This window comes from Hemiscyllium ocellatum, chromosome 3 (genome assembly GCF_020745735.1).
Source record: "Hemiscyllium ocellatum isolate sHemOce1 chromosome 3, sHemOce1.pat.X.cur, whole genome shotgun sequence".
In the NCBI taxonomy this organism is placed as follows: domain Eukaryota; kingdom Metazoa; phylum Chordata; class Chondrichthyes; order Orectolobiformes; family Hemiscylliidae; genus Hemiscyllium; species Hemiscyllium ocellatum.
In genome coordinates, this window is record NC_083403.1 from 58,054,605 (window position 1) to 58,631,320 (window position 576,716).

Here is a 576,716-nt window from a genome sequence, read left to right on the forward strand (position 1 = left end):
CCCCAGTCCAACACCGGCATCTCCACATCTTAATTTTTATGCGATTAGTTTATTCCAATCATCCATTTGGGGACCGATGTGGAATCTCCCAGTTTGCAACTCATAAATGCATCAAGGATGTTACAAATGCAATTCTTCATCATACTTCATTGTGATGAGGTCAGTGCTAAAGCTCAGGCAGCAGGACTGTCAAACATTGCTGGTATCTCCCGGTAAAAGGGTAGTAAAGACTATACACAGTGAAAAGCTTTGTCTTGTGAGCAATATAGGCAGGTCACATAGTTAAGTAGCATAGATAGCAAATAATAAGTAAACAGCAGCAAAAACAAAAACATAAGTACAGACGAATGTTAAGAGTTTATGGGAGACCCATATTATATTGTGCCTGAACTTATTAACAGGAAAGGACGCCATTTGATCAATGTATGATCATCACTACCACATCCTAGAGGAGTGGTCGAAAACCCTGAAAGCTGCCAAAATCTCTGCATTATTCCAAGGGTCAAACATGATACGTGAATGGCTGCTGCAGGTCAGGGCTAACCTCGCCCACCATAGTTAATGACCCCTTTAGTGAACGTACTGACTGAGATGGAACACAGACAGTGTGCAACCTACTCTTCCAACAGAAGCAGCATGGAACAGGGGTCTTCAAGATAAGATTCTCATAATGTATCATTTTGGACAGGCCTTGCAGCACACTCTCAACAGGGTATAACACTAAATTGTGGCTTGCTATGCCCTGCATAACCAGATAAGTTAAATAAACATGGATGTTGAGGAGCTGGGAGAGTAAGGAGGAAAATGGGGATATTGACAGGGAGAAACATCACTTTGACCATGACAGAATGATACAGCGTTGGGTGCAACCATCCACACAGAACTTAATTGACACCTGCTTCATAGAGATATATGAACTGACTGAAGATATCATTCAGTGACTTTAAATATTTTTGTCACAAACGTGAGCAGCCCCGGTTTGTTCACAGAAACAAATATAGCTTTTTAAAATATCGTTCATTCACCTTTCATATTGTACAATAAAAGTTACCATTAATAACTGCATGAATGCTTCACAACATCTGCTGCTTGTACTTTCAAGAATGGGAACATTGTATGTTCTGATGAGCGATTGGGAAAGACTAGCACATTCAGACAGGATTATAACATTGAATGGCGCAAAGGAAAATTAACTTTTTGGGCTTAATTCAAGATTAGATATCCGTACTGAGTTCTCTGTGTCCATTATCAATTTGTCCTGATGAAATCCTTCTCATCACCCATTATTCTATCTTCAGCATCTGCAAAGTCACATATACTACGAAATGAGCATGTGATGCTCAAGTACTTTTCACTCCTACACCTAAAGGGACAGAGGCTCTTTGAAGGGAGAACAAGGTAAATTTACAAGAACGATAGCTGGATTTCAAAGCAAGTTGATACAAATTAGCCTATTTTCTCTGGAAGGTGCTCCAGGCAGAGTTTCTGATGGGAAAAGATGTTTGAGTTTGAATATTAATGGAGTATAGGAAGTCATTTATCCTAAAGTCAGTATGCATTTCTTTATAAAGGATGCAGGTCAAATGAACCTTTAGTCACAGAGAAGTGTGCACTCATGAATAATCATGGACACACTCACGATGTGGCTGTAAGTGTTGAACACGAGTGGAGTCAAGGACCTAAAACAAGGTTTTCACGTTACTTTTGGATAATTGATCTCTCTTGACTGCACTCATGAACTTAAGCGTTGAAGAATGTCTAAAATCTGTTGCTATCCAGGATACCTCCCAGAGATGAGCAATGCTTTGCCACTATAACTTCTATCCTCCATGAGATGTATGAAGAGTTTGCTTAAATCTGACATGACAGTCACGTAATCTGGTCCTACAATAAAATGACAGTTGATCAGGCATGTGACGATTTAAAATGAATATACACTTACAAATTGGTAATATATTTGCAATGAAGTGCACTTGTTCCACCTCTGTGCCCTCACAGCTATATTTTCCCTTCTTCTTCTGCTGTACATAGGTGCAACCCCAAGAACCTGCTCTATAATGGACCCTGTTGGCCTTGAAGATTTCGGTGGATGAACCCAGTGGTGTTTATGGCTTGAAGGCCAAGACATGCTGAAAGTGCCCTCATGCTCTATATCTTACCTCTTTGATTTATATTTAGGCTTTCAAACATTTTACATAAAACAAAAAAAGCTATTGTAGATGTTTCCAGATAAACTGCTTGAAGCAATGAATTTATTACAATGGAAGACCTTGTAGACTAAGAGCACAGTCTAGGATCAGAGATCATTATCTCAGAATAAGGGGTCGCACATTTAAGATACAGATAAGGAGGAATGTCTTCTCTTAGAAGGTTGTGAATCTGTGAAATTCTTTACTGCATAGGACAGTTGAGGTTGTTTTATTAAATATGTTCAAGGCTGAGATTGACAGATTTTTAATCAGTGAAGGAATCAAAGGTTTTGGGAAAAAGGCAGGTCTTATGAAGTTGAAGGAATGTACTATACCTTTAAGAGAGAATGAATGCTGTTTTGCACTGAACTCACAAGCAGCTTTGTGATATGATTAGATGGCAGTCCCAGACTGTACTGGAAAATTGAAAATATGTAACATTTGGCTGTGAAATAGGTACCTGAGTTGGTTGCTGTTTTGACAACAGTTCGAATTTAACCCGTTTAATTTATGCCCCAGGATGATAAAACCCAATCGAGTCTGAATTTATTGTTTTGCCAACATTGAACCAATGAGATGATCCGACGTTGGGGGTTTAAAAAGGTAGGCAGTTTGAAAGTCAGTGTAATTGCCATCGAGAGCACTTGCCATTGAAACACACTCTATTGAAGATACCTTTTCCTATGAAACATATTCGCAGAAAGAAGATGACCCAGGGAGATTTCCAGCTGAAGGAAGAAAGATACCAAAGATGAAAGCCACTGCATGGTTTTGAAATTATGTTGATGTAATTTTAATAAGTGTTTTATTGAAACAGTGTATTGTCATAGAGCTGGAGTCAGATAATAAACAGTAAAGACAAAGGGGGGCTTAGATTGTGAATAGTTGGTGCTTAATGTTCACTTTTAGAGTTAAAGTATATATTGATATTATTTTCTTTAAATAGTGGAACTCAGGAGTTCTCTATCACTCATATTTTTACAAATTATGAGGTGAGGTGAGCTTTTCTGAGTGTTTGGTTTAATTAACAGAAGGGTTCACTGCCGTGTTGTAACAGTTGGGAGGCTGAGATCTGTGATTTAGACAGTCTGAGATTTGGACAGATTTAAACAGATTTGGGGTAAGAAAGGTCTCAGCAGATTTAAACACTTGCCAATTAGTGTCCTAGATCTTTAAATAAAATGTTGTGAGACAATTAGTTTAATCTTGGTTACTTGTGGTTGGTTAAGTTAGAGTGAGAGAAATGGGTCTTAATATTGCTAAAGAGGTTTGAAGATGATTCCCAAATTTGCCAGGAAAGTTAAAAAGACAGAGAAAGGCCTTACTTTTAGAATTAGCAAACAGATTAGAATTGGTTTTTAACCAGGGACAAAAGGAAAGCTGAATTTGTAATTGAGTTAGTCAAGCACTAAGGTGTGTCAGAGAAGCAGACAAGTGCAGTAGAGTTTAAAAAAAACTTAAATTACAATTGAAGCAAATGGAGTTAGAAGATAAAGAAAGGGAAAGAATAGCCATGGGAGAAGAATGAGAGAGAGAAAGACAGAGACAGGAGAGAGAAAGGGACAGAGAATTTGAACTTCAGATATTGCGAATTATTCAGGAAAGTCAAGTTAACAGAATGGAAAAGAAGAGAGGAGATAGTGATGTACAAAAAATATGTTAAAACATTGCCACATTTCGATGAGCACAATGTCTTTATTTCATTTGAAAAATTAGCTAGGCAGATGGAGTGGTCAGAAAACTTCTCTGCTAATTCAGACAAAGCTGGTAGACAGAGCTCGTGAGGTATTTGCAGAGCTGTCAGGTAAGGGATCAAGAGATTATGCAAATGTCAAACAAGCTATTTTGAGTACTAATGAAATGGCACCAGAAGTGTATAGACAGTGGTTTAGAAACATAAAGGAACCAGGTCAGACTTATATTGAGTTTGAATGAATTAAACATTGTCATTTGATAGATGGGTGCAGGCCTTGAAAATAGATAAGGCCGATGATTCTCTAAAAGAGATCATTTTGCAGGAGGAGTTTAAAAACTCACTTCCAGAGATGATAAGAATTAACGTGGATGAACAGAAAGTTCAGGTGGTGAGAAGAGTGGCAGAGATGGCAGATGAATATGGGGTGGACAAAGTTAAAAATTACACAACACCAGGTTATAGTGCAGCAGGTTTATTTGGAAACACTAGCTTTCGGAGCGCTGCTCCTTCATCAGGTAACTAGTGGGGAGGATCATAAGGCACAGAGTTTACAGCAAAAGATCAAAGTGCCATGCAATTAAAATGATATATTGAACTAACTTAGATTGCTGTTAAGGCAAAGTTTAGCTTCTGGCAAGAATTCATCCTTTGCTGGATAGAAATTGGGAGAAGAGGAGGTCCTACACTACAAAACAAAGATTACAGCTCACTGGTGATATTTCACCACAGGTTAAAAAAACGTAGCCTAAGAAAGTGGAAAGGAGGTGGGAGGCCAGGTGTTTTCACTGTAATGGAGTGGGACACAAAGTTACAATGCCGATGGTTTAAGAAGGGCATTGAGAAAAGGTGTTCTTACTGCCAGAAGGTAGGACTTGTAAGATCACAGTGCTAGTCACTGAAGAAAGGCATTGTGGGATAAGATGTGGTAAAAGATGTGAAAACAGTGTGTTTAGTGAAAGTAGTAAAGGAAACCCCAAGAAAATTCAAGGAGCTGCAGGAGAATGTACAGCCTAGGCAAGGACTGGATATTGAGTTAGTGCCGGATCTCGACAAGGACTTCGCCTCTGTGGGTAACGTTTACTCAGAAAGAACAGGGGAAGAAGGGAAAGAAGTTATCATTTTTGAGAGATACGGAATCTAATCAATCTCTCATAGTAGGTGATGAATGTATTGGCACGCTTTCTGACCTATTACCTGAGAGAGACCGGTAATTTGTGGGATAGATGGACAGAAATTTAGCATTCCCATATGGAAGATCAGATTGGAGTGCCAACTCCAAATATATAGATGCATAATCAAAAAAGTAGTCAGAATGTATTCCTGACAGTTATTATCTGAAAGATAGAAGCCTAAGACTAAAATGGAGACCACGGCACATTAGTGCAGAGGAGAAATGGGCAGAAATGAACCAGGTTGTGTTGCTGGTAGCAGACAAACAGGAAGTCTTACGGGTAGCACACAAATTACAAGTAGGAGGTCACCTAGGTTTGAGGAAGACTCAGGCTAAGGTTAAAAAGCATTTCTGGACATGTCATACATGCCAAATGGTAGGTAGGCCACAGGCAGGAATAAAACCAGCAGCTTTGTTGCCAATTCCCACATTTAAAGAATCTTGCATGCAGGTTATGATTGACTGTGTAGGTCCCCTCCCTAAAACTAGAAATGGGAAGCAGTACTTGCTAACAATAATGGATGTGTCTACCAGATTTCCAGAGGCAATTCCATTACGAAGTATTAAGACAAAAAGAGTGGTCGAGGAGTTTGTAGCTTTCTTCACACAGTATGGGCTACCAAGAGAGATTCAGTCAAACCAAGGGTATAATCTTACTACTAGGCTGTTTAAGGAAGTCATGGATAGCGTAGGATTACAGCACTTTAAATCAAGTCGAGGGTGTGGTGCTAGAAAAGCACAGCAGGTCAGGCAGCATCCGAGAAGCAGGAGAGTCAATGTTTCAGGCAAAAGATCTCCTGCTCCTCGGATGCTGCCTGACTTGCTGTGCTTTTCCAGCACTACACTCTCAACTCTAATCTCCAGCATCTGCAGTCCTCAATCTCTCCCACTTTAAATCAAGTGCATACTATCCTGAATCTCAGGAAACTTTGGAAAGATGGCATCAGACCCTGAAGATCATGTTAAGAGCATACTGTCAGGATTACCCAAATGATTGAGATAAAGGTATCCCTTTACTCCTCAACCTATCCTTGAGGCATGGGATAGGTTAGTGAAATATCTGTCTCAGCAGCAAAGAACCCAGCTGAAGGGTTTGTTGCAATGGCATGAGGACATATGCAGCAATAAGATGGGGAGGATGAATACTATTGTGCATGAGGTGAAATTAAGGAATGTTGTTCCAATAAAAATCTCGATTTGTTTGCCATTAGAGATGCCCCAAATGATTCTACTCAGTTCACTCCCTTTGAGTTAATATTCATGCATGAAGTGAAAAGGCCTTTGAAATTATTTCAAGAGAAATTGACAGGACTGAAGTCAGAGATCTCACACTTGGACTATGTATCTGAGGTGAGGGAGGGAATAAATCGGATAGGTGTGTAAACCGGGTCAGTGAGTTAGCTAAATAGCACCCGAAGAGGGCACAGTATAAAGTGAAGCAGGGGGGCAGATAAAAATGCTGAAATATGGGATGACATATTAGAATTGTTACCAGTGGTAGGAGATCCCTTCAAAGCCAGGTTTAGGGTCCCAGGTTTCGGGCAGCACGGTGGCACAGTGGTTAACATTGCCGCCTCACAGCGCCAGAGACCCGGGTTCAATTCCCGCCTCAGGCGACTCTCTGGGTGGAGTTTGCACATTCTCCCCGTATCTGCGTGGGTTTCCTCCAGGTGCTCCGGTTTCCTTCCACAATCCAAAAATGTGCAGGTTAGGTGAATTGGCCATGCTAAATTGCCCATAATGTTAGGTGAAGGGGTAAATGTAGGGTATGGGTCTGGGTGGACTTGTTGGGCCGAAGGGCCTGTTTCTATACTGTAAGTAATCTAATCTATCAAATTGAGTCAGGTAAGCTATCTGGTAAAGATGCTGGATAGAAAAAAAACTGTATCAGGTATGTCATGTGACCATGTTGAAACCTTCTTATAATAGAGGGAACTGGATAAAAAGGTGTTAGTTACTGCCCCACAGAGTGAGGAATCAAATCCAGACGTCATGGAGTTTGATGTCCTTCAAAATACTTTAACCAATGAGTAAGTCCTTGAGGAGTGGGATAGGTTAGTGAAATATCTGTCTCAGCAGCAAAGAACCCAGCTGAAAGGTTTGTTGCAACGGCATGAGGACATATGCAGCAATAAGATGGGGAGGATGAATACTATTGTGCATGTGGTGGAATTAAGGAATGTTGTTCCAATAAAATAGCACCCCTACAAACTTAATACTTTCAAAGCCACACAGGTTTGGAAATAAGTGGATGTGATGCTCAACGAAGATATCATCGAACCGAGTCAGAGTAAATGGAGTTTGCTGATTGTGTTAGTTCCCAAACCTGACGGGATTCAATGATTTTGTGTGGACTATTGGAAGGTCAACACCATAACAAATTTGGACTCATACCCAATAGCAAAATTGGAGGACTGTATAGAGGAAGCTGGACAAGCTAGTTACATCACAAAGTTGGACTTATTGTGTGGTTATTTATCAGGGAAAGCAGAAGAAGTTTCTGTGTTTGTAATCCTAAATGGGCTATATCAATTCAAAGTGATGCTGTTTGGAATGAAGGATGCACCAGGCACATTCCAAAGATTCAAGAACAGAGTTGTGGCTGGGTTAACAAACTATGTTGTCTATTTGGACGATGTAGTGATCTTTAGTGAGTCATGGAAAGGTCATATTGTATAGTTAGCAGAGCTCTTTGAATGATTACAAGAGAAAAAAAACTGGTAATAAGCTGGTAATAACTGGTAAAACAGAATTTATGAAGGCAGAGGTGACATTCTTGGGACATAACATCAGTCATGAAAGTTAAGAATGTGTTGCTAGAAAAGCACAGCAGGTCAGGCAGCATCCAAGGAGGAGGAAAATCGATGTTTTGGGCCGAAGCCCTTCATCAGGAAGGTTGACTCCAAGGAACACCAAGACGAAGGCCATCGAGGAATTTTCATGACCAACCTCAAAGAAAGATGCGTTTCAATTTTTGTTGCAAATTTCAGCAGCATGGTGACACCACTAATAGATTTACTGAAAAGAACAAAACATTTTGGTGGACAGAACAATGCCTAAAGGCATTTGTGAACTTAAAAACAGTATTAACCAACACATCAGTTTTAGTTAACCAAATGTTTTGAAACCTTTCAAAGTTGCAATCGATGCTCACGACATAGGAGTTAGAGCTGTACTGCTACAGGAAGATGATATTGGAATTAACGGCCAGTTGGCTACTTTTCAATGAAACTGAACACCCACTAGAGAAAATCCTTACCACTGAAAAGGAATTTAGTACTGGCAGTTTAGTACTGGCTTTACAACATTTTAATGTTTACATCATGAACAATATGTCAGAGACAGTTGTGAACGTGGACCACAATCCTCTTACATTCTTCGAATGGTTTAAAGACAAGAATGTGAGACTATTTTGCTGGAGTCTTATGTTACAGACTTTTAATTTACATTTTGAACATGTTGCAGGTGGTAAAAATGTGATAGCAGATCTGTCATCGTGGATTAAAGATAAAGTATAGATGAGATTGAACAGATACCAATGTTTTATATATATATGTGCAAAAATTAATATGAACTTAGATTAATGTCCGATGTATTTTATTGTAATGGGATTAACAATTAGTAAAGAAATGAATCCATTTTCTTATTATGATGGGTTTTTTTCTTAAAGGGAAGGTTATATGAAGCTGAAGGTATGTACCTTTTAAAAGAGAGAGTGAATGCTGTTTTGCACTGAAAACTCACAAGCACTTTTGTGATATGACTAGATGGCAATCTCAAACTGTACTGGAAAATTGACAATATGTAACATTTTGGCTGAGAAATAGATATCTGCGTTGGTTGCTGTTTTGACAACAATTCAAATTTAACCAGTTTAAATTATGCCCCAGGATGATAAAACCCAATTGAGTTTGAATTTATTGTTTTGCCAACATCAAACCAATGAGACAATTCAACGTTGGGGATTAAAAGAAGGCAGGCAGTTTGAAAGTCAGACAGAGTAACTGCCATCGAGAGCACTTGTCATTGAAACACTCTCTATCGAAGGCACCTTTTCATATGAAACATATTGGCAGTAAAAGAAAGAAGGTGACCCAGGGAGATCGTCAGCTGAAGGAAGAAAGACACCAAAGATGACAGCCGCTGTATGGTTTTGAAATTAACTTGATGTAATTGTTTAATAAATGTTTTATTGGAACAGTATATTGCTATAGAGTTGGAGGCAGATAATAAGCAATTGAGAGAAAGGGGGGCTTAGAGTTGTGAATTGTTGCTGTTTAATGTTCACTTTTAGAGTTAAAGACTAAATTGATAGTATTTTCTTTAAATAGTGGAACTTGGGAGTTCTCCGTCACTCATATTTCAACAGATTACGAGGCGAGTTGAGCTTTTCTGGTTATTTGGTTTATGTAACTGAAGGGGTCATCGTCATGAGGATTATCAGATGAACTGTGGTCTGACTGAATCGGCTGAATGGCCTACTTCTGTGGGCACGTTTCACAAAATCTCAGCACAATATTAATGACGGTTTTAGGAGCCGAGCTGGCTGGCCAATTTTCCAAGTAATGTGAAGTTCCTGAAACTGTCACAAAGGTTCTGCTGTGACTAAGTTGCAAGCTCAAATTCAAATCTGCTAGTATAGCATATCATTAAATTAGGAAGTAAACCTAATGGAACACATTATTCATTTAATTTTGTTTCACACCTTTCATTGATGGGCCAGGCAGCTAACTCGTCCTTCCGAGAGTCATAGAGATGTACAGCACGGAAACAGACCCTTCGGTCCAACTTGTCCGTGCTGACCAGATATCCCAACCTAATGCCATTTGCCAGCACCTGGCCCTCTAAACCCTTCCTATTCATATACCCATCCTGATGCCTTTTAAATGCTATAATTGTACCAGTCTCCACCACTTACTCTGGCAACACATTCCATACACGGACTATCCTCTGCTTGAAAAAGTTGCCCCTTAGGTCCCTTTTACATCTTTACCCTCTCGCCCTAAATCAATGCCGTCTAGTTTTGGATTCCCCTACCCCCGGGAAAAGACCTTGTCTATTTATCCTATCCATGTCCCTCATGATTTTATAAACCACTATAAGGTCACCCCTCAGCCTCCGACACTCGAGGGAAAAACAGACCCAGCCTGTTCAGTCTCGCCCTGTAGCTCAAATCCTCCAACCCTGGCAATATCCTTTTAGTCATCTGATTTGTGGACATGATGTACATGTTATAATGATACCAGTGTTCAGGGAGTTTTCTGGCAAGCTGGATTCATGGAGCCAGCAGGAATATCTTGCTTTAGCATGGGCTCAAAATCTTCCTGGCTGTTCACTGTGATAAATACTAAAGAATTGCAAAGTTTTGGTCTGCATTTTTTTTTGAGTTATGAAAAACATTGAAATAAAAAGAACCCTGGGCTTACATTGTATTTGATTGAGCTCACTGGCTGTTCCAATAATTATTTTCAGAAATGTAGCTATTACTGTGATTAGACAGGGTGCCAGCAATTTGTACACAGCAGGTTCCCACAAGCAACAAATTAAACAAGCGATTAGTAAAACCTTTGTAAGCAGTTATTGTCAGAATATCAAAGAATGCCACATTTTCTCTCCTAGCTCATCAAGGATCAATTTTGACTGTATAGCAGTATAAAACAGGTAATAGTATTAAAGCAATAGGAACCTAGGAATAGGATTAATCAATTCAGCCGCTCAAACTAGTTTCATCATCCATGGCTGACCTATGGCCTAATGCCTTTGACTCAAATTCTTTTGCTTAACAAATATTTATCTATCTCAGATTTAAAATCAGCAGGTGATCCAGCATTCCCTACTATTTGTGGAACAGTTCCAAACATCTCTCACACTTTCCAAGTAGAAGTGCTTCCTAACATCTCTCCTCAATGGTCTAGCCCTAATTCTCAGATTATTGTCCCTACTTCTAGAATCCCCAATCAGTGGAAATTGTTCATTTTACACTATCCTGTCTTTTCCTGTTAATATCTAGAAAACTTCATTCAGATCACCTGTTAACCTTCTAAATTCTTGGACAAACAGGCCTAATTTGTATAATCTTGCCCTTGAAATCCAATTGTCATTCTTGGAAACTTACATTATTTTTCTTCTAAGTCTAATACATCCTTCCAAAGACAGGATGCCAAGATCTACTCAAGGTGCTCCAAGTGAGGTCTATCCAGGATTTTGTAAAACTGCAGTTTAATTTCTGCGTCCTTACACTCCAGTCCTCTAGATATAACATGAGTATTCCATTAGCTTTCCTCACTATTTTCTGGGAGATAGTGAGGACTACAGTTGCTGGTGAGTCAGAGTCAATAAAGTGTGGCACTGGAAAAAAGCACAGCGGGTCAGGCAACATCAAAGAGCAGCAGAATCGATGTTTTGGGCAGGGTTTTACATCAGGAATGGAGAGGGAGAAAGGAGCTGAGAAATAAATCGGCAGAGGGGAGGGAACTGGGGGAAAGGTGGGTGGGATTGCAATAGTGGATGCAGGTAGGAGGTGTACCTGTTTGTGACATGTTAAAGATCTATACACCTGAACCCCAGATCTCTTTCGACATCCACTGAATTTAACTTCATACAAAGCACACTGATCAATCTTATTTGGTATAAACTGGCTAACTTCACAGTCCTTACATAAAACTCCATCTGTCCCAGTTTTCTCAATTCACTTAATCTAGCAATATCCTTTGTATTGAAATGCTGTCATCTACATTGTCTACAAAACCATTTAACTTTGTGTCTTCAGCAAATCTAGTCATCTTACATTTCTCTCACCTACTTTATACTTTGAGAAATGTCAAATTTCCATCACTCATTCCTTTCTATTTACCGAGGTACAGCTTTATTTATCATCTCATGCAACATTTCGCTAACAGTGGCCTGACATATCAACCTGGAATACATGCCCATTGGATGCTTTTTATAAATATTTTTATTGTAAACCTTTTTAAATCTTTTACAAAACATATACAAAAAAAGAATAACACTATCAAAACAGAAAAAAGGCAGTACAAAAAAGCCATAACACAGTTCCATTGTTAATAAATGGCCTATATTCTACTAGAAAAAAGTGCGCACTGCAGATGCTGGAGATCAGAGCTGAAAATATGTTGCTGGAAAAACGCAGCAGGTCAGGCAGCATCCAAGGAGCAGGAGAATCGACGTTTCGGGCATGAGCCCTTCTTCAGGAAGGGCTCCTGAAGAAGGGCTCATGCCCGAAACATCAATTCTCCTGCTCCTTGGATGCTGCCTGACCTGCTGCGCTTTTCCAGCAACACATTTTCAGCTATATTCTACCAGAACAAACATATCTACTTAACTTAAACTAAGCCACAAACATATTAAATAAATACTAACTTTAACTAAATTCAAATAACTTAAATTAAGTAATATCTCACTACTTTATTCTCTCTCAATTGTCACACCTCCACTGAGGCTTCCATCCCTGGGAGCACCATCTACAGTACCCATATTCTTTTTCCCCCGTCTCCTCCTCCCAGGGCCCCATGGGCATCCATACTGATTCCCACGGCCCTAATTAATATTACTGATAAGTCAGTGTCAATATAATTTAAAAAGGGCTGCTACATCTTGTAAAACTGTTCCGTTTTGTGATGCACCACATTTGTGAGGTAGTCTTGGGGCATCTCTACCTACCTCAACACTGCCCTATCCCCCCTAGTCCAGGAACTCCCCACATATGTTCAAGACATCATCCAGGCCCTCCACCTCCTCCAAGACTTCCGTTTCCCCGGCCCCCAATGCCTCATCTTCACCATAGATATCCAGTCCCTCTACACCTCCATCTGCCATGACCAGGGTCTCCAAGCCCTCTGTTTCTTCCTCTCCCGACATCCCCAACAGTACCCTTCCACCAACACTCTCATTCTGAACTGGTCCTCACCGTTAAGAATTTCTCCTTCGAATCCTTCCACTTCCTCCAGGCCAAAGGGGTAGCCATGGGCACCCGTATGGGACCCAGCTATGCCTGTCTCTTTGTTGGCTATGTAGAACAGTCCATCTTCCGTAATTACACTGGCACCACTCCCCACCTCTTCCTCCGCTACATTGATGACTGCATTGGCGCCACCTCGTGCTCCCGCGAAGAGGTTGAGCAATTCATCAACTTCACCAACACATTCCATCCTGACCTTAAATTTATCTGAACCATCTCTGACACCTCCCTCCCCTTCCTGGACCTCTCCATCTCCATTAACGACCGACTTGACACCGACAATTTTTACAAACCCACCGACTCCCCACAGCTACCTGGATTACACGTCTTCCCACCCTACCTCCTGCAAAAATGCCATCCTGTATTCCTAATTCCACCGCCTCCGCCGAATCTGCTCCCAGGAGGACAAGTTCCACCACAGAATACACCAGATGGCCTCCTTCTTTCGAGACAGCAATTTCCCTTCCCACGTGGTTGAAGATGCCCTCCAATGCATCTCATCAACATCCCGCACCTCCGCCCTCAGACCCCATCCCTCCAACCATAACAAGGACAGAACCCCCCTGGTGCTCATATTCCACCCTACCAACCTTCGCATAAACTAAATCATCCACTGACATTTCCACCATCTCCAAACGGATCCCACCACAAGGGATATATTTCCCTACACACCCCTTTCCGCCTTCCGCAAAGACCGTTCCCTCCGTGACTCCCTGGTCAGGTCCACGGTCCCCAACAACCCACCCTTCCATCCTGGCACTTTCCCCTGCCACCACAGGAATTGCAAAACCTGCGCCCACACCTCCTCCCTCACCTCCATCCAAGGCCCTAAAGGAGCCTTCCACATCCATCAAAGTTTTACCTGCACATCCACCAATATAATTTATTGTATCCATTGCTCCCGATGCGGTCTTCTCTACATTGGGGAGACTGGACGCCTTATAGCAGAACACTTTCGGGAACATCTCTGGGACACCCGCACCAATCAACCACACTGCCCTGTGGCCAACATTTCAACTCCCCTTCCCACTCTGCCGAGGACATGGAGGTTCTGGGCCTCCTTCACTCTGCTCCCTCACCACCCAACACCTGGAGGAAGAATGCCTCATCTTCCGCGTCGGAACACTTCAATCCCAGGGCATCAATGTGGACTTCACCAGTTTCCTGATTTTCCCTTCCCCCACCTTACCCTAGTTCCAAACTTCCAGCTCAGCACTGTCCCCATGACTTGTACTACCTGCCTATCTTCTTTTCCACCCTCCTCTCTGACCTATCACCTTCATCCCACCCCCATCCACCCATTTTACTGTTTGCTACCTTCCCCCACCCTCCTCCCACACCTATCACCTTCATCCCCTCCCCCACTCCCTATTGTACTCTATGCTACTTTCTCCCCACCCCCACCCTCCTCTCATTTATCTCTCCACTCTTCAGGCACTCTGCCTGTATTCCTGATGAAGGGCTTTTGCTCAAAACCTCGATTTTCCTGCTCCTCGGGTGCTGCCTGAACTGTTGTACTCTTCCAGCACCACTAATCCAGAATCTGGTTTCCAGCATCTGCAGTCATTGTTTTTGTGGAGATGTTCCATCACCAGCCTACTCCACCCCATAAGACCTGGTGGCTTTTCTGACGACCAATTCACTAGAATTTTCTTCCTTGCACAGTGGGTAAGAATGTTACACAATTTCTTTCTGTGTTCCCCCAGAGAGGGCAAATTTCGCAACTCCAAAAGAAGAAATACCAGATCCACGTTAATTTCAATCCCCAGGATGTCCTTTAGCTCCCTTTCTACGGCACTCCAGCATCTCTGGATCTGACAACAGAACCATAGCAGTGTGTGATAGGGCCTATCCTAATGTTACATATGGGACACCTTGATGATCCCCTGCTCTTGAAGTTAGCTAGCCTCTCTGGTGCCATATGAGCCGCAGGTAAGATCTTCAATTGCATGGCCTGCGTTCTGTTACATACTGAGATTTTCCTTAAATTCCCCCAGATGTCTTCCAATGAAATATCCTCTCCTAACTCTTGATTTCACATCCTACAGAGTCATTCCATGTCCCCCAGGGCACGTCCTTTCTGTAAATGATATAAAGTACTGAGTGACAGAACACAAGTACACTGGAGTATTCTTTTCTCCACGTCTGATTTATAACACTGGACCAGGAGCATGATCTTCCTCTGTCTATAGTCCCTTATCTGAAAGCATCGGAAAAGGTCCCTATTATACAATCCATATTTCTGACATAACTGACTAAATGACATTAGGACATCCCCCTCGAATAAGTCTCCCAGACAGAAGATTCCCTTATTCTCCCATGCCTTAAAGCTGGAATCCATTGCTCCAGGTTTAAATCCTTGGGCTCCCACCAACGGGATAAATGGCGATGTCTTAGACCAATTGCCCTCGTCTTGCCTCATTATCCTCCATTCGTTCACCGTATTCAAAATAATTGGACTTCTACACTGCTGGGTCACAGATTTCATCTTGTCCATGAATAATAAATTAATTAAAGGACATCTTGACTGCGAAGCTTCAATGCTGAAAATGTGTTGCTGGAAAAGCGCAGCAGGTCAGGCAGCATCCAAGGAGCAGGAGAGTTGACATTTCGGGCATGAGCCCTTCATCAGGACCTTCAATATCAAGCCAAATCGATGCTGAATTCCCCCATACCCAGTCACCAATATATGTTAACAGAGCACTTATTTGGTATTTCTTCAAATCTGGAAGATCCACTCCTCCCTCAGCCTGCAAAAGCTGCAATTTAGTGAATTTAATTAGAGGGCGCCTGTGGCACCAAATAAAGGACCGTAACCAACCACTGAGCCTCCGTAACACTTGTCTAGGTAACAACAATGAGAGGATTCTCATGGGGCACAGCAGTCGAGGAAGAACATTCATCTTAATCAGGGCTATTTAGCCCAACCATGTTAATGGTAATCCCTCCCCATTGCTGCAAATCCTACTTTATCCTCTCTAGTATTTGTGCATAGTTAACTTTATACAGCTGGTGGAAGGAAGGGGTAATAAAAAAATTCCCAAATACAACCAAACCTTTTGACAACCATCTAAATGAGAATTGCATTCCATCCTTCAGATTAGGCACGTCCACTAATCCCCCTACCAACATGGCTTCTGATTTCATAAATTGATCCTGTAACCCAAGAAACCATCATATGAATTAAATGTTTGGATCAGTCGAGGAAAAGGCTTCTCTGGATTTGCCAAAACTAAAAGGACATTGTCAGCATATATGATGATCTTATGCTCCCCCATTCCCACCTCTGGCCCTCCAATTTCAGGATCCCTCCTGATAGCTTTGGCTAATGGTTCAATCACCAAGATAGATAACAGCGGTGATAAAGGACATCCCTCTCGACTAATTCTTCCAATATTAAAGTTATTTGACTTAATACCATTTGTAATGACTACCACCTTGGGATCATTGTACAGTACTGCTACCCATCTGGGAAACAATCCCCCCAAACCAAAGCGCTCTAGGACCTCAAATAGATACAGCCATTCTATGCAATCAACACCTTTTCTGCGTCTAGGGAGACCATCAAACCTGGAATCAATGTGTGCTGGCATATCTGTACTGTGTTCAGTACTCTCCTGATATTGTTGGAGGAGCTACGGCCCTTAACAAAATCTGTCTAGTCTTCCTTTATAACATGGGGCAGGACCTTCTCCAACTTCAGACCCAGCAGCCCATTGGATGTTTAAACACATGCTTTTCTAACTCATAAATGAGACTTCTGCTAACAACACCAACCTGATATGATTCTTCATGGTATCACCTAATTGATTATGAAAACACAACATCCTTATTTGTACATTCAAGATAATTTACCAGCTTTAAATTATTATTATCTTCTCTGTGAGTTTGTACACACACAAATTGTGGAAATTTGACAGATGTGTTTATTCTAATGTGATTCTAATAATTTCAAACAACATAGCAACTAACGTAGGCAAAAACAAAGGGCCACCTTCATGTCAGATTCCCAAGAGAGGTCTCTTGTTCTTTCTAAGACGAACCTTAGATTCCCATCGCTGTCTGCCTTCTTCCATCGCAGTCAACTTAGTAAATATAAATACATCGAATCAGAAGCACACACTCAATTCATTTGCACAATTTCTTTTGCCATTTTCTCAGTATTTATTTTAGCATTGCTGATGACATCAGTTCTTACTGTTCAGAATCAGTGTACCTTGGTGCAAATGTACTGTTTGAATAAATTGAGCGTGCATTTCCATCGGATGCTAATTTGCAAGTAACCTATTCGGTTCTTGCCCTTCTTTGCAGATCTAGCTACACATATAAGGAATACCATACTTTGAAATAATTCAGTCCATGTGAAGCTTGTTGAGACGTTCCTGGGGTAAGTCTTTTTAGTTCTGATTCTCCGTTTTCAAAAGCTTCTGCTCCCACGATTGAGTTGTTATTAACTGTAATTTAGCACTAAGACATGAAAAAAAATCAACTGAGAAATTTGTCAAGGTTCCTTAGTTAGTAACTTCCAAACCTACAACTATTACTGCCTGGAAGGAAACATGGGAACAGCATCACTGGCAAGTGCTACTCACCAACCTGACTTGGAAATACATTGCTGTTCCTTGGGTGTCATTGGGTTGATATCCTGGTATTCTCTCCCTAACAGTATTGTGGGTTCACTAATGCAAATAGGACTCCAAGAAGGAAGCTCAGTATCACTTTCTCAAGGAAAATTAGGGATGGACACGAGAAGCTCACATTCCCTGAATAAATAACAAAAATAGCATACACATTGGTTTTAATTAACAACTTTAGCAGTATCTTTTCATCACAAATGTAATTACCTAGATGGTTATCCTTCATGAAACCTAACAGCTACTGAAAACATTAATATAATGATCCAAATTATAGCATGATTAGAATTCTGTTGTACAGTTGCTATAAACAGTGTATTGTTTCAACACATTATCAAATTCATCAGAAACATTTAACAAAATTGTTAATTGCTGCATATAATGTAAAAATTGTACAAATTACAATGTGAAGCAAATTGCTCCATGCATAGAAATTAGTTGCTCCACACACAATTATAAAATTTAACTTAAACAATATCAACTTGCCTTTATGTAGCACTTTAAACAAATGATATCATCCCTACGCACTTCATAGGATTATCATCAGGGAGAAATTGAAAACAAGCCAAAGAACAGATACTTGGGAAAGTGATGAAAAGCTTGATCAAAGTGATAAACTTTGAGCAGTGTCATGAAAGTGTTAAAAGAATTGAGGTGAACCATAATGTTAGCTTTTATGAAACAATAGTTCGAATGTAGGCCAAGCTCACAAGATGCAGTTCTCTAGATACATGTTGCTGGCTGTATTGGTCTTGTATGAGTTAAAAAGTGAGGTCTGCAGATGCTGGAGATCAGAGCTGAGAATGTGTTGCTGGTTAAAGCACAGCAGGTCAGGCAGCATCCAAGGAACAGGAAATTCGACGCTTCGGGCCAGAGCCCTTCATCAGGAATGAGGAGAGGGTGCCAGGCAGGCTAAGATAAAAGGTCGGGAGGAGGGACTTGGGGGAGGGGCGATGGAGATGTGATAGGTGGAAGGAGGTCAAGGTGAGGGTGATAGGTCGGAGTGGGGTGGGGGCGGAGCGGTCAGGAAGAAGATTGCAGGTTAGGAGGGCGGTGCTGAGTTCAAGGGAATCGACTGAGACAAGGTGGGGGGAGGGGAAATGAGGAAACTGGAGAAATCTGAGTTCATCCCTTGTGGTTGGAGGGTTCCCAGGCGGAAGATGAGGCGCCCTTCCTCCAACCGTTGTGTTGTTATGTTCTGGCGATGGAGGAGTCCAAGGACCTGCATGTCTTCGGTGGAGTGGGAGGGAGAGTTAAAGTGTTGAGCCACGGGGTGGTTGGGTTGGTTGGTCCGGGCGTCCTAGAGGTGTTCCGTGAAGCGTTCCGCAAGTAGGCGGCTCGTCTCTCCAATATAGAGGAGGCCACATCGGGTGCAGCGGATGCAATAGATGATGTGTGTGGAGGTGCAGGTGAATTTGTGGCGGATATGGAAGGATCCCTTGGGGCCTTGGAGAGAAGTAAGGGAGGAGGTGTGGGCGCAAGTTTTGCATTTCCTGCGGTTGCAGGGGAAGGTGCCGGGAGTGGAGGTTGGGTTGGTGGGGGGTGTGGACCTGACGAGGGAGTCACGAAGGGAGTGGTCTTTGCGGAACGCTGATAGGGGAGGGGAGGGAAATATATCCCTGGTGGTGGGGTCCGTTTGGAGTTGGCGGAAATGACGGCGGATGATACGCTGTGTACGGAGGTTGGTGGGGTGGTAGGTGAGAACCAGTGGGGTTCTGTCTTGGTGGTGGTTGGAGGGGCGGGGCTCAAGGGCGGAGTAGTGGGAAGTGGAGGAGATGCGGTGGAGGGCATCGTCGATCACGTCTGGGGGGAATCTGCGGTCCTTGAAGAAGGAGGCCATCTGGGCTGTACAGTATTGGAACTGGTCCTCCTGGGAGCAGATGCGGCGGAGACGAAGGAATTGGGAATATGGGATGGAGTTTTTACAGGGGGCAGGGCCCCAAGGGATCCTTCCATATCCGCCGCAAATTCACCTGCACCTCCACACACATCATCTATTGCATCCGCTGCACCCGATGTGGCCTCCTCTATGTTGGAGAGACGGGCCGCCTACTTGCGGAACGCTTCAGGGAACACCTCTGGGACGCCCGGACCAACCAACCCAACCACCCCGTGGCTCAACACTTTAACTCTCCCTCCCACTCCACCGAAGACATGCAGGTCCTTGGACTCCTCCATCGCCAGAACATAACAACACGACGGTTGGAGGAAGAGCGCCTCATCTTCCGCCTGGGAACCCTCCAATCACAAGGGAATAACTCAGATTTCTCCAGTTTCCTCATTTCCCCTCCCCCCACCTTGTCTCAGTCGATTCCCTTGAACTCAGCACCGCCCTCCTAACCTGCAATCTTCTTCCTGACCTCTCCGCCCCCACCCCACTCCGGCCTATCACCCTCACCTTGACCTCCTTCCACCTATCACATCTCCATCGCCCCTCCCCCAAGTCCCTCCTCCCTACCTTTTATCTTAGCCTGCCTGGCACCCTCTCCTCATTCCTGATGAAGGGCTCTGGCCCGAAGCGTCGAATTTCCTGTTCCTTGGATGCTGCCTGACCTGCTGTGCTTTAACCAGCAACACATTTTCAGCTCTTGCATGAGTTAGTTTAGATCACGTCACAGATTTTAAAGACCTTGCATAAGACACCCCATCCACTTGTGCTGTTTCCAATGTGGAAAATTGAAAGTTTCACACTGAAGCGACAGTCACCTCCTCAGAGCTCATTACTGAAATGTAGTAGGAGGAGCTAAACTACATTATACTTTGAAGTTTTGAACTAAATAAATAGATTTTACAAACTGACTCTCCACAAACTCAATTTCAAGCGATGTGAGTACATGACAGGGATTCAGATGTAAAAGTCAACAGTTTGTGCAGCTTTTCATCCCTTAGCTTTAGGGGATGAAAACTGGGTCTCCACACCAAAGGTTCCAAAAAGCACTCCCCATTAGACATGTGATAGGAAGGCAAACTTCTGAAACAACCTAAAGGAAAAAGCTAAAAGAACATCGCTTTCATGGTAGCAGCTGAAACAAAATAATTTGCATTTATGTAAAGATCTATTAAAATGGAAAATTAATCTTTAAAGTTTCCAATCTCCTGGCGCTAACCATCTACTCTTTAACACGGATGATCAATTCCTTTATACTTCCATCGTCTCAAGAATGATCTGAGAACTCTCTGCTTCTTCCTTAAACAGAGACTCAATCAATTTCCACAAACCACCCTCTTCTTGCACCTAGCCAAACTTGTTTTTCTGTTGAGTCATTTCTTATTTTACTCATCTCACCTTTTATATGCAAAAGGTGCATATAAAATGGATGCCTGCATGTCTCCCAGATAAGCCTACTTTTTTGTAGGATATGAATGAACATTTCTCCTTTCCTGAGGTTCATTTTCCAATACATTGCTGACTGTATCTCTCGTTGTGAATTAGAAAACTTCAACTATGCTTTCAATTCACGCTGTTCTTTCATTTTCACACGGCCCATTTCCAACACCTTCTTCCATTCTTTGAATTCTCCGTACCTATTTCTGGTCATAGACTGTCAACTAATATTCATGATAAACCTACTAACTGCTATAGATTCCATGCCTACACTTCCTCACATCCTACACCCTGGAAGGACTCCAAGCCATTCTATCACTTCCTTTACAACAATGTCCACATCCACAGAAAGATTAACAAAAAAATAAATTTTGGTTTACATGGCCCTCATTATGTATGCTACATTTGTCACATTTCTGTTCTTATCTGTTTCCTTCTCTCCCAATGGTGTTCCCCTTTTCCTCACCTTCCACCACACAATCCTCAGGGTTCCATGTATACTGTTCCACGATTCCTATCACCTCTAGCATGATGCTACCAGCAAACACATTTTCCTCTGTCAGTATTCTGAATGGACTGGTCTTTCTTTGATGCTCTGGCTCAGTCCTCTGCTACCCAAACAGCACTTCCTTTTTCCTGGCATCTTTCCCTGGAAATGCAGGAGATAAAACAACTGCCTTTTTTTTCTCCCCTGTCCTCACTGTCCTGGGGCTCAAACATTCCTTCTATGTAAACCAGCAATATCTGTGCACTTCTTCTAAAGTAGTATGCCATGCTTGCTCCTCAACAATAGGGAGGCCTATCAAAGATTGGGTGGCCACTTTACAAAACAACTTTGTTAAGTCTGTAAGCATGACCTTGAGCTTCTGGTGGCCTGTCATTTAATTTCAACACTGCTGTCATGCTGACATCTCTGTCCTAGACTTGCTGTAGTATTTCAACTAAGCTCAACGTAAGCTTGGAGGACAGCACCTGATATTTCAATTTGACACCCTACACTTTGGGATTCAGCATGTTGCATGATGAGAACACTGCCTGATCCCTTTTGGTTGTTTTGCTCTCGCTCTTCTTTTTTTCAGACAGCAGCATCAATGGTCAGGCATGTCTTTTGCTTCTTTGCTTCTTTTCTTTCCCCATCACCATTCATTTTGAACCTATACAGTCATAGAGTCATAGAGATATACAGCATGGAAACATACCCTTTGGTCCAACTCATCCATGCCAATCAGATATTCTAAGTTAATCTAGTCCCATTTGCCAGTATTTGGCCCATATCCCTCTAAACCCTTTCTATTCACATACCCATACCAGCCTGCAACACTTCCTCTGGCAGCTCATTCCATATATGCACCACCTAGGACTAACTCTTCTACCAGCCAATCTCTCCGCTATTTCATCCCAATGACAGACCACCTTCTTGTATTTTCACAACCCATCCCTTACGCAAAATCTCTAACTGTTCGCATGTTTGATCAAAGTTCAAATACATTAACTCTTACATTAATACATGTTTCTCTCTCCACTAATACTTCCTTACCTGGTAATTATTTCCAGCATTCTCTGTTTTTTATTTTGAATTATCAGTAACCACAGTATTCTGCTTTTTAACTTCCTGCTTTGATCCCCACCCCTCTCTTCTGGAGGTGCACATTTACGTGTAGATAAAGTTTTAACTCAATTGTACCTTACATAAAGTTAAACTGGGTCACTTTCATATTTGTATGCATTTTTTGTTCATGTTTCTATCAGTAATACACAACAATATATAACATGGAATTACAGGTTTCTAAAGCCTTGTCATCTATATCAGTGGAAAAGCTATAATCAATTCAGATCACAATGAAGTCCTTTTTAAAACAAGCTGTATTACATATTATTGGAACAACTGATACTTATTTATTGCCTCTACCATGTTTCACAGATATACAACAACAAGTAAAAGTTGGGAATCATAATAACCTTTTTAAAGTACTCATCCAGCTCCAGCTGGGGTATTGGATCCATTGCTGGGATTCTGGTATGGCAGAAAGTTCTGATTAAAGGTGAGACCTGAAATGTTAATCCTGTTTTTCTCTCCATAGGTGCTGCTTGACCAGCTAAGTATTTCCACCTTTCATTTTTTTTTTAAATTTAAGATTTGTCATACTTACAGATTTTGCTTCTGTTGAAAAAAAACTGTATTTTGTCAGAAGAAAGTTGAACTTGATTAATCTTCAACTTCAGGTGATTCCAGAACAATGCTAGCAGGTTGGGAAGCCTACCTGCGTCACAAGTGACAGCAGTATCTACCACCTAAAAGATGCAATGGAGCAACTCATCAAGGCTCCTTTAACAATACTTTCCAAACCTTCAATCTCTACTGCCAAGGAAAGGACAGTGGAAGTTTGGGAATACCTTTGCCTATATGTTGCCCTCAAAGGACATCCCGAAGAGCTATTCCACTGTTCCAGCATTGTTGCTCAGTCAGAATCATAAAACTCTCTCGCTAACAGCAATGTGGGTGTACTACAGTTTATTTTATGATAGCAAAGAGAGAGGAAAAGAGGAATGGGGGCCTGTAAGGCTGGTTCACTCTCCTTTCTATATTTCCCACAGATTTCACAGTGGTCCAGGAGGTCCTGCATTTGAAATTTGATTACCCCTCTGCTTATCTCCATTAATATACTGTACAAAACCATGTTGAGGTGTAAAGAGAAAACATGGGCCTTCGGTCCTGCATCCAACTCTCTCAGATTATCAATTTGAAACAATTGAGGGGACCAGGAAAACAATAAGCAGGAGCCAGAAAGAAGTGCCTTTTTTTTACAGATACCAGATACTATTTTCAGCTCTTAAGGCATTCTGCTCTTCTACTTAAACATTAGATAGAAGACTATCAACCAACACCATCCCTGTTTCTGGGTGGTGTGAGATGATCTATGGCAGGAGACTACTTGATGTAGGTTAATTAAAGTCATTAGTTTCCAGGTTTATTCTGGGGCAAGGGTGACGAAGAAAAAAAATTATTTAATTTTCTTTATTTCTGACATTTTTATATCCTAAGGATTTTCAAAAATGAGAACAGAATTTCACTAGTGAAATAGTGAACACCATATTAGATTGTGTTTCACAAATTGATAATATTCCAGAGAATGATTTTTGACATTTTACCTGCTGATCTTGTTTTTTTAAATTTAGGAACAACCATATATTTAGGGAAAAGGCTTCACAGCCGTGTGTCTAATTCCATCACATTTTGGTGTGCAGATGCAGTTTTGACTTATGTGCATGACTCCGAGCAATGGCCCAGCGGTACTATCGCCAGACTATTAATCCAGAAATGAAAAGTTCTGGGGATCTGAGTTGGAATCCCACCACGGCAGACAATGGAATTTGAACTCAATAAAAATCTGGAATTAAAAGTCTCATGATGATCATGACACCATTGTCAATTGTCAGGGGAAAACCCATTTGGTTCACTACGTCTCTTAGGGAAGGAAACTGCTATCCTACTTGGTCTGACCTACATGGACTCCAGACCCACAGCAATTTGGTTGATTCTCAACTGCCCTCTGGGTCATTAGGAAAAGGCAATGAATACTGGCCTTAAAATAACTCACAGAGGCTGGTATCCAGTCACCAAGTCTCCCTCAGAGCCAGCTCTCAGGGTGAACAGAACCTCTGACACTTCTGTTTGTATCTGTTCAGCCAGGGCTCCCTGATTGGGACTGTTAATCTGGTCCAATTAGGAAACTCATATTCTATGAGATCCAGCTAGCACCACATCTGTCTTTCTTTGAGTCTGAGAATGTAGACTGTTTTTTTTTGGAGCTCCTCCTGGAGTGTTTTTGTACCGAGTCAAGGTTCTCCAACTCTGACTCAGATAAGGTGGTGTATAATACACAGTAGTTTGCCTTTTGTACCTGGAGTGTCTCGGAAAAAAATCATTCTCTTCTTTGGGTGGCAAAGGTGTTGAGGTGACAACATCAGCTGTGTCCATCTCAGATTCTGGAGGTTTCTTCAATACCCATGTGCTCTGATCGCCTTTCTGACTGTGCTGAGGAGCTGGGCACATTTTGGTCCTGACCGGTTTGTGAGTTTGCAGCTTTCATATGGTCCACCTGATTGTTCAGGACTGTCACATCCACCCAAACCTTATACATCACTGTACCTGACCTCGCTGTGACCATGCCTTTTAACCATACAGGGCTATTCTTGTGGCTGGTACAACAAACTGCCTCTCCACAGTAAACTGTCTCTTTTGCTTACCAGAGTCTGGCAGTGGTATTCCTGATGATGTTTCACCCACACTCAGGTCAGTGAAGATCAGCTTTAACCTGGTGCACAGTCTTCTCCCCATTACAACTCTGCTGGTACTATTGCTATAATTGCATGAGGGGTGGTCTTATAATCAACCAGAAGCAGGGACAATTTGATATCAAGTGATGCTGTAGGCTGTTTCTTTAAGCCTGCCTTCAAAGTTTGGACTGCTCTTTCTGCCAGACTATTGGATGATGGATGCTGTGGAGCTGTCCTGATATGTTGAATGCCACCCAACTTTAGAAAATATTCAAATTTGTTGCTGTAAACAATAGCCCATTAGTTGTGACCGACACTTTTGGAAGTCCACGTATTGCAAAGGATGCTAGCAGTTTTTCTATTGTCATACCTGTGTTTGACAAATGGACTCTATGCAAGTCTAGACACTTTTAGTGGACTTCCACAATGACTAAGAACATTGAGCCTACATTGTCAACGTGTAACCGAGTCCGACCAGTACTACAAATCTGGGGGAGCTGCTCACGGTAATTTTTGTCCTTGTTGGCACTGAGGGCACTGCCTCACCAGCACAGCTATATCTGCATCCAATCCTGGCCACCAGACATAACTCCTTGCCAGCATCTTCATTTTGGAAACCTTTGGATGGTCCTGGTGGTGTTCTGCCAGTATCTGGCGGCAACTTTTGCTCGGGTCAATCATTCTTGCTCCCATAATGATATGCCATCCTACACTGTGATCTGGTCTCTTCGAGTCCAAAAACATTTTAATTCTGGTTCTGATGGCCCTTTAAATGCTCCTATCCCCACCGTTTGTTTCAGTTTTGCCAGGACTAGATATTTCTGTGTCCAAACTCTGATATCGTCAGCTGTGACTGAAAGTGTGTCCAGAAAATTTAAAACTATTATAGAATCTGTGAGTATCACTGCAGGCGTATCTGCCAGCAGGAGACAACTCAATGCTTTGGTCTCTTGGACAATGTTCCAACTTGTAACTATACACAGTTAATATTAGAACCCAGTGCTGAATTCAGCCTGAAGCTAAGGCCGGTGCTGCCTTGTTCTCTTTAAGTAGACCTAGCAGAGGTTTGTGCTCCATTGTTATTACACCTTCAAGTTCATAAAGGTATTGGTGGAACTTCCTGACTTCAAATATGATCACCAAACCATCCTTCTCTATCTAGACTTATTTGCACTCTGCATTAGACAAAGTCCTGGATGCATATGTTATTGGGTTGCATTGGGCCACCTCTGAGCTAATACCACCCCATTGCTGTAAGGGGAGGCATCATATGTCAATACTACATCTCACTTGAGGTCATAGCTTGTCAACACCTTATAGGGTGATAGCTGTTTCTTCACTTCCCTGAAAGCTAAAGGTTGACAACGTGACCATTTCCAAACCTGACCCTTTTGTTTAGAGTTGATGCAAATGCACAAGGATGGAGGCCAGGTTATGCATGAACTCTCTGTAATAATTCACCAGCCCAAGGAAAAACCTTAGCTCCAGTACAGATGTGGGAGTTAGGGCATCTTTGATCATCCTCATTTCATCTTCCAATGGGTGTAATCCAGTCTTGTCCACTCTGTAGCCCAAGTAGGTCACACTTTTCCATTGTAAGGTGTATACAAGCCTGGGAGAAATGTCTAAGGACCATGTCCAAGTTCTCTAAATGCTCTTTACTGGTCTTCTCTGTTATTAACATTCCATCTAGATAAATGGCAACCTGAGGTAGACCTTTAAAATATTCTCCATTGTGCACTGAATAATTGTGTGGCTGACAATACCCCAAATAGCAGTGTTATATTACAATTGCTATAATCACTGGTAATTGAACCAGCTGCCTCTCATAAAAGACTGGAACCAAAGATGAACGCTTAGCCTGTGAAAGTTCCTGGGATAGATTCTCAGTCTAGCTAGGTCTTACGCAAACTTAAGATTTGGAGTCTGGAGTGAAAGACTGGTTCTGCAATCACTGAAATGGCCACACCGGTATAGATCTCCATTAGAACTGGATCACCATTTAACCAGATGTTTATTTTGATTGGTTCTGATTAGGATGTTGCTAAGCAATTTAACTGTTCCAAAACAGATGTAGTTGGATATTCCAGGGTGTGCACTTTCATGGATACTAGACTATGGGTTTTTTTACTCAATTTAAGTCTAGTGGGACTCTTTTGCTGTCTCGCATAGCGGCAGCAACTACAACGGCTTGCCAGTCCAAATCCTGAAGAAAATTTTAACTGTTTGGCCAAAGCTTGGCTTTGTTTTGGGGTTTTGCTGTGGGTTGACCTAGTGTCCCTCTTTTTGGATATACTGAGTCAGACTATACAATTGCCTTCACTCAAGTGGTGTTTCCCAAGCTCAGTTGGCCTGAGGAGGGTGTCGACTTCTAGCAGCATACTCTGTACCTCATTTGCTCCATTTTTCACATTTTCCAGTGACAAAGACAGTTGTAGCATCTGTTTGAAGTCCAGTTGAGCTTCAGCAAGTAGGCCCTTTTGCATGGTTACATCATTAATCTCACTTACCAAATGGTCTCTCAGCATCTCATTAAGTAACATGCCTTTGCCAGTCATCTTCACCTAGTCAAATATCCCGATATGGATTCCCCAATTCTTAGATTGTCAAGTAAAACTGATAGCGTCTCAGAATTAGATGCAGCTTGGGGTCATAATATTCCTCAACTAAATCCATCAACTCTTGAAAGGTTTTAGTATCTGGTGCCTCACGGAAAGTTAGACTCGTAATAACTGAAAAAGCTATGGGTCCACAAGCTGTTAGGAGAATTACCCATTACTTTTCATCTGCCCCAGAGTCATTTGCCTCGAAAAAATAAAACATATTTTCCACATACAGTCCCAGTCTACAATGGCAGGATCAAATCAGTGAAGTTTTTCAGATAATGGCATGATGCTAGAAATGCGTACCCCACCTCAAAGACGACTGTCGCGCATGGATTTCTTCAAAAGTGTGGTTTACTCTCATCATCACTGAAATAACTGCACAGAGGCCAGTATCCTGCCATCAAGTCACCCTTTATTTACAGGTGGAAAGACCTTGACTTTGATTCAGCTCCCTCAAAGCCAGCTCTCAGAGTGAACAGAACCTTTGATACGCCTGTTTATATCGTCAGCGAGGGCTTCCTGTTTGAACCAGGTTAACAGCCTCAATCAGGTAACTCATATTCTATGAAGTCGACTTGGCTGACTTTGTCACAATTGCTACAGACCTAGCCAGCGATGCCCACATCCTGTGAATGAATTAATAAAAGTGCAAAACTTGGAACCATTGTAAACTGTCAATTACAAATTAAGAAAATGACAAAGCGGAAATATTCAGCTGGTCAGCAGCAACTTATGGACAGAAAATCAGGGTTAACATTTCAGCTCTTGACTATTAATCAGAGCCTTTTGCCATATCAGAAATCCAGCAATGGATACAATACTTCAGCTGGAGCTAAACAAGTGCTTTAAAAAGGTTATTATGATTCCCAATTTCTCCTATTGTATACTGTCAGGAGGACAGTTAAAACTACAAAAGGACAGGCTTGTGGAGTGGGTAGATAGTTGGCAGATGAATTTGAATGTGCTGAAGTGGCACATTTTAGCAGAAAAAGCATGAAGTGATATTGTAAACTAAAAGGTGCTACCCTATGTAGGAGCAGACAGACCTAAGTGTATACACATGTAAGTTAGTCAATGTGGCAGGACAAACAGTTAATAAAGAATACAGGTATCCTTGGCTTTATTAAGAAAGTTATAGAATACAGGAACAAGGAGGTTATGCTGAACGTGTATAAGACACTAGTTAGAACTTGACTGGAGTATTATGTACAGTTCTGGACATCACACTACAGGAAAGCTGTAAACACATGGGATCAGAAAATCAAGGAGGTTTAAAAGAATGGTTCTAGGGACAAGCAACTTCATTTATGAAGATAGATGACTGACATTCAGACTAACTTCCTTGAAGTGGGAAGGCTTACAGGAGATTTGATAGCAGTTTTCACAATCATATGGATGCTGGACAGAATACATAGGGAGGAACTGTTCTCATTCAATAAAGGATTGACAGGGCATAGATATAAAGTAATTTGCAAAAGATGCAAATGTAGTATGGGAATAAAATAATTTTTCACACAGTGAGTACTTTGGGTCTGGAATGCATTGCCTGAAAGTGTGGTGGAGGAAGGTTCATTTGAGGCATTTAAGAGGACATTAACTTATTTATTAAATATAAAAAATATTCAGGGTTATAGGGAAAATGCTGGAGAATAGCACTAAGCCAAGATGCTACTTCAGACAGCAAATGCAAGCACAATGGTTTTAACAGCCTCCTTCTATACTGTAACCGTTCTATGATTCTGAATTGTTTTCTAGCTTACTGCTAATGGATAATGATATAATAAAATTTTCTATGTTACAAAACTTATCTTGACGACATTAACACGGTCGCATTATTTAAGAAACAGTATGTTAAGTATGTTATTTTTGTCCAATCGATCTTGAGTTTGTATAGTTCTGAATTTGGTGTTCTCTGAATCTCAGATTCCTGATGAAGGGCTTTGGCCCGAAACGTCGAATTTCCTGTTCCTTGGATGCTGCCTGACCTGCTGTGCTTTAACCAGCAACACATTTTCAGCTCTGAATCTCACACTTGACAACAATTGAAATTGTTACCTGTTACTTTGTTTTCTGGATTCACACCCCTAAGCAGATAAATGCATTTGGCCACCTCAAATGAATCCTGTTTACTGGGTTAAGTAATTTTGAGGAAAAGTTTCAGCAGTCAACCAAATTGAAGAGTACAATGAATACTGAGTAGATATGGAAAACTTAAATCTGCTTGGCAATTTTGTTTGAGTACTGTACTCTGCCTTGAGTAGTTTTTATTTGGTGCAACATTAAGGTATTAAAATTATGATGTTAAAAATTTGGTGTTCCTTTCTCAAATGTTTTTACAGCCAATTGTAAGGCAAATGTTTGTATTTTTGTACTCCCTTTCATCTCCTTTCATAAGTTTGATTAAAAGTAATGAAAGACCTACAAGAATGTGAAAAAAATGACCAATTCAAATGCATTGAAAATAGCTTTTTAGCTTTGGAGTGAGTAAATTTCTAAGCAAACTTGTTGACATCACAGAAGCTAGATCAAATTTTGCTGAAATTTACTTAACCATGCCATGTGATCTAGCAAATGTCTATGACTATTATTATATGAATAAGATTATGGGTCAGTGGAAAACAAGCATTCACCCTATTTTGTTCATTTTACCTTGCCTGAATCAGCAACTAAAAACAAGCTTTAAGGTAAAGCAGACATCTACGAGTTGGTCAGATTTAAGTCCTGGGAACACAGAACTCTTAAAAAGAAAAAGAAGTACTTCCAAGCACACCATGTAATGCAGTTGTTGTCATGCTGTTGATTAAATTTTGTAAGATGATATTCCTTCATTTACAGGAAGGGTAAATAACAAGTCTGATTTTCTTGCCATGCAAAATTGATTAAGAACAGCAGGAGAACAAATTTACTTGGAATCACATTAACTGTGGACAATCTAGTTGGAACCTTAGGACGATGCATATTCACAAGATACATATAATTTATTTAGTAAAGCAGCATTAAATTGCATAGTGAGATACCCAAAGTCCCTGTGATTTTAGTTGAAATAACCACAGGCCGATAATGCTTTTTGATAAAGCACAAGCTGGCTGAAAGTCTCAGTGGACTATCCAGGAAGATGCAATTTCATTAGTTACACCATATACCGTGTTTGAAATATGTGTTCCAGCAGTTTAGCATCCAAGTACTGCCTTATGGAAAACTAATTACTGAATCACTAAGAGCTCCATAATGTCCTGCATTAAGTATCACACATCATACATAATGCATGTAAGGCAGCCTCTGCACTCTGATTACAGAACACTGTCATTAAGTGAGCAAATTAAAGATGTGAATAATTCACCGAGTGAGCTTACTTGTCAGTGCTGTGTTGTAAAATTAGAAATTCTAATGGGTGCTGCAATTTTTCTTTCTCAGTTGATACAAAGAGCAATGTTGGGATGCATTGAAAAATTAAAGATAATTGTCTTATTTCTTTGCATGTCCACTCAGTTTCTATATTTTCTTTGTGGGTATCATTTTTATTTTAACATACTTACCTATAATTTTAGAATAATTTTTACTTTTGTCAGTAATGATTATCAAAATAATTTGCTTTGCGTGCTAAAATGAATCAGTTAATGATAATAATATAAATTATACTGCAAAGTAAAGAAACAGAGATTATCTCATATAATGTATAAATAGAACCACTCAATGACAATAAATGAAATGCTATTATGCCCAGTAATATTTTCCTTTAAACAATACAAACATTTGGTTAGTCATGAAGAAATTACACGTTTGTTTTCTTTGAGGTAGTTGTGAGCAAAAGCCATCACCTAACGACCCTCTCCCAAGGCATTTCATAAATATACTGCAAAAAAAAATCAGTCATTGCAAATCTAAATAAGGCCTTAAAATATATTTGGTCATACAGTACCTCTTACCTCAGTCCCACATAATATTGAGATTTATTTCTGCGGATCTTCTCTAAAGCCCAGAGACAGGGACAGAGTCCACTTGACCGCACATAACAGCATATCCACCAAATGCTCCCAGCTGTCAGATGAAATATTACCAATACAAACAAAAATATATTCCCCCTCTGGAGAACTCTCTTTCCCTCTCTCATTCCCTCAGTTTCAAATATTTGTGCCATTTCCTTCGGCGACAAGAACGAAGAAAACACGGAATGTTGTTGCCTATTGCGAATCTGAAAAAGTCCCGGCTGATTTCCTCAAATTACTGGTTGACAGGACATCTTGAGAGAGAGAGAGAGACAAAAATGTAGATATTTGAGAGAAGGGTTCCTTTTCTGCAGAATGAGGGAAGCTGCATCAGATTTCTCTCTCTGTTTCAGTCTTTTTTTAATAAGGAGGGGAATGCAGACAATAAGAGAGAGGGAGAGAGGGCTGTCAGTGCCGATAAATCTGCATATGGAAATATGGGTTATCCTGGGTGCAATTTTATTTAACTGTGATGTACTGTTTTTTTAATTAGACAAGAACACACACAGAAAGAACCCCAGCGAGGAGCAGTGACGGGCAGCTTCTCACGCGTAGTTACACAAACTGAAGACACTTTATTTAAATGAAATATATTCATTTTGTTCTCCAGTTTAAAGAGATTAAAAAATAAATTATGGAAATTATTCAGTTAACACCGTCTTCATATTCAGCACGACTGCACTGCATTATTCAGCATCATCGTCACAGTGAACAGAAGTGATTGAATTGTGCACAGTTAAAGTTTAGCAGCCTGGTTTCACAAATTGACAGAAATATTGAATTAAAGTAATCAATGATAACCTTAACTGTATATAAAATATTTTGAAGCCAAACACGTTTTAGTCTTTATTTTAAACATGATAATTCGATTAGAAAGTGTGCATATCATTGAATCAATAGCTTAAAGTTATAAAGGGAACAAGGTCTGGACTTTTGTTTATATGCGTTGATCAGGTACAGATCCAGCAAGATTGCTGGTTATATTTCAGCTGATTGATGCTGAACAATTTGTTTTGCAAATTGATGCACACATTATTTGAGATTTTCGTATGCATGCTTTCTTACAGTATTTGTAACAAATACATGTTACATAGTTATTCAAAAATGTTAATTAGATCGCACTTCATGCACCAAAAGCGACTGAAGTGAGTTTGATACTCTTGATCCTTCTCCGTTTAGAGATCGTGTCACAAAAGGACACGAGTAAATGTTGGAAGATCTCAATGAATAACTTCCCTTCCCCGTGCACGGACATGAAACAATTTAAACACAAACTTTCACACGATTCATATCTGAAACCCCAGGACCCTTCCTGGTCCTAGGGAAGGCAGACACTGGTTTTTTTTTCCTCTGGACACTGACTGGGTCATTCCAGACGCTCCCTGAGCGGCGGAGGCGCCTCTGACGATTCATAAAAAAACTCGACCAATCACAATGGCGCTGACCAAAGGTCCTAACCAATCACCAGCGGCGATGGTGTGCACGCGCGCAGCGAACGTAACGCTAAACGCGGGAAGCCGGAAAAGAAACAAGCGGAAAAAAGAATCCAGAGACAGAGGTACAAGTCATACAGACTGGGACTGAGACTTGTAGGTAGGAGCAGATCATATAGACTGGGGCTGAGACTTGTAGGTAGGAGCAGATCATATAGACTGGAGCTGAGACTTGTAGGTAGGAGCAGATCATATAGACTGGAGCTGAGACTTGTAGGTAGGAACAGATCATATAGACTGGAGCTGAGACTTGTAGGTAGGAGCAGATCATATAGACTGGGGCTGAGACTTGTAAGTAGGTGGGGATCATATAGACTGGGGCTGAGACTTGTAGGTAGGCAGACATCATATAGACTGGTGCTGAGACTTGTAGGTAGGAGCAGATCATATAGACTGGGGCTGAGACTTTTAGGTAGGAGTAGATCATATAGACTGGGGCTGAGACTTGTAAGTAGAGCAGATCATATAGACTGGGGCTGAGACTTGTAGGTAGGCGGGCATCATATAGACTGGGGCTGAGACTTGTAAGTAGGCAGACATCATATAGACTGGGGCTAAGACTTGTATGTAGGAGCAGATCATATAGACTGCGCTGAGACTTGTAGGTAGGCGGGCATCATATAGACTGGGGCAGAAACTTGTAGGTAGGCGGGCATCATATAGACTGGGGCTAAGACTTGTAACTAGGTGGGCATCATATAGACTGGGGCTGAGACTTGTAAGTAGGCGGGCACCATATAGACTGGGGCTGAGACTTCTAAGTAGTTGCACAACATATAGACTGGGGCTAAGAATTGTAGGTAGGAGCAGATCATATAGACTGGGGCTGAGACCTGTAGGTAGAGCAGATCCTATAGACTGGGGCTGAGACTTGTAGATAGGTGGGCATCATAGACCGGGGCTGAGACTTGTAAGTAGGTGGGGATCATATAGACTGGGGCTGAGACTTGTAGGTAGACAGACATCATATAGACTGGTGCTGAGACTTGTAGGTAGGCAGACATCATATAGACTGGGGCTGAGACTTGTACGTAGGAGCAGATCATATAGACTGGGGCTGAGACTTGTAGGTAGGCGGGCATCATATAGACTGGGGCAGAGACTTGTAGGTAGGTGGGCACCATATAGACTGGGGCTAAGACTTGTAACTAGGTGGGCATCATATAGACTGGGGCTGAGACTTGTAGATAGGCGGGCATCATATAGACTGGGGCTGAAACTTGTAGATTGGTGGGCATCATATACACTGGGGCTGAGACTTTTAGGTAGGCGCACATCATATAACTGGGGCTAAGAATTGTAGATAGGAGCAGATTATATAGACTGGGGCTGAGACCTGTAGGTAGAGCAGATCATATACAATAGGGCTGAGACCTAGGCGGGCATCATATAGACTGGGGCTGAGACTTGTAAATAGGCGGGCATCACATAGACTGGGGCTAAGAATTGTAGGTAGGCAGACATCATATAGACTGGGGCTAAGACTTGAAGGTAGGCGCACATCATATAGACTGGGGCTGAGACTTGTAGGTAGGAGCAGATCATACAGACTGGGGCTGAGACGTGTAGGTAGGAGCAGATCATATAGACTGGTGCTGAGACTTGTAGGCAGGGGCGGGTCAGAAATGGTAACTATGGACAGAGGCTGGTTGTCATTGACTGATACTGAGACTTGTTGGTAGGGCAAAGTCATATGGACTGGGGCTGGTTTTTACAAGCTAATGGTGAGACTTAGCAGGCATAAGTCCTACTTAGCCTGCAGCTGGATATTATAGACTAATGTTATAAGGCAGGTACAGGTCATACAGACTGGGGATGGTTATTATAGATTGTGCCATTCATCAAATATCCATCTTTTCTAATCCAATTTCCCAGCACGTGGTCTGTCGCCTTGTTTGTTACGGCATTTCAAATGCTCATTTAAATAGTGCTTAAATGTTTTGCAGGTTTCTGCCTCAACCACTCTTTCCATTACTGACACCTCCCTTCCCTTTCTTGACCTCTCCATTTCCATCTCTGGTGACAGTCTCCGGATGGATGATTACTATAAACCCACAGACTTACATAACTACCTGGACTATACCTCCTCCCACCCAGTATTCTGCAAGAACTCCATCCCGTCCTGCCAATTCCTCTGCCTGTGCTGCATGTGTTTGGACAAGGAGACATTCCACTCCCAGGCATCCCAGATGTTCACCTATTGTGAACAACATGCTTTTCTCCCCTCTCATCCATACAGCCCTCCTCTGCACCACCTCCATTCCCCACTCCACTGCTCTAGACCCGTCCCCCTTAAAGATAGGGTTCCCCTTGTCCTTATCCACAACTCCACCAGTCTCCACGTCCAATGTATCATTCTCAAATACTTCTGCCATCTCGAACTAGACCCCACCACCAAGAACATCTTCCCCTCTCCATCTCTCTCTGCCTTCTGCAAGGACCATTCCCTTCGCCAGATCTTGGTTACCACCACTCTCCCCACTACCCCCCATGAACCCCGTTCCATTCCCGTAACCATAAATGATGCAAAATCTGCCGGCACACCATCTCGTCCATCCAGGACCGCAAATAGTCCTTCCAGCTGAGACAGAAGTTCACCTGCCTCTGCTCCAACGTAGTTTACTGCATCAGGTGCTCCCAATGGGGTCTTCTCTATGTTGGGGAGACCAAATGCAAACTCAGGGCATGTTTTGCTGAGCATCTCAGTCAGGCCCGCAGAGGCCGATCTGACGTCTCTGACACTGTCATTTTCATTCCCCTTCCCACTCCCTTTCCAACATGACCATCCTTGGTTTCCTCCATTGCCACAATGAATCAGACCACAAATTGGAGGAACAACAGCAAACAGCCCTGAAGACTCAATATTGAGTTCTCAAATTTCAAATAACTTCCCAGCCCCTCCCCCTCTCTTCTATTCCTCTGATCAATCCTTCCATCTAGCTACCAACTGGATTCATTCCTCCCATTGACCAACCAGGTCGTACCCTCTACTTGTGTTCACCTATCCCTACCTCCACCCCCCCCGCCCCCCCCCCCCCCATCTGAAACCCCATCCCCACCCCCTTACCAGCAGCCTGCAGTCCTGAAGAAGGGTTACTCTGGAAACATTGACTTTTCCGCCTCCTGATGCTGCGTAGCTTGCTGTGTTCCTACAGCAAGTCTACCTTGCATTGTAGCAGCTGCAGTTTTTTTTTGTCTCTACCACACTTTCAGGCAGCAAGCTCTGTATACCTACAACCCTCTGGGTGCAAACTATTGTTCTCAAATCTGCTCTAAACCTTCAGCCTCTTTACTTAAAACTATGCTGCCTCGTTACTAATGTCTCTGCTGATGGGGAAAAGTTTGTTTTCATCTACCCTGTCTATGCCACTTAGAACTTTGTGTATGTCAAACAGATTCCCCCTAAGCCTTCTCTGCTCCCAGAAAAACAGCACCAGCCTATCTAGTATCTCTTCATAGTAGTTGATTCTGAGTCCAGGGTCCTAAATCTGAGGAAGGAAAACTACGGCAGTATGGGGCATGAGCTCGCTATAATAAATTTGGGGAATGTATTTAGAGGGCTGATGGTGGCTAGGCAATGGCAATCATTTAAAGAACATGTGGAGGAACTGCAAACACTCATTCCTGTTTGGCGCAAAACTAAAATGGGAAAGGTGACATTATTAAGGAAAGTTAGGGATAATATTAGATCCAAGGAAGAGGTGTAAAATTGGCGAATAAAAAAGGTAGTGGACCTGAGCATTGGGAGCAATTTAGATTTCAGCAAAGGAAGACAGTGAGTTTGATTAAGAGGGATACAATAGAGAGTGATGGTATACTAGCAGGAAATGTACAAACTGGTTGTACATAAGCTTCTACAGGTATGTGAGGGAAAAAAAGAGATTATTGGAGACAAATGTTGATCCCTTACTATCAGAAACAGGAAATTACAATAGCAAACAGAGATGGCAGACCAATTAACTATACATTGATTCTGACTTCATAATGGAGAATACAAATACTGTCCCAGAAATGTTGAGAAGACAGGGTCCAGTGAGAGGGAGGAGCTGAAGGAATTCAGTGTTAGTAGGGAAATAGAGTTTGGAAAATCTTGGAATTTAAGGCAAGTAAATTTCCAAGGACAGATAATTTGCATCCTAAAGTACTTAAGGAAGTGGCACTAGAAATAGTCGATCCATTGGTGGCCATCTTTGAGATTTTATAGACTCTGAAACAGTTTTTACAATTTGAACTGGTTAGCCTAACATCAGTGGTTGGGAAAATATTAGAGTTTATTGAATAGCAGAGCACTTGGAAAACAGTCAGCATGGATTCATGAAGGGGAAATTATGCTTGATAAATCTATTGGAATTTACTTGGTCTTTCTGAAGGCTTTTGATAAGATCTGTCATAAGAGATTAGCACATAAAATTAGAGTACTTGGGATTTGGAACAGTGAACTGATTTGAATACAGAACTATTTGGCAGACAGGAAACAAAGAATAGAAATAAATAGGTCTTTTTTCTGAGTTGTAGACAGTGACTGGTGGAGTGGTACTGGGACCAGTGCTTGGGATATAGATGTCAGCACTAAATATAAGTTTACAACTGACGTAATTGTGGGTGGCAGGATGAGCTGTGAGGAAGTTGCATGAGTTCTTCAGTGTGATTTAGACAAGTTGAGTGAATGGCTGAATATATGGCAGATGAAGTATAAAGTGGATGAATTTGAGGCTATCCGTTTTGGTTGTGAAAACAGGAAGACAGATAATCTAAAAGGTGATAAATTTGTAAAGGACAAAATACAATGAGATGTGGGTGCCATTGTACGCCAGTCTCTGAAGTAAGTATGCAGGTTCAGCAGATAATGAAGAATGCAAATGGTATGTTGGCCTTCATAGTGAGAGAATTTGAGGAGAGAGGGAGGGATGTCTTGCTACAATTATACAGGTCTTTTTCTGATTTGCAGGCAGTGATTAGTGGAATGCCTAATCCTGATTCTATTTTCTATTTTCAATGTATCTGTGTGACACTCTTATAAATCCATGTTGACTTTGCGTCATCCTATTGATAGTTTCTGTGTACTGTTGTTACATTCTTTGTAATAGAATGCAACATTTTTCCTTTAATGAATATTACACAAACTGGTCTGCAATTATGTTTTCTCTCTTTTTTTTTTAACTATAAAGTATGTCATGAGTACATTCTCTCAACTGGAGAATTAGATGTTGTTTATAGGTGCCCTTTGTATTATTCCCTCCCTATACAGTTAATGAACTGGGACTATTATGTTTTGTGACATTATTGACCATTCCATGGCTTTCCAGCAAAAAGCTGATAGTGTGTTAATTAGAAGGGGAAGCAGTTCATAATGGTTATTTGTTTTCTAGGAAAATGGATGATAACTTTGGGGGATCTCTTACTCCCCCTGTGTCTCCGTATGTGATAGAAAGGATGGAGATGGAGATAGAATGCTGCAGACCACCTTTTTTCTCCTGCACCTTGGCTCAACGAGATGGAGGAAAGTCCTTTTCTGCTGATGGCTATCTGATCAGTGGATCGCTTAACCGGTATGTAATGCTGAAACTAGTATCGCAGCTGTTACTTTCTGTTGGGTAAAGGCTCAAAGACAACGTGGGTAAACTAACTTTCTGTTGTGACAGCTGACTTATTCCATAGGAGTTTGCCCACATGATCTCATACTTGCCTCTTTACAGTGTTCATGAAAAACCAGTGCACTGATGCAAATAGTAATGAAAAATCTAATGAACTGTTGACATTTATCTCAAAAAGGCTTAATGTACAAGTAAGGAAGTGATGCTTAATTTGCAGAAATAATGTAGACCTTATCTGGGGTATAGTGTTAGGCATACATTTCAGCCAAGATCATCAAGCATATGCACTATAAATTCTTTGAAATTACCTGACATCAAAGATTCAATTATGAAGACTGTTTACAAAACCGAGCTAGTATTCTGATGGTATGAAACCTGTATTCTAATTTAGAAGGTTAACTGGTAATCTAATTGAAGGGCTTAAAATCATGAAACAATTTGATTGGCTAGGTACTACGAAACCATTTGTTTGATGGAGAACGATACATAAATTATTGAGAAGTATAAAATCATGAGGTACATAGATGAATGCATATTTTTTTTTCCCCAGGGTTGGGGCATTGAAAACTAGAGGGCATAGGTTTAAAATGAGAGGGGAATGATTTAAGAACGGCCTGAGGGGCAACGTCTTCATGCAGAAAGTGGTGCATATACGGAATAGCCTGCCAGAGAAAGTAGTTGAGGCAGATACAATAGCAGCATTTAAAAAAACAGTTGGATAGGTATATGGATGGGAAGACTTTAGGGAAATATGGACCTGATGTGGGCAATTGAAGCTAGCTGAGCGGGCACCATGGTCAGCATGGACCAGTTAAGTCCGAAGGGCCTGTTTCCATGCTGGTTGCTCTATGACTCTATAACCTTAACTTTAGAAGAAAACTAGTGATGAGTGAAATTACTGAGTTTTTTTCACAATACCGGTCAAATCTGAAGTCTAGCATTACGAGAAAGATTTATGAAATGCCTGAACAGAATTTGATAAATAATTTGTTTTGCTCTTAAATTAACGATTAATTCATTTTGTCAGTACACTTAGAATTTAGCATTGACATTTGCAAAAAGAGTTCCAGTGTTTAACTTTCTGCTGCAGTAATCTATTTGAATTATAGACGAGATTAATTTCATCGAAGCACACAGCACAAAGACAGACCCTTCAGTCCATCTCATCCATGCCGATCAAGTTTCCCAAACTAAACTAATCCCATTTGCCTGCAGTTGGTCCATATCCTTCTAAACCTTTCCTGTTTGTGGATGTGTCCAAATGTCTTTTAAAAGTTATAACTGTACCTGCATCTACCATTTCCTCTGGCAGTTTATTCCACATGCAAACCATTCGCTGTGTGAAAAAGTTGTCCCTTAGGTCCCTTTTAAATCTTTTTACTCTCATCTTAAAAATATGGCCTTAGTTTTGAACTTTCCCATCCTAGGGAAAAAACTTTTGCTGTTTACTTATCTATGCCCCTCAGTATTTTATTAACCTTTCTAAGATCACTCCATAAACACCTATGTTCCAGCGAAAAAAGCCCCAGCCTATCCAGCCTTTCCTTATAACTCTAAATCCTGTAGTCCTAGTAACATCCTAGTAAACATTTTCTTAATACTCTCCAATTTAATAATGTCCTTCCTAAAGCAGGACGACCAGAACTGTACACAGTATTCCAAAAGTGACTTCACCAACATCCTGTATAACCTCAACATAACATTCCAACTCCTATACTCAATGCTCTGGGCAATGAAGGCAAGTATGCTAAATGCCTCCTTAATTACCATGCCTACCTGTGACTCAACATTCAAGGAAGTATGCACCTGAACCACTAGATCTCTCTCTGTTCAACATCTCGACCCAGGGCCCTACCATTAACTATATAAGTTCTGCCTTTGTTCACTTTACCAAAGTACAATACCTAGCATTTATCCAAGTTAAACTTCACCCGCATCTCCTCAGCTCGTTGGCCTAATTGATCAAGATCTCTTTGTAATCTTAGTTAATTTCCTTCACTGTTGACTACACCAGTTTTGGTCTCATCTGCAAACTTATTAACCATTACTCCTAAATTCTCATCCAAATTATTTGTATAAATGACAAGCAACAGTGGACTCAGCACAAATCCTTGAGGAACACCACTGGTCATTGGCCTCCAGTCTGAAAGACAACCCTCCACCACAGCACTCTATCTCCTACTATCAAGCCAATTTGGTATTCCTGAATTCCATGCGATGTAAGTTTACTAATTAGTTTACCACGCTGAAATTTGTCATAGGCTTTATTAAAGTCCATTTAAACAATGTCTATTGCTCTGCCCTCATCAATCTTTTTGATTATGTCCTCAAAAGACTCAATCATGTTTGTGAGACACGATTCCCCACGCACAAACCATGCTGAGTATCCCTAATCAGTCCTTGCCTGTCCGAATACATGTAAATCCTAACTCTCAGAATCCCTTCCAACAAATTACCTTCCACTGGTGTCAGATTCACCGGTCTGTAGTGCCCAGGCTGCTCCTTTCTTAAATAAGGGCACTATATCAGCCACCTTCCAGTCCTCCAGCACCTTGCCTGTGGCTATAGATGATACAGATATCTCAGCTCGGGGCCCCACAATTTCTTTCCTAAATTTCTACAACCTGCTGGGATATACTTGATCGGGTCATGGAGATTTATCCACCTTTATGTTTTTTTTTAACACCTCTAGCACTTCCTTTTCCCTAATGTTGACTGTTTTCAAGAGATCAGTTTCCCTGAGTTTCCTAGCTTTCGTGTTTTTCTCCACAGTAAAAGCTGAAACAAAATATTCATTTAGTATCCCTTCCATCTCATATGGTTCTGCACATAGATGTCCTTGTTGACCTTTAAGGGGCCCTATTCTCTCCCTGGTTGCTGTTTTGCTCTTAATGTACTTGTAGAATCTCTTTGGATCAAGGTTATTTCATATCTCCTTTTAGCTCTCCTGATTTCCTTCTTAAGAATACCCCTACACCTCTGATTCTTGTATTCACTTGATCCCAGTTGTCTATGCCTAACATATGCCTTCTTATTTTCGACCAGAGTCTCGATTAGAAAATAAAATACTAGACAGTTCAGTTAGAGTTTGTCATGATAAATCTTTTTCATCCCCTGGGTGGTAATCTGGTGGGGTCTGATGTAAAACCCAATCAATGTTGAAATCTATCTAGTGATCCTGATGCAGAGGTTAATGATCCAGGGACATGAATTCAAATCCCGTCATGCTAGTTTGTGGAATTTAAATTAATAAGTCTAGAAAGTAGCTCGGGTGCTCATTGTTGTGGTTCTGTTCGCCGAGCTGGGAGTTTTTGTTGCAAATGTTTCGTCCCCTTTCTAGGTGACATCCTCAGTGCTTGGGAGCCTCCTGTGAAGCGCTTCTGTCATGTTTCCTTCGGCATTTATTGTGGCTTGTCTCTGCCGCTTCCGGTTGTCAGTTCCAGCTGTCTGCTGCAGTGGCCGGTATATTGTGTCCAGGTCGATGTGTTTTTTGTTAGAATCTCTAGGAATTCCCTGGCTGTTCTCTGTTTGGCTTGCGCTATAATAGTAGTATTGTCCCAGTCGAATTCATGTTGCTTGTTATCTGTGTGTGTGTGGTTACTGAGGATAACTGGTTGTGTCGTTTCGTGGCTAGTTGGTGTTCATGCATGTGGGTTGTTAGCTGTCTTCCTGTTTGTCCTATGTAGTGTTTTGTGCAGTCCTTGCATGGGATTTTGTACACTACATTGGTTTTGCTTGTGCTGGGTCCTTTGTCCTGGTGAGTTGTTGTCTGAGAGTGGCTGTTTGTTTGTGTGCTGTTATGAGTCCTAGTGGTCGCAGCAGTCTGGCTGTCAGTTCGGAAATGCTCCTAATGTATGGTAGTGTGGCTAGTTCTTTGGGTTGCGGCATGTCCTCATTCTGTTGTCTTTCCCTTAGGCATCTGTTGATGAAATTGCGTGGGTATCACCAAAAACGGATACCCACGCAATTTCATCAACAGATGCCTAAGGGAAAGACAACGGAACGAGGACATGCCGCAACCCAAAGGACTAGCCACATTACCATACATCAGGAGCATTTCCGAACTGACAGCCAGACTGCTGCGACCACTAGGACTCATAACAGCAAACAAACCAAAGGCTACGCTCAGACAACAACTCACCAGGACAAAGGACCCGATACCCAGCATGAGCAAAACCAACGTAGTGTACAAAATCCCATGCAAGGTCTGCACAAAACACTACATAGGACAAACAGGAAGACAGCTAACAACCCGCATCCACGAACACCAACTAGCCACGAAACGACACGACTAGCTATCCTTAGTAGCCACACACAGACGACAAACATCATGAATTCGATTGGGACATCAGTACTATTATAGCACAAGCCAAACGGAGAACAGCCAGGGAATTCCGAGAGGCATTGCACTCATCCACTGATTCTATCAACAAACACATTGACCTGGACCCAATATACCGGCCACTGCAGCAGACAGCTAGAACTGACAACCGGAAGCGGCAGAGACAAGCCACTATAAATGCCGAAGGAATCATGACAGAAGCGCTTCACAGGAGACTCCCAAACACTGAGGATGTCACCTAGAAAGGGGATGAAATGTTTGCAACAAAAACTCCCAGCTTGGCGAAACAGAACCACAACAATAATAAGTCTAGAGTTTAATGTTGGTCTCAGTAATGGTAACAATAAACTATCATCAGTTGTCAGAAAAATCCATTTATTTAATTAATTTTCTTGAAGGAAGGAAATCTGCCATTCCTTACCTAGACGAATTTATGTCTGACTCCAGACTCTCAGCAATGTGGTTAAATGCTCTCAGAAATCGTCCTCACAAGCCATTCAGTTCAAAGGTGATTAGGAATTGGTAACAAATGTTGGTCTAGCCGGTGATGTGCAAATTTCATGCATGAGAAATTAACAATAACTGGCAAGTTCTGCAATGGGTAAGTGATCCATTCTGATAGGTTACTGCCCAGTGGTTCAAGCTGATGTTTGTCTTCATAGGCTTATTTGACTTTCTCAAAGATTGGTCATACTGGGCAAAAATATGAACTTATATCATCAGATTTTTGCTGAATTTTGATACAGATCACTGCCATGACCTAACCATCTGCTTGCTAGTTACAAACTGCAATTCCTGAACATTAGGAATGAGGTTTTGATGTGTCAATGCGATCTAACACCCAACTTCTTTTCTATTTTCAAGACTGCTGTTAAAATTGGATCCTTTTCCCACTGGCTATGAAGCTGACACAGTGGATATTTTTGGTTTTCAGTGGGTGACTGAAATGGCACTAGTTGAATCTCCGAAACTTCTCTTTGGATTACTGAGGTATAAGTGCTTGTTGTCTTTAAATCTTCTTGTGAACTCAGTTCTGTACGTCTGTTGTCCTAATCTAAAATAGAAATAAAAATAGAACACCTTGACTTGGAACCTAGTTACCACCCGCTGAGAGAAAGAACAGAAAATAACATCACCATAGGAAATGATGTCACCACAGGAAATGACATCATCAATCTTAGGAAACTCAAACATATAAATAGAAAGCGGGTTACACCACCAGTGCTTCATTTGGATGCTCACTGAAGATGTTATCTAGTATGGTGACGAAACATCTGAAAACAAACGTTCCAGCTCAGTGAGCAAACCTACATATAGAAACACAAAAAACTGCAGATGGTGGAAATCAGAAACAAAAATAGAAATCACTGGGAAAACTCAGCAGATCTTTGAGTTCTGAAGAAGGGTCATTGGACCCAAAACGCTAACTTTGCTTTGTCTCCACAGATACTGCCAAACCTGCTAAGTTTTCCCAGCGATATTTGTTTGCATTATCCTAAAATGTTATTTCGGAATAATCTTGAATGCAGTGTTGTGACATAAGAAATGTTGTGCACTCCGTGGATTCATGCCCATAAATTGAAGACACTGGCAAAATGTTCCCATTTAGAGCCATAGTGAATTGGGGAGCCTCAACCAGGGTCTACTTGTAATAATATACCCAGTTATCTTGAATGGCAGGTAGAATATATTCTTTCTTCTCTTTCAAATTCTCTTCTCTTGGGCAAACTGACCAGCCATTTCATAACTTAAAGCCCATATCAGCCTTTTTAAGCTTCGGCTGGCTTTACTGATTCTTAAAATCTTTCATTTTGTTAAAGTTAAACTCAGGGAGTGGAATCTCACTAGACAACTGTGGAAACAAACTTCCACTGAGCTCAGATGAACCAACTCACCTTGATCAGAATCGGTGTGATCACTCAATGTCACGCCAAAGTAATTTTAATTTTCTGAAGCATGTGAGATCAAATATGCTTTTCAGTTTCTAATCCCCATCATGTAGCCCAGTTGTGTTCTGAAGTTAAGTTTTTTGCAGAACTCAAAAGATACATTTTGAGCCTTGTTTTCTTGTGTTCACATAACGGTATATTTTGAAATATGACAATACTAAAGGATGCTATGTTAAGAAATTAACCCAAATTCGGAGTTGAATTGAATTAAGCACACATTATAAACCCTTTGTTTTGCCTTGAGAATATCTTAATTCCTGAGAATACTATGCAATCTTGGTCCTTGGTTAAGCAACACCTTGATTTTAAAATTCTTGATTTTTCTAATACCTCTATGGTTTATTCCATCCCATCTCTAGTTTCTTCCGGTTCTACAATCCCATAGCATCCTCCTGCATTTATTTCATGTGTTGTGTTTTGCTCTTATTTCTTGATTCTCTGGCCTTTGATGGAATGTAAGGCACTGTGGAATGAGTGCAGCATCGATTCGCTCAAAAGAATGAGAATTATGGTCACAAAGGAAGGTTTGAAAATGTAATGCTATTTTACTGGAACAGTGGAAGTCATGGAAATCGTGAAAGGTTTTAAGAGGATTAAAGTTGAAAGATTGTTCTAGCTGATTGATGAATAAACAAAGGGCATGTCAAGGTTACTATTCAAAGAACAGACTGGGAAAGCTAAAAGAACCTTCATAATATAGCAGGATATTAACTCAATGAAGACTTGTCACAAGTGGCGATTTTAAAAGTGAATTTGCTACATTTTTCAAAGAGAAGAATGTCAAAAAAAAATCATGGCAACAGTTCGTGAAATTTGATTCAAAAAATAAGTAGCTCCAGTGCAATATTCAGACTGACTTCTGATTATACCCTTCTACATGTTGTTCATTGAACGCCATATCCAAACAGGAGTATCAAGTGTCAGCATGCACTTTAAATGTTAAAATATAGATAATTTTTTGGATCCTTGTATTTCTCTTTAAAGAAAACATTTTAGTTTGATGGCTGGGAGTAGGATGACAACAACATTGGCAGTTTGTGTTTCCTTCCCAGAATGGGATTGGCCCCAAATCGGAGTCTTTCATAAAAGAACAGGCATGAGCACAGAGAATAGTATATCTGTGAGGTCTGAACAGTGTCATTTCTTTGTGTTAAGTGGAGTGCATGGAGATGGTTATATAATGCTGTGCTATATATTCGATTTATGTTCCATGCCTGAAAATTCATGCATAAAACTAATTAATCAAACCAATATTTTTGTAATCCTAATTGTGCCTGTTAATTTCTTTGTACCTGGCCCGATGGATAATGATCAGAAATTATTTATTGAATGTGTAAATGAAGGTGCCTTAATTTAAAATAATTTAAATTTGTTCTTTTTCAGACAAAAGATCAGCTGTTTGGAAGGCTTAGCACAGGCTAGTTCACGTGATTTTGGCAAGTATACTACTGAATGCATGGAGTTCCTTTCTGTTTGTGACTGCTGGAACATGCTGGTTAAAATAATACTTTCCACAGTGCCCAGTTAAATGATCTCTTCTTTGTGTTTAGTAACCAATCTCACGAGTTTGAGTCAATTATTGAAACAACAAAGCTTGTATTAACGTGTATTATAAGCATAACATTAATTTATTACAAACAAATCCCAGTGGAAAGAATGAGCCAGATTTCTAACAGATTAATATTAGTTTACCTCTGGAATGTTAACATTGCCTCTTTTATTATTAATCATTGATTTACTCATTGCATAACACCCTGTCTCTGACATGCAGCTTGATTTTTGTTTAATAGTTGCCACATATCTGAATTTTCCTGGTGTGATAGAAATTAAGTCTAATTTATCTGAGGGGATATGTTGTGCCTGGTTGTTTTGTCTTGACAAATCTGTAGAGCCACAGTTGCTAATCTTTCATTTGCGATGTCACCCTGAATCTTAATCACTTACTGCATTAGGGAAGGAAAAAAAGTGGCAAGGACTAGTTCAGCACTGTAGGCACTATCTCTTTGGGTTCCAACTCAGTTCAAATTACCTTGCAGCACTTGGAGGAAAGTATAATTTTTCTGCTGGCCAAAAGTGTGCAAAGTGAAACAAATTTGTCTTAACAGCTTCAAATGGGAAGCAGTAGCAGAAATAAATGGGGGAAACAGTTTGCTTTAAGGGTATTTCTCCCAATACTACTATTTTCCTTTAAGTTTCTGACTGTACATCTGGAAGTGTAGAGCTATTCTCTTTTGAAGCCAGATGCTGTATTGGTCTGTAGTTGCTGTTTTACCCGAAGGAACAGTATAGTTTTGTTAGCCTTGTTAGATTATAGAACTGCAAACAGCAGAACACAACCCACAAAGTTAAATGAAAATGATTAGATAGATGGTTGATTGTCAAGTGAAGCTGACCAGTTATTCTCCCTGTAGTTATTCTCAAACTCCAAGGGAGACCTCGTTGTGTCAGGAAATTAAGGCTGAGAAACTGGAGGTGGACAGAACACAGTGCAACATGAACTTTTTTAAAGTAATGCCTGCCCTCTTATGTTGGGATGAAGCCTGTGGGAAACTGTCCCTGGGGCCCCACCTGCATAGAACTGATCAGCTGCAGATGTCTTTGGGTAGCTCAGATGTAGCTCAGGGCTTCAGGAAGGTTTTTTTGATTCAGATACTAAGTCAGCCTGCAGGTCCTCTCAAAAGCAAGTGATTAAAAAAGTTTTATGTTCAGTTTGGAGCAAAGCTTCAAAAGAAATGATTGCAGGACCCTGACAAGCATAATTGAGAGGCCCAGTGTCTGATTCAAGTGGATACCTTGAAAATGTGGAAGTCACTTGTTTCCATATTGGCAATGGGTATATTTCCTAGTAAGTCAGATGGGCAAGGTGAGGTCTGGTTACCCCCCCACACTCATTTATTTTGTTCCAAATTATAAATGAGGATAAGTTTCTCCTCTTCCTAACTTCTAATTATAATTTGTATAAAATTATTGGGCTGTAGTCCTTTGCAGCAAGCCAGCCAAAATCATTTAACCATTAGTTAGATTGCATGTTTTGGTTTCTGTGTTCTTTTGCTTGGAAATTTGCTATAAGTGCAAAGTTATAACACTGCATTGAGAGACACTAGGGGTTGGTTTATTATCTGGTGTTCGGATCATTTCTGAGTCCCAACACCATGCCTGTGCCCCATCACTAATGGATAGAGGCAGTTCTGCGCACAATTAGTGGTGCTAGAGCTGCCAAGAGATAGAAACTGGTATTGAAGTATGAACCACAAAGACAGATGGCATCGAGGGCCAAGTCTCCAATTGTTTTGCCCAATGGAGCAAGTAGGAGAGCAGAGGGCCAGCAGCCTCACGGCATGGGCAAGTGTTCAAGTGGTTAGTCATATTCTTGATCGGCTGTGCTCAAGAATTTTCCATTCTTTTCAAGGCATTTAACCAACAGCAACATTATGTATTGGCTGACTCCCGCCAGGTGTCCACAGATAGTAGCAAGCTTGCCAAGAAAATTTACCAGGCAGTTCATTGGGGATAAATGCATTGTCATCTCCTGAACCCACCTGCCCCCTGTTGTTGTTTTGAAAATTGCTGCATGTTCTAGCGAAGCCAGAGGACTGATCACTCATCCAGCAGTACAACTTTAATAGCGAGCCAGCACACTAACAATTAGAAATTCAGCCCCACACTCCTGGCATCTCTGTGAAAGGACAAACAAGTGTGTCTTTCCTTTAGAAGGAATTAAACGCTTGTGAATTTACGGTGAGAAAGCATTCCATTTGGAGTGAGTGAGTTCAGTACCAAATCAAGAGAAATGAGAAATAAACAGTGGGAAGAAAAATAGACTAAGGAACAGTAACCACAAATGTTTTTGTTTTAACTTTGAAAATTTAAAGTTTGCAACAATTAAAACCTGATGAAGCAAGATGCCACATCTTTGTTTGAGAAGTGGATTGGCAGTAATTTACACCGGTTACACCATTTAAAAACTTTCCTAAATTGGCATTGGCAGCATTTAATTTTCATTTATTTCATACCTACATTGCTTATGCCACAATTGAATGCTGTTCAATACATTTTAGCGGTGAGCCAGGCGCCTGAAATTGGTGTATCATTTACTCATAATAACGGTGTGTACTGTGATTCTCACTGGTGTTTTGCTAAGAGAGTCTGGGCCAATATATCAATCAAGTCACTTATCGCAGGAATGTTTGAAATTGTGTGCAGTTTGATGAAATGCTTGTTCACTTTGATGTTTTATGTTTAAATACTATGCAGGATATGCCAATAGCTTGTATGTTGAAGCAGATGAAATCAGACAGCAGTGTGTTAACTTCCTCCAGTACATCAAAGTATTTATTTTCAGGTAATCTTATCAATCTCCATTCACCATTACTTGAGAATATTTCAGAGGTTTTACTGAAGAGTCACCAAACTGCATTGAAAACCATGTATTGCTTGTGAAAGGATTGCAGCTTAAATGATTCAGCTGGTCAATTTGAAAATTTTTTTTGTAGTTCTTTCATGGAATGTTAACATCACTGGCGAGGCCAGCACTTATTGCCTGTCCTTCATTCCTTTCTAATGAGGAATAAAATGGTTTAAAAATCTCAGTAGTACTTGGGTATTGCGTGTGCTGAAGCTTCCACTTTGAAAGAACTAAGTCAGACAAGTGTGTGCTATTTGCAGGGCTTACCGTTACTTTCCTTCAGGAACTAAGTGTCTTCTTGGCCACTTCAATGGGCAGTTAAGAGTCAAACATGTTACTGTGGGTCTGGAGGCGCATGTAGGCCAGACCAGGTTGGAATAGCAGATTTCCTTCCCTGAAGGACATGAGTGAACCAGATGACTCTTCATTACAAGAGACTAGCTTGATATTCCAATTTAATGAATTGATTTTAAATTGTACTAGTGTCGTGATGAAATTTGAACCTATGTTCCTAGAGCTTTAACTGTGGGAGATGCAGGGAAGGGTAGGGTGGTGGGTCTGGGTGGGATGCTCTTTGGTGGGTCAAGTGTGTACTGGATGGGCTGAATGGCCTGCTTCCATACTGTCGAGTCTCTTATGATTGACCTGTCTCTTGCGAATCTGAGTGTAATTCCCATTTTGCCATCATGTCTCTCGGAATCTTAGGAATTGGCAACAGCAGCAGGTCTTTTAGTTTATCCAAGGTCTCTGACTCCCCCTCTGAAACTAATTACACTTCCCTGTACCTTTAATATCTTTGCACTTATTTAATACTTTCCTCATTATCAAGTTGAGTCGGTCACGATAACGCAATCCATATGCTAAAAAGCCTTTCCAGTATCCCATTCAGGGCTTCTAATGCTGCTCTATAATTAAGTCTTCTTGTTACGATTCGTAACCGAATGGAAATATTATTTCACTATTTACCCTCTCAAAATTTTCATAATTCAAATTAAAACTCTGCTTGTTCTTACTGTTCAATGCAGTAATATTTGTACAGTTATTGTTCTGCATCCTCTGTACCTTGGTCTAATATTACTTCTACAATACACTTTCCATGGTTGCAGTATTTCTGATGTGGGGGTTGGTGGTAATGCAAGAAAGGATATCTTACATTTGTATCACATCTTTCCTGACCACTGAAATTCCTTTTGGAATGCAGGTAACATGATAGCCAGTTGCCACATAGCAAGGTTTGCTTGGGCAGCCAAGATATCTGCCCTGCTCTTCTACAATAGAATCACATGGAATCTTTTGCATTTTTTTGAAGAGGGCAGATAGAGTCAGTTTGACTCTGAGAGGTAATATAATTATTAGATTCCCTACAGTGTGGAAACAGGTCCTTCGGCCCAATAAGTCCATACAGACCCTCTGAAGAGTAAATCCCCCCCCCCCCCCCAACAGACCATTCCCCATATTCACCCCTGACTACGGGCAATTCAGCATGACCAATTCACCTAACCTGTACCTGCACATCTCTGGATTGTGGGAGGAAACCGGAGCACGTGGAGGAAGCCCACGCAAACACGGGGAGAATGTGCAAAGTCCACACAGACAGTTACCCAGGGCAGGGACAAAACCTGGGTCTCTGGAGCTGTGAGGCAGCAGTGCTAATCACTGAGCCACCGTCCCACCCCCTGAGCCACCGGGCTGCCCATTTCAGAAAGGGAAGATGGCTGTAGTAGAAGTGTTGATGCAGCTGACGTATTTTGTAATAACTGCACTGCAGCTGCAGAGAGATATTTTGATGTTAGAAGCAGGAAATAGAAAGCATTGAAGATTTAAAAATCTATCACTGCATTTAAGTGATACTGAAAAACTAAACTTAGGCCAAGTAATTTCTAAAAAAAAACATATTTTCTTTCTTGTGTAGATATCTCGAATCTTCCAGAGGATTAAATGATGAACAAGTTCATCCATACGATGAGCTAGAAGCCCAGCTGCCCTCGTTATTAGTGGAAGAATTATATGCACTTACTCTGTTTATTGGCCACCTCCGTGATCTTTCCAGCAATACCCTGGCTAACTTCTCGATACAGAACCAGGGCAAGGTTTGTTCTAATTCTGTAGATGGTGGACAGGATTTGGGGGGTTGGGAGGTGAGTTACTTCTGCAATATTCCACCTCTGACAAGCTTTGATTTGATTTATTGTTGTCACGTGTACTTAAGTATAGTGAAAAGCTTTGTTTAGTGTGCAGTACAGGCAGATTATAGCAAACAAGGACATACAGATCAGCTGGTGCTTAGACAGATCAAGGCATACAAGGCTATGGCTGAATAGGAGGTGCACAAAGCAAAATCAACATTAACAAGAATGACATTATTTAGAGAGTTCCATGCCACAGTCTAATAACAACAAGGGAGAAGCTGTTTTTGAACTTGTTGGTGCATATTTTCAAGCTTCTGTATCTTCTACCTGATGGAAGAGGTTGGAAGAGAACATTACTGGGGTGGGAGGAGTCTTTGGCAATGTTGGCAGCATTTCCGTGGCTACAAGAAGTGTCAATGGAGTCCAAGGGTGGGAGGTTGGCGTCTGAAATGGTATGGGCTGTGCACACAACCTTCTGTAGTTTCTCATAGTCCTGGGTAGAGCATTCATCGCACCAGGCTATCATGCACGTGGGTAGCATGCTTTCGTTGGCCCATCAGTCAAAGTTGGTGAGGGTCCTTGTGCACATGAGGGTCCTTCCTAAGCTGCCTGAGGAAGGAGAGACATTCTGCCTTCTTGACCGTCTCATCTACATGGGATGTCCAGGACAGATTGTTGATTTTCATCACTCCGATGAGCTTAATGCTCCGAACCTACTCCACCTCAGCTCCATTGGTGTAGATGGGGCAGGTCCTCCTCCTTTCTTCGTGAAACCAATGATGTGTACTTTTGTTTTGCCGACATTGAGAGAGAGATTGTTATCCTTGCACCATGATAGCAAGCACTTTCTGTCCTGTATTTGAACTCATTGTTGTTTGATATCTGCCCTACCACAGTAATGGTCATCAGCAAACCTGAAGATGGTGTTCATATAGAATTTAGCTAAACAGTCATAGGTGTACTGGGAGCTGAGAACACATCCTTGCTAGGCTGCAGTGTTGAGGATGGTTGTGGAGGAGGTGCAGTTGTCTATCTTCACTGATTGCTTTTGTAGCTACTGCATTTAAATGGCTAGTCCAGTTGAGTTTCTGTTCAGTGGTGACCCAAAGAATGTTGATAGTTGGGGATTTAATGCTGGTATGTCAAGGAGTGTGGTTAGATTGTTTCTTATTGGTGATGGTCATTGTCTGGCTTTTGTGTGCTGTGAATGTTACTTGCCGCTTTTCAGCTGAAGCCTGGATATTGTCCAGATCTTGTTGCATTCGGACATGGCCTGCTTTGGACATGGCCTGCTTCACTATCAGAGGAGTTGCAAATGGTGCTGAACATTGTGCCATCAGTGCCGAACATCCCGACTTCTAGCCTTGTGTTGGAGGGAAAATCATTGAAGCAGCTGAAGATGGTTGGACCTCGGTTGCTACCTTGAGAAACTCCTACAGAGATATACTGGATCTCTTTAGAAATCAAGAACATTTAGAAAGGTATTTGTTTTCTAGTGCCTCACTGGGGAGAAGGTCAAGTTATAAGATTTGTCATCATAGAGTCACACAGCATGGAAACAGAAGGATTGGTCCAACTCATCCATGCTGACCAGACATCCCAATCTGATCTAGTCCCATTTACCAGCATTTTGCCCATTTCCCTCTAAACCCTTCTTATTCATCTACCCACCCAGGTGCCTTTTAAATGTTGTAGTTGTACCAGCCTCCACCACTTCCTCTGGTGGCTTGTTTCATCCACGCAGTGTTCTCTGCATGAAAACGTTTATCCTTAGTTCCCTTTTTAATCTTTCCCCTCTCACCTTAATCTTATTCCCTCTCATTTTGGACTCCTCTACTCTGGGCAAAAGACCTTGGCTAGTCACCCTATCCATGCCCCTCATTACCTTATAAACTTCTATAAGTTTGCCCATCAGCACCGATGCTCCAGGCAAAACAAGCCCAAGCCTATTCAACCTCTCCCGGTAGCTCAAACCCTCCAGTTCTGTTAGCATCCTTGTAAATCTTTTCTTCACCATCTTAAGTTTAACAACATCTTTCCTATGGAAGGGCAACCAGAATTGAATGCATTATTTGAAATGTGGCCTCATCAATGTCCTGCACAGCCACAGCATAATACCCTATATTCAGTCCATGACCAGTGAAGGGAAGTGTGCCAAATGCCTTCACTATCTTGTCTACTTGGGACTCCACTTTCAAGGAGCTGTGTACTTGCATGCCTAGCTTTCTTTTTTGGATAACACATTCTAGGGCCCTCCCATTAACTGTGTAAGTCCTGCACGATTTGCCTTCTCCAGTTTTCTTTCATTTAACCACATGTCCGTGTCTTATTGAGTTCTCTCTAAGCAATGTGGACACTTTCTCGCTTTTACGCCTTTATTAATAACCTTTTGACATTTCAATTGTCCTTCACCACTGTTAGCAACCTCTCTCTTTGACTTTGGGCTTCCTCACCGTCTGTTTCCCTATTCTTACTCCCCCTTTCCCCCCACCAAATCTGTAAGAGTTAGATCAGACCCTAGGTATTAACTGTTTATCTTTCCACACAAGGTAGCTGATTTGTACATTAATAAAAACTAAACTAAACACAATACTGATTAAACACTAGTCAGTCGACTTTTATGACCTAAACTGCAGCCTATTTAACTACTAAAGCATCAGAAAGTCCCCTTCCTCAGTTACACTTGACTCTGTCCCTTAAATGTACATTTTGTACTGCAGGAACCCATCCAAAGCTGATCCCAGCTCCTGATGGCTTCCTTTATTTTTGTTTTTTAGCCACAGAATATGTAATCCCAAAACTGACTTTAGCAATGAGGGCAGCATGGTGGCACAGTGTTTAGCTGCCTCATGGTGCCAGCGACTCATATTCAATTTCAGCCTTGATTAACTGTCTGAGAAGTTTGCACATTCTCCCTATATCTATGTGAATTTCCTCCCGGTGCTCTGGTTTCCTCCCATGGTTCAAAAATGTGGAGTTTAGTGGTTTGACCGTACTAAAACAAATTGCCCCGTAGTGTCCAGGGATGTGAAAACTAGATGCATTAGCCAGAACCCATGTGTCCTTATAGTCAATCAAGGCAAATTTTCTAATCTCAATAATTACTCTCTAACTTGGTATCATTACTCTGAGCGTGAACTCTCACCCATGTTTCTCGTGTTGACAGATATTTACCCTGCTTAAGGCACAGGGCTAACCGCCTCTACTTTGCAGCTCTGTCTTTTTTTCACTTTTTTAGAGACTAGCCTGTCTGTAAGGTTCCAGAATATTTTAAGAAAATCTCTGAAACTTGCAATAGGGTCTACAATTTCTTGCTTTGGACGGTTTGCCATGCAGGTGGACATTGACAGGCAGTGTGAGTTACATGAGCATTGTATCCAGATGGAACTGCTAGTTAGCCATCCTCTGGAAGCCATTCTGTTTTCAAATTTAACAGGCAAAATCAGGCATAACCATTTGCAAAGCCTGATGTTCCTAACAACCTCTCATGAGTTGGAGACCAGGCCTGAATCTTTGCTTCTGGATCAGGAACGCAGAGTTGACAGGTTCTAGCTCTGCAAATCCGACCCTATTTGCAGGGTCAGACTTTCAAAGCCATTGTGGCGATAATGGAGCAGTTCATCATCTGCACATGTATTCAGGGCTACTGTGTCAAGTCTATGGGCCAAGTGATGGAAAAAGGGATTCAAACTGTTTGGACTGTTGCAGATTCAGTGGGTCAAAGGGCTTTTTTTTGTATGCTGTTGACCTCTATGACTGTTAACAGTCTATCCGCCATCAGCACAGCTGACCTGATTGATGTTTATGGTTGCGAATATCTCGCATCTTCTTCCCTGCAAGGCAACTTAAGTCTCCTTTTACCCTCCATTTAAGGGAGAGTTGCAGAATATTGCAACCCTACAAGCATTATATGTATAACATTTTGGATGCAGTCAGCTTCAGAAGTTACCACCTAGTTTGATATATTACTTTGTTCTTTTTGGGGATCTTTGCATGTGTAAATGTTTATTTTTCATAGTAAGCCGCCGAATTTCGAAGTAATGATTTCACTTGCAGATATTTGTCAGTGATGTGTCGCTTTATAATGTACGTGCTGATGATCTGCTTGTCTGTTCTGTTAGGTTTTTCCACCATCCTGGCATTTGCTGCATTTGCATCTGGATATTCACTGGTCAGTGCTGGAAATCCTGCATATGCTTGGAGAGAAAATGATGGGTAAGCATGCTTGTCTGTAAAAATTACAGGTTATGATCCTGTAACCAATTTGCTTAAAAAATCAGACTCAGAAATGAGGATTGTCATAAATTTGAGTGGACATTTGCTTTCACTGGTTAGCTGCTCCAGATGTTCCTCTCTGTGTTATGTTATTTGAACGTGTGTTTAACTATGGAATTGACCACAGTTTTGAATGGATCCAAATATTTACCCACATGTTTGCAACATCCAAGTGAGCCAGAAGACATCTCCCACTGCCCCACACCCCACACCCCACAGCCCACCTTTTTGATCTGTGGGAAACCTAGTCCCTCTGTAGGACAGATAACAGCAGAAATATATTGTTTCGTTTAACTAAGAATCTGCCCAAGCCTGGCTGAGTGTTAACTTGTTGCATCTGTGGAGATATTCAAAGATCGCAAGATACAAAGATCTGAGTGAGAGAGCAAAGGTCTTTTAGTGTAAGCAAACCATACTAAACAAAGCAGGGCAGTATGTAAGATAAAAAGAAGCAACTGCATCTACAGACTGAAATTTCTATTAACATCAATAAAAGTATGTTCAAGTGCCTTTAATTTAATAAAATATTGCAAAGTACTTCATCAAATAGAATAAAATTATTAAATAGAATATGCTAAGCCCCACAATATTGTAAGAAAGAAACCGATTTCTAGACAGTAAAGACACCAAGAGGTACGGGGAGAGAGTGGAGTGATAGAATTGAGATAGAGGATTAGCTATAACGATATTGAATGGTGGAACAGGCTCAATGGGTGTGAATGGCCTACCGTTACTCCTTGTTTTCCTGTTTCATTGAGATTTTTATGTGCTTGCATGTGTCTGTGGCATCTGTAATGAGAAGAACATGACTTGGGATCACCGAGACACTGTAATTGTGACCAAATTCAAGAAAGCAGATAAGACTGGTTTCACTAACTACAGAGGAGTCTTCCTGCTGTCCTCCACAGTGAAGGTGATTGAGGAGAATATTTGTAATCATCTCCCAGTGACTGAAGAGTTCTAACCAGGATCACAATATGGATGTCATTGGACATGACCTTCAAAGCAAGAAAAGTGCAGAGAGCACTAGCAACATTTTATGTATTGTCTTAGAATCTTAAAATCCCTAGAGTGCAAATATTCGATCAGGTCTGCACTGCTCCTTCAAAGAACATCCCACCTATACTCACTCCCTAGTACTATCCCTGTAACCTTGTATTTCCCAGGGCTAATCCACCTAGCCTGCACATCCCACGGATACTTAGGGGTCAATTTAACATTGCCAGTTCACCGAACCTGCACTTCATTCGAGTATGAGGGGAAACTGGAGCACCAGGCAGAAACACAGAGCATTCGAATTCCAAACAGGTGGTTGCCCAAGGTGGGAATTGAACCCAGGACTGAAAATATATTGCTGGAAAAGCGCAGCAGGTCAGACAGCATCCAAGGAGCAGGAAAATCGACGTTTCGGGCATGAGCCCTTCTTCAGGAGCCCTTCTTCAGGCTCATGCCCAAAACATCAATTCTCCTGCTCCTTTTATGCTGCCTGAGCTGCTGCGCTTTTTCAGCAACACATTTTCAGCTCTGATCTCCAGCATCTGCAGTCCTCACTTTCTCCTTAATTGAACCCAGGACCCTGGCACTGTGAGGCATTCATGCTAACCACTGTGCCACCATGCGCCTTCTTCGAGCTCACAAAGGCCTTCATCTCTGATAACCAGAAGAAATTAAGGAACGTGTTCCTCCAATTTGGCCAGGTACAAATATTTATTACCATTCTCCACCTGCAGTATGCAACATGCAAGCTGGGATCCTCAGCAATGACTCCACCACAGATACAACATGTATGTAAACTGGGATCGAGGAAAGCAGTGCTATTGCACCAATGCTGCTCTCTCGCTTCCTCTCCATAAAACTCCATCTTGTTTCCATGAAGTTTCCCAAGGGAGTGGAGCTTCTCTATAGGATGAGTGAGGAACTGTTCAAACTGTGTCCATTCTATTCCAGAACCAAGGCCACCTCAACCCGTGTCATTGAGTTACAGATCACAGGTGATGTTTGCAAAGCAAAGTTCCTGTTTCAGCTTGCTCATGCTGTATCACTCTCTCCCTAACCCTTAAGATATGCAGTGAGCCATTCTATACCATGGATCAATTCTCATATCTTGGGATCCTCCTTTCAGCAAGGGAAGACAGTGTTATGAAGATGTGGGTGTACTTTACCTTCAGGAGAATTAAAAGCTAGCAGAACCACTGATACAGCATCAAGTGTCCTGACCAAGATATAATGTAACATTTGGTCGAACAACTCGATTAGCTGGTTGCCTGGACATGACAAAACACATTAGAATTGGGCCAGTCAGTTTAAATCATACCCTGAAAAATACCAAACTCCAATCAAGTTTGAATTTTGCATATTGAAAATATTAAAAGCCAAAGACATAATCCGATGCTTTGGGGGTACAAGACAGTTGGGAGGAGAACTGCCAAGCCCCCAGCATCTGCAGACTGCCCGCAGAATAGCTCTTTTGAAGGTACCTTTATCGATCGGTAACCTATGAAGCAGAAATCCCTAAGAAGAAGAAAAGAAAACAGAGGAAGACATAATAAGTTTCAGTAGCTGCTGGTTTGTTTTGAAAAGTTGAATTTTGATAAATCTTAATTGGGGGTTTTATCAGATTAGTATTATAGAAGGGAAAATAAAAGATACGTTAGAGGAAGGAGCTGTAAGCTGTTTATTTCTTAAAGTATATAGCAGAGATTAATTAAGTTGTTACTTTTACTTTAACTAGCTCATGGCCTCTTGAATTTTCACATATTACTGCATAGGATAAATCTTTTCCATGTTGCTGGTTTAAATTAAGCAGGAGGGTTGTCATTACAAGAGATAATGAAATGTGCCATCGCATCCAGTGTGCCAGCACATTCATTGGCTGTTTGAAGAACATAGTATTTGATGTCGAAGATTTCAAACCTGATGCTAAGTTTAATGTTAGTGGTCCTTCTACGTGCATCAGGGACTTGGACAATGTGCAGCAAGCATCTCAAACCATGAGAGAAATATCACCAATGATGCTTTCACAAAGCCCTGAGAATCTGAAGGCAGAATAGAGGCTCCATTATCAGTGTCCTTTCGCTATTCATCATTGAGGCACGGGTTAGAATCAGCTGTGTTGAGTGGGCGACTTTAACTGCACATCTGACACAAGACTCCATCACGCTAAGCAGTTATTAGGAGGGTAGAAAAAATGCTTCAAGGACGTTCTGAAAGCCTCCTTAGAAGTTGCAATATTCCCATCATTTCATGGGAATCTTTTGCCTTAGACTACTGAAACTGGGGAAGGTGCATCTTAGTTATGACACGGAGATGAACTCCTCTGTTAATTAAACCAAATACCCAGAAAAGCTTATCTTACCTTGTAATCTGTTAAAATATGAGTGACAGAGAACTCCTAAATTTCTTTATTTAAGAAAATAACATTTTTTTAACTTTAAAAATGAACATTAAACAACTGTTCATGACTCTAAGCCCACCTTTCTCTGAACTGCTTATTATCTGCCTCCAACTCAATAACCATATGCTGTTCCAATAAGACACTTATTAAAATTGCATCAACTTAATTTCAAAATCACTGTCACTGTCATCTTCTGTGTCTTCTTCTGGCTGAGGATCTCCCTGTGTCATTGTCTTTCTTTTTACTGCGAGTACATTTCATATGAAACATGGCATGGTGGCTCAGTGGCTAGCACTGCTGTCTTATAGTGCCAGGGACCTGGGTTCAATTCCTGCCTGTTTTCATACTGTGGGGAATCTACAGTAGGTACTTTTGATAGAGAGTGTTTCCTAATTTCTTGGAGACCATGATGTTAGCTCTTCATGCAACATCGGATCATCATTGGTTCGATGTTGGCAAAACAATAAATTCAAACTCGATTGGGTTTTAGTATCCTGGAGTATTATTTAAACCAGTTAAATTCAAATTGTTGTCAAAACAGCAACCAGAATTCAGCCAAATGTTATCCATTTTCATTTTCCGGTACACTCTGGGACTGCCATCTAGTCATATACATAGTTGCTTGTAAGCTGTCAGTTAAGAACAACATTCACTCTTTCTTAAAGGTACAGTATACGCCTTCAACGTTATACAATCTGCAGATGTCTGACTGCCTTGAGCATCTTCAACAGGCTCTCATGGCATTGACTAACAAGATTAACAGATGCACCAAGTATAGGAGTGAGAAGGTTATATTTAACAGCATCTGTTTTTGGGCAGTGCACCTTTGAACAGTGTGACGGCATTGCAGAGAATGTACAAAAGAGTGGTTCCAGAAATGAAGATCGATGCTCAGACTATTTTTCTTAGAGAAAAAGAGGCTGAAGTGATATTAGGTAGAGGTATTCAAAATTGAGTAGTCTAGACGGAATAATTAGGAAGAAACTGTTGCTGCTTTTGAAAGGATGAAGGTGAAAAAGGCACAAATGTAAAGAAACTGGCCAAAGAAGCAAAAGGACCATGAGGAATGCACTGTCTGAGAGTGAGCTAAACGCTGGTTCAACTGAGACATTCAAGAAGGAATGAGACTGTGTTTAATGAAAGCGACCAATTTGTCAGGTAGTGGAGAGAATGGCACTAAGTGAAATGCTTATTTGGAGAGCTGGTGCAACCTAGATGGACAGAGAGGGCTCCTTCTGTGCTGTGTCAATTCTGAGTTCATTGTTCAAATGGTATCTAACAAGTGCCTTGGGAGTCTTCAATGAGTAGTTATAAGTCAGATGATTAGTAAGGTATCCCATAGGTGCACTATTCGAATGAATACTTTGTGGCTTTGGTTTTTATAATGAAAACTCAGCTATTAACAGCTTCACACACTGTTTACCTGGTAAATGTTGATGAAGGAAGTGCATAAAAAGATGACAAATCTGATACTTACAAGAAGAGGTTGAAGAGTCTTGAGATTATTAACTCTGGGGAATTGAAAGATCAGGGGAGATGCTACTGAAACATTCAAGATTTTTAAATAATTAGGTGAATGGGGCGCAATAATGTGTTCATGGTTACTGTAAATTCTTTAGTGAGTTGATACAGACTGAAGCTTAGAAAACATACTAAATTAAAAGGAAGGCACATGGTGTTGAAAACATCAGGTAGGAGTTAGAGAAATATTCAAGAGAATTGTTGATTTGAGGTTTCTATTTTGCAGACTATTTCTACATTATAAGACCAGAAGATACAAGAGAAGAAATTAGGTCATTTAGTCCATCGAGTCTGCTCCGCCATTCAATCATGGCTAATAAGTTTCTCAACCTCATTCTCCTGCTTTCTCCCCATTACCCTTGATCCCCTTGATACTCAAGAACCTAAATATCTTCAATGACCTGGCCTCCATAGCCTTCTGTGGCAGTGAATTCCATAGATTCATCACTGTCTGCCTTGAAGAGGTTTCTCCTTATCTCCATTCTAAAAGGTCTTCCCTCTACTCTAAGGCTGTGCCCTCAGGTCCTAGTCTTTCCGGCCAGTAGAAACATCTTCCCAATATCCACTCTGTTCAGGCCATATTGTCTGTTAAATTGTTACAGTTAGCAATTCCTAGTTGTTTGGAGGTAGGTCAAGGAGCTGCAACAAGGGAAGAAAAGTAAATTGTTAATAGTGCCACTCATCACTTTTTAAACACTAGTTGATGTAAAATTAGCTTTGTTTGACATATTTTTACAGCCTCTTAAATTTTCTCAATGCATATTTAATTAATGTTCCCTCATGACTCTGTGACGATGTGTAAATGTATATGATATCTGCATATGGCAAATAGTAAACTTTACTGCTGTTGATGTTATTGCCTTCTATGTTCTGCTGAACCTTTTGTCTCCTATTGTTTTAGGTCAGGTGATTTATGCACATCAGTTTATGAATTTAACTGGAAAAAACTTGACAAATGTCAGCCTGTTTGAAGACCATTGTAACAACCTTCTACATGATCTGATTGTTTTAGCAATTAACATGTATACTAAGGTAGAGAATGGATTTTCTCAGCTTTAAATATATAATATACCCTGTTTTATCATGTTTTTAAAGGAATGTAATCAGATAAAATGATATCAGTACTAAACAACAAGTAAGCAAAGTAAAAATTGAACTGCCATGAATGAATGACTTTTGGACTTGCAATACTGACAGAAAAATAATAAATGTGCGTAAAGATTTGCAACTCGGATGCCAGTTTTTGAAGATTAGTTTAGATTCCCTGCAGTGTGGAAACAGGCCCGTCAGCGCAACAAGTCCACACCGACCCTCCGAAGAGTAACCCACCCAGACCCATTCCCTGTATTTACTCCTGACTAACGCACCTAACCTATGCAACCCCGAACACTATGGGCAATTTAGCATGGCCACTTTACCTAACCTGTACATTTTTGGATTATGGGAGGTAACTGGAGCACCCAGAGGAAACACATGCAGACACTGGGAGAATGTGCAAACTCCACACAGACAGTCGCCCAGTGTTGGAATTAGACCCGGGTCCCTGGTCTGTGAGGCAGCAGTGCTAGTGGTTGTGGGTATGTTCATCAAGTAAGGAAGTTGGTTTGCAGACATTTTGTCCCCTGTCTAGGTGACTTCTTCAAGTGCCTTAGAGCCTCCTGTGAAATGCTGCTGTACTGTATCCTCTGGAAACAGTACTTCACAGGAGGTTCCAAAGCACTGAAGATGTCACAGGGATAGGAGATGAAATGTCTGCAAATCAACTTCCCAACTTGGCGAACATATTCACAATCATAGACAAATAAAACTGGGAATTTATATAGCAAATGTCATGTTGCTTTAAACTCAGCTGATGTAAACCCAGCTGAAAACTAGAAATTTATGTCCTTGCTTGTCGGTAAAGGTGGAGGAGATTGTCTTGCACACACATCCTGACTCAAATTTCCAGATTAATGGTTTATCTTGTTATAAAGTAATTATATTGCTGGTCTTAGGCCCATTATTAATTTCTGCCTTCTGTGTTCTTATAGTTGTTACTACATTGTGCTCGGTTCTACTGCTATGGTGCTGTATTAGTGAGGTGCCTCTGTGGCTAGAGCATATGACTCAAGGAACTGCAATATGCTGGTACAAGGAAAGATTTTAAGTTCACAGTGGAATCTATGATGAAAGTCAAAAAAATTTACATTGTACATCACATCTTGTGCCTAAGTGGAGCAACAATAGCTCAAAATAAATGAGTTTAAATGACACCCATCCTCTATGCACAAAAAGAAATGTGTTTGTAGTCGGGACTGGGTTCTGGTGTTGAGGAACTCTAGTGTTGATCACGGTTTTATGTAACTGTTTTTGAGGGATCAAATATCAGAGAGAGCATCGGTTGTCCTGGGAAAAATACAATTAAGCAGAAAATCTACAATCTGGAAATGGCAGGAATTTGGCATTGGGTAAAACCCACATCCATTGGGTAGATGCTATTTGATATTTGTCTGGAAAATTCTCTACTTGGTGTTCCCTTCTTTTTGAGGCCACCACTGTTAAGTTGCAGAATATTTTTGGACCATAGCTTGAGTTTCAAAATTCTGCTAAGTTTGCCCTGATTAGCTTCACTTGCCCTGCAAATGCCAAGAGTTGTGTGGAACCCTTTTTAGCTCCTAATAGCACTTGATTTTATCCTAATTTGGACTTCAGATAAGCAAAGTGTTCTGTCTGCTGAATGGGAGCAAGTGCCTCCATTGTATCACTAGGAGAACTGATGTCTATCGCAAATATTTAATCAGTCACCACATTGGTAATTGAATGAACAGTGGAGCAAAGTGATGATTAAAAGAGTATCACTGCTACACTTAAGTCCCTCCAAATTTTCTACAGAAATTTGAGGTTAAATTTCTTAGCTCTGACAAAGATCTTAATTAGTATTCATTATTGATATGACAGTAAATTCACCTTATGTGAGTTAAGTAGAAAAGGTTTCTTAAAAGTAATTTGACAATTGTTAATTTTAGCATGAATTCATTACTTTTGGACTTGGCATACAGAGAGAAAAATGAAGCTGGGAATTTGTATAACAATGAATACACAACTGTTGATGCTTGTGGCTTCTTTGCACTGAATGTTATAATGAAGGAAATCACCACACCTCCTCTGCCCCATGACATGTAAAGGCGATTTCCATTACATAAATTATAAAACATAATGTAGAAATGAAGGTCTTCCCTTGGAGGGCATTGAAGTAGGGAGGCAATGTTACACTGCTGGAGAATTACTGCATGTTGGAAAGCCCTTCAGTGTCAAGAGCAAACCTGCTGTCCTAAATTGGATATGAAATCTGTCTTCTTACCAATTAGGAGGGACACCACTCCCAAAGCAAAGGTTCAGCCCAATTTCTTTGTGTATTTTTAATTATAATATATTCAAATGTACATTAAATATGTGTAAAAGGGGACTCTATTAACAGCATAATCTTTTATTCCACTTAATTTTGTTTTGTTTGTGTTGTTGTGTGAAAGTTGTGTGAAAAGTAACAGCTTCTCATTCCTGCCATACTTTTTAGGTTAGACCATCTGAAGTACTCACTATGTACCATTACCAGTGCAACTGTATCAAAGAACTATGGGTACTGCTTATTCATCTACTAGATCACAGAAATAAAGTTTCTCAAACTGAGGTAATATCCACTGGAAATTTTCTTTTAGCCAGAATGATTTCTGTATGTATGAAAGTTAAAATTGAACTCTGTTGATTTTGTTTAATGTCTTGTGTATATTTTTTTGCAGGCCAGAACTTTAACTTTATTTATCACTTTTCAGAATTGATATAGGTAGAATTAGGAACTAAAAGCTCTCCTGACTCCAGTATATTTTTTGTTGGAGACTTCTTTTGTGTAGTCTAAATGACTATGCTTTTGCAATGATTTATTTAAAACGACAAACATGCAATGGAGATTTGAAATCTGACGGGGTGGAATTCAAAAGGATGACAGACACTCTACTGCACACTCTACTGTTTTTAAAATAGTTACATCAACTAATATCTTTGTACAGCAAACACTCTTCTGATTGCATTTATTAATGTGCTGTTGTTATTGTAAAGCAGTGTGTTATTCAACTCCCTGTGAGCAATGCTATGTCTAATCTAATATAAGTGCAAAGTTTAATTGCCACATGAATGAACTTGAATTTTTTTTAAGCAAAGGTGGGTTTAGAATGGCGATTGAAGAGAAAGAGAGAAATGCACAGACCTTGAATGAAAGGAGCGAATAAGGAGTCAAGCATGTTACAATATTGGCACTTTGAATGCAGAATTTCATTTATTGGTCATTTTGAAAGTGTTTAGTCAGATGGCTTAATGAGGAAACAAAGTATTGAACGTGGAATTGCTTGGGGATACCCATTCCATTCACCTCAATTTAAATTAGGTTGAGGTATCATTCCAGTTCACATCATAGTTTGACACATGGCTTTGCAGAACACCATGACACCTGCCACAGACACACAAAAGTATGTTAGACAGATTAATCCCATTCTCTGTAAGGAGTTTAACCCTTATACATGATATCACAAGGTAATTATCAAGGAGGCAGTCATTCAGCATTTGTGAGCTTCTTCATCTTGAAAAGCCTTATTATTCCCATTGCAGTATCAAATAGTTTCTTTAATTATTGCAAGGCTTTTTTCCCACTACTTTATCTGGAAGTTCATTTCACAAGTTGATCACTCTGTTATGTAGAAGAACTTCTTAATATCAGTCTTAAATTTATCTTCTTGCTCGGTTGAATTAGTGCCTCCCCCACCCCAGCCCGCTAATCCAACATAAAGCAATATTATAAAGAAACCTATCACTAGCTTTGTCTACCTTGTGTACATATGTAAGATTTTCTCCGTAGCTGACTTTTTTTTCAAACTGAAAATTTCAAATGGCTCCGCTTTTCAATTTGTTGCACAAGCGATCAGCCTTTTAATTCTTCCCCGCACTCTCTCTAAAACATGAATTATGTTTTAGCAACCAAACTCGTAAACCATGTTTGAGGTTTCCTGACTAGAGTAGCAATCTGTTGTAGTTATGCAGTTGATTTGCTGTTCATTTCTGCTTTGCATGGGTTAAACATAATGAGCATTGTGTCCACCAGGTCTCCAAGATCTCTCTCAACTTCATTGTTGACTATTTTAGTAGAGTTCCTGAAATATGTTACCTTTCTTTATTTGCGTTGTGTTATTCTTGATGCTGATCGCCATCAATATTGATTTGCCAATGTAGGGAGTTTGGAAAATTAAACGGACTGCTTCTAAACCAATTCTTTCAAGGACTCAGGGTGAAATCCATCATGTGTACTTGGACCCCACGGTTCCAGGAACATATTGTCAGTCATTTGGTAGTACACAATGCTGAAGGAAAAAAAGCCCAAATCTTCTCAGTTTTTTGGGTTGCACTCAATAGAATTATTAAAAAGAAATGCTGATGTAATAGGAAAGTAACAGTTATAGTGCATAAGAGGAGAGTGCTGATCATTTGGCATGTAAACTCTGGTGGAATTGTTGCCATGCCAAATGCCTCAGGGTCAGGTAATGATGACTCACCATTAACTGCCAAGATTTATTTAAAATTTAACCAGCTCACTTTGGGTTTGATTGTTCAACACATTGTCTTGAGAAATGAACCAGGAAATGGTTGTATCGCTATTCATAGTCTGTTCAGTCTCAACTTGCATGAACTTGTATAACCCATGGAACTGTTTCAGTTTAGCATTATCAGTCTGTTTAGAAATGAAAATTGACACAACCTTGTGTTCAATATACTCTTCAAGAAAAGCAATTGATAAGTTCTGTTCTCATCTTCCCCGTAAGTTGAACAAGTTGTTAGTATCCCACATTTGCTCAATAAATAGTTAAGTCTTTTGTATAAGATTTTGGATACTGAATCTCTATCCGTTGTTGCCATGGTCTATCCTTCAATTCCCATATTAATAAATTTCTCTTTTGTACTATCTCTTCTCTTTGATTTGTCACATTTCCAAATTTGCTCCCATGCCCTCACTGTTTAGTTTAAAATTCTGTCAATTCTCTCATTACTCAGCTCGTAAGGACACTGGCCTAGCATGGTGCAGGTGAAACCAAAACTTCCGGTACAGATCCCACTTTTCCCAGTTCTAATGCCTGTGCCCCACAACTATGAACCCAATAGTCTTTGAACCACACATTTCCCTGTCTAATCTGTTAGTTATGCCATTTGCATGTGGCTTAGGGAAGAGTCCAGATATGGTGACCTTTGTTAATTTGCTGTCTAACTCTTCAGTCTGATTGTGTAGAACCTCCTTCATTACCCTGCCTACATTGTTGGTACCTACATGGACCATGGGAACTGGTTTCTCCCCTTCCATTGCACGTTCCTCTCTAAGCCTGATCATGTGTCCTTAGCCATCTGCAGAGAATGGTGTCAGTTCCCCTGGCTACATTACCACTGCATTCCTTAAAAATCACAAAACACCAGGTTATAGTCCAACAGGTTAATTGGAAGCACACTAGCTTTCGGAGTGTCACTCCTTCATCAGGTGATAGTGGAGGATTATCAGTTGATGAAGGAGCGACGGTCTGAAAGCTAGCGTGCTTCCAATTAAACCTGTTGGACTATAACCTGGTGTTGTGTGATTTTTAACTTGGTACACCCCAGTCCAACACCGGCATCTCCAAATCATGACTGCATTCCTTGTTAGTCCATTCTCCTGAATGGCTTCTTCTAGCATGGTATCATGGTCAGTTAGTTCATCTACTCTCCTTCACCCTCTCTGATCCAGACAGCTAAATGAAGCTTGAATGGGTTGGACGATTGCAAAGGCTGAGCCTCTTGCACTCATGCCCTCTGAGTCCCCTTAGCTGCCTCATTCACAATTACAGTCTTCTGTCTCGGTACTTTGATTAAATCAGAAGCCCCAATCCTAGTAGATGTGACAACGTCCTGGTGTAAAGAGTCAAGGTAATTTGCCCCCCCTTATGTGTCACTGTGTATACAGCCTCCATCTCATTAACATACGTAGCTTTCAGTAGGCAACGTACTACGACTTGAACTGATGATCCTAAATTGGATGTTAGTGTAATTCTTTGAATGAAATTGCAGGTGCATTTGTAATGTTGGACACTTGGTTGTGATTTTTGCAAAGTGGGCTGATTTGGTATGGTCAGTACCTTATTGTTGCAAGCAATCAATGGGATAGGCTGATTGACACTATTCCTCAATGTTTGGGATTTTTTAAAACTCATTTTTTTGGGATGTGGGCCTCGGAGACTGGCTGGCATTTATTGCCCATCCCTAATTGCCCTTGAGAAAGTGGTGGTGATCTGCCTTCTTGAACTGCTGCAGTCCACCAATCATTGCAGTGCCACAAGGGAGGGACCCACAATGCCATTAGGGAGGGAATTCTAGGATTTTGACCCAGTGACAATGAAGGAATGGTGATATATTTCCAAGTTAGGATGGTGAATGGCTTGAAGGAGAATTTGAAGATGGTGGTGTTCCCATATATCTGCTGCCCTTGTCCTTCTAGATGGAAGTTATCATGGGTTTGGAAGGTGCTGCCTGAGGATCTTTGGTGAATATCTGCAGTTTTGCATATTCCAAATCGTACACACTGCTGCTAATGAGCATCAGTGGTGGAGGGAGTAGATGCTTTTAGATGTAGTGCCAGTCAAGCAGGCTATATTGTCCTGGATGGTGTCAAGTTTCTTGAATATTGTTGGGGCTGTACTTAGACTCATAGAGATGTACAGCACGGAAACAAACCCTTCGGTCCAACTCGTCCATGCCGACAAGATATCACAACGCAATCTAGACCCACCTGCCAGCAACTGGCCCTCATCCCTCCAAACCCTTCCTATTCATCTACCAACCAGATGACTTTTAAATGTTGTAATTGTACCAGCCTCCACCACTTTCCCTGGCAGCCCATTCCACACATGCACCACCCTCTGCGTAAAAGATTTGTCCCTTAGGTCTCTTTTATCTCTTTCCCCTCTCACCCTAAACCTACACCCTCTAGTTCTGGACTCCCCTGACCCAAGGAAAAGACCTTGTCTATTTACCCTATCCATTCTCCTAATGATTTTATAAACTTCTCAAAGTCACTCCTCAGCATCTGACTTATCCAGGCAAGTTGGGAATATTTCATCATACCCCTGACTTGCGCTTTTGAGATGATGAACAGGCTTTGAGGAGTCAGGAGCTGTGCTGCGTGCCACAGTATCCCTAGCCTCTGATCTGCTCTTGCAGCCACTGTGTATTTACGTGATATGTCCAGTTGAATTTCTGGTCAATGATAACCCCCAGGATGTTGATAATGGAGGATTCAATGATGGTAAACTATTGAGTGTCAAGGAGTGGGGATTATATTGTCTTTTATTGGTGATAGTCATAGCCTGGCATTTTTGTGGTGCCAATGTTACTTGCTATTTGTCAGCCCAAACCTAGATATTGTCCAGATCTTGTTGCATTTGGACATGGACTGCTTCAGTATCTGTGGAGTTGTGAATGGTGTTGAACATTGTGCAATCATCAATGAGCATCCCCACTTCTGACCTTCTGATGGGGGGAAGGTCATTGATGAAGCAGGTGAAGATATTTGTTCCTAGGACATTACCCTGAAGAGCTTCTGCAGGAATGTCCTCGAGCTGAAATGACAGACGTCCAACAATCACAACCATCTTTCTATGTGTCAGGTATGATTCTAACCACTGGTGAGTTTCCCCCCCCCCAGATTCCTATTGATTCCAGTTTCGCTAGGGCTCCTTGATGCCACATTCGGTTGAATACGGCCTTGATGTCAAGGGCTGTCACACTCACCTCACCTCTAGAATCTAGCTGTTTTGTCTATATTTGCTATATTTGAACTAAGCTGAAAATGTGTTGCTGGAAAAGCGCAGCAGGTCAGGCAGCATCCAAGGAACAGGAGATTCGACGTTTCGGGTATAAGCCCTTGTTCAGGAATTTGACGATGACCCCACCTCCCACCACCAAACCAAAAAAAAATGACCATGACCCCACCTCCCACCACCAAACCAAAAAAAAAGACCATGACCCCACCTCCCACCACCAAACCAAAAAAAAACTTTCATATATTTGAACTAAGGCTGTAACAAGGTCAAGAGCTGAGTAGTCCTGGCAGAACCCAAGCTGGGTGTCACTGAGCAGGTTATTGCTGAGGAGGTGCTGCTTGATAACACTGTTGATCACACATTACATCACTTTACCGATGATTGAAAGACGACAGATTGGGCGGTAATTGGCTAGGATGGATTTGTCTTGCTTTTACTGTACAAAACATACTTGGGCAATTTTCCACATTGTCAGGTAGATGCCAGTATTGTAACTGCACTGGAATACATTGGCTAAGGGAGTGCCAAGTTCTGGAGCACAGGTCTTCCGTACTATTGCTGGAATGTTGTCAGGCCTATAGCCTTCGCACTATCTAGTATCTCCAACCATTTCTTGACATCACATGGTGTGAATTGAATTAGCTGAAGACTGGCACCTGTGTTGCTGGGACCACTGAGGAAACCAAGATGGATCATCCACTCGGCACTTTTTGCTGAAGATTGCTCCGAAAGCTTCTGCTTTTCTTTTGCACTGATGTGCTGGGCTCTTCCATCATTGAGGATGGGGATACTTGTGGACCCTCCTCTTCCAGTGAATCGTCCACCATGATTCACGACTGGATATGGAAGAAATGCAGAGCTTAAATCTGATCTGTTGGGTGTGGGATCCCTTAGCTCTGTCTACCACTTGTTGCTTATATTGTTTGGCATGCCAGTAGTCCTGTTTGGTTGCTTCACCAGGTTGATGCCTCATCTTCAAGTATGCCAGATGCTGTTCTTGGCATGGCCTCCAGCTTTCTCTGTTAAACCGGGGTTGATCACCTGGCTCGAGAGTATGGTGCTAGAAAAGCACAGCAGGTCAGGCAACATCCAAGAAGCAGGAGAATCAATGTTTTGGGCATGAGCCCTTCATCAGGAATGTCACCTGGCTTGATGGTAATGGTTGAATGCGAGACATGCTGGGTCATGGGGCTACAGATTGTGCTGGAGTATAGTTCTGCTACTGTTGATGGCCCATAGCACCTCATGATGCCCATCTTGAGTTGCTAGATTGTTCAAACTCTGTCCCATTTCTCAATGTGATAGTGCCGCACAGCACAGAGGTTATTCTCAATGTGAAGGTGGGACTTAATCTCCAGAAGGACTGTGAGGTGGTCACTCTTATCAATACTGTGATGGACAGATGTATCTGCAGCTGGCAGATTGGGAAGGGTGAGGTCAAGTATGTTTTTTCCTCTTGTTGGTTCCCTCACCACCTGCCGCAGACCCAGTCTAGCAGCTATGTCCTTTAGGATCCGACCAGCTCGATCAGTAATAATGTTATCGAACCACATTTGGTGTTAGATACTGAAATTCCCTCTCCCAGAGTACATTTTGTGTCCTTGCTATCATCAGTGCTTCCTCCAAGTGTTGTTTAACATTGAGGAGTACCGGTTTATGAGCTCATGGAGGACAAGACATGGTAATAAGCAGATTTCCTTGCCCATATTTAACCTGAAGCCATGAGACTTCATGCGGTGCGGAGTCAATATTGAGGACTCCCAGGGCAACTCCTTCCCGATTCTATACCTCTGTGCTGCCAGCTCTGCTGGATTTGTCTGCTGGTTGGGCAGACATATCCATGGGTGGTTATTGTGGTGTCTGGGCATTGTCTGTAAAGTATGATTCCATGAGTATAATTACGTCAGGCTGTTGCTTGACTACTCTGTGAGCTAGCTCTCACAATTTTGGCAGGAGCTTCCAGACTTCGCGGGGTTGACAGGGCTGTTTTTGTTGTTGTCTTTTCTGGTGCCTAGGTTGATGTCAGGTGCTCTGTCCAGTTTCATTTCTTTGAGACTTTGCAGCAATTGTACAACTGAATGGCTTGCTTGGCTGTTTCAGTGGGCAATTGAGAGTTAACCACATTGCTGTTGGGCTGGAGTCACATGTAAGTCAGACCAGGTGAGGATGGCAGATTTCCTGAGGGACATTAGTGAACCAAATGAGTTATCATATGGCTGAGAAAATGAGCATGATGTTGCATTGAATTTTTTTATACAACTTTACTCATTTGTGTGATAGCCAAACTATCTTTTTGACTTGATGGCAACATTCTATCAATGGCAAGCATCACTGGTGTCAGTACTACATGATAGTAGTGTATTACCAATAGATATCATCAACTGTTGCTCAAATGTTTGAGATACCTTCCCCTTCCAGGGGATTCTAAGATTGACTGAGTACTCTTCAGGAGCAAAACTGACAGCTGTATATAACATATATTAAACACAGGGCCCTGCTGTAGATTCAAAGTGTTTGCACACTCGATGTCCATTTCAGTGCAACAAAATGGGTGACAGCCATTGTCTGACTCATTTCTTCGGGTGAAAATGTGTTGCTGGTTAAAGCACAGCAGGTTAGGCAGCATCCAAGGAACAGGAAATTCGACGTTTCGGGCATAAGCCCTTCGGGTAGTGCCTTGACTGTTCAGGCAACCAGCCTCATTTAAAATATAAATAAAATTTGACGGTTAACTGTCAGTGATTATTAATTGGCAACCTTAAATTGACACTGCCACTACCAATTTGCGTCTATTTGCCAATCAAATAGCATTTCCCTCTCACGTTGTATGAACATCGTTATCCCTTTGTATGGGCATTGGTTGTGAATTGTCCTTATAAAAGCAAGATAGGAAGCTTTCACAATGTGTCTTTTTCAGCAATACTCAAGCTCTTTCCACGAAATAAGGCAAATTTCATTATTTTTGTTAAAATTAATGTGTTGTCAAGTTTCACTTTTTGCAGCCACTGTGTTGGAAGCCAGTAAAATTGAATATTTCTCTTTGTTATGATAGAATTTCTGGAGCTGCTGTAGCAATCACCTCAGAAATCTGCTGCAAGTGGCTTCTGGTGTGGAAGGAGCTTGCCTATCTGATGCCACTCGTTGTAAGGATCCTCAGGGTTTCAGTTGGTGGCTGGTTACCCACCTTACAATGCTCTACATGTTTGATAGAAATGGAGCTCCACGTGAAAAGGTACAGTCTGAAGATTTTGAATTCAGGAGTTTTGCTTTTTGACTTCAGATTTAAAATAACTTTTTTTCTTGAACTGCTCTTCTTTAGCACAAACCATAGAATATCCTTATTCTGGCTTCTTTGGATACAGTATGCTGTTGGTGTGTGTTGGATACAGTATGGTTTGGATACAGTATGCTGTTGGTGTGTGTTGGATACAGTATGGTTTGGATACAGTATGCTGTTGGTGTGTGTTGGATACAGTATGGTTTGGATACAGTATGCTGTTGGTGTGTGTTGGATGGGAGCTGCCATGGTTCTCATCAGTGGCATTCTGCAAGACAATCCTTAGTTGCTGCATACGACAAATTGTAGAGAGTAGACTTGTGGAAGTGGAGTTTTGACAGGAGGATCCCGATTATTTCTCCAGTAGGGATGGGAAGGGGGAGGCATGAGAGCAGAAATGCTGGAAATAGCAGTGTTCAAGAACCAACTAACTGACTGGTCCTCTTGCTTTTCTTGAACCATAACCCCATCATCGAATTTCCCAAACTGTCAGTGATCTCTGAGGAGCCATCTCCCATGGCTTCTAACCTTTTGATCGTTTAATCCCACACAACTTGATTCTGCTACCTTTCCGAAATCAACAAACAGGAAAGTCCTGTTGGATCCATTGTTTCAGCCTATCCTTGCCACATTCATTTCCTGCTGATTTTCTTCTTTCCCTGTCCAATTATCTTCTCACTTATAGATGATTATTACACAATTGTCCACTTTAATCCTTTCCAGCCTCTGCTCACATTGTCTTCAGCAGCTTTGCTTCCCATTTCCAACCCTCACTCACCTTTTATAGCTTATCTCTGATTTCCCTGATTCCAGTGTCCATATATATATTTACCATAATATTCAATATTGACTATATGCTTCCTAACTCCCACGGATAATTTGACTACACTCCTCCCCAGTTCCACCATGCTTCCTTTAAGGAGTGTATTATATTTATGTATGCTCTCATTCTTCATCACATCTGATGTGCAGTCCAAAGGTGTGTAGGTCAGGTGAATTGGCCATGCTAAATTGGCCCTAGTGTTAGGTGCATTAGTCAGAGGGAATGGGACTGGGTGGGTTACTCTTCAGAGGGTTGGTGTGGACTTGTTGGGCCAAAGGGCCTGTTTCCACACTGTAGGTAATCTAATCTAATCTAATCTCATCTGCAAATGCAACACTTCTTGATGTGTCTCTTTGCTCAGTTAAGTATTCCCCTCTGCAGTGCTCATTGACCTGTCACCATAGTTATGCCTTGTCAATCGCTTCAACACTCACCTCTTATCCTTTTTTCCAGGCCCATGATAGAGTTTCCTTTGTCCTTACCTCCGTCACCAGCAACTTCCACATTGAGCAGAACATCTGTCATTATTCCCTCCATGACCAAGCAGCATTTTCTTGCACCTTTCATCATTCAAAGGAAATTATTCTGTCTGCAGCACCCTGTCCATTACTCTTTCACTGTCTGTTCTCACGCCATCTTCTCATTGCAAGCACCGAGATATAACAGCTGTCCTTTCACCACCTTCATAGAACATAGAACAATACAGCACAGTACAGGCCCGAACATTTATCCTAGATTAAGTACCTATCCAATTTCCGCTTAAAGGTCACCAATGATTCTGACTCTGCCACTCCCACAGGCAGCGCATTCCATGCCCCCGCCACTCTCTGGGTAAAGAACCTACCCCTGACATCCCCCCCATACTCTCCACCCTTCACCTTAAATTTATGTCCCCTTGTAACACTCTGTTGTACCCAGGGAAAAAGTCTCTGACTGTCTACTCTATCTATTCCCCTAATCATCTTATAAACCTCTATCAAGTCACCCCTCATTCTTTGCCGTTCCAATGAGAAAAGGCCTAGCACTCTCAACCTATCCTCATACGACCTATTCTCCAATCCAGGCAACATCCTGGTAAATCTCCTCTGCAACCTCTCCAAAGCTTCCACATCTTTCCTAAAGTGAGGCGACCAGAACTGCACACAGTACTCCAAATGTGGCCTTACCAAGGTCCTGTACAGCTGCAACATCACTTCACGACTCTTGAATTCAGTCCCTCTGCTAATGAACGCTAATACACCATAGGCCTTCTTACAAGCTCTATCCACCTGAGTGGCAACTTTCAAAGATCTATGTACATACACCCCAAGATCCCTCTGCTTCTCCACCTAACTAAGAACCCTACCCTTCCTTCACATTCTTTAAGGTCCAAATTATTCCCTTGAGGTGAAGCAGGAATTTACGTATGCATCTGTCAATACAGTATTATGCATTTGTGTTCAAGATAAGTTCCCCTCTACATTGGGTGATAAATGGTAACTTGTGTTGTTTTGTGGAACATTGCCACCCAGGTTAAAAGCAGGAATCTAAGTTTCAGGCTATTATAATTTACTGGCCCATTCCCACTCTGATTTTGTTGGCCTTGGTCTCCTACCTGTTCTAATAAAACTGAGTGGAAGTTCAAGGGTCAGCACCTTGTCTTTTGATTAATAGCTTTCTGGAGACAACACCATATTCAACATTTTTGGGCTATAACTACTGCTCAATTTTGTCTTTGGCACTGCTGATGCTTCTGCTGTTGTCATAGAAACATGAAAACAGGAACAGGAGTAGGCCATTCAGCCCTTTGAATCTGTTTACTGTTTGATGTGATCATGGCTACTCATCCAACTCTGTATTCTGTTCCCGCATCCTTTTATCCCTTTAACTCTAAGAACTATATCCATCTATTTCTTCAAAATATTCAATGTTTTGGCCTCAAACACAATGATTACAGCCTATACTATTATTGCAATCCACCTCTTTTATTTTTCACTCAGTTTAACTCAACATGATAAAATCATATCATGTTGAGAACAGAGCTGCCTCAGGCTCATTAATGAGACTTGAGTGTAACATGCACTGTTGAGGGGTAGCCAGCCCAGCTTCAGTCAGACAACTGGATGTGGTCTTCTCTGAACTCTGACCTCAGGGTCCTGCTTCTACGATAGTTGTTTTTAGGTTATGCTGCTGATGTCTTCAAAGCACTTATTTTTACATGTTTTCTCTTAAAAGTTGCAGAAATTCTCCTGCCATTGTGACAGTAAGATTATCCAAGGGTTGTATTGATTAGGCTGTATCATTGCTCTCCCTTTTGTCTTTAATTCACTAGCTTTGATAACCACGAAGATCAAGCAATTATTTTGGGGGCCCATATCACCAGATTCCTCATAACGAATAACACCTGGTTCTGCCTTGCACTGTTGGTTTTCCCACCATCCTTGTAGAAACTCAGCTGTTAACCATTCTAGTACAGTGTATGAATTAAGATGCAGCCAAACAGCTACACCTATATGCTTACTGTCAGTAACTGGTGTACATGGACACATTGGTCTTACTGCATCACCCCTTTTTCCAATGTATCGCCATTCCCATAATAACCTTCCTGCTACCAAAGTGGATGACCTCACATTTTTCCATATTTTCATCAACAATTTCATTTGCTCACATTCTCAACTTGTCCAAATCCTTCTGATCATCTCTGCATCTCTTTTAACAATTCACCCTCTCACCTAGAATTGTGTCGTTTGAAAATTACATTTTGTGTCCCCATCTAAATTCTTCATATATATTGTGAATAGCTGGGATCTATTCACAGATCCCCACTAGTGGTTCCCCACTAGTCATGGTCTACCTCTCAGAAAAAGACCAGTTTATTCCTACTTTTTGTTTCCTGTCTGCCAGTCAGTTCTCTATCCATCTCAGTACACTATACCTAGTTCCATGTGTTTTAATTTGACATGCTAATCTCTTAAATGAGACTTTATCGAGCACTTTATAACAGTTCAAGTCAACTGCATTCGTTGGCTTTCCTTTATAACTATTAGTTACACCCTTGCAAAGTTCCAGTAAATTTGTCAAGCATGGTTTCCTTTGATAAATTCATGGTGGCTTTGTCCAATCCTATCACTGTTTTCCAATTGCTCTTTTTTAATGGATTTTAGTATTTGGCTCCTACTGATGTGAGGTCAACCTGTCTATAATTCTCTGTTTTCTCTCTACCACCTTTTCTAAATATGGAGTTACATTTGCTGCCAAGGGAACTGATCCAGAATCTGTACAATCTTGAAAGATGATCACCAATGCATTCGCTATTTCGAGGACCACTTCCTTAAGTACTTTGGGCCCTGAGGATTTGTTGGCCTTTAATAACGTCAATTTCCCCAATATTGTTTGTCTACCAGAGTCATTGAGATGTACAGCATGGAACCAGACCCTTCGGTTCAACTCGTCCATGCCAACTAGATATCCCAACCCAATCTAGTCCCACCTGCCAGCACCCAGCCCATATCCCTCCAATGCCTTCCTGTTCATATACCCATCCTCATGCCTTTTAAATGTTGCATTGTACTAACCTCCATCACTTCCTCTGGCAGCTCATTCCATACATGTACCACCCTCTGCATGAAAAAGTTGCCCCTCGGGTCTCTTTTATATATCTTTTTTATATGTTTCCCCTCTCATCCGAAACCTATGTCCTATAGTTCTGGATTCCCCCACCCAAGGGAAGAGACTTTGTCGATTTATCCTATCTATGCCCCTCATAATTTTATAAACCTCCGTAAGGTCACCCTTCAGCTTCGGACGCTCCAGGGAAAACAGCCCCAGCCTATTCAACCTCCCCTCAAGCTCAAATTCTCCAACAGGAGCAACATCCTTGTAAAACGTTTTTGAACCCTTTCAAGTTTCACAACATCTTTCCGATAGGAAGGAAACCAAAACTGCACATAATATTGCAAAAGTGGCCTAACCAATGTCCTGTACAGTCTCAACATGACTTCCCAACTCCTGTACTCAATACTCTGATCAATAAAGGAAGGCATACCAAACACCTTCTTCACTATCCTATCTACCTGCGACTTCACTTTCAAGGAGATATGAACCTGCACTCCATGGTTTTGTTGTCCAGCTACACTCCCTAGGACCTTACCATTAAGTGTATAAGTCCTGCTAAGGTTTGCTTCCCAAAACGCAACACCTCGCATTTATCTGAATTAAACTCCACCTGTCACTTCTCAGCCCATTGGTCCATCTGATCAAGATCCTGTTGTAATCTGAGGTAACCTTCTTCGCTGTCCACTACAACTCCAATATTGGTGTCATCTGTAAAACTTACTAACTATACCTCTTATGCTCACATCCAAATCATTTGTATAAATGACAAAAAGTAGTGGACCCAGTACTGTTCCTTGTGGCACTCCACTGGTCACAGGCCTCCAGTCTGAAAAACAACCCCCCACCACCGCCCTGTCTTCTACCTTTGAGCCAGTTCTGTATCCAAATGGCTAGTTCTACTTGTATTCCATGAAATGTAACCTTGCTAACCAGTCTCCCATGGGGAATCTTGTCGAACGCCTTACTAAAGTCTATATAGATCACACCCAACACTCTGCCCTCATCAATCCCCTTTGTTACTTCTTCAAAAAACTCAATCAAGTTTGTGAGACATGATTTCCCATGCACAAAACCATGTTGACTATCCCGAATCAGGCCTTGCCTTTCCAAATCATTGTACATCCTATACCTCAGGATTCTCTCCAATAACTTATCCACCACTGATATCAGGCTCACTGGCCCTTAGTTCCCTGGCTTGTCCTTACTACCCTTCTTAAACAGTGGCACCACGTTAACCAATCTCCAATCTTCCAGCATCTCACCTGTGACTATCGATGATATAAATATCTCAGCGAGGGGCCCAGCAATCACTTCCTTAACTTCCCACAGAGTCCTGGGGATTTATCCACTTTCATGCGTTTCAAGACATCCAGCACTTCTTCCTCTGTAATATGGACATTTTTCAAGATGTCACCATCTATTTTCCTACATTCCAAATCTTCCATGTCCCTTTCCACAGTAAACACTGTTGCAAAATACTTGTTTATTATCTCCCCCATCTCCTGTGGCTCCACACAAACGCTGCCTTGTTGATGTTTGAGGGGTTATGTTCTCTCCCTCGTTACTCTTTTGTCCTTAATGTGTTTGTAAAAACCCTTTGGATTCTCCTTAACTCTTTTTGCCAAAGCTATCTCATGGTCCATTTTTTCCCTCCTGATTTCCCTCTTAAGTATACTCCTACTGCCTTTATACTTTTCTAAGGATTCATTTGATCTATCTTTTCTACACCTGACATATGCCTCCTTCTTTTTCTTAACCAAACCTTCAATTTCTTTAGTCATCCAGCATTCCCTACACCTACCCGTCTTTTCTTTCACCCTGACAGGAATATACTTTCTCTGGATGCTTATTATCTCATTTCTGAAGGCTTCCCATTTTCCAGCCGTCCCTTTAACTACGAGCATCTGCCTCCAATCAGCTTTTGAAAGTTCTTGCCTAATACCATCAAAATTGGCCTTTCTCCAATTTAGAACTCCAACTTTTAGATCTGGTCTATCCTTTTCCATCACTATTTGAAAACAAATAGAATTATGGTCACTGGCCCTAAAGTGCTCCCCCACTGACCCCTCAATCACCTGCCCTGCCTTATTTCCCAAGAGTAGGTCAGGTTTTGCACCTTCTCTAGTAGGTACATATTGAATCATAAAATGTTCTTGTACACACTTAACAAAATCCTCTCCATCTAAACCCTTACCACTATGGCAGTCCCAGTCTAGTTTGGAACGTAAAAATCCCCTACCATAACCATCCTATTATTCTTACAGATTGCTGAGATCTCCTGATAAATGTGTTTCTCAATTTCCCTCTGACTACTGGGGGGTCTATAATACAATCCCAACAAGGTGATCATCCCTTTCTTATTTCTCAGTTCAACCCAAATAACTCCCCTGGATGTATTTTTGGGAAATTCCTCCCTCAGTATAGCTGTAATGCTATCCCTTATCAAAAATGCCACTCTCCCTCCTGTCTTGCCTCCCTTTCTGTCCTTCCTATAGCTTTGTATCCTGGAACAATAATCAATAATCTGCCAGTCCTGTCCAACCCTGAGCCAGTTTCATCTTCCTACCCATACCCTAAGTTCATCTGCCTTCCCTGTTAGGCCTCTTGCATTGAAATAAATGCAGTTTAATTTATCAGTCCTACCTTGTTTTCTGCTTTGTCCCTGCCTGTCCTGACTGTTAGACTTGCTTCTACTCTCAACCCCTCAGATTGATCTCTTTCCTCACTATCTCCCTGGGTCCTACTACCCCCCCCCCCACCTTCCCAGTTTAAATCCTCCTGAGCAGCTCTAGCAAATCTCCCTGCTAGTATATTAGTCCCCTTTCAATTCAGGTGCACTTTGTCCTTCTTGAACAGGTCACTTCTACCCCATAAGAGATTCCAATGATCCAAAAATGTGAATCCTTCTCCCATACATCAGCTCTTCAGCCACACATTCATCTGCTCTATCCTCCTATTCCTATCCTCACTAGCTCACAGAACTGGGAGTAATCCAGATATTATTAATCTCGAAGACTTCCTTTTTAAATTCCGGCTTAACTCTCTATATTCTCCCTTCAGAATCCCTTCCTTTTCCCATCCTATGTCATTGGTTCCAATATGGACAATGACCTCCTGCTGGTCCCTCTTCCCCTTGAGAACATTCTACACCCTCTCTGAGGTATCCTTGATCCTGGCACCAGGGAGACATCATACCATTCTGATCTTTCGCTGTTGGCCACAGAAACATCTGTCTGTACCTCGGTCTAGAGAATCTCCTAACACTATTGATCTCTTGGAACTAGACGTAGCCCTCATTGCATTCAAGCCAGTCTTGATACCAGAAACTTGGCTGTTCATGCTACATTCCCCTGAGAATCCATCACCCCCTACATTTTCCAAAGCAGCATACTTGTTTGAAACTGAGATAGCCACAGAAGTCTCCTGTACTACCTGCCTACCTCTCTTACCTTTCCTGGAGTTAGCCTGTCAATGTGACTGTATCTGCAACCTTTTTCCCTTCCTATAACTGCCACCCATCACATTCCCTTGCTCTTGTAAATTCCTCATTGCCTCTAACTGTCTCTTCAACAGATCCATTTGATTTGATAGGATTCTCAATCCTATCATTTATTGCAGATATAATCCTCAGTAACCCGTAAGCTCTCCCTAAACTCCCACATCTGACAAAAAGAGCATATCACTCTACTGAAGGCCATTTTTGCTACTTTCAATCTACAAAGAAAATAGCACTGTCTTATTCCTCTACGAAACACTGCTCCAGGCTAACTTAATACTTATGGCTTATATTTTTTAAGTTTAACCAAGAGACATATCTCAGTATAACATATAATCAAGATAGACCACACTCTACTTACTACTGCAGACTTACTGTAAAGCCATACTTAAATATTCACATATCTGTTTCTGTGCTGTGACCTCTCCCACACAGGTTCCTCCAAGATTAGTTGTGAATTTCACTGTTTGTTCTTTTTCCCAGATGCACTCTGATGTCCAGCGATACATGAATTAAAACAGCAAAGGCAGTACCTGTACAGGCTCACTACTGTTTCATTTAGCAGTGTGGGTTTCTTTCTTTGTCATTCTCTTTCTCTCTCTCTTTCTCTCTCTCGCTCTCTCTCTCTCTCACACACCTGCACTGACGTCACCATGTGCTTCCTTTGTCTGTTTCTCTCCTTTTTAAAAACTGCTGTTGTTTTGACTTTTTTTAACCTCCGAAGTTCCAAAACAATGCAACAGCATACAAAGCAGTAATTGCTGCTCCTGGAACTTGAGGAAATCACCTCCAACACCTAAATACTCAAAGGAGCGGCCTGTTATTCCCAGTATTTTTTCCTGTCCTCTCTCTTGGATTACCCAGCATCCAATAATACGGATTTCCTTTCTTTTCTCCCTTGCGCTAGACCATTTGCTCCTCATTATCTTTGAGATATTATTTGTGATCCTTTATGAAGATAAAACTTAATTCATCCTCCATCTCTTTGTTTGCCATTATAATTTCTCTTGTTTCTGACAGCAAGAGGCCTACATTTGTCTTCCTTAATCTTTTGTTCTTCACGTATGCTTCAAAGCTTTTACAATCAGTTTGTATGTTCATATATTGCTCTTCTGGACCCATTCTGGTTCATGTATGTGTTGCATTTTCATCTGCTTTTGCATTTACATCTCCTTCAGCATTTAATCATGAGTGCCACCATTTGTTCTGTCTCAAAGCTTTGCTTTCTTGGTCTCCCATCTACTATCTCTGCCTCTTTACTTAAGTCCTGTTACAACTCCAACTTGTCCCAGTTCTACTGAAGGGTCAAAAATCTGAAGCATTAACTCTGTTTCTCTCTCAATGATATTTTTCTTGACCTGCTGAGTATTTCCAGTTTGCATTTTAACTTTTCTTAAAAAAAAAGTCAGGTTATGCTATTGTGATAAATGTATTATTACTGTAACAGTGTTCATGCCTATTATTGAAGCTGCCAGAAGAAATGATAACTTTGCATGGCTGAAAGAGGAAATGTTAACTTGCTTTTTCTTCCATCCTTCCATGTCATCATTATTGGAAAGGCCAGCATTTTTTGCTAATTCTGTATTGTAATTCTGTATTCTGGTGGGAATACTGTATCCCATACAGTTAATCCATATGAATGCCATTGTGGTCATTTTCAGTTCACCTACAGTCCATTTGTAAAGCAAATGAGTTTTGTTAAATAATTATTTACTAAGTAAGATATTTTCCATTTATTTATCAGTCTAATGTCACTGTATTTTATTTTTTCAGTAGCATTCAATCGCATACTACAAATGCAAATGAACTTTTGCCTGGTCGGTCATACAATTACGTGCAGTATTCATGCCAGATTTATTCATTTTATGTTTTGATTGAAACCTGTGTGTAATGGCACATGTTACTATGAGATTTGTCATAATATTGAAATCTCAAGGAGCATCACATTTCTGTATACACGGGATTCAGTTCCAAATTTGCTGATGTGCAAATGCCTTTTGGTGCATTAAGACTTTTGTTCATTAGTTACCGTCAACAAAACATAAAAAAGGAAACATATTATTCACCTGGGAATAGAATACTATTTCATGGTTGAAAGCAGATTTATTTAAATGAATTTCCAACTTTGGGTGTGGCACCAGATTTAAAGGCAAGTTTTCTTTTCCCCAGTAGAGAAGTCTGAATTCCCTCAACTTGTATCCTTGCGGTTAGCAATAGTGCAGTGGTTTAGTGCGAATGTGTTGCTGCTGAAATGGCAGCGGTCTCACCTCATAGCATCAGGAACTGAAGTTGTCTAAAAGACATCTAGAGAACTAATGCAGTCCCATAATTTTTTTAAAAAGTTGCCCATCTTTATAAGAATACTTTTAGTATGCGTACGTAAATTTGTCCATTTCCCACACCGGTCCTTATGAACTTGCATATTGCCATATTGGGGACTAGGCTGACATTCACCAAGAAGAGTTTGATTCACACAGTGTAATGAGGAGAGAGAATATACTTGTTAAGACTTAAATTGAATTCACAACCACGATTTAGATTTGTTAAGACAGTTTCCTTTACACACTGCTCTGTCATGTTAATATTCTAAAAAGGTCCTTGATTTTAAAATCCTGCTAATACATTTTAAATGCGTTTGTACAATATAGAAACAAATTGAAAACAATTGGAGTTTTACAGAGGAGCTTTTGAAACTATCCTCAAATAACCAGGTATGTAAAATTGCTTATATCGAATATTTATTTTATAAAGTCTAAGTATCATTGTTAGAAATTTTCTTGTGCATTTGATTTGTTGCTTCAGGAAAATTGGTTTAAATTCCAACTATTCGTGTGTCTGTTTATTTTTCCCCAATGAAATTGAGAAGGGCACTCAGGAGAACCCTGAAGGAAGTTCTGGCTATGACTGCCTTGTTTACCATGTATGTATTTGGAAGTGTGCAGAGTCATGCAAGTATTTTCCATATCATGATTGCTTGTACATGTCACACTTGGTACAAACAAAATAGCTTTCATTAATAATTGTATATTATTGTTTCTTTCACATGGTCAAAAATCACTTCTCAAATGACATTACTTTAAAAGTGCTTGTAAGCATACCCAGAAGCTAATATGTAAGCAAGATTCCCTGAACTGCCAGCAGATTACGCTAATAAAACTGTCATTAGTGATGTTGGTTTGCACTTTGGCTTCATTTAGCTTTTTCCTCTCAATACTTAAACTTTGTTTTAGGTGATTCTCATATGTGAGCCTTTGCTATCTGTGTCTGTGCAGATTTCAGCATTATCCAATATCCTGGGGAAATCATTACTCTAGTCCCATATTCCATTTGGTCTTTCTTATCTTTGGTAAGCTGCTTGTTTACAAACTGACATTGTTTTGAGTAACAAACATATTAAAAACACATATGAATGAAGGAATAGTATTATAAACAGAACATAGATTTTTAGCATGTTAAATGCCTCCTTAATCATCATAACTAGTTGAATCTATTACAAAGTATGCACTCAGCACAGAAGCTTTATTACCTGATTGTTGGGAGTTCCAGCATATTAGTTATCTTATGCTAGACTGATATTTGCTGTGGAAGTTAAGTGCTTAAATAACACAAAAATACCCTTTAGACACTGATGTTTGAAGTTACTATGTATATAAGCTAAAATTTACATCAGAACATTGTAGAAGTCCTGCTAACTGTAGTTCTTTGTTATTTAGTGCAGACTTTCTCAATTAACTTGTTGACTTCTCACCTGGAATTAGATTTAGCTTTTAACAATCAGTGACTAATTGACAGATGATTAAACAGCTTTTGAGCAGAGTACAGATTGGTTGGAACTGGTAACAGTGAAATGTTCAGGGATTCTGTGTTTAAGTTGGCCCTTTTAGCACTGATTTGCTTTAATACTGCTAAGTCATTAGAACCAGAAGTCTTGTTGAACGGTACAAGGTTTGTGATAAGATTGTTTATTCCAGTATTTTATCTAATGCAAATGGTGCCATTTGGTGCAACCTGTCCCGCTGGCAGATTTGAACCTGTCATCACCTTTTGAATTCGAGTGCAGCTCCGGTGTGTGGAAGCTGCAGCAAGGAAACCCCAAGCACCAGTCCCCAGATCGCCCGCTGGAGTCACCTCCCACCTCTGGCCACACTGCAGCTACTTAGTGAGAGACAAAAAAAACCTGCAGATGCTGGAATCTTAGACAGGCAGGAGGCTGGAAAACACAGCAAGCCACGCAGCACCGGCAGATGGAGAAGTCAACGTTTCGGGTATAATCCTTCTTCAGGAGTGGGAGTGGGGATAAGGGGAGCTGTAGATAAAGTGGGAGTAGGCGAGGATTTTGGGTGGGGTAAAGGGCGGAGTGCTGAGGTGAACACAGGTAGAGGGTACAACCTGGTTGACCAATGGGAGGGATCATCTGGTCAGGAGCTGGAAAGAAGGGTCGATCAGAGGAATGGAAGGGAGGGGGAGGGGCTGGAAAGGGTGTCAGGGGATGAGAAAGGAGATTATTTGAAATTGGAGAGCTCAATGTTGAGTCCTCCGGGCCGTAGGCTACCCAGGTGGGAGATAAGGTGCTGTTCTTCCAATTTGTGCTGATTCAATATGGCAATGGAGGAGGCTGTGGATGGGCATGTAGGAGAGGAATGGATGCTGTCTGGCTTCCTGTATTCTTCCAGCCTCCTAATAGTCTACACTGCAGCTACTGTCTAACAGCATTCACCCCTCCCCATCCCTCAAAAGAACACAGGCCATTACAGCCTTTACACCTACTGGACCATGCTGGAACAGATCCAGTTGAGCTCAGCTGCTCCATTGATTTCCTTGATTCTTTTTGTCAAAAGGGCATGGCCAGGATTCATCTTGGCTCTCCAGTCCTCTCCCCCTCCAAAGCGGCCATTACAACTATGGGGCTGCCATGGTAGATGCTAGCCCACAACAATGCCAAGGTTACCTCACCAGGTGCGAGCCTCTATGAGAACTCCGGCAGCATTGGCTGCCCTCGCAGGGCGAGGGGAGGGAATACCAAGAAGCTCAGGTGTGACCAACACCACACAGGCCTGGCCTGGCCTGACCACTGCTACAACCCTGCAGCCAGCCAATAGGTACCAGGCTGTCGTCTGGCTTGACCCTGGAGGTGGTAGCATTCAATGAGCAGGATGCTGCAGATCCTCAGAAATAGTGTCTCCAGGCACCGACCTGAAACAAGTGATGGCCGCAGCAACCAACGCAGAGCTCGATGAGCAAAGGCCTCCCAGTGCAAACCTCTGGCGTGGTCCCCTCATCTACTGAGAGTTCGCTACTGGAAATATCGTGGGTGTAATATTACATTTTTCTTTCATATCTTAAAGTTTATTTTAATTAAACTCAGGCGACTGACTGTGTGGAGTTTGCACGTTCTCCCCGTGTCTGCGTGGGTTTCCTCCGGGTGCTCCGGTTTCCTCCCACAGTCCAAAGATGTGCGGGTCAGGTGAATTGGCCATGCTAAATTGCCCGTAGTGTTAGGTAAGGGGTATGGGTGGGTGGTGGGTCGGTGTGGACTTGTTGGGCCGAAGGGCCTGTTTCCACACTGTAAGTCTAATCTAATAGGTTTTTCACTTACCAATGTAGGAATTTAGACAATTGAAGTAGACATAATCTGTTACTTTGATTTGAAGGGTACAGGTATAGTGTTTTAAGTCCGGTGCGCAATGGTGGCAGAGTAACAGAGCTGTGTGTGGATTCTTGCCCATTCGTTCCCAGCTGCTTTCCTTTGTTTTGCTTTTGCTTGGGCTCTTTCCTTTTGCTTTATTTTCTTCTCTTCTGATTTTGTTTGCTTCTTCTCTGTGGCGGGCTGTTTCAGCAGCACCTGCCTGGCAGTGAGAGGGCCCACATGGAGGAGAGGACGTGTCTTGTTCACAGCAGCAGCAGCAGCAAGGACGATTTCCTGACAATAGGAGGCCAGCCAGTGGTGAGGCATATGCCAGAGACAGCAAGGTCATTCTGCAGGTGTTCTAGGGCTGCCATTGGCAGCAGCACAGCTCCTTCAGTGATCAGGGATGGCAGCGTCAACAGAAGTGGACTCTTCCAATATGGACAGCACCGGCAAGGCGACATTTGCAGCCGAAGTGGGATCCATGGCACGGTGTTGGCCTGGCCTGGCAGCAGAGCCAGGGACTCTTGGTTTCAAGGCAAGTGTGGGTTTAGCAGCATCAGTAAAGTGGGTCCATTGGTTAAGAGCTGATGCCTAAAATGGGGCGACCTCTACGTTGGTAGGTCTGGTGCAGGCAGCAATGAGGAAGAAGAGATCTCCCTTGAGCCCAGGTATTGCGTTGTTCTGTGTCAGAAAGACTGATATACTGTACTTTTATTACTTTATTTTTCCAATTTACTTCTGTAATATTTGCTTCTTTACTTTTCTCTGTTTTTCTTATTTCCTAAGAATTTGATCTTAAGTATCTATACCTAGGTGCCTTTGTACCTAAGATGGTGCTATAATGTGGTGACTGTAAACCTTTCACTGTACTCATTTGAATACATGTGACAATAAAACTATTCACATTCACATTCATTAATTTTTTTCTGCTAATGTAGACTGTATGGAAGATAACTTCATGTATTGATTCCAGTGTCTTTTCACTTACATTCCTGAAAATCATGACTTTAATCCTGATGTGGGCTAGGTTTTTCTTGCAAATTCGTGGTCAGTTGTTCCATTTTGTATTTTGAGCACTTCCCTACTTTGGTTTAGATTTTCAGTGTTTGCGATTTTCCTGTCTGTTTGGTAGTCATACTGGGTTTGCAGCTTCAAAATGTTCTGAAGCTGAGCCAGTCACTCTCAGTGTGTTCAGTTCAGCTGCTTAATTATGTGTGGTTTTCCTATTAAATGTTTAATGTAATTTTAATATGTTGGACATGGGTGGCTGCTTACCACCATCTTCTCCTGGGCAAGTTGGGATGAGCAGTAAATGCTGGTGGAACAAGTGACATCCATATTCTTGGAGTGAATTTGAAATAAGCTGTGGTGGGTATGCAATTATTCTGTTTATTGAGCATGTTCATTGAGTGATACGCATTTAAACATTATTTTGAAGGCTTTGGATGCTGATGTGAGGGTGAGAACAAGTCTAATTAATTAACACCACTTTTATGCGTTGCAAGTATGTATAACAAGTGTCTATTAACACTGCACCAAATATTGACATCACAGCGGCTTTTGATAGAAGCATTATGAAAGAAATTATGGCACTGAGCCATCTAAAGTGATGTCAATTTAAGTGACCGAAGCATTAGACAAAAATGTCGGCTTTAAGGAGTATCATAAAGGACGAAAGTGAGGTAGAGAAATGGAGAGGTATAGGGAGAATATTCCAGAGTTAGAAAGCTCTCACAATAGGGTGGCCAGCAGTAGATTGGTTAGAATCAGGGATAAGAAGTCAGAGCGAGAGGATTCCTGAAGTCTTTGAGGGTTGAAGGGCCAGGGGAGATTACAGAGGTAGGGAAGAGCAAGCTTGTGAAGGAATTTGAAAACAAGGATAAAAATGATCAATTCGAAATCAGACTTAACTGAAAGTGAGTGCCGGGCAAGAATGCCATGGCTAAGAACTAAATGGGATGATGCGAGTAATGACACAGAGCAGATTTTGGGTGACCTCAGGTTTGCAGAGCGTATCATGTGGGAGATGAGTTGGAGTGCATTGGAACAGCCAAGTACAAAAGTAAAATAGAGGTGACTGAGGGTTTCAGTTTGCAAATGAACTGAGACCAGGTCAAAATTAGATAATGTTATACAAGTTGAATTAGTGATAGACTGCATATGAGACCAGGAGCTTATCTTGGGGCTAAACACGTGAGCAGAAGGGTTGTGACCCAGACAATTTCCTGGGAGCGTGGATGTGTTGGTAGCTGGGAAACAGAGGTTGTAATAAAGTCTGAAAACAATGGCTTCTGTTTTCTGGCATTAACCTTGTTTATATTGTTTCAGATCTTGAATATGTTTATGCATTTACCTTCAGCCTTCTGTTCTCCTGTGTAAACAATCCCAGTCACAGACTCTTGTCATAATTCAAGTAGCCAATCCCAGCAATCAATTCCCAGCTGTCAGCTGTGACTAGTTGGTTGCACACTCATCTCTGAGCCAAAAGATTGTGTTTCAAGTCCCATACTGTGACCTGAGCTTGGAAATTTATGTGGATATGCTATTGCAATACCAAAGCAGGTTCATGCTGGTGAAGATGCCATGTTATGGATGTAATATTTCATCAAAGCCTAGTCAGTTCTCTTCAGTGAATGTAAACATTGCATTACATTGTATCAAAGAAAAGCGTGGGATTTTATCCCTGGTGTACTGACCAATATTTATCCCACATTCAGCATTACAAAAACAGATTATCTGGTCACTATCAGTTTGTTCTTGATAATGACTTGCTGTTGGAAAATGGGTTGCATTCTTTCCAACATTACACCAGTGAATAAACTTCAAAACTACTTCATGGTCTGGAAAGTACTGTATAAGTGCAAGACTTTGCTTTTCCTTTTCAGTTTTGCCCCGATACGGGACGCAGTGATTCGAGGGAATGCTGAACCAGCAATCTGGTGCAATCAGGAATTAAGAAAGTTAATCAAATGCCATTCCTTTGTTACAAGACGAATCAAATATAAAACTAAAGATGTTACAGAACCTGGAACTCGAGTTGCTCCAGCTGGAGACATCTCCTGCACGTGTGGTCATTCACACCACATGGTGTATCTCGGCTTTCCCACATAGTGCAGATGTGCAAATCACGGAGCTGAGATCCCCAGGCATACGTCAAGTAAATAGAATTTATGATTGCGTTTTTTTTTAACTATTGCCTTCATTTAAGTATGGACTAGAATGCTCTCACTCTTGTTTATGTCCCAAGTCCCACTCAGGTCCACTGTTAGTCTTTCTACTTCATCTTACCTGCTGTTCAGTGGTGCTGACTATCCATCACAAGATTCCACACCTTTCCCACTCCTCTCATTTTAGTCTCCTGAATTAAAGAAGGATGGTAATGCATTGAAGGTGATTCAGGGATGCTCTAGCCTACAGGAGTTTTATGTTAGGTTGATTTATGAGGATAGTTTGCACTGGAGTTGAAAAAGATGGAGGTTGGCTTGATTGAAGGATATAACGTTCTGAATGATCATGATAAAATGTACGCCGAAAGGACTCTCTTGTGAGTGAGTCCATAACTGGAGCCACCATTTCAAAATTACTTTGTGCACTTCCAAGTCAGAGGTGAGATTGTGGAATTCAAAGATCGAACAGATTAGCTCTTATTCTGTTTAATGCTAAACAGGCAAAAGGGCCAAATGGCCTACTTCTGTTCCTAATTTGGATGTTCATATGTAACTCAAGATCACTTCCTGTATGTACTGCTTTTTGCGTCTGGCTTGATAGTCCTATTGCATTCTTCACTGCTGTTGCACACTTCTGATTGTTTCAGCCATCGATTCATCAGAACCCTTCAATCTCTCGCCTGAGTTGTGTCCTGCAGAATGTCATTTAACTTGTATCAACATATTGTTATTCTCCCTCAATATAATTTTTGTTGCATTTGTTTATATTAAATGACGTATGTCTTGCCAGCTCCTTCTGTGCTTTCCAGTTCCAGCACATATGTAAGAAAATACTTCCATGATTTAATCAATGCCAATTTTTCTGCATACCTTCCAAAGCATGCTCATTGATACGAAATGTATCATTGCCATCGGGGTCTATAATTTTGAAAACCTTGTAACATGAAAGAGACAGACCTCATTCTTTTCCATTTGTCAATGTTTTGAGCAGACTGACAATATATATAAAATGTCATTCAGGAAACCTAAATAGGAGTAAGCTCCTGAAAAAAGAAGCTACCGAGCTATCCTCAATCTCAAAATATTCTGAAGAGTACTGGTGAAATTTTGTTTGCTACCATTGAAATGATGCACAAAATCTAATATTTAATAAAATGCATTGTCTATGGTTATTATTTGATCGTAACTTTTGGTTTCAATATTTTAGGCTGGCATTTTGGAAGAAAATTTACGGATGCATGTTCAATGCTGCCTAACACTCTGTAATCTCTGGGATACTAACCTAAATGTTGTTTCTATACTCTGGGAATATTACAGTAAGCACCTGGTGAGTACAAAATTTGCACAACTGTTAATAGTCCTAAACTTTCATTAGTGGGAAAATAAGATAATTACAACTATTGAAAACTGTTGACATCGAAAAATTGTGATCTTTTGAATATTTAAAGCAAAGTTCCTGTGGAATTTCAACATCATAATTTCATAATTGAATTCAGTTGCCATGTTAAAGTTGTATGTTCTGTGTAGATTTAGACAATGTTTAATTGCATTACAGTAACAGATCCATACTGTTACTTAGGAGTTGAAATATATATTGCAAAAACTTTGTGTTGTTGGTATGAGCCTTGAAAAATGTTATTGAAAGTGAGTGTGTCTGCAGGGTAATCAAGCCAAATTGAGGTATTGTAAGTCCCTGCCACTTTACAAACTGTCCCATATTAGGATGTTCTTCTCTATCATCGCTTTCAGGGTTTACTGTCATTGGCTCACCAAGTCAGCGTCACTGCTTCATAACAATCAGGATGTAATGCTACATAATGCAGGATATATTAAGATGGCCTAATATAAATCAAATTCAAATTGCAGGACTTGGATTTGTGCAATTTTTGTCAATAATATAGTTAGATATTGAGAGACATGAATGGCGTAAAACAATATAAATCAGTATTTAGATTATGTCGGTCACAGACTAAGTGTGCTTGATGTTGACTTTGCATTATAATTTTGCTTGGCAGGAGAACACTGAGGTTCCAAAACAGACTCATAAACAAATGAATTGGGAGATATTTGCAGTTCCATTTTTGCGGCCTATACCTGATGTTTTTCAGCCTATATCTGATCATTTGTTGTTCTAAAAAGAGTCATCTAATTGATTCAAAAGTAGACCATATTGCAAAGCTAATAATTACAAAATTACTGTTTGTTTACTGTCCCAACAGTGCCATGTTTCATTGTGCATTTATATTTAGTGGAAAGTATGCTGTTGTATGTTATCTTTCCTTTGTAATATTAGCTGGTATTTTGTGGTCAGCTGCAAAGCAATGATAGTTGCTGATGTTCTGTAAAAATCCAGATCAGAAAATTTTAATGATCTCTTGCATGTGGATTTCATCTTTCCTTACAATAATTTGAAATGGCACCAATTCAAGGGGATTTACAAGTGGCTCACAATAATCACATCATCAATCAGGGTATATAGTCAGGAATTCTTAGTAACAGACAACAAACCAGGGTTATCCTTTACTCATTATAAATTTTATGGAGAGCATAATTATGAATGAAACTTTTATGACCAAATCCCAGGTGAAATGCTCCAGCTTTATTTTGGTTCCAATGGGAGTACCCCAATCTGTCAAGCGCCTGGGTGAAAAGGGATGGATTGATTCCTCTCCTTTATTCACCCAGCCCCTGGATTGGTTGCAACAAGGTTAATTTAGAAAGATGTCTAGTGGATATCTTTCTTCCAGAACCAATTGAAATTATGGTCTAAAACGAAGTAATTTAACCAATTTTTTGAACTAATAAAAAGAGTGAGGTTATTGTTCAAAAATGTGTGAAGAATTAATAACTCATCACAGATGCACTCAGATTAGAACTATTGGGGGTAGAGCAAAAGGTTAATGGCATTATTGCCAGAATATTAATCTAGAAACCCAGGTACTATTCTGGGGATCTGGGTTTGAATCCTGCTGGGGCAGTTGGAGGACCTTGAATTCAATAATAATCTGAAATCAAGAATCTAATGTTGACCATGAAACTGTTGCCAATTGTCAGAAAAGCCTGTCGAGTTCACTAATGTCCTTTCAAGAGGGTGACTAGCTTACATGTGATTCCAGAGCGACAGCAATGTGGTTGACCCTTAATGGCTGCCTGATCAATCAGGGATGGTTAGTAAGTGTTGGTCTAGCCAGTGATGTTCATGTCCCTTGAATGAATTTTAAAAATTCTGCATTGTTACTTAATGATATTGACATTTGTTTCTGCTTCCTTCCATTTTGTTACAAATCACACAACACCAGGTGATAGCCCAGCAGGTTTATTTGGAAGTACTGGCTTTTGAAGTGCTGTTGCTTCATAATGTAGATGTAGAACAGGATCTTAAGACAGAATTTATAGCAAAAGATCCGTGTCTTCTGATCATGCTCCACAGCTATCTGATGAAGGAGCAGCGCTCCAAAAGCTAATACATCCAGTTGAACCTGTTGGACTATAACCTGGTGCTGTGTCATTTCTAACTTTGTCCACCCCTGTCCAACATCGGCACCTTCATGTCATTTGATTTTGTTAACTGCTTTTCCGCTTTGCATTGCAAGTTTTGGATTTCTGTGAACATGAATTGCATTCATGAAGCAACTTGGGAATAGACCACTGTAGCTTTGTCAAGTATGGCTTTCAGGAACCACAATAGCTGCAGCAGGCACAAGGTTGTTGCTTTCAGTGATAGAGAAATGCTTTTCTTGTGATCTGGTATAATATGGTAACCAATTGAAATCAGAACATTGGTCTAGACAAAGCAAGATGAACTCCTCATGATTATATATTTATGTTCCTTCAAAAATACTTCGTGCCCTGACATGGGAATTTGGAGAAGGATGTTATCTAGTTGACTGACAATCTCATTCCCAACGCTGTGTTCTATTCAGACATCTAGAATGGTGATAGATAAGAGTAAAGAGAAATAGAAAGAGAAGCTATGGAGCTTAATCTGCATGAAATAAAGTCCACAGGAGGTGAGAGAATCTGTATGTAAAATGGAAAATATTTTTCAGCAATATATTTATTTGTATGCTCAAAATTATGATATTTTATTGAATTAACTTATGAATTTAACTTTCTTTTTCTGAGTCACTACATTACCACACTGTCAGGTTGACTTCTTTCAATTAACATTATCACAATTTTTCAGTCAAATTCAGGCACAAAAATGACCATCTACAAGCATAACCAATACAACTGATAAATGTTGTCCATTTTTCAATGATTTTCCCATTGACATACTTAACATAGGGAGCTTCACTCTATTTGTAGTGGGGAATAATGTAACTGCTATGACTGTGTGTATGACATATGTGAGTAATTGTAGGTTTCAGCTTTGAAAGGACCTGACTGAATATCGTGTAGAATTTAGAAGCTCATGTCATCAATATTAACCTGGGAGTCTCAGTTTTTCAAAATGGTGCGTCTGCTAAGTTGTTTTTTGTTTCCATTTTATGCATTTTAAAGATGCGGGATAAGTTTGAAAGAAAAGATGAAGATATTTTAAATTTGTCTGTTGTACATCATGAGGTGAAGTAATGAATTTGAGTTTTCTATTTGTTTGGATGGCCGAAATATTGCTGACTGCATTGCATTCTCTGTCCATTATCACAGAATAGTTCCTTCAACATTCCTTGGCTTGGCTTGAAAGGGCTGGCCAGTGTGAGCAGATCTCCTTTATCTATGCTTGAAATGACAAAGACTTGTTGCTGTGATGAACAAAGCTCCAACTTGTACCAATCTCAGAATAGTTTTCAGCTCTTCCTCAGAATTTTGGCTCTACAGATTTCAAAAGGAGTGGAAACAAGTGGGGTGCACCCATGGAAACAACTGAAAGGAAGGTAATAAACTATGCTGTAAATAAGATTTATTCCCCAACATGTGCTAACCTATAAGCTTGTTAACAAGACTGACCCACTTAATCTACACCAGTTTGGAAGAACAGTATTACAAGATGTGTTTATTAAAATTTTGTCTTTATCTGTTTATGGGACATCGGTGTTATGCCTTGGCCATTGATTTTTGTCCATCCCTGATTGCCCTGGGAAAGGTGGGGGTGAGCAGTCTTCTTGAACCCTTGCAGTCCTTTTGGGACACCTACACTGCTGTTTGGAAAGGACGTCTAGGTCTTGATCCCAAATATTGAAACAATGGCGATATTTTTGCAAAGTCAGGATGATGCGCGACTTGGTGAGGAACTTGCAGGTGGTAATGTTCCCATGCATCTGATGCTTTTGTTCTTCTAGGTGATAGAGGTCACTGGTGCTTCAAGAAGCCTTGATGATGTTGTCTGGTTTCCTCTTTAAACAAGACAATTCCAACCAGAATGTTATGAATGAATTTGCCCAGGTGTCCTACAATACCAAAGCGGTCAAATCAATACGAACACAAGGTCTTAACAATACAGAACGGTGCCAACTTTATTAGGAACAAAGTTACAATAGTCTTTAATACTAAACTAATCTCTAATACTAAGGCCCGTTAAGATTACACTACTTCCTGGGTCTCCGGAAGATTTACGCAGTCCCTTTCTCTGTGGCTTTGTCTCTGGGTCTGTGAAGCTGTTTTTTTCCTGTCTCTCTCTGGGTGGTCAGCTGGTCTCTGCCTCTGTCAGGCTGGTCTCCTCGGAGGACCTCAGACGATTCCAGAGATTTTAAGGGTGGTTCCAAGAGTGAAGTCTGCAGGTGAAGTATGTTGTTATACCTTTTAGACGGTCTTCTGGAACTTTCTGTAGCTCTGACCAATCAGGGAGATACACTTAATAGTTTGAAACAAGAGTCAATAATTTACATAGAGCCAAAAAAAGCTGCAGATGCTGGAATCCAAGGTAGACAGCAGGAAGCTTGAAAAACACAGCAAGCCAAGCAGCTGTGGAGAAGGTGGAGAAGTCAATGTTTCAGGTGTAACCCTTTTTTAGGACTGGGTGTGGGTGTAAGGGGAGCTGTAGATAAGCGAGGGGTCAGGGTGGTGAGATAGGGATGGGTGAAGGTAGAGGGTATGATCTAGTTGGTCGTGGGAGGAAAGAATTTGGTTGGTATCTGGAAGGAAGGATGGATCAGAGGAATTGAAGGGAGAGGGAGGGGTTGGGAATGGAGTCTGGGGATGGGAAGGGAGGTTATTTGAAATTGGAGAACTCAATGTTGAGTCCTCCAGGCTGTAGGCTGCCCAGGTGGAAGATAAGGTGTTGTTCCTCCAACTTGCGATCTAATTCGTTGTGGCAGTGGAGGAGACCAAGGATAGTCATGTTGGAAAGAGAGTGAGACGGGGAATTAAAATGAGCTGTGAGTGGGAGGTTAGGTCGGCCCCTGCGGGCTTGGCTGAGATGCTCAGTGAAACGTGCCCTTAGTTTTTGTTTGGTCTACCTGATGTAGAGAAAACCAAATCGGGAGCACCTGATGCAGGAAACTAGGTTGGAGGAGAGTGGTTTTGGACGGATTGGGGAGAGGGCAGGGGGTGGATAGGGGGCAGGGGGAAGTGTTGGATGTGGTTGGGGGTTAGGAGTGGGGTTGGGACGGACGGGCGGGAATTGGGGCGGTGTTGAATGGTGTTGAGGGTGGGGGGAAGGGGGAGGTGTTAGACAGGTTTGGGGGGCGGGTGTGCGGGAGGGGGAATGGTGTTGGACAGGGTTGGGGGGTTGGGTTGGGACAATGTTGGACGGGTTGGGGGGCAGTCAGGGGAGCGGGAATAGGCGTGGGCAAGGAGGTGGTGTTGGATGGGGTTGGGGGCGGGCTTGGGGGCAGACATGCTGGCAGTGTTTGATGGGGTTGGGAGACAGGCAGGGAGCGGGGAGGGGTCGGTGTTAGATGGGGTTGGTGGGTGGGCACGGGAACAGTGTTTGATGGGTTGGGGGGACAGGGCAGGGTTGCAGGGCGGTGGGGATGGGGGTGGTATTGGACTGGGTTGGGGTGCGGAGGGGGGCAGGGTTGGGTCTTGCGCGTAGTATGCTGCTGCCTAGTCTCCTGAGTGGGGAGCAGACTTAACAGAAAACTCTGAGCCCCAGGGGAAAGGTATTAAATCAATTAACCGAACAATCAATTATTCGAATGAAATAGTGCTTGCCCATCTTGTTCTGATAATCGAGGTTCCTCTGTATATTGCTACAATGGGTTACAGCAATGCATCCTGTAGATGGTGTATATATACTGTTACACTGTGTGTTGGTGCTCGAGGGAGTGAATGTTGAAGGTGGAATGGAAAACATCAATTTTCTCCATTATTCAATGAGATCAGGGCTGATCACCTCCAGATGGATGCCTTTTCCCCAAAACTCTTGATTCCCTTAATGATTTAATGTCTGTCTATCTCAGTCTGCAATATTCTTAATCACCCAGCCTCAACTCTAAACAGAATAAATAGAACATTACAGTGCAGTGCAGGCCCTTCAGCCCTTGATGTTGCACTGACCTGTGAGACTAATCTGAAGTCCATTTAACTTCGACTATTCCATTTTCATCCGTGTGTCTATTCAATGACCATTTAAATGCTCTCAAAGTTAGCGAATCTAATACTGCTGCAGGCAGGCAGTACTGTGCCCCTACCAATCTCTGAGTAAAAATCCTACCTCTGACATCTGTCCTATATCTATCACCCCTCAATTTAAAGCTATGTCCCCTCTAGCTAGCCATCACCATCCGAGGAAAAAGGCTCTCATACCACCCTATCTAACCCTCTGATTATGTTGTATGTCTCAATTAAGTCACCTCTCAACCTTCTATCTGTGATGAAGGACTCCACAGATTCACCACCCTCTGAGCGAAGAAAGCCCTCCTCTTTTCTGTCTTAAATGGGTGACTCGTTACTCTGAGATTCAGGTTCCAGAGTCTTCTCTCCGGGGAAGCAACCCTCTTGCCGTTGAAACAAAGGCCCCCATTCCGTTTGACGTCCCTATTATCTGGTGAATTTGGATGTTAGCTTTCTGTGATTCATGCACAAGGACACCCAAGTCCCTCTGTGCTGTGGCTTTCTACAGTCTTTCTCTGTTTAAATAACATTTAGTTCCTCTGTATCTCTCAAAGTCCATAACTTCAGATTTTCCAGATTATATTCAGTCTGCCAAGATTTTGTCTATCTGTATTCCTTTACACTTTCTTTGTGTTCCTCCCTACTTGTCTTCCCTCCTGTATTTGTGTCATCCGCAAACTTGGTGATAGTGCATTCACTTCTTTTTCCAGCCATTAAGTTATATTATAAATAATTGCGGTCCTAGCACTGATCCCTGTGGAACTCCTCTCGTTGCACATTGCCATCCTGCAAATACTCCCTTCATCCCACATTAAGTAGCCAATCCTCTAGCCATGCTAGTATGCTACTTCCAAACACTATTAGCTCTTATTTCAAGTAGACTTATCAAATATTACCTTATCAAACCTTCTGACAATCCAAATATATTGCATCCACTGTTTTGCCTGTATCTATCCTACATGTTGCCTCCTCAATAAATTCTATTAAATTTATCAGGCATTGTTTCCCCTTCATAAAGCCATGCTGAATCTCCTTGGTTATATTATGCATTTATAAATGATCTACTGTTGTATACTTTGGAATAGACGATAATATTTTCCCAATGACAGAAGTTAAGCTAACTGGCCCATAGTTACTTGTTTTTGCCTCCCTCCCTTTTGAATGGTAAATATGTGATGTTAGCTATGTGATGCAACCTGAAATTACATCAGCTTTTTCTGATAATCCCACCTCGTCAGCTGCATCGAAATCTCTCCAAATATTTTCCTTAGAATATTTTAACAGTTTCTGTTCCTACTGAATGACACTGAGCAACCTGTTAATTTTCTAGGATTTATTCCAAGTTTCATCAGCGGAAGATGCAAGAACTTACTGAGTTGGGACTACAGAACTTTTTCAGCCTTTTTCTAGTCCTTGCAGCTGTGGCTGGGATAGAGGATGTTGTCAGCCGGGTAGCAGATCTTCTGGACCTTTTAAAACCTAGCAAGCTCTCTATTGCCCAGCAAGCATTGATTTGGAAGGGATACTTTGCGTTTCTTCTGATGTATGAAGAGAAGAATGTTGACATCAGCTTTCTTGCTACAAAACTGTCAGCCAACTTTCAGATTGTAACGAAAGAATTCTATCTGAAAACCACTGACCATACGCGGAAAGTTACTCTCTGGCCCTTGCTTGCAGCATATATTGAAGCTGTGCAGGAGGTATTCGAGACCAGCTCCTACCTCCACCTTTCCGAAGAGAAGCTGTTGAATGAGGGGTTCAGCTTGCTGTACCGTGCCTGTAGGGAATCGGAACTGAATGCAGCACTCACATTTTTGCAGGTTATACTGGCTCGTTTGAGGTGAGTGAATATTCCCTCAGCAGTTCCCTTGAACGTTTACGGTATCATCTCTAAATATACAAATGAATTAAGTTATCACTGAAATATTGTTGCCCAGCATCCCAGTAAATACGGAGGTACTCTGATGTTAGTCAATGGATGTTTTGTCGTGTTGCTGATGTAGGGAGGATTCATGTGATACATCTCACCAGGATGTCACAAGCACAGATACCTTTCCAATAAGACTCGTTCATTAGCAGGTAAGTCTCAAAAACCAGATAAAATTTCCTGTCTGTATTTTGGATGATTCCATTGTTCCAGCTGTTGACAGAGTGAGCTCTGCACAGACCGTGGTTTGAATGTGAGAAGTTTGCATTGTATCAAGTTTAGCACCTCACCAGTTGGTGGATTGATTCATTGAACCCGTGAGTAAATCAAGAGACAGTTGTAACAAGTCAGGGTGGTTCAGTGTTGGGAATGCCGGAAAAACTGTTCTTGTGGCTGTTGCTGTGTTGTAATGGCATGCACCTAAAATATTAAATCACTTAAATCAATTCATCTTAGCTTCTGTCGAAGACAACATGTTGCAAAAATATTTTTAAAATTCATTCGCGGGATGAGGGCATCGCTGGCTAGACCAGCATTTATTATCTGTCCCTAATAGCCCGGAGGGCAGTTAAGAGTCAACCACATTACTGTGGGTCAGGAGTCACCGGACATGAGGGAACCAGATGGGTTTTGTGCCAATCGGCAATGGATTCATGGTCATCATTAGGCTCTGAATTCCAAATTTTTATTGAATTCAAATCCCACCATGTGCCATGGCAGGATTCAAATGTGGGTTCCCAGAACATGACCTGGATCTCTGGATTATCAGTTCAGTGACAATACCATTGGCCCCAGCCTCCCCTAAAGCAACAGCATAGTTAAAAAGGTGCTTCAAAGGCACATTATCAAACATAATTTTGCATTGAGCCACATGTGAGGATATTGGGGCTGGAGACCAAAAGCATGACCAAAGACAGTTTTTAAAGGAGGAAAGAGATGAGTCATTTAGGAGGGTAGTTCCAATTCTTGGGATGTAAACAATAAAAACATGGTGCCACTCTTGATGAACAAGAACTGGGAGAGTGCATGACGCTCATATTAGGGAAGGCAGCAATCTCAGAGGGTTGTAAGGCTGTTTGAGGTTATAGCAATAATGGAGAATTTGAAAATAAGGAGAGAAATTAAAAATTGAGGTTTTTGAGAGACAAGGTCCCAAAGTGAATCAGGGAACACATGAGTAATGGGAGATAGGGTGAAGGTAGCAGAGTTTTGGATTAGCTCAGATTTATGGTGGTTGGCAGATGGGAGGTTGGCCAAAAGAGTATTCAATCAGTCAAGCCTAGAAATAACTTCAGTGACTATCAAACTGAGATTTTCTGGGCAGGGATTTTCTGGTGTCTTCATGTATCTCTCTTGCTGAAAAGGTGGCGAGGCAGTCCACCTGACTGTTCACAGCAAGGTTGGCTGTATCTCCTACCACGAGGGCAATGAAACCACTCGCTGGAAGCAAAAGTCTCACCCAGCGAGAATTGCTGGCCAATCAGAGACCATCAGCACTCTAACACGCCAGTGCCACTGCGAAGGCTGTAGTTGTTAGAACAATCAACATTCCTAGGGTCGAGGGCTTTTTGTAAGGGACATTTTCTGGGATTAGGTATCATGGGGAAAGGGAGCCAGGAATAGAAGCAAAGACAGGAGGATGGTGTTTTTAGTAGCCCTTTGTCCAGTCTCTTGATTGTGCATGATTCTTTCATCATCTAACAATAACAGGTAGCTTATCATCATTAGTTGTGCCCAGGAATGAAGTGATGGCCTCATGGTCATGCCACTGGACTGGTAATACAGAGTCCTAGCTCAGTGTTTTGGACAGATGGATTTGATTCCAACCAGGACAGATGGTGAAATTTTAATTCAGTACAACCTATTGACAAACTAGCCTGATGGTGACCATGTAACCACAGTTGAATGTCAGGAAAAAAAAATCCCATCTGGTTCATAAGTACTCTTTAGGGAAAGAAATCTGCCATCTTTACCTGGTCTGGCCTATATGTGACTCTAACCCACGGCAATGTGGTTAACTCTTTAATTGCCCTCTGAGCAATTAGGAATGCGCTGTAAATGCTGGGCCAGCCAACAACACCCATGTCCCATGAATACATTTTGAAAAAGGTACTGCACTTGTCATAGTTGACCACCTTAGGGCCTCAATGAGAGGTAGGGCAGGAGGGTCAAGCTTGGGCATCCCACCAGAATGGAACTCAGGTGGAGAAGGAAAGGCAGGGGAGTTGTGTGATGAAACTGTTTCACCTAATTTGGTGATCTTCTCACCCCTCAGGACTGGGAGATTCCGCCCAAAGTGCAGACCCACAATGCTAGGGAGGTGAAAGTAGGTACTCTTACTGAGGGAGCAGCTAAATGGTGGGAAGCTTATCTCAGGGTCATATACAACTCCAAAGTTGTAGGTGGTCTAGATCAGCCACGTGCAGTTGCTCGGGAGGTGCATGGTGTAGAACGGCCAGCTTACTTTGTCCAACTCCAACCATCTCCTGAAACTTTTCTCCTCTTGCTGCCTTTCTTCAACTGCATTATTGGCTTTACTGTCATTATTGTCATGATTTCAGCTGATGTTATTACCGGGCAAGTCAGGTCCCAGACAAGAGCCTGTACAAGAGATCCTATTTTGATTTGTTTCGATTTTGACAACCAAATCGAAACCCACTGAAACATAATCACGCAATGCTGCAGATTTTGCTTTAATATTAAAGCAGATGCATATTTTGAAAGAAATGAAGACAAAATAAACAAGTCATTTACTTACAATGCAAATTCCAAGATAGTTCACCATACAGTAAAAATAAATTCCCATTAATCCTTAAACATTCCTTCATAAAATGAAAATAAAATATTTTTTTATAGTATGCAAAACACATCCCTGATACAGTGCCCAGGACCACCACTGGTGCAATACTCATACCAGGCTTCAGCTATTAGACTGGAATTGCAAATAGATTCTTCCTGGTCTGGGACTACACTAATTCTTCATTTAAGTGTAACCTGGTTCACTTTATTCTTCACTTCTCAGGAAATTGCTCTATACAGCAATCGTATTCCAAAGACTTCACAGGATTGCTGCAAACTCAAAAACTAAAATTAAAAATCTCTCCTGCTCTCTCTCTCAGCTATGAGGTTATTTTGAAAAAAAATCCTGACTTTCTAAACTGTAGATTGTTTATCTTATTTGGTGTAAAACTCTCCTACTACACACACAAATCCATTAATTCTAAAGCTAACCCTCAAACAATGTTTTAAAGAAATCACCAGGCTATAGCTTACAAGTTAATAATTAACTTCAGACCCAGAAGAAAAATCCATTTCTCTCTCAAACCCAGAATTTAAGATGCCAAACTTGCAATAAATAATGTTAAAATATATATACATAAATCCCATAGTTTACATCACAACATCAAAATGCACAAAATGCAATCAATATAACCATTCTATGATGTTCAGGTCAGGCCTTCTGTTAATAAGCTATCAATAATTTCTTCAAGGACCAAGACAAAATCCTGATTCTGCATTACAGGTAGTATTTCTATTGTATACATGGTAGGTATTGATTACCTTGAACAAGATAATCTCCATTGTCCTTAACCAGACTTTCAGTTCCACCATTGATCCTGAGTTCCTCCCCTCTACATCTTGGATGTCTGCTGGGGCTTGCCACAATGTGGCTTGATCAATCATAATAACAATGCTGGTGTAAGACCTGGAATGCCTTCCCGCTACAACAAGGCGTCAGTCAGAAGTTCTGACATGCAGTCGTTGTTATGTATGCATACACTGCAGCCAATTTGCGTATAGCAAGATCCCATAAATAACAGATAAATGACCAAATAATCACTTTTGGTGCTGTTAGCAGGGACTGAAATACTGACCACTACACTGGTAGATTTTTCTTGCTCTTTGAGAGGTGTCATGGATTTTATACTTTCACTTGAGCTGGCAGAGAAGGATTTCTCTGTAAATTCGTACTCAAAATGGCATCCTCTTTAAAGAGCTTCATGTTTTCCAGTTCTGTAGTGGTTCTTGAACCCATGACATTTTAATGCGGATTAAAGTACTACCTTTCTTACAAAAGTATAAAACCTCGGTTTAATTGCACCGTCTTATTATGTAATCATCTTTTCTTTAAGAATATATTTGTCAATGCTAGTACAAAGAGGTGTGACGTTGCAGTGAGATCATTAGCAAAGTATTTGTTATTTTTAAAAATCCTTATGATAATAGAACTAAATTGATGTATTCAGCCCAAACTCAAACAATTCACATAGTTTGAATGCCCATACAGTCATAATTGAGACTGATTTTTTTGGATATTATTGTGGAATGCATAATTTTAGTGAATGATAAAAGTAAACCCATAAAATTCAGGAGCTAATGTCAGTGCTTTTACTGAAGGGTGTGTTGTAACTAAGAGGTTTAGTTTCAAGCTCTTAAGCAACAGTCAACCATCTTATGGGGGGAAGCTACGCTAAAATGTGAGCCAGAAAGAGACAGAATGGTATGCTGAATAGATCAAACTATGGGCAAGTAAGCAGATTCTTTTTATGAATGAAAATGACATAATGAAGGAGATTCTTGTACTTTCAATGCTGTAAGATTCATCTTGTTGATTGCTGCGATATGTGTTGTCTATGACTGAAAATCGTTTGCAAGGTTAATAAGTACAGTTAAGATTGTTTGATCTCTCAAGTCATAGAATCAGCCAGAACTGCTGTAAAACTGAAACCTAATGACATTATTTGTCATTCTGGCTGCCTTAGCCAACAAACGTTGTTTGAAATGAGAAACAATATTAATGCTATAACAGTAAGCTCTTTGCTTCTGTTAACTTACGTTTTCTGGAATCAAAATCTCACACAATTGAGAATTTCCACGTCTTTTCAGTTGTGTTTTAATGTTTAATGACTGCTCAATCACTCACCAAATTAGAATGAAAAGGATGCAATTCCTGCCACCGTGATAACTAGACATGAGCTGTGAAAGGACCATTTTAAAGATGATACCTATTAAAATGTTTTTAAAAATATTTTGTTGTGCATGATGAGGAATTGAAATAATAAAACGTTTTACTCAATCGGTTAATGTCAATTTCTGGAAGAAATTCTTTTGCAAATTAAATTTCTGTTTTCTAATTATGACCACCTCCCAGTATTGAAAGGCATTTTGAGACTCCAGTTCTTTGTACAATTATCATTTTAATGTCTAAATCCATTCCTGTAGTGATTGTGATTGTTAATGTGTGAATATTTTAATTGTTAAATTCTCGTCCCATGCAATATCCAGGAGAGAGTATATGTTTATCGACCCTGGTCCAGTACATTTTAACTTAGACAAGCTTTGTTTACTTACTTATTATTGGTGAAAAATACGTGAAATCAGATTTAAGCTAGTGTTTAGATAATGTTGTCTTTTACCTTCCATACATTTTTTGTAGAAATAGGAATAAACAAACTTCCAAAAACTTCCTGAAGAGATTGACATTTTGCATTAAAATATGAAACTGAACGCTCATAATCTGGAGAAATCTTTGTTGAATTCCGTTTTTAATCTCCAGAGATTAATTACATGTGCTCCTATGTGTTAAGCAAGGCAAACATAAATAACAGTGTTGTGTATTTTTTTCTGGACAGCTTGAAATGCACACTATGCAGGCAAACAGTAAAGAGGGGTTGAATTGGCTTGTCTCTGAAAAAACTTACAAAATAACCTTACCTCTCAGCTACTGATGGAAACAGTTGTAATCCTTTGTTGCAAGTACATCTGTGGAGTTCAGGGATGGTCATAGGTGTGCATTACAGTCTAGGATATCTCACCGAAATGTTTGAGGGCTAAGATTGGAAGCAAAATAAGGTAAAGTTTACATTTCAGTTTGTTACCAGTATTACTGTTGGACGTTTTATTTTCTTCTTACGACTTTTTGGTAGTACAAAACACAAGTATTGCTGAAAAAGACACATTTTGTAAAAGCTTTTCACTTGCAAGCTTCACGTCAATTCACAGGGATGCAAATTCAAAAGGAACGAACTATGTTTATACTGTACAGGAGGAGACTGCTGATTGGTTGCTAAACTTTGATAAAATATGTCCTTTTTCACCAATTTCTTATACAGGCCATTCTGTTATAATGGGCATTTCATCAACGCAGATTCAGTGCCACGTGATTGACAAATTGGGGACGCTGTTTCTAAAGTGTGAACTTTTAAAATGTGTGTTGACTGTAATGTGCTTACAGCATCAACACTTTAAGTGCTGTTTCTAAAGCGGGATTTCTCTATAATGTGGGATTGCACAAGAACTGACTGTGGAGTCATAGAGTCATACAGCACGGAAATAGATCCTTCGGTCCAAACAGTTTATGTCGAGCATAATCCCAAACTAAATTTGTTCCATCTGCCTGCTCCTGGCCCATATCCCCCCAAATCATTCCTATTCGTGTACTTACCGAAGTTTTTTTTTAAATGTTGTAACTGTGCCCGCATCCACCACTCCCTTCAAAAGTTCATTCCACACGTAAACCATCGTCTGTGTAAAAAATGTACTCCTGTCCTCTTTAAATCTCTCTCCTCTCACCTTAAAAATATGACCCCCGTCTAGAAATTCCAAATCCTAGGGAAAAAAAACTACCATTGACCCTTTCTTTAACCTTTGCCAGTTTTTAAACCACTTATTAATTTTACATGCGTTTGTCTAATCTCTCCCTCTATATTGACATATAAAGTAAAAGGAAGTGCTTTTCTATGACAGATCACTGCCATAGACTCCCCTCTCTGCTCGGATGCACAGAGGGTCACAATGACATTTCCTTCTTAAGGAGGTGAACACTTCCTGTTTGAGGTCCTTGATCTTGATCAGCCTGCCAAGGTGTGTTATTGTGTGTTCTATTACTGTGTATTTGACTTACTGGTTTCCCAAGATCATACATGAAAGCTTTGTTGGGGTAGCTCTGAGTCATATGAACTAGAAGGTCCAGCAGTGGATTTTTGTTGTGTTCTAAGTTAAATGATCTGAGCTAGGGGCATTTGGCGAGTAACCGTGAACCTGTTTCATTTTGATAACTAACTAGTGCAGATGCCAGTGAAACTATGCAGGATTTGTTGCTTTTAGAAAATGGGAAGAAAAAAGTAGGAGGAAATGGGTTGTATGTAATCTTCTTTACAGCAGAGTTCACAGAGAATTTGTTCACATTCTTAATAGTCTCGCCTCCTTGTCTGTTATTTTCACTTGACTTGAAATTAAAAATCTTAGCAATATGTTCCAAGTTAACAGAAAATAAAATCAAATGTTTTTAGATTATATTAGATTAGATTCCCTCCAGTGTGGAAACAGGCCCTTCGGCCCAACCAGTCCACACCGACCATCCCAAGAGTAACCCACCCAGACCCAGTCCCCTACTGTATATTTACCCATGACTAATGCACCTAACACTGTGGGCAATTTAGCATGGCCAATTCACCTGGCTCATCATGAAACCATTCTGCATACTGAAAGACCAACTCCATCCCCAAAATGTGAAGATATGCTGGGTCATTAATTTTTGAGCTACAAACACATTTTCATTTGTTTGCATTCAAGGCATTTGTTTAGTTATGAGTCAAAGTGGATTGAACATTCTGCTTGAACCTTTAGTAAACAGTGATAATGTACCGCCAAATGATTATGCCATCAAATTTGCTGTACAGCCATCTAATGAGGATTCTATATGGTTCTGGGCCTCTATCTTCCTCAGCTGATCTTGTTGTATTTATGTGTCTGCTGTGGAAATTTGCTGTTGAATACTTCCATACATTGTCAAACTCAGTCTCTGACAAGTTGGACAGTCAACCTGCAGAGATACAGTGAAAGTCATGGTTACCTCACTTCATCTTGATTATCATTCAGTACTTTCGACTTGGTGCTTATGCTGGTAAAAGTGAGGAGGGGGCTGTTTTTATGACCGATGGAAGTGTGCCCTTGACATGTTCCTTCCGCCTCCCACAACTGCAGCCAGTTTTCCACCTCCCAACCTCCGCTGGGGAATTATATTAGTCTGGGAGCAGAAATGTACAGCTGCTGCAGTAAAATGAAAAGGAAATTGTGCTGTCTGAAAAAATTTGCCAAAAAGATTAAACAGAATTTTCTTCTTATCTGCCGAAATTTGTGCAGAACCATGTTCTTGCGATACATTTTGAAAAAAAAATTATTTCACTGGATGTAGGTATCGATATCTATGCCAGGATTTGTTGTCCACTCCTCATTGCCCTTGTGAAGATGGTGGTGAGCTGCCATCTTGAGCCTCTGCAGCCTGTCTATACTGCTGTGTCCCTAGCAACATTCCCTCTAATATATTCTTTTGATCTGCATGAATCTCTGAGACCTGTGCTCGGCAGCCATTTTCAGAATCAGAAGTAAATGCGCAAATATTGGAATGGCTGTACACATGCACAGCCACTCAGCTTAGAGGGAGCGTTGGTCCCCAGTGATGTTGAGAGAGTTCCAGGGTTTTGAGCCAGTAACGAAAGGAACAGTAATATAGTTCCAAGTCAGGATGATGTGTGGCTTGGTCGGGAACATGCAGCTGGTGGTGTTCAAATGTACCTGTTGTCCTTGTTGTTCCTAGATGGTTTTTCATTTGTAAGATACTGCTGAAGGAGGCTTGATGAGTTACTGCGGTACATTTGGTACATAGTACATATGATTGCCATTGTGCATCGGTGACAGAGATAGTAAATGTTGGAAGTGTGGAAAGGGTGTCAGTCAAGTAGGTTTCTTTGTCCTGATGTTGATCTTTTTCAATGTTTCTAGAGCAGCACTCCTGACTTGCGCCTTGTAGTTGCTGGGTAGAAGCAGGAAGTAAGTAACTCCCTGCAGGGGATGTCTGATTGGCTGTCGTAGCCACAATATTCATGTGAGTTTCTGATCAGTGGTAATCCCCAGGATGTTAGTGGGGTTTTACTGATAATAAAGCTGTTGAATTTCAAGGAGGGGTGGGGTGTGGTTGGTTAGTTGAATTTTCTCTTGGTGAGGATCATCATTGCCTGGCACTTATGTGGTCCATATGCTAATTGCCACTTGCTAACTCAAACGTGAGTGTCGACCCAGCCTTGCTAGATGTGAACACGAGCTGTTTCAGTATCTGAGGAGTCATGGATAGTGCTGAACATTGTGCAATCCTCAACAAACGTCCCTACTTCTGACTTTTTGATGGAGGGAAGGGCATTGATGAGGCAGCTGACGATGATTGGTCATAAGACTCAATGCCTGGAATTCTGTAGTAGACTCCTAGAGTTCGATGCATTGATCTCCAACAACCACCACCATTTTCTTACATACCTGGCCTGATTACAACCGGCAGAGATTTCCCCAGGTTCCTATTACCTTCAGCTCTGATGTGGCTTCTTGATGCTACTTTCAGTCAAATACTGTTTGGATGTCCAGGGCAGGCACTCACACCTCACCTCTGGAACTCAGAACTTTTTGGCCTTTTTTTAAACCAAGGCTGTAATGATGTCAGGAACTGAGTGAATCTGCTGAGACCTGAACCACTCAGCAATAACTTGTTATTACTGTGTAAGTGTCATGTGTTAACACTGTCAGTGACCTCCTTCATCACCCTGATGATACCGGCGAGTCGACTGTTCAGTGATATTTAGACTGCTTTTACTGGGCCAGACATACCTGGGCAACTTTCCACATTGTCAGGAAAATACCAGTGTTGTAACTGTAATGGAACAGCTTGGTTGGGGCACAAGTCTTCAGTACCGTTGCTGGAATATTATCATAATCCATAGCCTTTGCAGTATTTAATGTCTTCAGCTGTTTCCTGCTATATCATGTGGAGTGAATTGAATTGGTTGAAGTGATGCTGGGGACTCCTGGAGGAGTCTAAGATGCATTGGCCTGATCACATCAATCTACTGGTTGGTTACATAGCTTTGCCTGTCACAAACTGCTTCGACTGTTTGGTGTGCAAGTATCCCTGTGTTGTAGCTTCACCAGGTTAGAACCTTGTTTTTTTTGTATGCCTGGTGTTGTTGCTGACGTGTCTACCCTCACTCTGCATTGAACCAGCATTGATCAGCTGCTTAGTGGTACTGGTGCAGTGAGGAGTATGCCAGGACATGAGATTACAGATGGTGGTTGAATGCAGTTCTGCTGATAATACTGAGTTGCCAGATAGATTTGAAATTTAACCCATTCAGTATAGTTGTAGTGTCTCATACATTGCTGAAGGATATCATCAGTGTGGTGCTACTAAACTATTCTTGGCTTAGTGATAAACATTGAAATCAACCACTCAGATACAGTCTGTGCTGTTGTCATCTTCAGTGCTTCCTCCAATTGGTATCAAAAATGGATATGTACTGATTCATAAGCTGGGGGGTGGGGCGATGTAGGTGGGGTGGTTGTGGGGGTAGAGAAAACGTCATGCAATCTTGTAGGGTCCAGATCCAGTTTTGAGGATTCACAGTTAAATTCCCTTGCAACCGTATGCAAACTGTGCCATCATCGCTGGTGACTCTGTCTTGCTGATGAGCCAGGATATACCCAGATCTGTTGATGGTGGTGCCTGAGACATTATAGGTTATGATTTTGAATGTCAGGCTGATGCTTAATTTGTCTGTGGAGCAGCTCTTCTGATTCAGAACAAGACTTCAGTAAAGAGAATTTTATAAAGTGTTGTCAGTGTTATTTCCATTGTCTTGGTTGATGCTGGAGGGTCCATTTAGTTTCATTGATTTTTTTTTTCCCCACTTTTAGTGATTTTGATACAAAATGCACAGATTTTTTTTATCAGACCAGCCCACGTGGTCCCTCCCACTGCAACAAAAATTCTTCCAATAGGAATTGCAGAACACAGTGACGTTTATACCGTCTTAATTTGCATTTATTTAGCACTAGCCCATGTTGTGTTGGTGTAACCCCATATAGTGTGCAGAAAGCAGCAGGGAGATGAGGATCAGGCCAATTTGTTTTCCTCCTCCAGATGGCCCCAAAGTTGGGAACCATTATCTCTTCCCTCTTGTCCATTTCTACTGTGTTTCACTTTCTGCAGATAATGGGAAATTTGCTGAGTTTCTCCATCTCTTCTGTAATCTATTATCTTAGACTTTTCAACCTGTGTATGTCTAACACATTTTTTCCTCCTAGAGCTAAAGAACACCTTTGAATCAATGGTCTTGGCAAATAAAGGTTTCAACTCCTGTTGTTTTCATGCCTTGTCTTTGTGATTGTAAATGAATGTTAGAATATTATAAAGAACTGCTGTCTGTCACAACAGCATTATGGATGTGTTATTTTCAGATCAGAAACCAGTATAGAGTTCTTAAAGTCAATATGGTGAAAATCCCAGCGTTCTGGCTGAATTTATTTTTAAAAATGAGCCTAAACTTGCAAAAAAGGAGACAAATAAATGAGCAAGTAAAAAGTGTTAAAGAAACTGGACATTCAATGGTAAATGTGATGTGACTGAAGGAACATCATCCTCTCAGTCAATTTGAAAGTTACAGTTAAAAGCTCCTGTTAGTTTTTCATTTTCTCACACTGTAAAACAAACATGCTTTTGAGTTGCCAGCCATGGAGAATCCCCACGGAGTATGTTCAATGTTGTCACTTAGTTACTTAGTGTCTTAATACCAACACTATAGACTTTGCACATAGAGAAATAATCACACTTAAGCCAACACGTGATAATGTTGCATAATAACCTTAATTGACTATTTCTGCTGGATCTCAAATGACACATCTTTGAAATACTTGTACTCACCCAAGTATAAAATGAATCAAAATATGCAAACTGGACACAATCTAAATTTGGAATAGCAAATATACAATGATGTTGTGGTTTCTTTTAAAGACACAATGTGCAGCTAAATTATGTATTATGTGGTGTAAAGAGAGTGCTTTCTGGAAAGTTTGCGCCATTTAAAAAGAATTCTATAAATACAGTCTGTTGCGATTCATTTCAGTGTGTGGGTATTTCTGGTTGCACATGGGGAAATGTATTCAATTTATTCCTCATGTTATGCAGTTAAATCTATATTGTAGCATCATACAAACCTTAGTGTAATAACAGACTGCTCAGCCCTTCTCCAAATTTTTCAGTTAGCTCCAGATTTTTATTTCCTCGCATTAAGCCATTTTAATAATAAAGGAGGTTCGTGCCATGTTTAGGTGGACAAGCAGTATTATTTTCAGTGTTAGTTGCTACAAGTTGTGAAATTTCTATAAGAGTGTGCATTTCCAATAGCTATTTGTTATGATAAATGCATTTCATTAAGGGATTCACTTATAATGGTAATAGGCACTTGGTAATATTTCTTTCTGGTATGCTTCTTCCATTGTCTTTGCACATTTTTATAGCCAGGAATGGACAAGAAACTTTGAGACTTTTCAAAAGAATCCACCCATTGTTTTGTTCCCAAGAAATCAGTGGTAAATAAAGCCACTCACTCTGGTTTTGAATTTACAAGTAATCTTCACCTGAATTCAACCATTGCCCTGCCCAGGACCCAATTAATTTAGTAAACTTTCATCAGAGTGACACTGATCTGTGCAGTTCACAGAGTGAGTTCCGATTCCAGTAGTGTTACTGTAATTATCTTGACCTGTCAAAGCATCTCTGAAATATGCTAACGTTTGAGTTGAATTTATCTGAAATTATTAAGAAAATTAGGGCAATTTCATCCTTTGTGCCATTTACTCTCCAAGGACGTGACTTCCTCCTTGGAGCAGACTGTGATGGGAGTTTTGCATTCCTGCAAGTTAATGGTTTATATCATAAAAAATCAGGTTTTTGCTCTTTCTCCTCCCCCCTCCACCTCTGCTATGAAAAGTAATAAATTGTACGTATGATTTATTGCCAGTGGGTAGGAGGTAAGATGATTTAGATCACATTTTACTGCTTGATGAGCAATGTCCTCCTGGTCAGACTTAAGCCTGTGTCCCCACATTTCTCATTACTCTTGAGCTAAGTAGGCGCTGATTGTATCTAAATTGCTTCGCACAGGGGCGACAGATGAACGCAGCGGACGACCTGCTATTCAGTGTGGGAGTAACCCTAATGTGCAACAGCAGTATCAACGTACTTGAAGTTTAAAAAAAAGACTTAATGCTCTTGGCAAAAGTGTAAATGTGGGAAAAAAAATCTCTTGATGCTTTGATATAGAAATTGGAATGTGGGAACTAGTGGGATAATGACACTTATCAGCTTTGGTTGGATTAGAGTCCAATTGTCATCCTTACTCCATAGAATATATACAATTAAAATAGTGGTTCACCACTTTTGAAGTGTTAAGCCATGATGAGAAGACTGTGCTGCCTCCTACAGGCAAATTGCATTCCAGAATGGTCTTTCACACGGAGAAAGGAATTTACCAAGGTCTTCCTGTAGCTGAAAACAAGCTATCTGCAGTAATTTGCTCCTCTTTCTATGGCTTTCCACTTAAATAAACAAAAAGCATTCACAAATATAATACATGGTGTGTTTGCATTAAATTTCTGGGGTAGTAACGCAATTTAGTTATATAAAAACTTTTCCTAAGTTATTTAAGTGGAATGTTGTCGGTCACCTGACACACACAGACGTATAGTGAAGAGCTCTGAAATTTCAACTTTAATGGTATCACAAATTAAAAGCAATTGTTTAAAAATCTAACTTTGCAAACAAAAAGGTTACTGTCCCATTTAAATTGTAGCTGGTTAGATTTCTTAGCACAATGATGAAGTCATTTGTTGATATTTAAAGGATCACTGATAGTTTCAAGTGCATTTTAAATATCAGCTGATTTTTCATCCTGTTTCATTTATTCGTAATTTATTTTTAATAATTGCATTTGCATAGAGCCTTTCAACACCTGAGTTAGTTCTTAAAGTAGTTTGCAGCCACTGATGATGTATATTGTTAAAAATGTATTATTTCTAGTTGTAGTCATTGTTGTAGTAACTGGCAATGTTGTGGAGGTGCCAGTATTGGACTGGACTGAACAAAGTCAGAAGTCACGCAACACCAGGTTATAGTCCAGCAGGTTTATTTCCAATTGCAGATGTTCAAAGCACTGCTGCGTTGTCAGGTAAAGTTCATCTGACAAAGAAACAGCGTTCCAGAAGCTTGCGATTTCAAATAAACCTGTTGGATTATAACCTGGTGTGGTGTGACTTCTGAACTAGAAATGTGACAGATGACTCGATGATCTACTTTAGTGCTGCTCATTGAGAGATAAATATCAATCAGTGTATGGGCAAGGACTTCCCTTGTTCTTCAAGTAGTGCCATGAAAATGCAGTGTCAGTGCTTCAATTGTATTGTGAATTTGTGGAACTGATGTTATTGGTATGTCGAACTGTTTTGTAAAGTACTGTTATAGTAGTTATTCTTTTATTCACCTGTTTCTAGATCACAGTTTGCTTGCAATTTTTGACCACTGACATAAATTTCGGAACAATTACTTAACATAGTTTTAATTCAACAAACACGCTTTTGAATCTCTGTTCTGTGCAAGTTGCTATTTATTTTATTTTTCGTAGTGTGAGGTCCTAAGTCCTTAAGTAATCCTTGTTTACAAAGTTTTAGAATACAGCGGTTTGCATTTTATTGTTTTGGCCGAGGAAACATTAGTGTCGTACTACAGAATTTACAATTTGGCAACTTATGTAAGAGCAAATGGGTTTTAATTAATCACATTTTGGAAACAGTGTAAAACTGCAGACTTTGAATGCTCTGAAATGGCAGTACCAAGTTCAGCTCTTGCAGGTTCAAGAGGCAAAACCTCTTTGATATTAATTTACAGCAAAATATTAACATAACACCAAGCCAGAGAATGCCAGAAGGAAAAGTTGTGATTTTCTCCATTTTGTGATATTCTTTAAAATTAGCAATGCAACAGCTTTAAATGTACTTGCTGCTGAATAAACTGGCATAAATCTCAAAGAAATGTCTTGTTATGTGTCTCATGCTGGCTTTCCCTTCGTCAGTCTAAAACATTAACAGGTGGGAGCAGATAATCTGAAAATGAGGGTGTGCATTCATTTGTATTGCTGGGTAGTGGCAGGCCACAGTTATCCATTTTACACATTACCTATTTTCAATCCGGTGGTGAAAGTGAAAATATCCATTATTAAATCATCCCATTCATTTCTTTTGATTTAAATGCCATTCCCTTTTTGAATGGCTCATAAAATTGAGAATAGAGGGTTATGACTTCTAAGTTAACTTTAATAGAATATGAAATAGTAGTATGGTGTGCTAGATCTCCTTTTTTGAATGAAAGGGGTTTGAAAACCCTGTAGGATTGAAGTGAGGTCAGATTTCTAAACTTCCAAATACCAATTAGGAGTAAGGCTCCATCATTGATGATGTTTGATTAAAAGAAGGAGCCCTTCAGTGTTGTTAACATACCTATAGCTCATTGTGTGCTTTTTAAATCTACAGCAGCTCTTAACACTTTCAGAATTAAATTGTTCGCTCGTCTTTACAAATTTGGAATCTGAGAAATAGTTTTCAGCCTGTGAAACATGTGGAGTCTTTGTCCTCTGTGGGAGTCCTCTATTTGTAGTAACTAGATGGTTCTTAGGCCACTTGTGTTTCAACTGTTGCAACAACAGATTAACAGAGAACAGGGTATCGATTTAATTGACTATGCACAACAGCCTCTTATGTTATATCACTTTCTCAACCCTGCCTACAGCTTTACTTTCCAGCTTTGTGTTATCTGTAGCGTTCCAGTGAAAGAGCCCTCTGTTCTATTCTGTTTCTTTTTCTCTCTCCTCTACTCTTTCCTTCCCAATTATGAATCATTCTAGCTTATCTGTAGTTGGGGTTAATTAATACCGAGACCATCCAGGAGCCTAAATAAAGGCTCGAAGAGTGCAGTTGCAATTACTACTTAGGTTTCTTTGGAGATTGCAGTCTGTGATTGCTTTGAATTGGACAGATGCGGGACAATAGCCAAAGGTTGAATGCCATGTAAATGAAATATGGAGAGGATCGGCTGGAGAGAAAGACAGGTTCTCTGTAATATGAGGTAAAATGAACTGACCTTTTCGTAGACAGAACTTTGGCCTTTAGCTGTAACTCTAGGACAGAACTAACAATTTAATCAGCAGGAGTTTCTGGCATATTTCCAAAAACTTAGAGTATACGTAGCAGTAACATAATGCAAAGCTAAGGATAGTCTTGATAGCTGTGTGTTGTCAAACTCCTAAGAACAAGTGATTTAGTGGCGGTCCTGCCAGCTATGCTTTTTTTTTCTTTGTCCTATCGAGAAATAGCTAAAATATTTACTTGTCCTGGTATTTATAGCTTAAAATACTCACACATCCTGATTTTTCAAATAGTGTTCTATAAAAGGTGTTCAAGCTAAAAGCTGGGTATTGAAAGAAAATGCTTCTTTCCAAATTTCCAAATTACATCCACTTGAGATGATAGGGAATAAAATGCACTTGTGTTTGTGAAGTAATGGTGACCTGTTTAGGCAACTTGCCTTTCTCCTTCTCTCTGAATGAAGCCTGTTGTAACCTTCATGTGTAGGTGTTGCTAATTTTGCACCTTAGTCTGCTCTGCAGCTCTTTTTCTGCATCAAGTAATCTTGAATCTTTATGTGGAAGTTGAAAGGAATATGAAAAAGCATGCAAATTGGGTTGTGAAGCACAGAAGTGCCTACATATCAAAAGTACTTGATTGGTTTGCAGCACATTGGCACATCCTGAAGACAGGAGACATGCCATATGCATGCAAATTATTTCCTCACTTCTTAATAGGCTGTCCTTTGACGCAGGGGTAATAGCGTGCATGAATCCAAATCAGACCAATGATATGAAAGATTCCTGTCTATTTGTTCCATGGACTCTATATGAAATTAGTTCAGAAATTCTAAATTTTGTCAATGTGGCCTACAGTAAAAGGTGGTCGACAATTTAATAGGGAACAAAACTTATCTGGAAAAGCAAAGCAATGTCTGGTGTGAGGAAAGAACTTTTTAATGTGGATGCAATAGGTCACATTCCAGCCTATCTGCGGTTGGGGTTAATTAATACTGAGACCAGAGCTGAGAATGAGTTGCTGGAAAAGCGCAGCAGGTCAGGCAGCATCACTCCAGCATCTGCAGTCCTCGCTTTCTCTTAATACTGAGACCATCCTGGAGTCTATAATGAAGACTCGATTGGTAAAGTTGCAATTGCTGCTTGGGTTTCTTTGGAGATTGCAGTCTTCTAAAGTTGGTTTGAAGGCACATTGTCAGGGAAGAGGAGAGGATTTAATCTGAAAGGGTTAGATGCTGATGCTGGGTAACTGAATTGAAACTGCGGAACCAAGAAGCAATAAAGTTCTAATTTCTGCCAATAATGACCTTCCTGCCAATATTAATTATCACAGAAACGTAGTGGTGTGAATTCTGATTAAAAACAGCCTGACTTCATTCTACTGCTCTCACCATAACAGAGAAAATGCTAAAACCTTCAATACAGAAATTGCAATGGGGGAGCTTTTATTAACAAAATAATAAAATTGATATAAAAATATTGCTCGGACACAAGATTGTGTTTTCACATTTAAAATCAGTAAGTTTTTGAAGGTTAGGAATCTAAGCAAATAAAATTTGACAAGATCGTCAACAAGATGGTCAACACCAGGAACTGAATTTACTGTAGCAGATATGCGTCTTACCCACTGGTCAGAGAACCAGTGGATGTCTGTGTTACTTCAGTGGGAAAGGTCTGATTGAATTTTGTACCTTTTGGGCTCTAATGTGACCAATACCAGGTCAGATCTTGCCTTGGGTTTCAGAACTCAGCAGCAGAAATCTCGCTATTGGAGGAGCAGCTGGCCCATCAGAGGAACCAGTGCCCCCTCCAGTGCAAGCAGTGCTACTGGCAGCAGTGGCTACTGCTAACACTGCACAAGGTCTTCACGAGATATTATTGTGTCAGTTTAGGAGAATCAAAGAGGCACTACCAAATCTTGGTGGGCCCAGAAAATTCCCCTTTCTGTGTGTTGGTTGATGACCATTCCTGCTGGTGAATTAACAGGGAGGTACATTTTCCCGCCAATGGGAATGGGGTGCACAACACTTACACCATCTCATCCACTTCAGCAGGCTAGATTCCAAGTGGTGATGGGAAGATTTCAAATTGTCTCGAAAATCTGGAGTGCCGGCAGATTAAAAATGATGAATGTTGAAAACAAGGCTGGAAGGACACGCTAATTCCTTCAGAGTCTCACCCCTTCACTGGCCTAACAAAAGATAAATTTAACCAGATTGGTAAATAGGCCAAACATCTTAGACTGTACCTGGTTTATTACTATAAACAATTCAGCCAAGTATCTCTTGCTGACAAAGAGAAAAATTAGTCTATTACAAATAAAACTACCTCAAACAGGCAAAGATAATTAACGAAGATTTACTCTGTACAAAGATAACCAGGACTCGTAATCAAACATCTTGAACCTAACATGCTGCAGCTATTGCATATATGTACAGTATGTTATGTAGTGATAGCACTGTTATCCTTTGGGTATCTCACATTACATTTCAGAAATTGGAATACGATCCTGCTGCATTTATATAGGACCCCATCCAGAAATCAATTTATTTGACAATTTTAATATGGGGCTAATTGTATTTCTATTTAATTGCATTCAGCAGCCCAATTTTCATCTCTGATCTTAATTTCCATTGAATATATATTTTTTTAAAATGCAGTCAGTTCATTCTAACTCGTTTTACACTGAACAAAGTCAAAAGTTACTCCCTTTTTAACCAACCACTTCAATAAATTCCATCACTCGCTTATTCCAAAGTTACAGAGGTTGTTTGTCAGTAATTGTGTAAATATCAAAGAAAGCTCTAGTTGGTGAAAATATTAAATTAAATATCTCTAAGACATTGTATTTTCTAGCAATACCTCCTGTGATGCAGTGCAGCTAAATTTCTGTTTCACTTTGTCCTTCTAGTACTGCACAAAATAGTAAGTCGTAGCAAATTGACCTTCATTTGATCTGCTATCTCATCAGTGGTGCTGACAATCGTTCACATAATTGTTTCTTGGAAAATCATTTAATGAGGCAACATTGCTGTATTGGCATGAGTAATGAATGACTTACAAGTAGCAGAGATTTGCTTTGTACCCTTTTTATAATGAGTTCCTGTTTACCTGGAGGACTCAATTTTCAAATGCAATGTTTTGAAAACTACCTCTCTGTGGAATGTATTTGTCAACAATTCATATGGTAAAGGTTTCTGTAGAGTAACTATTACATTGTATTTATGTTTCCAGCTATCTCTCTCTTCCCCACCCCACCCAACGCACACACGCACACACACACACACACACAACAGTGAGGTACACCAAGAAATAGCAGGTAGGATATGACTTTGAGCTAGTTTAACACTCCTTGTAATTATTCTTCCTCCTCCTGAACATGTTTCTAGTGTTGGGGATTTCTGGACCTCCATATTTCTAACTTATCAAAAAGCTGGATAGCAGCCTCTGCCCTGAATATGGGAGCTAAGAGCAGAGGAGATATTTCAGATGGGTTACGAGAATTGCACTCTTCTTGCCCCATTGAAGTTTTACCATCAAAACTCATTTGTCTCATATCAGTCAGACGTAAAAGAACAATGCTGTTGTATGTTTATATAGCGCTTTTCAAAAGCAATGTGTGTCTGAAAGGGCTATAGAAGTGCTTTTTGAAGAGTAGCCTCCATTTGTACTTGTAAGATCCTGCCTTCTCAAAATTCCCTCCCTATCTTTTACCTTCCCATTAGCAAGTCTTGATCAGATGCCAGCTGGCTACCTCCTGCTGCCTGACCCACTAGTACCAAAGTGCCACATCCCTGCCAATTTCGAGCAAGCTATCCATAGTGAGAAGGACTGCTATCAGTGACCGATGAAAGTTTTAATCACAACACGATTTCTTGATCTTTCATTTCGGTGAACCGAGCTTTGCTTCTGTTGTATTTTATATGAATAAACATACAAAAACATGTCTTTTATGACCCTGGGTAATCCCAAATCACTTTACAGACGTCTAATTACTTTTCAAAAGGATTAATTTCTATTATTATGTAGGCAAATGTGGCAGGCAATTTGGGTACAAAAGGTCTGACAACAGCAAAGGTATGGATGAATATTGTTGTGGTGGTGTTCGTGCAGAGGTAAGTTGTGGTCAGCACCCAAAAGGGAATTTCTCTTTGCCTTCACAGATATGCACCATGAGATCTACCTGATGAGCAGGCAGACAAATCAACAAAATATGTTTAGAAAACAAAAAGTGCTGGAAATCACAGTGGGTCAGGCAGCATCTGTGGAGAGAGACATGAAGCCAGCTCTGATGAAGAAACATCTAAACTTGAAATGTTAGCTTGCTCTCTCCACAGATGCTGCCTGACCCACTGTGACTTACAGCATTTTTTGTTTTCAGTACAGATTCCAGCATCTGCAGTAATTTGCTCCTAAAATATGGTTTAGATTCCCAAGGCATTTCACTTTAGCATCAGCCTCTGCAGCATGTGTGTAGATCCTGACATGGAACTTGACCCCACAATTTTCTGAGTCAGGCGAGAAGGATGTCACAAAACCAAGCAGACACTTCGCACGGAAAGTGTTATTTTTGCAGCGTGCTTCTCAACACATCACAACTTTTGAGAAATAGCTAAATTATTTGTGCATGTTCATGTTTGCTTCCGTGTTGCAAAATAATGGATTTTCATTTCTGCATCTATTCCAGACTCTGCAGTTGCAAATGTTTGTTACCATTGTACCGTAAGCAGTTGTGACTTTGTCAATTAACACCACATTGAAGCAGATGTGCTGTAGCAGTATCTCTGTGTTGTTTTCAGTGCAAGAGAGATTTTATTTAGAATGCAGACAGCCTTGGGTCAGGTAGTGAACAAAATTCTCCTCAAATGTAAAAATCTGTTTAAAATTATTTGGAAAAATTAGTTTAATTTCTTTCTTAGGACTGTACTCTCAAGCAACTCATTACCTGTTCTTTGCAAATTTGTAGGGTTGGAGGGTACTCATTTGCACATAAATAGCCATTAACTTGATGTATTCCCAAAGCAGGCTTGTTCTTAGTGGCAATGGTGACCTAAATTACTGACTAATTTTTCCAAAGTTATTTCAAATCTTTCCTTCTAACTTGAATATTTTTGGTTAATGCATTTTTGCTTCATGATTAAAATATAATTTGAATGTGGAATATTTAAATATGGTAATATTATTGTCATTGAACCAGCTAATTTTTGAAAATATTAGAAGAATTAAGGTATTGAGATTCATCAGCTGCATTAAGTAATTAGAATAGAATAATGTCCCTGTATAACTGCTTTTCAATATAAAAGGACATATCACATAACCCTAAGGAAGCAGGAAACAATACAGTATTTTATGAACTTAATATCATCATGAGTGTGTGCCAGGTTCACGGACCTCATTTCATTATCCTGACCGACCCAAATGATCTTGCCGTTGAACCCTCATCCTCATTTATGTCTTTCCCAAGTATGAATTGCCCTGTTCAATTTTAATTCTGTCATATTCCTTTGACCTCCCCAAACCCCTTGTGATCCACTGTTACCACGACTTCACAACTGGATGGAGAGAATGCTATCCACTAAAGTCATTTTCTTTTTGACAATAGGATCTTTCCAATGAAATTCAAGATGGCTTTCAGTGTTTTAAGTATCAATTGAGACATGACTTTTTTTATAGACAGAGAAGTTTTGACTATGAAGTTTGTTATATGGATAAATCCCATTTTAAAATGTTATATTGTTTCAATTTTCAAATGGTATTTCAGCTAAGATGCTGGATTTTAAATGAAACGTATCATCTGCAATATATTCTTATTCAACATGTAAACGTGATGAAAGAATGGATTTTGTTTGAAGAATGTTTATCAAAGGTCTTTTGCTCTGTAGATTTTCAGTGTTAATGTGGCAAAGCAGTTTGGTGGACAGATGTTAAAGAATGAGAAACATAGAAACTTTGGTTACATGTCTGACAACTGGTCATTCACGTAAAACAATCAGTCCTTCATATAAAACAACGGACAAAGCACACTTACCTTCAATACTTTATCAGATTCTGATTATAGAGTATGCTATTTTCCATATTGCATAGAACAATGGCAGATTGCTGAAACTTTCTGGAAATTGTATTCTGTTCATTCATATATTGATTGGCTGAGTGTCTCCCATCTCTGCCATTATAATAACATAGATATATTAAAGCAAATTGATGGTTCAAATTCAGCTTTGTTTTACTGGCATGCTTTTCAGTCTACTTCAGGAAAGAGTAGAATATGCATCTGATGGCACATGTGAATTCACTATATCTCATGAGGCAATGTACTGTAACTCATGCTTGGTTTAACTGCATATATGACAATGAAGATGTTGCCATCTGAAAGGGGATTAAAAGTTGATTGGGCTCCCCCCTTACAAACCAAGGAAATATTCAATGCAGACCCAAAGTATGTTCCAAACCAGGAAGATTGAACATTCATTTAAAATTGAGATACAAAGGAATTTCTTCTCCCGGGGATAGGGAATATCTTTAATTCTCTACCCCAGAGAGTTGCGGAGCCTAAAGTCACTGATGGTATTTAAAGAGGAGTTTGATAGATTTTTGCAACATCGTGGAACAGAGGACGATGTGGAGCCGGCTCAAAGGAGGTGTTGAGGCATTGGGCATGATCTCTTTGAATGGTGGGGCAGACTTGAGGAGAAGTATGGCCACCTCCTGCCCCTATTTCTTATGGCCTTATCGATTGGTTTTGTTGGAAAAGAGTCACAGACTCTACCTGTAATATATGGAAGGATGTACTGGTATGTGTGAGTAATTCAGATTGTTCTCTGAAGTTTGGCAACATCGCTTTCTCAGGTTCATTGCATTTTCTCACTCTTGCTGGATCTCTTCATCTTTTACAGAAATTATATTAAAGATATATATGTAAGTAGCACTTTTATTGTTGGAAGCTGCAAAAGTCTGTTGCTTGTGCTTTAAGCAGGATCTACACTGGGTGTGAACTCACTTATTCATAAAGTGCTTTGAAAGGCTGCTGTGACTGATTACTAGTAGAAACGAATACTGTAGAGGTTGATGAGGGAGAATGCTATTTTCCTAAGGGGGAAGACTTAGATAGTTTTGCTGATTTTACCACTACGTACTGACACTTGTGTGGAAAAAGGTTTTATGTGCCTGGTTCCTCAGTGTCTCTGAGTTGTGCTTAATAAAAGTCTCATGCAACACGACCATAGCAACTGGATAAATGTGAAAGCTCTACTCTCCAGTAATACCTAGATTAATGAATTCAGGAATAATCAATAGTTCCAGCTCAATATAGATTATGTGCAACCTTGCTCAGAGGAGTCTAATGTTAGAAAATTACTGAAGTGTCCAACAGGCAGAAGTACTGTAAAACAGCAGCCCCCACAGTGGTTTCCTTTGATCCTTAGGAATGAAAGGACAGGAGATCAGCTCAGGCCTAAATGAGATTACGGATGGTTCAGGAGCTTATCTGGTCTAATGCTAACTAGTGTGGCTTTGCTCATCCGAGGGGCTTTGCAGCAGACACTCTTTATCATGTACCATCATTCTGCTTCACAGTGGCAGACATTAATCCCTCCTTCAGCCTCATCCAGTTAACAGCTTCTGGGCGAGCAGTACTGAGTGCAAACGGTGCTCTCCTCCTGGGTGTAGGATGTACCTGACACTGATTCATACCCAAGTATGTTTGATGTGGGAAGACAAGATAATTGGAAAATTTAACGCTTTCCTGTTCAAAGAGTGGTTTGGCACAGAGTAATGTGGCTTGAAATTTGTGCATTCCAGCCAACTTTAGTCACCCCAATATAGGCAATTTTAATTGCTTCACATATAGGCAACCTTAATTCTTTAAATATGGATAATCGTAACCATTAACGTCTCTGAATTCAGCTCAAAGTTAACCAGCATTTACTGATTACCAATGAGCTTACTTATTTGACATTGATATCCCTAGTTATGACTGAGGCAGGATTTCTGATTATATTTTGTTGATAAAATGGCAAAACTAGTCAAATAGAATCTGCATGAACTGCCCAGAATATGTAACAGTTTAATTGGATTTATTTATTGTGACGTGTACTGGAATAAGCCTGAATTGTGAACTAATGTTCTCTGCTGTTCCATGGCACTGAGCTAATGGGAAAAAAGAATGATAGAGTAATACTGTATTTTCCCATCTTTATAAACCTCAATGCAGTAAAGTAAAAATACTTTTGAAGTGCAGTCACTGCTGTCATGTGGGGAAACAGCAGTCACTGTATTTCAAAAGGAAATTTATCGATGTAATAAACTTCTCAGTTCTGAATGTTTCAGCAGTCATACTAATTGCATTAATTAAAATGCATGTCACATCATTTTTCTTTTTCAAAAATTGGCTTCTGAGTATCATTGGAGCCAGGATTGGATAGCATTTGAGTCTAATTGAGCATGTGTTGATCCATTGTTTTGAGAAGAATATAAGTCTTCTTATATTTATAAGAAATTAAGGAAAGGAGAAAAAAGAAGCTGCTTTGCCCATACAAGTACCTTTTACCCCCAACAGTACGATGGGGGCGGGGGGGGTGGGGGGTGTGGGTGATTGCTGAAGTTTTTTGTAAGATGTTATAAAGCAGTATTATGGTTTCAAGGTTGGCTTAGTGACAGGAAGCAAAGTGCAATAGGGGTTGGAAGTTTTTGAGACCATGACTAGAGTGCAACGGTATTACTGAAGTGTCAGGATTGGATCCATTACTTGTTTCAATTTTTACAAAGCAACCTTGACATGGAGTAGCATTATAAAATTTGCGGATTAAATCAAAGTGGACAAATTAATCGCTTTTGACAAGGACAGTTGTAGGATTTGATGTGATACAGAAGGGATGCTTGAATAGACACAGATAAGGCAGATGGAGTTCAATACAGAGGAGTATGAATTCATATATTTTGGAAACCTAATCTTGAAAGATGGTGCACGCTAAAGGACAGGATTCTGAAAAGTGCCAGTGACCAGAGAAACCTTGATGTCCATATGCACAATCCTTAAAATTGATGAGCTGTTTATAGAAGTATCGAGGTTACAAGAAACACAGTATAAAAGCAAAGGGAGAGAATTTGAACTTTATGTATCACTGGTTAGACCTCCGCTGGAATGCTCAGGACAGCTCTGAACCACTATTTCAGGACTGATGGAAAAGCCTTAGAAAGGAAATGGAAGAAATTCACTGGTATATTACCAAAGTTGAGGAGCTTCATTTATGAAGAGAGATTGGAAAGCTGTCCATGGAGGTGGTGGAACAGAGATTTTTAAAATACCCAGATTTTTGGATGTTTGTCCCTAAATTCAACCAGCATCTACATGACATAACTCAGGACTGTGATGGAATGCTCCCTACTTGCCCGAATGAGTGCAGCACCAACAACACACAAGAAGCTAGACACCATCCAAGACATAGCAGCCTTCTTGATTGGCACTCCATCTACCACTCTCAACAGTCACTCTCTTCACAACTGGTGCTACAACTGCAATAAGCATCATGAGTAAGATGCACCGCAGCAACTTGTTGAAGTTTCTTTGACAGCACCTCCCAAACCTGTGGGCTGTACTGCCTTTAAAGCAAAGTACTGCGCATACTGGAGATCTGAAATAAAATGTTTCAGAGAAAATTAGCAGGTTTAGCAACATCTGGGGAGAGAAGAACAACTTCTGAGTCCAGAGTGACTCTTCTTCCTAACTTCAGCCTGCGATTGTCAAAAGGAGGCCTGGTGACACAGACAGTCGCCCAAGGGTGGAATCGAATCCAGGTCCGTGGTGCTAAAAGGCAGCAATGCTAATCGCTGTGCCAGCATGTGGCTCCAGCTTCCAAATTCACCATCACCTCGTGGGAAAGTTCAGCCTTATAATCTAAATTAGGAACTGAGCTGAAAATAAGACATCTCAGAAAGGGGCGAGATGTATATTAAAGGGGTTTCATGCTTTTTAATCACTAGATTATTTTGAGCTTTTTGAATAACCATTTCAAAAATATTAGCCTTTTCACAATACTTGGCAAAGATGCAAGTTATCCCAGTGAGAAGAACTCCCAAGAGCAGAGTAATTGGTATTATTGTGCAATTCCTGACAGGCGTGGTTGAACAGTGAGTGGAACAAACTCAACTCTTTACATAAACCATGTTCCCAATGTGTCTATTGCATTGGCTCCAATGATTGCAACCAATGCCATTATGTAGAGCACCTTAATTGAACATGACCAGAAAAGAGTCTTGTTTGATGGTGTAGTAGGTAATATCCTCAATTAATCAGTGTTGGAAAGAGAGATTAGCCATCTAGGATTCCCTTTCTTGATTACAAACATATGACAGCATAAGAAGTGCATTACTTCGAATGGTTTTGAATTTGACTTCAGTGTTATTTTCCTGTAAATTATTTGGTCTGCAAACTTTAGTTATCTGGAATAACCTAGAGAAAAACTACTTTTAGGGAGAGTATCCAGTAGCACCAAATAGCCATACTTTTGTGCCCCAGCATTTATTATGAGAGGAAGACAAATGGAAACTAATTCTCAAAATGTGTTTAGGCAGTAAAGCTGAGTATACTTGATTTGTAATAGAAAAAAATGAAGAAAATAATATAAGGCAGTTAGCACAATACTTATAATACTCATGAGTCGAGATAAAGACAGTTGTTTCTCTTTCCGAAGGAATCATTCAACAAATAGCATCATGAATCTGAAGTGTAAGGTGTTATGTAAAATTGATCAGAAATGCACTGTTTGCAAAAAGAAGCCCACAAACAATCGATTTGTAATTATAAATGCTTGTTTGTCAATTTGTCTGTTTGTGTTGGGTGGCAGCTTTCTCTCTTTAACAACATTGGAAGCATAGCTGCCAAAATATACCCACTTAGGGGGCTCATACTGTGGAGCAGGCAGACTGCCCATAATTTCATTGTTGGGACTGATTTCAATCGAGTGATTTCAGTAATATGCAATGGCAGCCTGAAGTTTCTGAGCAGGGGAGCCACTCTTTCTAACTGTGTCTAGCTTCAGAGGTTCCCAGTAGTTTTGAAGGTTGCCCTGATGGGTAGCAAATCATATTATGCTTTATTCATATATTTCAGCTGCAGCTCTACAACATTGTTATGGAATTTAATAACTCAAATGCAATAATAATGTGTGAGCATTAATGTAGAATCCCAATTGAGTCAACCAGAAGATAACTGGAAGGGAAAATAGTGGCACATTTCTACAGGTTGTTTTTAATAAGCATGTTATTTAGTTTATCAGCCGGCTGATATAATATGTTCTAACCTACTCTTCCAAACAGGTTTGTTAATGTCTCCTTTTCTACAGAAGCATTGATTCCCTGCAGATATATCTGTATTAAACCTGTGGAAACTTGCACCTTCAAAATTAGATTAGGTAGCAGAAACACTACTTCTGAAATGGAAGAAAATTGAGTGTGTTATTGAATTCATGCCACATTGTCTCAAAATGAGATATAGTATCATATAGTGGCACTGTTTCCTTATAATAGGCAAAACCAGACGTAGCTCATGATTGTTGAATTTAATTGGTGAGTAGTCCCACGTGGTGGAACATTGGAATCGGTCTTATTTTAATCATAGAATGTTTTTCCAAAAAAATAAAAACTCTGAGGTTTTGTTTATTTTGCACATTTAGCTTTCAGCTTTAGTAAAAAAGAATATAAGTTTCATTAGTCTTCAGTGAAGTCCTGATAAATCAAATGTATTAGATTTATTTGAAAAGTTGAGCATCATGTTAAATTGTGATTCTTTTTAATATTTGAAGTAGAGCTGGAAAAAGCAAGTATTTTTTTCTCCCTGGCTTTTTTTTTCATATACACATTTGTATGAACACAGAAGATATTAGTTTTAATTATTGCTACACTGACATACACAAGTCACATGCATTGAGTAAATAAAGTTGTTAAATTGATATTGAAGTGCACCTTTGTTCATTTTAATTCTCTTTAGTATTACAATAGCATTTCTCTACTGAAATTGTAGACGTAATGATTCTAGATGTTCCTCATTATTGTTTTGGGGAAAATTATTTTAATCACAATGAGATGTAGTAATGTGTGATTGTAGTACTCTGTAACACAAGTAATGCCATTGTGTTTCAGGTGTGTGTAGACAGTCAATAATGGTTGCCCGCAATTTTGCCTCTTTCCAAACCTTATTTTATTTGATTAAAATAATGCAAGATGTTAGCTGTGTTGTGGGTCCGACAGTTCAAGAGGGATCAAAATTGATATGTATTTTGCCTCCAGGTCTCTGATGGTGTAATGTTTGTTATCTCCTGTAATTTAAGAACTAGACATGGGTATTGAACAAATTAGCTGCATGTTTATAAACAGATCACTGTAATTTTGATTCACAGGTACTTCAGCCTGTGGACTAACATTAAGCTATTTGATCACAAATAGTAGCATGCTTCCATCAGTGTGTCATGCTTCAAGTGGACTGAGTTAAGATGCATTCTGAGACCATTATGCTCTCAGTTCATATGCTATGTTCTAGTGATGATATTCTGAGCATGTCTCCTCAGGTATACTGACTTATTGCTGTGATTCATAACACAGCAAGAATTGTTAACACAGTAAGATTTTTGTTTGCCCAAGACTTCACTGGCATCCTAAAATTCATCCAGAAAAACTTCAGTTTGTCCGAATCTCTGCAACCTGCTGAAATGAAGTAACAGTTCTCAAAGAAACATGGAGCTGTCAATATCAGGTTCTCAACTGAATAAATGTCAAATCCAGCAATTCTTTCATGAGAGTACTACACTTTTACAGAAATATTTCCTGGATATTTCTCCGTAGGGTGGACCAGTATATAGCAAAGTTAAAGAATCACTAAACATCAGGTTATAGTCCAACAGGTTTAATTGGAAGCATTAGCTTTCTGAGTGACGCTCCTTCATCAGGTGGTTGTGGACACCAGCACCTGATGAAGGAGCGTCACTCCAAAAGCTAGTGTGCTTCCAATTAAAACTGTTGGATTATAACCTGGTATTGTGTTATTTTTAACTTTGTACACCCCAGTCCAACACCGGCATCTCCAAATCAGTATATTAGCAAGTTGCAATGGTGAAATTCCAATCACATGTCGTGCCTAATATATTGCTTATGATGAAGATATTGCCTCACTTTGCCATTTGGGATTCTTTTATTTTGAGTATTTCTATCTGGATGTTTTAACTGCAAACTGTGAAGTTTTTTTTGTGAAACGTGTTATATTCTGTTATCTTCTGGTACACCTTCCCCCTGCTATTCACAAGGCCTCACATCAGTGGGGCTAGTGGCAGCTGCTTGAAATTGCTGGTTTTCGGTTTTATGCAAGACAAGGATTGACCTGTTGCTTTCGTCCACTTGCTCGTAACACAGCCTTGCTGTATAACTGGGAGAGTTTTCTCTGAAATATATTTTTACAGTTAGTAGATCATGTACTGCTATATACCATAAGAGCACAATGCAATCAAAGAGTCATCTCAAAGAAAACAGCTTATCAGCAGGTGGGTGCAACAAATGTACGAGTGGTCTCAGAGTACAGATTAAGCATAAAATTGAGATGCAAGGTGCATAAAATAACATCTTAAAATTTGCAATTGGTATTGTCACGAGAATAGCGGGGTATATCCTCAGAGCGGTCTGTAAATTTTAAATTTGAATAAGCTCATTTTCATCTCCCTTTTTGGTTTTGAAGCATTTCAGTTTAGAGATAATTTGTAACGTAGCTTTATGCTTTAAACAGCATAATAGGTTAATGTATTGCACAAGTGTTGAAGTAAAAGTTCTATTGACTATCTGATGCACAGCTTTCAAATATGTGAGGGTAAAAGTTCTGGAAAAAAGTAGGTGAGATTACTGTCTGGTCCTGTTGTCCAGCTTGCTTGAAGGTTCTCCTTTTCACATGAAGGGGTTGAAAACTTGAAGTTAGATTTCAACTGCTGTGATGGCTTCTGTAGTTGAATAGTTAGAGCTGGCTCCCACAGCTGGTCTGAGGGAAAACAGGTCCTTGGGAATCCCCAATCTGATACACGGTGAGCAACAGCTGGGAGATTGGAGCGTGGTCACGTGCTAGTTTAGGACTTTGTTTGCAGGCAGCAATGGGATATTGAAATCAGCCCTTTTCAAAACTGACAAAAGCCCCATCGGTCAGGGCTCCCCAGTGAGTTCCTTCTTGGGCTGATTCAAGCAGCTTCTTCTGCTTCATGCTTCACCCTTTAGGAAAGACAGGAGCACAGCGGTAACCTGACTAGCAAAGCAGGAAATTCTGGAGAAATGGGTTTGAATTCAACCACAGCAGATGGTAAAATTTCAATTCAAATTGAAAACAAAAATCTGGAATTAGCAGAAGCTGGCCTTAGGGCAACTGTGTGACCATTGTAGAATGTATTGATGTCAACAACAGAAGGACGCAAGATCAGTTCATCAAGGGCTAGTTGCTGAAGGATCTGGTTGAGAACTGTGACCTTGATTATAGATGGTCTGCTCAGCTGGCTGTTGAAGTGTTCCACCCAGGTGTCTCTGATTTCTGCCTGATCTTTGCTAAAGGTTAGCTCATTGGCCAAGAGCGCTGGTATAGAGCCCGTCCTGAAGGGTGCATAAACAAACTTAGTAGAACTGAAGAGCCTTTTTAAATTGTGGGAATCTGCATTTTTTTTTACAAGGCAGTATTTAAATATATACTTGAATCAGTATGTTTCTAATCTGAGGATTTTGAAGACATGACCAAGTCTGCTATTGCGTGAATGTAATTTCGCACGAGAAAACCAAATTATCCAATAATCCATACACGCGAACTCCAAATAGACTGTACTCATGAGTGGCTGGTAAACTTAACCCCTTAATTACATTGCAGATTTGTTGTCACCCATTCTATAGTATGAAAATTCCAAAACTTTAAGATATAGGAGTTTTATAAATAATGAGTTACTTGTTGTTCCTCCATCAATATTAAAAATACGACCGTACTTGATGCATTAGATAAATTTGTTTTGTATTGTAGGTGCAAACCTACACAAGTCTACAATAAAAAATGAGTGATGGTGTATTTATCTACTGCCTGAACAAATTTATTTCAGTAGTTTATTTTATGATGTTTATTTTGAAGTAAGACAGCTGTGCCATGCATTCAAGAGCATCTGAATGATATGAGACAAAATCTGACTTGGTATTGCTTGTTTTGAGGACAGAGAGAAAACATGCATGCAAACATTTTAAAAAATCCACCCAGCAATAAGTGATTTTGATTTTGACTTGAATTTTTATGAGGAGATTAACAGTCATTTAAAAATAGTTCCCAAGAGGTTTAAAGATTTACTGTATGATACATGTTTGGTTTTGGTTACATTTTAGTAAATATTTTAATTAATTTGTTTTTTAGGAAAGCTTTACTTTTTTTTTAAATATGCTATCTATAGAAAAGCTCTATGGAATGTGCAGTCTGGTTTGGAAGCATTCAGTTAACTGAAATTTATTCAGCTGGTGCCGCTAGAAACTGTTTTATTTGAATTCGTATTCACTTAGAAGAATTGACTGTTTCAAACAGCATTCAAAATAACGTCATCACTTATTCCTTTGAGTTCAGTTTTACAATCTCTTCTATTCTCGATTCTCCACCCTTGTAAGTTTGACGATTACTTTCTGAGTGTCATCGTTAGACTCATCTCCACTGTCTATTGTTACTGCCTCTTGGCTTCACAGCATGAGGAGCTGCTTCTCTGTGGATCAGGTCTTGATTGCAGCTCATCTGTGATTTGAGGAGGGGAAAAAAGCACTAAGAGAATAATGGAACAATGAATGTTCAAGGGAACAGAAAAAATAGCCAGACAGCCAAACCAATGTATCGGGGAAAGCAGAAAAATAGAAATGAGCAAAATGGCAGAATGAATTATTCCTGAGGGGAAAATAAAGTATGCATTTTTTTTTATCCTGGGCAGCATCATTTTGTGAACATGAAATTAAATTTGTCCAGTAAAAGCATAACACTCTCTTTATAAGGTTCAAAATATTTCTTCAATTTCGTTCATCTCTTCTCCTTTAGGAGTATTCACAACCGCACAAGCCAGCTCCTTCTGCAGCCTCATGTGCCAACAAACAGCCTTCCTGCACCATTAGTTGCCAAAGAGCGCCACCTAGCTATCGCCAGTGTTCTCTGGAGGAATTTTTTCCCTTTCGTGAAGAGCCAGAGACTGTCACAGACTCCTTCTCCACAGATAGCTGACATCGCTGCAGGTCAGTTTGATTTTCATTGCAAATCTCTTTTTCAGTACTTGGCATTTGAAAAATGCCCACCCACCCCCCCCACCCCAAAAACAGTAAGAAAGATTGCTGGTCCTCCCCCGAAACCTGTAGGAGACAACACACCAAATGAGGTATCATGCTGATGTTCCTGGAGGATATCCTCCCAGTTTGGGACTTGGCCATGTTTCATGTGCATTCGTATTACACCTGGAGCTGCAACAGGGAAACAAAAACTTTGCTGTTGCTATGAATAACTGGTTAAATTGACTTGAAATAATGTCAGTTGTGAACTTTCTGCTGTGGAAGCACAAAAATATGCTTAAGTTATCATAAATACAAACATTTATTGTCTGCAGAAACAAATTAAATCTTCTTCCCATAAGATTCAAATATTTTATGATGTAGTTACTCATATTTGAGAATAGTTCTAAAATCAGTATGTTGCTAAATTCAATTGGCAATTATCACTGAAGGTTTAACTCAATCTGAAAGATTAATCAAATTTCTACCTAGTTATCACTCCCAGATATTGATTATTATTCCCTTTTGCATGGATGCTGTGAGAAAATATTGACATTATTAGTCAAGGAATGTGGTTGGCATTCAGTTTGGCCACTTGAGCACGTTCTCTTTCACAAATTTCGGAAGTTAACACACCCGTGGGATGGCTGTGATTCAGTGCAACATCGCTGTTCTGAAACTAGAATCAGTAGACTCATGGGACAATTTGAGAAGGGAATGAAACAAAAGTGCAGGATTGGCCTTAAAGAGTGAGAGAGGTGCTGGGATGCAGCATGGGTGACCAGAGCTCAGCTCAGTGTGAGCTGGGAGGTTGAAGCAGGCTGTTGCCTCCATATTTGCAACAGAGTTGTGTGGCTGTCACATGCCACCAAGGACCGTGATTGGAGGAGTAGTCGGAGCATATAAAGACTTAAATGATATGTCTTTCAGCAATATTTGTTTTCTTAAAAACATTATAAGAATGCTTTTTCCATTAAACATTCCCATATTATGATTTTTTGTCATGTTATAATTAAAACTGAGGGTCAGTCTGTGAATGCTGATTGATTGAAGGCTCCCATTCCAAATCAATGAAGGCCGTGTCTTCAGAATCCTTAAGGGGGAGGGTGTGCAGCCAGGAGTTGTGGTGCACATTGGCACCAACGACATAGGTAGGAAGAGGGGTGGGGAGGTCATTCAGGAGCTCAGGGAGTTAGGGTGGAAGCTAAAAGCTAGGACGGACAGAGTCGTCATCTCTGGGTTGTTACCGGTGCCACGTGACAGTGAGGCAAGGAATAGGGAGAGAGTGTAGTTGAACACGTGGCTGCAAGGGTGGTGTAGGAGGGAGGGCTTCAGGTATTTGCACAATTGGACTGCATTCTGGGGAAGGTGGGACCTGTACAAGCAGGATGGGTTGCACCTGAACCAGAAGGGTACCAATATCCTGGGGGGTAGATTTGCTTGCACTCTTCGGGGGCGGGGGGGGGGGTTAAACGAATTTGGCAGGGGGATGGGATCCGGACTTGTACTCCTGCAAGTAGGTTAACTGTTTTTCAGGATGTCCAAGAATGTAGGGAGGCAGTGGAGAAGGTAGCACTGACAGGGAATACTTGTGGACACAGAGATGGGTTCAAGTGTGTATACTTCAATGCAAGGAGTATCAGAAATAAGGTGGGTGAACTTAAGGGATGGATCGGTATTTGGGACCATGATGTTGTGGTCATCACAGAAAAGTGGATACAAGAGGGACAGGAATGGTTGTTGGAGGTTCCTGGTTACAGATGTTTCAGTAAGATTAGGGAGGGTGGTTAAAAAAAAGGAGGGGGGGTGTGGCGTTACTAATTAGAAATGGTATAACGGCTGCAGAAAGGCAGTTCGAGGAGGATCTGCCTTTGGAGGTAGTATGGGCTGAAGTCAGAAATAGGAAAGGAGCAGTCACCTTGTTGGGTGTTTACTATAGGCCCCCCAATAGCAGCAGAGATGTGGAGAAACAGATTGGGAAACAAATTTTGGAAAGGTGCAGAAGACACAGGGTGGTAGTCATGGCCGATTTCAGCTTCCCAAATACAGATCAAGTAGATTGGACGGGGCGGTGTTTGTGCAGTGTGTCCAGGAAGCTTTTCTAACTCAGTATGTAGATTGTCCGACCAGAGGGGAGGCCATATTGGATTTGGTACTTGGTAACGAACTGGGACAGGTGATGGGCTTGTTAGTGGGTGAACATTTTGGTGATGGTGACCACAATTCTTCGACTTTCACCTTGGTTATGGAGAGAGATAGGCTTGTGCACAGGGTAGGTTTTACAATTGTGGGAAGGGTAAATATGATGCTGCAAGACAGGATCTGAGGAGCATAAGTTGGGAGCATAGGTTGTCAGGGAAGGATGTCGTTGAAATCTGGAACTTTTTGAAGGAACAGATATGACATGTCCTTGATATGTATGTACCTGTCAGGCAGGAAGGAGATGGTCGTGTGAGGGAACCTTGGTTGATGAGGGAGGTTGAATGTCTAGTAAAGAGGTAGAATGAGGCTTACATAAGGTTGAGGAAACAAGGTTCAGACACAGCGTTGGAGGGATACAGGATAGCCAGGAGGGAGCTAAAGAAAGGGATTAGGAAAGCTATGAGAGGGCATGAAAAATCTTTGGCGGGTAGGATCAAGGATAACCCCAAGGCCTTTTATGCATATGTGAGAAACATGAGAATGACGAGAACGAGGGTAGGTCCAATCAAGGACAGTAGTGGGAGACTGTGTATTGAGTCGGAAGAGGTAGGAGAGGTCTTGAATGAGTACTTTTCTTCAGTATTTACAAATGAGAGGGACCATATTGTTGAAGTGGAGAGTATGAAACGGACTGGTAAGCTAGAGGAGATACTTGTTAGGAAGGAAGATGTGTTGGGCATTTTGAAAAACCTGAGGATAGACAAGTCCCCCGGGCCTGGCGGGATATATCCTAGGATTATGTGGGAAGCAAGAGAGGAAATTGCAGAGCCGTTGGCAATGATCTTTTCGTCTTCACTGTCAATGGGGGTGATACCAGGGGACTGGAGAGTGGCGAATGTTGTGCCACTGTTCAAAAAAGGGAATAGGGATAACTCCGGGAATTACAGGCCAGTTAGTATTACTTTGGTGATAGGCAAAGTAATGGAAAGGGTACTGAGGGATAGGATTTATGAGTATCTGGAAAGACACTGCTTGATTAGGGACAGCCAGCACGGATTTGTGAGGGGTAGGTCTTGCCTTACAAGTCTTATTGAATTCTTTGAGGAGGTGACCAATCATGTGGATGAGGGTAGAGCAGTGGATGTAGTGTACTTGGATTTTAATAAGGCATTTGATAAGGTTCCCCATGGTAGGCTTATGCGGAAAGTCAGGAGGCATGGGATAGTGGGAAATTTGGCCAGTTGGATAGAGAACTGGCTAATCGGTCAAAGTCAGAGAGTGGTGGTGGATGGTAAATATTTAGCTACAAGTGGAGTTCCGCAGGGATCAGTTCTGGGTCCTCTGCTGTTTGTAATTTTTATTAATGACTTGGATGAGGGAGTCGAAGGGTGAGTCAGTAAATTTGCAGACGATACGAAGATTGGTGGAGTTGTGGATAGTGAGGAGCGCTGTTGTCGGCTCAAAGGGACTTAGATATGATGCAGAACTGGGCTGAGGAGTGGCAGATGGAGTTCAACCCTGTCAAGTTCATTTTGGAAGAACAAATAAGAATGAGGAATACAGGGTGAATGGTAGGGTTCTTAGTAAGGTGGAGGAGCAGAGGGATCTTGTGGTCTATGTTCATAGCTCTTTGAAAGTTGCCACTCAGGTGGATAGAGCTTGTAAGAAGGCCTATGGTGTATTAGCAGAGGGACTGAATTCAAGAGTCATGAGGTGATGTTGCAGCTGTACAGGACCTTGGTAAGGCCACATTTGGAGTACTGTGTGCAGTTCTGGTCGCCTCACTTTAGGAAAGATGTGGAAGCTTTGGAGAGGGTGCAGAGGAGATTTACCAGGATGTTGCCTGGAATGGAGAATAGGTCGTATGAGATTAGGTTGAGGAGTGCTAGGCCTTTTCTCACTGGAACGGCGAAGGATGAGGGGAGACTTGATAGAGGTTTATAAGATGATCAGGGGAATAGATAGAGTAGACAGTCAGAGACTTTTTCCCCGGGTACAACAGAGTGTTACAAGGGGACATAAATTTAAGGTGAAGGGTGGAAGGTATAGGGGGGATATCAGGGGTAGGTTCTTTACCCAGAGAGTGGTGGGGGCATGGAATGCGCTGCCTGTGGGAGTGGCAGAGTCAGAATCATTGGTGACCTTTAAGCGGCAATTGGATAGGTACATGAATAGGTGCTTAAGCTAGGACAAATGTTGGGCACAACATCGTGGGCCGAAGGGCCTGTTCTATGCTGTATTGTTCTATGTTCTAACATTTGAGAATGACTGCTGTCTCTTGGTCAAATGATAAATGTATTACATGTTGAATTATACCTGCAAGGGATCTGAATCAATTTGGGCTTCATTGGTGTGAAACTGGAAAGCTGTGAATGCAAATGTAAGCTCGAAAGCAGTTGCAGACAGTGGGAGATTCACCTCTCTTTGTGCAGATGCATTCTCCATTGCAGTGTTGGGGTGGACTCATTGAAGAATGCTCAGGGGACAACATTGTTTTGCTTGTCTAGCCCTACACAAATGTTTCTTTAACAAAGATTAAATTGCTGCCTTTTTTTTGGAAAGTTGTACTTGCAACAGTCCTTTGAAGACGATTCCATGGCTTCTCCATGTCAAAGACCAATGGTGCTGTGGAGGTGGAGAGGAATGGAAGGTAGATTTGATACGATGTGCATCTGTTTCTCAGGAAGGTTATCTCAAACCACTCTCAGTCAATCCCACCATACAATATATTGCATTAACCTCAAAACTGGTTAGGCAGCCAATGAGCAGCAACAGTAATACAAATCAGATGCACTTGGCACCAGTTAACGGTATCTGTATATTGTTTCATCATTAAATTTAAAAATGCAAATGATTGTTTTGGTATATCTATATCCGAGAGGAGAACATAACATCACATCAAGAGGTGGTAGTTTGTGGTTTACGAAGATTTTCAATTTTTAACTATGCTGTCCATCACAGAGTGGCAACATGACCTGGAAGATCTGAGTAAGAAGCATATAAGACCTGACCCTTGCACATCAAACTGAAGAAAATAACAGTTGTGAAAGTAAAGCAACTATTAAGTCTCACCATGTGGAAGGATTCTGCACCTCTGTCAGGATTCTACACCTTGTAATTTTACTCCGGGATTACATCTCACTCCAGCCAGTAGGAATTGCATCTTGGTAATATTGTCCAAATCTTGGAGCACTTCAGTAAAGCTCCAGCTATGGCAATGTTTAAACAGAAACAGAGATAAAACAGCAATTTCTGGGTCTGGTCTCACTTTAAGTTTAAACTATTGCTTGCTGTCACATCAAGGGGTTGGGGGAAAGTTCAGATCCTGCCTGCTGGGCTAGGAAGGAGAATCTACCTTGCTGCAGCCAGATGAAGCCTGTTCACTTTAAATATCTGCACCCATTTTTCTTCACTGAAATAATTGGCTTGTGGTCAGAGCGTACAGCTCAACTAAGAAGTGATAAGTAGCATTTGTGCTGCACAAATTCCAGGCCATGATCATCTCGAAGAAGGCAGAATGTGAGGTCATGCATTTTGGCCAAAAGTAATGGGAAGGCACCCTATTATCTCAATGGGGAGAGACTGTGTGGTGCTCCAGTGCAGAAGGGTCTTGGTCTCTTCATTCATGAATCACAGAAAACAAGCATTCAGGTACAGCAGATAATAACGAAAGCAAATGGAATGTTGCCTTTTAAAGCTAAAGGAATAGAATATAAAGGAAAGGAAGTATTGTTGCAACTATGCAAGGTATTGGTGAGATCACACCTGGAGCATTGGGCAGAGTTTTTGGTTCTCTTATTTGAGGATAGATGTTGTGGCATTGGGGACAGTTCAGAGGAGGTTCACTAGATTAATCCCAGAGATGAGTGGTTTGTCGTATGAAGAGAGATTGAACAGTTGAGGCCTATAGTCTCTGGAATGTAGAAGAATGAGGGGAGATCAATTTGAGGTATTCAGGTAATTAAAGGTGGATAAAATAGACATGGAGCGGATGCTCCCTCTGGTGGGGCATTCTGGAACGAGAGGTCATAGTCTTTGGATAAGAGGGAACAAATTTAAAACAGAGCTGAGGAGAAACTACTTCTCCCAAAAGGTTGTGAATCTGTGGAATTTGCTACCCCAAAGTGTGATGGATGCTGGGACAGTGAGTAAATGTAAGGAGGAGTTAGATAGATTTTTAATTGGTAATGGGTTGAATGGTTATGGGGAGAAGGCAGGCAAATGGGTGGGAGGAGCATATCAATCATGATCGAATGGCAGAGCAGACTTGATGGGCTGAATGGACTTACACTGCTGCTATACCTTATGAAGTTATGAGAATGTAACCATCATCCCTTGGCATCCAATAGCATTGCCATCACTGACTCCTCCAATGTCAACATCCTGGGCACTTACAACTGACCAGAAACTGAACCAGACTAGCTACTTGGTTTAATTTGATTTGATTTGATTTATTGTAGTCATGTGTACCTATGTACAGTGGAAAGCTTTGTTTGTGAGCAGTACAGGCAGATCGTCATAAGCAAGGACGTGCAGATTATAGGGCGCTTAAACAGAGTGAGGCATATAGGTTACACTACACAGGGGGTGTGCAAAGCAACATTAACATGAACAAGATCAACATTATTTGAAGTTAGAGATTCATCATTTTTCGGGTTGTTATTATTGCACCACGACACAAGCCCTCTATCTCCTTCCTGTATTCAGACTCATCATTGTTTGATGTGGTCTATGAGTCAGGAAGCTGAGGATCCAGTTGTAGAGCGCAGATGTGGTCTTGGAGTTTGGAGATCGGTCTGGAAGGGATAATGTGTTGAAAGTGTTGCTACAGTCGATGAGCAGGGGTCTGATGTAGGTGTCCTTGTTGTCCAGATGTTCCAGAGATGAGTGAAGGGCTAGGGAAATGGCACCTGCTGCAGATCTGTTACATCTGTAGGCAAATTGCAGGGGATCAAGGCAGGCTGAGAGACCAGAGTTGAAGTGGGCCTTGGCCAGCCTCTCGAAGCACTTCATCATTATGGAGGTCAGGACCATTGGGCAGTTAGTCATGAAGGCACGTTGCATGTACTTTCTTTGGTACTGGGATAATGGTGTTAGACTTGATACAGGTGGGGACTTTGGCCTGTTGGAGGGAGAGGCTAAAATATTTCAGTGAATACCTCCACCAGCTGGTCTGCACAGTGTCTAAGTCCATGGTGAGTGACTCCGTCCAGGTCATTTGCTTTCCTTGGGTTGACTCCCAGGAAGACCGATCTGATGTCTGCAGCAGTGACCAAGGGAACAGGTGCGTCCGGGGCTGTCGTAGCAGGTGATACCGTGCTGCTGGGCATTCTGCCCAAACGGAGCAGAGATAGCATTGAGCGCATCAGGGAGGAATGTGTTTGTCTGCTATCTTGTTCTGCTTCATTTTGTACGCATTTTCAGCTTTTCCACAGGCTTCAGGTATCTGCATGATTGGTTTGGGTGTTTAACTTGGTCCAGTCCTATCTCTTGGTAACTCTGATGGCTCTGTGGAGATCGTATCTGGATTTTCTTTATAGGTCTGGATCGATTAACTTGAATGCTGCACACCTGGCCTTCATTGGCATTGGATTTTCCGGTTCATTCAAGGTTTCTGGCTGGGGAATACACAGATTGACTTCTTTGGCATTCAGTCCTCCACACACTTGCTAATCAACAGTGACGATCGTGGCATTTTTGCTGAGGTTTCCTGCTGAGTATGGTCTAGTCCACAAATACCAAGCAGTCTTGGAGAAGCTGTACCGCTGCCTCGGACCAGCATAGTATTATTTTCTGTGAAGGATCCTCCCGTTTCAGCTTCTGTTTGTAAGGAGGAACACAGTGCTGTGATCAGATTTTCCAAAGTGTGGGCAGGAGATGGAGTGGTAAGCATCTTTGGTTGTGTAGTGGTGGCCGAGGATGTTCGGCTCTCTTGAGGGGCAGGAGATGTGTTGCTGGTACTTTGCCAGCACCCTCTTGATGTTGGTCTGGTTGAGGTCGGTAGCCACGATGAATATGGCCTCAGGGCATTTCATCTCCAGAGTGTTTGTGGTGGTGTAAACTTCATCCAGGCATTCTTCACGTCTCCTGGGGTGGTATGTAGACTGCTGTCAGGATGGCGGAGATGAACTTGTTCGGAGGTAGTAGGGACAGCATTTCACTGTAAAATATTCGAGATGTGGGGAGTAGTGGCATGCCAGGGCTGTCACGTCTTAGCACCAGGAGGTGTCGATCAAGAAACAAACCCCTCAGCCCTTTGCCTTACCCAAAGATGCTGTGTGGTGCATGCAGTGTGTGGAGAATCCCTCAGCTGGTGAGGCACAGTCAGGTATGGCAGGAGTGAGCCATATTTCCATGAAACGGAGCACATAGCTATGAGACATGTTGGCGACGAGAGCAGGTCAGCGGTTTAGAGTCCTGTGGCAGATAACTCACTACCTGACTGCCAATGCATTTCCACCATCTGCAAAGCCCAAGTCAGGAGTGTGATGGAGTACTCCGCCATGCCTGGATGACTGCAGCTGTAATAGCACTCAAGAAATTTGGCACCATCCAGGATTTAGCACGCTTGACTGGCACCACATCTACAAACACTCATTCCTCCTCCCTCTGATACTCAGTAGCAGCCAGACTAGAAGGCACACTATAGAAATTCACTAAAGATCCTTAGACAGCACTTTCCAAATCCACCAACCACTTCTATCTAGAAGTTCAAGGGCAGGTGGTAAATGAGAAGGCCTCCAAGTCCCACTTGCAAGCCAGCTACCATTCTGTCTCGGAAATATATTGGTGTTCCTTCAGTGTCTGTCAGCCAAAATCATGGAATTCACCCCCCAATGGAATTGTGGGTCTCCCTACTGCACATAGAACATAGAACAGTACAGCACAGAACAGGCCCTTCAGCCCACGATGTTGTGCCGACCATTGATCCTCATGTATGCACCCTCAAATTTCTGTGACCATATGCATGTCCAGCAGTCTCTTAAATGTCCCCAGTGACCTTGCTTCCACAACTGCTGCTGGCAACGCATTCTATGCTCTCACAACTTGCTGTGCAAAGAACCCGCCTCTGACATCCCCTCTATACTTTCCTCTAACCAGCTTAAAACTATGACCCGTCGTGTTAGTCGTTTCTGCCCTGGGAAATAGTCTCTGGCTATCGACTCTATCTATGCCTCTCATTACCTTGTATACCTCAATTAGGTCCCCTCTCCTCCTCCTTTTCTCCAATGAAAAAAGTCCGAGCTCAGTCAACCTCTCTTCATAAGATAAGCCCTCCAGTCCAGGCAGCATCCTGGTAAACCTCCTCTGAACCCTCTCCAAAGCATCCACATCTTTCCTATAATAGGGCGACCAGAACTGGACGCAGTATTCCAAGTGCGGTCTAACCAAAGTTTTGTAGAGCTGCAACAAGATCTCGCGACTCTTAAACTCAATTCCCCTGTTAATGAAAGCCAAAACACCATATGCTTTCTTAACAACCCTGTCCACTTGGGTGGCCATTTTAAGGGATCTATGTACCTGCTCCCCAAGATCCCTCTGTTCCTCCACATGCCAAGAATTCTATCCTTAATCCTGTATTCAGCTTTCAAATTCGACCTTCCAAAATGCATCACCTCGCATTTATCCAGGTTGAACTCCATCTGCCACCTCTCAGCCCATCTCTGCATTCTGTCAATGTCCCGCGGCAACCTACAACAGCCCTCTATACCATCAACGACACCTCCAACCTTTGTGTCGTCTGCTGACCCATCCTTCAATCCCCTCATCCAAGTCATTAATAAAAATTACAGGCAGTAGAGGCCCAAAGACAGAGCCCTGTGGAACACCACTCACCACTGACTTCCAGGCAGAATATTTTCCTACTATTACCACTCGCTGTCTTCTGTTGGCCAGCCAATTCTGTATCTAGAGAACTAAGTTCCCCTGTATCCCATTCCTCCTGACCTTCTGAATGAGCCTACCATGGGGAACCTTATCAAATGCCTTACTGAAGTCCATATACACCAAATTCACAGCTCGACCCTCATCAACGTTTCTAGTCACATCCTCAAAGAACTCGATAAGATTTGTGAGGCATGACCTGCCCCTCACAAAGCCGTGTTGACTGTATTTAATCAAGCCATGCTCTTCCAGATGGTCATAAATCCTATCCCTCAGAATCCTTTCTAACACCTTGCAGACGACAGATGTGAGACTTACTGGTCTGTAATTGCTGGGGATTTCCCAATTTCCTTCCTTGAAGAGAGGAATTACTTTTGCCTGTCTCCAGTCCTCAGGTACGACTCCAGTGGAGAGTGAGGTTGCAAAGATCTTTGCAAGTAGCGAAGCAATTGCATTTCTCGTTTCCCAAAGCAGCCGAGGACAAATCTGGTCCGGGCCTGGTGACTGGTCAATGTTTGACAAAATTTTCAGCACATCAGCTTCCTCTATCTCTATCCATTCCAGCATGCACATCTGCTCTTCAAAGGTTTCATTCACTACAAAGTTCGTTTCTTTCGTAAAGACAGAAGCAAAAAACTCATTTAGGGCTTCCCCTACCTCCTCAGACTCCACACACAAGTTCCCTATGCTATCCCTGATCGGCCCTACTCTTTCTTTAACCATTCTCTTATTCCTCACAAAAATGTAAAATGCCTTTATGTTCTCCCTAATCCGTTCTGCCAAGCCTTTCTCATGCCCCCTCCTGGCTCTCCTCAGACCATTTTTGAGCTCCTTTCTCGCCTGCCTGTAATCCTCTAAAGCCGAGCTTGATCCTAACTTCCTCGACCTTATGTAAGCTACCTTCTTCCTTTTGACGAGAAGCTCCACCACTCTCGTCATCCAAGGTTCCTTTATCTTACCCCTTCTTGTCTGTCTCAGAACAATTACTCCCAGTCCATGCTCCCTAACTCATGTCTAATCGCATCATAGTTTCGCTCCCCAATTAAATATCCTCCCATTTTGCCTAATCCTCTCCTCCATAGCTATGTAGAATGTGAGGCAGTTGTGGTCACTATCACCAAAATGCTCTCCCACCACAAGATCTGATACCTGCCCTGGCTCGTTTCCGAGTACCAAGTCTAGAATGGCCTCTCCCCTCGTTGGCCTGTCAACGTACTGAGTTAGGAAACCCTCCTGAACACACCTTACAAAAACAGCTCCATTCAAATCTTCGGCACGAAGGAGGTTCCAATCAATATTGGGAAAGTTAAAGTCACCCATTACAACAACCCTACTACATCCACACTTTTCCAAAATCTGCCGACCTATGCTTTCTTCCATCTCCCTGCTGCTATTGGGGGGCCTGTAGTAAACCCCTAACGAGGTGACTGCTCCCTTGCTGTTCCTAATTTCCACTCATACTGACTCGGTAGGCAGATCTTCCTCGATGATGGAAGCTTCTGTAGCAGTGATACCCTCTCTGATTAGTAGTGCAATACCCCCTCCTCTTTTTCCCCCCTCCCTATTCTTTTTAAATGCTCTAAACCCTGGAACATCCAGCAACCATTCCTGCCCCTGAGAAACCCATGTCTCTGTTATGGCCTCAACATCATAACACCAGGTACTGATCCATGCTCTAAGTTCATCACTTTTATTTCTGATACTCCTTGTGTTAAAGCAAACACACTTTAACTGATCCCTTGGTTCCTTCCCAGGAAAATCGTTCCCACTAGCTGGCCTACCTCTTGCTATTGCCTCATCTGCATCAACTCTCACCTCCGGTATACAGTTCAGGTTCCCACCCCCCTGCCGTACTAGTTTAAACCCTCTTGAACTACTTGAAATCACTTTTTATATCTTCGATCCTTTTCCTGACTTTATCATTAGTGCCAATATGTAACACGATTTCTGGCTGTTTGCCCTCCCCTTTTAGAACTTTATACACTCGATCGGAGATGTCCCGGACCCTGGCACCAAGGAGGCAACATACCTTCCGGTAATCCCGATCCTGACCACAAAATCTCCTGTCGATTCCCCTAAATATCGAGTGCCCTACCATGAGTACTTTTCTATTCTACCCCCTTCTTTGCCACAGTGTCAGGCTCAGTGCCAGAGAACTGACTGCTATGGCTTTTCTCTGGTAGGTTATCCCTCTCCAGCAGTGTCCAAAACGGTATACTTATTGCTGAGGGGAATGTCCACAGGGAATCTCTGCACTGTCTGACTGTCCCCTTTCCTCCCCCCTAACTGTGACCCATCTATCCTTGTCCTGAGCCTTCAGAGTGACCAACTCCTGCTAACTCTTCTCAATTACTCCCTCAGCCTCCCGAATGATCCGTAGTTCATCCAGCTCCAGCTCCAATTCCCTAACACGGTTTTCAAGGACCTGGTGTTGGGTGCACTTCCCGCAGATGTAGCCAGTGGGACTGCAGCGGTTCAAGGAAGCAACTTGTCACCACCTTCTCAAGGGCAGCTACGGATGGCCAATAAGTGCTGACTCAGCCAGTGACATTCATATCCTATGAACAAATAAAGCAATGGTCAAAGCAATATTATGGGCTGTGAGTAATTTATCTGCCATTGAAGTAATAGCCAATACAGACAGCCTAGAAAGCATTGCAGTCAGAAATTGCCCAGGTTTCACTGTTGTGTGACAAAGGACACTGGATGCACCAGTGATCAAAGACCAGAATAAGTGTTTTGGCATCACAAGAAGCATTATCCAAAGGTGCAACATTCCAAGCAAACAAGAGCATGTACCAAACAGCACAAAGGCAAGATCCATGAAATATTCAGCCAAGCTATGGGGTCAGATGATCAGGATGCAAGAGCATTAACAGACAAAATCAGACAAAAGAGCATTAATAGACAAAATCACTACAGCCGAGAGAACATCAAGAATTGTATTGGCAAAGTGGTACCAACAGAAGCCTTTCCCCACATTCGGAATACATGTCACAGAGACAGGATCAACATCAGCTATATGCAAAACTGGTGCACTTAGAGCACTGAAGTATTTGTACTCACAGACGTGGCCGGTAATGATTGAACCAACCACTAACCTCACTGCATACTGCAGCAGTTTAAGAAGGCTTCTCATTACAGCCTTCCCCAGGGCAACTAGTTAACATGGTTTAGCCAGCAACACCCACACCTGTTAAATGAATCTTGAAAAATGACTCAGAGTCATCCCAAGAGGTACTGCACATATCTGCCTGCTGCAAAAATTCACTGTGGTCACCCCAAATGTTTTGTACTGTGGAGATGATGGTTCCAGAGATCACAGGCCTACTGATATGGAAGAACCTGTCCCTGGCCACTCTCCATGGTCTGTTTGTGACAGTGAAGATGAGAGACCACACTTTAGCCAAGGTCTACTCCCTGAAATCCTGTGCTAATATTAGAAGCTGTTCACTTAACTCTGCAACACAGATCATCAGCCAAAGGCTGATGTTTGAACTGACTGTATCTCGTTGTTTGGAACAAGCAAACTTCATGCTAATGAACAACCCAACCTGAACACTGGCAAGCAGTTTGAGTACAACACCCACTGATGCCATCTGGAAGCCAGCAGAAATTGTCAGCATGTTCAAAACCAAAACCATATCAAGTACAAATCCCAAGGTCCATTAAAGAATCTCTAGATAAAAACATCACTGCAATCAGAAATACCAAGCAACCCTATTGCCCACAGAATGTGCTCTAAGATGCAACACAAACTAAGCACTCTAACCAACACTCTGAAAATGTGCATTTGTCTGCTGCAAAGATCACCATGTCTGAGTGTGAATCAGCCAGCCCAGGAATTGAACCCATGCTGTTGGCACTATTCCACATTACAAACTAGCTCTCCAGCCAACTGAGTTAACCAACCCCATCAGCATTAAATTGTATGCTAGATATCTGAAGTAATTTTCATCTGAACTGATTAATCTCACAATGTGTTTCAGACAGAGGTTTAGAGTCATAGAGATGTACAGTACAAAACAGGCCCATTGGTCCAACTTGTGCATGCCGACCAGGTATCTTAATCTAAACTAATCCCACTTGCCAGTACTTGGCCCAGATCCCTCTAAACCCTTCCTATTCATGTACCCATCCAGATGCCTTTTGGTAAATAATAATATCTGAAACATCCTTTTGCAGGGCTCATCCGCCAATATGGCACATTTTCAGACTTCTCATTCTGTAGACGACTGTACGTTTCTCCTATTGCAACTTTTTTTTATCTTAGATTTGGAGTCAATGACCTTTCAGTGACACAAACATTGATTATTTTCTGCTTTGAGTACGTAAGATATATTCTAAGTTTCTTTTTGGTATGGCATGTCATATTTGTTAATGTTCCAGTATTGCTACTTCATGTGTAACATTTCTCTATTTTGTAAGTTCATTTGGCATTGACACATCTGTGAAGCTGCAGGAACTCTAAGCTCAAGCTTCTCATGGAAGCATGGGAATCTGATTGAAGATATTGTACAATGCATTTCCAGGACTGTAATTCCATAACACAGATGAGTTGAGTCATTTTTGAGAAAATGTGATTTCTCTGCAATACTATGTTAGCAATCACACTATAGGCAGTAAATACTCAACTCTGCAAAAAAGAACAAAAGGGTGACTGAAAATCTGTAAACACTCAGTCAGACGATTGATTTGCTGAAGACTGATTTGCTTTTAAGCACATGATAGCTTTTCCTGACTTAGCAGCGTTTTGGATTTCATGACTGGTGCTTTTCTTTCCCAATTGGTATGTGCTGATTTCCGAACTGCTCAGTCAAGAGGAGCCACTGTTTTATGAATCTAAAGTGGCTTTGTAGTCAAATGACTGGAATTATGATGCAAAGACTTTCAAATATAAAGGTGTAATGGCTGAACTGTAACTGAAGCAAAGTGGCGTGGATGCATCTTTTTATATTGGATTGTTGATGAGACATTTAATAAAATAACACACATTATGTCTCGCAGGTTTTACATTACTGGCAATGGATATGCCAAGTACAGCACCTTCTGACCTCCAGCCACAGCCTCTTATATCCATGGTGCAATTATTTGGCTGGGATGACATGGTACACCCTCAGCTAGTTTGTAGATACCTCACTCATCTAATTCAAAACAGGTAAGACATTTTGACTTTTTTTTCCATCACCTAAGCTTTAGGAATTATCCTGTATCTGGCAAAATTATGGCATCATGGCAATGATAATACCTTACATTCAAAATCAGGGGCCAGACACAATCCACTGCCTGCAACTGCAGGTTGCACTGGCATACCACAGAAGTAAAGTGGTCATGGATTTGCAATGAATGCTTTATCCCAAATTATACTTTTGTTGTTTAGTGTGCAAATTGCATCTCACTCTTCTTCATTATAGATATAATAGTATAAACAGCAACAGCTTGTATTCCATATAGCACCTTTAATGTACTGGTAATAATGTCCCAAGGTGCTTCACAGGTACCTATAAAGCAAAATTTGACACCAAATCATGTATGGTGATATTGCAGCAGATGGCCGATAGCTTGTCACGTAAGTAGGTTTTGAGGACTGTCTTAAAGGAGAGAGAATTGAAGAGTTTTGGAGTGGAAATTGCAAAGGTTAGAACAGAAGCAGCTGTAGACATGCTCACCAATCGTGGTGCAGTTATAATTGAGGATACTAACGATGACAGAATTAGATGAACTCAGACATAACTGAGGATTGCTAGAGGTAAAGAACATTGCTTGATTATAGAGGGGCAAGACCATGGAGGGAGTTATGAACCAGAATGTAACTTAGATGGGAGTATGACCATTTTAGTGATGATAGTTGTTGTTAGAAGAACATTTTGTGTGCAATCATAAATTAAAAGTAAGAGTGTTGATTTTATGAAGAACGCTAATTATTCAATACTTCTTTAGTTAAATAATGGTGGAAATGGAAATCTTATAATCCAGAATTTCAGGACCACAAGAATACATTTCTTTATCAATAACCTATCAATAGTTGCAGTCAGACCTTCTACACCGTACACACAGAATGTGAAGAGATTATCTAGATTTATGTCAAGATTGACTTAAGGTCAGAATTTTGAAGTAATCATTAAACATTCAGGGGAATTAATTATTGAAGAAAGTGAGGACTGTAGATGCTGGAGATCAGAATCAAAGAGTTTGGTGCTGGAAAAGCACAGGTCAGGCAGCATCCGAGGAGCAGGAGAATTGACGTTTCGGGCAGGAGCCCTTCAGTGGGAATGAGACTTGTGGGCAGGGGGGCTGAGAGCTAAATGGGAGGGGTTGGGGCTGGGGGAAGGTAGCTGGGAATACCACAGGTAGATGAAGATGGAGGTGAAAGTGATAGTTTGGAGAGGAGAGTGGAGCGGATAAGTGGGAAAGAAGATGGACAGATAGGACCGTTCAAGAGGACAGTGCCAAGTTGGAGGGTTGAGACTGGGATAAGCTGAGGGGGAGGGGAAATGGGGAAACTGGTGAAGTCCACATTGATCTCGTGTGGTTGAAGGGTCCCAAGGAGGAAGATGAGGCGTTCTTCCTCCAAGTGTCGGGTGATTAGAGTTTGGGGATGGAGGAGACCCAGGATCTGCATGTCCTTTGTGGAGTGGGAAAGGGAGTTAAAGTGTTCAGCCACAGGGCGGTGGGGGTGGTTGGTGCGGGTGTCCCAGAGATGTTCTATGAAATGATCTGCAAGTTGGCGTCCTGTCTCCCCAGTGTAGAGGAGATTACATCAGGTGCAACAGATGTAGTAGATGACGTGTGTAGAAATACAGGTAAATCTCTGTCGGATGTGGAAGGATCCTTTGGGGTCTTGGATGGAGGTGAGGGGGTGAGGTATGGGCACAGGTTTTGCACTTCTTGCAATGGCAAGGGAAGGGGGTGGGAGAGGAGAATGCGTTGGTGAGGGGCATGGATCTGACAAGGGAGTCACGGAGGGAATGTCTCTCTGATGTGCAGGTGGAGTGGAGAGGGAAATATATTTCTGGTGGAGGGGTCTGTTTGTAGGTGGCAGAAATGGCAGGGAATGATGCAGTGTATCTGGAGGTTGGTGAGGTGGAAGGTGAGGACAAGGGGGATTCTATCCTTGGAGGAGTGGGTTTCAAAGGTGGAGGTGCTGGAAGTGGAGAATGTGCACTAGAGGGCATTGTTAACCACGTGGGAGGGGAAATTTTGGTCTTTGAAGAAGCAGGCCATCTGGGGATTGGTCCTCCTGGGAGCAGATACGGCGGAGGATGGGGAATGGGAATAGGAGAAAGCATTTTTACAGGAGGCAGGGTGGGAGGAGATGTGGTCCAAGTAGCTGTGGGAGTCGGTGGGTTTGTAGTGGATGTCCATGTTGAGTCAGTTGCCGGAAATGGAGATGGAGAAGTCCAGGAATGGGACACACGTCACCTACTATATCTGTTGCACCTGACGTGGTCTCCTCTTAATCGGGGAGACAGGATGCCTACTAGCGGTTCATTTCAGAAAACATCTCTGGGACACCCGTAGTGTCCAACCCCACCACCCTGTGGCTGAACACTTCAACTCCTCCTCCCATTCCATCAAGGACATGCAGGTCCTGGGCCGCCTCCATCGCCAAGCCCTAACCACCCGACACCTGGAGGAAGGACGCCTCACCCTCCAATCACATGGGATCAATGTGGATTTTACCAGTTTCCCCATTTCCCCTACCCCTACCTTATCCCTGTACCAACCTTCCAACTCAGCACCGCACTCTTGAACGGTTTTTTTTTCGAAGATTAGATTAGATTACTTACAGTGTGGAAACAGGCCCTTCGGCCCAACAAGTCCACACCGACCCGCCGAAGCGCAACCCACCCATACCCATACCCATACCCTTATATTTACCCCTTACCTAACCCTACGGCAATTTAGCATGGCCAATTCACCTGACCCGCACATCTTTGGACTGTGGGAGGAAACCGGAGCACCCGGAGGAAACCCACGCAGACACGGGGAGAATGTGCAAACTCCACACAGTCAGTCGCCTGAGTCGGGAATTGAACCCGGGTCTTCAGGCGCTGTGAGGCAGCAGTGCTAACCACTGTGCCACCGTGCCGCCTACCTGTCCACCTATCTGCTCCACACTCCTCTCCAACCTCTTTCACCCCCATCTTCGTTATTGCACTCTCAGCAACTTCACACCCCCCAGCCCTACCCTGCTCCCATTTTGTCTCTCAACCCCCTTGGTTCACAAGCCTCATTGTTGAAAGTGTGGTGCTGGAAAAGCACAGCTGGTCAGGCAGCATTTGAGGCGCGAGAGGATTGACATTTCAAGCATAAACTCTTCTGAAGAGCTTATATTCGAAATAGCGACCTTCTTGCTCCTCAGATGCCGCCTGACCAACTGTGCTTTTCCAGCACCACACTTGCGACTCCGATCTTCAGCATCTACAGTCCTCACTTTCTCCACAAGCTTCATTCCTGATGAACCGGCTTATGTCTGAAACATCGATTCTGCTCCTTGGATGCTGCCTGACCGGTTGAGCTTTTCCAACATCACACTCTTCTGTGTTAATCATTGGATCTGGGGTGCTGTTTTTCACGTTTGCACTGCTACAATCCTAGATAGTCTGTTTCGAACTTAGTAGAAATCAGGAATATTATTGCAGGCTGGTTAGCAAATTAAAAATGTTTGGGATTGATAGATCCATGGCAGCATGAATTAAAAGTGGGTTAAAAGATAAAAAACAAAAGGTAGGTATCGATGGACATTTCTCAGATTGGAGACTAGTTGAAAGTAGTGTTACTCAGGGACGTGTTAGGATCCTTGCTTTTTCTGATTTATATAAACCATTTGGAAATGGGGTTTGAGGGCAAAACCTCTAAATTGGCAGATGATACTAAGCTCGGAGAAATGGTGAATTGTGAGGATGACACTGAGAGACTTCAGAGGGACATTGATAAGTTGGTCAAATGGGCAGACACCTGGCAGAAGAATTTCAATGCAGAAAAATGTGAGATCATGCATTTTGGTGACACGGAAACATGGAGACACAATACAGGCTCAAAAGTACAACTTGGGGGAGTGCAGGAGCAGAGGGACATTCCCTTTCCAAGCCACTCACTAACCTGACTTGGAAATATGTCTCAGTTCCTTCAATGTCACTGGATCAAAATCCTGGAACTCCCTCTCGAAAGGTATTGAGGGCCGACTTACATCAAATGACTGGATCAGTTTAAGAAGGCAACTCACCACCACCTTCTCAACACCAGCTCGGGAACAGGCACTAAATGCCCACACCAAAGACTTTAATAAAGAAAGGTTAGCAGCACAGTTTGCAGTAGTTATATTTGATCAATTTTGTGATATATAGTACATTTAACTCTGCAGCAAAACCCTATAATTGTGTTGATCTCTTTAAGAAACCCCAGGTTTCTCTAAGATATGAGTTTGGTAAAACACCTGGCTTTCCAGTAAACAACATTTAGCTCAACTATTCTCTTTGAAATGTTATCATGAGATTGTGTTTCTAACCTGCAAATGAGGCCTGTAAATCACCAAATGATGGCTTTAAACTGCTTGTTATGCCTCTGATAAGATTTAGATGTGCTTGCTCTAACCTGTACTGTAGACTGGGCAATAAAACTCAGTTTTTAGCTTTTCGCACTCGAAGTTCAATCCTGTCCAAAGCTGTTTCTGCAATATCAAGGAGAAGTCAATAAATATCAACTCTCCAATTGTTCTGTTTTTATATTCCCTCCTCAGTTCGTTAGTGGATGCTCTGACCAGCTTGGGATGCAGCTCATACCAAACTTTTTCCGTCCACACTTGGTTTCGCTGTGTTTTGCAGCAGCATATGAATCAACCCCTTGGCATTACAGAAAAAATGGACTCCACCCGTACAGTTGGTAAACAGTACACATTGAACAGTTTGAGTTGAGCAAAGACTGAGGGAATGTTGGGGAGGAAAATAATGTTATCTTATCGGAGTCACGAATTCAGTGCAGTTCTTTACTACAAAGCGCCAATGTATTACCACTGACTAGTAAAGTTCCAAAGGAAAAGTGGTGTATTTGGAAGCCTTCTTGCTGTTGGCACTGCACAGGCTAAAGACTAGTCAGTTTGTCTCAGCAGCACTCACACAATGCAACTTGCTCAAATCCAGATTGTATTTTCCTTATATTAATCTGCTGATGTTTCACTAATCAGTTAGACCCTTTAGCTGATGCAATCTGACAATAGAAGACCATGGCCATCTCTTAATCTTCATTTTATTGGTAGTCAATAGCGACTGATCTGCTTCCACTAGTTTGCTGCCTGGCAGTGAGAGTTGGCATGTATCCCCCAGCAATATCATTTTGCAATTTCGATCAGAAGGGTATACTGCTCCATCCTTTCACTGAAATGAAGTGAATGAAATTGGTGGGAATAGATGCTAAAATTCAATGCTGGTGGTCATACTGACACCAAGGAAGTGTCCAGTTACTTAACACTTGCAACTATAAATGTCTACAGTAATCTTCCATTCCAAGTCAACTTACTTCTAAGTCACTTAATGAAAAAAAAGTTATCTATTGTACCCAAACCTGAGGCAATTTTGGTTGAAGAAATGGCTTTGATAAGACCATAAGAAATGGAACAGGAGAAGGCTATTTGGCCCATCGAGCCTCCTCCACCATTCAATAAGATCATAGCTGATCTGACATTTGTCACATCTGTTTTCATGCCCTCTCCCTACAGATCAAGAAACTATCTATCTCAGTCTAAAATGTACAGAAGGACTGTGCTCCCACACCTCTCTGTGGCAAACAGTTCCAAAGACTCTCAACCCTCAGCAGAAATTCCTCCTCATCTCAGCCTTAAGTTGTCACTCCTTTATTCAGTGGCTATGCCGCTGGTCCTAGACTCTCCATGACAGGAAACATTGTTCATATAAACAAGGAAAATAGGAGCAGGAATAGGCCATTCAGCCCTTCGATCCTGCTCAGCCATTCAGTAAAATCATGCTGATAATCCAACTCAGTCCCCTGCTCTCAGTTTTTCCCATACCCTTTGATCCCATTAGCCCTAAGGACTATACTTAACTCCTTCATAAAAACATTCAACTAGTTTCTCTGGCAATGAATTCCATACACTCACCACTCTTCAGATAAATAAATTTCTGCTCATCTCTATCCCAGTGCTTGGCCTTCATAGTGCTTAGAATCCTCACAGCATTTAACCCTGACAAACCCCTGATTCTGTTTTAATGAGGACACCTCTTATTGTTGTAAATTCCAGTGACTCCCAACCTGTTTAACCTTTACTCAAAGGCAATCCCTCCGTTGCAGGGATCATCATAATGAAATTTTGTCTGAACTGCCTTCAGTGAAACCTTTCCTTAGAGGGCCCAAAACTGCTGTTGATACTCCAGATGTGGTCTTACCAGCACCTTATACAGCTGCTATTATACTTCTCTACTCTTCTACTCCAACCCTTTTGTTCTGTGCTGTACTTTTTCTATGTATTTCCCTGGTTTTTTTTGAATGGGGGAAGCAGCATTTGCCTCCCACCCCCCCCCCCCCCCCCCCCCCCTTCCCAGTCAGCTGATGTTACTCACATGGAGAGTGAGGATGCAGGGATCGTCACCGGGGGCGTGGAGATCTCATTCCTCGTAATAGCCTTGGATGTATCTGGTCCGCCCCTGGGGACTTGTCTGTCTTGATGTTTCTCAGTATTTCCATCACATCCACTTCCTTAATAACACCGTGGTCGGCACGGTGGTTAGCACTGCTGCCTCACAGTGCCAGAGACCCGGGTTCAATTCCTGCCTCAGGTGACTGACTGTGTGGAGTTTGCACATTCTCTACACATCTGCGTGGGTTTCCTCCGCAAGCACCGGAGGGGTAAATTTAGGGGAATGGGTGTGGGTGGGTTGCGCTTCGGGTCGTTGTGGACTTGTTGGGCTGAAGGGCCTGTTTCCACACTGTAAGTAATCTAATCTTGAAATAACGGCGAACGTTCCATTAACAATTCTTGTATTTTAAAGGTTGCTGCAAGCTCGGTATTACAGTTATGAATGTAAACCTGCACACGTTTAAGGCCAATATTCAATGTTGCATCAAAAACTGGTTTATTTTTGTCAAGGGAAGAGGAGTACTCACCATAAGAGATAGAAGCAGAATAAGGCCATTTGGGCCATCCAGTTGTTCCACCATTCATTCATGTCTGAAACGTTTTCTCAATCCCACTCCCCTGCCTTCTCCCCATAATCCCTAATCCCCTTACTAATCAAGAACCTATTTGTTGCTGTCTTAAATAGAATCAGTGACTTGCTCTCCACTGTCTTCTGCAGTAATGAATTCCACAGAGTCAGCACCCCCACCCCGGCTGACTAAATTTTTCCTAACCTCAGTTCTAAAGGATCATCCCTTCACTCTAAGGCTGTGCCCTCGGATCCTAGTTTCTCATACTAGTGGAAACATCTTCTCCAGTCCACTCTATCTAGACCTCTTAGTAAGTTTCAAATAGATACCCCCTCATGCTTCTAAATTCCATTGAGTACAGACCCAGAATCCTTAACCAATCCTCATACGACAAGCCCTTCATCCCTGAAATTGTTTTTGTAAATGTTCTCTTGACTCCCTCCAATGCCAGTGGATCCTTCCTCAGATCCAGGGCCCAAAACTGGTCATAATATTCCAAATAGGTTAGTAAACTGTAAGCTTAGGACCACCAATGAAAATCACTCAAGTTTTGAATTTAATTATGCCATGTAGTTCCTTTTAATACTTTACAAATCTCTCAGCCATTCCCTTTATCAACTTAAACTCGCACCACACATTGTACCCGAAATGGATTAACGAATGTATCAGGTTGGGTATTGCTGGTTTAATTTTATGAAGCTACTAAAAGTATATCAATAATTGAATAATTGGTGAAAGTTGGTAATTATGATTGAACTTACTGTAAGCATTTACTTCCTTATAAACTGTTCTTAAATGTTATGTTGGAATGATAAACTTGGATGCTGCCTGACCTGCTGTGTTTTTCCAGCTCCACACTCTCGACTGTTCTTTTCCATTCATAAATAGGATGGGTAAACATGGAGCAGTTGGCAGGGTTAACCAGGATTGTGTACAAACTCCCAGAAGTGGAGAACCTACTCATCGAGGCTCAACTTGATCAGCCAGCAGTAAAGGAAGAACCCAAAACAGCTATCTTCATGTTTATTAAGGTAATGTCTGTTCCGGCAATGATGGATAGGTGAGGAATAAAATAACCCTCCTACAGATTGACTCAGTACTTCTGAACTTATTTCAAGTACAATAGATACAAATTATACTCGCTTTGTACAGCACTTTAAAGAAATGTGGAGTTATAATCTCGGCATTTATTGTAGCTCTAGCCCTCAGGTAATTATTTTGGCATGTAAAGCTTATGATGGTGTATGACCTCACACTTTACTGCGTTAAATTCCATTTACCAAGTTTTTGCTCAGTCATCAAACCTATTTGTATCCCCATCATACCTTATGCCCTCATCACAACATGCTACCCCATCCATTTTTGTATCCTTGGCAGGTTTGGATACATTCCACTCTACTCCCTCCTCCAGATCATTAATATCAGTGATAAATAATTGAGGCCATACGATTAAACTTTGTGGCTCTCTACTATTTATTCCTTTCCAACCTGGAAATGATCCATTAATCCTGACTGTGAATCATCTGTGTGTTAATCAATCCTCAATACATTTTTCCATTACTGTGAGCTCCTACCTTGTGCAATAACCTTTTACGTGGCACCTTATCGAATGCCTTCCAGAAATCCCAATACATTACACCTACCATTTCCCCTTCTTCAACTACTTGTTATAGCCACAAAGAACTCTAGCAGATTTGTCTATCAAGATTTCCTTTCACAAAAGCATGTTGACTCTGTTTGATTCTATTCAGCTTTATTTAATGTCCTGCTAGTTCTTCTTTAATAATAGATTCTAATGTTTTCCCAAAGGCTGATGTGAAGTTAACCAGCCTATAATTTCCTGTTTTCTATCTCCATCTCTTTAGCACTTTTCCAGTCCACTGGAACCCTCCAGGAATCCAGTGAGTTATGGAAAAGGAAGATGGGTGAAGGAAGGATTTTTAAATAGGAAACTTAGACATGTGTGTTTCTAAGACACCCTGCTGACTTTTAATATTTTTTTAAGACCGGCTTTCCACCCGCCAGGCACCTTAACTGATGGCAAGGGGGTGGGTGAATCTGACATCAATGGGGGGTGGGGGGAGGAAAATTTTGGTCATTCACCTCAGAAGCAATGGGGTGAACAAACATCACATGGGCAGAGTGGGTGTACCAATCGTCTGGGTAGGACTGTGAGGAAGTAAACTTGTTGACCCTGATAAAAAGTATCCTGCTGTCTCTAGTCTTTAGAAGTACTTTACTCGTGGTTCCCACCTTTCTCACATCTATTATTGTGATGATAGTCGAGAAATCTTGATATAATTAAATTTAAAAGTTTGTTAAATGGAGATACGCAGCATCCTTAAAAGATTTCAATGATTGACCTGGCAGTTGAACATAGATTGGTTCCTGAAGAAGGGCTCATACCCGAAACGTCGACTCTCCTGCTCCTTAGATGCTGCCTGACCTGTTGCGTTTTTCCAGCAACACATTTTTAGCTCTGATCTCCAGCATCTGCAATCCTCACTTTCTCCACAGATTGGTCGCCTATTTTGATACCACTTCTGTTACAACTTGAAGTGGGTTGCAGTCAAGTTTGAGAATAATTTTTTAAAAATGGCCTTCTCAGCTTCTTTCAACTCATGCATTTTTTTTTGTTAAATCTCCCTATTCATTTTCAGATATAGCTATTCAGGAAATCAAAGAGGGGCTGTTGAAAAGTGTGAATATGTTAATACCCGTTGAAGAGTAGTTTCATTAAAATCTAAGAGCAGATTGATGCTTCACATTTTGGAACTGTGTGCTGGGGAAATCATAACATAAAAATGTGCAATGTTCTTATCGATGTTCTAAGTGATGGAGTTTCCTTTCTTCACTTTTTACCAGATTCAGCAGATTATTTTACAAATGGTGTTCAATGAGAATGAATATATTGTACTAAAAACCATTTCTATAAACTTTTTTTAAAGAAAATTGCATAGATATCATAACAACAGCTCAATTCTTGAACGAAGTGTCAATTTACAAATTCAAATTGCTTTTATCGCATTTTTCAGTCTTTTATAAAGAGCCGTTGTTTTATAATTGTAATTAGTCATATTTCTAAGACATACCGACTCCTGATTTTTTTTGGCAGGCCATTGGGAAGGCTTACTCTAAGTTACAAACTCTAGGGGACAAGTCGGCCTTGGTCTCAAAGGCCCTGGATTATGTCGGTGACATAGTGAAGTACACCAAACCATATTTAGCTAACAAAGGACCACCTGAAGGTCTGCATTTGATGTACTGGACCGTTGGTAAGTGCCTTGTCCTTTCAGACTGTGTTTGTGACAGAAATATATATAAATTGCAATGTGGAACTGGATCATTTGGCTAATTAGTACATTTTGCTGTTTTTATTCTCCCTCCATAGAAGCAGTAGTCCCAATGCTATGGGCTGCCCCATCTCTTCCAACATACATTTATGCATTTATTAACTAGTTCATTAGTTCTTTTCTGTTTTGTTCTGATCATTAGATGTGAGGAAGGGTCACTGGACTCACAAAGTTAACTCTGATTTCCAACATCTGCAGTCATTTCGGTTTCTATTACTTCACCTTTTCCTTCAAATATTTATCAAACCTTTCCTGGTACCATCTCTGCTTCAACTACTAACTTCAGCAATGTGTTTTCTAACTTTAGCACCCTTTGTGAAATTCAGTGATTTTTTTGTTCTAAGTCTTAATTCACATCTGAGGTGTTGGGAAACCAAGTTTTAAGTCTAAAGTGAATTGCTTACTCTTTTAAAGTTGTCTATAATACTGAGCATCATTTCTGCATTAGCATGAAGTGAACACACTGTAGTGACTTAATAGTGAACTTTCAACTCACCATGACATAAGAAAAGGGAAATTGACGTGGTTCCTCTCTGTTAGATCTGTTGAATATCAAATTTAAGTATATATTCTTTTGACAAAAGAAAACCATCTAAAGTAAAACTAATGTGACATGATTGGGATGGTAAGACAACTCATACATTTCTGGGTGGCATGGTGACTCAGTGGTTAGCACTGCTGCCTCACAGCACCAGGGTCCTAAGTTCGATTCCAGCCTGGGATGACTGTGTGGAGTTTGCACGTTCTCCCTGTGTCTACGTGGGCTTCCTCCGGGTGCTCTGGTTTCCTCCCATAGTCCAGAGATGTGCAAGTTAGGTGAATTGGCAATGCTAAATTGTCCATAGTGTTAGGTGCATTAGTCAGAGGGAAATGAGTCTGGGTGGGTTACTCTTTGGAGAGTTGGTGTGGACTGGTTGGGCCCAAGGGCCTGTTTCCACACTGTAGGGAATCTAATCTAATCGTACTGTCACCACAGTGTTGTCATTTGTAATCTAGTGGTACACATAAGCATCATATCAGCTTTAAGGAGGAAAAGAAAATCATGGGTGACAACTCATTCTTTACTTCAAAGATTGTGTTAATGTTACTTTTTTTTTCTGTGGGTAGAATTAAAAAGGATAGTGAATCTTTACTGAATATTTTGAGTTGAATTTGAACCACACACCGGGGTGTTATTAGTCTCACCAGCAAGCTGGGAGAGCCAGCAAGAGGAACTTAATGACTCCTTTCATGAAACCTGACAAATTAAGAGCCAACCAGGCATGGAACTGGGCAGTGGCAGGTCTTCTGTGGGATCAAGGAAGGACCGTATGTGGTGGAAGTGTTGCCCCCTGTCAGCTGCCAGTCAGAGAGAGATGGGTAGTCATACATGTAGCATCGAGTAGTTGCCAGTGATTCACCCACTTGAGGAACCGTGGCCACAGGTGAGTGATAGTAGAATGATGGTCTTAATTTGGGGATTGTGAGGGTGGGGTACTGTGTCACTGGAAAGGGTAGGGAGTGACTGTAAGCAAGCCTCCATTCCTGATGTTAGGTCCCTTGATCAGGCACTGAGTGCCTTTGAACGAGGGACACCCTCATCCCTACTCGTGTGTATTTCCACATGCTGCCAGCATCTTTGTCTTAAATTGGTTAAACCTTAAATTAGTTTCCTCCGGTTCTTGAGCCTTCCCCTAAATGGGAACTGTTTATTGCTACCCACTCTATTTACATCCCTCATGATTGTAAACCCCTCTGTAAAATCTCTTAACTTTCTTCTCCAAAGAGAGCAGTTCATGTTTCTCCAATCCATCTAGGGAACTGACTGTTCCTAATTTCTGAAGCCATTCTGGTGAAACTTTTCTGCATCCTCCTCAAAAGCCTCCATATCTGTCTTACAATTTGGACTCTGAATTGGACACTAATTGCTCCACGTGAGGTCAAGATAGTCCTTTACACTGGTTTATAACAAACTGTACTCTGAGCTGAATTTTACAGGGTGCCTTTCGTCCCCTCACGCTATAAGGTCAAGGGGGGACAAGCTACAATCCCAATGGCTGCCAGTGACATTAATTACTTTAGGATGGGACGTCTGCCCCTTTCTTGGGAGAAAGACCCACTTTATAGTGCAGCTGCTAATTGGATGACCCATAGCTCTAAAGTCCCAACGTTCAATGTACCCCACTAGCAGCAGAGAGTTGCAAGAACAGATTGGGCAGCAGATCTTGGAACGGTGCAGCTGTAACAGAGTTATTATAGGTAACTTCAACTTCCCCAACATTGACTGGAAGCTCCTTCGTGCAAATGGTCTGGATTGAGTTGATTATATCAGGTGTGTCCAGGAAAGACTCCTGACTCAATATGCAGATTGACTGACTAGGGGGAGGCCATATTGAATTTGGTGCTAGGCAACGAACCTGGCCAGGTGTCAGATCTCTCGATGGGAGAGCATTTCGGTGACAGTGACTACAACTGCCTCACCTTTGCCATAGCCATGAGAGGGATAGAAACTGTATGGAAAGGTTTTTCATTGTGGGAGGAGAAATTATACTGTTATTAAACAGGAGCTGTGGAATATAAATTGGGAACAATCGTCCTATGGGAAATGCACAACTGAAATGTGGAGGCTGTTTAAGGAGCACTTGTTGCGAGTGTTGGATAACTTTGTCCCTCTGAAAAAGGCAAGGAATAGTAAGATGAAGGAGCCTTGGATGGCAAGAGAAGAGGAGCTTCCCATCAAGAAGACGAAGAAAGCTTAGACCGGCACGGTGGCTCAGTGGTTAGCACTGCTGCCTCACAGCACCAGGGTCCCAGGTTTAATTCCAGCCTTGAGTGCCTGTGTGGAGTTACATATTCTCCCCGTGTCTGCGTGGGTTTCCTCCCACAGTCCAAAGATGTGCAAGTCAGGTGAATTGGTCATGCTAAATTGCCTGTAGTGTTAGGTGCATTAGTCAGAGGGAGATGGATCTGGGTGGGTTACTCTTTGGAGGGTCGGTGTGGACTGGTTGGGCCAAAGGGCCTGTTTCCACATTGTAGGGAATCTAATCTAATCATCTACTTAAGGTTGAGGTAACAAGGATCTGGCGCAGCTTTAGAGGATTACAGGGTAGCTAGGAAAGATCTCAAAGATAGACTGAGGAGAATTAGGAGGGGGCACAAAGAAACCTTGGAGGGAAGGATTAGAGAAATCCCAAAGGCGTTCTACACTTATATGAGGAATAAGAGAATGATCAGACAGAGGGTAGGGCCGATCAGGGATAGTGGAGGGAACTTATGCCTGGAGCCTGAAGAGGTAGGGGAGGCCCTAAGTGGTTTTTGCTTCAGTATTCACTAGAGAGAGGGACCTTGTTGATAGTGAGAGCACTGTGGACCAGATTAATACACTTGAACAGATTGATATTAAGGAAGTGGATGTGCTGGAAATTCTGGGAATCATCCAGATAGATAAGTCCCCAGGGCTGGACCGGATATATCCAAGGTTACTAAGGGAAGCGAGCAGTGAGATATCTGCGCCTCTGGCGATGATCTTTGCATCCTCACTCTCCACAGGAGTAGTACTGGATGATTGGAGGGAGGCGAATGTTGTTCCTCAGTTCAAGAAAGGGAAAAGGGACATCCCTGGGAATTATAGATCAGTCAGTCTTACATCTGTGCTAAGCTAGGTACTGGAAAGGATTCTGAGTGATAGGATTAATGACTATTTGGAAAACATAATTTGATTAAAGATAGTCAGCATGGCTTTGTGAGGGGCAGGTCATGCCTCACAAGCCTTAGAGTTTTTTGAGGATGTGATGAGACAAGTTGACAAAGGTCGAGCGATGGATGTGGTGTATATGGATTTCAGTAAGACATTTGGTAAGGTTCCCCATGGTAGGCTCACTTAAAAAGTTAGGAGATATTGGATACAGGGAAATATGGCTATCTGGATATAGAATTGACTGGCTAAAAGAAGAGAGAGTGGTAGTGGGTGGAAAGCATTCCGTCTGGAGGTGGGTGACAGGACTCTTGACAGCGGAATCTTGGATCTTAGATCCCTCAAAATTACCACCCAAGTTGACTGGATTGTTAAGAAGGCGTATTGTGTTTTGGCTATCATTACAGGTGGATTGACTTTCAGAGCCACGAGGTTTTGCTGCAGCTCTATAAAACCCTGGTGAGACCACACTTGGAATATTGTGTCCAGTTCTGGTTGCCTCATTATAGAAAGTATGTAGATGTTTTAGAGAGGGTGCAGAGGAGATTTACCAGGATACTGCCTGGCTTGGAGGGCTTGTCTTATGAAAAGATGTTGAGGGAGCTAGGACATTTTACACTGGAGAGACGAAGGAAGAGAGATGACTTGATAGAGGTGTACAAAGTAATAGATAGAGTAGGTAGCCAGAGACCTTTCCCCAGAGCAGAAATGGCTGTCAGGAGGAGTCATAATTTTAAGGTGATAGGAGGAAGTTTTGGGGGAGATGTCAGAGGCAGGTTCTTTATGCAGAGAGTAGTGGGTGTGTGGAATGCACTGCCAGTGGTGGTAGTAGAGCCAGTGACATTAGGGACATTTAAGTGACTGTTGAACAAGCACATGGACAGCAGTAAATTGAGGGATGTGTAGGTTAGATTGAGCTTAGATTAGGATAAATGTTCGGCACAACATTGTGTGCCAAACGGCCTGTACTGTGCTGTACTGTTCTATTCCACATGAAAGCTGTGCCCTCTGCTGAGTCTGCAGGCAGTCCCACCACGATTTGGAGCCCAGCTCAGTCCAAGGTCTTGGCAAAACCTGACAGATCAAATTCAAGAATTAAAAGGGAAGAATATCTGGGAAGAGCACTTCCAATGTGCCCGGGGTCTTGCAGAGGATGACACTAGCCTGCACAGCTAAATCAAGTACCTACCATTGTGCAGTGCAGAGTGTTGTCAGGTGTGACGATTTTAATAAAAATCATCTCTTAACCTATTGCAGACACAATACAGGCTGCCTGCTTTCTGAAACACCAACAAAAGCCTTCTCCATGCCTTTAACTATGGTGAAGTCCCACAATAAGTACAAGAGAAAAGCCTGAAGTCTTTGCAAGAGTCACATGGTATCTTCTGCTTGGTTTGTTTCTCCCTTCGCCTTGCATCTTCCACTCTCTGCATTTCCCACTGCTCTCCTTTCCTCTCTCTCTATCCCCCTTTCCTCTCTCTGTCCTCCTTTCCTCTCTGTGTCTCCCTTTCCTCTCTCAGTATCCCCCTTTCCTCTCTTTGTCCCCCTTTCTTCTCTCTGTCCCCCTTTCCCCTCTCTATTCCCCCTTTCCTCTCTCTATGTCCCCTTTCCTCTCTCTGTTTCCCCTTTCCTCACTCTGTCCCTCTTTCCTCTCTCTCTTTCCCCTTTCCTCACTCTGTCCCTCTTTCCTCACTCTGTCCCCCTTTCCTCGCTCTGTCCCTCTTTCCTCGCTCTGTCCCTCTTTCCTCGCTCTGTCCCCCTTTCCTCTCCCTGTCCTCCTTATTGAAACAAAGTATGATGTTAAAGTAAAGTTGGGTTGAGGACGTATTCACATCTGCAGTGTCTTAAGAACATGAATTCTGTTGATAATGTATCATGTGGTTGAAATCCTTAAATTCGCAAAGCATCTTGGTATTGATAAATTTCTTAATAGTTTAATTGCATTTGTGTGAATTAAATAAATTGTTTCAATTTATGAAAGAATGTTAATTTAACAGGAAACTGACTATCTACCTGAGTGAAAACAGGGTGGAGTGTTCTTAGTACCACTGATACAGTCCTACAAAGGGCTGTTATGATTTGAAGAGATTTTCCACAATTACACACTGTGTACTGTGGGGTATTGTACCAGGTGAGCAGAACAAAGATCTGTAGCACACAGATCATGTCAACTAATATAAGTGACTTTGCTTAATCGAGTTCATGATGTCTATGAAATAATGTCACCTTTGGCAGCATTCCACTGTGATCATGCATTTGTTGTTAAAAGTGCTTTGTTATAGGTTGAGACCTTTTATCTCCAAAATGAGAATGGAGATCTGAATAAATAGCTAAGCTGAAGGAGGTAAAAGTATCAGCTGTGGCAAAAAACACATTCCTTTGTTCAAAGATAAAGAAGCCTCACTTTCCTTGTACTGGCCATGACTCAAATACATTTAATTGGTTTATTTATAACTTTAAGTATTCTGTCTTATTTCCAAGCTCCTTAATTGGATAATGGTCTGCCTTTGTTTAATAAAATATGTTTTTATGACATTTTGTTTCAAGACATGAAAATCTTCAAGCTGCAACAATTGATGTGTGATAAAATGGTCAAATTTCTTTTACTGGATTGAATTTGAATGCTCATGTCTTCTGGTCTTTTCTAGCTTTGTCATACAATTAGAGATGTAATTGAAATATTATTGTTTTGCACATTCACAACCAGACAGATGGCATTGAGGAAAACTAGGTTGAATCTGGCCATTATTAATGTATAACTGGCCATAAGTAATGTATAACAAGTTCCACTAAGATTAGAACAATTGGACCTATTTGCTTACATGTTAAGTAGCTTATTTATAATAAAATATATAGCCAATAAAAGCAGAGTTCCATTCATCTGAATATGGTAATTAACAGCGCAAAATCAGCATTGAGCACGGTTAGCAGCATTACCCCTAGTTTTGTACTAAATGATGAGGTACAAGTGCTCACCACTGATGCTCACAAAGGTTCGAGTAATTTCTGTGATAAGAATTTTCTCTTCCCCAATGTCAATTTGAATTCAGCACTAAGTTAAAGCATTTCCAATTTGTCCAGTAAGGATGATGGCATCATATAGGGTAAGCAGTCGATCACTTTGAAGTGTTCCCACTATCAATGGTAACAGGCAATGATTGTCCTTCCCTGTTTTTGAATATTATAGAGAGGAAAATAAATGATTAGACATGCATGGAATGGAGGTAGAAGCAAAATTTTGAAGATGAGTTTTTTAAATTAGAAATTTGACATTCCTCAAATTTGAAACTGATTTTTCATGGTCACATAAAGTTTCCAGCATCAATTATGACTCTACTTTTTAGAAGCCTAATTTTTAAAAAAAATTTGATTGGGCGTGATGTGGGAATCATTGGAAAAGTGGGTGTTAGTTACCCATTGATTCGTGCTTTTGAAAATATGGTATTAGCCAGGTTCTTGAAGCATGGCAGTCCATGTGATTATAATACATTCAAGTATTTTTAAGAAGAAAGTTGCAGGATTTTAATGCAATAGTGAAGGAATGACGTGTTGCTTGGAGGAAACTTGCAGGTTGTAGTAGTGCCATGGACCTGCGACACTTCTTGTTCTAAGCAGATAAGGACCGAGATTTGGAAGCAACCAATATTGTTCAAGTTTTACTGCTTGTGGTCAGAAGCATTGTGAATGGCACTGAATACACTGGGGAAACATCAGCAAACATCCCCAGTCTGCCCTTGTGCTGGTGGGAGTTAACAGGAGATTGTTGGGCCAAGGACATAATCTTAGGGAGCTCCAGCAGTAATGTCCCTAATGATGATTGCCTTAATCCAACAAGGGGTCACCTTTGAAGCAGTTATTTACAGCGAGACTGTTAATATAAGAATGCAAGCTTTTGTCAATTTATTGTTTTCTACTTGATTGCAATCTGTGGGGTGTTCTATGGAGCACCTTAAGAAGAAACAAGTGCTAACTGCAACTTCTAGATTTCTACATTTGACTCTATGACTCTATGATCATACATGCAGCAACTCCAAAACTTGCTGTCAGCTTCAGAGGAATGAAGAGAGCAAGTGCTGACTTTTTAACGAGCATTACACTTCTGTAAAATGTAGGCCAATGCAGGTAGGTACAACAGAATTACATACATTCCAGAATCTGATACTAAGTTACATGCAAGTCAATTTAAAATGGAAGGACGAGTTCAGTTCGTGTTCAGGCTATGGTCACCATGAAGGCACCATTTTCTGAACCTCGCCCCTCACCTGAGGTGTGGTAACTACCAGTCATCTTTCTCTTAAACCTATGGTTCTCAGGGACTCTGGTCGTTTTCACTTTCAGTGCTTGCTCACTTTGCTATGTAAATTACCTAAACACTAATGGCTGTTGATGCATTATTACCGCATTGCTATACTTTACTCATTATATAATACATCATATTTCAGGCAATGCAAGAACTCCATCCTGTTCTCCCAATTCCTCTACCTCCGCAGCATCTGCTTGAATGAGGAGACATTCAACTCCCATGCATCCCAGATGTCCACCCATTTGAACAACGTGTTTTTCTCCCCTCTGGCATCTGGATAGCCTTCCACAGCACTGTCTCCATTGCCCATTTCACTACTCTAACACCCCTACTCTAAACGCAATAAAAACAGGGTCCCCCTTGTCCTCACCTACCACCCCACCAGTCTCCACATTCAACGCATCATGCTCTAATTGGAGGACCCCACCACCAAGAACATCTTCCTTTCCCCTCCACAATCCTCTCTGCCTTCTGCAAGGATCGTTCCCATTGCCAAACCTCGATTCATGCCACTCATCCGCCCGCCTATCCCCTCCACCCCCACCTCCCAGGTACCTTCCCCTGCAACCACTAAAGATGCAAAGCCTGCCAGTACACTACCCCCCTCACCTCCATCCAGGGTCCCAAACAGTCCTTCCAAGTGAGACAGAGGTTCACCTGCCTCTCCTCCAATCTAGTTTAACTGTATTAGGTGCTCTCGGTGTGGTGTTCCCTACATCGGGGAAACCAACCGCAAACTAAGGGAAAGTTGTGCTGAGCATCTCAGTCAGGCCCACAGGGGCTGACCTAACCACCCAGTCCCTGCCTATTTTAATTCCCTTCCCACTCCCTTTCTGACATGACTATCCTTGGCCTCCTCCATTGCCACAGTGAGTCAGACCTCAAATTCGAGGAACCTTGCATCATCTTGCTGCAGAGCTGGGCAGAAAGGTGGCAAATGGAGTTCAATGTAGCTAAGTGTGAAGTGATTCACTTTGGTAAGAGTAACAAGAAGATGGAGTACTGGGCTAGTGTTCGGATACTTGGTAGTGTGGATGAGCAGAGGGATCTTGGTGTCCATGTACACAGCTCTCTGAAAGTTGCCACCCAGGTAAATAGTGCTGTGAAGAAGGCATATGGCGTACTGGCTTTTATTGGTAGAGGAATTGAGTTCCGGAGTCCTGAGGTCATGTTGCAGTTGTATAAGACTCTGGTGCGGCCGCATCTGAAGTAATGTGTGCAGTTTTGGTCGCTATACTATCGGAAGGATGTGGAGGCACTGGAACGGGTGCAGAGGAGGTTTCCCAGGATGTTGCATGGTATGGTAGGAAGATGGGAGGAAAGGCTGAGGCACTTGGGGCTGTTTTCATTGGAGAAAAGAAGGTTTAGGGGTGACTTGATAGAGGTGTACAAGATGATTAGGGGTTTAGATAGGGTTGACCATGAGAACCTTTTTCCACGTATGGAGTCAGCTATTACGAGGGGGCATAGCTTTTAATTAAGGGGTGGTTGGTATAGGACAGATGTTAGGGGTAGATTCTTTACTCAGCGAGTCGTGAGTTCATGGAATGCCCTGCCAGTAACAGTGGTGGACTCTCCCTCTTTGTGGGCATTTAAACGGGCATTGGATAGGCATATGGAGGAAAGTGGGCTAGTGTAGGTTAGGTGGGCTTGGATCGGCGCAACATCGAGGGTCGAAGGGCCTGTACTGCGCTGTATTTTTCTATGTTCTATCTTCTGCCTGGGCAACCTACAGCCTGGAGGACTCGGCATTGAGTTTTCCAATTTCAAATAATCTCCCTTCTTATCACCCGTCTCCTTTCCCTGCCCCTCTCCCTCCCTTCCATTCCTCCCATCGACCAACCAGGTCATACCCCTACCTTTGCTCACCTATCCCCACCTCACCATCATCCTGCACCCCCACCCCTTTACATGCAGCTCCCCTTACACCGGCCCCCAGTCCTGACGAAGCGTTACACCTGAAACGTTGTCTTCTCTACCTCCTGATGCTGTCTGAGCCTCCTGTTTGTCTACCTTGGAATCCAGCATCTGCAGTGTTTTGTCTCTAAATAAGCCTCAATCAGCATTCAGTTTGCAATGTACCTTACACAATGTCCAGCACTTCCAGGCCAAGTTTATTTGCTGTACAAAAGGCTTATTAGGCTTTCAAAACCATGTACGTTAGAGTCCTGCTACATGTTGTTCAGACCCATCTGAATCAGGTGCAGGAGGGAGCCCAGTTTATTTGTGGTGATTGAATGTGATTCTACTTTGTCCCAATATTTGACACCTTCAGTTCTATTTTTGGGCTCAAACCCAAAGTTGTTTATATATGCATCCATTCAGTTGCTTCAGGGTGGAGCTTGATACAGTTAGTTTCTAAAAGTACAGCACATCCAGTATATCAGCCTTGATCATATTAAATGGTGGTGTAGGCTGAACAGACTAAATGACATACTCCTGTTTCTGTATTCTGATATCAGTTAGTATGAATCATCTCTATGTAAGTCTCTCTCTGTTTTTCAAGTTGGAAAAGGTAGAGTAAATTTATAGGATGCTGTCACAGGCAATGTCACGATCAGAGGCATTGGGAATGCACTGAACACACTGGAATCATCAGCAAATATCCCCAGTTCTAGTCTGGACGGTCTAGGACGATACCTTAAGGAGCTCCAGCAGTAATGTTCTGAGGCTGAGGTGATTGTCTTCATGGAACACAGCGTTACCTTTTAATAAGTAGTCTTAACCGTGAGACTAATAGGATAAGAAGGCAAGACAAATTTATTTGCAAGTTATGATTTGGATGTGAACGTAGGAAAGAAGGTTACCTCAGAGTACAATGGGTTCTTGATCAAATGGGCCAAAGAGTGGCAGATGGAGTTTAATTTAGATGAATGTGGATTTTGGAAAGGCAAATCAGGGCAGGAATTACACACTTCATAGTTCCTAGAAAGTGGAGTTGCAGGTAGATAGGATAGTGAAGTAGATGTTTGGTATGCTTTCCTTTAATGTTCAGTGCATTGAGTACAGGAGTTGGGAGGTCATGTTGTGGCTGTACAGGACATTGGTTAGGCCACTTTTCTAATACTGCATGCAGTTCTGGTCTCACTGCTATAGGAAGGAGATGTTGTGAAATTTAAAAAGGGTCAGAAAAGATTTACAAGGATGTTGCCAGGATTGGAAGGTTTGAGCTATAGGGAGAGGCTGAATAGTCTGGGGCTGTTTCCCCTGTAGTGTTAGAGGCTGAGGCCTTATCGACATTTATAAAGTCATGAGGGGCATGAATAGGGTAAATATACAAGATCTTTTCCCTGGGGTCGGGGAGTCCAGAACTAGAGGTGAGAACGGAAAGATTTAAAAGGGACCTAAGGGGCAACTTTTCACACAGAGGGTGATGTGTGTATAGAATGAGCTGCCAGAGGAAGTATTGGAGTCTGGTACAATTACAACATTTATTTGGCATCTGGATGGTATATGAATAGGAAGGGTTTAGAGGGATATGGGCCAAATGCTGGCAAATGGGACTAGATTAATTCAGGATATCTGGTTCGTATGAATGATTGGACCGAAGGGTCTGTTTCCTTGCTGTACATCTCTATGACTCTAAGTTATCAAACAGTTAGACTCTCCTCTATGTCATTAAACTTGCAGCAGTGCAAAGACCTACTACTCAAGAGAACAAAGTTTTGGAGGGAACAGTTAAATAATTGTACATATTCTTGAAAATTAACCTCGAAGCTAATTGGATCTCTGAAATCCTTAGATATTCCAGGTGTGTTACGTTGAGCTTCTTCAAAATACATAACAGTTTTTAAATAATGATTAAAAGTAATTTGCAAATCTCAACTTGCAGTGTGCAGGCAAATCTTGCGTATATTTGTTCAGTCTATTTAGTTCATCTGTTTTTTTTTGGAAAACACACAAACCAAAAAGGCTAAAGAAAGAAAATGGAGAAAAGGATTGCAGTTATACTGTGTCTTTCATAACCAGCAGATGCTCCAAAGTGTTTTCCAATCAGTAAAGCATTTTTGGAATGTTGTAATGGAGCCAATTTGTGCACAGCAGTCTCCCACAGTCAGTGATATGATAATGAGAAGTTAATCTGTTTTTGTGACATTGGTCGATGGATAAATATTGATTTGGGATTATCACCTCTGCTCCTTTAAAGGTAGTAGCATGGGATCTTTTACATCCCAGCAGATGGAGTCTTCATTTAATGCAGCCTCTATGGTCCCTCTGACAGTGCAGCCCTCCTATAGTACTGCTCTGAAGTGCCAACATAATTTTTTTGCACTCATGATTTGGAGATGCTGGTGTTGGACTGGCTGTACAAAAACTGCATGAATTAATGTAAGACTCTGCTAACTCACTTTTTAGATTAGAATCAGCCAAGTCAATTCCATCGGTGTTTGTAGCCTTTTGAATAAAATAATGCACACAATGCTGTAGAAAAGCAATAAATTGAGTAGTAGGCCAGGCACCACAGTTTGATATGGCTATAGTTTTTAAAACAACAATGTACCCCTCCCTAGTAATAAAATCTAAGATATAATAATGATATATGATAATATTTAATTAGTAGTGTGACTTTTGTGGCTGAATGATGGAAGTGTTCTAGAATTATGAAACAATGGGCCTGGGTAATTAGAAACAGACTGTTACCAAGTGTCGAGAGTCTGCAATGGTGAGCTATGGATACAAAATTATATTCCTTAGGATAGAGGGTAAGAGAAATTATTTATGTCAAAAGTTGCAAGGTTGGGGACTTTGCTTCTAAGGTTGGTAGTTAAGACTGGGCAAGTCAGCATTCAAGACTTCATCAGTCTGCATAGGAGTCTGGGTTCACAGACAGGAAAAAAATTTTTCAGGAGGTCTCTGCTTTAATGTGTGGCATTCTCTTCCACCAAATTTCATGGAGACGAGGTCATTGACTTATTTACACAAAACTAAGTTAAGGTAGACAAGGATGTCGAGAATTATGGGGTGTGGACAGGTTTGTGACAGTGAGGCGACAATCAGATCAGCTATGATCTTACTGCATGGCAGAGCAGGCTGTCGTGAGAGTCTCAGGTAAGAGTGAGTGGAGCACTCTTTTTCTGTTCCACCTGCTTCCCCCTGGTTAAAAAAATACGTAAATACCAGTCCAAGAGCTAATGGGAGTGGGCAGGCAACTGAGTTGAAGTGAAGGCCAGCCATGATCATATTAAATGCTAAAGCAGGTTCAAGGATCAATATGATCTGCTTCTACTTCTGGTGTTCTTGTACAGATGGGATAAAAACAAAGGGGAAAATGATAAATGTTATCATACGCTCTATGGGATGAATGGCCTGTTTCTTTATTGTGACTTCTGTGTATTTAACAAGACTCGACTCACTGTGCAAATGATGTTGATGCAACTGTTTGAGAGCAGTTTATCATAACTGTGACCCTCAGTAAAGGTTCACTCCTAATATTGCATCTTCCTGAATAAAACAGATCTGAACTGAAAAAAACTATTGTGGAAAAAATTGTAGGAATTAAAACATGTATTATCATTTTAAAAGTATTGCTCTGCAATTAATTAAAACATGTAATCAAGTTAGGAATTATATGAAATTAAATAACATGCTTTAATCCTGCTAAGAATGTCCTGAATTGTGTTATTTTGTTTTTATACATAGGTTGCATTGTGAAATATTGGCCATTGATATTGTCCACTTCAAAAGCTCAGCATCTCTTGTTCCGCATCATTGATTGTCTGCTGTTGCCACATACAGTCTTCCAACAGAACAAAGAATTGCCCCCAGCAATGCTGTCTGCCATCCGAGATAACTTGTCTTTGTATCTCCAGGTGAGCACTGTCACTGTCATACTGCCGTTAGCTTTGGAATATCCTGAGGTTTTTTCTCTTCCCCTTCTCCCACACCCCCAGAAATATTCATCTAATATTTTTGTTTCTATTTCCAGTATGGTTTCTGAATGTTATTTATTTTGTTCAAATCTCAATGTCCTTTATGTTATGTAACAGTGAGTGGTGTGGATGGATCCTTCATCCAGTGGTTAAATCTGTTGTGAGAAAGTAACTATTACGCCCAGATCATACGATGCTGAATCAGCTTCAGGACAAAAGCTCCAAAGTCTATGGTGCTAAGTATTCGAACAGCCTGTAGTACCAATGTTCTAGCTAATCATCATATTGCAATGAACTCTAACATTATGGAGTACCATGATTTGTTTTTCCATTCTGGCTTATACAATTTATTTTGGCAGATCAGCAAGGACTCTTGTTAATACAAATAAAGCAAGCATAAACTGAGGAGAACAAGAATATATATTTTTAAATATTGCAGATAAGAGGTTGCAATATAAGACTTATTTTTTGTAAGTTTATGTGAATACATTCAATTGCAATGTGATTTGTGTTTTTCATAACATAATCCTCCAGCAATACTTAAATTTGATGACTTATATCTGCATTCATTGTACATCTTTTGATCTTGAAACTGTGACAGAACCACATTTCTGTGGCATGAATGTTACTCTGATAGACAGTTGCTGCTCCTTGGATACTGCCTGAACTGCTGTGCTCTTCCAGCACCACTAATCCAGAATCTGGTTTCCAGCATCTGCAGTCATTGTTTTTACCTGGTTTTGGAAAATTGAGTTGTACAGTGGTTTACAAGAGTAACTATGAGTAATGATTATAGTCCCATTAATTAGGAAAATGTCACAAGACTCTTACAAGCAATAGACCTTTCTCTTTAGGTAAATTAGTGAGGTGACTGAAATTCTGATTGACTTTTAAGAATGGGAAAGAAAGTGGAAGGGAATTATTCCAATGAATGTTGCCAAGATGAGAAGAAAGATGTTTTGTTAGTAATGAACTGGAGGGAAATGGATGCATAGAGCATCAGGATAAAAATAAACATATCGTGATGAAACTGAAGATTTTCAACTCATCTTCAGCAAAACATTTGAGTGGATTCTGGGGTTCCCAACATCACAGATGCCAATATTTAGCTAATTCATTTCACTCCATGTGATAGCAAGAAATGCTTGGAGGAACTGGATACTGCAAAGGCTGTGGACCCTGATAAGGTCCAGAACTAACAACACCCAAGTCAAACTGTTTCAGTATAATGCAAGACTGGCATCTATTTGACAATGTGGAAAATTTGTTTGGACAGTGATTTCATCCATGGGGCGGTGGGGTTGATTAGTGCAGGTCCATCCATCAGAGCTTTACCTGCACTTCCACCAATGTCATTTATTGTATCCTTTGCTCTACATTGGGAAGACTGGATGCCTTCTTGCAGAGCACTTCAGGGAACATCTCCCGGACACCCACACCAATCAACCCCACTGTCCCGTGGCCGAACATTTCAATTCCCTCTCCCACTCTGCCGAGAACATGCAGGTCTTGGGCCTCCTCCATCGCCACTCCCTCACTAACCGAAGCCTGGAGGAAGAACCTCATCTTCCGCATCGGGACTCTTCAATTCCAGGGCGTCAGTGTGGACTTCACCAGTTCCTCATTTCCCCTCCCCACCACCTTACCCCAGTTCCAACCTTTTAGCTCAGCACCGTCCCCATGACCTGTCCCACTTGGCAATCTTCTTTCCCACCTATCCGCTCAACTCTCCTCTCCGACCTATCACCTTCACCCCCACTTCCATCCACTCTCAGCTACCTTCTCCCCAGCATTTATCTCTCCACCCCCTATGCTCCCAGCCTCATTTCTGATTATGGGCTCCTGTCTGAAACATCGATTCTCCTGCTCCTTGGATGCTGCCTGACCTGCTGTGATTTTCCAGCACCACACACTCTCGAATGTGGAAAATTTGCCAGGTATATTTATACAAAAAGCTGGACAACTTTTATTAGCACTCCATCACTTAACTCAATTATCAGCAAAGTGATACAAGGTTGTGTTGCTCAACAATAACCTGCTCACTGATGCTTCGTTTGGGTTCCACCAGGGCCTTCAGGTTCTGAACTCTTTAGAACCTGGACCAAACATGAAAAAGAATTGAACTCAAGAGATGAGGTGACAATGACTGCAAGAATCTTTTGACCAGTGTGGCATCAAGAAATCCTAGCCAAACTGAAGTCAATGGGAAAGTGCTGCACTAGTTTGAGCCATACTTAACCTGGCACAAATGAAGATGGCTGTAGTTGGAAGTCATCTCAGTCAAGGGCATTGCTGCAGGAGTTCCTAAGGGTTGTGTCCTAGGCCTAACCATCTTCAGCTTCTTTGTCAGTGACCTTCACCTCCTCAAAACTCTGAATGGAGGATGGTTGCTGATGGCTGCACAAATTTCAGCACCATTCATGATTTTTCAGACACTAAAACAGTTATGCCCAGATGGACAAGATTCAGGCTTTGGCTGATTAATAGCAAGTAACATTCATGCCAAACATGTGCCATTCACTGACCCTCTCCAACAAGAGAAAATCTAACCATTCACCCTTGATAATCAGTTGCATTACCATTGTTGAATCCTCCACTGTGAACATCCTGGGGCTGGGGGGTAGTGGTGCAGGGTGAGCGGGTTTGGCCAAAAACTGGCCTGCATCAGCCAGATGAATACTGTGGCTACAAGAGCAAATCAGGGGAGTTTGGCAGCAAGCAAGTGGTCTCCCGACTCCCTAAAGCCTGTGTGCCATCCACAAAGCACATGTTACAGGACTCTTCATTTGTCAGGTTCTCAAGACATTTGGCACCATCCGCAGCAAATTAGTTTGCTTCATTGGAGTTACATGCACCAGCTTAAGATTCACTCCATCCATGTACAATGTGCACTGCTAAAATTAATTTGTCTAAATTTGAGTGCACCTTGCAAATCTTCAACCTCCATCACCTCGAAAGACCCGGGCAGCAGATAAATGGGAATACCAGCACCTGGAAGTTTTTCTGTAAGACACATATCATTCTGACTTCAAAGTGTGTGACTATTCTTTCACCTTCTCTTTCTAACAGCCCTGAGGGCAAGCCTACACCCCAACTACTACAGCAGTACAAATAGCTCACTACCCACTTTCTAGGGGCAGTTGAAGATAGGCAAAATTACTACTGACCCTGCCAGTAGTAATGCCCATACAAATAAATTTTTACAGACGCAGGAATCTCAGCATGCAAATAGGGCTCAGAGTTGGGATTGTATAAGTGAGTGTAGATGAGCCTCAATCAGTTCCTGTAGAGGAGTGATGGTTTTAAAAGCGAACTGAACAGAATTTGAAGATCAGTGTAGATGAACAGTGAATACTGAAGGTTCAGGAATTAGGCAAGAGGGAAGAGTTGTGTTTTATTGGAAAAGTCAGCTTGCAGAATCGGAGGAGAGATGTGTGACAAATTGAAGGAATGGATCAAAAAATTGTACATTTAATTTTGTCATAATATATAAGGGGTAATCATCATTTAGAATGTCAAGGATAATGCCTCAGCTTAATATATGTTGCCTCAGTTAATTTGTTATGATTAATCAACTCTACCACCTACAAGGACAAGGACAGCAGATGCATGGGAATACCATCATCTGCAAGTTCCCCTCCAAGCTACATATTATCCTGACTCAGAACTATGTTAATGTAACTTCACTGCTGGGTCAAGATCCTAGAATTTGATTCCTAATGGTACTGAGCGTGAGCCTATACCTATATACTACAATGGTTCAAGGGGGCATCTACCAACACCTTCTCAAGGGTGATTAGGTTAGCAGTAAATGTTGAACTTGCAAGCAATGCCCACACCCTGTTAATGGAAAACTGACTTACTTATCCAAGTGAATTAAAGCATAAATATGCAGATTTGAAGCTCTTTAAATGTAAGGGAGCTAATAAACTGCAAAATGCAAAAGGTGTAGAATTTGAAAGAATTTATTAGCTTGCCCTTTTTCAAATTGCTGAATATCTGTAGGGTTTTCAAAAAAAGCAAAAGATGGTCTGTCTGTTGTCTGGAAAATGAATTTGACTGAAATTTCTGAAGAGTGTTTCTAAACCAGACACTTATGTAGTTGGTGAGATAAAGCAAAGAAAATGAACTGCATATTAAAAATTAATTATTAAATATGTAGCTAATATCAAGTGATTTTACAGTAGTTAGCTTGTTACAGTTCATGTCTTTGTGCTATTTTAGAACCATTATTTGTTCAATTGCTGTTTAATACATTTATTAGATAGTTAAGCCATAAAACATTGTTCTTTATGGTGTTATTCTACCACTTTCAAATGACAAAGCTGATCATTCAATGGCTCACAATAGACCCAACAGTTAATGCCCATTTCATATTAAAAAAAAAGAAAATTAAATTATTTCCCTGAGCTTGTTACAGAATGTTTCTGGTAATCAGGGCAAGTGAAAACACAAGTAAGGGAATGAGGAAATAGAACAATATGAATCACTGAAGAAAACAACATTATCCAGAAGGAGGAAAGTAAAAGAAGCCCAAATAATAATGGGGGTGGGTGGCAGAGGTAGCTGCAATGATGGCCTGAATAGTTAAAATAACAATCTGTAAATTGTTTACACTTGGAGTGAAAGATGGGGAAAGTTGGTGAGAGAACAGATGGAATATCTTTGTCCTCTAGGGTGAGCTGAACAAAGGAGCAAATTTAAAAAAAAAACTGCAATTTACAAAAAAGTGTTGAAAGGATGTGGATGTTGCTGGCTTGGTCAGTATTTATAACTAATCCCGAGATGCCCTGAAGAAGTGGTAAACTGCATTTATGATCCACTAGAGTCTTCGGTGTGCCAACACTCTCTCAGTGCTATTCAGAATGGAGTTCCATCAATGATGGTGAAGAAATGTGATTTAATTCCCAGTCAGGCTTCTGTGTGGCTTGAAAGGAAACTTGAAGGAGGTGGCGTTCCCTTTGCATCTGCTGTGGTCGAGGTCATGAGTTTGAAGGGTACTGTTCAAAGAGGCTTGCTGAGTTACTGTAGTGCATATTATAGATGTTTCATGCAACTGTCATTGTGTATTGGAGGTGAAGGAAGTAAATATCAAAGATGCTAGATGGGATACTAATCAAGCAGAATGTTTTGCGCTGGATGCTGATGTGCTTATTAAATTTTATTGGAGCTGTAAGTGAAGAGTATTCCAATACATTGATAATGATGTGCTGCTATTGGGGAGTCAGGAGATGAAAATCTTGACTGTTTTACTTTATGGGAGAGGAGCTGTTTTCATGTATTCATGGAATGTAGGCATCACTGGCCATGGCAGCATTTATTGTCCATCCCAAATTATTCTTGACAGGGAGATGGTGATCAGTCTATTTGAACCACCGAAGTGCATGTCGTGCAGAAAAGATTTATCAGGATGATACCTGGACTAGAAACCTTAGTTATAAGGAGAGACTGGAGAGGCTGGTACCTTTTTCCCTGGAGCGTAGGAGACGGAGAGTGACCTTTATAGAGGTCTATAAAATCATGAGAGGCATAGATAAGGGAGATAGCCAACAGTTTTTCCTTATGGTAGGGGAGTCTAAAACTAGAGGGCATAGGTTTACGGTGAGTAGGAAGAGACAGAAAAGGGTCCAGAGAGGCAATTCATTCACATGGCAGCTGGAATGGACTGCCAGAGGTAGTGGTGTAGGCGAGTACAATTTTGTCATTTAAGAAACATTTGGAAAGGTACGTGGATGGAAGGTTATGGAGGGACATGGACCATACGCGGGCAAGTGGGACTAGATTAATTTGTGAAGACTGGGCAGCAAAGGCAAGTTGAGCCAAAGAGCCTGTATGACTCTGTATTGCAGGCATTCCACACCCCATTATCCATATCTTGGATTAAGCAGCAAACGACATTAAGATTAATGAAGGTATTATTGAAAATCTGTAACATGGAACAAATATCAGTTCCTACCTTCCCTTTTGCTCACAAGAAGCCAATAGGGAAGGACTCAGCTCTCTGTTCAGACAATGACATACCTCCAGAGTAGATGAGACTTGAATCTTGGCCTTCTGGCCCACTGTGCCACTAGACCGAAGAGCTCAGCTCTTCAAGCAGACATGTTCCAGAGATATGTTTAAAACAAATGGGACTTAACTGAGACCTGAGTTCTGAAGAAGAGTCACTGCCTTTAATCATACAGTCATAGAGATGTACAGCACGGAAACAGACCCTTCAGTCCAACCCGTCCATGCTGACCAGCTATCCTAAATTTATCTAGTCCCATTTGTCAGTATTTGGCCCAAGTCACTCTAACCCTTCCTATTCATATACTCATCCAAATGCCTTTTAAATGTTGCAATTGTACCAGCATCCTCCACTTCCTCTGGCAGCTTGTTCCATATGTGCATCATCCTCTGCACGAAAAGGTTACCCCTTAGGTCCCTTTTAAACCTTTTCCCTCTTAACTTAAACCACTGCCCTCTAGTTTTGGACTCTCCCATCCCGGGTAAAAGACCCTATCGATGTCCTTCATGATTATATAAATCTCTATAATGACGTCCCTCAGCCTCCAATGCTCTGGAGAAAATAACCACAGCTTCTCCCTATAGCTCAAACCTTCCAACCCTGTCAACATCCTTGTAAATCTTTGCTGAACACTTTCAAGTTTCACAACATCCTTCCTATATCAAGGAGACCAGAATTGAATACAGTATTCCAAAAGTGGCCAAACAATGTCCTGTACAGCCACAACATATACTCAGTGAAACTGTGTCATTTAAGAAATATTTGGATAGGAACATGATCGGATAGATGTGGAGGGATATGGACCAAACACAAGGAAATGGAATGAGATTAATTTTGAAAAGTGGGCAGCATGGACAGGTTGGGCTGAAGGGCCTGTGTCCATGCTGTAAAGCTCTATGACACCATGAGAGGTGTACAAAATAATGAGAGGAATAGATAGAGTCAATAGCCAGAAACTTTTCCCCAGGGCAGGATTAACTGGTATGAGAAGTCATAGTTTGAAGATATTAGGAGGAAGGTATAAAGGAGACATCAGAGGTAGATTCTTTACGCAAAGAGTTGTGAATGCGTGTAATGCGTTGCCAGTTGAGATGGTGGAAACGAAGTCATTGGGGGACATTTAAGTGACTGCTGGACATGCACATGGATAGCAGTGAGTTGAGGGTTGGGGAGGTTAAGTTACTATATTTTACGTTAGGATGAAGTCTCGGCACAACATCGTTGGCCAAAGGGCCTATTCTGTGCTGTACTTTTCTATGTTCTATGTTCTATGACTCCATTATCCATAATTTAGATTGAGCAGCAAAAGACATTCAGGGATTTACTAAGGTCTTATTGAAAATCTACAGCTTGAAGCAAATGCCTGTTCCCACTTTTCTCTTTGGACCCTTTTACTGACCAGAAGCCAACACCCAATAGAGAAGGACTCAGCTTTTTCTGTACACTCAGTGCTTTGATACACCTCTGGTGCAGAGACTTAACTCTTAGTCTTCTGGTCCGGACTCAGAGACGTTACCACTGTGCCACCAGTCCCAAGAACTCAACTCTTCGTGCAAACATGTTATAACAAATCTCTGGAACAGTTGGGACTTGAATTGAGACCCGAGTTCTTAAGAAGGGTCACTGGACTTGAAGTATTAACTCTGCTTTCTTTCCCCAGATGCTGCCAGACCTGCTGAGTTTCTCCAGTTTCTGTTTTTGTTTGAACTGAGACCTTCTGGCCCAGCGTTAAGGAAACTACCAGTGCACCACAAGAACCTTTGAGCTCAGCATTTTTATTTTGTAGAATCCACCCAGCTTTTTTGTGTCAGACCACTACCAAATCACTCACGTCTCAACTGAAACGATTTAAAAATCACAAGCGCATCACTCCAGCAGCACTGCAACCTTAACAAAAGGACAGGTTAAGGGAAAAAGGAGGTGGATAAATCAAAATGGAGTCAGAGGGAGAAATATACATGAAGAACTCAGCTTTCTCTTTTCAAATCTTCCACAAAACCACGAGTAAATCGTTATCTTAACAAGCACTGCCTACTATGGACAGAACTCAGCTCTTTTGATTTTCAAGTTAGCCTGTTCAAAGGTGTTATCCCACACCACTGGAGCAGACTGGACTAGAATGCCATGTCTCTTCACTCAAAAGTAAGGACATTACCACTGTATCACGTGAGCAAAGTCTAATGGGCATCTCCTGCTCTTAATCAACTCTGGAGCTTATCTGTTTGACCCTTAGAGATTTGCATTTCTCGTTCTGACAGTAGACAGAAATGCTGTTAGGTAGGCTGTTCTAAGACTTTGATCCAGCAGCATTGAGGGAACATAATATATTTCCAAATCAGAAAGGTCTACTGGGAGTGTGAAAGTGGAAGGAACTGGTATTAGTTTTTAAAAAAAGTAGTATTGGATAAATTAATGCGCATGAAAAGTTGAAGCCTCAGTCCAGGTGAACTTTACTCTAGACTGTTGACAGGGATGGCTACAGAGATGGTGGGTTTATTGATGATCATCTTTCAAATTTCTATTAATCCAGCGTGATGCCTGCAGAGTGGAAGGTTGCAAATGTAGCCTCACTGTTTGAGAAAGGAAGGAGAGAGAAAGTAAAGAATTAAAGACCTGTTGTCTGATGACAGCTGAAGGGAAAATAGTAGAGCCTATTTCAGAGGATGTGTTTGTTTAGAATAGCTAGAAAAATAATTGTTTGTTTAATCAGAGTCAACATGGATTTATGAAGATGAAATCATATTTGACAAACATACAAGCATAGATACAAACATATTCATTAGGAGCAGGGGGTAGGCCACCCAGCCATTATAGCCTTCTCTGCTTTCAATAACATCATGACTGATCTGATTTTAACCTTACTTCCACATTTGTGCCAATCTCTACCCCTTGAATTGTCAAGAATATATCTCTCTTTGCGTTAAATGATCCAAAGGTTCTGCATCCACACCTTTGAGGAAGAGCATTCCAAAAACTCAGCAGCCTCTGAGGGAAGATATTTCTCCTTCCCTCCTTTTCTGTCTTAATCCAGAAATATATGGATCACCACTTATTTTTAAACAATGGCTCCCATTATGGATTCATCCACCAGAGAGAAATGCTTTCCATGTCCATGTGGCCAGATTTCCTCAGATGCTTCTAATCTTTAGTTACTCTTCTAAGCACCAGCAGATACAAACCTAACCTGTCTGTCCTTTCTTCATAAAATAACCGGCTAATCGAATAAACTTCCTCTGAACTGCTAAAATATTTTCAGATCCTTTTTTAAATAGGGAAAGTAATTTTGTACTCAGAACTCCAGTTGTGTTCTTGCCCAATATGATATATAAATGAAGCATAACATACCTACTTTTGTATTCACCTCCACTCACAATCAGAAATAACACTCTACTTGCTAATGACTTGCTGTACCTGTATACTAATCTATTGGGATTCATGCACTCTGTCCACCTCAGAGCTCTGCAATATCCCACAATTGAGATCATAACACGTGTTTCTTCAACGTGAATTGACTTTAATGCATTTGACGAATTTAGACCATTATTTGCAGAACGTGAACTTTCCTTACTTGTATTGGCTATCATTCGATTCCGGCCCCATTGGTGTAAATGGTGTGGGCTATTGCACGGTTTTCTTATGACACAAAATCGCACAAGAACCGAACTATTGTGTTATATCAGAACCGACTGTATGTTATTTTTATTCTTCCTTCCAAAATGGACAATTCCTCATCCTAAATTATACTTCATTAACCAGACCTTTGCCCACTCATCCATCCAGATCCTTTTTTTAGCCTTCTTATGTCCTCTTCACAACTTACTTTCCGACCCAACCTTGTGTTATCTATACTGAAAACAGCAAATGCTGGAGATCTCAGCAGGTGAGACAGCATCTGGGGAGAGAGAGCAAGCTAACATTTCAAGTCTAGATGACTCTTCATCAGAGCTGAAGTGAAGTGTGGAGGGGGCAGCATTTATGCTGAAGTGGGGGAGGAGATATGTTGTGGGGGTGATGGGGTGCAGAGTGCTAGGGGAGAAAGGATATTGATAGTTCAGATTAAGTGATTGGAATGTGAGGATGGCAGAACAATGGTTTGTCTAACTACTAGACTGGAAAGAACAGACAGTCCGACTGGGGTGGGAGTGGGGGGGGTGGTGGGGGGGAGGTGGTAGGGAGTACAGAGAACATGATGACAGAGAATGTAACAAGTAAAGCAAAAAAAGGGAAGAGATGGGAGTTGGTTCACAATTCAAAGATATTTAACTCAATATTAAGTCCAAAAAGCTAGAAAGTGCCTAGATTGAAGATGAGATCAGCAGTTACTTTTCTACCTAACCTTGTGTTATCAGTAGATTTGACAACACTAACTTGCATCCCTTCATCCAAAACATTTATATAAGTTGTCAGTAATTGATATGCCAGCACTGATCCCTGTAGCACACAACGAATTATGTCTTGCCAACCAGAAAATGACCCACTTATGCCTACTTTCTGTCTAATAAGCCATTAATATTAAGTTAGCCTGGAGCAGTGTTTTTTTTAAGAGCAATAAGACGGTGCTGTTTTCTGGATGTGCAGATTGTGAAGGAGCAAGATTGCCTTTCATAGAGTGATATGCTCATCTTGTGAGATGTGGGAGTTTAGGGAGAGTTTACATGTTACTGAGGATTATGTCTGCAGGAAATGTCTTTGGTGGTGAATCCTATCAGATCAAATGGATCAGTTGGAGCGACAGTTGGAGGCAGTGAGGAATTTGCAAGAGCAAGGGGTTGTGAGGGATGGCAGTTATAGGAAGGGAGTAAAGCCAGTCAGGTAGATCGGTTAACTCCAAGAAAGGTAGGAGAGGTAGGCAGGTAATGCAGGAGTCTTCTGTGGCAAACAAGAATGCTGTTTTGTAAAATGTAGGTGGTGATGGATTCTCAGGGGAATGTAGCATGAACAGCCAAGTTTCTGGTATCAAGACAGACTCTAATGTAATGAGGGACACGTCGGGTTCCAAGCAATCGACTGTGATAGGGGACTCTCTAGTCAGAGACATAGACAGATGTTTGTGCGGCCAGCAGTGAAAAATCAGGGTGGTGTGTTGCCTCTCTGGTGCCAGTATCAGGAATATCTCAGAGAGGGTATTCTCAAAAGAGAGGGGGAACCAGCAGTTGGTCATTGTACACATTGGAACCAACAACAAAGGAAGAGGAAAGGATCAGATTCTGAAGAGAGAATATAGAAAGTTAGGCAGGAATTTTAAAAGGAGGTCCTCAAAGGTCATAATATCCAGATTAATACCAGTGTTATGAGCTAGTGAGGGTAAGAATAGGAGGACAGAGCAGATGAATGTATGCTGAGGAGCCAGTGCATGGAAGAAGGATTCACATTTTTAGATCATTGGGATTTCTGCTGGGTATAAGTGACATGTACAGGAAGGACAGACTGCATCTGAATTAGAAGGGGACTAATATACTGGCAGGGAGATTTTCTGGAGCTGCTTGCGAGGATTTAAATTAGTAAGGTGGGAGGGTGCGACCCAGGGAGATAGTGAGGCAAGAGATCAATCTGAGAAGGGTACAGTTGGGAATGGGACTCAGTCAGACAGCCAGGGCAGGAAGGAACAAAGCAGAGAACAAGGTAGGACTAATAAATTAAACTGCATTTATTTCAATGCAAGAGGCCAAACAGAGAAGGCAGATGAACGCAGGGCATGGTTAGGAACATGGGACTGGGATATCATAGCAATTACAGAAACGTGGCTCAGGGATGGACAGGACTGGCAGCTTAATGTTCCAGGATACAAATGGTAGAGGAAGGATAGAAAAGGGAGGGGGAATGGATTTCTGATAATTGATAGCATCACACCTGTACTTAGGGAGGATATTCCTGGGAAAACATCTCAGGAATCACCTTATTGGGATAGTATTATAGGCCCCCTAATAGTCAGCAGGAAATTGAGAAAGAAATTTGTCAGGAGATTTCAGCTATCTGTAAAAATAATAGAGTGGTTATGGTAGGGGATTTTAATTTCCCAAACATTGCCTGGGACTGCCATAGTGTTAAGGGTTTAGATGGAGAGGAATTTGTTAAGTGTGTACAAGAAAATTTTCTTATCATTTTGTGGGTGCACCTATTCGAGAAGATGCAAAATTTGACCTACTCTTGGGAAATAAGGCAAGGCAGGTGACTGAGGTGTCAGTGGGGGAGTACTTTGGGGCCAGTGACCATAATTCTATTAGTTTTAAAATAGTGATGGAAAAGATTGACTAGATCCAAAAGTTGAAGTTCTAAATTGGAGGAAGGCTAATTTTGACGATATTAGGCGAGAATTTTCAAAAGTTAATTGGGGGTAGATGTTCGCAGGTAAAAGGACAGCTGGAAAATGGGAAGCCTTCAGAAATGAGATAACAAGAGTCCAAAGACAATTTGTCCCTGTTAGGGTAAAAGGAAAGGCTGGTAGGTATAAGGAATGCTGGATGACTAGAGAAATTGAGGGTTTAATTAAGAAAAAGAAGGAACCATATGTCAGGTATAGACAGGAGAGAATGAGTGAATTTTTAAGAGTATAAGGGCAGTAGAAGTATACTTAAGAGGGAAATCAGGAGGACAAAAAGGGGACATGGGATAGCTTTGCCAAATAGGGTTAAAGAGAATCCAAAGGGTTTTCATGAATACGTTAAGGACAAAAGGGTAACTAGGGAGACAATAGGACAAGGCAGCCTTATGTGTGGAGCCGCATGAGATGGGAAGATACTAAATGAGTATTTTGTGTCAGTGCTTACTGTGAAAACGGACATGGAAGGTATAGAATGTAGGGAAATAGATGGTGACATCTTGAAAAATGTCCATATTACAGAGGAGGAGGTGCTGGATGTCTTGAAACACATAAAAGTGGATAAATTCCCAGGACCTGATCAGCTGCATCCCCAGAACTCCGTGGGAAGCCAGGGAACTGATTGCTGGGCCCGTTGCTGAGATATTTGTGTCATTGATAGTCACAGGCGAGATGTCGGAATACTGGAGGTTGGCTAGCATAGTGCCACTGTTTAAGGAAGATGTTAAGGAAAAGCCAGGGAACTATAGAACCAGTGAGCCTGATGTTGGTGGTGGTCAAGTTGTTGGAAGGAATCCTGAGGGACAGGATTTACATGTATTTGGAAAGGCAAGGACTGATTAAGGATAGTCAACATGGCTTTGTGCATGGGAAATCGTGTCTCAAATTGAGTCTTTTGAAGAAGTAACAAAGAGGATTGATGAGGGCAGGTCGATGGATGTTGTCTGTATAAACTTCAGTAAGGTGTTCGACAAGGTTCTCCATGGGAGACTGGTTGGTAAGGTTAGACCTCATGGAATACAGCGAGAACTAGCCATTTGGCTTGAAGGTAGAAGAAAAAGGATGTTGGTGGAGGGTTGTTTTTCAGACTGGAGGCTTGTGACCATTGGAGTGCCACAGGATGGGTGCTGGGTCCACTATTTTTCATCATTTATATAAATGGTTTGGATGTGAACATAAGAGGTATAGTTAGTAAGTTTGCAGATGACACCAAAATTGGAGGTGTAGTAGGCAGCGAAGAAGGTTATCTCAGAGTACAGCAGGATCGTGATCAAATAGGTCAATGGGCTGAGGAGTGGTAGGTGGAGTTTAATTCAGATAAATGTGAGGTGCTGTATTTTGGAAAAGCCAATCTTAGCAGGACTTATACATTTAATGAGTGTTCCTGAACAAAGAGACATTGGCGTGCAGGTTCATAGTTCCTTGAAAGTGGAGTCGCAGGTACATAGGATAGTGAAGAACGTATTTTGATCCTTTATTGGTCAGAGCATTGAGTTGGGAGGTCATATTGCAGCTGTACAAGACGATGGTTAGGCCACTTTTGGAATATTGCATGCAATTCTGGTCTCCTTCCTATCAGAAGCATATTGTGAAACTTCAAAGGGTTCAGAAAAGATTTACAAGGATGTGCCAGGGTTGGAGAATTTGAGAGGCTGAATAGGCTGGGGCTGTTTTCCCTGGAGTGTCGGAGGCTGAGGGGTGACCTTACAGAAGTTTATAACATCATAAGGGATATAGATAAGATAAATAGACCAAGTTTTTCCCCGGAGTGGGGGAATCCAGAACTGGAGGGCATAGGTTTAGGGTGAAAGGGGAAAGATATAAAACGAACCTAAGGGGCAACTTTTTCACGCAGAAGGTGGTGCATGTGTGGAATGAGCTGCCAGAGGAAGTGGTGGAGGCTGGTACAATTACATTTAAAAGGCATCTGGATGGGTGTGTGAATAGGAAGAGTTTGGAGGGATATGGGCCGGGTGCTGGCAAATGGGACTAGATTAGGTTAGGATATCTGGTCAGCATGGAAGAGTTGGACCGAAGAGATGCTGTACATGTCCATTGACTCTATGACTGCTGTCACCTAACCAAACTCCTATGACCCACTACATTAACCTCTATGTCCTGTATGCTCCGCAATAATGTTTGACGCGCCACCTTACCAAGTGTCTTGAAAATCTAAGTACAGTAAATCCCAATGGTTCCCCTTCATTGACAGTACATGTTATTTCTTGAAATAATTGAAATACCTCAGTTAAACATGATTTATCTTTCGCAAAACCGTGCCTGATTACCTTGAATTTATGGATATGGAGATAGCACAGTAATATACCTTTGAATATATGATCAGCCACGATCTAGAATGGTGAACCAGACTTGAGTTGATGAATGGCTTACTGTTGTCTCAATGTACCTGACTAGGAGGGTCATTTGTATGTGGTGATGCTATTGCCCTTGTACATCTGAAAAGGAATGAAAGAAAGAATTACATTTGTATAGAGCCTTTAATGACCTCAGGATGTCCCAACTCATTTTAAACCGGAAGGAAGTATTTCTAAAGTGCATTAACTGTTGTAATGTAGAAAATGTGGAAAACAATAACGTGTCAGAAGCATTTATATGTGCACTTGAGATACCAAGGCACATTAGGCGATGGGAGCTGAAAATGTGTTGCTGGAAAAGTGCAGCAGGTCAGGCAGCATCCAAGGAGCAGGAGTATCTACGTTTCAGGCATGAGCCCTTCTTCAGGAAGGGCTCCTGAAGAAGGGCTCATGCCCGAAACGCGATTCTCCTGCTCCTTGGATGCTGCCTGACCTGCTGCACTTTTCCAGCAACACATTTTCAGCTCTGATCTCCAGCATCTGCAGTCCTCAATTTCTCCCATATTAGGCGATGGGCCAAGTGCTGGAAAACGGGATTAGAATAGTTGCCTGCTTCTTTTTGTCTGGCAAAAAACCTTTTTTCTGTCCTGTCAACATCTATGACTATGACTCAATAACAATTTGCATGTAGCAATCTCCAATAAGTAGCAAAGTGATAATGATCACATTATCTGTTTTCATGGTGTTGATTCAGAGATAAATATTGACCAGGGTTCCATTGTTTTTTGTCAAAGCATTGCCCTGAAGTCTTTTACTTCCACCTGAAAGCATAACTGGGTCTTGGTTTAATGTCTCATCCTGCAGACAGCACTGATGACAGAGTGGAACCCCCTCAGGTGCGACACTGGCATGATAGTCTTGACCCTTTTTTTAAACTCATGTCCAATGGTGTGACCTGAATATAAATCTTTGAGACACGAAGGCTGGGTGCTGCTGAGCCTTGGCTGACACTGGAAGACATTCTTAGAGGTGAAGGATTTGAGTTTGTGAAGTGCTGTAGAAAAGCCTTGGAGTATTACCACGTTACATCTGGTAAATGGTACACATTAACGCTACTGTGGTGAAAGTGAATGTTTAAGGTGCTGGATTGTTACCAATTAAGCAGTTGCTTTTTCCTGGATTGTATCAAGCTTCTTGAATATTATTGGAGCTGCCCTCATCCTATCAAGTGGTGAGTATTCCATTACATTCCTCACTTCTGCCACATGGGTAGTAGACAGACTGTGTGGAATCACAAGTTGAGTCCTTCATTGTAGAATTCCCAGCCTTTGACCTGCTTTACATTAGGTCAAAGTATTAGTCATAGTATCTAATTGATTAGTCCATTTAAGTTTCTCATTAATGATGATATCTGGAGTGTTGATGATTGGAGGATGTTATGGGGAGATGGTTAGGTTCTACCTAGTTGTGTATGGTATTATTTCCTACCTGTGTAGTGCAAATTTTACTTGATCCTCATCAGCTAACTGCTTTTACCAGCCTGGGCTTGTTGCGTCTTGGCATAGATTGCTTTATTATCTGAGGAGTTATCGATGGTATGGAACTTGGTACAATATTCAGCAAATTTCCTCATTTTTAAACTTACAGAGAATAAGATCTAGAGATCACCCCAGCTAGACCTCCGATACTTCCCTGGGGAACTTCTCCAACAATTTTCTGCAGTTGAGATGATTTTTGTAATGTAGAAAATTTGGAAGACAATAACATTTAAGAAGTATTTTGATGTGCACTCATGAGACCAAGGCATATAAAGCTAAGGACTAAGTGCATCAAACGTTACCAGTGGAGCAATTTGCTCCTCATTCACATTGATTCAAGTCTTACATGGCTTCTTGATTCCAAACCTGGTCAAATGCTACCTTGATGTCAAGGCTAGTTACTTTAAGATAACATGGTATTTCATTCTTTTGTTCACGTTTGAACCAAGGTTGTAATGAGCTCTGGAGTGGAATGGTTCTGTCAAGCCTAATCTGAACTTTATGATTGATGCTGTTTTGATTTCACAATAAGCTTTACATAAATTAACATTTTTTTACGCTTCTGTTGTGCTTACTATTATTTTTCTTCACAGCTTTTTGAACAAAAGCAGTTCTTTCTTTCATAATAAGTCCTTCACTTTGAGTCACATCTGTGACCTGAAAATGTTTTTCTAACTTGTCTCTGAACAATAAACTTTCTATCTTGGCGACATTGTCTTGGCTGCATTGTCAGACAGAATGTGGAGCAGACCTGTAGCAAGCAACCTGTCGCCATCTTGGCATCTGCTGTTACTAAGCTGGACCAATAGTGGCATAGCCTGACAAGCCAATCATATGTTAGATTTCATTTGAGTGTCCTGAAATTCTCTTCGCAGGGACTGTCAGCTATCGTTGGACAAACTACAGTTCAGACTACATACGTTAAACAACAGCTGCGAAATATTATTCAGCAATATTTTGGTCGCTTTCTTCCATCATCTCCTACTGGTTCGGGCATTGTGAATCATCCAATCTTACTTGCACTTTGCAAATCCATAGCAATGCCTCAAGGTCAGACTCTGAGGAAGGCTGTTCTTCTTGTTATAACGTAAGAAATTTTTAAACCCTCTTAAGTCAATGTTTTCTTATCTCAGCAGCTGAGTGTATTTGTCAAATTGTAAAATAGCTTACCAATGACTTGAAAAGTTGATTTCCATCAATTTATTGTTTATGTATTTTCAGCCAGCTTTAGTGAATATTGGCAGTAAATCAGAAAATATTTAACTTTGTTTTAGTAACATTCTTTTGTGGTCCTAGAAGTCCTATGTCAATCATCAGCCTTCAATAAAAAGGGCCTGAACGATCTTGTCATAATTATTAGCAGCGTCATACCTGATCATTCATGTCTGCTTGCTGCAGGAGTCTATTTAAAGAGTAATCAAAGCAATGGTTGATGATATAGGATTAATGATATTATCTAATGATATTAGATAATGGATGGAGTGAGACGTAAAATCAAATACTCACTAATACCTTCCACTTTTAGATCAAGTGAACTTTATACTGAAGTCACAGGAAGTACAATTGAACTTGAATTATACATGCTCAACAATTTATTTTGGATGTCTTTAAAATGAACTTTCTTAATTCATAAGAATTTTGTTACATACTTTTAGATTACTTGTCACTCGTCTGTAGAGTTTGTGAGGATTAAAAATGTTGTAGAGAGAATTTTAGTTTAATGAAACATTGTGATATTCTGTTATTTTGGTATTGGATTGGGTACCTTCAAGAACAAATCATTCATGCTTTCAATGCTGTCTGTTAAAAAAAAATGTGCACAGCCTCATTGTGTCATTCAATTCTTTCAAAAGCAGCACGCAATCTGCTCTATTAACATGCTTTTCATAAAAAATGGTGAAATTTGCTTTCAAACGTGAAATGGTCCCACCCATTAATATTGACAAATAAAATTGCTTGTAAGGCATTCTGTCATCCCAGACATACTGGGCCAAGCACTGTCCAGTGGAGTAAATTTCACAATGCTTCTTTTTTGAATATCTTCAATATCAAACAACTCATTAGCCATATTCTGGAAATGGCTATCCTTTTTGTGATACAATCTCTTGAACAAATGATTACCACAAGTGAGAATGTTATGGCTGTGTAGTAATTTACATAGATATTCAACATTAAGATTAGATTATTTAGTGTGGAAACAGGCCCTTCAGCCCAACAAGTCCACACCGACCCTCTGAAGAGCAACCCACCCAGACCTATTCCCCTACATTTATCCCTTCACCTAACACTACAGGCAATTTAGCATGACCAATTCACCTAACCTGCACATTTTTGGACTGTGGGAGGAAACCGGAGCACCCGGAGGAAACCCACGCAGACACAGGGAGAACGTGCAAACTCCACACTGACAGTTGCTTGAGACGGAAATTGAACCCAGATCTCTGGCGCTGTGAGGCAGCAGTGCTAACCACTGTGCCACCCATAATAGAATAGAATCCCTACAGTGTGGAAACAGGCCCTTCAGCCCAACAAGTCCACACCGACTCTCCGAAGAGTAACCCATCCAGACTGATATCCTACTATTCTACATTTACCCCTTACTAATGCATCTAACCTAAACATCCCTGAACACTATGGACAATTTAGCAAGACCAAATCACCTAACCTGCACATCTTTGGATTACGGGTGGAAACCGGAGCACCCAGAGGACACCCACACAGACACAGGGAGAATGTGCAAACTCCACACAGAGAGTCGCCAGAGGCTGGAATTGAACCTGGGTCCCTGGCGCTGTGAGGCAGCAATGCTAGCCACTGAGCCACCGTGTCACCAATACTTACAGAGTGCATGGGCAGTTTCTGCAACTCCTGAACTTTTTGTCATCTCTTATTCCCTGTAGTGAAAACTATTTGCAGTTCAGAGCTCATGCTCCTCCTCCTCGGTTAGCAGCAGTCTTGTCATTCATCCATGAACTGTTCAGAAGAAACCAAAGTAGTGATGCAGCCAGTGAGGCGAAGTTACTCCTGCCTACTGTTCTGAAATGTTTAATATTTGTGAACGAACCACAAGGTATGCTTTCTCACGAACTCCTATTGACAATTGATTGTCTTAATGTTTCTGTCCTTCGTCTACAAACAAAACAAATGCATTTGCTAAACCATATTGTTGTTTCTTAGTGTAGGAAACCAGCAGTTAAATAGCAAACATTTCTGTAACACCAATGCTGTTGCATTCAATTGACTCTCTGAAGTTCTCAAAAGATGGAAATAATAGAGGACAGAAAAGTATGTACGGTTTCTGCTTCGGGACAGTTGACAATTTTGCTATAAATCGTACCTAAAATTGTGATTTCTTTTGAAAAAATCTCTTCCCTCTTTTTCTCTCAAATGTGTTTCCAAGGATCTAACTTAATTATTTTCCTCTTTTTAAATTTATTTAACTTGGTAAAGTTTGACCTGTACAATAGAAAATGGGACTCTCACCTTTTGAATCACAGTGTCAAATGACCATCTGTGAATAGCCTGATTTTAACTTACTGAAAATAAAGTTTAAAAAGCCATGAAACTGATTACTGGTTAGGTTGGAGACCAATGTTGATATGCAGCATCCAGGCTGTGGCCGACAGTTGGAGGTAACTTTTGTATCACAGAAATGCCAGGCAATGTCCAGCTTTAACGCAATATGATCTGTACATCTGCAACTAACCATCTCTTAATGTTCTATGATATTACCATCACTAAATCTTCCACATCCACATCCTGATGGTTACTATTCACCAAAGACAGAACTGGAAAAAACAAATATTTTAGCTACAAGAACACATCAGAGGCTAGGATTTGTGCTTTGAAGAAATCACTTACCCATTCCCCAAAGTCTATCGGCCATTGACAAAGCAGAAATGAGGAATTGATTAAATACTGTCCAGCTGCCTGGATAGATCAGCTCCAATCATGCTCAAGAAGCTCCGTATGATTCAAGACAACACAGCCCACTTCAGTGGGACCTGCCTGCACCACCTTCACCTTCAATCACCCCACCATCACTAATGTACAGTTGTAGCAGTGTGAACCAGCTACAAGATGTACTGCAGTCAGCATTGCCTTCCGTACCCACAACCCCTAACACCCAGAAGGCACCTGCAATTTCCCCTTGAAGCCACAGCTGTCCTGATTTTGGTGCACACCACCCTTCCTTTGCTGCTATTCGGTCAAAATCCAAGAACTCCCTCATGGACTGTAATAGCACGAGTTGACTGCTCTCCCACAACATTCTCAAGGCCAGTCAGGGATGGGCAATAATTGCAGCAGTCTCCACACACAGGTCATTCCTCTGTAACGTGACAGTTGTGTTCCTCTGCAACCTTGCACTTCGGCAGAGTGATTTTCTCTAGCAGTTTTCCAAAGATAGCTAATAGAAAATGATATGCCTGTTCCGTAGAAAGTTCGCGTTATCCAAACAATGTCCACAATCCGCCAACCGCATTATAGCCAATTTGCACTGATGAAACACGCATTTTAGCAAAATGACCTGTACCATGAGATTTTTTTTAAAAATTAGTGAGTTTGTTTGTAAATATAAAAATTCAGGATTTAAAAAATATTCACGTAACACAAAACTCAAGTTTCTAAATAATATAATTTGAACTTAAAATTCCACCAGCTTCAGTGCCTGCTTCATCAATTCCAGTTGGAGGTCCCTGAAAAAGCCAGAGGAATGAAGTGGAAGCTCCTGGGCTTGGTGTCTAATTCATTCGCCTGAAGTGAAGTTTGCAACTTGTATGTAACATTTGAACTGTGGAGTTTTAATCACTAGACTTTAACCGAAGAAATGAAAAATAAAGGATCCACAGCTAGAGAGTTGAGTTGAGTCTTAAATTGCAGGTGTAAAACATATAACTGTAGGATAACCTTAACCCATGTCAAGTAGATTTACTTGTCCTTTCATCTCCCAAGATGCTGTGCTGTCATTATGTATCTAACATGCCCAGCTGAACAATGATTGCTTTGCAGTTGTGTGGCAGGCAGCCAGACCTGTTGGCAATTGGTGTTTCTTTTGTTTACATTCCAAAAGGGAAAATGGTGCATCACTGACCTTCTTCTATTGCCTTCACACTTGTAGATGAAGAATGATAGACTCAACTAAAGCTGGAGTCACCTGTTTTTGGGGTGTGTTGGCCCTAATGATGTTACAGTAAGGATTTTTTTAAGAACTTAAACAGTATCCTCAGGAGAGAAAAAACACTCGAGTTTTTAAATGTAGCGTTTGTAGCATATAGCTATTTAAAATTTTGAAAATGATGCCACTACCTTTGTCACATGACATTATTGGATACCACATGAGCATCTGAACTAAGGCAGACTAACAGTCAATGCTGAACCTACTCACATGTTCTAAAAAGAAATAAAACAAAAATAAATAATGAGGATTTTATGGGAATTTTTTTATCTGATTCAGTTTGTATTACAGTCATTCATTTTGGTCAAGTATTTTTAATTCTGTCAGATATTTTTGATCATTGCAACATAGCCTGATTTGCAAAGCTTAATTAATCCAAGTGCTGGGGCATATCTTAGATATTCAGCATCGAAAATCACATAAGCTATCATTGTTAGAATACACTGAAGTGAAATACAGAACTAGATTATCTGCCCATTCAATTTATACAGTGTGCCGTTTTTGTTTCCTACCTAATCTAATTTGACTAGACTCTGCATTTGGTGCCTCCTGTTCTATAAGGTTAGATATAAAATCCTGTATGTCAAGTTAAGTAACCACACTGTGTCACATATTCCTGAAGTAGAAAAAACACATAGTTAAATAACGAAGCTTGCATCACATTTCTGTATTGCTTAGGCCTTGCCTTTATTTCTTTTTAAAGAAATAACCACCATGACAGCCGTTTGAAGTGACTGTTTTAGTTGAAGGTGTTTGAATCGTGGCTTCATGCTAATCTCCAGTTCAGGTTCAAAGGTCATAGGAGCAAAAATTTAAAATTTTTTCCTCATCATAAGCAAAAGTGATGATGAGGTCACTGTAGTCGTTGTGAATAATAAATATCCAACAACAGATTTTGGATTATCTGTGTCATGCCTGTTGCCATTTTTTACAGATTGTGTCCTGGTGGCTGAACTTCCATTTGAATTTAGAGCTAAAGATGCTATTAAGTCTTTGATTTCTTCAAACAATCTTCAGACACTATTATGAATTTCTATGATTTCTGTTGTACTGTGGACGAAAGAAAGAATTGGCAACTGTCTACAACCCTAAAGCAGTTCACAGATTTTTCTTTTTTTAAATTTAATCGTGGGGCATGGGATTACTGTCTGCGCCAGCATTGATTGCTCATTCTTATCTGCCCTGGAGAAGTTGGTAGTGAACTGCATTCTTGAACTGCTGCAGTTCATTTGATGTAGGTGCACCCACAATGCTGCTTGGGATGGTTCCAGGATTTTGACCTAGCGACACAAAAGGTATGGCGATATATTGCCAAGACAAAATGGTGAGTGGCTTGGAGGGGAACTTGCAGTTGGTGGTTTTCCTCTGCAAATGCAATAATTCCTTCAAACTGAAGTTGTAGCTGAGATTGTGTTCAGCTTCCAGCAGCAGAGTTTAAACCTTCCTTAGATTCAAGACTGCATAAGCAAATGTGCACTCTAAAACTCGTCGGACAGTCATGCGTCCATTGTGATTTTCCTGCATTAATTAGTGGTTAGCAGGCTGTGGGGACTGGGCGCTGTTGGGAAACATCCTCAGTCACCAGAAGTGTAAGTCTGCTGCCCTTGTTCACCGAGATGGAAGTGGTTGTGAGTTCAGGAGATGCTGCTCTGAGGAACTTTATAATTTTCTGCAATACATCTTCCAGATGATGCACACTGCTGCTACAGGGCATCAGTGGTGATGGGAGAGAATGGCTGTGGATGTGGGCTGCTTTTTTCCTGGATGGTGTCAAGTTTCTTGGAGCTTTATTGAAACTGCACTCATCCAGGGAAGCAATCAGTATTCCATTCGTGATGGACAGCACTTGTAGATGATGGACAGGCTTTGCAGAGTGAAATACTGGCTGCAGGATTCCTAGTTTCTGACCTGCTGTAGTAACCACAGTATTCATATGGGTTGTCTAATTCAGTTTCTGGTCAGTGGTAACCCTCAAGATTTTTATAGTGGAGAATTTGTGATGCTAATGCAATTGAATGTCAAGGAGAGGTGATTAGATACTCAATCATTGGAGAGGATCTTTGCTTGGCATTTGTGTTGGTCAAACATTACTTGTCACTTACCTCTCCAAACAAACAAAATACTCTTGAAGTAGAGTCACTGAAATACTGTTGAAGTAGAGTTAGTGAAATACAGGAAGATATGCCAGCTAATTTTTCCACAGCAAGGTCCCACATGACAAGATAACATGAAGGATATGCATTGACTAACACTCTGGGAGAACAAAACTGTTTTCCTGCAAATTGTGCCATAAAATAGGAGAAATAGATGAAGTCTCTTCCCTGGGATGGGGAATCCAGAACTAGAGGATGAGAGGGGAAGGATATAAAAGAGACCCAAGGGGTAACTTTTCCATGCAGAGGCTGGAACGTGTATAGAATGAGCTGCCAGAGGAAGTGGTGGAGGCTAGTGCAATTGCAACATTTAAAAGGCAACTGGATGGGTATATGAATAGGAAGGGGTTAGAGGGATATGGGCCGGGGCAGGCAAGTGGGACTAGATTAGGTTAGGATATCTGGCCCGCATGGACGATTTGGACCGAATGGTCTGTTTCTGTGCTGTACATCTCAATGGCTCTAAGATCTTGAACATGTATCTGAACAGGCAGCTTGGGCCTATGTCCATTGTCTCATCCAAAAGATGGGACCTCTGTAAATGCTGTAACTCCTTCATGTTGAAGTTGCAGCTCAGATTATGTGTTTGGGTTCCAGCAGCAGAGTTTGAACTTACCTTAGATTCAGGAGTGCATGAGTAAACATTCACTCTAAACTTGCCGGACAGTCACGTATCCATTATGTTTTTCTGCATTAATTAGTGAAGTAGCAGAATGTGGGAACTGGGCACTGCTGAGAAATATCCTCAGTCACCAGAAGTGTAAACCTAAGAACTGCACCTTAAATAATGTTTCCTTTTGCACACTGAGTAATTCTTGTCATATCCTTTTCTTTTCAGTGAAGAAGTTGACCTCTGAGGTCATGCGGTGTATAATAGAAAATTGTCAGTCATCAACTTCATGTCAAGTTTGCCCTCACTTGACCTCTCTGCTAAGGTTGGTATTATATTGGGTCTTTCCTGGATGTGATCTATAATTTCAAAGTGCACAACCAAGAGTGGATGAACTAATTCTGTCAGAAGTGTGGCATACTGTCCATTATTTAGTCATTCTGTGACACAGTCTGAATTTGAAGTGATAGAGTTCATTTGAGATCTGTGTTGGACATTCAATGCCTTTTGCATGTATCCTTCTGAAGTATTTTAGGCAGCTGAAAAACATGCAGTTAAGTCGGCGCCTCATCTTCCACCTAGGAACCCTCCAACTACAAGGGATGAATGCAGATTTCTCCAGCTTTCTCATTTCCCCCCCTCCCTCCACCTCATCTCAGTCTCAACCCTCAGACTCAGCACCACCTTCTTGACCTGCAATCTTCTTCCCGACCTCTCCGCCCCCACCCCCTCTCCGGCCTATCACCTTCTCCTTAACCTCCTTCCACCTATCGCATTCTCAACGCCCCTCCCCCAAATCCCTCCTCCCTACCTTTTATCTTAGCCTGCTTGGCACACCCTCCTCATTCCTGAAGAAGGGCTTATGCCTGAAACATCGATTCTCCTGCTCCTTGGATGCTGCCTGACCTGCTGCGCTTTTCCAGCAACACATTTTCAGCTCTGATCTCTGAGCTGCTCTAAGTCAGCAGCTTAAGACCAAAATGGAGAAGTTATTGGATGCATAGAGTCACGCTTAGGAACTGAAAGGAGATATTCTGCTTTGTGGTCACACCCAGTTTGTATTTGGATGTCCATTGTAAATAAGAGTACATTGTGAGCAGTGAATACAGTGTATGAAAGTGAAAGAAACACACTTACTACACCTTTTCACCTGAAAATCTTCTGCTTTTGCACAGAATTTTGTTACCTTGGTCATAATGCTGGAATTGCTCAACATTTTTTTGATTAACCTTCTGATGCAGTGGCTGACAAGCTTTCTCTGACTCAGGCTCACATTCTAAACCTGGCTACCGCTGATACATGCCTTTTGTTATTTTCCTGTGGTGGGAGAAATGTCCATCTGACTACATCTACATGTAGCTGTTCCCAGTAAGCATTTTAATACATTGTAAGCATTCTGATGGAAGGTCACAGACCCAAAATATTAACTCCTGGTTTTTGTTCCAAAAATACCACTAGATCTGCTGAGTATTTCCAGCAATTTCTCTTTTAATTTCAGATCTCTAACATCCTCAATATTTTGCTTTTGAACAAATAAAGCTGTTGTTTAACTATTTAAGACTATGGCTTTTTAAGCCTTTGCCAAGTCATTTGCTTTTAAGACACAACACTTATCCTTAATTCATTTTCACATCAATTCCATAAACACCAAACGAAATTCCTGAAGTGTACAATATGGTCTGACCAGTGCAATTAGCTATAAAACTTTAATAGATTTTCTTGTCATTCCATTTGAGTTCCTAACATATTGACGGAAACTGTTGAAACTTTTCCAGACAGTTCATCCAGGAATATTTTGGGATCTATGATCAGCAGGTGTACAGCATCATGGAGATGATAACAGCCTTGAATCGCAACTTGGTTATTAACCTCATTCCCACACTAAGTCAGACACTCAAGGACACTGAACATAAGCGAGGATTGGGCAGGAACAATTCACAAAGGTAAGCCAAGTTCTCAGTATTATCTTAGGCCTAGTTTCATCATAGATAGACTATTCATCCAGAGACCCAGGTAAAGTTCTGGAGACCTGGGTTTGAATCCTGCCCTGACAGATGGTATTCATTTTTTTAAAAATCTGGAATTAAGAGTCCAATGATGACTATGAAATCGTTGTCAATTGTTGAGGAAAAACTCCATCTAGTTCACGAATATCCTTTAGGAAAGGAAGCTGCCATCCTAACCTGGTCTGACTTACATGTTACTCCAGACCCTCAGCAATGTAGTTGACTCTGAACTGCCCTCAGGCAATTAAGGTTGGACAATAAATGCCCACATTTTATGAGCGAATAATGAAAAAGGCTATATCAATGGCTTCAATTAAAACTGGTCTGTTACTTTGGAAAAAAAACTTGAACGAGGAAACACATTGTGGTTCCAATGGTTATACGGGTAATGTACTGCATACCTAGGAGCAGAGTCTTTGAATATTTTTAAGGTAGAGATAAATGGATTCTTGTTCAGGAAGGAGTTAAAAGGCTATCAAGGGCAAGCAGAAATAAGATTTTGAGGTTACAATCAGATTAACTATGATCTTACTGAATGACGATGGACTGAATTGCTTACTTCTAGCCTTGACTCATATACTAGTATGGCAACCGCAGAATTACTCTGTAGAGTTCAGTTGAATGCCAACCATAAATTAAAAGGTACATTAGATTTGTACAAAATAAATATTTAGACTTCCTTATCCAAGAAACTATGTGCACTCAGTCCTTGGAAGTAGAAATAATGAACGCTTCAGATCTTCATCGCCAAGATCTGAAAGTGTTCTAAGAACATGCTATATTGTTTCAGAGTGAAAAGGGAATATTCCTGATCATGAGTAACTTGCTGTGGCCATTCACAAAGCAAAATCCCGATATTTGAAATGTTTGCAATGCTTTATATAATAAAAGCGCATGTACCTAATGTATTGTGTAGTCTTGTATTTTTATATAGAACAATTTAAATTTTAATTCCTTTGAAAATTAAAAGTTTCAGTCTTCTTTGCTGAATCAGTAATTACATGCGTTGTCCTGTACATCACTTCATATCAGCAGGAGCTTGTTATACCATTTCCTGTGTATTCATATTTGGTCAGGCTGAGGAGCGTACTTTCCCAAGATTTCCTCAGACTGAATGCTATCCATTGTCCCCTCTTGGAAATTACACTTGCACAAGTTTGCAAAATACTTTGCTCAAGTATTGTGCTTGGAAATACATGTATTTTCTCTTTCTTGACTCAGTCAATGCACAAAACTAAAATTTCCTCCCAGCAACACCATTTCTCTGAGAAATGCTATAGGATCAATCTTGAAGTAGCAGCCAGTATTCTGAATTTTTCTGATGTTTTAACTGGTAAACACACTGTAGGGCTCAATGGATTTCAATACAGTCTGGTAGATTTCAATGAAAATCATGCTGGGTCGTGATGCTACTGGTCAAAAAGCCCGCTAACTCCCATTCCTTAGGGTCCTGTATAAAGAATGAGCACTTCAGGGAGGTACCAAATTGTCCCTCCTACGTACAAGAAGAGAAAAAGGGATTTTACAAATTTGGTTCAAATTCCTTAATTTATCAGACAAAAAATTATTTAGAGTATAAAGTGTCAGCATTTGGTTTAAAAAAGTATGCTATCTTTTAATCTGAAACTTGAATCCTAATGAGTACAGGCATCTTTCAGTAAGCAAGGGGCACGAATTTGTTGTACAAGAAATTTGTGTTCAACAATACAACTTGTTAGCGATGCCCAAGAGATTTCTCTGCATCTGTGAAGAAAATGTGCAACTTAATGTTTTAGCTATATTCATCAGAAGTGAATAAATGTACTCCAACATGATGAATGGCATTTAAAAAAGTGACCAAGCGTGCAAATCTACCATTCGTTCATTGAAAAAAGACTGCATAACTCTGATGTCTTTTCTATTTTTAATTGTGTAAAGGAAATAGCACTTTGATTCGCAACCACAGAATTTGTTTAAAAGCTCACTATTCTTTCCTCCATGAAGGAAAGTAATCTGCACCATGACAGTCACATTTAGAACTAAAATCAAAATATTGGAGAAATGCAACAGATCTGGCAATGTCTGTGGAGAGAAAATACAAGAATAATCATATTGTAGTGAACACATTAAGTCTGTTTTTCTCTCTACAGATTGTGCCAGTCCTGCTGAGTTTCTTCAGCACTTTTATTTCTGATCCCTGGCATTGACAATATTTTGCTTTTGTTTAGTCATGTTCTGTTTGGTTGTATCATCTGATCCTGAAAGTATATTCTCTCAATGTATTACAGGGAGGCCTACAGAAGATTGTTGGTCCTTCTAGGGGAGGAAGGACAAGCTGAAATCATCAACTTGGAAAAAGTATCTGACAAAGCCGAAGACAGATGTGGTTTGTGAAAGCTTCCTGGGTGCACTTGAAGAATTGGTGAAATAATCTGTAAAACTTCTTAAAATATGTGTGGATGCTTTAATGTGTTATACTTTTTTTTGTGACATATCAACTGAGATAAAAGTTTTTTAAGCAAAACTTTTGAACTCCACTTTTGGCTGCCTTCAGAACTCTGCTCGACAAAGTTGATTTTAATTATATTTACAAATCAAAAGCAGACAAATGTAAATATACAGCAGTTGTGGGAATGAATCAGTGTCGAAATTTCTTGGAGTTTTATTGAAATTTATTGTGTATTTTATTCATGAATATTGGACATAAATTCATGCAGTGGAAATAGATTTGTCTTGCCTAATTTGAGCTCAGAATCAACTCGACGAATTAAAGGGAATAAATCCAGAAGTAACACTTCCAGCTTGAGAATTCTCATCTACCCCTTCACTCAAGTTTTTTTTTGCCCCGAGCGATATATGTCCCTTAAAACTATGTTCCGAAATCAGACGTTTCATCATTACTGAGCCTTTATGAGTATGTCATGCTCCTGTCACAAGTCCCATCTATATTCCAAATTTATTAAAATAAAATGTGAACTTTAGGTTTGTGTGCATACCAACATACCACTCTAGTGTTATTGGAAGCCTTTGTTAATAAAAGGTAGCACATACTTGCATCAGGAAAAATAATTTCAGTATAATCACTACAATAGGTGATCTGAACTAATTTGTACTTACCGTACTGTGCTGATGTAGAACATGGCATTACAATGAATGGGCTCAACTCCAGAAGAGGATGTTGAAAATGAAACCAAGATGATTATTCACAGGAAACACAAAGTTTGCCTATACCTTCATGGCACAGTGGCTCAGTGGTTAGTACTGCTGCCTGACAGCACCAGGGGCCCGGGTTCAATTCCAGTCTCAGGTGAATGTGTGGAATTTGCACATTCTCCACGTGTTTGCATGGATTTCCTCCGGGTGCTCCGATTTCCTCCCACAGTCCAATGATGTCCAGGTCAGGTGAATTGGCCAGGCTAAGTTGCCCATAGTGTTAGGTGCATTAATCAGAGGGAAATGGGTCTGGATGGATTACTCTTTGGAGGGAATTTAAACTCAAAAAATTACTGTATTCTACTAACAAACAGTATAGATTAAAGATCAGTGAACCTGTCTAAATGAGTGTTTGGAATTCCAGGCCCAGTAATCATTTAAGGAATCTAACAATGGGCAAGTCATTTCGTGGAGAAAGTGAAGACTACAGATGCAGGAGATCAGAGCTGAAAATGTGTTGCTGGAAAAGTGGAGCAGGTCAGGCAGCATCCAAGGAACATGAGAAGGGCTTATGCCCGAAACGTCGAATCCTGTTCCTTGGATGCTGCCTCACCTGCTGCGCTTTTCCAGCAACACATTTTCAGCAAGTCATTTCGTGGTTATTTTCCATGATTCATTGGGCTGAGCTTTACATCTTTCAACAGGATGAGTGAACTGAAATGGAAACTGAGGGGTCCATTTTGTCCTGTGCCCAGCATCTCAACTTGTCGCATCCAGTGAGGGGGCCAAACAAAGGAGGCATCTCTGGTCAATTGGGAGTCTAGGCCAGCACTTCATGCGGTAGACGGGTAGTACAGAGAACAGAAAGTCTACAAGTTGAAAGGCATCCTGCTCTCATAAAACTTTTTTTGAAGTTATTAGACTTATAACAGCTAAGAAACAAGTTCTGTGCATTCCACCTTATCAGCAGAATCTCTTCCATTCAGATATGTTCCTGTGGTTGGCTTTCTTTACCACACTTGTGCACCATTAAAGAAGACCCCAAATCTCTTCATGTCCGGTGCCCAGAAGATGCAGCAAGCAATGAAAAGTTGCTGAAGATTAGATTGTTAATGAGCTCAATGGCTTGTTACTTAGTCATTTCAAAAGGGCAGGCAGGCTGCCAGTTGCTGTGCCCGTTTGCCTTCTGTAATTTTGGAGACTGACTTTGTGTGATGTCTAATTGCCAACCCATTGTTATTACACCCTATTCCACATTTGCATGGAGGCAGCCCGCAATTGTGACAAAATCTGTGCTTGATATCCTTCCACTTCCTAATAGACCATGATATTTTCTCAACTTCCTTTCAAATAATTTAGTTGATTTCTAAAGTTACATTGCCAGTCACCTCCAGAAATGTACAGAAGTTATTGTACACAACCTACTTTTATAACCAACCTGTACAGAAATGTTATTACACATGTCGGAGTGAGTAGGATGTGAACCTGACCGTCCCAGTCTAGTAGTAAGGACACCACTGCTGCACAGAAGAGGACCCCTTATTCTATTTATGCTGTCTACATTTCGAAGTTGCAAGAACTCCTAGAGGAAGCTTTACTGAATCCATAAGATAAAGGAGTCATTTAGACTATTGAGTCTGCTCTGCCATTCATGGCTGATCTGATAATCCTCAACTCCACTATCCACCTTTTCTGAAAACCCCTGATTCTCTTAGTGATTAAAAGTCTGTCTATCTTTGGCTTGAATCTACTTAATGATGCAGTCTTGCCAGCCTCTGTGGTAAAGAATTTCTAAGAAGAAATTCCTTCTCATTTCTGTTCTAACTGGGTGACCCATTACTCACAGATTATGCCCTCTGCCTTACTTACTGTATTTATTTCCTCTCCTTTTCACCCCTTGATTAGTTAGGTATTTTTGGAATGCTATTTTTGAATATTGCATTCAGTTTTGGTCACCACATTTACCTTAAGGGTGTGGATGCTTTGGAGAGGTTGCAGAGATATTTTACCGGGATGTTGCCAGGTTTGGAGGGTTTTAGTTTTGAAGAGAGGTGGGATAAATTTGGATTGTTTTCACTGGAAAGATGGAAGCTGAGGGGTGACCTGATAGAGGTCTACAAAGTTATGGGAGGCATAGATAGGGTAGATAATCAGAAGCTTTTTCCCGGGGGGAAAGGATAACGACAAGAGAGTGCTGTTTCCAGGTGAGAGAGGAAATGTTTTAAGGGAGAAGTGCAGGGAAAATGTTTTGCACTTAAAATGGGGTGGGTGTCTAGACCGCATTGCCAGTGGAGTTGGTGAAAACGGACACGTTAGCAACATTTAAGGCATATCTTTGTAGACCCATGAATGGAAGGTCAACAGAGGAATAGAAACCATATATAGGCAATAAGTAGAAGGTCTAAATAAGGAATAGGAATTGGTGAGGCTTGGAGGGCCAAAGCCCCTGTTCCTGTCTTGAATTGGATTTTCTAATCTGAAATCTGATGCAAAGTATTTTTGCAACTCCTGTGCCATTTTTTTGCTCCTTATTATTCCCCCTTTTCCATTCTAAGGGGTCTTTGTTCACTTTAGCCTATCTCTTTTATATATTTAAAGAAGCTCCTCCTGTCTGCTTTGATTTTATTTGCTTACCCCAAAAGTTTCCCTTCTCTGTCTTTTATTTGGGGTCAGTCTTTGTTGGCTTTTAAAAGTTTTCCAGTCCTCTGGCTTACCACTAATTTTCACCACATTATTTTCCTTTCAATTTGATGCTATCCTTAACTTGGTTATCTGTGGTTGGTTTATTTCCTTCCTCGAAATCTTTTTCCTCAGTAAGCTATATCTTTGGTGCAAGTCAGGAACTATTATATCCAATGTGTGTCATTTTTCCTCGAGCGTTTTTCTGCTAAACTCCTTTCCCAATACATTCCAGCTAACTCTGTCCTCATTTCCTTGTCATGTAAATCCCTACTGATGTACTTCTGCTGTAGATTTGATTGATGATGTATTTGTGTAAATGCTGATTTTGGGCCATTCACAATGATGTCCACATCCTGTCATCCTTTGCATTTGATAGCAGCATATAACTAAACAATGAAAGTACCTATCAAACGAATTCTAAACGTTAAAAAAGATTTCTTATTTGAAATCTAGAAGAACTTTTAGATTGCTGATTAAATTGAAGCCTTGTTATCATTCCTGGAATAATGTCAATGGCCCAAAGGCAAAGTTATTCTTAAAACTGATTACCTGGAAGATGCGATATTATTTGGGGGATGCAATGAAAGCTGCTATGACAGGTCAAGAATCTGACAATATAACAAATGATTGAATCATTGATAAAACAAATATAACTGTCACTTTGTAAAGTGCCCAGAACCCCCACCAATCTAGAATTGCCTTCAAGATAAGAGACATTCTTGCACCAATAATGAAAAACCATGGTAGTACTGTTATAGTGTAGTCACAGACTTGGTCCAGCACAGACTGAGGCTGGTCAGTCGTGGTTGTGCTGGTTCTTCCAACAAGCATCATTACTAAATGCCAATCTCTGTTTTATTTCCCAGACTTTTGTACACTATTTAGCCAATCACGTCCTGAATACCTTGTGTGAACCTGCCTAACCCTGACTACCCACTGTGTGGAAAAGTTTTTCTCACATCATGCTTGCTTCTTTTAATATCATTTTAATGTTTAAGGAAGTCTGCTATGTCAGCTCTCATTACAGTTTTTTTTTCCTCTTCTTTCCTTTATCCCCATACTACTGCCTAACAGTGGTAGTGCATATGTTTTCCCCATCACCCATGTGTGTGTGTGTGTGTGTGTAGGTGTGAGACACTGTGAAAGACAACAGGTGTACAAATCGCATTACAGTTTAAACAGTGGATCCTTAGCAGAGTGGTTTACTCTGCATTAACACCCTCAAATATATATCAAAGAGATAGCCTAGATCCACATTGTATCTTATTTAAAGTCACATCTAAGACACTGTGATCCAGATGTAATTCAATGGATCAAACTACTAGGCTTTAAGCAAAACACATTTTATTCTTACACTATATTTAAAATACAAACAAAAAAAAGAATTGGCATAACTTTAATTCTATTAAAAGACTTTAAAAAGTGTAATTACAGCTCATCAACTGTTCCAATATAGTAGCTTCCCTTGGCAAAGACAAATTCAGCAAAACAGATTTACTCACTTGCTTCCTCCCTCAGTGCATGAGAAAAGAAAAACTGAAAGAATGAATCTAGCAGTTTCAACTCCAAAAAAACCCAACTTCACAAAGGTCTTTGTGAGCCTGACTCCACCCACTCTTGTTTCCTTAATCAAAATAAAAATAACCCCAAAGCTATTTACTTTATTTTCCATGGAGCAGACAGCTCGGCACCACGTTTCAAGACCCCTCTTAAAGAGAAATAGGACAGAACAAATCCCTCTTAAAGGCAGATCTCATCTCCATAAGAAAATGAAAATGTCGAAATAGCCAACTGGGAAACATCGGTTCTCAAGGAAATTAAGGCAGTGGAAGATCCTGGAAAAGAAGAAAATCTTCTAAATGATAAGTCTTTCTATCTCGACCCTTACCATACCCATCAATCCAAAGTCCTTACATAGATTTAATAGAATATTCCAGAACTGGAAATCGAGGACTTCAGTAATATAGTATTCCAGAACTGGGAACCTAGGACTTCAGTAATACAGTATTCCAGAACTGGGAACCCAGGACCCCTGTAATATAGTATTCCAGAACTGGAAACCTAGGACTCCAGAAATGGAGCAAGCACAATAACAAAGAAAGGAACTTACTCTAAAGACAACTGACAAACTTTGAGATGACCCTTCCTGATGCCACAGAAGTCAATAAAATGACACAATTTAGTTTGAGGATGTTGGACATGGGCAAAACTGTAACTCATCTGAATCCAGATCTGAAGGTTTCATGTTCAAATCGCATAAGCCTGACGGTATTTCACTGCATCTGAAGGACCTGAATGTACATCAGGTCAGTGTCTATTATGTGCACATTATTGATAGTGCAAGTTCAGTGATGGTAATGTCATTGGCTATCAAGAGTTATAGTTTGATTCTCTCTTGTTGGAGATGGTCATTCTCTGGCACTTGTGTGGCACAAATGTTACTTGCCACTTGTCAGCCCAAACATGGGTATTGTCTGAATGGATATTGTCCAAATCTTGTTGCATTTGAACATGGATTGTTTCAGTATCTGAAGAGTCTTGAATGGGGCTGAACAATGTACAATTGTTAATGAACATCGACCCTCTGACCTTATGATGGCGGGAACGTCATTAATGAAGTAGTTGAAGATGGTTGGGCCTTGAGGGCATTGAGGAATTCCTGCAGAGATGTGGTGGAGCTGAGATAACTGACTTCCAAAAACCATAACCATCTTCCTTTGTGCCGTATGACTCCAACCAGTGGAATGTTTGCCTGTAGTTCCTATGGACTCCAGTTATGTTAGAGCTCCTTAATGCCAGACTAAGTCAAAAGACAGCTTGATATCAAGGATGTCACTCTCACATCACCTCCGGAATTCAGTACTTTTGTCCATATTTGAACCAAGGTTGTAATGAGGTCAGGAGCTGAGTGGCCCTGGCGGAACCTGAACTGGGCATCACTGAGCAGGTTATTGCTGAGCAGGTGCTGCTTGATAGCACTATTGATGACATCTTCCATCACTTTACTGATGATCAAGAGTTGACTAATGGGGAGGCAAATGGCTGTGTTGGATTTGCCCCACTTTTTGTGTCCAGGACATAGCTGGCAATTTTCCACATTGTTGGTAGATGCCAGTGTTGTAGATATGATGGAACAGCTTGACAAGGGACACAGCAAATCCTGAAGCATTAGTCTTCAGTACTAGCCAGAATGCTGTCAGGCCCCATAGCCTTTACAGTATCCAATGACAACAACCATTTCTTGATATCATATGGAATGAATCAATTGGCCCTGAACTGGCATCTGTGATGCTGTGGGTATCTGGATGAGGCTGACTTCAGAGCATAAGTCTGATCCATGAGTTGTAGAGTTGTTTAATTCTATCAATCAACTGCTGGTTATGCTGCATGTCACACCAGCAGTCCTGTTTTATAGCTTCGCCAAGCTGTTATGATTTCTACTTCTTCATAGCCAGGCAAATACAATTAGATTCATTGTCCATTTCTAGCCTTCCAAAAAAAACTAACTATGCAGCCATTGGTTTGTTGAATTCAGTGATTTATTGTCACTTGCATTTTTACAGTGTAAAGTACAGTGATAAGCTTCAACTGTCATCACAAACTGGAGCCATATTGAATAATTTAAGAATAAAAAGATGTAGCTGAGAGTCCATCTTCGTTCCTCTGCCAGCTCACCAATGACCCCGTGGCCCCACCCCTCCACTGCATCGCTGCTACCAACGCAGGAGTTGCCACTCTTTAGGCACCATCTCTTTGCTGCTGGGCCTACCTCAGGCTGGGTCCCATGCTGAATCCTCACCCTCCCTGCTGCCAGGAATCCCCTGCTCGCGCTACCACCTCACCGGTAACCGGGTGTTCCCAGCTCTGGGCCTAACAGTCCCTGGAACCACTGCTACCTTGATGACGAGCATGCCACACTGCCGCCCCTGCCCCCCCACACTCCCCCCCCCAGTCCCCCTTCTGGGTCTACTGCAACCAGGAGACCCTGGCTCTGCTGCTAGGCCAGGCAGCCGCCTCACCAAGAGTCCCGCTCCGAATGCCCTCCTCCAAGATGTCACCTTGCCACCATTTTTAAACGTCTGCTGCTGCTGCCTCTCATTGCCGGCTGGAACCATGTCCGCTACCACCATCCACAACTGCAGGGAGGCTGCTGCCATTTCACATGCGTTCTGCTCTCACTGCTATACTGATCCCGCTTTACAAAATAAAAGAATAAAAGGTGGGGGAGTCCAGAACTAGAGGGCATAGGTTTAGGGTGAGAGGGAAAAGATATAAAAGAGACCTAAGAGCCGACCTTTTCACGCACAGGGTGGTACATGTATGGAATGAACTGCCAAAGGAAGTGGTGGAGGCTGGTACAATTGCAACATTTAAAAGTCATGAATAGGAAGGGTTTGGAGGGATATGGGTCAGGTGCTGGCAGTTGGGACTAGATTGAGCTTGGGATATCTGGTCAGCATGGATGAGTTGGATGGAAGGATCTGTTTCTGTGATGTACACGTCTATGACTCTAAAAAGAGCAGAAGGATAAAGGGAAAAAAAGAAAGCAGACGGTCGTGGGTGAGCTCCAGGCTCCAGGGCCCACACACAGCTCTGCTAATCTGTCATCATCTTGAATACTGAAATGTCTGGCACAACTAAATGTAGCTCTGCTATATAACTCCCAGCAACAACGGTCTGCCCCAGTGATCAATAAACTATCACATAGAATTTCAGGCAGCTGTCCAGAATCAAAATGATCCTGTATTTGTTGTAAAACTCAAATGCAAATTTAAGTCAATAGCTGCATGGCTTCTAATAGACAATTTCTAGCATTTGTCTTACTTCCAACACTGCCTGATCCATGGTCCTTAAAGGATCTGTAGGAGACTCCTGCAAGTGGTGGTAGCTCATGAGGAACAACATAATGGGATCATTTTGCCTATAATCATCATCACTCCAAACGTGAAAAATGGAATGTAATACTGAATTTAAGTTTCATAGAAGCCAGCAGTTGGTCTTCCAGGAAGACACTAAAATACTTCTGTATGGTACTGTGATCAGACTGAATCACAACAAGGATTCAAAACAATCAAAAATAGGCCAGAGTGATGGAAGGGTGGGGTGGAGATTCATTCTAGACTTTAGTTTGAAGGAAATCCAAATAAGTTTGAATTTCTACTCCCAAATTGTATTCTATTACAATGTTAATGAACTTCAAAATAATAAGGAAATTAAAATAATAAATTGCATTCATATCACAACTTTCACATCTTGAAGCCGTCCAAAAGCACTTCACAGCCAGTTCAGTAATGAAATGTTCACTTCCGAATGTAACGACTGATTTTATGTTGGCTTGCACCAGACAATTTCTACATAGCAAGTTCCCACAAAAGGTGATGAGATAAGTAATCAGTTAAACTCTTTCTGGTAGTTAGCTAAGGAATAAATGCTGGTCTGTACGACCAGAAACATCCCAGATATTTTTTCTAAATATTTCTGTTTGCATTTATCTGAGCAGGTGGGCTTAATATCTCATTCAACGAGTAGCCTTCCTCAGTGAAATGTGGAAAGACCGATTATGAGATCATATTAACACTAATTATGAAGTAAGGGTGCTACAATTCAGCCAAACTGGTAATTATTATCAAATTGGCATTCTGGGAACTTTAGCTGATCTTAGGGGGTGCAAGAGTGTAAATTATTCAAGTTAGTGGCTTAAATTTTAATAAGCTTCCAAATGCTTTTTAAAAAAATAGATTGGATTTTTTTTAAAAGATCATTTTCTGACAGGTTAAACTGTTGAACCAAAATAAGGTGCATGGTTAAACAATCCAAAAACAATCTTCAGGAGCAAGGATTTTACTGAAAATGATGCAATTAACTTTTTTTCTATTATATCTATCATTCCATATGAACATACAATAAAATATTCTGAAAAAGCCTGAAGTAGCCTTTCATGCATCATGCCCAGAACCCCAAATAGTCAAAGTTTAGAATAATATGTCCAAACATGCATTAAAATGTGCTGTTACACAGACCATGTTTAACATCTTGTCTGTGAAAATGACATTGAGCAAGTTTGGAAAATTACACATAATTTATTTTGAAAAGTATCATAATTGGGCATGTTTATGGAAGCAGGCTTAGTATTTATCAAAAATAGAAAGGTCTGAATGCACGTGAACCAGTTGTAATTTAGTCAGTTACAATTTGTTAATTGTTACCAATTACCACAATCGGTGTGTTCTGCTCTGCTTAGGAATGTAGGAACAAATTATCAGTTCACTTAATCAACCTTCATTACTTACCGAAATGTAGTAGCTAAAAGCCTCTGTAGACCACTTATGGGACCAGAACAGTAAGATCCTCTTTCAATGTGAACGTGACATATGAACTTGTTCTGTAACTACTTGTAAAGCATAGACACCTGGGATAGGTTTTATATATCCCCTGAGCACTGACTATGTCTGAAAGCTTGAACGCATAAAGTCTGATTTATTCAGATGTCTTGGTAATTTGAGTGCTTGTGATGAAGCAGAGATAGCAGAGCAGATGCCTGCGGTATCACATCCTGAATTTAGGCCACAAGTAAATTCTGCATTTTCCAACAGTTACATCTGTAGAGATTGGTGAGAATTGTCTTTTTGTTGATCTGCATCTACAGACTAGCAGTTTGCAAGGTGACACCGTTATATAAAATAGTGAAGAGACTGTGATTTTTTTTTGACAATGCATTTATTTATGGGGTTTTTTTAGGTATCATTTACAGCAACAACCAACCTGCAGCAAATGAACGGCTTGCTTTGTTCAACCTTATCTCTGATTTATGACTACCATGACTATTGAACTAAGGCATTTCAGATTGTCAATGTTTGAGCCTTGATGGTCTGTGCTGTAGTCACCTCTGGAGAGTTTGTGTTTGTTAATTGATGTTAGCTTTCGTGGGATAACACTGGGGGTGGCATGATAGCTCAGTGGTTAGCACTGCTGCCTCACAGTGCCAGGGACCCAAGTTCGATTCCAGCCTTGGGCAACTGTCTGTGAGGAGTTTGCACGGTCTCCCCTTGTCTGCGTGGGTTTCCTGTGGGTGCTTCGGTTTCTTCCCACAATCACAAAGATGTGCAGATTAGGTGAATTGGCCATAGTGTCAGGGATGTATAGTTTAGTGCATTAGTCAGGGGTAAATAGAGGATAATAGGGTAGCAGGATATATCTGGGTGGGTTACTCTTCAGAGGGTCAGTGTAGACCTGAAGGCCATGTTTCCACACTGTAGGGATTCAATTCCAAACTAAAGGAGACTGGAGCTAATGGGCTGTTTTAAGTTTTATATAATTTCAGAGTTATTTACGAAAAGAAAACAAGATTAGATGTCATCAAAATAATGAAAACCATATTCGCATTCCTCAGCTGAAAATGAGGACAATATTTAAATGAAATCAGAAAATGTGATGCAAATTTCACAGTGAACATTTTTAAAAATCTGGGAATGTGGTGTCAGGTTTAGGCATCATCTACTTCAAGCTCTAATGATATATTAACATTAGGAAACATGCCCAAGAAAGAATTCTGTGAAGATCCACATTGAACGGCCCAGTGGCAGTGAGCGGCACATGGCACAGTGGTTAGACCCGGGTTCAATTCCCCCCTCAGGTGACTGACTGTGTGGAGTCTGCGTGGGTTCCCTCTGGTTTCCTCCCACAGTCCAAAAATGTGCATGTTAGGTGAATTGGCCATGCTAAATTGCCCATAGTGTTAGGTGAAGGGGTAAATGTAAGGGTGTGGGTAGGTTGCGCTTCGGCAGGTCGCTGTGGACTTGTAAGTAATCTAATTTGAAGGACACCCCTTTTAATTCCACACAAATCATAGAGGAATCATAGAATGAAAATGGCAGGTCTTCTTATGAACAGTGAATTTTCTGAATAGATATATTAGTGATATAAAATGGTAAGACCAGGAGCAGAAGTGGCTAGTTTGAGGCTGATCTGATAATCTTTCATTTTGCTTTCCTGCCTTTTCCCTATAATTCCTGATTCCCTTATTTAGTAATAATCTATCTCAGTCTTGAATTGACTTAATGACCAGTCTCAACAGCTCTCTGCAGTAAAGAGTTCCGTGGATTCACAATCCTCTGAGAGAAGAAATGCTCATCATCTCTCTTATTCAATAATTCTGAGATTATACCCTCTGGTTTTGGACTTTCCCACAAGGGGAAGCAACCTTTTCACATCTACCTGACAAGTCCTCAAAGAACCATGTATAATTAGGTCATTTTTCATTCTTCTAAATTCCTGGCCTAATCTATTCAACCTCTCCTCATAAGTTAGTCCCTCCATACCTGTTGAACTTTCTCTGGACTGCCTCCAATGCCAGTATATCATTGCTTAGATGAGGAATACAAAACCATTAACAGTATTCCAGCTTTGGTCTGACTCTTGCCCTGTACAATTTTTGCAAAACCTCACTAGTTTTATACTCCATTCCCTTTTTTAAAAAAAGGCCAATTTTCCACTTGCCTTCCTTATCACCCAGTGAACTTCGATGTTAGATTTTTATGATTTTTGGGCAAAGACTCCCAAATGCCACTGTTGTGTAGCTTTCTGCAGTCTTTCTCCATTTAAATAATATTTGGCTCCTATATTCTTTCTGGCAAAATGCATAACCTCACATTTTATTTTATCTGCCAAGTTTAGTCATTTAACCTGTCTATATCATTTTGCAGACTCTTTGTGTCTTCCTCACCACTTGCCAGCTACCTACCACGGGGAATGTGGTGTCAGGGGGCCGTTCAATGTGGATCTTCACAGAATTCTTTCTTGGGCATGTTTCCTAATGTTAATATATCATTAGAGCTTGAAATAGATGTTGCCTAAAACTGACACCACATTCCCCCTAAAACTGACACCACATTCCCAGATTTTTAAAAATGTTCACTGTGAAATTTGCATTACATTTTCTGATTTCATTTAAATATTGTCCACATTTTCAGCTGAGGAATGCGAATATGGTTTTCATTATTTTGATGACATCTATTCTGTCATCTGCACGTTTGGAGATATTACATTCACTTTCCTCATTCATGTCATTAATATATTTTTTAAATAATTGTGGCCCCAGCACTGAGCCCTTTGGCACACTTAGTCCCAAACTGCACCCCTACCCCCACCCCCCTCCACTTATTCCCACTCTATGTCTTCTATTAGTCAGCTATTACTTCATCCATGCTGATACATTACTTCCAACACAATGGCTCTTTTCTTATTAGGTAGTCTCATGTATGATACTTATTAAATGCCTTCTGGAAATCCAAATATGTTACATCCACTGCTCACCTTTATCTATTGTACTTGTTACTTCCTCAAATAATTCAAGTAAATTTGTCAGGCATGTTTTCCCCTTTGTGAAATTATGCTGACTCTACTTCATCATATTATGCATTTTTACATGCTCTGTGATTACATCCTTTACAATAGACTACAATTTTTCCAATCACAGATGTTAAATTAACTGGCCGAGAGTTGCCGGTCTCCTTCCCTTTTTAAATGAAGTTGTTCCATTGGCTGGTTTCCAGTCTTCTAAGTCTTTTCCAGAATCTAAGGTTTTCTGGAGAATTACCAGTGCATCGGTATTTCTGTAGCAACTTCCTTTAATATCCTAGAATACACACCATTAGGTACAGGAGACTAATTGGTCTTTAGCCCCATTAGTTTCCCTAGTGCTTTTTTCACTAATGTCTGTTACTGTATTTATTTCCTTTTCTGCTTTTTCCCCTTAAACATTTAGTAATTCGCTGTTTTTGTCTTCTATAAGGATTGAGCATCTCTACTTGAAAGGATGTGCATATTTTGACTGTATTTCTCCCATTATGTTCCGATTTTGCTTCTCCCTTCATTACTTCACCTCCACTGCCTCGAGATATACAACAAACAGAACAGCCGCACCATACAACTGGTATTAAATCATAAAATATTGAACTTTGCTAGCAAGAAATCCTGAAAAGTTAGATTTGTGATGCAATAAAATTATTGATATTCAAGGGAATTTATTTTAGACTAGTACGTAATGTATACAAATGAAAAACAGGGGTAAAATTAGGCATTCTATCCTGGTTTGTGGGTTAGTAATATCTTTATATTAGTGCTGGAACCTGTTATCCAGAATTCTCTTGCACGCTAGAACAGCAGTTCAGTCCTTCTAAGAATCCCCCCTACAGTGTATGTTTCCCCTCTAAGGTATACCTAATTAAAAGAGATTCAACCAACTTAATCGCTTATGATATTATGACAATTTGTGAATGAAAAATATTGTCCTCATCTTGCCTATGTTCTTTTTGTCAATTGCGCTAAATCTGTGTCATTGAGATATTAACCCTGCTGCCAGTGGTAATAATTTTACACAATTGTACAGTCTCAAACTTGGCTTTGAAGTAAATATTTTGTTTGCTGTTTTTGCATTTGGGCAAAGAAAAATGCCAAATATTTGGGAGGGATATTTGTGTAATATGGAGCCCACACAGCTTGCAACCAAATCCTCTGTTCATGACAAAACCCATCACGCAGATTTGTCCCAGTCTTGAACACAGGTTAAAAAAAATCTTGTTTCAATTTAACACAGTAAGTGACAGCTATTTGCTGATTTATCTTTCAGTGCAATGCTTTGATCAATCAGAACCAATCTGCTGGATAAAATTTAAGCAAAACCTGGCTGTTAGCTGTCAATCAACGTTAATAGATGCACTCTGCAATTACAATACCTCTACTAATCAGTGTGCACTTGCCAACTAAACTCCATCGTGCAGGTTATATTTCGATTTTCTCCTTGAATCGGTATTCTTGTGAAATGTCTTAATGAATACAAGACAAAAACTTTAAGCAAAATGTATCTTTTTATGCAACATTAACGTATTTCTTTGAATAAGATATCTTATTAAAGTATTAATTCTCAGAAAGTGATTTCTTCATAGTTTTGATAACATACTTGAACTTTTACATATAATTTTTCCATTGACAACAAACCCTAAAAACAGATAAAGTACTACAGATGGCAGAGATCTAAAATAAAAGCAGTGCTGGAGAAACTCAATCGATCTGGAAGCATCTGTGGAGCAGGAAACCGAGTTATCCTTTCAAGTACAGTATAACTTTTCTTTGGAATTGAAATGGGTAGAAATAGTATACAGCTATATACTGGGGATAAAGGTGAGGAGGGTCAAGTAGAAAAAAAAGAAATTAAGCACTGACTGGAGGTGTTTCCACCAACAGTCACCCAGACTGTGTTTGGTCTCTTAATGTATAGGAGAGACATTATAAGCAGTGAATGTGGGAGACCATTAGAAAGAAGCATAATCAAATCACTGTCTCACCTGAAAGTTGTATTTAGGATCTAGGGCAGCGAGGAGTGAGGAGATAATAGGGCAAGTGTTGCATCTCCTGCTATTGCATGGGAAGGTACCATGGAGGGCATAAAATAGTGAACCAATGTATTGCAAGGTGAGCAATACTTTCAGAACTCTGGGAGGAAGGGGTAGATGCGTTTGATAGTGGCGCATGCTACAGGTGATGGAAATGGGGAAGGATGATTCTTTGAATATGCAGGCTGGTGGGAGGGGGTGGTGGGTGGGTTGGAGGGGGGGGAGCATAATGAAACATGCTGCCAAGAGAAACCCTATTGTGTTTCTTGGAGAGAGAAGGTGTGAAATCAATGTGGCAAAAATGGGATTTGACAAGTTGATAACCCTATCCACTACAGTCGGGAAAGTTCTCAGGGGAGGAAAAAGAAAGCCATGTCAGAAACACCTCCGTGAGAGGTGATATCATCAGAACAAACGTGACAGAGCTGTAGAAACTGGGATAATAGAATTCTTACAGAAAGCAGGAATTAAGGTGATGCCTGGAACCACCATAAAGAATGCACAACGTTGCAAATGGTAAAAGAAAAGATGTTCATGTTATATCTATGAACTCTCCCATAAGTCATGCTGAGACTGAAGAACCCATGGGATTTCACAGCTCTATTGTTTCAATTGACTTCCCGTTTTATTATAACTTACAATTATGTACTTTGTGGAGATATATATTGTTATTTTGAACTACAAAGAGTAATATTTCCAGTTTTAACATTGCTGAGAAATGCCCACTTATTGTAAAATATATGAGCTTGCAGTCAGACATCATATTTCCACAAAGATGTCCAATCAGTAAACAAAACAGTAGCTTCGTTCATAATTTTCTCCGTCCACTTAAGTTTCTCATGGCTTCACATCCCAATGTAGTTTGCATAAGCTTATCTGTTTTGTGTGATATGTGTAAGGAGGTAATCCTTGCTTGTTCCTACTCTTTCCCACTTTACAAAGTAGGTATCTGATTTAACTTGGTGTCCATGCAGTCAGTTTGGAGAATAAAACTTGGTATGGTTTCCACTACAGTCAGTTTATTAGAAATGGAGGACTATTTTTTGCTACTGAACGACACTGCTTTATCTATCTGAGATTGAACAGTCTGAGGTGGTTGATATGACAAGAGTGAGTAACACATGCAGGTAAAATTGATAATGAGTGGGATCTATTACAGAAAAGATGCACCCATCGAATGACATGACAGACCAGTTATAGCTGCCAGGTGAAAGATGTGTGACAAGGATAGCTGAGCACTAGTTTTCTACCTGGACAACAACTGCTTCTGAGACGGTCAAAAAAAATCATGTCAAATTATATTTACTGTTTTAAAGTCTGTCATGTCTCAGGATGTCTATATAGGTTTACATTTGACACAACAATTCAATATTCAGGAAAATACCTAGTTCTGTCAGCAATCTATGTTGTGTTTGTTGATCTTAAAAAAAAGTGGGATTGTGTCTGTAACAGTTAGCTGAACTGTTAACTGAAAGACAGCAGGGTGTAAATATCCAGGATTCTCGTTCCTGAATATGATCCAGTGTTCCTAGTGAATTATGTTTCTGTGTAGACATTGGGTGGGAAAAGAATTGGGCATCTTTCCCACATCCCTGTGGTTGATATCCTGCCAATATTTATAATCTGGGTTCCTACATGAACCATAAATATAAGTTGAAGTATAGCTTGTCTAGATGCCATAGTATGAGTCAATGCATTCAGTAGTGAAACAGTGAACATTAGGGAGACCAGTGTTTCACAACATTGAGGCATTCTAGGTATTTGTGCTGTGACAGCATAACTTGAGGAAATAAGTCTAAAAGTGGCAATTGAAATGTGACATGAATAAAAAAAGATTATTCTCCTATTATTGAATAATGGATATTTGATCCTGCATGCTAGCAAAGATAGTTAAATATAAAAGTTAGTAATTTTGCTAATTGAAATTAGGTAAATATCAGTTTAGCAGCAGACGTTAAAATAAATAGAAAGTAGCAGCTAAGGTCAAACACCTCTATGGAACATCAGAAAGCCATTTGCAAATATTTCAAATACGGTAGTTATTCTGATGTTCTACCAAACTAACCACAGGAGTTCAAAAGGGATTCTGTGGCAATATATTCGATGAGAAAGCTAGTTTGGATCAAATCTGATACAATTTGTACCTCGTTTATGGAGGAAATAGGCTTGATGGGGCAAAAAGTATTTGATGTCACAAACATTTCTACATTCTCTTCAGAGTTTGGGCCATTGTTCCTTTTCTCCTGGTAGTTTTGGGCAACAGCTTACAGGTTAGGTCTTGGTTGATGGGACTAATGGAAAGAGCCTGCCTATCTATTTTGTTTGTATCCAATTTTGTTTTCTTGTTTCAGTGGTGGATTTTATTTTCTTGAAGTTCATCGAGAGAGTGTTCACTAATGAGGCTTCAAATCTCTTCCTAATAATAGTGACATATGACACAAACATTAATATACTGGAGGTGATGTACGTGCTATGGGCTAGGAAAGGCAGGAAAGCAAAAATGTTGAATTGATTCTAATTAAGAAAAACAAAATACTTTTAAAACTCTATTAGATAATTTCACACAAATGTAAAACAAAATGTTGTTGATATAAAATTCATTTTGACAAACAGGCTCAAATGCACTAGGTCACATTGTTCTTTCCAATGAAACTGTTAACCTAGATGCACAGAAATGTGTTAACTGAAACCTAGACTCATGGAGAACATTAACAATTGAACAATTCCATAAACCAACTGCAATTATGAATCCCAATCAATTCTTGGATAGAGTGAAAGATGCATGAATACATGATCAATACTGTGAGCTAAACACCCATCACCATGAGGGGAGCTATGTCACCTTTCTGATGAATAACAGCAGGAATTGGCACTTACTTTGTAGTTCCAAAGCTTGGAAGATTAAAAGACCAAGATAAAAGGTTATGGAAGACTAGGTGATCCTGCAAACTGTGAACTGAATATAGTTCTAAAGCCTGGGTGTGAGATAGTGTGACTGGGAGACTACAAAAAAGGACACTATTGAAGATTCAGGATTGTTATCATGTGATGAAAGAATAGGGGCTAGTTATCTTTAGACTCAGGGATTAGAAATCAGGGTACATGAGTGACTGTAAGTTTAATTTAAATCTTATAGGGATTTGCATCATGTTTTTGTTGATTTAATGAATTGAAAATGGTCAGTGGCCTAGTTGGACCAAAGAGTCTGTTTCTACGCCTATATGGAAGTATATTTTCTGAAATTAAGGATTCTTATAAATTTTACTAAATGTTGGCTTTGGTGCACTATTCTGAGAAGGTTAACAAATTTCTTAAACAAACAAAGTTCACAAACTCCAAATTCCTGAGTTTCACGTGGTAATGCTTCCAAAAGCTCAAATTTAGAGTGGGACCCCATTTCCTTGGATGTCTGCTCTATATCACAAGGTAATTTCCGAAAAGAGGTTGCAGGATCACAAACAGCCCCTTCCAACCTGACATCAATAGAAGAGGTGGGACTGACAAGAATATTTTCACCAAGTGAAAAATTGTAGCTTTGCCATTTTTGTGATCATGAGAAAGCATATTGATATGATACAAGTATTTTTAATTTACAAAACAGGAAATGTTGACTATGCCTGTTTCTGAATCCTGCTCTACCTCCTGAATTGATGGCTATAACCTTTTAATCTATCCATAGTTACCAAGAGAGTATAATTACAATCATCAAGAACTACTTTCAAAGGTCAATATTACAGAAACTTTGCAGATTTCAAATTGACAAGCAAATGCTACTAGTATAAGATAAAACTAGACTTTTTGGCTGTTCCTGTATTGAAGGTATTCCAGTGATAGTTGTATCTTAAGATTTTAAAAGCATCTGCACCTCAACAACTGCTTTAGAAATGTATCTTGCTGATCACTTTAATTTGACATAGCTCTTAAAAGGTTCATATGCATAACTCAAACTTGTGCCAGTTCATATTCTGAAATTCAATTCAGTTGTCTCAAGGTGGGGAATATATCCAAAACTCAGGAACTTATTTTTGTAGTAAAAATCTTGAAAAATCAATCTTTGATTTCAGCTCCTGGGTAATAGACAGTCACCAATACCTTATAATTAGAAATCAGTAGCTTGTACGATGAAGGATTAAGAAGCAATGTTTAAAATTTATTTTATTACATTTATTTATGTAAACCTTTGTACAGGCACCAAACAATGTGCATTATAGATAGCTTTTCTCCTGTTGTTTTTTTGTTAAGGAAGCCCATAATAAAAATATTTCATGTCAGGTAAAGCTTTGCCTGAAGGTCTGATTGATGTTATTTCTATTCCACCAGAAAAATGTATTGAATAGTAGAACTCAGTTTAAATAACTAGACTAATATAGCTGCATTGTTACAATCCTGATTGGTCAAATATCAAATTGGTGCATTTCAAACTGAGCTTCAATGCAATGTTGGACTTCATCCTAACAATACTGATATTTCTTATTACCTGCAGTATACAGTTTTATATCTTTATAATTACCAGGAATGAACACATTGAAGTTGAATGAGAATAAAACATATATTCTACAAAATGCATGGTAAATAATGAGGCTATGTTTAGACTATTTCACCAAGGTTGGTGAATTTCAGATTAATGAGTGTCTTATTATGAATGTAAAGCTTATGAGTCACAAATACCATAACACAAGAGAAGCATGATGGCCTTTTGCACAACAGATGAAACTTGAACAGTATATTAACAATGAAGCAACATGGGATATATTACATCATGTAATCTAGACAAATGATACTCAACTCCATTAACTAGCTTTAATCTTTATATTCTTGAGTAGGATTGTAACAACTCTGCGATAAAAATGTAATATTTTAACTTTCAACGCTTAAGCACAAGATACAGACTATATTTGGGGTTCGCAATACTGTTATTTTGTTTTGATTCTTACACCAGTCAATTAAGTGATAGTAAGATAATGTGAAAAGGTAAAGCAACTTCCCGACTCTCCAAATGTTTAATAAATATCTCATCACATGAAAGCCCACTCTACTTTATTTCAATGAACAGCCTAAGCAGGAAACCAAAGAATAGCATTTTGCAGTCATTATAGAATCAGGCCAATGAAACCAGGACTTTTTGTCATGAGCAAAAAATCTGCCCCACCAGTTCATTACCCGGATGGTGAGGACCAATATCTAACCACACATTCCTATTACAGACCATTTTTTAAAGCTTTTTTGCAACCAGATTGAAAGAAGTGGTTCTGCCTTAAATGCACGATTAACATGAATGTTAAATTTCAGCCAATTCTTTAAATGCCGTGAAGGATTTAGATTTTTGAAAACAATGCTGTAATGATGTGATCAAACTCTATACATTCCTCCAAAAAAATACACCAGTTCTATTCACTGAATGGTGCATTATCAGACACTTTAAAAATTGTTGAGAATCCTTGATTACACTGCTTTTGATCTGAAGAAAACAAGATGCCACACATGCACTGAAACATTTGCTGGCGAATTTCACTCATTAGTCTCTTGATTGTTGAAATTTAGGGCCCCTTTAAATCTGTGTTTATTTAGTATTCCACATTCAGTGTTTCCTGTGTAGCATTTAACTGTATTACAGTAGTAATTAGCCTTCCAGAAGCATAAGCAAAAATGTATGGGTGCCACATTATCCTATTAACAGTGCAATATTTCAAAAGTAAGGTTTTGTTCTTGAAGGAATGAAATTGAATCTTCAAAAGGTGGTGGGCAAGGGTACAATAGTTATCTGACATCATGAGTAGCTGTCCAATGGCCATTGACCAAAAGGATTCAGATGATTGATTGTCACAGAATAAGCTATCTGCCCCTAGAAATATGGTACATCAGCAAGTGCTCAGGGGCAGAGGATAATTCTTATTGTGTCATCTTCAATAGGCAGATCTTTTAGGCAGCAGACCTCAACTGACGGTCCTCAAATCGCAGTCCTCAAAGAGCCAACTTTTCCAGATGGAAGAATAGGGGGAAGATCCAGGGCAAAGTTTCTAATATCTCAACTAATGAGCAGGATGCTTCCTAAATAACTTCAATGCGATTAACCCTTTTCATGCCAAGAGTCTGTTTGTCTTCAGGTATGAGTGAACCATCCGCACTGTCAAAATTTTATACTTTATTTTATCATAATAGCTAATGTTTCATATCTAAGCTGCTGCTGCTTTAACTCAATAAACTGTCAGAACATTGCTACAAATTGTCGACTGCCTATATTAGGTAATTGTTATCACAAAACCTCCAAAGTTATATCTGTGAACTCTCAAGTCAAAGAGCTGATGGGATAGTCAGCTTTTTCCTTTTATGACAGACAAAGACAATGTAAGTGGCCACCTGAATTCCTAAACATTTGCAATTTGCAGAGTTAGCTGTGTGATAATTCTTCAAGATCACTTGCAAATGACTTCTCAATTTGCACTTATTGTTCAAATCTAGCTGGCCTGGAGATGTTGGTGAGCTAACCTCTTGAACTACTGCATTCCTTCTGCTGATGCACTCCTAGAGGAACTTGGGTAATGATTTTCAGATTTTTAACCTAGGAACAATAAAGGCATTTCAATATACTTTTCAAGTCAGGTTAGATTTTTTTACTTACTCGTGGGACATGAGCATTACTGGCTAGGCCACTATTTGCAGCCTATCCTTAATCTGCTGCCTTTGTCATTCTAGAAATGCAGGGTTGGAAGATGCTCTTAAATAAGTCTTCACAAGTACTCTGTTGCACCTTGTAAAAAGTACTTAGGTTGCCACTGTGCATCAGTGATGCATGACATAATTGTAACTATCCATTAATTTAAACATTTCAGTATGTGTCAAGCCACAGTATTTATATGGCGGTTCAGCGTAGATTATGGTCAATGGTAACCCCAGGATGTTGATGGAGAGGAATTCAGAGAAATTCCATTAATTATCAAGAGGGAATAGTTATATTCTCTCTTGTTGTAAATGGTAATTGCGGGCACTTCAGTGAAATAACTATAGTTGCCAATTATCAGCCCAAGCTTGAATATTTATCCAAGTGTTGATGCATGTGGATGTGGATTGTTATGGTATAAAGATAATAGTGAAAGCTACTAAATGCAATACAAGCATTAGGAGGGAAGATCATTGATGAAGCAACTGAAAATGGTTGGGCCTAAGACACTACCCTTCCTTCAATTATTGCCTGGGTTTGAAATGATTGGCCTTCGAGAGCCACACTACTTTTCTGTGTGCTAGATATTGCCCCAACCACTGGAGAATTTCTTTTGTTCCCAGTGACTTCAATTTTCCAATCACAACATCCTTGGTACCAATCAGTCAAGTGCTACCTTGATGTCAGGCAGTCATCATGATAGAAGAACTTATCTCTTTTTACTCATCACTGCAACAAGGCTGGAATGAGCTTTGGAGCTGAGTGGACTTGGCAGGACCCTGACTGAGCATCAGTGAGTTGGTTGTGATGAGTAAGTACTGAGTGTTTAGACTGCTGAATACTTCAGGAAATGTTTTTTATTGCTGCTTGATAGTGGTACTAATGCCACACCCTATCATTTTGTTGATGATTGAGAGTAGACTGATAAGTTAGTAATTGCTGGATTTGCCCTGTTTTCTGTTGAGAGGATTATCTGGACAAATTGTCCATATTTCCAGGTAGATGCCAGTGTAGTCGCTTCAGTAATATCATCAGTGTTGTTAGGGACCAGAGCCTTTGCACTACCTAGTGCCTTCAGCCTCCTCTTGATATCATGTTGAATTTACAAATTGGCTGAGAACTTGCATTTATGATAGTGGCAACCTCAGGTGGAGGCCAAGTTGGATCATTCACTGCTGGTTGGTTGTTCCAAATGCTTCAACCTTGTCTTTTGCACCTACGTGTCAGGCTTCCTCATCATTGATGAAGGGGAATGTTTGTGGCCCCTCTTCCTTGGAAGGGAATTTGAAGGACGTGCAGTATTCCCATATACCTGCTGCCCTTGTCCTTCAAGGTGGTAGAGATCATACAAGCATTCAAAATTGTAGCAGAAGTAGATGGTTTCTGCACTGACCCACAAAAGAAAACATCCTTTCGACATCCAATTTGCCAAGACTAATCTTGTGGAAATCTTGACTATGTATAACATCCTTATGTTTACCTTCAATTCCTGTCATAACAAAGGACAGCATCCCATTAGCCCTCTTAATTACTTGGCGTACCTGCACGTTAATTTTAAGTAACTCATTTACTTGAACATCTAGATTCTTCTGCAACTTGGAATTCTGCAGTCATTATCCATTTAATAATCTGCTTTCTTATTTGTCCTGTCAAAGTGAACAACTTCAAATGTTTCCACATTATGCTCCATCTGCCAGATTTTTGCCCACTCACTCAAGGCTCTCTGTGTATAAGTCCTCCTTGTGTCCTCTTCAAAACAAACTTTCCTACTATGTTTGTATCATCTGCAAGTTTAGCTGGGGTGCCCTCTCTTACAAAATATCAAACATTGGTATCATTATAAAAAGCTGAGTTCCCAGTACAGGTCCCTGTTGGACCCCACTCTTCACAGATGTGGATGGTGTTACCCAAGTTAGAAGCTGCAGTGCACCTTGCAGATTGTAAACAATAGACCACCATAATGATATAAAATGACTGACTTTTGTGAAATCAGCATTACTATTATTATAATGAGAGTTATACATTGTGAATGATCGCACTGCATTAATTTCAAATGTGTGATATAATATTTTCATTTGGAATTTCGGTAGAGGGTCATAAGTAAGTATCGGCTTTGAAGTTTTATTACAAAATACATTCATCTCTTTGAGATCCAAAACACATAACTAATACTGCAATTCACATTAATATGCTTTAGAAACATTGAAGGACATGCAACATTTAAGCTGTGACAGTTTTCTGGAAAAAGCTGTTCAGTCTAGCAAATAATTGTTATTTATAAAACTATTAAGATTATAACCATAATTTCAATAAGATGCCTTTGAAAAGGTACTGTTCATTTTATATTGTTTTATAATCTTGACAACCAGGGATAGAAGACTTAATGAAACTAGTGGAAGATTTTCTTGGCAGTTTTCCTCCTTCCCTAGCCTCCTGATGAAACTATTAAAATTCACTGCCGAGGGAAAGCATTAAGGTGATACTGGAATTATGGTCAGTGTCTAGAAGACTTCCATTTCAACCAACAGAACATCCTGACAATATACAGCTCTGTAGCAAGGAAGATAAAGCATCACTTTCAATGTTCATAAAATCAGAATTCATTTTTTGACTATCTTGAATGGAAAATCTGATAGAACGTGGGAGCTTGTATGAGGATTTAGATACTGAAGAATAAGATGATGCATTTGACCAGTTAAGAAAGCAGTAGATCAGACACATCAATGTTTGCTTTGACAAGCACTGTCAACAGGAAGGGTTTCGTGGTTCCAAAGCATTTAGTCAAGTTCTGGACACAGAAAACTTTGCAATCATTTAATGTCCATCTTTAATTCCCCATGAGATGGTGGTGATGAGCTGCCTTCTTCAACTACTGTAGTCCGTGTGGTGTAAGTACACCTACAATGCTGTTAGAGAGGGTTTCCAGGATTTTGACTTAGTGGATTGTGTAGGAACCGCAATACAGTTCTAAGTTAGGATGGAGTGCAACTTAGTGAGGAACATGTGGGTGGTGGTGGGGCTATGTAGCTCCTACCCTTGTCCTGCTGGACAGCAGAAATGTTAGGTGCTAAAGACAGAGGTGTTAGGCATGGATCAGCAAAGGGGATGGGGGTTGTCAAATCCAGAGAGGTGGTCCGGTAGATGGGGAGGTGCTGTCTGGACTGTAGCAGGAAAGGGTGTTTGGGTCATAGAGGTCAGGGATGAGTTTCAATTCCAGAGCAAAGGAAGTGGGTGTTGGGTCTGAAATGGAAAGGGAGCATCAGCTCCAGAACAGGGGGAAGGAATGTCTGATCAGAAGTAGGGATAAGAGTTTAGGTCTGGCAGTAAGAAGAGGGTCTAGCAGTGGGGAAAGGTGTTGTCATGTCCAAGGATGTTGTCAGGTCCTACTCAGAGAGTGATGGTGTCTGGTCTGGTGTCAAAGGTGGAGGGTGTGTTGTGTTAGTGCCTGTAGGGTGTAAAGGATCTGGCATGGTGTAGGTATCTGGTTAAGGGTGTGTGAGGTAATTTGAGGGTCAGTTTAATAGCTACTGAAGTGTTAGACTAGCTATTTAATCGGTTAACTTTCCTATGTAATTCATTCCTTCGCTCCAGAACTGCGCTCCAAATTATACAATTTAAAACATATTTTCACAGAGTTAAGGAGATCCACAGCACAGAAACTGACCCTTTGGTCTGACTTGTCCATGCCAATCAGATATCCGATATAAATGTAGTCCCATTTGGCCCATATCCCTCTAAACCTTTCCTATCTATATACCTATCCAGATGCCTTTTAAATGTTGTAGGTTTAGAGGTAATTGCCCAGCAGAATCTTCAATATCCCAGTATGCTTCTCCCATGCTTCAGAAAGGGTGATCGGGTCGTTAGAAAATCTGGACTATTAACATAAAGGATGTCGAGAGAGATATGCTTAGGCTGCAAGAAGTTCAAGCGAAGAAAGATGAAGGATAAACAAAGGAAAATAGTATTGATTCGAATGAATTGTTTTGCGCAGTGATTAGATTTGAATTTGTGAATCAGTGAAAATGCAGCACATGAATTAGAAGTAATTCTTAGAACGTAGGTTTACAGGGGTATGTTTCAAAAGAGGTTCTGATGTTCGTAACACTGTGACACTTGTATTTTTTTTTCCCAGGGCATTCATGGTTTAAGGAGGGTGCCAGGCAGATTTCTCTGAAAACTCATCTTCATGACATTACAACAAAGACAGGAACTTGGTTTCACTCATGGTGAAACTGGACACTCGGACACTTCGCTTAGGAGAAATTGAAAAGTGAAAACGTATTTACAAGTACAGAAGTTTTTAGGAACACACATACAGCTAAGGAAAATCAGGTTTTCAGAATGCCTCACGGAGCCAGGGACCCGGATTCAATTCCCGCCTCTGGTGATTGTCTGTGTGGAGTTTGCACATTCTCCCCGTGTCTGCGTGTGTTTCCTCCGGGTGCTCTGCTTTCCTCCCACAATCCAAAGATGTGCAGGTCAGGTGAATTGGCCGTGCTAAATTGCCAAATAGGTGTGTTAGTTGGGGTAAACATAGGCTAGGGAATGGGTCTGGGTGGGTTACTCTTCAGAGTGTTGGTGTGGACTAGTTGGGCCAAAGGGCCTGTTTCCATACTGTAGGGAATCTAATCTAATCTAATCTAAATCGATGCTTAGCCAAATTGCAATTGAGGAATTTTGGATGTTGGGAACTCACAACAGATCTTCTGAACAGCAAGGAACAATGCAAGGGTGACATCTTTAGGGAATGTTGAGAATAGCAATGGGAATGGAACTCTGGGTCATTTTTTTCATCTTTTCTAAATTAGATTGGTTAAGAAAGATTTTGTGGTCAAAAAAGAGTAGGGATTCTTAGAATGTATGCATATTTGAATACAATACTTGCAAATAATCTGGTCCAGAATAATTGGAAAAGTATCAGATCAAACAGTGCAAGACATTTAAATGTGAAATGGACAAAGTACAGAAAAACTCTATTCTAACCAGGAGTGAATGGGCCAAAGCCATGCACAAATAGGAGATGGATCGCTAATTAGAATTTGAAAGGAAAGGATTATTTGTATGGGAAATTTCACAACCATAGAACACGAGATGTGGGCTGTCCTGGACACACAAAGCATTCAGATAATTAATATACTTTTTCTTAGAAAAGTGTAATCATTGTTGTTTTGTAAGAGACACAACAGTCAATTTTACATTCTGAAGCTCCCCAGAACAATAATGAAATACAGGCCAACTGCCATACCTGTGGGTCCACTTTCCGTGGTTTCAGTTACCAACTGTTTACTGAGGACCAAACATATTACAGGGTCCCAGAACCAGGGACCAGGGAGCTGCTGGAAAGATAAATTTCCCATTTAAATAAATGGGTTCGCGACTATCCGCAGTTTTGGGCTTTGATGGTAGGTGTTGGAATGTAACCCCATGGGAACAAGGGTTCTACTGTATTCACCAAATAGTCTGTTGATTGAGGAAGAAACATAGGTCAAGCCATTGGGGATAACTCCCTACTCCTTTTCGAAATATCACCATGATATCTCTCAAGTACAAATGAGAGGGCAGGTATGAGACATTTGGGAAGATGGCAGCCTTATCAGTGGACCATTCCATCAACACTATGCTGGAATATCTACTTTATTTTTCTACTCATGACCTGGATGGTACAGAAAGAAAGCCACAAAAATAGTTCCAGGCACGAAGGATTTTAGCTACAATGATAGATATGAGAAATTGTAATTGTTTTCCTTGGAGAATATTGAAAGGTAATTTGATAGAGATTTTTCAAAATCATGATAGCTCTGGACAGAGTAAATAGGGAAAGAAGTTCTTATTGTAAAAGGATGAGAATAGGCGGGTGCAAGTTTAAGTTAATTGGTTAGATGAGGAAAAAAAATTATCATGTGACTCTTAATCCCTTGTGTGTGGGGATGGCAATATTGCGGAAGGAAATCTTGCAGGTTCATTAGAAAGGGAAATAGCAAAGGCTTTTATTAGTACAAAAGTAGGACAAAAAAGGATGAGCTAATTTGGAACCACAAGGAAGCATCACATGCTACGAGAACAAAAGAACGGTTGAACAAATGTTTTGCACAAGATTTTACAAAGGAATGCAACAGTAGGATTGCTGGTGGGATGTTTTCATTTTTATAATAATTATATTTGGTTACTCAAGCCAAACAATTTTTGGCAAAGCAAGAAATCATTTTCTTATGTCAGAGAGGAACAAATTATGTTAGAGTAATTAGGTAGGAAAGGCACATTCTAAAATGATCAAATTAAAGTGTCTGCATAGCTAAACTGAGATGACTGTTGTGGATTCTGAGGTTCCTGTATTGGTGAATGACAAAGTGGGGCTACCCTGGACTCTCAAAGGAGCTAGGGAGTACTTGTATGCAAATGCTGATGAATTAAGTCCTTTGAGAACCAAACTGTCAGGTCTATGGTACAACCAGTTACACTTCATAATATAAGCAAAGCAGGAAAACCATCCGGCAGATACCTTTCACTCTTATGATGCGATGCTCTATGCTAGTGATAACAGGCTACAACAGATAGCCAGTAAGCACATAGGCAGCAAGGTTTTCTAGTGTTAGAATTGCTTGAGGTCTTCCTTCAAAGCCATGGCAGTTTTCACTCAAAGTCAGCAGCCATCCATCAGTCATGCTGCAATGACCGGAATAGCACTGTGTCAGAGCACCAGCTCATATGAAGGCACACAGTGGGCAAGCAATAAGAAAAAGTTGCTTATCTGACCATGTGTGCAGTATAGAATGATTTTATTTATCAAATTTGAAATTTTATCTCATTTTGGTTTTTGTTTTTGCAAAACAGGATCTTGTCAATTGCAGGGAAGATAAACCATGAGGATTGTTCGTGAATGGGAGATCCAGCTCTGGTCCTGTACAAAGATGAGTTCTTTGTGGACAGCTTGTCCTGAAATGGATTTTCCAGGTTGCCTTCTGTCTTGCTCATGTTTCTGTTGCTCACTGTACTCGTTGCTTCCCTCATGATTTGATGATTGTAACAAGCACAATGCATAACAACAGCCCACGTTGCTGTGAACTGCAGGGCTTCTCCAGTGAAGTCCAGGCAGCAGCCGTGTTGTTTCAGCATGCCAAGGTATTTTTTCTTTTAATATTCATTCATGAAATGTGAGACTTGGTGGCCAATTCAGCAATTATTGCCAATTCATAGTTTCCCAAAAGACAATTAAAAATGAATGATATTCCTGTGTGTCTGTGTCATGATTAGGCCAAATCAGGTAGGGATGGCAAACCTCTTTGTCTAAAGTTACATTAGTGAGTCAGATGGATTTATATGGCATTCGATAGTGGTTATATAATCACCATAATTTTTTTTAATTCCAGATTTTTATGAATATGATCTTTACTATCTGATATGGTACCATTTAACCTTATGTCCCCAGAACATTAGTCTGGGGTTCTGGATTGCCAGTTCAGTGACATTCCCATTATATCTACTCCCAAGCTCTATCATAATTTGTCTGACAGCACAGATTTCATTATATGCATACTGTGCAATATGCATGGGTTACACGCCAAAGACATCAAGCATATCATCAGTAAATGCATAACAAATGTGGGATTTTATAATGTTATGTCTTAAGATGTCTTTTTTCAATTTTAAGTGAAATGGAATGAAATAAGATGGTGAGCTGCTCATAAACCTCTGCCTGGAGACAAGCCCATATGATCTTGTTGCCATCTAGAATAATGTCTGGGCCAAAAAAAAAATGAAAATCAAGAGGCAAGTTTCAGACCTTGAGAAAGGACTGTCAGTTGGTATGTGAACCCAAACAGCGACAAGAACAGGAGAGATATAACCTTTAACTACACTGAAAAGCAGAAAGACAGACTGCTTCCATTTCAGTTAGCAACCACGTAGGCTGTTCATGATAGGTGGTGCACTAGTTGAAGAGAGAGAACCTTTAGAGATTTAAAAACCAAGGATGGGTCTTGCTACTTGAATTTGTTTGAAGTATACTCTGGAGACTGTGTGGAATGAAGTTCAAAGGACAATGGAAAATTTATCCTGGCAGGGAGATTGCAACTAACTATGAAACTAGGAGGGGTTTAAAGCGTAATTTTTAAGGCTATGTATGTGCTACAAGCATGATATAAACTTAAAATTCTTCAAAGTATTTTGTGTGTTAGTTAATAGAGAAATACTTCATTAAAAAAATTGTTAGTTGCTTGTTAACTTTTTTTGTCTATGTTAAATCTGGTTGGCTTGTGACAGTTTTAAATTATGTTGCAAGTCAGTAATTACTCTGTGTTACAATGTCAGCTCAAATGCAATGGAACAAGCAATTGTCACAGAATGAAGGCATTACGATTACTGCCAGGACACTACCACATTTACTTGCTTGATTCACAGCCCCTCAAGATGTTGAGGGGCTAGAATCTCTTTCAGTACCAATAATGAGACATGATGCTCAAAAGCCATGCACCAGTGAAAAGCCTGGAATCCTAACAAAGCATGTGTTCACTTCAGCTGCTTCTCTTTGACAAGAGAGATTGGTGAGAGGGTATCTGTTGCCCCTCTTACTCAACAGTGGATGGCAAACTTCAAGATGCTGCAAATATCTCCAGCTCCAGCTATTGCCATTGACAATGATATCCTTTTCCTACTCTCAGATTTTGGGTTGTCGCAGATTTCAGTGACGAGTTCTATAATCAAAGGAAATCAGCATGCAATTTCCTCCCCAGAGGGGTGAAGGAAAGAGAACTACTTACAGAGTCCCTGGGCAGACCTCCTGTTGAGGCCCTTTCCCCATCTCCTACTTGCTTCTTACAGCTTCTCATGCTCTGCTTTTGACCTCTGTTCATTCTTACAGTCATGTTGTATTCCAAGGAGAATGTCTATTAGTGCATCCGTGTCTAGTAGCAACTGGTTCATATAAAAACTTTGAAGTTAGCAACATTACTCCTTATAAACCTTGGCAACTTTAAACAACTATAGAAAGTACCAAGCATTTATAGAATTCATAACTCAACCGACAACTAGCCCATAAACAGTCAATGATATCTTACATCTGCTGGGCTGCTGAATGAGAGCTCAATTTGTGAGATTTAGACAGGGCATTGGCTGGAATGCTGAGCTCCAAAATGGTATGTTTGGTGTTAAAACACTGTTGTATGCTACCTGCCCTGCACATCTCTGCTGGGTGTACATTGTGCACACACCAATACCCTCACAAATATGGCACCTGACATGATTCACCCACAAAATGCGCAGTGCTACCAACCACTTTTGATCCATACAATCAATAACAGAAGCTATCAGTCCCAATTTTGCATGGCTTGTTTTCTGAAGAGGCAGCAGTTGTCACAGTACTTTTTATATATTGAATAGCCAATCTCAAGGAGAACTTAAATTATTTATAATAGATTGGTGAAAATGCAGCCCACCTGTGTGTAATCTTGACTGAAATATATGCAATTGGATTTAGGTTTTGAACTACACACAGAAAATAGTGAAAATATCAAAACCACTGTAGTTGTCACCTGTAACCACTTCCATTCACGTTACACATAGATCCTATAAGTTTGATGCTCTCACACAGCACCTATCCTGTGGTGAGGCACTTGAAGTGTCTGAAGATTAGGGCAAGTAAAGTAAGGGGCAGGGAGAAAGCATCCTGCTATTCCATTGGAAGCAAATGGTAGTGTTGGACCATAAAACACTTCTTCCTTGCCTTCTGTACTGACATCCAGAACCTAAAACAAAAAAAAAGGGAATTACATTTATGTTTCACATATTTATAAACATACATATTTAATCCCAAATCTCTTTTGAAATGTTCTTCTTGAAATTAACCATCTTCACTTATTTATTATTTATTCAATCTAGACTTATTATTAAGTGCAATTTATATGAATTTTCTAAAATCTAAACTTAAAATAAATCCATATAATATTATTGAGTCAAGTTTGTATGGTACAGCTTCTACAACTAAGTAACCTACAGATTTACTTAATTATAGTTGAATTTCTTATTTAAACTAGTGAACAGTTCTTAATTGATATGTGTACTTAATGCATTCTGTAATATCTTGAAGAATAGACAAAGAAATTAATAATTTCCCTTCCTCATATCTTAACTGGTACTTTTTAAAATAAAGCCTGAAGAAAGAGACAAACCAAGACACTCACCTGGATACATGCTAATGGCTCATTGGTCCAGATGGAGTATCCACCAACAAGATAAATTCTTCCATTGTGCACAGCTACACCAGATTCATTTTGGCCTTTTGTGAGAAAATGCAAGGCATTAATTAAATAGCTTACTCAAGTGATTATTTATAACTTTGTTTAAATATCTTGATGTTTAAGTTTCATTCAAAGATATTTTCCTGACCAATGAGTAAGATGCTGTATTAAAGTGAAGTTTCAGCCGATTATTTTTCAATAGACTACTTAGAATAGAGATGAATACATTTCTGACTATTGAGGAAATAGGAATAGAGCATGAAAGTGGAGCTGAGATGAATGGTCAACTGCAATGAATAGCAGAATAGATTTGATGTGCTAAATAATCAATGTCAACTTCTATTCGCTTATGATCTTATTGGTTCTTAACACTTCCTTTAACTTTACTGCATCACCTCTGGGGTATCTATTTTGGATTTACTGTCACATATAAATTAATAAATTTGTTAACTTAATAGAACAGAGAACAAAAGATTCCATTGTTGCTTTGTAGATTTATAACCATTACAGTTTCCCAGTCTAAACTGCAAATGTGTTGCTGGTCAAAGCACAGCAGGTTAGGCAGCATCTCAGGAATAGAGAATTCGACGTTTCGAGCATAAGCCCTTCATCAGCTAGTATATTACAGTGTGACTAGATTTCAAGAAAATTGGGTTTAACAGGGTTTGGGATATCCACACGTCATAGAGATTTCTATATAAATGCAAAGCTTTTATTTTTAACCAGTCATTTGATATCTAACCCTGTAAAATTAGCATTGTTTAAAACAAATATCTGCTACATCGTTGTAGAAGAAGTCCTGATCTGTACATAAATATCCTCCATTAACTCATCAGGAATTTAATGGTGCAGCTATTCATTTTGTTTCTGGACTTGTTTAGATAAACGCTACCAAACTACTGCAATCTTGGGAAAACCACTCTTCCAAACTATTATCGAGATCTTTCTTAATCAACCTATTCAGTGATGTTGTGACATACTTCTAGAGCAGGTGAGACTTGAAACCAGGCCTCCTGCCTCAGAGGTAGAGTCATTACTGCTGCAGATACTTTGAACCACTCCATTCCATTGAGTTGCAACACACCTCTGGAGCAGGTGGGAGTCAGGCTCAGAGGTTCTGGCTCAGAGGTAGGAACAGTACAACTTTGCCACAAGAACCCTACAACCTTTTCATTTATTCTACTAAATCCAATACCTTGACACCTGGAAGCCATTTAATATTTGAAGGTTCCAATCACTATTACAAAAAGAAAATTAATTAATCCATAAAATCAGCAATAGTTGAAATATTCCTTTTCTTTCAGCAATATATCCCAATATCCCCTTCAAAAAAAAAGGAGAATTTTTATAGTGGGCTTGGCTGACCTAACGAGTTTTTAAGAGGAATGCTAGGACTGATGCTGGTAGTCGATAGGGTAAGAAAATCTAAATCTTTTTTATACAAATGTATTCATGTTTATTGTTAGCATTTAGTTGAAATCTAAAGTTGCAAGATTGGTTTGGCTTCGTTACTTAAATAAGCAACTGAAACCAGTTCCTCTGTGTCTAGGTCATCCTGGTCTTTTGTGTAAGAAGTATATAAAACTAATCAAGTTAGAGAGATGCACAATCGAGTGCTCGGAGTTGGTGATGAAGGAAGATGGGGAAGAAGGGAAAAGAGATACTCCTTTATTTTTGTTTCCTTGAATGTCTTTCAGCCTCCAGGAATTGGTTATGACTCTGGTATGGGAAAAGCAGCTACTTGATGTATACCTGGGAAAAATGACAAATGTTTATTCTCTTCCTCATGCTCAACATAATATAGTACTTTGTGGTAAGATTAATAGAATATACAAAAACATATCCAAATATGTTGTTGAATAAATCATTAGGTAAGTACTTAGGACAACACATGTGATGTGCCATAGCTGAAGCATATGGGAGATCCTGGATGCCAGCTTGATCCTGGGCAAACACGTCTGAAATAAGTATCTGAGGTTCAAGTCGCTTTAAGTCAGAATTTATGAGCTGGAGGCTGAATTACAGACCCAATGACACATCAGAATGTGGACATCTACCTGGATTCTTTGTACCAGGAGAGAGTTGGACCTCTTAGGATGGGGTTTTCTGATTTAGTCAGTGTTCAGAGACAGGAAAATGTGACTATGAGTGAAGTAGGTAAAGGGACCCAGTTAGAAGGAGCATCCACTTTTGTACTTGTCCAACAGGATTGAGGTTCTTTCAGTTTGTTTGGATACAAGTGAGCAAATTGACCTTGGCACGATGGTATAGAAAGCCACTCAGTTGGAGGCAGCAAAAAGGAATATTGGGAACAGTACAAAGGAATTGACATCTTATTCTGCAACAACATGCATGAAGCCACATTAATGTATTGTCTACCCAGTGCCAGGGTTCAGGGCATCTGCTCAGGGCAGCAGAGGAACTTGCAGTAGGAAGGGGATGATCCAATTGTTGTGATCCATGTAAATACTGGTAACATAGCCTGGATAAAGAAAGTGGTTCTATGTAGTCAGTATGAGAGGTAGGCACCAAATTAAGAAATGAAACCTCAAAGATTATTATCTGAGCTACATGCTAATTGGCACAGAGAAAATCATAATAAAGAGGTGAATGCATGGCTCAAACATTGGCATGAGAAAAGTAGATTCTGGTTCATGAGACGCTGGCACCAATACAGACAAAAGTGAGATCTGTACCATTGAGATGGTCTCTATTTGAACTGGTGTGATGCCAGTATTTTTGCAAGATGCATAACTAAGCAAACGTGGGGGTAGTCATTAGGGACCAGGGCAGGAGGGATGATGGGGGAATATACAGGGGATGGAAGAGATGAACAGAGGAGTGGATTTTAAAGTTTGTGGGGGTAGAAAGGAGCATATCACCATGCTCCACAACTAGCTGCACCTCCTATCCAAACTGCTTCAGTACAGTTATAACATTGGCAGCCACTCAGTAATGTGGAAAATTGCCCTGTCTACGAAAAGCAAGAAAAATGCAATGTTGGCTAATTGCCAACCTATCAGGTGACTTTCAATCATCAGCAAAACTATGGAAAGTGCCATTGATAGAGCCACTACACAGAACTTGATCAACAATAAGGTGAGGTGAGAGTGATAGCCCTTGACATCAAGGCTGCATTTGACAGAGCGTGGCATCAAGGAGCCTGAGCAAAGCAGGAGTCAATAGAAATTGGGGTAAAATTCTACATTGGTTGGAGTCACACCTGCAAAACCAGGAAATAGTTATGTTTGTGGTTGTTTGAGGTCAGTCATCTTAACTACAGGACATCTCTGCAAGGGTTCCTCAGGGCAGTGCCCAACCATCTTCAGCAGGTTCATTAATATCCTACCTTCCATCATAAGGTCAAAATGGGGATGTTCACCAATGACTGTCCAAATGTTCAACATCATTCGTGACTCCTCAAATATTGAAACAGTCTATGTCAAAATGCAACAAGACCAGAACAACATCCAGGCTAGGACTGATAAGTGATAAATAACATTTGAGCCAACCAAATGTCAGGTCATGACCATCACCAATCAGAGACAATCTAACTATCGCATCTTGACATTCAATGGTATTACCATCATTGAATCCACCACTATCAATATCCTAGGAGTTATCATTGACCAGAAAATGGATTCATTATATAAATACAACGGCTACAACAGTGCATCAGGGGCTAGAAATACTGACAATCAGTAGCAGCAGTGTGCACTATCTACAAGATGCACTGCAGGAGTTTGCCAAAGATTGTTCGACAGCACCTTCCAAACCCAAGAAGGACATAGGCAAATATATGGAAACACCACCACTTGTCAGTTCCAATTCAAGTCACTCACCATCCTGACTTGGAAATATATTGACATTCCTTCACACTCACTGGGTCAAAATCCTGGAAATTCCTTTCTAGTGGCATTGTGGGTCAGCCTATAGCACATGGGCCTGCAGTGCTTCAAGAAGAATTCCACCACAAGGGACAGGCAATAAATCCTGGCCCAGCCAGCAATGCCCATTTCCCATGAGTACAGAAAACAAAAGCTCACCTTAACTAATTTTGGATGCCACTTGGCTTTTCAGCTCTTAATCTGATTACAGCCTTGGTCTGAACATGGACAAAAGTGGAAGTGAGGGTGACTGCCCTTGACGTCAAGGCAGCATTTCAGTGTGTGACAGCTAGGAGTCATAGAATTCCTATGGTGTAGAAACAGGCCCTTCGGCCCAACCAATCCACACCAACCCTCTGAAGAGTAACCCATCTTCCTACTCTATTACTCTACATTTACCCCTGACTTACACATTCCTGAACACTATGGGCAATTTAGTATGGCCAATTCACCTAACCTGCACATCTTTGGATTGAGGGAGGAAACCGGAGCATCCAGAGGGAACCCACGTAGACACAGACAGTATGGGTAAACTCCACACAAATAGTGACCTGAGGCTGGAATCGAACCTTGGTCCCTGGCGCTGGGAGGCAGCAGTGCTAACCGCAGAGCCACCGTGTCCTTGCAAAACTAAAATCAATGAAAATTTGGGGTGGTGTGGCAGGCAAATTTCTCTTCCAATTGGTTAGTGTCATGCCAATCATAAAGGAATTTGGTTGTAGTCATTGGAAGTCAATTACCTAAATTCTGGGACATCACCAAAAATGATCATCCCTCCAACATTCTACCAGAGGTGCAGATGTGTGCTGATGATTGTACAATGTTCAGCACCATCACAGTGACTCAGATACTGAAACAGTCCTTGTCCAATGCAACAAGCCGTGTATAATAGACAGATTTGGGCTGTTGGCTGGCAAGTGATGTTTGCAACATACAAACACCGGGAAATAAACATCTCCAAAAACAGAGAATCAATGAAATTCCAACAACACTTGAAGCTTGACACCATCCAGGAAAAATAAACTTGCCTGGAAGGTATCCCATCTAATCCCTTCAACCTTTATTCTCTCCACCATTGATGCCCACGAATTTCAATGTGTACCATCTGCATTTTGACAGCTCAACATTCCTTCAACAGTACCCTCTAAACCCTCCTAGAAGGACAAAGGTAACAGATCTACGAAATACCATCTGAAAGTACTCCTCCAAGACACACATCATCCTGACTTGGAACTACATTGTTGTCCCTTTATGATTGCTGGGTCGAAATGCTGACACTTCCTTCCTAGCACCACTTTGGGTGTATGTTTATCTCAAGGACTGCAGTGGTCCAAGAGAGCAACTCACCACTACCTTTGAGGACAATTAGGAATGGCCAATAAGTGTTGGCCTAACCAGCAAACTCTCATCTTGTACCTTTCTTAACAAAGCTATCTTCTCTCCATTTTAAAGAAATATTTTCAAGTTTTGTGTAAGGATTTGTAACATTCCCACAACTACATCAAATATTTTGTTTTCCATTCTTTCTGTCCAAGTGGACATTATTATTTCTGTTGTTTCTTGGTAGAGACAGGGTGCGTTTTAAAAACACTGTTGATTTGATCACTTATTTCACTACTTGTTAGACTGCACAGCTGACCTCATTCTCTATCTAAAACTTGTTCTGAAAAGTGAGCTGACTATTTATTGGGTCCAATCATTGCCAGGATCTTCTGTACCATGGGACCATGAGCAAACGAGCACTGCATTATTGGAAAAACCTACTGCAGCTTGAACAGGAGGTCCACTGAGTTTACAGAAGTAAATTTAGTAAATCCATAACCTACAGTAAAATACTTCGGTACACTTGAATATTAAAACTGATTAAACTGGGATACTTCCTTAGTCTGACTGCATTCTGCAGTTCCTGTGTCAGAGGAGTGTTTTACAAATCAAGTATTTCAGGCACTGCAATAATGTTGATTTCAGCTGGAAGAAAAATGTAGAGGGATTTGAATAAAAGTACAATTCTCGGAAATTTGTTCAATTCATTAATATTATTTAATGAAACTCCTATGTTCTCCAACATGCAAGTACTAAAAGCTGATGAACTTTATTTTCCCAAGGCTACTCCCAATTCACTGCAATTCATGCTGAGGCATATAGGAATTTTTTTTTCTCTCAGCAAATTGTGCTGTCAGTTCACCACTGGCAAACAGAACGATGGACAGCACTGTCACTATCAAGAATTGCAATCAATGTATCAAAATACTGGTACAAATAAATCAGCATAAAATTATTCCAGGAGTGATAATATAAGTTTGTAGTTAATGAGTTATATTTAATTTCTCCAGCACACTTGACAAGAAACTTGATCAAACCTAATTAATGGAGAATTCTCAAAAAGGAAACCTAAAAACACCTACCTGTGAGTAGATTGAAATGGCAGCGTACCCACTGGTCAGTGTCTATGTTATAACAGTCAATTTGACGAACTAAAATCCGATCATTGTTGTAGTCCAAATCATTTCCTCCAAGAACATAAAGTTTTCTCTTGACGGCTGCCATGACATGATATACCCGCCTCTGTAACATTGGACTGCGGCTGATCCATTTATTCTGAGTCAGGAAGATATTAAAAATTACACCGAGTTCAGTGTAAGTTATTTTTAATCACTTGCAGATCACTCCATGCAATTGCTCTCCAGATGACAGGACATTTAAGAAGCCCGAACTACTACCATGGGCACATGGTAGGCCCTGTTTTTGTCAAAATGAGGCGTTTTTGAGTTCCAGTCTGATCCATGGAGCAGCTGATGAGCTGCTAAATGGACATTCTGCTGTAGCGCTGCAATTGAGAAATCAGCTGGGTCCCAGGCAGGGTCAATGCTAGCATGATGACTTGGGAAGGAATAACCCAAAAGGAGGCATAGAGTGGCAGGCAGAATGCTGAGGTTCATGTGTGAACTGAGGAGAAGCTGCCAGATTAAAGAAAGTTCAAAGAACCAGCCACTGGAACGTGTTTGCAAAACTGCTTGTACAAAACTCAAAAAGTGTGATGCTAGAAACGCACAGCTGGTCAGGCAGCATCTGAGGAGCAGGATAGTCAATGTTTCGGGCATAAGCTCTTCATTGGGAACGATTGTACAACAGTGTCATGTTTATTGATGGGGCGGACAGTGGCATAGTGGTTAGCACTGCTACCTCACAGCGTCAGGGACCTGGGTTCGATTCAAGCACTGGGTGACTGTGTGGAATTTGCACATTCTCCCTGTTTCTGTGTGGGTTTTCTCTGGTTTCGTCCCACAGTCCAAAGATGTGAAGATCAAGTGAATTGGCCAGGCTAAATCGCCCAGTATGTTAGATGCATTAATCAGAGGTAAAGATAGGCTAGGGGAATGGGTCTGGGTGGGTTACTCTTTGGAATGTCGGTATGGACTTGTTGGGCCAAAGGGCCTGTTTCCATACTGTAGAGATTCTAATCTATCTTTAGAAATCTTTAATTGAAATCTGCAGTAAATGTAGGAAAGAGGCTAAAACCTATAATACAAATGTGTCCTCATTGGTTCATTCCTAAATGGCATATTCAAGGTCACCATGTATATCTTGCAGGTTTCCTCTGATTTTCCCTTCCTCCATAATCTGTAAGTACAGAGGGTTGACTGTAAAGAGATTCAGAACTGTATACTAAAACATTCTCCATCTCTACAAATTATTGCTGAAAAATGTGCAATATAGCCTTAAGAAACCTTTTCCAAATATTCAATTATTTCATTTAGTCAGTAAGCCTCGAACCAATGCAGCTCTGACAGCTATCTAACTTTAAAAAAAAACAAAAGAACAAGGCTTCTTGGCCATGTCTGTGTTTTGTAGGGGTTAAACCTATTGGGAACTGCATTTGTTTCCTGGTCATGTCTGTTTTGTAGGGGCTAAACCTATCGGGAGCTGTTTTTGTTTCCTATTGCTTGCACAGCCCTCAGGCCCTCATATCCAATCATAGACACATCCTGGGCTTAATCTTAATGCCCGATACTGCATTGTGGGGCTCCACTTGCAAGCTGATTAGTGTAAATTAATTAAATAAATGATTAATAATAAGACTCAAACTGGGTCAGATTGTGTGCAAATATGTTTTAATGACTCACTGACTCATTACTGAAAAACATCATGGTCTTGAAATTCAGTAGTGCCCAAAACTGAACATGCTGGGAACAGACTGCTGCTTGTTATATATGTCTATTTAATATTATCTCTGGCAGCACATCAAATTAGCCCAAAGACCTTATCATGATGTATCAAATGCTTGATATGTGCACCCAAGCCAGATATAGGGCATGCGTGACATGAAAGAGTATGCATTGAATGGTAAGATGCTGGGAAGTACACAGGATCAGACAGACCGTGGTGTGTATGTTCATACATCCTTGAAAGCAGGTAGATAAGATGTTAAGAGCATATATGAGATACTTATCTTTATTAGTTGAGACATCAAATACAGGAGCAAGGAGAGAGTAGACAATGGCCTGTTGGTATTGTCAATAGGCTATCAATCCAGAGACCCAGCTAATGTTCTAAGGACGAGGATTCAAATCCAGCTATGGCTCATAGTAGACTTTGCATCAATAACAAATTCAAAAACAGATCTGGAATTAATGGACTAACGATGACCATGAAACCATTGCAATTGCCAGTGGAAAAACATCTTGTTCACTAATGCCCTTTAGGGAAGGAAATCGGTCATCCTTACCCAGTCTGGCCCCAGACCCAAAGTCATGTGGGCTGATTCTTAAGTGCCCACTGGCAATTAGGAATGAACATTAAATGCTCACCTAGCCAGTGATGCCCACATCTCATGAATGAATTTTTTAAAAAAAAAGGTAGAGCTGTAGAAACTTTGGTTAGGCCACAGCAGGAGTACTGTGTGCACTTCTGGTCACTGCACTAGCACTATCGGATGGATGTGATTGCAATGGAGAAGGTGCAGAGGAGATTCACCAGGAAGTTGCCTGGGCAGGAGTGCCCCTGCTCTGAAGAGAGGGGTTGGGGTTGCTTTCCTTAGAGCACAGAAGGCTGAGGGGAAATTTGATTGTTATGCACAATTTTAAATGGGGCATAAATAGATTATCTGGAGAGAAAATGCTCCCTTAGTACAGGGGTCAATAACCAGGGGCACAGATTTAAGGTAAGGAGCCAAAGGCTTAGTCAGAATTTGAGGAAAATGTTTTTCACCTTGGTGGTGGTAGGTATCTGGAGCTCCCTGCCTAAAAGGGTGGTTGAGGCAGAGGATTCCTCCAAGAAATTTAAATATATAGTTGAGCACTTGAAATACCATAGCATTTAAAACTACAAGCCAAATGCTGGAAATTGGGATTACAATATATAGGTGCTTGATGACCAGCCTGAAAACAATGGCCTGAAGGGTCTCTTTCCATTCTGTGAAAAACTCTAACTCTAAAAGGTAGCCTTTCTTAAAACACAGATGCAGCAAAGCACACCCACTAAGGTTTTCAGTGATTCTTTTGGGGTTGAGGGGGGGGGGGGGGCGTCCAGGCAGTGAACAGAAGAGTGAGATCCTAATCCAACAGAGGAGAAAACTGTCCTGAAACAAAATGCACCAATGGGAAGAAATCATGAAGGAGATTAATTCCAAAAAATAGCTGGAATATAGAAAGAAACTCAATCACCTCAGCAAAGTTGTCATGTTTTGAATACCATTCTTATGCTCTGTACATGTCATCAACGCTGCAGCCCTGGTTCCCTATGTCCTCTGACAATCATTGCAACATCTCTTCACTCTATGTCCTTTTCTCCAAACTCTCAAACTGTAACACAATTATAACCCCGTGCTTCACATTCACCTCATCAAACACTCTGCATACTAGTCATTCAACCACGATAGACACATTCACAATACAGTAGTACCCCCCCAATATCCATGGAGATACGTTCCCAACACCTACCACGAAAGCCTGAAACCACAGGTAGGTGGAAACCCATTCATTTAAATGGGAAATGTACTTTCCCATCAGCCCTCTTGTCCCTGGTTCAGGATGGTTCCCTGTAATATGTTCGCACCGCAGGTAACTGAAACAGCAGAATCTGGACTGCGAATACAGTTTGGGTGGGGGGGGGGGGGGGGGGGGGTTTGCCCTGTATGTCATGAAAATTCTTCCATCTTTCTCTTCTGCAGAATGAGACTCGGCATCTTCACTCAAAAGATAATCACCAGATGTTCAGCTTACTAACACACACTATCCCTTCTTGGAGAAAATGTGCTGATGATCATTGGCAGGGGCTGAGTTATGGTTTCAATGACTAGCATCATGTGAGGAGGCATTATACATTATTCATTAGTCTAACTCGTTGTTATTCTCACTCCTAGATTATCCAATACATCATTCAACCAAGATTACAGATACTCCAATTTCTATGAGCATTTCTATCCTGTTCTCTTCCATCTTACATGTTGATTCTCCTCTTCCTCCTTCAGAGGCAGTTCACCCAGCCAAACTGGACTGCAATTTAACTGTTTTGAAAGCAACCATTATTAGAGTCATAACGTCATAAAGGACAAAAACAGAAACTTCCACCCACCAAGTCTGTGCTGACTATGTTTCCCAAACTAAACTAGTTCCATTTGTCTATATTTGGCCCATATCCTACTAAAAGGTTTAAACTTTTCTAATTCATGGAGCTCTAGTCCAGGATTCTCTAAAGGTAAACTTGCAGGTTGAGTCAGTGGTGAGGAAGGAAAATGCAGTGTTGACATTTATTTTGAGAGGACTTGAATATAAAAGCAGGGATGTACTTCTGAGTCTCTATAAGGCATCATACTGGCCCTGGAGTGTGTTCAGATGAGGTCCTTGAGAATGGTCCCAGAAATAAACAGCATAACATTTGAGGACTCTGGGTTTATACTCGATGGCATTTAGAAGGATGAGGGGAATCTAACTGAAACATACAGATTACTGAATGATCCGACAGAGTAAATGTTGGAAAAATGTTTCCATTCATAGGTGAGGCGAGGACTAGAAGGCACAGCCTTAGAGTAAAGGGAAGACCTTTTACAACAGAGATGAGGAGAAACTTCTTCAACCAGAGTGGTGAATCTATGGAATTCATTGCCACAGAAGATTGTGGAGGCCAGGTCATTAAGTATATTTAAGACTGAGTAGATAGTTCTTAAGTATCGAGGGGATCAAGAATTCCAGGGAGAAAGCAGGAGAATAGGTTGACAAATGTATCAGAGCTGAAAATGTGTTGCTGGACAAGTGCAGCAGGTCAGGCAGCTTCCAAGGAGCAGGAGAATCGACATTTCGGACATGAGCCCTTCTTCAGGAACCTGTTTCTGAAGATGAGCCCTTCTTCAGGAAACTATCTTCAGAAACAGGTTCCTGAAGAAGGGCTCATGCCCGAAAATTTGATTCTCCTGCTCCTTGGATGCTGCCTGACCTGCTGCGCTTTTCCAGCAACACATTTTCAGCTCTGATCTCCAGTATCTGCAGTCCTCACTTTCTCCTTGATAAATGTATCAGCCCTGATTGAATGGCACAGCAGACTCGATGGGCTGAATGGTCTAGTTTCTGTTCCTTTAAATTATGGTCTTCATGAATCTGTCTAAATGTCTTTTAAATGTTGTAACTGTATCTGCATCTACAAATTCCTCTGGCAGTTCATTCAACATAAGAACAACCCTCTATGACAAAATTTTGTCCCTCAGGCCTCTTTCTTCTCTCACCTTAAAATATGCCCGCTAGTTTTGAACTCCCCTACTCTGAACAAAAGACTTTGCTATTCATCTTATCTAAGCCCCTCATGAGATTATAAACCTCAATAAGGTCATCCCTCAACTTCCTACAATCCAGTGAAAAAGTCCCAGCCTATCATATAATTCAGACGCTCCAGTCCCAGCAACATCCTGGTAAATCTTTTCCGAACCCTCTCCAAAGTAATAATATCCTTCGGAAAGCCAGACGACCGGAGCTGTACACAGTACTCCAAAAGTGGCCTCACCAATGTCCTGTACAACCTTAATATGACATCCCAACACCTACACTTAGTGGTGAGTAAAGGAGAAAAGCATGTTAAATGCCTTCTTAACCACTTTGTCTACCTGTGACACAAACTTCAATTAACTATAGGGGTTCTATAACCCCTAGAACTTTCTGTTTGACATTGCTACTTTGGGGCCTACCATCCAATGTATAAGTCCTGCCCTTGTTTGTTTTACCAAAATGCAATACCTCGCATTTATCCAAATTAAACTCCATCTGCCACTCCTCAGACCACTGGCCCAATTGATCAAGATCCCTTTGTAGTCTTTGATAACTTTCTTCACTGTCAACTATATCACCATTTTTGGAGTCATCTGCGAACTTAATCACCATGCTTCCTAAATTCTCATCCAAATCATTTATATAAATGACAAAAAAAAGTGGACCCAGCACCGCACTGTGTGAAACACCACTTGTCATAGGCCTCTAGTCCAACAAGCAACCTTTTACCACCAGCCTCTGTTTCCTACCATCAAGCCAATTTTGTATCACTTGGCAAGCTCTCCCTGAATCCCATTTGATCTAACTTTACTAATTAGTCTATCATCTGGAACCTTGTCAAAGACTTTTGTAAAGTCCGTGTGGACAATGTCCACCGCTTTGCTCTCATCAATTTCTGGTTACATCCTTAGAAGATGCAATCAAGTTTGAGAGAGAGGATTTCCCACACACAAAGCCACGTTGACTGTCTCTAATCAGTCCTTGTCTTTCTAAATGCCTGTATATTTGATCTCTCAGAATCCTCTCCAATAACTTACTGATGTCAGACTCATGGGTTTATAGTTCCTAGGCTTCTCCTTACAGTCTTTCTGAAATAAAGACACAGAATTACTCCCATGGCTGTAGATGATACAAATATCTCTGCTAGGGGCCCTGTAATTTCCTCCCCAACGTCCCAAAACATGCTGGGGTAGACTTGACCAGGTCCTGGAGATTTAACCACATTTATGTTTAAGACCTCCAGCACTTCCTCATCTACAATGTAGATTGTTTTCAAAAGATCAATATTTGTTTCCCTGAGTTCTCTAGCCTCCATTTCTTCCTCCACAGTAAAAAATACTCATTTAGTTTCTCTCCCATCTCCTGTGGTTCCACACATAGATGACCACATTGATCGTTAAGAGGCCCTTTTCTATCCCTAGTAGCCCTTTTGCTCTTAATGTACTTGTAGAATCTCTTTGGATTATCCTTAACCTTATTTGCCAAGGGTATCTCAAATATCCTTTTTGCCCTCCTGAATTTCCTCTTAACAATGCCCCTACACCCCTAATACTCTTCAAGAAATTCACTTGATCCCAGTGGTCCATACCTAATATGTAACTCCTTCTTATTCTTAACCAGAGCTCCAATATCTTTATTCATCTATTGTTCCTTACTCTTACCAGCCTTACCCTTCACTTTAGAGCCTATGAACTCTTGTAATCTCACTTTCGAAACCCTCCCATTTACCAGTCATTTTTTTACCTGCAAGCAATCTACTCCAATCAATTTTTGAAAGTTCCAATTTCATACCATCAAAACTCATATTCTAATTAAGAACTTTATTTTTTATGCAAGGCCTATCCTTTTCCTTAGATATTTTAATACTAATAGAATTATGATCACTAGTCCCGAAGTACTCCCCCACTAATACTTCTGTTGCTTACTCCGCCTTATTTCCCAAGAGAAGGTCAAGTTTTACCCTCTCTCTCTCTCTAGTAGGTATATCTGCATATTGATAAAGAAAATTGTTTTGAACATATGTAACAAATTCCTCACTATCCAAGCCCTTAACACTATGACAGTCCCAGCAACATTTGAAAAGCTAAAATCCCCTACTATTATAAGTCTATTATTCTTACATATATCTGTGATCTCTCTAGAGGTTTGCTCCTCAATTTCCCTCTGACTATTGGGGGCCGATAGTACAATCCCATCAAGGTGATCATTGTCTTCTTATTTCTGAGTTCAATTCCTATAGCGTCACTGGATGATCCCTCAGAGATATCCTAAGTACAGCAGTAATGTTTTTCCTGAATTAAAAAGTTGCGAGTAAAAAATGAGGTCTGCAGATGCTGGAGATCACAGCTGCAAATGTGTTGCTGGTCAAAGCACAGCAGGTTAGGCAGCATCTCAGGAATAGAGAATTTGACGTTTCGAGCATAAGCCCTTCATCAGGAATAAGAGAGAGAGCCAAGCAGGCTGAGATAAAAGGTAGGGAGGAGGGACTAGGGGGAGGGGCGATGGAGGTGGGATAGGTGGAAGGAGGTCAAGGTGAGGGTGATAGGCCGGAGTGGGGTGGGGGCGGAGAGGTCAGGAAGAGGATTGCAGGTTAGGAGGGCGGTGCTGAGTTGAGGGAACCGACTGAGACAAGGTGGGGGGAGGGGAAATGAGGAAGCTGGAGAAATCTGAATTCATACCTTGTGGTTGGAGGGTTCCCAGGCGGAAGATGAGGCGCTCCTCCTCCAGCCGTCGTGTAGTTGTGTTCTGCCGGTGGAGGAGTCCAAGGACCTGCATGTCCTCGGTGGAGTGGGAGGGGGAGTTAAAGTGTTGAGCCACGGGGTGATTGGGTTGGTTGGTTCGGGCGGCCCAGAGGTGTTCTCTGAAGCGTTCCGCAAGTAAGCGGCCTGTCTCACCAATATAGAGGAGGCCACATCGGGTGCAGCGGATGCAATAGATGATGTGTGTGGAGGTACAGGTGAACTTGTGGTGGATATGGAAGGATCCCTTGGGGCCTTGGAGGGAAGTGAGTGTGGAGGTGTGGGCGCAAGTTTTACATTTCCTGCGGTTGCAGGGGAAGGTGCCGGAGGTGGAGGTTGGGTTGGTGGGGGGTGTGGATCTGACAAGGGAGTCACGAAGGGAGTGGTCCTTGCGGAACGCTGATAGGGGAGGGGAGGGAAATATATCCTTGGTGGTGGGGTCCGTTTGGAGGTGGCGGAAATGGCGGCGGACAATACGTTGTATGCGCAGGTTGGTGGGGTGGTAGGTGAGAACCAGTGGGGTTCTGTCTTGGTGGCGGTTGGAGGAGCGGGGCTCAAGGGCGGAGGAGCGAGAAGTGGAGGAGATGCGGTGGAGGGCATCGTCGATCACGTCTGGGGGGAATCTGCGGTCCTTGAAGAAGGAGGCCATCTGGGCTGTGCGGTGTTGGAATTGGTCCTCCTGGGAGCAGATGCGGCGGAGACGAAGGAATTGGGAATATGGGATGGCGTTTTTACAGGGGGCAGGGTGGGAGGAGGTGTAGTCCAGGTAGCTGTGGGAGTCAGTCGGTTTATAATAGATGTCTGTGTTGAGTCGGTCGCCCGAGATAGAAATGGAAAGGTCTAGGAAGGGGAGGGAGGAGTCTGAGACAGTCCAGGTGAATTTCAGGTCGGGATGGGTGCCCTCCCCCCACCTTGTCTCAGTCGGTTCCCTCAACTCAGCACCGCCCTCCTAACCTGTAATCCTCTTCCTGACCTCTCCGCCCCCACCCCACTCCGGCCTATCACCCTCACCTTGACCTCCTTCCACCTATCCCACCTCCATCGCCCCTCCCCCTAGTCCCTCCTCCCTACCTTTTATCTCAGCCTGCTTGGCTCTCTCTCTTATTCCTGATGAAGGGCTTATGCTCGAAACGTCAAATTCTCTATTCCTGAGATGCTGCCTAACCTGCTGTGCTTTGACCAGCAACACATTTGCACCTGAATTAAAAATGCCACTGTTCCTCCACTCTTGCCTCCCTTTATATCCTTCCTATAGCATCTAAACCCCATAATATTGAGCTGCTAGTCCCGTCCTTCCCTCAGCCATTTTTCTGTAATAGCTATGATGTCCCAGTCCCATTTTGTGATACATGCCAAATTCATCTGCCTCACCTGGAAGACTTCTTGCATTGAAGTAAATGGATTTTATTTCTTCAGAGTTACATCATTCTCTGATTTACTCTTGCCTGCCTTTTCTAACTAACTTGCTTTGTTTTTAAAATTACGAACCTTATTCTTCTGTCTTTCTATTCTCAGAACTACTTAGGATCCCCCCCATCCCCTGCTGCCCCACACTTGCCACAAGTTTAAAGGCTTCTGATTAGCACTCGCAAAACTCACCACCAGAATACTAGTCCCCTTCCAGTTCAGGTGAAACTCATCCATTTTGAATAGCTTTTCTGCTCCAGAGGAAATCCAAATGATCCAAAAATCTGAATCCTTACCCACTATACCATCTCCTCAGCCCTATCTTCTTAATCCTACTCTGATTAGCATTGGACTGGCACTGGAAGTAATCCAGAAATTAATACCTTTGAGGTTCTGCTTCTTAATCTCCTAGCTAACTACCAATATTAACTCTGCAAAGTGTCTCCTTGCACCCACACCTCCCCCCTCATTTCCCTCCAAGGCCCCAATGGATCCTTCAATATCCATCAGAAATTCACCTGCACCTCCACACACATCATTTACTGCATCCACTGCACCCGATGTGGTCTCCTATACATTGGGGAGATAGGCCACCTACTTGCCAAACGTTTCAGGGAATACTTCTGGCACACCCGCATCAACCAACCCAATCGCCCCGTGGCTGAACACTTTAATTCCCCCTCCCACTCTGCCAAGGACATGCAGAGTTAATATTGGTAAACAATTATGTCGGTTTACTACAGGTTTTCTTTGAGCTTTGAACAAAATTAGGTTTAAAATTGAAGGTTTATTTATAAAACAAATTCATGAAAATCCATCGAGGTTCAAAGGATTATCATCATTTCCTTGGTCTGGATAGATGTCATAGTCTACTCATTGTTTAACCTGGTCATCTGTTTGAAAAAGTACCCACATTAGTATGCATATATAATTCTGAGTGGACTATTTTAGTATTGAAGCAATGAGTTTTTGTTTTTGACTATATTTGATGTAATTTAAGGGCAAAGTTAGTGAGACTGCATTCCTAGTTTGGAGCCAAGCTGGAAGGTGGAGCCACCTGGATAATGGTAACAAGACAGTAACCTTGATTCTCAAACTGACAATCCAGTGAGACTCTTTTTAGATGTGGAGTGTTTGGGAAATGTCTCTGTAATGTCTAATGAATTACATTTTCCAAATTGATGCAGCCACTAGATTAGTGATGAAGAGGCTGAAATTCCAGATGGGATTGCATCAGTAGTGCAAAGCGATATGGCAAAAATGCCCTGGACAACTCAGTTCTTGTTACAGGGGGTGATGGCTGACAACTGGAGTTGGGATGCTGTCTATCCTTCCCACATCTCAAATCCCCCAATGCCCTTCTCGCGGCTAACACACACACACCCACCCCAGAAGGTCTACAAAGAGTAGAGATAGAAGTTCATAAAATAATTAGGGGTTTAGATCGGATTAATTCCCCCAGGATTGGGGATTTCAAGATTGGGGGCATATTTTTAATGGTGAGAGGAGTGAGATTTAAAAAAGACATAAGGGGAGATTTTTTTTAAACAGGGGGCAGTTCATGTGTGGACTGAACTTCCTGAGGAAGTGCTGGAATGAGTACAATTGCAATGTTTAAAAAGATATTTGGATGAGCACATGAATAGGAAATGTTTGGATAGATATGGGCCAGGAGCAGACAGGTAGAACTATTTTAGTTTGGAGTTATGTGATTACATGTTGGCATGGACTGTTTGGACCGAAGGGGCTGTTTCCATGCTGTATTACTCTACGGGCTGAGGAGAATACCTGCATTGATAACCTTGAACTTCATTGCAGCAAACAAAATTGCCTTCCAATGCTCACGTGTATACCCTCTCAAACTCCCTATGTACCCACCTACACTGCCATGTTTTCTTGCATGTCCACATATGTCCCTCTACTCAACCGTGGCTCCTCAAACCTCCACGCCAACCTATCTACTTCCACCTATAATCCATAGCCTCTTATAGCTCATATGACATCTCATGCGAGTACATGTCCCCCAACCACCACTCCTTGCCTTTCCATTCTTTATCCAATCCATCTAGTATTTACCCTGGTAAGACCTCAGGACTCGTGCTCAGATGAAATATAACAATGCTCTTCAATGTCTATTGAGGAATTTATTATTTTTAAAACAAAGCACTTTAATACAAAAGTATTCATCAATTAAATTACTTCAACTACTCAGTCCTAGTGAAAAAAATTATGGATTCATAACCCCACTTTCAATGACTTTGCTAACATAGAGTTATAATCATAGAGATGTACAGCACAGAAACAGACCCTTTGGTCCAACTCATCCATGCTGACCTGATATCCCAACCCAATCAAGTTCCACCTGCCAGCACCTGGCCCATATTCCTCTAAACCCTTCCTATTCATATACCCATCCTGATGCCTTTTAAATGTTGCAATTGTACCAGCCTCCACCACTTCTCTGGCAGCTCATTCTATACACGTACCACCCTCCATGTGAAAAAGTTGCCCCTTACGTCTCTTTTATATCTTCCCCCTCTCACCCTAAACCTATGCCCTCTAGTTCTGGACTCCCCATTCCAGGGAAAAAGCTTTGCCTATTTATCCTACCATGCCCTTCATGATTTCATAAACCTCTAAGATCACTCCTCAACCTCCATCACTCCAGGGAAAACAGCCCCAGCCTATTCAACCTCTCCCTATAGCTCAAATCCTCCAACCCTGGCAACATCCCTGTAAATCTTTTCTCAACCCTTTCAAGTTTCACAATATTTTTTCGATAAGAAAGCCAGAATTACATTCAATATTCCAACAGTGGCCTAACTAATGTCCTGTACAGCCGCAACATGAACTCCCAACTTCTGTACTCAATACTCTGACCAATAAAGGAAAGCCTACCAAATAGGAGAAAGTGAGGATTGCAGATGCTGGAGATCAGAGCTGAAAATGTGTTGCTGGAAAAGCGCAGCAGGTCAGACAGCATCCAAGGAGCAGGAGAATCGACGTTGAGGGCATGAGCCCTTCTTTCCTGAAGAAGGGCTCATGCCCAAAACATGGATTCTCCTGCTCCTTGGATGCTGCCTGACCTGCTGCGCTTTTCCAGCAAAGCATACCAAATGCCTTCTTCACTATCCTATCTACCTGCGACTCCACTTTCAAGGAGCTATGAACCTGCACTGCAAGGTCTCTTTGTTCAGCACCACTCCCTCGGACCTTACCATTAAGTGTATAAGTCCTACTAAGATTTGCTTTTCCAAAATGCAGCACCTCACATTTATCTAAATTAAACTCCATCTGCCACTTCTCAGCCCATTGGCCCATCTGATCAAGATCCCATTGTAATCTGAGGTAACCTTTTTCACTGTCCACTACACCTCCAATTTTGGCATCATCTGCAAACTTTCTAACCATACCTTTTACGCTCACATCCAAATCATTTGTATGAAAAATGAAAAGTTGTGGACCCAGCACCGATCCTTGGGGTACTCTACTGGTCACAGGTCTCCAGTCTGAAAATCAACCCTCCACTACCACCTCTGTCTTCTACCTTTGAGACAGTTCAGTATCCAAATGGCTAATTCTCCTTATATTCCATAAGATCTAACCTTGCTAACCAGTCTCCCAGGAGGAACTTTGTCGAACACCTTACTGAAGTCCATATAGACCACATCTACCACTCTGCCCTCATCAATCCTCTTCATTACTTCTTCAAAAAACTCAATCAAGTTTGTGAGACATGATTTCCACGCATTAAGCCATGTTGACTTTCCCTAATCAGTCCTTGCCTTTCCAAATACATGTACATCCTGTCCCTCAGGATTCCCTCCAACAACTTGCCCACCACCGAGGTCAGGCTTGCTGGTCTATAGTTCCCTGGCTTGTCCTTACCATCTTTCTTAAACAGTGGCACCACATTAGCCACCCTCCAGTCTTCCAGCACCTCACCTGTGTCTATTGATGATACAAATATCTTAGCAAGAGGCCCAGTAATCACTTCCCTAGCTTCCCAGAGAGTTCTTGGGTACACCTGATCAGGTCCTGGGGATTTATCCACTTTTATGCATTTCAAGGTATCCCGCACTTCCTCCTCTGTAATATGGACATTTTTCAAGATGTCACCATCTATTTCCCTACAGTCTATATCTTCCACGTCATTTTCGACAGTAAATACTGATGCAAAACACTGAGCTGCTAATCATATTTCGAACTGATTGCTACCAGCTGTGATAATGAAAATGTTGTGAAATCAGTTACACAGCACGCATTCTACTGATAGCCCTGAGGCTCATGTCAACATACAAAGTAGAATAGCAAGCACTGACTTTTTTGAAAAATTTACTCTTGCAGACTTTTTTTCCCAAAACATGTAAATGCTACGAGATTGTCCCCTTAACAGTCTGATAATTCCAAACAGTTTGGCAGCTCCATCAAATATAAACGGTAGAGGTAAGTACAATTACAACATTCAAAAGACATTTGGACATGTACATGAATAGGGAAGGTTCAGAGGGATATGAGCCAAACTCAGGCAAATGGGACTAGTTCAATTTAGGAACCTGATCAGTATGGATGAGCTGGACCGAAGGGTCTGTTTCCATGTTCTATGACTCTGTGTATATTATGTACCAAATTGTGGTTATTGAACAATATCAAAGAACACTCTTCCATATAGGCAATTTACCTCTTGCAAAGGTTTCCTTGGATCTATTAAATTGGGTACCCCACCTTTCCAAAGAATTTTGGCAGGCTTAGACTTTCCTCTGAAAGGTCTATAATCATGTTTTGGCATTCCACTGGTGAAAACTGTATTTCGTTGAAGGCAGATACATTTATAATATGGACAGTTACCTCCATAAATCACATGTGCACAAATAGCAAATTGACTCCCTGGAAAAACTGGTGTGTCCTGAGTTTTGTGGCCAGACTTCCAGAATCCGGGTTCCAGTGACATTTTGGCTAATATGAAGACTTCCTCAGTCTCAACAAAACTTCAAGCCGAAGATGAATGCAGTGAAATTTCACCTCAATATAGGGATTAATATTAATGCCTACCTGACTTGGATCATACACCATAAGTCTGTTCTGGTACTGAGCAGTGTTGGTCACTCCACCTACCATGAGAAAAATAATATTAATTTGAACTCATGGATGATTGAAGAAAATTTCAATGCACTGTTAATTTTCAATCCCTTTCTTCAGACTTAGTGTTCATGTCCCACATACTTTGTTGTTCCATAGCCAGCTTATGATATTTGTACAATGAGACAATTACTACAGATTCAATAATGACTGTCCTATAATAAATCACCAAAATTATTATTCACAGGCAAGTCTATACTTCTATGGTGAGCAGGCTATTCCAACATGGAGAAGACTCATTAGAGATAGGATTAATCTTAACTTCATTCAATATTCATACACTTTTCAATAGGGTGCCAAGGGTCTGTGCACAGTAGGGGACTGTGACATGCAAGGGACCATAGGACCTTGCTGAAAATGTGTTGCTGGTTAAAGCACAGCAGGTCAGGCAGCATCCAAGGAACAGGAAATTCGACGTTTCGGGCCGGAGCCCTTCATCAGGAATGAGGAGAGGGTGCCAGGCAGGCTAAGATAAAAGGTAGGGAGGAGGGACTTGGGGAGGGGCGATGGAGATGTGATAGGTGGAAGGAGGTCAAGGTGATGGTGATAGGCCGGAGTGGGGTGGGGGCGGAGAGGTCAGGAAGAGGATTGCAGGTTAGGAGGGCGGTGCTGAGTTCAAGGGAATCGACTGAGACAAGGTGGGGGGAGGGGAAATGAGGAAACTGGAGAAATCTGAGTTCATCCCTTGTGGTTGGAGGGTTCCCAGGCAGAAGGTGAGGCGCTCTTCCTCTAACCGTCATGTTGTTATGTTCTGGCGATGGAGGAGTCCAAGGACCTGCATGTCTTCGGTGGAGTGGGAGGGAGAGTTAAAGTGTTGAGCCACGGGGTGGTTGGGTTGGTTGGTCCGGGCGTCCCAGAGGTGTTCCCTGAAAGCGTTCTGCAACTAGGCGGCCCGTCTCCCCAATGTAGAGGAGGCCACATCGGGTGCAGCGGATGCAATAGATGATGTGTATGGAGGTGCAGGTAAATTTGTGGCTGATATGGAAGGATCCCTTGGGGCCTTGGAGAGAAGTAAGGGAGGAGGTGTGGGCGCAAGTTTTGCATTTCCTGCGGTTGCAGGGGAAGGTGCCGGGAGTGGAGGTTGGGTTGGTGGGGGGTGTGGACCTGACGAGGGAGTCACGAAGGGAGTGGTCTTTGAGGTACGCTGATAGGGGAGGGGAGAGAAATATATCCCTGGTGGTGGGGTCCGTTTGGAATTGGCGGAAATGACGGTGGATGATACGCTGTATAAGGAGGTTGGTGGGGTGGTAGGTGAGAACCAGTGGGGTTCTGTCTTGGTGGCGGTTGGAGGGGCGGGGCTCAAGGGCAGAGGAGCGGGAAGTGGAGGAGATGCGGTGGAGGGCATCGTCGATCACGTCTGGGGGAATCTGCAGTCCTTGAAGAAGGAGGCCATCTGGGCTGTACGGTTTTGGAACTTGTCCTCCTGGGAGCAGATGCGGCGGAGACGACGGAATTGGGAATATGGGATGGAGTTTTTACAGGGGGCATGGTGGGAGGAGGTGTAGTCCAGGTAGCTGTGGGAGTCAGTCGGTTTATAGTAGATGTCTGTGTTGAGTCGGTCGCCCGAGATAGAAATGGAAAGGTCTAGGAAGGGGAGGGAGGAGTCTGAGACAGTCCAGGTGAATTTGAGGTCGGGATGGAAGGTGTTGGTAAATGGCTGACCCATTGTCTCAGCCTGCTCCTGCCCCACCAAACTCATCTCCGCATACCTCGACACGGTTCTGTCCCCTTTAGTCCAAGAACTCCCCACCTACGTTCGGGACACTACCCACGCCCTCCACCACCTCCATGATTTTCGCTTCCCTGGTCCCCAACGCCTTATCTTCACGATGGACATCCAGTCCCTGTACACCTCCATCCCCCATCACGAAGGGCTCAAAGACCACCGCTTCTTCCTTTCCCGCCGCACCAACCAGTACCCTTCCACTGACACCCTCCTTCGACTGACTGAACTGGTCTTGACCCTGAATAACTTCTCTTTCCAATCCTCCCACTTCCTCCAAACTAAAGGAGTTGCCATGGGCACCCGCATAGGCCCCTGCTATGCCTGTCTCTTTGTAGGATATGTGGAACAGCCCATCTTCCGCAACTACACTGGCACCACCCCCCATCTTTTCCTCCGCTACATCGATGACTGTATCGGCGCTGCCTCGTGCTCCCACGAGGAGGTTGAACAGTTCATCAACTTTACCAACACCTTCCATCCCGACCTCAAATTCACCTGGACTGTCTCAGACTCCTCCCTCCCCTTCCTAGACCTTTCCATTTCTATCTCGGGCGACCGACTCAACACAGACATCTACTATAAACCGACTGACTCCCACAGCTACCTGGACTACACCTCCTCCCACCCTGTCCCCTGTAAAAACTCCATCCCATATTCCCAATTCCGTCGTCTCCGCCGCATCTGCTCCCAGGAGGACCAGTTCCAATACCGTACAGCCCAGATGGCTTCCGTCTTCAAGGACTGCAGATTCCCCCCAGACGTGATCGACGATGCCCTCCACCACATCTCCTCCACTTCCTGCTCCTCCGCCCTTGAGCCCCGCCCCTCCAACCGCCACCAAGACAGAACCCCACTGGTTCTCACCTACCACCCCACCAACCTCCTTATACAGCGTATCATCCACCGTCATTTCCGCCAACTCCAAACGGACCCCACCACCAGGGATATATTTCCCTCCCCTCCCCTATCAGCGTACCGCAAAGACCACTCCCTTCGTGACTCCCTCGTCAGGTCCACACCCCCCACCAACCCAACCTCCACTCCCGGCACCTTCCCCTGCAACCGCAGGAAATGCAAAACTTGCGCCCACACCTCCTCCCTTACTTCTCTCCAAGGCCCCAAGGGATCCTTCCATATCTGCCACAAATTCACCTGCACCTCCACACACATCATCTATTGCATCCGCTGCACCCGATGTAGCCTCCTCTACATTGGGGAGACGGGCCGCCTACTTGCAGAACGCTTCAGGGAACACCTCTGGGACGCCCGGACCAACCAACCCAACCACCCCGTGGCTCAACACTTTAACTCTCCCTCCCACTCCACCGAAGACATGCAGGTCCTTGGACTCCTCCATCGCCAGAACACAACAACACGATGGTTGGAGGAAGAACGCCTCATCTTCCGCCTGGGAACCCTCCAAACACAAGGGATGAACTCAGATTTCTCCAGTTTCCTCATTTCCCCTCCCCCCACCTTGTCTCAGTCGATTCCCTTGAACTCAGCACCGCCCTCCTAACCTGCAATCCTCTTCCTGACCTCTCCGCCCCCTCCCCACTCCAGCCTATCACCCTCACCTTGACCTCCTTCCACCTATCACATCTCCATCGCCCGTCCCCCAAGTCCCTCCTCCCTACCTTTTATCTTAGCCTGCCTGGCACCCTCTCCTCATTCCTGATGAAGGGCTCCGGCCCGAAACGTCGAATGTCCTTTTCCTTGGATGCTGCCTGACCTGCTGTGCTTTAACCAGCAATACATTTTTAGCTCTGATCTCCAGCATCTGCAGACCTCACTTTTTACCATAGAACCTTGACCTGCAGGGGAATAGGGATGGTGCATAGAAAGTGACCATAACCAGCAGGGTACCATAAGACAGTCCATAACAGGGGTCTGGGGTCTGTGACCTATAAGGAAGGGCCAGAGGGCCATGGCCAGCAGAGGTCAACTGAACTTGAAACTTTGACGGATTTTTGCTCTTCAAACCCAAGGTCATTTCTATCTTTTGCATCACTCCTTTTTCAGAGATCAGATACATTGTAAACAGAATAGGAAGCAAATCAGGAGCTTTACTTTGATCCATTTTGGCCAATGCACCAGTGGACCTGTGGGGACCCTGACCAGTAGGAAGCTGGAGGTCTGTGCACAGCACAGGACCAGGGCATAGACAATGGTTATCCAAATACAAACAATATAAAAGGGATGGAGGGAAAGTTACAAGGCTGACGCTTATTTGAAATGTTCAGTGGGACGGGGGCCTCCTTCTGCTCTGGAACAACTGAGATTCTGTGATGCACACACCAACATATTGTTGGTATTCTACTTCTCACCTCTTACTGTCATTATATATACATTTTTAGTTGCCACATACTAACAAAGTTCTGAGAGGAATATTTACATAATAATATGATTGGCTAATCTACTTTGAAATACAATATTACTGGAAATCAAAGTGTAGTGATATAGCATTAGTTTAATGATAAAAATCTTTTCACCTATTGAAGGAGTTTGAGTTCAGTTAAAAAATACACTATTTGCATAATGTTAAGTGGCAATTTAAATATACATTGGAATAAGTTTTCAACCACACTAAACTGTAGATCTAATTTTTACCGAAGTGATATGTAATTTAACTTCTTTTGAAGCCTGTTTCCAGTCTGCTTCAGCATTCAACATGATCTGAAGGATATTGCAAACACTTCAGTCTTATAAGAGCAAAGCAAAACACAAATTGTCAAACAGGCATCAAACATGCTGCTCCCACAATGTACAATCTATTTGACCATGGATCCTACCCCTCTTACTTGATGTCCTGTTGTACAATTCAGTGTTAACAAATACCCCCAATCCCCAAAATTAAAAAAAACAAACACTTAAAATTAGAGATGCATATTCATCACTCAATTGTGGCATTCCTTGAAACTGAAAACCCAGCATCCACTACATTGAAGTGAGTAATCACTAGTCTCGTTTGATATCTATCCCGTGAAACCTCCAATTCCATTCCCAATCACCAATGTTAATTGACAAAAAACATTTTGCTTCCCTCTGATAATGATTTTCACATATCCACTGTTCGAGTGACATAAAAGAAGTTTCCTCACAAATTCTTCTAGAATTCCTTCAGGCTTGTTAAATTTAAATGTGTGTATTAGGCAATAGCTTAGTTGAAGTTATTTGCTTACATTTAAATTACCCTCTCAGCATTTAAAGGGCCCAGATCATATTGTACTCAATCATTCTTTTCCCAAATAAGACATGCTGTTCAAATATCTTTTTGAATTCATACACCAAGTTCTAGATGCGTGTTTTTGCTTTTCTTTGATTTATTCTTAAATTATTAATTTCTTAATGCGTATAGGCCAAATGGAATCCAGCTACCTTTCCATCTATTTACATATAACCCACTGTCTTATTTATTATTTTTAAAAAATTTTAATAGTGTTTGTACCTACATTTGTAAATTCACAAATATTTATAATAGAACTTTCCAATGTCAATAACTATCTGCAATTACACATTCCAACATTAAATAACATTCTGAAATACTTTTTCAATTTAGTCCTACTTGGATTTGTCCTACTTTCTTTGCACCAAACAATTTTGCTCATTGTTGTACAGATCCTATGATATTGAAGCTGTACTGGCAACGATTGTCTGGAGCTGCAGCTAGTAGTCAACTACAGATTTTCAGTATCACAGTAGGATGACAGCTAGATAAGTACATGGAGACTTACCACAGTACTTTGGTGATATGATTAGATTAGATTACTTACAGTCCCTTCGACCCAACAATTTAGCCTGGCCAATTCACCTAACCTGCACATTTTTTGGACTGTGAGTGGAAACTGGAGCACCTGGAGGAAACCCACACAGACACGGGGAGAATGTGCAAACTCCAGTCGATCGCCTGAGGTGGGAATTGAACCTGGGTCTCTGGCGCTGTGAGGCAGCAGTGCTAACCACTGTGCCACCATGCCACCCACGGATAGTGGGCAACACCGAGTTTGTGCCTATAAAGTCCTCCAGGATCTAAACAGTCTTCCACCCACCCCTGCCAGTACATTCCCCACATAGAAACCCTACAGAGTTGATTTCTCAGTATCTCAGTTTGAAGGTTATTTTTGAAGCATGATTCGGTCATGAATTTCCATACTTCAATCACCTAATCGACCAAAAACGTATCTCTTCATTTTTCTTTTGTTTACACATGTCTTAGGTTTTTTTTAAACCACAAGCTATACTTTAGAGGAAACTTTGTTCATGTCCAGGGTAAAATATATTACTATATTTTCCATCTTATACAAAGCTGAACACACCTGTATTTATTTCTGTGATTAAATTCTTTTCACGTATGCATTTTATGTTCATTCTTGTCTATCAGTAAGGGATTCTGAAGATTTGCATACAGATTTGATTGTACTAAAACAGATATTAAATTAGAGTGTCCTTATTGTTTAATTTGCTTAAAACCGGGGTGCATTTTCCTGTTGGAATTCTCAAAAGTCATCAAGCTGATTTCTCTGCTGTTAGGTTATGCGACCACATGCTGGTACATCATCCCTTGTAATCACAGCCCTCCACAGATGCTAAGGTTCACCTATTGAGTGTATCACATAGATTAACACTTCATTCTATCTGCTTCCCAGGGGTCTAATCAGCATGCTACAGTTTCGGTAATGCTGCAGCCATAATTAAATCGCCTGATGCTGTTAAAGATGATTTTACAGGATTTTATTTTAGCCCTGACAGAGTCTCTACAAAATCATTAATTGTTCTTTTCTTTTCTCGATGCTAATGGCCCTGCTTTGTATTTTCAGAATCTCGTGTTTCATTTTCAATATTTTAGCCTGGACAATTCATTTTCACTATATTACTTGGCCTTTCTCATTCTAAAACACCATTTTTTTTTCAAATTTCAAGTAGCTGCTTGGGATTGAAAACATAGCTGCATGATTTTAAACTTGTTTATGGTTGTGCCTCAACAATTGTGAAAAAATTCAACTGTAAAGGCTCTACCCATGGGTCAAATTAATAGAATAGGGATGAAGTCAAGACGGAAGCTGTGAGAGTTTTTATGATAGTCTGGGCTTTCATTGTAACAGTTTATGTTAGATGAAGAGGACAGCAAAGAGACAGGGGATGTTGCTGGGAGTTCAAGTGCAGTGGCCATTTGGGAGGATCGGAACAGACTTCGTACTCTAGCCTCATACTTAAAACTGGCTACATGCTTAAGGCCTGTTAGTAAAATTAATGAAATGAGCATGACAATTTCATGTGCACGCTAAATTACTTTATTAAAGTTAGTTAGGAACATGCAGTCATGGAAAATACAAGCAGGGCTGCCCAGGTTCACCAGCCTGACCCAATGTTCAGCCTAATCACAGATGATCTTCTACCTCAATGCTTGTATCAGCACATTCATCTGTTTGAAAGAGTTCCCAAAACAGTACAGTCAGCTTTAGTGTCAATGATTGAACCTGATTTAAAAAAAAAGAATTGCAGATGTTGGAAATCAGAATCAGAAACAAACACTTCTGGGAAAACTCAGCGGGTCTGGCAGCAGCTGTGGAGAACCTGAATATGATACACTGACAACGTTATCAAAAAGAATGCAAGCAAGGGTGGAATAATCACACGGACATAGTTTGTTCCAGCGTCAAACAAAGGCGATTAATTATTTCAGAAATATAACTATCTTCTCTGACATGATTTAATGAAACTAAGGACCCTTCAAAGAAGACAAATGTTCAACAGTGACATTGATACTAGAAAACATTGTCAGCCAATAACACATGGGAGATCAAAAGATACATCAAGGTATACTCAGTCAATTTTTTTGGAAAGTAAAAAATGGGAGGACAGCAATAAAGTAATAGAATAGAGAAGTTTGGAGGTGACAGAGAAATGGTTGACCAGCTCAGAATCAGATTGTTTGCCTGTGACTCTACTGCAACCAATATTGTGGAGATGGAAAGAGGTGGTCTTTCTGATGCCAGGGACATTGATTCAGATGATCAGCTGTAGGTATAATAGGATATTAACATTGTAAACAAACTGTGTCACTGCAAAATAGTTGACAAAGGAATAGAATTATAGGCAAGGGTATGGAATTTATGGCAAGGATTAAAAGTGATGGTTGGAATTTTTCCAGCCCCTGGCCAACGGTGAGTCAATTGGGAAATTGGAGAGAGGGCGGCACGGTGGCACAGTGGTTAGCACTGCTGCCTCACAGCGCCAGGGACCTGGGTTCAATTCCCACCTCAGGCCACTGACTGTGTAGAGTTTGCACGTTCTCCCTGTGTCTGCGTGGGTTTCCTCCGGGTGCTCCGGTTTCCTCCCACAGTCCAAAAATGTGCGGGTCAGGTGAATTGGCCATGCTAAATTGCCCGTAGTATTAGGTAAGGGGTATATGTAGGGGTACAGGTGGGTTGCGCTTCGGCGGGTCGGTGTGGACTTGTTGGGCCGAAGGGCCTGTTTCCCCACTGTAAATAATCTAATCTAATCTAATCTGATGGAATGATATTGAGTGAAAAAAAAAATGCAATTCTCCAATCTAGTTTTAAATGGTGAGAAAATATAGATAGCGAACTCTGAATTTAATAACAATCTGGAATTAAAACGCAAGCCTAATGGAAACCATGTAATAATTGTCAATGGTCATTAAAAAACAATTTGGTTCACTAATATTCGTAAGGGAAGGAAATCTGGTCTGGTGTACGTGTAATTCCAGACCCATGGCAATGTTGGCTTACTCTCAACTGCTCTCTGAGGAGGCTTGAGCAAGCCACTCTGCAGACAATTTGGAATAGACAATACACGTGACATCTCATGATCAAAAAAAAATCAAAAAAAAAAGTCCTGACTGGGTCTGGGTATGGAAAAATTCTTGAAAATAATTATAAATCTGTGGCAGAAAAGATTCCAAAGCTTGGATTGATCAGTGTGGAAGGGGTCCCTTTCAGCACAGTCCAGGCAAGATTCACCATAACTCTAGCAATCTCTGCTGTGCATAGGGCCAACAAATAGGTGATGTAATGCATTCTTAAGAGCTCAAAGAGTGAGAGCAATCTTCAGAGGAAGACAATAAGGAGACTGAGCAGGAGGAACATCACCTTCAGTGTGATAGATCAGTGCAGTGTGGGTTTGCCAGTGCCACACAGGATTTAATTGAGACAAAAACATAAATTGCTGGAAAAATTCAGCAGGTATGGGAGCATCTGTGGAGAGAATGCAGAACTTCAGATCCAGTGATCTTTCTTTGGAACAGTGCTTTTTTTTGTTTTTTGTGTGTAGGATTTAATTGATACCTGGATTTCATTGATTGAACTTAATGTACTGATCACCCATTGACAGTAAAATCTGTTGGTGCTCTAAAGTTACGCAGTCCCTGTCTGTTCCAGAAGGAAATGCAGCTTTGGTTTGCTTTTCCTTTGTTTTTAATGTTGCCGAATAAGAATCATTGTTTTCAGCCATTTGAAGGTTTTTCAGTATGTGATGGTCCCCTATGGAATAATGAGAAGATTATAGGCTATACTGAGCTTTGGGAATGAGTAATACACCCTTAGACAGGTTACCAGTGTAGCTTGGTTCTTAAATAGCAATGCGTTTATAAATGTGCACTGGCGTTTGCAGTGAAGTGTCCTGTTACCTTTGTGCCCTGAGCAGCGTTGTTTCCCTGGTTTCACTCCCAATGTATGCATGGTGAAGGGCAGCTCCTGCTAGCAGCACTTGGCAAGGTGCGTAGCTCAGTTTTTAAAATGGTGCCTGCTCTGGGAATCATGTGAGGTTCTAGCAGTAGCAAGTACTCGCACCTCTGGGAAGAGGGAAGACAGGACAAATGTAGCGCCATAGAGGCGTGATATATGGGTAATACGTTTGGATAAGAGTGTAAGAAATTACCCTTATGGAGAGATGCACCCCCTGAAATTCACCAAATTGATACTTAATCCATTTTTGGTAAAATTCAACCTGACGACCTCAGTGTTCCCACTGTTTAACATGGAGGAAACTTGCTCATCCTGACTTGATGCTGCAAAGAATGCTGATAAGACGGAGGCAGTTGAGGCATTGACAGGACTGTTGGAGAGTGTAACAGGAAATCAATCCCATGTTGTCACCAATATTTTGCATTTATGTGAAAAACAGAAGGGAATTAAAGATGGATAACAGACAGGCCAGGGTGTAAAGTCATTGTTGGAGATGATCTGCATATAGTTAGATTGCAGGACATTAAGGTGAAGTGGTAGTGTCCCTAACTCTGGGCCAGAAGGCCCAGGTTCAAGTTCTTTGTAGGTATGGTGCCAGCTGAGTGAGTTGCTTTGACCTGGATGATCTTGTCCTTCTTCAGTGTTGTTGGTGCTGCACTCATCCTGTGTTCTGGTGCACACCTGACGTGTGCCTTGTAGAAGATGGACAGGCTCTGGATAATCGGGAGGTGAGTTACTTGCCACAGCATTCCTGGTCTCTGACTTACTCTTATGGCCACTGTATTTACACGGCAAATTCAGTTGAGTCTCTGGTCAGTGGTAACCTCCTAGGATGTTGGTACTGAGAGTTTCAATGAGGGTAAAAGTATTGAATGTCAATGGGTGGTGGTTAGATTGTCTCTTACATAATAATTTCCTGGCATTTGCGTGATGCAAATGTCCAGTGTTACTTATCAGCCCAAGCCTGGATATTGTCCAGATCCGGTTGCATTTGAACATGGACTGCTTCAGTTTCTAAGGATTTTTGCACGGTGTTGAACATTGTGCAATTACTGGTGAATATCCACACTAGCTTTATAATTAAGGGAAAGTCATTGATGAAGCAGCTACAGATGCTAGAGGTCCTAGGATACCACAGGGAGGAAACTCTTGCAGAAATGTCCTGGAGCGGAGATGTCTGACCTCCAACAACCACAACCATTTTCCTGTGTGTCAAGCCAGACTTCAATGAACAGAAAGGTTGCTTTCGATACCCAGTGATTCCAGTTTCGCTGGGGTGGTTTGATGCCATACAGTCGATGTCAAGGGCTATTATTCTTACCTCACTGCATAATTCTCAGCGATCACCGTCGCACCCGCACCTCCCCCCCCCCCCCCACCCCCACCCCTTACACTTCTGGCATAGTGCCTCCAGCTGTTCCTCAATCCTGAAAACCCAGAGTTCAGGTTTCTGCAGCTGGGAGCACCTCCTATGTACCAGGGGCCCTTAGGGTCTATGAATTCCTACATATGACAAGCCATCTATCTACTCCTGATGCAGGAAGGGCTCTTGCCAAAATGTCAAATTCCCCTACTCCGTGGATGCTGCCTGACCTGCTGTGCATTTCCAGCACCACATTCTCGATCCTGCTCTTCAGCATCTGCAGTCCTCACTATCTCCACACGTGCCATGTCAAACTTGCAAAGTTCCTTGAAAGTGGAGGCACAGGTAGACAGGGAGGAGAAAGAAACGTTTGGCACACTAGCTTTCATTGGTCAGTGTCCTGAGTACAAGAGTTGGGACATCATGTTATGGCTGTATAGGACATGGTGAATTTGAGAGTTTTAAAATACTGCATTCAACTCTGGTCTCCCTGCTATAATAAAGATGTTGTTAAACTTGAAAGGGTTCAGAAAATAATTACAAAGATGTTGCCAAGATTGGAGGGTTTGAGCTACGGGGAGAGGCTGAATTGGCTGGGGCTATTTTGGCTGGAGCATTGCAGGCTGACGGATGACCTTATAGAGGTTTATAAAATCAAGAGGGGCATCAATTGGGTGAATAATCAAGGTCTTTTCCTTGTGGTAGGAGAATTCAAAACTAGAGGGAAGAAGTTTTATGTGAGGGGGGAAAAAATTTAAAAGGGACGTGAGGGGCAAATATTTAATCCAGAGGGTGGTTTGTGTCTGGAACAAGTTGGCAAAATTGGGTACAGTTATGACATTTAAAAAACATCTAGATGGGTTTAGAGGGATAAGGGCAAAAGGGAAAGCACAGCAGGTCAGGCAGCATCCGAGAAGCAGGAGTTTCGATGTTTCGGGCATAAGCCCTTCATCAGGATGAGCAAAATGCCGACAAATAGGACTCGATCAGTTTAGGATATTTGTTCATTACAGACAAGTTGGGCTAAAGGGTTTGTTTCTGTGTTGTATAACTCTATGACTACCTGCCCCAGAGGTGTGTCATAACAGTCTGAACAAGTTGATTAAAAATATCTGTAATTGGATATACAGTTGTTTCCACGCCCCACCCACCACCCTCGACTCCCCATACCATGGGGGATACGCTCCAGGACCTACCGCGGAACCCCAAAACCACGGATAGGAGCAAACCCATTCAATTAAATGGGAAACGTACCTTCCCAGCAACCTCCTGGTCTCTGGTTGCAGAACATTCCCTATAATATGCTCTGGCCACAGTAAACCGTGGGTAATTGAAACTGTGGAAAACGATTCCACGAATATGGAGGGTCTTCATGTAATAGTGAGATTGATATGCTGCACGTTATGAAGGACAGAATAGTTTTTATCATATCTGAGGCCCAATATTGCTCCATCTCTGCTGTTCTCTCTCATTAGTGGTGATGTGCATCTCATCCACAAAAAAGTGTCATCCCCCATCTTCCATGATTGTTCCCTGACTGCTTTGACTCCTTGTCTGACCTGAAGCAGATTTTCAACTGAAGGACACAACCTCAATAAAGACTACCAATAAAAAAATCAATAATATTTTAAAAACAAAAGAAAATTGAAAATTCAAAATAATGTTCAAAACTCCTGAAACAGTTTGCAGAACTAACATTTCTTCTGGGAACTTGATGCACTCATTTGTATTTCACATTTATAGAAGCTGAAAACACGAAGGATGTAAGTGATGATGTCATGAGCAGATATGGATTTACCTAGCTTCTAAAATATGGGAACCAAAGCTTATTTATATTCTTGTGGTTGTTCAAGAGCACACAATGAACATGCACAATTTGTATATACATATATAGCAATGAGCACAATTATGACAGATGCATTAGTTTAAACATACCTAAAAAGGTAAGCTATTTGCTAAGACTCTTCTGTCCCATTCTAAAAATAAACCTGTTTGAAAAACGCCCAGAGGCCCATGTCCCTTAAAATGTACGATCTCGTAGAAAACTGGTGTAACAGACAGGTTCTATTCTACAAATATAAGAGTTTTTTTATTAATTTGACTAACCTCTTTTTCTATTCATCCTGATTTTGGAGCATGCAATTTGTTATTTGCTGTTTGTTCTCAAGTGCTACCAGCTGCCATGTGTTTAATCATCGATGCAATAATTGCAGTATTTGTAACTAATTGTGACTGACAATCAAAAATGCACTATGATGTTTTTGGCATAGCTGATGTATTTCTGTCACCACAGAAAAGTTGGAAATTACAGCAGAAACCCATTATTAAAAGCGCTGATACTCTAATCAGTGATGAGCAAAATCATGTTTTGATTTTCTTTTCCTTCCCTTATTTTCAATTTAGTTTAATTTTCTTACTGTCTGTCTCTGGCTTTGCCCAGCTTGCGTAGCATTTAATGATTGACAGCATAAACAGTAACCCAGTCCCATTCTTTTGTTAATACCACTCTTGAGTTAGTTTTAGATATGTGTGTGAAATTAGCCAAATGTAATTCATCCTTGGCATTCCCCTTCCAGGATTGTTGTATGTGGAATTTCTTTGACACCTCCCCTATTTGGGATCACAAAGACACCATGGCTAGGATTAAAGATAAAATTGTGTAATGAGCCATAATGTGAAACTCATGCTTTAAACTTTTATAGCAATGTACACTTGTTCTTCCATCTTTTGCCTAACAAATCTGTATGCTCTTAATCAAAGTGTTTGAAATATTTGATCCTGTGATGAACCTCTGACCACAAACTCAAGACATCACTAAGATTTCCAATTTTTATTTCCATCACATGAAACTATAAGAAATGGGAACAGCAGTAGGCCATTCAGCCCCTTGAGCTTATTCATTTAATAAGATCATGGCTGATCTGACATTCCTCCTATCCACTTTCCTGCATTTCCCCCAACCCTTAATTCCCCAACTGATTAAGAATCTATCTATCTGTCTCAGCCTTAAATATACACAAGGATTCTGCCCCACAACCCACTGTAGCAAGGAGTTCCAAAGATTCAATTCTGTGAGAATAAATTCCACCACATCTGAGTCTTAAATTAGCATATCTTTCTTCTGAGACTATACACTCTGGTCTTAGACTATACACTCTGGTCTTAGACTCACACATGAAGGGAAACTGCCTCTCAGCATTTACTCTGTCAAGTCCATTTACAATCCTACATGTTTCAATGAGATAGAACATCACCGCGCAATACAGGCCCTTCGGCCCTCGATGTTGTGCTGCTCTGTGAAACCAATCTGAAGTCCATCTAACCTTCACTACTCCATTCTCATCCATATGCCTATCCAAAGACCATTTAAATGCCTATAAAGTTGGTGAGTCTGCAAATGTTGCAAGGTCATCTTTTATTCTTCTAAACTCTAGTGAGTAGTGTCCCACCTGCTAGCTCTGCTCACACAGCAATCCTCAATATAAGGGATCATTCTGGTGAAGCTTCTCTGAACTGCGTCCAATGAAATGATACATTTCCTTAAATAGGGGGAACCAAAACCTCACTCAGTATTCACTAAATGTGATCTCACCAGCAGCTTGTACAGTTGCAGTAAGATTTCTCGATCTAAAATTCCAACCCCCTTGAAATAAAGGCCAACATTCCATTAGCTTTCCTGATTACTTCCTGCACTTGTGTGCTAGCCTTCTGTGTTTCATGCATAAGTAACAAGCCCCTTTGTGTTGCAGATTTCTGCAGTTTTTCACCATTTAAACAATACCTTCTTCTTTTGTTCTCCCCTCCAAAATGAATAATTTGACATCTTCCCATATTATACTCCACTTGCCAATTTGTTGCCCACTTACATAATCTATCAATATATCTCTGTAAACTATGCATCCCTCTTGCAAACTACCTTTTCACCTATTTTTGTGTAGTCTGCAAATTTGATTACAGTACATCCAGTTCACTCCTCCAAGCCATCAATATGTACTGTAAACAGTTGTGGTCTTAGCACTGATCCCGATGGAACTCCATTGGTTACCAGATGCTAACATGAAAAAGAGCCTTTATCCCCACTCATTGTTTCCTGCCCATTAGCCAATTCTCTATCCATGTCAATGTACTATCTCCAATACTGTGGGCTCCTATTATGACAATGTTTTGTGAGGTACCTTGTTGAATGCCTACTAGAAGTCCAAATACAACACATCTACTTGTTCCTTCTATCCACTCCACTTGAGATTTTCTCAAAAAACTCTAAATTAGTCAGACACAATTTCCCTTTCATGAAGTCATGCTGACTCTGCTTGATTAGATAAGAATTTTCTAAATGTACTGCTATTCCAACACTTTCCAACGACAGATGTTAGACTAATCAGCACAGAGCTACCTGCTGTTTGCCTCAGTCACAATCAGTGCATCTGCTATCTTTGTACCTACCTCTTTTAGGTTCATAGGATGCAAGCCCTCTGGGCCAGGGACTTAGCTGCCTTTGGCCCCATTAGTTTGACTAATACGGATGGTGAATTTACTTCATTCTCTCCTGTACTCTTTAGCTCAAAGAATCTTCCAGCATTCAGACTGATTAAAAAATTTGTTTAGTTCCTCTGTCATTTCTTTGTTCCCCATAACCATCTCCCCAGATTCATTTTACAGAAGCTCTTATTCTCAGAACCTACGTTCCTTGTTAGTTTGCCCTTGTAATTTATTTTGTCTTTATTATTGTTTTAGTCCTCCTTTCTGGATTCTGAATTTACACCAGTGTTTGGGGCTATCACAGACTTTGGCCTCCTTACATGCTTTTTTTTCCAAATTCCTTGGTTAGCTATGGTGGATTTATCTCTCTCAGAATCTTCCCTCTTTTTTGGGATGTATTTTTGCTGAGAATCATGAACTACCTCTAAGTATCTGTCATTGCTCGCTTACTGTCATTCCTGCTAATCTGTCTACTTAGCTAACTCTGCCTGCTTTTCAATATAATTTAAGCTATAGAGTCACAGAGTCATAGAGATGTACAGCATGGAAACAGACCCTTCAGTCCAACCCATCCATGCCGACCAGATATCCCAACCCAATGTAGTCCCACCTGCCAGCATCCAGCCCATTTCCCTCCAAACCCTTCCTATTCAAATACCCATCCAAATTCCCTTTAAATGTTGCAATTGTACCAGCCTACATCACTTCCTCTGGCAGCTCAATCCATATACGCACCACCCTCCATGGGAACTTTTTCACACTTACCCCTCTCACACTAAACCCATGCCCTCTAGTTCTGGACTCCCACACACCATGGAAAAGACTTTGTCTATTTATCCTATCCATGCCCCTCATTATTTTGTAAACCTCTATAAGGTCACCCCTCAGCCTCCGACTAAAACAGCCCCAGCCTGTTCAGTCTCTCCTTATAGCTCAAATCTTCCAACCCTGGCAACATTCTTGTAAATCTTTTCTGAACCCTTTCAAGTTTCACAACATCTTTCTGATAGGAAGGAGATCGGAATTTCACGCAATATTCCAACAGAGGCCTAACCAATAACCTGTACAGCCGCAACATTACCTCCCAACTCCTATACTCAATACTCTGACCAATAAAGGAAAGCATACCAAACACCTTCTTCATTATCCTATTTATCTGCGACTCCACTTTCAGGGAGCTATGAACTTGGCACTTCAAAGTCTCTTTGTTCAGCAACACTCCCCAGGACCTTGCCATTAAGTGTATAAGTCATGCTTAGATTTGCTTTCTCAGAATACAGCACCTCACATTTATCTGAATTAAACTCCATCTGCCACTTTTCAGCCCATTGCCCTATCTGATCAAGATCCTGTTGTAATCTGAGGTAACCCACTTCACTGTCCACTACACCTCCAATTGTGGTGTCATCTGCAAGCTTACTAACCGTACCTCTTATGCTCGCATCCAAATCATTCATGTAAATGACAAAAAGTAGAGGACCCAGCACCGATCCTTGTGGCATTCCACTGATCACAGGCCTCCAGTCTGAAAATCAACCCTCTATCTTCTACCTTTGAGCCAGTTCTGTATCCAAATGGCTAGTTCTCCCTGTATTCCGTGAGATCTAACCTTGCTCACCAATCTCCCATTCGAACGCCTTACTGAAGTCTACAAAGATCATATCTACTGCTTTGCCCTCATCAATCCTCTTCACTACTTCTTCAAAAAACTCAATCAAGTCTGTGAGTTATGGTTTCTCATGCACAAAGCCATGTTGACTATCCTGAATCAATCCTTGCCTTTCCAAACACATGTACATCCTGTCCCTCAGGATTCCCTCCAACAACTTGCCCACCACCGACATCAGGCTCACTGGTCTATAGTTCCCTGGCTTATCCTTACCACCTTTCTTAAACAGTGGCACCACGTTAGCCAACTTCCAGTCTTCCGGCAACTCACCTGTGACTATTGATGATACAAATATCTCAGCAAGAGGTCCAGCAATCACTTCTCTAGCTTCCCACAGGGTTCTAGGGTACACCTGATCAGGTCCTGGGGATTTATCCAACTTTATGCATTTCAAGACATCCAGCACTTCCTCCTCTGTAATATGGACATTTTTCAAAGTGTCACCATCTATTTCCCTACAGTCTATATCTTCCATATCCTTTTCCACAGTAAATACTGATGCAAAATAGTCGTTCAGTATCTCCCCCATTTTCTGCGGCTCTACACAAAGGCCACCTTGCTAATCTTTGAGGGGCCCTATTCTCTCCCTAGTTACACTTTTGCCATTAATATGTTTAGAAAAACTCTTTGGATTCTCCTTAATTCTATTTGCCAAAGCAATCTCATGTCTCCTTTTTGCCCTCCTGATTTCCCTCCTAATACCTTTATACTCATCTAAGGATTCACTCGATCTATCCTGTCTATAACTGACATATGCATACATCTTTGTCTTAACCAAACTCTCAATTTCTTTAGTCATCCAGAATTCCCTATGCTTACCAGCCTTTCCTTTCACCCTAACAGAAAGATACTTTCTCCGGTTTCTTGTTACCTCATTTCTGAAGGCTTCCCATTTTCCAGCTGGCCTTTACCTGTGAACATCTGCCCCCAATCAGCTTTTGAAAGTTCTTGCCTAATACCATCAAAATTTGCCTTTCTCCAATTTAGAAACTTCAACTTTTAGATCTGGTCTATCCTTTTCCATCACTATTTTAAAACAAATAGAATTATGGTCGCTGGCCCCAAAGTGCTCCCCCACTGACACCTCAGTCGCCTGCCCTGCCTTATTTCCCAAGAGTAGGTCAAGTTTTGCACCTTCTCTGGTAGGTACATCCACATACTGAATCAGAAGATTTTCTTGTACACACAACAAATTCCTTTCCATCTAAACCCTCAAAGTTAAAAATAGTTGTTTCTGGCCCACACTTCTCATTTCTGAACTGGTACTAAATTTTATCATGTTATGCTCACTATTTCCGAGGGGATCTTTTAATTGAAGCTTATTTATAAAACCTGCCTCGTATACATTACAAGATCTAAAGTAACCTGCCTTCTGGTTGGCGACATGTGATATTGCCCTAGGAAACTATGCCTAATGCACTGTTTGAATTAATTGTCGCAGGTAGCTTTTCTAATTGGATCAATCCAATCAAAATGAAGATTGAAGTCACCCATAAATTATTGTTCTATTCTTTTTACATGCTCCTATTCTTTGTTGAATTATAGCTTTTCCTGCAGAATGGCTAGTGTTTGGGAGATGTATATTACTCCTACCAATATCTTCTTTCCCTTGCTGTTTTTATTTCTGCCCAGATAGAATCTGCATCATCAGAGCCTAGATCATATCTCACAACTATACCCCTTTCATCTCTTACTGACCCCATCACATTTTCCAACCCTCCTATTTCTCTGAAAAGTCAAAAATCTCTGGATGTTAAGTTCTCAGCTTTGAGTTTCTTGTAACCATGTTACCATAATGGTATGAAATCACATTCATTTACCTCAGTTTGTGCCATCACTTCACCTAATTCATTCCAATGTTTTGTGCATTGAGATACAAAACCTTTAAGATTGTTATATTATCAAATTTCCCAACACTTTTATGGTTCCTTGGTACAATAAGACAATCACACATTCTGTCCCTTCTTTTTATTTTCTGGTAACAATTAACCCCAATGCTAACCCACAACTTTCTGATTTATTTTTGATTTTATCATTTTCCATGCAAGTGAATACACCCAACTCCCACTCTGCCACTATTTAGTTTAGAGCCCTATCTATGGCCCGAGTTACATGATTCATCAGGACCTGGTCCCATTGTGATTCAGGTCGAGCATGGGAAAAGTCCTTTCTTCCCCAGTATTGGCATTAATGTCCCATGAATTCAAACCTATTTCTTACATCAACCAACCTTTGAGCCACATATTTACCTCTTTAATCTTGTTGACGCTGTGCCAATTAGCTCGTGACTCAGGTAGTAATTTTGTTTCTACTTTTTAAATTTAGCCCCCAGCTGCTCATATTTCCTTAGCAGAACCTCTTTCTGCTTTGCACCTATATTGTTGGTACCTATGTGGACTGTCTCTTTCCCTTCCACTCCAAATTTCTCTGTAGTTCAGGTGCGATATCCTGAACCTAGGCAACAAACAAGTGACTCTCAATCTTGGTCACAGAGAACAGTGTCCATTCCCCTGACTAAACTATCCCTGATCACAACGACATTTCTCTTTACTCCCTGCTCTTGGATAGCTACCTGTTCCATGGTCAGTTTGCTCTCCTCCCTAGCGCTCCCACTCTCATCCACACTGGGAGCAAGAATCTCAAACCTGTTGGACAAGATCAAGAACTGAGAAGGATTGAGGTTCCTGTAGCACTACCTCTTGGATCTCTGTATGTGCCTCACTGGTAGTCACCCTTGACCGAACTTGAGGTAATGAATCTAAGGGGTATGACTGCCTCCTGAAACACAGTGCCCAGGTAACTCTTGTTGGCCAGAGGCTGCTCATACATAAAGACAGTAGCTGTAAACTGAAGTTACCTGAGCCCAGCTGCTGGCTTGGGCAGGCTTGAACTGGTTCAGGTGTGAGGGATGAATAAGAGGGAAATCCTTATTTGGAGGAAGAATAATGAGGTAATCCGAAAAGTGTCCTCGAAGTGAGCTTAGAGTGGAAGGACACCACTCTCAGATGAGCTGAGGAGCCAACAAGAACAAGACACCACAGTTTGGGAAGATAAGGAAAAAGGATAAAAATGAAGGATTTTCAGGGTACCATCAGCAAAAGTTCTGGACAGCAACCTTTGCAAAATGCACCCCCACAGTTGGATGTGCAGGAGACCCCAAACCTGGAAAAATGCCCAGCCGGTGTAATCTTCTCTTCTTGGCTATTAGCTTTTATTTTGCTGACTGTTCTGGGAATGTCAAGTTTAGTGGGTAGTGATAAATTGCATGCTTGCTGTTAACCTTCTTCTAATCAAATGATGTGAATTGTCTGTCGGTTTTAACTGAACTAATGAAAGGTAGTGGTTAATTGATGCAGATTGGACTCTTGTCTGCTTTCTGCCCAAACCAGCAATTGTTGTGAAGCGAGTCAAAAAGGCATCCCTTTTTGGATATTTTGCAGTGTCTGATTCTTGGATTCCAGCTCACCAACTCTATGTCAGAGTTCCTCAAACAACTGACAGATATGGTCAGTATAAACCACAATGGGGACCACCAGCTCCCATATCATGCTGGTACAACATATCACCTGGCCCCACATCTACATTTAATTACCACTAGATTTGTTTATTTTAAAGTTTCCTACTTTTAGTTTTAATTCTGTAAAATACTTGTCCTATTTATGTTTAATCTGACTGTAACCTATAATAGATAGTTAAATTGGTCAGTATTCTCAATGACTTTATGATTTTTCTGTAATCTCATATTTTGCTTTGTGCGAGGCACCTGACCCTGGGCTTCAACTGATCCTGTTAAAAAAGACCTTACAAACTATGAAACAAAAACAGCAAACAAAAAGCAGCTCTCTCCCTCTACACTGTTCCAAAATCCCAGAAATATACATTCAAATTGTGATGTGATCTGATCTGAATGTACCACAATGTCAGCTTATCTGATGCTCTAATCCTCAGTCATTTTTTTTACCACCTTTTAATGTTACCCCAAGCTGATTTTCCTGCTCTGCCTTTGGTAAACTTGAAGCAATTAAACAACTCTGCCGTCTGTGTCTTTGTCCTCTGCTCACTGATTTACCTTTGCTCCCAATCAGGCAATGCCTTGATTTTAAAACTCTCATCCTGCTTTTCAAATCCCTGCATGGCCTCACCTCACCTTGTTTTAGTAATCTCCTCCAACTCCACAACCCTTCACAACACCTTTGCACAACGGATCGGCCTCTTGTGAATTCCTAATCCTTATTATACTACTGTGCCTTCAGTTACTTAAACAGATTCTCTCGGATTCCTTCCCTAAACTCCTTGCCTCACTACTATGGTTTTCCTCCTTTAAGATACTTCTTAAAACCAACACCCATGACCAAGCTTCAGTCAGTTGACCTAAAATCATCTTATATGGTTCAGTGTTAAATCTTGATTTATAAAATTTCTGAAGTGCCTTGCATCATTTCATTTGCTATAAGATCTATAAAAATACAAGTTATTGATGCTGTAATGTGGAAATGTGCCTTGTTGAATGCTTTCTGAAAATTCTCTCTGTCACCTTCACTAAACACAATTACATTTGTCATACTCTCAATGCCTTTAAACAAAACTGAGGATTCTAGTATCTGAAGTCAGACACAGCTTTATAATCACATTTTTCTTTTCTTTCTCTTCAATTTTATCCCAAGTTGTCACATTTTCTGATCCCAACCTCAATTTTCATTTGTGAAGATGATTTAAACATTATGATCAGATTTTATCAAAACATATGGTTTTCTAAAAGGTGTTGCTTGAGAATATTTATTTATTCCTTTGAAGTAGTAGCAGAGAGCAATCTGAACCAAGATAGTAGTGGAAAGAAGTTACAGACTGCCTCAGGATTCTTTTATTATGAAAGGTGAAATGTTATAATTATAAATGTTTTAACATTCTAACCTGTATCGATCACAGTACATCAATTCTGATTAATTACTTATGAAGCAGTTAGAAAACATATATCAAAAAAATTAGATCAATTTCTCTCTTCAACAAACCTTTCTTTTGATTAACCTATTTGTGGCCTAATAAAGTAAAACCAACTTGCACATGCCAGATTCTCAATAGATGGCATTAAAACATAGAATTACTGATCCTTACCTGATATCCAAAGGAGCCCATCAGCCATACAACCTGCATGGCAGGACAGCGATCTGTCAAAGGATTGTACAAAAGACCACTTGTTCTTCTTCGTGCAGTATCTTTCAACAGTAGGCAAAACCTGTCGTAGTTCATTCCTTCCACCTACTGCGTACAGATATTCATCCAAAGCTCCAAGTACAAAATGCTCACGGCAGTTTTTCATGGGAGCTATCTCTGTCCAAGTGTTACTGCGAGGATCGTAACGGCATGCAGTCCTCACTGCACAGGTGCGACCTGTTGCGTGCTCCACCTCTCCACCTGCTACAAAGAGGAAGTCTCCCATGACAGCCACACAATGATGACTTCTTCCCACTGGCATTGGAGACAGCTCACTCCAGTTTGAAACCCTTGCTATGTGAACATTCTCCTGGTTCACTGGATTAAAGTAACGCAGGTCTTTCACTTTGCAAATCTCCCGTTTCTTACCACCTACAATGTAAAGCGTTTCTGACTGAAAGCGAGGTCGTGTCCTGATGGTTTGCCATATGGGCTGTGCATAGATGCTCTGGTGGTAATCCAAGGATTCAGTTATGAAAGCTGTGACAGTTTCACTGGCCTGAACCAGAGGATGAGATAGGGCTACGGCATGAAGTGTGTCAACATCCATCAAACCAAAGCGTACATACTGTAAGAGTTCATCCATATACTGATACCGACAGCCATTTTCCAACCACCTGACTGCCAGCTGTCAAAATAAAACAAAGTAGCCTGGTTAGTCTTATAAAACATGAAAATACACCTTTTTTTTGGGAAAGTCAATCACTATTACACTTGAAACTTGAAGTTTAGAATTATTAAATAATCCTAGCATTCATACATAAACCTAGGATACAATCTTCTGATTTGATAAACAAAATATGGTTAATGGCTAATTTGAAAGTCCATTTAATTTTTGACTACAGCTTGGAATCTAAATCAAAATCAAAAGTAATGCAAATTAAGAATTTGTTTTCTCAGTCTGAAGTTAAAATCACAATTGCACTCAACAATGATAATTCAATTAAAAATGATAATGTGGCCAAAATGCCACTGATCCCTTCACTGCTATTGTACTTTATTTAACAAGGGTGTAACTGCCTCCAACATTTATCCTGCTCATATAATGTATCAAAATAAATCCAATTCCCACATTATTTCAGATGTTACTGTAACCATATTCTCACTAACAAGAGATATGAATTATTGTTGCTTGATAGGCAGCTATGGATTATGTTGCATTTATACATTTAAGGTTCACTTGGTAATATGTAATTGATATCATCTTTCACAGGAGTGTGAAAAAGGAGTCTAAATGGGGAAAGACAGCAAGAAAATGTTGCTTCTATGATGTTGACAAATATGCATTTATTTATTACTCTTTGCCGGAAGACGCTGTAGTCCTTGCTCACAGGTGGTTCCATTGGTCAGTATTACGGACAATGTATTTGAGTGTTAGGTTATTCAACTACAGAGTGCATCATAATGAGTCAAATTCTATCCTTGCTGCCTATGATTAGGATGCATTAAACCCTTGCCAGATGTACCCTTCCTAACACAGGAAAATAAAAGGTTAATTACACCACTCTTCAAGTTATCTCAGCTGACTTAAGTGAGCTCAGCACAGATTGCAAACTGAAACGGGGACCCCATCTACCGAGATCTGAAAACATCCCAATCAGAATTAGTACCTTGCAGTAAGGATCTGAGGAAATTAGTGAAAAAAGACAACATAATAAATACTTCAATGTCAGGTCATAACTCACCTTATTCTTTGGGTTAATGGGTCATGCATTTTAATCTCATTCAAGTTTGCTTTTGTATAAAAGGCCAGTCTTTGATGGTCATAGCCAAATTATTGATACACAATATTAATATATACAAAATGTTTAAAATATTTTCAATGTCATTAAGCTTTAATATATGGATCAGTAATCTTTAATTCCCAGTGACCGATTTTAGTACTTGGGTTTTTTAAAAATAAATACCTTTAATTGAGCCATGACATGTGTTTTAAAATCGTTCCAGAATACAGAGAATCTGTAAGTTGGTCAAGCTTCATATGAAAGTACTAAATGAAAGCTTAAACTATATAACTAAGCAACTGAAATAAATGCAGGAGATTTGAAACAAAAACAGGAACTGCTGGCGAAACTCAGCATCTGTGGGAAGAAAGTGGAATTAACATTTCAAGTCCAGTGATGCATCATCTGAGAAAGCACCCAAACCTGAGTTTCGCCAGCATTTTCTGTTTTTGTTAGCTAAACAACTGATTTGTACTATATTAAGATAATTGAAACTGAAAAGTAGCAATGGACATCTCATCTGCAGAAATAATCATAGACAAAAAGCAACTTCCCTAAATTTGTTTTGTTAAAGTAAAAATGCTGATGTCTCTCCGATATTTATCAATGGCATTTTGATTGCTTTGACAATGGGAGATTGGAACTCTTTTGTTCACCTGGTTTGTCCCCATTGTATACCAAAGGTCAGCTGTCACATGACCAGACTTCACCCTTGTGAAAAATTATGATTATAAACTTGCCTGTTGGATACAGAGTAACATTAAAAGCACAGCCATTCTCTCTCCAGTTTCTTTTAGGCTCAGAGCCTATTTCTATCACAATTTGAAATATATCTCAGAGATATTACATTTAAAATATAAACAAACTTCATGTACCATATCACTCACTCAGTAAAAGGATGGGTTTCAGTTTACGTAAGGTGGTCACCTGAAAAGCCACCAGTTTGCATGGTCAGCAAGTCCACTACAACCTCAACACCAACCAATGGAACACTAGAATGCACTTAGAGATTCCAAATTTTTATTCAGTTTCACCTCCCCTGTGCTTATAAATTGTATTGCTTGACTTTATGTTAGGGAGTGTGCACATCATAAGATTTGGGTAAGTTTTACCTTTAAATAATGTTTATGCATTTAACCGAGTGAGTAATGCACTAAAGTTCTCTACTTGCTTATTCAACAGATTATTTTTTCCCGGTTGCCTTACACGTGGTCAAGTACATACTGAATTGAGATACTAAGTCGTTTTTTTAAAGAATTCAAGCCATGTTATAACCAACTTCAGGAGGGAAGAAAGAAGAAATTAATTCCAAACTTGATCAAAACAATATTTGTGGACCTCATCACAGCTGAATCTTCATGATGTTAGTTTACTCAAAATATGTCAAATCTGAATTGAGGGGATTGAGAATGCACAGGATTGAGGAAAGTATCAGAGGACCCAAAATTTAAAGAATTAAATGGTCCTGAAGTATAAGTCTGCTGAACATGCTGTAAAAGAAAGGAAATTGTGGGTAGAATTTACTATTTTCATTGGATGTTTTGCTCAGTTGCTGATATGTTGGTTGGACATCCCAGGTGACTATCCAAAGCAAGTGCCATTATGTCCTCTAATCAAGTAGTTGAGAAGTCAGTGGCTAAAGACAACTAACCAGCACATGGCTCAGTGGTCAGCACTGCTGCCTCACAGCACCACTGACTTGGGTTCAAATCCAGCCACAAATGACTGTGTTTGTGTCAGTTTATATTGAGTGCCCTGGTTTCCTCCTATAGTTCAAAGATAGGCAGGTTAGGTGGGCTGGCACATGCAAATGTGGGGGTATGGGGATAGGTTGAGGGTTAGGGTCTTTGGAGGGTTGGTGCAGACTTGATGGGCCAAATGGCCTCCTCTACACTGCAGGGATTCATGATTATTATCTATTTTCACCTTGCAAATAAGCAGTTTGCTTTTCTCCCACTTGTCTGTGCAGGGACCTAGCAGCTTGAGCTTGCCACTTGCTGTTCTGGACATCCATCTGGTCCAGCACTCCCCAATATCCAAAGGGCACACTCCATGGGCAGCAACCACCTTCCAACTCTAATCTAATTGAAGTAGCCACTGACATTTGTATCTGAGCTGGTGGTATGTGTAGGTTACAGCCTCACCGGTGCTTCCTCTGAGGCATACGTGACTTCATACTCACAGGTGGAGGAGTAGCTGATATTCTGAGACACTGGCCACTTCAAAGCAGAGACTGTGCATATGTTGCTGGTCTCTGCAGGAATCATGAGATAGAATAAGTTGTAAAATAGAGGTAAGAAACTGGGGCATGGTAAGAATACGCTCACATGCAGGTAATAAGGCAGCAGCAAAACACTTGGCATTCAATCTAACTTGTATGAGACAGAAGCAGGGACTGAGTGAGATGAAAGTGGCTGGTACTGTTCTTACTGTGTTGCAGGTAGGGGAAAGGTGGTGAGGTGTTTTGAATATAGGCAGTTTAGAGGACAGGAAGGGTTAGTTGGTTAGGGTGGGTGAGAGCCACTAATGGAAGATGCTGCATACATCAGTGAGTACAGTAGACCGTGAGGCTTGTTGAGAGGGGCGTGTAGTGACAGAGTTAGCAAGTGTGATGACTGCAGAGAGAAAATAATGGCACGTACCACCGCGGAGCTTCGAAAGTCATTAACCTTCTTGCCCTGATGGGCAGTCCTTCAGATTGTAGATGTCTCACTTACCTGGAAGGCAATTTTGGACCAGACTGGCAGGGTCTGATGATTGGTTTCCTTTAGCGGTCCTGATGACCCTCCTGCCTACCTTCCAATGTCAGTTGACAAATTGGAATGCAAACCTGCCTCTGTCTGTTATCTACAGGGAATTTTTTTCATATTCCAACTGTGAAGTGATATTTGTGACTGACAGCATTGACCTGCTGTTGCATACTTGCTTTGTTTGTTGCACCAGCAGTGGGTATTGCAGAAGGTACTGGTAGTGGCAAGTACTTCCCCTGCTGCGATACCATAGTGTATGATACAGACGTAAGAAAAGCAGCAGAAAATTGGGTGAGATAACTTCACAGGTCTCATGGACAGAAACCTTCAAGAAACTCCTTGAAATGCAACTTTAGCAATTTGAGGTAAAAATCAGCCTCATGTGATGAAACTCGTGCTCTTTTTCTGTATCAGATTTTTCATATTTTAATGTATTAAATCATTAAGACTCTCACCTGCTAATAAAACGTGTTATTCAAACCATCAAAATCATAAAGCTTTCACAAACTTTAGAGCTAGGGCTTTGTTACTAGGACTTGCAGTAACCATTCTTATTCTCAATTCTGTCTTTCCATTTTCAAGCTGATTTTCTTTCAGCCTGTACCTTAAGAATCATCCTACCTTGCAGCTGTTAACTTTGTCATGGAGCCAACAGTTCTGATATTTGCTAACTGATTGTTCGAAGTCTTGATTGTGATCATCAACCTAGTTTTTCAGTGAAAATGGCCATTTCATCAAGTGATTACATTTGTTTGGGTATCTAATGCTTTTTTTTTCTCAGTTTGGATTTCTCTTCTTAGCTACCAGTGGGATATTACTGCTCTCACTGCTTGTTCTTCCTATCGCTGGCTGTAAATGTCTTTATTAAGACTTAGATTTCTGGTGGTTTATCTGAAAGAGTTTCTGTTTAGTGATGTATTCTTCACAGCTCCTGTACAGATCTGTGGCTTTATTGGCTGTTTGTTGGTCTGAAAGCAGTTTTAAATACTGCAAATATGATGTGAGCTTAGATTAGTCATTACCTCATATAACTAAAGCTTCTTTATGTATTCATAGAACATAGAAAAATACAGTGCAGTACAGACACTTCAGCCCTCGATGTTGCACCGATCCAAGCACACCTAACCTACACTAGCCCATTTTCCTCCATATGGCTATCCAATGCCCGTTTAAATGCCCATAAAGAGGGAGAGTCCACCACTGTTACTGGCAGGGCATTCCACGAACTCATGTCCATGTACTCTGTGTTTCTTCCATAGAATGTCATCCTTTTGTTCCTTTTAATCTATTTTACAATGTTTGCTAATCCCCAATGCACCAATGATGACTGTAGACCACACATGTTCACTGCCAACTTTGACTGATTGTATGCAAGCAAGTGTGCATGCACTATGTTAAACTGATATTTTTAAAACTAAAAACATTCTAATTGTTTAGCACTTTATTTCTTTTACCCAATTTATTTTATTAAAATTGGATCACCAATTAGCATTTGTCTCTATATTTATCAGAGATATCACTTTTAATGCAGTCAGCATAGTGGTTTCAGCAAGCTCAGCCTCTGCTTTTAAGAGTCATAGAGATATACACCAAAGAAACAGACCCTTCGGTCCAACTCATCCATGCCAACCAGATATTGGCATGGACAAGTTGGACCGTAGAGGCTGTTTTAATCTGCCCATGACATATTTACACTCAGTGATGTGAAGCATTGTGACATTATTGCAATATTTGAAGCCCTTTCACAATCGGTTTATATGTTTCAAAAGTTCACCTCTCATGTTTCTCCAACTCAATGGATATCGGCCTAACTTGTTTAGCATGTCTTCATGAGATAACTCTTACACTCCAGGAAATGGCTTCTGTGAATTTTCTCTGAATGCTTCTGAAGCAATTACATCTTTTACAAATAAATAGAACAAAACTATATCATAAACATGGTCTCAGTAATAACCTTTAGAGCTGCAATAATATTTCCCTACTTTTATAGTTAATTCTCCTCGCAACAAATGAGAACATTCCATTAACATCCTTAATCACTTGCTATATCAATTATATATTAACTTTATGCGACTCACATACTAGAATACCCAGATCTCTCTATACCACCAGGCTCTGTGATTTCTTTCTATTTAAATAGATACTGGTTTTTTTTCTTTTCATCCTACCAAAATGGACAAATGCACATTTACCCACATTTACTCCATCTGCCAAATTTTTTGCAGAATCATTTGACTTGTCTATCTCTCCTTGCAGATTCTGTCCCTCTCCTTGTCAACTGATATTCCTACTATTTTGGTGTCATCAGCAAATTTAGCTACCACACATTTGTACCCCTTATCCAAACTGTACATATATGGGGCGGCACGGTGGCACAGTGGTTAGCACTGCTGCCTCACAGCGCCAGAGACCCGGGTTCAATTCCCGACTCAGGCGACTGACTGTGTGGAGTTTGCACGTTCTCCCCGTGTCTGCGTGGGTTTCCTCCGGGTGCTCCGGTTTCCTCCCACAGTCCAAAGATGTGCGGGTCAGGTGAATTGGCCATGCTAAATTGCCCGTAGTGTTAGGTAAGGGGTAAATGTAGGGGTATGGGTGGGTTGCGCTTCGGCGGGTCGGTGTGGACTTGTTGGGCCGAAGGGCCTGTTTCCACACTGTAAGTAATCTAATCTAATCTAATCTAATTTTAAATAGTTGAGAACCTAGTATTGAATGCTATAGCACTCTAGTTGTGACAGCTTGCCAACCCAAGAAGGGGCATTTATTCCTACTCTTTTGTTTTGATCCTTTATACAAGCTAAAATGTTAACCCTACTCAGTGTGCTCTTATTTTTCCAACAATCTTTGGTGTGGTACCTTAAAGAGTATCTTTCAGAAATTCAAACACATCTATGGGTTTTCCGCCCTCCACCATGGACATCACTTCATCGAGGTCTCTAACAGGTTAGTAAAACATACTGACCCTTTCAAGAAAGCCACGTTGGCTCTACCTGATCAAATCATGATTTTCTATTCTTGCACCTAGCCCTCTAGTTGCCTTTTTCCTATTCAAATACTTGGAAAACTAAATGTTTTTGTTACTAGCCTGCCTTTTACTTGGACATTGTTTTCCAACTTTTTTTTGAAACTTTGACAAACCTAAAGTCTGCTAACTCTTTGTAGATATACACAAAGTTAAAAATCACACAACACCAGGTTATAGTCCAACATGTTTAATTGGAAGCACCCTAGCTTTCGGAGCGACGTTCCTTCATCAGGTGATATGGAGGGTTCAATCCTAACACACAGAACTTATAGCAAAAATTTACAGTGTGATGTATGCTATAAAAATTTACAGCGTGCTATAAATTCTATGTGTTAGTATTGAGCCCTCCACTATCACCTGATAAAGGAGCGTCGCTCCGAAAGCTAGTGTGCTTCCAATTAAATCTGTTGGACTATAACCTGGTGTTGTGTGATTTTTAACTTTGTATACCCCAGTCCAATACCAGCATCTCCAAATCATAGATATGCATGGTATTTCTTTCAAAATAATATCATTAACTTTATTATTTTACCACATGAGGTCAATTGCCTATCTTTCACATTGTGTATAATTTCTCTTTCCTAAGAGTTATTAGATATCCTCTTTAAAGGCTGCCATGTTTCTTGACATAAGCCTTTTTTGTGCACTGAAGTCAGGATTATTATTTCAGATCAAAGGAGTGGTTCTAGTATTGACTGCTGGGGGATCGTAATGTATATCTTCCTCCAGCTTGAAAAATAATTATTCACCACGACTGTTTCCTGTCACTCAACCAACCTTGTATCAACGCTGCCAATATCCCTTTTATTTCATGGGCTTGACTTTGCTGATGAGCAAGTTCAGAGACAACACATCGACTGCATTACACTAATCAACCATGTTCATTGCGTCAAAAAAGAAAATATGTTTCATCTTTAATGAACTCATGCTGATTTTTTTTAGTTCATCCATAGTTTTCCAAATTACTGTTAATGTTGCTCTGGTTATCATTTCCATTTTCCATCAGTTTTCCATTCAAAGTTAAGTTGGCTGGCCTTTCGTTGCTAGGCTTATTCTAACACTATCCTTGAACAAGGGTATAAAGTAAACAATCCCTTCACCTTGTGGCACCACCCAATTTGAAAGAAGATTTAAATTAGTTCTGCTACAACATCTATCCTTATTTTCCTCTGAATCTTTGAATGCATCTAATCAAGTCACAGTGACATATTAACTTTAAATATAGCTAGTTATTCTATTATCTTCTTCTACTCTTTTTCTGTGATTTTCTTTTGCCAATTCAGGACCTTGGATACTTTGTCATTAAATATGACTTTGATGGCATCTTTTCCTGATAAAGACAGAGGCAAAGTATTAATTTTGTACCTCAACCACCACACCTAATCCTCCTCGAATTAGCCCACCTTTCATTTTACTATGCCTAAGTCAACTTTTGGATTTCTTTTTTATGTTGGCTGTGAATCTCTTCTCATTACTCTTTACTAAATTATTTTATTTCTTTTTGCTTTTTCCCCTGAACTTCCTATATTCAGCCTGGTTCTCATATGTAATTTCAACCTGTGAGCAGTCTTATGCAGTATTTGCTGTTTCACTTTATGATGTATCTCCTTCATCATCCAAGATGTTCTGGTTTTGTTAGTTCCACCTTTCCCATTTGTGAAAATGCACCATGACTGTACTCAAACCATTTCCTCTTCAAAGACAACCCTTCATTCCATTCAACTTTTGTTTGCTTGTCAACCTTTAACGACAATGTATTTGAGCCAGATCCATTTTCACTGCGCTCTTCCACAATTAATTATTTTTGATTCTCGATTGCTCCTTATTCTCTACCATAGCTAACCTAAAACTTATGATTCTTTTACAAAAAATACTGCAGATGTTGAACACTTGAAACGAAAACAAAAAAAAATCTTGAAAATCTCAGGTCAGCCAGAACCACTGAAATGTCATTGACTTGGTGAGTTAACTGTTTCTCTCGACAGCTGTTGCCTGACTTACTAAATTTTTTACCAGTGCTTTTTATTTTTTATTCCTTATGATTTCACGTTTATTGTCTCCCTAAATGTTTCCCAATTCCCCTTAATCCTTCTGAATCTCTTCATTTCCCATAAGCAGATCCAGCAATGCCTTCCTCTTTGTTAGGCTGTAATATTATTATTAATAATAATAATAATAATAATAATAATGCTGAACTAAAAAAGTCCTTAGAACACACTTTTGAAACACTTTTTTCTCTTTGCTCTTTACATGAATACAATCCCAGTCAATGTTATGATAAATCAAGTCCATCATTATAATCACTTCATACTTCTTTCACTTGCCCTGAACGTCCTTACAAATTTGTTACACTATTTATTTCCCAACAATTTCTGGCTTAAAGAGGGAAGATACATTTATTCTAATCTAAAGTTTAGGGCCAGACCGTACAGGAGAGATGTTTGGAAGCACTTTCACACACAAATATTGGTAGAAGTTTGGAATTCTCTTCCACAAATGGCAGTTGATGCCACGTCAGTTGTTAATTTTAAGTCTGAGATAGATTTTCTTTTGTCAAGTAAAGGTATTAAGGGATATGGGCTAAAGGTAGATATATGGAGTTAGGCCACAGATCAGCCATTGTCCTATTGAATGGTGGAACAGGCTCGAGGAGCTGAATGGCCAACTCCTGTTCTTATGTTTCTATGGTTTTAGCTCAAACCCAAATAGGTTCAGTACTTGACCCCTTTGTGTGTCTGGTTGCTTTTTCTTCTTTGAGTCTGTTTAGGAGCTATGTGCAATGTTGCTAGTTCTTCCTCGCTATTAAAACTTTCCTAATTCTGGCAATTTCAAGTGGGATCAACCCTTACGTTGGCCACAGCACCCCCTACCTTGGTTCTGACAGCCACTGAGAATTCAGTGATGTGTGCGTGTGCAAGAGAGGAGAACGATCAAGAGTCAAAAAGACATAAAAGGCAAAAACCAAAGTCCAGAAACCTTTGCTACTAAATTCAATGCCAAAAGTTGCCTTCCTAATGCCATTCAACATCAGGTACTATTTGATACTGATGCATCTTTTTTAGATTAGATTACCTACAGTGTGGAAACAGGCCCTTTGGCCCAACAAGTCCACACCGACCCGCCGAAGCGCAACCCACTCATACCCCTACACTTACCCCTTAACACTACGGGCAATTTAGCATGGCCAATTCACCTAACCTGCACATCTTTGGACTGTGGGAGGAAACCGGAGCACCCGGAGGAAACCCACGCAGACACGGGGAGAATGTGCAAACTCCACACAGTCAGTCGCCTGAGGCGGGAGTTGAACCCAGGTCTCTGGCACTGTGAGGCAGCAGTGCTAGCCACTGTGCCACTGTGCCGCCCTTCTTTTGTACCCTAGGCTTTAAAATGTAGAAAATGAAAGGGGAGTACATTGGTAACACAACACAACTCTGTTCAAGGTTTTGCAATCACTATGCATTTCATGTTGCTGATATTTACTGCCTGTAATGACACACTTTCACCATCACATTTTTCCTGTCTAACTTTGTTGACTCAAAGTGAAACAGCAGTAAATCAGATGTGAAAGGTTATTAAGAACTTATGAAGACAGCCAACCTTGAACAGCCAATCAAAAGAACTTACAAGTAAAACAAGGTGAACAAATCAAACTATTCAGAACATGTCTGAAAAGATTTGTAATACAGTTTTCTTTGAACAACTGAAATATCTACTGCCTATTATACACAGTGTGAAATAACATAAAAACTGTAACATCCATATAAAAAAAAGACCTTATATATTAACTAATGCTGTTTTCTGTATTCACCTTTAGAGCATAGCCCTCTCTAAGCCTTAAGGTTTGAGTACACCAGGTTTTTCAGTGGCATTCATGTAGCTGTATACAGAACAACCTCGGTTATCTGCACTTCAATTATCCAAATTTCGGGTTATCCGAACAAGATCTCAAGGTCCCGTAAAAACATTCCCAGTTGTCCAAACAATCAATTTTCCGAACAAAATACTTCCCCCTCAGCCTCGTTCGGATAATCGAAGTTGTTTTGTATATTGTGCAAATCCATAAAAGTGGTATTATCACTGAAATACCTGAATGCACCCAATGACCCCTCCCCACCCAGTCCATCTATTAAACCTGACCTTATACCTCCAACCCTGCTGGCTTAGCTCATCATCATTGCCCCACTTCCTACCATGCCAGATCTGACACTCCAACCCATGACTTCCCCTTGATGCTCCATGGGGGAATCTCCACATCCCCAGTCTGACACACCATTCTCCTCCAGCAGCAACCGCTCCCTCCCCCCAGTAGACTAGCCCTGACAATGCCCCTCAACATGACAGCATCAACTGTTCTCAGCCCTAACCCATTTACCTGCTAATGTACGCCACTTGACACCAGCACCAAACACTCATCCATAACCCTATCTCCCACTCAGCTATACCCCCACACACCCACCACCTGTACTCCTTCACCAATTTGCACTTGTACCCCCTCACAAAACTGGCATCCACACCTACCTGACCCTTTCCTACTTACCTTCTCTCAGTAGTTATCAATGCAGATTAAGTACCTTAAAACTATAATGTGGTAGCTATTTGTAAAGGCATGTGTGGTTTCAGTGCCAATCTTCTCCGCTGCTGGTTTTACGGGTTTCTGGACTTTACCGTGGTGTCCTGGCTCAGACGTCCGCCTGTAAATTTAAGTGATAACTGGATAACCTGAGCTGGATCGAATAATCTGGGTCAGAAACATCAGGGTCGGCAATTGGGATTCCAAATTAGATCAGCAAATTCTCAATGATGTTTATATTAGTCCTTCCAGTAATTCATCTTCATAAAAGCAGGTACTGGTTACTTATTAAAACTGAAAGAACTGTGGATGCAGTAAATCAGAAACAAAAACAGAAAATCCTGGTAAAGCTCAGCAGATCTGGCAGCATCTGTAGAGAGAAATCGAAGTTAATGTTTTGGGTCGAGTGTCCCTTCCTCAGAACGTTAACTCTGATTTCTCTTCAGATACTGCCAGACCTGCTGAGCTTTGCCAGCAATTTCTGCATTAGTTACGCATTGTTTCTTCATCCACACTTCCCATCCTATCTCATGAACACTAACTTCAAATTTAATTTTTACCACCACTGCTCATGGTTAATTGTTTCAGGGCCATGCTCCCTCAACCACAACTGAAATCGTTGTCTCATAGTCCTCAAGATTTCAATACAACATCACAGCAATCCTGAGTAAAAGTATTTTTAACATTTTTCTTTAAACATTTTGATTATTTTATTATAAAAATATTGGAGATGTGCAAAGAAAAGCTGTTTGACTTGATGCAGGAGATCATGTGATAAAATATCCAAGAATATGTACAACTCAAATTAGAAACTTGACATTGTCACCAACAGTTCAAGAGCTCACTAACATAATTATGTTCCCACATCTATGGCCTTCCAAGGCAATGTATTCCAGATTTCCACCAACCTCTGGGTGAAATTCCTTCCTTAAATCCCCTTTAAACTCCTGCCTTGTGCCTTAAAATTATGACCTTGTTACAACTTGGGGGACAACTACTTCTGATCTATCCTGTCCAAGCACCTCATAATATTATGCACATCAATCAGCTACCCGCTCAGCCTTCTCTGACCTAAAGACAACAGCCTGAACATATGAACTTTCTTCATAGCTAAAATGATCCAATCCAGGCAACATCCTGGTAAATTTGTTCTGTTACACTCCCAAGTGTAATCATGTCGTTTCTACAATGAGATAATCTGAACTGTACACAGTATTTTAAGACTACAACATAACCTCCCCATCCTTATACTCTATGCCACAATTGACAAAGACAGGGGTCCTATATTTTCATGTGGAGGATGAGTTTTAATCAGTGTTCTGTGAGTAGTGGGATTTCTTTTTTGACTAATTGGTGTGCTGAGGAGGGAGATATCTTTAAGAGGATCCTACATTAAGTATTGTATGGATGTTGCTTGCCTGAGGGGAAGAAGCCCCTTTTGCCTCAGCTCTGCTCACGACACAGGGGTACTAATTGTGTTTAGGGCAATATTCTTTTCTCCACAGGATGGGCTAAATGATACATTTGCTCACAGTGAAGTGAAAGCCATATGGGGTTTGTTGGCAACAATCCTGTTTATTGGGGATAGGAGAGTTTATTTAGGGGCAACTGGTGGACAATGATAATTACACTCAGTGCCAAAGTGTTTGATTTTGAGTTGGTATTTTGATCATAGAATTTCTGCACTATTGAAGGGGTGGAGGTTGAGAATTAGCCCCTAATCTGAAGGAGTGCTTTCCCTCTTTAAAATATTAAGGTGAACTTCATGTGCATTTGACGCTGTAAATTTACAATTTCAAGGGAAATTGCTTGCTTTTCAGTGACTCAGCTGATTCATAGAATGGTCATGAATTCTCTTAAAAAATATTCACTCGATACACCATAGCAACATCAAATTCCTTTCATCTGGCCACGATGTATGCAAAGTACCATTTTGGGTTGCATTCCTTTGAAAGCAACCTTGAAACATCCATAAAAATCAAAATCAAAACAAAAACAAAAAAAGTGCTAAAAAACACTCAGCAGGTCTAGTAGCAACTATACAAAGTGACTCTTCATTGGTTCTGATGCTAATTCGGTTTCTCAATACAGATGTTGCCAGATGTGCTAAGTTTCTGCTACTCTCTCTGTTTCAGATTTCCAGTTCGCTGTTTTTGTTTTTATTTTGGATCTTACATGTTGTCTTTAGATTAGATTAGATTACTTACAGTGTGGAAACAGGCCCTTCGGCCCAACAAGTCCACACCGACCCACCGAAGTGCAACCCACCCATTCCCCTACATTTACCCCTTTACCTAACACTACGGGCAATTTAGCATGGGCAATTCACCTAACCTGCACATCTTTTGACTGTGGGAGGAAACCGGAGCACCCGGAGGAAACCCACACAGACACGGGGAGAATGTGTAAACTCCACACAGTCAGCCACCTGAGTCGGGAATTGAACCTGGGTCTCTGGCGCTGTGAGGCAGCAGTGCTAACCACTGTGCCACTGTGTCTTCTCTCCATCCATTTGCATCTTGTAGTTGGAATCTCCTGTTTACAATGCTTTCTGTGTAATATAGATTGCATAGAAGGCTTAACTTCATTTACTTTTTCCAATTTTCTTTTTATTAATTCACTCTTGATACATAGACATCATTGCCTGGGCCAGCATTTATTGCCCATCCATAGTTGTCCTTGAGAAAATGGTGGTGAGCTGCCTTCTTAAACCAATGCAGTCCATGTGCTGCAGGTAGACCCACAATGTCCTTAGGGAGGGAAATCCATGATTTTGACCCAGCAACAGTGAAGGAACAGTAACATATTTCCAAGTCAGGATAGTGAATGGCTTGGAGGGAAACTTGGAGGTGGTATTTGAATGCATCTGCTGCCCCTGTTCTTGTCGGTGGAAGTGGTCATGGGTTTGAAAGGAGCAGTATAAGGATCTTTGATTAATTTTCACAGTGCATCTTGTAGATAGTACACACTGCTGCAACTGAGTGTCGATAATGGAGTAAATGTGTGCTTATAGATGTGGTGGCAATCAGGTGGGCTGCTTTGTCTTGGATGGTGTCAAGTTTTTTGAGTGTTTTGTAGTTACAGCCATTCAGGCAAGTGGGGAGTGTTCCATCACACTCCTGATTTGTATCTTAAGGATAGTGGACAGGCGTTTGGGAGTCAGGAAGTAAGTTACTCGCTGCAGTATTCCTAATCTCTGACCTGCTCTTGTAGCCACTGTGTTTACGTGGTGAGTTCAGTTGAATTTCTGGTCAATGGTAACCCATAGTATGTTGATAGTAGGACATTCAGTGATGGTAATAACATTAAATGCTAAGGAGCAGTGGGGAGATAGTCATTACCTGGTATTTGTGTGGCATGAATACTACATGCTGCTTGTCAGCCTAAGCCTGGATATTGTCCAGATCTTGTTGCATTACAACATGGGCTGCTTCAGTATCTGCAAGCCATAAATAATGCAGTACACTGTTCATTTGATTGTGCAGAATTACTGGGTGGATAATAAGGAATCATGCCCACATTCACAAAAGTGGCATCAATTAATTTATCAATGTCACGGATTCAATTTTATTAATTTGGGCAATAATATAACAGCACGTTGTGACCTCATACTGTACTGTGCTGAATCTCTCTATCCTGTTGACTATGTAGATTCGCATGTCATGGTAGCATCAAATTACACCACTAACTTCACCATTTAGAACTGTTCAATAGATCAAATTATATATCTGAGTCAAATTTTGAGTCCAACTCCTGGCAGTGACAATGTATTTCCCCTTTAATTGCACCAGGTTTCAGAAGGGTTGGGATGTACAAAATCAGCCTTTTAAAACAGACTCATGCTGAGTATTACCACCAACTACAGTATCTGTTAATTTCTTAAAAAGGCTTGCACCTTGTGTTTAAGACTGCTGCAATACACCTTTCAAAATTAACATAGCAACCTCCAGTAACACCTGTCTGGAATGTCAAACATCCAGGTGTCAGACGTCAAAGCATAAATTTAAGAGTTTGGAAAATATCCAATTTACTAAAAAATAATTACAAATGGTTTTCCAATGGTGAACAAACTTCAAGCAGAAAAGCAATCTACTATTCAACAACCACCAAGTATTACAAAATTCCTCCATCAAATAATTCCTTCACTGTTTATACCTGTCATTTCCTTCTCTGCTCAACTGAATATATGAGCAAACCCAAATTTCTTTGAGAACAATCATACAGTTCAATACTGCATACACTGAACAATTAGAGTCTATCTTTATTGTCAGCTTCAGCCAAATTTGCCACATATCACTTTCATCAGCTTCAAATGCAAAACCTGCTGGATTTTCCCAGATGAGGTATGAATCAAGAAAAAGGTTTATTTCCATGTCATAAACCTGCCACAGATGGGGAGCCAAAACTACTGGTAAATGTCATGGAGCAGACCTACCTGCCGAGTTGTGCTGGCCAGGTTACAGCTGCAGTATTGGAGTGGAAGAAATGCAGGTCACATTGTGACTCACTTTGGCAGCCATTGGTGTGACTGCAATCTGTACATAAACACTTTCAAAAGTTCTCAAAATTTCTAAATACTGGAGAGCAGCTTGGAACTAGGGACAAGGTAAGATGGTTACATGCCCTTTAAAATAATAAACTCTTTTGGGATAGGAATGCCCTGCTTCACAGCCTACCCTTGCCTTCACTTCCACTGAGCTGGCCTGGGACTAGACAGTTACTAAAGAATACCTGCCCCAGTGAAAATTAGAAACCGAAGGCAACAAACTCCTACAATACTGTATTTGGCCTGATGATTGGTACAGGTGATTTTGCTGACCCACCCTCAGTTTCCTAAAAGTTCTCACAAAAATCACTGGTGTTGGGAAATAGCTCAGGCCATCTCTGCCATATTTTATCTCTATTCTGACCTAATCTGGCAAACACCAAAAATTCAGCCCATAAGGGCACTTCATCTTTACATATCTCAAGCATGCATTTTGCCATGGTTACTCTTGTTAGAAGCATATATTGCTCATGTCTTGTCCTGTTAATGAATTGAGGAAGTAAGTGATTCAGAATAGTTGCTATTTTATGTGTCAAATTGCATTTTTGTCCACTTCTTTGACTGACATAGAATTGTAGCACTGAAGAATTGTGTGTGTTAAGTTTTGCCTTGCAGTTCTAGTTCCTTTTCTAGGTCTCTTGCTCCTTTGATCACCCATTTAACATGCATATTTAATCTGCTTTTTGTTAAATTTTTCATGAATCTTCTTTATTCACCTCCCCAGAGGCTGAGGTATAGAATTGTTTTTGCTTAATTAATTAACAGCAGTAAGCGTAGCTGACAATGCCTGCATTTGTTTCCATCCCTGTTTGCCTTTGAGAAGATTGTAGAGGTAGTGCATAATCAGGGTGTGATTAGGAAGTCCTGTTCAGGTTTCTTTTTTACCTGAAGGAACAGCTTTATATTTCTCTATCAGGATGGTGTGTGGCTTGATGGGTAACTTACAAGCAGTGATCCACCACACATCTGCTGCCCTTGTCCTTTCTAGTGGTAGAGGTTGCAGGTTTGGAAGGCGCTATCAGTAAGTCTTGGTAAGTTAATGCAGTGTACCTTACAAATGGGACACATTGCTGCTAAGCAGCAGTGAAGGGAATGAAATTTTAAGATGCCTCAGAATACCCAACTTTGGACCTGCTCTTGCTTTCAAAATTATTTTGGGTTACTTTCAGTTGCTTGCTATTTCAAAAAAGCATCTTACTTCCATGGTAATATTTCTATCCTGTGATTGCTACAGTGTTCCAGCAAGGCTTAATGCAAGCTTGTGCAATAACAGGTCATTTCCACTTCGGTACATTACAGCCTCTTGGACTCAATATGGAGTTACACAACAATAAAAACAGAAATCGCTGGAAAAACACAGCAAGTCTGACAGCATTTGTGCAGAGAAATCAGAGCTAATGTTTTGGGTCCAGTGACCTTCTTCAGAAATATTCTGATGAAAGGTCACTGGAACAGAAATGTTAACTCTGATTTATTTCCATATGTGATGCCAGATCTGCTGAGTTTTTCCAGCAATTTCTGTTTTTGTTTCTGATTTCCATCTTCTGCAGTTCTTTCAGTTTTTTATTGACTTACACAATTTAGTGCATGGCCTCTGTCCTCCATTTTTCCTTACATTTTCCCATCCTCCCTCCACTCTGTCTTGCTTGTGCCTGGTTGGCTTTGCTCTCAACAGATTGGACTCATTTTCTCAACTTCATTTACATCCATTTTATATCTCTATCTTTCCCTTTATCATTATTAGCAGTTCCTTTGTCTTTTGCTCTCAGCACCCTCACCATTTACTTTATTCACTCCTCCTTTCCTTCCACGTAAAACCCACCATATTTCACAGCCATTCAGTCCTGAAGAGAAGTCATATTGGTTTGAAACATTAAGTCTGTTTCTCTCTTTACATACACTGCCAGATATTTCTGTTTTTGTTTCAGATTTCTGCCATCTGCAGTATTTGCACTTACGGATTTTTTTTGTGGTTCAGCTAAATTTCTGGGTAATTAGTAATGTCCAGGATGATGATTTGTGGGTTTCAGTGATGGAAAAACCTTTAAATGCCAAAAGGAAGTAATTAATTAGATTCTTCTTCTTGCTTGGAGATATCAATTAACACATAAATTTCAAAGTCTGAGTACCTTCCAAGTTGCGTTAAATGTGGACACGGTATGCTTCAGTATAAGAGGAATTACAAATAATCAGATACAATCATCACCAAACATTTACATTTCTGAACTTATTTTCCAGTGAAGACAATTCCTCAGGAACTTCTGTAGTAATGCCCTGGGGCTGAAATTACTAGTTTTCAATGAACACAACCACCATTCCTTGAGCAAATGTGGCTTCGCACAACAGATCATCTTCCAGTGAATTCAGTTTCAACAGTGTTCCTGATGCCATATTCAATCAAATGCAGTCTAGACATATCAGAGGCATTCATTCTCACCTCTCCCCTGGAATTCTATAGTTCAGTCTGTAAGAAGCACAACAGCTAAATCACCCTAATTAAATTTGAACCATGTATTGGTGAGCAAGTTGCTGCAGGTTCCACTTGGTGGCACGGTCAAGAACATCTTCCATCACTTCCTGATGATTTAGAGCAGACTGATTTGTCTCAACAAGGATTGCATGGTGATCACCCCAACAATAATGTCATGAACAGATGCACCTACAAAGTCAAGTTAGCAAAGTTGATATTTCGTTGTTTTCTTCCTCTTGATGGTGTCCTCACTGCCTGCTACAACCCGAGTCTGGAAAATAAAGCTTTCTCGACGTGACAAACTCCATGAGTATTGGTGTTATCGAGTCACTATTTATGATGGGTATTTAGGTCTTCCATCCAGAGTGTAGTCTGTCCCCAAGCTACCTTCAGTGCTTTTCAGGTAGTATTCAATATAGAGGAGTAAGGATTCATTACTTGGGGCAGCGCAAAAGACAGTACTCAGCAAGAGGGTTTGATACACTGCATTTTTTAAAAAAATGAAAGTTTGCAAAGAAAACTGCGATTAAAAATATAAGTGCATTATTAAGCATTTTCTAGGGTCAACCTATTAATTATGGCTGCTTTTTTAATAATGTCGCTTCTGATATAGTTTTCTTTTGGTTCTGCTGAAGGTGACTGACAGTGACTGAGTCAATGGTATTTTGTTGTTGAACTTGAGCAATGTGGCTGAAATTGCAAATCAGATTATAACTAATGACGACAGGTTGAGAAACTGGTCACTCACTTATACTGAGCATAGTTCACACTGCCATACAGCACAATCTCACTGGACTAAATGGGATAGATTCATAAAAGCTCGAGCAACTCAAAGCCCATTAGTGGAATAGTATTCAATCATAATCTATTACCTTGTGGCCAGCATATCTCACAATCTACCATTACCAATAAGCAAAACGATTGTCATTGGTTCAATCAGGACTGTAGGAGAGCATGCAAAATGTTGATACACCCCAGAAAAGTAAGTGCTAAACTGGTGAAACTACAACACTGGATTATATTCATGACTATATATGGGGAAATGCAGCATGTGATTGAACAATTCAAAATTGACAAACCTGGGTGAAAAGTATCTCCATAGACAGGTTCTATAGCTTCAATAAATCCTGCAACCTATTAGAACGAAGGAAGGAGAAGAATAACGAAAAAAAAAGAGAGATGGTTATATCTTGTTTCACCTCAATGTCTGCACCACCTGCAAAGCTGAGGCAATTCCAAGCTGCTTTGGTATAAGGTACTCAAGTGTTATTTATGTGTGCGTCCCTGATGTTCAAATGGATTAAGGTTATTCTAAAACTTTCTCCAGTAGTTATTGCCTTTCCAATGCTTGGAGTTAAAATTCTTTAGATTGATGTGAATTATAAAAGCAAATTTTTCATGCCCTCATACTCTTTTTTTATATATTTGTAGCAAAGAAACCAACCAACTGACAGCAGTAACTAGGCTGGTAAACAGTAATATGTTGAAATGACCCTGAAGATTTTCCTAGCATATCCTGAAATGACTGACAACCCCCTTTACAGAGAAAGCTAAACAGAAGTCATAGCCAACTCCAGAGCACTTCTGTTCAAAGGCTGTGAAGGTCACAGCCAAGCAAATGAACTTCCTCCTCAAGGCAGAAATAAATAAATCGCAAGGAAAGAAACTAAAATGCAATTTCTAGCGTTCAAGACACGAACTGTAAATGACAATGATTGACAGCTGAGCTATATCCATGCAATATCTGAGATAGCACGTTCTCATTTACCTCAGTGTAGCTAGCAAGCACACATTAAACATCCGTCTGATGCCCAAATTAACCTTCTCAGGAAACTGAAAGAGGCACAAACTATCATAATCAGCCTTTCATTATCACAGCAGCCTCTAGTTAAAGGGTCAGAATAATTGTGCCATCAGAGCAATGATTGTTTTCAATCAACAGACGGCTGGAATGACAGGTCTGTGATTGAATAGTTTGATGAAACTGCACTAGGCCTAATCAGGCCAGATGAAAGGGAGGCATGATTGGTGCAAATGAACATTCAAGGCTCTTCTCTTCATTTACAATCTGAAATTACACTTAAATTCTATGGGGTTTTTTTTGAGTATCTTAAAGGGGGTTGTTTGATTTGTTATGAGTTATGACAGCTGAGTGTTATAAAACATAGAATGGGGGATATCAGATCTTGCAACAACTACTGTAATGTTTACATAAATTCTATAGAAGTTATATTTTAACTCCACAAGGTCACATAAAATAAGGATCAACTTATCTTCTGAGCATTGCAACACTTGAACAGAAATATCGAAGCAAAAATAATTATAGTAGGTAGACTCAATTTAGGTTTACCAAAATGAAATGCCTCTTATCATCTGATAGACTATTCATTTTACAGCATACTTTGTTTCTCAAAAACCCAGCCAATGAAATACACAAAAAGAAACCTAAATTTACTTCTTTTGACACAGAGGGTGAAGTTTGTTACTGGGGGTAAATTGTAAATATTTCTGATTTTCAACTATAGCTTTAAGAAAGAAATAATTTTAACTTACATTGCATCTCTACTGACCTCAGGATATCCAAAGCACCCTACTGCCAATCAAATAATGTTGAAATGCAGTCAGTACTGTAATGTACAAATATGGCGACCAATTTGCACACAGCAAGCTTCCACAAACAACAACGTGATAAACCAAACTGTTTTAGTAATGTAAGTGGGGTGGCAATTTAACGTCTCATTCAGAAAATTAATTGATAATGCATAAAGCACTTAGCACTGCACTGAACTGTCAGCTGAGATGATCTCCTCTGGAATTGGACTTGGAACACTAAGCCATGGCAAGCACTCAATTATTTTCATGTCCAATAGTTACATGGCTGCCTCCTGAAGTGGCTTAACGGGACACTAATGTAATAATATTTCTCCCATAAAATGCAGTATTCAGCACTTCTTATCAACCGTGTTAACAAACCTCTGTCTACATCAGCAATTTTAAAATTCCTTATGCATCTTTATAATGCCCAATGTATGCTTTATGATAATAAATATCTTCAATCTGTCCCCATCTTACAGGAACAATTGTGCAAGAGTGCATATTTAGGAAGAAATTCATTAAATATTCACATCTGGAAAGAAGTTCAGGAGATAGCAACATGTAGATAAACATTGTAAAACAAAATAAACTTTATTGTCAAGGCCAGCTGTGGTTTTCACTTCAAACAGTTACTTCCATGCTCTAATTCCAAATCTGGATAGCTTTCTAACCCAGCCTATCAATGTTAAATTACTCCGTCCAATGTACAATCATGTTGGAAAACCCAAAACAGAAAGGCAGTGCAGCAGAACTGAAAACAAAAATTGTTGGAGAGCACAGCAGGTCAGGCGGTATCCATGGAGAGAAAGCAAGCTAACGTTTTGAGTCTAGATGACTCTTCAGAGCTGATGAAGGGTTATTTAGACTCAAAACATGAGCTTGCTTTCGTTTCATGGATGCCGTCTGACTCCCTCCCCTCACTGTGATACAGAACATTCCTTATTTTCAGTACAGATTCCAACATCTGCAATAATTTGCTCCTAAAGTGTGTGCAGCAGTTGCACTGCTGAGTCTGACACTAGAAAATCATACGGCATGGTAAAGTTAACCTGGATGTACCCATGTGGGTCTCAGCCAAACTTCAGAGTGTTTAGTCTTAAACTGAGTCAAAACTGGTTAAAAATTCAGGACATATTTACCCTATTGTGTCTCCAGATGCAAAATAAGCAATAACAGACTAAGGTCTGGTGTTTTGGCATGACAGAGAATTTCTATACCACAGCGAAAATGATGGATTAGCCCCGAATCTTACACTCCACCTCTCAGAAAAATATCTTCCATATTGTGGCAGAAGCAGCACAAAGCTTATTTTGACAACTTTTCCTTAACCTGAGGGAACAGGAGTGTTGAGGCTGATGACATGATAGGACAGTTCTTTGTGGCACCAACTGGCACTAGCATAGAGATGCCATTAAGAGGTCTGACCTTGTGAAGTGCTCACTGTGCATCTGGTGAAGGAAGACAGAGGTTAAGCATGGCACTCTGTGACATAGAAGCCAGTCATGGTGAGTGAGTAGCTGGTGGTCAGAGGAATGACAAAATCAGGAAAAGGCTGCAACATACACCCACTGGAGGAGGAGGACGACAGACACTCAGATTCTTCAAGGTGGGAAGGGTTTACAGACTGAGGACATCATACTTCAATATGACAAAAAAAATCAGTGCTAAAGAATACTTAGGTTAAACAGTAATATTGTGACAGATACATGTAGCATGGATCAGGAGCAAATAGAGGTACACTTCATCAACCCTCATGCTCTGTCAATGTCTGTGAAGGTAACCATTCCACTCAATTTCTATGCCCCAGGCTCTTTCCATGGATCATTGGTAGATATTTGGTAATTCCCAGTCAACAGCACACAGCTGCATTAAGGCAGTGACTAAAGCCATGTTTGCCTGTGTAGGGAGCACTGAGGATATCAGAAATAATTATTGTACACTGCATGCTGCATAACAATGGGCAGCAGCCTAGACAATAAGGAAAGTGAGGCTTCTAGCAGAGTTGTAAATTCTGAGGAAAAGGGAGATGAGGAGGAAAGGGAAGATGTCCTACACATCCTGATAATTGCAAAACCGAAGGCATGCGATCCCTCCAATGATCAAGGCATGACTATGTAGCCAGGACTGACTCAGTGCAGGACTGGACCACAACTAGATGTGTCCATTGTAAAAATGTCCACCTAACAAAGCTTTTACATGTGACACCACAATTACCCATCACTGCTCATTCCATACAAGGGGCGAATGAACATAAGTGAGTTTTATCCAGTCATAACCATTTGGTTGCAATCATCACCATCATGAATATAAATCTTTTCATATAGAAAACAAATGTTGTAATAGCCTGGCTCTCTCACATGAACACTATTATTGGTAAATGAGATACTATTACCACCAGTGTGTCCTTAATGAAATCAGGCCCACTCTGTGAAGAGTGAGGGTAACTATGAGAGTGATTGTGGTGAAGGATGAATATATTTTTATTTTGGGGTTTGAATGTTAAAATAGAGGCAGATGAATTTGGTTCAATTCTATGTAAGTAATTTGTTTTTAAATAAAAGGTCAGAAAGTCATTTGAAACAGTGACCTTAGTGCAATAATTCTAAGAAAGCATGTGACTACAGTCAAGTGCCTGGGAGAGGGGTTGGAGAGGGTGTAGAAAGATGAGGGTGATGAGAAAAACTCTATCTTCTACTCTCCTGATTAAGCTTCACAGCCCTGGGTTAATCTTCAGCTGAGGCTAATTCATAACAGACCAGCTGAGGTGTGTAGCAGTCATCCATTTCAGCAATGGCTTGTTTTTTTTTAGATTAGATTAGACTTACAGTGTGGAAACAGGCCCTTCGGCCCAACAAGTCCACACCGACCCGCCGAAGCGCAACCCACCCATACCCCTACATTTACCCCTACCTAACACTACGGGCAATTTAGCATGGCCAATTCACCTGACCCGCACATCTTTGGACTGTGGGAGGAAACCGGAGCACCCGGAGGAAACCCACGCAGACACGGGGAGAACGTGCAAACTCCACACAGTCGCCTGAGTCGGGAATTGAACCCGGGTCTCAGGCGCTGTGAGGCAGCAGTGCTAACCACTGTGCCACCGTGCCGCCCATAAGGGTTAAGGGTACACAACTCTTCATGTATTCTGTAGATGTCCGGACTCATACTCCAGGTGGACTCAGAATAAAAGGGGTGCCACTCAGAATAAAGAAGTGCCAATTTAAGACTGAGATGTAAAGGAGCGTTTTTTCCCTGAGGATCAAGTGTCTTTGGAATGCACTGCCACAGAGTCCTGTGCGGATTGGGATGGATTGATCCTTGATTAGTAGGGCAATAATGGACTATGTGGGAAAGGGGGAAATGGCCAGAAAGTAGACATGAAAAATGTGAAATCAGCCACAATCCTATTGAATGGCAGAGTAAGTTCAAGAGACTAAACGGCCTATTCCTGTTCACGTTTTTTCTTGTCTTAAGAACCAGTCCAAGGTACTGAGGGGATCTGTCACCTTTTCCAGGTCAAGACACTGCTCTCACATCCACTCCACATGTTGCAGCATGTGTCTCTCCAAACTCTTGTGGTTAGAGTTCATGCAGTTGAGCGCCAGAACAATGTGGACCTCCTGTTGGTGATGGACATCCCCTTAAGCTCCCAATGCCTCAAAGACCTCTACCAGATGTAACTGGACAAAGGCTCAATGAGGATAACACTTTGCTGTGCTGTACGTGGACTTACAGAAGCTTTTTAGTCCAGTGCCGCACAACAGAATTGAAATAAAATGAACAGGAGCTGCTTGGATGTAAATTGACCGCCTGATAGGAAACAGGGAGTAATGGCCAATGGACATTTTCAGGCTGGAGGAAGGTTTGTAGTAGAGTTCCTCAGAAGAGTTGGAATTGGGATCCTTCCTTTTCCTGGCACGCATTAATGATCTGGATGTTGTGCAGCAAGAAAAATTTCAAAATTTGCAGATAACACAGAACTTGGAAGAATTGTAAACTGTGAGAAGGATAATATAGAAGTCCAAACGGTCATGGACATGTTGGCAGAATGGGTAGATAAATGGCTGCTGGGGTTCATTAAGAGAAGTGTGGCATGATGCATTTTGATACAAAAAGCATTGAAAGACAATATAAACAGAGGTACAAGCCTAAAAGGGGTGTTGGACGACAGGGATCTGGATGCATGTGGGTGTAAATCATTGAAGGTGGCAGCACACGGAGAGAGCAATCAATAGTGCATATAGTATCCTCAGCTTTATCAGTAGGGGCAAAGAGTACAAGAACAAGGAAGTTATGTCAAACTTGGATAAGATATTTGTGAGACCTTAGCTAGAGTATTGTATATAGTTCTGGATACCACACTATAGAAGGGACGTGAATGCTTTGGAGAGAGTTCAGAAGAATGGTTCCAGAGAAGCGAAATTTCAGCTATGAGATCCAATGGAAGAAGTTGAGACCGCTCTGCTTTGAGAGAAGAAAGCTAAGAAGAGATCCAATTGAGCTTTCAAAATCAAGAGTGGGCTTGATGGAATAGAAATAGAAAGGGAGAAATTATTCTTGCTCATAAAAGGATGAAGAAACAAAGGGCAGAGACTTAAAGAGATTTGCAAAAGGAAGAAATGAGATACAAGAGAAACCTTTTACAGTGTGTAGTTGGCAGTGTATTCTATACCCTGTCTAGAAATGTGGTGGAGGCAGGGTCAATTGAAGCATTCAAGAGGGTATCGATGATTGTTTGGATAAAAACAACGTGCAAGAGTATGGGCAAAAAAGAAATTGGCATTAGTTGAAGATGCTGATTTGAGATTGTGAGTACACAATGGGCCAAATAGCCTCCTTCTGCATTGTAACACTTCAGTGATTCTGTGAAATACTGTGCTCTAAAACCTGACTCCTGAAACACCATACTCGTGCCTGCCGGATAGCAACGATGACAACTCCAAGTGGTTAAAGACTCTAAAATGTTTGACAATGAATCTTATTGCAAGGGGTTATTCACTTCAATGAAACAATTATTGCTAAAAGGAATTATGCAGCTGAAGGACTCTAAATGAAAAGCAGAACCATTGAGAACCAGAGTGTTTTTTTTCAAAACCCCAAAATCTGCAATAGAAAATTTGAACTTTATTCTCAGCGTGGTTCCTGTGGTCTGCCCTTGATAGATATTGGGTGAGTTGGCATGGTACATGGAAGAGCAAAGACTGGTGAATAGGAGGCATGAGTTGTCACTAAGCTGGCATAGGGTTGTACAAGGCCATGGGACATGTTCAGATTTTGTATGGAGCACACTCTGTTAAAATAATCAGAGTTGCTGTGCTTGGAAATGGTGTGAATCATATATAAATGTTTAATCAAAAGTATTGACAGAAAATATTGTGTAACAACTTGTGACCCCATACACATATCCAGGAAAGCCTTTGGTTTCTAGCAACGTTACCCCTGATCAGGCCATCAGTAAATAATTTAATATAGACTAAGGACAATCTTCCCTTGGATTTATTTCCATCCTGTCTGTACCCTGCGCAAACTAATTTCCTCAACAATCATGATGTTCAGACAAATCGTTATTACTATTATCAAACTCTGTATGGTTTAAAGACAATTTACTGTTATTCTTTGCACTATCCTTTGTTCCTTTCAATTTCTTTCTTTTTGCAAATGGTACTTGCTTGTCATTTTTAGTAACTACAGAAATCATGTGAGTTTTAGGAAGTTCGAATGGAAAACAAATAACACATTCACAGTTCAGGGCATAATATTGTCATGTCAGATTCACAGTAATCATTGTTTGCTTAGGAAGTTACAGAACTAAATCTTGTTGATAGCATAGATTTACAAAGTGCATTGTCCTATTCAGTATAGACCTGGGGATCACTTGTCAGTGTTTAGTAATGTGCAAAATCTCATTGCGTAAGGCATTATTTCTTTTACAAAGCTGAATGTTCATTGATGGAACTGAATATATCAAAACAGCTATAATATTTCTAACAACTGAAATATAAAAACAAGGACATTATTGAAAATTGAATATTCCTAATTAGCTAATATATATGAAGAACTGACTGTACATTTTAAACTTTAATAAGGATCAGTAAACAACTGAAAAACAATCAAATTTCAGGCTTGCATTGTAGTGTGTATTGACAACTAGCATTAAAAAACAGCTGCAAGAATACTTTGCATACAGGGACAAAAACTTAGATGATGGATTGAACCAGGCCTGCATCTCAGGGTTTCTCTTTTGTCTCGAGCACACACTCACTCAGTGCCTACCTGCAGGCTCATAGGTTACAGCCTGATCAGACACTTTGCTTTGCTGGTCAGCAGTCTTCAGTGAAGGACATGTACTGAAGTGTGCTATGTCAATCTAACACCTGCACCACACATCAACAGTTTACACCACAAACACACTGTAGGTGAAACAAGCAGGCAACCAGCCATATCTCAAAGTCTAAGGGGACTAACCCTTGCAGAAGTCCATGGAAGCATCCAACAGTCAGGAGTTCCCAGCACAGCATGTCATGGGCAGGTTCCCATAGTTAGGTCAGGTGTCTGTCATAGGGCCTGTAAGACCCATCAATGTAGGGTCCTTTACAGGGCAGGAACATGAGAGATGGCACTGTACAGGACATAGACTTGCAAGCTCACAAATCCTTAGCAGTCCTAATGCATTGGTTCCCTGTGTTGCGTGCACCTCCCACCTCAGACATTGCTGACTATTTCATACAACACCAACATATTTGCACACAGAGGTAATGGATAGAAAGAAGGTGTTAGACAAAGAAGGGGGTAATTGTGTCAGCAAAACTCATACATGCCATAGTTTATCTTGCTTTCAGATGCTACAGCTAGTTTTCAATACAGACATCTATCCATGGACCAGATCGGACCTCTCAAAATATTTTAAGAAGGTAGTCTAGACCCTGATGTTTTCTTATTTTAAAGGCAAATGTGAAGTGCCATGTTCCCGTTGCAATGCGACTGATCAAACTACTCGACATTAAGCAAAACACAATTTATTTAAACATTGTAGTTAAAATACAACTAAAGAAAGAGGACTTTAGAATCACATAACTCTACTGAAAAGCTTAAAATAATAGATCCAGTAGCTATTACTAATTAACTGTTCCAACGTAGTAACGGTCCATAAAAAACACAGGCAAAAAGGCAAATTCAGACACAGATTCTCACATGCAGTTCTTCAATCCAGGAGAAAAAAAATCAGAGAGTATAACAACCAGGAGACATTCACTGTAGCTTCCAACTCTTCTGAGACTCCAATCGTTCCTGATGTTACTCAGAAATCCTGATCTGTGACAGCTGGCCACCTCCATTCAGGCTGTTTGAAAAAACACCCAAGGCCTTCCAACCTGTTTACACAGCTAGTTTGTTGTATCTGCCTTACAACCTCTCTTTAAAATAAAAGGACAAAATAGCCTCTTAAAGTGACAGCGTCATCACAATGGTTAATTATTGATGGACATGAAGTTCAGCATTATGTTGGCAGAATTACATTTAGGACTAGACAGAGATTCAAACAAATAGGTATACACCAAAGTCATTAGCATTTATGGAAACACAAACATGGTATACTGTGCAAGTGTCACCCATGCCACCAATGTGCCCTCAAAATGTTCTCATTTTTTTCCTTCCTTCCCATTATCTCAGTGTACTCCAAGGTTCTACAGCCAAGGTGAAAGGTGCCTGCTCAGCAGTAGAATCAATTAGCCTTGGAGCTTTGGTTGGGTGAAACCAGGAATGTTTGTTTCTTGATGACCGAGACTTGCTGAGCGTCTTCCTGCAGTAGCAAGCAGACCCACCTTGATTGAACTTCCAAAGGTCAGAGGGGAGCAGGCAGGGTGGAAGTTGAAGACCCAGTCACCTTTGCAGTGCCCTGGGAGGAAACATCTGAGGGGCCTGTGCTTAGACTTCCTCCAGTTGGCTGTCTCCGGGCACTGAGCTAACACCTTGTTGGAAGGGGTATCTGAAGTGAGTGCCAAGCTTTGCCATGCCTGCACTCATGAGGAACAATGGCTTGGACAATGGGAGTACAGGTCTGTGCATGTAATCAGCTGATTCTGAGAGTATTGGTCATGGCTTCCATAGTAGCCACCAACCTGTCTATGGTAGCAGACCAACACTACTTCTAAGCACTGAGGGCCATTGTGTCCCACATCCCTGACCACTGCTCCTGTTATTCCCTGTGCATGTGAACCAAGTCCCTGATTGCCAATACCAAAGTCCTCTCCTGCCTAGGGCTGAATAGATGCCTTGGCCTCCTCCAGCAGCCTTCCAAGTGCTAGCAGCCTAGGGTAATTCTTTCTTGGTGAACTGCAGCCTGTGCTCCCAAACATTTAAACCTGATGTTTCCATTGAGTGTCAGTCTCTGAAATGGAGGAGGTAGACTCACGATACTTCCCAAGGCCTTGAACTTGCTTCCCTAGATGTGAGCAGCTGCCTTCTGGGGGAGCAGCCTATTTCTCTGAAGGGAACATAGCCGTCCTGCTGGACACAAGGGAGGGAAGGTTTTGCAGCCAATGGTTAGAAGTTACGTGCAATGAATGACACTGACAATGGGGTTAATGTAAATTAATTCCAGTTGCAGTGGAATGAAGAGTGGTACCTACTTAGTTGACAAGACAGGGTACATCAGCATACTCTATTAAATCTGGTCTTCTCCTCTCTCTTCCTAGTGAAGAGCAGAATGTCAGACACCTCTCCACCAATCCTGGCTCTTTACAACCTGATGTGGGTTGTTTCCACCTGTTATGGGAAAAAGGAAAGGAATGAATGAATTGAAAGGGGATGCACAGCTGTTAGTGCTCATGTAGTGGAGTGATGGTGGTAAATGAGAAAACAGTGCAAAGGCCATGCAGGGTCAATGGTCTGAAATGGTGGGAATGGGGGCAGTAAGAGTGACTGATGGAAGGTGTTACATGCAATAGTGAGAGTGGCAGAGCAAATATCTCAGTGGGAGGTAGTTACAGTGGCAGAGATAGAGTATGCATGAGGTCACAGTGAAGACTTACCCTGATGGAGTAGAGAAGGTTATTGACTTTCTTACAATGCTACTGGCCTCATTACTTCAAAACATAGAAATGGCATTAATCACATGGTGATCTTTGACCAGGGCCTGGTGGCATAGCATGTCTGCCAGTCCTGCAGGAAGAATACAGCCTTCATTTGGATCACTAAGGCCTCCAGATCCCTCGTGGAGAATCGCCCTTCTATCTTGCCCTTCACCAACATCTTTGAAGTGACAAGTCTTTAATGAGCAGGCTAGCTTCAGAATACCAGTTTTGGGACGCATATCCGGTAATTAGGGTGCTCCTCTGGGAATGGTGGGTGATAGAATGGGGCGAGAATCCAGCAAAAGAGGCACCAAAGGGGTAAAATAGGTAGTAAATGAGGCAAATTTGGTTAGATGCTAGGCTTCACTGAGAGAGAGCTGAAAATGTGTTGCTGGTTAAAGCACAGCAGGTCAGGCAGCATCCAAGGAACAGGAAATTCAACATTTCGGGCCAGAGCCCTTCATCAGCCCTTCCTGATGAAGGGCTCTGGCCCGAAACGTCGAATTTCCTGTTCCTTGGATGCTGCCTGACCTGCTGTGCTTTAACCAGCAACACATTTTCAGCTCTGATCTCCAGCATCTGCAGACCTCACTTTTTACTCTTCACTGAGAGAGACACTCAGAAAAACTTGATGAAACTGACACAGCCAAAAAAAAAGATTTAGCTCGAATTGTCCTGTTTATTAGTCTGGCTGTAAATGCAATGTCTCAAAAATTAATGATAGGATTTCAATGAATCTAGGGCATAGCCAAAAAGAGAACTGATTAATTATTGGTAAGGATTTGGATCCACATCAGCGACACTTTTTTTCAAAGGATCCATCCACATCGAGAGATGATGTAAATTGAGTTTGTTTAAAGATTGTTGAGTTGTTTTAGTTAGAAATCTGTGGTGTGTCTCAGCTGCTGTGATGGAACTTGTCAGAGATTCCAATATGTGAGCAGAGTATTCAGAGCAGGTTGTGTCATGTGGAAAGGCCTGAAGCCTCTTCGCTAAGATGGAAGGACTTTCTTAATAAAAATATATGTCTGCTCTGCTTTTTAGTTACAGAGCATTAACGAAGCAGGGAAATGTTTCAAAGTGCTACACAACTGTAATAATGTTGAATTAACACAACATGGAAGAGGTATGTATTTTGAGTGCCCTATTTCATTATTCTATTTTCTACACACATCTTCAGCACACCTTAGCAGGAGCAATGTATGTTTAAACATCCACATAAACCAACATCTCAGAAACAACACTTAAAATATGTGGTGCTGGCCGATCTCAGTTAATGAAAGGGAACTATAGTGGTCAATTACACTTGATCTAGCAAAATAGAGAAAAGGCAAAGAGGATTTCAAGATGTCATAAAGATTTGTCATGGCTCTAAGGCCGTCTGCTATATTCCAAAATAGACTTTGATGACTCACTAACCTATTGCTCAGAACTCCACATGTAAGGTCTACCAATGATACCCAATGTTAACCCTTTTCTTTGTTAAAATTGCATGACACCAGGTTACAGTCTAACAGGGTTATCTGGAAGTACAAGCTTTCAGAACCACTTCCAAATAAACCTGTTGGACTATAACCTGGTGTTGTGTGATTTTTAACTTTGTCCACCCCAGTCCAACACCGGCACCTCCACGTCATGGCTTTTCTTAGCTGACTCTCTTAGTGATTTCCATGACTAGTCTAACATTGTTTGCATTCTGCTGAATGTTCCTATCATCATCAATTTCTTTGCTAATCCATCAGAAGTTAAATCAGTTTTTGCTTAGCATTATACCATTTCAATATAATTTCTAAAATCATATAATATTATGCTTTTAATCAAACAAGTTTGTGTATTACTGAAGGACAATTTGTCAAAAAATTTCAACTTATTTCATTATATTGGTGTTTCTTGTGAATTGTCTTAAAGGGAAATCAATACTTTTGCAGAATTAGAGAGTGCTGAATGATTGGTAAATGAACTCTGATTGATAGAGGTGCTACATGGAGATTGCACTAGTTAGGGCTATTTGTTCACTCTGTCAGGATAATGCTAAAATAGGGTGATCAAACACAACCTCAGGGAATCCCTCTCCCACTGCAACTCCCAGATCATTTCCTCTGCCCTAAGCTCTTCAACCATGTCCTGAAACAAACTCACTACCACAGCTTCCTCAGTGCCTGCTTCTGTAACCAACTCATCCCACACGGACTCAGGACCACCTTTAAATCAGCAGAGTTCGGAACCGAACAGGACAAACAGTACAGATTACAGATTCAAAAACACCAGCAACGGTTCTCCTTCAAGATCCTCCGCTCCATGCTCACAGCAATGTGCCGGCACCTAACCTCTCTACAGTCAGCCCTGCTTCAGCTGAGGGCCACACTCTCTCAGAATTGCAAGGGACCCACTCTGTACTACATCATCAGGAGAATTCATACTCTCAACCATCAGTATTTCAACTCCATCTCAAACATCAAAAGCTGTAAGTACAACAAACTTTTTTCTACCCACCTCCATAACCAGCGCTCCTCAAACATTCCAGTAGATTCCCCCAGCCTCTGGAATTGTTCAGAAGCCATTAGCCATGCGGCTCAAGCAGCCACCACCCTCACACTGATTGATTATGTCACTTCCGCCGCCATCATGGCCACTTCCACAGCCATTTCTGCCCCTCACAATTCCTCATGCGCACACGTGACATCACTTCTGCCTCTCTCATCATCAATGATGTCACACGCTCAGTGACTTCCGCCCCCCCCCCCACTGCCATGTTTGCACACTATCACCATCCTCACCCCATAGAACCCTGAGGGGAACACGACCCCTGCTCATGACTCCACCCCCATTCCCCCCACCACCACACCCACTCCAGTTACCAGCTCCGCCCCCACTCCCAGCTCCACATCCACACCAGATCCCAGCTCCCAGCCCTGCCGAATTTTCACCATTCCCCCTGGCCTCCCCCTCACTGAGGACAAACGATCAGTCCTCAGCAAAGGACTCACCTTCATCCCCCTCCACCCACACATCAAGGAATTTAATACACGCCGTGATGTCGAACACTTCTTCCGTCGCCTCTGCCTCCGAGCTTACTTTCACAATCAGGATTCCCGCCCACATTCCGAGGACCCCTTTGCCCATCTCCAACACACTGCATCCACCTGGACACCCCTTGTTGGCCTATTACCAGCCCTCGACCTCTTCATTTCCAACTGTCGCCGGGACATTAACCCTCTCAACCTGTCTACCCCTCTCCCCCACTCCAACCTCTCACCCTCACAACGCGCAGCCCTCCAATCCCAACCTCACCACCAAGCCAGCAGATAAAGGAGGCGCAGTGGTAGTCTGACGCACTGACCTCTACACCGCTGAAGCAAAACACCAACTAGAGGACACCTCTTCCTTCTGCCCCCTCGACCATGACCCCACCCCCCATCACCAAACCATCATCTCCCAGACCACACAGAACCTCATCACCTCAGGAGATCTCCCACCCACAGCTTCCAGCCTCATAGTCCAGGCACCCCGCACTGCCCGGTTTTACCTCCTTCCCAAGATCCACAAGCCTGACCACCCCCGGCCGACCCATTGTCTCAGCATGCTCCTGCCCCACTGAACTCATCCCTACCTACCTCGACACTGTCCTTTCCCCCCTAGTCCAGGAACTCCCCATATACGTTTGAGACACCACCCACGCCCTCCACCTCCTCCAAGACTTCCGTTTCCCCGGCCCCCAATGCCTCATCTTCATCATGGATATCCAATCCTTCTACACCTCCATCCGCCATGACCAGGGCTTCCAAGCTCTCTGTTTCTTCCTCTCCCGACATCCCCAACAGTACCCTTCCACCGACACTCTCATTCGTCTGGCCGAACTGGTCCTCACCCTTAGAAATTTCTCCTTCAAATCCTCCCACTTCCTCCGGATCAAAGGGGTAGCCATGGGCACCTGTATGGGCCCCAGCTATGCCTGCCTCTTTGTTGGCTACGTAGAACAATCGATCTTCTGTAATTACACCAGCACCACTCCCCACCTCTTCCTCCGCTACATTGATGACTACATTAGCGCCACCTCGTGCTCCCGCGAGGAGGTTGAGCAATTCATCAACTTCACCAACACATTCCACCCTGACCTTAAATTTACCTGGACCATCTCTGACACCTCCCTCCCCTTCCTGGACCTCTCCATCTCCATTAATGATGACCGACTTGACACCGACATTTTTTACAAACCCACCGACTCCCACAGCTACCTAGATTACACTCTTCCCACCCTACCTCCTGCAAAAATGCTATCCCGTGTTCCCATTTCCTCCGCCTCTGTCGTATCTGCTCCCAGGAGAACCAGTTCCACCACAGAACACATCAGATGGCATCCTTCTTTAGAGACTGCAATTTCCCTTCCCACATGGTTAAAGATGCCCTCCAACGCATCTCGTCCACATCCCGCACCTCTGCCCTCAGACCCCACCCCTCCAATTGTAACAAGGACAGAACCCCCCTGGTGCTCACCTTCGACCCTACCAACCTTTGCATAAACCAAATCATCCGCCGACATTTCCGCCACCTCCAAACAGACCCCACCACCTGGGATATATTTCCTTCCCCACCCCTTTCCACCTTCTGCAAAGACCGTTCCCTCCGTGACTACCTGGTCAGGCCCAAGTCCCACTACAACCCACCCTCCCATCCTGGCACTTTCCCCTGCCACCGCAGGAATTGCAAAACCTGTGCCCACACCTCCTCCCTCACCTCTAACCAAGGCCCTAAAGGAGCCTTCCACATCCATCAAAGTTTTACCTGCACATCCACAAATATCATTTATTGTATCCATTGCTCCCGATGCGGTCTCCTCTACACTGGGGAGACTGGACGCCTCCTAGCAGAGCGCTTTAGGGAATATCTCTGGTGCGGGTGTCCCAATCAACCACACCGCCCTGTGGCCCAACAGTTCAACTCCCCCTCCCACTCTGCCGAGGACATGGAGGTCCTGGACCACTTTCACCACCGCTTCCTCACCACCAGACGCCTGGAGGAAGAATGCCTCATCTTCCGCCTCGAAACACTTCAACCCCAGGGCATCAATGTGGATTTCAACAGTTTTCTCATTTCCTCTTCCCCCACCTCACCCCTGTTCCAAACTTCCAGCTCAGCACTGTCCCCATGACTTGTCCTACCTGCCTATCTTCTTTTCCACCTATCCACTCCACCCTGACCTATCACCTTCATCCCCTCCCCCACTCACCTATTGTACTCTATGCTACTTTCTCCCCACCCCACCCTCCTCTAGCTTATCTCTCCATGCTTCAGGCTCTCTGCCTGTATTCCTGATGAAGGGCTTTTGCCCGAAACGTCAATTTTACTGCTCCTCGGATGCTGCCTGGCCTGCTGTGCTCTTCCAGCACCACTGTAATCTAGACACTGATCAAACACAACCTGCTGGATAACAGCTGCCCTGAAAAGATCACATTTTGCTACATCTCAGAAGTACATAAACAGGCCTAAGAGCATCATTTTTGCAATTAGTGTCCAGTATACCTCAAAATACTCTGGAATGGCAAGATATCTGAATTGGGTAAAAACAATGACTGCACATGCTGGAAACCAGACTCTGGATTAGTGGTGCTGGAAGAGCACTTCAGTTCTCTCCACCCTTCAGGCTCTCTGCCTTTATTCCTGATGAAGGGCTTTTGCCCAAAACGTCGATTTTACTGCTCCTCGGATGCTGCCTGAACTGCTGTGCTCTTCCAGCACCACTAATCCAGATATGTCAATTGTTTGAGCAAGGGACGAAGTAGCAATATGACGCAGTAGCAACATGAATGTGTTCACTCCTAACATGATGCTGCCATTAAACCAAACAGAATTCTGCTTATAATGTGTAATGCGGCATATGAATTTCAGTGCTGGCAGTATGGAGACCACATGCCCCAAAGACCAGCAGATCATATCAAACAGAATAAGCCTTTTACTCATAGAGTCACAGATTCCTATAGCATGGAAACAGACCCATCAGTCCAACACATCTGTGCTGACCAGATATCCTGAACTGCTCATTTGGCCCATATGCCTTTCAACCTTTCCTATTCATGTAGCCATCCAGATGCTTTTTACATGTTGTAATATCTCTGAGGGCAGGGGAATAGGGTTCGAGGCGTCTGCCGAGTCAGAGTCTGAAAGGTGTAAGTGATCGTCGGAGGTGTAGTTGAGAATGTGTTAGTTTTTACTTTTAGTTAAGTATGGGGTCTATTTAATGGTTACTCAGGACTTAGACTATGTATTAATTGTCAAACCTTTCCTGAGTAACAACATTACTTATCTTCACCAGAACCCTCCAAAGTTTACCATTTAAATTCCGGATGGTTCCAGGAAGAATTGCTCAGCGAATAGTTACATTTCCCAGACAATTCCTTCAGAGTGTGCTGCAAAGGGGATTCAGTAATGTCCATAAGCGTAGCTCCTATCTGCACTGCCATTAGGACTGTCTGGCCACAGGAAAATCAGGGCATCAGTGAAACAACTGTTGTGTTGCAAACAATAATTTGGGGAAGACAGAACATGTCATATTCAACTCCATTGATATTACTCACAATCTCTACTCTGCTGTTGCCTTCTATAATCCTTGAAATTCCACATCCATCAAACATACTCCTTTTCTTACTCATTACTCTGTCCTTTCCTACCTTATTTTAATTCTTATCTTGCATTTAGAAACCATAGATACACAGAATAAATTCGGACACTGGCAAAAATATCCAGTATAGTCTTTCAAGCTAGGATGTAGTTTTCAAGTAAAGATTTTGACGAAGGCATCAAAAGCAAGAAAAAAGCACTCTGATTCAAAATGTGTATGTAAATTCCTTGATTTTAAGTGCTGTTAATTTTATATAGCAATATTCTATTGTATATATGCTACAGCTTCAATTTCTATAGCCATCATCTACTTCTGCAAAGAACAAAATCCTTCTACAAGGCCCTAATTCCCAATTTCCTCTGCTATGTTGCGCTCCTACTTCTGTTCAAGAGTTCCCTTACTTCTGCCAATCAGAAATTTTGGCATATATTGCACATGATTTTCCAACCATTTAGAAGCTTGAAAATTACCCTTTAGATGGCAGATTGGAAATCCTGCACCAGACCAATCAGCTGTGACTGCACTCTGATGAGCAGAAATGTCACAACAAAGCTGCACTGCTGTAAGACACCCACTTATTAATCAAATGAGAGTTCGGAATAATGTGATTAATGTGACACTAAAGAAATGCACGTTTACATTGACATTTAGCAATGTCACTAAATTGTTTCAGCGGCATGTTGATGTGTACACGAAACTTTGATGAATTCAATAGTCCCAAGAATAACATCAGTATTATTTAAATAGGTACATTAGGCCCAGCATCCCTGTGTTTGCTAACCTCAGCAAGAAAGTTGAAGATGTGCTACATACTTCAAAAGAAAATACTAACAAGAACTTGATCTAAATGTTTTTTTTGGGAAGGAAAAAATGTTTCCACACTGATGAGTGATCAGGACATTCAATAAAATTAACAAGAAAAACCAAATGTAAAATGAGAAAAAGGTCATCTTTATATTTTTAATATCCACATTGACAGTTATTAATGATGAACACTATGAACTGTATACCATTCCAAGTTTGTAAATCCAACTGAAAATGTGAGGATTTTGCTTTAGGCTCGAACTGAAGCTGAGGAAAAATCAAAATTTTGTAATGTTTTCACAGGAGAGTAAAAAATGATAATAAAATAATTTTTCACTTCTAACTAGGCTTAGAAATAAATGGTAGTTATAACACAATAGAGAAAACATGAGTGGCCAACAAAATACTGAATTGCTGTTAATCTACTATAACCTGATACTGTTTTATCTTTATATAGAACAGAGAGTAATTTGGCTTATGCAAATATTTCCTGTATGATATTCCCTCTCCTATTACTGCATGTGTAATGATAATATTCTGTGTCTATTTTCTTCTTTCTCTAAACCTAATACCTTCTTCGTGGGCATACAATATGATGAAAGTCAGCAAGTGAGTAGTGTTCCTGACCAAGGTTTAACAATGAATATCGGCAAACAATATGATTCTAAAGAGCACTTTCTTACAAAATGTTCACATTATACCCTTGGAAGAATGTTGATGGATAGCAATAAGGAGTGAAGACCTAAACAATCTACCTCATCTCCTCAACACGCAATATTAAAGCTAATTTCTGCTGCTGCCACTACCTCACCTGAGATAATCAAACAAAACAGTACAAATCAAAACTAGAAATATCCAACAGGTCTGGGTGTATCTGTACAGGCAGAAATAAAGTTAATGTTTCAGGTTAATAAACTTTTTCAAAACTTCTAACTAATGATGACACGTTTTTAGCTTTCTCTCACCACAGATACTGTCTGACAAGCTGAATATTTCAAACATTTTCTGGTTTTGTTTCAGAGATCCAGGACCGCCATTACATTACTGGTATTGCTTATCAGATGTGAAATATATCTGCGCTTTGTAGTTCCACAAATAGCTAAGAATTCATAGCCATTTGCAAGGCCTAACTTTGTTACCAGGTACTATTCAGGTATTAGCCGTTGCACCAAGGGGAAGTTCATGATGCCAAATGTTCTACATAAAACAAGTTGTTTTTATATCATTGCTAACATTTCTGTTATTAAAAAAAAGCATGCTTTGATATGTTTGACAATTGCTCCTTAAATTGTTTTCTGTCCTGACCTGTTACATTCTAGTTCAATTGTTATTTACTTTATTATATTTCCTGTGCCAGCATGATCATGATCTCTTGTAAACTGTAGCCCTTCCCCTGGACCTCTAGTTACATTATTGGGGTGATAAAGTCACTTTGTAAATTATACTTTACCTTTTTAACAATGTTCTTTCATTAGATGTGGTTGCTGCTAGCATTTATTGCCTATCACTAATTGTCCTTGAAGTGACTGTTCAGCCATATTGGAGGGATATCAAGAGTCAACCACATTGCTGTGGACCTGGAATGACATGGAAGCCAGACAAGGTAAGGATTGTAGATTTGCTTCCACTCTATTCAGATGAGTGAATCTGTCTGCAATTATCATTATTTTTTTTTCATAGCAATTAATGGTAGTTTCATGATTGCCATTGCCAAAACTAGCTTTAAATTGCTGATTTATTAATTGGATTTAAATTCTCTTGTGAGGAAATTTGAACTCATGTTCCCAGTGCAATAAACTAGGGCCCAGTGATATTGCCATTATTTTACCTGCTCTGTTCGTCTTTTCTACATAGATGGCTCTTATCTCTCCAAAGGGGTAGATATTTTTCTCTATTAATAAGTTTAATTGCACTTACAAGATCTATTTCATTAAAAAAAAGACATAATCTAAGGGGTTTGCATGTTCTCCCTGTGTCTGCATGGGTTTCCACCGGGTGCCCCTGTTTCCTCCCATGGTCCAAAGACGTGCAGGTTGGGTGGATTGCCCAATAGTGTCCAGGGATGTGAAAGTTAGATGTGTTAGTCATGGGAAATGCGGGGCTACAGGGATAGTGTAGGGGGATGGGTCTGGGTGGGGTGCTCTTCAGAGGGACAGTGGGGACTCATTGGGCTGAATGGCCTGTTTCCACACTGGAAGGATTCTATGGATTCTAATGCTTCAGTTAAAAAAATCTTACTCCTTTATAATTACTACTCACTGTCAAATATTTTCTTTTTCATATGGTTTTATTCAACAATGACAAAAGAGCCAATAATTTTTTTAAAAGCATAACTAGAATACTGGCAAAGTTATCTTCCAGAAATGTAGAGCATGCTTTCAGGTGTGAAAGTTACTTCAGGTGCACTGGCAGCACCGACTTACTTTTAAGCAGAATAGAGATCCTTCAATTAGCAGTACAAGTGCACACTGCTGCTATCAAATTAGTATACAGTCATTAATTTAAATACACTTGGGGGCACCAAAGCGTACTCAGTATAGGGGATTGGGGGAGGGGGGGAACTATCTCCATGTAAGTAAGACAAGCAAAAACTGATTGGAGTGCGCAGTTAGAAATAATTAATCATATTAAATCATTGAGAGTTATTTTTAAAGTATAAATATATTAGAACATGTCATTGGAGATTGCATTGTGTCAAAGGAGGAAAAGGAAAACGCTGGGATGTAGAAGACTGTGGAGGAATGTTATATAAAGTGAGTGATGCACGTGTTTTAAAAAAATGATACCAGGTTGCCCCTGGGGCATCAAACAAGCATCACTACAACAAAGAACATGTCAGGGAGTCATTAATATTGCAACGAGCATATGATCCAACCAAACTAAAAGTAACCAGACTAAACCCTGGGTGGAATTATCTCCTCCCTGGTGTGGCATGAGCAATAACAAGAAAGGTGTGAAAATACAGAAAGAATTAAAAAAAAATCAGGATCTTAACATCGAGGAAAAGTTCTGTGATTTTGCCTTGAGCCTTAATTTCAGAATCTTGCCATTGTGTGGTGAATATCTTATTTCCATGTGTTTGCATCTCATTGATACTCCATATTATATCATTTATGCACTACATCGAATTCTCATCTTCTTCCAGAAAAGCTAGAAGGAACAAACTCCTGACATGCAAAGCAGAGCAAGTACCTACTAATTGCAACTTGCTGAATGTCTGTCACGACCACCATCAACTGTGTCTTCAGTACAATGTCCCTGGTACTTCATTCTCCTTGACTCTTCGGCCGTGTAAGTTAATATTGGCAAACCACTCGTTTCACTGCATCATTAAGCCTGCTGTTTAACAAACTCACACATAACTTAGGTTTTCAATGCTCTACGTGGGAGCTCAGAGATACCTATGAATTGCTTGTGCCATGTTGACCTGCATGCAGGAATATATGCGTCTGCACAGGTTACATCTTATGGTTCTTACCTTGCTTTCTTGGTGCTCACTCACTTTGCACTAACTCAGATTTGGCCTACTTCACATTGCTTTCTTAGTGCAAACTGACTGACTTACAGACTGCTAGCCTCTACAGGGCTCACATTGATGAGTAGTGTGCAGGATCTTCAATGCTCAGCCTTCTAACCTAAGACCATAAGACATAGGAGTGGAAGTAAGGCCATTCGGCCCATCGAGTCTATTGCACCATTCAATCATGGCTGATGGGCATTTCAGCTCCACTTAGCTGTATTTTCCCCGTAGCCCTTAATTCCTTGTGACATCAAGAATCTATCAATCTCTGCCTTGAAGACATTCAGCGTCCCGGCCTCCACTGCACTCTGCGGCAATGAATTCAACAGGCCCACCACTCTCTGGCTGAATTGACCTCCTCTAATTCTAAGGCTGTGTCCACAGGTCCTAGTCTCCTCACCTAACGGAAACAATTTCCTAGCGTCCACCCTTTCCAAGCCATGTATTATCTTGTAAGTTTTGATTAAATCTCCCCCAATCTTCTAAACTCCAATGAATACAATCCCAGGATCCTCAGCCGTTCCTTGTATGTTAGACCAACCATTCCAGGGATCATCCGTGTGAATCTCCGCTGGACACGTTCCAGTGTCAGTATGTCCTTCCTGAAGTGGGGGGACCAAAACTGGACACAGTATTCCACATGGGGCCTAACCAGAACTTTATAAAGTCTCAGTAGCACAACGGTGCTTTTATATTCCAACCCTCTTGAGATAAATGACAACATTGCATTCGCTTTCTTAATCACGGACTCAACCTGCATGTTTACCTTTAGAGAATCCTCGACTAGCACTCCCAGATCCCTTTGTACTTTGGCTTTACGAATTTTCTCACCGTTTAGAAAGTAGTCTATGCTTTTATTCTTTTTTCCAAAGTGCAAGACCTCACATTTGCTCACGTTGAATTCCACCTCTGTGACCTGCATTGCTTCTTAATGCATAGGGACAATGAGCAGCTTGTTAAGGTGGGGAAAACCGAAAAGTCAAAAAGGTGGAGACATGTCACTATTTAGCACCGTGCCACATCAACATAACACCTGCAGCAAGTTCCAGCAGCTTGCATGGAAAACACATTGTGTTTGCTTCAAGCAAATGACCACGTGTGAAAGGCTATAGCAGCAATCATTAGTGGAATTGAGAGGATCTATACTTAGTCAGGCAATATCACCAAAGTCAGCCAATATCTGTCTTCAACAAGAGAGAATGTAACCAGCATTCCTTGACATTAATGATATTACCATTTTTGACTCAACCACTTTTGACATCCAGGGGAGTTACCATTGATCAGTAACTTAAATGGACCAGCTATGAACCCTGCTCATCATCCACCGGGACTTTGCAGAGGTGTGAAGGAAAACTCTTCACTTACCTGAACAATGGCAGCTCCAACAATACTCAAAAAGCTTGACACCACCAGGATAAAGCAGCCAGCTTGATTGGCACCTAATGTTCCATCTTCAGTACTCACTCCCTCCACCATTAATGCACTATAGTAGGCATGTGTAAAGTCTACATGATGGAACTCACCATGTTCCTTCTAAACCTTACCATCTAGAAGAAAAACGGCAGCAGATAACCCTACCCACCTACCATATACAATTTCCTCCAAGCTGCACATTACCCTGACTTGGAACAATATCATCGTTTCTCTAGTATTGCTGAGTCAAACTTCCTGAAGTCCCAACCTCACTGCACTGTGGATCTACCAACAGCACATGAACTGCAGTGGTTCAGAAAACCAGCTCACCACCACTACTTTAGCAATGGCAAATCATGACGAACATGGTCTGGCCAGCAAAGCCCAAATCCCGTACATGAACAAGCTTAAAAAAAGGTAGCCACAGAGATCCTGTCCCACTTCACATATGCTACCTTGCCCAAGTGTCCTATCTTCCTGGGCTTATGCCCGAAATGTCAACTCTCCTGCTCCTCGCCTCCTGCCTGACCTGCTGTGTTTTTTCCAGCACCACGCTTTCCGAATCGGACTCTCCAGCATCTGCAGTCCTCACTTTCTCCTAGATAATCAATCTCCATCTTTAAATCATTCCTTTCGACTGCAAAATTGCACAAGTTACTTCACTATTTACAAAAGATGAGCCAGAGAACCACAGAATCGTAGAGCAGTTAATCTGACATCCAATGGTGGGAGGTTTCTAAAGTTTTTAATTATGAATAAGGTTACTGAACACTTTGAAAATTTTCCTCGTGGAGAAAGCCAGCATGGATTTATAAATGATAGGTCGTGCATATGAATCTGTCTGAATATTTTGAAACATGTCATAGGAATATCTATGGATTCAATTCACATGGATTTATAGATAGCGGTTGATAAAGTTCCTCAAATGGGACTATTAGCAAAAATTGAAACTGATGGAATTAAAGGCAAATTATTTCAGTGGGTTAAGAAACAGGCTGTGCAGATTCAGATGGAAATTTAGGGTAGTGGGCAGATATTCGAATTGTCAGGATGTGCACGCTAGTGTCCCACAAACATCTGTTTCTGTGCCTCAACTAATCCACTGTATTTACTTGTGCCTTAGTTGCTGAAATAGAATGCTAGAAAATTTATATATATATGTAAGTTTGCTGTTACCACAAAAAAAGTGGCATTATACTCAGTGTGGATGGAAATATAAAATTTATTCTAAAAGAGAAACTAATAGATTAAGTTAATGTACAAAAACTGAGGCAAATCAATGTCAGTAAAAGCAACTGTGGGGTCATCCACTTTGGATTTTAAAACAATAGAAGATTGTGGTAGAAAGCTGGAAACAGTTAAAGTCCAAATGTATGTAGCAGACTGTATCCATGGATTGTTAAAATTATATTTGATGGACAGAAGCAGAAAATATAACAAAAATTTAGAAGTCTAGAATAATGGTACGGTTGTAGAAAACTCTAGTCAGATCACACCTGGAGCATTGTATTAAACACACATTAAGGAGGACACACTGCTGCCATTCACACACCTTCGCGATCCATCTTTTGGTTTCTATTTCTTTATCACACTTTTTACCTTGCATGATCATCACTTCAGTGATTCAATCATTCCACTTTACAACCTCTCACAGACACTCCCATTCACTCTTCCATCCCTTCTGCACCCACCTAATCCCTGTCCTTTTCTGCCTCAGTGCTGGCTTAAAACTCGTTCCTTTTCAAACTTTTGCCAGATCTGACAAAAACTGACCTGAAATAGTAACTCTGTTTCTCTCAAAGATGCAGCCCTGGCCCACTCAGTGTTTAAAATATTTTCTGCTTCATTGAAAGCTTTTCAGTATCCATGGTAATTTATGTTTGGATTTTTTATTGGTTCCTGAAGATGAGCATGTTCCTTGTCTGATGCAGCTGGATAAATAAATGCTAGCTACATAAATCAATCTGAAATGATATCAACTGAATTTTTTTTACCCAATCATCATGAAATAAGCAATACAATTTTATCTGATAAACTTTAGTGCACAATTCTTTTCTGAGAAACAGTCAAATGTGGCAACACTCTCCTGCAGAATTAGCCATAAATCAATGAAGGTTTTCACAGACACTTTATTTCAGAGGAGTGTTAATCACAAAATCAGTGATTAATCTCGGACTGGAGATTAGTGATATTTATGCTGCTGATTAATCAACCTAGCAGCAGAATGTTTGAACTGTGTGGGAAGAGACTCCTTCACCATCACCACCTAAACAAGCTACTAAAAGAAAATGAAAATCACCCTCTAGAGAAAGCTGCCTGGAAATGTTAAGGGAAGAGTTTAAAATTATGGATACCATGATGGCTTGGTGGTATTATCACTGGACTGTTAATCCAGAGACCCAGATAACATTCTGGGGACCTGGGTTCAAACCCCACCAGGGCAGGTGGTGGAATGTGAATTCAATAAATACCTGGAATGATGTTGTCCATAAATCAATTGTCATGAAAAACCTAATGTACCTTAGGGAAGGAAACTGCCATCCTTACCTGATCTGGCCTATATGTGACTCCAGACCCACAATAAAGTGGTTGACTCTTAACTGCCCCCGTGGACAATAGATGCTGCCTAACAAGTGATGCCCTCATCCCATGAATGAATTAAAAAAAAGACAATGATAGCTTAGAATGATTTTTGTGTCACCAAATTCCAGAGAGAAGATAGGATGGTAGAATTGTAGAACTGTGTCCCACAAAAAAAACTAAACTAATAATTGTACATTTCATATCAATACTTTTTTCTCACAAATGTATTAAAAAAGTAGTAAGGGATATGGATCCTAGGTGAGTGAAGGGCTAGGATCCTGATCAGCTTTACCTTCTGATGACAGAAGTCAGAAAGGCTAAAGGGCCTTCTCCCATTCCTATATTTGCCAAGTGAAAAAGTACTTGTAATTCCATCACAGGTCCCAAACACTCTATCCACTTCTTGAATACTGCTACATGAAATTAAAGACAAAGAAGAAAGAATGGCATAGAACTGGAACAGGCACTTCGGCCCATCAAGACTATGATGACACAAAAGGTCTTTCTAAACTACAAACCTTTTGCTCTTTCGGAGTCTGCACTCCTCTATTCCCTGCCTATTCATATCACTGTCAAGATGCCTTTTAAATGTCCAATTTTTTAAGAAAATAAATCCACAAAGAAAATAGCAGCTTCCCACTAGCCGATTTGAAAGTAAATCATTTCTTTAATTATTATTAAATCAAGTACCTTTATCTCAGATTAGTGGCATGAAACATTTCATTTAAGCTAGCCAGGTTGGCACAGAACTACTAGCCTGTTTTTCCCAGAGCTGATTGGCATGTGTCACCTCAAACTGGCTGTTCCAGTCTGGCTTTGCATCATAGCTTTGTCCTGCAAACGACATCCAGCAGCACGCCAGTACAACACATGGTCGGGAAATAAATGACTTGAGAATGTTCTTACAGTGATTGATGAGACCAGTTTGCAGAGGTGCATTGTTGCTGAAGTCTCTCCAGTGGTTCTTGTTGTACACAGTTTGCTGTCAGCTACTCCTCTATCTCCCACTCTCACCAATCATTTTGAAATATTCCTTCTCCCCAGTCAAACTTATGAATTTTAGGCTATGTCCTCTTTTGGCTGTTGTGGTAGGGCAACTGCTGCTAGTGAGCATCTATTCCCCAAGCTCCCCAGGCTGTTTCTAAAAATGTCATCAATTTCCAAATGGGAAAGAGCCCGAGATGGTTCAGAGACAGAGCCAAAGTGATACATGAGCACAGGAAAAACAGTCATAATCAGAATACATTAAAATTGAGTTTCATGAAAGGATGAATTCTTTGCTGTGCTAATAGAAGCTTGAATAAGGGCAGTTCCTTCACTTGCATTTGGGAGAAAAGTAAACACAGATGATGCAAATACATGAGGAAATACTTTTGATATCTGTATACAATGACAGTGGTTGACATATGCAAGCATGATATTGTTAAGTGCATTAAAATGGACCACAAAGTGTTTTGGAGACAGTGCAAGTTCTTGATTGATTAAAGAGCAGTTTAATTGGTCTTCTACGAATGAAATGGAATCTGAAGGTTACATCAGGTTTGGAACAGGAAGCATGGCCATTACATTCATATTAGAGTTCCTGAAAATTTGATGCCACTTCTTTAAGCCTTCAGTAATTCTAGCATCAAAATCTAAACGACAGCAAATCATATTCTGCAATCCTATTTTCTGAAAAACTAAATAAGTATTATCTTGATGAGGTAGATTCAACCTGTACTTTTTAAAATCAAGGATTAATCTTCAGCAAGGTTTTCAATATTTTGTTTTGGTTTAACAGAGATTGGAACATGACATATTCAACTATAAAATATCAAAGAAAAGAGGCACCTTCATAACTCTGATGTAAATAACCAACAAACTTCATAATCTTGTACTTTTTCTTCCATTTCTTTTGTTTATGGCACTTCTAACTCTCAAAAATAAATTTTTCCACTTTCCATGTTCTTATCCAAAAAGGGTGAACTGCCCTATATCGGAGTTAAAAATCACACAACACCAGGTAGCTACCTGAGGAAGGAACAGAACTTCAAAAGCTTGTACTTCCAAACAAACCTGTTGGACTATAACGTGATGTTGTGGGTGTTTTAACTGTCCACCCCAGTCCAACAACGGCTCCTCCACATCTTAAGCAGGAGTGACTACAGCAAAATACTACAATGAAACTAAACAATAAATATTCTTCAAAGCAGCAAAGTCATTCATAATGTATACGACATTTATGCAACCTTCAACTAACTATACTTCTATGCAGATTTGATTAGCGCTTTGGGAGTATCAGTATATTGGTGACTAAAAATGCAATCTCTGACTACCATGAAAGCTGTCAATACATTGAGTTGGGATGATTTACACATTTTAACTTTTATTAAAGTTAAATCTAGGGGCACTCTTCTGGTGCAGTGGTGGCATCCCCACCCCTGGACTGAGAGACCTGGGTTCATGGCCCACCTGCTTCAGAGGTGTGTAATAACATCTTTGAAGGGGTTGATTAGAAAAATAGGTTAAGTTTTAAAAAGATTGGGCTCAGTATTCCTGAGCCAAAGAAGAGAAAGCTATCCAGTTAAAAAAAACATGACGAATGTAGGCAACTAAGGAATTATTTAAATAAAAATTCATATTAGACTTGAAATGTTAACTTTAAAACAAAACTATAAGTTAAACCTAAGGGACTCTTGTGACACAGAAGTAGGTTCCGTGTCTCTGAGCCAGCAGACCCAGATCCTATCTGTTTCAGAGTTATGGAAAAACACCACTGAACAAGTTTCGAAAACAAAAGCTAAACCAATTCAGTTTAACAGAAGTGGTTCATTTGATTTTGCTAAATTTTTGAATTTAATTTTTTATAAAAAGTAAGAAATGCAACAATGTTATAACAGTAATTTCCAAATAGAAGTTAAAGTAACAAATTTTGGAATTATTAAAAAATTGTTCTTGTTTATAGTAAAGGAGACAAGCTTTTAATATTTAATCATTGCTTTGAGAATTTAAAAAAACATAAAAATCCTATTCAACTCTGAAGTGAGCTCTTTTATCTAAATTCTCAGCCCTGCAGCTTATTCAGTTCCACATACTGGAATGAAGATATGGTTTCCTCATCTTGCTCATTAACTAAAAAGAGGCAAATAATCAGAGAGCTGCAGGTAATCATCACTGTGGCAGGTCTCATTTTCATCTGATTGCAGCTAGTTTCTGAGCTGTTAGGCCATGTTACCACATACTGAGTTTTCCGATTCTTCTGTATATGCCCCTGGTATTGAGGTGAAATGCGTGGCAGAATCTCTCTCTCTCTCTCTCTCTCTCTCTCTACAACTGCAACTCTCTCCCTTTAATTTGACTGCCCTGCATTTCTTACCTTATACCTCCCCATTCTCCCATGCCCCCACCTCCCACCCCGCCCCCACTTCATGTTCTCCTTGCATGGCTAACAACCTTCCAAGCTGCTATTCTCTTCCGTGGGATTGAGAATGGTGGAAAGTCAATGAGCACTTTATTAAAGTCAGAGAGCTTGGTAATGAACAATTCAACAACTTAATGAGGTTTTGTAGATCTGTCTCCAGCCTGTCCATCAAGTTTCACTTCTATAAAGAATGCTGACACTAATCCTGTAGACTGTCCAATCTGCACCCAAGGCTGTATATTAGATTTTTCCACGGTATATTGCATTAACAGTATAACCTCAGCAAAAGTGCTGAAACTTAACTACACTTGAGACGTTATGCTTCAGTTGATTTTGTTTTATACTATAGAGTTTACTGTAAAAATTACCTATTTACTTAGATGCTGAAAACAAGCTTGTCTGCATCACTAAACATGTAATTGGCTAACAATCATTCATGGCAATTAATTGATCCCTCGTACCACTGACCAAACTACAACTTGAGGAAGAATAATAGAAGAATCATAAAACAATAGGAAATTGTATCAGCAATTTTGGATAACAATCAAGCTATTTATTTTAAACATTCACCATTAGCCAATAGATAATAGTTTTAACATCTTAAATATCTGAGGGTTTACATTCCTGAAGGTGACTCAGTCACCAAAGGTATATTGTCCAAGAGTTATCCTCAGTAATGCACCTTGTTGATGACATCATTTAAATTGCAGTGGTAGGGCCATTTAAATACTGATTTGTGCTGAGGCACCACTCTGGTAAGGTGGAGAGATTTGAATAACTATTAGGCCACTTTGACTGGACAGCCTGAAAAGCGTAAAATACTGCTCTGATTTTGTTCGGCTTCTCAGAGACTTTTTGAGGGGTCTTCACAATGCTAGGCTTGGCAGAAATGCCTTCTACATAAAACTCGAAGAAAATAAAAAATATGAAATAGATGCAGGTCAATGATCCATCATGCTTACTCCCTGTCATTCATCATGGTGAAGTTTTACATCATCTCATGCTTTTATCCTACCTCCGTAATCCTTAGTTCCCAAACATCTGTCTGTCTCAGCACTCAGAGTTCTCTGGGTAGAGAATTCACTACCATCTTATGGAAGAAATTTCTCTTTATCTCAGTGCTAAATGCCAAATCTTTATCCTTAGTTCTATAACTCGTAATTCTATACAGTATATCCAGATGAAATAATATCCTAGCATTAACACTGTCGAGCGTCTCTAGGGATTTGATATGTTTTAATGAGATCATTTTTTCCAATCTTCCTTCAGTCCAATAAGGAATATACACAGCAGAATCCCAAAAGATAGTCCAGTGATGTCTCTGATATATTCCAACACTAGTTGTGAATGGCACCAGACTTCCTGCTTTCCTGTTTTACTAAAAATTACTGCTTTCCTCATGGGTAATCAGTCCAACCTCTGACACTTCTTCATGTCCGGTGTACAGTAGGATTGTGTGTACAGTAGGGTTGTACGGATGGTTCTTGTAGTGCTCTGGTTGTTTCCCTACCCCTGACAAGAACTGTAACATTATCAGAAGTTGCTGGAAAAGCTCGGCAGGCCTGGCAACATCTGTGAACAGAAATCAAAGTTTTGTTTCTGATTTACAGCATCTGCAGTTCTTTCGGGTTTTATTAAGAGTTGTAACATGCCTGAACAGATTGATAGGATGTATCTACACGACAGCCTTTAAGTTTGCAATACTTTCTTCCCAGTTGTGGTGAAAATTTCTCACAACACACCCGACCAGTTTGATTCAAAATACTTATAGGAGAAGTACAACATAATGCAGTGCAGAACGAACCTGAAACATATGCACATTTCAGATTCAATCCTTCAGCTTATTTTTTTAAACTGAATCAGCTAAAGACATTTAAACTTTTTAAATGTTTCACTTTATGCATGTGAGAGAATTTAATTTTCAATAAATTCACCTCGTTTAGTTCAAAAATCTAAAAAAACTGCATGGGTAAGTCATTGCTCTATGGCACAAGACAAGCTTTACAGCTTTAGGATAATAAATTGCTTATGTCTCCATAGATAATCTTTCAGTTTATAGAAGATGTTTTGAAACCTACAATCACTGAAATGCCAGAGTGGAAACCTTATGTGCTTTGAACAGTTCAACTGCTTTTAAAGAGAAGTGACAGGTGACCTGGAGGATAGCAAGGAAGCACTGCCTTCAGCAAAACTGAAATACAAGTGTTTTGGGATCTGCTTGCTGGAGATTGGGATTGTAAGCAAACATGAATAATGAATAGATCATCTGTGGATTTACTATTAATCCACTGGCTGGAAGCTGCTTTGAGCTAATCTGGAAACGACAAGGTGCTAGATAAATGGTTGTTTTCCTCTACCCTAACACACAGCGCTGTAATGGAACCAGTCCAGGCAAATAAAATTAGATAAAATAAAGAAACTAAACACTAATTGTACTCCTTTTTATATAAAATAATTTGTGTAGGATCAGTGACAGCAACTACAGTCATGCAAATAAAAGTTTTGTAATTATAATCCCTAAGGCTGAACTGAGTTAGAACACTACCAGGCATCAGGACCATATCCAATTCTGTAAACTGTCAGTGAGAACAGCAAGTGTTGTGGATTAATCTTCTGGAGGAGACCAATTAGTTAGCTGCTGCAAGGTTCACCATTTAATTAGGAGCAAGGAAGGTGGAGGGAGATGACTGTAAGGGAAGCTGATGGAACTGCAGCCATCTCTGCTCCCTTGAGCACTGTTTCTAAGAATAATCTTCAGGAACTGTCTTTGCAATGGGAGGCCTCATCCCACAAATACCCTTAGGTTTGTCATTAATGTTCACAATCCAAAAAAAATATCCTTAGTATTCTGAGCCTTACTGTGCAGCTACTACTTCACTTGTTGCCAAGGTCCTGGCTCCATCATGGAGCCTGTGCAATGATGTTGGAATTGCAATGTCCTTGGAAAACAGAGCTCAGTTCACCAATTAACAAAACTAATTGACTTCTCACTGCTGCCACATGGGCCATCATCTGCATTCCAAAATCATTTCTAGAAAGTTTGGGAACACGTTGGGAAACCAACACGATGGTTTTCAATGCTATTTTCCTGGCACTCATTGCTTTTACATCCCTATCCTACAGTAAAATTCCTATCTTGCAGAAACTCGGAAAAGCAATCAAATCCTGATGTTCTAATATATGTCTGGCTTTGAACTTAATTTATTTGATGTTATTGCAGGAAGGCAGGAAACAGGTTTGCATTCTATTAGATGATAGAAACAGTCTATTCTGACACAAGGTCAGTCATTTATCTTTAAGACAGAAAATTAAATAAATATACAAACTAAGCTACACATTAACATATTATGATAGTGCAAGAAGTAATTTAATGTCATATATGCAGTTCTCTCATCTCAGAATTTAATTTCCAGTATGGACACTTGAGCACACAACCTAGGCAGATACGGCAGTGCAGTACTGATAGTATTGCCATATTATTGACTGTATTGTTGAAGCTACCATCTCTCAAATGAGATATCAGTCTGAAACCCAAATGTGTCATCAAGATGAGCTACCATATTTCAAGCCACTAATTCAAGAAGATCCATCACTCAATTGACATCACCAACAAATATGCATGCCTGACCATACTTTTATGAGTTTCAGTATAATTTGGATAAGTGCAAGGTTATTCACTTTGGAAGCAAAAAACTAGAAGGCAGATTACTACCTGAATGGCTGTAAATTGGGAGAAAGGAGCATGCAGCTGGACCTGGGTGTCCTTGTGGAACAGTTGCTGAAGGAAGGTATGCAGGTGTAGCAGGTAGTAAAGAAGGCAAATGGTTTGTTGGCCTTCATTGCAAGAGGTTTCAAGTACAGGAGCAAGGATGTATTGTTGCAGTTATACAGGGACTTGGTGAAGCCACATGTAGAATATTGTGGGCAGTTTTAGTGTTCTTTTCTGAGGAAGGATGCTCTTGCTCTCAAGGGAGTGCAAGACTGAGGAGAGATTGACTAGGTTAGGATTGTTTCCGATGGGGTTCAGTGGGGGGGAGGGGGGCAATCTCAGAGATTTATAAAATTCTAACAGGACTAGACAGGGTAGACACAGGGAGTATATTCCCGATGGTGGGTGCACCTAGAACTAGGGGTCACAGACTGAGGATTCCGAGTGGACCATTTAGGATGGAACTGAGGAGACACATCTTTATCCAAAGAGTGGTGGGCCTGTAGAATTCATTGCCAGAGGAAGCAGCTGAAGCCAAAACATTGAATGTATTTAAGGGGTTGCTAGATATAGCACTCGGGCGAATGGGACCAGGGGTTATGGTGAGAGAGGAGGATTAGGATATTGACCTAAATGATCAGCCATGATCGTGATGAATGGCGGAGCACGCTCTACTAATTCTACTTCCATCAAGAGTGGTGACATAACACAACATCCCCCCTTTATTCAAAGATAATGGCTTACCTCAGATCAATATGCATGGTTGCATTTTGTTAATTTGATAATTATACAGATAATTATACAGATTTGCAAGACAAAAATTCAAACTTCAAGATCTGGTAATCATATACATATCTCCATAAATGCAAAGCATTCACTGTTACACTCGTTTGGCAATTTGATTATCAATATTACCACACAATAACCATCAGAGTATTCTTGCACAATGAAAGTGAGGATAATTGGTATACTATAAATTAGTTTGAACTGGCTTCTGTTCCTTTGCAATAAAGCATCATGTTAAGTAAATACTTCATATGATCTGAACTGGTTGCATATTTCAAAAACCTTTATTGTTATTTAAGTATTTGAATCTGGACTTCTAATTCTCACACTCTGCCCAGTGCAGAGGTTTGGTAGTTCTCTATCAGCTTACTTATTGTGCATCTCTTCCATCCTCCTTTGTTTTTGAGGAAGAACAGCCTGTATTTCAGAGTGGTTGGACAATTGATTGCTGGGCAAGGTCACTTGCACCTGCCTTCCGAGTGTAATTTGTTCTGGGGACGGTAATCTCTTTTTCATTGGCATTGCAAGAAAATGCATAAATCTTGCTTTGTTGCTTGACACTTAATGATCACTCATTTGATAATATATTCCTTGCATGCTGCTCGACAGTTCAGGCACGGAATGGGGGTGATGATTTGATACAGGTAACTCTCTAGTTAGTAGATGTGAAACAGTTTGCTAGCGTGGTGTTGAGTATAATTGCCCTTGTCTGACACAGTTTGATGTATCATCAAATAAACTGAAAATGGCGCTCATGTGTTAGTAACACAATTGTTGCTAGGTCATCAAACAATGGGAAATTTAGAGAAATAAACTGTCAGAAGGATATAATGTTCGCTGTGCACAGAATAGGTCAGTTGCTATTCAAGGAGTGAATAGAAACATTGAAACTTGGAGCAAGTGGAGTCTGTTTGCAACTCTGAGCTTGATCTGCCATAGACATACTGGTAGAACTTTGTCACTGTGAATACCATGACCAAACCTTCTTTCCCGATCAGGGCATACGTCTGTTCAGTCTCTGCCAAGGTTTAGGTGCATATGCGATTGCTCCCAACAGTGTTGTAATAACATCCCTATCCCATAGGGGAAGGCATTGCAGATTAGAATGACATGTCTCAGGAGACTGAAATATTTTTGTTGATGGTAATTGATTAACCTTCACAAAAGCTTTTTCTTGTGACATTTGCCATGACCATTTCTGACTACTTTTTCCCAAGCAGGACATGGAGGGGTGGCAGCAAGGTTGCTAGGTTGGGTATGAATTTCCCATAGTAATTTATGAGACCTAGGAAAGTCTTCAATTCTGTTGTGATCCTTGGAATCAGGGCCCTTTTCATGGCCTCCATCTTCTCTTTGACAGGGTGTAATCTGTCTTTATTATAAACCTGAAACATCAGACGTTTACTGTGTTCGTGCGATCTCTGCGATACCCGAGTAGTCAGTTGCGAGTGCTCTCTGTCGCTAAGTTTTACTTCGGACAAAGTTGCATTATTATTTAAGTGATTTATGCTGTAAATAAAGTATAACAGTGATGTGCATTTTGTTTCTTTTATTTAATGTGTGTTTTTACATGGATTTTGCAGATCACTTGATCAACTGGAATATTCAATCAGCTGGTACACAAACTGGTGCTGGTTAATAAAACGTTTGCTGTATTTAGGTCAGGCTTCTGGGATTACATAGATCTTGGCTCTACTGCCTTTTGTCATCCTGAGACCCTCTTGGAACATTTCTGGATCCTTCCTAGTGACTTTATGTGGTCATCAGTACTGATTTTACAGATCTGTTGACAATCCAGGTGGATTTTCTGTAGCCAGTCTCTTTGCAAAAGGTTGGGACCTGACACTTGTATTACCAGCAAAGGGAGTGGAACAGTCTCCTGCTCTGTATAACTGGAGTGGTCCCAATAAAGCACCAGAGTTTCCAATAGGTTTTTTCCCCAAAAATAGATACAGTGGCATCTATGTCAAACTCTGTCTCCAGGGAGTGGCCATTTGCCTGAAAATCAATCTTATCTGGGGCCACTTTGGAAACAGTGTTGCAATTTAGCTGTATCCATTCCTGATCCTCAGACTGACATGTTTGCAAAATCTCCCTTATTGCTTGCTGCATCTGCTTGTCTACTTTCTTTAACTCAGATCCTTTGTAGATCCACATTTCCCAGAAAAAGAGTGAGGGGAGAGTGACAGAGAGAGAGAGAAAGAACGACAGGGATTAATTTCACTAATTAAATAACACTCAACTTTTCTGTGTTTCACACCAAAGTACATTGTGCTGCATCTGCCAAGTATTATCCCATTCACTCAATTTGTCTAAAATATCTTGAAGCTTTAATTCTACATGCTAACCTTCTATAGGACCTTATCAAAAGCCTATTGCAAATCCAAATACACCAAATCCATTGACTCTCCCTTACCTATTCTATTACTCCCATCCTCAAAAAATTTCCAATAGATTTGTTAAAAATGATTTACCTTTCATAAACCCAATCTGGCTTTGTCTAACCTTGTTAATGTTTTCCAAATGTTCTGTTATCATTTCTTTTATAATAGATTCTAAAAATATCTGCACTACTAATGTTAGGTTAACTGGTCTGTCATTCAGTTTTCTCTCTCTCTCCCCCTTTTTAAATAATGAGATTGCAATTATGACCCTTCATCTGTTATGACCCTTCAACCCGAGTCTTAAAAGTTTGGAAGGTGACCTTCAATGCTCCTAATATATCCAAGACCACTTCCTTCGGACCACTTTGGGATGTAGATTATTAGGTCCTGGTGATTTTACAATTGTTAACCCACTAACCTTCTGAGCAACCTTTTCTTAATAATGCAGACTTCTTTCAATTCTGTTATCTGTTTTGACTCTTGTTTCGCTAACATTTCTGGGAAATTATTTATGCTCTTAGTTAAGAAGGCAGTATATATTCAATTCTTCCATCATTTCTTTTATCCCCATTAATAATTTCTCAGTGTCTTCTTCACATAAGAACGTTGTGTGAATGTAAAGGCTCCCACTGCTGCTGGGATTGATACATTTATTATATCTCATATAGAATAACAAATTGTAGAGTCATAGAGATGTACAGCACTGAAATAGACCCTTCGAGTTCATAGGCTGCATCAGAATATTATTTCAATGAGCCACCATACGCTGCAGCACAGAGGAACTATGCAGTGCAGAGAAAAATCACCTATACAGTGTATTCGAAAAGAACTGGTACCCAATGAACACAGTTTGCAGATTTCTCAGCAACAAACCCAAAGAAGCAGACAAAACACGTCCAGAAACTCTAGCCACTCTCCCCTACATCAAAGACATCTCGGAAATGACTGCCAGACTACTCGGCATCATGGTAGCCCACAAACCCACCAACACACTAAAACAGCAGCTAATGAACTTGAAAGACCCTATGCATCCAACAAACAAAACTAATGTCAGTTGCAAACTACCGTGCAAGGACTGTAACAAACATTACATTGGACAATCAGGCAGAAATCTAGCCACCAGCGTACATAAACATCCAATAGCCACAAATGACATCACCCTCTCTCACTATTATCCTTGCATACAGATGAAGAAGGACACCACTTCGACTGGGACAACACATCCATTCTAGGACAAGCCAAATAGAGATATGCACAAGAATTCCTAGAAGCATGGCATTCCAAACAGAACTCTATCAACAAACACATTAACTTGGATCCCGTTTACTACCTCCTGAGAGAAAGAACAGGAAATGATACCACTATAGGAAATGACATCACCACTGGAAATGACATCACCAACTCAAGGAAATCCTAACATATAAATAGAAAGCAAGAAACATCAGTATTGCTTTGTCTGGAGGCTCACTGAAGATGTTACCAAGTATAGTGACGAAACATCTGAAAATGAATCTTCCAGCTCAGCGAGCAAACCTACATCCAGAACCTCAATCTGAGCTACAAATCTTCTCAAAACTCGCTTCCTATTCATATACCCAACCAGATGCCTTTAGTTGTTTTATATATTAACTTAGTCCTGAAAGTATTCAAGTTAAGTACTACCTCTCTTATGCATTCAATACCCGTGTATCCCTGGTGTAATATGGCCATGATATCTTGCAGCAATATTTTTTGTATTCAGGGCTATTTGTCTTGAAAATGTGACATACCAAATTTGTCTCTGAATAGCCAAAATGAACGATCTCCTCAAATACTTCTTTGATACTGACAAGCCTACCTGGACAATGACCATTTCCAAATCTTCTAGCTGATTATTTTTGGCAGTTGCTGATTTCAACTGTTCACACATACTCTCGGTAAAGTGTAATAGATCAACCTCAAGGATTTCTTCAACTTGAAGTCTAGGGTTTCAAGATCAAGAGGAATATCTTGCAATTTTGTAGGTGGAGTAATCTATTCAGTGTTTCATCCTGGTATCTGGATTATATCTCACTTACAAATAATATCTTTGGAGATCACTGATTGATTTAATTTAAATCACATGTGGTCTGTTTTACCATACTGGGTGTGGTTTGAATCTCATGAATAGGAACCATACTGAGATCTGAGCATACAGATGGTACTGCCACTTCAGGAACATTGATATCTACCAGGTCGAAGATTTCTGGAAGCCAAGATAAGCTTCTGTGAAAACATTGCAGTGTGATTCTTGCAATGCATAGAACTGATCATCAATCATATGCTGTGAAATAGTCTTGTGCAGGCTTTATATAAAGCATCACTTACTGAATTACATGATCTTCAGGATGCATGGTAGTTATATGCTGGCACTAGCTGCCAAGTTGATTTTAACTTTTAATGTGTGCTGTCCTGCCATTTCAAAACGTATTTTAATGGTTACAAAGGCTACTAATTGCTGGACACCTTTGACACAGTGTCTGAAGTTAACATTACGGAAAGCTTGGTCATCTTCTAAAAGTTTCCTTTCGTTCAGTTGACTTTGACCCTCACTGACGTACAGTATATGTGTCTGTACACCTAACACTTTGCTTGCTAACAGTATTGCAACATTGTACTGTCCTGTTGGTGAACTATGTTTTGTTTTGGGGTCTTGTTTGCCTTTGGAGTCAGATTTCCAGTCCATTGTCCTTCAGTGTCTGATACTTTACAGCTAGAAAGCTTTTCAGTGGGTGTGACAAACCCCAGAACCCAGTAGGTGTGACAAACTCCAGAAATTACAGGTTATGTTCATTTGGTGTGCTTTGTTGACCATGGCAATTATGTACACTGCACCTAAAGCATGGAATTGTTGTTGGCCTGGACATATGGCTTCATACTTCTGTCCATCCTCAAGTAATGTATCAAAGCCTTTTTTTAGTCAAAAAGGTTTTTCCCAAAGGACTTAATTTTTGCCGTGGCAATGACTAACTCTAAGTTTCTCTGACTGCTCCTCTATAGTAAAATCACAAAGACCATTGCTGCAGCATCTTCCAACAAACTCGTCAATAAAGTCTTGGAGTTGCACTTTGATTCACAACTGAAGTCCTGAAATGAATTCTTATTTTGAGTTGGTCTTCGAGATTTGTTCTGGATATGTTAATTGTGAACTTTGAAAGAACTTGTACTCTAATTTAAAAGAAATTTACTGTGTTTTCTTGATGGTTAAAGCTCCAGTTACAGATCTGCAAAGCGGCTTGTAGTCTCAGAACCTGATACGGATTATTCTCCAAACTGTTGACCACTTAGTCTTCAATGAACTTTCCAAAGATACTGGATATTTTACAATCAGCACTGCTGTCATGATATGATTTTACCGGTAACAGTATTTGGTATGATAATGATTACACAGTCTCCAGTATCAAATGGAATTGAGCACAGAAATCTTTGGACTGAAGAATCCAACTTATTCCAACTTCCATATATATAAACATTAACTTCCTAAAATACCTAAATATCTAAGCTTATATAACACAATTTTTTTTTACAACAGAGAGCATCCCTCCAGTTGAGTGCCATGCTTAAAATTATTGGGTAAGTCAGAATTGAGGTCTTGTACTTTTAGGTCACATGTTATGATACACTGATGATACTATATCTGTGTCTCTCAAAGGCATACTGATAAGAAATAGGTTACCTCAATTCGCATTTTAAGAAGTTTGAAGGTTTGAGACTAGAAGTGTTTGATTAAAATGATGAAAAGGATATTTGAAGCTGAAAGAGTCCAAGCTCAAGTCCAAGTCCCAATTCCCAAGACTTGGAATTGAAGTCGTTGCCAAGTCAAATCCAGTGTGTGGTATAGAAAGAACTTTCACTGGTGTTTCAGAATTTGAAGGGTTACTGTTGAGTTTAATGTGACTGTAATTTATCATATGTTTTGAAATCTTTGAATTTGCATTATATGGAAATAATTAGATTTGTCTCTGTTGTTATTTGTTTTCCACAATAAAGAAGTAGTAAAATAGAAAAACCTAACTATTTACATATAACACAAGTTTAAAGTTTTTGAAACACACAATAAATTACAAAACCCATTAAACCCAACAGTATTCATTCACCTTTATTATTACAACTAAAAGTGCAGCATTGTATGTTTGTATCTCAGAGAAAGACTAGTACATTAAAAACAAACAACAATAAAAAAAATCTATCAAGCTAAATTTCAGTTTGTCCAGTAATAGCATCAGCTGGGGTTATAAGAATCAGAACACTTGGTAGAATTTTGCATTTGCTGTTTTAAATAGGGAGCTGTGTCTTCCTTTTAAAAATAATGGCAACTTGGTGATTCTGAATATAAAACACTTGTATTGGGTGAGGTTTATTACATGGAAACTTGACTAAAGCTAAACTGGAGAGATAACAGACAACCTGAAGGCACACACAGGGAATGTAATGATTCAAGTGATTATCCCACATTTGGAATTGCAAGAAATTGGTTCGGTTATCAATTAAAGGAAGAAAAGTAATAAAAAGACTTGAATTAGGAGAGAGAGTGGTTTTGAAGGTAGAGATTAGACTGGAAATGCCAGTTTACTGGAAGAACGATCTGCAGAGTACAAAGCTGACAAAGAAACTCTGGACTTATGAGCTTGTTGTTGAAGTTTGTCAATTAAAATTTAGGAACTCAAAGGAAAGAAGTTTAATCAGACATTTATGGAATTCACAAGGGGTAAAGAAGTGCTGTGGGATCATTAGTTTGGATCACTAAAACTCGAGAACAATTTTGAGAATGTAAGTGAAATTACGATCATGGAAAAATTCAGAATTAGCTTTCCTTAAAATTTAAATATATATTTAGATTAGCATCAAGATTAGAGAAGTAGAAGTTCTGTTACTATCACAATTTGCACATTTGTAGAATTTTTTGCTACAGAGGACCTGAGAGACTGGATTGTGAAGTATAGAAAATCCTAATTAAAATGAAACTAGGGAACAAGTTACCTTAGATTTGGTATTTTATTATTAAAAGGAATTAATCAATAATCTTGTTGACAAGGTGCAATAAGGAAGAGTGACCATAAGGTGATAGAATTCTTCACTAAGATGGAAAGAGAAGTCCAATCTGAGGCTCGGGCCCCAAATCTAAACAAGGAAAACTACGAAGGCACATTCATGAGCTGGCTGCAATAGATTGAGTAACTTCAATAAAAGGCTAAATAAAAACAGAAGAACTGTAGATGCTGTAAATCAGAACCAAATACAGAAATTGCTAGAAAAGCTTAGCAGGTCTAACAGTAAGTATGGAGAGAAATCAGAGTTAAAGTTTCAGGTCGAGTAACCCTTCCACAGAACAGTGAGGAAGGGCCACACAACCCAAAAAGTTAACTCTGATATCTCTCCAGAGATGCTGTCAGACCTGCTGAGATTTTCCAGAAATGTCTATTTTTGTTTCATTAAAAGGCTTATCAGTAGAATATTATAGAATCCCCTACAGTGTGGAAACAGGCCCTTCAGCCCAACATGTCCACACCGACTATCCGAAGAGTAACCCACCAAGACCCATCCCCCTGTCATATTATCCTTTGGTTACCCCTGACTGATGGACCTAACCTACACATCCCTTAACACACTGGGCAATTTAGAATGGCAAATGCACCTAATCTGCACATCTTTGGATTGTGGGAGGAAACGGGAGCACCTGGAGGAAGCCCACACAGACACGGGGAGAACTTACAAACTCCACTCAGTCACCTGAGGCTGGAATCAAACCCAGGTCCCTGGTGCTGTGAGGCAGCAGTGCTAACCACTGAGCCACCGTGCTGTGGTAGATGGGCAACAACTAATATTTGGAGGATAATGCATGCCTTGCAACATATATATTTCTTTGTGGTACAAAAATAGCAGAAAAGTGGTCCAAGCATGACTAACAAAAGAAATTGATGACAGTATTAGAGGATAAAGTTCCTATAAAAAGGAGCAAAACTGAGGAGTAGAGCAGATTAGAATTTAGCAATGGAGGATCAAGTGTTATAGTCAAAACGTGATAGAGATCTACAACACACTAAAAGGCTCTTCAGCCCATGTGGACACAAACAACTATTCTAAACCAATTTTGTAGCACATAACACATAGTTTTGTCTGCTTTAGTATCAGAAATGCACATCTAAATGCTTCATAAATGTTGATGATTTCTGTGTCTACCATACTTAAAGGCAGTGAGTTTCAGATTTTCATTTTGTCTAAATCTTCTACCCCTTCCCCGAAATCTGTGTCCCCGGTCATTGGTCCCTCCAACAATGGGCGGCACGGTGGCACAGTGGTTAGCACTGCTGCCTCACAGCGCCTGAGACCCGGGTTCAATTCCCGACTCAGGTGACTGACTGTGTGGAGTTTGCACGTTCTCCCCGTGTCTGCGTGGGTTTCCTCCGGGTGCTCCGGTTTCCTCCCACAGTCCAAAGATGTGCGGGTCAGGTGAATTGGCCATGCTAAATTGCCCGTAGTGTTAGGTAAGGGGTAAATGTAGGGGTATGGGTGGGTTGCGCTTCGACGGGTCGGTGTGGACTTGTTGGGCCGAAGGGCCTGTTTCCACACTGTAAGTAATCTAATCTAATCTAAAACAAGGGGATGTGTTTCTTTCTGTAGGTTTGCCCTGTCTATATTCCTTATAAATTTAGACATCTCAATCATATCCCTTCTCAATCTTCTGTGTTCTCAGGAAAACAACCCAGTCTGATCACTCTGTCTTCATAACTGAAGTTTTGCAACCGACGAATATCTGGTAAATCCCCTCTGCTCTCTCTCCAGTGCTATCACATCTTTCCAATAATGTGGATTCCACAATACTCGATGTGGCCTAACCAACATTTTATACAGTTCCAGCATTACCTCCCTGTTCTTAAACAGCTACTAAAGGCAAGTGCACCTTTTGTCTTCATAACCACTTTAGCCATCTATCCTTTTACTTTAAGGTACCAGTACACATGCCTCTGATCCTCAGTGCCTACCAGGGTCCTAACATTCATCATGTATTTCCCTGCTTTGTTTGACCTGCCCAAGTGCATTACTTCACATTTATGCAGAATATCCAGATTCCATTTGCTACTGATCAGGCCATCTGGCCAATAAGTCTATATTCTCCTGTATTCTAAACGTATCCTCCTTGCTATTTCCCATTCCAAAACTTATTGTACCATCTGTGAGCTTACTGAACAATTCTGTTACATTCTAGTCTAAATCACTCATGTAAACCACAAACAGTAATAACCCCAACACTGACCCCTATGGGACCTCACTGGACACCAACGTCCAGTGGTAGAAACACCTCAACCATCACCTTCTGCTTCTTGCCATTCAACCAATTGCTGATCCAACTTAATAAATTTCCTTGGATCCCAAGGGCTCTTACTTTTTCAATCAGTCTCCCATATGGGACCTCATCAAAAGCCCAAGTGGACTCCATCAAAAGTTTTGTTCTCATCTACTCACCAGATCACCTCTTCAAAGAATTCAATCAAGTTGGGCAGACATGATCTCCCCTTAGCAAACCATATTGACTGTTCTTGTCTATGCTAATTTTTAAAAAATTGTATTACAGATCTCCACCCCGCTTTCTATATCTACCTTGTCCCTCTCACCACTGAACACTGGCATAAAGTATTCATTTAGGAGCTTTATCTATTTCATTTTTCTTTTATGTTCATGTATCCGTAAAACAACTTCGGCCTTTCCTTCATCTTCCAATATTTATTCATTTTCCCTTTTTAGCTCTCCCTATCTCCTTATTATGCTCCCTCTTGTGCATCTATACTCCTGCATCTAGTTCAGGGTAAGACAGATGTTGGAAGTACTGTCATGAACCAAGATTATATATGATTGTTAAAGGTGTAGAAAATATTTATCCAGATTATTACTTTGTGTAGTGCTACAGCAAGAACAATTTACTTATGTAAAAAAAATTGCACCAGGGAAGAGGAGAGATTGTTTTATATATGGAGCTGTTGGAGAATCCTACACATGAATGGCTCTGGAGAGAGTTTTATTTTATCTAGAGATTGAAAGCTGACAGAGGACTTGAGGTGGCGGTTTTTTTTTGATTGTTTTCACTAAGTGCTTGATTTTTTTTCAATATTTATATGTTTCAATTTTGTTTGCATGATTAGGATTAAAATATGTGAGTAAGGAACTGTTGTTTATTTTTATATACAAGGTGCTATTGAGGGCTTCTTTTTAGGCTTAATATCACTGAAGGTATTCAAGAGACACACAGTATGATGACGAGTAGATTTAGAGAAGTCATTACACAACGGGATCAGTCAGATAGATGGTTGAATGTCAGGACAGGTAAGAAAGTAGTCCAGAAGTCCCCTGTGGCTATTCCTCTCTCAAGCAGATATTTCGTTTTGGATACTGTTGAAAGAGATAGTCTGTCAGAGAAAAATAGATAGGGCAGGCAGATCTTAAGGCACTAAGAATTAATCTTAGGTTAAGCAGAGTTTGTTAAGATTTTTAAAAAAATAATTGTTATAGGGGACTCTCTGGTCACGGTCACAAACAGAAGATACTGCAGCATTGAGTGTGAATATCCTGATTGGGGGTTGGTGGGGAGGGGGTTGGGGGTGGATTTGTTAGTTCTATGTCTGGAGCTGTAAACTTTTACAGAGGGAGAGTGGGGATTTCCTAAGGAGCAGTAAAGATAGAAAGATAGATGAGGATAGTTCTGAATCAGAAAAGACAACGTTAATTAGAAAAGACAGACAAGAGCGAGTCAGAGAATAAGGTCATTAAACTGCATTTATTTCAATGCAAAAGGTCTTACAAGTAAGACTGACAAGCTCAGGTCATGTACTGGAACATAGGAACGGGGCGTCTTGGCTATTACAGAAACTTGGCTGATGGAAGGACAGGACTGGCAGCTCATTGTTCCGGGTTTTGGATGTTGTAGGAAGGATAGAAAGGGAGGCAAGAGAGGAGGGGGATCTGGCAGTTTTGATTAAGGAAAACATTGCAACTGTAATTAGAGGGGATATTTCTGAGGAATCATTCAGTGAAAGTATGTGGTTTGAAATTAGAAGAAAGAAAGGGATTATCACATTGATGACATTGTACTGTAGCACCAGCAGCTCCCCACCACCACCCCTCCCTGCCTTCGGGGGCAATAGTCAGAAGGAAATTGAGCAGCAACTATGTAGAATTATGTCAGAAATATGTAAGAAATAATAGAGTTGTAATAACAGGAGATTTAAGTTTCCAAACATTAACTGGAGCTGTGATCGTGTTAAAGCTTTGAATAGTGATGGATTTTTGTCAGATGTGTTCAAGTAAATCTTTGTTATCAATACATATATGTATGAATGGAAGCAAAACTTAACCTTCTCTTGGGAAATAAAGCAGGGCATGTGACTGAACTGTTAATAGGAGCTTACTTTGGAACTCGTCATCATAATTCTATTAGGTTTAAAATAGTTATGGAAAAGGATAATTAATTGGAGTAAGGCAAATTTTAAATGGTGTAAAAAAACAAACTTTCAAAAGTTGATTGGAGTGGACTGTTCACAGGTAAAGGGAAGACTGGCAAAAGTGTGATAATGAGAGTTCCAAGATGTCATGTTCCAGTTAGAGTGAAAAGTAAGGTTGCTAAGATTAGGGAATAATGGATAAATGAAAATATTGAGGTTCTAGTGAAATAGTGAAGAATAGTGAGTTTCTAGGGGGCGGTACGGTGGGTCAGTGGTTCAGGGAGCGGCATGGTGGCTCAGTGGTTAGCACTGCTGCCTCACAGCACCAGGGTTCAATTCCCACCGTGGGTGACTGTCTGTGTGGAGTTTGCACATTCTCCCCGTGCTTTCATGGATTTCCTCCGGGTGCTCCGGTTTTCTCCCACGGTCCAAAGATGTGCAGATTAGGTGAATTGGTGATGTCAAATTGCCCATAGTGATAGCTGCATTAGTCAGGGGTAAATGTAGGCTGGAGGAGTGGGTCTGGGTGGGTTGCTCTTCTGAGGGCCAGAATGGACTTGTTGGGCCAAAGGATGTGTTTCCATACTGTAGGGAATCTAATCTAATCATAAAGGTGTTAGATGTAGACACCTGGAATCAAATGAATCTCGTCAAGAGTATAAAGAGTTTCACAGCATTCATAAAAAGGAAATCAGAAGGCAAAGAGAAGATATGAGATAGCTTTGGCAAATCAGGTTAAGGATAATCCAAAGTGATTCCAACAGTACATTAAGAGCAAGAAAGTGACTAGAGAGAGTAGGCCCCCTTAAAGATCATCAAGGTCATCTTTGTGTTGAATTTCAGGAGATGAGAGAAATATTAAAGGAATATTTCACTTCAGCTTTTGCTGTGGAGAAATAAATGGAGCCCAGAGAATGCAGGGAAATAAATACTGATGTTTTGAAAAAAGTTCAAAATGCAGAAGAGGAATTACTGGAGATCTTAGAAAGATCTCCAGGACCTGATCAAATGTTTCCCAGCACATTGTGGGAAGTTAGGGAAGGAATTGTGGGGCTTACCAGAAATATTTGTATCATTTATATCCACAGGTGAGATGGAGAACTGGAGGGTAACGAATGTTTTGGATCTATTTAGTAAAGGTTGTAAGGAGAAATCTGAGGACTATAGGCCTGGGAGCCTAACATTAGTGATGAGTAAGTCATTGGAGGTGATTTTGAAAGATAGGATTTACAAACATTCGGAAAGGCAAGGAATTGTTAGGGATAGTCAGCATTGTTTTGTGTGAGGGAAATCATGTCTCATAAACTTTATTGAGCTTTTTGAGGAAGTTACCAAAAATATTGATGAGGGCAGAGCATTAGCCATTGTTTATATGGGCATCAATAAAGCACTTGATAAGGTTCCACGTGGTAGCCTAATCAGTAAAGTTAAAACAAGTGGGATTCAGTGTGAGCTTGTCAATTGGATACAAAATTGGCTTTACAATTCAAGTCAGAGGGTGGTTGTGGACAGTTAGTTTTTGGACTGGAGGCCTGTGACTAGCTGTGTTCCATAAAGATCAGTGCTTGGGGTCCACTTTTGTTTCTCATTTATATAAATAATTTAGATGAGAATATAAAAGACATATTACTACGTTTGTGGATGACAACAAAGTTGGACAGTGAAAAAGGTTATCTAAACTTACAAAGGGATCTTAATCAATTGGCCCACTGGGTAGAGCAGTAGCAGATAGAGTTTAGATATAAATGTGAGATATTGCACTTTGGTAAACCAAACAAGGGCCAGGAATTATACAATTAATGGTAAAGCCCTGGACAGTATTGTAGAACAGAGAGACCTAGGGGTTCGGGTCCATAATTCTTTGAACTTTGTGTCACAGGTAGACAGAGTGGTTAAGAAGGCATACCTGCTTTCAACGCTCAGATCTTGGAGTATAGGAGTAAGGATGAGATGTTGAGAATATTGGCAAGGCCTCTTCTACAGTATTGTGTGCAGTTTTGATCGCCCTGTTATAGGAAGGATATTACTAAACTGGAGATGGTGCATAAAATATTTACTGGGATGTTGCTGGGAATGGAAGATTTGAGTTATAAAGATAGGCTGGATAGACTGGGACTTTTCTCACTTGAGCATAGGAAGTGGAAGGGTGACCTTACAGAGGTTTATAAAATCATGAGAGACATAGATAAGGTGAAGAGCAAAGGTCTTTTCCCTGGGGTGGAGGAGTTTGAAACTAGGGGCCATATCTTTTAAGGTGAGAGGAGAAAGATTTATAAGGGACCTGAGGGGCAACCTTTTCACTCAAAGGGTGGTTTGTATGTGGAACGAACTGGCAGAGGAAGTGGTGGATGCAGGTACAGTTACAACATTTCACAGACATTTGGTTAGGTACATGAATAGGAAAGGTTTAGAGAAATATGGGCTAAATGCAGGCAAGACTAGTTGAGTTTGCGAACATGCCCTGTCTCACCTGCAGACTCAGTATCCTGCAATATTGAGTTGATGGTTGAAAATTTATTAAGAGGGAAAAAAAATGGAGTATGGTAGTCATGTTGCATGGAATATAAAAAGGATTCTAAGAGTTTTTATAGGTATGTAAACGAAAAAAAGATAATGAAGACAAATGTCTGTCCCATGCGGTCTGAAATGGCAAAATTGATAACAGAAGCAAGGAAATGGCAGAAAAGTTAAACAAATATTTTAGCTCTATCTTCACAGAAGAAGATACAAATAACTTCACAGAAATGCTAGGACAGCAAGAGAATAGGAACTAAAGAAAACAGGAGCTAAAGGAAATTAATGTTAGTAAACAAAAAAGAGTGTTGGAATGTTAAGGGGACAGAAAGCTGATGATTCCTCAGGCCCTGATAATCTACATCCCAGGGTACGAAAGGATGGATGCATTTGTTGGGGTGAAATGACCAAATGAATCAATCAACAGCCATGTTCACTTCCAGTATAGAAGAGTTTATTGTTTGAACCGATGCAGAGAAAATTTCTGTGCAATCCAGAGGCTTCTCCACTGAACAAAGAGAAACATTCACTTTTTATGCATTTGTTATTAGCCCATCTTTGGCTGCTAAGAGAGAGCTAAGAAGAGCTAGGAGGGGACATGAGAAATCATTGGTGGATAGGATCAAGAAAAACACTCAGGCTTTCTATAGGTATATCAGGAATAAAAGAATGACTGGATAAGGTTAGGGCCAATCAAGAATAGTAGTGAGAAGTTGTGTGTGGAGTCAGAAGAGATTGGGGAAGCCCTAAACAAATACTATTTGTCAGTATCCACACGAGAAAAAGACAATGTGGTCAAGGAGAACACTGAGATACAGGCTACTGGATTAGATGGGATTGACATGCATAAGAAGGGGTGTTAGCAATTCTAGAAAGTGTGACAATAGATATGTCCCCTGGGCCAGATGGGATTTATCCTCGGATTCTCTGGGAACCCATGAGGAAGATTGCTGAGCCTTTGGCTTTGATCTTTATGTCATTATTGTCTACAGGAATAGTACCAGAAGACTGGAGGATAGCAAATGTTGCCCCTTGTTGAAGAAGGGGAGTAGAGACAACACTGGAAATTATAGAACGGTGAACTTTACTTCAGTTGTGGGAAAAGTGTTGGAAAAGGTTATCGGAGATAGGATTTATAATCATCTAGAAATGAATAAGTTGGTTAGGAATAGTCAACACGGTTTTGTGAAGGGTAGCTCATGCCTCACAAACCTTATTGAGTTCTTTGAGAAGGTGACCAATCAGATGGATGAGGGTAAGTGGTTGATGTGGTGTGTGTGGATTTCAGGAAGGCATTTGATAAGGTTTCCCATGGTAGGCTATTGCACAACATCCAGAGGCATGGGGCTGAGATTTTAATTTAGTAGTTTGGATCAGAAATTGACTAGCTGAAAGAAGACAGAGGGGGGTGGTTGATGGGAAGTATTCATCCTGGAGTTCAGTTACTAGGGATGCACTGCAAGGATCTGTTTTGGGTCCACTGCTGTTTGTCATTTTTATAAATGACCTGGATGCGTTAGTAAATTTGTGGATGACACTAAGGTCGGTAGAGTTGTGGATAGTGACGAAGGATATTATAGGTTACAGAGGGACATAGATAAGCTGCAGAGGTGGGCTGAGAGGTGGTAAAGAGAGTTTAATGTGGCAAAGTGTGAGGTGATTCACTTTGGAAGGAGTAACAGGAATGCAGAGTACGGACTAATGATAAGATTCTTGGTAGTGTATTGAGCAGAGAGATCTCAGCGTCCAGGTACATAGATCCTTGAAAGTTGCCATCCAGGTTGATAAGGTTGTTAAGAAGGCATATGGTGCAGGTAAGAAGCTAGAAATTTAGCAATGAGAAACTCATGTCCCAAATCCCTGAAAAATGTATTCTAATGGTCCTCAGCATTACAGATACCAGTCTTCAGCCAATTCAATTCACTCCACATGATATCAAGAAATGGTTGGAGATATTGGGTACTGCAAACGCTACATTCCAATAATAGTACTGAAGTCTTTGCTTGAGAACTTGCCACTCCCCTAGCCAAGCCCTTGACGTAAGGATGCAGCACCGGCATCTACCCAACAATGTGGAAAATTACGTAGGTGTGTCCTAAATCCAAAAAGCCGGGCAAATCCAACCCAGCCAATTCCACTCCATCAGTCTACTCTTGACCATTAGTGAAGTAATAGAAGGTGTCATCAACTGTGCTAACAGGTAGCACCTGCTCACTGATACCCTGTTCAGAACAACTCAGCTCTTGACCTCATTATAATCTTGGTTCAGGCATGGGTAAAGGTGCTGAATTCCAGAGCTGAGATGAGAGTGACAGTTCTTGCCATCAAGGCTGCATTTGAGAGGGTGGAATCAAGAAACCTCTACAAAACTGGAATCGGGAGCAAATTCACCACTGGCTGGAATCATACCTAGCAAAAAGAATGATGATGTGGTTATCGGAGGTCAATCATCTCAGCTCCAGGACATCTCTGCAGGAGTTCTTTGGGGTTGGGCCCAAGTCCCAACCATCTGCAGCTGATTCATCAATGAATCTTCCTCCATTATAGATCAGAAGTGGGGATGTTCACTGATGATTGTACAATAGTCAGCACAATTCATGACTCCTCAGATGCTGAAATAGTCCATGTTCAAATGCAACAAGACCTGGACACTGTCTAGGCTTGGGCCGACAAGTGGCAAGTAACATTCATGCCACACAAATGCCAAGCAATAACAATGTCCAATAAGAGACTATTTCACCTCTGCCCCTTGATATTAAATAGTGTTATCATCAGCCATTATTAACATTCTTGGTGTTACCATTCACCAGAAACTGCAGTGAGTAATGCACCTTCTGACTCCCCAAAGTCCTGCCCACTTTCTCCAAGGTACAAATTAGGTTACCTCAGTCTGAGGATTTTAGGTTGAAGATTCCAGACCAGAAGTGTTTCGTTAGAACGCTGAAGGAATTATTTGCAGCTGAGAAAGTCTGAGCACAGTTGTGTGAATACTTAAAGAAATGCTATCAAACTTTCAGGACAGATCGTTCTGCTGTAACACGCATTTTGTTAATGCAAATTCGCTGTAACACAATTGATGAATTGGGTTTCTAAGCATATATTGGTTATAAACACGATTCCAACCTCCTTACTTTAAATGGCACAGCTATTGCATGATGTTCTTATAAGGTGAGATTGCATGACAACTGAACTATTACGTTATAGCAAAACCGGCTGTACTGGGAATTAAAAAGAAGACAGTTATGTTAAACATATAAATGAGATATACACAAGTATCTGGTGCTTCAGCACTATATTGTGACTGTTTCGGAATATATGAGACTGCAATTTATCAAACATTTTGAAATCTTTGATTGGTGCTACATGTAAATAGCTTAGTTTATCCAGAATCTTCATTCATTTATTCATTTTGTGGCTCCGTGGTTAGCACTACTGCCTCACAGTGCCAGGGGATCCGGGTTCAATTCCACTCGTGGGCAACTCTCTGTGTGAAGTTTGCACATTCTCATCGTGTCTGCATATGTTTCCTCCCACGGTCCAAAGATGTGCAGATCAGGTGGATTGGCCATGCTAAATTGCCCATTGCGTTCAAGGACTTAGAAATGTAGGGTTACTGGAATAAGGTAGGGGAATATGGGTCTTCGGAGGGTCAGTGTAGATTCGATGGGTCAAATGGCCTACCCCCCCACTGTAGGGATTCCATTTCTTTATTTCAAATAACATTTTGTTGTATTGTTAAAACTAAATCTATAGCACTCTGTGCTTGTGTTTCAGCGAAAGGCCACTTTGTTAACTAAAAGCAAAACAAAATATAATCTATCAATACAATCTATCAAAACAAAATGCAATCTATCAAGCCAAATTTTAGTCTGGAATTTGACTGATCCAGTAATAACATCAGCTGGGATCATAACCACTTCCAAGTCCCACTCAACAGCCAATTCAGTTCAACTCTCTCAACAGCATTAGAAAATCTGCCCCATGAAGTTCCAGTACTGTTAATGTATGATCCATCCTCTCTGTATAGGTCTCACCAGCCCTAGGATTTGTTCCAATGCCTCAGAGATCTAAAGCCCGCCCTCCTGCAGCATCTTTCAACCCACACATTAATTTGCTGAATCTTCCCATTTCTGTACTCATCAGCAAGTGGCACTGGGAACATTCTTGAGTTTACTGTTTTTGAAAACGGCTTTTTAATCCATTTCCCAGCTCAATAAAACCTACCTTCAGGGCCTCACCCTTCTTTGAACCTACATACTTAGTACTGATGTGGGCTACAATTGCCGCCTATTCCCTGCCTCCCATATCAATGCTCTATAGCAGCTCTGTTACATTCTTTGACCCTGGCACCTGGGCGATTGAGTTAGCGGAATCACCTGTCTGATTACCTAACTGCTGAATTCCTTTTCACTATTTCTCTTCCATTCTTCTTTTTCATCATTTGTGTAGCCAGGTCTCCTCCAGTGTCACAGACTTGACTGTGGCTGTACTCCTCCCTCATCAATATCTGAAATTGAAAAGCAGTTGGTTTTCTTTATTATTCCATGGGTTGTGGCCATTGCTGACAAGACTAGCATTTGTTTTCCATCTCTAATTAACCTTGAACTGAGGGGTTAGCTATGCCAAAGGATAGTTAAGAGTCAATCATATTGCTGTGGGTCTCAAATCACCACATAGGCCAAACCAAGTGAGGGAAGCAGATTTCTTTCTTTGAAGGAAATGGTGAACAAGATGGGTTTTTACAACAATCAGTAATAGTTGTCATAGTCTCCATTACTAAGATTAGCACCCATGACTTCCTACATTTCAAGGGTGTGCATTCTACACGGTTGCCATTTCTTTGCATTACTTTACAGACAATTTACTATTAATTGAGGCTTGAAAGTTGTATTTCTCGCTAGCTATTCACTATTCACAATTCCCATGTAAACATCACTTTTTCGCATAAAAATGAAATCACATTTCAAACTCTGCTTGTGCTCCAAGCCCAAAAGCCCCTTTGAGTTCTGTTCAGCTCTTGTTTCATCCTACTGTTCTTCAAGCAAACTCTCACTCTCCCCACCACCTTTTATGCCCACTCTGCTCTCAATTCATTTTGGTCTGCAAGGTTTTCCCAGTGAGTTTCAGAAAATCCTCCTTGGGATGCATCTAATAACCATGAAACCTTGAGCTAACACAGCAGATGAGCATTTCATTTATTTAATGAGTCTGTCCACCTGTTCCATGATTGGTTCCCGTGCAAGTCAAATTCTGTTTGGATTGAAACTGAAAATCAATGGGTACCTGTCAGTTTCCCAACAGGCTGACAGATTCAGTTGCCTTAACTTGTTGCTGACATAAAAACGTGATGGATTAAAATTCTGACCAATCATTTTTGAATGGCATCAATACATTCTTGGACGAATTGTTACTTGAATTGTTCTTTTGAGTTATTTTGATAATTTGGGCTTTTTAAGATTGCATGTTGAATGGCGAATTATTATTCCCAACTTATAATTACTATCTAAAGATTTATCTATGTACATGCATTGATTAATATCTAGACACTCATCCAAATCAAGTCCTGAAGAGATAGTAGCCTCCCACAGATTTTCTTGTATACCAACTCAGGGAAGCAGCTACTCATGATATTGACAAATTCTTCATCTTTCTCACACGAGTTTCCCGAGTTACATCAAGCTGGTAGAAACTAACTAATAACATTATTTTTGTTTCTTGCTCATCATTTAAATAACACAGTAAAATAATGTCATACTTAATTTAGTCCACCAACCCTAAAAGCTGTCTTTTTCCACTGATGCATGTATAAGTACTAAATTTGACATTATAATTTGACTGAACTTCCCAACACCCTCATTAATCATGCTCTACTAATTACCCTCTGAACTCCATGTTTTAATCACAGATTGAGCCACGTGAGTTAATTGTGTCTGTGTGGTTTCTGTTAATTCTGTGAGCTAGGGCTCACTCAAACCAAAATGTGTTTTTTGTTGAATAACATATCAAGCCAAAATACTGATATGTTTAGTAAACAACGTGTCTTTACAAGAAATTTGGACACTTACATGGACAGGAAGGGTTGAGAGGAACGTTGGCCAAACACAGGTATAGGGTAGTAACTCAGTTTAGGAAACATGGTCAGCATGGATGAGTTGGGCTGAAGAGCCTGATTCTGTGCTGTGTGATTCTGAGGAGAATCACACAGGTGGTGGTGGCCCATTTCAAACCTTCTAGATTCCCTCTAGTTTCATTTGAGCACAACATTTGAGTAACATCCTGCTTCTAGAAAGTATCCTATTTCTTTACAGTGACCAAAACTGAAATAGTACACAGTGATTCCTCCCCACACCTTCCCCCACTGCTCCTTTTACACACACATTACTAATCTACAGAATTCAAAACTCTTTGCTGGAAGGTAAAAGAAAAGGTAAACATTGGCATGGTTATCTATCAATGTGTCTAATTTACATGCTCATCCAATTGCGCATGGTTTCCAATTGTCACCCTTCCCTAAAAAATGCAATGATTTTTGCTACGGTGCAGTCCCAAGGGCGTTGGCAGCCAGCTGGCAGCTCTCCAGTATCTAGCTGAAGTAATATTCTTCATGGATGAGTAAAGACTTCACTTATTGTCGATAATGTGCGACTAAAGAGTCAACTCAGATCTGTTCCTATTCAACTTCCACAAATGCACACTTGTTAACAGGAGCCACCCTGACAATAATTCCACCCAACCTGAAACCAATTGACATGCCCCACTGCAGATTGCCTGAGATCAGCCAAACCAGCATAAAAAAGTTAAAACGTAGGAGCTTCATGGTTTGCAGCGCTCACAGATATAATACATAATAATCCATTAGCAGAACCTTTCAGGTTTACACACAAACACATGAATTAGTAGCAGAAGGCCATTCAGCCCACTGACCCTGCTCTGCCACTCAGTTAGATCAAAGCTGATCTAATTATATTGACAAATCTGCATTTACACCCATCCTGATAACCTTACATTCTTAATTAACAAAAATCTATCCAGCTCTGTCTTAAAAATATTCAAGGATCTTGCGTCCACCACCATTTTAGGAAGAGTGTTCCAAAGATTCATGACCCTCAGAAAAAAAAGTGTCTAATTATGGTTTTAAAGGTGTGACCTGAATTTTAAACAGAACCTCTCAGGATGTAAGTCACCTCTTACTCTCTAAAATGCAACAAATGCAAGTTGCCTGTCTGCATAAGACACCACCAACCCATCCCAATACTGAAACATAATAACAGATTATCCCCAATCCTAAGAACATTAACCTTGTATATCAACTGTGAAATTGCCTCAGAAAAAAAAAATCAAAAAAAAACTATACTACATCTGCTGGCTTCCTTTTATCTACCCTACTGGTTTATATCCTCAAAACCCTCAAGTAAATTGGTCAAACATAATTTCCCTTCTATAAAGCCTTATTGACTCTGATAATTATTCTGTGATTTTCCAACTGTCTTGTTTCCACAGCATTAATAAGGTTCTAGCAATTGAAACAAAAAAGTATTTAGATTTCATTTAAAGGGAACCATAACCACCTTACTGTGGCCTCAACCATACAGGCTGATGGATGAGCTATACCGTCTGTCATCTCATGTATGTTTATTGATATTTTGATCTTGTCAATGCTTTTCATGGCACCCTTTATAAATTTTCCTGCAATATGGATTTTTAAAAAACTTAATTCATGGGATGTGGACATCACTGGCCAGGCCAGCATTTATTGCCCAGAAGGTAGTTAAGAGCCAACCATGTTGCTGTGGGTCTGGAGTCACATGTAGTCCAGACCAGGCGAGGATGGCAATTTCCTTCCCTAACGGACATTAGTAACTCAGATGGGTTTTTCTGACAATCGATTCATGGTCATCATTAGATTCTTAATTCCAGATTTATATTATGTTCAAATTCCACCATCTGCTGTGGTGGGATTTGAACCCAGGTCCCCAGAACATTAACAGTCCAGTGATAATACCACTAAGCTATTCCCTCATCTGTTATGAGAGCAACAAAACAATACAAAAAAAATTTAGATTAGAAGATAAACATATAATGCAATTTATTTCAAAACAAAATCAACTTTTAAAAGATAACTATTAAATACGACATAATTATTAAAACAAAACCAATGTTCAGTAAGGCTACATATCTATGTACAATGAAATGACAGATCACACAGAAGTCCCATTAATGGGGTTTTACACCACTGTATTAACTCAGCTGATTGTCTTTGGTGTGTCTTCAAGACATTGGAGTCTTAATTAATTGCTTTACACCTAACAATAATGGTGTTCTCCAATAAATCAATACTTTCTTAGACTTTCATTTGTTTCCTTGAGTGTGTGATTGTAATAAATTTTCTCTAAGTTTAATGTTTTTTGCAGTTCAAAGTTCATCACGTTAATTTTTCACTACAAATAGAATCTGAAAATTTAAAATGGTTAATGAAAAATAACATTATTTGGACAGATATGCCTTAATTCAAGAAAGCATTAAAAATGTATATTCAATCCATTATCATTTCAATTCAAGAGGAACATTATGTAGATTATCCTTGAACCATAAATTTAGATTATTAACTACACTTATCATAAAATAATTAGAACATGCCCATACATCTATCAGAACTTTAGGTGGCATGGACTCACTTCATTCATAAGATTAGAAGCACCAATCTGACCATATATCCCATTATAAAATACCGGTAAAATATCTGTGTGCAAAAGTACAGCATAAATAAAATAACACCCTTAGAGAGATTAAAATTGCACAAGATTAAAGCAGAGCAAAAACCTGTGATTTCTCCATCCATTAACATTTAGGTTATATTGACAAATCTACTATACCTTGTCTTGACACTAAGCTGCAAATGTACTTTCTTTAGCCTCCAAAATAGGATGTATTGAAAAAAAACTGCACTGAGTTTCTCATTTCCCCTAAATATTATAGTTTAATAAGATCCTGTCATAAACCAATTTTGAGTCAGAAATGACCAAGACTCAAGACTGGTTTCTCTTAAGTAAAAGTAAACATACTAATAACTGTTTTTCTATATCAGTCAGATACAGAGAAAAAAAATTACAGAAAATTATAGTTCTTTTTATGTCTGCATATTAGAAAGAAAATAACAAAATTAAACAATACGTTGCATTTCACAGCATTAACAGAAAGAAACATATTTATTATTTCTGAATTCGAACAGCAATTTTAAATTCAGCACACTTGTTTTGCAATTTATGCACCAGACAAGAGCCTTTTTGCAGCATTATTGTGAAGGATTATGAGCTCACTTTTTCTTTCTCCCATCCCCAACACACACTCCAAAAACTGAGAACTTTGATGACAGTCTTTTTGTTAAAATCAGAAAATGCTGGCATGTGCAAGGTTGAGTGATCACAATTGTACCTGTGAATTGTTTCACTTTGTAATCCAGGCATTCCCTTTTCCAATCCTTTCTATAATACGATCACCAAAGCAGAATGCTTTGAAGAAAGCTTATCGGCCTAAAATGAATAGTCAATAAGCAATTAGTACAAGGCCCTCATCCTATTTGAAAAGATCTTTACAGTCCCAGGAGACCAGCAGTGAAGCAGAGTTGCTTGACGTTTAAAGTGAACTTTCAGTCATCGTATTGCAGACCATCATGGAACAAGAAAGATACCTCCACATCTTTTATAGCAGAAGAAAAGTGGCTTTTCCTCTTTTTATTTACACATTAAGCTCGATGTAGAGACACAACTCAGACATTTATTATAGCCAACTGATGTACATTCTCAATATGAACATTTAACAATCTACTTGAGACTACTTTGTAAAATTTAACCGCTGTTCCTGAAGTTCTCATCATTTTGATATGTTAATTACTTCTGTGAGAAGGAAATTTGAAAATTAACAGGCTCGCATACAGAGGGGCATTACAGATCAAAAAAATCACAGGTTCGATCTTTGATATGTACTTAGTCTACTGACATCACTTAAAATAACAAAGGTGGCATAATTGGCCACAGATTTCAAGGAAGCTCCGAAGTTCCTGCTCAGGGACTGATCATGAAAATGTGCATCATTGACACTCAACAACAAAAGGTCAATGCTTTGATGCACTGTCCCTACAATTGAACAATCAAATAATATCTCACTATCAACGATCATTCATGAACAATTTTCACTTGAACCCATATGGATGACAAATATATGGGACAACAGCACCCCAAGGAATCAGAGCCTTTAGAAGAGAAGTGAGAAAAACAAACTTGAGAGTTGAAGTGAAGTACATCTGTGCATTTATGTTACCTGCCATATTTGCTCCTCACTTAGTGATGTCAGACGGTCACTCTTCAGAACGTCTCGCAGGAGCTGGTAAGGGAGTGCCATGACCTTCTCAGGGTGGTTCTTCAGCAGTTCAGACAGGTGTTTCACCAGGAAATTCACCACTGCTTCCTCCAGCAGGGTAAGATTAAATAGGTCAGCAAGTTTGTATAAATCCAGGTAATTGAAACTAGTCAGTTCCTAAAACAACAAAAGGAACACTGAAGATGTCATTCCTGTCATATAAGCTGTTCCATTATAATCAATATAATTTTATTATCTGACCGCACTGTCGTAATAATGCACATGGTTCATGCCTTTGCAAATATCATAACGTAGATTTGCTCGATGTTTAAAGTGAACTTTCAGTTATTATATTGCAGACCGTCATGGAACCAAAACAAAGTTACTTCCACATCTTTTACAGCAAAAATAGAAAACTGGCCTATCTTCTTATTTTTTTCACATTAGGCTAGGTGTACAGAAGCAACTCACACATTGAGAACCGACAACTCATGTACAATCTCAACATGAAAGGAGAGTCTTCAAAAGGCAACTATCCTAGTCAAACTCTAGAGACACTGAAAATAAATAGGGTTCTTTTAAAGACTATGGTTGCTTAACTTAAACTGCAAAGGAGCATCAAAGGAACCACAGAGGAAGTCACCTGTTCTCTGGAGTGGTAATAGATTTAAAAAGAATTAAGTAAAATAAATGTAAATCATCAGGTATTAGAATAGTTCAGGTTTGTAAACTAATGTTAAGGATTCAGATTTTCTCATGAGCGACAGCAAATTCTGGTTCATATATTGTGAATAACGCTTCTTTATTTCAAATAAAAAGACTACTTGATTTCAGAAAACTTTACAATTGTTCCAATTTCAGCTGTTATCTTAAATAGCTAATTAAACTGTGCATTTGCAACCTATATCAATTAGAAACTGGGTTTCTGTAGCCTCATCTAATTTCAAAAACAAAGTTGTTGAATGGTGAAGGTCTGGTAAATTTTGTAGTTTTGAGTTTTCAAACACTTTCTTTAAATAAAGTGCCAAAAATGTAGCTGAATAGCATTGGTGCTTGTGAAACCGACAAGTGGATCTTGGATCAGATGGCAAATGGGTGTGGACATTTGGTAATCTTTAATGATTGCAGGAGAGATTGCGTCACTAGTCAAGACCTGCAGAGACCATCTTTAGATACATAGGTTTTTATTATCTTCCTTAATAACTTGGTGGTGTCCTTCAGGAAAGCTGACAAGTTTGATTATACAAGGATATAAACAGGAATTAGGAACTTGGATAACTTAACTGGGCTGTCATGAGATATATATGCTTTGGAGAAATGGGTTCATGACTGGCAAATGTTCTCAACGTAAACAAGTGAAATTAATATATTGGATGGGGGAAATCAAAATATGAATGCATCGTGCAGGACTACAATGTCCAGACTATCCAAGGTTACAATTTGTAAGTCCTTAAAGATTAAAGCAAAGGCAATAAGTATTATACACAACAATGGCATTAGCAAACAAAACTAGGACAATTACATTCTAAATTACACGTACAATCCATTCCCTCCACCAGTTACACTCAGGAGCAGCAGTGTGTACAATCTACAAGATGCACCACAGGAATTCACCTAAGATCCTTAGATAACACATTCCAAACCCATGACCACTTCTACCTAGAAGGACAAGGTCACCATGTACATGGAAACATCACCACATTCAAGTTTCCGTACAAGCCACTCATCATCCTGACTTGGAAATATATCGCCGTTCCTTCACTGCAGTAATTCAAGAAGGCAGCTCACCACCATCTTCTCAAGAGCAACTAGGGATGGGCAATAAATGCTGGCATAGCCAGTGATGCCCACATCCCACAATGAATAATTTTTAAAAAAAATTATTTCCAAGTAAAAGGCTTTTGTTCAACCACACTGACGATGCTTGTTATTGATCTTTGACAGGGTAAAGGTTATTGAAACCCCGGACAAAGTTCAGAAAGTCACTTGACTGATGCTCCATTTAAGGGACATGAAATATCTGTGCATACTTAGATTTGGAGCTTTTTAAAAGGTAAATCAAGTATTTTGAGGAATGGATGATGTCTTGGAGGAATTATATTTTTTCCATTTTGGGAATGCAATTTTTAGATCACCACCTTACAATCTTAATGTTTATTAAGGTGCTGCCCGCAATCTACTCAGAAGCGAAAGAAACTGTGTAAATCCAGTGTTTACATTTGTGTTCCTATTACTGACATTTTTAGCTTGATATTGAGTTCAAGTAAAGAATCATTTTGTGGGAAAGTAGAACAATCTTTACTCACAAAGATGATGTGTAAGAATATTTCGAAATACAGCTGGGAAGTTTTTGATGGTTTTGCCTCAAGATGGGTGATCTAAGCTTGGGCCACCTTCAAGGCGGACTGAGTTTAACGTAATTTGAGAAAAAGAACTAGCTTTTCTCTTTGGGAACTTTAAAACAACCCTGGACATTTTGCAAGAAATTAGCATTAAATAGTTTTGTCAAACAAAGAGAAAAAGCACAGATCTAGCCCACTGACAGTGACATTAATAGCTCTCTAAAAAACTGAAGCATTCCTGTCTCAACAATCTCCTGAACTACTGAAGGTTTTTTTTTTCTGAGCACTTAAAGGATAAGTCTTGCATTTTATCCCTCAAGACATTCTGATAATGTGCCAAATTGGCCAGATAACTGCCCAACCCAGATGCAAGATACTGCTTGAATGTAACTTATTACTTCAAGCAACCACCCTTCAAAGTTTTCTGTCTCTCTCTCTCTGTCTGTCTCTAAGGAAGATGAGATGATAAACGCAACTTGCCAGAATTAAATAAAATTAAATGTATTTAGTGGATCAGTCAAAGGTTGAAGCATGCAGTGAGCAGAAAAGACAGCCAGCTGTTGGCAGCTTCTTGGTTAGATGAACCAGTCCTTATTAATAAGAATCATGCAACACTCATCAACGATCCTCCTGAATAGTTGAAAAGGTCAAATTGCGCTGTGGGAGCTTTGCTCTTGACTTATGCGATCTTGTTCCTAAAATGTCCAAAGATTGCTAAACTTATTAAACAATATCGCAATATGTACTTTTCACACAGTACAGAAAGTGAAGGCTGCCACAACCCGTGCAGCCAAATTCATTTCATAAGATTCATCTGCCAGCTCTGCACTCGTTCAGTATCTCTTCCAAGTATAGGGCCTGAGAAAGGTAAGTAAATAGTATTCATTCCAAATTTCTAAAAACTGAGGAAAAGTAGCAATGGATTGAGAGACAATCACCTGGAATCACTAACTTGAGTTGGAGCTGTCACTCTGGATAGAAAGCCAAAAAAGCTGCGGATGCTGGAATAGAACATCATATAGAGCATTGGTTCAAAAATGCACTGGTGAGAGCACAATGGTGTACTATACTGACCTTGAGACTTACTAAACTATGGCATGATCTCACTGACTCAAAGTGGCTTCCATCAAGTTGCTGCAGCACACTTTTTGTAGTGTTGGTGGTACACAGAGTAGATTGAAAGAAGGAAGCTGAGTTCTGCTCTATGTTTACAACATGTAACTTCATGAAAATAATGAGTCTATAGGGACATCATTACATTAGTCAATTTTCATGAGGTTCTTTTCCTGAGGTTCTCAGCCTAATTCTGTCTGTTGTTTCCATCAATAAGCTGAGAAAACATGGGGGAGGATCTGATACCCTGTTACATTTTCACTTGTTTAATAATTATATTTGATAAGCGAGGATGGAAAATTGGTCCAGAAGTAGCTCTTCTAACTCACCAAAACCATAGTCACTTCTGGGTTTTCCATCTCTATCCAGCCACACATACATTTGGTAACAAGAGAAGTGATCTGATTAGGACAGAGAGTGGTACTCTGATTAATGGCCTAATAGTTGTGTGAAGTTGCATTCAATTTTACATCAATCATGACTATTATCAAAGGTATTGACATTCATTTTCTACAGTTAGATTTTTTATCAGGCATAAAAATAGTTGGAATGGGTTTCCTGCATCAACTTCGCATTGAAAAGGAAGAGTAAATAAAGTGAGTGATCCTCTAGTGAACAATAATGGATGAAAGGGAATGAGGAATTTAGTCAAATTACAACCATAAGGGAAGCGGCACTAAGTAAAATGATGGAGCTGCATGCTGAGAAATCCTTGGGTCCTGGTGAATTCCATCGGAAGCTCCTTAAAAAGCAAGCGGTGGCCACTGAGCCATGAAATGTGTTGTTGCTAATTTTCCAAAATTCCCTAGGTTCAGGGATGGTTCTATCAGACTGGAAAGTAGCAAGTATATTACCTCTACTCATGAAGAGAGAGAGAGACAGAAGACAGCAAACTATAGGCCTATTAGCTTGAACTCTGTCATAGGATAGGTATTAGAACATATCATTAAGGTGTTTATAGTTGGATATTTATAAAATCTCAAGGTAATTGGGAAAAGTCAGTATAGGTTTGAGAAAGGGAAATCATGTTAACCAATTTATTGGAGTCCTTTACAACAATAACATATTCTATTCATAAAGAGTAACCTGATGTCTTGTCCTCAGATTTCCAATAGGAATTTGACAAAGTGCTACAGAAAAGTTTATTGTGAAAAGTAGCAGCTTATGGTGTAGGACCAATTTGCATGACAAGAAAATTGGCAGAAATCAGAGTACATAAGTAGTTCATTTTCTAATTGACAAGATGTAATGGGTGGCGTCCCACAGGGGTCTGTGCTGAGGCCTAAATGTTTTACAATTTATGCCAATTATTTAGCTTAAGAGAGCAAAGGTATGGTAGTTAAATTTGCAGACGACACAAATGTAGGTAAGGAAGCATGTTGTGAAATGAACCAATATAGAGTGAGTGAATCAGAAATATAATGTGGGAACATGCTAAATTGTTCACTTTGAGTGGAAGAATTGAAAAGAAACAGAATATTATTTAAATGGAGAATAATTCCAGAACTGTGAGGATGAAGGGCTACAACATGTAATTATGATGGGCTAACCCTTAAAAACGTTCTTTATTACAGAGGAATTAAAGATAAAAATAGACAGGTTTAGCTTCATTTACAAGCACATAGTTAAGCTAAATCTCAAATCTATGTGCAGTATCAATCTTCTTATTGAAGGATGGATGCAAATAAATTGGAAGTGTTTCAGTGGGGGTTTACTACATTGATACCTGGAATGAGTAGGTTCCTTTATGAGGAAAGGTTGTACTGATTGGGATTGATTTTAGTGGAGTTTAGTAGAGTGAGGGGTGACTTGACTGAAGTAAAGCGTGTGGGCGGCACGGTGGTTAGCACTGCTGTCTCAGAGCGCCAGAGACCCGGGTTCAATTCCCGCCTCAGGCGACATGAGTGTGTGGAGTTTGCACGTTCTCGCCGTGTCTGTGTGGGTTTCCTCTGGGTGCTCCGGTTTCCTCCCACAGCCCAAAGATGTGCGGGTCAGGTGAATTGGCCATGCTAAATTGCCCGTAGTGTTAGGTAAGAGGTAAATGTAGGGGTATGGATGGGTTGCGCTTCGGCGGGTTGGTGTGGACTTGTTGGGCCGAAGCGCCTGTTTCCACACTGTAAGTAATCTAATCTAATCTAAAGAAGACCCTGAGTAGTCTTGGCAAAGTGGATGTAAAAATTAGGTTTCCTTAAGTAGGTGAGTGCAGACCTGTTTTGAAATTAGTAGTCGTCCTTGAGGAAACTTTATTTTTTCTTAGAGGGTTATAAGATTTTGGAACTCTTTTGCTTATATGCTGAAGTCATTGACTATTTTAAAAGAAGGCAAAGTAGACCTGAGGACTCATTCTGCTTGACAACTAGCTGTCCAGTCAACTGAACTAACCCACCCATCCACCATATCAGTTGATGTTATAATGAAGGACTCTCCTTTTCAACGTCTACCCTTGCATGAGGTGTGGTGATCCTCAGATACAACCACCACCAGTCATCTCTCTCTCTCTCTAATGAGAGAGCTACTCTATGGTACGGTAAGACTGTAATGACTTTATCTTTTATCTTTGGATTTGCGGGGCTCAATTGCTAACCTCTGCTCCTAATTTGTATTTTGACATATAATAACACAACAAACACATATTTATTATAATATGGTCTCAGTACTGTACAATTACTCATTAATAATATGACCTTTGCATGTTTCATAACAAAAGCCTTACAGTGCAGCGCAGTAATATTTGGGACAACTTATGCACAGTTTGTCTTCACTATTTTTAACTTTTCAACATAAAATTTTAATTACAGCTCTGACCCGAATTCTTCTAACTAAACTAGTCCACTTTGTCACAGTTAGGTTGTTTGATTGATTTTGTTATACATGTACTTCTACTGAATAGGTTTTCTGGCACTTATCTGAACTACAGAATGTGCTGCCTGCTCCATGGACATTAATCACTTTTGCTTACTGCACCTCAAAATTTATTCTACAATTTATTCGCTTACTTGGGACTATGAAGTATCATAACATAAAATCAGTCAAAACAACGTTCAAAAATTTCTTAACCACTGGGATAAGCCACTGGGGAAAAAAAAAATTAGTGTAACATTCTTTAGCAGCAGTCGAGAATTGCCAACATAATTTTTCCTGGAGAATAGTGTTCTCATTTGGTTCATTGCTTTTTCATTTCCTCATGTTGCAATGATAAGTGAATTGAGTTTGCATATTAGGTTCTTGAACCTATTAAAGAATTACTTTTGTCATTTCATTAAGCTTTTATGGAGGTTCAGGATGTTATTCAGACAGTGTTGGGATTTTAGGGATATTCAACATGATGTTAAGATATGCAATGATATGATTATATTGAAAGACACGTTAAAAGGTATATTTAACACCATTCTGGAAATAAAAGAGATAATTTAACATATTTTAAACAGTTATAGTGAAAGACACATTATATCAAAGCCTAATTACTAACTGCAAAAGAGCTACATAAAAATAAAGAGATATATGGAATGTGAAGATATGAATTCTGCCTGACCTTTGTGTTCTGCTTAAGACAGATCATTATTTATTGGCAGATTACCAATATGTGGCAAATATAGAATAAAAATAAACATGGAGGTTTAGACCATTAATTCTCAAAGTTCAATAGCACAATTTCAAGCAACAGGTATGACTCATTTTATATAATATCAAAGGTACATAATCTGAGCTCTGACCTAAAGATTTAACCTTGTACCACAAGTTGACTGTGATTGTCTGTCAATTCGCTGCAGATTATTACTGTCTGTATATGCAAAGATTTTGTGAAATTAAAGTCTCTTCCGCCAAATATGAGATCATATCATCTACAAAACAATCACAAAAATAGAAGTATAAAATGGATTCAACTTCATTTGTTTCAGTTCACAATGTAATTTTTAATGTGGATTTAAGTTGCTTTATCAGTGAACACTCTGGTGTTTTTCTGACACTATGATGCCTCTCTTACGCAATTCTATTGTGTTTACATTGCTTCTTCTATATCTATGCTTCTACAATTCTCTTATGTTTATGTTGTCTTTCTTGTTTCTATCTTTATGCTTTTTCTCTTTGCCTTTTCATTTTGGTTTGGACAGACCGTGGTGTATTGAGAGACAGGGAACAGAATATTGAAGATTGCTGAATTTCAGTGATAAGTATACCACCTTTGAGGTGCATTAACATGTTCGGTGAAATTTGTCTCAATTGCCATGTGCGCAATCTTATTAATTTGTATTTTCTTTCTTCCATATTATTTGTAGTTCATCTTCCTATTGTCATTCCTTTTATGTAATGTGGTCTCATGCTAACATCATCCTCTGCTGCCGTTTTCATTTTAAGGCAATTAAGTAATGTATTCTCAAGAGATTCCTCGAATGTTTCCTGATTATCCCAAACTCCACTGTTCTACTTATTATATCTGTGCATTCATTTCATAAGACCATTAGACCATAGGAGCAGAAATTAGACCATTTAGCCCATTGAGTTTGCTCTGCCATCCAAACATAGCTGATAAGTTTCTCAATCCCATTTTCCAGCTTTCTCCCTATAACCCTTGGTCCCCTTGTCAATCAAGAACCTATCCATGTCAGTCTTAAATATCCTCAATGACCTGGCCTCCACGGCTTTCTGTGGCAACCAGTTCAATAGATTCACCACTCTCTGGCTGAAGACATTTCTCCTCATCTCTGTTCTGAAGCGTCTGCCCTATACTCCAAAGCAGTGTCCTTGGGTCCTAGTTTCTCCTGCTATTGGAAACATTTTCCCATTGTCCACTCTGTACATGCCATTCAGTATTCTGTAAGTATCAATTAGATCTCCCCTCATCCTTTTAAACTCCATAGAGTATAGACCCAGAGTTCCTCATATGTTAAACCTTTCATTCCTGGGATCATTCTTGTGAACCTCCTCTGGACCCTTCCAAGGTTAGTACATCCTTCCTGAGATATGGGGCCCAAGACTGATCACAATACTCTGAATGTGATCTGACCAGAGCATTATAAAGCCTTATACATCCCTGCTTACATATTCTGGTCCTTTCAAAATAAATACCAACATTGTATTTGCCTTCCCAACTACCAACTAAAAGAAGTTTATCTGAAGAGAATCCTGGACTAGGTCTCCCAAGTCCTTGTGCACTTCAGACTTCAGAATTTTGTCCCCATTCAGAAAATAGTCTAAGTCTCTATTCTTCCTAACAAAGTGCATGACCTCAGATTTCCCCACATTGTATTCCATTTGCCACTTCTTTGCCCACTCTCTTGTCTAAATCCTTCTGCAGCCTTCCCAGCTCCTCAATACTACCTACTCCTCTACCTATCTTTGTATCATCTGCCTTGAGTCCCTTCATCTAGATCATTAATGTGTAAAGTGAAAAGTTGTGGTCCCAAAACTGAGCCTTGTGGAACACCACTAGTCACTGGCTGTCAGCCTGAGGAGGACCCTTTTATTCCCACTTTCTGCCTTCTGCCATGGGCCCTTATCTTACTCAGCAGCCTCTTGTGCAGCACCTTGTCAAAGGCCTTCTGTAAGTCCAAATAAATAACATCCATAGGGCTCCTTGGTCTAACTTGCTTATTATCCACTCAAAGAATTATAACAGATTTGTCAGGCATGTCCTCCCCTTGATGCTGACTATGCCCTAATTTACCATGCACTTCCAAGTATTCAGAAATCTCATCCTTCACAATGGATTCCAATTTTACCAATGGCTAAGGTCAGGCTAATCAGCCTGTAATTTGCCATCTTTTGCCTTACTTCCTTTGTAAACAAGGGGGTTACATTAGCGATTTTCCAGTCCTCTGGGACCGTCCCTGACTCCAGTGATTCCTGGAAGATCCTGTCTTCTCGGTCAACAATACCAAAACCTTTGGTTGTCTCCGTGTACTAAGATCTGTTTGAGATTAAGCATACCATTGGGGTGGGGAGGGTGATAGTTTTATGAGCACAACATATTAAGCTATGCGAGGAGAGAAAAGCAGCAGAAAAATTGAAAAGGAATCGAAAGACAGGAACGATTTCATTCCAGGAACTAAGAATGGACAACCTTCAAAATCAGAAGGCATTTTGTTGATAGTGAATGTATATTGGAGATTGTACTGGGTGGATAAACTAAACCGGGGGGCTGGGGGAACGAAAAGTGGTAAAAACTTATGAATGGGATTGACACATATTTTATTCATGGAAACTAAAATGAGTGTTTGTATGTCGCTACAGTTTGTGCTGAGATGCTAACTTAGCTGAAGGATGTGGGAGGCACAATGTCACCTATGGGGACAAATGCCAATAATTGTGATGCTACATCAATGGTGGTATTTGATTTTGTAATTATATCATTTAACTTGTTGAAATAGAGGTTTGCCTATCAAAGAATATGACTCTCAAGAGTTGTAATGCTGGACTCAAGATTACTATTGCTTACCCAATGCATGTCTTTAATATGTTATAGATTTTAAGTTAGAGAAATAATATTATTGCAAACAGTCTTCAATTATTTCATTGCAAATCACCTGGTCTTGTCGTAGGAGTTTGACATCATTTTAGTAGCACTAGGATTGTCTGAATCACTTTCAGATAATTTTAAAACCCAAGTACAATATTCAACTACAATCATTGAAAAATACACAGTAGCACATTCTTTTGTCAAGGTTAATCAAGTTAAAACAGAAATGACTGGAGCTTTGTTTTAGTTTTTAGGGGGCTTTAGAAATTTGAGAGCCAGTAACTGAGCTTATTGTCAACTATGAATATTATACATTCCAACACACTTCATCTTAACTGGCCTCAAGAAGCCAGCTGGAGCTATCAACCACTTAACAATGACAAAAATCTGGTAAACATCTTAATAAATGGGATACTGGGCACTTGGTCTCTTGTAGGTCACATCTAAGAGTTGTATTAGTGCTTGGAGTTGGCAAAATCCCAGTAATCCATGAACAGTTAGTGTCATTTTCTTAACTGCAATTCAGGTCACTAATTGCCCCTGTAAATGCATCATCCTCCATCATTTCTGCCACCGGGAGTCTGATCCCACCACCAAAATGATATCTTCCTCTCCACTCCTATCCGCTTTCTGCAGAGACCACTCCCTCCCTGACTGACTTGTTAGGTCCACACTCGCCACCAACCTCTCCTCCACACCTGGCACCTTTCCCTGCAGTAGGAAATGCAGCATCTGCTCCCACAGCTCCCCTCTTACTGCCGTCAAACGCCCCAAAGAATTATTCCAAGTCCAGGAGGGATTTACATGCATTTCCCCTAACCTGATTTATTGCGTCCGTTGCTCTCCATGCAGTCTCCTCTACAATGGAGAGACCGAGCGCAAACTTAGAGACGGGTTCAGGGAATATCTATGATCCGTATGCTCCAATCAACCTCACCTTCCGGGTGCCAGCAATTTCAATTCCTCCTCCTACTCCCCCAATGTCATGCGCATCCTGGGCTGCCTCAATCATCAAAATAAGGTCACATACATACTGGAGGAAGAACACCTCATCTTCTGCCTTGGGAGCTTACAAATGTAAAGCCCTAACACAGAATTTACCAGCTTTCAAATCTCCACACCCCACTACCACCCCCCACCTCATCCCAGATCCAGCCCACTCTCTCTGCCCCGCCCCCTTGACCTGACCGAACCTGTTCATCTTCCTTCCTACCTATGTGCTCCACTTTTTCCACTGACCAATCACAATCACTTCCTACCTGCCTCCACTATCGCATGAAGAAGGGTCCTGCCTGAAACATCGACTCTCTTGCTTCTTGGATGTTTCCTGACTTGCTGTGATTTTTCCAGGGGCATGCTTTATCAACTCCACCTATTGTCATCCCATCTAGCTTTCTCCCAGCCCCACTCTCCTCCCTCTATTTATTTCCCAGCTCCCTACTCCTTCCCCAGTACTGATGAAAGGTTCCGACCTGAAATGTCAACTCCACTGCTCCTCTGATGCTGCTTGACCTGATGTACTTGTTTCAGATCCACACTTTATTGAATCTATTTCCACTATCAAACATGAAGGGCAAAATGTTCTTGGAGAAATTGAATTTCTGTGTACAGTACTATTCTGACAGGCTAAACTAAAATATGCAAAAACTAGACAACCTAGAATGAGGTCTTTTCCTCATTACCTTTCACCCAACATTGTACTTGCTTGAGAATGTCATGCCAATAGCTAGCGACACATTTAATGATTGAAAAATGGTAACCTTTTCAGATTTTATATCATTCATTATAAATTGACTCATAGTGTGAGGTGCACTTCATTTGTGTCTCCTATAAACAAGCATTAAAATGTGGCTCATTAACTAAATGATTTGTAAAATATCAGAAATAACCTACTCTTTAATTTATCAAAAACTGCATTCCCCCAGTCCTTAATTTCCTTCCTTCACCTTTATTCAACTGTCTCCCTGTGACATTTGCTGATTCTGCTACTCTTGAATTCTTCTGTACTCCAGACCTGGAACAATTGTGGCTCCAGTGTGGAAATGAATGCCAAAGTTCCTAGCTGCAAGAAAAAATAACTAATGCAGAACTGACTTGTGCCTTTTTCTCACCTTTATACTGAGTTTTCTTGGGCAATCCAGGACACGAGTGCACAAAATGTTCTGTCAACCATTATACCATTTTACAATACTAATAAATATAGAATAAAATTTGAACTTCCGTCATCTGATTGTTATACTTGGAAACATTTCATGTTTTTTTAAACTGGAAAGAACTTAGACTTCAAATTGTTGTTGTGGTCACCTGACCACAGATGAAGAAATGTTCGTATGGAATAAACAGAATTGTTTGGACAGAGATGTCTATTATTTTTCCTTAAAATATTGAAACCTGGCAACTGAGATAGGGTCAATAGATTTGCACCTCCTGTTTTAATTCATACTCGTATGATCATTTCAAATGTTTGGAGATGAAAGTATCCCTGCCACTTAGAATGCAGCTAGACTCAGGAAAACACACTAAACTATGTTTCAACTACTGAACGAAGAACAAAGAAAAATTACAGCACAGGAACAGGCCCTTCAGCCCTCCAAGCCTTTGCTGGTCCAGGTCCTCTATCTAAACCTGCCACCTATTTTCTAAGGGTCTGTATCCCCTTGCTCCCTGCCCATTCATGTATCTGTCTAGTTACATCTTAAATGACACTATCGTCCCCGTCCCTACCACCTCCACTGACAACGCTTTCTGGCACCCACCATCCTCACCTTTCCACAGATATCTCCCCTAAACATTTCCCCCCTCACTTTAAACACATGATTCTACTGCTTTAATGTAGCAGAGCAGAAAGAAAATGGATTTGCAAGGAAGAACTGGAAGATTCTCTTTCTCCCTCTGCCTGTTTCTTTCATCATCTCAGGCTGCAGAAACCAGTGAAAAAGCAAATTCCTGATGAAGGGCTCTGGCCCGAAACGTCGAATTTCCTGTTCCTAACTGTTCGATGCTGCCTAACCTGCTGTGCTTTAACCAGCAACACATTTTCAGCTCTGATCTCCAGCATCTGCAGACCTCACTTTTTACAAAAAGCAAATTGAGGAAACTATTCAGCTCAATGATATTTACAATCTGCTTTATTGTTGAGAATTCTGCAACTGTGTTCTAAGGGTCAAAACCTAACACCTCAAGGACCTCAAGAATATTTAAATCATGTAACTTTTATTCCCCCATCTATACTCATTCTTTCAAACATATTTGTGCTTGTTTGTATTTGATGCTGTTTTTCTTCCTTGGATTTAATACATAATAAAATTTTACTTTCTTTGATTCAAAGAAACCTTGGTGATTGGCTCCTTCATTTTCCCACCAACTCTATTTTAATTGTAGTAATGACAGCTGTGTGTTTAAAACAAAAATTGTTGCAACTGGCCAAGAAGGAATTTTTAAAGAGTGGTTAACAAATTTGCCCTCCTTCCCTGGTGGCAACAGTAAAAAAACATCACTACGTTACTTTGTTTTTGATGTTCTATGACAAAATAATGTTCAACATAAATATCATATCAAAGCAGACTCATGATTATGAAGAGAAATTATTCAGAAATATCAACTGTATCCCATACTCAGAACATGTCTGGTCAATTCCTAGTCCCTGAAATATTGCCTATTTCGATCCATTTTGAAACAGTAATTTCATCTGTTACTTTGCAAAGAAAGTGATCACCTTTATGTTTTATCTGGAAAAAAAATTGATATTGAATTAATACATATCCACACTCAAAAGTCCAAACTGAGGCTTATTACTGTTGGAAGAAATTTCCTGTTCTTGAACTTACTGTCCGAAAGTTACCTCTAGATTGTGATTAGTGAGAATAATGTGAATGACACAGGGATTTGGAACACACTGACATGATTAATGAACTACTTTCATTATTTCAAATTGTTTGACAAAGTTTCTCATATAATACTAATAAAAAGATTGTTTTATATACAGATTAGATGAAAACTGTCTTGATCAATTCAATTGATTGAGTAATAAGGATGGAAAAATGCCTACAATAAGATTGGTGCTGCTAATTGCCTGTTCTTAACTTCTATTCCCTGGACACTACTCCAGTATTTACTGAACCCTGAAAAATAACTATATTATTAGTTTGACATTGATGCCACACCAATACCAGACAATGACCATCTGCAAAAGCCAGAATTTAACCACTGCAACCCGACATTCAATGACATTTCCATTATTGCATTCCCCCACTATCAACATCCTGTGGGTTACTACTGACCAGAAACTGAACTGTACTAGCCAAATTACTACAAAAGCAAGTAAGAGGTTAGAAACCCTGCAACAAGTAATTCACCTGACTCCTCATTAAGTGTTCACTATCAACAAGGCACAACTCAGGACTGAGACTCCATAATTGCCTGTATGAGTGAAGTTCCAACAACATTCAAAGCTTGACACGATCCAGGACAAAATAACCCACTTGATCAGCACACAAATCGATAAACATTCACACCATCCACCACCAATGCTCAGTAGTAGCAGTGTGCACAGAAGTGTGATGACTCACAGAAGTTCACCAAAGTTCCAAATTCATGGGTCCTACCATCTTGAAAGACAAGGGCCATAGATGCATGGGAACATGACCAGCTGCACTGTAATGCACTCACCATCCTGACTTGGAAACATGTTACTATTGCTTTGGAATCACGGGGTCAAGATCAGGAAACACACTCCCAATGGCATTGTGGGTCAATCCGACACCATAAAGCCTGCAGCAGTTTAGCATGACAGCTCACCACTGTTTTCTCAAATGGGAGAAAGAGAGGACTGCAGATGCTGGAGATCAGAGTCAAAAGGTGTGGTTTTGGAAAAGCACAGCTGGTCAGGCAGCATCTGAGGAGCAGGAGAGTTGATGTTTCAAGCATAAGCTCTTCATCATGCTCGAAATGTTGACTCCTACTCCTTAGATGCTGCCTGACCGACTATGCTTTAACAGTCCCACACGTTTTGACCCATTATTTTCACAATGGCAACTAGGGACCAGCAATAAATGCTGGTCCAGCCAGCGATGCCTTATCTCCTTAATAAACAAAAAAAGTTTGTTTAAATTCTCAAGGATGCAATGATAAATTTTATTTGGTCCAGCAGCCAATATGTGTATTTAATACAGGTACACACTCCTTTATCCGAAACCCTCGCGGCCAGCTGGTTTTCAGATTTTGGAAGTTTTCAGATTTCAGAATAAATGACATTTTCACAGTGAAACAAAAAATACCTTACCGAGCAGCAGACGCACGTGTGAGTACAACAAGCGCTGACACAGAACTGATGCCGGCCAGTGCTGGGCCATGCTGCCACGACACATCTAAGTGATGTGGGTTGGGTAGGTATGGAGTGAGATAACTTTTTGTATGCCAAACCACCTTGTTATGGAGAAAATAAACTCCACGAGAAAGACTTCGAATTTCAGAGCTTATCAGATTTTGGAATTTAGGATAAAGGATTGACTACTAGATTAAACATCAGTATGCATTATGAATTCCTTAACCTCATTTACAATCACCAGAATTTTTATAGTCCTCAGTGCAACTAACGAAAATAGTCTATTTCATCACATGCCTTGTGATGAAAGATGTGGTATTTTTTTTTTAATTTTTAGACTTTGGATTTCAAATTAAGACATTTGGGTGTTCATCTATTTTGAACAGATTTAAAAATTCTTAGATTAGTCTTCAGCAACTATGGTCTTAACCTCATACGTGTCAGGAAGTAGGTAACTGCAAGGACCCCTTAAATATTAATGGAAGTTTGTCTAAACTGTGGAGGTTTACAAACAGGGGATTGGCTGCATCAGACTCTAGTTTAAAACAAATTCAGTTCAACAGCATTTGGGTTCAGTTTGAAGAAGACTTGACTGGAGTCAGGTAAGTATTTTCCAGGAAAGGAGATTGTTCAGAGCAGTTAAGGGAATAAATTATCTTTAGGAAGTTTTGCTATTCGTAAAAATTTCCATATTAGGAGTGTTGGTTAGAACCCCAGAGTCAATTCAGAGCTGAGAAAGTCTAAGATCTCAGTTGTGATAGCATTCAAAAGAAAATACTTCAAGACTCACCAGGCAAGAACTGAGAAGAAGCAATTAAGTCAACCCACAGATTGGATAGGGAATTTTCTTTTTTCTCGGGATTTTAATTAAATGTAAGCAATGGTCTTTGGAAATAGATAGGAATTTGTTTTATGTGTTTTCAATTCTTTCAAAATGTGTTACTTACAGAATCCCTACAGTGTGGAAATATGCCATTTGGCCCAACTAGTCCATACGAATCTTCTGACGAGTAACCCACCCAGACCCATTCCCCTACCGTATTACTTTATATTTACCCCTGACTAATGCACCTAACCTACACATCCCTGAAGACAATGGGCAATTTAGCAAGGCCAATCCACCTAACCTGCACACCTTTAGATTGTGGGAGGAAACCGGAGCACCCAGAGAAAACACAAGGAGAATATGCAAATGCTACACAGACAGTCGCCCGAGGGATCAAACCAGGTCCCTGGTGCTATTAGCTCAGTTAGCCACTGAGCCATATTTTTAAAATTTTAATTTCTTTCGTGTAAACAACTTCTGTGTAACTGTCAAAACCAAACCCATGCATTTATTTTGGTTAGAAGACCACCCCATCATATTTAAAAGCATTTTTAAAAAGTCTATAAAGCCAGAGTTAATTCCTTTGGCTGGGATCACATACTATTCAGAAATCACCTTCTTTCAATCTAGTTCATTTTTCTTTTCTTTCCCTCGCAATATTGTTTCATAATTAACTTTACTTACGATTCTTCTCAAAACTTGCAAGTCCACACTGCCGAAGGTCTGTAATGTTGTTCTTACTCTGGCACCAACAGAATGCAATATCATATGTTTTCTGGAACCCAGATGTTGCCAACTTCCACTTCACTAATCGCTCTATTGGATTGTTAAATACCATATCCAATACTGCCACTACTCTTTCCAACTCCAGTTGGGGGCTTTCTGAAAACTGGAGTTGAAGCCATAATCAGACCAACCACAAGCTTTTATTTTAATGGCACATGAAGAATTGAGAGGCCAAACAGCCCATTCTTGCTCCTCTTATTATCTTATCTGAGGAAAGAATCACTGATTACCTAAGGAAGCTCGTAACGGTTTTGTTTCTGCTCTGACTCGCTCAAACTTGACCATTCAATATCCAGTGCTACATCTCTCAATAGCAGCACAGCAAAATATTTCATACTCTCCCCTCTTTGTATCTTCATCCCATTTGTAATTTGATGCTCAGTTAATAATTTGTCACTGAGTATGATTCAGTTATATCCATATTATCTCATCCCTGTTCCTTTTTCCTGTCATCGTCATCCTTTCTATAATTAGTAGGCGTAATTTCTAGTCCCTTTGTTTATGTTTTTCTTCTTATACCTCATTTATAAAATATTATTCAAATCTGCTGTCTTGTTTATTTCTGGAATATTTACTCAAAACTGGGGTGTCCAACGTGGCAGACTATTGCCTCAAGTGGGGAAAATCCAAAAAAAGGAAGAATATTCTAGAATAATAAAGGTCAAGTATGAAAATCAGGAACTTTGTTTTTCACTGAAACTTAGAAAATAGAAGCAGTACTGGGCAATGTTCCACCATTCAATATGACCATGGCTGATCATCCAACTCTGTATCTTATTCTGCATTCTCCCATATAGCCCTAAGAGCTGCACCTTATGCTTCCTTGAAAACATTCAATATTTTGACCTCAATCACTATCTGTGGCAGAGAATGCCACGGACTCAACACTCTCTGGTGAAAGGTCTCTTTCCATATACAGGGGAGTGGAAATCCAGAATTCGTTTCCCAAAAGGCTATAAATCTAGATTGGTATACATGTTCAAATCTGTCAGGGAGACATTTTTGTTAGGCAATTGCATGTGGAAACATGGAGCTGAGTGGCTTACTATTGTCACTAATGCTATGACATAAGAGTTAAAAATCAGAAGACAATAATGAGCCTGCTTAACAGGGATGTTATATAGAATTTGCCTTTCCAGGTAAACCATAAAATCTGACCTTTACACATTGTAAACGTCATATCAGGAACATGCAGCCACCCTCTCTGTCCTCAACCCATTAGGCCTGGAGTTTTACAACACAAAAAATACAATTCCAAAATGTTCTAATCTGAAATTTACAGTTTAACAATTTGCCTTATTTTATTAGGACTACTCAATGCACTGAAACTGGCCAGTAGAAAAATTATTGAAGTAGAAAACATGCTTGCAAGAACTTAATAACCCACTTGCTTCTTTATCACCAGGTCATTGCTCACCAATGGGATAATCCCTGTAACCCACTGATCATCACAATGACTTTGCAATGTATTCATTATCTTTCTTTAATAATGTAAAGCAGCTGCAGGGTAATACAGCAAGAGTAGCCATTGCATGTATCACAGCAAGTCGCTCTAACAGATCACGTTCACCACATAAAAGTGCTAAACTAATGGTTCTTAATGACAAATTAATGCCTGTGAATTAAAAATATACTTATAATAGGGAGAGTAATTTGCCATTACAATATCATCATTGGACATGCTCCTTGTTTAATAAGATGTATTTAATTCAGAACCTAATGAATGAAGTATGAAAGAAAGGAGATGAACCCTGCAATTTCTCTTATGCAAGTCTGTCACCTTATTTGTAAAACCTAAGTGCAATTTACATTCAAATTATAACAAATGACTAGTTTTATAATGCACAATGATAAACGATTATGTTGATAAATGGTAATATATTAACTATATAGAAACAAGCCACTAGCCTTTTTTAAGATTTACGATGCAAACTGTATACAATGGTAGAAGTAAACTTAATGTGCAAAAATAAGGTCACTTGTTCATGCACCACAACCCCTTCCACCCCCCAAAAGAAATATTTTGCAAAAACAAAATGACAATGCCAAATTTCCTGCATAGCATGAGTTCATACTGCCATCTACTGGTGTTTGACTTTAACTGCTGATGGATGAACAGGGAAAGGCCATAAATGGTGCAAGGTTGACGAAAATATTGATAAAATGTGGAACTGGAAAAGCATAGCCGGTCAGACAGATTGGAGGAGCAGGAAGGTCAGGACTCTATCAGGACCAGGACGTTTTCCATTTCAAAGCAAATAAAATATTGCATTGAAACACAATAATACAACTACTGTTATGCTAAAATAACATGTCTAATCACATTTCCCTCCTAAAAAAAATAAATTTGGCTAAATATAAAAAGTGTTATTTTAGACATGTCTTAGAGAAAGATAAAGGGAACATGAGAATGTAAGGATATGCATCTCAAACAATAGAAAAATCAGAGTCCCTCATTCCTATACTGCATTAACTTTGCCATTAACCTCAGTTCAAAAATTTTTAATAATTTTATTATACTGTATATCAGGCAGAATTCCAAAGTTATCACTTTAAAGAAAGATATTCTCCTAGTCACTATGAAAGACAAAATGTCAAGTGTCAAAGCTATCAAAATCCTGGCTTTTGTCCCCCACCCCCAGTTCAAATAATATTTCTGCAACAATTAGTCTTCTCAATTGCTCCTTTCTGCCAATTGTTGATTATTTCATCTGTAAAAGTACCTTGAACTCTTTCCTGTCACACTTGACACTCTGTTATCACTCCCATCTTCACATTGCCAAGACCAAGAAGTGTAGACTGCAGTAATCTGAACAGCTCGATTATCTATCCATCACCAGATCTGGTTGGACCATATCAAGTATTACTGGGGTTCAGTCTGCTCTACTACCCATGCCTGCAAGATCATCTAGAGGGAAAATATAAATTATGCTTAATTCCACAAATAGAAACTGCTTCCTTAAGCCCCTCTTCCCATTCCATCCTTCCTCTCCTCCTTCAAATCATCCAAGGAGCTCCTGAATATTTCTTATTGCCATTCTGGCCAAAACAGAAAGACCCTTTCTCCTGATATAACCTTAGTGGTAGTGTGCTGACTCTGAACCAAGAGTCGCAGATTCAGGTCCCACCTGCTCCAGAGGTGTATTATCGCATTTCTGAACACACTGATTACAAATATCTATAACCCTATTTTTCTGAATTCCTGTGGAGTATCCCAAAGATAATGTGCATGCTTTTACCCACTTTCCTCATCCACATGCTTTCTCCTTTGCAAAAATAGCTATTTGACATGCAATATTCAATGTACACAATAGCTACACGATATTATCACCATCCAAAAATGAGTCTTGCCCATTCCACTGTCCATGTGTTCTCAGCTGATTGTTTGAAATTCTGATGAGAATATTTCACAAAATGTTCCAGGTAAAAATCAGCCAAATTTAAGCCATCATTTTGTCCACAAGTTTGAAACATTTCCACATTTGGAACACTGTCTCAGGCCTATCTACACTCTGGACTGAAACCAAGCCTTTGATTGCCCCTTCTAGTATTTCCTTCTTTGGATGAGAATCCATTATAATCTCCAGTTGCAACATTGTAAACGGCATGACACTTGTTTTTCTAAATGGAAGTAACTTTTCTGATGCAAGTTGTTGTTGTTTCCTACTTGCACATGCTGAGTGACCTGCAGTGTTGTCTAAGTTTCTTCTTTCAGTTTAGAACTTCAACATTTGGAGTTACCTTTCCAATAGACCATTTCAGTTGCTGTTCTTAAAATTATTTCAAAATTAAAATCTACTCTCTGTGTTTACCAGGGGTTCAAGGAGGCAGCTCACCATGACCTTCTCAACAGCAACTAGGAATGGACAATAAATGCCAGTCCAACATCAGTGCCCATATCCCCTGAATAAATAAAACCTTCTGTCCTGCAATATTTTTGGTTTATGATAGCTATGCCAGGAATCCATTGATGTCAATGTCCATTGATTACGATGCAGGGAGTCTATCAACTTCATGCTGTCTGTTCATTTGAATGATCTTCATTTCCATTCATTGCACTTTAAGTTGGATGAGGGGGTGGCAACATAGTTAGTGGCTTCCCCAAGCTAAACGTGACTTGTACCGCTGAGAACAGAAGTACTGTGTTCTGATTTTTTATAAAATGCAGAATTGACCTAAAGGGATGATCACCTTATTGGGATTGTATTATAGACCTCCCAATAGTCAGAGGGAAATTGAGAAACAACTTGTAAGGAGATCTCAGCAATCTGTAAGAATAATAGGGTGGTTATGGTAGGGGATTTTAACTTTCCAAACATCAATTGGGACTGCCATAGTGTTAAAGGTTTAGATGGAGAGGAATTTCTTAAGTGTGTACAATTTTCTGATTCAGTATGTGGATGTACCTACTAGAGAAGATGCAAAACTTGACCTACTCTTGGGAAACAAGGCAGGGCAGGTGACTGAGGTGTCAGTGGGGGAGCACTTTGGGACCAGTGACCATAATTCTATTCGTTTTAAAATAGTGATGGAAAAGGATAGACCAGATCTAAAAGTTGAAGTTCTAAATTGGAGAAAAACCAATTTTGACGGTATTAGGCAAGAACTGTCAAAAGCTGATTAGAGGCAGATATTCGCAGGTAAGGGGACGGCTGGAAAATGGGAAGCCTTCAGAAATGAGATAACAAGAATCCAGAGAAAGTATATTACTATCAAGGTGAAAGGGAAGGCTGGTAGAATAGGGAATGCTGGATGACTAAAGAAATTGAGGGTTTGGTTAAGAAAAAGAAGAAAGCATATGTCAGGTATGGACAGGATAGATCAAGTGAATCCTTAGAAGAGTATAAAGAAAGTAGGAGTATACTTAAGAGGGAAATCAGGAGGGCAAAAAGGGAACATGAGATTGCTTTGGCAAATAGAATGAAGGAGAATCCAAAGGGTTTTTACAAATATATTAAGAACAAAAGAGTAACTAGGGAGAGAATAAGGCCCCTCAAAGATCAGCAAGGCAGCCTTTGTGTGGAGCCATAGAAAATGGAAGAGATACTAAAGGGAGTATTTTGCATCAGTATTTACTGTGGAAAAGGATATGGAAGATATAGACCGTAGGGAGATAGATGGTGATATCTTGCAAAATGTTCAGATTACAGAGGAGGAAGTGCTGGATGTCTTGAAATGGTTAAACGTGGATTAATCCACAGGACCTGATTAGGTGTATCCAAGAACTCTGTGGGAAGCTACAGAAGTGATTGCTGGGCCTCTTGCTGAGATATTTGCATCATCAATAGTCACAGGTGAGGTGCTGGAAGACTGGAGGTTGGCAAATATGGTGCCACTGTTTAAAAAGGGTGGTAAAGACAAGCCAGGGAATTATAGACCGGTGAGCCTGATGTCGGTGGTGGGCAAGTCGTTGGAGGGAATCCTGACGGACAGGATGTACATGTACTTGGAAAGGCAAGGACTGATTCGGGATAGTCAACAAGGCTTTGTGCATGGGAAATCATGTCTCACAAACTTGATTGAGTTTTTTGAAGAAGTAACAAAGAAGATTGATGAGGGCAGAGCAGTAGATGTGATCTACGTGGACGTCAGTAAGGCGTTCGACAAGGTTCCCCACAGGAGACTGATTAGCAAGGTTAGATCTCATGGAATACAGGGAGAACTAGCCATTTGAGTACTGAACTGGCTCAAAGGTAGAAGACAGACAGTGGTGGTGGAGGGTTGTTTTTCAGACTGGAGGCCTGTGACCAGTGGAGTGCCACAAGGATCGGTGCTGGGTCCTCTACTTTTTGTCATTTACATAAATGATTTGGATGCGAGCATAAGAGGTACAGTTCTTAAGTTTGCAGATGACATCAAAATTGGATGTGTAGAGGAGAGCGAAGAGGGTTACCTCAGATTACAACAGGATCTGGACCAGATGGGCCAATGGGCTGAGAAGTTGCAGATGGAGTTTAATTCAGATCAATGCGAGGTGCTGCGTTAGTATCCCTCAGTTCGCACTCTTAATGTGTTCCAAAAACCAAAAACATGCTAAACAATATTTCCTGGTTAGAAAACATGTACTGTTGAACAAAAGACATGCTGTTGAAATCTTTTGTTTTGCAGTCATCAAAACAGTTGTAAGAACAGTGAATGAGGCTGAGAGAATAATAAAGAGCAACAAGGAAAGAGCTGAAAATGTGACTAAATACTTTGTGTTACTCTTCATTGCAGAAGACATCAATAACGTTACAAAAATCGTAAATTACTAAAGAGCAAAAGGGGAATAAATTAATACAATAGCTATCATTTAGAGGAAAGAAAACCTAAGGAAACGATTGGGTGGCACGGTGGCTCAGTGGTTAGCACTGCTGCCTCACAGCACAGGGTCCCAGGTTTGATTCCAGCCCTGGGCGACTCTCTGTGTGGAGTTTGCACATTCTCCTTGTGTCTGTGTGGGTTTCCTCCGGGTGCGCCAGTTTCCTCCCACAGTCCAAAAACATGCAGGTTAGGTGAATTGGCTAGGCTAAATTGCCCATAGTGTTAGATGCATTAGTCAGAGGGACATGGGTCTGGCTGGGTTACTCTTCGGAGGGTCGGTGTGGACTGATTGGGCCAAAGGGCCTGTTTCCACACTGTAGGGAATCTAATCTAATCTAATCTAAAGACCAATAGGTCTCAATACCTGATTTTGTATCAGATCATGTTAATGGAAACAGTTACAGAGATGATGGATGCACAGGTAGTAATCTTCCAAAAATTCTTACATTCTAGAAAAGTTCCAGACAATTTGAAACATGCTAACATAAAACCTTCACTCAAAAATGAAATTAGACAAAACTAAAGAAGTATAGGCTTAACATTGTCATTGTGAAAATGTTAGAGACTGTTCTAAATGATGTAGAGTATGTCAAAAGGTACTTCATCAAGCACAGTCAGCACGACTTGATGAAGAGGAAATAATGTCTGACAAATTTTAGAGTAGGTAACAAGCAATATAGATAAAGGGGAACCAGTGGATGTAATATATCTAGATTTCCAAAGGTTGTTTGATAAGGTAAGGTTACATAATAACACCCATGGTGTTCGGGTTGTATATTAGCATGGATAGAGAATGTGTTAACTCATAGAAGGCTGAGAGTTGGAATAAAGGAGGCATTTTCAAGATGGAAACCTACAACTGGTAGAGTACCAGATGGATCAGTGCTGGGCCCACAATCATTTGCCAGTTTTGGATGAGGGAAATTAATTTATCATTGCCAAGTTTGTGGATGGCAAAAATAGTTGAGAAGTGGTTTGGATGAAACTGAGACTCTACAGAAAGATATAAACGGATTAAGTGAGTTGGTAAAAAGACTTGGCAGATGGAACATGCTGTGGGAAAATATAAGGTTATGCATTTTAACAAGTTAAAAATCACACAACACCAGGTGATAGTCCGACAGGTTTACTTGGAAGCACTAGCTTTCGGAGCAGGAACGCTCCGAAAGCTAGTGCTTCCAAATAAACCCGTTGGACGATCACGTGGTGTTGTGCATTTTTTAACTTTGTAAACCCCAGTCGATTACTGGCATCTCCAAATCATGACTAGCATTTTACCAAGAAGAATAGAAGAACTGAATATTATTGAAATTGAGAAAATAGGTAAAATGCTGCACTAGAGGGGGATTTGGAGGTCGTCATGCATGTATCACAAAAAGCTAACATCCCGGTTTAGTGGGAATAGGGAAGACAGCTGAATTGACTGGGTTTATTTCAAAGGAAATGGAGTATAAAATTAAGAAGGCCTTGCTAAAACCATAAGAGGCACTAGTTAGACTTCACCTAGAATACAGTCAACAGTTTTGGTCTCCTTACCTAAGTAGAGATATATGGGCGTTGAAAGCAGTCCACAGAGGGTTGTCCAAGTTGATTTAGGGCAAATTTCTTCAAAGTCACCACTCCAAAGATTCACAGCACTGACTTCCAGTTCCAGAAGTCACTGTTGCGCACAGATCACAGATGTTTACACAGAAGAAAGATTTTTAACAGAAATGCTGATTCCAAATATAAAGGGATTGCCTTATGAGTAGTTGATGGGCTTGTATTCACAGCAGTTTAGAAGACAGACTTGCATTTATTGAAATGTACAAAATTCTGAGGAGACTTAACATGTTAATCCTAGTGGGAAAGTGTAAGACCAGACGGCATGATCTCAGAATAAGAAGTCACATATTTAAGGCAGAGGAGGAATTTCTTCACTTCGAGGTTAGTTAGTCTGTGGAATTCTTTACTGCAGAGGCTGGGATAGCAAGTATATTCAAGGCTGAGATAGACAGATGTTTAGTTGTTAAGAGGGAGTTAGAGGTGGAGGGAAAGAACAGGATAGTGGAGTTGAGGATTATCAATGATCTCAATGAATGGCAAAGTAGACACATTTTCAAAATTTGCTCAACTCAACTATTCGTGAACTTCTCTCAGCAGATGAGACATTCAGGTAAGGGGGCAAAAGAAATTTTGCAAAAATATTCACTTTAAAATCCATGTTAAAGTGGAAACATGTTTAGGCAGGCAGACAGACCTGTTCAAAAGTCATTCAATAATTTTGTGCCTCTTTATCACACATGCAAAGTTTCTTCTCATTCTTGAGATACAATCATTAATCATTACACACGCTCAAGTTGAGTATTTGGGCCTGCGCAGATTGACTGCATAGAGAGTGGATTTCCTACCTTCCTTCCATGCGTAATGCTAAGCTTTGACGCAGTCGTTTGGCATAGCTTTGGATGTTGTAAGAATTTTGCAGCATACTCTCTCCTTGCTACGGCTCACTGGTTTAACACTTTAGTTTTAAATTGGGAATGACGATCAAAGGAAATTCACTTACATCACATAAGTGGTCAAGGTCAGCCAGTGTATCTTCAATGCTATATCCTACTTGTGTTACTAGTCTCAGACACTGCTCCATTCATCTAGCCACCATCAAACAGCTGTCAACAACCTCGATCAACTGAACCACATACATATGTTCCAGCGCACCCTTAAACACTTCACATTAATGTAAACTTTAGAAGAATATCTCACATCTTACATACAATTTCACCCAAACACACTCAACCACACAAAATGGGCTGAATTTTAAGCACTGGAGGAAAAGTCAGGTGCAAGCTACCCGCATTGCTGCTGCTGGAACTGCATGCTCCCCAAAGAAGAGGGGCCACAGAGTGCAGACTTACCACAACGGCCAGGTGGCAAACTCTTAGTGAGGCATTTTGGGAGCTAGATTCAATGAGACTACAGGGAGTTGAGGGAAAGGAATATATGGAGGCCTTCCATACCATTAACTGACCAGTGAAGGACCTCACTTGGCCCTGGAGCAAATAGACTTCCTGACGTCTCTTCTGACACTGTCTACCAGTGAGGTTGAGAGTGTAGCGATTGTAACAGGTCAGCCAGCCTGATTGTGGCTAATAATCTGTACCAAACAGGGAGCCCTGGCTGACAGATATAAACAGGAGTGTCAGAGGGTCTTTTCACTCTGAGGGCTGGCTCTGAGCAGTTGGATCAGTGTCAATGACTCTCTATATGTAAATATAGGGGACTTGGTGACAGGATACCGGCCTCTGGGGAGCTTTTTTCAGAGAGGATGATGTGAATGGTACTGCAGCCATGGCAATCCTCTTGGATACGGCTCTGCCATCATGACTGAGATCCCAAAATAGGATGGGGTTCACAAGGCATACAATAGCCCAGCAATCTGAGCTCTGATAGATTCCTAGGATTGCTGAGGCATCAGCTGTTGTAATTTGTAGAGGCTCCATAGAGCACATAACTACTGCACCTCTCTCAGTTTGACATCATTAGTGCGGTATTGACTTGCTACCAGCAACTGTACTGTAGTCTATTAGTCACCATCTGCTAAAATGATACAATCGGGAGCTAAATATAGATATTTATTTTCAAGGGTTGCTCCAGAGATTTTCTTGAGGATGTTTGTTTTGTCTTCTAGGTGCTCCTATTCTCATACCTCCTTTATTTACTGATGCAATCATATATCAACTTGCCTTTTGTCTTTGTGTTGGTGGATATGGACTTGTTAAAGTCAGGCCTGTTTAAATTCAAATTTAGAAATTCATTAATCTCCTCAGTTAGCTTCACAGCTTCATTGAACCTAAAACCACAACAAAGAAGGCATTCACTTCTGAGGCACCACAGTATTTAAAATTAACAAAGTCAAGAATCACATGACACCAGGTTATAATCCAACAGCTTTATTTGAGATCACAGACTTTTGGAGCACTGCTCCTTCATCAGGTGACAAAGCAGCAGCGCTCCGAAAACTTGGCATTTCAAATTAACCTGTTAGACTATAACCTGATGTTGTGCGACTTCTGACTTTGTCCACCCCAGTCCAACACTGGCACTTCCACTTTAAAGGTAACAGGCATAAGTCAACAACGAAAGCAAAACAAAACAAATGCTTTTGTAAAATATAACTGACATTCACTTCTGCACACAAAAAATGCGCCATCCTAAACACACCTTGTGGGCTGACATGGACACGGCTAAACAGTTACATGTTTGTCTCCAACACAGTCACTTACAGAAGGTCTTGAAACAGGACAGCCTTTCATTACGTGTCACTCCACTTCCTATAGGCATTGACAACTGTAAAGGATGCTAGTAATCACCAAATGACGCCAACAATCACAGCAATAACCAGCAGAAATCAATGAGCAACAGACCCGAAAATAGCTGATGATTCTGTCAAAAAGTACAATTTGGGGGTATTTTCAGCTGAGGAATAGGTCAGTTGTGTAAACCCAGTAAAGGGCATCAGCTTGAACATGGAGCTTGGAAATGGTACAGCAGAAGACAAGTCAGCTTTACACATAGATTCACATAATGACCTGCCTACTCCACATATGTTTGACAAATACTTACAGTGAGCTTTTTATACCCTCACCAAAAGATTGATTGAGCATTGCTGGCCATATTTCGGACATTTTCGGGCACTTGACCTGCCCAAAAAGCAGGTGTTAATGGATCCACATTTTGCATTATTATTTTAAGTACAAAATGCATCTCATATTGGAGAGGTTGGATTCAGCAGGTCACAAGTCATTCCATGCCTGCACATTACTCCAGCTGCACGGGAGCATGTACAAATTACTAAAATTAGTTGACCTTGCAAGATTCAGAAAGGTCATCTCCCCACTTCAATTGTATTAGTGCATTTGTATGCACAGCAATCCAAGCCACTCTCCCCAGGATTGCGAAATCATTCCCTTCAGTCCTAACCCAGTACCTAGATCAGCATTACTGCATTCCAAATTCACAGATACGCTGTCTGACACAGCACTTCAAATAAAACAAAAACTGGCCAGGCTTACTAGAGATAAGTGCAATTCTGTCCTTAATTTTTAGCAGATCAGTAACAATGATATGTTCAGATTTTTTTCAAAGAAAATTGGCACACAAGAATTAACTGAACAATCTTCAATTAAAACCCTTTGTTCAGGTTTATGATGGCCTTCTTGTTTCTCAATGTTTACGAACAATAAACAAAATTAATCACCATAGGTATAAGGAGTAAATGACAAACAATACAAACCTACATAAATATACAAAGAAGGTTATATTTCCGCAATTGTGGAACAGAGATAATTAAATGTTTATTTTTAGATTCTGAATTAAATTCTGAAATAAGTGCACAACAAATCAATTTCACATTGAATTAAACTGCTCTGGAATTGGCATTTCCTACCGACACAGCTTTTATTTATTTCAGAGATGTGAATATGAGTGACAGGGCCAGCATCTGTAGCCCATCCCGAACTGCCCTTGAGATGGGATTGAGTCACGTGCCTGAACCACTGCTGTTCATCTGGTATAGGTACATCCAGAGCATTGGTGGCAAGGGAATTCCAAGATTTTCAACCAGTGACTGTATATACTTGTAGGTCAGGATGCTGCGTGGCATAGTGGAGAACTTTCAGGTGGTGGAGCTACCATGCATCTGCTGCCCTTGTCCTTTCAACAATTAGGAGAGGGAAATGACAAGAAAAAGGCAAGTGTTGAGCCAAAGGATGAGGGTGGCAAGTGGAAGACTGGTGATGAGCAGGAGAGGCACTGCAGAGACAATGAGTAGGTTGCTTGAGGAGGTAAGCAATACGTGGGAGAGGCAGCAATCAGGAGAAAAAAGCATTGCAGCAAGTTAGGGATGAGGCTGCATTTTTTTGTGGAGCTTGGAGAGGAAAGAGGCAAGTCGAGAAAGGCAATGACTCAGGAGAAGACAGCTGCAGGCAGAATGCAGGGAGGAGGTGCTTCGTTGACGGAGTTGGTATGATATGAAATTTTGTCAGAAGCAGGAGTTTTGGGCCGCTGGACAACATGACATTCGGCACAAAAGTAAATACAGTTTATTTCTTAGGAGTTCAAGAGAATTAGCGTCATAGAAATCTACAGTACATAAAAAGGCCCTTCAGCCCATTGCACCTACACCAGTCAAAACAAGCACCGAGCTATTCTGAACTGATTTTCCAGCTCTTGGCTCAAAGCTTTGGCATCATAAGTGCACATCTAAATACTTTATAAATGAATGAGGGTTTCTGCCTTCAAGATCACCAGTTCCAGATTCCCACCAGTCTCAGGGTAAAAACGTTTTTTCTCCACATCTCTTCAATTCAATTCAATCTATGCCCCGCTCATTGAATCCTCTATCAAGCGGAAAAAAATTCTCTCCTGCCCACCCTATCAATGCTCCTCATAATTCAATAGATCTCAATCATGTACCCTCTCAAACTCCTACACCCCAAGGAAAACAACCTTAATGTGTCGAAATTCTCTTGAAATTGAAACTCTCCAGGCCAGGGAACATTCTGTGCATAGCAAGTTAACCAGCCTTCAGTGTAATCAAATCCCTCATATAAGGTGGATTCCACAACTGCACACAATACTATTGCTGTGGCCGAACCAAAGTTTTAAACAGTTCCAGCACAACCTCCTCACTCTTGTAATCTATGCCTCAACTAATAAATGCAAGTATACCATTTGCCTTCGTACCCAGCTTATCCACCTGTGTTGATATCTTCAGGGTCCAGTGAATATACACACCAAGATCTGTCTGATCACTGGAGCTTCCCAAGGTCCTACCATTCTTCATTTATTCCCTTGCTTTAGGAGAAAGTGAGGACTGCAAATGCTGGAGATTAGGGTCAAAAGTATGGTGCTGGAAAAGCACAACACCCAAGGAGCAGGTTAGTCGACATTTCGGGCATAAGCCCTTCATCAGAAATGGTGTTGGGCGAGTTAGGGAGCGGGAGAAGGGGACGGTGGTATGGGGCTGAGAGATAAAAAGGAGTTGGGGGTGGAGGAAGGTAGCTGGGAAAGCGATAGGTAGATTCAAGGGATGATTGTGATAGGTTGGTGGGGAGGGTAGTGTGGATAGGTGAGAAGCAATATGGACAGGTAGGACAGATCAAGAGGGTGGTGCAATGTCGGAGGGTTGAACCTGGGACGAGGTGGGTGGAGGGGAGATTGTGGTTGAAGGGTCCCAAGACAGAAGATGAGGCCTTCAGTCTCTAGTTGTTGGGTGGATTGAATTTGGTGGTGGAGGAGGAGGCCCTTGCTTTGTTTATCATATCCACCTTATACTTACCCAGATTGAACTTCATTTTCCACCATTCTGCCCGTCTATATATTTTCTTGTAGTCTAAGCATTGCACCAAATTTGGACCATTTGCAAACTTACTAATCGATCCTCCTATGATTTGATTAGATTCCCTACAGTGTGGAAACAGGCCCTTTGGCCCAACAATTCCACACCAACCTTACAAAGAGAAACCCACCCAGACCCATTTCCCTCTTACTAAGGCACCTAATGCTATGGGCAATTTAGCATAGCCAATTCACCTGACCTGCTCGATTTTGGACAGTGGAAGGAAACCTGTAGCACCCAGAGGAATCCCAATGTGCAAATGCCCAACAGATAGTCACCCAAGGCTAGAATTGAACCCAGGTCCCAGCCGCTGTGAGGCAACAGTGCTAACCACTGAGCCACCGAGCCGCCTCTTGTGGCAACTATATTTAAGTCTAAATCATTTATATCAACCACAAACAGGAATGGCCCCAACACTGGCCCCTGGGGGACCCCATTGAATACAGACTTGCAGTCAGAAAATAACTTCCCACCGTCTTCCTCTATTTCCTGCCACTCAGCTAACTGTGGATCCAATGTGCCAAATTTCCTTAGATCCCATGAATTCTTACTTTTGCTATCAGTCTCCCATGTGGGGCTCCTGATGAAGGGCTTATGCCCGAAACGTCGAATTTCCTATTCCTTGGATGCTGCCTAACCTGCTGTGCTTTAACCAGCAACACATTTTCAGCTCTGATCTCCAGCATCTGCAGACCTCATTTTTTACCCTTATAAAAAGCCTTGCTGAAGTCCAAGTAGACTACATCAAAACCATTGCACTCATCTATATACCTGGTCACCTCTTTGGAACATTCAATCAAGTTGGTTAGACATGACTACCCTTTAACAAAACCACACTGACTGTTCTTGATCCCTGCCTCTCCAATTGCAGATTAATTCTGTCCCTCAGAATTGCTTCCACTAGCTTCCACTAGTTAGACTTCTGGACACTGTGCAATTCTGGTCTCCCACCTATAGGCAGGATGTTGTGAGACTTGAAAAGGTGCAGAAAAGATTTACAAGATGTTGCCAGGGTTGGAGTGTTTGGGTTATAGGGAGAGGCTGCATAGGCTGGGGCTGTTTTCCCTGGAGTATCAGAAGCTGAAGGGTGACCTTATACAGGTTTATAAAATCAAGAGGGATGTGGATAGGGCAAATAGACAAGGTCTTTTCCCTGGGGTGGGAGAGTCCAGAACTATAGGACATAGGTTTAGCGTGAGAGGCTAAAGATTTAAAAGGAACCGAAGAGGCAACTTTTTCATGCAAATGGTAGTGCATGTACGGAATGAGCTACCAGAGGAAGTGGTGGAGGTTGGTACAAATACAACATTTAAAAGGGATTTGGATGGGTATATGAATAGAAAGGATTGTGATGGATAAGGGCCACGTGCTAGCAATTGAGACTAGGTTTATTTAGGATATCTGATCAGCATGGACGAGTTGAACCAAAGGTTTCCAAGCTGTACCTCTCTATGATTCTATGACTGATTGGTTGTGTAGTTTCCTGGTTTATCCCTTGTTCCAGTCTTGAATAACGATTCTACATTAGCTGTCCTCCAGTCTTTAGGACCTCTCCTGTTGTCAGATAGGAATGGGAAATTTTTGTAAATGCCCTACTATTTTCCCCCTTTCTTCCCTCAACAACATGGGATATGTTTCATCCAGCCTGGAGATTTATTTACTTTCAAGCCTGCCAGACCACCCAAAATTGTTGAGGTTTATGAATAGACTTGATTTTACATTTTGGAATCTTAGGTGTTAACAGATTTGTTCCTTTATGGAAAGTAACCATTTATACAACTGTGAATGCTTATAGATCTATAGTAACCAAAGTAAACAAAGTAAAATCCTGATAAGCCATAATAGTATTTGAGATGGACAAACCTAATGCAAAGGATGTCCAACTCATTTGAAAACAGTTGGCTTATGTGTGGACTGCATCATATACAGGTCTTGTAAAATGTATAAAGAGCTTATATTTGCACTTGTACCAGTACCAGTCTTGGTAGTTAGTACATGTTGTCTATGGATTTTGAGCTGAAAATGTGTTGCTGGAAAAGCACAGCAGGTCAGGCAGCATCCAAGGAGCAGGAGAATCGACGTTTCGGGCATAAGCCCTTCTTCAGGAATGAGGAAAGTGTGTCCAGCAGGCTAAGATAAAAGGTAGGGAGGAGGGACTTGGGGGAGGGGCGTTGGAGATGCAATAGGTGGAAGGAGGTCAAGGTGAGGGTGATAGGCCGGAGTGGGGTGGGGGCGGAGAGGTCAGGAAGAAGATTGCAGGTTAGGAAGGCGGTGCTGAGTTCGAGGGATTTGACTGAGACAAGGTGGGGGGAGGGGAAATGAGGAAACTGGAGAAATCTGAGTTCATCCCTTGTGGTTGGAGGGTTCCCAGGCGGAAGATGAGGCGCTCTTCCTCCAACCGTCGTGTTGTTATGGTCTGGCGATGGAGGAGTCCAAGGTCCTGCATGTCCTTGGTGGAGTGGGAGGGGGAGTTAAAGTGTTGAGCCACAGGGGGTTGGGTTGGTTGGTCCGGGTGTCCCAGAGGTGTTCTCTGAAACGTTCCGCAAGTAGGCGGCCTGTCTCCCCAATATAGAGGAGGCCACCTCGGGTGCAGCGGATGCAATAAATGATGTGTATGGAGGTGCAGGTGAATTTGTGGCAGATATGGAAAGATCCCTTGGGGCCTTGGAGAGAAGTAAGGGAGGAGGTGTGGGTGCAAATTTTGCATTTCTTGTGGTTGCAGGGGAAGGTGCCGGGAATGGAGTTTGGGTTGGTGGGGTCTGGACCTGACGAGGGAGTCGCGGAGGGAGTGGCCTTTTCGGAACACTGATAGGGGAGGGGAGGGAAATATATCCCTGGTGGTGAGGTCCGTTTGGAGGTGGCGGAAATGACGGCAGATGATACGCTGTATATGGAGGTTGATGGGGTGGTAGGTGAGAACCAGTGGGGTTCTGTCCTGGTGGCGGTTGGAGGGGCGGGGCTCAAGGGCGGAGGAGCGGGAAGTGGAGGAGATGCGGTGAAGGGCATCGTCGATCACGTCTGGGGGGGAATTGCGGTCTTTGAAGAAGGAGGCCATCTGAGTTGTACGGTATTGGAACTGGTCCTCCTGGGAGCAGATGCGGAGGAGACAAAGGAATTGGGAATATGGGATGGCATTTTTACAGGGGGCAGGGTGAGAGGAGGTGTAGTCTAGGTAGCTGTAGGTGTCAGTAGGTTTATAGTAAATGTCTGTGATAATTCGGTCGCCCGAGATAGAAATAGAAAGGTCTAGGAAGGTGAGGGAGGAGTCTGAGATGGTCCAGGTGAATTTGAGATCAGGGTGGAAGGTGTTGGTAAAGTGGATGAACTGTTCAACCTCCTCGTGGGAGCACGAGGCAGCGCCGATACAGTCATCGATGTAGCGGAGGAAAAGGTGGGGGGTGGTGCCACTGTAGTTGCGGAAGATGGACTGTTCCACATATCCTACGAAGAGGCAGGCATAGCTGGGGCCCATGCGGGTGCCCACGGCTACTCCTTTGGTTTGGAGGAAGTGGGAGGATTGGAAAGAGAAGTTATTCAGGGTGAGGACCAGTCGAAGGAGGGTGTCAGTGGAAGGGTACTGGTTGGTGCGGCGGGAAAGGAAGAAGAGGAGGGCTTTGAGTCCTTCGTGATGGGGGATGGAGGTGTACAGGGACTGGATGTCCATGGTGAAGATAAGGCGTTGGGGACCAGAGAAGCGAAAATCATGGAGGAGGTGGAGGGCGTGGGTGGTGTCCCGAACGTAGGTGGGGAGTTCTTGGACTAAGGGGGGCAGGACCGTGTCGAGGTATGCAGAGATGGATTCGGTGGGGCAGGAACAGGCTGAGACAATGGGTCGGCCGGGGCAGTTAGGTTTGTGGATTTTGGGCAGGAGGTAGAAACAGGCAGTGCGGGGTTGTGGGACTATGAGGTTGGAGGCGGTGGATGGGAGATCCCCTGAGGTGATGAGGTTATGGATGGTCTGGGAGATGATGGTTTGGTGGTGGGAGGTGGGGTCATGGTCAAGAGGGCAGTAGGAGGGGGTGTCCGCGAGCTGGTGTTTAGCCTCAGCGGTGTAAAGGTCGGTGCGCCAAACTACTACCACACCTCCCTTGTCTGAGGTATATGACTTGGATGAAGATTACAGCTTCAGCTTTTCTGATGTGGTGTATCAAATTGAGCATGTCTGCTCTCTGACAGGGCTCTATAAACTGTAATGTTGCAGCTATCCTTTGGACTTTGTTGACATGTTTGTGTGCTATCCTGTTCCTTGGTTGACACTTCTCCACATGCAGCTGTGGAGCATTGTGCTGTACTTTGGTTTTCCCTGGGCAAGTTATTTCCCTGTACATTATAGCCCAAAATACACTTGCAGGACGTAGAATGTCATAAAAAGCTGGACAAGGTCTTAGTGAATGAGACAAGCAACATCTCAGACAAGATTTAAATATTATTGATGAAATTGTTTCCAATTTGGGTTGTCCTGAGCACTGTACAAATGGTATATACTTTGGATTTCTCTAACTTTCTGAAGGATTTGATGCATGTAGAGGTACTGATCAGCTCCATAAGCCTTTCAGCTAAGTTACCTCCAGCGGAATCACATTGCTTTCCTTTATGTTGACATCTGCCTACGAACTGATAGATTGTTTCACATGTCTGTTATCAATGTGACATGAACTCAAGCCTAAGTATGTTGAAGTTGACTTGGACGTTGAGTTGATCTTCTAATACTTTGTAAAATGTCACAATTATTGAAGACATCATTAGAAATACCAAATGATATATCTCTTCTTAATTGTTCATTTCCCAAAGCAATAAGTATTTAATTGCCTGTTTTTCTTCATTTGTTGATTTAAGTAAAAAAAGGTGGAGTCTTTAAGTAACTGAAATTTCACAAAATGTCAATGCAATGTCAATCTATGTTCAGATATTGTTTCCAAGTTTACTATGCTATCAAAAGTGTTGGTATAAAACTCTGCATTGAGGACTCTTGTGGTGCAGTGGCAGTGTCTCTACCTGGGAGTCAGACTGGCTCCATGGGGAAGTTGTAAAATGAACAGACTGATTAAAATTATCTAAAAATCTGTTTTGCAGTATAGTGCCTTTTCCGTTTCTCTTGGTATTTCTTTCCTTTTGTTATTGATTTAAAAGGAACAGTCACAGGTCTGCAATTACTCCTTGCATCATCATGTGAGTGGTGACAATATGCAAGTGAATTTTGTATTTTTGTGTGATTTCTCAGACCAATGTCTAGACATAGGTAAGAATTTTAAAAACATTTTATGTAATAATAATGTGTATTGGCTGGTATTTTGTTCTTGGGTACTTTGGTAGTTTGGAGCTATCCTTCCCCACTTTTGAACTGTGACCTCTTCCTTTTATTTTTAAAATAGAGAGTGAGTACTTGCAAATGTTTCCTGCTTCACTTCAGTTTCACCTACTTTAGTCTTGATTGCAGTCGGAACCTCAGCTTTGAACTTAGTGAGAGGATGAGGAATGATTTTAAGAAGAAAACTCTTCCAAACTGTCACTATGCAATCACCTTCACAGGCTGAAAGCCAGTACCTAGATGTCACCATCAGATATCGGTAGCTGCCTGCTGCCACCCTGAAGGAGTTTCCCCACTGCCTGAGTGCTGCTCCATAGGTCAGTTCACATAATGTGCATCACAAAGATTAAGTTCTTGTTGAGACACGTTTTATTAATACTACTATTTACGTTGCTACAATATCACAGTCTTATACATAGTTGGGTTTCATACTTACTCATGTTATTGTACAGAACTGTCTGTTTGATCAATACTACACTACTTCATTGAACAGAGAGAGAGTGAATAAAAGCAAGCCCTTTATCTTTAAACTGGAACTTCATATATGATGTTACATAACTGACTTAAAGGTGTATTGTCTGTCTGTTTAACAATCTCTGCAATAACCCAGCATCCTGGTGGCACAGTGGTTAGTACTGCTGTCTCACAGCGCCTGAGACCCAGGTTCAATTCCCAACTCAGGCGACTGACTGTGTGGAGTTTGCACATTCTCCCCGTGTCTGCGCGGGTTTCCTCCGGGTGCTCCGGTTTCCTCCCACAGTCCAAAGATGTGCGGGTCAGGTGAATTGGCTATGCTAAATTGCCCGTAGTATTAGGTAAAGGGTAAATGTAGGGGTATGGGTGGGTTGCGGGTCGGTGTGGACTTTTTGGGCCGAAGGGCCTGTTTCCACACTGTAAGTAATCTAATCTAATCTAATCCTTAAATTCAGGACTTCTCCACCTCTCTTCAGTTCCAAAGAGGAGTCACATCAGACTCAAACCATTAACTTTGTTTCTCTCTCCACAATTACTGCCAGATCTGCTAAGTTGCTCCAGAATGGTTTGAGTTTGTTGCAGATTTCAAGCATCCACAGTGTCTTGTTTTTAATTTCTCCCATGGATGGAAATATAAAAAAAAAGTGGGGGAACATTGATCCTCATCTCATTGCATTGTGCTATTTCAAAGTTTAAGAATAAAGAGTTTCAGTGTTGGGTTACCTGGATTAGATAGTGAGAACACAGTTTCAGCAGCTCCAGTAACTGAAGGTGACTTCCTGCTGCAAGCACATCTTGAACTACGCCTGGTTCCAGTGAGATCTGAAAAATGAACAGTTTCTGTGTTTAAACAAGAGATTGATTGTGTCAAAAACAATATTTCTCTGCACTCCCAAATGTCCTAAATTACAACAGGTACAACTCTGTTCAGTAACAAATTCCCAATAAAGGAAGCATATTGACTACTTCTTAACCAGCCCAATGCAAGTCCTGGATGTCCCCAAAGTCAAAAGGTCACGATGCAAAATAAAACAAAGATAACTAAATGTACGATGATATATCAGACTAAAGAAAAAGATATATTTTTACAGACTGAAGACAGCTAGCTCTTGGGAGAGCAGAGGCAGGAAATGAACCCAGTCAAAGGTAACAAAAGCTGCTATCAGAGCAATCAAAAGCTCACAGGAGAGGAAGGTAGTGGATAACTACAGCAGCAATAGCAAAAATGCTTTGTAACTTGGCGAGATGTCCACGGGTCATTAAGTACTCCTTAGGCCTGTGGAAAGATTCTTCATGACAGATTGAAATAAATGCCAGCTTTTGGAAGAGATATTTTGCTAATGGTCTCTGTCTATGTCTCTACCTAATGCGATATAGGCGAAAGTGAGGACTGCAGATGCTGGAGTTCAGAGCTTAAAAATGTGTTGCTGGAAAAGCGCAGCAGATCAGGCAGCATCAAAGGAACAGGAGAATCAACATTTCGGGCATAAGCCCTTCTTCAGGAATGACATTAAGAAGGGCTTATGCCCGAAATGTTGATTCTCCTGTTCCTTTGATGCTGCCTGACCTGCTGCGTTTTTCCAGCAACACATTTTTAAGCTCTAATGTGATATAGCACTGGCTCTGTCCCTAAGTGCCAAACCAAATGTGACAGGAGTAACTGGTCTCAAAACAGTATGGTATGGATGGCAGAAAAACATGCCAACACAAGAATACAAGAAATAAAAGTAGTAAACTCTTTGGTCTTTCATGTCTACTCTGTTATTTAATAAGATCATAGCTGATCGTGGACTTGCCTGCTTAGTCCCCATACCCCTTGACTGTTTGCGATACCAAAAATTTATCCCCAAAACTTTCAGTACCCTCTATGTAGAAAATTCCAAACATTCGCAACACTTTGAGTGAAACAATTCACCTCATACTAACAGTATTTTGGAAGTAGATATAAGTTAGTACTCAATAAAAGCCTACATGTCTGTGGAATGAGTTAATGTTTCAAATCTAGGACAACTCACATCTGATCACTTGACTTTAATTATGTCAGTAGCTAGCAGACAACTTTGAAGATGTTCTGCATACCCACCTGAATAGACTTAGTTAAACATTCTTACCACGTCTTCTGAATAGGTAAAGTTTTTAACAACCTGCTTGAATATTTTTAACAGAATTATTCATTAAGTGAATGAAAATAAGTGGCTGATATTGTATGGTTGGATTTTTATTAAACACTTGACAAGGTGCAATAAAATAAACTCTTTTAAAAGACAGAATTTTGAAGAATTGGACAACAGATCTAGAGTGCCATAAGTGATTAACTCCATTCTCATGGCCAGAAGGCTGCTACTGACAGTAACAGTTCTGTGTGGAGGCCAATTACTAAAGGAAACCAATCAAAATATTCCTTTTAGCAAATCACTCTTTGCATTTATCATTAAGAACCTACTTGATAAAGACTTATGCACTATTAGAACCTTGGACAAGAACAAAACAAATACAAATAGATCTACATGCAATGGGAATATGAAGTTACTTTTGAAAAATATTACTTAACATTAATTAATCTACTTATGTGTGCATGCTAATGACAATCACACATATGCAACACAGCGCTCCAAGTTAAAGTCTGTGTGGAAAGATACAAAAAGCTGGACTTTGACCTTGGAGTAAGGTAGCTAGGAAATTTCCTGGTTTACTGCATGCCTTGGGAGAAACTCACTGAAATGCCAGGGTCATCAGTAGTGTGAAGGGGAGCATGTGTGATATGGATTTGGATCCTCCGCACCTGATACAGATTGGAGATAACCACATGGATTGCTGACTACCAAGACAGGCTATTTAAAGGCTCACCTCAGTTCTCTAGAATTTTGTCCCAGGTGTTTGCTCTTATTTAAGGCCTTCTCGCCTTTATCTCTCACATACCCAGGCTCTCACTGCCAACTTATGCCTCCACTCAACAACCCCTTATACCTTCCAGACCAACTCATGCCTCTACTTCCAAGGACCCTCCTGCACTGTGTCAACCTCATGCTTCACCTTCATCTCCCTTATACACTCCAATGTTAACTTATTCCAAATTTAACTAGGTAAAAACAATGACTGCAGATGCTGGAAACCAGATTCTGGATTAGTGGTGCTGGAAGAACACAGCAGTTCAGGCAGCATCCGAGGAGCAGCAAAATCGATGTTTCAGGCAAAAGCCCTTCATCATATTCCAAATTTAAGACAATTCATGCCAATCCACTACCTACACTTATCTTCCACATGGAAAAGTATGGGTATTTGTACAAGTTACTCAAGAAGAGAACAAGGCAAGACAGCAGAATGCTCATGAACATTTAGGACAAGCTGTCAGCTTCTGAGTGTGCACAGTTAAAAATCACACAACACCAGGTTATAGTCCAACAGGTTTAATTGGAAGCACATTAGCTTTCGGAGCGACACTCCTTCATCAGGTGATGTTACAAATATCCTGAAGGAAACAGGAGGATTCCTGAATATTGTCAACACCACAGTATTTATAAACAGGTAGACTACTGGTTTATAAGCTTCAGCTTCACTGCGATATCATTTTGATCATGTGTGCAGGTTAGAAAGGAGTTTCTCAAATGTTTCCCCAAAAATTTGACTTGGTTGATAAGTTCTTTCTGTTTCTCTGAGGTGATGAGTGTTGCTGGAAAGGAGAAGGTTGAGGATTATGGAGTGTGGTTGCAAAATATTAGCTTCTTAATTGTCCTTTCCTGACTCTCATTTTTATAACTGTTCACCTACAATGTAGGTAGTGGGTGACAGGTACTATATTATGTAATGACACAGAAAACTCATGGAATTCTCCTCAATTGGATACACCATTCAGTGCAGGATAGTGTCAGGCCTCTCCACAGTGAGTAGGTATAACCATATACTGTTCAAAAGAACATTTCTACCAGTAAATTGGTTTCAAACGATCATTTCACTTAATTAGTACAGAAAACAATCTGATTTTTTTACTAAATGAAATCAAAGCACTATGGATACTGGAGATCAGAAATAAAAACAAAATCCTGGAGAAATTCAGCAGTATGTTTGAAGGGAGAAATACAGTTAATATTTTTAGTCAATATAACTCTTCTTTGAAGTCCACAGCACAGCTTGTATCACAGCAGGGGAGAACAGACTGCAATTTCACAATCCTCCATTAATCCTGAATTTGCACTCAGGTTCAGAGGAGATAATGATGACAATGTTTACAGTTTATTATGAGGAGGTCAGCAAATTTGGGGCCATTTGATTTGATTTGATTTATTATTGTCATGTGCACTGAGTTACAGTGATAAGTGTTGTCTTATGTGCTTTGCAGGCAGATTATGCTATAGAAGTGCATCAGGATAACAGAACAGAATGCAGGATATACTATAATGTTAAAGCTGCATTGCAATCCTATCTTCAACTTGTGCTCATAATCAATACCAGAACCTTGCAATTTCTCTACTTAGTGTTCTTAATATTTCAGATGTACACATAGCCAGCCCTTTTTTCTTCACATATGAGATAACAACACCTATCTTTCACATCTGTTGGACCTGTTGGACTATAACCTGGTGTTGTGTGATTTTTATCTTTCACATCAGGCTTGTGCTACTAAATAGGAAAAGATTGACCCAGGTAATTTCCTTGAAAAGTGACCGAAGTTTGAAAGGTAAGAATCTCAACAATAGAAGAAGTTTTAAAACTTTAGGAAATTAAAGTTTGAAGCAGTTAATATATCAGCATCAGATCAAGTTAAAATAAGTTGCTGTTTATTCATTCCATCATTACAGTAAATCTTCCAGTTATACAATTCAAAGTATTCTCCTTGTTTTGCATCTTTCTGCCATAATGGAATTAAGAAGCTAAGGAATCTACTAAAGGAAAACTGTGTGCTAGTGCACAAACATTACATTACAGTTGCAGTGCTGATAATAGTTTTGGGTAAATTAAAGGAAATATATAAAAGTAAAGGAAAATCTACAGCACATTCACTAGAATGCGGCAACGAATGTGGTTATTTAGATTTTGAATGGTTATGGCATATTAACTGTTGTTAAAGTTAGTGGTAACCTGCCAGAACCCCTCATACCGAGTTAAGATAAGGTACATTATCATAGAGTCCTTGCTATTGATTAGCAAAATAACAATAGGAGGGCACAGATTAATTATTGCAAATAATAATATCTGATTATCATGAAAAGAATTGGAAACATAGAAAGAGGGAAAGTAGGAGCTTGAGTAGGCCATTCAGCCCTTTCAAGGCTGCTCCACCATTTAATATGATCATTGACAGTCATCCAACTCGGCACCCTGTTCCCACTTTCACCCCAGATCCTTTGATCTCTTTAGTCCTATGAACTATGTCTATCTCCTTCTTGAAAACATTCAATGTTTTGGACTCTATCAGCTTCTGTGGCAGAGAATTCAACAAGCACACCACTCTCTGGGTGAAGAAATCTGTCTTCTGTTCAGTCCTAAATGACCAATCTCATATCCTTAGACAATGAACTCAGGTTCTGGAAAATCAGAAAAGACTTCTTAACACAGAAAACAGTTGCAATACATATTTCTGTACTACAAACTATTGTTGGAGTGAAGTCAAGAAATATTTCTCACAATCCAATTCATTCAAAATCACGAATATAAAGGATCTTTGCAGCAAGGTGGTGATTGGGATTTAATGAGAAAGTTTCCAAGAAAAATGCAAATTTCACTAACTGAATGGCATTTAATTTTCCAGAATTGATTGCTGTCAAAATTCCAATATGCAAATCCCATTTTGCACTCTTCATTTTGAATTCTTCATTTCTTTCATCATATTTGTGAATCTTTGCAAGTACTCAGGCCCACTGCTGCCTCCAGATTGCACTTCAGCACCATCTAGTGTCAGGGATTAATACAACATCATCAAAGCCAGAAACAATTCCAGAGAACTTTCATTGTACGACTGGTCTCAAAAACAGACAACCTTGGAATCAAGGAAATTGAGACGCCATTAAGGACCAGTATAATAAAATGGGTGGTTGATGCAGCTAGTTTTCTTCACAAGTTAACTTATTCCTACAGAGGTCCATGTACAGATAAGCATCAGGCACTATTGCAACCAACAGAAATTACAATTTATCAATGAATATGTTAAGTTATTTCATAGAAGTGCTTGACGTCCCATAATTACAACAGGCCTAACCGGCACTTTTTTTTCCCACATAGTCCTTTGGGTCAATTATTATGTAAAAAAAATACTGCAGATGCTGGAGATCTGAAATAAAAATAGAAAGTGTTGAAGGAGCTCAGCATATGCAGAGAGAGAAACAGAGTGAATGTTTTGAATCCAATATGACTCTTCTTCAACGCAGTCTCATTTTTCCCTCAGGATGTTGTACAGAAGTGCAGTAAATCACATCAGTGTTAGGGGGCCTGACTAAACTAACCATAATGTTCGATGCACCCTCAACTATGCCAGCCCTAATTTTTTTGTTTGCATTTGCACAACATGAACAAAAGTATGTTAGGGTGTTAAACAGTCAATACTCAAAACTGAATTCCACCTACTAGGATGCTATTAAATCTGCAATCCCCAGTTCACTTACTTGGCAAGATTACGATGAGTTGACTTTACAATTGGAGGATAAAATGGCGAGCTGTGCAATCTGCTACAAGGATAGCGGAGGCACATGCCACAGCCAAGTAGTTCCAGAAACACTATGCAGATTGGTTGAAATGCTGACCTATGAAGTTTATACAATGGCCTACATCAAGGCATCTTTATCTTGGGTTTTTCAATTCTGCCCATCACATCACAGCACAGGTAGTCACACTTTGGTTAACCATGTCTTGCCAGTTTATTGGCTCACCATCTACATTATGGCTCATTTCAAATTGCTATCTTATATATTTATGCAGTTCCACGTTAAAATATCTTTCTTGTACCACCAATTCTGGTGCAGAATTCCAACCTTCTGCATCAAAGCATTTCATTCAACCTTTATTCTCATTGGACTGATGATACTTATGCATTTACACTCTGTCTCTAGTTGCTGAATTGTTGGGCAGTGGAAATATTTTTCCCCCATTTATTCAATAATAAACCTGCTAGATCTCATCTTTATTAGCTGTCTAAGCATTTGATTATTTTCATTAGCACTATCAAATCTCTTCTTCACTTTCTCTGCTCTAAGATGGATAAACCCAGCTTCTCCAGTCTCACCATGTAACTGTAATTCCTCATCCTTGGAATCTTTCTAGTAAATCCCCTTCTGTACTTTCATAAATTCTTCACATCCTTCCTGAAGTGTGGTACAATTTGTTCACAGTGTGGTACAATTTGTTCATAGTCATCTATTGGAGCTAAACAAGTGTTTCAAAGCTGTTTGTCATAACCTCCTGGCTTGAGTGTTCTATGCCTTTATTTAGAAAGCACAGAATCTGATTATTAAATTACCCCATTATCTGTAACGATTTTTGCACAGCATTCTGAGGATCTTGAGTTGCTCTGCTGCCTTTATTGTTCAACTACTTCAAGTGTATTGACCCTCTTTGTTCTTCCAATCAAAAGGTATAATTGCATAATTTCTGTATCAAATTTCAACTGCCCTATGTCTGCTATTTCACTAAACATCTTTGTCCTCCTGAATTCCAGTACCACCTTCCTCACACTTACTACATTTAATTGTTGCCTGTAGTCTGCAACCTTTGAAAATATGCCCTGTTGACGTAAATCAAATCATTAATACGTACCAAAATGATCAGTGAGTCTCTGGGGAATATCTCTAACATTCCCTTCAGTCTGAACAACACATTCATCACTACTACCTGCTTTCTTAGTTTTGTAGCTGAAAATGTGTGAGATGCTGCCTGGCCTGCTGTGCTTTGACCAGCAACACATTTTCAGCTGTGATCTCCAGCATCTGCAGACCTCATTTTTTATTCTTAGTTTTGTATTCAGGCTGTTGGCTACTCTTTAATCCCACGGGTTTCCACTTTCGAACAAGTCAGAACTGTAAGAAATATAACAGAAGGGACTGACAAAATAATTAATAACTAGAGGAGGATGGGATAAAGGGTAAAAAAGATAGTAATCATTGCTTGCTGATGACTGCAATCACAAAGGTGAGCCATGATTTTTAAGTTTGAATGAGGCAAAGGCAGCAGTAAAATTTGTGGAAACAGGAGTTCAGTATTGAGAGAGATGAGACCTAGGATAGAGAAAGATATGAGGCCTAGGATATAGTCACTGGGATGAAGCCTCGATGTCTAAATGCATGAAGTTGAAAAAAATTTGAGCTTGGCGCTGTAGAAGATGGAAGTGGGTGGGGAGGGAGGATGCTAATGATAGTGTCAAGGATTGGAATTCGAGAGTGACACAGCACAGGGGAGGTCCTTCGGCCCACTGAGTCTACACCAGCCTACCTACACTAATCCCACTTTTCAGTGCATGTGCCACAGCCTTGAATGTTGTGACACTTTAAGTGCTCATCCATGTACCTTTTAAAGGTTGTGAGGTTTCCCGCCTCAATTACCCTCCCAGGAAATGCATTCAAGATCTTCACCATCTTTTGGGTGAAAAACATTTCCCTCAAATCCCCTCTAAATCTCCTGCCTTTCACATTAAATTATGCCCCTTTGTTATTGACCCTCTCACTAAGGGGAACAGCTGCTTCATACTCACCCTGTCCCTGACTTTATACAGTTCAATGGTATTCCCCAAACCCCCAATCCTTCTTTGCTCTAAAGAAATCAACCTGAGCTCAATCAAACTCTTTTCATGCTCCATCCCAGCCAACATCCTGGTGAATCTCCTCTGTGCTCCCTCCAGTGGAATCACATCCTTCCAATAGTGTGGTGACCAAGATGGCACTTGAGTGTCTTAGTTGGATACAGTGTGGTTCTCTCATGAAAAGGTATGCTGATGAAATCTGAGAACAGATCAAGATAAAACCAGGAAATGGTCTCTAATCTCCACAACAGTTTAGGTAAGTCATGCCACAGAACTCAAAGCTGCCCCAGCGCAACGTCAGAAAAAAAGGTGGCTCATATTTCCAAGATTAGGTCACTTAATGGGATATCATGTCTGCAGGATAATGTTGTCAACTCAGGAGAAAAGGAAAGTAAATGATGGTAAACTGATGAGAGCAAATTAGAGAATGAAAGTGGAGAGATAGAAGCTTTTTTCGTTCTTCAGGTCATCTCTGAGACAGTGTGGTTAAACCTATCTTCAGGTTTCTAGTTTGAGTGGAAGTGTCCCTGCTTCTGGGCCAGGAGACCCAGGATCACGTCCTGTTAGCTCCAGAGGTACATAACATTGCTGGAGAGGTTGTTTAGGAAATACCTAAAAAATGGGGAAGGAAGAAGTTGAGCAAACAGGATTAAATTTTGGGTGAGAAGCTGAGACTCATGGCTATTCAATCAACCAGCATTAGTGATACAACATAGAATGTGAAATAGAACTGAACCCATCCAAGAGAGAACTACCCGGCATTGATCTCGGCATCAGGAAAGATGGCAGCAAAAACAGCCTTATCAATACTGCAAAGTCCTCCTGGGGGCTTGTGATTATGTCCTGGACATTACCATCAAAATCCTTGGATATGTTCTGTCCCATAATCCTCAACATTGAATCTGGGCCCCATGGAGTTTCATGACTTCAGGTTTAACATGGGCGAAGAGCCCTCCTGCTGATTACCTCCTCACTCAGCTGATGGATCAGTATTCCATGTTGAACACCACTTAGAGGAAGCACTTACGGTGTCAAGGGCACAAAATCTACTCTGGGTGGGGCACTCCAATGTCCACCAACAAGAGTTGCTTGGGAGCAACACGACTGATTGAGTTGGTCGGGTGCTGAAGGACATCGCTGCTAGATTGGGTCTGCAGCAGGTGCTGAGGAAAGCAAGAGGGAAAACCATACTTGACCTCTTCCTAACCAGTCTGCCAGTTGCTGATGCATCTGTTCACCACGGTATCTGTAAGAGTAACTGCCTCACAATCCTTGCAGAGATAAAGTCCTGGCTTCACACTGAGAATACCCTACATCATGTCGTGTGGCACCATCAACATGCTCAATGGGACAGACAGATAGAAACAGCAACTCAAAACTGGGCAGGCATGAAGTATAGTGGGCCATCAAGAGCAGCAAAATTGTACTCCAGCACAATCTACAAACTCACAGCTCAGCATTTCCCACACTCAACTATTACGATCAGGTGAGAGGATCAACCAGCCACCACTAAGATGCCAGCAGAGTAAGATGCTCCAGCCATTATTTTCCATTCCCCCCCCCCCACCTATTTTTATCTCTTCTGTCGTTTTTCTTTGGTGGCCCAAAGCAGGGACATTGGTAACCAACAGCCTGGCGCAGAACCAGTGGCAGAGGTCCAGTGCAGAGCAGCCAGCAACAAATCAAATGGAGGCTCCCTGCACTGGTCTGCTGTGGTGAGCCTTTGGAGAGAGACTGTGATGCTTGTCTTTTTAACGTTGCTTCTTGTTTTCTTGACCAATGGTTATACCGTGTATAAAATCTGATTGAAGATTTGTAGCTCGGGTATCCGTTGTTGTGGTTCTGCTCGCCGAGCTGGAAGTTTTTGCTGCAAACGTTTCGTTCCCTGGCTAGGGAACATCATTAGTGCTGTTGGAGCCTCGTGTGAAGCGCTGCTTTGATGTTTCTTCCGGTATTTATATTGGTTTGTTCTTGCCGCTTCCGGGTGTCAGTTTCAGCTGCAGTGATTTGTATGTGGGGTCCAGGTCGATGTGTCTGTTGATGGATGTTCTTGCCGTTTCCGGGTGTCAGTTTCAGCTGTAGTGGTTTGTATATGGTGTCCAGGTCAATGTGTCTGTTGATGGAGTTTGGGGATGAATGCCATGCTTCTAGGAATCCTCTGGCTGTTCTCTGTCTGGCTTGTCCTATGATAGTGGTGTTTTCCCAGTCAAATTCATGTTGCTGGTTGTCTGAGTGTATGGCTACTAGAGATAGCTGGTCGTGTCGTTTTGTGGCTAGCTGATGTTCATGGATGCGGATTGTTAGCTGTCTTCCTGTTTGTCCTATATAGTGTTTTGTGCAGTCCTTGCATGGTATTTTGTAAACTACGTTAGTTTGGCTCATGCTGGGTATTGGGTCCTTTGTTCTAGTGAGTTGTTGTCAAAATACCATGCAAGAACTGCACAAAACACTATATAGGACAAACAGGAAGACAGCTAACAATCCGCATCCATGAACATCAACGACACGACCAGCTATCTCTAGTAGCCATACACTCAGACAACCAGCAACATGAATTTGACTGGGAAAACACCACTATCATAGGACAAGCCAGACAGAGAACAGCCAGAGAATTCCTAGAAGCATGGCATTCATCCCCAAACTCCATCAACAGACACATTGACCTGGACACCATATACAAACCACTACAGCTGAAACTGACACCCGGAAACGGCAAGAACATCCATCAACAGACACATCGACCTGGACCCCACATACAAATCACTGCAGCTGAAACTGACACCCGGAAGCGGCAAGAACAAACCAATATAAATACCGGAAGAAACATCAAAGCAGCGCTTCACACGAGGCTCCAACAGCACTAATGATGTTCCCTAGCCAGGGAACGAAACGTTTGCAGCAAAAACTTCCAGCTCGGCGAGCAGAACCACAACAAAAATACCGTGTATAGCTGTAATGTAACTTGTTTTTCTTAATTTCTCTATTCTCTAACTAAGGATTGTACCCAGGTACTTTGTACCTAAGATAACACAAGGTGTTGGTAACATTGTTACACTGTAACTAATTCAGTAACTGAAGAGACTGTGCTGAGGTACCTTTGTAGCTACGTTGGTGCTATAAGTGGCGACTTATAAACTTTTAACTGTGCTCATTTGAGTACACGTAACAATGAAGCTAATTCAACCCTAGTTCAATGGAGAGTGCAGGAGGACATGCCAGGAGCAGCACCAGGGCACACCTAAAAATGAGGTGTTAATCTAAGTGAAGCTATCAAACAAGACTACCTGCATACCAAACAGCATAGGATAGATAGAGCTAAGTGAACCCAGAACCAAGAGATCACATCACCAGTCCTGCCAATTAATCTTCATTCAGAGGCAAGGTTTGATCATGGCTTTGTCAAAGTGAGGTTGTGCCTAACAAATCTGGTGTAATTGTTTGAGAATTTGACAAATTAGTTGGATGAGGGTCAGGTAGTCGATGTAGATGGGTTTAACCCTGATAAATGAAAGATAAAATACCTTGGAAGAAGGAGCAAGACAAGGGACTATTCAATGAATGGAAGGATACAAGAAACCTCAGAGGAAGAGAGGGATCACTTGTCCACAGATCCCTGAAGGTGGCAGGACAGATTAAGAGTGTAGTTAAGAAGCATTTGAGTTGCTTGTCTTCATCAGTAATGGCATAGATTATAAAAGCAAGGAGGCCATATTGGAGCCATACAGAACTTTTTTAAGCCATTGCTGGAGTACTGTGTGTGGTTCTTATCACCACAGTATAGGATGGATACAGATGCACAGGAGGGGGAGCAAAGGAGATTCACCAGGATGTTTCCAAGAATGGAACATTCCAGTTATGAAGGGAGGCTGGATAAACTCAGGTTGTTTTCCTTCGAGCAGAGAGGATTGAGGAGGGACCTGATAGAGATATGTAAGACTGTGAGGGGCAGGGACAGGTGGACAGAAGCAGCTATTCCCCTTTGTGGAAGGGTCAATAACAAGAATTTTAAAGTGAAACATAGGAGGTTTAGAATAGATTTGCAAAAAATCATTTTTATCCAGTGAATGGTGCCGATCTGGAATGCAGTGCCTGGGAACATAGTTAGGGGAGGGAACATAGTTAGGGGAGGAAACCTCACAATCTTTAAAAACAACTTGGACAAGCATTTGAAGTATTATAATATTCCAGGCTATGAACCTAGTGAAAGAAAGTGGAACTAGTATAAACAGTCATTTATTTGGCTGAAAGGCCTCTTCAATACCATATGATTCTTTTATTCTACTGTTCTTCACTGCCCTTATCTGATGTGGCCTCGATGTGAGTCCAGAGCCACCACATTGTGGTTGACCCTGGACTGCTTTCTGATTTGGCTTTAGCAAGCCGCTCAGTTCAAAGCCAATTAGGGCTGAACAAAAATACTGGCCTTGCCATCACTTGGAAGAATAAAACAAACTGACCATTGCTACATTAAACGAACACAATCACATTGAGTAGGACCTGCTGATTTAGTGAGACGAAGCTGTAAGCAATAAGGAGAAGCAGTGATTATAATGCATCATGTGGAATGCTGCAAGGTTTGTCACTTGCTAGTTCTGCAGCAGTATTTTATGCACTGTTTTGAAAGAGATGAGTCAGGCTATAAATTGGAATTGATATTATAGAAGGAGCCACAAAGACCTTGAAGCACCATAGACAAGATTTGCTGAACTGAATTGTAATGTCAGAGGACTGAGGTATCATCATAGAATCCCTACTGTGTGGAAACAGGCCATTTGGCCTAACAAGTCCATACTGACCCTCCGAAGAGTAACCCACCCAGACCCATTCCCCTACCCAATTACCCTACATTTACCCCGACTAAAGCATCTAACCTACATATCTGTGAATGCAATGGGAAATTTAGCATTGCCAATTCATCTGGCCTGCATATCTTGGAACTGTGGGAGCACCTGGAGGAAACCCTCGCAGACACGGGGAGAATGTGTAAGCTCCATACAGTCGCCCAAGGCAGGAATCAAAGCCCGGATCCCTGGCGCTGTGAGGCAGCAGTGCTAACCACTGAGCCACTGTGCCACCCCTGTGCCAATTGGAATAAAAGCAGTTAATTCTGAACCATATTCTAAGTGACTGCTGGACAAGAACTGGTAAAACACAGATTTATTGATGTCAGGAAGAATTTCTTCACACGACCAGTGATTGATACCTAGAATAGTCTTCCGGATAGGAATATGTGGAGAAGGCAGGGTTTTTTTTAATTGAAGTATGAACTATATAGATCAAATCTCTATCAATTTCTATTTTCTACTCTTATTCAGCTTTTAACTTGTCAGTTATTACTTTCATCGCCAAAAATAACTGATTTCAATCCCGCCTTGTTCGATCAACCGTTCAATTGCCCTCACAAGCCTACTTCACACATCCTGCTGCTTGACTCAATGCAGCACTTAAACAACCTTCAGAAATAAAGAGAGTTTAGATATTTATTGACCTTGCACAGTGGTTTCACACGAAGAAAGAGAAGAAAAATATCTCTGAAGTTTCACAAGTCTGTTGGTTCAGGGTGAATATGGCTTCTGTGGGTTTTCGATTTTGAAAGGAAGCAATAGGACACTCAAGAATGTTTGTTCATTTCCTCAACAAAGACTAATATTGATTGATATTGTCGGTCTTTCATAATACCGAGGCCGCAAAATTAGACCACATCCAAAAACAATTTGCAAGCTTCTCTTATGCAGGTTTAGAGACCATAGTACATGAAGTGAATAGGAAGAGAGAGCTCTCTATCCACAAGGAACATTGACCCTCCAGTCAGACACTATGTAAGCAATGCAAACAAATAGCCATCAATGTCAATATCAGCAGCCTTGGGTACCTGGATACCACGCTGTTATGAATTTAACGACTTCACAAGACCAATCAATGTCAAGGAAGGCATCTTCAAAGCAACTTCTTCACAAGTGAAGCACAAGTCTCACAAAACCCCCTCTTCATTCACCAATCAACATCGACTCAAACTTCTCATTCTGTGTCACTTCACACTGCTGCCAGCCTCAGAGGAATTTAGCACAATTTGTAAACAAAACCAGCTCATCTGCCATGATTAAGCAGATTACAAGACACAATGGTGCACAACTTCAGTCATCAGCAGCTGACAGAAGACAGGCATATCTCTGTGACCTCACTCAGATGAAGAAAGCAACGTGGACTACGACTGGAGCTATTGCCAGTATGGAGCTGGAACCAGTAAAACCACAATGATATGTTCATACACCACCCTCCCTCTCCGTGATGTACAGAACGTGGAGCCAATCTTTTCAGCATGGTGGAAATAGCCAGTTCTATGAGATAATTTGTGGGCCCAATATGTAGTACTGACAGGTGATGTTTCAGGGGAGAGAGGGAGAGGGAGATATTTTGGTCCCCAGACTGAATTGAAGGGTGCTGCAAAGTTTTTTGACATGAGCCAGTTTGTGTGGTTCCCATCAATAAATGACAACACTTTAACCAAACTAGTAAACATTTCAAGACATAATACATAAAGAGATAAAAATCACAACACCAGGTTATAGTCCAACAGGTTTAATTGGAAGCACACTAGCTTTCGGAGCGACGCTCCTTCATCAGGTGATTGTCACAATCACCTGATGAAGGAGCGTCGCTCCGAAAGCTAGTGTGCTTCCAATTAAACCTGTTGGACTATAACCTGGTGTTGTGCGATTTTTAACTTTGTACACCCCAGTCCAACACCGGCATCTCCAAATCATACATAAAGAGAGAGAGAGAAAAGTATAAAGGATAAGCAAGTTATGTTAATTAAGTGTTATTGAAGATCCAGTCCTGCGTCAAGACATGATTCAAATGGGATATTTTTGTCTTTTTTCCACTGGAATTGACCATTCCCTGTTGGGTTTTACTGTACAATCACTAGTGACTTAGCGTTTCCTTTGCTTTTAAGGATCTTCTTTGCAACACTTTATTTATACTGTAATGCAAAATACTAGGCAGAGTTTCATTTAAAAACTACAAGGAAGAGCAGGAGAAGACCTTATAGCCCATTCAGTCTGTTGTACTATTCAACATGGCCATGCCTTTTCTTGGATTTCAACTCTACCCTCCAACCCACTCTTCATACACTGCCTCTTCCATCTCAGTGAGGACACACTCAGATGCCTTCTGCCAGTTAGCTGCAGATGATCACTGTAGTTGTGCACCACTGTGTCTGGTAATCTGCTTGATCATGGTTGAAGAGCTGGTTTATTTGCAAATCGTGGGAAATTATTCTGAGGCTGGCAGCAGTGTGACTTCCCGAGAAATCAAAAATCTGCTAAACATATTTAGAGCTGAGAAAGACAACAAACCCTCTGGTTTAAAATAAATTCAATACTCTCAAAGTTTTGACAGAATTAATTTTTCATCTCAGTCCCAAATGCCTGACCCATTATCTTGAGATCGATTTCAGATTCTCCAGGCAATGAAAACAATTCCTCACTGTCTACCCTATTAGACCACTAAGAATCTTCGAGACAACAGCATAAGTGTTAATGTTTCAAGTGAGCCTTCATCACAACTTCTTGGAAGTTTCAATAAAAACCTCTCATTCTTCTCAAATCAAGAAATTTGCTCAGTTTCTCAATATAGAGCAACTCCATCATCCCAGGGACCAACTTTGAGAATATGCATGATTTAATCAACCATAAAGTAGCATTTAGTATGCTTGCCTTCATTGTTCAGACCTTTGAGTTTGAGAGTTGGGACGTCATGTTGAGGTTGTACAGAACATTGGTGAGGCCGCTTCTAGAATACGGTGTGCAATTCTGGTCGCCTTGTTATTGGAAGGTTACTATTAAACTTGAGAGGGTTCAGAAAAGATTTACTAGATATTGCCAAGAATGGAGGGTTTAAGTTACAAGAATAGGCTGGATAAGTTGGAATATTTTTCATTGGATCATAGGAGGTTGAGAGGTGACCTTATTGAGGTTTATTCAATCATGAGGGGCATAGATAAGGCAAATAGCAAAGATCTTTTCCCTAAGGTGGGAGAGTTCAAAAGGAGAAAGATTTAAAAAGGACATGAGAGCAACCTTTTTTAAAACACAGAATAGTTTGTGTGTGGAATGAATTGTCAGAGAAAGTGGTGGATGCAGGTACAGTTAAATCTTTTAAAAGACATTTAGATCACTTCATGAATAGGAAAGGTTTGGAGGGATATGGGCCAAATGGAGGCAAGAGGAACTAATTTAGTTTGGGGATATATTTGGTGTGGACTGGTTGGACCAAAGGGTCTGTTGCTGTGCTGTATGATTCTATGACTCCATATGAATAAGCTTCACAAGGGTGTGGATGGATTAGTAAATTAAGCACATGTATGCCAATGAAACTAGAAGATTGAATACAAGTCCAACTTCAAGCAAGTGGCTTAAACTGACACTTTTCTATGGTATTGAGTAATTTTCTAACGGCAGTAGTGCTGTCTGCCTGATGAGACATTGTGTGATTTTCTAAACAACCCATTCGGAGATGTTACAACATACTCTGGAACAGATGTGATTTTAATCTTGGACTCCTGGCTCCTGATTCCTGGCATTACCACTACACCACAACAGCCTTTTGATGAGATATAAAATCAATCATGTGTCATTTGCTGGAAATGATCCATTGGCATCAATTAAAGAACAGGGGCATCTCCTAGTTTCCAGGACAGCACTTGTCCCTTCAACCAGAACAAATTAACTACTTTTCATTGTAATACTCAGTGTGATCTTGCTATACGCAATCTAGTTATAATATTTGTCAACATTACAACACTGAATCAGAGCAACAGCATCACCTAAGAACTCAAATACACAAATCCTTAAAGTTGAAAAGAAATGCTGATAAAGCTGTAAAGATTTGCATTGATTTGGATTGTGTGTTGCACTGATACTGGGTACAAAAGCAAAGAGATAATCCTAAATCTAAACGTCACCCCTGGTTTTACACTGGTTAGAAAACCAGGGGTGAAGTTTTCCCATTTTAGCTGAAGTGTTTTTTGTCAAGTGAGATTCATGGTCCCCAATCCACAGTGGCTTGGGGAAATTATTCTCTCGAGTAAAAAATGAGGTCTGCAGATGCTGGAGATCACAGCTGCAAATGTGTTGCTGGTCAAAGCACAGCAGGCCAGGCAGCATCTCAGGAATAGAGAATTCGACGTTTCGAGCATAAGCCCTTCATCAGGAATAAGACAGAGAGAGCCAAGCAGGCTAAGATAAAAGGTAGGGAGGAGGGACTAGGGGGAGGGGCGATGGAGGTGGGATAGGTGGAAGGAGGTCAAGGTGAGGGTGATAGGCCGGAGTGGGGTGGGGGCGGAGAGGTCAGGAAGAGGATTGCAGGTTAGGAGGGCGGTGCTGAGTTGAGGGAACCGACTGAGACAAGGTGGGGGGAGGGGAAATGAGGAAGCTGGAGAAATCTGAATTCATACCTTGTGGTTGGAGGGTTCCCAGGCGGAAGATGAGGCGCTCCTCCTCCAGCCGTCGTGTAGTTGTGTTCTGCCGGTGGAGGAGTCCAAGGATCTGCATGTCCTCGGTGGAGTGGGAGGGGGAGTTAAAGTGTTGAGCCACGGGGTGATTGGGTTGGTTGGTTCGGGCGGCCCAGAGGTGTTCTCTGAAGCGTTCCGCAAGTAAGCGGCCTGTCTCACCAATATAGAGGAGGCCACATCGGGTGCAGCGGATGCAATAGATGATGTGTGTGGAGGTACAGGTGAACTTGTGGCGGATATGGAAGGATCCCTTGGGGCCTTGGAGGGAAGTGAGTGTGGAGGTGTGGGCGCAAGTTTTACATTTCCTGCGGTTGCAGGGGAAGGTGCCGGGGGTGGAGGTTGGGTTGGTGGGGGGTGTGGATCTGACAAGGGAGTCACGAAGGGAGTGGTCCTTGCGGAACACTGATAGGGGAGGGGAGGGAAATATATCCTTGGTGGTGGGGTCCGTTTGGAGGTGGCGGAAATGGCGGCGGATGATACGTTGTATGCGCAGGTTGGTGGGGTGGTAGGTGAGAACCAGTGGGGTTCTGTCTTGGTGGCGGTTGGAGGAGCGGGGCTCAAGGGCGGAGGAGTGGGAAGTGGAGGAGATGCGGTGGAGGTCATCGTCGATCACGTCTGGGGGGAATCTGCGGTCCTTGAAGAAGGAGGCCATCTGGGCTGTGCGGTGTTGGAATTGGTCCTCCTGGGAGCAGATGGGGCGGAGACGAAGGAATTGGGAATATGGGATGGCGTTTTTACAGGGGGCAGGGTGGGAGGAGGTGTAGTCCAGGTAGCTGTGGGAGTCAGTCGGTTTATAATAGATGTCTGTGTTGAGTCGGTCGCCCGAGATAGAAATGGAAAGGTCTAGGAAGGGGAGGGAGGAGTCTGAGACAGTCCAGGTGAATTTCAGGTCGGGATGGAAGGTGTTAGTAAAGTTGATGAACTGTTCAACCTCCTCGTGGGAGCACGAGGCAGCGCCGATACAGTCATCGATGTAGCGGAGGAAAAGGTGGGGGGTGGTGCCAGTGTAGTTGCGGAAGATGGACTGTTCCACATATCCTACGAAGAGGCAGGCATAGCTGGGGCCCATGCGGGTGCCCATGGCAACTCCTTTAGTTTGGAGGAAGTGGGAGGATTGAAAAGAGAAGTTATTCAGGGTGAGGACCAGTTCAGTCAGTCGAAGGAGGGTGTCAGTGGAAGGGTACTGGTTGGTGCGGCGGGAAAGGAAGAAGCGGAGGGCTTTGAGTCCTTCGTGATGGGGGATGGAGGTGTACAGGGACTGGATGTCCATAGTGAAAATAAGGCGTTGGGGACCGGGGAAGCGAAAATCCTGGAGGAGGTGGAGGGCGTGGGTGGTGTCCCGAACGTAGGTGGGGAGTTCTTGGACTAAAGGGGACAGGACCGTGTCGAGGTATTGGGAGATGAGTTCGGTGGGGCAGGAGCAGGCTGAGACAATGGGTCGGCCGGGGCAGGCAGGTTTGTGGATTTTGGGCAGGAGGTAGAAACGGGCGGTGCGGGGTTGTGGGACTATGAGGTTGGAGGCGGTGGATGAGGTGATGAGGTCCTGGATGGTCTGGGAGATGATGGTTTGGTGGTGGGAGGTGGGGTCGTGGTCAAGGGGGCGATAAGAGGAGGTGTCCGCGAGCTACTTCAGCGGTGTACAGGAAATTATTCTCTCACACTCTTCTGCTCTTCACCTCATTAATTATGAAACCAAACATTCTGGTGCACTTCTCAGAGAATCACACAGCCGGAGAAGTGAATTTGCTCACTATAGTCAGGATCTTGTACACCTGATGCCATACATGAAGCTCAGATGCACAACACTTCAGACACTGCAAGCCAGGAAGTGTCTCCCCACACTGTGCTGCTCAGATAGAAGGATTTGACCCAGAGAGAAGAAGGAGCTTCTGTTCCATTTCTGGGAGGAACCTGTGATGGGACAGCAGGGCAGTCCTTTCTCCTGCAGATCATCACGGGCCACGCAACAGACTATGCCAACCTTAGGACAAACTGCAGCCTGGGATAGAGCTATCCCCTGGTGAAGCAAACACCCATCAGTACAGAAAGAAAAGCCATAGATCTCCTGTCATCCTCAAAAGTAAGTGCCACCACCTCCTCCCTGCTATTTCACAATCTCAGGATGACCACATGCAATTCTCTTTCTAATTATATGGATTTCTCGCCCAGGGTCATGAACTATTTCGTGCATAATGTCCACCCAACCTCCCACCTACCTCATCCTCCCAAATCTATCTATCCTCAAACTTCCTGCTCATACTGGGAGCACCATACCACCTCTCCAGCTCATGCATCATAATTAACTACTCCTACATCTAATTCCATCATACTCAATCTTGATCTTTGTCTCATAGCAGGAAAAACTGGCCTAGTCCCCACACTGATGTTTCTATAACACCCTGTCCTCAATTGACCTACTGGGATTGACACATTTCACCAGCTAGTCTGATCCTGGCTGGATCCCTGAACTCTGCTAGGGCCAAGCATCTGTCTAACTTGCCAACTTCCTGGACTGCAATCAGATAATCATTACTGACCATAGACAAGCAGGAGGCTGGAGGAACACAGCAAGCCAGGCAGCATCAGGAGATAGAGAATTCAGCGTTTTGGGTGTAACCCTTCTTCAGGACTGGGGGTCAGTATAAAGACAGCTGCAGATGGTGTGGGGACAGGTGGTGTGGTGGAGAATAGGCGAAGACAGGTAGAGGGTATGACCTGGTTGGTCAATGGGAGGAAGAGTCTGGTTGGCAGCTAGAAGAAAGGATCAGTCAGAGGAATGGAAGGGAGGACGCTGAGCTGGGAAGGGAGTTGGGTGATAGGTAGGAAGGTTATTTGAAATTGGAAAACTTATTGTTGAGTCCTCCAGACTGTAGTCTGCACAGGCAGAAGATGAGGTGTTGTTCTTCTAATTTGCGGCTTGATTTGTTGTGGCTGGTGATGTTGCACAGAGAGTGGGAAGGTGAATTAAAATGGACGGTGACTGGGAGGTCAGGTCTGCCCCTGCAGGCTCGACTGAGATGCACGGTAAAACATGCCCTTAGTTTACAGTTGGTCTCACCAGTGTAGAGAAGACCACATCGGGAGCACCAGACAGTGAACTAGGTTGGAGGAGAGACAAGTGAACCTCTGTCTCACCTGGAAGGATTGGGTTCCTGACTGTGGCAGTATCTCCAACTGCTTGTGATTCCCTTTGAGCTCACTCAGGCCTCTCCAGTTCAACTTTCACACATGGCCCTTTGCTTGAAGCACATTTGTTGCATTAAGTTGCTAGCACATGTTGAATCTGTGACACTGACATAGCACAGTGCTGCACAGCAACATGTCCGGCCCACTGACTGTTCCGTGCTCTCCACCATGACAAACTGCTTGCTTCTCCTTCTGCACTCAAAAGTAATGCAAACAAGAGAGGCTGGCAGCCTATTAGTCATCGCTGAACTCAGGGAAGTGCACCAAGAAAGTAATGTGAAGTAAACAGAGGCTAGCAGCATAAGGTGAGTGAGTACATACTAAGAATGCAAGCCAAGAGACATGAGCTGTATCCTATGCAAGTGCATAAGATGTGTGCATGCCCTGGGTGCAGAGCATGCAAATCATTAGCATCCCTAACCTACAGAGTAGTGCTGAGCAGCTGAAATAATTTGAGTGCTGGTTGGATAACAAGGGTGGCTGACGGGGTGAGGCTAGTGGCTTGCAAAAGTTGATTTTGATGGACAAAGGGTTGAGGAGGAAAGTGACCATGGAGCAAGCTGGGACATTGTTGTGAAGAATGACAACATTGAATGCCAAGACAAGCACTGGGTCACCTGCAGTGCCAGGTATTCACTCTGATTTACGTCAGGAATTTTTGCCATCCAGTTTCTCAGGCAAAATTGGAAGTGGCATATCAGCTAATGATTCAGGCAAGGGAAGAACAGCTGAGATGCTTGCAAACTATTTTCATTCTTCCCTGGCAACAGGTTGGAGGACAGTTAATGTGATACCATTTTTCATGAAGCGTGCAAGGGATAAACCAGAAAAACTGCAGGTTGGTCGAACCTTGGTGGTGGGGAAATTATTGAAGAACAATTCTGTAGAACAGAATTAACCTGCATTTGAAGAGACTGGGATTAATCAAGAGCAATCAGCAAGGTTTTGTTAAGGGGAGGTCATGCCTGATCAACTTGATTGAATTTATCAAAAAGGTAACCAGGTGTGAAGATGAGAACTATGCATTCCACGTGGTCTACTTAGACTTCAGCAAGTACGGTGGTCAGTGGTTAGCACTGCTGTCTCACAGTGCCAGCGACCCACATTCAATTCCAGCCTCGGGTGACTGTCTGTGTCTGCATGGGTTTCCTCCCACAATCCAAAGATGTGCAGGTTGGGTGAGTTGGCCATGCTAAATTGTCCATAGTGTTCAGGGATGTGTAGGTTAGGTGCATTAGTCAGGGGTAAATATAGGATAATAGGGTAGAGGAATGGGTCTGGGTGGGTTACTGTTCAGAGGGTCAATGTGGACTTGTTATGTCCAAGGGCCTGTTTCCACACTGTAGGGATTCTCTGATTCTATGAAGGCTTTTGATAAAGTCATGCATGGGAGATTTTACAAGTGGGATCCACAACTGGCTGAGTGGCTGGAAGGAGAGGATGATGGTTGAAGCACATTTTTCAGATTGGAAGTCTGGGTCCAGTGGGCTCCCACAGGGGTCAATGTTGGAGTCCTTACTGTTTGTGGGTTATGTAAATGATTTCGACTGGTGTATAGGACGGTTGATTAGTAAATTCACAGACATGTTAAATAGTCTGCAGCATAATTCCAGTCAATAAGAGGATATAGATGGGTTGGTTGGTGAAAAATGAAATTCAATCTGGATAAATATGAGGTGATGCATTTGGCTAAAACAAAGAAGGCATTTGGAACAGTCAGACCCAGGAAGCATTGGGAATCAGAGGGACCTTGGTGTACATGTCTACCAGTCCCTTGAGATGTCAGAACAGGTGGATGAAATGATCAAGAAGGAATATGGTACATTTGTCTTTGTTAGTCAGGCAGAGTTTAAGAGCAGGGAGGTTATGCTGGAAATTTATAAAATGTTGAGTGGGCCATGAACACAGTGCTGCGCAGAGTCCAAAATCCACATTATAGAAGGGATGTGATTGCACTGGAAAGGGTGCAAAGGAGATTTACCAGAACTTTCCATAGGCTGTAGAATTTCAGTTTGAAGAAAGACTGAATAGACTGGAGTTGTTTCCCTTATAGCACTGGAAGTTAAGACATGTGATACGATCGAGATCTATTTAATGATGAGGGGCATTGACAGGGTAGACTGGAAGGAACTTATTCCTTTGACGAAGGGATTTGAGGTAAGGGCCAGTAGGTTTAGAGGAGGCATGAGGATAAATGTTTTCACCCAGAGAATAGTGGGAATCTGGAACTCTCTGTCTGTGAGGAAGGTAGAGGCACAAACCCTTATTACATTTGAGTATATAGATGTGCAAGGCATACACAGCTATGGGCCAAGAGCCGGTAAATGGGATTTGAATAGTTAGGCACTTGGTTTCGACCAGTGCAGATGCAACAGGCTGAATGGCTTTTTGCTGTCCTGTAGTTCTCTATGATTCAATGACTCAACATAAAGACAGCTAATTGGAGCTTTAACAAGGTGCAAATATGTGAATGTAAGGCAATTCCTGTACAATGGTGAAACTCTGAGGCTACCATTTAAGAAGGAGAAAGACAGAAAACATTTTCTCAGCAAAGATTCTAATTCCTCCATTCTTTCCACATTTTCCCACCTTTCTCACCATTATTCATGCCACATCAACAAAGGGAAAATTCATGTCATGACCTAATTTTGGAAGGTTATTAAGGTCAACGAAGATCATTGGGATGGCAGGCAGATTTAATTAGGCATAGAGATTACACAAACTGGTTCTTGCCATTACTTCAGAGGAACAAAAGGGCCCTACACAATTATGAAGTGTTCCTATCTGTTAAATACTGAAAAACTATTTCCACTGAAAGATGGGTCCCTGACCAGAGTACATAAAACTGTCATTCCAAAAATATAAAATATGAATGCATAAAGAATTCTGATTATGCAGAGTTTATTTTAAGTATATGGAATGCTCTACCCCTAATTGAATCCATAATCGAACAAGGTAAATCTACAAATGCTTGCCATTGAAACGTATGCACTAAGGCAGGCATCATAGCCCTTGTAGACCTGGAACGTTCTGTACAGCACTTAAAGTCTTTTGTTGATGTTGTCGAAGGCCCAGTCAGACAGCTGTGGATTGGGAATCCGGTAAGTTGGGTAGCTGGCTGAGAAAGAAAAATACAATTGCCACATTATTCTTGTTAATTACAATCTATAAGTCAATGCAAATTTCTGTAAATGGCTGCAAATGCCGATATTTTGTTTTGTTGGAAATGTACTTCCAACTTGACACTGGAAACTGCCATTAGAGGGAAAGCATGTTTATTTCATTGGAATAGCAGATACTTGAAAGTGTGCTATAATACCTTCTGTTATTAGAGACTTCATTAATCACCTTGAGTCTTTTTTCTGTTGCATATTTTTGCCACTTCGAACTTTTGCCAAATTCAATTTTAATTTCCAGAATAAAACGTCAGAGAGTAGGTATTATTCTTGCACCAAGAAAGTTGGATTTCCGAATCTCTCTCTCTCAACCTTCTCCCTGAACTAACATACAGCAAGAACTCATTTCTCACTTACTGCTTCCAGCTTTCTTTGAAGGATTACTCACCCTTTTCTTTACCAAAGTACCACTACATCCTCTTCCCTGTCCAACCAACCAAATGGCATCTCCATGGTCATAATATCTGGTTTAAACCAATTTTAAATGAAGGTGTGTATGTGTATTGTGTAATGAGGTCAGCTAGATGGACCTCATGGAATACAAGTCCCCTGTTTGGATCAGATTCAACAGACCCAATCAGGGAGCCCAAGCTGATAGATAAAACCAGGAGTGTCAGGCTGGTCAGTGCATGGGGAAGCTGAGCCAGGTGGCTGATGGCAGCCTGTAGGAAGACTGACTGGGGGAGAATGCAGTACGCAGGGAGGTGGACAGCCGATGGCTGGTCTGTAGGAATGCTGGCCAGGAGAAAGGGTCAGTCAGCATGTGGGGTGGCCGAATGCTGGAAGGCCGACAGCCTTACTGTAGGAAAGCAGGTCAGGAGTGATTGGTTAGTACGCGGGGTGACTGGGAGCCAGTGGCCGACAGCTGTGCTGGAGGAAAGTGAGCCCGGGGAGGATCAGTCAGTACAAAGGCCGCCGGAAACTGGAACGCCAACAACTAGCTTGTAGGAAAGTTGCCTGGGATAGTCCAGCCAGTATGTGGGGCGACTGGGAGCTGGGAGGTTGATGACCAGCCTGGAGGAAAGCAGGCCTGGGGAGAGTTGGTCAGTACGCAGGGTGGCTACAGACTGGAAGGCTGACGACTGTCCTGCAGGAACGCTAGCCAAGGCCGGTCTGATCAGTATGTGGTGTGGATGGGTATCTGTGTTCCATTCACCTTTTCTCATTTGATTGCACTGTCTTGCCTGAGTTTGTTACTGTCATCTTTGTGATGACTGAAAATGGGATTTGAGGTTCCTCAATTCCCTGAAAACTGGTTGAACGGTGGGGTTTGGGGTTTGGCTTTGCTGCCCTTTCCCCTGTATATAGTGGTTTTTTTGTGAACTACTGCTTTCAGTTTACTGTTATCTATATTTTGTACTGTTTAATAAAATAAAAATGAAGTGTCAGCCATCCTGTTTACTCAGAGGTAGATCAGTGTCAAGGGCTCACGAACTGTAAATAAAGGGTGACTTGGTGATGGGATACTGGCCTCTGCGGGGGGAGAAGAAAAAGAGAAAAGTCTGCTTCGGAAAAAGTTTGCTCACTGCAGTCATCTCGGAGTTAGGATAAGCCTTTCTGGCATATTATTATTATTTGGGAAGTGTGACTTCTTTGATCCTGTCAAAGGTATGGCTCAGGAGGTGGGAAGAATGCATTATTTTTCTGAGCAAATGACATTTGGGCAGGTGAAAAGCAATGAGTAATTCTCCCTGCAACTTTTTTTGGTTATTAGGATCCTAACTTTCCTTGAGGCACCAGATACTAAAACCTTGTGAGAGTTGACTGATTTAGTTTGGGAATATTACGACCCCAGGCTGTGTAATTCTGAAGTGCTATCGGTTTTACTCATCAATTCAAGAAGCACAGGAATCTAGAATCAGAATTTTCAACCGGGTTAAGACAACTGGAAGAGGCATGTGACTTTGGTTTAACCCTGAATGAGATGCTGAGCGACTATTTGGTATGTGTCATTAATGATGTAACCATGCACAAGTGCCTACTAGCTGAAGACCAGCTGGACTTCAAACAATCATTACAACTGGTTTTATCATTGGAAAACACGGCAAGTGGAGCTTATGAGTTGCAGGGTATTCCAACTGAAGTGTCCAACGAAGCTTGGGGAACACCACTCAAGTGAAGGTAATTGCATGACCTCAATCTGGACATATCCTGAACAGGGGGACTCCAGGTCAGCCCACATCAAACACCCAAAACAAAGCCAAGCTTCAGCCAAATAGTTAAAATGTTTCTCCAGGATCCAGGCTGGCAATCTACTGTACTTGCTGCTGGACTGAAGACACGAGATGGCAAATGAGAACCACTCCACCTAAATTAAGAGAACTTATAAGCTGTGTTCCAGTAGAGTGCACACCCTGGAAAGTGCACCTATATCTGGTTTGGAACAGTTAAACTGCTTTTAAAAAAATCCATATCAGAACCAATCAAAATAAACATCTGGTTAAATGGTCACCCAGTTCTAATGGAGGTTGATTCTGGTACGGTTATTCAATCATTGCAGAATCAGTCTTTAACAAAACTTGCTCTAGAGTCCAACCTTAAGTTTGCGCAAGACTTCTGCTATACTGAGAACCTTTACAGGTTAAGGGTATAATTTCAATTCCAGTCTCTTATGAGAAGTAGCTAGTTCAGATACCAGTCATTGTAGTAAAAGGTTTGGGACCAAGCTCGACAAGTCTAAATTAGTTTAGAGAGGTTCACCTAGATTAGATTTTTTGATTCAAAAATGGCTGCCTGAGTGAAGCCCTAATTAAATGACTGGAATTCCTTTTCAGGCAGGCCTAAAGACTATCAAATGAACTAAAACTACCTTGCATGTTGACCAGGAAGCAATTCCACAATTCTGCAAGGCCTGCCCAGTGCCATTTATGGGCAAAAGTAGAGGCAAAAATCAGAAGGCTGGAAAGTGAAGGAGTGATTAAACCAGAATGGGCAGCACCAGTTGTACCAAATGTGAAGCCTGATGGGTGCCGTTCGCCTCTGTGGGGATTTTAGCCAGATGGTAAACCACTTTCCACAGCCAGATAAGTACCCTTGCAGTTGAGGATTTGTATGCAAAGCTGGCAGGGGGTCTGTCCTTCACAAAGCTGGATGTGAACCATGTATACTTGCATTTGCGGTTAGATTAGGATTCCCAGAAGTATATACCCATAAGGGTTTGTACCAATTACAATACTGCTACTTGGAGTATTGTCAGTCTGCACAATTTTTCAGCAGACGATGGAGAACATTTTACAAAGTCTACCCCAAATCACCTTTAACCTGAATGACATACTAATAATAAAAAAGAGACCAATAAGCTGTTCTTAGAACTTGGACAGATTCCTTTGACATTTCTCCCAGATAAGCATAAATCTTAGGGGGAAAATGTGTATTCCAGGCACCCCAAGTGTCTTACTCGGGCTACGTTGACAAGACTGGGTTACACCTGTTGGAAGATAGTGATGGTAATCAAAGGTAAATTGGCTCCCATGTCAGTACTGAGGAACTGAGGTCTTTCCGTGGGCTGGCGAATAGTACAGAAAGCTCATATATAGCCTGACCTCCATCCTGGCACCTTTGCATCAACTCTTAATTTTTGGCTGACTCTTCATGCTTGGTTAAATTGGCTTCACGTTGCCAAGCCATAGCCTTCAGGGAAGTGAAGAAACACCTATTATCCTCGAAGGTGTTTGCACATTATGATCCCAAGCAAGATCTAACACTAACACGAGATGCCTCTCCATATGGCATCAGGGTAATATCTGCTCATAGGTGGCTAAATGGAGGGGTACGCCCAATAGCATATACATCCAGGACACTAGCTACTGCAGAGTGTAGATATGCCCATATAGAGAAAGGAGGTTTAGTGGGCATACTTGGAATCAGGAAGTTCCACCAATACCTTTACAGATGATCTTGCCAGACCTGATAGGGCGAGGAGGGGATGGAATCAGTAATACCAATGTTGGACATAAGATTCCAGTAAACGAGAGACCACTTACTTCAAGAGACAAACGTTGGTGTAGGGAACACGAGAATGGCCCTGTGTGGGTAACAGGCATGGTCAGCGCAAGGTCAATTTCAGTGACATATAAAGTTTGGATCAGTGCAACGGTACGAAAGCCCAGCTCCTCCACCACCTTTCCAACTATTCTGGAACCCCAGTTTCTCCCTGTAAGGATTGAAAATGCCTGCCAATCTGAGATGAATGTGATGGATGTCAATTTCTCAACACCTTTGCTGCCTGAAGACGAGTATGGATTTTTTTCCTCGACACTCTGGATGCAGGAGGCAAGTTACTATACAATCATGTGCTGCCCGTATCAGAGGCAGAGTTGAAGGAACCTGACCCGGTGCTAAGTTGTCCCAGGAGGAGCTACAAAAAGAAACCAGCCTATGTCCTTGCACTCCGGGGGGGACAGATTTAGTGACTGTAATGATGTCAGCCAGGTGGACCTCACAGAATGAGTTCCTTGATTGCATCAGATTAACTGCCCCAATTAGGGAGCACTAGCTGACAGATCTTTACAGGAATGTGAGAGGTTCTGTTCACATGAGCTGGCTCTGAGGGAGCTGGATCAGTCTCAAGGACTCTTCACGTATAAATAAAGAGTGACTTGGTGACAGGATATCAATTTCTGTACAGTTAGTTCACACTGTATCACCACAATCATTCTGTCAATAGCGAATTCTTACAACATGAAATACTTAGGTTGCAGTTAAATTAATTACCACAAGGGGTCATGACTGCATTAAAGATGACAAAGCTTTTCTTCAAGAAATGCAGGAGTGACAAACTAGTAAATTAAACTTCATCCACCAGGTCTTTCCATTTACAACAGTTTCAGATCCTTCAGTGACAAGGAGATTCTGGAAAGTATTACTCTCCTCTTTTTTTTATTTCTGTAGAGTTCAGGTTGCAGAGGCAGTGGAAGAGAAGATTCCAAATGTGTACATATAAAAATATCAAATTAGTGAATTTTATCCCTTCTTGGCAAGTAGAACTAATATGGCAGCACAGTGGCTCAGTGGTTACCACTACTGCCTCACAGCACCAGGGACCTGGGTTTGATTCCAGCCTCTGGCAATTTGTCTGTGTGGAGTTTGCACATTCTCTGTGTGTACATGGGTTTCCTCCCACAATCCACAGATGTGCAGGTTAAGTGGATTGGCCATGCTAGATTGCCCCATGATGTACAGGCTAGTTGGGTTAGCCATGGGGAATGCAGGTTTACAGGGGGTGGGTCTAGGTGGGATGCTCTTCAGAGGGTTAGTGTGAACTCAATGGGCCAAATGGCCTGCTTTCACTCAACAGCTACAGAATATAAAATTGAACTTGGTAGCCATTTTCATGTTTTAGGTTACGAGACCTCTTAAAGTTCCAAAATCATTTCTATGGCTCATGTAAATAGAATAGGCTGCAATAATATCACTACCTGAGTCCATTGTAGCAGAACAGACACACATCATAGTCAAGTGAGCTGGCAGCATGATTTACTTTTCCACCCCTCCCCCCCCCCTCCCCCGACACACACACACACACACACACACACACACACACACACAAACATTTTTGGCTATGAGCCCTTCATTACACATCATTTCTGATGAAGGGCTAATGTCTAAACATCAATTCTTGAAGTTATACTGCTCCCATTGACCTCCTCCACTCTTTCTAGTCACTGGCCCGAGCAAGTGTTTGGAAGGGCTCCAGCCTCTGGGGATACACTATCTCTTTCCTCCATTCTTATTTTTAGTGCACCAACTGCAAACAATGCTAACAGTGGCCTCCTATGTTTAGCAATTGTTAATTATTGCATAGTACACAATCAGCATCTCCAGTAGAGTTGTAGAATTCTAGTACAAACACACATTGCATCTCAAAAACCTCAATGGGTTCAATTCTATAACTCGAGTCTTATTTACAGACTTATAGGATCACTCCAATACAGCACCCGTAAATGGTTTTTATCAGAAATGACTGAAAACCCAACATATTTGCAGTTACAGAAGAAAGGCTGTGCCATACCCCAGATTCCTCCATTGCTGTTTGAGAGCAGCATGTGATGGAAAGACCCCCTGGAGGTGGGCCATAGTTGAGTGGTATGGCCCTGCCCCCCTTTATTCTAGACCACATCAAGGCAATAAAGAGAGGGAATCTAAAGTGACAAGAAAGTCTTAAAGTGTATTGCTGAGAATTGGACACAAAAGGTCAATGCTTTATCATATTTTACAAACCATGAAACTCCTGGCAATACAAAATGGCAGATTGGTGAGAAATCTTTAACAAACAGACCAAATTACTTTGATCATGCCTAAAACGTTTATAACACTGAACTTAATGCACAGGGTTTAGGTAAAATTCTATGCCTGTACTGTACATGATACTTGCCTCTTTGTGCTGAGATCCTAGAGAGATGCTCTCCATCTAAAGCTTGTAATTTCTGTTTTGAATCACTTATGAAAAACCTTGAATAATTATATAGGGCCATATCATTAGAATCTTTCACCATTTCAAATCTAACTTGTTTACTCCATGATTCATTCAAAATAAAGCATTCAACTTGAATATGAATGCTTACCAGAAGCAAGCATATGATGTGACCTTTTTTGGAACCATCACAAGATCAATAATGAAACCTTTTAAAACCTCTTATAAATACAGACTCTATATTGTCATAATTCCAAGCTTCATTCATTTCCAGATGCAGAAATAATTCAAAAGTTCACCATGATTCCAGATGCTGACAAAATTGCTTTTTTTTATAATTACTATTTGTTAAACTAATAGTCAGCTTGCAATGAACTTTTTCAATTTTTTCTTGTTAGACTTTGAGGTCCAGGCCTTTTAGATTACCACTGAGACTCAAAAATAGAATGTACCATTATTAGCAGAATAACCGCAGCTTGTGATGGTTCTCAACTACTACATAAGATTTAATGGGAACAACCAAATTCAATAAAAACTGACCATGCTAGTATTACCCAACACATCTGGTAGCATTTGCAGAAAATGAAGCATAGTTAACATTTTGAATTGAATACAACTTCTTGGAAGCTAAGAAAAAGTATAAATACAATGGGTTTTATGCCATTGAAAGCAGAGAGGGGGAGGAACAACGAAATGGGATGGGGGTTGATGGGAGGAGAGATTAAATTACAACATGCAATAGAATAAAAAGTGCATCATGAGAAAATTGCTGTAGGACACAAAAAAAAAGGCTGAACTTTCCCAGCCCCTGAACAATGTCAGCAATGGAGAGTCAGTTGGGGAAAACGATACAAGTTTGGATAAATGAAATTTGACAGAACAAAAAGGTTGGACTTTTCACCCAAAGTTTGAACTGCAAGATCAAAAGATAACCAGTCACCATTTGTTCCCAAAAGTGAATGCAACTACATTCAGTTTGTTTTCACTTTGCTTTTGCTATTGTAGAGATGTACAGCACGGAAATAGACCCTTTGGTCCAACTTATCCATGCCGATCGGATATCATACAGTCATAGAGTCATAGAGATATACAGCATGGAAACAGACCCTTCAGTTCAACCCGTCCATGCCAACCAGATATCACAACCCAATCTAGTCCCACCTGCCAGCACCCGGCCCATATCCCTCCAAACCCTTCCTATTTATACACCCATCCAAATGCCTCTTAAATGTTGCAATTGTACCAGCCTCCACCACATCCTCTGGCAGCTCATTCCATAAACGTACCACCTTCAGCATGAAAACGTTGCCCCTTAGATCCCTTTTAAATTCATCCTGCCTCACCGTAAACCTATGCCCTTTAGGTCGGGACTCCACAATCCCAGGATAAAGACCTTGTCTATTTACCCTATTCACGCCCCTCATGATTTTATAAACCTCTAGAAGATCACCCCTCAGCCTCTGATGCTCCAGGGAAAACGGCCCCAGTCTATACAAACAACATTCAATTGTTTAAAGGCTTTCCAGCATGTGATGCTCCCACATTGAACAAGGAAAAGAGGTTATACAATGCTGGATTAGGGAAAGCATAGCACTCCCTTGGACAACTTTTTAACAGTGGTATGGCATGAAGGATGGGTAGTCTGTTTAGTTCGATTCTTACAAATCCATTGTCACTGTAACTATTGAGATAGGTGATGATGTAAAATAGCATTACATTTGTGAAGGTGAGCTTGTACTTGCAAAGAAATATCCCTAGAGCTACCTATTTGTACTCGGAAGCTGTTCTTTGTCATTTCTCTCCCAATGTGAGGGAATATTTATCGATGGCAGTGATTGACCTGGGGCACGACTGGGTTTCAAATTTGATATCAAAAGTCCCAGAAGGTCCCAGGTGTGCTAAGTACTTCAATCACTAGTGAACACATGATAGTGAGCATTGTGGATGCACAATGAGGTAAGTAACAGCGAATTGTATGTGATAACTCATTTAAACCTCATGGAGAACATCTCCAGAAAATTCTCCTAAAATGACATGTAGCTGCTTTGGGTAAAGTTGAGCCCAAAGCATGATCCAGATTGAGAATCAATGACCTCAACGTACAGCTCTGTCCAAAAGCAAAAACATGATAAATGTTTAAGATTCGAACATGGCAACAAAAAAAAATCAATAAAGGAGATGGAGCTCATGATCTGAGACTGTTGAGCTTGACTTAGGATCCAGAAGGTTGTAAAGTGCATAAACGAAGAAAGAACTTATATTGAGCTGAAATAGAACTGAGGGCAGGCTGAGGGCAAACCTGTGACCTTGAGATCAAAGTGATGACCTAAAATGACAAGAGTCCAGAAGCCTGCCATCATGCTTGTGCATTGAGTAGGCATATTCTGTGTGAAAGCCACATGTTTGTTAATTACTCATGGGATGAGGGTATCACTGTCTGGCCCATCTTGAGAAGGTAACAATGAGCTGTCCTCTTTAACTGCTGCAGGCCACATGTTCTGGGTTGACTGTGATGCCCTTGGTGGGGGAATTCCATCACATTCCTGATTTGGCCCTTGTAGATAATGGACAGGCTTTGGGAGTCAAAAGGTGAGTTACCTGCCACAGTTATCCTAGTGTGATGACACTATGGCTTAAAGACGTACCTTGAATTTTTTTTAATGAAGAGTAGTTGAGACAGAGGTATTGACTATTCCAAGTCAATAAAGTAGACAGCTTGTGACACCTTGGATTTTATTTTTAAAAGTTGGAGCAATAGAATCAGCTTGATTGGAAAGGGTCAAACTCCCACAGAAGTAGGATTTTAGTTTAACTTTTAGAGGCTGTTGAGATTTGGAAGCTGCTACACATCTGTTCATGCCACAGCAAAATGCTCAAGTTCTTTCTCTCTGCCAGCGTCTTCCCTTGATGTTTTTTCCTCCCGGACTGGAGAATTGCATGTGAGACAATCTATTTCACTGAACTTGACTTTGCCACGTGTGTATTCATGGGATGTTACTATCTTGCAACAGCTAATCAGTACTTAACACATAATATCTTAACTATTTCAATTGAGTTACAATTAAGAATTTTTATTTTTATTTTCTGCATTTTAACTTCATTGTATAAAAATGAAGTGTTTTGCTTCAAGCCTGGTAGTTTGACTAATCAAATTGCATCCAGAATGCCTTACACTTTCCTGGAGAAAAGTTAGGGTCTATGTTATCGTAATACATTTTGAGGGGGGTTTGGTCTTCATAACTCTAGCCTCTGACCTGCTCTTGTAGCCACGATGTTTATGTGGCAAGTCCAGTTGAGTTTCTGGTCAATGTAAACAATAACGATATTGATAGTGGGGAGGTTCAATGATGGTAACACCATTGAATGTCAAGGGGTGGAGGTCAGGTTGTCTGTTACTGGAGTTTGGAATTATGAAAACTTCCACAAGTGGTCACTTGCCACTTGTCAGCCCAAACCTGGATATTGTCCAGAATTTGTCATGTTTGGAAATGGACTCTTCAGTATCTGAGACATTGCAAATGAAGCAGAACATTGTGTAATCAGTGAACATCCCCAGTTATGACATTATGATGGAGGGAAGGTAATTGATGTAGTTGAAAATGGCTGAACCTCGGACTCTGCCCTGAGGAACACCTACAGAGATGTCGTAGAGCTGAGATAACTGACCACCAGCCATCTTCCAACTAGCAGAGTCTGCCATCTGATATCCATTTGATTCAATGGTTTGTATGGTGCCTTGATGCCACACTCAGTTGAATGCAACCTTGATGCCAATGACCGTCACTGCCACCTCAATACTGGAATTGAGTTCTTTTGTTCATGTTTGAATTAAGGTGATAAGGAGGTCAGCTGAGTGGTGCTGGCAGAACTGAACTGGGCACCATGAGCAGGTTATTACTGAGCATGTGCTGCTTTACAGCACTGTCGATGATACCTTCCAACACTTTTCTGACCTTTGAGCACAGTGGTAATTGGCCAGGTTGGATTTGTCTGGCTTTTTACGTACAGGACATATGTGGCCAATTTTCCACATTGTCAGGCAGGTACCAATGTTCTAATTGTACAGAGAGTAGCAAGTTCTGGAGCACAATTCTCCAGTACATTGCTGGGCTATTGTCAGGGCCTGCAGCTTTTGTACCATCTAGTGGCTCCAGAGCATCTGCAGTCCTCACTTTCTCCTCCAATATGGATATAATTCAGGAACAGTAAATGTGTTATCACAATACTGGTGGTACACTACACGTCTCCCAACAGCCATTAGGGGATAGAGGAGACAATATGCAGATGGATTTTGGAAAGATGTAAAACCATTCCTTCACATTGTGAAGACTAAATCAAGTTAGCTGAAGACTGGTTCCTGTGATGTAGGGGAAACTGGAGGAGGCCAAGCTGGATCATCCACTCGGCACATCTGGCTGAGGATTGCTGCAAATGCTTCAGATTTACCTTTTACACTGATGTGCTGGCCTCTTCCATCATTGAAGATGGGGATATACAGTGGAGCTTCCTCCACCAGTGAGTTGTTTAATTGTCCACCAGCATTCATGACTGGATATGGCAGGACTGCACAGCTTAAATCTGATCGGTTAGTTGTGGGATCACTTAGCTCTGCCCATCACTTGCATGTCAAGCAGTATAAGCATCAAGTAGTCCTAAAGGCAGAATATTGAGAGCTAGGAAGAAAGTTGAAATGTAGGACCTCAAAGGTACTCATCTCAGGATTAATACCAGTGCAAAGAGCTAGTCAGTAAAAACAGCAAGATATACAGGATGAAAAAATGACTGAAAAGATGGTGTGACTGAGAGGGTTTCAGATTCTTGGGCATTGGGACCAGTTCTGGGTTGGGGGGTGGGACCTATATAAACTGGCCAGGTTACCAGGGGTGGTATTTGGTAGAGTGGTTGGGGAGGGTTTAAACTAGTATGGCGGGGAATAGGAACCAGAGGAGTAGGGCAATAAATATAAAAATTTGAGGGAGAGATAGAAACCGAGGCAAACATATCCAAGAACAGACAAGGAAATACTGCTGAAAAGAGTTCGGAATATGGTCTGAAATGCATGTGTTTCAATACGAGAAGTATAATACCCAAGGCAGATGAACTTAGAGCACTGGTTAGTACTTGGAACTATGGCATTTATTGCAATTACAGAGACTTCTTTGAAAGAGGGACTGGCAGCTGAATGTCCCAGGATTTAGATGTTTCAGGTGTGATTGAAGAGTATGTAAAAGGAGTGGAGGAGTTACATTATTTGTAAAGGAGAATCTCTCAGCTGTACTGAGGGAGGATACATCAAAGGACAAATGCACCAAGGCAATATGGATATAAGCTGAAAATGTGGTGCTGGAAAAGTGCAACAGGTCAGGCAGTATCCAAGGAGCAGGATAATCGACGTTTCTTGCATGAGACCTTCTTCAGGAATGAGGAAAAGACTTTTCCTCATTCCTGAAGAAGGGCTCATGCCCGAAACGTTGATTCTCCTGTTCCTTGGATATTGCCTGACCTGCTGTGCTTTTCCAGCGACACATTTTCAGCTCTAATCTCCAGCATCTGCAGTCCTCACTTTCTCCTCCAATATGGATATAATTCAGGAACAGTAAATGTGTTATCACAATACTGGTGGTACACTACACGTCTCCCAACAGTCATTGGGGGATAGAGGAGACAATATGCAGATAGATTTTGGAAAGATGTAAAACCAGCAAGGTTGTTATGGTAGGTGATTTTAACTTTCCCTTTATTGACTGGGACTCATGCTAGGTGCTTAGTTAGGGCAGAATTTGTAAGGACCATTCATTTGTTGACACAGTATGCAAATAGTCCGACCAGGGAAGGGGTTATACTGGACCTGGTTTTGAGGAATGAGCCCGACCAGATGAGTGAGATTTCAGTGGAGGAGCATTGAGAGTAGTGACCATAATAGCGTGAGTTTTAAGATACTCATGCATAGGGATAACATCAGTCCTTGGGTGAAGATGTTAAATTGGGGGAAGGTGAACTACAACACAATTAAGCAGAAACTAGATAATTTTGATTGGAGGAAGCTGTTTAAGGGTGAATCCACATCAGATATGTGCGAGTATTTCAAATGGCAGTTGATAAGAATTCAGGAGTGGCACGTTCCTGCGAGAAGGAAGGATAGGTATGGTGAGTTACATGTACCAAGGATGACCAGGGATGTAATGACTTTAGTCAAAAGGGGAAAAAAGTGAGCAGACATAAGGTCAAGGAGGATGGGAACTGATGAAACCCTTGAAGTATATAAGGAAACTAGGAAAAAAACTTAAACAAAGAATAGAAGAGTGAAGACGAATCATGAAAAGTCATTAGCAAACAGGATTAAGGAGAATCCCAAGGCTTTTTATACATGTATAAAAAGCAAAAGGGTACCCAGCCTATGTGTGGAGCCAGAAGAGATACGTGAGGTCCTAAACTAATACTTTATGTCAATATTCACCAAAGAGAAGGAATTGGTGGAGGATAATCTCAGGAAAGGGAGTGTCAAATTTACAAGCCAAGTTGTTATTTAAAACAGAAGAGGAGTTGTGCACCTGAAAGTATTAAGGTAGCTAAGTCCGTGAGTCCTGATGGGATCTGGAACACACAACATAGAATATAATAGTGCAGTGCAGGCCCTTCAACCCTTGATGTTGCACAGACCTGTGGAACCAATCTGAAGCCCATCTAACCTACACTATACAATCTTTATTCATATGTTTATCCAATAACATTTAAATGCCCTTAAAGTTATCAATTCTACTACTGTTGCAGACAGTGCAATCCACACCCCTATTACCTCTGACATTTGTCCTATGTCTATCACCCCTCAATTTAAAGCTATGTCCCCTTGTGGTAGCCATCACCATCTGAGGAAAAAGGCCCTCACTGTCCATGCTATTTAACCCTCTGATTATCTTACTTGTCTCAATTAATTCACCTCTCAACCTTCTTCTCTCTTATGAAGACAGCCTCAAGTCCCTGAGCATTTCCTCATTAGACCTTCCCTCCATATCAGGCAACATCCTAGTAAATCTCCTCTGCACCCTTTCCAAAGCTTCCACATCCTTCCTCTTATGCGGTGACCAGAACTGTACGCAATACTCCAAGTAGCTGCACCAGAGGTTTGTACAGCTGCAGCATGACCCGTGGCTCCGAAATTCAAACCCTCTGCCAATAAAAGCTAACATACTGTATGCCTTCTAAACAACCCGATCAACCTGGGTGACCACTTTCAGGGATCTATGTACATGGCCACCGAGATCTCTCTGCTCATCCACACTGCCAAGAATCTTACCATTAGCTGCATACTCTTTATTCCTGTTGCTCCTTCCAAAGTGAATCCCCTCACACCTTTCCACATTAAACTCCATTTGCCACCTCTCAGCTCAGCTCTGCAGCTTATCTTTGCCCCTCTGTAACCTGCAACTTCCTTCAGCACTGTCCACAATGCCACCAACCTTAGTGTCATCTGCAAATTTACTAACCCATCCTTCGATGTCCTCATCTAGGTCATTTATAAAAATGACAAACAGCAGTGGCTCCAAAACAGATTCTTGTTGTACACCACTTGTAATTGAACTCCAGGATGAACATTTCCCATCAACCACCACCCTCTGTCTTCTTTCAGCTAGCCGATTTTGGATCCAAACTGCTAAATCACCTCAATCCCATGCCTCCATAGTTTGTGCAATAGCTTACATAGGGACCTTATCAAACGCCTCACTGAAATCCATATACAACATATCAACTGCTTTATCCTCATCCACCTGTTTGGTCACCATCTCAAAGAACTCAATAAGACTTATTAGCCACAATTTCCCCATCATAAAACTGTGTCGCTTATCTCAAATCAACTTATTCCTCTCTAGATGATTATAAATCCAATTTCTTATAACCCTTTCCAACACTTTTCCCACAACTGAAGAAAGGCTCACTGGTCTTTAATTACCAGAGTTGTCTCTACTCCCCTTCTTGAACAAGGGGACAACATTTTCTATCCTCCAGTCTTCTGCCACTATTCCTGTAGGCAATGGCAACATAAAGGTCAAAGCCAAAGGCTCTGCAATCTCCTCCCTGGCTTCCCAGAGAATCCAAGGATAAATCCTATCTGGCCCAGTGGACTTATCTATTTTCACACTTTCCAGAATTGCTAACACCTCCTCCTTATCCATCTCAATCCCATCTAGTCTAGTAGCCTCTATTTCCGTATTCTCCTCGACAACATTGTCTTTTTCCAATGTGAATACTGACGAAAAATATTTATTTAACTCTTCCCCTACCTCCTCAGACTCGAAGCACACTTCCCACTATTATCCTTGATAATCTTTCTCTAGTCATTCTTTTATTCCTGATATAGCTATAGAAAGCTTTAGGGATTTCCTTGATCCTACCTGGCAACAACTTCTCATGTACCCTCCAGGCTCTTCTTAGTTCTCACTTTCGATCTTTCCTGGCTAACTTGTAACTCTCAAGTGCCTAGCTGAGCCTTCACGTCTCATCCTAAATAAGCCTTCTTCTTCCTCTTGACAAGAAATTCAACTTCTTTCGTAAACTAAGGCTCCCTCACATGACCACTTCCTCCCTGCCTGACAGGTATATACTCATCAAGGACACACAGTAGCTGTTCCTTGAACAAGCTCCACATTTCAAATGTGCCCATCCCCTGTAATTTCCTTCCCCTTCCTATGCATTCTAAATCTTGCCTAATCACATCATAATTGTCTTCCCCCAGCAATAACTCTTGCCCTGTGGTATATACCTATCCCTTTCCATCGCTAAACATAACCGAATTATGGTCACTATCACCAAAGTGCTCACCTACCTCCAAATCTAACACATGGCTGGGTTCATTATACAGTACCAAATCCAATGTGGCCTTGCCTCTTATTAACTTGTCTATATACTGTGTCAGAAAGCCCTCCTGCACACATTGGACAAAAAGTGACCCATCTAAAGTACTCGAACTAAAGTATTTCTAGTCAATATTTGGAAAGTTAAAGACCCCATAGCAACTATCCTGTTACTCCTGCTCCTATCCAGAATCATCTTTGCTATCCTTTCCTCTACATCTCTGGAATTATTCAGAGGCTTGTAGAAAACTCCCAACAGGGTGACCTCTCCTTTCCTGTTTCTAACCTCAGCCCAGGCTACCTCAGTAGATGAGTCCTCAAACGTCCTTTCTGCCAACATAATGCTGTCCTTGACAAACAATGCCCCATCTCCCCTTCTTTTACCATCTTCTCTGTTCTTACTGAAACATCGAAATCCTGGAACCGGCAACGATCATTCCTGTCCCTGCTCTACCCACGTCTCTGAAATGGCCACAACATCTAAGTTCCAGGTCCCAACCCATGCTGCACGTTCATCCACCTTTTTCCAGATGCTCCTGGCATTGAAGTAAACACACTTCAAACCACCTTCCTGCTTGCCGGTGAACTCTTGCGACCTTGAAACTTAATTTCTGACCTCACTGATCTCAACCTCCTGGACACTGGAACTACAATTTAGATTTCCATCCCCCTGCTGAATTAGTTTAAAACCTCCCGAAGATCATTAGCCAATTTGCCCCCCCCAAGGATACTTGTACCCCTCTGGTTCAGGTGTAGACCATCCTGTTTGCAGAGGTCCCACCTATCCCCGAATATTGAGGGAGGCAACAGAACAAATTGTTGGAGCATTGACAGACATCTTTGTGTTTTGTTTGGCCATAGATGAGGTCCCAGAGTACTGGAGAATAGCCAATGTTGTCCTATTGTTTAAGAAGGATAACAGGCATAATCCAAGAAACTACAGGCCTGTGAACCTCACATCAGTGGTCAAGAAATTATTGGAAGAGATTCTCCGAGACAAGGTTTATACATATTTTGAAGCAAATTAAGTTATTAGCAATAGACAGCATGATTTTGTGCGCAAGAAGTTATGCCTCACTAACTTGATCAAGTTTTTTGAGGAGGTGACGAAGATGATTGAGGCAAAAGAGATTATTGTTTTCACATGGACTTCAGTAAAGCCTTTGACAAGATTCCTCAAGGAAGAATGGTACAAAAGATAAAGTCACATAGTATCAGGAGTGATCTGGCTAGATGGATACAGAACTGGCTTAGTCATAGGAGACAGAGGGTGGCGGTGGAAGGATGCTTTTCAGAATGGAGAGTTGTGACTTGTGGTGTTCCACAGGGATTGGTGCTGGGACCTCTGCTGTTCATGATCTATATAAATCATTTGGAGGAAAACATGGCTGGTCCAAGTAGTAAGTTTGCGGAAGATACAGATTGGTGGCTTTACAGATAGAGGATACAGCAGGGTTCATTGGAACTGGATCATTTGAAGATATGGGCAAAAGAATAGCAGATAGAGTTTAATCTATTCAAATGTAAGGTGATGTACTTTGGAAGGTCACGTGTAGGTGGAAATTATTCGGTGAATGGCAGAACCCTTCGCATTAAAATGCAAAGGGATCTGGGTGTTCACGTCCACAAATCACTGAAATGGCAGCACAGGTAGTTAAGGGTGGTTAAACAGGCCTATGTAGGCTTGCCTTCATTAGAAGGGACATTGAGTATAAGGATAGGCAAATTATGCTGCAGCTTTATAGCTTTTTGGTTAGGCCACACTTGGTACATTGTGTACAGTTCTGATCACCATACTATCGAAAGATGTGGATGCTTTGAAGAGGATACAGAGAAGGTTTACTAGGATGTTACCTGGTTTGGTGGATTTTAGCTATGAAGACTGGGTTTGTTTTCACTGGAATGCAGGAGGTTGAGGGGCAACCTGACAAAAGTTTATAAGATTGCCTCTTGCATGGATAGAGTGGAAAGTATTAAGCCTTTTCCCAGTGTGGAGGAGTCAATTACTAGGGAACACAGGTTGGAAATGCAGGTTAGGAGTGGCAGTATTGATAACAGAGGTGTGGGGTACATTTTTCACACAAAGGATGGTGATTGCCTGGAACATGCTTTCAGAAGAGATTGTGGAAGAGAAGGAGCATTCAAGAAGCACCTGAATGAATACATGAATAGGAAGGAAATGGAGGAATACAGATCCTGTAAGTGGAGACAGTTTTAGTATGGAAGGGCAAAATATGTTGGCACAGGCTTGGAGGTCCTGTTCCTGTGCTGTATTGTTATTTGCAATCTTTGTTCTTTATTAGCTTCCCCAAGTTTACACCTCTTTTAGGTACATTGGTGCTACTCCTGGCATGTCCTCCATTGAACCAGGGCTGTTCTCCTGGCTTAATGATGATGGCAGAGTGGGAGTTGCAGTGGTCACTCGTACTGATTCGGTTATGAACAGATGCATCTGCAGCAGCCAGATTGAGAACAAGGTCAAGAATATTTTATTCCTCTTGTTGGTTCCCTCACCACCTGATGCAGATTCAGTCTAGCAGCTATAACCTTTAGGACCCAACCAGCCCCATCAGTAGTGCTGTCTCTGAGCTACTCTTGGTTGAAATCCTCCACCCAGAGTACATTTCATGCCCTTGACACACTCCGTGCTTCTTTCAAGTGTGGCTCAATTTGGACTAATTCATCATTGACTGAGGGAGGATGGTTGTGGTATTCAGCAGGAGGTTTCCTTTCCCATATTCAAACTGATAGCATGAGACTTGATGAAGTCTGAAGTCAATATTGAGGTCACCCACGACAGCTCCCTCCTGACTGGGCACCACTGTGCCACCACTTCTGCCAGGTCTGTCCTGTCAGTGGGACAGGATACATCCAGGGATGGTGATGGCAATGTCTGTGACAGGGTAAAGTCTGATTCCATGAGTATGACTCCATCAGGCTGTTGTGTGACTACTTAGAGACCGCTCTCCCAATTTTGGTATTTAAACCAGATGAGGATGACCGATTTCCTTCCATGAAGGACATTATTGGATATGCCAATGAGGAGGTGACTACATTACGAGTGTATTCAATATACCAAATTGAAAAAATTAAAAGTAAATCACACCCTCACATGAAAGGAGTGCTAGGTCTTTGAACAGAGAAGAGACAGGAGGTGAAAAGGTAAGTGCTATACCTTCTCTAATAGCACAGAAAGTGAGAAGACAATGAAATGTTGAGGGTGACCGAGCAGTGGGTTCGGATGTTGCAGACCCTTTAGAATGCCAAAAGCAGAGGATTTGAGGTATTTTGAGTTGGCAACATTGTGGAACTGGCAGAAATGGCTGTGGATGATCCTCAATATAGAGGCCATTGGGAAGGAAAGGGAGGAAAAAGGGAAACCTGTCACTGTTTTTTGGAGAGAAGGGAGACAGCAGATGTGCAGAACAATGAGTTGGATATGGTTGAGGGCCATCTCAACTTCAGTGAGGGAAAATTCTTTGTTTAGCAAAAAGGAAGAGATGGAAAATTGTACGATCAGAAATGCAACAGAGATACTTTGTCCCAGTTCCTTTGCAACCCTGCCATTTGGTATGTCATCAACAAACACCTTTTCCCCTCCACCTCCATATTGGCATTCTGAAGAGATTGTTCCATTTCATGCAATATTGTCATGAACATACACTCACCATATTGGACATTAACTCCGTCTCTCCACAGATGCTGCCAGATCTGAGTATTTGCAGCACTTTTTTTAAAAAAGATTTTCAGCATCCAAAGAACTTTTGTTTTAACCATCAATGCAAACTACAGATGCAGAAAGTTAGTGATTACCCAGAGTCTGGAATTGTTCTGGCTCATTACCTCACAGATTGCAATGTGAGTTTTGATATGTTATTTGAGCATAATTGGCTCGGAGAAATATTCATAACCCAGCCATGAGTTACAATTTCCTGTGAAACGCAGTTACAATTGAGCTAAACATATGTTTCCTTATTACAGACTTGGTATTTATTAGTTTTTAATTAATTCCCAACAAGAATTCAACTGAATAACTGTTTGCTTTGGAAGATTAAAATCAATCTGTACCTGGCCTGTGTATGCAAACTCCAGAGCTTGTTTCAGACCCAGACTGGTCACTCCATGTAGGCTCACCTCCTCAGCCACACTCTCCACCATGCATAGGCTAAACATGGCCTGAAAATAAAGTTAAATAAATTCAAAGGTCAATTATACAGAATGTACAGGTATGCATTCTAACTTCTACCATCACTTTGCAAATTTTAGACTCTTAAAATATTGCACCATAAGTGAAGCAAAGAACTGTAATTTAGATAAACTAAAGACTATATTTAAAACAAGATTAAGAAATAAGTGAAGTAGACCATTTGGCCCCTTCAGTAATCCTGCCATTCAATAAGACTGTGGTGATGTGACTATGCATTTTCTCCCTGACCCCCACAGTTGTCACTCCCTTATACAGAAGTATAAAATCTATCCATCTCAGGATTGGATGCATTGTCTTCAAAAGTCCCAGCCTCCACTGCTCTCTCGTGTAAGAATTTTAAGGACTAATGATCCTCAGAAGAAATTTCTTCTAGCTTTGGTCTTAAATGGAAGCATCCTTATTTTTAAATTGCATCCCTGATTCTAGATTCTCCCAAAAAAATTCTCAAGGGAATAAAAATGCGAATACTTCACCCCAAGTCTGAGAGTAGGGTGGGGTGGTGCATCAGGTACTGACTAACACACTACGGCTGAGGTAACACAATCTGACACATGTCAATCAGTTCACTAAGAGCTAATGGGTGGAGTACAAACAAGTTTCTCAGTCAAGTTCAGGCCGTAACATTGCTGTATAGAACCCAGAAGCCTGGAACACCAATCAAAACCTTTTCCTCAGTGGATCCAGCAGTTGGAAAATAAGGGGTTTTTTTGTTCATGGATTGTATATGTTGCTAGCATTTATCACCAATTCCTAACTACCCAAGATAAGGTGGTGGTGAGCTTTCTTCTTGAACTACTGCAGTCCTTCAGTGTGGAGATACCCACAGTCTTGTTAGGTAGGGAATTTCAGGAATTAAGACCTAGCAACAATGAAGAAATGACAAAATAATTTCAGGTCAGGATGGCTATATGACTTTGAGTGGAACTTGCTGCTGATAATGTTCTCAAGTACTTCTAGATGGCAGAGATTACAGTTTGGAGTATGGTATCAAAGGAGACATGGTGAAGTACTGCAGTGCATCGTCTGGATGGCATAAGCTCCCACTGAGGTGCATGGATATATATTTTTCAATCATCAGCAAACATCTCCACTTCTGACCTAATGATGAAACGAAAGTCGTTGAAGTAGTTGTTGAAGATAATTGAGCAAGTACTCCTGCAGTGATGTCCTGGAAATGAGAAGATTGACTTCCAACAGCCACAATCATCTTCCTTTGAGCTGACTTTGTCTTCAATCAGCAGAGAATCATTCCCACTGACTTCAGTTTTACTGGGGCTCCTTGATGCTGAACTTAGTCAAATGCTTCCATAACGTCAAGGGCAGTCACTTTCACCTCTCTTCTGGAGTTCAGCTCTTTTGTCCATGTTGGAACAAGACTGCAATGAGGTTAGAAGCAGACTGCTCTTGGCAGAACCCAAATTGAACATGAATACACAGATTATTCCTTTGCAAGTGCCATTTAATAGCACTGTTCATGGCACCTTCTATCACTTTCCTAACGATTGAGAGTAAACTGATGGGGTGGTAATTAGCCATGTTGGATGTGTCCTGCATTTATGTGCACAGAACATACCTGGACAATCTTCCTCATTATGATACTGATGCCACTGATTATTTTCACCTTGTCACATGGGAGCAGTTGCAAGGAGAGAGAAGTTGGACGGTCAGAGGCAGAAACAGTGACATGACTTTCAGAGGCCACCCTGTTACCTGCCAGCTGTGCTCTTGATTGTACAAAATCAGAGAAATTAGAGACACCCCCATACCAGCAGCTAGGTTTCCATGGTTTCTTGGGGAGGCAACTAACTTCCTTTCTCATCTGGCTTCCCCGCAGGCAATGAGAGAGGTGGTAAGTTGAGGCTCTTCCATGGCTATTAATTGGCCACCCAAGGGCCTTAATTGGAGGTGGGTCTAGAAAGTTCCTGTGGACTTCTAACCCAGAACTTAACTGTTGAGCTGGTGGAAAGGGGTGAGCATCTTAGCAGGACCAACTCACTCAATAATTGTCCCTTCTTGCCACCTCCACTGCTGGGCAAATTCTACCCTAGGATCTAGCCTGTCAAGCTCCCTAGAGTCATTTAATAAAATCATCTCTACTTCTAAACTCCAATGAGTACAGACCATATCGACACAACCTTTCTTCATGGCACATACTAATGAATCATCTTTATATTATCTCCAATTCTAGTTTTTCTATCCTGGAGTACAGAACCAAACTTGTATGCAGTGCTTTAGTCAAGATCTCTCTAACACTCTGTATGCTTGAAACAAGAGTTCCCAGTTGAAAATGCTATTTTTCTTGCAACGCAGGCCAACATTTCATTGGTAGTCTTCATTACTTGCTGTTTGTGATTCCTAGTTTCATCTGCATTCCAAAATACTGCTCCATATCTCTATTTGAATATTTTTCTATTCTATCCCTTCTGCCAAAGTTGTCAAGTTTATATTTTTCCTAGACCTGTTGGGTATTTTTTATTTTTTTCTATCAGCTGTCATCGACTATTTCTATTGGTTTCCCCTTATTCACCTTTTATATTCTCAAAGAATGCTCATAAATTTATGAAATGATTTCTTTTCCACAAAGCCATGCTGAGTCACCTAATTGTAATGTGCTTTTCTAAGGGCAGATCTTCCAATATTTTGGCTGTCATTTTTTTGTCGAGCTTGTTGGAGAGTTTTCTTATAATGATGCAAGTTTGACATGATCATAAACTACCTACCTGTGGCTCCCCTCTCATCCAGTGCTCACCAGATTCTTCTCTTCACCTGCTAAAAGTACTTTCTACTCCAGCATATGCTGGCATATGATGTCTACATAATCTTTGAGCCCCAGTTATGTAGCCAGTCAAGTGTTTGCAGTCCAGTGACTCAGCAACCACAAACGAATTCCTCACACAACACTTAAGTGGCACAGCTGAGGCTACCTCGCATGTACAACTACACATCGCACTACCTATCATAGTGTAGGCACCAGGCCACCCAAATTATCTATCCTTAGCCACTTTCCCTCTTACAACCCTTTAAGTAAGGGCTGCTCTCTTCCCCAATCCCTACTCTGGCCTAGCATCTCATTGTTGTTCAAAATAGCACCATCATGACTTCAAACAATTCAAAACATTCAACTTTATTCACTAACACCAAAAACAAACCCAAACCAAACAATCAGAATCTGCATGTGCCTCTTGGAACAGAAATGAAGTATTTTTGTGGCTAGCAGCAATAATTTTAATCAAGGAATGACCACTGCAGAAAATGTGTTGCTGGAAAAGCGCAGCAGGTCAGGCAGTATCCAAGGAGCAGGAGAATCAACGTTTTGGGCATGAGCCCTTCTTCAGGAATGAGGAAAAGAAGGACTCATGCCGGAAACGTCGATTCTCCTGCTCCTTTGATGCTGCCTGACCTGCTGCACTTTTCCAGCAACACATTTTCAGCTCTGATCTCCAGCATCTGCAGTCCTCACTTTCTCGTAGAATGACCACTGCACCCAATTCTAATAGACTTGAACCCAGTATTGTCTGGCTTGTGTTGGGCCTGGTACTTACACATGGTAGATGGTGGAATGTGCACAGAAGTGCCAGCTGTGTCACTTAAGTGCTGCAAGAGGCATTGGTTTGTGGTTTAGATCAGAGTGGTGCTGGAAAAGCACAGCAGGTCAGGCAGCATCCGTGAAGCAGGGAAACCGATGTTTCAGGCAAAAGCCCTTTATCAGGAATAGAGACAGGAAGCCTCCAGGAGAGATAAATGGGGGACTGGAGAGAAGGTAGTAAGAAGTACAATAGATGAATGGGGGTGGGGTTGGAGGTGATAGGTCAGAGAGGAGGGTGGAGTGGATAGGTGGGAAGGAAGATTGGCAGGTAGGACAGGTCATGAGGTCAGTGCTGAGCTGGAAGGTTGAAACTGAGGTAAGGTGGGGTGAGGGGAAATGAGGAAACTGGTGAAGTCCACATTAATGGGGTTGAAGTGTTCCGAGGTGGAAGATGAGGCGTTCCTCCTCCAGGTGTTGAGTGGTGAGGGACATGGTTTGTGGTTGCTGAGTCACTTACAAGCAATTCAAAGTCTTTTAATTTTCAGCATCTCAGGTTGTTGCCTCAAATCTACAACACCAAATATCCCCCAAACTCCCCTCAACTTCCTTAGCACTACAATGGATACCACACCTCAGGAAAGATCTGTTGGCCTTTGTGGGAGATGTTTATATGTACTTGGTCTTTAGTTGTGAGGAGAGATTGTACAAATTAGGCCTGTTTTCTCTAAAATTCGGAAATTTAAGGAGCTGATCTGATAGAAGTCTTCAAGATATAAATTTCTTGACATCAAGATTTTTCAAACTTTTTCATTTTAGTCCATGTTGTTCTGGTTGGAGAAAACTCCAGTCATTGTCTAAGATACCAGTGTAACTTGCATTTCATTGTAAACATGAAATAAACTCTCTCCTGTTTAACACAAGAAATTTTCAGACGAGCATATGGTTTTTCTCTACAAAGTCAATCTAAGCAGGCTCTATGAATCCCTAAAAGAAGATGGTGGCAGCAAACCTACTTTATGGTGAGCAAGAGTACAGACACCTCTTGGACAGGGTGGTCAGTGGTCCTTCCAGTTTCCTTATTCTACTATGCATCTTCGACCCTTTACTCCAGATTACCTCATTTCCATGGGTGTAATGCAATTAATTCCCCCATTTAATTTCTTCTCCTCCTTTCAATCATTTACTGAACTGTAACAAGAATTGAGCTTGAGTTTTTGTTACATGATAAAGGTGATCTATCCAAGCTCAGACCATCTGTCTGTTTCTAAATTTGCTCAGGATTAACAAGGCAAGATTGTATACTTAACTGTTTATGTTGTGTTGCTATGGATATACTTTAATTGCTCTTGAGAATCTAATTAGACATTGTTAATATTTTACGAGATTGATTTTTTTAAAAGAAAAAACAAATTCTGAAATGTGATTATGTATTTGGTACCAACCCAAAATCTACCCATGAGTTTCTCAATCCCTTCCTCTCTTAGTATCTGCACTGGCCAATCCCTCCACATCCATCTTTATCTTGCTCTGCCCTTCTAAATTCACTCTGTAGGTGTCCCATTTTCTACCATTTCATTTAAGTTCTCCAATCCATATCCAGCGTCACCTGGACCTTCCGATCTCACATGACGTGACTAATGCAACAGGTTCAAACACAGGAAACGCCATCTCTGATCAATCCTTCTATTCCTCACTAGTTTCATCCCATTATCCATGAGACAATTTTTTTTTCTGCAATTACTACTGGATAAAGCTCAGCCCCAAGCCATTGTCATTGATACTTTCAAATCTCCAGTTGTCTAGTCATTGACTATTCATCGTCATTATATTATTGTGGTTGTTATGTATTAACTCACTCTCCTTCTTTGATGTCCTTGTTCCCACTAACACTATTACAGCTGAACTTTCATGATATCATCCCAACACAGCAGACCTTTAAAAATGCAAGACTGGACTCAGAGCCCACCTCTGAGGGATCTATATTTTGCTGGCAGGCTAAAGGGGAGGGAGTGTTATTCACTTCTGAAAGAACCCTCATCTCAGCAGGATCATTGAACTCTGTAATCAAATAAATCTGGTTGAGATGTTTAAGATGGCTAGGGGACTAGATAGAATGGATGGAGATAGACTATTTACTTTAGCAAAGAGGTCAGTGACTATGAGGAACATAGATTTAAAGTGACTAATAGGAGATTTAGAGGCGATCAGCAGAAAACTTTTATTTGGAGGAAATTCACCATCTAAAATGGTAGCCGAGGCAGAAATCCTTAACTCCTTTAAAAAGGTGCTTGGATATACACTTTAAGTGCCATTGTATAGGAATAAGGAGTAAAAGCTGCAATGTGGGATCAGGCTGAGAGACTCATTTTTTGGCCAGCACAGACTGATGGGCCAAGTAGTCTCTGGGAGTCTATAATTCAAAGAGACCTTGTTTTAATTACTGCAAGAGCCTTAACTTGCAATGTGGGAGTCATTAATTCAAAAAAATTCTGAAGGGTGGATATGATCTGATTAACCAACATAATGCGAAGATTTTTTAACTAGCCTACTCACGGAACTGGTGAACCAGTCTGGCTGTTACTGTCAATGATCCCTGAAAACAACTTACATAACAGCTTCATAAATCTAAAAGATTCGGCTATTACTGATGTGGGAGTATGAATAGATTTGTTTGTTTTTATAATAAATTCATCATTTCAGAATTAGAAGCTTTCCATGAGTTTCATGAATGTGAGCTCTCCATGATTTGGAGAAGTTTAATTTATTTCATCTCTTTCTGGCTCCTAGATTCTGTCAATGCTGGATACTGGATGATTTTTCAATGAGTTTGCATGGAGTGACTCTGGATAGTGAATATATGCTGGCGGGTAGTAAAGAATAATAAATAGAGATCTTAATTGCTTTTATTACAACTGGAATTGGGTCCTACAGAACCAATGTGTGTCATCTAACTAGCCAGTCTTGGCCCTTGTCTTCTCAGAACCAAAACTGTTTAAATAATGGCAGGTTGCTGAGGTGCAACATTTGCAGACTTGAGTTACCCATTTTGGTAGCGAAACACAGCCCTTTCTCTCACACTGTAGGAATTCCCCTTTGTAGCTTCACATCCAAGGAGTGCAAATACAGATATGATGTGCAAAAGCAAAATCTTCAGGTTTTGTAAATCTGAAAATAAATATTGTCCAGATTCCATGCATGAATAAATAGGAGAAAAAAATACAATGTTAGAAATAGTCAGAATAATGAATGATCTCATGGAAATTTAATTATTTTTCAAAAAAAATTGACCTGATTTTTAATCTCCATTCTACATTCCTTTGTAACTCCTGTAACCTTTCATCCTGGTAATAATCAACAATCTATCTCTGCTTAAAAATATTTAAAGATTCTGCATCCATTACCTTTTGAGAAAAGGAATTTCAAGACCCTCAAATCTCAAAGAAAAAAAATCTTTATTTTAAACATACACTCCCTTATTTTTAAACTATTATTTCTGACTAAGTTCTAGTTCTCTCACAAGAGGAAACATAATTTCAACATTCACCCTGTCAAGTCCCCTCAGTATCTTATATGTTTCCAGAAAGTCATAAGAAATAAGAATAGGAACAGGCCATTCGGCCTCTCAAGCCTATTCTGCCATTCAATATGATCATAGCTGGTCCAATAATCCTCAAGTCCACATATATTCCATTTCCCCGTATTGATCTGTATTAATTCCCCTATTGATCAAGTATCTATGTCAGCCAAGGACATTTGCCCCACAGCTCTTTGTGACAAGGAATTCCAAAGACACTCAACTTTGAGAGAATAAATTCCTTTTCATCTCTTAAATTGCACCCTTTTATTCCTAGACTATGCCCTCTGATCCCAGATTCTCCCATGAGGGGAAACGTCTTCACAGCATTTACCCTGTTCAGCCCCTTAAGAATCCAAAATGTTCCAATGAGATCACCTCTAACTCTTCAAAACTCCAGTGAGTATAGTCCCAACTTGTTTAATCTATGCTCATAAGGCAATCTCTCTATGCACAGATCATCTATGTGAACTTTATTTGAATAGCCACCACTGAAATGATACCTTTCCTTCAATAAAGAGATCAAAAGTGCTCACAGTACTCCAGATGTGGTCTCACCAGTACCTGCAGAGTTGCAGTAAGGCTTCTCTACTCTCATACTCCAATTCCCTTGAAATAAGGGGAAATTCCATTAGCCTTCCTCATTAACTGCTGCATGAGCTTGCCAGTTTTCTGTGTGTATGAGTGCACTCAAGTCCTTCTGTGGTGCAGCTTTCTGCAGTTTTTCACCATTTAAATAATAATCTGTTCTTTAGTTTTCCCTTCCAAATTGGACAACTTCACACTTTCCCACATTATACTCTGTTTACCAACTTTCTTGCCACTTAATCTATCAATATCTTTCTGTAAACTCTTTGTATCCCTGCCTTTCCACCTATTTTTGAAATGTCTGCAAATCTGGCTAGAGTACATTCATTTGCTTCAATTAAGTCACCTCTGACTCTTCTAAACTCCAGATGATACAGCCCTAACTTGTTTAACTGTCCTTATAAGGCAATCAGTTCAGTCCAGATATTAGTCTAGTTTCTCTTCTCCAGCCGGCTTCCAATACATTATCATCTTTCTGAGAGTATGGTCACTAGTACTACTTACAAATGCAATCCTCCAACACCCTGTATTATTAAAACACAGCCTCCCCACTCTTGTTTTCAATTCCCCTCACAATCTGCCATGGCATTCTAATAGCTTTCCTGACTACTGCTGCACCTGCAAAGTAACCTTCTGTGATTCATGCTCTAGGACACCCAGATCTTTCTACATCTCAGAGATCTGCAACATTTCACCATTTAAATATATATTCTTTTGTGTTCTGCCAAAATGGAAATGTCATATTTTCCACATTAAATTCCATTTTCCAGAGCTTTGTCCACTCACTTGAACAGTCTATGTTGCTTTGAAGAATCATTATGTCCATTACACAACTCATTTTCTGGCCTTTGTGTCATTAGTAAATTTATCTAGCTTACCTATGATTCACTTACATAACTTGTAACGAATTTGAGGCTCCAGCGCCAACTCCTGTGACAGACTACTTGTGAAAAAACCCACCTGTTCCTACTCACTGCTTCCCATTAGTGAGCAAATCTACTATCGAATACATTTCCCCCTTACACCAGGAGCTTTTATTTCTGCAGTAATCTTTCATGTGGTACTTTATCAAATGCCTTCTGGAAATCTAAATGCAATGTGTCCACTGGTTTTCCTTTATCTACAGTTCAAATTACATCTTTAAAGAACTCCAATATATTTGTTAAATGTCTTGGCTCTGCCATTACTAAGAACGTTACCAAGTCTCCTCTTAGAACATCTTTAATATAGCTTTAAACATTTTCCCTTTGACAGATGTAGATCATTGAGATGTTGTCACGGACCATCGAAGGGGTCCTGACCATACATGGCAGCACCCATTGCTCCAACAACCTCTACAGAGGGATTTTCCCTTTGACCTTTGATCCCCTGAATTCTGAAGATTTTTTTTATTTACCTGACCCCTAGCTCTCAAGCTCTCCTACATGCCTCATGTTGGAGAGAGGGCGAAATTAAAGGGAATGTCCCTAAAAAGGTGGAAGGCAGAAGGGATAGAATGACTAAAGGAGTCATGAACCCCAGATGAAAGGAAACCGTAAAGGGGTGAGTAAAGATGGGTTTAGAGACTAAGCAAATAGGCAAATCAGAATCATGAACAAATGTCAATAAAACTGATCTAAGATCATAACTCAGGGTCAGCAAACAGACCTTGACTGTTTATACAGCTACTGCCAAGCTTATATTTAGGATTTTGTTTTTGTTTCTTTTATTTCCAATGGCACATAAGTGGTTTAGACAATCATTGCTAAATCTAACCAGAACATATCCAGCCCTGCTGGGTTCTGATCATCACTGTCAAATTCAATTATAAGGACAGAAGAAACAGGAGCAGGTATAAATATCAATCTCCTGGAGTATCTTCCAACATTGAGCACAGCCATGGCAGATCGTCTATCTCATCACCACCTTCCCACTTGCTCTCGATTCCTTTCAAGAACAAAGATCTCAGCCTCAAATACACTTAAATTAAGAAATTCAAATATAGTTCCAAAGATGCACAACTCTGAGTGAAGAAATTGATTTTCATCTCAGTCCTAAAGGATCAACATTTTTTGTCCTGAAGGATCATCATCCCAGGAACCAATGGAATAATTCTTCACTGCACCACCTCCAATCCAAGCACTTAAAATCTAGTGACCAAAACTGTCCACAGTTTGAGACCATCTGTTCATCTGTCTCTGTCACAAGATTGCTTTCCCCCTTAGCCAGACCTCTGCTCCATTTAATGTTTGAACTTGCATGTTCCTTAATTTCCCTTCCATCATCTCCACATACCCATACTCCAGCTCATATCATTCATGAAACTCACTTCCTTCTCTCTCAACACAATTTTCACTGAGCTGTTGGCCCCCCAACCCTGATTGTCACCATGCCAGGTGACATTGTAAACCATTTCCTTTTCCTATTATAGAACCCCTATATGGAAACAGGTGATTTGGCCCATCAAATCCACACCGCCCCTCCAAAGAGCACCCGACCCAGATCCACCTCATACCCACATTGTAACCTTGCATTTCTCACGGCTAATCCACTACCATGCTCACCTCTGGACACTACAGGCAATTTACCATGGCCAATCTACCTAACCTGCATAATTTTGGACATCCTCAGGTATAATCCAGTTCCCTTACAAATCTACACTTATTACGCTCCTCTTCCAGAAAAAAAACTTGATTCCTCTGTACTTGCAAACTATCCACAATCTCACATTCCTTTCCTTCCCAAACTCTGAGCACAGGAACATTGGAACATAACACTTCCTCCTAAAATGGAACACAATAACGGTGATCACAGTTGAGCAACTTCAACAGTATCAATCATATGCAAACAGATAAAAAATATAAACAGCTTCAATCAATAATCAAATCTGCAAAGACCAGTTAATTCTGCTCTTTACTTAAGAGTTAAGATTTTTTAGTTTCATTTACACGCACGTTGAAAATCATTCTTGAAACAATGAAATACCAATATGATGCTCCCTAAGTGAAAACATCCATAACACCAAAGATCGTATCTTAGAATCCTTACAGTGTGGAAGCAGGCCATTTGGGTCATTGAGTCCACACCAACCCTCTGAACAGCATCCCACCCAGGCCCACCCCACAAACCCATCCCTGTTACATTGCATTTCCCATGACTAATCCGCCTAACTTGCACACCTTTGGACTATGAGAGAAAACTGGTTGAAACTCACACAGACACTGGAAATACAGGGACATTCCACAGAGACAGACAGTCATCCCAGAGTGAAAACAAACCCAGGTCCCTTATGTTTGAGGCTGTAGTGCAAACCGCTGAGCCACCGTGCTGCTCATTAGGTGGAATCATATAATATGTATCTCCAACGTTTGTGAAAAATTCTAAGTTGATCATAACACGTAGTGGTTTTATGTCTTCTGAAAATTTACAATAATGCAGTTATTGGAATATTAAACCCTCCAGTAAATTGACACTTCTAGCAGTTTTGTAATTTTCCAATATACTTGACAATATCAAAGTAGATTTTGAAAAATAAGCTGTAGCTTGGAGATGAACAAACATTTGCTACAAAACGGTTTAGGGATAGAAAACAGAAAATGATGGATATCTGGTAATAAAAACACAGAAGTAATTTAATCATGGAACTCAGAAGAAATAACTGCAGCAAAGTCAATGCCATTCATAGTTCATATTTGGATTTTGCATTATATTATTCCCGCAAATTAAATCTTTCAAAGGCAATAATTTTTAATATAATATATATATACATAAGATTATGGAGCTATGATATTGCTTTTTTGATGCCAATAGCATCTATCAGCACAGATTCTATGTGGCAATAAGACCAATGTTGTTGGTGAACAGTGCAGCTAGGCATATGCAATAATTGTTGGTCTTGCCAACAGTGTACTCATTCTAAAAATGAACTGTAGAAAAGATCAAACACCAGGACTGTACATTACTGCTAACATTATATCGTAAAAGGTGTTGAAGCAACTCTTTGAAAAATGATTCCCAATGTATTTCTACAGACAAGAATTGAGCAAATTGTTTGTCTTCATTGTCTACATAACAGACTGAATTTGGTGTTGGGGAGGGAGGTGAGGGGGCCACTGATTAATTAAAATTTGTGGTAATGACTTTTCAAAGTTTTCCAAACTAATATATTGAGAGTGTTCTGATCTAGGATTTATCAAGTCATCAAGCAACAACATTAACAAAAACTCCCAAGTTCACAAAAGAAATAAATCAACAAGTAAGCAATACATCTCATACAAGAGTTAACTAGATTTCAGTGGGCTGAGTAAAGTAAAGTTTGGATTCTTGTAATAATTTCACGAGGTTAGTAGGGATCAGTCGACGTGTGAGATGAGCTTTCTCAGGTCTGTTCAGGTCTTGGGTTTATATGGCAAAGTTGCAAGTAAATGTGTAACGGATGTTTAAAACAGTATATAGTTTGTTATTTTCCTGGCAGGATGCAGTTGGAAGGAAAATAGCCAGCTCACTACTTTTCTTGAACACCTACCTGCAATCCAACTAATTGACTCACCACACAGTTGGCAGAGGCAGCCAAACATTTTTCTTTGTGCCTTTACATCCCTGACTCATAGTAAGTTTGTAGGTGACACTAAAATTAATGGTAGAGTGGACAGTAAAGGAGGTTATCTCAGAGTGCAATGAGTTCTTGATCAGCTGTGCCAATGGATCGAGGAGTGCCCAGATGGAGTTGAATTCAGATAAATGTGAGGTGTTGCATTTTAGTAAGATAAACCAGGGAAGGAATTACACAATTAATGATAGGGCCTCGGGAATGTTATTAAACAGGCAGACCCAAGGAGGCGGTACATAGTTCCTAGAAAGTGGCGTCACAGGTAAACAGGGTGGTGAAGAAGGCAGATTTACCATAATTAGTCAGAACGTTGAGTATAGGAATTGCGACTGTACAAGACATTGGTGAAGCCACTTTTGGAGTACAACATACAATTCTGATCGCCTTGTTTTAGAAATGATGTTATTAAACTGACAAGGGTGCCGAAAAGATTTACCTCAATGCTACTTAGAGTAGAGGATTTGAGTCTTTTCTCAATGGAGTGTGGAGGTTGACAGATAATCTTATAGAGACTTATAAAATCACGAGAGGCATAAATACAGTAAATAGCCAAAATCTTTACACAAGGGTAGGAGGAATTCAAAACTAGAGGGCATAGGTTTAAGGTGAGAGGGTAAATATTTAAAAAGGACCTGTGTGATGAACTTACAGAGTAGGTAGTAGAGGCAAATACAATTACAACATTTACAAGACATCTAGATAGGTCTATGAATAGGAAAGGTTAGGAGGGATATAGGCCGAGCACAGGCAGATGAGACCAGTTCAGTTCAGAAAACCTGGTCGGCATTGACGAGTTAGATGCTGTATGACTCTATAAAATACATTCTACAGAAGCATCCTAATTAATGAGCATCTATTGCAAGTTTGAAATGAATGGATTATCAGCTGATAGCAGTACTTAACTTTTTACCAAATGTTCATGTGATTAAAGAAGATTACAAACTCATGTCAATGTATAAAATGTTAAAATTAAGTCTTGTTGTCTTTTTTTCTTGCTGTTAGCTTTTTCTATTATAAAATCTTGGGTTTATAATTCAAAGCTAAATTGGAGCTGCCTGTTATAACTTAACTACATCCTCCAATTAATAATGGTGCTGTAACACTTCAAATTTCCTTTGGCCAGTCCTTCAGCCTGGCAGAACTCCAATCATTATTATTTCCACACAACCAGAGAATTGGCTAGATAGCTTTGCTATTGACCTACAAGAAAGAAAAAGTATTACATAAAGTTACATTTATGAAATTAACAGCTGAACAATATCTGCACATCCTGATCCAATGTCCACATTTCTATGAGATGAGAAGTGAGGAGAGACTGACAGTAAAACTGCAGTTAATGGGAACCAGGGATAAACTCTCCACTTGAAGTCATTCCAGGAACATAGGAAGATCGTTGTGAGTGGTGGAGATCAGTCATCTCAGCTCCAGGACATCTCTGTAGGCATTCCACACGGCAGTGTCCTAGACCCAACCATCTTCAGCTGCTTCATCAATGACCTTCCTTCCATCACAAGGTCAGAAATGGGGATGTTCACCAATGATTGAACAACGTTCAACACCATTCACAACTCCTCAGATTCTGAAGTAGTCCATGTTCAAATGCAACAAGATCTGGAAATATCCAGGCTTGGGATGATAATTGGTAAGTAACATTCACACCTCACAAATACCAGGCAATGACCATCTCCAATAAGGGACAAACTAACTAGTGTCTCATGATATTTAATGGTGTTACCATCATTGAATCCCTCACTACTAACATCATGGGGTTTACCATTGACCATGAACTCAACTGGACTCACCACAAACACAATTGCGTACAAAACAGGTCAGATGCTAGGGTTACTGCAGAGCGTATCTCACCTCCTGACTCCCCAGAGCCTGTCTACATTTACACGGCACAAAAAAAAACAGGGTGATGGAATACTCCCCACTTGTGTAGATGGGTACAATCTCAACACCATTCAAGAAGTTTCACACCATCCAGGACAAAGCAGCCCGCTTGACTGGCACTATATCCACAAGCACTGGTTCCCTTGACCAATGATTCTCAGTGACAGCAGTGTGTATTATCTACAAGATTCACTGCCGAAGTTCATCAAAGATCCTTAGACAGCACATTCCAAATCCACAACCACTTCTATCTAGAAGAACAATGGTAGCAAATTCCTGGGAAAACCACCACCTGCTGTTGCTCTCCAAGCCACTCATCATTCTGACTTGGAAATATATAGCTGCTCTTTCACTGTTGCTGGGTTAAAATCCTTGAGTTTTCTCCATAACAACATTGTGGGTCAACCCACAGCATGAGGACTGCAGCAGTTTAAGAAGGCAGCTCTCCACCACTTTCTAAAGACCAAGCAAGAACAGGCAATAAGTGCTGCCCAGCTGGTGATATCCACGTCACATGAGTGAATAAAAACAAAAATTTGCTTAAGGTTTGCCAGCCACGTTAGGAAAAGAAGCTCCTACATTTATAATGAAAAGGAGTTAAAAACTCTGTTGGTACACAGATCACACGATCTCTAAACTCTGATTGGCATATTCTTTCTCCACCAGAAACTTGTCAAGTGTCTCGAACAGTAACCTATGCCAAAGGCATACTTCTTGCTCTTTCGATCTTGGTCTCAATTGCCTATGACATCAAACACTAAGTACATTACCCTTCTCCACACTATTTCATACCACCTCCAACTACATTCCTTTCTGATCAGAAAATACACACAGTCTGTAGCCTACAATTCTCCCCACCTAACAATGGAGATCAGCAGTACAACATACTTAGTTATATCTCTAACATGCTTGGCAGCTTCCCATTTCCATCTGCCAGTTCAAATATTTCCCACCCCTCATTTTCCAACCTGAGTGCCCTTCACTTCTTACCATCTCACCCCTTGTATACTGTCTCCCACACAAAACAAACCTTCATTCTTATCTCACCTCATAGTTCTCATCTGTCATCATGCATCCAGAGTCAACACTGTAATCAGCACGAAAACATTATATGTGAAAATGAGAAACAGACAGATGAACTGAACAGAGAGGAAACCCTGCAAACCAAGGAAATGGAAGGAAAAGACCATAGAGAAACGAAAGTGAACAGAAAGAGCTAAATAATTGAGACAATTACAAGAGGAAACTTTCAGCATAAAGAGCTCTTTCCTCTAGTTTCCACAAGAAATGTAACAGCTCATTTAAGGGTGGCATGGTACTTCAGCAGTTCACACTGCTGCCTCACAGTACCAGGGATCTGGGTTCGATTCCAGCCCCAGGTGACTGTCTGTGTGGAGTTTACACATTTTTCCCCTGTCTGCATAGGCTTCCTCTGGGTGCACCAGTTTCCTCCTACATTGCCCATAGGATTCAGGGATGTGCAGGTTAGGTGTGTTAATCAGGGGAATTGTAGAGTAATAGTGTAGGGGAATGGATCTGGGTGGGATACTTTTTGGAGAGTTGTGGTGGTCTTGGGACAAATGGCTTGTTTGCACATTATAGGGATTCTATGATTCATATAAATGTTTTTTTTTACAAAAAACATAAAATTAGCAATGCATTACTCTAGGTATTTTCCACTGGACAAAAACTTACCAACTTATTATGGACCAGATCCAACATACTCAAAATAGATCAAGGGGATAGCCTAGACCTAGCTTTTATCTTATTTAAAGGTAAGTGTGAGGCATTGTGTTCCAGATGGGATTTGATTGGTTAAAATACTAGGCTTTAGGCAAAACCCACTTTATTCTTACATCACAGCTAAAATACAAACAAACAAAAATTGGCATAACTTTGATTCTATTGAAATACTTAACAAAATTATATATAATATTTAACTATTCGTCAACAACTGTTCCAATACAGCAAACTCCCACAAGCATACACTTGGCAAAGGCTTATTCAATACAACAGTTTCAAACTCACATGCTAGCTCCAGTCCAGGAGAACAAACATGAAATACTCAGCAGCAGAGAGAGAACTCAAACTTTTAGCTGCAGTTGAGAGAGAGAGAGAGAGAAAGAGATGTATGTATCAGCTTCAAACCCCAACTTCAACTGAAAGCAAAACCTGTCTGTGTGAGCCTGACTCCACCGACTCATACTATTTTTGTCTAATTTTTTTAAAAAAAGTCAGGGACCTCAAAGGTGTTTACCTGCTGCTTCTGAAGCAAACATTCTGTCACCACTGGCAACATCTCTTTGCAAGAGAAACAGCACAGAACAAGTCCCTCTTAAAGGAACATGTCACCACCAAATGGTGGTTTAACAGCTAAAGTTAGGAACATTAGAAATAAAAAGAGGATTAGGCCATTTGGCCCCTTGGGCCTGCTCTGTCATTCAAGCGTATCATGGCATTTCTTCCACCTCAACACCATTTTGAAATTTTCAGGTTTCAACTAATAAGACAGATAAACAAAGTAAACTAACGTATTTTAAATTGGATGGTAACTACCAAAGGGAAATGAATAAAAAGTAGAAAATTGCAGAGTTTGGAGAGGGTGTGAGAAAAGGAATGGTACAACTGAAAAATGATGAGAATGAGAAAATGGAGAAAAGGAGAGGCAAGAGGGACTGGACTACACAATAATTCACTTCAGGTTCCAGCATGTGTATCAGTGATGACAGGGACAGTATTGTCAGCTAACCCTTCCCCAAAACCGCACATTCACATCAAGGGGAGCTACAACTCAATTGAATCCAGTGTTACTCACAGCATGAGGGGAGTGGCATAAACTATTTTTACATCCAGACCATTATTTCAATTCCTCCCTCTGTCATGAACTGAGGCAAAACCAAATGGTGTCCTACCTGAAAGAAAAGACCAGATCACAAATCCCACTCCATTAAGACTGCCTACTTCACCTTTGTAAATCACTCCTCTTCCCTTGTCTCTATGGCAAGCTTGTCCGTGGCTACAACCCTCATCCATGCCTTTCTTGTCTCTAGATTTGATTCTTCTAATATCTTCCTCTTCGGCATCTCACCTCCCACCTCCATAAACTTGATATCATCCAAAACCCTTGCTGCCTATGCATAAAAAATGATAGAACACAGAACATCACAGTGCAGTACAGGCCCTTCAGCCTTCTATGTTGCATCAACCTGTGAAACCAATCTGAAGCCCATCTAACCTACACTATTCCATTTTCGTCCATATGTCCACCTAATGACCATTTAATTGCCCTTAAAGTTGGCAGGTCTGCTATTGTTGCAGACAATGCATTCTATTCCCCTACTACTCTGAGTTAAGAAACTACCACTAACATCTGTCCTATATCTATCACCTCTCAATTTAAAGCTATGTCCCCTCATGCTAGCAATCACCATCCGAGGAAAAGAGTTCTCTCTGTCCATCCTATCTAACCGTCTGGTTATCTTATATGAAATGAATTAAGTCACCTCCCAATCTTCTTCTCTCTAATGAAAACAGCCTTCAGTCCCTCAGCCTTTCCTTGTAAGATCTTCCCTCCACACCAGGCAACATCCTAGTAAATCTCCTCTGATTCCTTTCCAAAGCTTCCACATCCTTCCTATAATGCGGTGACCAGAACTGTACGCAACACTCTAAATGCGGCCGCACCAGAGCTTTGTACAGCTGTAGCATGACCTCATGGTTCAGAAACTCTACTAATAAAAGCTAACATATCGTAAGCCTTCTTACCAACCCTATCAACCTGGGTGGCAACTTTCAGAAATCTATGTACATGGACACCGAGATCTCTCTGCTCATCTACACTACCAAGAATCTTACCATTAGCCCATTACTTTGCATTCCTGATGCTCCTTCCAAAGTGAATCCCCTCATACCTTTCCATATTATACTTCATTTGCCACCTCTCAGCCCAATTCTGCAGCCCCTTTGTAACCTATAACATGCTTCTGCATTATCCACAACTTTACCGATCTTAGTGTCATCTGCAAATTTACTAAACCATTCAGGTAGTTTATAAAAAATGACAAACAGCAGTGGACCCAAAACAGATCCTTGCAGTATACCACTCGTAACTGAACTCTAGGATGAACACTTCCCAATCACCATCACCATCTGTCTTCTTACAGCTAGCCAATTTCTGATCCAAATTGCTAAATCACCCTCAATACAATGTCTCTGTATTTTGTGCAATAACCTACCATGAGGAACCTTATCAAATGCCTTATTGAAATCCATAAATACCACATCAACCACTTTAGCCTCATCCACCTGTTTGGTCCCCTTCTCAAAAGATCCTGTCAAAACAAATGTAATCAAACCAATAATTCCAATGACAGCATTTTAAGCTGGTTATGGAAAAGGAAAAAAAATAGTCAGCAAAAAGGATTTCAGATTGGAGGAAGACAAATTTTATTAATACGGCAGGATCTGGGCAAGGTAGACTCAGAATAGCTACTTGAGGATAATTCTACAGCAGAACAGTGGGAGGCATTCAAAGGGTAATGAAGGAGTACAGTCTCAAAATGTTCTCTTCCGGGTTTGATCATAGCTGATACATACCGCCTCGTGCAACAAGCTTTCAAGTTTGTGAAAAAAAACTTGTACAATGAACAGGGATTGTCCAGTTCCCAGCTCAGCAACCTCTGGTGTGGTTTGGTTTTTTAGTAGTGTTGAAGAAGCTGCTGGACCCAAAGAAGGAGGTCCAGACTGGTATTCTCCCTCTGACTTCTCTCCTGTTAGGCAATATGTTTGATTTTACCTTCTGTGTCAAGGGGTGTTTATGGGGATGTTGCAAGCATTTGGAACAGCATCATAAAGTTGGGATAATCTGTTGGGATAAGTTATTCTGTATTCTGTTCTCTTTTGTTTGTGTTTCATTTGGTAATCTTATAAATAAATTCTGTTTCATTTAAAACCAAGTAGTTTGACCAGCGACATCTCTCCTGGAATATCTACTTTCCACCTGCTTAAACAACTCACAAAGTTAGGGTCTGGGCTACCTTCTTGAAGTGTTTGGAGGGGGTCTGGCCTGGTCCATAACAAATGGTACAACATTACAGTTTGCCATCTTTATTAAAGTAGCAAAATGTTCCTTCTTCACTGGATACTTTAGCAAGTACTAGGGACCCTGCTGGCACTTCTGGCATCATTTCTCAAATCTTCAACTCCAGCAAGCAAAATACTTTCAAACTTACTCACATGTTGTGAATTTTGTCAGCTACCTCATACATGCCAACTATGAAAAGTCACATAAATTTACAGTGTCAAAAAAGCTGACAATCTGTAAATAAAGTGCCATTGACATGACAACAAATTATATGCAGCGTGTTGAATTGTTGCGGATTCTTTTCTGGCTGTGACCTACCTAGTTAATGGATTAGTGGTGCTGGAAGAGCACAGCAGTTCAGGCAGCATCCGAGGAGCAGTAAAATTGACGTTTTGGGCAAAAGCCCTTCATTAGGAATACAGCCTGAAGTGCCCCCTGCCTGTATTCCTGATTAAGGACTTTTGCCCGAAACGTCAATTTTACTGCTCCTCGAATGCTGCCTGAACTGCTGTGCTCTTCCAGCACCATTAATCCAGAATCTGGTTTCCAGTATCTGCAGTTATTGTTTTTACCTACCAAGTTAATGGTCAGGGCCCGGGGAATGTTGTCGAACAGAGAGACCCAAAGGTGCAGATGCATAGTTCCTTGAAAGTGGCATCATTGGTAGACATACTGGTGAAGAGCAAGGATGTTATGTTATAGCTGTACAAGACATTGGTCAGGCCACATTTGGAGTGCTGCATACATTTCTGGTTGCCCTGTTATAGGAAGGATAGTATTAAACTGGAAAGGGTACAAAAAAGATTTACAAGGATGTCACGTAGACTTAGAAGGTCTGAGTTAGAAGGAGAGGCTGGATAGGCTGGGACTTCTTTCCCCAGGAGATTAAGCAGCTGAGGTTTGACCTTACAGAGGTTTATAAAATCATGAGGGGCAAAGATAAGGTGAATAGCCAAGGACTTTTACCCAGAGTAGGGGAGTTCAAAAACAGAGGCCATGGGTTTAAGATGAGAGGGGAAAGATTTAAAAGGAGCCTGAGGGGTAGCGCTTTAAACACAGAAGATAGTGCGTATATGGAACAAGTTGCCAGAGGTAGTGACAGAGGTGGGTACAATTACAACTATTTAAAAGTCGCTTGGCAAGGTGTATCGATAGGAAAGGTTCAGAGTGATATGGGCTAAACATAGGCAAACAGGATTAGTTCAGTTTAGGAAACCTGGTTGACAAGACAAGTTAGGTCAAAGGGCCTTTTTCCATGCTGGATAACTCTATTAGAAGGGGACAGAACATAGAGGAGAAAGGAGAAAGCAAGAGAGAGTATTAAAAATGTTAGCAGATGTTTTGAAGACATCTTATTACCAGTAGATTTTATTGTTACACTTGTATTCTTTAATATTGTAGATACAGACCAGTATGAATCAATTCCCACTATTTATTTTCTAAAAAGGCACTTAGATTACCAATTAGTAAATGGCATGGATAGGTATTTATGGTAGTGGTGTCAATGAGCTGAAACATTTTTTTTAAACAGCCCCTTATTCAGGGCAGTAAATGTCAATTTTATGAAACAGCAAAGCAAAATAGATCAGCAGTATAAAGAAATGTAATTCTTTCATGTGCATGCTGAGGTCTGGTGGCCACAAATCAGTCAGTAATACATGTGGCATGCACCTAACCTCTGTATACAGGCATAAATGTTCAGCCTCATTTCACACAGAAAATTTTAACTTTAGTTTCAGGCACCCAAGTACATAAAAAAATTGTGCATGCATTCAACTCAATGAAACAAAACAACGAAACTGAAAGCTCACTCTGGGAAACTTAGGAAGATGGATCAATTGAGAGCTTCAGGAGAGCTGGTTTCTATCAGAAAATGTTGACACACTGTCAAGACACAGAATTCAAGACATCAACTAAGAATGCACTTGTGCATCTAGCAGTTGGTAACACATTTACAGGGATCAAATCATTCCCTTCACTGAGTGCAAAGCATAGTGTAGGAAGACAAAGAAAAATGTAAGAAAAACTAATTATTTGAAATAATTGTTAGAACAATAATTATGATTCCCATAATGCAACACAGACATCAAATCAGAGTTCTGCAAGGTCACCAGGAGGAAATGGGATGCTAATTCATTAGGAACACTGGCTCAAAATCTAATGAACGTACCATAATTTTGAATAGTAGAGTAAGCATCTTCACATTGGCCCAAAAAATCCAGATGATAATTAAAACGATTCAGCATACAACGGCATGTTGAAACAAGATTATAGCTGTGACAGTGAATAATTTTACCATGTCTGCACGTTTACTATTATAAATACAATTGCAAATCACCATTGTTCTGGGAATAGACTAAGTTTTTTACGTTGTCTTCCTGAATTATATAAACATAATAGATTAATTTATGATAGTCATATGCATCCTTACAAAATATGATTCAGACTCGGCAAGATGGCGGTGATTCTGTAGAACTGCTGTGGACAGCTCTGCCTAACAGCCAAGGCATACTGGTGTTTTTTGCCATCCCTGGCCAATTTATGTGGTGGAATTATTAGTTTAAAACCTTACAGAACACATATTTGTAAATATTTGGGAGTGGGAAGGATGCTAAAGGGAAAGGAGTGAGCAAACAGCAACAGGGAGGACACTCCCCTACAGCACCAGGCATACCAGAGACAGCAGCAACAGCAGCCTCTTCTGACCTCCCCCCGGGGACCTGACAGACTCCCAGGAATCGGCTGCAGCAATGGAGAGACTTACCTTGAAGGTTGGGGCTGAGATTGAGGAGCTCAGGTCCAACCTATCACATCCATGCTGCAGAAGCATGAGCAGGAGATCCCAGGGCCTCAGGGAGCAGCTGGAGGTGGTGGAGGGTCAAACTAAGGCCTCGGAAGCTGCAATAGAGTCCTCATCCAGTCGGATCCAGGTGCTGGAGCGAGAGGTGCGCGCCTTGCAAGACCATATCGACAAACTCGAGAATCAAGGTCGGAGGATAAATCTCTGAATTGTCAGGCTCCCTGAAGGTGATCAACCAGTCAGCTTCTTTGACAGCTGGCTGCTGAAGTGTTTGGGCCTTCACATTCAGCAGGCTGCAGATTGAAAGGGCTTATTGGCTTACAGTGCACAGGTCAGGGCTGGTGCAGCACCCCCACCCGGTCCTCATGCACTTCCACTCATATAAGGACAAGCAAAAAGTCATAGAAGCTTCCAGATCCCTGGAAAAAGATCTGCAGCACTGCCATACAAGGGGGCAAAAGTCATGTTTTCCCAGGATTTCTCAGCAGCTTTAATTCAAAAGAGGACGTCCTTCAATGAAGTTAAAAAGAGGCTGAAGAACCTGGGCATCCAGTACTCCATGAGATACCCCGCAGTGCTCCGTTTTAGCCTCAAGGACTCAGTTTATACATTTGACTCAGCAGATAAAGCTAAAAACTTTGTAGACACTTTAAAATAGATGAACAATACGGTTAATGGTCATTCTCTTTTCCTTCTTTCCCCATCTTTTCCCTTTTTTTAAATTCCTTTCTTTTAGAAAAAAAAACTTTGAATAATTTGTTCCTTTTTTTTGTTATATAACTGGGTTTTATAATGGGAAATTTTGTGTATGTTCTTTGTTGTCTCCCTTTTTTTTGTTTGTTCTATTTCTCTTTTAGTCACAAGTAGGGGTGACATGAAGCCAGGGATGGGTAGACTGGTTATCCTGACTGTCTTTTTTTCTGTAGATTTAAGGATCATCTCCTTGTTTTTTTTCTCTCTGGCCTAAGGCTGGGGCACAGTCCAGGTTTGAAGAGCTGTGAAGGAGGGGATGGGTAGGGTGCGTGCCCCCTATGGGCAGGGGGTATACTCTTCCATTCAAGGTTTTATAGTGGCTTTCTTTGTAGTTTTTTGGTAGTAATAGTTGTTTGTAGTTATGATAGAGTAGTTTTTGTATACATAATTCTTTGACTCTACGAGTCTTTATTTACTTGTGCTTGGCACTTTGTAAGCAGGGTTCCCCTTCCCAGGGATTCAAGGGTCTCTGAAAAGGGATATGGCTAAGTGTCTTATTAAATGGTGCACCTGGAATATCAAGGGAAGTCATTCTCATGTTAAAAGGAAAAAGGTGCTTTCTAGCCTTAAGAGAGAAAGGGTTGATATTGCTCTGTTGCAAGAAAACCATCCTGATGATGAGGAGCACCTGACGTTACAACAGGGGGGTCATGCCCGGGTATTCTCTTCATCCTTTACTACTAAAAGCAGAGGAGTGGCAGAAAAATCTTCCGTTCACATTATTAGAGCAGGTGAAAGATGAGCAGGTACAGTTTGTGATACTTTAAGCTCTGATACGTGGAGAGGAATATGACATTTTGAATGTCTACTGTCCTCCGGAGCATCCCCTCAAATTTTTGATTAGTGCTTTCTCTAAGCTGAGTGCCTTTGGAACACATTATTATGGAGGGGGGGGGGGGATTTTAATTGTCTTTTGGATCCATCAGTGGACAGAATGCCTAGTGGGCCCCCAACTATTTATTCGCAAGCCAAGCAGTTGGCTGACTTATGCGAGGAGTTGGGGCTGGTGGACATTTGGAGGTGTCTTCACCCTACTGACAGGGACTTCACCTTGTTTTCAAACCCTCATAAATGCCACACGAGGATTGATCTCTTTCTGACTCCCTCAGCCCTTCTGGATTCGATTATGGGTTGTAAAATTGGGAATATAGCTCTCTCTGATCACGCGGCGGTACATTTGGAAGTTAAGGCCAAGAGTGAGGGGTTAGGTTTGCGGCACAGGCATTTGGACCCTTTTTTCCTTAAGGATTCCAAATTTGTGGAATACGTTTTGAAGGAGTTTCAGGAATTCGTGACTATCAACTCAGGCACGGCTCGTAGACTGTCTATGCTATGGCAGACTGCTAAGGCTTTTGCTAGGGGATTAGCTATTTCCTATTTGGCTAGCCGGAAATGACAGAAGGAGGAACAGCAACGTCTACTTGAGATGCGGTTGAAAGCCGCCGAGGCAGGATATTTTGCGCGGCCTTCAGTGACTAAGCTACAGCGGATCATGGCCCTCTGGGCTGCCTTGAATTCAATACTGACACAAAACGCATAGAAAGAACTTGCTTTTGCTAGACAAAGCAAGTATGGGGATAGGCCAGGGAAGTATTTAATGAACCTGATAAGGAAAAAGCATGCTCCCTAATCCATTACTGCAATCAGATACAGTGCCGGAGTTCTTACACACGATGCTAAAAAGATTAAATGAGGCTTTTCGGAGATTTTCCTCTGGATTATATTGGTCTGAAGGCTGCGAGAACAGGCGGGTGAAAATGAAGATCTTTTTTAAGAACCTGGACCTCCCAGGGGTAAGCTTGGAAAAGACCGCGCTCCTTAATGCCCCTTTGACAGTTCAGAAAATACAGGGGGCAGCTAGGCAACTTCAGAATGGGAAAGCGCCTTGTCCTGATGGTTTCCCAGGTGAGTTTTATAAGGAGTTTATAGGAATTCTGTCAGAGCTAATGTTGGAGGTGTACAATCACTCCTATATGCATGAATGCCTACCACCATCTTTGAGAGAAGCTAATATTTCCTTAATTCTTAAGAAGGGGAAGGTTCCTGAGGATTGTGCCTCGTATAGGACCATCTCTCTATTACATTCAAATTTCAATATTCTGTCTTAGATCCTGGGGCTGAGATTGGAAAATGTATTGCCCCATATTGTTAAAAAGGAACAGACAGGCTTTATAAGGGGCCGTAGGTCATCAAATAATATTAGAAGGTTACTAAATATGGTCCAAGTTTGTCAGCAATGATCAATTCAGCAGTTGGTGATTTCCTTAGATGCAGAGAAAGCATTTGACCAGGTGGAACGGCCGTATTTTTAAAAATGTCTTAGAACTTTTTATGTCTTAGTGGGGTGGCACGGTGGCACACTGGTTAGCACTGCTGCCTCACAGCGCCTGAGACCCGGGTTCAATTCCCGACTCAGGCGACTGACTGTGTGGAGTTTGCACGTTCTCCCAGTGTCTGTGTGGGTTTCCTCTGGGTGCTCTGGTTTCCTCCCACAGTCCAAAGATGTGCGGGTTAGGTGAATTGGCCATGCTAAGTTGCCCGTAGTGTTAGGTAAGGGGTAAATGTAGGGGTATGGCTGGGTTGCGCTTCGGCGGGTGGGTGTGGACTTGTTGGGCTGAAGGGCCTGTTTCCACACTGTAAGTAATCTAATCTAAACAGTTTGGGCTGGGTGGAGTATTTGCTAGGTGGGTGGAGGTTTTATATCGCCATCCTCTGGCCGCAGTCATCACCAATAGGGTGAAGTCTGAAAATTAGGATCGGTAGGGGTAATTGGCAAGGCTGCCCCCTCTCACCGTTGTTGTTTACGTTGATGATAGAGCCGCTGGCAGAGGCCATTCATCAGAATATTCACATAACTGCTCTGGAAGTGGGATCTAGGGCACACAAAATTACACTGTATGCGGTTGATGTCCTTCTGTTTTTATCAAACCCGATGATCCCCATTCATTTGGGGCTATTTCAGGATATAAGATTAACTTTGCAAAATCAAAGGCTTTGGAACCTCAAGGATGGGCCAGAAGTTGAAGGTGGCACTAAGTTCCCTTTTAAGTGGTCACAGGCGGATTCCGATACCTAGGCATTTTTATTACCCCCAAGTTTGATAGGTTATTTCGGACTAACTTTGCTCACTTGCTCAACAATATTAGGCAAGATCTCCAGAGGTGGGAGGCTCTTCCAATTTCATGGCTGGGCCGAATATCTCTCATTAAGGTGAATGTTCTTCCTTGTTTGCTTTATCCCATGCATATGCTCCCTATAATGTTTTCCAGGTCAATGTTGCGGAAGCTTATGGGATGGTTTGGTTCCTTTATCTGGCATCACAGGCGGCCCCTCATCAAACTTTCTAAATTGCAGTTGCCTCAAGGAAGGGGAGGAGTTGATTTCCAAGACAGCAGGAGGTATCAATTGAGTTCCCTGCTGTCCTTTGTCTGTGGTTGGGTAGGTAACAATCCAAACTCAATATGGCTGGATGTCGAGGACTCCCGGGCAAAGTGCCCTCTTATTAACCTGTTGTTCATGGATAAGATGGGGACAGTTATGGACCACTGCCGGAACCTCATTGTCATTAATACAGTCAAGGCAAGGAGGGCGATGTGTCAGAGTGAGGGTTGTTTATCCAAGACTTCACCACTTACGCCTATAGTTGGCATGCCAGGGTTCTGACCAGGGATGAAGGACTCAGGGTTCAAACTACGGGCAGCAAAAGGAGTTTCTAGTTTGGGTGACTTGTTTGATGGGGGAGGTCATGATGTCTTTTGAGTAACTGAGCCGCAAATACAGGGTGTCCAGCAGAGATCTTTGCTGTTTTTTTCATCCAGAAGAAGACCACGTTTCTCACTAAGCCCTATAAGCCCGATACAGAGAGGTTGTTGCTATGTTCCACAAGCACCCTTTTTGTTAGTGCCCTCTATCACCTGCTGGCTGGCAGGGCCTGGCAAGATATTGAGAGATCTGGGAGCAAAAGCTAGGAGTGAGATCTCTTCTGGGAGAACATCTGGGAGAATGCTCGAAAGGTCTCAATCTGTAACAGGACATGCACCCTACACAGTTAAAAGTTCTGCACAGGGTACATCTGGTGAAGTTTAAAAGAGGGGCATTTTCAATATGCCCCAAATGTAAAATAAGTGTGGGAACTCTTACCCATTGCTTCTGGACATGCCACAGGCTCATTGTTTATCGGAGCGATGTAGCAGGAGAGATAGGGAGGGTATTGAGGACTGAAGTCAAAGTAGACCCAATATCTTTCCTCTTAGGTCTACCAAATTTACCATCTTTAGACGGGCATGGTTAAAAAAAAACTATTTAATATTCTTGCATACTGTGCATGGAAGAATATTCTGATGAACTGAGTGTCTGAGAACCCGCCAGGCTTGCTGGGATGGCAGAGCTTAATTATGGAGCACATTCCCTTCGACTTTTTTTTTTACAAACATGGTGCACCACACAACAGACCATTTTTATAAGACATGGCAGCCCTACTTGAGTTATTTGAATATAGATTTGTCGGTTATCTTAACTAAGATGTTTGTTTAACTAGGATGGTTAGGTTTGTCAAGCCCTGGGCCCTGGAGGGGGTCTCCTGAGTTAATACGGGTATATATGCACAATGATCTCGCTCCTTTGTTTGGGAGCTTTGCACCGAGCATTGCTGTTCTGTATTCTGTGGGGGTTTCTTGGGTTTTTTGTTTGCTTTTCTTTCTTTTTTTTTGATCTTTTAGTTACTTACATATTTATTGGTATTGCTTACAGTGTTAGAGTTTGTTTTGCATGATAGGGTAGGTTAATGGTTAGTAGACAGTAGTTGCATTGTAATTGGGTTTTTTCTTTTATAAAACTGATATTTGTTATAAAATTATTGAAAAATACAATCAATATGTTTGTAAAGTTAAAAAATTTGCTAATAAATATATTTACAAAAAAAAATTATTCAGTGCCTTTAGTGTGCACATTGAACCACACACTGCATGCTAAAAGGAAGGTTTTGTTTTAAAATCAATAAACAAAAATGGTCTTCATGCAGAAATAGGTCACTGTCTTTCTCTGACATGCTCAGTGCCCCTGCCCAACAGCAAATACATCAAGTGACTTCCGACTGAAATGTAGCCAGTAAAAATCCATAGAGATTCCATAGTGACTGAATCTTGAACCACAAGCTGCTGTAGTTTTTGAAATATGCATCCTGTAAATGCAAAGCTAAATGCTGAACCTTGGTAAGGGAACAAGGAAAGAATAATAACATACATACACTATGAAACTCATGATATTGTTCATAATTGGTCAGGAGTGTTTAATTTCAACCACCATAACAAGTGTTAAATTTATTCTTTCATCATTTATATTATTAAACATCAGGAATGGATGGGGGAATTGGAAATCAGGCAGGAAAGTAATGTTGAAAATTCAGATTGGTCGTCATCTTCTTAAATGGCGTCCATCTGCTCTTATTTGTTTATGTTCAATGCTTATTTATAGGCAAGGAAATCAAACAAAATTGCCAACCCAGTGACTGAATCTTCACATTCAGTGAAGTCATCTTGAAAATACCCAGAATTGGCAATTGGATTCCGCATCCTCAGTGGGGCCAGTACTATGGGAAGCTGAAGTGTGAAAACAGTGTGCACAGACAGGACTATTGCCATGTTCAATGCAGCATCCTATATGGAGAGTGGAGTGATTGACTGTAGGTGTGTCACACACATACATCTAAAATTGCTGCATTGAACAGGTCATGAATTCAAACTGACTCTCCAAGGCTGGTTTGATACACTTGCTGCAAACTTACACCACAGGTCCAGTGAAAACTGTGGCTTTTTCCACGTGTTTTGAACATGCTTTCCTGCACTCTAGCAGGAAAGTCAGGGGACATACCGACATACAAAACTGGAACAGGTATAGGCCACTTGGCTCCTTGAGCCTGCTCTGCTGTTTAATAAGATCATGGCTGATCTGATTGTCCTTTAACCCCATTTTCTAGCCTACCTCCACACCTTTTAGACTACATTTAATCTATAAAAGAATTAAGAGTATTGAATGTATGCAGGTTTTCACTTTGTATGGTGGAGAACTGGCAAGGTCAACAATCTCTTAAGGAATTCCGCTTCACTTCCATCTATCATGATAGATGTCTTATTTAGAAGTTGCGCCCCGATCTTCACATAAGGTGGAAACACCGTATTAGCATCTATCCTGTCAAGTTGCCGCCGAATCTTACATTTCAATGTCACCTCTCATTCTTCTAAATTCCAAGAATTATAGGCCTGCTTAACTTTCTCTCAAAAATAATACATGCATTTCAAGCATCAACCTAGTGAACCTCTCTGAACTACTTCTAATCAAAATACATTCCTACCAGAGACCAAACTGTATAGTATTGTAGCTGTGATCTCAAAAATGTCCTGCGATAGTTTTAGGAAGACTTCCCTGTTAATATATGCCATATCCCATGTCAGAAATGTGAATATTCCATTCAACATCTTTCTAATTTGCTGTATCTGCATACTATATTTTTGTGATTCATGAACATTCAGACTAATCTGTACTACAGCATTCTGCAGTCTCATGGCTTTTCTGTTTTTTCCACCTAAGTGAAAAAGCTCACATTAATTATACTCCAAATTTTTTGCTCATTCACTTAAACTAAATATAGTCTCCTTTGCAGGCTTTGTGTCCTCCTCAAACCTTGATGTCATAGATTCCCTATGGCGTGGAACCAGGCCATTCATCCTTTCGTACCCAAACTCTCTAAAGACCACCCCATCCAAAACCAGTCCTCTACCCTATCCTTGTAACCCTGCATTTACCGTGGAGAAAGTGAGGACTGCAGATGCTGGAGATCAGAGTTGAAAATGTGTTGCTGGAAAAGCACAGCAGGTCAGGCAGCATCCAAGGAACAGGAGAATCGATGTTTCGGGCATGAGCCCTTCTTCAGGAGGACTCATGCCCGAAACGTCGATTCTCCTGCTCCTTGGATGCTGCCTGACCTGCTGCGCTTTTCCAGCAACACATTTTCAGTTCTGCATTTACCATGGTCAATCCACCCAGCCTACACATCTTTGGATTGTGGAAGGAAACCAGATCACCCAGCAGAAACCTATGCAGACACAGGGAGAATGTGCAAACTCCATAAAGTCGCCCAAGGGTGGTATCAAACCTGGGCCAATGATGTTGTGAGGTGAACCACTGAGCCACCGTAAACCCATATGTCTTTTGCAATGTCAATAAATTTGGCTACAATAAATTTTATCCTTTCATCCAAGCTACATAAAGTTGATTATAAAAAGGTAAGACCCCATACAGATATCTGAATTAGGAGCAGAAGAGGGTCAATGGGGAGGTGACCACCTAGTGGCATTATCACTGGACTGATAATCCAGAGACTCATGATAATAAATACCCCATTATCAAAGATATTTAAAGTTGAGATAGATAGAACTTTGGCCTCTCAGGTAATCAAGGAAGATGTGGAATTGGCAGGAAAATGGTTGAAGTCAAGATCAACCATGACCACAAGGAATGGTAGAGCAACCTCAAAAGGCCATATGATCTGCTCATGTTTCTGTATTCTAAGTGGAGTGAGGTAGATAAGTAGCCACAGTGTTTTTTCCAGGAACTGGGATTCCCAACAGTATAGGGAGATATCATCTGCACATGGCCCTACACAACTCTTCCAAAAAACATGTCGCATCATGAATGTGAAGTTGTTTTGAATATGCTTCAAAGTTAATATTTTTCAAGAGGACTTCAGCTTTGACAGATTGTAGAAAAACTGATTTATTCCAAGTTATATGGAAATACCATCCCAACAGTCACTGCAGCAGAGGGCAGAACAGTTTTCCTTCATGTGAATCCAAAGAAAACGATGGGACCAGATGGAGCACCAGGTCATGCACTCAGAGCATGCGCAGATAGACTGGCAGAGGTCTTCTCGGACATCTTCAACTTCTCCCTGCAGCAGGCCACTGGCCCTGATTGTTTCAAGAGGGACAACATCATCTCTGTGCCTAAGGCGGCTCATGCAGCATGTCTCAATGACTACCACCCAGTGGCTCTTACTTTGGTGGTAATGAAGTGCTTTGAAAGGCAGGTCATGGCACTAATTAACTCCAGCCTCCCCAGTACTCTTGATCCACTCCAATTTGCCTATTGGACCAACAGATCCACGTCAGATGCAATATCATTTGCCCTTCACTCCTCTCTATAACATCTTGACACCAAGAACTTATATGCAAGAATCCTACTCATTGACTACAGTTCAGCCTTCAACACTATTATCACCTCGAGACTGATTAAACATAGTAATCTCTGACGAAGCCCCATTTGCTGCAACTGGATCCTCAGTTTCCTGACCCACAGGCCACAATCAGTGAAGACTGGAGACAATATTTCATCCTCACTAACATTCAACATTGGAGCTTCTGGGGGATGTATTCAGCCCCCTACTGTACTCATTGTATACCCATGACTGCGTCGCCAAATACCAGATGAATGCCATTTACCAGTTTGGTGATGACACCATCATAGTCAGTCGAATCTCAGATGATGACGAAACAGACTACAGATGGGAGGTGGAAGACCTAGAAAATGGTGCACTGAGAACAATCTAGCTCTCAATGCCGGCAAGACCAAGGTACTCATTATTGACTTTCGGCGGGGTGTTACTCATGTCCCCCTAGATATTAACAGCACAGAGGTGGAACGAGTGGAGAGTGTCAAGTTGCTGGGAGTGGTCATCCACAATAAGCTTTCTTAGACTCTTCATGTAGATACACTGGTTACAAAGGCCCAACAATGTCTCTTCTTCTTCAGGCAGCTGAGAAAATGTGGCATGATGGCGAATATTCTTGCCAACTTTTATAGGTGCGCCATCGAGGGTATTCTGTCTGGATGTATCACTACCTGATATGTCAACTGTACCATTCAAGATCGGAGACGGTTCAGAGAGTGGTGAACTCAGCCCGGACAACCACAAAGGCCAACCTCCCATCTACAGAGCCATCTACCAGGCCCTTTGTCAAGGAAAGGCCGCCAGCATTCTCAAAAGATCCCTCCCACCCTGGCAATGTTTATCTACAACCTCTACCATCAGGGAGAAGGTACAGAAGCCTGAACACACGCACCAGCCAGTTTCTCAACAGTTTCTACCCTACTGTTGTTAGAATACTGAATGGACTCTCAAACTCTTAATCTTTGCCTGTACCTGTGTTTTTGTTTTTGCTGCTGTTTACCTATTATTTACTATCTATGCTACTTAACTCTGTGATCTGCCTGTATTGCTCACAAGACAAAGCTTACCACTGTACCTCGGTACACATGACAATAAATTCAATTCAATTCTGGAGTGAATTCTTGAAAAGTGGTTGTTTAAAAAAAAATCAATGTAAGCGTATTTTGTTTAGAAAGCAAGACTTTGTTGAATCACATGATTTTTGATAACTGTTTGCTTTGTAGTAAAACACTATTAGGCCTGTTTGAACACTGACTGGATGGAGAATGCTTTAGTATCTGGTCTTCAGCTAGAGTTTAGAAGCCTGAAAGATGGACATACCCAAATATTCTCTTTCTTTTCTGGAAAGAAAACTCTATCACCGAGGATAAGATGAAACCAATTTATGATTCTGGAAGATTAATTGCAGGCACATCTCAATATTGCATTTTCCAAGCAAGCTGTGGCTGTAAGATCCCTGAGGCAGCAGTATGTGATTAGTACTCAACCATATATGCCATAACATCAGGATGTCAGACTTCTGATAATATACTTCACCCACTGGCCTTCAAAATAACCTCTTGGCCAAAGTCTTCTTTATTCAGAAAGCCAATCACTGAAAAGAAATCTGCCTTGAGGGAGCAAGAGAGTGTGTGCGCGCTAGTGCATCTGTATTTTGGGGATATTTTGAGAGATAAACATTTATATTTCTATATTATAAACTGCAACCAATCATTGCATCTTTATTGAATAAGTTTTGCTTTGATAATAAAGCCATGAGTTTATTGGTCTTTTTTGTTTAAAACTTAGTAAGATTGTTAGTTTGTCATTTTGGTAATTAGAAGGAGTTTCTTGTACTTTATGCTGTGATCTGTAGAATAATGGGAGGAGAGTAACAGTACACTCCTTCATCCTTGGTCATAAAATTAAACAGAACACTATTTCAGTGAATCCCCATTATTCTGGCAACTACCCACAAAAACTACATCCTAAGGCATTCTGCCATTCCCATTAACTTAAGGACACCAAAAGCTCGAGGCGGACCACCTGGAGACAGCCTGATTATGTAGCACTTAGCAGCCATTGTCTCTCACTCAGAGACAGAGACATAGAGACAGACACAGAACACTGGGAGTGCAATGATATCTGTGCTGTGCCAGGTACATCATGAAGTAAACTGTTTGCATGCTTACACATTGGATTCACTGCCTGGATCATTCATCAGGGAGCCCACACAATACTTATTGACTGTTACTCTGTTTATCTTTTGCAGTCTCCACAACCTGGTCATGATGAGGACTCAACCATTGCCATCTGACATAGAGGCGGATCCTTGGAGGGAGAAGGAGGAGGATGAATGCAAGATGGAAACATCTGGCAGGAGAAAATGAGGACTGCAGATACTGGAGATCAGAGCTGAAAATATGTTGCTGGAAAAGCTGAGCAGGTCAGGCAGCATCCAAGGAGCAGAAGAATCGACATTTCGGGCATGAGCCCTTCTTCAGGAATGAGTAAAAGTGTGTCCAGCAGGCTAAGATAAAAGGTAGGGAGGAGGGACTTGGGGGAGGGGTGTTGGAAATGCGATCGGTGGAAGGCGGTCAAGGTGAGGGTGATAGGCCGGAGTGGGGGTGGGGGCAGAGAGCTCAGGAAGAGGATTGCAGGTTAGGGAGGCGGTGCTGAGTTTAAGAGATTTGACTGAGACAAGGTGGGGGGAGGGGGAATGAAGAAACTGGAGAAATCTGGGTTCATCCCTTGTGGTTGGAGGGTTCCTAGGCGGAAGATGAGGCACTCTTCCTCCAGCCATCATGTTGCTATGGTCTGGCAATGGAGGAGTCCAAGGACTTGCATGTCCTTGGTGGAGTGGGAGGGGGAGTTGGAGTGTTGAGCCACGAGGTGGTTGGGTTGGTTTGTCTGGATGTCCCAGAGGTGTTCTCTGAAACGTTCCGCAAGTAAGCAGCCTGGCTCCCCAATATAGAGGAGGCCACATCGAGTGCAGCTGACGCAGTAAATGATGATATGCATGGATGTGCAGGTGAATTTGTGGCGGATATCCCTTGGGGCCTTGGAGGGAAGTGAGGGGGGAGGCGTGGGCATAAGTTTTGCATTTCTTGCAGTTGCAGGGAAAGGTACTGGGAGTGGAGGTTGGTTGGTGGGGGGTGTGGATGCCTGCCCCTCCAATCGCCACCAGGACAGAACCCCATTGTTCCTCACCTACCACCTCACCAACCTCCATATACATCGTATCATCCGTCGTCATTTCCAACACCTCCAAACGAACCCCACCAGAGATATATTTCCCTCCCCTCCCCTATCAGCGTTCCGAGATCAGTCCTCAGCAGAGGCCTCACCTTCATTCCCCTAAACTCTCGGATTAACGAGTTCAACACGCAACGAGACATCGAACAATTCTTCCACCGCTTTCGCCTCCACGCCTACTTCTTCAACCAGGATTCTTGCCCACCCTCTGACAACCCCTTCTCCCACCTCCAACACACCCCATCCACCTGGACACCCAGTGCTGGACTCTTACCCGTCCTCGATCTATTCATAGCCAACTGCCGCCGCGACATTAACCGCCTCAACCTCTCCACCCCTCTCACCCACTCCAACCTCTCACCCTTGGAACATGCAGCCCTCCACTCCCTCCGTTCCAACCCCAACGTCACTATCAATCCGGCAGACAAGGGAGGCGCAGTAGTAGTTTGGCGCACCGACCTTTACACCGCTGAGGTTAAACGCCAGCTCGCGGACACCTCCTCCTACTGTCCCCTTGACCATGACCCCACCTCCCACTACCAAACCATCTCCCAGACCATCCATAACCTCATCACCCCAGGGGATCTCCCATGTGCCACCTCCAACCTCTAGTCCCACAACCCCTGTTTCTACTTCCTGCCCAAAATCCACAAACCTGACTGCCCCGGCCGACCCATTGTCTCAGCCTGCTCCTGCCCCACCGAACTCATCTCTGCATAGCTCGAGACGGTCCTGTCCCCCTTAGTCCAAGAACTCCCCACCTACATTCAGGCCACCACCCACACCCTCCACCTTCTCCATGATTTTTGCTTCCCCGGTCCCCAACGCCTTATCTTCACGATGGACATCCAATCCCTGTACACCTATCCCCCATCACGAAGGACTCAAACCCCTCCACTTCTTCCTTTCCCGCTGACCCAACCAGTACCCTTCCACTGACACCCTCCTTCGACTGACTGAACTGGTCCTCACCCTGAACAACTTCTCTTTCCAATCCTCCCACTTCCTCCAAACCAAAGGAGTAGCCATGGGCACCCATATGGGCCCCAGCTATGCCTGTCTCTTCATGGATATGTGGAACAGTCCATCTTCCGCAGCTACACTGGCACTACCCCCCACCTTTTCCTCAGCTACCTCAATGACTGTATCAGTGCTGCCTCATGCTCCCACGAGGAGGTTGAACAGTTCATCCACTTTACCAACACCCCGACCTCAAATTTTCCTGGACCATCTCAGACTCCTCCCTCCCCTTCCTAGACCTTTCCATTTCTATCTCGGGCGACCAAATCAACACGGACATTTATTATAAACTGATCGACTCCCACAGCTACCTAGACTACACCTCCTCCCACCATGCCCCCTGTAAAAACGCCATCCCATATTCCCAATTCCTTTGCCTCCGCCGCATCTGCTCCCAGGAGGACCAGTTCCAATACCGTACAACCCAGATGGCCGTCTTCTTCAAAGACCGCAATTTCCCCCAGACATGATCAATGATGCCCTCCACCGCATCTCCTCCACTTCCCGCTCCTCCGGCTTTGAGCCCCGCCCCTCCAATCACCACCAGGACAGAACCCCACTGGTCCTCACCTTCCACCCCATCAACCTCCATATACATTGTATCATCCGTCGTCATTTCCGCCACCTCCAAACGGACCCCACCACCAGGGATATATTTCCCTCCCCTCCCCTAGCAGCATTCCGAAAAGAACACCCCTTCCGTGGCTCCCACGTCAGGTCCATCCCCCACCAACCCAACCTCCACTCCCAGCACCTTCCCCTGCAACTGCAAGAAATGCAAAACTTGCACCCACACCTTCCCCGTCACTTCCCTCCAAGACCCCAAGGGATTCTTCCATATCCGCCACAAATTCACCTGCACCTCCACACACATCATCTATTGCATCCGCTGCACCCGATGTGGCCTCCTCTATATTGGGAAGACAGGCTGGCTATTTGCGGAACATTTCAGAGAACACCTCTGGGACACCCGGACCGACCAACCCAACCACCCCGTGGCTCAACACTTCAACTCCCCCTCCCACTCCAAGGACATGCAGGTCCTTGGACTCCTCCATTGCCAGACCATAGCAACACGACAGCTGGAGGAAGAGCGCCTCATCTTCCACCTAGGAACCCTCCAACCACAAGGGATGAAACCAGATTTCTCCAGTTTCTTCATTTCCCCTCCCTCCACCTTGTCTCAGTCAAATCCCTCAAACTCAGCACTGCCTCCCTAACCTGCAATCTTCTTCCTGACCTCTCTGCCCCCACCCCGGCCTATCACCCTCACCTTGATCGCCTTCCACCGATTGTATTTCCAACACCTCTCCCCCAAGTCCCTCCTCCCTACCTTTTATCTTAGCCTGCTGGACACACTTACCTCATTCCTGAAGGAGGGCTCATGCCCGAAACATCGATTCCCCTGCTCCTTGGATGCTGCCTGACCTGCTGCGCTTTTCCAGCAACACATTTTCAGCAGGAAACCACTGGCACACCCTCTCATTAATGTTCACAGAGGAGGCAGCTATTTGGCCCATCATGCCCCATTGGTGAATGTAAGGACTGCAGATGTTGGAGATCAGAGTCAAGAGGGCTTATGCCCAAATTCTCCTGCTCCTCAGATGCAGCTTGACCTGCTCTAATTTTCCAGCACCACACTCTCAACCATCATGCCCCATGCTGATCAACAATGATTTGACTATACTAATCCCATTTTCCAGTGTTTGGCTTCAAGACTTGGAAGCTACAACAACACAAGTGGATGTCTAAATACTGCCTAACATTACGAGAATTTCTGAGTCAATCATATTTTCAGTCAGAGTTCTACATATCCGCCACCTCACTGAAAAGAAATTCTCAACTCTCCACCTTGCCCCAAATTTAGGCTTCCTAAACATTGATCCCTCAATTAACAGAAAATGTGCCCTCCTATCTACGTAATCTTATACACCTCTAAGAAAAACAACACCAGGCTATCTAACTGTTCAATTCGTTCAGACTCTCCAGCCCAAGCAGCATGCTGTTAAGTCTGTTCTGCACCCTCTCCAATGCAATCACAAATGTTCTTCAATAACCAGATCATTATCCTGTTCCAGCATAACCTCTGCTTCCTGTTCTCAGCCAAATTTTGGATCGAAAATGTCACTTCACCTTTTCTTCAGACCCCATGGCTGTAGGTGCCTCTCAGATTCCTTACCTCAGGATAATAGCTTTACACTAACACTGCTCCTCTACTGTCCATTCACTTATGGCCACTCATTGCAGCATTGTTGGCTAGAATCTTGCCACTAGCAAAAGCCTTGCTGAAACATCTTCCAATAACTTCGCTCTCCCCTTGTTTTAAAGTGCTTGGTGTTGATCTTCTTTTTCCAATGTTCCGAAAAATGCAACAGCTTATAAAACAGTAACTCCTGCTCCAAAAAAAATTAAGGAAAACAGCTCCAACACTGAAAAAACCTTAATCAAGGAGCAGCTCTTCCAGCCACAAGTTTCTCCCATCCTCCAATCTAGATTACTCAGAATCCATTTTAAAAGAGTAACAAGGGAGAGAATAGGATCCCTTAAAGATTAGCAAGTTAGCCTATATGTGGAACCACAGAAGCTGGGCGAGATACTAAGTAAGTATTTTGCATTAGTGTTTACTGTGGAGAAGGATGTGGAGGAGAGAGAAAGTGAGGAAATAAATGGCGACATCTTGATAAAAAGTCTATCTTACGGAGGTGGGGGTGTTGGATTTCTTAAAATGCATAAAGGTGGATAAATCCCAGGAACATGATCAGGTGTACCCTAGAACTTTGAGAGAAGCTAGGGAAGTGATTGCTGGGGCTAATGTAAGTTGGTTAATATGGTGCCATTATCGAAGAAAGGGTGTAAGGAAAGGCCAGGGAACTATAGACCGGTGAGCTTGACATCAATGGTGATTGAGTTATTAGAAGGGATTTTGAGGGACAGGATTTACATTTATTTGTAAAGGCAAGGACTGACTCGGAATAGTCAACATAGCTTTGTGCATAGGAAATTATTGAGTTTTTTGAAGATGTAGAAGAGGGTTGATGAAGGCAGAGCGGCGGGCATTGTTTATATGGGCTTCAGTAAGGCATTTGACAAGGTTCCGCATGGTGGATTAGTTAACAAGGATAGGTCATAAGGGATACAGGGAGAACTAGCCATTTGGATATAAAACTGGCTAGAAGGTAGGACACAGAGGGTAGTGGTGGAGGATTGCTTTTCAGACTGGGGGCCTGTGACCAGCGGAATGCCACAAGGATTGGTTGTGGGTCCACTGTTTTTGGTCATTCATATAAATGGATGTAAACATAGGAGGTATGGTTAGTAAGCTTGCAAATAACCCCACATTGGTGGTGTAGTGGACAGTGAAGGAGGTTACTTCAAAGTACAACTGGATCTTGATCAGATGGGCCGATGGATGAGGAGTGGTAGATGAAGTTTAATTTAGATAAATATGAGGTGCTACATTTTGGAAAGGCAAATTGTGGCAGGACTTATACACTTAAGAGGTCTCCTGGTGAGTGTTGCCGAACTAGGAGGCATGGGTGTGTAAGTTCATAGTTCCTTGAAAGTGGAGTCACAGATAGACAGGTTAGTGAAGAAGGCATTTGCTATGCTGCCTTTATTGATCAGTGCCTTGAGTAAAGGAGTTGAGAGGTAATGTTCGCGCTGTATAGGCCATTGCTTAGGCCACTTTTGGAATACTGCAATCAATACTGATCTCCCTGCTATAGCAAAGAGATTGTGGAACTTGAAAGGGTTCAGAAAAGGTTTACAAGGATGTTGCCAGGGTTGAAGGGTTTGAGCTATAGGGAGAGGCTGAATAAGCTGGTGCTATTTTCCCTGGAGCCTTGGAGGCTGAGGGATGACCTTTTAGAGGTTTATAAAATCATGAGGGGCATCGATAAGGGAAATAGTCAAGGCCTGTTACCCAGGGTAGACTAGAGTACATAAGTCTAAGATGAGAAGGGAAAGATTTAAAGGGACATAAGGGGCAACTTTTTCACGTAGAGGGTGCTGCATAAATGGAATGAACTGCCAGAGGAAGTGGTAGAAGCTGGTTCAGTTACAACATTTATAAGGCATCTGAATGGGTCAATGAACAGGAAGGGTTTAGAGGGACATGGGCCAAACGTTAGCAAATGGGACAAGATTAATTTAGGATTTCTAGTCAGCATGGACGAATTGAACTGAATGGTCTGTTTCTGTGCCGTACATCTCCAAAACTCTAAGTTTTTTAATTATACAATAATTTGACTATTCACACTAATGCATTTTCTTAACTTCTGTCTTTTTGGTGGCTTTTCCTGCTTAAGTGTCCTGATGCCACAGTGTATCTGTGAAAACCTGCTGAATTTTAAATAGAGAATTATTTTTCAGTCTGCTCTCAAGGTACTTGCAACCTTGAAAGCTTTGCTTTGGATTGCACTTCCCCACCACTGTGCAGCAATTGAAGCTGGGACTTTTGCAGACACTGAATCTAGCAGGGCCCACCGTGTTCTTCTGGAGTTAGCCACCACTTTCAAACTAGAAAAAAATTGCAGCAATTCCTCTCACTGACGGGCCTCCAATGCATCAGGCTGTGTGCATTCCTCAGGCTTGCAAGTAACTTGCCTCATGCAAGTCATCACCTCCATCGTTGTGACTTTGCCTTTTGAAGGACTGGCACCATAACCAGCCTTGTTCATGGCTTTTGGCTGTAGCCCATTCATGCCCAGTAACTCGCCATCTGCAGGTCCTGCTGTTGAATTGCCCTCTGAAGTTCACGCAGTATAACCTGCATTATTGGGTTCCTCAAAGTTTCAGATCGAGAGGTGTTCTTCCTCAGAGATCTGATCTTCTAACATCAGAATACATGAAAAAAAAAGTGACAGGAGGTTCAACTGAGGAAAATGAAAGGGGGACTTGAGAGATGCTTACAATTTGCATATCCTAACAGATTGCAAAACAATGGTTAAAATGAAATTCCAGATAGTAAGCACAGCAGGAAAATGCCTTCATCCTGGATTGATTCAGTGATGGCATTCGCTGATTACTGTCAGTCCAAGGATGTGAAGATATGCAGTTTTATCACCCTTACTGGTATCATATCCTTCTGTTGTGTACCACCTTGTTTTGTGAGAGAGACAAAAGAATGCCTGTGAGTGTAGTACAAGGTGTTGGATGATGTGTCTGCTGTAGCTGAATACCTATGGTTCTTAACTGCATGACAATGAAGTGGAGAATACTGGCCTGAATGCTGGTTGCTAGAGGGGTTTAGTAAATGAGAGAAAGGGATAAGCTGTATTGGACAGTTTGAGTTGTATCCCACAGGCAGTAGGATATGGCATTTGAAAAAGCATTCACTGACTTTGACTCCTGTGTGTAATGTCCCTGAATATCATCTGAGACCAGATTCCTATCATTGGTCCCTGTGGCAACCTGCTTCTCCTGGCTTTGGGACTTGCAGAGCAGGGAGATTTTTTTTCTGCTTTCCACTTTTTGCAAAAGTCCTTCAAAGAGACGATTCATGTATGCAAGAATCCAGGAGTATTTTCTGTGGTCAGCAGCCCAATAGCTCAGATTGGTATAAAGATAAACAGGGAGAAAGTGATGACTGCAGATGCTGGGGATGAGAGTCAAAGAGTGTGGTGCTGGAAGAGCACAGCCAGTCAGGCAGCATCCGAGCAGCAGGAGAGTTGACATTTCGGGCATAAGGTCTTCATCAGGAATGGGGCTCTGGCTCGGAGGGCCGAAGGGAGTGTTCCTATGCTGGAATTTTATTTTTTTCTATTAACAATCAATATCCAACTTCTAACATCTGATTTTAATATCTTCATGGACTATACCAACTTTTAAAAAGGACAAGTACTGAAGTCATAGAGTCATCGAGATATACAGCATAGAAATAGACCCTTCGGTCCAACCTGTCCATGCTGACCAGATATCCCAACCCAATCTAGTCCCACCTGCCAGCACCTGGCCCATATCCCTCCAAACCCTTCCAATTCATATACCCATCCAAATGCCTTTTAAATGTTGCAATTGTACCAGCCTCCACCACATCCTCTGGCAGCTCATTCCATACACTTACCCTCTGCGTGAAAAAGTTGCCCCTTAGGTCTCTTTTATAACTTTCCCCTCTCACCCTAAACCTATGCCCTCTAGTTCTGGACTCCCCGACCCCAGCGAAAAAAACTTTGTCTAATTACCTTATCCATGCCCCTCATAATTTTGTAAACCTCGATAAGGTCACTCCTCAGCCCCCGACACTCCAGGGAAAACAACCCCAGCCTGTTCATCCTCTCCCTGTAGCTCAGATCCTCCAACCCTGACAACATCCTTGTAAATCTTTTCTGAACCCTTTCAAGTTTCACAACATCTTTCAGATAGGAAGGAGACCAGAATTGTATGCAATATTCCAAAAGTGGCCTAACCAATGTCCTGTACAGCTGCAACATGACCTCCCAACTCCTGTACTCAATACTCTGACCAATAAACAAAAGCATACCAAATGCCTTCTTCACTTTCCACTTTTAAGGAGCTATGATTCTGCACTCCAAGGTCTCTTTGTTCAGCAACACTCCCTAGGACCTTACCATTAAGTGTATAAGTCCTGCTAAGATTTGCTTTCCCAAAATGCAGCACCTCACATTTATCTGAATTAAACTCCATCTGCCACTTCTCAGCCTATTGACCCATCTCATCCAGATCCTGCTGTAATCTGAGGTTACCCTCTTCGCTCTCCACTACATCTCCAATTTTGGTGTCATCTGCAAACTTATGAACTGTACCTCTTATGCTCGCATCCAAATCATTTATGTAAATGACAAAAAGTAGAGGGCCCAGCACCGATCCTTGTGGCACTCCACTGGTCACATGCCTCCAGTCTGAAAAACAACTCTCTACCACCACTCTCTGTCTTCTACCTTTGAGCCAGTTTTGTATCCAAATGGCTAGTTCTCCCTGTATTCCATGAGATCTAACCTTGCTAATCAGTCTCCCGTGGGGAACCTTGTCGAACGCCTTACTGAAGTCCACATAGATCAGATCTATTGCTCTGCCCTCATCAATCCTCTTTGTTACTTCTTCAAAAAACTCAATCAAGTTTGTGAGACATGATTTCCCATGCACAAAGCCATGATGACTATCCCGAATCAGTCCTTGCCTTTCCAAATCCACGTACATCCTGTTCCTCAGAAATTCCCTCCAACATCTTTCCCACCACCAAGGTCAGGCTCACCGGTCTATAGTTCCCTGGATTGTCTTTATCACCCTTCTTAAACAGTGGCACCACATTAGCCAACCTCCAGTCTTCCGGCACCTCAACTGTGACTATCGATGATACAAATATCTCAGCAAGAGGCCCAGCAATCACTTCTCTAGCTTTCCTCAGAGTTCTCAGGTACACCTGATCAGGTCCTGGGGATTTATCCACCTCTAAGCATTTCAAGACATCCAGCACTTCCTCCTCAGTAATCTGGACATTTTGTAAGATGTCTCCATCTATTTCCTTACAGTCTGTATCTTCCATATCCTTTTCCACAGTAAATACTGATGCAAAATATTCATTTAGTATCTCCCCCATTTTCTGTGGCTCCACACAAAGGCCGTCTTCCTGATCTTTGAGGGGCCCTATTCTCTCCCTCGTTACCCCTTTTATCTTTTATATATTTGTAAAAACCTTTGGATTCTCCTTAATTCTATTTGCCAAAGCTATCTCATGTCCCCATTTTGCCCTCCTGATTTCCCTCTTAAATATACTCCTACTTTCTTTATACTCTGAGGATTCACTCAATCTATCCTGTCTGTACCTGACATATGCTTCTTCTTTATCTTAATCAAACCCTCAATTTCTTTAGTCATCCAGCATTCCCTATACCTACCAGCCTTCCCTTTCACCCTGACAGGAATATACTTTCCCTGGATTCTTGTTATCTCATTTCTGAAGGCTTCCCATTTTCCAGCTGTCCCTTTACCTGCGAACATCTGCCTCTAATCAGCTTTTGAAAGTTCTCGCCTAATACCGTCAAAATTGGCCTTTCTCCAATTTAGAACTTCAACTTTTAGATCTGGTCTATCCTTCTTCATCACTATTTTAAAATGAATAGAATTATGGTCGCTGGCCTCAAAGTGCTCCCCCACTGATACCTTAGTCACCTGCCCTGCCTTATTTCCCAATAGTAGGTCGCGTTTTGCACCTTCTCAAGTAGGTACATCAACATACTGAATCAGAAAATTGTCTTGTATACACTTAACAAATTCCTCTCCATCTAAACCTTTAACACTAGAGCAGTCCCAGTCGATGTTTGGAAAGTTAAAATCCCCTACTATAACTACCCCATTATTCTTACAGATAGCTGAGAAATCCTTACAAGTTTGTTTCTCAATTTCCCTCTGACTATTGGGGTCTATAATACAAACCCAATAAGGTGATCATCCCTTTCTTATTTCTCAGTTCCACCCAAGTAACTTCCCTGGATGTCTTTCTGGGAATATCCTCCCTTAGCACAGCTGCAATGTTATCCCTTATCAAAAATGCCACTCCCTCTCCTCTTTTGCCTCCCTTTCTATCCTTCCAGTAGCATTTGTATCCTGGAACATTCAGCTGCCAGTCCTGCCCATCCCTGAGCTATGTTTCCGTAATTGCTATGATATCCCAGTCCCACGTTCCTAACCATGCCCGGAGTTCATCTGCCTTCCCTGTTAGGCCCCTTGCATTGAAATAAATGCAGTTTAATTTATTAGTCCTACCTTGTCCCTGCCTGCCCTGAGTATTTGACTCACTTCTGTTCTCAGGTGTACCTGTCTCAGATCGATCTCTTTCCTCACTATCTCCTGGGTTCCCCCCCAACCCCCAACCTTACTAGTTGAAATCCTCCCAAGCAGTTCTAGCAAATTTCCCTGTCAGTATATTAGTCCCCTTCCAATTTAGGTGCAATCCATCCTTCTTGTACAGGTCACTTCTACCCTAAAAGAGATTCCAATGATCCAAAAATGTGAATCCTTCTCCCATACACCAGCTCCTCAGCCATGCATTCATCTGCTCTATCCTCCTATTCCTGCCCTCAGTTGCTCGTAGCACTGATAGTAATCTAGATATTACTACCCTCGAGGACCTCCTTTTTAAATTTCTACCTAACTCTCTGTAATCTCCCTTCAGAGTCTCAACCTTTTCCCTTCCAATGTCGTTGGTTCCAATGTGGACAATGACCTCCTGCTGGCCCCTCTCCCCCGTGAGAACATTCTGCACCCTCTCTGAGACATCCTTGGTTCTGGCACCAGGGAAACAACACACCATTCTGCTTTTTCTCTGCTGGCCACAGAAATGTTTGTCTGTACCTCTGACTACAGAATCCCCTAATACAATTGATCTCTTGGAAGCCGACATACCCCTCGTTGCATTAGAGCTAGTCTCAATACCAGAAATTTGGCGTTTGTGCTACGTTCCCATGAGAATCCATCACCCCCTACATTTTCCAAATAGCATACCTGTTTGAAATGGGTATATCTACAAAAGACTCCTGCTCTAGCTGCCCCTACCTCTCTCACCCTTCCTGGAGTTAACCCATCTATGTGACTGTATCTGAGACATTTCCCCCCTTTCTATAACTGCCATCCATCACATACTGTTGCTGTTGCAAATTCCTCATCGCTTCTATGTGTGTCTCCAACCGATCCACTCGATCTGATAAGATTCGCATCCAACAGCATTTATGGCACATATAATCCGCAGTAACCCTTAAACTCTCTTTAAACTCCCACATCTGACAAGAAGTACATATCACTGCAAAGGCCATTTTTGCTCCTTCACAATCAACAGACCCAGAAAATAACACCATCTTATTCCTCGACAAAACACTGCCCCAGGTTAAATTAATAGCTATGGCTTATATTTTAAGTTTAATCAAGAGACTTATCTCCAAAAACATACAATCAAGAAAGAATCTACTGTACCCACTACTGCAGCCTCTCTCTTGGACAGACTGAAAACAACAATTAACTTATCTGATTCTGTGCTGTGAACTTCGCCCAACAGTTCCTCCAAGATTAGTTGTGAATTTCACTGTTTGTTAATTTTCCCAGATGCACTCTGATGTCCAGCGATACACGAATTCAAACAGCAAAGGTGGTAACCGTGCAGGATTTTTTTCTCTCTCCTGCACTGTCCTCACCATGTGCTTCCTTTATCTGCTCTGCTCTCTTGTAAACTGCTGTTGTTTTGACTGTTTTTCCCCAAAGTTCCAAGATAATGCAGCAGCATATAAAACAGTAATTGCTGCTCCTGGAATTCGAGGAAATCACCTCCAACACCTAAAATACCTCAAAAAAAGGAGCAGCTGTTACAGCCAGAAATTTTTCCCATCCTCGTGAAATGGCTGCTGTGATCCATTGACTATGTTGAGCCAAATTCTTAAAATCATCAGTAAACAAAGATCAGTCTGAGCTAAAATAATCATTGTGAAAGGCACTGAAATTCAGATCTATATCTCGTGATTGAATAAAGTGTTTCTGAATATTGGGAGGTAAGAGATTAGCTGGTTGGCCAGTTTGAGAGATGATTAAACTTATGGGTGTATATAGTACAGAAATTAATTAGACAACAGGGTAGGTATCTAGAAAGGCATATAGTTATACAGTAGGCTCAGTGCTTGAAGTAGGAATACACTTGACATAGACATTTTAAGAGTTAAAACAAAATACTCAATGTCAGCATTAATTGGACTTCTCTGACCTCGAGGAGACAAGAGTAATTTAAACAATTCAAAGAGATATAACCAGAATAATGTTACCAAGGTGGAAACCCATTTAACACTTTAGAATGATAACTGTTGCATATGGAAACCTGTTTGAATTGTCAAGATAAAAGGTGACTGGATGAGGGTACAGCAGGAGCTCAGACAGCCTTAGAATGGAAAGTGTTTATCCCAAGCAGGGTGGTCTGGCAGTAGTTAGCACTGATGCCGCACAGTACTAGGGACCTGGGTTTGATTCTATTCTGGGGTGACTGTCGGTGCAGAGCTTGCACGTCTCCCTGTGTCTGTATGGGTTTCCACCGGGTGCTCTGGTTTCCTCCCACAGTGCAAAGATGTGCAAGTTAGGTGGATTAGCCATGCTGAATTACCAATAGCATTCCGGAACATGTAGGTTAGGTGCATTGGCCATGGGAAGTGCAGGATTACAGAAACAGGGTAAGGTGATGGGTCTGGGTGCGGTGTTCTTCAGAGGGTCAGTGTGGACTTGTTGAGCCAAATGGCCTGTTTTCACACTTTTGGGATTCTGTGGATTCCAACGAGACAGATCTTGACAATATAATTGTCTCATCCAGTCCACTGTCATGAGACAGACTGTACTGTGAGTAATAAGCGTAACTGTAACAGAAGAAAAGTACAGTGCATGCTGGAGATCTGGAAAAGCAGGAAGTGCTGGAGAAATGTATCAGGTCTGGCAGCATCTGAGGAAAAAGAAACAGAATTAATATGGAGTCCAATATGATGCATCTTTGGAAAGGAAGCATAATACAAATAACCATCATGTATATTAGCATATAGAGAAATCTTAGCAGAACAGTTCTCATACATTGATACAGCTCAAGAGAACTTTCCTATTTGCATCCTCCCTCCCCACTATCAATGGCCCCAGACACATGTTCCATGTGAAGCAGTGACTTGCCAGCACTGAATTCAATCTAGCCTACTGAATGTGCAACTCACAATGTGGTCTCCTCTATACTGGGGAGACAAAAACACAAAATGGGTGACACTTTGAGGAACGCCTCTGCTCCATTCGTAAAAATAACCCCAAGCTTGCCTGCCATTTCAACACATTACCGCGTTCCCATGCCAATATGGGTGTCTCAGACCTCCTGCAGTGCTCCAGCGAAGCCCAACATAATCCAAAAGAACAACATCTCATCTTCCACCTTGATACCTCACAGCTCTCAGAACTCAACATTGACAATTTCAAAGAATGAACACCCTTCTCCATATTCAGTACTCCCAGGTCCTGCTCTGTATTATCCGGGTTATTTCTAGCAAATTTGCAACTATTCCCACTTTCCATGAGCACTCATGCAGCATTTCTCTCTCCCAGCTTATCAGCATTCCTTTTGCTTCTGTTTCTCTCCCTCTATCTCTCTGGTCGCCATTTTCATCTATTCAATCACTTCTTTCCTCCAGTCCTTATCAATAGCATAAATGCCGAGGTAAAAACAATGACTGCAGATGCTGGAAACCAAATTCTGGATCAGTGGTGCTGGAAGAGCACAGCAGTTCAGGCAGCATCCAACAAGCAGCGATATCGACGTTTCGGGCAAAAGCCCTTCCCAAAACGTCGATTTCGCTGCTCGTTGGATGCTGCCTGAACTGTGCTCTTCCAGCACAACTGATCCAGAATAGCGTAAATGCCACCACTTCCCAGCTACTTTCAGTTCTGAAGAAGTATCACTGGACTTTATATTTAGATTAGATTCCCTACAGTGTGGAAACAGGCCCTTCAGCCCAAGCAGTCCACACCGACCCTCCGAAGAGTAACCCACCCAGACCCATCACCCTCTGACTAATGCACCGAACACATGACCAATTCACCTTACCTGCATATCTTTGGACTGTGGGAGGAGATCGGAGAACCCAAAGGAAACCTACGCAGACAGGTGGAGAATGTGCAAACTCTACACAGACAGTCGCCTGAGGTTGGAATCGAACCTGGGACCCTGGTGCTGTGAGGTAGCAGTGCTAACCACTGAGCCACTGTGCCGCCCAAAGAAATGGAGCTGCAGTGAGCCTGACATAATTTGAACACGCAATCTGGATTCAGACGTGCTACCGTTGCGCCACAACACACAAACTCTGTTTCTTTCTCCCACAGATGATTCCAGACCTGCTGAGTTTCTCCAGTACTTTGTTCTTGTTTCAGATGTTCAGCATCCACAGCGTTTGTTTTATTTTATGCAGTTACTTGTGTTGGATGACGTATTATTCAAGTAATCTGTTGTCAAATTGTCCAACCAAACCCTTAAAATGCCTATGTCAAGAGCATCCCTACATCAAGCTTCTAGCCTATTGTATAACTATATGCCCTTCTAAATACCTACCATGTTGTCTAATTTGTTTCTGTACTATATACACCCATAAGTTTAATCATCTCTCAAACTGGCCAACCAGCTAATCTCTTACCTCCCAATATTCCAAAACACTTTATGCAATCAAGGGATTAGATTAGATACCCTACAGTGTGGAAACAGGCCCTTCAGCCCAACCAGTCCACACTGACCCTCCGAAGAGTAACCCATCCAGACCCATTTCCCTCTGACTAATGCACCTAACACTATGGACAATTTAGCATGGCCAATTCACCTGACCTGCACATTTTTGGACTGTGGGAGGAAACCGGAGCACCCGGAGGAACCCCATGCAGACACAGGGAGAATATGCCTGAATTTGAATTTCAGTGCCTTTCATAATGATGATTTTAGCTCAGACTGATCTTTGTTTACTGATGGTTTTTGTTCACATGCATCTGTTCGATGTCTGTAGCCTGATTGAGAGAAACTGCTAAACATCATTAAATGTACATGAGCACATGGGCTAGTGACGAAGCTGAACTGTGCTGTCAGAGTCATCAATTTGGTTCTAACCCTTAATTTAGCATTGCTACAATAATAGTGTTGAGCCAGTTTATTATAGAATTACAGTTGTTAGATTATTAGAGGTTGCTGACTTCTAAATTATATTGAGCAAAGAAATCTCCATTTTACATTTGCTTTGAAATTAAACCATTGTGACAGCAAAATAGTTAAGAATACAAGGACTGGGGTAAATAGCAATTGGCCAAAATACTTTCCCAAATTCAAATTCCTGATTCAGAGGCATCCGCTCCTCATGGGATCTTGTTGCTCCAGTGCCTGTCCATATCCCACAGGGTAAGAGCCACATGTAGTTTTAGTATCACCCTAAGCTGAACTCTTGAAACACCCAGCACCCACCACAAACCATCAGAGACAGCATATAATGACACACACATGAGCCTCAACACCAGTTCAGTAATATTCAATGGCCAGTGAGCTACTCAAATTTCTACTTCAACCCCCAGGGCCCAAAGGCAACTAGTGATAACTAGCATCCAGCCTCCACATATGAACAAGGTGAATATAAATCAATCGTCTAACAGAGGACTTGCTGAGAGTCCTGCCTCCTGAAAGGAAGCCAATCTCAAACCTCCAGAATATCGACTGAAAAAGGAGAGAGAAGATTGGACAGCAATGAAGCAATATTAGCAAATACAACAGGTGATCAAATAACAGAGAGGATGTGAAAGGTGAATAAGAAGATACATCAGAAGCAGGCGGTTTGGGACTGGGGTATTACTGTGGATGTCCATGCCTTGATTATAATTATTTCTCGTGTATTAGGATGCAACTTGCATGCAAAGTTGGACTCATTAATGAACATGGAGTTTGCTGCTGGCATAGATGCCAAAAAGAACAGATTGCATTTCTTCAGATTGTTCCCAATCAGATAGGGTTTCTAGGGAGGTACAGCTCTACAGACTAATTGGAACTCAAAAACCTAACCTACCAACTGACTACTACAATTGGGCCACCAATGATAATGGCTTCCTTGGACAGGGACAAGGGCTAAAAGGGGAGACTGTGGTGCACATAGGTACAGAAATTAATTACGCATTAGACAAATATAAAAGCGCAGATAGATATATAGCAGGCTGGGAGCTTGGTGTGGGGTGACACTTGATTTCTACAAAACTTTAAGATGAGCTTCCTCACCATCATCCAACTGCTCATTATCTTTAAAAAGTGTCAATTGCTTATAAACTATAAATATGTCATAGACTTTTATATTTTTCCACACTAGGTTTGAATGCAACACAAAAATCATTCTAATATTAAATTGATTAATGCCAGAATAAATACACAATTATTCTGCATATTCAAAACAGATCTATGGTTCCACTGATGTACATCTGTCAAAAAAAGAATAAAAAGGAATTCTTGAATCTTGATAGTGCTTGTCCCAACCACCGGACCTCTCGAAGTTCTTTTACAGCCAAAATTTTGAAGTGTTGAACTGTCATTACTCGCTGCGTAATTTTGGAATGTTGTTTAAGGCGGGAGTGTGAGCTGATCATTGAATATTCTTAAGGTGGAGGCACATTGGATTCTTGTCAGACAAAGGAATCAAAAGGTTATCGGGCATATTTTGGAATGTGGAGCTCAAAACATGGTAGAATAGATGATGGAAGAGCAGTTAATAGATAAAATGGACTACTTCCACTTCTACTTCATACGTGCATATTTAACTAGGTAGCCAACTACCTTTAAATGGGATTCATTTCTTAGAAGCATCAAAAATACAGTCTGCTGCGAATATGAAAGTGTTGACAAACTTACTCGGAAATAATCACTGCATGCTGCCAGCACTGCTTTGTGGGCATGGAATTTTTGTTCCTCAGCAACCAGAATGACATCGCATAGTATCCCATCATTCCTTTGCTGGTTCAGAGCTGCTAAAACGGCATCCTTATGAGACTTCGATTGGCAGAGCCTGTGACCTGTCAGCATCTCTTTAATGCTGTAAAATTAAACAAAGTAGTTTGTCAAGAAAGATAAGGCTCTTCCCATCAAACAGTACACTGCAGTCAAAATGTATTACACTGAGTGAAACATATCCCCTACACTAAACTGTTCTCAATAAATGAAAGTAGAAATCCTTTAGAAATAAAATGAAAGCTTTCTTTCCAATCAATAACTAGAAAATGATGAAACCACCATCCAGCTAGTGAGAGCCACAGGCTTGGTTAGAAACAAAGCTTTAAAAATCTCATGACTGCTCGACTCATGATTAAATCCTGAGACAGAACCCGTAGCAATGTAGACAATAATAGCTGGCTATTTTGTACAGAGTGTGCATTAAAACTATTTTAAGAGTTCAACTTAAATCACAGACAAGTATATTAGAAATAAAACAGGAAACAAATAAACTCACTAAATTGCCTACATCTTACTAGCTGTGGAATACAAGTCACTGACAATATTTCACTGCTGCAGACTTGTAGTCTGACAAAAGGATCAAATGCTTCAACTAAATTAAATATCAGCTAGTTAAATGTTACATCACACACACACACTCGTGGGTCAGATACACAGTACCTGAGGCACATCTCAGATGGCATATTCCAATCCAGACCCAGCAGGTATCAGTACAAAAGTCGGTGAAGGTGTAAGCGCCCAGCTGAAAGTGCAACAATGGAATAGCAATGTGTGAGCATGAATAGGTTTGGCTCTAGTTGATTGTACAAGCATGGATTCCAAAGGCTCATCCAACACTGAATTAGGTTTATCACAAACAGCAAATGAAAGGATGGTTTAGATTAATGATTATGCAGCTTCTGCCTTGGGTTTTCCATTTCTCAATTTGTACAGGGTTTTAAGTTAAGAAACTATTTTGTTTATAACAGTTGTATTCAGTATTACACAAAATAATTTTACAAAATGCACAAATCAGCTAACTGGCAAAGCATTACTAGAATATTTTCAAAACGTCATATCCTTTATCAGCAACACAAAAAATAAACAAACAAACAAAATCTTCTATACACCCATCTCTAATGTTAGAAGATCTCCCATGGCAGTGTTAAACTGGAGGGGGTTCTTTTAGAAATAAAGGAGAGTTATACAATGTAATACACAATGAATTTTTAATCAATCAGTAAGTTACGTCTATGTGCCAGCGTTAAGACCACTTGGCTTAATGGTTGTAATTAGGTCAATGAGAGCATTTTCTTTGTAGAATGACAGCTGTTTGTTAATAGCTACTAGAGTCTCTAGTCTATTGTCTATTAACAAACAGCATGAAATGACTAGCTAGCAAGCTTCCTTTCTTTATAAAATTAAACATTTGAATGTCTGAAGACGTTGGAAGTGTACTAATGATATAATAAAATATACCACGGGACGGAGCGATTGTGAGAAGCAGATTCAGCCAGAGAGATGGATGGTGTTGCCAGTGAGCGGAGTTGGTAGTGGAGTTGAAGATGGTAGTTTACTGATGTCCAACAATTTTCTGTGGCCTTGTTCACAGCAACTTGATTAATGGTCTGTTTTAAAAAGTCAAAAGAAAAAAATGAAAACTATCATTCTGTTGCGTACATGATGCTCTGTCCCTTGTGGACTGCAAAGTTTAATTACTTAGAATCAGACATACAGCACAGAAACAGACCTTTCAGTCCAACTCATCCATGTCAACCAGACAGCCCAATCTGACCTAGTTACATTTGCCAGCATTCAATCCATTTCGCTCTAATCCCTTCCTGTTCATATACCCATCCAGGTGCCTTTTAAATATCATAATTGCACCTGCCTCCACCACTTCCTCTGGTAGCTCATTTGCATACATGCATCACCATAGTGAAAATAGCCCTCAGGCGCTTTTTAGATCTTTCCCCTCTCACCTTTCCTCGACTTTCGGAAAGATTTTATGAACCTCTATAAGGTCATCCCTCAGCCTCCAATGCTCTAGGGAAAACAGCCCCAGCCCACTCAGCCTCTCCCTATAGCTGAAACCTTCCAACCATGACAACATTCTTCTATATATTTTCTGAGCCCTTTCAAGTTTAACAACATATTTCCTATAGAAGGGTGACCAGAATTGTACAGTCTTCTAAAATTGGCCTCACCAACGTCCTGCACAGACACATGATGTCTCAACCCCTGAACTCAATGTTCTGACCAATGAAGGCAATTAAGCCAAATGCCTACTTCACCACCCTGTCTACCTGAGACTCCACTTTCAAGAAACAATGCACCTCCGCCCCTAGGTCTCTTTGTTCGGCCTTCCAGTAGCTGCATCAACCCTGCCTGGTTTGTCTTACCAAAATACATAGCTCACATTTATCTAATTTAAACTCTATCTGCCACTCCTTGGCCCATCTGATCATGGGTCCTGCTGTACTCAGAGATAATTTTCTTCACCACCTATTTCGGCATCATCTGGAAACCTACAAACTATACCTCCTATGTTTAGATCCAAATCATTTTTATACATGACAAAAAGCTGTGGACCCAGCATGGATTCTAGTGGAACACTGCTGGTCACAAGCCACCAGTCTGAAAATCAACTCTCTACTACCACCCTGTGTCTCCTACCTCAAACCAACTTAATATCCAGTTGGCCAGCTCTCCCTGGATCTCATGTGATCAAACCTTATTAACCAGTCAACAATGCATAATCTTGTCAAACGCTTTGCTGAAATCCATATAAACAAGGTCCACTGCTTTGCCTTCATCAATATTCTTTGTCACCTCTTCAAAAATCTGAATCAAGTTAGTGAGACATGATTTCCCATGCACAAAGCCTTGTTGACTATCTCTAATCAGTTCATGCCTTTCTAAATGCACATTAACCCAGTCCCTCAGAATCCCCTCCAACAACTGACGTAAGGCTCACCAGTCTATAGTTCCCTGGCTTTTCGTTACAGCCTTTCTGAAATAATGACATCTCATTAAATGCCAACCTACAGTCTTCTGGTATCTCAACCTTGGCTGTTGATGATACAAATATCTCAGCAAGGGGTCCAACAATCTCTTAGGAGAAAGTGAGGACTGCAGATGCTGGAGATCAGAGCTGAAAATGTGTTGCTGGAAAAACGCAGCAGGTTAGGCAGCATCCAAGGAGCAAGAGAATCGATGTTTCGGGCATGAGCCCTTCTTCAAAGAAGGGTTCATGCCCGAAACGTCGATTCTCCTGCTCCTTGGATGCTGCCTGACCTGCTGCGCTTTTCCAGCAACACATTTTCAGTCCAGCAATCTCTTCCTTAGCTTCCCACAAAGTTCAGGGAAACACCTGATCAGGTCCCAGGGATTTGTCTACCTTTATGCATTTTAAAGACTTCTAGTACCTTCTCTTCTGTAATATGATCTCTTTTGAAGATATCACTATATTTTCCCCAAGTTCCATAGCTTCCATGCCCTTCTACACAGTAAACACTGACAAAGTATTCAGTATTTCACCCATCTCCTTTGGTTCTGTACAGACACCCACATTGATCATTAAGGGTCCCTATTCTCTCCCTGGTTACTCTTTTGCCCTTAATACACTTAGAGTCTCCTTAATCCTATTTGCCAAATCTATCTCCTGTCCCCTTTTTGTCCTCCCGATTTTCCTCGAGTATCATCCAACTGTCTTTATACTGCTCTAGGAATAACTTGATCCCTGCTGTCTATACCTGATAATATGCCTTTTTCTTGACTAGTGCCTCAATTTCCCTAGTCATCCAGCATCCCGTACACCTTCCAGCCTTGCCGTTCACCCTATAATGAACATATTGTCTCTGAATTTTCATTATCTCATTTTTAAAGGCATCCCATTTTCCAGCCATCCTTTTACCTGCAAATATCTACCCCAATCAACTTTTGAGAGCTCTTGCCTTATCCCAGTATTTACCACTCATCTCTAGTTGCACTCAAGAAGATGGTGGCAATAGAGCACTACTTCATCACAAGCATGTTACTGCAAAAAATATATTTATCAAACTGCCCCAAAATAAATATGCAATATATTTCACGACTTACACCATACTAAAATGGCCACGCAACCTAATCAAATCCTTGCTTGAACAAACACTGATGTATTATTGAACATTGTATATTTTCTCCAAAGATAATTGTCTCAGCATAAGATTAGCTATCATTACTCTTCAGCTGTATATTTGCTTCCTGAGGAAATTATTCCAATGTTATCCATTTGCTAAATGCTAATGCAGGTTCATAAAATAAATGCTGTTTATAGTAATGAGTTGCTTGCTAAGACAGACCTATTTTGACCAACTACATTTAAAAGGAAAAATATCTGGCTTCTCACCAACAATTTACTTTTTATACCTTACAGAAATTGCAGCAAATATAACAAACATGAACAAATGTTTCATGAATCCAATCCTAGTTACTGCTTTGAACAAGACCATTTAGCTGCCAACATTGAAGAATCATAGCAGTTGTTGTATGTTATAGCAATCTGTTAATCTACTGCAATGGAGTTCATTTCCCAAAAATTATTTTGAAAAACATGCCTTCAGGAAAAGGAGCATCAGATTATTTCTCACACTGACACAACAAGTGTCGATTGACAGATCCTGATTTTCTAGTACATCTTTCATGATATAAATACAGATGCCATTTTGCAAAAAAAAACCTGCTGCTGAAACGTTTCATTGGGTTGTAACTTCCAGAACATACCTTGCTTCAAGACAAGGTTTGGACAAAAGATCATTGATGTGAACAGTTAGTTCACGGTGAGTAAGTCTGTAGAAGAGTCACTAGACTCGAAATATTAACTTGCTTTTCTTCCCACACATGCTACCAGACCTGCTGAGTTTCACCAGCAGTTTTTCTTTCAGATCTCCTACATCTGCAGTTCTTTATTCTATTTATATGAATAGTTAGCATTGTTTTTCTTCAGATTTGGAAAGACAGAATCATCAGGGCATGAGACGGTAACTTGTCCGATCCAGGCAAGGCCAAATTTCAGGTAGCAGAGATGGGAAGGGAAGTAGAACTGAAACCATAATCAGGTCGGCCATGATCATATCCAATGGCACAGCCAGTAATTCCTGCTCCTAATCTGTATGTTTCTAAATTGTTTAAACAATCTATTACTCTTCCCATTTTTTATATCTTTGCACTTTTAAAATAAGAATATTTATCTTACTATAAATTATATATCAGACTTGACCTCAGTGAATACAAGCAGTGATACATCCTCCCGTGATCCTATGGTGACAGATTCCTGTTATAATACAATGCTGCTGGAAAACATTTCTGCTCATTTCTTCTCAGGAGCCTCTTCTGAAAGAAGAGAAATGCAGATGACAATCATCACCATCTCCAATATGCCTTCAGCAAAACAGGGAAGACATACAAAAAAGGAAGAGATAATGAGGGCACGTTACAACGGCAGGGCATTTATCATGGGTGTCTTTAGACTTCATGCAGTTTGGAATAGTCAGATTGGCAGAGAAGTCATGAGGAAGAATTCAGAGAGTCTACTCAGGACAGGTTCCCAGAATAACAAATCATGGATCCAACCAGGCATCAAGTTATTGCACATCACCAGATCCAAAATAAGGCAGGTTTAATAAATGATGATTTGGAGATGCTGGTGTTGGACTGGGGTGTGCAAAGTTAAAAATCACACAACACCAGGTTATAGTCCAACAGGTTTACTTGGAAGCACAGTAGCTTTCGGAGCATCGCTCCTTCATCAGGTGATTGTGACAATCCGAAAGCTAGTGTGCTTCCAATTAAACCTGTTGGACTATAACCTGGTGTTGTGTGATTTTTAACTTAATAAACGATGTCAGAGTAAATGATCCATTAAGAAATTGTGACCATAACATGAATTTAGCATCCAGTTTGAGGGGAAGGAACTTGGATCAGAAACAATTGATTAGATTAGATTAGATTCCCTACAGGCCCTTCGGCCCAACAAGTCCACACCGACCGTCCAAAGAGTAACCTGCCCAGACCCATTTCCCTCTGACTAATATACTAAACACTAATGGGCAATTTAGCATGGCCAATCCACCTGGCCTGCATATCTTTGGATTGTGGGAGGAAACTGCAGCACCTGGAGGAAACCCACGCAGACACGGGGAGAATGGGCAAACTCCACACAGTCAGTCGTCCGAGGCTAGAATCTAACCCGGGTCCCTGGTGCTGTGAGGCAACAGTGCTAACTACTGACCCACAGTGTCGCCCAAAACAATTGTGCTGAGGCAAAATAAGGGTAATTACAAGTAAGTGAAGGCAGAGCTTGCTAGAGTGGGCTGGGAATGGAATTTAGCAGCAAAGACAGTTGAGGAACAATAGCAGGCATTTAAGAAAATAGTTTAAGGTTCACAGTAAAGGCATACTCCAGTGATTAAGACAGAATCCTTGAAGATAAGCCACTGGTTAACCAGGTGAAGGTAAGGATAAAGTCAAATTGAAAGAAAAAATATACAATATGGCAAAGATTAGTGGTAAGATTTTTGTAGCAGAGAGCGGCGGGAGCTGAGCGGAAGTGAAGTTGGAGCGCAAAGATGGTCGGGAAGGTAATTGGTGGTTATTTAAGAACTTACCTCGATGCCAATGGTCTTTTTGCAGCAGCGAACGGCGGGTGCTGGGCAGAAGTGAAGTCGGACCGCAAAGCCGGTCAGGAAGGTAAGTGATTGTTATTTGAGTGGGTGTGTTCCAGACCCCAGGTCCTACAAAGTAGGGTCTCCCTCCCTCCCTCCTCCTCTAACCCAAATTAAAAGTCCACAGACTTGTCCCAAAAAAGTGGGTCCAAGGAAGTTCCTGTGGATTGAAGAGTGAGACTTTAGCTCAGGAGCCTTTGACAAGGAGGTTGAGTGAAGTGATTATGCCATGGTTGAAGAGGGTGAAGACATGACTGCCAAGCTGGTTCAGTGTGCTACGTGCTTGATGTGGGAGGTCAACGACTCTGGTGTGTCTGGCTCGTACATGTGTGGAAAGTGTGTGCACGTTCAGCTACTGACAGAGCATATTGCAGCACTGATGAAAGAACTCAAGGACCTTAGGCTCAACCAAAAGAACAAGATCTTTCTGGACAAGACCTTCAAGCGAGGTTATTACACAGACCATACCAGAAGAGAGCAGAGGATGAGGAAGGCAGAGAGGAGACAGGTGCAAGAGACCCCAGGGGAAGTACCTGTCAGGAACAAGTTGAATTTTTTGGAAACAGTAGAGACAGATGACACTGCCAGTCCATGAGGTGGCCAGGTCTGTCAATCAAACGTTGGTGTGGAGGCAGAACGGAAGAGTCGGACATTGCATAGAGCATAATAGGGGACCCCATAGTGAGGGAACTGACCGGGGTTTTTGTGGCAGCAGGCGGAACTTAAGGATGGTGTGTTGCCTTCCTGGTTAAAGACATCACAGACAGAGTGCAGGAAATCCTCAAGGAACACGGTGAAGAGCCAGAGGTGGTGGTATTTGTCGGCACAAATGATGTCAGGAAGAAGAGGAGGAACATACTACAGCGGGACTTCGGAGAACTAGGAAGAAGGCTGAAATGCAGGACGTCCAGGGTGGTTATCTCCAGTTTGCTTCCAGTTCCTCGGGCTGGTGAGGCCAGAAACAGGGAGATAATGGACTTGAACGTGTGGCTGGGGAACTGGTGCAGGAAGCAAGGATTTAAATTCTTGGATCACTGGAGTATGTTTTGTGGTAAGCATAAATTATACAAGAGAGACGGTTTACACCTTAATAGGTTAGGGACCAGCATTCTGGCAGGCAGGTTTGCTATTGCAACGCAGCCATGTTTAAACTAAGTAGCGGGGGGGGGACAAACTAGATGTTTAAGAAGGAAATTGAAGGGAAAGTTAGAACAAGGGAAGTCAAGAAAGACAACTGTATCAATGAAGCAGAAAACTCAAAAAGGGATCATGCTGTAAAGTTGAGTGAAATACGAGTTGATGGGAAGGGTGAGGGCTGTAACAAATTAAAATACTATATACGAATGCACGAAGCATTCAAAATAAGATGGATGAGCTTGAGGCTCTTTTGTAAATTGGCAGATACGATAATGTGGGAATAACTGAGACGTGGCTTAAAGTGGACAGGGCCTGGGAAATGAATATTCAAGGCTACATGTGCTATCATAAGGACAGACTGACAGGCAGACGGGGTGGGGTGGCCATGTTGGTAAGGGATGATATTCAGTCCCTTGTGCGGGGGGGGGGAACCTAGAATTAGGGGATGCAGAGTCAGTATGGATACAGCTGAGAAATTCTAAGGGTAAAAAGACCCTCTTGGGAGTTATCTACAGGCCCCCAAACAGTAGTATGGATGTCAGATATAAGTTGAATCAGGAGCTGAAATTGGCCTGTCACAAAGATTTTACTGCAGTTGTTATGGGAGATTTCAACATGCAGGTAGACTGGGAGAATCAGGATGGTATTGGACCTCAAGAAAGAGATTTTGTGGAGTGCCTCCGAGATGGATTCTTAGAACAGCTGGTGCTGGAGCCTACCAGGGAGAAGGCAATTCTGGATCTGGTATTGTGCAACGAACCAGAATTGATCAGGGACCTCGAAGTGAAGGAGCTATTGGGAGGTAGTGACCACAATACAATAAGCTTCAATCTGCAATTTGAGAGGGAGAGGGTACAATCGGAATATTTCTGTTGAATAAAGGGAACTATGGAGTTATGAGGGAGAAGCTGGCCAAAGTTCAATGGTGCAATACCTTAGCAGGGATGACAGTGGAGGAACAATGGCGGATATTTCTGTTTATAATGCAAAAGATGCAGGATCAGTTCATTCCAAAAAGGAAGAAAGATCCTAGGAGGAGGCATGGGAGGCTGTGGCTGACAAGGGAAGTTAAAAAACATATAAAGTTAAAAGAGAAAAATTATAACATAGCAAAGATAAGTGGGAAAACAGAGGACTGGGAAGCTTTTAAAGAACAGACGATTACTAAGAAGGAAATATGCAGAGAAAAAAATGAGGTACAAAGGTAAACTGATCAAAAATATAAAGGAGGATAGTAAAAGCTTTTTTAGGTATGTGAAAGGCAAAAAAATGGTTAAGATTAAAATTGGGCCCTTGAAGACAGAAACAGGGGAATATATTACAGGGAACAAAGAAATGGCAGAAGAATTGAATTGGTACTTCAGATCTGTGTTCACTGGAAAGACACAAGCAATCTCCCTGAGGTAACAGTGGCTGAAGGACCTGAACTTAAGGGAATTTATATTTGCCAGGAACTGGTGTTGGAGAGACTGTTAGGTCTGAAGGTTGATAAGTCCCCGGGACCTGATGGTCTACATCCCAGGGTATTGAAGGAGGTGGCTCGAGAAATCGTGGAGTTCAGTAGATTTGGGATCAGTTCCTGCAGGTTGGAGGGTGGCTAATGTTGTACCACTTTTTAAGAAAGGTGGGAGAGAGAAAGCAGGAAATTATAGACTAGTTAGTCTGACCTCAGTGGTGGGAAAGATGTTCGAGTCTATTATAAAGGATGAAATTATGACACATCTAGATAGTAGTAACAGGATAGGACAGAGTCAGCATGGATTTATGAAGGGGAAATCATGCTTGACTATTCTTCTGGATTTTTTTGAGGATGTAACTCTGAAGATGGACGAGGGAGATCCAGTAGAAGTAGTGTACCTGGACTTTCAGAAAGCTTTTGATAAAGTCCCACTTGGGAGGTTAGTGAGCAAAATTAGAGCGCATGGTATTGGGGGCAAAGTACTAACTTGGATTGAAAGTTGGTTGGCTGACAGGAAACAAAGAGTAGTGATAAACGGCTCCATTTCGGAATGGCAGGCAGTGACCAGTGGGGTACCGCAGGGATCAGTGCTGAGACCGCAGCTTTTTACAATATATATTAATGATATAGAAGATGATGGTATTAGTAATAACATTAGCAAATTTGCTGATGATACTAAGCTGGGTGGCAGGTGAAATGTGATGAGGATGTTAGGAGATTACAGTGTGATTTGGATAGGTTAGATGAGTAGTCAGATGCATGGCAGATGCAGTTTAATGTGGATAAATGTATGGTTATCCACTTTGGTGGCAAGAAAAGAAAGGCAGATTACTACCTAAATGGAATCAATTTAGGTAAAGGAGCAGTACTAAGGGATCTGGGTGTTCTTGTACACCAGTCAATGAAGGTAAGCATGCAGGTACAGCAGGTAGTGAAGAAGGCTAATAGCATGCTGGCCTTCATAACAAGAGGGATTGAGCCTAGAAGCAAAGAGGTTCTTCTGCAGCTGTACAGGGCCCTGGTGAGACCGCACCTGGAATATTGTGTGCAGTTCTGGTCTCCAAATTTGAGGAAAGACATTCTGGCTGTTGAGGGAGTGCAGCGTAGGTTCACGAGGTCAATTCCTGGAATGGTGGGACTACCTTACGCTGAAAGACTGGAGCAACTGGGCTTGTATATCCTTGAGTTTAGAAGACTGAGAGGGGATCTGATTGAGACGTATAAGATTATTAGAGGATTGGACACTCTGGAGGCAGGAAACATGTTTCCGCTGATGGGTGAGTCCCAAACCAGAGGACACAGCTTAAAAATACGGGGTAGACCATTTAGGACAGAGATGAGGAGAAACTTCTTCACCCAGAGTGTGTGGCTGTGTGGAATGTTCTGCCCCAGAGGGCAGTAGAGGCCCAGTCTCTGGATTCGTTTAAGAAAGAGTTGGATAAAGCTCTCAAGGATAGTGGAATCAAGGGTTATGGAGATAAGGCAGGAACAGGATACTGATTAAGGATGATCAGCCATGATCATATTGAATGGTGGTGTAGGCAGAATGGCCTACTCCTGCACCTATTGTCTATTATCTATTGTCTATATTGTCAATAAGGACATTGTTTATGTGCTTGTGCATTGAAAAATCAAACACCACTGCAAATACTGACACTTACCAACAGGTAGTGATGGACCTGACTCCACAGCTAGAAAACCATATTCCAGCATCACTGAAGAAACTGCACATGACAGGTGATACTAACAAAACAGATGGCCAAAAGAATGAAACCTGAAGGATCCAACACACCCAGTTTCTACAGATTAACAAAAAGTACACAATCTAGGCCCACATCCACCACCACCCAACCTCTTCACCTTCAACAATTATACCTACAAACAAATCAACGGGACATCCATGGGATCACCAATATCAGGATTCTTGGCAGATGCAAAGGTTGGAATGAGCAGCCCTCCTCACAATCCAACCCAAACTTTGGATCCACTGTGTGGATGACACCTTTGTCAACATGAAATAGAACAAATTAGAAGAAACCTATGAACACCTAAACAACATCCTTACTGGCATAAAGTTCACCAAAGAGGGAAGAGAACAACAACAGACTCCCCTTCCTTGGTGTCACAGATGAACAAAAAGTCACTTTAGAGTTGCAGACCAGTGTCTCTAGGAAGGTGACACACACAGACCAGGTACTCAACTACAGGAGCAATCATCCCAACACTCTCAGACGAAGTTGCATCTGGATATTATTTAAATGAGTCATAACACATGCAGCACCCAGGAACTATGAGATGCCAGAGAGAAACACCTGCATAACGCATTCAAGAATGACAGGTATCTGATAAGCACAGTCCGCAGATTCTTATACAGCAAACCTAAACAAGACAACAACATGCCCAGAGACTCTAGCCACACTACCATACATGAAAGACATCTCTAAGATAACGACCAGACAACTCTGGCATCAAGGCAGCCCACAAACTAACCAACACACAAACAGCACCTGATGGATCTAAAAGACCATGTACCAACAACCAGCAGAACTATCATATACAAAATACCATGCAAGGACTTCAACAAACATTACATCAGACAGATGGGCCGGAAACTAGCTACCAAGATACACGAGCACCAACTAGTCCCCAAAAGACGCAACCAATTATCACTAGTATTCTTATCAAAGGCAACAAGGGACACCAGTTCGACTGGGACAATACATCCATCATGGGACAGGCTAAACACAGACACACACACAGGAATCCCTAGAGTCCTGATATCCTATCAACAAACACATTGATTTGGACCCCATTTACCAACCTCTTAGAAAAAGAACTGGAAGTGATATCACCCACCACAACAGACCAAGACACACAAATAGAAAGTGGGACAGAACACCAGCACTTCTACAAAGGCTCACTGATCATATTATCTAGCATGATGAAACATTTGATAACAAATCTTCTAGCTCAGTGAGCAAACTTAAAGCCAAACACTAATCGCATCCCAAAATAACTAAATATTCAAGTAGCAAAAGGAAAAAAAGGAAATTAATACAATAATGATCACAAAAGAAAATGTGTGGGGGAATCTTATGAAGCTAAAGACCAATAAGTCCCTTGAACATGATGGGATGCATCCTAAGATATTAAAGGAAGTAGCTACAGGGAGGGATAATGGGTGCGTTGGTAGCAATCTTCAAGAAATACTTCGATTTTGGAAAATTCCCAAACGATTGGAAAACTGAAAATGAAGCACCTTAACTTAAAAAGGGAAGGAGACAAAAACAAGAAAATGATAGGCCAGTTATGTTAATGTTAATTGATAAAATATTAGAGTCTAGTATAAAGGATGTGATAGCAGAGCATTTAGAAATATGTAGAATGACTAAGCAGTGTCAGCATGGCTCCATGAAGGGGAAATCATACCTAATAAATTTACCAGAATTTTTTGAAAAGTAACAAGCAGAATACATAACGGAGAAGTATTTGATGTCATACGTTTGGATTTTCAGAAGGCACTTGATAAGGTTGCACATACAGAATCATAAAATACCAACAGTGCAGAAAGAGGAAATTCTGCCCATCAAGTCTGCTCTATCTACCATAGTCCATCGTTTACCATAGCTAATACAGCACCCTGTTCATCCCTGGTTACTAGGGGATAATTTAGCATGGACAATCCACCTAACCTCACATCTTTTGATTGTGGGAAGAAACCAGAGTACCCAGTGAAATCCATGTAGACAGGGGGAGAAACTCCTTACAGGTAGTCACCGAAAACTGGAATTGAAGCTATGTATGTGGAACTCTGAGGCAGCAGTGCTAGCCACTGTGCCACCAAGCTCCTCATAAAGAGGTTACCTAATACGATGAAAGCCCATGAAGAGGGAGATAGTAAAGCAACATGGATAGAGAATTGGCCGTCTAATAGATGACAGAGTTGAGATAAGCAAAGGGAATATTCAGGATGATGATCTGTAACTAGTAGTAGTGTGCTGAATGAGTTACAGGGCTAAATTATAGACAATATAGACGGTCCTGGTATAGAGCGATAGTTCTGTTCTCATGCCATCTCGCTTTACATGAGAATCGAGCAACAGCTGTCACATTTAAACTAATGGGGCCAGAATTATGTTATAGCCAATACAGATAAGAGAAGTTTGTGTTCTTCAAGTAACGGGCTAAAATCTTCAATACCATTAAAGCCAATCCAAATTCAAGAAACACGTGTTAGAGCAGTGCACAGCCTCGAGGCCATAGGGTGAGAAGGGAAAAATTTAAAAGGGACCTAAGAGGAAACTTTTTCACAGTGTGTGGTGAGTGTATGAGCTGCCAGAGGAAGTGGTGGAGGCTGGTACAATTTAAAAGGCATCTGGATGGGTATATGAATAGGAAGGATTTCAGGGGATATGGGCCAAGTGCTAGCAAATGGGACAAGATTCAGTTCGGATATCTGGTTGGCGTAGACAAGTTGGACCTAAAAGTCTGCTTCTGTGCTATACATCTCTATGAGTCTGAAACTGACTGTATACATTCATGATTTGGATGGAAATAGTGAATGTATTATAGCCATGTTTGCTTTCAGAGGAGACTACTGATTGGCGAGCACATGGGCCATGACTGGTACAGCCACAGTTAATTATGATTGACAGTTAACTGCCAAACTTTACTTTCATTTGAAAATTATCTTGTTAAATCTGATTAGTCAAGACTTTGTCCTCAGAAAAGCAGAGAACTACTGACTATTTCAGTTGAAAAAATTAAACAGCTCCTTATAAGAACACCTTCTAATCTCACATCCATCTATTAGGGCAAGGACAGCCACTACCTGTAAGCTTTGCTCTGTGCCACCCACTGCAGCCCTGCCTTCCTATCCCTCTTGTCATATTATTAAACATTCTAGTTTAAATATTTCTGTTCTAGCATGTTTACTCAAAAAGCTTTGGTTCACTTCACACCAACCTCACAGATGATCTTTCTTTTCCTCATCCATTAATATATTTTACTTGACGGCTCTATTTTGATCCTGCTCCTCGGATACTGCCTTACCTGCTGTGCTTTTCCAGCACCACTCTAATCTAGGCTCTGGTTTCCAACATCTGCAGTCCTCACTTTTGCATATTCTCCTACTTAATCTGTCAAACTATATCTCCTTGAGATAGACATATATCTATATCTCTTACGTCCAAATCGTTTAGCCAAAAGGAAAACCACATCTTATCAGTCTGAAATATGCTTACCTCTGGACCTAGTTTTTTCCAACCCCTAACCATATCATCCACACAATAATAAATGAAGACAGCAGGATATGTTGAGAGCAATGTTAGTAAGGTATGCAGAACCCATGGTTTCTCTTGGAAATATATCACTGTTCCTTCAGTGTTGCTATGTTAAAACCCTGCAACTCCCTAATTAGCACTGAGTCTAATTACAGCAAATGAATTACAGTTGTTCAAGAGGGCAGCTTACCAATACATTCAAGAGCAACTTGGGATGGGCAACAAATGTTGGCCTAGCCAGCGACACTGTCATTTCATGAATTTAAAATGTACTCAAAGGTCCCATAAGAGGGAGGAGCAAAAGGAGACCTTTCAGCCCATCATGTCTGCTCCACCACCTGATGAGACCATGGCTAATAATCTTCAACTCCACTTCCTGCCTTTTCTCCATAACCCCGATTCCCTTACTTATTAAAAATCTGTCTATCTATCTTAGCCTTGCTGGCCCAGCCTCAACAGCCCTCTGTGGTAAATAAATCCATAGATTCACAGCCCTCAAGAAGGGGCAGCACGGTGGCACAGTGGTTAGCACTGCTGCCTCACAGCGCCAGGGACCTGGGTTCAATTCCCGCCTCAGGCGACTGACTGTGTGGAGTTTGCACGTTCTCCCCGTGTCTGCGTGGGTTTCCTCCGGGTGCTCCGGTTTCCTCCCACAGACCAAAGATGTGCGGGTCAGGTGAATTGGCCATGTTAAATTGCCCGTAGTGTTAGGTAAGGGGTAAATGTAGGGGTATGGGTGGGTTGCGCTTCGGCGGGTCGGTGTGGACTTGTTGGGCCGAAGGGCCTGTTTCCACACTGTAAGTCTAATCTAAGTTTCTGCTCACCTCTGTGCTAAATGCATGACTCCCCCTTCTGTGATTATGCCCTCTGGTCCTAGACTCTCCCACAAGGTGAAATAACCTTTTCACATCTACTCTATGAAGTCCCTGAAGAATCTTTTAAGTTTCAATAAGATCTACTCTTATTCTTGTAAATTACAATGAGTACAGGCCCAACCTACTCAACCTCTCCTTTTCAGACAGTCCCTCTATATCTATACCCCTATCAGAACTGTCTGCCATACAATGTGGTGGACATGGGGTCATTGAGTAGTTTTAAGGAAGATGTAGATAAATACCTGAAATCAAGATAGATGGGAATGTACAATTCAAAACACAACACACTCACCAGGATCTGATTGAACAGTGGAGCAGGCTCCAGGGGCTAAATGGCCTACTCTTACTCGTCATTTGTATTTTCATATGTTCATAATTAGAATCTTGTATTATTGATATAACTCTGTTGAATCTCCACCAAAGCTTGCCCCCAGCTGTAATATCCTCCCTTGAAAGAAGTGCTCAGAATTATATGCAATGTGTGAAGTATAGTTTAATTAGTGTCTTGAATTAATTTAATATGGTATCTTTTCTCTTGACACCTTTGTGTAATATTCAGAACTTTCATTTCCCTTTATGTCCTTTACTACTAGTGTTCAAATTTTATCTTCACTGCTGTCCTGCCTCCTAATCCTTCTTCTCATATTATTAAACATCCTAATTTAAGTATTTCGGTTCGACCTTGTTTACTCAAAAAGCTTTGGTTCACTTTACACCAACTCCACATTTTTTTCTTTTCCTCACTCTTAATAATTTTTACTTTGGATTTAATTTTTTTATTGTTCTTTATTCCCCAATATCTTCAACTTGACTGCTCCATTTTGATCCATAATGAGCATTTCCCTACTTACTCTGTCAAACGTTATCTCCTTGAGATGGACAGATATGTATATCTCTTACATCCAAATTATTTAGCCAAAAGGAAAACCATATCCAATCAATCTAAAATACGTTTACCCCTAAACCTTGTTTTTCCAACCCCTAACCATATTGTTCCACACAATTACGATTGAGGAAGCAGGAGAGGTTGAGAGCATTCTTAATAAAGTATGGAGAACTCGTGGCTTCACTAAAACAGAGGCACAGAGGATAAGGAAAAGCAGGCAATAATAGAACTGTACAAAACACAAGTTTGATCTCAACTGCAGTATTCCAACTGGTTCTGGACACATACTTTAGCAAGCATGTGAAGCTATTGGACAGATTGAAGCAAATATTCAGGAAAATGGTCCAGTGTTGTAGAAGTTGCAACATGGGAAGGACATTTTTCACAAAACAACTGGTTAAAGGTCTACAAAGTTTAAAAATCACACAACACCAGGTTATAGTCCAACAGGTTTCATTGGAAGCACACGAGCTTTGGGCGTGCCGCTCCTTCATCAGGTAATAGTCCACTATTACCTGATGAAGGAGCCTTGCTCCGAAAGCTCGTGTGCTTCCAATTAAACCTGTTAGACTATAACCTGGTGTTGTGTGATTTTTAAACTTTTGTATACCCCAGTCCAACACCGGCATCCCCAAATCATGGTTAAAGGTCTGTAATTCACTACCTGAAAGTGATGTGGAGGTAGGATTCATGCCATTCAATAGGAAATTGGAATGTTACCTGAAAAAGAAGGATACGTGGGGTTGCAGAGAGGAGGAGGATACCTGAAATGGCACTAACTGCATTTCTCAAAGAAACAGCTCAGATATGATGTGCCAATTGGACTTATTCTAAGCTGTATCACTAAGTTATTCTTCAATAATTTTGACCTGATTTAGGAAGTGAGGAATTAAGTTATATTCTATTTGATTGTGTTTGGTGGTTAAACAATATATGAAAAGAAGAATATTTTTAATGACGAAGCTCAAAAGTTAGTTATTGATTTATGGTGTTATTGCTGAAGCTAATGCAAACGTAAGCAAATAAAATGCTTTCAGGTAAAAGGGATTCATTCAAAGACACAGCTGTGCTTTAAATTGGTTTAGTTTATAACTTGAAGTACATAGTTGACCTATATATTAATTCTGTATGGCTATTTTTAAAGCTATTTTTGTTACCTCATTTAATGCATTAACAGGTGAAGTTGCACATTTTTCTTTTATTTAAAGGATATTAAATGCCTTTGAAATTTTCCAGAATACTTTGTTATATCAGTTGAGGCATTTGGCAGTGATAATTAGTCACTGGGAGGTGACACTACATACTCTAAGCAGACACACATTATTAAGATAACGTAGCACTGGTAGAATAGAGATTTATAGAGTTGGTCACCTAAGAGGAACAAGCAGACACAGAAGGGAATGTGACTGACATTTCAAGAACAAAATCAGGAAATAGTCAGAAGAGCTGGGTATTCTGAAGTAGATGAACTGAAAGCTACTAATTTTGAGTATCATTACTCTTGTACTGGTTAGGATGAACATACCAATTTAAGTGATGCATACTTGTACTTGGAATGAGTCTTGTAACTAATCCATACCATTAATCTTTTATATTGGCTGTCAATTCAATCTATTTGTAATTGAAGTTAAAGTGACTAGCAACATATTTTAGCGTTGAACCATTTTATGGTTACATTCACTCTGACAGCACTTGCCTTCATGTTCAAGTACAGACATGGATTATAAAAGAAACAAACAATTCAGTCCATATTGGTACTTATGCTTCACTCAAGCTTTCGTCCATCCTTCCTCATGCAACTTTGTCAGAATGTTTATCTAGCCTCTCCTTATTTGCCTGAATTAATCTCCTGTTTGCAAGTTTTCTATTTACCTTCAGGAAAGAAGGTTCTTCTGAACTCCCTCTTGATGACTATTTAATATGCATAGACTTTAGTTTTACTTTTTGCTACAAAAAGCTGTCTCCTCTATCAAAACATTTCAATTTTAAAGATCAGTACCAACAAAAATGTAATCTGGTAATTCAGACATAACATTCAATGCATTCCATTTACTGCGACATTTTTTTCTGAGGAAGTAACATCGGTTATGTTACCAAGCATAAATTGCCCTTTGAAAATTAAGGCTAAGCAGGGATATTCAGGCCATGCCCAAGTATTAACCTATTTTATCTTATATAATGGGTTTCAGACATTTAACCAGATACATTATAGTCTTTAATTTCCTGGTTTATTTCTTTCCCTTTTCTTGAACATATCTTTAAAATTTGACACTCTTGGTCCCTAGGCACAGTTTCAATTTCCGAAGATTTATTTTGAAAATGTATGGTTAATAATTCATGTCTCACTGTTAATCCATTGACAATCACCATTATGACTTACAATATCTGTCTCTCTTTTCAGTAGCCAAAGTTGTACTAACTTCATCTATAATATAGAGCATTGAGATATCTATGCTAGCACCACAGCTTATTCCAAATTAAAAACACATTGAAGCTCATATTTTCCTATGAATGTGATGCTTTACCCTACCTAAAGTATTTTCCATGTGTAGCCAGTAATCAATGAAGAGAGGATTGTTAGTTCCCTTCACAGCATTAAAGTCTCCTCTACCACGTTATGAATCCTTCCCTCTAAACAGTAAACCGCAAATAACTTTGAGAAGATCAATTGTACCACTTACAAATTATCAATGCACTTGAAAATGGTAAACATGTCATCCTACTGATTACGGATTGTCCTTCAACCTCAAATGCAGCTATTCACACAAATATTTCCACATGTGAATTGCTTTCAGCAAGAACTGGCACCTATAAAGCAAGGTCTCCAATGCAAGTATAACGTGTTGAGGAGCATATGGGATGTTTCTGATCAGCCGCACCATTATCCCAGTAAATAAATCATCAGTCAATTAACAATCAGATTCTTACTTATTAAAAGCTGAACTGAAGCATTCAGGTATCAAAACTTGCTTCAGATTTTATTATTACAGGGATTCAAACCTCCGTCTCCTCACCAGTGGATCTACATAGCACCAGGAATTCTTTCACAAAATGTTCTTAAATACTTAACATATAGTAACACAAAAATAAAATGTGTTCCCAAAATAAAAGCAAGCCTCAAAGCCGGTAGAGAACTGGTCACTGGTGCCGAAACTAACAAAGTCAAATACCATGTAGCATTGCGTATTTAGGTGATGAGGATAAATAATTACCAACTAGCTCTAATAAAAGAAACCCATAATATTATAGATTTTTATGGAATACTACAATCAGCCATGAAGTTCTAACATGAAAGTAATGACCAAGTCAACTTAGTGTATTCTCTGATAAAATCCCATTAGATTTCCAACAGTGAAAATTCAACCACATACGTCTCTTAAATAATGCAACATTTTTCTGTATTGTTTTTGTGGTCTTGTAGAAGGTTCACATGTGGGGCTGGCGAGGATTTAAACAAAACCAGCAGAGGATAGGCAATTAAAGACATATTGAGACATAGGAAAGAAGAACAAGATGTATGTACATGTTTTGGAAAGCGAAGTATGCCATAATACATAGGAGCATTTAGAAAAGGACAAGAAATGCAAAGATAGAATTACTTTGTATGCATTTAAATGAACAAAAGTTGGTGAATAAAGTTGATGAGTTGACAAGCAGGAGCATTTGGGAATATTACTGCAATAACAGATGCTTAAAAAAAGCAAACTACATCTACAGACATTAGAAAAGGTGTTCAAAGATTAGAGAAGAAAACAAGTGAGCTGGGGTGATAGCAATGATTCGAGTAGACATTGTCAATTTGGAATTTCCTGGAGGGGGCAAGAGAAGTGTACTTCCAGCTCCTGTTCAGAAGCAAAAAAGGTAAGATCATGCTACGTAAGATATGAGAGAGAGAGAGGGAGAGAGAGAGAAACCAGATACATTTGCAAGAGCTGCACAGCAGTTAATCTGGGGGACTTTATTTAGCTAAGTAACAATTGGGATAGTGTTAGAGTAAAGGGTTAGGTGGAAAAGGAATTGCTGAGCCATGTTCATGGCGACCTTCTTGTTACTACATCCTGAACCCAACTAGAAAGAAGGCTGTGTTGGATCCGGTGCTGGGAAATGTGGGTCATACACCAAGTGTCTGTGAGGTAACATTTGAGTCAGAGTAATCATTCCAAGGTTTTAGATTAATTATGGAGAACAGCAAGGAGCTAATGCTGAACATCTAAATTGAAAAAGGTCAAATCTCAATGCAATTAGAAGGGATCTTGCTAGTGTAATATGGAACCAACAAGAAAAAATGCAATGTAATATTGAGTGATCTTGAAGCAAGATTTGCTCCAAATACAGGACAACCACATTCCAATAAGGGCAACAAATGCAGGAGCCTAAAATGGTGCTACTTGGATTACAGGGGACATGGATATTATAAATAAAAGAATGAAAAACAGATCAAATGCAATAGCTTGAGAGGTGAGGTGAAGAAGAAAATAAAACTGCCAAAGAGAAAATGGAAATAGAATAGCAGTCAATATAAAAAGGGTACCCAAAAATTCACCAGCTTATTCAATAAGCAGGTAGCAAGAGGTCAAATGGGTCTTTTTAGCATCAGCATGCTATCACTCCCTTAACCTGGTATTTGGGAAACAGCACATTATTTGTGATGTTTAACTGCTCCTACAAAACCTTCTGCCCATTTGTAAGACTATGGAAACCTTTATTAAGGCTGAATTTCCAAGCTTCACTTCCCTCTTTTTCCAATCATTCATTACACTGTCATTTTGTAACTCCACTCTGTTATTTAGAACATGATAGGTTTTCAGTTTAAATGATCACATTTGGAGGGAAATATAATGAGATCTACCATGGTAGGGAGTAGGTGCTGGCTAACCATGAGGTGGGCAGTATCTGATATGAATGGGGTAGGGAAGGGGAAATGGGGTCAGGAAGTTGGGGATATCTCGAAAAGTGTGGGACAGGTTGCAGAATCTGACACAAAACGGATTGAGTGCACGTGTATCGGTCTCTGTGTGGGCATGGTGGCGGTGGGGGATAGGGGTGTGTGTGTGTGTGTTTTATACGCATGCACAGCAGGGGGGTGGTGATTGACTGGACAAAATATGAGGTCTGCTTGATTCACCTCTTCCAGTCTCCCCACACTACAGGGAGAGGCTGAACAGGCTGGGGCTATTTTCGCTGGAGTGTCAGAGGCTAAGGGGTGACCTTTTAGAGGTTTACAAAATTATGAGGGGCATGGATAGGGTAAATAAGCAAAATCTTTTCCCTGGGGTCAGGGAGTCCAGAACTAGAGGGCGTAGGTTTAGAGTGAGAGGGGAAAGATACAAAAGAGACCTAAGGGGCAACTTTATCACACAGAGGTGATAAGTGTATGGAATGAGCTGCCAGAGGAAGTGGAGGAGGCTGGTACAATTGCAGCGTTTAAGAGGCATTTGGATGGGTACGAATAGGAAGGCTTTGGAGGGATATGGACCGGGTGCTGGCAGGTGGGACTAGATTGGGTTGGGATATCTGGTTGGCAGGGACAGGTTGGACCGAAGGGTCTGTTTCCATGCTGTACATCTCTATGACACTAAAGGGACATGCAGTATGTGACAATGAAACTGATAACTAGCCAAAAGCACTTGAGTAATGTGAAAGTTGAAGAGGGTAAAAACAATGACTGCAGATGCTGGAAACCAAATTTTGAATTAGTGGTGCTGGAAGAGGATAATAGTTCAGGCAGCATCGAAGGAGCAGCAAAATCGACGTTTCGGGCAAAGGCCCTTCCCGAAACGTCGATTTTGCTGCTCCTCGGATGCTGCCTGAACTGCTGTGCTCTTCCAGCACCACTAATTCAAAACACGAAAGTTGAAGAGGCTGAGATTGCTTTCTTTAAAGAAACGGTACAAGAGTGATATCATTCAAGAACTCAAGTTTCCTAAGGGTACAGATTTAATTAACTATCAATGTTATTGCTGTAAACTCTGGCTGAGGCTTAGAAGAGGAAATGTTGCAAAGTTTATATTAAACAGCCTTAGTGCTGAAGAACATTTAAAAGGCACTACTCAGGGAGGCAGACGAAGTGGAAAAATATATTTAAAAAAGAAGAAATGTGACAATTGTGAGGTGACTGTTCATAAATAAATGACTTTCTTTGAGGAACTTATATTTTCCCATCTTCCTTTGAAATAAATGTGCTTCTCAGAACACTGAAGGAGGCAAAGGAAGAGACTGCTGGAGCCTTGACCGAGATCTTTGTTTCCTCTTTAGCCACAGGTGAGATCCCATAAAACTGGAGAAAGCCCAATATGACTATGTTTTGTTTGAAGAAGGGCAACAGAGATAATCCAAACATCAAGAGTGCGGTGAACCTCATACAATTTGTTGGGGAATTATTGGAGAATATTCTTAAGACTGGGGTTTATTTGCATTTAGAAAAGTATGGATTTATTAAGGATAGTCAGTATGGCTTTATATGGAGCAGACCTTGTCTCACAAATATGATTGAGTTTTTTTGAGGAAGTGAAGACGATTGCTAAGGGTAGTGCAGTGAATATTATCTACATGGACATTAATAAGGCATTTGACAAGGCCCCTCATGGCAGGCTGGTCCTGAAGATTAAGTCTTTTGGGATCCATGGTGAGTTGATAAGTTGGATACAAAACTGGTTTGGTCATAGAAGACAGAGAATAGTTGTGGAGGGGTGCTTATCTGATTCCAGGTATACTCCACAAGGATATCTGCTGGAACCTCTGTTGTTGTAATATAAAGTGATTTGCATGAAAATATAAGTGGTCATATTCATAAGTTTGCAGACAACACGACAATCGGTGGAGTTATGGATAGTGAGGAAGGTTGTCAAAGGCTATGGAGGACATAGATCAGTTGGAAAGTTGGGCAGAGAAATGGCAGATGGACTTTAACATGGACAAGTGAGAGAAGATGCATTTTGAGAGATCAAATGCAAGAGCAGAGTACACAGTAGATAGCCCTTAGGAACATTAATATACAGAGGGATCTCCTGGCCCTGATGGGATACACCCTAGAGTTCTGAGAGAGGTGGCTGAGGAAATAGCGGAGGCATTGGTTGAGATCTTTCAAGAGTCACTGGAGTCAGGGAAGGTCCTGGATGATTGGAAGATCACTGTTGTAACCCCCTTGTTCAAGAAAGGATCAAGACAAAAGATAGAAAATTATAAGCCAATTAGCCTAACCTCGATTGTTGGTAAAATTCTAGAATCCATCATTAAGGATGAGGTTTCTAAATTCTTAGAAGAGCAGAGTCTGATTAGAACAAGTCAACATGGATTTAGTAAGGGGAGGTCATGCCTGACAAATCTGTTGGAATTCTTTGAAGAGGTGACAAGTAGGTTAGACCAGGGAAACCCAGTGGATGTGGTCTATCTAGACTTTCAAAAGGCATTTGATAAGGTGCCACATGGGAGGCTGCTGAGCAAGGTGAGGGCCCATGGTGTTCGAGGTGAGCTGCTGGGATGGATTGAGGATTGGCTGTCTAACAGAAGGCAGAGAGTTGGGATAAAAGGTTCTTTTTCGGAATGGCAGCCAGTGACGAGCGGTATCCCGTAGGGTTCAGTGTTGGGGCCACAGCTGTTCGCATTATATATTAATGATTTGGATGAAGGGACTGGGGGCATTCTAGCGAAGTTTGCAGATGATACGAAGTTAGGTGGACAAGCAGGTAGTACTGAGGAAGTGGGAAGGATCTAGACAGTTTGGGAGAGTGGTCCAGGAAATGGCTGATGGAATTCAACGTGAGCAAATGTGAGGTTTGCACTTTGGAAAAAAGAATAAAAGCATAGACTACTGTCTAAATGATGAGAAAATTCATAAAGCCAAAGTACAAAGGGATCTGGGAGTGCTAGTCAAGGATTCTCTAAAGGTAAACATGCAGGTTGAGTCCGTGATTAAGAAAGCGAATGCAATGTTGTCACTTATCTCAAGAGGGTTGGAACATAAAAGCAGCGATGTGCTACTGAGACTTTATAAAGCACTGGTTAGGCCCCATTTGGAGTAGTGTGTCCAGTTTTGGTCCCCACACCTCAGGAAGGACATACTGGCACTGGAACGTGTCCAGCGGAGATTCACACAGATGATACCTGGAATGGTTGGTCTAACATATGAGGAACGGCTGAGGAGCCTGGGATTGTATTCATTGGAGTTTAGAAGATTAAGGGGAGACTTAATAGAGACGTACAAGATAATACATGGCTTGGAAAGGGTGGACGCTAGGAAATTGTTTCCATTAGGCGAGGAGACTAGGACCCGTGGACATAGCCTTAGAATTAGAGGGGGTCAATTCAGAACAGAAATGCGAAGACATTTCTACAGCCAGAGAGTGGTGGGCCTGTGGAATTCATTGCCGCAGAGTGCAGTGGAGGCCAGGACGCTAAATGTCTTCAAGGCAGAGATTGATAGATTCTTATTGTCTCGAGGAATTAAGGGCTATGGGGAGAATGCAGATAAGTGGAGTTGAAATGCCCATCAGCCATGATTTAATGGCGGACTGGACTCGATGGGCCGAATGGCCTTACTTCCACTCCTATGTCTTATGGTCTTATGGATCTTGGGGTGAAAGTATCAACACAAATGGAGACAGTGGCAAAGAAAGCATATGGGATGTATGCCTTCATTGGTCAGGCCATTGAGTAAAAAAGTTTCAAGTTAAGTTGTATCTGTATAAAACATTAGCAAGGTCACATTTGGAGCACTGTGTCCATTTTGGCCACCACATTATAGGAAGAATGTGAAGACTTTGGATAGGGTACAAAACTGGTTTACCAGGATGTTGCCTGGAGTGGAATGTATGAAAAATAATGAGACGTTGGAGGAATTTGGATTGTCTTTGCTGGAGTGTCACAGGTTAAGGGTAGAAGCATATAAAAATTATGGAGAACATAATTCTAATGGTCATAAAGTAGTGATGGAAAAGGATACACCAGATCTAAAAGTTAAACTTCTAAATTGGAGGAAAGCCAATTTTGAAGGTATTAGGCAAGAATTTTCAAAAGTTGACTGGGGGCAGATATTTGCAGGTAAAGGGAAAGCTGGAAAATGGGAACCCTTCAAAAATGAGACAATGGTCCTGAGACAGTTAGTTCCTGTTAGGGTGAAGGACAAGGCTGGTAAGTGTAGAGAATGCTGGATGACTGGGAATTTGAGGTCAAGAATAAGAAGGAAGCATTTGACAGGTATAGACAGCAGGGATCAAGTGAATTCCTAGAAGGGTATAAAGGCATTAGGAGTATACTTAACAGGGAAATCAGGAGGGCAGAAAAGGGACATGAGATAACTGTGGTAAATAGGGTTAAGGAGAATCCAAAGGGATTCTGCAAATACATTAAGGACAAAAGGATAACAGGGGAGAGATCATCAAGTCTTCCTATGTGTGGAACTGCAGGAGAAGGAGTACATAAGTCTCTTACATCAGTGTTTTCTGTGGAGAAGGATATGGAAGAGAGAAAATGTGGGATAATAAACAGTGACGTCTTGAAAAATGTCCATATTACAGAGGAGGTGATGGATGTCTTAAAATGCATCAGTGGATAAATCCCCAAGACCTGATCAAGTGTATGCTAAAATTCTGTGAGAAGATAGGGAAGTGATTGCTGGGCCCCTTGCTGAGATAGTTCCATCTTTGATAGTCATAGATGAGGTGCCACTATTTAAAAAAGGTGGTAAGGAAAGCCAGGGAACTATAGACTGGTGAGCCGGACATCAGTGGTAGACAAGTCATTGGAGGGAATCTTGAGGGACATGATTTGCATGTATTTGGAAAGGAAAGGACTGATATGGGATAGTCAACATGGCTTTGTGCATGGGAAATCATGTCTCACTAACTTCATTGAGTTTTTTGAAGAAGTAATGAAGAGGATTGAGGAGGGTAGAGTGGTGGACGTGATCCATATGGATTTCAGTAAGGTTCCTCCAGGTAGACTGGTTAGTAAGGTTAGATCACATGGAATACAGGGAGAACTGCCTATTTGGATAAAGAACTGGCTCGAAGGTAAAACACAGAGGGTAGTGGGGAGGATTGCTTTTCAGACTGGAGGACTGTGACCAGTGGTGTGCCACAAGGATCGGTGCAGGGTTCATTGCTTTTTGTCATTTATACAAACGATTTGGATGTGAACATAGGAGGTAGGGAGGTATGGTTAGTAAGTTTGCAGATGATTACAAAATTGGAGGAGCAGTGGACAGCAAAGATTACCTCAGAGTACAACGGGACCTTGATCAGATGAGCCAATAAGCTGAGGAGTGGCAGATGGAGTTTAGTCTGGATAAATGCGAGGTGCTACATTTTGGAAAGACAAATCGGGGCAGGACATATACAGTTAATGGTAAGGTCCTGAGGAGTGTTGCTGAACAAAGAGACCTTGAAGTACAGGTTCACAGTTCCTTGAAAGTGGAGTCACAGTTTGACAGGATAATGAAGGAGGCATTTGGTATGCTTGCCTTTATTGGTCAGTGCATTGAGAATAGGAATTGGGAGGTCATGGTGCAGCTGTATAGGACACTTTTGGAATACTGCGTTCAATTCTGGTCTCCCTGCTGTAGTATGGATGTTGTGAAACTTGCAAGGCGTTTGGTACACTTGCCTTTATTGGTTAGCGCATTGACTACCCAGTTGGGTAGTCATGTTGCGGCTGTATAGGACATTGGTTAGGCCACTTTGGAATACTGTGTGCAATTTTGATTTCCCTGCTGGATATTATCAAACTTTAAAGGCTTCAGAAAAGATTTACAGGATCGGCGGCTTTGAGCTATCAGGAGAGGCTGAAAAGGCAGAGACTATATTCCCTGGAGCGCCAGATGCCAAGCGGTGACCTTACTGAGGTTCATAAAATTATGAGGGGTACAGATAGGGTCTTTTTCCTGGGATGAGGGGAGTCTAAAACTAGAGGGCATACGTTTAAGATGAGAGGGAAAAAATGTAAATGCAACTTAAGCGGCAACCTTTTCATGCAGAGGATGGTACATGTATAGAATGAGCTGTCTGGATGGGTACATGAATAGGAAGGGTTTGGAGGGATATGGGCCAAATGCCAGCAAATGGACTAGGCTTATTTAGGGTATCTAGTCGGCATGAATGATTTGGACAGAAGGGTCTATTTCCATGCTGTACATCTCTATGACTGTACAATAGGGTGGATTGTCAAAGTCTTTTTTTTTTCCCAGTGTGGAAATGTCAGATATTAGGGTGCATAGGTTTCTGGTGAGAGAGGAAAAGTTTAAAGTAGCTGTGCAAAGGAAGTATTTTCTTACACAGAAGGTAGTACGTGCTTGTACCGTTCCCAAAGAATGTGGTAGAAGCAGATACAGTAGCGACATTTAAGAGGCACTTAGACAGACAAATGAACAGACGGAGTATAGAGGGGCACAGACCATGTGCAGACAGATGGGTTTAATTTAGAATGGCATCATGGTTGGCACAGGCCCGAGTCCCGTTGTAGTGCTGTACTCTATGTTTAACTACTTTTCCAGAAGGCAAAGGCAAATTTAAAATCCTCACAACTGCCTCCTACAAATACCCTCCTGTGCATCCTTACCTGTGGTGATGAATGAATTAATTTGCCTCAGTAACTAAAGATATATCCTTGTGCAGCTAACTCTCTATACTGGTGTATTCCTTTTTTTTTTGTCTTCCATCTCATTTCTTGATTTGGAGATGCCGGTTTTGGATTGGGGTGTACAAAGCTAAAAATCACAACACCAGCTTATAGTCCAACAGGTTTATTTGGAAGCCCTAGCTTTCGGAGTGCTGCTCCTTCATCAGCTGGTTGTGTGAGATTCTCCCCATCCACCTGATGAAGGAGCAGCACTCTGAAAGCTAGTGCTTCCAAATAAACCTGTTGGACTATAACCTGGTGTTGTGTGATTTTTAACTTTGTCTCATTTCTTCTATGGGATGCATCAATTGTTCTTTCTATACACTCCTGACCATGCAATAACCTTTTTTCAGCTTAATTCTTGCCTTGATCAATCTTCCTGTTTCCTCAAGACATTTCTTCTCCTCTCAAGACTACCTTTAGCATCCCCCTTTAAAAGCCTAACCTTAAATCTTTTTCTTACCGTTACCTCTGTTCTCACTTCCCTTTCCTTTTAATGGTTCACAAATGGGTCATCATCACCAACTCTATTCATATATTTCCATATTCTAATTCAGTTAGTTTCCAATCAGGGTGAGTGCTCAGCAGTCAAAGTTGTGTGTAGTATCTTGAAAACTATCCAGCCAGTCTTGGAAGACAAAAACAACTCTGACAAGGTTCATTCAGAAGCCATTCATCTATTGTCTGGACAAGACGAAATTAACTTGTACTAAGGACTACATTCCTGATATTTTTATTATTTCTTGAAAAGGATATCCAACAGCTATTGAGGTATTACCAAGAGATTTAGAAATAGTCAAAGCATATTTCTGAATTTTTACATTTTCTCGCAGTCTGAAGTATCTTTATTTAAATTCATACAAGTACCTGGTGCCTTATATCAAAGGGTAGCAGGGATCAAACTCTCTGCTGGTTAGAGTTATATCTGACACCTAGGAAGATGGTCTTGGTTGCTGGAAGTCTGTCCTCTCTACTCTATAACTGGAATTCTGGAGGAGTTCCTCAGGGTAGTGCCCTAGGCCCAACCATCTTCCACTGCTGCAATGACCTTGCCTACATAAGGTCAGAAGAGGGGATGTTCAACAATGATTGCATAATGTTCAGCAATATTCACGACTCCACAGTTACTGAAGTTAAAATGCAACAAGATATGGACAATATCCAGGCTTGGGCTCACAAGTATCAATTAACATTTGCACCACACAAATACCAGGCTACGATCACCACCAATAAGACACAAGCTAACAACCATCCATTGACATTGAATGGTGTTATCATCACTGAATCCCCCACTATCAACATCCTGGGGGTGGGGTTGGGGTCACCATTGTTCAGAAATTCAACTGAACTTGCCATATAAACAAACCCAGTAGCTACAAGAGCAAGTCAGAGGTTAGGAATGCTGTGATGAGTAACTCACATCATGACTTTCCAAATCCTGTCCATCACCAAAAAGGCATAATTCAGGAATCTGATCACATACTCTACACTTGCCTGGATGGGTACAGCTCAAACAACACTCAAGAAACTTGATAGCACTCAGGACAAAGCAGCTCCCTTGATTGTCACTGCACCCATAAGCATCCAATCCTCCACCACTGATGCTCCGTAGTAGCGGTATGTATTCTCTACAAGATGCACTGCAGAAAATCAACAATGATCCTCAGACAGCACCTTCCAAATCCACATCTTCCATCTAGAAGGACAAGGGCAGCAGATACAAGGAAACACCATCACTTTCAAGTTCCATCCAAATCATTCACTATCCTAACTTAGAAATATATTGCCAATCCTGGTTGGTTTTCGTGCAGTATGACTCTATGACTATAAAAGGAAACTTGTGATGAGATAATATTTTGCACATTGCTAAAATTCAGGTTGATAGTGGAGTTTTGTTGTTAAAAGTTGAATTTGTGGCACGGTTAAAATGGAAGTATGTTGTTTAAGCCATAGGATTTCATTGATCGGAAGTGAGTATCTACTGAAATAAGTGTAAAATTAAGTTTTGGATCACATTTGTGAAGGTAGAAAAGCACTCTGAAATCTCAGTTTATTTACCAAAACAGCTTGTCTAGGGAAATTAAAAGCAAATATTAACGAGAATGGATTAAATCTGCATGCTCCAAAAGTGCTTTCATTTGTTAAAACAGGCCTATTGTCTTGAACAAGAATAAGCTGGTTATGTAAATAACGGATGATAGGATTCACTATCCGTGTAAAGTTCCAATGAGTTCCAAAGAAGAATTATCCTGGATTCGAAATATTAACTCTGCTTCTCTCTTCTAACAAACTGCAAGATCATTCTCCAGGCCTTTCCAATTCCATTTTGGATCTCTAATATCTGCAGTTATTTTCCTTTTACATTATTTCTGTGTGGTTTCTGTTTTGTTTGCTGCTCGTACACAATAAAATTCTGAAACACCATGGGGTTCCTTCTAACATTTGTTCAGCCGAAATGACATGGGGATCTTTCAGTCTGCTAGACTGACAGGTAACATCCTCTCACCCCACCTTTGTTGCCCCAAGATGATACCTTTCTGATGGTTCCTGCACAATCAAATAAATCTGCTGCTATCATTAGCAAGATGACTGCCTGTCACATAGCCACCATACTTGCTGCATCACACTTAACATCGGCTAAATTGCTGATAAATTAACTTATTGTAGATTGGCACTAATGATATAGCCAGGAAAAGGATTGAGGATATAAAAAGTGATTTCAGGGAGTTAGGATGGAAACTGCAAAGCCGGACAAACAGAATAGTGTTCTCTAGTTGACTACCGGTGCCACGAGATAGCGAGGTGAGGAGTAGGGAGCAGGTGCAGCTTAACACTTGGCTGCGCAGCTGGTGTAGGAGGGAGGGCTTCAGATATGTAGATAATTGGGATGCCTTCTGGGGAAGGTGGGACCTGTACAAGAAGGACGGGTTGCATCTGAACTGGAAGGGGACCAATGTCCTGGGTGGAAGGATTGCTCATGCAGTTTGAGAGGGTTTAAAATAGTACGGCAGGGGGTGGGAACCTGAGCTGTATACCGGAGGTGAGAGTTGATGCAGATGAGGCAATAGCAAGAGGTAGACTAGCTAATGGGAAGGATTTTCCTGGGAAGGAACCAAGGTATCAGTTAAAGTGTGTTTGCTTTAACGCAAGGAGTATCAGAAATAAAAGTGATGAACTTAGAGCATGGATCAGTACCTGGTGCTATGATGTTGAGGCCATAACAGAGACATGGGTTACTCAGGGGCAGGAATGGTTGCTGGATGTTCCAGAGTTTAGGGCATTTAAAAAGAATAGGGAGGGGGGAAAAAGAGGAGGGGGTGTAGCACTACTAATCAGAGAGGGTATCACAGCTACAGAAGCTTCCATTGTTGAGGAAGATCTGCCTACAGAGTCAGTATGGGTGGAAATTAGGAACTGAAAATGTGTTGCTGGAAAAGCGCAGCAGGTCAGGCAGCATCCAAGGAACAGGAGAATCAACGTTTCGGGTATAAGCACTTCATTCGTGAAGAAGGGCTTATGCCCGAAACGTCGATGATTCCTGAAGAAGGGCTTATGCCTGAAACGTCTATTCTCCTGTTCCTTGGATGCTGCCTGACCTGCTGCGCTTTTCCAGCAACACATTTTCAGCTCTGATCTCCAGCATCTGCAGTCCTCACTTTCTCCTGGAAATTAGGAACAGCAAGGGAGCAGTCACCTCGTTTGGGGTTTACTACAGGCCCCCCAATAGCAGCAGGGAAATGGAAGAAAGCATTGGTCGGCATATTTTGGAAAAAAGTGTGGACGTAGTAGGGTTGTTGTAATGGGCGACTTTCCCAATATTGATTGGAACCTCCTTCGAGCAGAAGATTTGAATGGAGCTGTTTTTGTAAGGTGTGTTCAGGAGGGTTTCCTAACTCAGTACGTTGATAGGCCGACGAGGGGAGAGGCCATTCTAGACTTGGTGCTCGGAAACGAGCCAGGGCAGGCATCAGATCTTGTGGTGGGAGAGCATTTTGGTGATAGTGACCACAACTGCCTCACATTCTACATAGCTATGGAGAAGGAGAGGATTAGGTAAAGTGGGAGGATATTTAATTGGGGAAGAGGAAAATATGATGCGAGTAGACATGAGTTAAGAAGCATGGATTGGGAGCAATTGTTTCATGCTAAAGGCACAAATGACATGTGGAGACTGTTTAAGGAACAGTCGTTGCAGGTGATGAATAAATATGTCCCTCTGAGACAGGCAAGAAGTGGTAAGATAAAGGAACCTTGGCTGAAGAGAGTGGTGGAGCTTCTCATCAAAAAGAAAAAGGTAGATTACATAAGGTGGAGGAAGCTAGGGTCAAGCTCAGCTCTAGAGAATTACAGGCAGGTGAGGAAGGAGCTTAAAAATGGTCTGAGGAGAGCTAGGAGGGGGCACGAGAAAGGCTTGGCAGAACGGATTAGGGAGAACACAAAGGCATTTTACACTTATGTGAGGAATAAGAGAATGGTCAAAGAAAGAGTAGGTCCGATTAGATACAGCATAAGGAATTTGTGTGTAGAGTCTGAGGAGGTAGGGGAAGCCCTAAATGAGTTTTTCGCTTCTGTCTTTACGAAAGAAACGAAATTTGCAGTGAATGAAACCTTTGAAGAGCAGGTGCGCATGCTGGAATGGATAGAGATAGAGGAAGCTGATGCGCTGAAAATTTTGTCAAACATAAAGATTGACAAGTCACCAGGCCTGGACCAGATTTGGCCTCAGCTGCTTTGGGAAATAAAAAATGCAATTGCTTCGCCAATTGCGAAAATCTTTGCATCCTCGCTCTCCACTGGAATCGTACCTGAGGACTGGAGAGAGGCAAATGTAATTCTTCGTTTTAAGAAAGGAAATAGGGAAATCCTTGGCAATTACAGACCAGTAAGTCTCACGTCTGTCATCTGCAAGATGTTAGAAAGGATTCTGAGGGATAGGATTTATGACCATCTGGAAGAGCATGGCTTGATTAAATACAGTCAACACAGCTTTGAGAGGGGCAGGTCATGCCTCACAAACCTTATCGAGTTCTTTGAGGATGTGACTAGAAAAGTTGATGAGGGTCGAGCTGTGGATGTGGTGTATATGGACTTCAGCAAGGCATTTGATAAGGTTCCCCATGGTAGGCTCATTCAGAAGGTCAGGAGGAATGGGATTCAGGGAAATTTAGCTGTCTGGATACAGATTTGGCAGGCCAACAGAAGACAGCGAGTGGTAGTAGAAGAAAAATATTCTGCCTGGAAGTCTGTGGTGAGTGATATTCGGTGTTCCACAGGGCTCTGTCCTTGGGCCTTGACTGTTTGTAATTTTTACCAATGACTTGGCTGAGGGGATTGAAGGATGGGTCAGCAAGTTTGCAGACGACACAAAGGTTGGAGGTGTCATTGACAGTATAGAGGGCTGTTGTAGGCTGCAGCGGGACATTGACAGGATGCAGAGATGGGCTGAGAGGTGGCAGATGGAGTTCAACCTGGATAAATGCGAGGTGATGCATGTTGGAAGGTCAAATTTGAAAGCTGAGTATAGGATTAAGGATAGGATTCTTGACAGTGTGGAAGAACAGAGGGATCTTGGGGTGCAGATACATAGATCCCTTAAAATGGCCACCCAAGTGGAGAGGGTTGTTAAGAAAGCATATGGTATTTTGGCTTTCATTAACTGGGGGATTGAGTTTAAGAGTCGTGAGATCTTGTTGCAGCTCTATAAAACTTTGGTTAGACCGCACTTGGAATACTGCGTCCAGTTCTGGTCGCCCTATTATAGGAAAGATGTGGATGCTTTGGAGAGGGTTCAGAGGAGGTTTACCAGGATGTTGCCTGGACTAGAGGGCTTACCTTATGAAGAGAGGTTGACTGAGCTCAGACTTTTATCATTGGAGAAAAGGAGAAGGAGAGGGGACATAAATGAGTTATACAAGATAATGAGAGGCACAGATAGAGTCGATAGCCAGAGACGATTTCCCAGGGCAGAAATGACTAACACGAGGGGTCATAGTTTTAAGCTGGTTGGAGGAAAGTATAGAGGGGATGTCAGAGGCAGGTTCTTTACACACACAGTTGTGAGAGCATGGAATGTGTTGCCAGCAGCAGTTGTGGAAGCAAGGTCATTGGGGACATTTAAGAGACTACTGGACATGCATATGGTCACAGAAATTTGAGGGTGCATACATGAGGATCAGTGGTCGGCACAACATCGTGGGCTGAAGGGCCTGTGCTGTGCTGTACTGTTCTATATTCATTGTTGCTGGGTCAAAATCCAGGAATTTCCTCCCTAATGGCATTTTGGGTCAACCCACAGTAGGTGGACTGCAACGGTTCAAGAAGGGAGCTTGCCTTAACCTTCTCAAGGGCAACTCGGGATGGGCAATAAATGCTGGCCAGCCAGTCACGTCCACATCCCACAATGACAGTGTACACAATAGTATATTCTCTGAGCTGGAAGGAAAGCAGCCATTTACAGCATGCTAAGTTATTTGCAAAATTATACGCATTTTAAGTTTCCTTTTGCTATACCAAAACATGCTTTGAGCTGTCAACATTAACAGATAATTTGGTATGCACTTCCATCTGTAAGCTATTCCTAGTCTTTAGTTTTAATAGGGGTGCAAAACTGTTTAAAATTAATGGGATAACACATCCACTACAACAGCAGACTAAAGAATGACAAATAAATGTGTTAATTTTATTTACCAGCATCACAAAGTCAATTCCAGGCTTAGCTCTCAAGGAAATATTTATCATGTCATATAAAACACTTTTCAGTAACAGCCTCAATCTTCATCAGAAGATGGTTGCTCATAAATGATGAAATTTGATCTTAAATCCAATACTAGACCAATTCAGGTTTTTCTTTGCAGACTTGATGTAATGAGGGACTTCTGTGGACTCTTATTCAATAGAATCAAGAGTACATCCACTGGTACAACATTTTTAAACATATATATTTGTTCACAAGATATTAGCATAACCAGCTAGGCCAGCCTTTGTCAATCATTCCTAGTTTTAATTTACAATTAGTTTAAATTCAAATCTCATTTAGATTTGCCAATATTCAATTAGCAAATACTGCTAATATCACACCCTTCACAGTAGAAATCCTTCAAACCAGAGTTTAACAAAAATTTAAGCTGATTACTGGTATGTCATCTTGTTACATTTAAAAGATCATGAATGAGAAGCTTGCCAATCTCGCCGAGGATGAAAAGAAGTTATTAAATCATTGGTTAGACATCAGATCTGAGCCGGAATTGATGATAAGGAGAAGAAAATAACTTAAGTAATTGAAGTATGAACTACATATGAATTAACATTAAACACAATGGTAACGTGGGACATAAAAGTTAATAGTGTACATAATGATAAAAATCAAAGTAAAAGGAGGAATCAGGTTAACATCTGTAGATTAATGGGTGATATGGCAACGAAGGCTTGACATATCATACCAGGTCTCATTTTCTTTCAACCTTGAATTTTGCACATCCTGTATCATTTTCAATTGGCCTTTGCGAGTAATTCATTGTACACACTAACATTGCATCTGATTTCAATCTTATGGAGCTAGTTAAATTTGAATTGGTAAATGAATATTTTTCAATAAGAAATATAACTGACAAAAACAAATTTACAGCAATAGTGGAAAACTACGTTCTAAAGAAAATAGTCATGTGTTTAAATTACAGATTTGGTTATAGATTGCAAACATCAGCAAAAGTTGATTTTAAGCAACATGAACCAGCAAGATAATACATTTAACTTTAGTTTCAACTATTATTAGATTCAAACCCAGAAGATCTTGTGATGGTGTTCATTGTGGGTTGGAACATATGTTGGTTTGTAATGACAACCTTATTAGCCCTGATGACAATAGCATTGTACCAAATAACACAATACTTAACTGGACAGAAATTTGGAACACTTCTGGAATTGTCTTGCCTCCTTTCCTACGTAATGTCTTACGTCCCCTCAGCCTTCTATTCTAAGAGGGAATGTGTAAAATTAATCATTGTCTGGTAGGAATGAAGCAGTTAGCAGTGAGATCTGAGAATAGTAATAGGGTTCAGAGGGCAATTGAGACAGCCCTTTCTTACCAGACTAGCCTTGTGGAACTCCTGTGCACACAAATCCACCAACCTCAATCCCTAATCTCCCATTCAACAATTTCACAACTTCTATTCTCTTTGTCAATGACCATCACAGCACCCGTTTGAGCTCAATGCAAAATTAACATTACCACTGAATCAACATTCTAAACCAAAGTTAAGAAGAAAATCATTCCATACTGCATACAGAACTCAATTATTCACCCTTATGCATTTTCTCAGTATCACCCTTCAATATGCCTTTATACTTACTCCTACATAATGTCAGCACAAATCTTGAGCTTGGTGGATGATGATTTTTAGTGGATGAGACTGCAGATAGCCTTGAGCAGCTCTAATCCTAGAGAGCTCAGTTGTACTATGCACTGCCCTGTCTCAACATGGAGAGCAGCAGACTGAGGTTGCTAGCTCATGGGTGACAACAAAGACACTGGTAAAGCAGCAGGATAAATACTACATATTGCAAGAGAACAGTGAGTTCATGCTCCTTGAAGCCAATACTACACCATTGAAGCAGTGTCTCAGCATTTCTCATAACCTGCTAGAGGACAGATTGCGAGATGCTGTGGTATCCCATCAGCTCCTTTGCACACTGTAAACCCTAGTTTCAGACTGAGCTTGCATGGCAACAAGCCAACCTTGCATGACAGCAGTTGGAGCTTCCAGGCAATACTTGGATGTGATGCTACTCTTGTACTGCAATGGAAGCTGTGACATTCACTATCAGAAGCTAATAATGCTTGGGACCACAATTAGTAAACCAAAGTTGGACCACATATCCCCATTGCAAAGAATGGGTTTCAAATGGTTAGCATTTCTGCCTTAGAGCAGAATCCAGGTTCAATTTCACTTTCGGGCGACTGAGTATAGAGGTTGAACATTCACCCTGTGTCTGTGTGGGTTTCCTCCAAGTGCTCCGGTTTTCTCCTACAGCCCAAAGGTGTGCATGTTAAGTGGATTGGCCATGCTAAATTGCCCATATTGTTCAGGGGTGTGCAGGCTAGTTGGATTTGCCATGGGAAATGCATGGTTACAGGGTTAGGGTAAGAGGTGGGTCTGGATGGATGCCTTTCACAGGGTCGGTGTAGACTTAATGGGCTGAATGTCCTTCTTCTACACTGTAGAGATTCTATGATGAAATGCCTAGCAAAGCCTTGTGCCAAACTGGTGCTGGCTTTCTCTGTACTTTGAGATGGATCACAGTTTTCTAATAGGTCTGCTTATTCTTCCAAACGTTTGTTGTGCATAACTATTAGCCTTCTTCACTCAAGTACTCATTTGTGTCCTCTACTGCAGAATGCATGGTGAGCTGGCATACATTCTAGTCCTCTTTCCTGGCTGCAGCTACTCATAGCCTCGTACCTCATCACATGCAGACCCCTGCTCTAAAATAGATGAAGTGACAATAACTGAGCTGGTGTACACAAGGGGTAAATCAAGTGACTGTACATCATGATCAGTCTTCATATTCCTTCACTACCTGGCCAGGTTGCATCTCTTGGATATCCAAAAGCAAAGGAACACAACGGTAAAAGTTTAGTACAGGAGGTACATGAAGTCAGAGATGCACGTTTGTACCATGTGCAATTTACAAAGCACGTGGCTGCTAGTTTGTGTGATTAAGAACAGTATTGTGCAGGAGGATGTTATAATGGTCAATGTTTCAAACTCACAATGACTTCAGTAATCATCATCTAAATATGGACCAGCGTCATTTTTAAAAATTCATTCAGGTGATGTGAGCATCGTTGGCTAGGCTAACATTTATTGCCCACCTCGAATGACTGCAGTCCATGTACTGTAGTTAGGCCCACATTTGCATTAGGAAAGCAGTTTCCAGATTTGAAACCTAGAAATACAGAAGGAACTGTAACATATTTCCAGGTAAGGATGGTAAAAATGTATTGTCTATTTAGTGGGGTGAAGGGGTGGTTTTGGGGGCAGCCAGAACATGCAGATGCACCTATCCCCTTTGGTTAACACCTTCTATCTTCAGTTGTCTACCATGTTCCGCTGTAAGTGAGAGGAAGTTAGTGAGTGTTGTGCAATCTGTATGGTTGATGCAGCCATCATGGGTAAATAGGTGATAGCCATATCTTACAGGTTGCAAGCATAATGAGGTTCAAAGTGAAGTGTTACATTTGAATATCTGATAAGGATTTCTCTCCATCAGGACTCTTGTGTGTTGAATGATAGGGAAGTGGTCCAGTTTCAGAACTATTGATGCAGTTGTTAGAATATGGTGAAGGTGAATTCGGAGTTTGACTCCTTGTCAGAAGCCTGCATTGATGTACTGCACGACACCTGGTCTCAAGAACTTGCCTCCTGGACAGGGACTTGCATAGCTCTCCCACTGTTCTTTCAGCATTTATCTCGTGGCCTCCTTGGTCCCCTGGGAATACAAAGTCTCTCGCCTGCTTTTCACATCAGCCACCAAGGCCTCCACTGTGACATGTGAAACTCTAAGAGTCTATTCTCTCTCATTTTTATTTTTTTCTTCTTCTCTCTCTCTCTCTCTCTCTCTCGTAATGCTTTACTTTGCTGTTACCAGCATATATTCATTTCCTGCATGTATACCAACAGCTGCTCCAACCATGAAACATTTTCCCTTTAAAAGATACAGTTGGCTTAATGTGGTGCAAGCGTGTTAATTTTCACTAGCATGTTACTTTCTCACACATACAACCATCGAACAGTTAGGAATCATACAAAATTTACGATACAGGAGGTCACTCATCCACTCACTCAATTTTTTTTATTTAATGAATAGGCAGGGAATAGGGGCATATGGACTGTGTAGAGGCAGCAGGTCTTCAGTTTAAAAAGACATCATATGTTGGCGCAGTCTTGTTTGGCCGAAGAGCTTGTTCTTGTGCTGTACTGTTCTTAGTCCTTTTGTGTCCATGTCGGTCACCAGAGCTGTTCAACCTAACCCCAGCTTCCTCCATTAAATCCAAAGTCCTGAAGGTCACGGTTCTTCAAGTAGACCTCCAAGTACATATCAAAAGTGGTCAAAGATGTTTTTGCCTCTACCACCTGAGCTGACAGTGAGTTCTAGGTGACTATTACCGTGTGGATGAAATATTGCTTATTTTCCCCTCTAACCCTTTTACTAATACTGTGAAATGGATCTCAACTTTAAATAATACAAGTGGGTCTCCTTTGTTCCATGGAAAATATGACCAGTCAATCCAAACATCCTGCTCAACTAATGCATTCCATACCTGGAAACATTCTGTGTCTCCTCTCAGCGTGGTCATATCTTTCCTATAATGTTGTAACTAGAAATCTACGTAAATTGCAACATGTGGCCCAGCTAATGTTGAATACAGCTCTTGCAGAAACTCCCTGTGCTTATGTTCTGCGTCTCTGGCACAAGGAAGGTATGGTACAAATCTTCTCTTCTGCTAAACATCTTTTAAGATTTTTAGAATACGTCAATATCCCCTTGTTCAGCCATACTGCTCAGTTAGCGATCATTTATCGTGTCTAGCTTTGCCTTTTTTGCCTTGTCCAAAAAGCATCACCTCTGATTTCAAATTGAATGCCATTTTCCACTTGTCCTCCCATCTTCCCAATTATGCCAACCTGCAGCCTCAATCTTTCCTCCATTCACTGTCAACCATATGAACAAATTTGTATCATTTGTATACTTTTTATTATGTTCCTATATTTGAGTCTAAGTTATTAACATAAAATCCAAAACAAAAAAAGGAACTGAGTATCAACTCCTGCTGAATCCCAGTGCTAACAACCTTCCAGTCCCAACAACATCTATCAACCTTTGCTTCCTGTCACTTAGTACCATGGTGGAGCCGAGAGGCTTTGGGTAGCTTCACTGACACCAATCCTTTTCATCACTATTAGCCTAATTCATATCTTCTGGGGAAGACCTGAAGTCTTTACACTGGGTTTTTTTTCTCTCTGATAAGCCTTTCTTGGGTCTACTCAAGATTTTCCATTATTTTTCACTATTTGGAACTGTTGTAGGTTTTCATAGGCAGGTTTAGTACTGCTAATCAGAGCTGGTGTTGTAGTCTGAGAAACTGACAGGCTCTGTGTGCTTGGAGACTGCTGAATATTTAAAGATGCATTCTCAGTTTCCTGATTGATTTTTGTTTTCTTCTGGAACAGCAGTGCCCATTGCTGCCAGCGTTTTAGAATAGATAACTCACTTAAATCTACAGGTGTCCACTTCTAGAACCATTACACCAATACTATGTGCAGATATTAGTCCAAGTTGCTGAAATCATATGGGGAAGGAATCCCACACAAAATCTTTGGCAGGATATAAGATCATTCTTGAATAGTACATTGGTTTGTTACATATTACTTTATAACTAGTTACAAAATATTTAAGATACATGACTGTCTCTTGAAACACCAGGCTTAACAGTTAGTTTACATTACAATTATTGAAACATTCACAAACAAATTTTGTAACAAGCAGAGCTGGTACAGCATTGGTTAGTTCTTTCTAGAAGCAATACTTCATATTCTGACAGGTGGAGCTTATCTCATAACATCAGTTAACTCTTTCAGTTATTAACTGTTATGCAATATCGCCCAAATAATTTTAGATCCAGTTTGGTTCTGACCCTTGAACTCTGAGGCTGTTGTTTGTTAAATCCAATTTGCCATGTTGACTCAAACCATTACATTTCAATGCTACTTATCACAAAAAATACTTCAAGTTCATCTGACATAAACTTCCCTCAACAAATAAATGCTGGCCCTCTTCAATTAATTTATAGTCTCCTAACCTCAGGTTTACTGTGTCTCTCAGCATTGATTCCAATAACTTTCCCACAACCAAAAGGTAAACTAACTGGCCTAGGATTATCCATCCTTTGCTTTTTAAAGAATAAAACATTGGGAGGCATCCAATTCTCTTCCTGTTGGCAGCACACTAAAATTACAGTAATTAGCAGGCAACACAATGTTTGCTGCTGGCTAACAATGATTTGAATGGGCATAAGTTAATCATAAATCACAATCCTTTTCAGAGACTAGCCAATGTAGCCCCTACTGTGTTTACACTGTCTATCTATCTATCTATCTGGAACACTGAATTTTCTGTCCAAGAGAGCAATACAGAGTCAGGTGGATTTTCTCCTCAAATATGAATTTCAATGCATATAACATGGGTAGCAATCGCTGCAATCTCAAAGCCTTTAAATTATTTGCAGATAGATCAATAATATGAGGGACTCTGTCTTGTCTCAAATCAAAACAAGTGAATTCTTTCCAGAAAGACTTGTGCAACTTTCTCCAGAATCACACTAAAAGGTGTGATCCCCAAATTTAGAAAGTATAGTTGTGACAGTGCCACACCAATACTGAAGTTAGAGTGTAAATACCCAATAAAAGTGCTCAATCTACAGAGAAGATAGACAAAAGGAGAGTTTCTCTTTTAAATAGACCTAAACACCACATAATTAGAGAAATCCAGATATTCTCCAAATGATGAAGAAGTTAAATCTGCTAAAATCTGCTATCAGCATTTCAGCTGAGAGCACAGATAGGCCTCCTGAAGGTCCAATGGCAACTACTCCAGAAAGGGTTTTGCCTGTTTTTAATTCACTTGTGAGACATTAATCTTGCAGACTGGCCAGCAATTATTGCCTGTTCCAAGTAGCTGTTGAGATGTTTGTGGTGACCTGTATTGTTGAACTGCTGCAGACCATTAGCTGTAGTGTAACAATGCTATCACTTTAAGAGGTCATTTTGGCTTTCTTTTGAAGAGAGGTTGTAAGGCAGAGGTATAGAGCTGTCTCTAAGAAAGCAAACAGTCTGTGATGTCTTGGGTATTTTTTTAAAGTTGGAACAATGGAAGCAGCCTGGGTGGGGCCAGCTCTCAGACCAGGTTTTCTAGATTTTGTAAAAAAGTTTTTAGGTTTAATTTTAAATAGAAGCCTTTGGGATCTCCAAACAGTTAGAAGCTTCAATGAATGCCTCCTAGCTGCTATTTTCTCAGTTTTCTCTTGATGTCTTTTGCCCTCCTGGATTGAAGAACTGCATGTGATAATCTGTCTGAATTTGCCTGTTTGTCAAGGGATGTGTTTATGTTACTATACAGACACAGCTAATTAGTAACAGTTACTGTTTCAATTATTCAGATAAGTTTTCTTTTTGTGTTAACTATTGTGTTTAAATGTATTATACTTTGCCTAATGTAGAGTAGTTTAACCAGTCACATCGCATCTGGGACACAGCACTTCACATCTACCTTTAAAATAAGGCAAAGTAAGTCTAGCCTATCTTCTTAAAATATTTTGAGGGGGTGTGGTCCATAACAGTGGGGAGACCCACAATGCCATTAGGGAGGGAACTCCAGGAATTTGACCAAGTGACATTGAAGGAATGGTGAGATTTTCCAAATCAGAATGGTGACCAATTTGAAGGAGAAGTTGCAGGTGGTGGTGTTCCCATGTATTTGCTGGCCTTGCCTTTCTTGACAGAAGTGGTCATATCTTTGGAAGATGTTGTCAAAGGACCTTTGGGGGATTTTGTCACTGCACCTTGAAGACAGCAGCATTCATTGAATTAACAGCATTTTCTTCACACTGTACATGGGACATTTCAGTCTCAGATGAGTGAGATGCAGCATGTGGATTGCAACCAATAAAATCAGATAGTCTGAGTTTAAATTCAGCTCGAGTGTTACGAATGCAGCCTCCTCAATGCAAGTGGCATCAAATTCATCCCGCCCCCAGAAAAAGTTAAAAAAGGAATATAGCCCTGCTATCGAGCAATGATAGAGGGAATGGATAGTTGCCAATCCAGCTGGCTGTTTTGTCCTGAATTATATCAAACACAAGTCTTATTGGAGCTACATTCATCCAAGCAAGTGGGGAGTATTCCATCAGCTTCCTGACTTGTGCCTTGTAGCTGGTGGACAGGTGATGAATGTTGAAATCCCCACCCAGTGTATATTTTGCATCCTTACCACCCACAGTCTTTCCTCAACATGGAGGAGTACTGAACCATTAGCTGAGGGAGGATGGTACTTGGGAATCAGCAGTAGGTTTCCTTGCCCTTTAACCTGATGCCATTTGACTTCATGGGATGTTGAGACAATTTTCAGGACTCCCAGGACAACTAATTCCTGACGGTATACCATTATGCTGCCACATCTGCTGGGTCAGTCCTATTTGCGGAACAGGACCGAACCAAGGATGGTGATGGTGATGTTTGGAACATTGCCATAGAGCCATAGAGATGTACAGCATGGAAACAGACTCTTTGGTCAAATTCATCCATGCCAAACAGATATCCTAAATTAATCTAATCCCATTTTCCAGCCTTTGGCCCATATCTCTCGAAACCCTTCCTATTCATATACACATCCAGATAGCTTTTAAAAATGTTGTAATTATACCAGCCTTCACCACTTGCTGTGGCAGTTCATTCCATACATGCACTTCCCTCTGCATGAAAACATTGCTCCTTAGGTTCCTTTTAAATCTTTCCCCTTTCACCCTAAATCTATACCCTCCAGCTTTTGACTTCCCTACCCTGGGGAAAAGACCTTGAATTTTCATCCTATCTCTGCCCCTCATGGCTTAAAAAACCTGCATAACAAGTCACGCCTCAGCCTCCAACACTGGGGAGAAAATAACTCTAACCTATTCAGCCTCTGTCTGTAGCTCTGGCAACATTCTTGTAAATCTTTTCTGAACCCTTTTAAGTTTTGCAATATCTTTCTGATAGGAAGGAGAGCAGAATGTGACCTCACCAGTGGCCTGTACAGCTGCAACATGATCTCTCAATTCCCATACTCAAAGCACTGACAAATAAAGGCAAGTGTACCAAACGGCTACCTGTAATTCCACTTTCAAGAAATATGAACCTGCAATCCTGATTGGAGTGCACTATGAACCTGCACTCCATATCCCTTCGTCCGGCAACACTCCCAGGACCTTACCATTAAGTGTAGAAGTGCAATCCTGATTTGTCCTATCAAAATGTACCACCTCACACTTATCTCAATTGGAATCTATTTGCCACTCCTCAGCCCATCTGATCAAGGTCCCATTGTACTCGGAGGTAACTTTCCTTGTTGTCCACTACACCACCAATTTTGGTGTCAGCTGCAAATTTACAAACCGTACCTTCCAAAAAGCACATCCAAATCATTGATATAAATGACAAAAAAACAGTGGATCCAGCACCGATCCCTATGGCATACCAGGGATCACAGGCCTCCAGTCTGAAAAGTAACCCTCCACCACCATCCTCTGTCTCTTACCTTCTAGCTAATTTTGTATCCAAATGGCCAGTTCTCTCTGCAGTCTATGTGCTCTAACCTTGTTAAGCAGTCCACCATGCAGACCCTTGTCAAATGCCTTATTGAAAGACTTGGACCCCATTTACCACCCCCTGAGAAAAAGAATAGGAAATCATATCACATAGGAAATAACATTACCACACGAAATGATATCACCAACGCAAAGAAACCCAAACACAAAGAGAGAGCAGGAATCATCAGCAATGCTTCATCAGGAGGCTCACTGAAAATGTTACCTAGTGTGGTGATGAAACATCTGAACATGAACCTTCTAACTCAGCGAGCAAACCTACATCTGTAATATCACATCCACAGAACTGTGATTGAGAAGGCTTTTGAGAGTCAAATAGCCTAGCAAGCCACTCAGTTGTACCAATCACTACAAGTTCTCAAAGAAATGAAACCATATGGATCACCTAGTATCGAGCTAGGCACTAGAAATGACAATGACAGAAAAAGCTTGTCACCCTGCAAAATCCTACTTACTATTACCTCTGGAATAGTGCCAAAATTGGGAGCGGTTTTCCCACAGACTGGTTAAGCAATAGTCTGTCATAGTCATACTCATAGAATTATACCTTGCAGTCTATTTGGAATTCAGTAGGGCATTTGACAAGGTTCCACATGATAGACTGTTTAACACTGCAAATTAGTCATTTGATATCTTCATCATTTCTTCTGTCTCCAACAATACTTCTCCAATTTGCTCCTTGATCTGCTGCATCACTCCTTCAATAGTCCATCTGCTGCCTATGGAACTTTAATAAACTTACTGGTTTATTTTCTGATCATTAATCACAACAGGGCATGATTAGTCATGGTCAAGCAGCAACTGTTGAAGTTCCCAATTTGCTGCTGCTCAATACTGCATGCTGTGTGTTTATGCTGTGGTCAGGAGCATTGTAGTATTGCACCCATATTTTGTAATGAGTTGTGATGTCTGTCAGGCTGCATGGATGAACTCCTGGTGCCTGATGTATGCCTACTGAGTGCTGCTTGCTAGTTGTCTAATGACTCATTCATAACTTCCTCTTGGATGGATAAGAAAGATGTACAACTATGCAATAACTAAGTTTTTCCATGCTGAATGATAGAAGTTAAGAACGGAGTCAATCCACTTTGCAGACTTGCTAGTTTGGTACCTAGACCAAGGTATTAAATGAGTTATTTGCAATGCTCATCAAGGAAGAAGATGTTACCAAATCTACAGTAACCAAAGAGATTGTGGAGATACAAAATGATAATAAGGTGGCATGGAGAGGTAGCTGTGGAAATTGAGAAAATTGAAAAGATGTTGGGTAAATTGAAGGGAAAAAATGTGGGAACAAGATAAACCTAGCAATTGGAGATCAGTTGGTAGAAATGTTAGCCTTTAGAATTAATCTGCAAGAAAATTTAACAGCTTGGATAAGCATGGATTTAATTTTAAAAAATTAAGGAGCAATTCTATTCTCTAATTTGAGGTTTTTAATTGAAGTATGTGCAATTTTCTCTTAACTGGCAAGGACATATTGCACTTTTTAAAAGTTCACGTGACCAAAGTTTTAGAATACTTTCAAAGAACAAGCAGTTTTCACAGATTTTGCAATTAAAAGCCTTTCCAAACTCAGGTAGTAATAGGAAGACACTGTAATATTGAGACTGAGTGTTAGATGAAAACACAAATCCTTTGAAAAAGGTTCACACTTATCAATGTTCATAGCAAACATTCTTACAGCTGTCACATGGAAAACATAATTAGACATAATACTGAAAGTGTCAAAAGAAAACAAAATTACAATTCTGTTTCATCTGGCATCTTACCAAGGGCTAAAGCCTGGGATTTATTAGCAAGTGGTACTCTCTAAAAACTTGGCTTAATTAGCCCTAGATTGACCTCAGGGCATATTGAGATTCTATACCCACAAGACATGCTTAAGAAATGCCTTAAGAAAGGCAGGTTAAATTCCACTCCACTTAGAAGTCACAACCATCCTCCAAAGTGAAAACCATTCACAATAGCAGTCCAAATCATCTTTAATAGATGAAAGATCAATGTCTGCTGTGTCACTAATAATGGGAGGAGATGGCTGTTCCATACAGTGGCAAGTTCTTTCCATTCAAAATACAAACTTTGAAATATACAATGAAAATACAGCAAGAGGAAAATGCATGACTCTAAATTGAGAACCGAACTATACCTGCACACACTGGTTTAGTATAGGTTTCTGCAGTCTGATTGATGGTAGGGTCTCTGCTTCTCAACTAGAACTCCAACCTGTTCTGAAGATGTTATAACATGTCTGAATAAATTAGCCTATTGTCTAACACCATTTTTCTTGAAAGCTGTACTTATCATGTTAGGATATCAACCAGCAACAATCTGCTTCCTCCAAATAAACACTGTTCCTTAAACTTAATTTTTATTAAATTCTTATCTTCTGCTTCTAACTCTGCATTACACTTTTTCTGACTTCAAATGTTATTTGTAAATTCAAAAAATAAAGATACATTAATAAATAAAAGATACATCACAGAATTGCGACATAATAATGTGCTGAGACTGAGAGGGGTACCCAAGTTCAGATCGGACACCTCAGTGACATTAACAATCATATTTGTCCAATAAAATGTAAGATATGCTCCCAAACAAGGATTACATTTTTGTTTAAACTGAGCCACACATACACGTGACCACACCCCACACTTCTCCCCTCCCCCAAAAAAAACATACTATTACTGGCTAAGAGACCATTTTTGATTCTTCACAAATTTGCAAATCACTTTTTGGTAGGCAGTGTTAATCTTCTGTGTATTGCACAACGTTTTCACACAGAGGATGGTACACATAAGGAATAAGCTGCCAGAGGAAGGGGTGGAGACTGGTACAATTGCAACATTTAAAAGGCATTTGGATATGAATTGGAAGGGTTTGGAGGAATATGGGCTGGGTGCTGGCAGGTGGAACATCTGGTCGGTATGGACGGGTTGGACTGAAGGGTCTGTTTCCATGCTGTACATCTCCCTAACTCTATGACGAACTTTCTACAAACTGGGTATAGGTGGAATTGTAGATCTGTCCATAACTTTTCATGTACTCCCAGACAACACAGATGACAATAAAACATAAATCATATTTTGCAAGATGATGTAAAATTTGCAAGATCTAAATTGTTATTTTAAACAGTTTCAACACACAAATCACTTCCATAAAATATGTAGATTTTTAAAATTGTAGCCGAAATTGAGACGTATTGTAACAATTTAAAGTATTTTTCAGTCTTGTATTGCATACACTTCCAATCAACTTTGCCATTATCAGTTTCTTTGTCCACATTGATGCTAATGTAAGCTTGTCATATTTTATTTACAGTTTCCCTGTAGTGGAAGTATTGCAAGTTAGGCTGCATCGACTACAGGTATGGACGTAAGAATGTGCAATAAAGATATAAAAAAAGATAAGAACAAGCCACTTTAAAACGGGAAGATACTTACCCTATTATCTATCCCTATTTTATTTAAGAACGACACTTCTCATATACAATGCCACGGGAGATCAACTAGTATGTATTAAACAAAGAATGCTGAGAAACCCAGCAGATCTGGAAGCATGTGGAGGAGACAGAGAAACAGGGTTTAGTTGAGTTGCGTTCTGAAGAATCATACCGAACTCGAAACGTTAATTGTTTCTCTCGAGCCAGATGCTGCCAGACCTGTTGGGTTTTTTCAGCATTCAGCATTTCAGTATTGGTTTCATATTTCGAGCAACCGTAGTATTTTGTTTTTATTCTAATATATATCAAACAGCCCATAAACTGTATTTAAATTTACGCACTCTTCGTAATTACGAACAATAACGCAAATCAAGTAAATATTCAGCATTCGTGAGACACGTTGTTACAACACGTTAACTAGTACATAATACATTTTTGTTCGTTATCTAAGAAAAAAAAATCACGTTTAATTATTTCCACTCAACACCAACTCTTAATAAGGTCATCATATTGAATTCCTATCGAAATTGTCCATTGATACAAGGTCACGTAATGTGTGGTCTTACAGCTGTGTTGCCATGGTAAAGCTAAAGTCAACTAAAGTCTTATGACAGAATAAGCTGTTTTCATCGCATTGTTTCAACATCCCCTGCATCATAGTAATGTAAACCGATCCAGTCTCGTCTTGGTTTCTATTGTTATTACATATTCTGAAACTACTAAACTGGACCCAGCACCTGAATTGCACCAAGTCTAAGCCAGCAAAAGAACACAGCGTCCCCGCGATGGCAATTGCTTTTACCTCTGTGTCCACAAAATGCAGGCGATAACTTCCACTCATCCGACAAGCAGTGTTATGCTGGGTTTTGATCTGCTTGCGTGTCGGGTAAACGCGGCTTCCCGTTAAAGAGCTGTGTCTCGGGGAACGGGGATTTTGCAGGGAGAGTAAGCTGTGTGTACGGACCTGCCTGTCTATCTCTGTCTGGCTCCGCTCCACCACTGGAACAGCAGCAGCCGCGGGGACGCGCGCACGGTGTCTGGCACGTGACGCGAGGCGGCGGGCACGCGCGTGGCCAGCCATGGAACGTTGTGCTGGCAGGCTGCAGCTCCGAGCTGGCTGCAAGCGGGAGTCCGTGTGTCTATCTCCCTCATGTTGCCGCATCGCTCACTGCACCGGCACAAATCTTCGGACTGACCACTTGATGCGGACTGAAGGCGCACCCGGATCCCACGTCCCCTTTGAGCAAGGCAGACAGGGTGGTGTTTCGCGAACGCCAACCTTGCATTAAAATAGGTCACATCTCCGAACCGAAATGAGGGATTTTGTCACTTCCAATCAGCGGGATTGGAGATCCCACAAGCCTCTGTCATGCTTTGTGCAACCACTCTTCAGGCTGCTGCTGCTACTGGACTGTAGTACAAAATCAAGGTCTTGATTGTAACCTTTATTGTATACAGTGGATGCATTCATCCCATAAAACCTCTTCCCGTTATCTAGGTGAGACATCTGTGGTTTAGCGAAATAAGGATTACGCACATAAAGAACATAAACCCAGGACTGAAATATTATAACGTTATCGCCCGCAGCCAGATTATGTTCTCAGTATCAATAATTTTGAATGCCCTCCCTTTCTGCATGATATTTTGAAAAGGAGTGGGTCTTTTGAGAGAGCTGGCAGGACATCTGTTCCTAGATTTCACCCAATGTCACTGAAAATGAGCAGACATTTTTTGCCTTGCCTTTTTCGCTGGAATTTGTACCCTCAAGCCACAATTCTATGCTTGGCCCCCAACCACTTACGAACCCAGAGCCCTAAAGTGCTGTTCCAGAGGAAGCCTACGAAAACATTGATAATAATTTGGATCTTATCTATCACTTGGAGTAACGTGCCTGTAAAAATCTAAATTTTCGGGGTCATATTTGCGCATTCCTGACAATAACAACAGATCATAAATCAACTATAAAGCATTTAAACACTAACAAGCAAGTGACAATGAAAAAAGTGTAATTTTAAAAAGTTACAAGTACAAAAAAATGCTGAACGCATACTTTTAATTCTTTCAGCGGCTACTTTGAACGCCAGCTGAGAAACTAGAAATAGGGGAGTGACATAATAAAAAATGAACTAGTTACGTACTTAAAATTACCACAAAATTAACTTATACGAAATAATTTTTTGTATATAATATATCCAACAGCATTTTCTATTAAACCCTCTTAAATTAGTGATGATACTGAAACTGTTCCTGTGGCAGCTAAAGACACAGCAGGAAACACTGTATATACAATTCCCAAGATAGGTAGTTTCTGATTAATCTGGTCAGAGATGTCATTAGATACCTCTGGAGCAGGTGGGACTGGAACCTGGGCATTCTAACACAGAAGTAAGGACACCACTACAGTGTCTTAAGTGCCCCTAATCAGTTTTTAGGCATTTGTTTTAATTAGTCTGTTCAGAAATGTTCTTACACAAGTCCAGGCACAGGAGACTACCACTGCATTATTAGAGTCCTCCATTTGCACTGTATGCTGTGATCTGGTTCTGTGCTAATATCCTATAGTTAAAGCTGTTGGCATGCATCTATCTGTAATTGATATATGCTTTACTCCAAGTTCATGGTCAGAAAAGTTCTACTGCTTTTAACACAAGGTAAAGCATGACCTTCCTAACTTTGCTGAGATGAGTTTTCAAGGGATTATTTCAGAGAAAAAAGAGAAATAAACAGAATTAGAAACAAAATCCATCTCAGAAATGAATATACTTAATGACCCATACTCAACCTTGTTGTGGTGAAGAATTTCACAGATTCACTATTCTCTGAGAAAAAAAAGTTCTCATCTTTGCCTTAATTGGCTGAGTCATTACTCTAAGATTATGCCTTCTAAACTAAATTAGGTCCTAGACTCTCCTGCAAAGTAAAGCAACTTCTTAGCATCTACCAAATCCCCTAAGAATCTTACATGTTTCAATAAGGTCATCTTTCATTTACCTAAACACCAACGAGAACAGAGTCTACTCAACCCCACCTCATAAGGAAATTCTTCCACCCCCAGAATAAAGTTAATGAACCTTCTCTGGACTGCTTCCAATGCCAATATATCTGTCCTTAGTTGAAGGGACAGTATTTTAATTGTGGTCTGACTAATGCCTTGTCTAGTTTCAGTAAGATCTTCATAATGCTCCTTCCCTTTCAAATAAAAGCCAATATTGCACTTGCCTTCCTTATTATCTGAACATCAAAGCCAGCTTTTTATCGTTCAAGCTCATGAACCCTCAGATTCCTCTGCAATGCAGTTTTCTATAGTGTTTCTCCACTTTAACGATATTCAGCACCTATGTTCTTCCTGTTAAAGTTCACAATCTTTCACCTTCCCATATTATAGTTCATTTGCCAAGTTTTTGCCCATTCACTTAGTCGATCTATATCCCTCTGGAGGCTCTTTGTGTCATCCTCAACAATCATCATTCTTACCTATTTTGTGTATTCTGCAAACTTGGTAATTGTACATTCACTTTCATAATCTAATCATAAATACATATTGTAACACAGGCACTGATTACTGCAGCACTCCACTAGTTACACATAGCCATCCTGAAAAATACCCTTTATTCCCACTCTCTGTCTTCTAATAGTTAGTCAACTTCCATCCATGCTAATAAACCACTCCAAACACCATGGACTCTTGTCTTATTAAGTAGCCTTTCCATGAAGCCTAGCAAAATCTCTCACTGTATTTTAACAAAATCACCTCATTAGCTTCCTATCCCACATCTACTTTCAGAACTAGATTATCTACTTGACTCTAAAGTGAATCTTTCGTTTTATTGCTAAATGCAAGTTGCATCAAGTATTTTTGGAGGGATTCTTGCTGTTAGGCCTAATGAGATTTCTCACAAGAAGTCACCAAATCTACCTTGTTAAATGCTTCTTTGCTCTGATGGTGTCCTTTATGTTTGATTCAAGCCCCCTCTTACCAGCCTCTTTCTTAAAACAATTTGCCACTCACTGGGTATGCTCTAAAAGACCAGCTTCCCTTGCACTGATACCATGTTCATGAGGCTAGTGGGCAACCTGGAAAATGTTGTCAAATTAGCATTGCCCTTCTCAGCATAATAGTGGAACTACAGCCACAAAGCCACGCTGCTCACAGCACATAGCCATCATGGTTGACAATCCCTCAACCCCATTCTCATATCCAAGTCATTGATTAACTAACAGGCCACATAGTTTTTTCTGTCCTTATATGCATCCTGTCTAAACACAATTTCTGAATCACCCTACTCTGTCCTTAATGACCACTGGAGGCCTGAATCTTGTCTACTTGTGGAATGCTTCGGAAAACATCTCCGAGGCATGCGCACTAAACAACCCCAACGCCCCATGGCCAGACACTTTAATCCCTGCGCCGCTCCCCCCCTCCCCCCCGCAACTCCGCCAAGGACATGCAGGTCCTGGGCCTTCTCTACCGCCAAACCCTTACCACCCAAAGCGTGGAGGAAGAATGCCTCATCTTTCACTTTGAGACCCTCGAACCACATTGAATCATTGTGGATTTTACTAGTTTCCTCATTTCCCCTACCCCCACCTTATGCCAGATCCAACCTTCTAACTCGGCACTGCCCTCTTGACCTGTCCTACCTGTCTAACTTCCTTCCCACCTATCCATTCCACCCTCCTCTCTGACCTATCACCTTCACTCCCAACCTCATCTACCTATTGCATTCCCAGCTACCTTCCTCCCAACCCCACCCCCTTCCCATTTATCTCTCAGCCCCCTTGGACCACTCCCTCATTCCTGATAAAGGGCTTATGCTCATAACTTCGATTCTCCTGCTCCTCAGATGCTGCCTTTCCAGCACCAAACTCTTTGACTCCGTATCTTGTCATTGTCCAGGACATCACACACATGCAAGCAAATAATCTCAGTAACCCTGATCATTTGTTGAGCTAATATTGGAGAGAGTACCCCAGAGAGGATTCCAAGATAGCACTCTAACTCTGATGTGGAGGGGCTGGTGTTGGATTGAGGTGGACAAAGGTAAAAATCATTGATGCGTGGACGGAGGGGGATGAAGGTGAGTCCTTTGCTGAGGACTGATCGTTCGTCCTCAGTGAGGGGGAGGTCTGGGGGGATGGTGAAAACTTGGCAAGGCTGGGAGCTGGGATCTGGTGTGGGTGTGGAGCTGAGAGTGGAGTCGGAATCTGTACCTGGAGTGGGTGTGATGGTGGGGGAATGGGGGTGGAGTCATGAGCAGGGGTAGTGTTCCCCTCAGGGTTCTGGGGGGTGGGGTTAGTGACAGTGGGGTCTGTGGGGGGGCATGTCAGCAGAATGCAGGTGAGAGGCGCTGGTGGGGGCGGAAGTGGTGGCAGACACGGCAGTAGGGGTGGCGGAAGTCACTGAGCATGTGGCATCAGCGATGATGTGAGGGCCGGAAGTGGTTGTGGGAGTGGCCATGATGGGGGCGAAAGTGACATCATCAATCAGCATGGGGGTGGAAGCTGCATCAGCCGCATGGCTAATGGCGTTTCCAAGGCCAGGGGAATCTTCTGGAGTTTTTGAGGAGCGCGGTTATGGAGTTGGGTGGATAAAAGTTTGTTGTACTTACAATTTTTTATGTTTGAGATGGAATTGAAATACTGTTTGTTGAGAGCATGAATTCTCCTGAGGATGTAGTACAGAGTGGGTCCTTTGCAATTCTGAGAGAGTGTGGCCCTCAGCTGAGGCAGGACTGACTGTAGAGAGGTTAGGTGCCGGCGCATTGCTGCAAGTGTGGAGCAGAGGATTCTGAAAGAGAACTGTTGCTGGTGCTTTTGAATCTGTAGTCTGTACTGTTTGTCCTGTTCGGGTCCAAACTCGGCTGATTTAAAGGTGGTTCAGAGTCAGTGTGGGATGAGTTGGTTTTGGAGGCAGGCACTGAGGAAGCAAATGTGGCTGTGGTACCAAGTTTGTTTCACGACATGGTTGAAGAGCTTCAGGGCAGAGGAAATGACCTGGGAGTTGCAGTGGGAGAGGGACTCCCTGAGATTCTTGTAGAGAGAGGAGGAAAACTTCTTCAAGGCAGGCATCCTTGCAAGAGGATTCGCAGTAGGGTTAAAGTCAACGATGTAAAAACAATGACTGCAGATGCTGGAAACCAGATTCTGGATCAGTGGTGCTGGAAGAGCACAGCACAACACCAGGTTGTAGTCCAACAAGTTTATTTGGAGGCACTAGCTTTCGGAGCACTGCTTCTTCATCAGTAACTGTAACTCCACAAGGATTCATCAGATGTTGATATATTGTTAGTGATATGATCAGTACATTACCCAAATTCCGAAATAATCTGTTTTAGACAAATACCTTGCTTTCATACACGTTCTAAAAGTGGCACAGCACCTGTTAGCCCTGGTCTCACCACCTCTTATCTTCCCAGGTGCTATCTTATCTCTTCCCCAAAGCCTATGTTTCATTCCTGGTGTGGGATCATGTTCAAATCATGAGCGAAATCGGTGAGTGGCGAAAATAACCTCTTTATTCAGCAATGACAGCACAAGTTCGAGGCCGCAATAGAATTCCAAAATACAGTTCTTGCAAGAGCCCCTTTATACACAGTTCTTACCTAGCATTAATATAGTTTTACATTTTCATTTATAGGACACAATGGCTTGAAGGGTTTCTGTCCTGGGAGACAGGAGATGGGTTAAAATGTGTGGAATGCTGCCTGCTACTTCTGATGGGATGTCTGACCAGCCTGCTTGCATAATTAGGGGGTGTTCACCCTTTTGTCTTTTTAATTAATAAATGTTAGTAAAGATCCTAGGCCTATATGCTCTAAATAGGTTAGCAATTGGAATAAAGGATATTAAACTGATTACTGCAGTGGGTTATGAGATTTATTACTATTTGTTGGTATGAGTTTCATTTATTTGTGCAATTTCATGCAAGCGCTGTTTTGTAGGTTAGTTTCTTAAAGGGATAATAGCCCAGTTAAAAGATCTTTCATCTATTCAGGTCCAGGAGATGGTTGTAAGGGCTGATTAATATATAATGTTTTGTGGAGACCTATTGAGACCTGAGGTAAACACTGCTCGTAGCAGGGGCTTTAAAGTGGGAATGCAGTGACGGATTAGAAAGGGTTGTTTCTAAATTTGGTTAACACAAAACTGCGGTTTAATGAATGAATAAATGGAACAGTGTTGTAGCAAATAATGGGTTAGTAAAAGATTATGAATGAATGAAGGGGAATCCGGTATCAATGAATATTGCAAGCTGGAGAGTGAGTTAATAAAGACAGCTGAGAACACAATATCTCACACTACCCTTGATTAAAACCTGTTGCTTTGTCTTTCCCAGTGCGATACAGGGTAGTCCCCACATTCCACTTCCAAATAAAGCTTCAGGGTTAATGCTGATTCAGCTAGATTACATTTTATCTGAAATTTCATCTGTATCAGCTTCTGTGCATGTTTTTGCAGTTTAACAAACTTTTCTTTTAACCTGACTACTTTATTGAAAAAGAATAAACGAGAAATTAATTCTTAAATGAGTGATATAATTATTGCTTATAATTTAACTAAAACTCTCTATCTTATTCTAATCCCAGCTGGAACTTTATGTGGATTTACAGGGTAACACATGCATTATCCAAATTTCTCCCGAACACAATCCACAACTGTCTGCTGCCTCCAGTTCCTATCTACTGGAGCCTGGAGTCAGGTCCTATTTGGCTTGTGACATTCAATTCAGCTGCGCTCTGTCATGGCATGGAGACCTTCCCCCTCCCCAATATCCTCATCTACCTCCTTGGAAGCCAGCTCCTGTTCCCCCTTCCTCAGCAACTATCCCATTATCTACTTCAGGACAATGTGCCAAATTCTATCTGCACTATAGTGGAGACCCTCGCACTCCCCCAGATTGCTTCCCAAACCACTCTGAGCAGCAGACCACAGCTACATCAGCCTGATTGTCCGCTCTGCCACAGCCCTTGTTGAAGTGAGGACAGTACTGTACATACGTTCTGTATCAATCGGGGAATTGCAAAATGGTGTCATGAGCAATCGTTGCAGTGGGCAGCCCTTCTTCCCTCATCACCAAACCCTTAACTGCTACTTGTATTCAAGAGTGATCCAGGATGTGGCAGCTGCCAGGGTAGTGGCCACATCCCTCCCAGAATTGGTAACCGTGATCACAGATCACCTGCACTTGAATGAAAGGGAACCCCTGCCTATTGGTGATTTCTGCAATGTTGTGATACGGCCCTGTCAGTGCCATGTCTGTGCAGTTGATGGCACCCTGCACCTGTGGGAAGCAAACTACATTCTCAAATCCTATTGTCTGGCTCTTGTACTTAACCCATCATCAGGAAACAACATGAACCGGTGTGATCTTGCATAGACAGCATCGGTTATTATCCTGACGCATTTGTGGGTGCAAGTCTGAGTGATCTCACACAGGGTCAGCCATCACTCCCTGGAAACTGCCAATTACATAGAACAGCCATCAGGAAAAGACTACCTCCCAGTCCTGCAGCCCTTACGTCTCTCTCCAACATAGTTCTATCAACCATTTCCCACATGGAGTAACACCCACCTCCCCGCAATACTGAGCTTTGCTTCCAACTTTTTTCCCTGTCCCCTGTCAACACCATAATGCCTTAATGATGCTCACCCTGGTTTTCTGCATTGCCAATGTTAAGACCACAGTGGTGGTTACAGCCAATATCTCCCCTACCATGCCCTACAAAGCTGTTCTGTGTAGTCACAACATCCAGAACTTGCCCCGCCTTGACAAAGTTTATGATGCATGTTAGCACATTGATAGTTATACCTTATATCTTGGCTTTCTTCCCATCACCTTCCTGGTCCCCACCAGAATGTTTTCCTTTGCTTTTCCCTCCCAGTCTTGACTGCCAATTTTGGCAATGAACCCGTTTTGCCCCTACAGCTCTGATTACACCCCCTCTACTCATCAATGCATACATCTCCACAACTGTGTTAGTCCCAGATCTATGATTAATTTTGATGGACAACCACGAGACATGACTGTTCAGAACCCTGATTGCGGTTTTTGTAAATCCATAACGTATGGTACAAGATTCCCTTTACTGTTTGCAATGGTTCTACAGGTCTGATCATTGTCCACTCCCCAGACTGTTACCAGACATATCTCCTAACTGTGAGCAGCACAAGCAATACAGCGAAGCTCCTTGGCTGCATGTAGACTCTGCCCATTACTGGCTGTACCAGGATTACCTAACAGAGAGCTGATTCCTCTTTAACAGGACTATGGACCAGTCCCTCACCCACATTCTGGCATAGAATCCCTATAATGTAGAAGTGGGCTATTTAGCCCATCGAATCCACACCAACCCTCCAAAAAGCATCCCACCCAGAGCCAGACCCAACTATCTACCCTCTTGTAACTGTGTAATTCTCATAGCCAATCCACCCAGCCTACACATCCTTGGACAATATGGCATGGCCAATCCAACTAACTTGTGCACCTTTGGACTGTGGGAGGAAACCGGAGTACCCAGAGGAAACCCACACAGACGCAGGTAGAATGTGCAAACAGACAGTCACTCAAGGGTGGAATTGAAATACAGTCCCTAGAACTGAGAGGCAGTAATGCTAACCACTGAGCTACCATGTTGTCCGAGGCCATGGCCATTTGGTTGAATGAATGATCAGTGTGTCAGTCACAAAGGCAAAGACATGTGGTGTAATTGGTAGATTTAAGTCTTGTTGTGCTGTACATTAAGATATCTGGATAGATCCTTATTGACGAGCATGACAAACAACCTGTCTGTGTGTTTACACAAAAAAAAAGTCAATATGGCAGTTCAGACTCTGCCTGAAATACCAAAGTGCTAACATGCACGGCACAGTGTGGCAAAGCACATCATGGTTGTTGTAAGCATGCAGGTCAGCGCTAATTAAGCAAGCAATAAGAGAGAATGAAAATAGCCCTAAAATGTAATCTGGTCTAATTCAAGAACTGGATGCCTGTCTCTGTGTACAAAGTATCCTTGTAGCAATATTTTCAATGTTAGGTGTCACTGCTCTCTGTAATTCTGGTCTGCAGTTTCTAAGTACCCGACAAGTGGCTTGATGAGGGGCTATGAATTCCTAATTGCTTCAATATTATCACATGCTAACATCCATAGACAAAGGATGCATAAGCGAAATTCCTATAATAGTTCAATGAATACTGTTGCATGGTGACCAACAAGGAAGCTCTTTACACCCAGGACGGAGCTGAAGTTTTCCAGTACCCACTCTAATTTCCATGTCAAGAATTCTCACCATCTATTTTTCTCTCAGCCAGCGGTGGGATGGGAGGTTATATAGAACATAGAACAGTACAGCATAGTAGAGGCCCTTTGGCCCTCGATGTTGTGCTGGCATTTATCCTACTGTAAGATCAGACTGAACTATATACCCTTCATTGTGCTGTCTTCAATGCACCTATCCAAGAGTCACTTAAATGTCCCTAATGTATCAAACTCTACTACCACTGCTGGCAGTGTATTCCATACACTCACCACTCTGTGTAAAGAATCTACCTCTGACATCTCCACTAAAACTTCCAATTACTTTAAAATCGTGAGAAACATTTCCCATGGAAAAAGAGTCTCTGACTATTCACTATCTATGCCTTTCAAAATCTTGTACACCTCTATCAGTCACCTCTCATCCCTTTTCGCTTCAATGAGAAAAGTCCTAGCTCCCTCAACCTTCATAAGACATGCCCTCCAGTCCAGGCAGCATCCTGGAAAATCTCCTCTGCACCGTCTCTAAAGTTTCCACATCTTTCCTGTAATGAGGTGACCAGAACTGAACACAATATTCCAAGTATGATTTAATCAGGGCTCTAGAGAGCTGCAACCTAACCGCATGGCTCTTGAAATCAATCCCCTGCACATGAAAGCCAACACAGCATATGCCTTCTTAATAACCCCATCAACTTGGGCAGCAACATTGAGGGATCTACGCACATGAACTCCAAGATCCTTCTGTTCGTCCACACTGCCAAGGTTCCGGCCTTTAACCCTGTATTCTGCATTCAGATTCAACCTACCAAAGTGAACGACATTACACTTTTCCAGGTTGAACTCCATCCAGGCACTTATAAGCCCGGCTCTGCATTCTGTCAATGTCCTGTTGCAACCTACAACAACCCTCTACACCATCAACAACTCCCCCAACCTTTGAGTCATCGGCAAACTTCTAATTCACCCTTCCACTTCCTCATCCAAATCATTTATAAAAATCACAAACAGCAGAGGTCCTAGAACCAATCCCTGCAGAACACCACTGGTCACTGAACTCCAGGCACAATACTTTACATCCATCACCATCCTCAGTCTTCTATGGGCCAGCCAACTCTGTATCCAGACAGACAGATTTCCCTGTATCCCATGCCTCTTACTTTCTGCATGAGTCTACCATCTGATCAAATGCCTTGCTGAAATCCATGTACACCACACCTACTGCTCTACTTTCATCCCATCTGGCCCAGGAGATTTATCCATCTTTGTTTCTCAAAATTTAGGCACATCCTCCTTCCAAACATCAACCTGTTCTAGCATATCAGCCTGTTTCATGCTGTCCTCAAATGTCAAGGTCCCTCTCAGTAGTGAATACTAAAGCAAAGTATTCATTAGGACTCCCCATCTCCTCCTTCTCCAGGCGCAAGTTACTTCCATTCTCCCTGACTGGCCCTACCCTCACTCTGGCCATCCTTTTGTCCCTCATATAAGCATAGAATCTCTTGGGGGTTTCCTCAATCCTACCTGCTAAAGTTTTTAATGCTCCCATTCTAGCTCTCCTAAATGGATTCTTCAGTTCCTTCCTAGCTACCTCGTAACCCTCTAAAGTCCTGTATGATCCTTGTCTCCTGAAACTTAAGTAAGCTTCCTTCGTCCTCTTGACTAGATGTTCCACATGCCTTGTCACCCAAGGTTCTTTCAACCTTCCATCCTTTCCATGCCTCAGTGGGACAAAACTGTCCAACATTAATCAGCAAGTGCTTCCTAAACAACCGCCACATTTTTGTTGTGCATTTCCCTGAGAAAATCTGTTCCCAATTTAGGTGTCCCAGTTCCTGCCTAATAGCACTGTAATTCCCCCCTCCCCCAATTAAATACCTTCCTATACTGTCTGCTCCTATCCCTCTCCACAAATATGGTAAAAGGTCAGGGATTTGTGATCACTATTATTGAAATGCTCTCCCACCAAGAGATCTGACACCTGGCATGGTTCATTATCAAGCACAAAATCCAATATTGCATCCCCTCTAGTCTGCCTATCAATATGGAGTCTGGAACCCTTCCTGGACACACCTGACAAAAACTGCTCCATCTAAACTAATTGAACTAAGAGGTTCCAATCAATATTAGGAAGTTTAAAGTATCCATGACAACAACCCTTATAATTCTGCAACTTTCCAAAATTTGCCTCACAATCTGTCCCTCCATGTCTCTGTTACTATTAGGGAGTTTGTAGAAAACTCCCATGAAAAGTGACTACAGCTTTCCTGTTTTTGACTTCCACCCATACTGCCTCTAGAGACAAACCCTCCTTATCAACCTCCCTTTCTGCAGCTGTGATACTCACCATGAATAGCAATGCCACTCCTTCACCTCTTTTATCTTCCCCCCCCCACCTTATTCCTTTCGAAACATCAAAACCCTGAAACATCCAACAACCATTCCTGCCCCTGTAATACCCAAGTCTCTGTAATGGCCACAACAACATAGTTCCAAGTACTGATCTATTCTTTGAGTTAGTCACTCCTATTCCTGATACCTCTTGCATTAAAATAGAAACACTTTAACCCATCACGCTGACTGCACCCTTGCCTTGCCCTGTCCTCCTCAGAGACCCTGCATGCTGTATGTGGCTGTTCACTACCTACTCCATCATCTGATCCGCAGCTCAGTTTCCCACCCCTCTGCCAATCCAGTTTAAACCCTCACAAAGACTCTAGCAATGAGCTCATTACATATTAATGAGGTGAGATGTGCTGTTAATAAGGTTGTTAATATACAATAATTCCCCCTTAAGAGGCAATTCACCACTTGCAGGTGAGAATCTCACTTCTGTGCTTTGATCTTAGATAAAGATGCAGTGAGTTGCTCCTGACAGCAGGGTAGACCACACTGAATGTCTTCCACTTATCTGTCATACTTCTCACCATGTTGTTCGAGTCTTTCTAAAATTCCATTCCAACAGAATTTTGAACTCTTTGATAGGGATTCCCTAAGTTCCTTCCCAGATACTTTGGTATTAAAAACATGATACAAATAATGGATACAATTTTCACTTTAGGTGGAAACCCTTTTTTTAACTCCCTGGACAATAGCATATACTCACAAAACCAGTTGCTTAGTGAGATCCCATATGCAATAACATTACCAGGTGATCACTTGGCCAAATAATTCTCTGCAGTTTTTTGTGCAAAAATATACTTTATTCATAAGTTACATTGCAAACATTTCAAGTTAGACATTTCAGAAAATGCTATAATTTCAATGTTCCTCATTGAGCGTTCTGCAATCTTAAACTGCCTCAATTCAAGTTGGAATAAGTATGATATTTTCTATTAGCATGTAATGGCAAGCATACAATGAGGGGTTATGTCTCATGTGGCATAGTGATAGTGTTTCTGCTTCTAGGTTAAGTCCACAGCATGACCAAATAAATACTTATAATTCAGAGGGTTCTATACGTTAAAAAATTGCCATGATTTTACCAGACTATATCCGTGCTATTAGAGAGACAGATGACTGGTCGGGGTCTAAACTGTGGGTTACCATGCCTCAGGTCAGGTGAGACTTTATGGTAACCTCAGCTGATATAGAAATTGAACCTGTGTGGGTGGAACCATTCTGCATCATAAAAGGGTAATCCAGCCAACTGAGCTAACTATTTGCCTGCACTTGGCTTTCTAAACCTTTCATATTCATGAATCTATCCAAATGCCTCTTAAATATTGTAATTGTACTTACATTTACCACTTCAATTCATTCACAGAATGTGAGTATCACTGGCTAGGGCAGAATTTTTGCACAACTCTAATTGCCCAGAATGCACTTAAAAGTCAATTGTATTGCTATGGGTCTGGAGTCATATGTAGGCCAGACCAAGTAAGGATGGCTGTTTCCCTCCCTAAAGAACATTAGTGAATTAGATACCATAAGTCCCAGGCCACAAATGACATATAAACATATAGAAAGTAGATGCAAGAGTAGGCCATTTGGTCCTTCAATCACAGCTGATAATGCAATCACGGTATCCCACTCCTGCTTTCATTCCATACCCCTTGATCCCATTAGCCATAAGGGCCACATCGACTCTTGAATATATCAAACAAACTGACCTCAACAGCTTTCAGTGGAAGAGAATTCCACAGGCTCATAACTCTGAGTGAAGAAATTCTTCCTCATCTCAGTCCTGAATACGTACCACTTATTCTTAAACTGTGACCCCTAGTTCTGGATTTCTCCTACATTGGGAACATTCTTCCCACATCTAGCTTGTCCAGTTCTATCAGGAGTTTCCATGTTTCTATGAGATCCCAACACCCCCCCATTCTTCTAAATTCCAGTTAGTACAAGCCCAGTTGATCCAGTCTTTCTTCACATGTAAGTCCTGCTGTCCTGGGTATCAGTCTGGTGAACATTCACTGGACTTCCTCAATAGCAAGAATGTCCTTTGTCAGACTAGGAGACCAGTATTCAAAGTGTGGCCTCACCTAGGCCCTGTATAACTGCAGCAAGACATGGCTACTCCAAGGCTTCTTTGTGACAATCATAAGCATAACTTTCACTAAATCCATTCCCACCAACAACCTGGGGCTTAGCATTAACCAAAATCTTAACTGGACCAGCCAGAAAAAACTCTGTGGCTACAAGAGATGGTCAGAGGCCAAGACTTCTGTAGTGAGTAACTCACCTTCAATGTCTGTCCACCAAATACAAGTTATGGGCATGATGGAATATTCTCCATTTGCCTGGATGATTATAAGTCAAGCAACACTCACGAATCTTGACACCATCCAGAACAAAAACAGCCAACTTGACTGGCACTTCATATAACATCTTCAACATTCACTCCCTCCACCAATGACACACAGTGTGTACCATCTTCATGATGCACTGCAGTAACCCACCTACAACACCTTCCAAATCTGGGACCTCCACCACTTGGAACAACCAGGGCAACAAACACATGGGAACACTACAATTGCAAGTTCTCCTCCAAGTCACACTCATCCCGACTGGTAATTATATTGACATTTGTTCATTTAATTGGATCAAAATTGTGGAACTCTGTTCTTAACAGCACTGCGGATTGAGTCACAAAGTAGTTCATGGATGTGACTCACCATCACCTGCTGGAGGGCAATTGATGATGGGCATTAAATGCTGACTGACAACTATGCTGACATTACAAGAGCAAATAGGAAAATAACTGAATTTAGAGAAAGGTGAGGGATTATTAATGTTGTACCTGAGATAGTGCTGGGTATTGTCAGCATTCATGAAGAATCTGACTGTCTTTTTGTATGATGCTATGGAGCTACAGTGTGCGTGGGGAGGCAAGTATGACAAGATTTTTGTTTTAAAAAAGTTGTTTAATTTGAATTTATAATTGCAAGCAAATTCACCTTTTACATTCAAAAATATTAAATATTGACCGTCATGTTTCAAATATTTTTGCGTAAGAAAAATTATGATAAAAGGAAAATCAATTCATTCCTTTCATTTTTATTACGTACAGAAGAGCTAAAAAGTTACAAACTCATGTTAAACTGTAGAGGTACCAGCCCTCAAAATCTGCCAAGAGCTGCCAATTAGAACTTCAGCGCATAATCATCTGTGTGTACTACAGCCTTGTGATGTTTTCTACTTTACAATTTAAACGCGAATTACCCCGAATGGGAAGTCACGGAAAAACTGGACAAAATTTCAAGCAAATATTTTAAGTCTTATCATTTGAAACACTCCCTCCCCTGAATAGGTCGCGTTGGCCGGCAGGTGGCGGTACCTGTAGCTGTTGCTGGTATGTTGCAAGCGGAAAGTAACTTCTTTTGGACGGCCCGGGTGGGTGGGGATAAAGCATTGTTGGCGTCGCGCGGACTGCCTGGGAAACGGGGAAGCCCTTCGGAACGTTGGCCCAGGAAATCGGGGGATTCTTCGGAACGTTACCCGGAGCTTGTGGAGGATGTAACAATGGGGGCGCGTTTGGCACGTGCGATGCGGAACTTTAACCTGGAGAACAGGGCGCACGTGGAGATCGGCAAGCAGAAGCCGAGCAGCGCTCCCAGGCACCCGAGTAGCATGGCACTGATCGAGCAACAACTCAGCAGTGAGTGCCCCATTTCCTCTTAACAGGGCAATGCGTCAGCTAGCCAAGATTGAGTGTGCGGCTTAGGCATGAGCACCCATCTATTTCTTACTCTTCCCCTCCACCCCCACAAGAGTTTGATTTGTTTGTCTTTGCCGGAGTTTTCAAACTTTGAGGTATATTTGCAAATCTAATCCGTTTGTCTGAAGTGGGAGGTCAAGGTGATCTTGAGGTTGTGTAACTAACCAACCGCAGCCTAATTTCGCTTTAATTGTCTTTTGAAACTTATTTAGCTGAACGACGAGACTAAGCTTGTCACGGTGATTTATTTTTATTGAAGTGCAACCCTCATACTATTTAATGAACTCTTTCTCCCCTCCGTTCTGTACAGATCGAGCAACGTAAATGTATGTTTTCCCGTCCATACCTACTCCTAGAAATAAATATCTTGCTGAAAATGAAATAAAAATTGCACCTGATAATACAATATAATGTGTGTTTCAAGGTACACAATCTCAGTGGGGTGGGAATGGGCGAGCTGGGATTGTGGCTCAGCTTGGTTGACTGAATGACTACAGTGTGGTGCAGCAATAGACCTCTACCAATGAGCTGTACTATTTCATTGACGCCTAACTCTTCATCTCCTCCTACGTTTGTGGAGTGGTTACACTCAAACTGTACAAACTGATTGCCTCCCTTGATAGAAATGCCCTTCAGCCTTCATGGACTATAGCTCCTTAATTATGCATTGAGAATATCTGCAATGTTTTTCTCTGCTGTTCAGGCCTCTGTTCTTTGCCTCACGTTCAGGCTTGAATTTTTTGTGATATTCTCCAACAACCAGGAAACCGTTAGCAGCCTGTGAGAAGAGGAGGCTATTAGACCTGGAGCAACAATGTGGAATCCCAACCCCCATTTTGGAAAGTTCATCTTAGAGTATTACCGGTATTACGGTGTACCTTAGAGTATTACTGAAACTGGTTTTAATGTTGTATTTTGTCTGTGACCCCTTGACTGTCCAGGCGAAAGTGAGGACTGCAGATCCTGGAGATCAGAGTCAAAGAGTGCGGTGCAGGAAAAGCACAGGCAGTCAGGCAGCATCCGAGGACCAGGAGAATTGACATTTTAAGCATAAGCTCTTCGTTCCTGCACCTTGTGCTTTTCCAGCAGTCTGTAGTTTGAAAGAAGCAAAAATGGCCCTTAGTAGAGTGATATGCTCTTCTTGTCGGATGTGGGAGTTTAGGGAGAGTTTACGTGTTACTGAGGATTATATCTGTAATAAATGCCATTAGTTCTGAATCCTGTCAGATCGAATGGATCGGTTGGAGAGACAGAGGCAATGAGGAATTTACAAGAGCAAGGGGGTGTGATGAATGGCAGTTAAAGGAAGAGAGAGAAGTTGTAGATACAGTTACAGAAATGGGTTAACTCCAGGAAAGGTAAGAGAGGTAGGCAGATAGTACAGGAGTCTTCTGTAGCTATGCCCATTTCAAATAAGTATGCTGTTTTGGAAAATGTAGGGGGTGATGGATTCTCAGAGGAATGTAGCATGAGCAGTCAATTTTCTGGAATCGAGACTGGCTTTAATGCAATGAGGGTTACGTTGGGTTCCAAGAGATCAATAGTGTTACGGGACTCTCTCGTCCAAGGCACAGACAGATGTTCCTGTGGCCAGCCGCAAAAAATCAGAATGGTGTGTTACCTCCCTGGTGCCAGGATCAAAGATGTCTCAGAGAAGGTGCAGAATGTTCTCAAAGGGGAGAGGGACCAGCAGGAGGTCATGGTACACATTGGAACCACAGACATAGGAAGGGAAAAGGATGGGATTCTGAAGGAAGAATATAAAGAGGCAGGAATTTAAAAAGGACATCCTTTAAGAGTATTAATATCTGGATGACTACTGGTGCTGCGAACTAATGGCAGTAGGAATAGGAGGATAAAACAGGTGAATACATGGCTGAGGAGCTGGTGTATGGGAGAAGGATTCACAGTTTTGGATCATTGGAATCTCTTCTGGGGTAGATGTGACCTGTACAAGAAGGATGGATAGCACCTGAATTGAAAGGGAATTAAAATACTAGCAGGGAGATTTGCTGGAGCTGCTCAGTAGGGTTTAAACTAGTACGGTGGGGGCCTGGGACCCAGGGAGATAGTGAGGAAAGAGGTCAACCTGAGACTGGTACAATTGAGAAAAGAAGCGTGTCAAACAGTCAGGGCAGGCAGAAACAAAGCAGAGAACAAGGTAGGACTGATAAATTTAAACTGCACTTATTTCAAAGCAAAAGGCCGATGAACTCAGGCATTGTTAGGAACATGGGATTGGAATATCATAGCAATTACAGAAACGTGGTTCAGGGATGGACAGGACTGGCAGCTTAATGTTCCAGGATACAAATGCTACAGGAAGGACAGAAAGGGAGGCAACAGAGGAGGGGGAGTGGTGTTTTTGATAAGGGATAGCATTACAGCTGTACTAAGGGAGGATATTCCCGGAAATACATCTAGGGGAGTTATTTGGTGGAACTGAGAAATAAGAAAGGGATGATCACCTTGTTGGGATTGTATTATAGATCTCCTACTAGTCAGAGGGAAATTGAGAAACAAATTTGTAAGGTGATCTCAGCTATCTGTAAGACTAATAGGGTGGTTATGGTGGGGAATTTTAACTTTCCAAACAGTGACTGGGACTGCCATGGTGTTAAAGGTTTAGATGGAGAGGAATTTGTTAAGTGCGTAGAAGAACCCTTTCTGACTCAGCATGTGAATGTACCTACTAGAGAAGGTACAAAACATGACCAACTCTTGGGAAATAAGGCAGGGCAGTGACTGAGGTGTCAGTGGGGGTGCACTTTGGGGCCAACGACCATAAATCTATTAGATTTTAAACAGTGATGGAAAAGGATAGAGCAGATCTAAAAGTTGAAGTTATAAATTGGAGAAAGGCACATTTTGACGATATTAGGCAAGAACATTCAAAGCTGCTTGGAGGCAGATGTTCGCAGGTAAAGGGACAGCTGGAAAATGGGAAGCCTTCAGAAATGAGATAACGAGAATCCAGAACAAGTATATTCCTGCTAGGGTGAAAGGGAAGGCTGGTAGGTATAGGGAATGCTGGATGACTAAAGAAATTAAGGGTTTGGTTAAGAAAAAGAAGAAAGCATATGTCAGGTATAGACAAAATAGATTGAGCGAATCCTTAGGGTATAAAAGCAGTGGGAGTATACTTGAGGGAAATCAGGAGGGCAAAAATGGGACACGAGATAGCTTTGGCAAATAGAATTAAGGAGAATCCAAAGGGTTTTTGCAAATACATTAAGGACAAAGGGGTTAACTTGGGAGAGAACAGGGCCCCTCAAAGATCAGCAAGGCGGCCTTTGCGTGGAGCTGCAGAAAATGGGGGAGATACTAAATGAGTATTTTGCATCAGTATTTACTGTGGAAAAGGATATTGAAGATATAAAATGTAGATGGTGACATCTTCAAAAATGTCCATATTACAAAGGAAGAAATGCTGGATGTCTTGAAACGCATAAAGATGGATAAATCCCCAGGACCTGATCAGGTGTACCCTAGAACTCTGGGAAGCTAGAGAAGTGATTGCTGGGCCTCTTGTTGAGATATTTGTATCATCGATAGTCACAGATGAGGTGCTAGATGACTGGAGATTGGTAAACATGGTGCCACTGTTTAAGAAAGGTGGTAAGGACAAGCCAGGGAACTATAGACCAGTGAGCCTGACGTTGGTGGTGGGCAAGTTGTTGGAGGGAATCCTGAGGGACAGGATGTACATGTATTTGGAAAGGCAAGGAGTGATTAGGGATAGTCAACATGGCTTTGTGCATGGGAAATCATGTCTCACAAACTTGATTGAGTTTTTTGAAGTAATAGAGGATTGATGAGGGCAGAGCGGTAGATGTGATGTATATGGAATTCAGTATGGCATTCGAGATGGTTCCCCATGGGAGATTGGTTAGCAAAGTTAGCTCTCATGGAATACAGTGAGAACTAGCCATTTGGATACAGAACTGGCTCAAGGTAGAAGACAGAGGGTGGTGGTGGAGAGTTAGTTTTCAGACTGAAGGCCTGTGACCAGTGGAATGCCACAAGGATTTGTTCTGGGCCCTCTACTTTTCATCATTTACATAAATGATTTAGATCCGAGCATAAGAGGTACAGTTAGTAAGTTTGCTGATGACATCAAAACTGGAGGTGTAGTGGACAGTGAAGAAGATTACCTCAGATTACAATAGGATCTTGATCAGATGAGCCAATGGGCTGAGGAGTAGCAGATGGAATTTAATTTAGATAAATGTGAGGTAATGCAATTTGGAAAAGCAAATCAGAGTAGGCCTTGTACACCTTAATGGTAAGGTCCTAGTGAGTGTGGCTGAACAAAGAGACCTTGGAGTGCAGGTTTATAGTTACTCAAAAGTAGAGCTGCAGGTAGCTAGGGTAGTGAATAAGGCATTTGGTATGCTTTCCTTTATTGGTCAAAGCATTGAGTATAGGAGTTGGAAGGTCATATTGCGGCTGTACAGGACATTGGTTAGACTTCTGGTGTATTGTATGCAGTTCTGGTCTCCTTCCTATTGGAAGGATGTTGTGAAACCTGAAAGGGTTCAGAAAAGACTTGCAAGGATGTTACCAGGGTTGGAGGATTTGAACTAAAGGGAGAGACTGAATAGGCTGGCGCTCTTTTCCCTGGAGTGTCAGAGGCTGAGGGGTGATCTTGTAGAGGTTTATAAAATTGAGGGGAATGGATAGGATACATAGACAAGATCTTTTCCCTTGGGTGGGAAAGCCTAGAACTTGAGGACATGGCTTTCGAGTGAAAGGGGAAAGGTATAAAAGAGACCTATGGGGCAACTTTTACACACAGAGGGTAGTGCACGAATTAAATGAGCTGCCAGAGGAAGTGGTGGAGGCTGGTACAATTGCAACATTTAAAAGGCATCTGGATGTGTATATGAATAGGAAGGGTTTAGAGGGATATTGGCCAAGAGTTGGCAAATGGGACTAGATTGGGTTAGGATACCTGATCAGCATAGATGCGTTGCCCTCTAGTTTTAGACTCCTCTGCCCTGGAGAAAAAACCTTGGCTATTCACTTTATTTGATCATTCTCTCACCTCTGTACCTGTCTTTGATCTTCAAAATCATCCATTTTGGTGTTGTCTACCAATTTGACCTAGGCCGAAAGCTGCCTGTTGCTGGCAGCTTTCCATCTTAGTAAAATGATGAACCTGCAGCTAATCGAATCTGTTGAGGATAGAGTTTCTTCATATGATCATCCTTTGTTGATGGCTGAAGAAAACAATCAGTGTGTGGGTGTGTGCGTGTGTGTGTGTGTGTGTGAGAGAGAGAGAGAGAGAGAGAGAGAGAGAGAGAGAGAGAGATTCTGCCTCAATACCACTGTCTGTTGCCAAGCCACCTCAGTTACCCACTGATCATCTAGCTGGCTGACAGGTGATGTCACCATTTCTTTCTGACACCAACTGGTGTCTTTGACTTAAAAAAACTCAGATGGTTTGACCCTTCATGTCACACTTACAAGCTTCCTTGAAGCAGAACTTTGATCATCTCACTGGTCTTCTGGATCTCTCTATCTCACCAGATAAAAGTTCCTTGGGCATGCAATGTTCTTTCATATGAAAGTGCCTGAACCTGAATTGATGTCATCCGATGAATTATAAAATTGACAATGAACAGAAATACTTCAGAATCTATTGGGAGATCACAGCCAGCCAGCAGCCTCACCTACAAATCGCTGTTTGATTCTTTCTAATTAATTTTTAGTTTGTCATGATATCCTATCTCTAATTCTATATTTCTTAATTTTATTCTTCTATCTGGTACCCTATTTCATGCTTGAAAATAGTCCATGCACATTGTATCCACTGCATTTATCTCTCAAATGACATCTGTATGTCTTCAAACATTCTAGTAAGTTTGTCAACCATGATCACCTCTGTTGAAACAAGTGCTGGCTGCTTTCTAACTGTGTTCTTCCTGTCTTGATAAAGGAGAATTTCATCTTTAATTAGAGACTGTGAAAAATTCTAGAACAGATGTTAAGTGAACTGTTCTTTCATGTCTTTTCTGGGGCTAAGTTGGTGTCAGGGCATGTCTTTTGATTCAGGATGATGTCAGTAAATTCTGGTGTTCTTTTATAGATCACCCTGAAACAAATGAAGTTCATAATAAGAATGAAGAACTTCTGTCTTTACTCAAAGATATTTATGTTGATTCAAAGGAAATTCCTGCAAAGGTAAGTGTTTGTAATAAGTTGCATTTTGCTGTAAAAAAATATCAACAATGAGGATAAAACTTTTAATTTTACTTGTTTTTGCAAATACATTGTACCATAGTCCTTTTTATCACAAGGTGCTGACTTTACATTATAAATAAAATCAATGTGTACATTTCAGATGTCTTTGTTTTAGACCGTGTAAGGTTCTTCTAATATGATCAATTATTATAAATGTTGTGCTCTGTATTTCTGTAGTTGTGGTCATCAGTATGTCATTTCTTCTTTTTTCCTTTTTGTTTCCTTCGTTGTAACTCGACCTGATCATTAGAAGTGTCAAATGACACTAATTTTGTAAACCTCATGCGCAATTCTTTGCCAGTCTGCTTTGACAATTTCAGACAAAATTTGAAGGGCTAACTGTTTTTCATTAAACACCAAACGACATTTTGACTTGATTTCTGGGCATGAGTAGCAGATGCTGGCATTGTCTGACCGACCCATTTTAGTTCCCGCTGTTGTTGACTTTGCAGCATGTTAACAATGAATTCAAAGTCTTATGTAAATGAAAATGTCATTTGGAATAGGGAGATGAACAGATAGTTTCCAAAATCAATAAAATATTAAAGAGAGCTTCTCACAATAACGCTACCTTTTATATATTCCATGTACCACTAAGCATTGTCGATTAGATTTGGAAGCACATTGGCCTCCCACTTCCTTGGTTCAATATCAGAGAAATTAAATTAAAAGCTGCTGAGCTGTAGCTGCACTGCTTCCAGAAGGGAGTGCAGTGTTTAGCTTTCTCTGGCAATTTTCTGTAACTAGAAGGAAGGTGATGAAGGAACTTGGAAACATGCAATGCACAGATCTGTCTGCCACACCATTAGTCTATGCCTTACAGTCCAGAAAAAAAAGTAACAAAAGGTTGGAAACAGATTGTAGTATTCCATATTAAGCTTGTCTGTCCTTGTCATGATTGTGTTGCAGTGAGCTGCTTTGCACTCAATACTTGGAGATATTAAAGCAGTTAGCTGCTTTATATAGGAAAATCTTTTGACTGCAGGGTTGAAATGATTTGCAGGAATGATATTGGTCAGAATTCATTGGAGAACCTGAAGATTTGTCTCAGCCAGCAGATGGGGAGAAACTCCAGTATTCATTGCAAATGCAGTGACCCTCCCATGAAAATTACAGATGATTGCTCAGGGATAATCATACTGTAATGTGTGCTGAAAATCTTAATGAAGCAGCCCTGTGTACGTTGATTGTATAGTTTACTAAATTAAACAATGTATGGTAGCAAAATAAGTGAAATGAAATTAAACACTTCATTTAAATTGGTTTGAAGGTATTCTTGTGACGATCTGTAAAAATCGCCCTGTGCCAAACGTGTAATAACCCATCAGTGATGGATGACTTTCTACATTCCCTATTCTTACATATCTACCTCCTTGCACAAAATCCCCATAGTGTGGAAGGAAGCAGGCCATTCGGCCTGTGTCCACACCGACCCTCTGGATAGCATCCCACTCAGACCCAGACCAAGCCCCAGCCCCTTACTGTATCCCCATCAGCCTGCATTTCTACATCCACCCTGGACATTGAGACATTTTAGCTTGGCCAATCCACCTAACCTGCACATCTTTGGACTGTGGGAGGAAACTGGTGAACCCGGAAGAAACCCACACATATACAGCAAACTCCAGATAAACAATGATCGACGCTGAAACTGGACCTGGGTCCCTGGTGCTTTGATGCACCAGTGCTAACCACAGAGCCACTGTACTACTGCAAGAGGCTTCCTTGTTTATCAGAAATAATTAATTTATTGATATTTCATTTATTTTGGTTTCATGGAAGGCTCTTGTGACACATTGAAACTGCTGAATATTTTATATATGTTTGAGCGCATGTTCCTCACTGGTAATTACTATTGTCTTAGGCTGTTGCAGACATTTTATTGTTTTATTGTGCTTTGTTTCCAGAAACGTGCAACTTCTGAAACATCTAAGCAGCTGCAGGAGCACAGACTCCTCAAATCTAACTTGGATTATGAGCTGTTCAACATTACAAAGGTTCCTAAAGGCAAATTGAGTATAGTGGAGGCTCTTACCATCCTCAATAACCACAAACTCAAGCCTGACCTATGGACAGCTGACAAAATAGCTGAAGATTACTGTCTAGAACTTAAAGATGTTAAAGGACTGCTGGAATTTTTCAAACCATTTGAAATAAAAGTTCTACCTCCAAAACAAATCAATAAGGAACTTCTAACTGCTAGTTAGTAAATATGCACATTTTCAGACTAATAATAAGTAAGTTAGATATCTTTACTGTATTTAAGATTTGCAATGTTTTCAGGTTATGGGAACATCATAGATATTTTGTTCAGAAGTTTTAGAGTTATACTGAGACCTGTGGATGAACTCAGAACCACAAAATATGTTCTAGATATGAATTATCCGATTAAAATGTTGTGCAAGAAAGCATAATTCTGCAAACGTGCAGCTGCTCCGGCCAGCTTGATATAGATAACTACATTTTACAGGTTCTAGTCAATTTTTTGAAACTGAGCTGTCAGACACACTTTAAACTGACAACTGCACTAGCTGGTTTCAATAAAGGTTCCATGCTATACATTATTGTGTTTATTTAATCCTTGGTATTGTATCTTGATCCTGTTAATATAAGAAGTGAATACGTTTATATGATTTTATGCATGTTCATTGTACTTTAACCTTGAATGCACTGACAGTTTCAATTTTTCATACGCAATATTGGAAGTACAAGTTGTGATTAACAATATTAAAGATAACATTTCATTGTGATTGTGATAACATTCTCCTTTCTATTTATTCTTAAGGTGTTCCAATTTATGTAGCACTCAAGTTTCAAAATATTTGTTTCCTCCAATTGAAAGATGTAAGAAAATTGGACTCACTCAGAAAGACACTATTCTTTCAGGCAAATGGTTATGATTTCAAGCCCCACTTGAGTAGATAATCCAGTTGAGAACAATACCAAAGAGGTGCTGCATTGCTGCAGGTGCTACTGTATAGTTGAGATGATAAATTGAGATTGCCTTTGTCCTCTTGGGTTAAAATGCAAAGATCCCAAGGTGCAGTCCAAGAAATAACTTGGCCAGGATACACAAATCTTCCTGAAGACTTTCCTTCAGAAGACTTTTGGTAAGGTCCCATATAAGACATTAGTGTGTAAAATGAAATTGCGTTGGAATGGGGCTAATATACTGATGTGCATAGTGAACTGTTAGCAGACCGGAAACAAAGTAGGAATAAACTGGTCTTTTAATTCTGAGCTTGGACCTCAGCTATTTATTATGTCTTAATTGAGAGAATATTATCCAACCTCTCCAAGTTTGCAGATGATGCACAGTTGGGCTGGAAGGTGAAGTGTGCAAGCATGCCGAACTGCTTCAGTGACATTTGGACAAGTTGGCTGATTAGATAAATGAAGGATGATGTGGATAAATAGAGGCTACCTGTTTTGGTAGCAAATACAGGAAGGCAGATGATTATTGTGGGTGGCTCAGTGGTTAGCAATGCTGCCTCACAGTGCCGGGGACCTGGGTTCAATTCCCACCTCGGGCAATTATCTGTGTGGAGTTTGCACATTCTCTCCATGTCTGCGTGGGTTTCCTCTGGGTGCTCCGGTTTCCTCTGGGTGCTCCAGTTTCCTCCCACAGTCCAAAGATGTGCAGGTTAGGTGAATAGGCCATGCTAAATTGCCCATAGTGTTTGGTGCATTAGTCAGGATTGAATGTAGGCGAATGGGTCTGGGTGGGTTGCTCTTCAGAGGGTCGGTGTGGACTTGCTGAGCCGAAGGCCCTGTTTCCACACTGGAGGGAATCTAATCATCTGAATAGTGAAAGATTAGGAAAGAGGGGCATGCAATGAGACTTGACTGTCCTTGGACACCAGTCACTGAAAGTAAACAGGTGCATGTAACCCAGCAGTTGAAGAAGGCAAAGAATACTACAGTGAAAGTAGGCCATTTAGCCTATCGAGTCCACACTGACCCTCCCAACCAGGCCCACCCTATCTCTATAATCCTACCTTTTCTATGGTTAATCCACTTATCTTGCACATCTTTGGGTACTATGGGCAATTTAGCATCATCCTTGGACTGAGGGAGGAAACCCACATAGACGCAAGGAGAATGTGTAAACTCCACTCACACAGTTGCCTGAGGCTGGAATCAAACCTGGGTCCCTGGCACTATGAGGCAGCAATGCTAACCACTCAACCACCATGCCACCCTATGGAACATTGATCTTCGTAGAGAATTCGAGTATAGGAGCAGGGATGTTTTGCTGCAATTGTAAAGGGAGTTGGTTAGACCACACTTGGAGTATTGGGTGCTATTTTGGCCTCCTTATTCGAGGAAGGATGTTTGGCTAATGAGGGAGTACCAGACTGATTCTTGGGATGGCAGGAGTGATGATTAGAAAGTGACTGCATTGGTTAGGAAGTTATTCACTGGAGTTTAGAATGAGGGGGGAATCTCATATAGAAAACTAGGTTTCCAGCATAACTAGATTGTGCATATGCAGGAGGAGTGTTCCTGAATACTGTGGAGTCTAGAATCAGGGATCATGATCTAATGGCAGACCATTTAGGACTGAGATGAGATATTTCATCACCCAGAGTGTTGAGCCTGTCACACTCTCTGCCACAGAAAGGGTTCAAGACCAAGACATTGGAAGTTTCCAAGAGGAATTGGATATAATTCATTGGGGTAAAGGGATCAAAGAGTATTGGCCAAAATTGAGAATAGGCTACTGAGTTGGGTGATCAGTCATGATCATATTGAATGAAAGAGCACGCTGAATGGCCTCTTCTTGCTATTTTTTTGTTTCATAGAGTACGAGAGATATTAAGTCACAATAAACCTATTGGAAAAAGCTGGAGTATTGTGCCTGATTCCGGGTACCACACTTGAGAATGGATGCTAAGGCTAGGAAGAGAATGAGGAGAAGATTTGTTAGAATCCTGTCACCAAGTATGAGGAAATTACTGTGAAGAGAAGTTAAGACTTATTGATTGAGCAAGTGAGGAATTGAATAATGAAGAAAGTAATATGGACCAGTTCAAAAGTAAGGTTATTGATTTATGGTTGTTACTGCTGTTTTTTGGTCCACATTAACATAGTTAAAAATCACACGACAGCGGACACCAGGTTTTAGTCCAACAGGAATATTTGGAAGTACAAGCTTTCGGAGCTCTTTCATCAGGTAGCTAGTGGGGCAGGATCATAGGACACAGAATTTATAGTAGAAGGTCAAACTGTCATACAACTGATGCGATGTATTGAACATACCCATGTTCCTGTTAAGTCTTAATCGCTTAGAATGGTTGCAGGTTTTAATTCATTAACATGTAAAACCCAGAACTTCTTTCAAGTCACATTCCCGAGATAACAGAAGGTTTTTTTAAAAAAAGGTGATGTCTCAGCTCAGACAACGCATTCAAGATGTTTGAGGGCATTGACGTGGGCATTGGATAAACATATGCATGAAAATGGAATAGAGCTTCAGGTTGGTTTCACAGGTCGGTGCAACAGCGAGAGTTGAGGTGCCTGTATGTACTGTAATGTTCTATGTGTGTAGTTAGAGTCTGAGTGTATTTCAACCTTGAGTCAGACTGGTTCCATTTCCAAAGTAGAAATTTATGAAATGGCATATGGACTGACTTCCTACAGATTGTGTGCTTTTTGAACAAAATAGAATGTATCTGCAAATGCACATTCACCCCATAGATGTACGTGTGTAAGAGTGTGACGGAGTATATGCCTGTGAGAGAGTATGCACGTGTGTGTTTGTATCTGAGAGACAGCATGTGTTAGAGAGGGTCTGTGTGAGTGTATGTGTTTGTGGAAGTGTACAGAAGAGCCTCAGTTATCTGAATATAAATTATCTGAATATTGGATTATTCGAAGGGGACCTTAAGGTCCCGATAGAAACATTACATCAAAGAACTGTTTTAACCCTGATTGTGTTTTTTGTTTACAGTTACAATGATTAAAAATGAACTTGGCTCACTGAAATGCTTCTGAATACAATCCTGAAGAGTCCAGGCACCATCTCCAAATGAACGATCTCTCTCTCTCTCTCTCTCTCTCTCTTTCCCCCCCCCCCCCCCCCCCCACCACACACACATTTATACACCTTCCCTGGAGTTCTACATGGGTGTACCCTAAACTCCCCTTCCCCCAAATAATCTCTAACATTGTCCTGTAAAGGGCAGAGGTGGAACCTGTCAAAAAGTTGTGTGAGAGCGCGTGCTATTTGGAGACTTGCCCCACAAAGGCAGCAACAGTCTTACTGTTGGTGTACAGTCCGGCTGCCCTAGGGTGGGGATGGCGCGGACGTGGGTGGAGTGGTTGGGGAAGCAGGGTAGGGGCAGTATTGGACGGAGTTGGGGTCAGGGTGGGAGTGGTTAGGGTTGGGGATGGGCAGTGCAGGGGGCACGGGGTGAGAGCGGATAGCGTTGGGAGCAGACAGGGTGTGAGGTTTCGTGCACAGTGTGCTTTTGCCTAGTCTCCTGAACGGGGAGCAGACTTCACAGAAAACTCCGAGCCAAGAGAAAATCAATTTACCGAATAATCAATAATTTGAACTAAATAGTGATTGCCCATCCCGTTTGGAAAATCGAGGTTCCTCTGTATAGTGTAGTGAGGTCAAGATCCCTGTTGAGGCTATCTTCATGGGTACCACACTTGGCTATCAGTCTCTACTTGGCGACTCTACACCGTTGCATGTTCCTGATGTCCGTCTTGGAGAACGGTCACCCGAGGGTCCGAGGCAGAATGTTCTTGACTGTTGAAGTGTTCCCTGACTGGGAGAGAACATCCCTGTCTGGCAATTGTTGTGTAGTGTCCATTCATCTGTGGTAGCTGCTGCTTGGTCTCGCCAATGTACCAAGCCTCAGGACATCCTTACCCGCAGCGTATGAGATAGACAACGTTGGCCTTTAATTTGTTGTCCGAGCTGAGATGTCACCTTTTTTTTTTATAAAACCTTAAGTTATCTTGGGAATATGACTTGAAAGAAGTTTTGGGATTTACATATTAATGAATCAAAACCTGCAAACATTCGAAGTGATTAAGACTTGACAGCATAGGTTTGTTCAATACATCGCATCAGTGGTATGACAGTTTGATCTTCTATAAATTCTGTGTCCTATGATCCTGCTACCTGATGAAGGACTAGTGCTCTGAAAGCTTGTCCTTCCAAATAAACCTGTTGGACAATAACTTGGTGTTGAGATTTTTAACTTTGTCCACCTAAATCCAACACCATCTCCTCCACATTAAGCATTGCAGTGAAAAAGCATGTTATGATTTGCTACTCACAGGACAAATGTGAAAATGTTCAGAGAGGGTGATGAACTTGTGGAATTCTCTGTCACAGAAAGCAGTTGAACATTTTCAAGAAGTAGTTAGGTATAGTTCTTGAGACTAAAGGCATCAACTGCTATAGATTGGAGGTAGCAACAGAATACCGAGTTAGATGATCAGTCACGACGATTTTGAATGGCAAAGCAGGCTCACTTGACTGAATGGCCTACTTTCTATGCTTGTGTCTTAGCAATATGACCGTGTCCTTTATTTCCTTGCTATCTGGAGGCCTGTACACTCAGATTGGCTGCCTTTATTCTCGACCTTCAAATCTTATTGAAGTGATTTATTTATTGAGGAATACTTAGAGACAGCCTGGGGTCAAAATAATTGCCATGTATTGTTATTTACATGGAAAAAGGTTGAATCAGGTAGACTATCTTTGGACTAATATGTCTAATTTTTTGCACTGTATTTACTTTAAAATCACAGAAATACTTATTTTATGCAAGAACAATCGAGAAGCTGAGGTATCGAATTTTACACAGTCACCAGTAGAGGGAGCAATTTGATAAAGCAACAGAGGCTTGAGTACCAATTTGTATGAATGATATTGATTTGGCAAACAAATGTCATTGTTTTTATTTTTAAAAATCTATGTTGTGAGCTACATGGAGTTTCGTTTGGAACCTTAAGGGTGTTGATATATGGAGACACTTTGGAGTACAAGGTCCATAGTTCCCTGAAAATTACAACATAAGTGGATGAGGTGATAAAGAAGGTATATGACGTATTGCCTTCATTGGTTGTGGCAATGAGTGTAAATATTGGCAAATCATATTGCAGCTGTATAAAACTTGAGTTAAGCTACATTCGGAGTATTGTGTTCAAATCTGGTCATCGCACTATGGGAAAGATGTGGAGGCTTTGGAGAGGATGCAAGAGGCTTACCAGGTTGTTGCCTAGGCTGGACAAACATGGATTATTTTTGCTGGAGCATCAGAAGCTGAAGGGTGACCATAAAATGATGAGAGGCAGAGATAGGGTAGACAGGCAGCATTTATTCCAGCATTGAAATGCCAAACACTAGGGGGCTCAGGTTTAAGGTGAGAGGGAAAAGTTAAAGGAGATATGTGAAGAAAGTTCTTCTTACTCAGAGGTGTCTGGAATACACTGCGAGAGGAAGTGGTAGAGCAGATATATTAGCAAAGTTTGGAGGCATTTAGACAGACACATGAACAGGCAGGGAATAGAGGAATATGGATCATGTGGAGGAAGATGGCATCATGATAGGCACAGATATTGCAGCTGTACTGATCATTATATCTAGAACCTTGATAGCCCTCTGAAGTCAACAATTCCACATTTTCACTTCTTTTTGAGAAAAATCTGACTTAGTCTTTGTTTTTGCAAATTTACAAAAGTGAGTAGTCATAGAATCATAGGGATGTATAGCACGGAAACAGACCCTTCGGTCCAACCCTTCCACGCCAACCAGATATCCCAACTCAATCTAGTCCCACCTGCCAGCACCCGGCCCATATCCCTCCAAACCCTTCCTATTCATATACCCATCCAAATGCCTTTTAAATGTTGCAACTGTACCAGCCTCCACCACTTCCTCTGGCAGCTCTTTCAATACACGTACCACCCTCTGTGTGAAAAAGTTGCCGCTTAGGTCTCTTTTATATCTTTCCCCTCTCACCGTAAACCTATGCCCTCTAGTTCTGGACTCCTGACCCCAGGGAAAATACTTTGTCTATTTATCCTATCCATGTTGCTCATAATTTTGTAAACCTCTATAAGGTCACCCCTCAGCCTCCACGCTCCAGGGAAAACAGCCCTAGCCGGTTCAGAATTTCCCTGTAGTTCAAATCCTCCAACCCTGGCAACATCCCTGTAAATCTTTTCTGAACTCTTTCAAGTTTTGCAAAATCTTTCCGATAGGAAGGAGACTAGAATTGCATGCAATATTCCACCAGTGGCCTAACCAATGACCTGTACAGCCGCAATGTGACCTCTCAACTCCTGTACTCAATACTCTGACCTATAAAGGAAAGCATACCAAATGCCTTCTTCACTATTCTATCTACCAGTGACTCCACTTTTAAGGAGCAATGAACTTGCACTCCAAGGTCTCTTTGTTCAGCAACACTCCCTAGGACCTTACCATTAAGTGTATAAGTCCTGCTCTGATTTGCTTTCCCAAAATGCAGCACTTCACATTTATCTGAATTAAACTCCATCTGCCACTTCTCAGCCCATTGCCCCATCTGGTCTAGATCCTGTTGTAATCTGAGGTAACCCTCTTCGCTCTCCACCACACCTCCAATTTTGGTGTCATCTGCAAACTTACTAACCATATCTCTTATACTTACATCCAAATCATTTATATAAATGATGAAAAGAAGAGGACCCAGCACCGATCCTTGTGGCACTCCATTGGTCACAGGCCTCTAGTCTGAAAAACAACCCTCCACCACCACCCTCTGTCTTCTACCTTTGAGCCAGTTCTGTATCCAACTGGCTAGTTCTCCCTGAATTCCATGAGATCTAACCTTGCTAACCAGTCTTCCATGAGGAACCTTGTCAAACGCGTTACTGAAGTCCATATAGATTATGTCTATCAATCTGCCATAATCAATCCGCTTTGTTACTTCAAAAAACTCAATCAAGTTTATGATTTCCCATGCACAAAGCCCATGTTGACTATCCCTAATCAGTCCTTGCCTTTCCAAATACATGTACATCATGTCCCACAGGATTCCTTCCAACAACTTGCCTACTACCGACTTCAGGCTCACTGGTATATAGTTCCCTGGCTTGTCCTTACCACCCTTCTTAAACAGTGGCACCACGTTTGCCAACGACCAGTCTTCTAGCACCTCATCTGTGACTATCAATGATACAAATATCTCAGCAAGAGGCCCAAGAGTGGGTTCTTTGTTATGTTGAGATCATTCTCTTGATTAAACTTTAAAAATATAAAACACTGGGATGAAATTATCTTGGAGCAGTATTTTTACAGGTTTTCCATCACTATTTTAAAACTAATTATGGTCACTGACCCTAGAGTGCTCCTCCACCGACACCACAGTCACTTGCCCTGCCTTATTTCCCAAGGGTAGGGGCAAAACCTGACCTTCTCTAGTCGGTACATTCACAAACTGAAATAGAAACTTTTCTTGTACATACTGAACAAATTGCTCTCCATCTAAACTGCGACTGTCCCCATTAGAAATAAGTTTGCTGTTTTGGAAAATGTAGGGGGGGGGGGATGCACTCTTAGGGGAATGTAGCACTGACAGCCAGGTTTCTGGTACCAAGACTGGTTCTAATGTAACGATGGGTATGTCAGGTTCCAAGCAATCAATTGTGATGGGGGACTGTCTAAACAGAGGCACAGCTAGGCATTTCTGCAGCCGGCAGCGAGAAATCAGAATAGTGTGTTTCCTCCCTGGTGCCAGGATCAAGGATATTTTGGAGGGAGCGCAGAGTGTTCTCAAAGGGAAGAGGGTCCAGTAGAAGGTCATTAATGGAACTAATGACATTGGAAGAGAAAAGGATGAGATTCTGAGAAGAGAATATCGGAAGTTAGGCAGGAATTTAAAAAGGAGGTCCTCGAGGATAGTAATATCTAGATTACTCTTGGTGCTGTGAGCTAGTGAGGGTAGGCATAGGAGGATAGAGCAGATGAATGCGTGGCTGAGGAGCTGTTGCGGGGGAGAAGGATTCATGTTTTTGGATTATTGGTATCTCTTCTGAAGTGACCTGTATAGGAAGAGTAGATGGCACCTGTTTTGGAAGAGGACTAATGTACAGGTTGGGAGATTTATTAGACCTGCTCGGAAGGATTTAAACTATTTGGCGGGGCGTTACAGTGGGACCAGGGAGGCAGTGAGAAAAGAGATCAGTTTGAAATTGGTACAGTTGGAAAAAGTAACGACTGAGACAGTCAGGGCAAGAAGGAAGAAAGCAGAGAATGAGGTAGAACTGATAAACTGCATTTATTTCAATGCAAGAGACCTAACAGGTAAGGCAGATGAACTGAGGACATGATTGGGACATTGGATTGGGATATCATAGCAAATACAGAGATGTGGCTCAGGGATGGAAAGGACTGGCCGCTTAATGTTCCATAGCATAGATACTAAAGGAAGGAAAGAAAGGGATGGGAGGTGGCGCAAGACAAGAGGGCCTGAGCCGTTTTTGAAAAGGGATAGCATTACCGCTGTACTTGGGGAGGATATTCCTGGGATTACATTCAGGGATATTGTTTGGGTGAAACTGAGAAATAAGAAAGAGATGATCACCTTATTGGGATTATACTATAGACCCCAAAATAGTCAGCAGGAAATTGTGAATCAAATTTGTAAGGATATCTCAGTTAAGGTGGTTATGGTAGGGAATTTTAAAATTTCCAAACATAGACTGGAACTGCAATAGTGTTAAGTGTTTAGATGGATACCTATTGTCATGATCAATGTGAAAATAAATTAATTCACTACTTTTGGGGAAGATGTGAAAGTAATTGGATTAAAGAAAACCATAAAGGTATTACAAAACTCTTAACTACTTTAAAGACTCAGGAGAACGAGCTAATTGGGTCAGTAATTAATTCCTTTTTCTCGTCTTCATTTTTTGGTGAATAGTACAAAAATATGGTTAAAGGCATAGCACGGCACTAACATAAGGAATGCAGGATTCACAGACACTTCATGTAGTCCAGACAAAAACATGCAGAAAGTGGGGTCACTAGTTGAAGAAACTTGAACTTCAGGCTTTAAAACATTTGGGGTCATTGTAGATAGAAACATGAAGCTACAATGGGAACAGGTGACCACATGACAATTTAGGAGCACCATGTGGAAAGTAAAGGAGCCCCCGAGCATATAACTCTGTTTTGGACACTGATGAACCCTGAGAAGAACATGGAAAGAACTAAATCTACAGTACCACAAGTGGTTCAGCTGCATAGGCTGTTGGACAAAGTTTAGATTAGATTATTTACAGTGTGGAAACAGGCCCTTCGGCCCAACAAGTCCACACTGACCCGCCACCCACCCATACCCCTACCCCTACATATACCCCTTACATAACACTACGGGCAATTCATCTGAATCGCACATCTTTGGAATGTGGGATGAAACCGGAGCACCCGGAGGAAACCCACGCAGACATGGGGAGAACATGCAAACTCCACACAGTCAGTCGCCTGAGTTGGGAATTGAACCCGGGTCTCTGGTGCTGTGAGGCAGCAGTGCTAACCACTGTGCCACCGTGCCGCCCACGAAGACTGCAAAGAGCAACGTTGGTTGGAAATTTATTAGGGGAATAGACAAGCATTTCTGGGGCAAGACATTCTTTTGTGGAGGATGAAAAGCCAAAGTTGGTGGCTCATATTAGTACCAAGTGCATAGTTAGAAATTCTAAAATTAGAGGAAGGGGAGTTAGAAAAAAGCTTGGAAAACAGGATGTAAAAGGCAATAATCTCAGGATATTGGTATACTACAATACCACATGTTGGTGAGGTTAGAAAGAATAAGATTAAGCAATGGTATGGTGGTAATGTGACTGGACCAATAATCCAGAAACAGAGGTTAATATTCTGGTAAATTTGAATTCCATATATATTGGCCACATCCTCTAAATCGAGGAAAGTTTGAAAGATTATAGTTAAATTGTTATCTCCACCTTTATATCCCATTGCAACCTGGGATGTGAACCATCTGCATCAGTTTATCCATTCTAAACATAATAGTCTTTTCTGCATGTCCATTTGATCAATTTTCACTCCATTACCGTAGCTATCTAAGATGACTATTTGTTCAACATCCTCTTCGGAAACAAATGAGCAAAATATTTTTTAAATATTCTGGGCTTGTTCTGCACCTCCAGGCATATCTCACTCTCTTTGTCCCAGGTAGGTGCAGTTCCATTTCTTACTGACCATTTACTATATGCATACCAGTAAAAAGATTTTACGCTAACTGACATTCTATTTCCATACCCTCTCTGTCTTTTTAAAAAAATCTTTTCACTTTGTGAGGGGACAGTAACAAAAGTATCACCAGCCTGGCAGTCTACAGGCCTAGGTAAATGTTCTGGTGATACTGGTTCCCATGGCAACTGGTTGAAATTAAATTAATAGATATGGAAGTTCAAGTTAATTCCAATAATGGTACAGTGAAAATTTAATTGATTACTGTAAAACTTATTTGATGATGAATGCTCGACTTAGAAAAGATCAGTTTTTAAATTTATTCATGGGATGTGGGAGTCATTTGCCAGGTCAGCATTTATTTTCTCATCCCTAGTTGCCCTTGAGAAGTTAGTTTGAACTGCTTTATTGAACCACTGCAGTCCATATACTGCATGTAGACCCATAATGCCGTTAGGGAGGGATTCCAAAGCTTTGACTCAGGGACAGTGAAAGAAAGATGATATATTTCCAAGGCAGGATAGTGAGTGGTTTGAACATGAACTCATAGGTGATGGCATTCTATATATTTGCTGCCCTTGTCTTTCTAGCTAGTAGTGGTCATGGGTTTGAACTGAGGTTCCTTGATGAATCTTCAGTGCATCTCCTGTGTGACAGACATTGCTGCTATTGAGTGTTGGCGGTGGAGGGATGAGGTGATTGTGGAAAGGATGCCAGTCAGGTGGGTTGCTTTGTCCTTAATGGTGTGAAGCTTCTTGAATGTTGTTGGAGCTGCGCTCATCTAGTGGGTAGTATTATATCAAAGTCCTGATTCTTGCCTTTTAGAGGCTTTGGGAAGTCAGGAGGTAAGTTATTCGCCACAGTATTCTTATCTGACTTGCTCTTGTAGCAACATCATTGATATGGCTGGTGCAATTCAGTTTTAAGTCAGTGTTGGCTCTCCAGGATTTTGGATTGTGGGGGATTCAGATGATGGTAATGCCATTGAATGTCTAGGGACAATAGTTAGATTTTCCTTTGTTGGAGATGTTATTGCTTGTTGTTTTTGTCGGTGAATGTTACTTTTTTAGTCCAAGCTTTCATATACTCCAGGTGTTGCTGTATTTGGACATGGGCTGTTCTCAAACGGTGCTGAACTTTGTGCAATCATCTACAAACATCCACACTTCCAACCTTATGATGGAGGGAAAGTCATTGATGAAGGAGCTGAAGATATTTAGGCCAAGGACACTAAGATGAGGCACTCCTGTAGAGATGTCCTGGAACTGAGATGACTGATTTCTCAACAACCATCTTTCTTTGTGCCAGGTACTACTCCAACCAACAGAGAGCTTTCTTCTGATTCTCAGTGATTGTCATTCCTAATTGCCCATGAAAGGCGTTGGTTTGCTAGTGCTCCTTGATGTCAAGGGTTGTCATGCTCACCTCACCTCTGGTAATCGACTCCTTAGTCCCTGTTTGAACCAAGGCTGTAATGAACATAGAACATAGAAAAATACAGCGCAGTACAGGCCCTTCGGCCCTCGATGTTGCGCCGACCAAAGTCTACCTAACCTACACTAGCCCAATAACCTCCATATGCTTATCCAATGCCCGCTTAAATGACCATAAAGAGGGAGAGTTCACCACTGCTACTGGCAGGGCATTCCATGAACTCACAACCCGCTGAGTAAAGAATCTACCCCTAACATCTGTCCTATACCTACCACCCCTTAATTTAAAGCTGTGTCTCCTTGTAACAGCTGACTCCATTAGCGGTAAAAGGTTCTCAGTGTCTACCCTATCTAAACCCCTAATCATCTTGTACACCTCTATCAAATCTCCCCTAAACCTTCTTTTCTCCAATGAGAACAGCCCCAAGTGCCTCAGTCTTTCCTCATACGATTTTCCTACCATACCAGGCAACATCCTGGTAAACCTCCTCTGCACTCGTTCCAATGCCTCCACATCCTTCCTATAGTATGGCGACCAAAACTGCACACAATACTCCAGATGAGGCCGCACCAGAGTCTTATACAACTGCAACATGACCTCAGGACTCCGGAACTCAATTCCTCTGCCAATAAAGCCCAGTACACCATATGCCTTCCTCACAGCACTATTTACCTGGGTGGCAACTTTCAGAGATCAGTGTACCTGGACACCAAGATCCCTCTGCTCATCCACACTACCAAGTAGCCTACCATTAGCCCAGTAATCCATCTTCTTGTTACTCCTACCAAAGTGAATGACTTCACACTTAGCTACATTGAATTCCATTTGCCACCTTTCTGCCCAGCTTTGCAACTTGTCTATATCCCGCTGTAACCTGCCACATCCTTCCTCACTATCCACAACTCCACCGACTTTTGTGTCATCCGCAAACTTACTCACCCAGCTTTCAAGCCCCTCCTCTAGATCATTTATAAAGATAACAAAAAGCAATGGTCCCAAAACAGATCCTTGAGGTACACCGCTAGTAACTGCACTCCAAGATGAACCTATACCATCAACTACTACCCTCTGGCTCCATTCAGCCAGCCAATTTCTAATCCAAACCTCTAATGCACCCTCAATGCCATACCTCCGTAGTTTTTGCATTAGCCTACCATGGGGTACCTTATCGAACGCCTTACTAAAATCCATATACACAACATCTACTGCTTTACCCTCGTCCACCTCCTTAGTCACCTGCTCAAAGAACTCAATAAGGTTTGTGAGGCACGACCTGCCCTTCACAAAACCATGCTGACTATCCTTGATCACGTTATTCCTATCCAGATGTTCATAAATCTTATCCCTTACAATTCTCTCTAAGACTTTGCCCACCACAGAAGTCAGACTCACTGGCCTATAGTTACTTGGGCTGTCCCTACTCCCCTTCTTGAACAAGGGGACCACATTCGCCATCCTCCAGTCTTCTGGTACTATTCCCGTTGACAATGACAACATAAAAATCCAGGCCAATGGCTCTGCTATCTCCTCCCTAGCTTCCCAGAGGATCCTAGGATAAATGCCACCAGGCCCAGGAGACTTATCTATTTTCATCCTTTCCAGTATTCCCAAAACCTCTTCCCTACATACTTCAATGCCATCCATTCTAATCACTTGTGACTCAATATTCACACCAGCAACAGTGTCCTGTTCCTGAGTGAATACTGACGAAAAGTATTGATTTAGTGTCTCTCCAATCTCCTCTGCCTCCACGCACAACTTCCCACTACTATCCTTGACTGGACCGATACCTACCCTAGTCATCCTTTTATTCCTGACATACCTATAGAAAGCCTTTGGATTTTCCCTAATCCTACCAGCTAAGGACTTTTCATGTCCCCTTCTCGCTGCTCTTAGCTCTCTCTTTAGATCCTTCCTGGCTACCTTATAACTCTCAATCGCCCCAACTGAACCTTCACGCCTCATCTTTACATATGCCGCCTTCTTCCCTTTCACAAGGGATTCCAATTCCTTATTAAACCACGGCTCCCTCACAAGACCCTTAACTCCATGCCTGACTGGTACATACTTATCAAGGACACTCAGTAGCTGTTCCTTGAACAATCTCCACATATCATTAGTATTCTTCTCTTGAAGCCTGTTTTTCCAATCCACGCATCCTAAGTCATGCCTCACCGCATCATAATTTCCCTGCCCCCAGCTATAACTCTTGCCCTGCAGTGCACACTTATCCCTCTCCATCACTAAAGTAAAAGTCACCGAGTTGTGGTCACTGTCCCCTAAGTGCTCACCTACCTCCAAGTCTAACACCTGGCCTGGTTCATTACCTAGAACCAAATCCAGTATAGCCTCACCTCTTGTTGGCCTGTCTACATATTGTGTCAGGAAACCCTCCTGCACACATTGGACAAACACCAACCCATCTAACGACCTCGAGCTATAGCTTTCCCAGTCAATATCTGGGAAGTTAAAGTCCCCCATAACAACCACCCTGCTACTTTCACTCTTCTCCTGAATCATCCTCACAATACTATCCTCTACTTCTCTTGGACTATTAGGAGGCCTGTAGAAAACACCTAACAGGGTGACCTCACCTTTCCTATTTCTAACCTCAGCCCAAACTACCTCAGATGGCAAGTCTTCCTCCATCGTCCTTTCCACCGCTGTAATACTATCCTTGACAAGTAATGCCACACCTCCCCCTCTTTTACCCCCATGTCTGACCCTACTAAAACATTTAAACCCTGGAACCTGCAACAGCCATTCTTGCCCCTGTTCTACCCACGTCTCTGTAATGACCACAACATCGAAGTCCCAGGTACCAACCCACGCTGCAAGTTCACCTACCTTATTTCTTATACTTCTGGCATTGAAGTATACACACTTCAAGCCACCCTTCTGTTTACAGGCACCCTCCTTCGAGATTGCTGCCTTGTTCATAACCTCCCTACACTCAAGGTCCTGTACCCTAAAGCTACAGTCCAGGTTCCCATGCCCCGGCGGAGTTAGTTTAAACCCTCCCAAAGAGCACTAGCAAACCTCCCCCCAAGGATACTGGTGCCCCTCAGGTTCAGGTGTAGACCATCCTTTTTATAGAGGTCCCACCTTCCCCAGAAAGAACCCCAGTTGCCCAGAAACCGGAATCCCTCCCTCCTGTACCAACCCTGTAGCCACGCGTTTAACTGCTCTCTCTCCCTGTTCCTCGACTCTCTATCACGTGGCACGGGTAACAAACCAGAGACAACAACTCTGTTTGTTCTAACTCTGAGCTTCCAACCTAGCTCCCTGAAAGCCTGCCTGACATCCTCACCCCTCTTCCTACCTATATCGTTGGTGCCAACGTGGACCACAATCTGGGGCTGCTCCCCCTCCCCCTTAAGGACCCGGAAAACACGATCAGAGACATCACGTACCCTTGCACCTGGGAGGCAACATACCAATCGTGAGTCTCTGTCGCCCCCACAAAACCGCCTATCTGTACCCCTCACTATTGAGTCCCCAAGAACTATCGCTCTACCTTTCTCCACCCTTCCCTTCTGAGCAACGGGGCCAGGCTCCGTGCCAGAGGCCTGAACCTCGTTACTTGCCCCTGGTAAGTCATCCCCCCCACACGTATCCAAAACGGTATACTTGTTCTTGAGGGGAATGACCGCAGGGGGTCCCTGCACTGGCTGCTTCCTCCCACTCCCCCTCACTGTCACCCATCTGTCTATAACTTTCGGAGTAACTACTTCCCTAAAGCTCCGATCTATGACCTCCTCTGCCTCCCGAATGATCCGCAGTTCATCCAACTCCAGCTCCAGTTCCCTAACACGGGCTTGGAGGAGCTGGAGATGGGTGCACTTCTTGCAAGTGTAATCAGCAGGAACGCTAAAGGCTTCCCTCACCTCATACATGTTGCAAGAGGAACATTGCACTGTCTGCACTGCCATCCCTCTAAAAAGTAAGCTTTCTTTTTAAAAAAAAACAACTAAATCTAAAGAACCAAACAAGGAAAATGCAGCACTTACCTGCTAGTCACAACTGGTCTTATTATTAGGTTAGAGAAGGAGACGGTTGGGAGGCACTACTCGTGTAGTGCCTCGGGTTACTCGCCTGCGCGTTTAAATAAGGAAAAAACCCTACCCAGGTAACCTAGCGCGACACTAGCTTCCGGGTCTGCTAAGCGCTTTTTAAAAAAAAAACTTTAAATTTTTAACTGTTAAACAAACGACACTACTGGAACTTACCAAACAGCCGTCACGTGGTCCACCGAGAGACTGAGGCCTACGACTCGGAGCCCGCGTTTAAATAAGGAAAAAACCCTACCCAGGTAACCTAGCGCGACACTAGCTTCCGGGTCTGCTAAGCGCTTTCTTAAAAAAAAAACTTTAAATTTTTAACTGTTAAACAAACGACACTCCTGGAACTTACCAAACAGCCGTCACCTGGTCCACCGAGAGACTGAAGTTAGAAGCTGAATGACCCTGTCAGAATCCAAATGGCATCAATGAGTAGATTATTGTTGAGACTGTGCTGCTCACAGCACTGTTGATGATGCCTTCCATCACTTCACTGATGACCAAGAGGAGACTGATAAGGGATGGTAATTGGCCAAGTTGGTGCTGACCTGATTTTTTTTGTGTGCAGAACATAGCTGGACAATTTCCCACATTGTTGTGTAGATGCCAGTGTTGTAGCTGTCCTAGAATAGCTTAGCTAGGGGAGTGGCAAGTTCTTGTGCACTATTGGTGGAATATTATAATGGTCTACAGCCTTTGCAGCCTTGCCAGGTGACTACAGACCCACAGCAATGAGGTTGATTTTAACTATCCTCCTACTCAGTGGGATGAAATTGGATTCATCAATACATTCAACACCAATTGGTCTAAAGCCATTTGAAAAAAAAGGCTTACCAACGCCTTTCATGGGCATTTAGGAATGACAATAAACGTTGGTCTCAATGGTGATGTCCCCACCCCTTAAATTTATTAGGAGGAAAGGCTATCTCTCATGTTATTGCTTGATTGTTTCTTGCTTGAAGAATTGATATTTATCATTATCTCTATTTTTTAATTAATTGTATTCTTTAACTCCTTGTTCATCATCTTTTCAGAATGCTTTATATCTGTGAATATTAAATGCCCACCATTCCTAAGAGCCTTGCTGTTACCTCTTATTGGACATTCCCTTTTGCCATTACAAAGTGTCCAATATTTCCACTCACCTCCTGTTTTTTTTTCTTTGCCATCCGTTTGGAATGGTGACAAGTAGATTAGACCAGGGAAACGCAGTGGATGTGGTCTATCTAGACTTTCAAAAGTCCTTTGGTAAGGTGCCACATGGGAGGATGCTGAGCAAAGTGAAGGCCCATGGTGTTCGAGGTGAGCTACTGGTATGGATTGAGGATTGGCTGACAGAAGGCAGAGAGTTGGGATAAAAGGTTCTTTTTCGGAATGGCAGCCAGTGACAAGCGGTATCCCACAGGGTTCAGTGTTGGGGCCGCTGCTGTTCACATTATATATTAATGATCTGGATGAAGGGACTGGGGGGTATTCTGGCGAAGTTTGCAGATGATACGAAGTTAGGTGGGCAGGCAGGTAGTACTGGGGAAGTGGGGAGGCTGCAGAAAGATCTAGACAGTTTGGGAGAGTGGTCCTGGATATGGCTGATGGAATTCATCGTGAGCAAATGCGAGGTCTTGCACTTTGGAAAAAAGAATAAAAGCATAGACTACTTTCTAAACAGTGAGAAAATTCGTAAAGCCAAAGTACAAAGGAATCTGGGAGTGCTAGTCAAGGATTCTCTAAAGGTAAACATGCAGGTTGAGTCCGTGATTAAGAAAGCGAATGCAATGTCATTTATCTCAAGAGGTTTGGAATATAAAAGCACCGTTGTGCTACTCAGACTTTATAAAGCTCTGGTTAGGCCCCATTTGGAGTACTGTGTCCAGTTTTGGTCCCCACACCTCAGGAAGGACATACTGGCACTGGAATATATCCAGCAGATTCACACGGATGATCCCTGGAATGGTTGTTCTAACATACAAGGAACGGCTGAGGATCCTGGGGTTGTATTCATTGGAGTTTAGAAGATTAAGGGGAGACTTAATAGAAACTTACAAAGTAATACATGGCTTGGAAAGGGTGGACGCTAGGAAATTGTTTCCATTAGGTGAGGAGACTAGGACCCGTGGACACAGCCTTAGAATTAGAGGGGGTAAATTCAGAACAGAAATGCGGAGACATTTCTTCAGCCAGAGAGTGGTGGGCCTATGGAATTCATTGCCGCAGAGTGCAGTGGAGGCTGGGACGCTAAATGTCTTCAAGGCAGAGATTGATAGATTCTTGATGTCACGAGGAATTAAGGGCTACAGGGAGAATGCTGGTAAGTGGAGTTGAAGTGCCCATCAGCCATGATTGAATGGCGGAGTGGACTCGATGGGCCGAATGGGCTTACTTCCACTCCTATGTCTTACGGTCTTACGGTCTTATGGTTTTATGGAATGCTTTGCATTGTGCCTATCCCGTACCAGTAATATCTCTTTCTATCCATTACAGGAATGCATTTCAAGCTTCAGTTAAATTTTAAACTGGCTTGATCCCCTTTCATCCCACTGAGCTTTGTACTCTTCAGTTTGGAAGTTCTAGACTGTTCCTTGCTCTTCATTCCTAATCTAAACCTTGCTCCCTGTAAAAATTGGGACTTGAAAATAATTTCTCTGCCAAACTTGCCGTAAAGAAGTTCTAAAGTTCACCTTTTACTATATCTTTATGTCCTTCAGAAGAGCAAAACAATTACTGTTGTATCATGAAAACTTAATAGGCCATCTGATGCTTTTGAAGATCCTTAGGTGGTGATGGGCACTACAGAAAAGTAAGAATATTATTCATCAACAAGCTGCACTGCATGGATTATTTGGAATGAGTCATGCTATTGAACATAGGAAATTAAGTACAATAAGAGTTGAATGTTAGAAGTTGTTATCTTCACCCATTTTATATTGTAAGGTAATTCTATACTTTGCAGGAAGGCTGAATATTCAAAGTATATATTCTTAAAATACAGTTAAAGCATGTTATGAGAAATACATTTTTGCTTATGTTTGAAACATTATTTTCGCCGGCACATATGTTAGAACATTGAAGTTGTTTAATCTGATATTAGATAATGCCGCTCATGGGGAAAGGCGCTAGTACAGACTTAATGAAGTAAAAGGTATTTCTGTACTCTAACATCAATTTTGTATAATTGTAACAAACACATTTCCTACAATTTCTGTGTGTTAGCCCTCAAACACAATGAAAACAAATTTGTTTACAATAGCTAATGCTGCATTGAAATTTGAAACAGGTTAGTGCATTAGCATTGAAAGAAAAATATAATTTAGGCAATGGTAAATTACTATTTTATATCTTTTTTTCAACACCTTTACAGCATTACCTACCTATGCCACCTATCCTCCCTCACTTATCTGTGAAGCTTAACTCCTTACCTTTAATGCCTCAGTCTTGAATTCTCTTACAATTTGACTCTCCACAAACTGAATCAGGGTACTGTTGCCTAATGCATTACTCAATCAACTTCTATCACCTAGGATCCAAGAAAAGATTAGAAAGAGTAGGAATTTTCAGTTTGGAAAGGAGGTGCCTGAGAGATGATCCTGTAGATGTGTACATATATGATAACAAACAGCATGGGCAAAGCCAAAATGCAAATAGAAGATCATGGACACAGTTTGCAGATCAGACAAAAATTGATGCATAATTAGAGATGTTTAAGTCAAAGACCTTTAATCAGAAATGTAACCTGAAACCAAGATACCTCAGTCATCTGCCTGACTTTTTTTTAGTATTATCAACATTTACAGTTTTTATTTCAGATTTCCAGCATGAAAAACTGGAAAATTTCAATCTGAAATATCACTGTAAATGGAACATAGGGTGTACAGTGTTTTAGATCTGACGTCAGGAAACC

General features: G+C 41.2%; 3 protein-coding genes across 10 annotated transcripts; 2 read left to right on the top strand and 1 right to left on the bottom strand.

The window, feature by feature from the left end:
• Positions 1-33,385: 33,385 nt before the first annotated feature.
• On the top strand, positions 33,386-199,677 carry mms22l (MMS22-like, DNA repair protein). 2 transcript variants are annotated; one of them, XM_060820834.1, is made up of 25 exons: positions 33,386-33,421; positions 38,726-38,905; positions 44,157-44,282; positions 46,625-46,677; positions 49,496-49,583; positions 51,559-51,736; positions 55,897-55,990; positions 61,867-61,997; positions 64,519-64,632; positions 72,879-73,058; positions 83,665-83,727; positions 91,020-91,139; positions 94,463-94,689; positions 98,640-99,149; positions 131,313-131,503; positions 146,567-146,717; positions 151,302-151,444; positions 154,610-154,752; positions 156,837-156,996; positions 170,691-170,860; positions 187,978-188,189; positions 190,003-190,172; positions 195,270-195,366; positions 196,817-196,984; positions 199,315-199,677. In XM_060820834.1, the coding sequence occupies exons 2-25, from the start codon at positions 38,730-38,732 to the stop codon at positions 199,418-199,420; spliced, it is 3,771 nt and encodes a 1,256-aa protein (XP_060676817.1). In that variant the 5' UTR covers positions 33,386-33,421; positions 38,726-38,729; the 3' UTR covers positions 199,421-199,677. The 2 variants fall into 2 exon arrangements, with proteins under 2 accessions (XP_060676817.1, XP_060676826.1); XM_060820843.1 differs by having other exon boundaries at positions 33,420-33,456.
• Positions 199,678-230,490: 30,813 nt separating this feature from the next.
• Positions 230,491-484,331, bottom strand: klhl32 (kelch-like family member 32). Of its 7 annotated transcripts, XM_060820850.1 has the most exons (10): positions 484,309-484,331; positions 483,550-483,730; positions 432,752-432,859; positions 389,548-389,646; positions 352,476-352,691; positions 274,125-274,851; positions 251,983-252,041; positions 237,437-237,629; positions 231,088-231,182; positions 230,491-230,652 (listed from the first exon to the last, which is right to left on the bottom strand). In XM_060820850.1, exons 1-10 carry the CDS (start codon positions 484,329-484,331, stop codon positions 230,491-230,493), a joined length of 1,863 nt encoding a protein of 620 aa, XP_060676833.1. The 7 variants fall into 7 exon arrangements, with proteins under 7 accessions (XP_060676833.1, XP_060676837.1, XP_060676836.1 ...); XM_060820854.1 differs by lacking the exon at positions 432,752-432,859; XM_060820853.1 differs by lacking the exon at positions 389,548-389,646.
• Positions 484,332-547,551: 63,220 nt separating this feature from the next.
• ndufaf4 (NADH:ubiquinone oxidoreductase complex assembly factor 4) lies at positions 547,552-556,863 on the top strand. The gene is made up of 3 exons (XM_060820892.1): positions 547,552-547,798; positions 553,950-554,044; positions 556,012-556,863. Exons 1-3 carry the CDS (start codon positions 547,663-547,665, stop codon positions 556,309-556,311), a joined length of 531 nt encoding a protein of 176 aa, XP_060676875.1. The 5' UTR covers positions 547,552-547,662; the 3' UTR covers positions 556,312-556,863.
• The last annotated feature ends 19,853 nt before the right edge of the window (positions 556,864-576,716 follow it).

Excerpts from the sequence above, each read along its gene's own strand:
- mms22l (XM_060820834.1), top strand. The coding sequence starts at position 38,730 with ATGGATGATAACTTTGGGGGATCTCTTACTCCCCCTGTGTCTCCGTAT. Across the intron at positions 170,861-187,977 it reads ACTTGTCTTTGTATCTCCAG|GGACTGTCAGCTATCGTTGG; the intron begins GTGAGCACTGTC and ends TTCTCTTCGCAG. Across the intron at positions 196,985-199,314 it reads GGCAGGAACAATTCACAAAG|GGAGGCCTACAGAAGATTGT; the intron begins GTAAGCCAAGTT and ends AATGTATTACAG.
- klhl32 (XM_060820850.1), bottom strand. The coding sequence starts at position 484,331 with ATGCCATCTGAGATGTGCCTCAG. Across the intron at positions 432,860-483,549 it reads CATGCAGTGATTATTTCCGA|GCCATGTTTAGCCTATGCAT; the intron begins GTAAGTTTGTCA and ends CTTTATTTTCAG. Across the intron at positions 252,042-274,124 it reads TGGGCTCCTTTGGATATCAG|GTGGAGTGACCAACACTGCT; the intron begins GTAAGGATCAGT and ends TTCTCATGGTAG.
- ndufaf4 (XM_060820892.1), top strand. The coding sequence starts at position 547,663 with ATGGGGGCGCGTTTGGCACGTGCGATGCGGAACTTTAACCTGGAGAAC. Across the intron at positions 547,799-553,949 it reads GATCGAGCAACAACTCAGCA|ATCACCCTGAAACAAATGAA; the intron begins GTGAGTGCCCCA and ends GTTCTTTTATAG. Across the intron at positions 554,045-556,011 it reads CAAAGGAAATTCCTGCAAAG|AAACGTGCAACTTCTGAAAC; the intron begins GTAAGTGTTTGT and ends CTTTGTTTCCAG.